At 36.8% G+C, this 494,394-nt stretch overlaps 5 protein-coding genes, 1 non-coding gene and 3 pseudogenes across 17 annotated transcripts; 5 read left to right on the forward strand and 4 right to left on the reverse strand.

The window, feature by feature from the left end:
- Positions 1 to 383: 383 nt before the first annotated feature.
- On the forward strand, positions 384 to 65,459 carry PCOLCE2 (procollagen C-endopeptidase enhancer 2). The gene is made up of 9 exons (XM_032346794.1): positions 384 to 838; positions 1,851 to 1,959; positions 36,525 to 36,780; positions 41,039 to 41,163; positions 44,903 to 45,039; positions 54,927 to 55,081; positions 59,092 to 59,175; positions 61,206 to 61,373; positions 64,071 to 65,459. The coding sequence occupies exons 1-9, from the start codon at positions 756 to 758 to the stop codon at positions 64,199 to 64,201; spliced, it is 1,248 nt and encodes a 415-aa protein (XP_032202685.1). The 5' UTR covers positions 384 to 755; the 3' UTR covers positions 64,202 to 65,459.
- Positions 9,623 to 9,747, reverse strand: LOC116581110 (annotated as a pseudogene).
- Positions 65,460 to 75,218: 9,759 nt separating the features above from the next.
- TRPC1 (transient receptor potential cation channel subfamily C member 1) lies at positions 75,219 to 146,088 on the reverse strand. 4 transcript variants are annotated; one of them, XM_032346797.1, is made up of 13 exons: positions 145,426 to 146,088; positions 136,016 to 136,170; positions 129,397 to 129,498; positions 124,563 to 124,765; positions 111,272 to 111,403; positions 107,564 to 107,759; positions 102,570 to 102,906; positions 91,901 to 92,040; positions 90,108 to 90,251; positions 79,035 to 79,210; positions 77,418 to 77,619; positions 76,893 to 77,087; positions 75,219 to 75,453 (listed from the first exon to the last, which is right to left on the reverse strand). In XM_032346797.1, the coding sequence occupies exons 1-13, from the start codon at positions 145,598 to 145,600 to the stop codon at positions 75,226 to 75,228; spliced, it is 2,385 nt and encodes a 794-aa protein (XP_032202688.1). In that variant the 5' UTR covers positions 145,601 to 146,088; the 3' UTR covers positions 75,219 to 75,225. The 4 variants fall into 4 exon arrangements, with proteins under 4 accessions (XP_032202688.1, XP_032202697.1, XP_032202706.1 ...); XM_032346806.1 differs by lacking the exon at positions 129,397 to 129,498; XM_032346815.1 differs by lacking the exon at positions 136,016 to 136,170 and having other exon boundaries at positions 145,426 to 145,529.
- A 2,523-nt stretch (positions 146,089 to 148,611) lies between these two features.
- On the reverse strand, positions 148,612 to 264,955 carry PLS1 (plastin 1). Of its 5 annotated transcripts, none has more exons than XM_032346856.1 (18): positions 264,862 to 264,955; positions 207,210 to 207,365; positions 202,709 to 202,812; positions 198,091 to 198,254; positions 196,390 to 196,519; positions 191,932 to 192,064; positions 190,542 to 190,623; positions 187,883 to 188,048; positions 187,659 to 187,801; positions 184,677 to 184,772; positions 182,431 to 182,623; positions 181,916 to 181,936; positions 177,450 to 177,528; positions 172,682 to 172,796; positions 166,480 to 166,613; positions 165,941 to 166,064; positions 150,662 to 150,786; positions 148,612 to 150,395 (listed from the first exon to the last, which is right to left on the reverse strand). In XM_032346856.1, the coding sequence occupies exons 3-18, from the start codon at positions 202,776 to 202,778 to the stop codon at positions 150,260 to 150,262; spliced, it is 1,911 nt and encodes a 636-aa protein (XP_032202747.1). In that variant the 5' UTR covers positions 202,779 to 202,812; positions 207,210 to 207,365; positions 264,862 to 264,955; the 3' UTR covers positions 148,612 to 150,259. The 5 variants fall into 5 exon arrangements, with proteins under 5 accessions (XP_032202747.1, XP_032202727.1, XP_032202757.1 ...); XM_032346836.1 differs by having other exon boundaries at positions 264,820 to 264,955; XM_032346866.1 differs by lacking the exon at positions 207,210 to 207,365.
- Positions 204,518 to 204,614, forward strand: LOC116581617 (annotated as a pseudogene).
- Positions 226,356 to 226,462, forward strand: LOC116581290. Its single transcript, XR_004281990.1, has one exon. It is a non-coding gene; the product is annotated as a U6 spliceosomal RNA (small nuclear RNA).
- Positions 264,956 to 286,471: 21,516 nt separating the features above from the next.
- On the forward strand, positions 286,472 to 383,020 carry ATR (ATR serine/threonine kinase). 3 transcript variants are annotated; one of them, XM_032346879.1, is made up of 47 exons: positions 286,475 to 286,698; positions 295,486 to 295,577; positions 296,672 to 296,821; positions 298,328 to 299,205; positions 300,180 to 300,358; positions 300,809 to 301,000; positions 302,424 to 302,614; positions 303,297 to 303,446; positions 304,045 to 304,237; positions 304,435 to 304,697; positions 305,819 to 306,009; positions 306,095 to 306,195; positions 306,349 to 306,520; positions 307,387 to 307,557; positions 309,174 to 309,368; positions 311,855 to 312,040; positions 314,381 to 314,473; positions 316,425 to 316,555; positions 318,443 to 318,586; positions 321,462 to 321,555; positions 322,946 to 323,071; positions 333,322 to 333,528; positions 334,500 to 334,613; positions 337,225 to 337,340; positions 339,389 to 339,509; positions 340,530 to 340,667; positions 342,943 to 343,153; positions 345,843 to 346,021; positions 348,770 to 348,934; positions 349,990 to 350,081; positions 353,596 to 353,687; positions 354,121 to 354,298; positions 355,779 to 355,958; positions 356,402 to 356,561; positions 359,037 to 359,216; positions 362,890 to 363,032; positions 363,923 to 364,020; positions 365,179 to 365,411; positions 366,382 to 366,516; positions 368,003 to 368,203; positions 370,186 to 370,329; positions 374,196 to 374,346; positions 377,569 to 377,725; positions 377,840 to 377,993; positions 379,143 to 379,294; positions 381,465 to 381,570; positions 382,656 to 383,020. In XM_032346879.1, exons 1-47 carry the CDS (start codon positions 286,640 to 286,642, stop codon positions 382,827 to 382,829), a joined length of 7,932 nt encoding a protein of 2,643 aa, XP_032202770.1. In that variant the 5' UTR covers positions 286,475 to 286,639; the 3' UTR covers positions 382,830 to 383,020. The 3 variants fall into 3 exon arrangements, 2 of the variants coding, with proteins under 2 accessions (XP_032202770.1, XP_032202778.1); XM_032346887.1 differs by lacking the exon at positions 295,486 to 295,577; XR_004286735.1 differs by lacking the exons at positions 377,569 to 377,725; positions 377,840 to 377,993; positions 379,143 to 379,294; positions 381,465 to 381,570; positions 382,656 to 383,020 and having other exon boundaries at positions 286,472 to 286,698; positions 368,139 to 368,203; positions 374,196 to 374,302.
- On the reverse strand, positions 313,245 to 313,611 carry LOC116593081 (annotated as a pseudogene).
- Positions 383,021 to 384,351: 1,331 nt separating the features above from the next.
- Positions 384,352 to 488,440, forward strand: XRN1 (5'-3' exoribonuclease 1). 3 transcript variants are annotated; one of them, XM_032346914.1, is made up of 43 exons: positions 384,352 to 384,557; positions 393,960 to 394,192; positions 398,138 to 398,235; positions 399,653 to 399,762; positions 399,856 to 399,966; positions 401,238 to 401,320; positions 403,515 to 403,602; positions 403,685 to 403,853; positions 404,550 to 404,617; positions 404,930 to 405,067; positions 407,043 to 407,109; positions 407,320 to 407,425; positions 411,644 to 411,733; positions 412,681 to 412,837; positions 413,429 to 413,548; positions 417,580 to 417,749; positions 418,734 to 418,854; positions 418,950 to 419,048; positions 422,673 to 422,776; positions 425,206 to 425,337; positions 435,338 to 435,500; positions 437,782 to 437,895; positions 439,953 to 440,051; positions 442,282 to 442,397; positions 442,916 to 443,062; positions 447,689 to 447,778; positions 448,138 to 448,273; positions 451,715 to 451,771; positions 451,902 to 452,034; positions 454,120 to 454,189; positions 455,394 to 455,601; positions 456,776 to 456,871; positions 462,616 to 462,724; positions 469,129 to 469,190; positions 470,368 to 470,478; positions 470,636 to 470,758; positions 471,203 to 471,362; positions 473,694 to 473,875; positions 475,474 to 475,587; positions 475,682 to 475,784; positions 482,276 to 482,314; positions 482,674 to 482,834; positions 483,474 to 488,440. In XM_032346914.1, exons 1-43 carry the CDS (start codon positions 384,483 to 384,485, stop codon positions 483,774 to 483,776), a joined length of 5,235 nt encoding a protein of 1,744 aa, XP_032202805.1. In that variant the 5' UTR covers positions 384,352 to 384,482; the 3' UTR covers positions 483,777 to 488,440. The 3 variants fall into 3 exon arrangements, with proteins under 3 accessions (XP_032202805.1, XP_032202815.1, XP_032202823.1); XM_032346924.1 differs by lacking the exon at positions 482,276 to 482,314 and having other exon boundaries at positions 384,353 to 384,557; XM_032346932.1 differs by lacking the exons at positions 384,352 to 384,557; positions 393,960 to 394,192; positions 399,653 to 399,762; positions 399,856 to 399,966 and having other exon boundaries at positions 398,146 to 398,235.
- Positions 488,441 to 494,394: the final 5,954 nt, after the last annotated feature.

The following is a 494,394-nucleotide window of genomic DNA, read 5'->3' on the forward strand; positions in this document are numbered from 1 at the left end:
AGTAAAAAGATAAGAGCAGGAGTTAAAATTTGATAGAACGCCCTTCTGGTTCCCCCTTTTCTTGCCTTAGATCTGTGTGTTTGAAGGCGACAGAAGTAAAGAGGGAACCCCAGTTTTCCAGCAACCAGCAAGCGCGAACACTTTTTTTTTTTTTTTAAGCAATTAAGTTAAACCACTCTCCAAAGCAAGCCATGACCCCCTCTTTGTGAATCGTCTGTGGATCCCGAAGTCGGGTCCCGCTTGGGTACCACTCGACAGGGTTTCCCCCTCCTTTCCTCCCCACAGGCCCTGCGGGCGGGATGTGACAGGCGCTGCGGGTCCCGGGGGGCCAGCGAGGAGACGCCCGCCTGCCCTAGGAGAGGAGGCGGCTCCGGCCTCAGAGCCGCCCCCTCCCGCCGCCGGAGAACAAACGGGATATTCAGCAGTGGCCTGTGGCTGCCAGAGCAACTCCTCTGGGGAAATTCAGCGTCGAGGCAGCGTGCACCGTGATTGCCTTTAAAAGCGCCCCACCCGCCCGCCGCGCACACCCGGATACCTGGGCTGCCCCGCGGCTGCGTGCGCACGTGTGTGTGCTCGTGTGTGTGCTCGTGTGTGTGTGAGACAGAGAGAGGGCGGGGAAGCGAGCCGGGAGTGTGCGGCGCGCGAGCCTGTTTCTCCCCGTGTGTGCCAGAGTGTGAGCCTTGGGGGGTGCGACCCGGTGTGCGGACCGGCGTGCGCGCCGGGGTGGGAGCAAGCCGAGCGCGTCTACACCGGCCATGAGGGGCGCGGGCGCCTGGGCCGCGCTCTGCCTGCTGCTGGCCGTGGCCGCGCAGCTCTCCCGGCAGCAGCCCCCGGAGAGGTAACGCGACCCCCTCCCGGGCTCCCTTTCTCCCCGCCTCTGTCCCGCTGTCCTGCAGCCTCGCCCCGCGGTTTTACCGCAGCCGCGTAGGGGCGCTCGGGGATCCGGCGCGCGACCCTGCGCTCACCCGGGCTCCGGCGTCCGCTGCCCCCGCCCGGACGGCCCCCCGCTCGGCCGCGCGCCCCCGGCTCGGCCAGCCCGACCTCCCCGCCGCTGGCCACACCACCACGTGGCGGGGGCTGAAAGGGACCGGCACCGCCTCTCCCCGAGTGCGTATGCGGGCGGAGGGAGGCACGAGGGCCCGAGGCTGCGGTTTTTGCTTTTTCACTTCTGCTTTACTCCCCCGGGAGGCTCGGCCCAGAGACGGAAAGCCTCGGGGAAAACCCGAGTCGCGCGGCGCGCGGGGAGCCGCTCCCGGAAAATTAACCCTTCGTCAGCCCCCGTCAGGGCTGCCAGACCGCCCAGGACCTGGGCTGGGGGACCCATCCCGTGGCCACCTTTGGCATCTCCTCTTCCACCTCCATCACCAGCAGCCTCCCTTTATAAATGCGAGGCTCTGCCAATGGTTAATGGTTTTCAGAAAAGGGGAGGAGAAGTAGGCATCTCTCCACATTTAGGAAATTAAAACTTTTTTAATCTATTGCTTGTCTGTCTTTAAGACCGTGTACCTCGCCTAGCTCTCACCTTCTTTCACTCACCTCCACTCCCCAGTCAAATTTTCCATTGACTATTTCCCATTAACTTTTACCACTACGTGGAGCATTTGATTGCTTCTGGATAGATGGATAAACAGATGTTGTGTTAGGAGGATGGAGATGGCAACTGGACAGAATGTTTTATTAAACTGTAATTTAAAAATTATTAACTAGCAAGTTTCAGATCCCTTATATGGTGCAGGCATTTATTAATCAATATTAACTTTATCCATATTTAGAAGCTACAACCTTTCTAAAGTTGACATTAGATTGTTAGACCTAGTTTCAAATTAAGTTTCCTTCTTTTATTTTCCCAGACCTGTATTCACATGTGGCGGCATTCTTACTGGAGAGTCTGGATTTATTGGCAGCGAAGGTTTCCCTGGAGTGTACCCTCCAAATAGCAAATGTACTTGGAAAATCACAGTAAGCATTTTTTTTTTTTTCTTTTTAAGGGTATTCTCCTGGAAGTGGGTATTGGAAACAGTGGAAGGCTGCTGCATTTTTCCTCTGGTGTGAGGATTTGGGTAGGGGGCAAATGCCTGAAATAGTAAAATGTTGATTTACCTCAACTATTTGGGAGATTTTTATTAATAGAACTAGTGGTGTCCTGCATTAGTGATTAGAAAGGGCACAAGATAATGGTTGAAGGAATAAATTCTTAAAGCACATGTGTTCCTGAAAACCCTTCCTGATCCAGCTGAGTTTCATGGATTCAAAATTAAGGCTGTTTTCAAAGTCCTGTGGTAATGACTTTTAGAATCCATTTATTACCTGTGCATTACATAAATGTCTCCCAGTGGGGAATAGAAGAGCAAAGGTAATGCTCATCCCTGACTACTTTATACCCACTATGGGTGAAAGGGAAAAGAAAAAGGAAAAGAAAATCTCACTTAATGTCCCTGACTTAAAACCACCACTAAAGGCAGTTTAAGAATAGAGAATAATAATAATTGTGGGGTAGGGTGGGAAAATGTAAACAGCAAAAAAAGGCTAATAAAATGCCCATGCAGTTAGTAATGACATAGATTATGCTGAGTCAAAAAGTCGGATTTCCAGACAGCCATCTTAAAAAAGAAGTCTGAATTTAGAATCAGCCAAAATGAGTCATCTTGCTGGTCAGTGTGATAGTGAGTCTTCTTCATTTTTTCATTGTTGGGAAGTTATTTGGTAATTGAACACATTGGTTCACTGAGAGCTTTAGTCCATCAGATTGTGCTACCCACTGATGATAATTTTTAAAAGTAGCTACCTCTCTATGGGCACTTAATGTGTACTAGACACTGTACCAGGTAGCTAACAAGTATAACCTCACTGAATCTTTGAAATCACTCTGAGAAAGTGACTCTTACATCCCCATTTTATAGATGGGGAAGCTGAGGCCTAGAACAGTTATGTAAATTGACTTGATCAGACATTTGGTAAGTCCAACTTTATGTATGAATGAGACCTGTTTTGCAGTGAGGCATTCTTACCAACAGGCAAATATTTGGGGTCCTCTTCCTTAATAGAAGGTGTGGCTTCTGTCTGCACTGATACTTTCCTATAAAATATTGACTATCTGATGAACTGATGCAGATTTCATTGTGTTATTGCAACACATGGGGCTAGGAGAGAATATGTCATAAAAAACAGCTTTGAAATATTGATATTAGCATAAATGTGAAATAAGGCTTCAAAATAAACATGTAACTTGGTTTTCATATTATAGTTGTGTTTCAGTTGCAATTTAATGGATTTAATTTATAAACGGTCCAAGGAAATTAATAACTGAGGGGCATCGTGTACCTAACAAGTAGAAATTCATGGTTGGCTGTATATTTAGGGTATTATGGGCATTGTTGGTGTGGCATCAAACTTTGATGGGTGAAGGGTATCCAGGGGACTTTCTTTGGTAAAGAAGTGGTAGGCTTCTGGAGAGGACTGACTGACTACCATATTCTTATGTGGGGGGAAGGAAAGTATAGTGGATGTTCTATTTGGATGCAGTGTAAAGGTAAGGCATATGGGCTCAACAGTCAGACTTCTCTGGATTCAAATTGTCATTCTGTCACTCATAAATTGTGTGATCAGGACTCCTCTTTTTTAAACCTCGGAATTGTTGTGAAGATAAAATGGGTTAGTACAGGTAAAGCCCCTTGGCTCAGTGTTGGGGTTATAATAAATTACTTAATAAATGTTAGCCATCACCATTATCATTTTCATTATCCTCATTATTGTTGGTATTGACTTCCCATTCCTTCTGACCCTTGGTTGATTTGGCAGATCACTGTTACGCCCTTACCTTACTGGCTAAGCTGTGCTTGGCATCAGCTCAGAATAGCTCAAATCTTGCCGAACAATCTCCTTTGTCATCTATATGTAGGAAGAATTATTTCTGTGTTGGGTTCTCCTGTAGTCTTACTGAAAAGATTCCGTGTGAGTCAGAACTAGGGCAGCTTCCAATAACAGTGGCCTAGAACAACAATGGCTCTGACAGAACTTTGGTTCTCTCTCACATAAGGGAATCTACAGGTAAGCAATCCAGGATTGGGGTGGCAGCTTCCAGCCAGTAGGCACTCTGTATCTTTGTCTCCCCCTGCTTTGCCATACTCAGATGTGTGCTACAGTTCCAGCCATCATGTTTACATTTCAGCCAACAAAAAGGAGGCAAAGACGAGCATGTGTCTTCCCTTTAAGGACATTGTGTGTAATTACATGCAACTTGCTGCTTACATTTCATTGGCTTGTTCTTAGTTACACCGCCACTTCTCTCTGCGAGAAAGCTGAGAAAGGAGGGCTTCATTTCAGGTGTCCATGTGCTCTGCTAAAATTCAAAAGCCTTCTTTTGAGTAAAAGTTTTCTATCAGCTGTGGAAAGAAGGGAAGACAGGCAGATGACAAGCAGTCTCTGTGGCATATTTATTTGTGGTTTTCTCAGGCTGCCTGAAGTGATGTTCATGAAGTTGAGTAACAAATATCAGCCTTTTTTTGGAAAAGAAAAAAAAATTTTTTTTTTTAAAAGAGAGTATAGGTAATATAGAAGAAAGGACTACACAATTTGCTTTTCTAGTCAAAAGCTTAATAGTTTTCACTCTTAGTTGAGTTTATTCTATTCCAAGGGGCTGGGTCTTCTATGTTTGCATGAGTTGCCACCAAGAACTTCCAGAGAAGCCCAGCATGTTCTCCTGGTTATAATTACTGCCTCTGTTGTGCACAAAGGCCATGGGTGCTCTCAAGGTCTTAGTTTGACAACATTTTTATTTCTTTGTATGTCACAGAGAATAGCACTAACTCATTTGTTAAAATCTTAATTCTTCTTCACAGTCCTCTGGCTTGTCAGAGTAGCAGAAGGGAACTCCCCAGCTCCCGTATATCCTAGGGAACATAAAAAGAGGAGAACTGTGGTAGCTCTAAAGCTGGTGACCCTGAGGTCTCTCACACATTCGACAAATGTGCTTTGAGTACTGGGTGCTATTTGGGTTATGGTAGCAAACAAGGCAGCCAAACTCCTTACTGCCATGCAGCTAGAATTCTAGTTTGGGGAGATAGGCGATGAATGTTTAAATAAACAAAAAAAGAAAATATGAAGTAGCGATAAATATATTATAAAAATAAAATAGATACTACTTCATATCCATTAGGATGGCTATTATAAAGAAATAGAAAATAACAAGTGTTGGCAAGATATAGAGAAATTGGACCCCTTGTGTGTTGGTGGTGGGAATGTAAAATAATGCAGCATGCTGTGGAAAGTATTTCTCAAGAAATTAAACATGAGAAAAGCAGAATCAGACCTGCACATACAGAGAACAAACTGATGTTTGCCAGAGGAGCGGGGGGTGCAAAATGGTTGAAAAGGAGTAGGAGATACAGGCTTTCAGTTATGGAATGTTAAGTCATGGGGATGAAGGGTGCAGCACAGGGAATGTAGTCAATGGTATTGTAATAGTGTTGTGTGGTGACAGATAATAGCCACCTAGCATGATGTATAGAGTTGTCCAGTCACTATGTTGTACACCTGAAACTAATGTAACGTTGTGTGTCAACTATAATCCAACAACAACAACAAAAAAGAAATTAAACACAAAATTACCATATTATCCAGCATTGCCACTTCTGGGTCTATACCCCAAAGAAGTGAAAGCAGGGACTTGAGCAGATATTTATACATCCATGTTCGTGGCAGCATTATCACACTAGCCAAAAGGTGGGAGAAGCCCCAGTATTTATCCACAGATGAAGGAATGAACAAAACGTGGTATAGACATGCAAGGAAACATTATTCAGCCTTAAAAAGTAAGAGAATTCTGGGGCACCTGCATGGCTCAGTCGATTGGGTGTCTGCCTTTGGCTTGGGTCATGATCTCAGGGTCCTGGGATAGAGCCCCGTATCGGGCTCCCTGCTCATTGGGGAGTCTCTTCTCCCTCTGCTCCTCCTTTGCTCATGCTCTCTCTCTCAAATAAATAAATAAAATCTTCAGGAAAAAAAAGAGGGGGGAATTCTGACACATGCTCCAATAGGGACGAACCGTGAAGACATTGTGCTGAGTGAAATAAACCGTCACAAAAGAACAAATAGTGCATGATTCTATTTTTATAAAAATAGAATATTTTCTTTTTATAAAAATACAAAATATTTTTCCACATTCTCTATGTGGCACCTAGAGTAGTCAGGTTCATAGAGACAGAAAGGAGAATGATGGTTGCCAGCCTGGGGGTGGGGAGTTAGTATTTAATGGGAATAGAGTTTCCCTAGGGGAAGATGAAAACGTTCAGAGACAGATGGTGGTGGTGACTGTTGCACAGCAGTGTGTAAAGCTCGTTCTGGCTGCTGTCTAGAGGATGCGTTGTGGGGGGTTGAGAATGGAGCAAGGAGGCCAATTAGGAAGCTACTCTGGCATCCAGGAGAGAGAAGATGGTGGATTGAACAAGGGCGGTAACAAAGGAGATGAAGAAACATGGAATATTCTGCCCAGAGCAGCTCTCTCAGCAGTTCTGAGTGCACTTAGGATCTAGTGGCTCCAGCTGAAAGGCTGGATACACCAGGCTTCGGGCCCTGGCTTGGCAGCTGCGCCAGATGCGGCTGAGCTCTGGTATGACCTCATCCAAGGCCGTCTATTAAAGTCTTTCCCAAAGTGGAGGATCTAGTCCATCTTGCTGCTCCTGCAGACAGTAAACCAAGAATAGAATTTCTATGGGTGATTCAGTATCACTTTTATTAAACATCACAGAGATGCTTCAGGGCACCTGGGTGGCTTAGTCGGGTAAGCACCTGCCTTCGGCTCAGGTCGTGGTCACAGGGTCCTGGGATTGGATCCCACATCGGGCTCCATGCTCAGCCAGAAGTCTGCCTCTTCTTCTGCCCCTCCTCTCTGTACTCCCCCCAAATAAACAAATAAAATCGTTTAATAAAAACCATAGAAATGCCTCAAAATGGGAGTCTCAGAGTGGCCCTAAAATTCTAGTTCCTGTAGTTGGAGAAAAATATACTGCCTCTCACTCCTTACCTGCCTCTTATCCTGTTCTCCCAGGTTAGAGTTGTATTCCAAGCAAGGTGGCTTTCCTCACCAAATGGTTTTCCTTGAACCATATCTTATCAATAGGATATTGAGGAGAGTCTAACATTAGTATCTGTATGCTTTGAGGAAGTTGAATGCTAGTTGTCACAGCCAAACTTCCTAGCCAATTGTAATGGACTTTCTGGTATGGAAATACAGCCTACAAATTGGAAATTTAGATTTGTCCTTATATTACAGTACTTTAAAATTTCCATAGCTATTTCTTGGACAGCTACACTGTCCCATATACTGTCTACATTGGCTACTTAACTTAATTGACTAAATTAATTACAAATTCAGTGTCTCAGTCACTTTAGCCATTTTTCAAGGGCTCTGTAGCCACATGTAGATAGTGGCTATCATATTGGACAGTATATAATATAAATTTTTCCATCAACACAAAAAATGCCTTTGGGCAGTGCTGTTCCAGAGAACTTCTGAGGTTCATTTTACTCATGTAAAGCTATGATGAGGACATGGTGCTCTATGCTGCTTAGTTGTGCTTCTGTTTTGCAAGTGGGGAAGGTGACCCTTGTTCTGTGTGGTGTTGAAATTGTGACTGGAACTCAAACCTCATGACTTAGCTCTATCTTTCTGGGTACAACTCTTGGTGACCTCAACTAGTCTTAGGTTCTACTAATTAATTTTGCTGACTATGAAAAAAAATTTTGCTGAATATGTTCTCAAAAACATATGGTTAGACATTAAAGAGAGAATTTGAGGGTGAAGAAATTGTAAGATATTTTGTAATCTGTGATGAGGTTGAAGGTTTCTTAGTTTCCTGTGAGGGTCGATTTTCAGAACTGGATTTAAGGGACATCTGCATAAAAAACCTACTTGACGTGGATGACGGAGGTGGGAGTTAAGTATGATTTGAGAGCTAAGGCACGTATAATTCTTTGGAAAACAGTGGTTGATCTAAGCAGGTTTGGAAGGACAGCAAGACTGGGTTGAGACAAAGGTCACCTGAATTGACCTCCATGCCATTAATGGTGTCATTAAAAATTCAGTGCAAATGTGGCAAATCACCAATACCTTTTCTGTTCCTTGGTCTTTTCATCAATAACTTGTTCACTTTATAATCCCACAGTAGAATTACAGATTTGTATTGATGGTTCGACACAATTTTTGAATGAAAAAATAGGCATAGTAGCAAAGTAATACCTTGTGAAAGCAACTATTCAGAGTTTGATTTGGGCTACATATGTTATGGCAGGTTAAGTGGAACCAACAGAATCTTTGTTTATAGCAACTATGCAAATTAGAAGAAACTGGAAGCCTAGAACCTTCTGGGAAATCACCTTGAATAGGTATGTAGGAATTGTCATTTTGAATCAAAGTTAAAACTAAATGTCACATCTGAATGTGTTGGGCAGTTGCTATCATTAGGTAACAGAAACAGCAGCTGGTATGTAGGTTAAGGTGAAGATGATTTTGTGCTTGGAGTTGAAGTGGGGCATGATTTACAAAATTTTTAAAAATGAGATACTTCATTTATGTTGTCCTGTTGTTACAGATCATTATTGAATTACAGAGTATTTACTATTTATATCTCTTCTTTACCCCCCCCCCAATTTAAAAGTATTGAAATTAGAGAGCCAATTATTGAAGGCTTCAGTTATTTTCTTCAGTAGAAATCTGGCTTGAGAAAAATCAGCAAACATTTGAGGAATTTAAAATTTTAGAGGCATTAGAGGTTCTTTTAACTCTGAATTAAATAATGTGGGAGAGTCGGAAAGTCACAGACCTTTGCCAAAAATGGGAGAACAATTATAACAATGAATGGACTCACTCCCATTTAAACTGGAAGTGTGTGGCAGTTTTCTTTATCTAGCTAATTCATGCAGAAGATAAAAAAACATAACTTATCGCATGTTGAAGATCTTTGGGCTCCCAGGAAATACATATACTATTATTTTGATAACTTTTTTTTTCTGTTGAGCTGAAATTAAATATACTAGTTATTATATAGATTATAGATATAAAGTTATATAGGATAATATAAAGTAATATATAAAGTAATAATGTGTGGTTTTCAGTATACTTTCAAATATATTGTATCATTTTATTTCATTCCCATCCAATTCTGTGATGTCAGAGGATGCCCATTTTGTAAGTAGTGAAACTGAGGTCTAAAGAACCCCTAATATTGTTATTCCTGCAAAAATATGAAAAGACTAGAGAATTTTTCGACCAGTTGATACAAAGGCACTGTTACAGACTTATTGAGCAAATAAATGGACATTTACCCAATGCTTATTGAACATCTTCTATGAGCTGAACATTGTGGTGGGCTCAGGGGGTAAAAAGATAAGGCATGGTTTCTGTCTTCAAGGAGATTATAATCTGGTTTGGAGTAGTTAGACACGAAAACCAGTAGCAGTTATGTATGTAAATAACTATGATGCTCACTGTAAGTCATTTTAAGTATTGATCATGTGGAATGAGTCTTATTTACATTTTTAATTATTGAAATTATTAGATTCAGTAAATGAAAATAATTATTGCCTCATGCTAAGAGTAAAAGATGTCGACCCATTTTACATCTGTCTTACTCTAAGACTTGAGAAATTGTTACTGTATCCTTTGTTTGACATCCTAGGGCCATTTTCAGTTAGCAATAATCACGCCTCGGATAAACCTCATTGGCTATGATACTGCCACTTCGCAAAGCTTCCTAGGACCGTTTTATAGTGCTTGCCTTGATATTTCCAAATATGAGAATAAATAATTATTTAAGGGCATTCCTGTACCATTGCTTTCGGGGTGATTGTGCCACTAAGGTATGTTAAAGTCATCATTCTGAGTCCATCCTCCAAAAGCCTGATCAAGTTTAAATGGCATTCACATTTAAAGAAATGATAGATTAAAAATGTGGTGGGGATATATATTTTCCCAATAACCTTCATATGGCTTCATGAGAAGAAAGACAGCAGTGGTGGGGCATGGAGTTGTGTGAAAATTGAAACAAATAATGATGTTCCTCTAAGATCGGTGCTAGGTATATAATTTGAGAAAACAAATAGTGGATTTAGACGGGAACTCAACATTTAAGGCACTTAATTATACCTAAGGTATGGCAAGGGGTTCTAAAATTACTGTAACTATTATTTCCCTGGCATAACCACAGCAGGACAGATAGGAGAATGGAATTTTTGGCCTTAAACACATATTTCCTGGCTTTAAACTACATGTACGGTTTAGAATTATATAGAGACTTAAATTCCGATCTTAACTACAGGTTTTTTTTTTTAAACGTACATATACATTTGTTGGACTAGGCTTGGTTATTTCAGCTGCCTTGAATAGTAATTTAACCCCCTGCTTGACTTAATATTATTTACATCTGATCCCTTAGTAAAGATGTGGATAATTAGCAGAATGTCTGTATACCCAAGGCTGAGGACCGTAAGAATGGGACGAGAGCACTAAAGCTAGTTTTTGTTTGCTTTTTTAATTAAGAGAGTATAATTCAGATACTTTGTGATTCTTAGGGCACTTAAACTGTCCCGATTAGGTTTTAGTTGGTAAGGCACTGGAAGAACTAAATAAAATCTGTTTCCTGCTCCCTTAAATCCCCCTGGGAAGCAGGGAGAATATAAATCCTAAAAAAATAAGCAAATAGGTGACATTTTCCCACTGGGGCCTCAGTCCAGTTTTTCTAAACTTGCTTAGTTTTCTACTTGTTTTTTAAGGACCTCTATTGCTTGCTTTTGTTTTGTTTTTCTTTGTTCTTTCTATGAAAGTCAAATATATTTTTATTGATTAAAAACCTAATGTTTTATAAATGCTCTTATTTGTTCTGCCTGTATTTTTTGTGCAGGGGTGAACCAGAAGCCTTGGAAAGGGCCTAATGAGGAGGGAAGAAAATGAGAAACCATGAAAACAGTCTTCATGTTTTTCTGAAGAAAATTCTCTTTCATAACATCTTAATGACGAAAAAGTCATTCTTTCCTGAAACATCACTTTAATAACGGAGCACCAAAATAACACATTTAAAACCTCTCTATTAAAAAGCACTATAAACGGAGAAGGCATTTAACAGAGGTAGAACAACCAGAAAGAATCTTAAGGCATATGTTCTTAAAAGGACGGATGGAATTACATTCCCATTCCTTGCCCACCTCCAGAGTTCAATTTATGATGTGAAATTATGGGCAAGTTAGAATTGTTCCATAAATTTGCAGATTCCTTACAATCTATCATGTATTGACAATACAGAGAGAGAGAGAGAATTCTCATCTGTTGGTTACTCTGTGCTGGAGGCCAGAGAGGCATTTAGGGGGCTCCTAATTCTCAAGGTTTCTCTTTTCTCCCCCACCTCCATTCTTCTGCTTAGGTAGGAAAGCATTCTTGTGACGGTTGCTGTGCCATGTTCCTGGTGCAGTGAAGTTTTATACGTATGGATTATTGTGTCTTAATCCTACGAGAAATGCAATCACTACCTTCACCTTACACAGTTGCACCTTATAATTTAGCAGCTTTAACAACAGTGGCAGTAGCTGTTTGGGGGTACACTTGACTGTCTTACTCTAGGAACTTTGGAGAATAGAAGTGTTTTCTTCAGATATATTATTTGTTAGATCATGACAGTCCATGTAGCAAGTCTTTGGAAAACCAGTATAAACATCTAAAAATAAATGGAACACCCACAGAGGAGTGGGGAGATGGAATTAAACCAGTACAAGCTCTGCCACTAAATATCACCTCTCTTTCATCGCCTCACCCCCAGGACAGTCTGGAGCATCGCATATAATAAAACAGTGTTTCCCAAAATGTGGAGGGAGGAGAGACCATTAGGTCAGAGATGGGCTGTTCCGTGGGTGAGACTGACAAGGACACAGGGAAGCCAGTGGGCATATTATCACTGCTTACTGCTCCTAGAAATGAATTGATAGGAGTCTGATTGCTAGACACAGATTTCTAAAGGCGCTAGGCTACAATTTACCTTTCCTGGAAAAAAAAAATCATACGTTATTAATTTATTAAAACCATTTTTAAAGTACCTACCAGAGACCAGATGCTGAGTTGGGCCCAGAGATGGCAATAAGAAGAAAACCACATCCCTGAATAGGACAGGAGGAGATAAGGAGGCTCTTAACTAGTCAAGGAGTTGTCCCCAGAGTGAATCACCCTGACACAAGGTGACAGGTTTCATGGTTAAAGGTTGTTAAGTGTGGCAATACTCAGTGACTAGAAGAATGGATATTGGAGAGTCATACTGCTGACATGTGGTCAGACCTGCCTTGTAGGGGTAAAGGGAGGATCGAAGGAGATAGTAGATGAAAGGTCCTTGGCTTGGTGCTTGATACAAGCATGCACTCATAAACGGTGGTTATGGTGGCGGTTATTTTTCTAACCTCTCTTCTAGGGCTGTAATAAGGCATAAAAGGGTGATGTCTGTGTAGAACTTGTCTACAAGCCAATGCATTTCAAGCTGGATGGTAATCCCTTTGGGGCATGGCTAGCTCCCATTGGAAATACCCACTCCTACTCACTATGTCCTTTCTTCATTTAAAATGTGATCTTTCATAAGACTTTGTCCACAGAAGTACTTCCAAAACTTTCCTGCTTCTTCTCAAGCCATGTCCCCTTGACCAAACACCTCCCATTCCAGAACCAACCCAAAATGCCCCATAGCTTTTGAAACTAGGATGTTTAGAAACAGGGAAAGGATTGTCACTTAAAAATTGCCAATAATTTTCTATCTTTAGAGATCGGGACTTCAGTTTGCCTTAGAAGCCTCAATCACCAGAATAGTCTCTGCTAGTCACACAAATCAAGTAACGAATTTATTCATTTATTCCTAATAGAGACACCTCATGATAGAGCGGTTAAAAGTGTGTAATTCCCAGAGTCAGACTGCCTGCATTCAAACACCAGCTCCACTATTGTCGTGTAAGTCCTTAAAGATGACCCCCCAATACCACACCTCCTGGTATTTATGCCTTTTTCTAGTACTCCCAAATATTGAATCTGGGCTGGCCCTGTGAAGCAGATAGAGTGGGGCAGAAGGGACATGCATGACTTTGTGGCCAGGGCATAAGAAGTCTTAAAGCTTTTGCCTTAGTCTCTAAACATGCACTCTGGGGGAACTAGTGGCCATGTGAAGACCACCATGCTGTGAGGAAGCCCAAGCCAGCCATGTAGAGGGGCTTCATGATGGGGAGTGGGGGCGAAGAGGGAGAGAGATGGGGAGAGAGAGATGCCTAGGCAGGCCCCGGTTATTCCAGTCTTCCCAGCTGAGGTGCTAGACATGGTGTGAAGATGACATCTTGGACAACCAGCCCAGTTAAGCCTTCAGATGACTTAAGCCGTAGCTGATAACTGATGATAATTATGTAAGATGATTCAAGCCAGAAACCACCCAGCTGAGGGCAGTGAACTCATAGAACTGTAAGAAATAATTGTACAGTGCTCCTGGGTGGCTCAGTTAAGCATCTACCTCTAGTTCAGGTCATGATCCCAGGGTCAAGTCCTATGGGGGGCTCTCTGCTCAGCCCAGAGACTACTTCTCCTTCTAACCCTCTCCCCTTCTCATGATCTCTCTCTCTCTCAAATGAAAAAATAAAATCTTAAAAAAAGAAGGGTACATTGTTTTAAGCCACTGAGTTTTGGGGTATATTTTTTATGCAGCAATAGGTTACCAAAACAGTTATTTACTAGCTGCATGGCCTTGAGTTTGTTAGTTAACCTCTCTGTGCCCCATTTTCCTCATATCTAAAATGTGACTAATGATATTCCCTACCTCATGGGATAACTTTGGGGATTTAGTTATTGAATGTGTGGTATTAAGGTGACTTCATAGGGAAAGAACCCGGGAAATAAATGTCCTGACCAAACTCCCTTTCTTATTTTCATTCCTTTTGAGCTTCCCACACGCAACTGGAGGACAACTGTTGATCCATTCATTCAGGTCAACCACTCAGGAAGGAGAGTAAAGGGGAAATGGAAGGAGAACGGATCTGGAGGGGCAAATAGAAGCTATCTGACACAGGAAGCCTATGTCAGGGTTCTCCAGAGAAACAGGACTGGTAGGAAATATATATGCATATACATGAAGGCATGTGCACATACAAGCATCGACATGTGTCCTTCTAAATAACATATGCACAAATACATAGAAATACACATGTATATATACATACATACTTAAAAAGATTTGTTTCAAGGAATAGGCTTATGTAGTTGTGATGGTTCTCCAGTCTGAAATTTGTAGGGAATCTGTCAGGCAGGAGCTGATGCTGCAGTCTTGAGGCAGAATTTCTTTTTCCTTGGCGATACCTCAGTTTTGCTCTTAAGGCCGTTCAGCCGATTAGATGAGGCCCACCCATATTGTATTATAGTCTCCATAAAGTGAGCTGACTGTAGATGTTAACACATTTATGAAATACCTTCATGGCAGTACCTGGATTAGTGTTCGAATAACCATGTCAACCAAGTGGACATGTGAAACCAGCCATCACAGAGGCACTGCAGGTTTGGAGCAGGGGAGTGACAAGGGTCGCCCTGGATACTGTGTTGAGAGCAGAGATTGGGGTGCAGGAGTGATAGATAATAGGAGGCTAGTTAGGACTCAACTCCTATAATTTAGGTGAGGGAGGACAGTGGCTTGAACCAGCATGGGAGCCATGGAGGTAGTAAGGGCTAGTTATTTTCTGGATATACTTTAAAAGAGAGCCAAGAAGTGTGGGATGGGGGCGGGGGGGCAGGAACCAAGGATGGCTTCACAGTTACTGGCTGGAGTAAACCAGAAGGATGGAAGTGCAATCCATCAGCCATGACGGGGAGGCCAGGATACAGCTGCTTTGGTGGGGGAGGTCACATGTTGTTTTGACAGCGTTAAGCGGAGGTGTACATCAGATCTCACAGCAAAATGCCATTCCGAATACTGCGTCTCCTGCAGAGAGACCAGGTGGCAGCTAACGGTTTACTCCCTATTCTTGAAACAGTGCTTTAGGAAGTAACAAAAGGTAGAAATGTGATCCGCTGGCAGTGGGTGAGCCCCTGTCTTTAAAGTGTGAGGTTCATGAAACTGGTTGCAGACATGGCTATGTTTAGGTGTGGTGGCAGCTAAAGATAAAGGTGCTTTTTGAAATGAAAAATGGTACATAGTAAACAGTGATAATGCCAGTAAAGGCCTTCTCTGGTGTATTAGGGTAATAAATCCTGCTTCTTGATAGCCTACACCTATTATTCAGAGGCAAAATATCACTATTTTATATTGAAAATAAGGTATTGGAATCTTTTGAGATTGAACCGTTTTACAAACGGTTTGGTCGCTTGAGAGTCTGGCATGCTCCCAACACTGGATGTTTTTCTTCACTTTTCAGGAAAATAAATCAGTAACTTAATATGGGGCGTATTTTCAAGCACACCTAAATGCTGGAGCAGAACATGAAAAATACTTTCTAGAGCTAAATGTTATCAAACACAGAATCGGGAATCCATTCACTGCTATTGCCCAGATTGAAACAGTCAGCTTTCTAGGTCTTGATTGTGATCTGTCCATCAGCCTGACATTTTACAGAATGCTGTAGTTTATAATGAGAAATCACCTCATTATTCTGGGTCCTAATCTGATTTGAGTACCCGGAACTATCTGACAAAGCCAGAAGATACTTGCTGCCATTCTTGACATCCTGTTATTCTTCTCAGTTAGGCTTTTCTAACTTGTAGTGATAAGAATAAAAAATCAAACTGATGGCCTTTCAGACTAGTACCAAATGTATTGGCATACTTTACAATCATCTCTCTTGTTTATGTGAAAATACTATTAAGTGTAAATTAATTTTAGACCTTTTTAAAAAAAATTTAATTTAAATTCAATTAGCCAGCATATAGTACATCATTATACTACTTTCCATAAGTTTAATTTTAGACTTTTTTAGGAAAAGACTTTATTTAAGAGAGAGAGAAAGGGAGAGAGAGAGAATGAGAACACAAGTGGGGGAGGGGCAGAGGCAGAGGGAGAAGCAGACTCCCCACTGAGCAGGGAGCCCGATGTGGGGCTCGATCCCAGAACCCTGTGATCATGACCTGAGCCAAAGGCAGGCACCCCTGAGCCACCCAGGAACCCCTTGATTTTAGGCTTTTAGAATCAGACCTAAAATTGGCTAACTGTATATATTCCCAATATCCATTAAATAGTAACATGGAGAGCAAAAGTTGGAGAAACACTCTCTTGAATAATGCTTTCCTTAAGAGCAGAAGCCACAGTTATCTTTTTCCTCTCCTTAGACCCCAGCACAGGACCTGACACATAATTAGGTAGTTGATAAATATTTCATTATATGGGAAAAAATTGGATCGCCTTTCTGGGAAAAACAAGAGAGTGTCATTGTTCTCTTATGGTCCTTGCCCCACTTTCAAGGAACTTAGATTGATTGGTCAAGAGCTTTCAGCCATTGCACTTCTGAGTTTGACCAATGACAGGTTTTCATACCAGTCGCAGTTGAGGTTCTCATCAACATTCTGCTTCAGTTTTCTCACCCGCCTCAAGTATTTTTCTGAGCAGAGACCAAGAACCACAAGTCACAACCCTCCATGACAGTCCAGCTTTAGCTCCTTTGGGAAACTGTCAAATTACCCACTGATATTTTCTACATTTATTTATATATGGAGTGGCTGTTATTTCTAATTAAGATTATAGTTGATATTAACAAGACAGGATAAATTGGATGTGGCATGTAAAAACTTGTAAGATTTTTATGATAGGTCACAGGGTGATGGAAGATGACTGGGTTTCATAGTAATTCGTATCAACTTCAGACTTGTCCCAAATAGCAGGTTTCAAGTTTGCACGGTGATGTGGATGACACTTAGCTGGTAGCTTTGTTGTGATAGATAATACTTATAATTTTAATCAGCATTTACTGAGCATTAAGTAAGTGACAAGCACTATCCTAAATGTAGTAAACTGATAGATACATGTTTATGCCACCTGCACAGCACTCTATTTCTGCTCGTTTTAGTTTGGGTTTTTTTGGGGTATATTTTACATAGAGTGTGCAAATCTTAAATTTGCAATTCAGTGTATTTGACAAAATCAAACATCTGTCTAAATCACACCTGTATCAAAAGAAACATTTTCAGCACTCAGAACCCTCCCTCTTACTCCTTTCCAGCCAATTCCCCATCCCTCCAAGAGGCAAGTAGCATAGATTAGTTTTTCCTATTCTAGAACTTCATAAAAATGGAATGATACGGAATGTACTCTTTTTTTCCTTCATAGTTTATTCAGTATAATGTTTTTGGATTTGTCTATATTGTTGAGTTAGTAGTTATTCCTTTTATTGCTAATTACCATTCTATTGTATAAACACACCACGATTTGTTTATCCATTCTCCTTTTGATGGACATTTGTGCTTTTTTCAAATTCGGGCTACTACGAATAAAGCTTCTGTGTACCGTCTTGTGCAAGGCTAATTATGAATGTATGTTTTCTTTTCTCCTGGATGCATACCTGGGAGTGGAATTGCTGAGTCATGGGATATGTATATGTTTAACTTTATAAGAACCTGCCAGATCAATTTACAAAGTGATGGCCTTATTTTACCCTCCCACCAGCAATGGTAGAAAGTTGTATTTGCTCTATATTCTGGCATTTGGTGTTGGTCATCCTTTCTGATTTTAGCTCTTCTAGCGGGTGTGTAGTTAATGTCTTATTGTGATTATTGTAATTCTAGTTTGCATTTCCCTAGTGGGTACTGAGATTGAATGCTTTCTGTGTGCATATTGGTCTGTCTTTTTGAAGTGTCTGCTCATGTCTTTCACCCATGTTTTTTATTGGGTTATTTGTCTTATATCATTAAACTGTAGGAGTTCTTTATTCCAAATATAAGCTCCTTGTCAGATATATGTGTTGCAAGTATTTTCCTCCCATCTGTGGTTATCTATTCATTTTGTTGACAGTATCCTTCAATGAGCAAAAATTAGGACATTTTTGAAGTCCAGTTGATCTAATGTTACTCTGTAGTTAGTGTTTTCTTGCTGTCCAGGATTATAAAGTATTCTATGTTTTCTTCTAGAAGTCTCATAGGTTTAACATTTAAATTCACGTCTGTGATCCTTCTCAAATGAATTTGTTTAATGGTTTGAGGTGGGAGTCAAGGTTCATATTTTTTCTGTGTGGATTTCCAGGTTTTGCAACATCCTTTGTTGAATTTTGCCAAAAATTGACCGTGTAAGTGTGGCTGTATTTCTGGACTGTCTACTCCACACCATTGATCTATTTGCCTTTCTTGACTGGTTTGCCATTGCTCGCAGAAGTCTTTTGAACATCGTATTATGGTGATAACAAACAACAAATTAAGTGAACCACACTTTTAGAAGAGAAAAATGAGCTTTAGATTAAACAATCTTAACATATCTACATTTTTATTCTTCCCAGTCACACAGATTATTCTAAGCTGTCCACACTTCAGTTTGATTTTACTGATATCATTGTTGACCCTTGAACAATGCCGGTTTGAATTGCATGGGTCCATTTATAGGTGGATTTTTTTTTTATAAATATAGTACTGTACTGGAAATGTATTTTCTCTTCCTTACGATTTTCTTAGCACTTTCTTTTCTCTAGCTTTATTGTAAGAGTATGGTGAATAATCCATAGGCAAAATATGTTGTCGATCAACTGATTCTGTTTTTGGTAAGGCTTCCATTCAGTAGTAGGGCCATTAGTAGTTAAGTTTCAGGGAGATAGAAGTTGTATGCAGATTTTCAGTTGGCATCCCCAACATATAGAGTTCAACTCTATATCATGAGTTAGCATGCTGATTACAGTGTTTGTATTTGTAGTTATTTCTAAAACTTTCCTATGTCTTTGAATTGTTGCTCTTTCATACTGTCCTCTGCAAAGCAGTGAGAGGCTTCCCATCCTTAGCAGGGAGTTATTTCTTTTTATACTTTGTAGAACGGTTGCTTGTGGAGAAATTAAAAAGTGAGAAGCCCATGTTCCTAACCAGTGGTTTCTCGGAGAGTTGTCAGCTCGCAGTTATTCTGTGTAGAGTAACTTCATCAAACAGGCTTGTTAGGGAGGCCTCACCTCTTCCTTTGGCCTTAAAATGGGTGTATGAAGCCAGATTTTACAGTGTGACTTAGATGCTTATCTTTATTTTGAGACAAGTTTTGATGCTTTTCAAAGCATTTTAGGATTGACGATTTAAAAAACAGCAAAAGATTTGAAGAGACATTTTATCAAAGAAGATATATGAGTGGCCAATAAGCAAAGGAAGAGATAGTCATTAGGGAAATGCATCCCAAAGCACAATGAGATATCGCTTCACCTCCGCTGGCTGGCTGGATGGTTTTAGGGATGACCATAAAACAACAACAACAACAGATGATAGTAAGAGTGGTTGAGGATGTGGAGAAATTGTAACTCTTGTACGCTAATGGTAGGAGTGTAAACTATTGTAGCCACTTAGGAAAACAGACTCTTTTAAAGTTAAACATTTACCGTAGGACCCAGCAATTGTATTCTTAGGTGCAAGAAGAATGAAAACATGCACCACATAAAAGTTTGCACAATGGTGTTCATAAAAGCATCATTAATAATAACCAAAACGTGGATACTTCTCAAATACCCATCAACTGATAAATGGATAAATAGTAGTGGTATATCCATACAAGGAAATATTAATTACCCATAAAAAGGAATGAAGCATTAGTTAGCACTACAGTATGTATGAACTTGGAAACCCTATGCTAAATGAAAGAAGCCAGATGCAAAAGAGCCCAAGTGATATGATACCATTTATAGAAATGTCCAGAAAAAGAAAGTAGATTAGTGGTTGTCTGAGGCTGGGGGTGGGAATGAAGACTGACTGTGAACAGACATGAGGGATCTTTTTGCAGGAATGGAATTGTTTGAAAGTTGGATTGTGATGATGCTTGGCCAAACTCTAAAAATTTACTAAAAATCATTGAAATGTATGCTTCAACTAGTGTGTTGTATGGTCTGTAAATGTTACCATGATGAAGGATTTTTGTTTTTGTTTTTGTTTTTTCCCAAGCAGGATTAGAGGGAGGGCCAGAGGGAGAGAGAGAATCTCCAGCAGACTCCACGCTGAGCACAGAGCCCTATGCAGGACTTGGTCCCATAACCCTGAGATCATGACCTGAGCTGTAATTAAGAGTTACATAATACTTAACCAACTGAGCCACTCAGGCATCTTGAAAGGTGTTTTTTGTTTGTTTGTTTAAGTGTTTTAGGTTTGAAAAATTCTGTTCTGAATGGGGTCTGGGATACTAAGGAAACACCAAGACTCACCTGAGACATGTGACCAAGTGGGGGATGATGATGGCAGAATGGCTGTGTCTGGGGCATTATAGGACTCTCAGTTTTAAGAATCAGCCCCTTGAATTGAAAAACCACCAAATAATGCCCCCTCTTCAACATCAGCCATCAATTCAGGCTGCTGAGGAGAGGGGGCTTGGTGAAACTGGGGTTTTCTTATTTTATGAGCAATTCCAAAATCTGCAACTGAAGGAACAAGGACAGATAGGACCTGTAAGGACCACGGAGGAAGTGCCAGGCATGTTTGAACATAATTACCTCTACCTCGCCAAAACTTTTCAAGCCATCTGTGCCAGTTACATGCATTCTAGACAAGTGAGTTCATTCGGAGCCTCTCCGATTTACTCTTTCGTATCCACTAATGTCTTCTTTTTTATGATTTGTCCTAAATGTGTTGTTGTCACAGAACATTTAATTTAAATGTCACACCATTGGAGCAAAATGACTCACTGTCTTTTCTCTTGCTGACTAAACTCTCCTCTGGGAATCTAAAGGTTTTTCTTAAATAGCATGTTAGTTTATATCCACTTTTCTTTTGTTTTTCATCTCATTGACATTTTAAAAAAAAATTCTTCTCTTGGGGTGGTCTGAGTGGAAGAGAGTTTGTAAACAAAGTTCTTTAGGTTTTTGGTAGGTTTGGGACTGGATGGTTGGAAATAATGAAGGTGCCTCCTTTATTTGTGCTCCTAACCACCACTGGCAGCCATGCCCTATGGGTTGTGGCTTCTGGCATCTCTGAGTCCTTCCCTTCACACACCCTCTTTCTCTCTTACCCTCTCCTTGTGGCTACACGTTTGTGAGACGTCTGGCTACGGGAAGAGTCTTCTGTGGCCTCAGACTGTTTTCTCTTGTAAAAGTTTTTCCATGTCCTCTTTGCTGACAGAACTACACCTTTTAAAATCCTCCTTCCTCAAGCCATCATTCTAACTGACTTTTAATACAGAATTGTATACCTCTAATATCTTAAACTTGACCTATTCAAGACCAAAATTATTACACCCTTTGTCCTTCCACAGTATCTTTCTCTAAAACAAAACAACATGAAACCTCTCTCTCCTCACTGCCTTTCTAGTGTGGGCGGTGCCTATGGGACTTGAAACCTTGAGGTCCGTGTCGAAGAGGCTTCTCTTACCGGCTGCCCCTTGTTCCAACTCCACCGCTTAAAGGAAGCCAGCATCCCCTTGCTAATGCCTAGTGTGACATTAAAACAACCATGATGTCCCATTTTTTTACCGACCTGATTAATCACTATTGGCAGCACCCGTGTAGTTGAGGGTGTGAAAAGTGATAATGTGAATTAATTTAGCTTTTCTTGGGAGTATGCTATTATAATCTAAAATGCCTATATTCCTTGACTTAGCAAATCCCATTTCTAGTAATTTATTCTATAGAAATATTCCCTTTAACAGAGGGTGGTTTATATAATTATGTTCATAGCAGCATTGTTTATATTAATGAAAAATTAGAAACATACTAAATGTAGAAAAAAGATGTGATTGTTTCTATAAAATATGGTATAGGTATACATTAGAGTAGCATAAAGTCATTAAAAATGGTAATATACCTGTCTTGCAGTTCTTTCCAATTTTTGTATATGTGCTGCCAAAGTGAGCACCCTGTCTTGCAGTTCTTTTGAATCCTCTGGCATCTGGCATCATTGGTGTTATTTACAGGTGCTTAATAGAATCTGGCTTTTATTTTTAAATATGCTCTTACATATAATTTTATAATGTTATACCGTATAAACTGTTATAAATAACCTCAGAATATAGTGTTATCTCTTTTTTTTTATTAATTTATTTGACACAGAGCAGGAGAGCGAGCGAGAAAAAGCACAGGCAGAGGGAGAGGCAGACTCCCCGCTGAGCAGGGAGGCGGACACAGGGTTCTATCCCAGGACCCTGGGATCATAACCCTGAGCCAAAGACAGTCACCTAACTGACTGAGCCACCCAGGTGCTTCGTGTTAATGTTCTTATTACTTCTTAATAAAAATCACATTAGTGACTTCTGGTTAAGCATGGTGAATTAAACATGTGTGTTTATTTCTACCCTTTCTCAAAATCCCACAAAAATTTCAGTGAGGAAATAAGTTTAAACTCACAAAGACAAAGGGAACTGGAATGGAATTAACAGTAGATGAGAGATATCAACAAAATTTCAGAAGAAAGCAAATGGTCAGTGGTAACTGAGTTAGCAAAAGAGAGAATGAAAAGCAGTGTTGTCTGCTAGAGGGGAGGGGCATGCCCCAGAATCCCTGAAAGGCTCAGGAATTAGAGGCACTAGATTTCCTGGGAGGCAGCAGAGCAGGTGGATTGGAGTTACAATTAAAAACCTTTTAAGAACAATTAGCCTTCCAGGTTCCCTCCTCCACTAAGAGCAGCAAGGGGCCTGTCTCCCTTCCCATCGTGGTAAGGCTTGTTTTCTGGGAACCAGAGGGGCTCCGGACTTGAGAACTTCAACTCCAGCGGATGGGGCTGGGCCGAGGTGTGGCACTGAAAATAGGTAATGAAATTAAGTCTACATCCTGAACCCTGAGGCCCTCCCAACCTCCTCTCTTCCTGCTCCTGCCAAGAAAACTGCAGCAAAGGTTTAACCGTCGGGCAAAGCATTGAAGGATTTTAAAGAAAACATCCCTAGAGTTAGGACCTCCAAATAATGACTATTGAGAGGCCCTGTGAAAACACCGGCCTGTCCCCAGTCACATGATGGTGGCACATCCTCCCATAGAGCATCCAGTCAGCCTCCCCTCAGCTTTGAATATGGATAGTCAAGGGTTACTGGACATTTGAGGAAAGCATCTTACATGAAGAGGTGGAGCCCCAAACGGGAAAACAGCAACAACAACAAAACACTCCAAGGAAACAGAGACAATACAGAGGGCTGAAGAAAATTTCAAGATGATTATTATTATCTTTAGATCAGAAGAGGTATAATGCATGTAAAATAAAATAAAATGCTAAAAAACAAACAAACAAATACATTATCAACAATAGCCAAACTCGGGAGAGAGCCCAATTGTCCATTGACTGATGAATGGATAAGGAAGATGTGGTGTGTGTGTGCGTGTGTGTATCATGGACTATTATTCAGCCTTAAAAAAAAAAAAAATGGAATCCTGGGACGCCCAGGTAGCTCAGTCAGGTAAGCCGCTCAGGTCATCTGAGGCTTCAGCTCAGGTCATGATCCCAGGGTCCTGGGATCGAGTCCTGCATCAGGCTCCTTGTCCAGCTGGGAGCCTGCTTCTCTCTCTACCTCTGCATGCAACTCTACTTTGCTCTCTCTCTGACAAATAAATAAATGAAATCTTAAACAAACAAACCAAAAAATGGAATCCTGCCATTTGCAATCATGTGGATGGAGCTAGAGTGTATTATTCTAAGTGAAGTAAGTCAGTCAGAGAAAGAAAAATACCATGATTTCACTCACGTGGAATTTAAGAAACAAAACAAATGAGCCTTTGGAGGGGAGGAAAAGAGAGAGGGGAGAAACAAATCATGAGAGACTCTTTAACTATGGAGAACAGAGTGAGGGTGATGGAGAGAGGTGGGTGGGGAATGGGCTAGATGGGTGATGGGTATTAAAGAGAGCACTTGTTAGGAAGAGCACTGGATGTTGTATGTAAGTGATGAATCATTGAATTCTATTCCTGAAACCAATATTGTACTGTATGTTAAATAACTATTCCTGAAACCAATTCTATTCCTGAAACCAATATTGTACTGTATGTTAAATAACTAGAATTAAATTAAAATTTGAAGGAGAAAAAAAGAAAGAAACAAAATTAAAAAATGTGATCAGAAATTAATAACTTGATAATGGAAATAAAAATATTGATAAAAGTACTGGAAGATGGGGCGCCTGGGTGGCTCAGTGGGTTAAGCCACTGCCTTTGATCTCAGTGGGTTAAGCCGCTGCCTTTGATCGAGTTCTGCATCGGGCTCTCTGCTCAGCAGGGAGCCTGCTTCCCTCTCTCTCTCTGCGTACTTGTGAGCTCTCGCTCTCAAATAAATAAATAAAATCCTTAAAAAAAAAAAAAAGGTACTGGAAGATAAACTTGAAGAAGACACCTCAGAAAGTGGAACATTCAGAAGAGATGAACTATTAGAGAGGAAAGATAAGAAAATTAGAAGGGAGGGGTGCCTGGGTGGCTCAGTTGGTTAAGTGTCTGACTTTTGATTTCAGCTCAGGTCATGATCTCAGGGTCTAGAGATCAGCTCCACATTGGGCTCTGAAGTCTGCTTGTTCCTCTTATTCCCCAATGCCCCTCTCTCTGCTTGTGTGTGTGTACACATGTGCTCTTTCTCTCTCTCAAGATCTCTCTCAAATAAATAAATAAAATCTTAAGAAGATTTGAGGATCTATTCAGGAAGCCTTGATCTGACTAGTGAGAGTTCTTTGAGAGTTCTAGGGAAAGAGAACAGAGACTATGAAGGGGAGGGAATAATCAAAAAAGTAATAATCAGCACAATGAAAGGAAAAAGACAAACACCAAGGCACATTTTTGTTCAGTTTATTTATTTTTTTTTAAAGATTTTATTTATTTATTTGACAGAGAGAAATCACAAGTAGATGGAGAGGCAGGCAGAGAGAGAGAGAGGGAAGCAGGCTCCCTGCTGAGCAGAGAGCCCAACGTGGGACTCGATCCCAGGACCCTGAGATCATGACCTGAGCCGAAGGCAGCGGCTTAACCCACTGAGCCACCCAGGCGCCCCATTTTTGTTCAATTTAGATGAGAAAATCCTACAAGCTTTTAGAGGAGGGGAAAATCACAGAGAGAGAGAGAGGAAAGAACAACAACTCGCTTATTGGAAGCGAGAAGACAGTGGAATGATGCCCTAAAAATTCTGATGAAAATTACTTTAAAGCTACAATTCTATACCCTACCAAACTGGTAGACCAATGTGACTACAGATTAAAGGTGTTTTTAGAAATGTCAGATCTTCTCCCTATTCACCCTTTGTAAGAAAATTGCAAGAGAACGAGCTCCAGCAAAATAAGGGAATAAAACAAGCAAGAAAAAAGACATATGGGGACTTCCTGAGTTGAATAAAGCCAAGTCCCAGCCTCTTCGCTGTGTAGCATACATTGAGAGCAGCTAATCAAGACTGGACAGAGAAATAGCAGGAGGATGGAGAGCTCTAGGTTGGATGTTTCCAGGAAGTAAATGGAACTGACAGGATACCAGTGCCTGGCCATTATTTAGAGGGGTTTTTGTGATAGGTAGATAGAAAACGAAGAAAACTTAAAGAACAAGGAAATGATTAGCCTTAGGAAAAGCAAAAAATTGTATAAGAAGTGTAACAACTCAGTTCAGCAGTGAATAATATTTATGTAGTAATGGAAATCCTGACTTTTGATTTAATCAGAATTTTGATGAAGGATTTGGGCAATAAGAGGAAGCAAAGAGATGTTTAAAATGGATAAATTAAGAAATAGCAGCACAAGCATGTTATTAAGCAAAGAGGTAGATGCCAGATAAAATAGCTGAAAGAGATAAAATTGATTGCTTCTGAGGAGTGGGAATCAGGAACGGGAAGAGGGGTGAGGATTCATTTTTCATTAAAATCTTGTAGTACTATTTTAGATTATAAACTATAGACAAGAATTTCTTGATTTAAAAAAAAGGGTTTAAAAACAATTTTAGTTCCAGCTTGTAGCAACCTAATGCTACTGTGTAAACCTTTGTCTCTTACTCATTCAGGAGAACATTGGCTGCTCACATTTGCATCTATTTTGCTTTAAATGTGTTGATTACCTTACTGTGATTCTTCTCATCAGAGCAAGGAAACTAGGAGCTGATTCTTTGAAAGAATTAAGATTAATAAGCCCCTGGGCAGAACTATCAAAAAGAAAAGAGAAAAGACCCAAATAAAACCATGAATGAAAGAGAAGAGATCACAACCAACACCAAAGAAATACAAAGAATTATAAGGACATGTTATGAGCAATTATATACCAAAAAATTGGGTAATCTGGAAGAAATGGGTGCTCTCCTGGAGACATATTAACTACCAAAACTGAAACAGGAAGAAATAGAAAACCTGAACAGACCCATAACTAGCAAGGAAATTGAAGCAGTAATCAAAAATTTCCCAACAAACAAGAGTCCAAGGCCAGATGGCTTCCTAGGGGAATTTTATCAAATATTTAAAGAAGAATTAATACCAGGGCACCTGGGTGGCTCAGTCAGTTAAACATCTGCCTTCAGCTCAGGTCAGGTTCTCAGGGTGCTGGGATCTAGCCCTGCATCGGGCTCCCTACTCAGTGGGGAGTCTGCTTTTCCCTCTGCCCCTTTCCCCCACTCGTGCACGTTCTCTCTCTCTTTCTCTCAAATAAATAAAATCTTTAAAAAAGAGAGAGAATTAATACCTATTCTTCTGAAGCTGTTTCAGAAAGTCGAAATGGAAGGAAAACTTCAAAACACATTTTATGAGGCCAGCAACACCTTGATCCCAGAACCAGACAAAGACCTCATCAAAAAGGTGAATTACAGATGAATATCCCTGATGAACATGGATGCAAAAATTCTCACCAGGATACTAGCCAATAGGATCCAACAGCACATTAAAAGGATTATTCACCATGTCCAAACGGGATTTTTTCCTAGGCTGCAAGGTTGGTTCAACATCCACAAATCAATCAATGTGATACACTACATTAAAAGAAGGGACAAGAACCATACGATCCTCTCAATAGATGCAGAAAAAGCATTTGACAAAGTACAGCATCCTTTCTTGATCAAAACTTTTCAAGATGTAGGAATAGAGGGAACAAATATCAATATCATAAAAGCCATATACAAAAAGCCCACAACCAATATCATTCTCAATGAAGAAAAACCGAGAGCTTTTCCCCTAAGGTTAAGAATGCAAGAAGGATGTCCACTCTCACCACTGTTGTTCAACATAGTACTAGAAGTCCTAGCCTCAGCAACCAGACAACTAAAAGAGGTAAAAGGCATCTGAAACAGCAAAGAAGTCAATCTCTCACTCTTTGCAGATGACCTGATCCTCTATGTGGAAAACCCAAAAGACCACCCCCAGATTGCTAGGACTCCTACAGGAATTCAGCAACATTGTAGGATAGAAAATCAATGCCCAGGAATCAGTTGCATTTCTGTACAACAACAGTGAGGCAGAAGGAAATGAAGGGGTTGATCCCGTTTCCAACTGCACCCAGACCATAAGATACCTAGGAATAAACCTAACCAAAGAGGCTCTGTACTCAGAAAACTATAGAACTATAGTTATATAAATAGAACACTCATGAAAGAAATTGGGGAAGTCACAAAAATAATAGAAAAACCATATAGAAAACTATAGAACTGTAGTTCTATATATAGAACACTCATGAAAGAAATTGAGGATGTCACAAAAATAATAGAAAAATATTCCATGCTCATGGATTGGAACAACAAATATTGTTAAGCCGTCTATGCTACCTAGAGCAGTCTGTACATTTAGTGCAATCCCCATCAGAATACCATCAACTTTTTCAGAAAACTGGAACAAATAATCCTAAAATTTGTATGGAACCATAAAAGATACCGAATAGCCAAAAGAATATTGGAAAAGAAAACCAAAGCTGGTGGCATCACAATCCCAGACTTCAAACTCTATTTCAAAGCTGTAATCATCAAGGTAGTATGGTACTGGCACAAAAACAGACACATAGATCAATGGACCAGAATAGAGAACCCAGAAATGGTCCCTCAACTCTATGGTCAATTAATCTTTGACAAAGCAGGAAAGAAAATGGAATGGAAAAAAGTCTCTTCAACGAATGGTATTGGGAAAATTGGACAGCCACATACAGAAGAACTAAACTGGACCCTTTCCTTACACCATACACAAAAACAGACTCAAAATGGATGAAAGATACCTCAAAATCCCAGAGGAGAACATGGGCAGCAACTTTTTTTTTTTAAGATTTTATTTTTCGTATTTAACAGAGAGAGACACAGCAGGAGAGGGAACACTAGCAGGGGGAGTGAGAGAGGGAGAATCAGGCTTCCTGCTGAGCAGGGAGCCCACTGCTTGACTCGATCCCCTGGGATCGTGGCCTGAGCCGAAGACAGACGCTTGACGACTGAGCCACACAGGCGCCCTCACAGGCATCAACTTCTTGCTAGATATGTCCAAAGACAAAAATGAACTATTAGGATAAAGATAAATAGCTTTTGCACAGCAAAGGAAACAGTTGATAATATCAAACCAAAAGATAACTGACAGAATGGGAGAAGTTATTTGCAAATTACATCAGATAAAGGGCTAGTATCCAAAATCGATAAAGAACTTATCAAACTCAACACCCAAAGAACAAATAATCCAATAAAAAAATAGAAGATATGAACAGACATTTCTCCAAAGAAGATATCCAAATGACCAACAGACACATGAAAAAGTGTTCAACATCACTTGGCATCAGGAAATACACATCAAAACCACACCTCACACCAGTCAGAATGGCTAAAATTAACAAGTCAGGAAATGACAGATGTTGGTGAGGTTGCAGAGAAAGGGGAACCCTCTTACACTGTTGGTGGGAATGCAAGCTGGTGCATCCACTGCAGAAAAGAGTATGGAGGTTCCTCAAAAAGTTGAAAATAGAGCTACCCTATGACCCAGCAATTGCACTACTGGATATTTACCCCAAAGATACAAATGGAGTGATCTGAAGGGGCACGTGCACCGGAATGTTTATAGTAGCAATGTCCACAATAGTCAAACTATGGAAAGAGCCCAGATGTCCATCAACATGATGAAGTTCCAGAACCTAAGTCAGGTTCGGTGGGGTGAGGTTCGGAGCTGACGACTAAAGAAAGAATTCTTAAGACATCTTTGGTGCAAAATGGTGGTTTATTAAAGCACGGGGACAGGACCCGTGGGCAGGAAGAGCTGCTGCCCCGGGTTTGTGAGGAGTGGCTGGTTATATACACAGGAGTTGGATAGGTGAGGACAAAGGGTTGTTCAGAAAGGCTATTGGGGTAAAGAAGACTGTCAGGATATTGAAGTCCTGGTTACTATCAAGCCAAGGCCACTTTCCCTCTAATGAGGCACTAACATAAAGACAATTGGGAGTCTCCTGGTGGAATGTTACATTCCTGCTATCAAACGTCCTTGTTAGTGAGATTTAGGTTTAGAAGAAATTTAACTTTATTTACTTTTCTTTCTACCTCCGCCTCCTTCAGTTTTTTATGGAGGGGAGGGTGACGTTAGGGCTTGAGGAACTGAGTTATGTATCTTTGGAAATTGGGCTATTGATAAGGCAACTTCTTTGTTGTAAATCTCAAGGACATTTGTAAACCAAGAGAGACTCCTGCCTCGCAGGACTGTGATCTCTGCAAGATAACCATTTGCTCTTCTTTTAGGGCAGTCAGGGGTGCCTGTGAAATGTCACACATATTACCAAGGGGAGTGGGTGGAGAGGGGGTGCAAGGCGCCAGCCCCTGCTCCGTTCTCAGCCAGCCTCCTGCTCCCTCATCAAACAGATGAATGGATAAAGAAGATGTGGTATATATATACAATGGAATTAGTATTCAGCCATCAAAAAATGAAATCTTACCATTTGCAATGATGTGGATGGAACTAGAGGGTATTATGCTGAGCAAAATAAGTCAATCAGAGAAAGAATTATATGATCTCGCTGATATGTGGAATTTAAAAAGTAAAATAGAGGATCATAGGGGAAGGGAGGAAAAAATAAAACAAGATGAAATCAGAGAGGGAGACAAACTGTAAGAGACTCTTAATCTCAGGAAAGAAACTGAGGGTTGCTGGAGAGAAGGTGGGTGGGAGAATAGGGTACCTGGGTGATGGGCATTAAGGAGGGCACGGGAGTAATGAGCACTGGATATTATATAATGCTGATGGATCATTTACCTCTACCTCTGAAACTAATAATACATTATATATATATATATATATATATATATATATTTTTTTTTTTTTTAAAGATTTTGTTTATTTATTTGACAGGCAGAGATGCAGGCAGAGAGACGGGGAAGCCCTCCCAATTGTCCCTCCCAATTGCCTGCAGCGGCCACTGAAATTACAGAGGTACCTCAGTGAAGCCGAGTTTACTCACTTTTGCAGTCCTCCCAATTGACACTTTATAGCAAGGAGTGTGACCTATTTGTCCATATCAAAGTATCTCCCCGACCAACAGCCTCCCCTGCTGTTCACACAGCCCACGACAGTCTGCCCTTTGGATAGATAGCTCTATTACAGTGTTGATTCACATAGAATTTATATGCAGCAAAAAGAACAGAAACGTCTCCTATTGTCCACAGGTGCAGCCAGGCTGGGCTTGAGGTGGGGGTGTCTTCCCTTCTTCCAGACATGAGATTGTAAAGGGTTTTTTTTTGGTGAAATTACCAATATCCCCCCACCCAGAATTTTCAAAACATCACATGTTTCCATTAATGAAAATGTATGTTTTATTTTCTGAACATTTGTAAGATTCCCTCTAAAGATATCTAAATATACAAAGTATTTAAATATACAAAGAATATACATGAGTAAGCTTCTGGTTTATCCCCTCCACACCGCCCCCCCCCCCGAAATAGAGCCAAATATTGGTGCATAGTTTGCACGGAAATTTTTCTGCATTGCATTCGGGGGGTATGTGAGATGACACCAAGGTGCACACCTCTTGAACTTCGTGTAAATAAAAGGCGGCCTTGTATTTTAGAGCATGTAGTTCCAAAGGTCTGTTTGTGGAAGAGGACAGTTTTAGGAGATTAAAACAATGGCTTTAAAAAAAAATCAAACATGCTGCAGAAACCGATCTTTTTGCTCAGATTTGTAAATGGTGTGTTGGGGGAAGAAAAGCTGCAGACACGAAGGAGAATTACCATTTCTACAGAAATCGATTCCATACAAAAGAGGCTGCCCTCCTATTTGCATTTTGCTCCCAGGATCCTGAAAATGCAAACCATCAGCTTAAAATGTACTTCCCCTATTGGTTCTCTGGCAGCAGCTCCCGCACTTGGCACGTTGGCCCGTGACAGTAAGGACATCCCAGGGGCTGTGGGGTGAGCTGAGGTCATTGTTGCAGCATGAACGAGGTTTTGGCCCACACAGGACTCAGCTGTTGACAGGGAAAAGCATGAATATAGAATTGTTTTTCTACAGGCAGATAATGAATCCCCTGGTCTATATAATCTCACAAAACAGCAGCTTTTTCTCCATTGCCACCAAAAAAAGCATCTTAATGGAGTTTCTGCATTAAGTATTAGCATCCCAGCAGATTTGAAATATAAGGTTTCCCAAAAGATCTGCATCTTCTTTTGTTTGTAAAGAATGACCTAGAAAGGAGAGCAGCCTTCTGGAACTCTTGCTGCTTTCGGGGGTAGGAAATACTAGGACACAAGAGGTGGGGCTGCCTAGTAGGTGCCTTGTTCAGGGTTTGTGCAAAGAAGCTGGTGTTCCTTTGAGTACCTGGCAGATTCATTCACTTAACAGGTCTTCATGAGACCCCTCTGATTGGGGGCATACGCTGTCCAGAAGCTGGGATGCAGCAGTGACCAAGGCAGGAGGGAGACTTGCCTCTTAGAGTTCTATCTTTCAGGGAGAAGAGACAGTCAGGGAGTAGGTGGGTTGAGTGACCTCATGCTCAGGGACAAGGGGCAAGTAGCTCACTGGGCAGAGCCCATTGTGGGAGGAGGGGCTGGGGTCTGGGAGTGCCTCCAAGAAGCCGTGACCTTGAAACTGAGACCCTCAACACGAGCGAAAGAAGGGCAGAGGTGGGCAAGTATTCTAGGCAGAAGGAATAGCTTGTGAAGGGCCTATGAGGTTTTTTTTTGTTTTGTTTTTTTAAGATTTATTTATTTATTTTGGGGAGGGGGGGAGGGCCACAGGGAGAGGCACAAGCAGGGGGAGGGGCAGAGGGAGCGGGAGAGAGGTCTTAAGCAGACTCCACACTGAGCGTGGAACCTGGGCTTAGTCTCAGGACTCCGAGATCATGACCTGAGCTGAAATCAAGAGTTGGCCACTTAACCAACTGAGCCATCCAGGTATCCCCTGTGCGGTTTTGTTTTTATTTTTATTTCTCCCTCTTCTCTTCTTCCTCAGCCAGAAAACTCAAGGATGCCCAGGCTGGAGAATATGTAGAGCATTATCCCATCTTCATTAATTTTTAAAACAGACACAAAACACAACCATGTATTTTGCATGAATACAGACATACTTATACAAAAGTATTTTGAATGGCACAGAAGGAAACCCACTGAATTTATGACCGTGGTCCCTTCTGAGAAAGGAGGGGAAATGGGTCCTGGGATGGGGACGATAAACCTCATTTTATCTGAAAACTTGTATTTATTTTATTAAAGGAGACATTAAAAATGTGTTGTCAAAATGTTAACAATAATTAGTTCTGGATGGCTGGTACCTAGGTGTTTGTTATATTACTCTATCATATATATATTATATATATATATATATTTGTTCTTTTAATATCCTTAACAACGGAAAATCAAGAGTACAGACTGTAGATTCTTCAAGTGGAGAGGTCACCTTTGAAAAATATGCTTTACAAAGTCCTTTAGAATGAGCCTCTAGGAGCTCTAAGCAAAGTTCACCTGGGAGGGCTCCAGACAATCTTGATTACTCACATTAAAATGAAGAACAGCTGTTGTATGGTCGTGGAAGGGTTCCCCGAAGTATGCATCTCACTGCAACAGACTGCCCTTGGCCTTCGGTGCAAAATGGCGTTTGTTTCTGGTTACAGTAGACCCACAACTGATACCGACCAATCTCTGCGTCCTTCCTTCAAAAGAGTTTTTGCCAGGGAATGTTGTTGGGATCAGCAGGTGTTCAAAATTTCAGTGACATAATCTTGTTTCTATTGCCGAACAAATGCTACTTTATCCCATTGGAAATGTGTATCCAGCTTGACCACAGAAACGAATCAAGCAGAGCTTTCTTAGCACCAAAGAACCGAAAACTTGCAAGTGAAACAAGACTCTGCCCTCCTCTTTGCTCCTCTTCTTGTAGAAAGTCCCCAGGGCAGTTTTCCTCCTTTCTTAAAAATTTTGGCCTCTGGCTCGCTGCCAGAGTGTCTTCAACACTCTTCCTTGTCACAATTCATAGTAATTTCGGTGCCTACATGGGGGATCCTGTTGGGTCTTGCAGCTCCCATCCTCCATAAGCTTATCCTCCATTGTTCCTTGGCCACCCACTTCCATTGCATGGTCCTGTCTCCACCACAACCTAGGTTGTTACTGCCCTCACCCCACTGATTCAAGGTTTCTATCCTTCCCCAGCTTAGATGCCATGGCCCATCATTATTGTCATTCCCCTGCCTATGTCTTTAACTCTCTTGGCTCTCCCTCCCTCCATAGTCCTTGCTTGGCAAACTTACCCACTCCACCAACCTCCCACGCTCTGCTGCTTAAGTCCAGCCCTCCACCTGCTCTGCATCTTCACCCGGAGACTGTGTGTGGCTGGGGGGAAACCACCACCATGCAAAGAGGCCTCACTCTTGGTTTATTTGCCTCAAACGAGCTCTCAGCACTCCTGACACTCCTGCTACACTTCCTTAATCCATTTACACAGCTCTCCTGTGCTCCCAGACTCCTGAAAGCTCCTCTCACATCCATTTTTGCTGTACCCTATTTCACAGAAGAAAAATTTCATCTGCTCTCACAGCATCACCTGCAACCCCACCTGCCGCTGCCTTCCCTCCTCTCTCTAGGCACAACAGTCCATGCTCCTTTCAAAGACTGAACCCCCCCATCTGTGCCTTAGAGCAAATTTTCCCTTGCCTACCCAATGCCATTTCTCCAGCAACTCTCTCTTTCCTACTTTATCAGTTTTGCCCTTTCTGTGGAATTATTCCCATTGGCATGCAAATGAGTCTTAATAGAGCCCATTTTAACTATCCTGCCTTGACCCCCACCCCCTTTTCCAGCTACCCACCTATTACTCTGTTCATCTTTCCAGCAAAGCTCCTTGAAAACTTTGTCCCTATTCCTCTCACCCATTTCTCTTGATCCTTCTCTTACCAGGCTTTATCCCTGCTGCTCCACCGAAACAGCTTTTTCAGAGCTACCAGCGACCTCTGGTTGATAAACCCAGTGGCCATCTTGTAGTCATCTTCCAGTACATCCTCCTAGTTAGTAGCCACTCCTAACTCAGCAGACTACTTCCTCTTTCAACACACTCTTTTCACCTGGCTTCTGGGCACCACAGACTTCTGATTGCATCCTACTTCTTAACTCAGTTTGATCGTATCTGGAAGACCCGATGGCATCAGAGTCCCCCAGGGGTCAATCCTTCCACCTCTTCCCTTTTTTACTTAATCTGGACATGGAAGAGTCTCAGAGCTTTGAATTACCCTCCATACAGTTTATCTACACATGTACACGGTCACTCTTCATGCAGAGACAACCAATGTTAAATTAATGTAGCTCAGAACGGTTTGGGGTTTTTTTGGGGGGCTGGAAAATTTTCAGTGATTGATAGCTTATATTTACAATTACAAATGTGGTGTCACATTTTTGTAATTTTCTGATCATAGGCTAACTAGAGATTGCATGCAAAAAAATAAATACAACCAAAAAACCCAGAGGAGTTCTCCAAGAACTATCTCAGTGAGAATGTTTAAAAGTTAAATTGCATTTTCTGCTATCAGCTTTATAGATTTTTGGCTTTGGAACTTCTAATACACTATTAAGATAAACTCCTAGCAATTAGAATACAGCCATGACAAAGCCAAAATATCCTTTTGAGACTCCTGCACTATGGTTTTTGCCATGGGGTGTGTATGTCTTTGACACCAAAGGCAAATAGTACTGAAACACTGCTTCTTATCACAGAGGGGAAAAAAAATAAAAACAACTATGGCACTGAACTCACCAACATAGGAAGCCATGTTTATGTTAAAGCATCTATTGACCCTTGAATAGGAGATAATTACTTAAGATGAATAAAACCAACTACCGTTGGCTGTTGTGGGTTTGTCTTTCAAATCACTGACTTTTTGTCATCTGTAAAATGAAATTCTTACATCATACAGTGGAGAGCTCATTGAGTTGAAAAGATAAAATGCATCTGGTTGTGAGACTTTATGATCAAATGCTTGGATGAGTAAATTAAAAGATAGTGTGCACTGAAAAAGAAATGGGGCTTTTGTTAGAATCCTGCTGAATGCTTTTGTAGCCATTTTTTCTGCCTGTTCAGGGAACAAGGAGGGAAGCATCATAAGAATTCTATGGAGAAAATTATAGTGAAGAAAGTTGTATAAGAAAGTGAAAACTCGGGCGCCTGGGTGGCTCAGTGGGTTAAGCCGCTGCCTTCGGCTCAGGTCATGATCTCAGGGTCCTGGGATCGAGTCCCGCATCGGGCTCTCTGCTCAGCAGGGAGCCTGCTTACTTCTCTCTCTCTCTCTGCCTGCCTCTCAGTGTACTTGTAATTTCTCTCTGTCAAATAAATAAATAAAATCTTAAAAAAAAAAAAAAAGAAAAAAAAAAAAGAAAGTGAAAACTCAACTTTTTCATCAGTGCATTGTGTTTCAAGGACACCTGGTATATAAAGTTTCCATGTGGAAAACAAAAACTCAGTGATTCTGAGAAGAGATGATTCGGTAATTACTCAGCATCATCAGTATAAATAGTTGATCTGGATTTTTTAGGACCCAAACTGAAGTATCTGTAAATTAACTGCACAATTGCCAAACAATCCAAACTTGATAGAAGTATTCTACATATTGAGACTATCCTGTTGTATTATTTGTGAAGAATGCTATTTCAAATATTTCTTTGCCAAGAAATACCTCTGGGTGCCATGGTGTTTTACAATTTGCAAATGGGGTTGCTAAGGTCCAGTTAGAACTGGTATTCTTTGTAAGCAGTGACTAACAAATTTTAAGACTAACCCAACATTTTGCAACTTTGTTGAGATAAACTTTCTAGGAATAAGATTGTGTTCCCTCATGAATTGTAGCATTTGTCAAAAGACAATAAATACTTATATTTTATTAGGAATTCATTATGGTAGAAAACCTTTTCTGGGTTAGTTCAGATTTGTGGGAAGAAAAGCATCATCTTGGGTATATTATATTTTAATCTGCTCACTTCAGGCTAGATGGGAAGACTTCAGATACTGTTTTTATGACATGGTTTTCCAATTGGTAATTTCTCTCCAGGTTCCTGAAGGAAAAGTGGTAGTTCTTAATTTCCGATTCATAGATCTGGAGAGCGACAACCTGTGCCGCTATGACTTTGTAGACGTGTACAATGGTCACACCAATGGCCAGCGTATCGGGCGCTTCTGTGGCACGTTCCGGCCTGGAGCCCTTGTGTCCAGCGGTAACAAGATGATGGTGCAGATGATTTCCGATGCCAACACGGCTGGGAATGGCTTCATGGCCATGTTCTCTGCTGCTGAACCAAATGAAAGAGGTAGTGTTTCCACATAATAGCAATCATGGCGGTAATAATGGCTTATGGGTTAGTGGGTGCCTCCTGTCCCTGGCTGAGCCTCGTCCCAGGGTCTTTGTATGTATTTACTCCTTTAGCCTAAAGTTGAAGAGCATTTCTTCTCAGGCAGAGCTAATAAATGCTGTTGAACCACCAAGAGACCATTTAAAAAAGTCTCTTTTAAAATTTTATTTATTTATTATAATTGTATATTATTTATTATATTTATATTTAATATATAGTATTATAATATTTATTATTTTATTTTGTTTATTTTTATTATTTTTTCAAAAAAGTCTCTTTTTTTAAAGCCCATGTGATTCTTATCAAAATTCAAATATAGAAATTCCTGGAGTAAAAATATGAAGCTTACATACATATATACACATACAGATATCAAAACATATCCCTTCACTCCATTATAGTCCCATCTTGGAAAGAGACGTGGTCGGTGATTGCCATCCCTTTCTAGGTACAATTCTGCAGTAGCTTTTTTTTTTTTTTTTTTAAAGATTTTTATTTATTTGACAGAGAGAGAGAAATCACAAGTAGGCAGAGAGGCAGGCAGAGAGAGAGGGGAGGAAGCAGGCTCCCCGCGGAGCAGAGAGCCCGATGCGGGGCTTGATCCCAGGACCCTGGGATCATGACCTTGAGCCGAAGGCAGAGGCCTTAACCCACTGAGCCACCCAGGCGCCCTCTGCAGTAGCTTTTTAAAAATCTAAGTGGGATCATACATTCATATTATTTCACAACTTTTTTTTTTTTTTCACTTAAGAACTACATATTGGGTGTTTTCATGTCAGTACATATGAGCACCCATGGGTAGAAACGTCTACCCTGAAGAGATAAGATTGGGCAAGATCTGTTAAATATGCAGCCTTTTCCTGGAGGGCATTTCCTAGTCTGCTCTTGCTTTAGGTTGTTGCACTGCATTTCAGTTGGAGATGTCAGAGAACAGGCTTTGGGGCTGCCAAGAGCAGCCAGAACGTTTGGGAGGAAATGCTGGCTGGGAGCTACAGAGGAACTGAGGCACAGAATGTACATGTAAAATCCACCGAGATCTCTCTTTGGGTGACAGCCAAATTCTGTGTTTGACTGACTGGGTCAGTCCAGCTGACCCGTCACAAAAGCATCAGGTGAAAGTGAACAGAGATTACAGCTGCTGCGCACGGCCAGGGAAACCCACCGTGAGCTTGAGTCTAGGCAAGTGAAATGCCTGCTGGAACCCAAATCCTTTTTCACACAAACACAACAGAATCTAGAGTCTCTGTAAGGTATCATTCATAATACCCGGTATCTATGTGGTAAAACCAGAAAAGTGTGTTTATATTCAAGAGGAAAAGCAGTCAGTAAAAACCAGTCCCAGGATAACTCAGATGTGGCAGTTAGCAGATACGCACTTAAAGGAACTATTGTAACTATGCGTAAGGACTTCAAGGGAAACAGATGTGTAGTAAGTAAACAGACTGAGAATTTCAGAAGAGAAACAGAACTATGAAACTATAAACTATATTTAAAAAAAAAAAAGAATAAAAGAGCAATTCTAGAACTGAAAGAGAATCTGAAATTTAAAAATTTACCTGGTGGGCTTTCAAGCAGATTGGAGATGGCAGAAGAGTCAGTGGCTCTACATAGAAATGATCCAATCTGAAGAACCAGGAGGAAAAAGATTAAAGAAAAAGAGCCCAAGAGAGTGAGGCAATGTCAAGTAGGACAGAAAAATGTCTGAAGAAATAATGGCTTGAAGCCACCTACATTCACTGAAGAACGTTAATTTTATAGAGCAAAGAAGATCAACAAGCCCCAAACAGGATAAATTTTTAAAAAGCCACACTGAGGAACATCAAAATTGCAGAACTTTAAATATAAAGAGAAAGTTTTAAAATTAGTGAGATGGAAATCGAATCACATATAAGGGAAAGATGGGGTGAAGGATGGCTTTCTTTTCATTAGAAACAGTAGAGGCCAGAAGACAGTAGAGTAGTGTTCTTAAAGTAGCTGGAGTAAAACTATCAGCCCAGAATTCTGTACCTGGTCTTTAAAAATGAAAGTGGATTAAGGACATATCTTGCACCCCAAGAAATATTGAAGGAAGTTCCTCAAGTTGAAGGGAAATGGTCCCACAGGGTAACACGAAGGTAATAGGATTGGCAGCCACTGGAAATGGTAAATATAAAAGACTACTGGGGCGCCTGGGTGGCTCAGTCATTAAGCATCTGCCTTCAGCTCAGGTCATGATCTCAGAGTCCTGGGATCGAGCCCCGCATCCAGCCCCATATCGAGCTCTCTGCTCAGCAGGGAGCCTGCTTCCCCATCACTGCTTGCCTCTCTGCCTACTTGTGATCTCTCTCTCTGTCAAATAAATAAATAAATAATTTTTTAAACCACCCTGAGGAACCGTTACAAACCTACCAGATTGGCAAAAATAACTGACATCATCCAAGTATGACCGAAGGGCTCGTACCTGGAGACGTACCAAATGCAGCCTCGAGGGGAAATCATTCGTAGTTTCTTCTGAAATTAAACATCGACAGCTATTCTTGGCCTAGGAATTGCTTTCCTGGGTACTGGTGCAAGAGAAATGAAAATGCATGTCCACAAAGAGATTTGTACAGAACAGGTCACAGCAGCTTCACTCACAATAGCCTGAACTGGAAACACCCAAAGGAATGTCCAGCAGAAGAAGAGGGAGACAAATTGTGTTTCCACACCTGCAATCACCCGGGAGAGTAAAACAGCAAACTATGAATACAAACGGCAATATGAATCCACCTCAGATGCCGTGCAGGGGAAGCCAGATGCAGAAGAGTCCACAGTACATGAGTCCATGTTTGGGAAAGCGCTAGAATAAAACTAATCTAAGGTAAAATTTTTCAGAAAAGTGGTGTGAAGAGTTGGCCGACTGGGAAGGGATACAGGAATTTGGTGGGAAATGGATTCTGTATGATCACAGGAGTGTGGTTAACACAAGGAGATTAATTTTTCAAATTACTATAGCTAATATTTGTGCCTTTCACCGTACATGAATTTACCTCCCTGAAATCTCTAATAATAAAGCAGATGGTGGGGATTGGATAATGATATTAATAAAAAGAACAGTAGTATAATAATTAATTGTTGAAATTGGGTGACGGATACATAGAAGCTCATTATATTATTCTAATTACTTTGTATCTGCTTGAAATTTTCCATGATAAACAGCTTTAGAAATTATCCAGCCTCAATTTTTATAGGGCATTTTCTTAGAGATGCCTTTTAAGAATGATTCTCTTCTGCGTCAAAGATATTATATAAAGTATATTAAGTTCTCTTAGTTTCAGTTCAGTTTTTGTTAGTTTAATTCAAATAAAATTTAATTTAGAACTTTGTATTAAAATACTGTTTTGGGGCACCTGGGTGGCTCAGTCATTAAGACTCTGCCTTTGGCTCAGGTCATGATCTCAGGGTCCTAGAATCGAGCCCCACATCAGGCTTCCTGCTCTGCGGGAAGCCTGCTATCCCTCTCCTACTCCCCCTGCTTCTGTTCCTGCTCTCACTATCTCCCTCTCTGTCAAATAAATAAAAATTTTAAAAATATATATATTGTTCTGAAATTATTCCTGTTGACCTATCAGTATATATGCATGGACATGTCTGAAATGATGTTTCTCAAATATTAATTGTGGTTAGTTTTAGGTGGTTGGATTTGGGGTAATTTTCTTTTTCTTCTTGATGCTCTTTTGTATTGCTGAAAATCTATAAACTTTTTACAAACAAAATCTGTTCTTAAAATTATTAAAGATGCATAGCATATAGAGTTTTCTGGTAATGAGAGTATTCTCTGCCAACATATTCAAATTTTGTCTGTGGGCATGCATTTTAATCCTATTAATAAACACCTCTGTCATGAAGGTTCTTTAAAATCTGTATGATTTGTTGAGCCAGCATGATTTCTGAATGTTTCATGCCCAAATATCTGTCTTCACTTACCCAAAAAAACAGAAAGAAAAGAAGCTATAGGCCTGACTCCTGTGTTCTCTTGTGCTCATGTGATAGGTCAGGTAACAGAGATCATTCAGTGTGTGGCTGGTGGGGGTGGGGGTGGGGGGTGTAGGAGGCTGTGTAACCATGTTTTAGGAAAAAATTGAAGAGCTTCTGCCAGTGGCTTTATTCACTGTATTATTACCAATATTCCAAATCCCAGTCTTCTTACAGTTGCATTGCCATAACCTGGATTTTTTTTCATACTTTAAAAATTCAGGGGATCGGTATTGTGGAGGACGCCTTGAAAGACCTTCCGGCTCTTTTAAAACCCCCAACTGGCCAGACCGAGATTACCCTGCAGGAGTCACTTGTGTGTGGCACATTGTAGCCCCAAAGAATCAGGTAAGATTCCCTAAAAACATGAAGAAAGCGTGTGTGTGTGAATTGCCTAGATGATGCAAGGGGCCCATCTCTCAAGAGCTTAGCATGCAGGGTGAGGAAGGCTCTGCTGGTCGCAGGTGTCTTTTCATACAAAGACCCAGATTAAAATTGCTTTTGCACTATTTGACTTAAAAAAGTTGTGCATTTAATTTCCTAGTATATAAATATGATTTTCAAATTTCAGTATAATTGTAAGCAAATCCCTGTGAGATTTCTGAACCCTGGGGAAGGTGTTATAAACAGCAGTGACTGAGTATGGGAGGATTGGAATCCCCAAGTACATGCAGGTTTCAGGTCACCGTTTGTTCACGTGGCAGATGAACTGTGACACCTTCACCTGGACAAAGCTGGGGCAGGCACACTACATCTTCCCCTCAGAGAACGAGTCTGAAGGCTAATCTGCCTTGTGGTATTTTTTTTTTGGTTGTTGTTTAATGTAAAATTTATTCAGGTTCCCCACAAATAACTTCATTCATTGCTGTAAAACAACCAACAGAGAAGGTCTGGTTTTCCAGTGCTTATTAGTTTGTGGTTATATGAAATTTTACCATTTCTGGGAACCACTTTCAGATATGAATTTCAGGACAAAACTTAGCATGGGAATAGACCAAGTCTTCTTTGTGGACTTGGGGAAATAACTTTTAAAAAATTATTGTTATAAACGCTACAGACTTTACTCAAACACTAGAGGGTGAGTGTTAGGATACTGTCTAAAAAAAACTTTTCTAGGCACCTGAGTGGTTCAGTTGGTTCAGCAACCCACTCTTGATTCTGGTTCAGGTCATGATCTCAGGTTCCTGTGATGGAGGCCTCAGACTTCCTGCTCAGCAGGGAATCTGCTTCTCTCCTTCTGCCCCTCCACTAGTGTGTGCACACATGCTCTTTCTCTCTCTCTAAAACAAATAAAGAAATCTTTAAAAAATTTTCTAAGCTTACCTTTTGTATGACTTACACAAATACTATTTGTCATATATTGATTTTTTAATGGAAAATTATTCAGGCAAATATACCATGCAGGTTAGTGATTTGAACACTCTCCCTCTCTCTCTCTCTCTCTCTCTCTCACACACACACAAACACACACACACACACACTTTGATCATAATCTCCAAACCCAGTTTTATTTTCAAGAATAAAAATATGGTCATTTACTTAATGATGAAAGATTCTACAAATTTATTGAACTTTTTAATAGTTTAACACTTAAAAATCACATTTCTTGATATTTAAGCCATTATGTATTTTTTTTTTTTTAAGGTTTTATTTATTTGACAGAGAGAAACAGCTAGAGAGGAAACACAAGCAGAGGGACTGGGAAAGGGAAAAGCAGGCTTTTGCTGAGCAGGAGCCCAACATGGGGTAGGAGCCCAACATGGGGCTTGATCACAGGACCTTGAGATCATGACCTGAGCCAAAGGCAGAGGCTTAATCCACTGAGCCACCCAGGCGCCCCTCCATTATGTAATTCTTGAGATTGTGCTGGTCATTTTTCTCTCTGTGACATTTGGAAATGTATTAATTAGCCTAAATAATTTCAGCCTAGTTATCCTTGCAGATTACAATTCAGCGTCTTTTTTCCATTGTTCATCTCTTTGATTATTTAAACTTAAATTTGGCTTCCATTTTACTAATGTGATTTTTGGCTTCAGCCAAGTTTTTTTTTTTTTTAAGATTTTATTTATTTGTTTGACAGAGATCACAAGTAGGCAGAGAGGCAAGCAGAGAGAGAGAGGAGGAAGCAGGCTCCCTGCCAAGCAGAGAGCCCGATGCAGGTCGATCCCAGGACCCTAGAATAATGACCTGAGCTGAAGGCAGAGGCTTTAACCCACTGAGCCACCCAGGCGCCCCCAGCCAAGTAGTTTTTAATGACTATTGCAATGCCTGAAATCATGGAAGCACTGTCAAAGTAGAATATAATGGGAAGATTAAGTCCTAAGTAATTTCTGTGCAAACCTATGAGCATAAGTTAAAGACTTATTTTCATTTTTTTAATCATAGCTTTTCCCTTTATTCTCCTTTTTATTTACTCATTTTTAATCCTTTCTCCAAAAGTGATTATGTGACTAATTTCTAAGTAGAGAAAATTCAGCCAATTTTTAATAATCTGGAAAACATTTTATTAGTAACCGGTTAGAAATTATTGGACCCAAAGAGGAAATATTTTAATATAATTTAAAACAGTGCTAAATATGAATAAGCTGTTATTCAGCCATAACTGGTGCTGACTTTTTAAAGGTGGGTAAATATGTAGATATGCGACGGTACGGTCAAAGCCAGAATTTACCACTGGTCCCTCTGGTGCTGTTGCTGTTACCATCTTCACCCAATTATTGCGTGTGAGTCTCCTTTAGCTAATAACTACAGCCTGTCCTAAGAGAAATTAATGCCCGTTATCTTTCTTTTTTTTTTTTTTTAAGATTTTATTTATTTATTTGACAGACAGAGATCACAAGTAGACAGAGAGGCAGGCGGAGAGATTGGAGGAAGCAGGCTCCCTGCTGAACAGAGAGCCCGATGCGGGGCTCGATACCAGGACCCTGGGATCATGACCCGAGCCGAAGGCAGAGGATTTAACCCACTGAGCCACCCAGGCGCCCCTAATGCCCGTTATCTTCTGTAAGCAGCAGGGAGGTTGCCTGCCCACCTGCATAGAACCAGCTATCTGGGTACCATGGGTATTGATGACCCATTGAGATTTCCTTTGATTCACAAATTGGAGGTGCCCTGGAAAAATCTGCTTATGAGGGAAACGTTGCCTATTAAAACTTCCTATTGACTTGAATAACTTAAGGATACTATTATTGGTACTAGTACAAAAAAACTAATACTTAAGAAATCTAGGGCGCCTGGGTGGCTCAGTGGGTTAAGCCGCTGCCTTCGGCTCAGGTCATGATCCTCAGGGTCCTGGGATCGAGTCCCGCATCGGGCTCTCTGCTCAGCGGGGAGCCTGCTTCCTCCTCCCTCTCTCTCTCTGCCTGCCTCTCCATCTGCTTGTGATTTCTCTCTGTCAAATAAATAAATAAAATCTTTAAAAAAAAAAAAAAAGAAATTTAACACTGACTTTGTTTATCAGTGCTTTCAAGCAGCCTCTTCAGAAATCAACCACATCACCAAGTAGGCTGTGCTCAACTCAGTAGGCACACTTTTCAAACAAACTTCAGGAAGACTCACAGTCAATCTCTACTTCCTGAATCTCTGGTCCTAAAGAATTTATCTTCTTACATGTAATAGGAATATCATTCTCCTTCCCTTGAAAGAGGAGCAACTCTATCCAGCATCTCACCTACCCAAATACGTAACACATACACCACACCTCAACACACTCTAACATAGGGGACATGTCAGAGGAGAAGAATGAAGTAGGTATATACCTCTGCTTCCCACTCCAACACGTATCCAGTTATGTTCTTAACGTAGGTTTTTAGGGTTACATGGTGTTCCCATACATTTGTAACTGTAGGTGAACAGATCTCTCAAATTTAAGATCTTAACCAAGGTTGATCTTTTGGAATGATTAAAATAAAAAATACCACAGTTTTGTTAGAGAAGAAATATGAAAACAATAAGAAACAAATAATTCAAACAGAATGAACACATTCTTTACCAAGGAAAATCTTCAGATCTGGGGAGAGGAAGATTCTCATTTGAGATTATTCCTCAGTGCTATCTTGATATTTCTAATGTTGTGCTTTCTCTAAAGCTTATAGAATTGAAATTTGAGAAGTTTGATGTTGAGCGTGACAACTATTGCCGGTATGATTTTGTGGCTGTGTTCAATGGTGGAGAAATCAATGACGCTAAAAGAATTGGAAAATATTGTGGCGATAGCCCACCTGCGTAAGTAGTGCCTGTATTATTTCATTAATGTTTTAGTGGCTCTAGACTTCTTTTTTAGTCAATTAACCAATTATATTGATATTTATATTTTATTTATATATAAATATATTTTTATTTATAGATTTATAATTAATTTATAAATTTATTTATGTTTATATAAATATATATAAATTATTTTATATTTATAAAATTTATCTATAAATTTTATTTAAAATTTTTAATTATTTATAAATATACAAATATATTTATTATATTTTATTTATATATAAATTTATGTATTATATATCTATATTTTATTTTCTGGAGGATTCTATGCTGTTGTTGTTTTGTTCACAAATTCTGGGGTTCCATGGCTATAGAGTCCCATACAGCACCAGCACTAAGAGTTAGTCAGCCCAGAAAGCAAAGCAACATTGATGAGTATAGTGAGGCCTCAACAGCCAGATTAACAGAAGCAGGGTTGGTGATGCCCCAGAGTCAGCTGCTAGCCAGATACCTGGAGACGTCACTGCTCTACAAAGGTGACTTCAGGCATCAGAGTGGAATGGGGGAAGTTCTGAGAAAAAAAGCAGGTGGCTGAAATTGAAATTACTACAGCTCAGGGTGTCTAGCTTACTGAGTGGGTAGAGCTTGCAACACTTGACCTCAGGGTCATAAGTTTGAGCCTGTAGAGATTACTAAAAAAAAGGGGGGGGGGATCATGGGTGGCTCAGTCAGTTAAGCATCTGCCTTCAGCTCAGGTCATGATCCCGGGGTCCTGGAATCGAGTCCTGTGTCAGCTCCCCAGGGAGTCTGCTTCTCCCTCTGCTTGCGGCTTCCCCTGCTTGTGCTTTCTCTCATCCTCTCTCCATCTCTTTGTGTTAAATAAATAAGTAAATAACATCTTTAAAAAATTACTACAGCTTGCTGTCAAAGTCACCATTCTGCCAATTGAAATACCCTTTCTACTTTGTTGCTTAAACACAATTAGATTATATGTGTCACTGGATTTTACATGCATGTCTGTGATTCCCCTCGATGCATGTGAGTTATTTATTATTATTTATTATTTATTATTCTCCTTCCCTTGAAAGAGGAGCAACTCTATCCAGCATCTCACCTACCCAAATACGTAACACATACACCACACCTCAACACACTCTAACATAGGGGACATGTCAGAGGAGAAGAATGAAGTAGGTATATACCTCTGTATATACATAATGTGCTTAAACACAATTAGATTATATGTGTCACTGGTACATGCATGTCTGTGATTCCCCTCGATGCATGTGAGTTACCGCAAAGTAGTTTTCAATTTAAATTCATTTAGCTTAAGATTGATAATACAAACAATTCTTAATACCTGCAAGTTGGTTAAAATTTGAACATTACCATACCCAAATTTGACTCTCCAGCTGAATGTGTTAGAGAAAGGCCCATTTCTAAGCTCTCAGAATAGGTGTTCCTGCTGTATTCTTCTCCTGTTGCTGCTCTAACAGATTAACACAAACCGAGTGGCTTGTAGGAACCCATTTATTCCCTTACAGTTGTGAAGGTCAGAAGTCTGAACTTACTTTCACTGGACTAAAGCCAAGCTGTCAGCAGGCTGTTTGCTTCTGGAAGCTCTGAGGGGAGAATCTATTTCCATGCCTATTTCAGCTTCAAGAAGCTGCTGCTATGTTTTGGCAGCGGTTTCCTCCTCCATCTTCAAAGCACATCACTCCTATCTCTGCTTCTGTCCCGTATGGCCTTCTCCTCTTCTGGAGTCAAACCTCTCTTTTCTGAGAACACCAGTGGTTACATTTAGGGCCCACCTAAGCAATCCAGGACACTCTCCCCTTTTTGAGATCCTTAACTAAATCATACCTGCGAAGTCCCTTTGCACAGAAGATAGCGTATTGACAAGCCCCGAAGATTAGAATGTGGACACACTTGGGGGGGCCACTACTCAGCCTACCACACACTCTTTTATTCAAAGCCAGTCCTACGCCTATATCCTCCTTCTGACCTTCTCCTTTTCTCCCTTGATACTTCCCTCTGTCCAATAGTCCTCTTCTTTTTCTCCATCATCTCCACCTTTAACCTCTGCCTCCTTTTTGTTTTTATTTCTTTCCCATAGCCTGTAAATTTAAGTTCTACTGAATTAAGGGGCAAAAAAAAAAAAAAAGGAGCCCTTTCTTGACTCTATCCTGCTGTTGCTTTTTCTGCCATATCTCTCCTTCTCTTTATATTGAAATATTTTTAAAAATTTTTCTCAAGTTTCATTTTCTAGCAATACAGAAATGAAGATAGCCTTTAAAAATCATACAGGGCAGGCTCTCTGCTCAGCGGAGAGCGTGCTTCCTCCTCTCTCTCTCTGCCTGCCTCTCTGCCTACTTGTGATCTCTGTCAGATAAATTAAAAAAGTAAAAAATAAAAAATAAAAATCATACAGGGATAAGTACTAAACAGTGTTCCTAAGTTAAAAAAAATTTTTTAAGCATTGCTCAGTTGATAAAAAATAAGAGAACTCATAAGAGGTCAAAAATGAAAAGAAACCTATATCCGAAAGGATAAGTACTTGCAGGTGACATGTGCCAGTTCTTGGTGACCTAGAACTTCACTCACAGCAGACCAGGCTTCGAGATAGGAGACGGAGCTCAAGGTCCAGGCAAGAGGTGAGATTGGATCAAAGACCAGAACATAAGTCAGGCACCCATAGAAAGTGACACCATATGGAGAATGTGACTGAACTCATTCTCCTCCCCACCAAGGGTGAAGGTAAGGAGATTGGCTGTTGGGGCTTTGGCATTCGGTAAAGGGAAGAAAAGGTATTCTCTCATGAGAATTCTTAACCAAAAACCAGTCCACATGTGAGTCTGAGGTTAGAATTGACACTACCTGACTGTACAAAAACTGTAGCCCAGAATTTAAGGTTTCCCATTTGGTAGTGCCCAGAGGGACTGAGAGGAGAAAACACAAATCCTGTCTGGGAGAAGGCATCTAACATAGGCTTTAGCAATTCCTATAAGTAAATTTCAAGGAATATAAGTTCCCAATCTAAAGAATCACAAAACATAAAGGAAAAGTTAACATAAACAAGAATCAGCAGAAATAAACAGTATAATCAGATAATAATATAATAATATATAATAATAATAAAATCAGAGGCCATATATAGTAATTATCATACAGAATGTGAAATAAATATGCTTAAAGAAATTCATACAAAATGAAGGTGCAGATTATTGGAAGTCTGACGAAGAAACAAGAGACTTTAAGATATGATCAGAATTAACAAAGAGCCTAATAAAATTTCTAGAACTGAGACATTTGATAATTTACACAGAAAACTGAATACGTGTGTTAAATAGCAGATAAGACACAGCTCCAAAAAGAATTAGGGAACTGAGAAATAGTTGTGAAGTAATTACCTGGAATATAGCATAAAAAGATAATAGATGGGAAATATGAAAGAGAGGTTAATAGCCGTAGAGGCTAGAGTGCGAGGATCTAAAATACATTTAATTGGAGTTCCATAAGAAAAAAATAGGGAATATAGGAGATGTAATGTTTGAAGAAATAATAGCCAAGTTTTCCATTATAAATGAAAGACCCCAATTATCAAGTTCAAGAACTCAAATCCTAAGCAGTATATATATTAATATACCAATTCCTACATATATATAGCAAAACCACAGGACAACAGAGAGATGTTAAAAACAGCAGAGAGAAAAGACAGATTTTCACAGAAGGAAGCCAATTAGCCTAACATCTGACTTCTCCATAGCAATAGTGGAAGTCTGAAGCTCTTAGAACAGTATCCTCAAAATGCAGAGACAAAGTAACTGTCATTTTAGAATTATTTACTCAGGAAAACCTCTCATTTATGAATAAAAGAAGTTAAAAGACCTTTTCATTTAAACAAGAGCTGAGACAGTTTTCTACCAATAGACCGTAACTAAAGAAGCTTCACATTCTGTACTTCAAGCGGAAAAGTAGCGGTCGCTGGATAAAGGACTGAGCTACAGGAGGAAACCCTGAGCAAAGATCCTGGTTCTAAGAGCTGAAGGACTCATGGGCCCTTGTGTCGTTTAGAAACAGGGTGAAGATATTATTAAGCTGTATAAGATGCTAAAGTAAATGAAGATGTTAAGTTTAGGGCAACCATTAGAGTCTTTAACTTCCAAAACAGGGGAGAAAAAACATGAAATGAGAAAGAAGTTCTTTCCAAAGGAGGGCAAGAAAAGAGAAAAGGAGAAACGTTTAAAAAAAAAAAAAAGGCAAGACAAAAAAAAAAAAAAGTGCACCAAATAAGATGGTAGAATTCTATTTTGATCTATGTGTAATCAATATAAATGCAAATGAATCAAATCATTAGTGAGAAGACAAAGCATGTTAGACTGGACAATAAATCCAATATATGCTGTTTATAAGACACATTTCCAACAAAAATAAGAACACAGGACATTTGAGACTAAAAGGATAGAAAAAGATATTGGAACCAAATGTTGGTTGAAAGAAAACGAATATAGTTTTATTGATATTAGGGAAAAGTAGATTTTAGGCAGAAAGCATTACTAAAAATAGTTGCTATGTAATGATAAAAGGTACACTTTATCAGGAAGGTATAATAACTGTAAACTTGTATGTACAGAAACATATATAAAGCAAAAAATAGGTAAACAAAAATTAATAGATCTACAAAGTTACTATTACAGTAGGAGATTCTTAACATATCTCTTTGAATAGTTGAGAGATTAACTGTCAGTTGGAGAAAGATGGAAAAATGGGATATAGAAGATTTGAAAAATAATTAATAGGTTATCTAACGGATAAATAGGGAACAAGTACATTCAGCCACTGGGGAAAATATATTTTTTAAGCAAAAATGGACACAGAGAAAAGAAAAACCCAGAATTGCCAAATAATCATTAAAGAAACTTAATTGGTTGTTAAAAGTCTTCCTAATGGGGGGGCATTCTTGGGGGAAACAGGCCCAGATTGTTTTTCTCCATGCGTGCCAACAAACATTTGAGGAACAAATGATACCAAACACTATACAGATTCTTCCAGAGAAAAACAGAGATTGTTCCACAATTGATTTTTTTTTAAAGATTTTATTTATTTACTTGGCAGATAGAGAGATCATAAGTAGGCAGAGAGGCAGTCAGAGAAAGAGGGGGAAGCAGGCTCCTTCCTGAGCAGAGAGCCCAATGCGGGGCTCGATCCTAGAACCCTGGGATCATGACCTGAGTGGAAGGCAGAAGTTTAACCCACTGAGCCACCCAGACGCCCCTCCACAACTGATTTTATTAAGCTAGTATAAATACACACCAAAACAAGGTAAGGACAGAATCCCCCCCCCCAAAAAAGAATATTAAAGATTGATCTTACTTACGAATGTGATGAAAAACAAATCTTAAAAGAAAAAATATTAGGAAGTCAAATCTAACAATGTATAAAAAAAAGCTCTAACCAGGAATTTGAGGTTGGTTTGAACTTAGAAAATACATTACTAGATTAAAGTGTGACTTGCAGATTTAATTTTGGGGGGGGGGGGGCTGTTGGAAACATTAATTATTCAAGAATACCTTTTCTTAAAAAGCTTGAATAAAAAATTTGGGGGTGCCTGGGTGGCTCAGTCAGTTGGGGAATGCAGTCTTGATCTCAGCTCATGTCTTAATCTCAGGGTTGTGAGTTCAAGTAGGCTCCATGCCCAGCTTGGAGCCTTAAAAGAAAAGGTTGCATTTCTTAAATACTTAAAAAAAAAAAAAGTTGGTATTTTTAGAAAGATTATTTTCATAGCAACTAAAAAGATATTAAAAAATAAATCTAATACTTCTATATAAGGCCTCAATGGAGAAAATTGTAAGACCTTACTCAAAGGAATTTTAAAAGACCTCAATAAATGGAGTTATATACTTTCTCATGAATAGGAAGAATTAGTGTCATTTAAAAATAACAAAATCCGTTTTTCATTAGCCGTGACAGCCTGATTCTAAAATTCGTGAAATTGCAAGGGGGTGGGGGAAGGAGAGGACACTAAGGCAGTTCTGAAGGAGAACCTGGCAGGAGGATTTGCCTTACATGATGAAGTCATTTCGGAAAGCCGTCATAATTGAGACAAGGTGGTTTTAATAGAGATAGACCAACAGACTAATGACGACAACAAAGGGAGGCCAGAAACGTTTCCACACGGTCTGCAGATGAGGCACATCACAGAGACCCACATGTCCACTAGTAAGAAAATGGCCCACTGAAAAATGAGGCAGGGATAAGTTTTACTCTTTTTTTTTAATATTTTATTTATTTGGTAGAGAGAAATCACAACTAGGCAGAGAGTCAGGCAGAGAGAGAGGAGGAAGCAGGCTCCCTGCTGAGCAGAGATTTCCCCAGGCGGGGCTCGATCCCAGGACCCTGGGGTCATGACCTGAGCTGAAGGCAGAGGGTTTAACCCACTGAGCCACCCAGGTGCCCCATAAGTCTTACTCTTATGGGTAAAATGAATCGTATCACACAAAAATCAACTACAGATGCATTGGAAACTTAAATAATTTCTACTCATCAAAATACACCTTCAAGAGAGGGAAAAGAGAAGATACAGAACAGAAACTGGTATCTGTCACATATTTGACAAAGACCCCCGGGTCCAGGATTTCTGACAAGGAGTCAGATTAGTTCTTCCCAAGATTAGTCCATAGAAATGGCATTAGATGGTCAAGGGGTCCTTCAGTCCAGTCGGGACAAGTGGTGAGGAGGTCAGGAGAGGTGTTTTGGAGGAGATTGTGCCTCTTGAAGCTTAGTCTTGAAGGGCTGGTGTTGGTCAGAGGCGGAAGGGAGGACAGAGTCATTCCAAGTTAGAAGGAGTTCTGCAAATAGAGGTACACAGGGGAGGTATGTGCTATTCTGTAACCCAAACCTTACGCTGGGGTCTAGGGGGAGAGAGGAGGCAGGAGTGCTGAACAGGGTTCCACATCCTGCAGACGCAGGAACCTTTTGGGTGCATTTAGGCCAGAAATGATGGGACCATTGCCTTAGAATCTCCATCCTTGACAAGATGAGCAAGAGAGTCCGGTTAGAAGGCTGCGGCAGGGGGTCCCAGTGAAGTTGAGGAGGCAGGAAAGAATGGTAGAGACGGACAGGAGGTGGATTAAGAAATGCTCAGGGTGCAAGATTGGCAGGACATGGTGGTTGACTGGCCGTAGAGATGAAGATGAGGAAGGCTGGATGACAGAGCAGCGACCACTAACACAGCTAGCTCTGTAAGACCAAACAGCCTCCTCCATCCCTTCCCGGGACCTGCCAGCATGGAATGAACCCGCGTGCCGAGTTCCTCTTGCCTTTCTAGTGATGTGTAACATTAATTTGCAGATGCACCACATGGCCCTCAGAACATTTATGGCTCTGTGATTCTGTCACATTCATGCCTAAAGCTCAGTAGCAATGTAACAAAAATATGTCTTTGTTACTAAAATACTCTTCCTTGAGAAAAGTCAACTTCCAATTTAACGCTCCCAAAATTAGTTCATAGAAAAGGCATTCGATGATGACTGTAATTATAACACTTGCCCAGAAGGCTGACCTGATTAGGTCTTGAGGTTTCCTTTGCCGATTACAATAAGGGCTTTTTGTAATTTTATCATTTAAACAAGTTTAACATATTTTATTGTAGTTGGGAATTGTGTTTCGTGCACATTGTTTGTATTTATTTAATGGAATGTGTTTTCAAAAGCAAGACAGAATTTTTTTTTAATTTTTAAATTTTTTTATTAACATATAATGTATTATTAGTCCCAGGGGTACAGGTCTGTGAATCGCCAGGTTTATACACTTCATAGCACTCACCATAGCACATACTTTCCCCAGTGTCCATAACCCAACCACCCTCTCCCGACACCCCTCCCCCCGGTAACCCTCAGTTTGTTTTGTGAGATTAAGAGTCTTATGGTTTGTCTCCCTCCCGATCCCATCTTGTTTCATTTATTCTTTTCCTACCCCCCAAAACCCCCACACTGCATCTCCACTTCCTCATATCAGGGAGATCATATGATAGTTGTCTTTCTCCAGCTGACTTATTTCGCTAAGCACAATACCCTCTAGTTCTACCCACGTTGTCGCAAAAGGCAAGATTTCATTTCTTTTGATGGCTGTATAATATTCCATTGTGTATATATACCACATCTTCTTTATCCATTCATCTGTTGATGGACATCTAGGTTCTTTCCATAGTTTGGCTATTGTGGACATTGCTGCTATAAATATTCGGGTGCATGTGCCCCTTTGGATCACTACGTTTGTATCTTTAGGGTAAATACCCAGTGCAATTGCTGGGTCATAGGGTAGCTCTATTTTCAACTTTTTGAGGAACCTCCATGCTGTTTTCCAGAGTGGTTGCACCAGCTTGCATTCCCACCAACAGTGTAGGAGGGTCCCCCTTTCTCTACATCCTTGCCAGCATCTGTCATTTCCTGTCTTGTTAATTTTAGCCATTCTGACTGGTGTGAGGTGGTATCTCATTGTGGTTTTGATTTGTATTTCCCCGCTGCCGAGTAATGTGGAGCACTTTGTCATGAAGACAGAATATTTCTGATAAAGGCTTGATTCTCAATGATCTCAATCACTTTCATGACAAGGATACTAACTATAGGTCACAAAGCTCACTCTTAGGTTTGTCCCATCCCTTGGCTCAGGAGGTAGTAGACTTTAAGGCAGAAAAGATCCTGCAGTTTTTCTAGCTGGTTTGGTCAAATTCAGATCTACTTCCTTCACCGACACACACACACAGACATTCCTACTCAAAGTAGCTGTCAGGTGTTGGGGGCGGCGCGGGGGGATGCAGTGCCTCCTTATTTGCTGTCCATAATGCCTGAGAAGTAGTTTGACTGAGAAGATGCCTCAAAAAACTTTAGTCAAACCGCCAGTTAACTCTGTTAAATAACCTTTTCAGGTTTTGGTTTTTTTTCCCCCACTTTTCAATTAACTAGTCTTTAAATAGAATTAGCCACATAGCATTTTTAAACCATTGTTTAAATTATAATAGAAAAAGTTCAAATGAAACTCTTTTATGTAATAGTTATCCCCTAAGACTTACAAGTGCTTCTGAGCCTCAGTTATCATCACCAGTAAATCTTTAGTGCCAGCTAATAAGCAAGCCCCCAAAATAGCTTTAAAATTAGAGTTCTTCATGATGTTGTTCATAACTACCAAAGCAATCACTTTCTCCTTCACAGCATTCTGCCACTGAGATTATAAACAGAAATGTTTCCATTTTGGGCATGCACCAGAGGTCTCATTAAATATGAAATGGAAGTCATGGCTTTTTTATCCCCTAGTGACCAGCCCACTAAGATGATCCCTCTGGCTGAGTCTTTGTGGGGTGTAGGAATTTGTTCATCAGATTTCTCCGTCTGACTCTCTTGGGCCAGTATCCCTAGCTTCCTGGCCAGCTTAGGTCCAGACTCTTTGTCAAAAGCAGCAGTGTGGTTCCCAGGTCAGACCAAAAGCTGAGGTGCTCGTGAGGAACCAGGCACAGCTTCCATGTTTACATTGGTCCCGAGGTCTACCTGGTCCTATGTTCAAATCCTGCATCCCCCACATATACTAGCTGTAGGGCCTCGGGCAAATCACTTGAACTCTGAAGTTCAGTTGTCTTTTTGTTAAGAAAGGGATAACAATAGAGTTGCTGTGAAGGTGGAATTCGAGAGTTTGCATAAAGCCTAGTGCTGAGCTGAACAAACACTCAGGAAATGTTAGCTAAGTAGCATTAATACTGAGCAGATTGAGACTTTTGCCTTTTGAAGTATTCCACATTTAAGTTTACACATACCATAATCTATTGTCAGAAATGAATGGAGAGCAGAAGTCTACATTTCAGAGAGGTGCCACTTTAAAAAAATTTTTTTTTAATGCTTTTCTTCTTTTAGGCCAATTGTATCTGAGAGAAATGAACTTCTCATTCAGTTTTTATCAGACTTAAGTTTAACTGCAGATGGGTTTATTGGTCACTACAAATTCAGGCCAAAAAAACTGCCTACAACTACAGCATCACCTGTTACCACCACGTTCCCTGTAACTACAGGTGAGTTTTTCTGTTTTGATGTTTGCACACACACTTCAGGAGTATAAGAAAAATTCTTTTGAAAAAGAAAAAAAAAAGTAAAGATACTTGAAACTAAATTAAATAAGATGAAAACCTATCAAAGGGGGACGCCTGGGTGGCTCAGTTGGTTAAGCAGCTGCCTTCGGCTCAGGTCATGATCCCAGCGTCCTGGAATCGAGTCCCACATCGGGCTCCTTGCTCAGCAGGGAGCCTGCTTCTCCCTCTGCCTCTGCCTGCCATTCTGTCTGCCTGTGCTCGCTCTCTCTCCCTCTTTCTCTGATAAATAAATTAAAAAATCTAAAAAAAAAGAAAATACCAAACGTATCTAAGGGAATAATATGACTCCATTAATGGAAGAAAAGTATAAGGTATAAGTGTGTAGAAGCTAATAATTTTCAAATGTCATCTAAGAAAATTATGACCACTTAAAAAAATTAGGAACCCTGACATAGGCATAGATCATTATAAGCCCAGTTTTTCTTTTTCTGATACTTAAAAAATTATGACTTTAGTACATAGAATTGTAGTATTTTAGATTAAAGTTCTAGGGTCTTGATACCTGTCTATTTTCCCATCTGCCAGTTTTCTGGGTTTTTGTTTTTATTTTGCTTCCCTCTGAAATGTGTTGTGCAAAATACATTTTTTTCTTTCAAAATGGGGTTAATCAAACAGAAATACTCAATGGGTTATAGTAGCTAGTTGGGAAACTCTGGAGCATGATCTAAGAAACGGAGCGGCAAGAGTGGAGCCCCATGCTGAGTCCCTACAGCCTGTCAGCTCCACCCAGTGAGATTTCAGGCATCAGATCTCAAAATCTAAATCTGGAGAAAGAAAAAGGTGGGAATGAAAGATCTAAAGTTAGGATACATGACAGTTTGAAAATGAGCCCAGCTTTATTGCCCACCATTTTCTGCTTGCACCCGAAGTCCGCCTGACTTGAGTACAGGCGCTTCTACAAAGGGCTGTTTCTTCTGACACTCCACAAGTGTGCCACCTTGTGGCCTAGAGATGGACTGCCTTACATTGAAGCCCTATTTCTTATTTCTCCAGCTCATCTCAGGGGACTCTGTTGTCCTTATTCCTTTCAGTGAATTCAATGGCTCCCTAGATTTTTATCTTCAGTCCTAAACTTCTCTGAAATTGCAAACATCAATTTAGGATTATCTCCTAGGGTTTTGTGACTGCTAAACATTTAAATTAAATTAAATTAAAACACACATTTAAATTAAATTAAATTAAAACACACCAAACTCAACTTATTTTGATCACACTATTTTCTGTTTAAATCAGCTTCTCCGCGGCTTCCCCAAGCATGCCCACAGCATTAGCAGCCACACTCTTAGATCATCCTTGAGTTCCTCTCGCCTACTTCCCCACCGCATGCCCCCCTCCGCACACAAAGCAGATCATGTCTCCCACTGGAATTGTCTGCACCTGTGCTATCCAATACCATAGCCACTGTTGGACACTTGAAATGTGGCTAGTGATGCAGAGGAACTGAATTTTAATTTAATTAATGTAAGAAGCCTCATGTGGCTAGTGGCTATCAGAATGGGCAGTACAGGCGTCAAGTTTCTTCATGCCATGTATAAGACCCTTCACACGTTGTGCTTAGCTTCTCTCTCTAGCTCCGTCGTTAGGTCCTACCACCTCTCTCCTTATGCTTCCAAGTATTTTAGAGTGTTAGGATTCTGTCCTAGGTGTGGGGATTTTTTAGAGTATTGGGATTTTTTCCTAATTTGGGGGGAAACTGTCAGTGGATTTAGGCAAAGTTCAGGATTAGATTCTCACTTTTTGAAGGTCAGTCTGGTCATTGTGAGTGAATGGATGGGAGGGTCAAGAGGCCACAGGTTCTTGTGGTTATCCAGGGAAACTGTGCTGAAATACAGAGTCAAGAAATGCTGGCTGTTGTACAAGGCAGGGGCCTTGGGAGATACTGACAGGTCTTTCATTGATGATTCATTGGATTAGGGAGATAAGGGGGGTGTCAAGAATGCTTCCCAAGTCTCTGGCTTGCTCTGTTCCAAGGATAATGAGACCATCACTGAAGCAGAGAACTGGGTTTAAGGCTCTAGTCATTAGTTAAGCTGTGGCTTGTTGGGCCTGAGTGTGTGACACTCAAGTGGACTAGTCAAGTCCAGTTTGATCCATGGTCTCCTCCAGAAGAGATTTCTGCAAGAGATTTACATTTGCAGATCATCAGTATATACATGGTTGGCCCAGGAGGAGGTCATCTAGGGAGAGGTTAGGAGAGAAAGGTGGAGAAAGGGCTGGAATTCAATCTCTGGAAGTTCCAGCTTTTTAAAAAGGAAGCTATAATGGCAAAGGAGACTGAAAAGAGAAGGGCTTGAAGGAGAGGCAGCTTGGATGTCTAAGCTTGAGAGCTTGGTGATGAAGCTCTAGGAGGAAGACATGTGAGCCTGGCACTGAGTGACAGACACAGAGCAGAGGGAAGGTCTGGGAGTGATGGAGCCACAGCACTGAGAGGACCGTGGAGGGGGGTGCAGTGAGATGGTTGCAGGTGCACCTGGAGAAGAAGGCTGGGGACCACATGGCACCTAGGGCGTGCAGGGAGAGAGTAGACAGAGAGGTTACAGGGTCAGGGTGCTCTAACGTTGATTTAAAGCCCAGAGCGCAGAGATCTACTGAAGGGAGGGGAGGAGCAGGGTGGGACATGCGCCCGTTTTGCAGACTGATGTTCCCAAGTGAGAGGAGCGGTTTCCAGAGCCCACAGAAAGGCTGTTCTTTCGTCAGACAGAGAGAACCACTAACGCCACTACTTTTTGACTCAGTTAATTAGGTATATTTAGGTGTCCAACTTCTAGAACAATGTTCCCTCTAAATGTTGTCTGAGCTCTGTCTTAAAAAATCTATACACACACAGATCCTATTATATGTACTTAACATTAAATTGTACATATTTTAATAATGTGATTCACCTGAAGTCCTTTTTTGGAGTTAAGTATAGATACAAATTAAAACTAAATAAATAATAAATTCACAGAAGAGTTCACAAATTCTTGCCCATCAAGTACAATTATGTTACAGTTGATTTGTTTAGTTCTTCCTAGCTATTGCCACGTGTAAGTGAATAACTAGCAAATATTTTGGAAACTTTGTTGATGATAATGGGAATTAACTACTTTGATTTTGTTAACTCACAGTTTTTCAACCTTGGCAGTGTTTACATTTTAGGCCAGATGATGCTTTGCTTTTGGGGCTGTTTCTTGTAGGACTTTCAGCAGCATCCTTGGTATCTACCCACTAGAGGCCAATAGCGACCCTGTTGGGACAGCCAAAACTATTTCTGGACATGGCAAAATGTCACCCGAGGACAAAAATCACCTTTGCTGGAGAACTACTGTGTTGATCTATTTTGTTTTATTTTTAAATTAGTCAACTTCCCCGTTCTTAAGATCTTTATAAGCAATGACGGGCTCAAAATAAATGTTTAATGACTAGTTACATCTCATTACAGGCATAACATGCTTTACACATGAGCAGTATTTCTACAGAGTCATACTACTCACATTTGGACAGTTGGGTATTTTTAAATGCACCAAGAAAGCTCCCTCCATCCTCAAGGAGAACACCACTCGATTCCTTTTGTAAAGTGAAGAATTAACATGTATTTCCTGAGTTCATAGTTGATGTACTGGGTTTTTCTAAGCTGGGCGCATGGAGACTGCATCTATTTTTGGTTAGTGTTTGTTATATATAAAGGAAGAAGAGAATAGGGCTAAATTTGGGTTATCTTTGATCTCAGGTTTAAAATTCAGCAGAGAGCATTGAGTTACCATGAGGAAATTAGAGCAGTAGTTAGTAGCATAAAGAATTTCTTTTGAATGTTTTCTAGTTATTTCATTGCAATGACAGCTTGGTGGTCCAGGGAAATAAATAGGAATTTTAAGTAGATGGATTCAGGTCTAAACACCAATTATACTTGAATTCATTTTCCTGAATCTTATGTCTGTCTGCTTTGGATTTAGGTTTAAAACCCACCGTGGCCCTGTGTCAACAAAAGTGTAGACGGACGGGGACTCTGGAGAGCAATTATTGTTCAAGTAACTTTGGTAAGAAATAAAACCCAGGCTTTTCTCTTTAATCAGAAACTTGAGACTGCATTCTTAATCTCAAAGGAACTGCCATGAATGTGATGGTGAAGTGTCAGTTACACTCTTCATTTACCTAAGAAAATATTTTCCTATACCCTGAGGTATGTTGACTAGTGCTGTTCAAAGTGTTGGATTTCACAACTGAGGATAATACATATACAGAAAATGTGCTTTTAATTTAACTTAATAATTTGACTCTGGAGTATGATACCGCTACCCTGTGTGCTCTCAGTGGCTCGGTGATCCTGAAAAACCCTGCACAATTTTTCTCACATATTTTTCATGTCCGAAGCACTTTTTCACACATCTGTAATTCCACCTAAGTAAATTAGAAACATATCCAAGCTGGCCTTTCTCAGAAGAAATTCAAGTATTTCTTCTGTCATGTCCTTCCAAAGTACTAAATTAAGACTTGGGAACCTGAAATCTCTTTGGGAATGACTTGTAAGTTGGAACCTAAGGAGATACTACCTAATGATTTAGAATTTCTAAGAGCTTTCTCCAGTTTAAAAATATGGCACTTCCTGTAAAAAATCACTGAAAAGCAAGAGATACCAAATTTAATTATGTGGGTTTTTTAAAAAAGGGATGTTGAAGAAAATTCTTGTCAGGAAAAGAAAGTTGCTAAAACCTAAGTATGTTACCCAGAATGAACAGTCTCCCGGAAAAGGCTTTGCTTGCCTTTTCCCATCTGAAGTGCAGACAAACTATGTCGTCTGCAAAGGCGTGAAGGCACTGAAGAACCCAATGGGCCCTAAATCTTACTGGAGTTGCCATGCCGAAATTCAAATAACAGGCATAAATATGAAAACAAATTGCTATCACACCCAGGTTAGTCTTCTGTGAGGTGCTTGAGGCAATCCCCTCCATGTCCTTCGGAGCCCCCTGAGTTCCCTTGGCTATCGACTAACATTTTTCAGTGAACACATCACCAGGAATCAAAGTAGGGCATGATAAAAATTCTGATTTTATGAATTTTGCCTGCTACCTAAGAAGTGACTTCTCACCTTAACTTAACCTCAAGGGTCTTGTCAACCAAGTCCAAAACTTGATTTAGTCCATTGTTACTCTCTTACCTGGTAAAATGACTAAATGCTATCCCCAGCGGGCCACTGGTTCTCCACCTACACTGGTAACAGGAACAGGACTCTTAAAACAGTCTCCCAACCCAAGTCCTGCACCACATGGAATGGTCACCCACAAAATGCCAAAAGCATGCCCTTGAGAAACATAGCATCTTTCCTTGTGGCTCCAAAGTGAGACTCTTTCCTCTTACATCACAATGGAAGAAAGAGAAATTACATAATGAAAAGCAACTGAGTTTTGCTAGGGTTTTTTGGTCGTGGTTTTTTTGTTTTAAAGCAAGAAAATGTTGTTTTACTCAGTTCTATACTTTATTAAATGAGATATACAAGGTAGATAAGAAAGACCCAGAAAAACACAGGTATTTACCAGTAATTAGAGATGGGGACCCATGGGATGAACCAAAGTTGAAGGAGAGAGGACAGCTAAAGAGAAAGGGGGAAAGACACAGAGAGGTAGGCACTCAGCCATACCAACAGGAAGGCTCATGTCTTAATGGCTTGAACCCTTGCCATGCAACCTCAGTATAGTATTGTGTCTAAAGACTCAAGATCTTATTGAGAATTAAGAGGTAGAGGCTCATAAGTCTCTGCCTTACTTGGTAAATGGTCCCCATGTTGGATAAAACATTGTCAAGAGTCCCCATCTCAGCAGTAGCTTGCAGGGCAGGAGACATTTCGGTTTCTGTCACAGGTAACCTGGGTAACATTATGGCTCCATGGCCTCTTTTTTTTCCAACCTGAATTTTGGGGACAAATGCACAGACTCAAATCCGATAGTTCTATTAGGGCCTTCTCTTGAACATTAAAATGTTTCCTATCAGAAACTTAGAAGAATGTACAGTGATTTTCAGTTCTGCCTACAATTACCTTCACAGTCTTATTTCCAAATGTTTTCTTCGGCAGTATTGGCTGGCACCGTGATCACAACTGTCACCCGAGGTGGAAGCCTGCATGCCACTGTCTCGATCATCAACATCTACAAGGAGGGAAATCTGGCAATTCAGCAGGCTGGCAAGAACATGAGTGCCAAGATCACTGTGGTCTGCAAGCAGTGCCCTCTCCTCAGGAGAGGTAAGGAGGAAAACTTTAGTCTTTCTTGGAGGGGAGCTCAGGGACAGAGAAGGGAACGAGAGAAAGTCTGAGCAAGTCACGGATATTTCCATGCCCTGGCTGGGCAAGGGAACTAAAATCAAGCTTCATCTGTTGGCCACTTCTGGTGTAGAAGGAAGGCTTTGGAGTCAGGCAGAATAGGGCTCTGATCCCAGTTCTTGTAACTTGTGGCAGAAGATGAGATAGTGAAAGTGATAAAAGGGTTCAAGAAGCATTTGAAGCTGGATCAACAAGGAACAAACACAGAAGGAGCAGTTCGGGGGAAAGAGAGATTCTTTTTGCACTTAAAGTTCCAATACAGTTTTAGAGGAAAATATCCAGCAAGGGGCAGGAAATTCGGAGCTGACATTCAGAAGACAGAGGTATATATGGGCTAGAATTAAAGATATGGGAATCATTTTCAGACACAGAATCATTCAATCCACACATGGAAATCAGATTAGGAGAAATTATGGAAAAAGGAAAGTTAAAAAAAGGAAAAAGTCCAGAGCCCGAGGTACATGATTTTTTTTTTTAACAAGTTCTTTAACTTAGAAAAGTAGTGAATGGTCTTTGGTTTTTAAAGAGTTTAAGTAAGTAGGGATATAAAATAAAAAGTGAAGCCTTTTTCCTTTCCCCAGAGATACTGTGAAAGTTCCTTCTAGAAAGTTCTACCTACAGAAAGCACCCACATACACACTCAAATGAGATTGTGCTATAATATTCTACTGCAGCTTCCCCCACATGATGTGTACAGATATCTTTCCACAAATAGCACCTATAGATAGATCTCTCTCTGGAATGGTGATAATGCCTGGTATTCTCTTGTGTGATATACCATGATTTCTCTATCCAATCTCGGCTCATTCCTTTCCTCAATCTTGTTACAATAACCAACCACAAAACACACACACACACACACACACACACACACACACCCACCCCTAGAGAGAGCAAAGAACATCCACTTCCCGAAAGCTTTACTGTGCATTCAGATTGTTCAGAAAAGTCTGGAGGCTAGCAGCGGAATGTTGATTCTTCAGAGGGAAAGGCTCCGTAAGAGGTAACACTTCTCCCCAGAACTGCCAGGAGAAGCAAGTAACATATATGGAGATACTTACTGGAGGGTCTCCTCACAATGCTAGCAGCCCAGCCTTGAGGAGGGGCCCCCCATGCACAGTCCTCCACACTTGCACAAGCTCAAGATCACTACAGGACAATGTTAGCCCATGGAGGAAGGATTATAACAGAGAAAAAGGATACACGTTTCTCTTATGACACACAGGAGAAAGGGAGAGTGAAGGAGACTGTAATACACGCTTGCTTTATGACATTTTTCTCAGACAGGGTAGGTCTTCAGAGTTGAACCCGACATACCTCAGCATGAGCCCCAGTCTAGGCCTAACTTAGCCAGACATACTGTGATACAAAAAAGTGTCCATCTGGGACGCCTGGGTGGCTCAGTTGGTTAAGCAGCTGCCTTCGGCTCAGGTCACGATCCCAGCGTCGTGGGATCGAGTCCCACATCGGGCTCCTTGCTCGGCCGATGTGGGACTCATCTGCCTCTGCCTCTGCCTGCCATTCTGTCTGCCTGTGCTTGCTCTCTCTCCCTCTCTCTCTCTGACAAATTAAAAAAAAAAAAAAAAAGTGTCCATCTGATAAAAGTACTTTTTCATAACTATTTGTTGCAAGGAACTGTGAGAATGCAAAGAAATAGATGATGCAACCGTGTCCTCAAGGAACGAACGTAGTATAAATGCTCAAGGTGTTGAGAAGAGTTCAAGTCGACCACAGGAGCAGAAGCCAGTGGCCCATTAGTTGCCAAAGGCCTGGGAATCCAGAAGTGTTGTGAGAGGATGAGAGGCCATCTGAGGATGAGTGTCAGGGAGCACTGCGGCCCCTCAAGGCAGGACAATCTTTCACATAAACACAGGGTGTCGTGCACAGCAGACACTCAGTAAATGCCCCAGACCCAGGGCACCAGAGGGCACGACACGACAGGATCTCACCATTCCACCCATCTTCCGAGTGTTGGCAGAGCTGGAACATGTAACTTAGTTGAATTTAGATTTTTTTTTCTGATGAGAAGCTTAAACCTGATTTTATCCTGAATAGACAGAACGTGTAGTTTTATCATTTACAGATCATTTATCTAGAGGTAGGTTATAGTCTAAATTTTATCAAAACAATACACATAGAGGGGACCTGGGTGACTCAGTCAGTTAAGCATCTGCCTGCGGCTCAGGGCACGATCCCAGGGTCCCGGGATCAAGCTCCCCCCACCCCACCCCCCAGGTTGGGGCTCCCTGCTCAGCAGGGAGTCTTTTTCTCCCTCTCCCTTTCCCTCTCCCCCTCCTCCCTGCACTTGCATGTGCTTCCTCGCTCTAATAAAATCTTTTTTTTGTTGTTTTTAAGATTTTATTTATTTGACATACAGAGAGAGAAATAGCAAGAGAGAGAACACAAGCAGGACAAGTGGGAGAGGAAGAAGCAGGCTTCCCGCTGAGCAGACAGCCTATGCAGGGCTCAATCCCAGGACTCTGGGATCATGACCTGAGCCGAAGGCAGATGCTTAAGGACTGAGCCACCCAGGCACCCCTCTAATAAGATCTTTAAAAAGAATTAAAAAAAAAAAATGCACATGGAGAAAAAAATTAATTTATGTTCTCTTTTTTTTAGGTCTAAATTACATTATTATGGGCCAAGTGGGTGAAGACGGGCGAGGCAAAATCATGCCAAACAGCTTTATCATGATGTTCAAGACCAAGAATCAGAAGCTCCTGGATGCCTTGAAAAACAAGCAATGTTAATAATGAACTGTGTCGATTTAAGCTGCATTCTGTCATTGCCTTGGAAAGATCTATATTTTTCTCTGTAGGAAAAAAAAGTCTTATATTAAATATTGAGCATTCAGAAAGATTTACTCTTCACATGATGTAGGTATGAGACCTCCGGTATCACTGGTGGGAGTTCTGTGCCTGCGCCGAGAGGAGCAGATACATGATTGAAAATTTGCAGACTTGGTGCGGCTATAGGAAACTGAATGTATCAAGCACTGACAGCGTGGAAGCAGTTTATTTATACGTCTCTGTAAAAGGGTATTTTAGAAATGAGTGGTGTGAAGATGTAAAAAAGAGATTTTATAAGTGCAATATTTATAGTGATATTTGTTTTACCTTCAAGCATTTTCTCTGAGGGGTTATATTCTTCTCTTGCATTTTTTAAGTCACTGCTTAATAAAATATTTTTAAATGATTACGTAACAGCCATTACACTTGTTTTTATAGAAAATGGGGCACTGTAAAAAGAATATTCCCTGCTTTTTACATACCAATTTGGCATGGATGTACACTTTGCTGAAAGAGTGTGCATTCCAAGAACTTCGGGGACCAGATGGATCCAGTAATGTAAGTAGACTAGAATTCTCTGTAGAACCAGAGAACATGGTATCCCTCTGGGATCGAATTCAACTCCAGAAATTGAAGCTCAGGTCTAGTTAGTGACTTGTCTAGAGCACACGTCTCCCAAGGGACAGAGCTGGCACTCAAGCTTGGAAGTCCTGATTCAAGCAAAGAAGCCCTCTCAGGCCCAGAGGAAAATCCTCGGATCCTGGCTCGGCAGCATCTGCTCTTTGTTTCTTTTGCAGCCCAAATCACAACTGGTCGTTTTATAGGACTTGAAAGTAGAGGGGAGTCTGATGCCCCAGTCCTGTTCATCCCCTGTTAACTGATGCTTTCTGCAGTTGCCTTTGAAGACTCCCTTTTTACCCAGTGGTGGAAAGAACTGGGAAAGAACTCCCCACATCTGCACACAGCTGTTTAATCTGCAGCTGTACCAGCCACGGCTGTGGCAACCAGCCCTTAGGAGGCTGCCAGCCAGGACCTGTGGAAGAGGGCCCACCATCCCCCTCTGAGGAAGGTGGAAAGCACGTCAGGGAGGAGCAAAGACTTGGATTACAAGGTCTCTCATGGTAGAACCAAAGTTTTAGAAATAAGAAAAATATTCTTTGGGTTAAAAACAATAATTCCCAGCCCTAGAAGTGACCAGACATTCAAAAGGCCAAAAAAACCCAAAAAACAAAAATGAATTTCAAAAGGAAGAATCCCTCTCTTTTGGCAGCTGACTGAGCACATGCAAGCAATGAATGCGGGCTGATTGTGGTGTCAGGAATTATTCCTAACCCCTGCCACTGGGCTGCCCCCATCCGTACCAGAAAATTCTCCAGCTGAGAACATGGATAAACTACAGGAGTCAGTGGCTGGCTTCCCTAGCCAGTGCCACCTTCTAGAAAGGCCCTCACAACCCTCTGGACATCACCGCTGTGCACAGCCAGGATGTTACTGTGGAACCCTGATTGATTCTAACCTTCTGGAGGCAAGTGAGTTCCTTTCAAGAACACATGTTATGAGGCTTTGCAGTGATGACTGAAGATTTCAGTATTTGGGGGGCATTGGGCTGGCTCAACCAGGAGAGCATAGATGTGACTCTTGATCTCCCGAACGTGAGTTTGAGCCCCCATGTGGAGTGGAGATTACTTAAAAAAAAAAAGAAATGTAGAATTTCTTCTCCTTGTCTTCTAATTGGTGCATTACAGGCAGCATGCTTGCAACTCTCAGCCTCCTACACTTCCAGCAGAAAGACTGCCATTGGTTTCTGGGTCACACTGAGGTAAAAATCGGGAAGAGTAACCCAAACTATTTATACCATTGACATCTCTGACACAAGACTTTCAACTGTTGAGGGAATTAGTGGCTAATAATGAACAGCACTGGTTTGTCTTTTAATTCAATTATTCAAAACAGAGATAAACTGAAAAATAACACTGCTCTTTTTGGTCCAACAACCATTTTTCTTAATTTCTTTCTTGTTTAATAAGTCACTTGTTTTGACTGAACTTGAACTTCCTTAGTTATAAATTGAAGGAGTTAGACTAGATGATTTCTGGGAATTATTTCTCTTTTAGGAATTCTTTTTAAAATTTTATTTTTTTAAAGTATAACTGACTAAGGTTTGTATTTGTTTTTAGTTCTTGTACTTGGGGAATCAAATATACACGATAAACAAATGGGTGACCATACTAATATATCCTGTTAGCTTAATTTTCATCTTTTGAATTCAATTTCTGTAATAAAAATATATGAATCTTGCCGAGTTTCCAAATCTTAAATTCTGCAATATAACTTACTTAGTGAAAGGTTAACCTTAGCTGGAGAAATTTACCTTCTTTTTTTCTCTTTCTGTAGGAAAGTGCTGCCAAGCTTCTACTAGATCTTCTGACTGCTTTAGTGAACTAAACTAGTAAGAAAAATCTTCTTTAAAGAAAAGCCTTATAATAAAACAGCTGAAGGGGCGCCTGCATGGCACAGTTGGTTGAGCATCAGACTCTTGATTTTGGCTCAGGTCATGATCCTGGAGTCATGGGATCGAGCCTGGCCTAGGGCTGCATGCTCAGTGCAGAGTCTGCTTGGGATGCTCTCTCCCTCTCCCTGGGCCCCTCCCTACACTTGCTGGAGCTGTCTCTCAAACAAATAAATAGATCTTAAAATTAATTAATTAATTAAAAAACAGCTACTGATTAGTAATCCTCTCTTTTTAAAATTTATTTATTTGACAGACGGAGATCACAGAGAAGCAGGCAGAGAGAAAGGAGGAAGCAGGCTCCCTGCTGAGCAGACAGCCTATGCAGGGTTCAATCCCAGGACCCTGGGATCATGACCTGAGCCGAAGGCAGAGGCTCTAACCCACTGAGCCACCCAGGTGCCCCCTGATTAGTAATTCTAATATGAGTTAAGTAATATCAAGCAGAAACTCCTTTGGCTTGAATTCATAAATATATTTATATAAGTGAAAACGAATTTTCAAAAAAAAAAAAAAGTGAATTCAAGTAGAAAACAAACATTTAAAGAAGGTGGGGGAGGAGGGAGCTTGCCCTAAGTGTTCTAAAGCCCTTATAATTGGAGAGAGAAAGATAAAAATATTAATTTAGAACTTTGATAACTTAAGTTTTTACATTAAAATATCTAGGGTAACTATAAAAGAGTTTGAAACTTTAAAACTAGCAGAGAACATAAATAGATTTGAAAATTTACATGAAGTGAACAAACTGCTAAACTGTACCTACCAACTCAAACTCAAGTAGAAACAGAATACCTAAGCAGTCCTCTAACCATTAAAGAAATTCAAACAGTAATTAAAACTTTCTTCAAATTAAGTTCCAGGTCTGGATAGTTTGACTCAGAAGGACTATGAAATATCTAAGAGACAAATACTGCCAATCTAACACATACAATTCCAGAGTATAAATAAGAAAGTAACATTCAGTGATCCTTTTTAGGAGATCAGCATAATCTTAATGCCAAGACTTCAGCAAACATAGGATCCAGTCTGATTTCACTTACAAACATAGGTACAAAAACATATTATCAGACAAAAATGCAACAAACAAAATAGGTCAGATCAAGTTGGATTTATCCCAGGAACGCATGATTGATTTTACATCAGGAAATGGATGTTCACACTACGCTGCTTTCCTAGATCTGCAATGCCAGCTAGGCAGTCTGGGGCACAACTAAACATTGACACTCATGAGTACCACAGGCCTCTCTCACTACCAGCACCCTCAGAGCTATAGCACAGGGACCAGAGCTCAACAGGATAGGGCCAGACCGGGAGCAGTTCACACAGCCACCCATGAGCTGTTTTCTTTGGCCTTCCTAGATAATGTCTGGGATGCCTGGGGCCTTGATTCACATCCGGTGGGTCCAGACACTCCAACTTGAATTTCCCATCTCCTGGGAAACCAGGGTCTCTTGTATTAACTCCATAGGCAGAGTAGCTTTCAGGCTCCTCCTAGATGACACACCTCATTGTAAGAACTACACACTCAGGAAAACCCAAAGGTGTGGCTGCCCCATCAGGTATTTAGAGCTTACTTGCAGCTCTTCCCAGGCCAATGCAATTTACCAATCTGGGTTCATTGATACCAGAAGCAACTTTGCCCAGCCACACAGTCGACCTATGTAGTATTAGATTACTGGTAAATTAAGCCGGAGTCAAATAAAGGTCGTCAACGCAACAGAACTGGGAAAGTTTGTTAAGCCCTGTTTGCAATACATATAAGGGGAGAAATCATTTGATCTTAATGCAGAGAAGCATTTGATATACTCCAACATTAATTCATGACAAAATAAACCTTAAGGAAACTAAAAATAGGAGAGAGCTTCCTTAAGCTGACAAAAAATCCCTGCAGCAAATGGTGACATATTGAAAGCATTTTAATGTCAGCGATAAGACAAAAATGCCTAAAGTCAACATTTCTATTCAAAATTGCACTGGTGGGTCTAGTTAATGTAGTAAGGAAAGAAAAAGAGATATTGGACAGGAAGAATGACTTTTTTTTTTTTTTTTAACATTTCATTTACTTATTTGTCAGAGAGAAGGAGAGAGAGAGAGCACACAAGCAGGAAGAGAGGCTGGCAGAGGCAGAGAGAGAAGCAGGCTCCCTGTCGAGCAAGGAGCCCATGTGTGACTCGATCCCAGGACTCTGGGATCATGACCCGAGCTGAAGGCAGTGGCTTAACCCACTGAGCCACCCAGGCGTCCCAGAAGAATGACTCTTCTAATGCAAAGAGTATATGCTAATTCAAATAGAAAAGCCAAAAAATCCCTGCAGGTAAGTGGTTAGAATTAATAGTTTTACAAGTTTGTTCCTTAGATGTATATGTAAGCCCTAGCCCAAGGATAAAAATATTGATTTTTTAAAAAATCTTTTATAATTAAGCATCTTGAATTAAATATGTGAGGGCCATGATCCGTACACTAACAGCCCTTTTTTAACATGGGGCCTGAGGATGTGTAAGAATGGGAGTATACTTGGGTATTCAGACAAGTAGCTCTGGGACGTACATAGAAATTTGTTCTGGATAATTTTGAAGTTGTTATTTAAAATCCTAACTTTTAAGTCATGGGGATGAAAGGTACAGCATAGGGAATATAATCAATGGTACAGTAAGAGTGTTGTATGGGTAGATGGTAGCTATACTTGGGGGGAGCACAGCATAATGCATAAACATGTTGAATCACTTCACTGTATTGTACACCAGAAACTAATGTAACATTGTGTGTCTGCTAGTCTTCAATTAAAAATATTTTAAAAACTTGACTTCTGGGGTGCCTGGGTGGCTCAGTGGGTTAAAGCCTCTGCCTTCGACTCAGGTCATGATCTCAGTGTCCTGGGATCGAGCCCCACATCAGGCTCTCTGCTCTGCAGGGAGCCTGCTTCCCCCTCTCTCTCTGCCTGCCTCTCTGACTACTTGTGATCTCTGTCAAATAAATAAATAAAATCTTAAAAAAAAAAAACAACTAGACTTCTATTTGTTTTTATAATTTGCTTCTTCCTCTAAAACACAAAGTCAACAATCAGGTTTAAAAAGGCTAAACTTTGATTATAAATATGAAGTGTTATCTTTTGCTGGAAGGATATTCCCATGGCCTTCTGATACTAAGATTAGGTTACATTTAAACCGTGAGATAGAGCTTTTGAGTACAGAAATCTATTAAGAAAATTTAAAAACTTAAGATTTCATACAGCTAGCTGCTTTATCTTACAAACAGGAAATTAATAACAACAGTGATATAATGTAATTAAGAGCCTCCTGGATGAGGCAAAGACTTGAATTCTCCTTCACAGGGTAGCTGTGGGAGAACTTTAGTTTTCTTTTCTGTAAAATGAGAAAGGCAAATTGGATCCTTTCTGAGATCCCATATAGGTCTTAAATTTTCTAGATCCTTGAATAACCAAATTGATCGGGTTATAAAGTGGCACAGAAATAAAATCAACCAGTGTCTCCATTCTGAGCCCTTGGTTCAATCTACATGGTCTGGCTTGTTATTTTTTTGACTGACTCCTGGTTTTCTGTTTATGTTTACTACTCCACAGCTCCTCTTACCCTCTTATTCTTGCTCATCTCACTTGTCTCTGTTTCTGTCCTTGGTAATAAATTAAGTCTTGAATAAACTATTCATTTGGAAAGGCAGGGACTAAGCATCTTAAGTTCCCATCTCTGACCAAGATGAACCTACCATGAAAAATTAATTCAAAAATGCAAAGCTCTAGGAATCTATCTTAATTGATAAAATAAATCGGGTTTGGGCTCTAAAGTCAGACATGATTCAATCTTGGACAAATTACTTAAAATGCGATTTTCTTACCTATAAAATTAGAAGGTTGAAGTAGGTGATCTAAGTTTTCCTCCAATCCAAACAATGAAATAGGTTCTAAAGCATAAAACTGTTAGATAGGTGTCTGACTGGACGTCAGTCCTAGTAGATAATGCTAAATTTTCATTCAGCAAACTTGTGCCATTCACCATCAACATCAAGAGAAATATTTCTGCCCAGTTTTATAACTCTAAAAAAAAAGCCTCTGCATTAAAATAACTATTAAAAAACTATTAAAATAACTATTAAAAAATGACTCTTTGCTATTTCCAATGAAATATTAAATGGGGGGGGAAATGTTTTTAAATATCTGAAATTTAAAATATTAAAATGACCCTACAAAATTAATTAAGTTTCTGGATGAATTACTGAGGCAGTTAGTATTTTCCTCCTCAAAATTCTTTTCAAATAGCACCTGATAATTTTTAATATCTTTCAATAGGAATAATTTGCCTAAAATTGAAGAATGGGTTATATAACCTTTCTAAAGAAGAGAGAGACCAAGAAACAGACACACATACAGAGGAAACTCTAGACTGCAGAATGAAGGAAATGGAGCTTACCTGTCATTTCTCTGGCTGAAACAGTTCTTTTTTTAAACATACATTTACCTCCTACATAAACCTGCTGTTTTGCTTCTTGTATTACTGTAATCTAATTTACATCAGAAGTCGTGTCTCTTAAATATGGTTATTTTTAAAACATGTAGGTAGCACATAAAATTTTTCCTAATTTTGAATGGCATATCAGAAGTTTCAAAATGGGGACAAGGGGGGCAGGAGAAGAAAACAATGTGAAATTATCAAATGAAGAGAAATGCTGTAATTGGAAATTTTTCTAAGTATATCTTTAAGAGACACATGTTTATAAACAGGACAGTGATGCCAGAAAGCTAATAAACTAGCTTACAAATGAGAAATTCAGGGCAGCCATATCCCAGTTACCATTAATATTTTCTTAGTGTAATTCTGAATTAGACCCAACTGGTTTACTCCTCTGGGCCTGCCTATAACCTCAGTCTATCTGGATTTTATAAATGTATTTTCTGAGGAATACAAGAATTTCAGTGTCAGTATAATTCCAATAAAAATCCCAACTAAGCCTTTTTGTAGAAATTTATAGGCATGTTTCAAAATTTATATGAAGAAGAAAGAAGCTAAAACAGCCAAAATTATTTTGATAAATAGTGCAAAATAATTTACCTTGGTATTTATTACCATACTTCACCCCACTGTCTTGTGTTAATGATTGGATTACTAACATGCATATTCAAGCATTGTTTTCTTTTGGAGTGAAAATGAATTTTAAGAATCTACTCTTATTTTCTTATTTAGTAAGTTGTAGCCTTAGGTATTTTTGTCAGGTTAATGAAGCATCATCTCCATTCATTAAAATTCACCCTTTTTGAGTATATAGTCTGATTAATTGTACAATCCATCTTCTCCTTCCACCAGATCTTAGTAACCAATAACTTGATTTCAGTTTCCACGTTCTATCTTTTCTAGAATGTCATTGTAAATGGAATCACACAGTATGTAGCCTTATGTGATGAGCTTCCTTTAAAAAGGATACTTTTAAAATACTTTAAAAGGATACTTTTAAGACTCACCTATGTTATAGCATAGGTGGGTAGTCTGTTCCTGTGCTAACCTGGGTAGGCTGTTTTATGTTTCCCAAAATTTTCTTCCGTGTATACTACCAGGTAGGGTGAGCCACAAGACCCATTCTCATGTGAAATTTGGAGGGCAGAAGTGAAGCAGCAGCCATCTTATTTTTTATGTAGGCATTTTGTAGTTCCCACATGGTATGACTTACCTGCTGGCTCACCTTTCAGGGCAGGGCAGCAGTTGGGCCTACATGGTTCTACCTTTCCTTGCATTCTCCTTCAGCTTCTTTGCCTCCTGGGTCAAGTATATGTCCAGCAACCTGGCAAAAGGCAACTTTTCTCCCAGGATACTCACATTATCAAAGCTGGAGACAGTGAGAAGTGACATGGGTGTCAGTCAGTCCTCATGGATTCCAGCTGTGTCTTTCTGTCTTCCACTTTCCACCTACTGTCCCTTTCTAACTGCCTATCCTGTGAACTACAGGCTCTTAGGTGCGGAAACAACAGCCTCATGGAGACTGCTTAAAGAACCCAGCTGTGTAACACAAATCGCTATATAAACATTCAGAGATGCCCACGAACATCCAGTAGTTCTGCTTCTCTAACTGAAGTCCGACACAATTTGGCATTACTGAGTAAATAAACACCCACTGTATGGATGTACGGCTTGTTTATCCATTCACCAACTGATGGACATTCGGTAGTTCTCAGTGATCCAGTTTGGGATCATGAATCCATAAAGCTGCTAAAAATGGTCACACACAGGTCTTTATGTGAACATATTACTTCAAAACATGGTATTTATAATAATAGCATGGAGGACATGGGGAGATAGAGAGGAGCAGGGAGTTGGGGGAAATTGGAAGGGGAGGTGAACCATGAGAGACTATGGACTCTGAAAAACAATCTGAGGGTTTTGAAGGGGCAGGGGGTGGGAGGTTGGGGTACCTGGTGGTGGGTATTATAGAGGGCACGGATTGCATGGACCACTGGGTGTGGTGCAAAAATAATGAATACTGTTATGCTGAAAATAAAAAATAAATTATAAAACAACTAAAAAAAACAACAACCCATGGTATTTATAAATATAAGAAATAGCTAAAAGAGTTCAATGTGACTGCCATTGGAGGTGAAAAGGAAAACAAAGGGGTCTGATGTTGATGTTTTACGTTTGAGACCCTTACCATGATTTACAAAAAACAAAAACACTGAATTGTACACTTTAAAAGAGTAAATTTTATGCTAGGTGAATTATAGCTCAATAGAAAAGTATAAAAGTACATGATAATATAATAAACAAACTCTGCCAACATATAATGTAATATCAAGTTTTATTTACCTTTTTTCTTACAATATGCTGTCATTCAAAATATACCTCATAAGTAACTCATGCATACAGTAGGCACTCTATAAATATTTTGATTTAATAATTAGTTATTTTTTAGAATGACTAAAAATCCTGATGTAAAATCCCAATTGGGAAGTGCATAATCCCATTGTAGACAAAATATATAACTTTACAATAAACATTTTTATAAGAATTTTCCCCAAAGAGGGAACACTTACAACTTGGAAATTAAAAAATAAAGAGTAAAAAGCAAAATGAAGCACAATACTAATATATTTAGCCAATGATCCCTGGATCAGTGGTGCTCACAGACCAAGGGTTACCTGCACCCTGTGGCCTTAAGACCATCTGAAATTCAGTTAAGAAGACAAGCATATACCTAATAACCTCTTAACTGGAAATACGGCAAGAAAATAAAAGCAAAAGTCTGTGAAACTTTTTTAAACTACACCCCTTACATGAAGACAGGAAAAAAATTTAAACCCTTATTTTATTTTCCAATTTTAAAAAAATCAAAGTTTTTCATCTTAAGCAGCAAGAATGATCCGTAAATAAGCAAGAAGTCACTTTTATAGAAACTATGTTAAATTCTGTGGAAAATACTTCGGGAGATTAGTTCAAGAACCTTAGTCCAAATATGAAATAAATTCTTGCCTTATAGGATCTTCCAGTGTTTACCAAAACAAAACAGGCTGTGACCACATAAGGTAAAGCATCTTCTAAATTCTTATTTTGGGTTAGCTTTATAATTATGAATAGTCACTCCAACCTGAAAAAAATTATAGCACTATTATGATAAAGAAAAATTAAAAGCCACCAAATGCCTAACCTTAGTGGAGTGCCTGTGCAAAACTATAAACATACTCAAATGCCTTGATTGCTCTAAAATGAAAAGTCTACTAACTATATTTTTCAAAAACTATATATAATCCTATAAAAATTTAAATATGTGGACTATAACAATACACGGAAATGTATATATAAAATACTATTAAGTGAAAAAAACAAAATAAAAAATATAAAGTGATTATAACCATGTAAAAGTAAATATATTATAATAACAAAAACTGAAGTGAATTTAAATTTATAGAGACATAAATAGATTCGAACATCCATTAGGGGCTTTTCCTTGTTATGTAAGATTATAACAAAATAAAAAAAATAGACCATTATTCTAGATAAAACTATACTCCTGAACAATAAATACTGAACTGCATGTGAACTCCTAAAACAGAGATTTTAAAAACCATGACTTACTACATTTCAGTTGTGTCCTATGGATTGAGATCAGCCCACATCTGCTGATCTTCATTTTACAAAACCTCTGGCAATGTGTACAATTATAACTGCCCTTCTTAAACATAAGAAGAAAAAAATTTAAAGCACTGTTCAAGTAAGAAAACCAAGCAGCATGCTAACAAAACATATCTACTTAATCTGTTTTGCTCCTGCAAAAAGCTACTAACAGAGGATTTTAAAAAACTAATTCTATATACATATTTTACATAATATATTTTGCTATAAATATTTTAAAGAATGGCTTTTACATAATTCTTCATTTTAATTTCAATAGATATCTTATTGATTTAATCGCAAATTATGCAAATGCAGTCTTTCAGATTTATTACTGAAAATTATTCTCTCTGTGGTTTAGAAAATGGTTAATTTCTTGGATAAAACATAGCATATTTAGAAGTCCGAAAGCCAAGTAAATCCCTTATTTCATTTCGGAATTTTGACAGATCCTGGCGTAGTTCATTTAGATTTTCCACGGTTGCCTGATCTGTACTTTGCATCTTCTGCCTCATGGACGTCAGGTAACGATGCACCAAGCAGCACATCACTTTTTGGTAGTTCTCATCCCTCTTTTGTTTCAGATTTCTCCATTCCTTCAAAACAAACAATTGCATGGTATGAACAATGGACATAAACCATATTTAAGCAAGGTGAGGTTTTTTTTTTTAAGCTTTTATTTATTTATTTGTCAGAGAGTGAGCGAGCACATGGAGGGGGAGTGGCAGGCAGAGGGAGAAGCAGACACCCTGCCAAGCAGAGAGCCCAATGCAGGACTCAGTCCCAGAACCCTGGGATTACATGACCTGAGCCAAAGACAGATGTTTAACTGACTGAGCCACCCAGGCGTCCCTAAATGAGGTTTTTGTTTGTTTGTTTTTATGAGGTGGGTCTTTAAAAAATATTCACAAACACATGCTTTATTAGACTGTATTTTTGGCTTTAAGTGTTACAAAGTAATATCCAACACTTATTTAAAACAAATATAGCCTGAACATTTGTTTTATTCATTCATCTGGATGCTTTACTTGATTTAACAATAGTCTTAGGAATCTTCAGTTTATAGGAAGTATTAACAAACCACAACCCACAGGCTGAACATAGCCCACTTACTATTTTTTTATGGTCTGTATAAGCTAAGAATGGGTTTTACAGATGAATATTTGTAATTAATTTGATGATAGGGAACACTAATTTTGAACCCCAATTAAACAAAATGTTATTTATTCCCCAAAGTGGAATTCCATTCTTTATATCTGTATTACAAAAAGTTATTACTCAATTAATATTAAATTGTCAATTTCACCAATAAAAATTTTATGGATGTTTGTGTTCTTTCTTGTTATATTACTTGTTATATTCATATAACATTTTTAATTTTGTCTCAGTCTGCAAAGCCCAAAATATTTATTATCTGGCCCTTTACAGGAAAGGTTTGCCAATCTCTGGTTTATAGCAACATGTATTGAATTATTTATGTAATGAGTGACTTTCAAGAAGAACTGGAAAAATATGAGATGGCTCTAGTAGTCAATCTTTATCTATGCTGACAGAATAGGTATTCTAAATATTTTCCATATTTTATTTTATTTTATTTTTATTTATTTATTTTTTAAAGATTTTATTTATTTATCAGAGAGAGAGAAGGGGAGAGAGCGAGCACAGGCAGACAGAATGGCAGGCAGAGGGAGAAGCAGGCTCCCTGCTGAGCAAGGAGCCCGATGTGGGACTCGATCCCAGGACGCTGGGATCATGACCTGAGCCAAAGGCAGCTGCTTAACCAACTGAGCCACCCAGGCGTCCCTATTTTCCATATTTTAAAACTGTGAGATAAGACTTCATGAAAAAAAAAAAGTATAGCTCTCTCTCTCACATATTGAATCCTTACTTTACGTAAGATAATATGCCATGCATATGCCATGCATTAGGGATATATGAGTGAAAAAAGTAGACAGTCCTAGACATATTTACATTTTAGTAAACATCTGATATTAGGAGCTGTTAAAACTTCCAAGTTGCAATTTTAATTTCTTACCTTTAAACTGTTTTGACGTTTAACCTTGCCTTTTGATGTATGAGAGCAAATCCACTTACTGAGGCTACTAATCATATAGCAAATAGTCTTTGGTGAAGGAATGATGTTGAAAGGTGGGGGTAATGTACATTTGTCATCAAAGTAGCTAAGCCATAACTTTGCTCGAGCAAACTTCCATTCTTTGTCCTCATGATTCTGTAAGAGAAAAATGAAAAAGTAATACAGAACATGAACACACACACACACACGGGGGAGGGGAGGTCAGAAGGAGCAAGGGAGAGAGGCAGAGAGAGAATGGGGGGGCAGAGAGAGAAAGAGAGATCATTTTAAACATTTGCATACCTTGTATGTAAAAATTTGGTTCAAGATTTGCAGTTAATATACATTACTTACATTTTAAAAATCTATATTTAATTTAAAAATAGTACTAATTCTTAATTCTTATCATCTTTGGTTGCTTTATCTATTACATACATTTGGTATGACCTGAAAGAATATGAAGTTTCTAGAAGAATGGACACTTACTGCTATCAGCTGGAAGCTCTTATGAAGCATTGCCACCAGCAGCTTGGTGAGCACAATCACAACCACAACATTGTACGTCCCAACAATAACTGCTCCAACAAAGGACTGCAATTCCTCTCCATAACTAAATCTTGTGACAAAGATTGCCACGTGTGCTAAAGAGAAAATATACCAGAACAAAGCAAAGCAAGTGCCAATGAACCTGTAAAGACAATTACATTTCTGTTTAAAAGGAAATTAAAGAAATTAGTTAGCAAAAATGAAGAATTCGTTTATACCAACATTCCACAGAACACTGATAATCTAAGAATACTTTATAAAATGAATGAGGTTGAACCCAACTGTACAGATATGCCTTACCTTAAACAAAGAAACAGACTCAAAAGGAGAATAAATTATTTTTGTTTGACCTCTTACTGCTTTTTTGTCTATTCTCAACAAAGCAGCCACTAAGATATTGGTAATGCCTAATTCAGTGTTGCCACTCCTCTGCTCAAAAACTTCAAATGGCTCTCGCTCTCATTAGCCCAAAGTCCTTACAAGTATCAAAAAAAGTCCTACATCTCCTACAACTTTCCCTCAGCTTCCCTACATCCATCCACACTGGCCTCTGGCTTTTCCCTGAACTTGCCAGCCACACTCCCATCTCAGGGCATTTGCCTTTGCCACTCCATCTACTCATGCTCTTCCTCCAGCCATCTCCTTCAGGTCTTGGTTCTTCGTATCTCTACTTGAATGTCACCTCTTGTGGAGCCACTCCCCAGTCTCCCATCTAAAATTGCACCCTCTCACACATATATCCTCCCTGACCAAAGCTTTGTCTCTTTTTATTGCATAATATATACTATACTTTTTTTTCTCTTTTTATTGCCTATATCATCTAACTATAATATAATATAAGCTCCATGAGGTAGTTTTGTTTTAGGACTTCATTCACTCAGCACTTCGAACAGTGTCTGTTACACAGAAGGTGTTAAACAAATAGTTATTAGTCATTTAATCTTATTCCTTATATAAGATGACATGTGAATATCTAAAGAATAGTTGGTACGTAACAGAAACACAACAAATGAGTAATTCCACACCCTTCTCCGTTATGTTATTTTAAAATGAGGGGAGGTATTTTCTCTGCCTCACAGTTGATTGTCCAATTTCTTTTGATACAGCAAATCAGAGGAAAAAAATTGTTGATGAAGTTCTAATGATTCTCAATTCTAGAGACCTCCTATTAAGTGCTGAAAATACAAGATTGTTTTGGCTGTAACAATGATGGACAGTTGCTACTGACATTCACTATAAGAAGGACAGAGATGTTGAATGTCTTGCAATATACAGGACTGACAGAAAACTGTCCTGCCCCAAATGCTAACAGTGTGTAAAATGCCACGAGTTCCTCTTTTAAAAGATTACAGTGGGGAACAGTGTAATATCTTAGGCCTACTAATTACTTAAGATTCTATTTAGATAAATATAACCATCAAATGATTCATGAAAAATAAGTATTTATTAGAAAAGAATGTCTTAAAGAAAATGTGAAGTTCTAATTCTTTAGGTATTAATTCATTCATAATACAATAGAGAGAAATACATTTACAAAAAATTTTAAAAGACACTCACGAATGGAAGGTATCATTGCTTTGCTGTTCACAGAAGATGCCTACACAGTCCTTCTGTTCTTTTGGGGTATAGCCTTTATCATACAGTTGTGTCAGTCCAATTGTGAAAGAAAACAAAACAAGAAGGAACATCCCAAGAAATTTTCCAAAATCTTGTAACATCTGTCCCATTGAAATCTGTAGAATATATTATATAGCTGTTGGTTAAAATTATCAGGAAAACAAAATATTAAATATAAAAGACCAGGCAATAAAAGTAAAACAAACATATGACCCACAGTCTCCTCCTTTTATGCCATCTGGTTAAGATAATGTCGTATCTTTTTTTAAATTTTTATTTTTATCTATTTATTTTTTAAAAAAGATTTTATTTATTTATTTGTCAGAGAGAGAAAGAAAGCACGAGAGCGAGCACAGGCAGACAGAGTGGCAGGCAGAGACAGAGAGAAGCAGGCTCAAGGAGCCCAATGTGGGACTCGATCCCAGGACGCTGGGATCATGACCTGAGCCGAAGGCAGCCACTTAACAACTGAGCCACCCAGGCGTCCCAATGTCGTACTTTTAAAACGTTGTAAGTCTTGTTGCCTAACAAAAAGCCATTCTAAGCATGCTATCACTCTGAGTACTGGATGGCACATTTCTTGAGTCTGGACCAGGTGTGCAGAGGACATTGCTGTGATGAAGTTAGGGGCTGAGACATGAGATTTAAGAAAAACTTAATTTGCAAGGAATAAAAGGAAAATTCTTTGCTCAAGCCTAAAGAAGCTATTTATAGCTTCTTAAAATTTACAAATATAAAATCATATGATAAAGTATTTTATTTGGTTTTTGTGACCAATTCCAAACCAATTCCCAAAAGATGGCATTTTCTCTCCAGGACTGCCCTAATCTCTTTTGCCAAGGTGGTCAATTTTCTTTCATTTTAGGTCAATTACAAGAAAAAACTATGTGCAAGCCAGAGAGTAGGTCTAGTACATCGATACATATTATAATGTACACATGTGAAGTGCATCTAGAAGCTTCATTCAAGCCTAATTTCATTGTCCTTCAATACTCCTTAAAAATCTGGGAAATAGGTACTTTTCATAAATTGTTATTTAAATTAGCATACAAATTTGAAGAATAATTTGACATTACCTTTTTGACCCAGTAATTCTATCCCTTGGAATTTAGCCAATAGATAGAAAATATACAAAGATGTGTGTATATACAAGGATTTTCACTGCAACACTGTTATAGGTAGCAAAAAAAATGAGAACATGCTAAATATTATTAAAAAGAATGAAGTATGGCTCAATGTGCTGGCACAGAAAAATGTCTATAAAATATTAAGTCAAAAAAGCAGGTTATAGGGGCACCTGAGTGGCTCAGTGGGTTGAAGCCTCTGCCTTCGGCTCGGGTCATGATCCCGGGGTCCTGGGATCGAGCCCCGCATCGGGCTCTCTGCTCAGTGCAGAGCCTGTTTCTCCCTCTCTCTCTCTCTCTGCCTGCCTCTCTTTCTACTTGTGTTCTCTGTCTGTCAAATAGATAAATAGAATCTTTAAAAAAAAAAAAAAGCAGGTTATAGAACAGTATTATAACAGATCTTGTTTCTAATTTTTTAAAGGATAAATCAGGTATATATTTTCATATAGACAGGATTTAATATGCACAGGAAAGTTCTGTAAGTTTACACCAGAAACTGTTAACAGTCCTTATCTATGGAAGGTAGGAGTAGGGATTAGAAGGCAGACCTTTTTCCTTTGAATTTTCTTTACTATATGCATTTATTACTCATGATACAAAAAATAATGTTTAAAAGTAATTCCTCTTCAAGACTTACTGGTCAATTTTATAGAGTTAATTAAATCCAGCTTCAAATAAAATGTCTCATTGCCTCAAACCTACCAAAATAATACATACCACTTACTAATGATACAAAATGGTAATGACAAGCAAGAGGCCAAACCCCTCTAACCCACTAAAAGTGAACCAGCTAGTTAAGCAGAAGAGGTGTGCTAAAATTCTTTAGGCACACCACAAGCTGCTGACCCGGACTCTGCAACACTGGAAAGGTCCAGTACGCCTGAGGTGTACATGTGCCGAGGCCATATGGTCCTTTCAGAAGTCTTGTGCTTCCCTCACCCCCCCTTGCAAAATTCTGAGAGAAGAAACAGAGAGCTTTTAGATTCAGCAAGTTTGAAATGTGTGAAAAAGAGAAGAAATACACTTCCTCTTAGTCAACGATAGCTTTATACTGAATCCCCTTGGAAAAGAAATAATTTATTCAGACTGGGAGTGCTTAGATAAAGCCGTGCCATCCACTACAGAACTTGGTAAGTTAGGACAGTAAGAATGCAGAAACTGCTTTAGATAACTACGAAAAGACTGCCTTTGAAGAAAACTTGGGCACTGTAGGTAAAATTATGAGTAAATAGGGTTTCTTAAGAGTGACTGTGTATGAAGTTATAATTTTAATTTAAAAAATTGAGTCCAAAAGAGAAGCCTGAATTTAACATTACTAAGTTGTGTTTTTTCGGAAGATTTACTTACTTTAGAAAGAGAGCGAGCGAGGGGAGGGACAAAGGGAGAGGAAGACAGAATCCTTAAGCAGACTCCCTGCTGAGCAAGGAGCCATACACAGGGCTCAATTCCATGACCATTATTAGATCATGACCTGAGCTGAAATCGAGAATCAGACACGTAACCAACTGAGACACCCAGGCGCCCCAAACATTACTAAGCTTTAAAGGGTAAGTATAATTCAATTTCAGTATCAAGATGAACAATATTTAATGAAAAAAAAAATCCACAAACTTCAAGGACCGTTCTTTAAAAGCATATTAGTTCTGACATAAGTTGGAAGAATCAGTACTAGTTACTGTGGACATCCCTGACGTTAGCACTAACTGAGTGAGCACACTAGCCCAACATGCCCGTGAAAGGCAAAATTCAAAAACACTAAATCTATTTTAGTCTGAGGCAGATTATGAGGCTTATTTATCTGTAAAAATAATAATTATGCTGTTGAAAATATTTACTTAGCAGTTTTACTCAAGAAATAGGAAAATTAAGAAATGAAAAGAAAAAGGTAATTAAAATATCAGTACTGAAGTTTACATAGAGTTAACACTGCTACACACTGAGAAAAATATATACATCCTTCCTTGTGATCAGAAAAATGGAAATGAAAGAGGACTACTAAGATAGTATAAATTAGCACCAAATGCAATTGAATGTGGTGAAACAGTGTGCTTTTTATACTGCTTGTGAGATCAAAAATTAACACATCGTTTTGCAAAGTAACAGAAATACTGAGGCACTATAAGGATCAGATCTTTTGATATGTTAATGTTCCTGGAGAGTTATCCTTAGGAAATGATTTAAAAGAGGCAAAGTCCTCTATACAGAACAGCATGAAGGACAGCAAAAACAAACCAAATGCCCAATAGGGCAAAGGCTGGTATCATTAGGGTTCATAGCAAGCGTTAAACTATAAAACTTGCTAACAAAGCAATAATAATGACAATCTCTAGTCATTCTCCTTCCAAATCTTTCTCCAGAAAAAGCCATAGTTACCTGTCTAAAAGTTCTTTAAAAAAAAAAAAAAATTATTTATTTAAGAGACAGAGCGCGAGAGCAGAGGGACAGGAGGAGTGGGAAGGAGGAGCAGAGGGACAGGGATTTCCAAGCTGATTCCTTGCTGAGTACCAGCCAGGCGTGAGAGGCTCCATCTCACCATCCTGAGATCACCACCTGAGCTGAAATCAAGAGTCAGATGCTTAACCGACTGAGCCACCCAGGCATCCTCCCTATCTAAAAGTTCTATCGAATCAAGCATTCATGCTCCAAACCTCCTTTGCATGTATGAAACTGTTCAAATTCCTGGCACAGAGGCCCTCAGAATCCAGCCCAGTCTGTTTTTTCAGCTTCATCTCCCCAACGGCTATCCACTGTCCAAGCACAAAAGACATCCTGTCTTATCTGAGCACACCATGCTTTCAGGACTCCACATTTTCACACATGTAACTCTCTGGTCTTCACCAGGCGAGCTTCTCATCCTTGTAAGGCCCAGATCAAATATCACCTTCTCTAAGCTTTCCTGACTCTCTCCAGGCACCGCCTCAGTTATGCTCCGAAGTACTTTGTTCGTAATCTCTAAAATACTATTTTTCACTTTATACCAACATGTAGGTTTGTCTCTTCCAGCAGTCTTTATGAGCAGGAACAATGTCAGTAAGCTCCAGAGCCCAGCATATTAGTTAAAATGTTGAACACATAAATACATTTCATACAACTCTACCATTTTCCAAGAGGTATCCTATATTCTTATTTACCTTGCAGGATGAGAAAGGCTATCTCTATTTTTTCCAAGTAACAAACTGCAGCTCGGGGAGATTTAGTGAATTGCTCATGGTAGCAGAACTAATAGATGACAGAGATAAAATTCAATTCTACCTCTTCTTCTAACTTCTTGCAAGAGCTTTTCTGAAACATCATTTTGTGGTTTGTTTGGGCTTTTTTCAAAGATTTTATTTATTTATTTGATAGAGAGAGAGAGATCAGGAGTATGCAGAGAGGCAGGCAGAGAGAGGAGGAAGCAGGCTCCCCACTGAGCAGGGAACCCGACGTGGGGCTCGATCCCAGGATCCTGGGATCATGACCTGAGCCAAAGGCATAACCCACTGAGCCACCCAGGCACTCCCACTTTGTGGTTCTTATCTTAGCTCTCGCATTAAAAATTTGGGGCTATGTACAATTAAGAAGGATCTTGTTCTCATGTAACAGTTCCCCCACACAGCAGGGCTTATTGAATTAATGCATGAATAAATATCCTCCAAAAATGTAATTGTTAATTAACATTTTACACCAAGTCTTTTTTTCTAACACTGTGAGCTGGGCCTTAATTTCCTGACTTATAAAATAGATGGTCATATGCTACAACAGACTTACTTACCTACATGCTATTAAAAATTTGCCAGACTTTACCCCAATCTATTTAATCAGTATTTCTGAGGGCAGAACTCAGAAATGAAGGTTTCACATGCTCCCCCAGTGATTCGGAGCCTCACCAGTTTGGGAGCTCCTAGACTACATGACCTCTAAGTTTCCAGCTAACTATAACAGCTATGCTTTTTCTTTTCTTTTCTTTTCTTTTTAAGATTTTATTTATTTATTTGACAGAGAGAGGGACAGCGAGAAAAGGAACACAAGCAGGGCAGTGGGAGAGGGAGAAGGCGGCTTCCTGCTGAGCAGGGAGCCTGATGCAGGGCTCCATCCCAGCACTCTGGTATCACGACCTGAGCCAAAGGCAGATGCTTAACAACTGAGGCACCCAGGTACCCCAACATTTATGCTTCTTCAAAGAAAAATGTCCTGGGACGCCTGGGTGGCTCAGTTGGTTAAGCAGCTGCCTTCGGCTCAGGTCATGATCCCAGGGTCCTGGGATCGAGTCCCACATCGGGCTCCTTGCTCGGCAGGGAGCCTGCTTCTCCCTCTGCCTCTGCCTGCCTCTCTGTCTGCCTGTGCTCGCTCGCGCTCTCTCCCTCTGTCTCTGAAAAATAAATAAAAAATCTTTAAAAAAAAAAAAAAAGAAAAAAAAGAAAAATGTCCATCCCCAGTATACCCTAAAATGCAAGGCACCTGAAATCGCTCTTTACTTTACTCATTGCAAAGGATAGCAATATGCCATTTATGTCTTACAGACTAGTAAGTCAAATCTAATAATTATCCAGAAAAAGCCAAATAATTCCCTAGGAATAAAGCATGCATTCATGTGTCAGACACTACATTTACTTCCCAAGTTTCCCTGTATTGTGTTTCAGGTCTGCCACAGTTAATTCCACTAACTAAAAAGCGAATGGAAGAATGGATCTAATCATTTATGTAAAACTAATCATGTGTCAGGGACTCTGCTATGAGACGCATCTTATATATCCATTTACTGATCCATTTAATCCTCACGACAATGACAGGCAACCTGAGACTCACACAGATGAAGTAACAGTAAGTTACAGAATAAGATTTTTGAACCCAGTTGGTTGGTCCTGTCTTGTCCTTTCTGTCTTATGACCCAACTACAAGTGCTAAAGGTTGTTTAATTCATTTGAAACATGTGGATGAACCAGAAGAATTTTTGAAATCTGTAAATTATTAAAGTCTACCCGAAGAAGTATTATGCAATAAAAGTTAAGGAGGGAATCGTTACTCTGCAGCACTGGAAAGAGAGGGGTGACTTAGCAGAGTGGTGAAGATCATTAGCTCTGGAGCCATAATCACCTGGGCTGGAAACCCAATTTAACTACTTGCCAGCTGTGTGACCTTGTGCAAGTTACTTAATGTCCCTATGCCTCAGTTTCTTCCTCTGCAAAATGGAAATAAAAGAGTCTGCCTCTTAGAACAATTGTGAGGATTTAATGAGGTAATAAATGTACATAAAGATCTTGGAATAGTATCCACAGTAAGGGCTCAAATGTTAACTGCTATTATTATAATTCCCGCCTTTATTTTTAGATTCTATCTTCATGTCTTTTTTTGTTAAGATGTAGAACATTACTGATCTATGCCCAACTATGACTCATATCTGCTGAAGCATATTAGCTGGGATCCTTCATAAAAGCAGAAGAGCTAACTTTAAAGAGCTGGTTGGTCTCTGGATTCAGACTCAGGTTTAGCTCTTGACTCTACCTCAGTCTAGTTCTGTGAATCACTGAACCTCTCTAAGCCTTAGATCCCCCATTTGTAAAATGGAAATAAAAAACAGCAAGGGTTGTGATGAGGATTAAATAAGTGGAAAACAGCACAGTGCCCGGTCCACATGAAATGTCCAACAAATGTGGTCGCTGAACAGATTATGCATAAGCAGCTCCAGGGACAGCTAGGATATTGTCCTATTTCTCCATCAGCTTTTTTCTTTTCACGCACCAATCAGCACTTGTTTCTACCCAAGCCCAGTCAATCAGTTTTTCAATTCAATTTGACAAACAGTTAGTAACTAGTATGACCATGTAGTGAGTAATGTGCCCGCAAAAAAAAATAAAGATATATTTTCCATCCTCAAGGACTACTTAACTTAGAAGTAACATCATCTAGAAATTAAGACAAGCTAAATTCTAACTGCCTTACAATTAAGACAAGCTTTAGGAAGTGCTCATTAGAGGTTCAAAGTATCAAGTTCATTGGATGGAGTTATTCATTAGCAGGGGAGCAGGAGTGCAGGAATGGATTTTCCAGTGGCAAGAGCCCAAAGGTGGCACATGTTCCCTTCTCCCTGGGATGCCCTAATCCCGCCTCCTTCCCACTCATCTTTCAAGACTTAATTCTAGTGTCATCTCTTCTGGGAAGTGCCTTAAACTGAAGTGACTGCCCTTTCTCTGAGCTGTCTATGACAACAATTACCACTGTAAATGTCATGCTTGCCTGTCACCCTCCATGTACTGTGAGCTTCTTAAGGAGCTATTAGAGCTTATTCATTTTAGTATTCTCAGTGTCCAGTACCTATCAGCACTCAATAAATGTTTGTTGAATAAATAAATAGAATTTCAACAAGCAGAAGAATTTCTAAACAGGGTAATAACATAAACAATGACATGGAAGTCGAAGAGCATGGGCCATGTGTGAGATCAGTGACTGGTCTTGGCCCAGATGGAGAAGAATTTCAGTAAGAGACAGAGATGAGTATATGAGAGGTGGCTACTAAGCAAGCAGGGCCAGACGTAGACAGTTACATTGCAAAGTCTACCTACAACGTAAGCTACTAATTTAAAGAACACAATCATAAAATTGTCAAGTACTAGAATAGAGGATACAATCATTGCTGAATATAGAACCATTTTATATACTCTACTATATGATATTCCTGTGACCTTCATTTGCCTAAGATAGTCCCAGTTTCCACTTGTTTTCCCAAGTTAGTATTCCCACAAGTGTCTCTATTTGGATGATAAAATATGGTTATTCTAACCAAGGGAGAGTTCTGTACCCCTAACACAGGTTGTATATCCAGTCAAAATAAAAGTCAACTTCTAAATCTGCAAGAATCTGGAAGGAAAAAATGTTAGTATATGGAAATAAATTTAACAACCAACTGCAATAATCACAGAAAAGCATTATTTGACATAGCAAGTTATATACATAAAGGAAAAAAAGTTACACTTTTGCTAAAGTAATTAACTTACTGTCAATTTTCTTTTTGCATTTCTTTTAGTTTTACATTCATAACTGACTAATTCCATTTTAATTGAGTTCCTTATGATGAACATAATGGAAAAATGTATTACAAATATTTTCAGTTTTAGAATATTTTGGCAGAATTATGCAATACAAATCTGTCATGTTAGTAAGACTACATTGGAAAACAAATGCCTTTATTTGAAAACTTCTTTAAGTAAAAGCCTGAAAGGGGCGCCTGGGTGGCTCAGTGGGTTAAAGCCTCTGCCTTCGGCTTGGGTCATGATCCCAGAGTTCTGGGATCGAGCCCCCCATCGGGCTCTCTGCTCAGCGGGGAGCCTGCTTCCTGCTCTCTCTCTCTCTCTCTGCCTGCCTCTCCGCCTACTTGTGATTTCTGTCAAATAAATAAATAAAATCTTAAAAAAAAAAAAGCCTGAAAATCTGAATCTATAGATTCCTATTCAATATTGATGCCTTGCCCTCTTATTAACTAACCAGACCTTGATTTCTTAGAGGGCAATATGCTCAATTAAAAGTACTGATCTCCTCAGACTTCCTTGTAGCTACGAAGGTTATGGTTACTGACACCAAATTCTGGCCAATGAGATATAAATGGAAACATCTGGTAGGGCTCCAGGGAAAATGATTGCTCTTGATAAAAAGAGAGACAGCTGGCCCATGCTTTCTGCCGTTTGGCCTCTGCTTTTCCCCCTTCTTCCTGCAGGGTACAGACTTGATATAATGACTTGGAACAGGGAGCCTGTGACCATGAGAACCAGTAACACTAAAAAGACTGCAGACAACCTTCTGTCTGGGAAGATCTGCTTTGTAATACCATCCTAGTTCTATTTGTATTTCCAAATCCTTCAGTTCTGAGACTAGCGTATCCCAGCAATGGTTGCCGGGGAAAGGGCAAAGGGAATGCAATTGTAAATGCAAAAATGTACCAAGAAACTTTGTGGGGTGATGCGTATGTTCTCTATCTTGATTATAGTAGTGATTAAACAAATTTACAGATTTGCAAAACTCATCAAATTATACAGTTAAGATGCATGTATTTTACTGTATACAAAGTATACTTTAATAAAGATAGGCTTTTTAAAAAAATCACTTGCTGAACTAAATCATAATATTTAAGCATGTATTATGGTTAACCTAGAGAGTTTTCAAAAAATAGGAACACTAAATATTTGTTGGCCTCACCTATATTATCTGTAGTTCTAGAACTATAAGGATAATATAAATTATCATGCTGGAGGAGAAAAACACACATAAGAGCTGAAATGTCAAATAGCCACTTATGCAGTATTTGTATGCACACCATAGTTCTTTCAGGAAGAGACTAAGTCAGAAGACCCAACTCAATAGTTCTAAGAAAAACAAAGATAATTCACTAAGAAATAATAGCATACTTTTCCTTTTTAACTCTGTAGAACTCTATTAAAAAATTTCTAGTATATAAACTGGTGGTATCATTAATTTTTAGCTTAAAAAATGCATATAAAACATACTGTTGAATCTCGACTAAAACATTCATAGAGGATATTAGTGGCAAAATTAAATCAAAATAACAGTCTAAACCAGGATTTCACATACTATTGCTTTGGATAAAAACAGAGACTTGAGCATATCTAATGAAAATTGAGTATGACATTAAATGAACTTATGTAATTATCATTTGAACAAGGTTAAACAAGTATCTTTACTTCTTTCTCATGAGCTTTAATGTGATCATATGCACTGTGAATTCCCAAAAGAGTTATATGGAATGCAGTGTTTCTGCCTTACTTCAGTCAGAGCACCTCACAGGACTTGGTTAAGGAAATCACGCCTCAGGAAACACACTGCAGGATGATAGCACAAGCCAAATAAGATCAAGTTTTTCCTACATATTTTATTTTCATATCCCTATTTGGAGAAGGTAATCATGCCCTCTACTTAAAACATCTCCTTTAAAAATGCTTTTAAAAATCTACATTCTCGGGAGCCTGGGTGGCTCAGTCAAGTAAGCATCCACCTCTGGCTCAGGTCCCCCTGCTCGGCAGGGCCTGCTTCTCTCTTCCCTCCTCGTTTGTGGTCTCTGTCGCTCTCTCTGTCTCAATCTCTCAAATAAATTTAAAAAAAAAAAAATCTTAAACAAATCTACTTTCTTAGTAAATTTTTACCTATTGAGAAAAAATTAGTATTATATGTAGAGCTAGTCATGTAGCAGAGTTGATTCCCACCTTCTAGAAACAATCACTACTACAATATGTGGAATAAAGTCAACCAATCATGGGTCCTTTCTTTAATGTAAAAGGACTTAGAATTTAGTCCTGGACTCTCACTATAATATCATACTACTCTGAGCAAATCACATACCATCTCAAAAGCCCAATTTCTTGAGCTATAAATTACTATAAAGTATGAAGTTGGACTACATGAACTCTATGAAACTTGCTAGTTCTGAATATGCTGTTTACCAATTTATTATACTTAATATTTACTAATCAAAGTGAAAGAGTATTTTAAAAATACAGCTTGTTTATTTTCAAAATCACCATTAAGAATAAATTCTTTCTGCACAACACCTCCCTCATATTTATCACTTAAAATTTTAAATATGAGATTCATTTTGGTTAAAAGCAGATTTTCATGTTTCTCTATCGTCTGAAGTACAACTATATTTTAAATGAATCTACGTCTATGGGCTGCAGGAAGAGAGTCAATGGACCAGAGCTTAATAAAAATTTGAATAACTGAAAGCAAAGGATTATCATTCAGCTAAAAGCAAAGCAGATGAACACTCAGTGTCCTCTCAATTGTTAATTATTATAAAAAACAAAGTTTAACTTGAACATCATGAGAGAACAGTGTTGCAGTGGACCAACAAGATATAATAATAATGACATCTAAGAAATTTCTTTAAGAAAAATGAATTATTTACCTGTAATGGACCCAATATGGAGCTTGTTGTATACATAAAAAAGAGACGAAGATAACTTAGAACGTTTGCAAATGCAAAAAGCCCTTCTGCCACCAGAGTAGGATGGAATGCGTCCCAATCCTTCCGATCAGCAAAATCATGAAACTAAAGTTAGGAAGAAAAAGCCAAAGGTAAATAGCTCCCTCAACTTATGAAAATAAAAGTAAATATTCTGACTATTGAAAGAAAACTAATAATTATATACCTTTTAGGGGCTCTCCTTTTATGTTTTATAAAGTCCTCTTCTTCTAATACAAATAACATTATTTTAAATAAAAGGTTTTTACATATGTGAGGCAATATCACTTACTCTATATAAAGAGGTTTTCTTAGGAATTCTTAGGTTTTAAAAATTAAATAATTTTTTAAAAAGTCAAACTTTTTATGAATGAAATGTTTACTGGTTTTCCTTAAATTTTACAACATAAACTTTAAGTATTAAGTAAAATTTAAGTATGTTTTCTCTCAGTTAATTAGCTATCATATTAAATCAACCTAGCCCTTTAACTCTAGTTTCTAGAATGAACCCTACAAGTTCTTCTCCCTTCTAAATACCAAGAAAGAGAGTGTATTATTATACCCAGACATAGAGTGGCCACACGTTCCAGTTGCCTGGTTAGTCCCAGATTATATTCCAGTTTTCCTGGCATAATGATTAATACCCCCTTTCACTCTCAAAGTGTCCTCACTTCTAGAACTAAAGAGAGCAGTGTAAGATACCAATGACCCTCAACCATTTATCTATGTTATGACCAATTTTTATTTTCTTAGTAATTTCACAACTCAAGTCACTGAAAATGCCTAACAAACATGTTCCATACTACTGATCATTTAAAGGAATAGAGGTTTTTTTTTTTTAAATAAAGTAAAATGATATAACCGGTTTTTTTTCTATAGTCTATAAAGTAGTTAAAAAAACAGAAAATCTATCTCTCAGTTCTTTGACTGTGATGCCTTAGAAGAATTCTAAACTCAAGGCTTAAACAAAGATAGTTAACATAAAATCTATTACCTTTTCTGGGCTTGGAAGAGCTTATATCTTCATAAAATTATAAGATGTGTATAAAACTAAATTTTTGTCAAATGCTAAGTTTTAAAAATAGAAGCATCAAAAAATATCACATTTATATCACCTTGTAAGCTATAGAGGATACTAATCATGATTATGAATGAAGTAAAACACTACAAAATAAATTCTTAAAGAAAAACTTTTTTCTAGCAGGTATAAAGATAACTAACACTTATTAATTTCAGTAACTTTGTGTTCTCATTTTAAGTATATATACACATTAATGAGGTATATGAACCTAGCTCAGATATAAGGAATTGGCATTTGGTAGAAAGAAAATGCCTAGACAGACCTGGATTTAAATCCAGTCTTGGTTTCTTACTGTGTGGTCTTGGATAAGTTACTTAATATCTCTGAGCTTCGTTTTCCTTATTTGCAAAATGGGGATAAGGACATCTGTCTCATAGAGTCCCTGTGAGGATAAAATGAGATAAAGTATATCAAGTGTCAACCTTGGTGCCTGGCATATAATAGGTAACCAACATTAAAAGGTAATTAACATCCTTCAAACTATTGGAAGGGAGGAAACAATGCAGACTATTCCCTTATACTGGGATAGGTTTAAAATGAAAACACATCAGATATAGATTTGGGGCAATGTAACTCTGAGTTATACAGCTACATATCTCAGGTTTTTCCTAAACAAACTTCACTTGTGTCTGCAATTAGCATAGCTAATAGTCACCTTGTTGTGAGCAACCACTTTGAGGGCAAAAGTTGCCAAATAAAGTGAATTCATGACAAAACTGAGTTGATTACGTGATTCTTCCAAAAAGTCTTCTAACCCTTCATACCAGAGTCTTTTAATGTCTGACCAAATCATCCCTAAAAAAAGGAAGGAAAAAAAATTAAATAATGCTCTTACTTTAATAATAAACTGAAAAATACTTTAAAACTCAGGATATTAAATAAATAACACTCATACCAGCGATAGCTTCATTTAGAAGAAAAAATAACTTTTTAGTAAAAAATTCTCAAAATTTGAAAGAAAATAACTGTTAAGTTTTATATGATAATATCTTTCTCAGAGAGGAATTTTAATAAATGTGAAAAAAGCATAAGAAAACAAATAAATTGATGCTAAACACACACACACACACACACACACACACACACACACACCCCACAAAGGCTCAGTTCCTGATTCTTCTCTTTACTCTATTATGCTCACTCCTACAGAGACTTTGGCGGTCTAATCTAATGGCTTTAAATATGATCTATGGGCAGATTTCCAAATTTATCTCTTAAAAACTCAATCTGTATTTATAGAATTAATAACTCTAAACCCCTCTCCTAAATTCAATTTGTATGTATTTGACTGTTCTACATCCCCAACAGGATATCCTAACATATTCAAACTGAACTTTTTAATTTCTGCCCCAAATTCACTGTACTTAGAACTCTTCCCATCTCAGTTAATAGAAACTTCATCATTCTAGTGGCTTAATCCAAACTTCCTTGAATCATCCTTGACTCTTATTTCCTTTAATCCACATATTCAGTGCAATAACAAATCCTGTTAGCTCTGCTTTCAAAATATATTTAGAACCTAATCCTTGTCACTACCTCTTCAACTTCAAGCCACCATACCATCTAGCCTGGATTACTGAAATAGCCTACCTGGTCTCCCCGCTTTTATCCTGGTCTCCTTAAAATGTATTTGCAACACAGCAACCACAGCAATCCTTGTAAAAATGCAAGTGAGATTGAAGAGGTAGCTGCCTATGGTTTCCTCTAGGAATTTGATGGATTCCTTTCTCACACTTAGGTCATTCAACCATTTTAACTATTGGGACTTCATCAAGATCAAAAGCTTTGGCACAGCCAAGGTAACAGTCAACAAAACCAAAAGACAACTGACAGAGGGAGAAGGTATTTGCAAATGACATATCAAATAAAGGGCTAGTATCCAAAATCTGTAAAGAACCTGGCAAACTCAACAGCCAAAGAACAAATAATACAATCAAGAAATGGGCAGAAGACATGAACAAACATTTCTGCAAAGAAGACATCCAAATGGCCAATACACACATGAAAAAATGTTCAACATCTCTCGGCATCGGGAAAATATAAATCAAAACCACAATGAAACACTACCTCACACCAGTCAGAATGGCTAAAATTAAAAAGTCAAGAAATGACAGATGTTGGCGAGGATGTGGAGAAAGAGGAACTCTCCTATACTGTTGGTGGGAATGCAAGCTGGTGCAGTCACTCTGGAAAACAGTATGGAGGTTCCTCAGAAAGTTGAAATAGAGCTACTTTATGACCCAGCAATTACACTACTTGGTATTTACCCAAAGATACAAATGTAGTGATCTGAAGGGGCACCTGTACCCCAATGTTTACAGCAGCAATAGCCATAATAGTCAAACTATGGGAAGAGCCCAGATGTCCATCAACAGATGAATTAGTAAAAAGATTTGGTAGATACATACAATGGAATATTACTCATCCCTCAAAAAAACTGAACTCTTGCCATTTGCAATGACATGGATGGAACTAGAGGGTATTATGCTAAGTGAAATAAGTCAAACAGAGAACAATTATCACATGAGCTCACTGATATGTGGAGTTTAAGAAACAAGACAGAGGATTATAGGGGAAGAGAGGAAAAAAGGAAGCAAGATGAAAGCAGAGAGGGAGACAAACCATAAGAGACTCTTAATCAGGGGCGCCTGGGTGGCTCAGTGGGTTAAGCCGCTGCCTTCGGCTCAGGTCATGATCTCAGGGTCCTGGGATCGAGTCCCGCATCGGGCTCTCTGCTCAGCAGAGGCCTGCTTCCCTCTCTCTCTCTCTCTATCTGCCTCTCCATCTACTTGTGATTCCTCTCTGTCAAATAAATAAATAAAACCTTTAAAAAAAAAAAAGAGACTCTTAATCATAGGAAACAAACTGAGGGTTGCTGTAGAGGAGTGGGGTGGGGGGGATAGAGTAACTGGATGACGGATATTGGGGAGGGCATGTATTGCAATGAGCACTGGGTATTATATAAGACTGATGAATCACAAACCTCTACGTCTAAAAACAATAATACATTATATGTTAATTTAAAAAATGGTAGAGAAACTGAAATATCTTTAACACAGGATTCGGTTTTGTGGTCCTTCCACTCCATTCTAAGTGTAAACCCAGATCTCTTTTCTCTTGCTATTGGGTATATGTTTTATACTGATCCAATAAACCATGTGATTTAAGCATTAAAAAAAAAAGCAAGTGTTAACTTCCCTTCTCAAAACTCTGAAGTAACTCCCAGAGGAGAAAGGATTAACTACAGGTCTGAGCTCTTTCTCCATGGGAACACAACCTCATATTACTGTCTTTTAAAGAGGTTTCCTTAGAAACATACTATGTTAAGAAAAATATGAAAGGTCAGCTGTATTCAATACTGTTATAAAAACGACTGGGGAACTACATCTGGACTGGGAGGACTCCAAGTGGATTCACAGACCCTGAAAGTATACACAGCCAAAACTATAAAAAAAATGATGAAACTGATGAATCAGTGAAATCTACTTCTGAAACTAATAATATATGTTAATTAACTGGATTTAAATAAATTTTTAAAAATAATTCATAACGGAAGTATATAATAAATAGTATCATATATATATAACTGAATCAAATTCCAGTTTCTCTATTCTATTGGACTACTGATTTGTCCATTCCCTAACGTATTTTTTATTACATTAGTGTTATGATTAATATGAGTATTCCAATTTTGTTATTAAAAAAAAATAACTGTCTATATGATTTCCTGGAGTACTCCAAATATAGTAGCTTCTAATACCTAGTAAGTTTCCAGGATGGTGAATCTTTACAATGTCAACTCATCAGCGAACAGGGTGTCTTTCTTTATTGACTTCAACTCTGTGACATTTAAAAAATTCTATCTATAAAGATTTTTTTTGAGTCTTCTTAATAGATTAAAAAAAAAAAAAGATATGTTGAGAAATATAGGCCTTGGCTTCTCTGCGTGATGTCTCTCTTAAGAGTGTGCTTGCAGTGGGAGCTACACTCTTGGGCTTCATGAGCCGTAGCTGCCGCTAGAATCCGGGCTTTTCTAGCTGGGAGTAGCCCACACCCAGCCATCGGGCCTCATCCCATACAAATGAATGTGTCCACAATAGCACTGGGAAATAGCCCCAGACTTTTATAAGAACTGCCAATAAACATATATTTGAAGCTGTAATGCTGACATGCTGTACTTCCCTGTCTTGTCCCTTGTACAAAGCTAGTAAGTAAACCAGGGCCAGGTTCTCACCTGTTGTGTACCATGAGTATGAATGTCAGCAAGAACCCAAGATCACTGCTGCTGATTGTCCCTTCTATCTCATGTCTCTCAGAGTCTAAAGTAATTTCTTGACCTACAAGGACATGTATCACTTCTCCCCTCTCACATTCTCTCCTATCAGTTTTTCCTTCCACTGCTTGTCACACTGGCCTCCTTGCTTCCTTGCTGTCCTCTGAACACACAAGAGTCCTGCATTGGGGCCTAACATCAGCTCTTCCCTCTGACTGGAAGCTCCTCACTCAGATATCCATTTGATTAACTCCTTTACTGAGTGTCTTTGCTTATCATCTACTCTGATCATCTTATTTCAAATTGCAAACCCCATGTCCTCCATTCCCAACTCCTTAACTCTGCTTCTACCTTTCTTTTCCCTTAGTACTTAACCCTTTGAACATTGGGTATAGTGTAATTATTATGTCTATTATTAGCTGACTTTACTCATCCCATTAGAGGAAACTCTTCAAGAGTAAGAATTTTTGTTTTTATTAACCAATGTCTTAAAAGTCCTGGACGATTCCTAATACATAGTGGGTGTTCAAAAAATTTGCTAAATGAATAAATGTACACAAATAAAACCCAAACACACAAACAAAAATCCCTTCCCCTTTTTTGGCCATAAATTCCTCCATAGTTAATATATTCCTAGGACTATCAGAGAATAGTATTATAACCTACGATAGTTTTATGATAAATTCATTCATAAGATCTTTTTTTTTTTTTAAGATTTTATTTATTTATTTGACAGACAGAGACCACAAGTAGGCAGAGAGGCAGGCAGAGAGAGAGGAGGAAGCAGTCTCCCCATGAGCAAAGAGCCTGATGCGGGGCTCGATCCCAGGACCCTGGGATCATGGCCGAAGCAGAAGGCAGAGGCTCAACCCACTGAGCCACCCAGGCGCCCCCATAAGATCTTTTTAAAGAGAATACGTAGTAATAAAAGAATAGAGTGCTGCAATATAACATATGGGTGGAGATCACATTGAGCCAGTCAGAAGCATCCTCTGGCTTACCAGTAGGCAGAATAATTCCCCTAGGAAGCACATGAAGCATTCTTAAAAAACTGTTTAAAACATCTTAATTATACAGTACCTATATTTTATGTAGAGAACCATTTTTAAATACTTGCAGATCTGACACAGAAAATACTTTTAAAATTTCCATTTAGATGAGCTTCTATTTAAAGTGAATACATAAAAACTATCCAAAAATGTTAAACCAAATATTTTTTTAACTCAAATGCTATCCATGGAAACATTAAACCAAAAAAGATGCTTCCAGAAATAACTGTTTTATTTCTGTAAAATGCAGTATTATACCTAAAAGGAACTCTTGACCACAATTACAAAAGGAATTGGAAAAGATTTTTGATTTAAAAAAAAAAGGTAGACAAGTGAAAGAACAATGACTACTGTCAGGTGGTTTTCCATCTTCTGTGCAACACCCCACAACAAAATGAAAATAATACACTTGACATATTCGATATTTCTGAATTGAATTAAGAGAACAAAATAATTTTAAACTATTATAATTAATGCCTCTGAATACTAGTCAATGTACTGTATTTTAGGGTCTTTTTGTTGTTATTTTTTTTTAGAATTAGTAACCAACACTTATAAGCTATAATCCCATCATTTGGGGATTCCTCAAGGCCTGCTTCTACCTCCTCTATTCTCATTTTATACTTTCTCAAGTGTCTCATCCATGCCCATAATTTCATATACAAGCAATATGTAAATTATTCACACATTGCTAACTCAAGCCTGGACTTCCTCTTGAGCTCCAGACCATGATGTCTAATTGTCTTTTAGATATCTTGAAGTCTCTTTTATTTCGATGTATCCAAAAACCATACTCCAGGTCTACCCTCTCACAGATCCCCAAACCAAATACTTTTCCAAAATACCTATACTGCTTAATAAACTCACTCTTCCTCACCTCCTATATACTGTGTATTTCCATATCCTATTGACTTTACTTTGTAAGTTATCTCTCAGATTTGTTCCCTTCTTTCTTTTTCTTTCATAACAACTCTAACTCCAAGGTACCATCAGCTTTCATCTGTAATAGCCTCCTTCTGGTCTCCCTCTATCCACTCTTGCCACAGCCCTATCCTCCTAACCATTCTCTATTGTAGCCAGAATGATCTTTTCAAAAGGCAAATCTGAAATACAAAAACAAAAACAAAAGGCAAATCTGATCATGTCACTTAAATACTTAAAAATTTCAATGGTTTTCCATCTTCTTAGCATAAAGTCCAAATTACTTAACATGGCCCACAAGCCTGTCCATGGTCTGAAGCACCATCCATTTCTACAGCTTCATCTTGGATTTTGCGTCTCTTGTTCTCTCTGCTCCAGTATTTACTCAGTACCTTCTTTGTACCACACTCCTTCTTGCCATGGTGCCTCTCAATGTAACTTTTATATCAGCCTAGAATACTCCTCTCCTAATTGTCTTAGCTGACTCTTTTATTTTTTAGATCTAGCTCATTTATCAGTTCATCAAGAAAGCCTTTCCAATTTTCCTGACCTGGTAAGATGTCCTTATAATATGCTTGCTCTCCTCGCTCCATGACCTTTACTTAGCAGCACTTAACTCTTTTGTGCTTTTCCATTTATCTGTGCAATTCTCAAGTTTTTGCCTTAATTAGGCCATAAGTTCCACGAGTGTTGCACCACATCTCATTCCTGCCTGTGCTTGGACAAAGTAGATATACTAAATTTCAAAAAATGTATTTTTAGGGACAGCTGGGTGGCTCAGTCAGTTAAGCATCTGCCTTCAGCTCAAGTCATGATCCCAGGGTCCTGGGATCGAGCGCTGCAACTGGCCTCCCTGCTCAGTAGGGAGCTTGCTTTTCCCTCTCCCTCTGCCTGCTGCTCCCCCTGCTTGTGCTCCATCTCTCTCTGTCAAATAAATAAATAAAATCTTTATTTTTATATTTTTATACTAGCTATTCTATTATATCCTAACAGTAAAAAATTAAGTAAAAGGATACCACTAATATTCCGTGTATTCACTGACACATTGTTTTCATTTTACCTATGTGTTTTTTATAATTTAACCCTACTTTTTCTGGAGAACCAAGGAAAAGAACAAGAAACAAATGTACAGAAGTCAGCCATCAATAAGCCAAAAGTCACTGTGTTCAGGGCATGAAATAATACATTGAATGAGGACGTGCCTTTAGATAAATGGGCTAATGATTCCTACATGTTTCCTTAGAGCAAGTTCAGATCTACATATTTAAGGACGCCCAGAGGGATCTAATTACATTAACAGGCTTAGAAGACATCCTTGGCAAGGTTTATTCAGATCTATTGGTTTCAAAGCAGAAGCTGTGCTGAGAAAAGTAAAACACTTCCAGGAATTTTACTAGCTTAATGCACATTATGCTCTTCTACTGAAGCAGAATATGTTAGAAAATTAATCATATTGTGTGTGCATGAGTGTTCAATAATGTCTTTGAAAATAGGGCCATCATGATTAAAAAGAAGTAACAGTAGTTTTACCATTATTATGAAATTCCGTTATAACAGTAATATTTACACTATCCCAAGAGTGTATAACTCTTTGAGTTCAGTAGGTTTCTACTTACTGCTAAGAAATATAAATGTTAATTTGATCCTTATACAGACTCAGGAAACCTGAATCTTAATTACATAACAAATAAAAGATTCTTTCTCATGACTATTTAAACAATAGGTTACAGATAAATGATATAAAATTTCCTTTATTACTAGACATATATTACAATCTTTTAGAAGTAGTTTAAATAAATAGAGGGAAAAAGTACTTCTTAGAGATTCCATTCAAAATTTTTTAAACCTATTCAAAAAACAATACAAACAAGTTTCAGATTAGAAAGCTTTATAACAAAGCAATTTGGAATTACACATGATAAGGTATAAATTAATTCCTAAATTAAAATATTAAATTTTAGATAAAAATAGCAGAAATACAGAAGAAGAAAATATTAACAAGAAATTACTTGGGGGGTGGGAGATTGGGTGAGCCTGGTGGTGGGTATTATGAAGGGCACGTATTGCATGGAACACTGGGTGTGGTACATAAACAATGAATTCTGGTACACTGAAAAGAAATTAAAAAAAAAAAAAAAAAGAAGAAGAAATTACTTAATTCCCTTTAACCGAGAATTCAGATGTGTGGTATTTTTACTTTATCTACCTAATTTTAAATGTTAATACACAATGGTTTGAATACTTTTAAAAGTAAAACTCTGATCAAATTGCTTAAAATGAACTAACTTCCAAATAAAAATTAAAATTCCAAAACATGCACATTATTTTTATAGCTGAAGGAAAACTAAAAGTGAAAATGATACAGTAATTTTCTCAAATTATTTAATAATTAAATCAATAAAGAACATATTAATCGATCACTGTTTTATACCATAAAAATACTAAATTTTAGTATCTTTTACTCTATAGAAAATAGCAAAAAGATGGGTGAGAAATGCTGAGTTTAAAAACAAGGCTGAAAAAGGAAACAATAAACAAAACTAAAACGCAACCTATAGAATGGGAGAAGATAATCACAAATGACATATCACACAGACAAAAGGCTAGTATCCAAAATCTATAAAGAACTTAACAAACTCAACAGCCTTCCCCCAAAAATCTAGTCAAGATACAGGCAGAAGATATGAACAGACATTTCTCGAAAGAAGATATACAAATGGCCAACAGACACATGAAAAAATGGTCAACATCACTTACCATCAGGAAAATACAAATCAAAATCACAGTGAGGTACTACCTCACACCAATCAGAATGGCTAAAATTAACAGCATGGAGATTCCTTAAAAAGTTAAAAATAGAACTACCCTACAACTCAGCAATCGCACTACTAGGTATTTATCTAAAGGATACAAACATAGTGGTTCTAAAGGGCACATGTACCCCAATGTTTATATAGCAGCAATGTCCACAATAGCCAAAATATGGAAAGAGCCCAGATATCCATCAACAGATTAACAGATAAAGAAGATGTGATATATATTATATATATAATACATATATATATATCTATTTATATATATTACATGATATATAAAGATAATATATGGATATATAGATAATTATATAGATAATATCCATAGATATTATCTATAGATATATAATATATAGTTATATAGATATTATCTATAAAATATAGATAAGTATAGATAAAATATATAGATATTATATATATTATATAGCTATATAGATAATTATATAGATTATCTATATAGCTATATAACACCTATATATAGCTATATATATAATACCTATATAGCTATATAATACCTATATATAGATAATATCCATATATAGATATGTAAATATTTATATATAGAAATATATGATATAGATAGATAATAGTTATCTCGATAATCTATTAGATTATATATATAATCTATATATAATGAAATATTACTCAGCCATCAAAAAGAATGAAACATTGCCATTTGCAATGACATGAATGGAACTAGAGGGTATTATGCTAAATGAAATAAGTTAGCTAGAGAAAGACAAATACCATATGATTTCAGTCATATGTAGAATTTTTTTTTAAAGATTTATTTACTTATTTGAGAGACAGTGCAAGCAAGTGTGGAGAGGGGTGGAGGGAGATGGAAAGAAAACCTTAGCAGACTTCTTGATGAGCTCAGAGCCCCATGCAGGGCTCGATCTCACAACTCTGAGTTCATGACCCTGAGTTCACAACCTGAGTTGAAACCAAGAGTTAGTCACTTAACTGACTGTGCCACCCAGGGTCCCCTTACTCATGTGGAATTTAAGAAACAAAACAGATGAACACAGAGGAAGGGAAGGAAAAATAAAATAAGATAAAAACAGAGAAGGAGGCACACCATGAGACTCTTGCTATAGGAAACAAATTGAGGGCTGCTGGAGGGGAGGTGGGTGGAGGGTAATGGAGTAACTGGGTGATGGGCATAAGAAGGTCACTTAACGTAATGAGCACTGGGTGTTAAATGCAACTGATTTATCACTAAATTCTACCCCTGAAACTAATAATACACTATGTGTTAACTAAATTGAATTTAAAAACAAAAACAAAACAAGGCTGAAGATACAGAAGGAAATAAAGGAGATGTCATTAAAAGACCATAAATAGACAATGTGATTATATCTCAACTCCCTTCCATTCCCCACAAAAAAAGGGCAAGAGTTATAACAACTGCAGGAGGTCATTTAAAATATTTATCATATAGCATAACACTCACAAAAACGATTTTCAGAAAATAAAGTTTCTTATATTTAAAAACCTGGCCATTTCTAAAATGATCTGGTTATTATTACAAAGAACTGATTCATATTCAGTGAGTCACCAGGGAATCCTTTAAATCTAAATTCCAATAATGTTTCTATAACAAAGATAAAGATATAACCTTGTAAGTTCAAAGGTTCTTTTTTAAAACTATTCATTTTAAAGAGATACAGAGACAGAGATGGAGAGAGAGCACAAGCAGGGGGAGAGGCAGAGGGAGAGGGAGAAGCAGACTCCCCAGTGAGCCTGACATGGGGCCCCATCCCAGGACCTGGAGATCATGACTTGACACTTAACATGACACTTAACTATCTGAGCGACCCAGGCACCCCAGTTCATAGATTCTTAAAAGGGAAAGTAATGTTTTAATAAAAAAAATTTAAATAAAAAAAATAGTTAACTCTTCAAATGCAACAAAGTATAATATATCAAAGTACCTAAGAAGATTCATACTCTTATACCCAAAAAAAGCATTCATCAGCACAATTTTTCTGTTTTAATGATAAATAATTTTAGAGACTGAGAATAAAGAATTTTTCACTTCCAAATAATTAAGTAATATTAAATAAGAGATCTGCTCCCTTATCAAGTTCAGGATCATTTACCATTACAAAAATGTTAGTTAAGTCTTTAATGAAAGTGTTCAAATTCTTGCTGTGCAAACAGTTTAAAATTATAAAGTGAACACACATGTTTGTAATGCCAGCAAGTAAGGGAGAACTAAGGGCTATATAAAAGGGGAATCTTTTGAATAAACTTGACACTTACCAATAATCCACAGTATAAGTAGATAGTCTATTCTTTCAAGGGCTGGCCCCATTGTGTTTTTCTTATCCTCATTGTAGACAAGAGAGTAGAGGTTTAGTAACAGCAGGAACGTGAAATATGATGCTCCATGAATAATAAATTTCATAAAAGGAGTGTGAATGATTCTGCCGAACTGAGATTTGGGAGCTATCAAATAACAAAGTGACAAAACTGGCCAAAAGATGCCAACTGTCAAAACTGTCATTATCTTCTTACAGGTGGGCTTACGTCGGTAACCTGACATCTGTCCAAACCAAACAGTGTTCAGGAACTGCTGGCAGTTAGACTGTGAGACAAACTGAAAAGAACACACACATATATACACAAAAATAAATAACTATTAATAACTATTCATTATATTAATAATTAACAATAAATTGCCTATAGATACAATTTGATAATACCATTATTTAACTTATAATCAAAGTATTAATAGTTTAAAATCAATTCTACACAATTCACATAATTTTTTGTTTTTTGTTTTTCTTATATGTAATAAAAGAGTGTAGAGTTTGAGAGCATAGACTCTGGAGCCAGATTACCTGGATTCAAATCCAGGCTCTGCCACTTAATAATTGACCTTGAGCAAGTCTTTAAACATCTTTCAGCCTCAAATTTCCCATCTATAAAATGGGGATAATAGTCTCAACCCATAAACTTGTTACAAGGATTAAATATAAAGCTCTTAGAATAGTGCCTGATTCATGTAGTATTTAAGTATTAATATTAATAGCCTACTTAGCCATTTTGCAAAATTTAATTTATAGAGACTCTCATAATGTTTGTGAAATTTCAAAGTTAACAACCACAAACCAAAAGAAAACACTTCTTTCTAGAAGAACTACTGATTCCAGTTAGAAGAAACCAAGACACTAAGATAGCAAAGCAATCCAAGCCTAAACATCAGATACATTTATGCTCCATGAAAACACTGAGAATTTCTTTAAATGTATTATACTCTCAAGCTGCTTAAAACTGAATTCTGTGTAAGAAAAAAAAATATATTGCCAAATAAGAGGGAAATTCTAGTTCAAGTATAGGAATCAATTTACCAAAGTTTACAAAGCTTCTTAGTTTACTAATTTCAGAAGCAGTATTTTCCCAATATAATGCTCAAGTTGTGAAGTATAACTTACGGATTCTGGTAACTGTGGGTACAATTATGTGATCAGGTTTGAAATGAACAAAGTGATCATAATGTCATTAATATATTAAAAACTAATTGGTCAATCTTCTGTTTTAAAATTATTTATCCTGGGTGCCCAGGTGGCTCAATCTGGTGAGCATGTGACTATTGATTTTGGCTTAGGTCATGATCTTAGGGTTCTGAGACTGAGCCCCATGTCAGGCTCCCTACTCAGCATGGAGTCTGCTTCCCTTCTCCCTCTGCCCCTCCCCACTGCTCATGCTCTTTCTCTCCATCTCTCAAATAAATAAAATCTTAAAAAAAAAAAAAAGGAATTTCCTATATACTATACTTGTTTTTGGCAGTTAAGTCTTACTTCATTCTTCTGCTCAGATTCTAGTGCTCTTAAGGGATCTTAATTTGTCTCTCAAGATGAAATACTGCAGAGAGAAATAGCTTTTCCTCCCATCAACTACCCAGTTTAGTAGCATCCCAAACTACTAAAGGAGAAACTAGTGGTTTCTCCCTTTCCCCCAATATCAAAGGACTGACTGCTGTCCTTGCCATCCCTCTTTATAATAATGATTTAATTAATAGCCACGTTAAATATGTAATTTGAAGGACAAGATTTCAACTAGAAATGTTTTAGGTCTGTGTTGGTTTTAAAACAATGATACAAATTCTTTGCTACTCCTCTCATCAAGAGGTGGGTTATCATGTTTCATACCCTTCAATTCAACAAAGCTGTGATTGGTTTAGTCAGTAAATTCTGGAAGAAGTGATACCATGTGACTTCTGAGAGTCGGTTTTAAAAGGTTATGCAGGTTCCACCTTGTTTAACTAACACCTGATTTTGATGCCATTATCTGTCATATAAAGCATCCTACTACCCAAAGCAACTATGCTGTGAGGAAGCCCAGGCTACATGTAGGCACTCTGGGCAGCCCTCGGAAGCTTCTTAGATCATCTCCTCACAGTCAACCCACCATGATGACCATGCCCTTCCATGATTCCAGTACTAATTGCTCAGGAGGCCAACCCTCAATGCATCCACTCAGCCCACGGGAGAGCTCCCTGCTGGTCTTTAGCTGCTGGCTCAGACACCAGACATTTGAGTGAAGAAGCCTCCACATGACTGTACCCCCAGTAATCTGAGCTACCTCCAGCTGAGACCCTAGACACAGTGAAGCAAGGACAAATTATCCATGCTTGCTGTGCCCTTTCCTAATTCCTGGCCTACACAATCCAAGAGCAGAATAAAATGATTATGAAATTATTATAAATGATTATGAAATACTGTTTTATGCCACTGATTGTCAGGAATTGTTATCCAGGGCAGATTACCTAAACAAAGTCTACCAACTATTTGGGAAGACATTATCCTCCCCTTTGATCATATCTAGAAATCTAGCTTAAAAAACTATATTTTCATGCATCCTTAAAATTACAGAGTATTTTCCTTTCAAATAAAAATATTACTACTAATTCTTCTTTCCTTTTCTTGCATCTTCCTTAGAATGGAACATTTGGTTACATCTGTTAGTCCTCAGGGTGATATATATATATATATCTCAATCATTAGGAAACTGGCTCTTAGTTTTTCCTTCCCTAACCAGGACAATCTCAGTCTTTCCACCTTTCTTTGGGGTTTCTTTTTCCAATCACTTAAGTTGATTTTGTAACTTGCTATCTCTTTATTCCATCATTTAATAGTATTTCATGTCTATTTTAAGTCGTAGAGCACGGAAGTAAATAAATTAACCTAAGATGTAGTCAAAATGTGTATTAGAGGACAATTTTATCAGGTGTTCTATATTGTTTCTATTTATACACATTAGTGCTATACTTCCTTTTTAAGCACACAGGTATGTTGTTGATTTATAATCTAATTACACTGATCCAAATTCTTGTGTTTAATTTTTTTCTATAAATGTTTTCCTTTTTTTTTTAAATATTTTATTATTTATTTGACAGAGAGACACAGCAAGAGAGGGAACACAAGCAGGGGGAGTCGGAGAGGGCAAAGCAGGCCTCCTGACAAGCAGGGAGCCCAGTGTGGGGCTTGATCCCAGGACCCTGGGACCATGACCTGAGCCAAAGGCAGACACTTAATGACTGAGCCACCCAGGTGCCCCATAGATATTTTATCTTAATCAAGAACCTTAGAGTATTAGAAAAAGTATAAGATTTGAAACCAGAAATCTGGGTAAGTGATATACTATGTAGGTAATATTAAAATAAACATCTTAAAATTCTTGTACCAATTTCCTCACAAACCACTGTGAGGCTCAAATTTTCAACCAAAATAATAAAAAATTCTGCTCCTAGCACCAGAAGTCCTGTATCTTGCCTTCTACCATTATGTGTCTCAGGTCACATTTTTATATTAATACAAATCTGATAACCAAGTTTTACTCCAACATCTATATTAATAATAAAAATAATGGGCCTTAGGGGCATCTAGGTGGCTCAGCTGGCTTAATGTCCAATGAGTTCAGTTCAGGTCATGATCTCAGGGTAGGGAGAATGAGCCCTGCGATAGTTGTGGTGTCTCTTTGTCCCTCTCCTTTTGCTCCTTCCCCTGCTTGTGCTCGTGCTCTCTCGTGTTCTCTCTCACTAAAATAAATAAATCAAACCTTTTTAAAAAAAAATAATGGGTCTTAGAAAAAAATACCTTAAAAGTATCATTTACCAATACCTCATACTATCAGCTAGGTATCGTTACCTACACACAAACACCTGTGTTTAGTAAATTATCTCAAAAAATGAAATTTAAAATGCATACCTTCCTTCTTCAAGTTCCTGAATCATGTATCGTGTGTGTGTGTGTGTGTTATGTGTGTGTGCGCGCGCGCGTGTGTGTGTATGTGCGGGGATTAAAAATAGGTATTTCCCTTAATAGGAAAAGATGATGCCAGTAGAATCAAATTGAATTTAGTTATCACATCATGGGCCTCTCCACCTTTGGGCTTCAATGAATTAAGAAATAAGAACCAGGAAACAGCATCTGATACTTTATGTTTAAACAGAAAGGTACTATAGAAAGCGCCATTTGTAACCAAATCAACAAAACCAACCTACGACAGACAAAATACAAGATAGAACCATCATTATGAAAGTACTTACCACACAAGATCTTATTTAAATAGCTACTATTTGGCAAAAATACTAAATTAACATTATTATTATTATAATTAAAATTAATTGTTAAAAACAATTTGTATCAACAATACTTCAATATTTCTTAAAAAAGGAAAGTAGTAAACTGTCTCTGAACCAAAATAATAATAATAATAGCAACTGCCATTTATTGAGTATTTGCTTAACGCCACCCTTGGGGTGCCTGGATGGTTCAGTCAGGTAAGCATCTGCCTTTGGCTCAGGTCATGACTCCAGGGTCCTGAAATCGAGCCCCACATTGGGCTCCCTGGCTCAACAGGGAGTCTGCTTCTCCCTCTCCCTCTAACCCTCAACCCGTTCATGCTCTCGCTCTTAAATAAATAAATAACGTTTTTATAAAAGTGATGGTAGAGTACATATCTTTAATTCTCAATTAATTGCCCTGAACCACTATACTACTATGGAGGAAATAATTCTTTTTTTTAAAAGATTTATTTATCTATTTTAGAAAGAGGGAGAGTAGTAGCAGGAAAGGTAGAGGGAAAGGGAGAAAAAACCCCAAGTAGACTTCACACTGAGCAAGGAGGCTGGCTTTATCTCATGAACCTGATATCACGACCTGAGCCGAAACTAAGAGTCAGACACTTAACCAACTGTGCCACCTAGGCACCCTGGAAGTAATGTATATATATCACAGAAAGCCTCATACCTCCTTTTGGTTATATTTGATAGCAAGTTTTAGACGACTTAAATTCATTCTTTCTTCTAGTAGTCCCCGTTTGTCAAGAGGCTCATCACTAGATGTATGGTTTAGGATAACTTCCAATTCTCGTGAATTCCGCGCTTGTGCAAGCAAATCTTTAGCAAACATTTTACATTGTCGGGCTAGTTCCTCATAATCACTCCTGCAAAATGCAATAGTTTATTATTAGAAATGTCACTTCCAGCTTCTAATTAAGTTCTTTTCAATAGAAAATTACTTACTCAGTAACATTTTAATTCTGACAGGGCTCTTCAAAATCTGAAGTCACTTGTGCTGATGGTCAAAAGAAGCTACTGGTGCATAAATTCTCTACAGCTTGGGGGGAAACTGTAACACAATTCTATTCCCTGTGTTCACACGGATAATTTTAGAGAGTACAGTATTTCCTTATACATACTGATATTCCTAGAAATTCTGTTTATAGTTTCCAACCAGCTATTAACTCATTTGCCATTATTCTCTGTCTGATGTAAAACTTCTGTCTGACGTAAAACTTCTTTCACGTTACTCATCTAAACAATAGATAATAATACTGCTATCCAATAAATATTAATATGTACCTTTAATGAGAGTTGTTTTCAATAATTGTCTACAACATGATATATGCTACTTTTGATATTAAAATAGTATTCTCATTCACTTTTAAAGTGTTTGTTTGAATAAAATTCAAGTTGGAAAGAAAAGACGCTGAAATATTCCTAGTAAAGAATTTTCTTTCATAATCACTATTCCCTGAAACTTAGGATTTAACTGCTAATTAAAGACGGGCCTAAATCGGGGTGCCAGGGTCGCTCAGTTGGTAGGGTAACTGCCTATGGCTGACGTCATAATCCCAGGGTCCTAGGATAGAGCCCCGCGTTGGGCTCCCTACTCCTCAGAGAGGCTGCTTCTCCCTTTCCCTCTGCCTGCTGCTCCCCCTGCTTGTGCGCTCACTCTCTCTCCCTATCAAATAAATAAATAAAATCTTTGGGGGAAAAAAAAGACAGGGCTATATCAACAAACTTGTGAGCAACTGAGAAGTTTTAGCAGATAATTCTCTTTAAGAACATCAGTTATATTAAAATTATGTCTGAGTGTAATAACTCGAAAATAAGTTAGGTATAAATATGAGTCAATTGGGGTCAGAAAATAATTTTTATTCCATTTTTTTCTCTCTTTTTTAAAAGATTTTATTTATTTATTTGACAGAGAGAGAGAGAGATCACAATTAGGCAGAGAGGCAGGCAGAGAGAGGGGGGGAAGCAGGCTCCCCACTGAGCAGAGAGCTCGATGCGGGCTTCGATTCCAGGACTCTGAGACCATGACCTGAGCTGAAGGCAGAGGCTTAACCCACTGAGCCACCCAGGCGCCCTTCAGTTTTTTGCTCCTTACTGGGAAAGGGAAAAACAGAAAAATTTCCCAATGGTTAATCATCTACATAATGGGATTTTCCATGAACAGAAAATTATCACTCAAAGAATTAAAAACTTTTCCTTAGAGGCTAACATTTTTCTATCTATTCTTTGGATTTACTACATAACCAAAACTACTTAAAAATAAGCAATTATATTTCTTTAACAAATGAAGTATTACTGCTTCTTAGTCTAGGAATCCAATTACAGATGAGAATATTCATCAAAAGTATGTATTATTACAAAGAGGTCTCATCTTTAGGTAAACACTGACAGACCACTGAATTCAGTAAGATTAATATATTTTATTAATCTAATTTTCTTAATCTTTAACAAATTATTATAAGACTAATAAGTGGCTGTGTATAGTTTAGGTGGAAATATAGTAGACTAGAAGCCAGGAGTCCTATGTTCTAGTTACAATTCTTGCTAACTCTGTTCCTAATTAGATGATGCTTATCAGTAAAATATCTAACCTATATATGTCACTTTCCCTGTCTACAAAAACAAGGAGATTGGGGGCACCTGGGTGGCTTAGTTGGTTAAGCGTCTGCCTTCGGCTCAGGTCACGATCTCAGGGTCCTGGGATCGAACCCCACATCGGGCTCCCTGCTCAGCAAGGAGCCTGCTTCTCCCTCTCCTCATCACTTGTGTGCTCTCTCTCATTATCTCTGTCTCTCTCTCAAATAAATAAATAATTTTTTAAAAATTGAATTAAAGTAAATGGATTTTATGATCTATGTTCAAAATCTAACTTTATTATCCGATGATTACAGAATAATCATAGCAGTTGCTTCAAATCCTTTTTGGAAGGAGCTGAATGAATTCTACTTTATATGGTAACTGAGAACTCCAATTATAAGGTTATAATAAGAAGTTCTTTAGAATTAAAAGGAATAACTTTATAACAGCCTCATATGCTAATAAAGTTAAAAGTACCAACAAGTTACATTTTAACCATGTCTTATGTTTTTCTTGAAGTATATACTTTGTGTCCTATCGAGTTTAAATAAAACAAAATTTAACTTATCCAAATTGAAATACAGGAGTTCCATACTTAAAAACTTATGAACAGGTTATTTAAAAAGTTTCTAGAACTCAGCTATCAAAAACACACTATAAACTGTTATTAAGGCATAAGAAAATTGCAAGCTTCTTGTCACCCTTCCAGGAAGAAGTCTGAATCTTTCCATCTTGTCAAGTCACTAGAGGAGTGCAATGCAAAGAGGGGGCACCTCCCAGAGCAGCTAGACAGAAAAGGAAAGGTAGAGATAGGTGTAACCTGCACCCCAGAAACCTTCCAGCAGGAACTATCAAGAAATGATCAATCTCTCTTTCAGGGGGCACAAGGGATACTTTAAAATAAGGGAAAGTCTCAAAGATTTTCCTCAAGTCTAAGAAATATAATTTCCTAAGGACTTTCATTTTTTAAATGTTTAAATTAGTAGTTTAATAGGCTACTTTTCCCAAAGCCTTTTTTTGTTCCCCCACCTTAACTCTCTAAGGGGAATTGATACCAATGGTTCTTTATGTCAAAATTACATTTAACTCTTCACTTCAGAAGAAAACTCAGAATGGGATTCATCCCTCTTAATCAGCAGTATTTCATTTTTATGTAATAGCTTCTTTTTCCAAAGCCTTTTTCTATTATCCCAACTTAACTCTCTAAGAGAAATTGATAAACAATGATTCTTTGTGTCAAAATTACATTCAACTCTTCATTTCAGAAAAAAACTCAGAATGGGATTCATCCCTCTTAATCAGTAGTATTTTATTTTTATATCTACATATTATGTGTCTCCTAATAGAAAAATCTCACCAACAGTGAAAACAGACTATGTCTGTGTGTATGGAACGTTCCTGAAACACAGAAAGCATTCTACATGCTTCTGAAAGTTATGAAGGACCAAGCTCTCAGGATGACTATAGAATCTGAGAATAAGGGGAGGCAGAATAGAGAACAGTTATAAATTTGCTCTTGCTTAAGGCTGCCACTCCCCTTACTCTTCACTGTCTTAGAACTCCTTTGGCAACATTCAACAAATGGCAAAGGGCAGGTGGAGAAAGAGTGACCTAAGTAATATCAAGGTCTAAGCCACTGAGCCTGAAGGAAAACCCCAGGTAAGTGGCGGCAAGGTCTGGTCATCTTGGATCAAAAGTAAATAAATATAAACATGAATTTGGTTTATGGAAAAAAAAAAAAACTCAGGCTGAAGAGATTCTTGAAAAAAGGATATAATTTACAATTTCCACTCATTCTCACCTGAATTCCACCTCCACGAGACTTAATTCTTTTAAATCAGCACTAAGTTCAAATGCTCTCAGAATTGGATCCTCCTCCGTTAACATTATTAGAGCTGGACTGGCCAAACAGCGATATATATCAAGACGAAACCTGTGATAAATTTTGATTCCATAATGTAAAATAAATGGATTATACACATATAATTAGTATTTTCAACCTATAATTTTCATAAATTTAAAATTAAAGTACTATAAAATTAAAAGAAAATAAAACAACTATAATATAGTTATTACAGGATATACTACATAAAGACTTAAAAAATAAGTCTTTGTATTTTTCAATCCAATTTAATTAAAAAATTTCTATTCTTGAACCAATATTATTTTAAATGGAATAGGCTAATAGCTAATACATTTTGAATATGATGTGAATGGTTATTAAATTTTTCCTTCCTCAGTGATAAGACTACATTAATATACTAGATATATATAACACATGACTCATTCAACCAGGTTATTATTTTTTTCAACCAGGTTGTTTTTTTTTGTTTTTTTGTTTTTTTTTAAAGATTTTATTTATTTATTTGACAGACGGAGATCACAGAGAAGGAGGCAGAGAGAGAGGAGGAAGCAGGCTCCCCGCCGAGCAGAGAGCCCGATGCGGGGCTCGATCCCAGGACCCCGGGATCATGACCCGAGCCGAAGGCAGAGGCCTCAACCCACCGAGCCACTCAGGTTGTTTTTTAAAGATGTTTCAAATCTTAAGAATGAAATCATTCATTTATGTATAATCTCTAGATAATGGAAAAGCATACCACTTTACCTTCTGTAAACTAGTTATGGTTCATATTCAATACCTAAATAAGAAGCACACCAGAAAATTTTTGCAATAAATCTTTCATTTATAAACATATAATTTTTAATTTATAAATTTAGTAGATATTATATAATGTATATTTCCTTCCAAACATAAATTTAATACACGCTTGTTATTAAAAAAAAAAGCAAGCAGTTTTAGGGGTGCCTGGGTGGCTCAGTCAGTTAAGTGTCTGCCTTTAGCTCAAGTCATGATCCTGGGTCCTGAGACTGACCCCTGTATCAGGCTCCCTGCTCAGCAGGAAGCCTGCTTCTCCCTCTACCTCCCCCTCTGCCTACTGTTTCCCCTGCTTGTGCTCTCACGTGTGCACTCTCTTCTCTCTGTTAAATTAAGTAAGCAAATAAATAAATAAATAAAGCCATTTAGAAATATGATGGTCCCCAATTCTCCTCCTTCCACCAACTCTACTCTTCTAAGAATAGTCAAATTACAGAGAATTATGAATATCCTTATTATTTTCAATTCACACACAAATATAATCAGACATATTATATAAAGGAACAACTTTTTCTATGTTACTACATATAGAGTCATGCCTTTTTTTTTTCCCCAAACTGGATGGTTTCCCATTTGACGGCAGCTCATCAGATCTCCAAAAATGGAAATTTCAGTTGCTTCTAATTTTTTACTTCTATAAATAACACAGCAATGAATATTCTTCAGTTCATATGTTCTTTGCACACTTAGAATTGCTGCATAAAATGGCATATGTATCTTAAATTCTAATACATGCTTCTAAAACACTAACAATAAGGAGAGCTCATTTCCCCCTACATCATTATTTTTCAACTTTCATGAATGAAAAATGGAATTTTATGTGAATTTCTTAAAAAGCTTAAGCATCCTTTCCTGTTTACTATCCATTTATACTACTTCTGTAAATTCCTGTTCATTTTCATTAGCTTATTTTTCTGATAATTGTTTATTTTTAAAAATCAATTTGTAAGATCTACATATCAAAGAAATTAGCCCTCTGTCTGGTCAAAGTATTTTAAATACATTTTCGCAGTTTATTGTTTGTCTGCATTCCCCAACTAACCCAGAGACTCATCAGGAGACAGTAGAACTCTTTTATAGGCTCAAAGTTGTATTAACATAAACTCTACCCAAATCAGTGGCTCACCTATATAGATCCTGAAGTGACCCTTAGGAATCAAGGCTAAAAAATAAAATAATCAGGGGTGCCTAGGTGGCTCAGTCAGTTAAGCATCCAACTCTTGGTTTCAGATCAGGTCATGATCTCATGAGTTGTGGGATGGAGCCCCGGCACCAGCTCTGCACTCAGCGAGGAGTCTGCTTGAAGATTCTCCCCTCTGTCTCTCCCCTTCCACTCACATGCATGCTCTCTCTTTAAAATAAATAGATCTTTTTAAAAAACAAGAATCAAAAACTAAAATAGGCACAGAGATCTATGATTATATATCACAGGGAGACAGACTTTTCAGGCCAGAAAAATAATAATATTTTTTAAAATCTTAGAAAGTACAACAGTATTCGGAGTTTCTACAATATATACTAGGCTGTCCATATTTCAAGCAAAGAAATATTAGATGTGCAAGAAAGAGTCAAGCTGTGCCTCACTAAGGAACAACAACAGAGGGGGAAAATAGACTTCATTAAAGTCGTCCAGCAAAAGGCCCAGAACAGAATACTCCTTCACAACCCTCAGAATAAAACAACACTGCCCTACCTTGATTTTGGATTCCTAGGCTCCAGAATTGTAAGACAATAAGTTTCTGTTGTTTAAGTCACCCAGTGTGGTATCCTATTATGATAGCCTTAGCAAAATAATGCAGGGCTCAAAAGTAGATCTGAAATGGCAGGAGAAAGAACTACCAAACTTGAAGATATATTGATAGAGATTATGCAAGCCAAAGACTAAAGAGAAGAAAAAGAATGAGGAAAAATGAACAGAAATTCACAGAGATATGTAAAACTATTAAATACAAGAACATACTCACAATGGGTACATACCAGGAGAGAAGAGAAGAAAAAATATTTGCAAAAATAATGGCTAACAACTTACTATATTTACTGAAAAACAATAACCTGCACATCCAAGAAACTCAACAAATTCCAAGGAGGACAAATGCAAAGAGACTCACAAACAGAAACATCATGGTAAATACGCTGAAAGTCAAAGGCAGGGAAAAAATCTTGAAAGCAACAAGAGGAAAGTGATGAGGTGTTTACAAGGAAACCCCAGTAAGACTAACAGCAGACTTCTCAGTCAAAACAATAGAAGGATAAAATATTCAAAGCACTCAAAGGAAAAAAAAAAAAAACCCATCAGATAAAAATCCTATAACCAGCAAATCTATTATGCAAAAGTAAAGGCAAAATAAGAACTTTGCCTGAAAAAGACTGATTGAATAACGTTCCTAGCAGACCTGCCTTAAAGGAAATACTAAAGAAAGTTCTTTAGGCTGAAAGCAAGTGATCCAAGATGATAATTCAAATCCACATGAACAAAAAGAACAAGTAAAAGTCGTTATGTAATTATAAAAGACACTATAAATAAATGTCTATTTCTCTTGCCTCTTAACTGATTTAAAAAGCAATTATATAAGGGCATCTAGGTAGCTCAGTCAGTTAAGCATCAGACTCTTTTTTTTTTCCATTTTATTTTATTTTATTTTATTTCTTTTCAGTGTTCCAGAATTCATTGTTTATGTACCACACCCAGGGCTCCATGCAATGGCGGCTTGGGTCATGATCTCAGGATCATGAAATCCAGTCCCATATCAGGTTCCATGCTCAGTGTGGAATCTGCTTGAGATTCTCTCTCCCCCTCTCCCTTAAATAAATAAATAATCTGTATCATTTGGCCTATAATAACACAGAGAAATGTAATGCATGTATAATGTAATCCCCAGTAACAGCACAAAGTACGTGGACAGGACTACAGCTGTAATAGACTAAAGAAATGATGACAGTAAAGTATACAACAATATGTCTGTTGACAATAAAGTAAACAACAATATGTTGTTGGGTTTATAGATGAAATAGGTATAATAACAATACCATTAAAAGGATGGAAAAGATAAGTAATTTATTAATGATATTAAAATGCCAATTAGAAAATATACACTCAATGCAAAAAAAAGCACTAATGAAGAAACAGAGGAGAAAGATGTAAGACACAAAGGAAACAAATGAGGAGACATGTGGAAAACAAAAGGCAAAATGACATATTTACAACTATATTAAGAACATTAAATGTAAATGGTTTAAACAATCCAATTAAAAGGCAGATGTTGGGGGCGCCTGGGTGGCTCAGTGGGTTAAAGCCTCTGCCTTCGGCTCAGGTCATGATCCCAGGGTCCTGGGATCGAGCCCCGCATCTGGCTCTCTGCTCAGCAGGGAGCCTGCTTCCCTTCCTCTCTCTCTGCCTGCCTCTCTGCTACTTGTGATCTGTCTGCCAAATAAATAAAATCTTTAAAAAATAAAAAAATTTAAAAAATAAAAGGCAGATGTTGTCAGACAAAATTTTTAAAAAGCATAATCTAACTCTATGTTGTCTATAGGAGATACACTTTAGATTCAAAGATACAAATAGACTGAAAGTAAAAGTCTGGAAAAAGATATACCATGCGAACCGCAACCACAGGAAAGCTGGAAAAGCTATACTAGTATCAGACTTTAAAACAAACCAAAAAAATATTACTAGCAATAAAGAGGGACATTTTATAATGATAAAATGTCAATCAAAGAAGATATAACATTTATAAACATATTTGTAACTAACAACAGAGCACCAAAATCATGAAGAGAAAATTAATAGAAATGGAAAAATAGACAACTGAACAATAACAAACACTTTTAACACCCCATTTTCAATAGTGAATAGAACTAGATAAAAGATCAACAAGGAAAGAAAAGAATTAAGCAACCAACTAGACATTGACAGAACATTCCATCTGACAAGGATAAATTATATATTCTGATACATTCTGAGATTGAGAATTCCTCTCCCGGAAATTGATAGACTAAATAGATTGAAAACCAGAGGGATAAGGAAGATTCAAATACTATGAAAGAATATATGATTGAACGAAGTTTATTGAATGCTCACTCCAAGAGTACACTGAATATTCAAGAGTATTATTTCAAGAGTACATATAATATTGTCGATGTCAAATTATATGGTAGGCCATAGAACTAGTCTTAACATTTCTTTAAAGAATGAAATGATAAAAAGTACCTTCTCCAAATTAAGCAATGATTTCTTAGCTATAATACCAAAAAGAGGTCAACTGGATGCCACCAAGCTTCTTTAAAACTTCTGTGTTTCAAAGTACACCATTGAAAAAGTGAAAAGATAACTGATAGAATGTGAAAAAAAAATTACAAATCATGTATCTGATGAGGGAGTTGTATCCAGGATATAAAACAAACAAACAACTCTTATAATTCAACAAATAAAAAAGCAGATAACCAATTAAAAAACTGGGAAATGGATTTGAATAGACCTCTCCAAAAAGATAAGCAAATAATCAATAAGAACTTTAAAGATACAATTTATATGAAATACTCAGAAGAGGCAAACCCATAAGAACAGAAAGTAAATTCAGTGGTTTCCAGTGGTTTCAAGAGTAACTGGTAATGAATGAGTACAGTGTTTCTTCTGGATGGGATGAAAGGTTCTGGAATTAGGTAATGATGGTCAATGTATAACTTCATGAATATTATAAAAGGGTGAATTTCAAAATATATGAATTATATCTCAAATTATAGCTCAATAAAGTTATTTTAAAGATTTTACTTATTTATTTGAGAAGGAGAGAGAGAGAGAGCAAGAATGCAAGAGTGGGGTAGGGAGAAGCAGACTCCCTACTGAGCAGGGAACCCAATCCAGGGCTCCATATCAGGATGCTGGGATCATGACCTGAGCTGAGGGTAGCTACTTAACCGACTGGGCCACATAGCTTCTCCTTAATTAAGCTATTTTTAAAATACAGTATCCTCTAATAATTAATTAATTTAGAAATTAAATAGAAGTCATCAGAAGAAAGAAATCTGGGAAATCCCAAAATATGTGAAAGTACAACAGCACAGTTTGAAATAACCCATGAATTAAAAGAATAAAAAGAAAAGCCACAGGCTGGGAGAAAATATTTGCAAAAAACGTATCTGAGAAAGGACCCTGCATATAAATTATATAAAAAACTCTTAAAACACAACAATAAGAAAACAATCCAATTAAAAAATAGGCAAGAGATCTGAACAGACATCTCACAAAAGAAGATATACAGATGGCAAATAAGCATATAGAAATGTACATCATACATCACTAGGGAATGGCAATTAAAGAAACAATGAGATACCATATCAATACACACACATTAGAAAGGCTAAAATTCAACCCTGACAGTATCAAATACTGATCAGGATGTGGAACGACATGAACTTCATTCACTGTTGGTAGGAATGCTGAAGTGCAGGCACTTTTGCAAGACAGTTTGGAAGTTTCTTATATTCTTACCTTATGACCCAGCAATCACACTTCTTGATATTTATCTAATTAAGTTGAAAACTTATGTCTACACAAAAACCTGTACATGAATGTTTATAACAGCTTTATTTATAACTTCCAATACTTAGAAGCAATCAGCTGTCTTTCAATAGGTGAACAGATAAACTGTAGTACCTTCATACAATGGAATATTATTCAGTGTTAAAAAGAAATGTAATATCAATCCATGAAAACACATGAAGGAAACCTAAATGCATATTCCTAAGTGAAAGAAGCCAATACAAAAAGGCTATAAACTATATTATTCCAATCATATGACATTATAGAGAAAAGTTAAAACCAGAGACAGTTTAAAAAAAAATGTAGTGTTTGCCAGGGGTTTGGGGGTAAGGGAGGGCTAAATAAGTGTAATGTAGGGGATCTTTAGGGCAGTAAACCTATTTCCTATGATACTATAAATAGAAAATTCCAAATAGAAACTCCAGAACCACGAATCTTAAGGCAAGGATATTCACCCTTACTAACTTACATTCAATATCACACTGGAGGTTCTAGCCAGTGCAATAAGGCAAGAAAAATGAAGGACTAAGGATTGGAAAAGGACTAAAACTTCCTCTACTTCAGAACATATAATCTTATATATAAAAAAATCTTTAGGAAACTAAAAAGCAAACAAACAAAAAGCCCTATTAGAATAAATGAGTTTAGGAAAAACAAGATACAAAACCAGTATACAAAAAAATCTATTTTATTTCTGTATACTAGCAACAAACCATCTGCAAATGAAATTAAGAAAGCAATTCATGTGCAACATTATCAAAACAAATAAAATACTTAGGAATAAATTGTAAAAAAAAAAAAAGCACAAGATCAATACACTGAAGACTAGAAAACATTGCTGAAAGTAATTAGGAAGGTCTAATAAAATAGAAAGATACACTATATTCATAGGTTGAAAGATTAATATTATTAAAATGGCAATTCTCCCCAAATTGGTTTAATGGAACCCCTCTTAAAAACCCAAGCAATGGGGCGCCAGGGTGGCTCAGTGGATTAAGCCGCTGCCTTCGGCTCAGGTCATGATCTCAGTGTCCTGGGATCGAGCCCCGCATCTGGCTCTCTGCTCAGCAGGGAGCCTGCTTCCCTCTCTGTCTCTGCCTGCCTCTCTGCCTACTTGTGATCTCTCTCTCTGTCAGGTAAAATAAATAAAATCTTTAAAAAAAAAAAAAAACCCAAGCAAGTATTTTTGTAAAAATTGATAACTCATTCTCAACTTTATTTGAAATGCAAAGCGCACAGCCTAGCAAAAATAAAAAAAAATTTTAAAAAAAAGATGAAAGATGAAAGACTTACATTACCTCATTTTATTTTGTTTCAAGTTTTTATTTAAATTCCAGTTAGCTAACGTATGGTATATTATTAGTTTCAGAAGTAGAATTTAGAGATTCATTGCTTACATATAACACCCAATGCTCTGAGCTCCTGGGAGGTTCAGTTGGTTGGGTGTCTGCCTTCCACTTGAATCATGATCCTGGGGTCCTGGCATCGAGTCCCATATTGGGCTCCCTGTTCCATAGGAAGTCTGCTTTTCCTTCTGCCCTTCCCCCCTGCTTGTACTCAATCTCTCTCTCGCGCGCGCACAAAAATAAATAAAAATCTTAAAAAAACAAACAAACACCCAGTGCTCATCACAAGGACCTTCCTTAATACCTATCACCCATTTAACCCATCCCCCTGTCCACCTCCCCTTTAGCAACCCTCAGTTTGTTCTCTACAGTTAAGAGTCTGAGTAGACACTTCATCAAAGAAGATAGATTAATGGCATATAAACACCCGATAAGATGCTTGATATTATAAGACATAAGGGATATGCAAATTAAAACCACAATGAGATACTACTATACTTCTGCTAAAATGGCTAAGATAAAAAAAATAACAATATAAAGTTGGTGACCATGTGGAGGAACTGAAAGCATCACATATCACAGTGAGAATGTAAAATGCTACAATCACTTTGGAAAACAGGTTAGCAGTTACTTAAAAAATTAGACATACACTTAACATACAACCCAGAAATTCCACTCCTAGGTATCTACCTAACAGAAATTAAAAAAAAAAAAAATGTCCATAAAAAGACTTATAGGTGAATGTTCACTGCCAAAAACTAGAAACAACTCAAATGTCCATCAACTAGTGAATGTATAAACAAAAGATTCATCCTTACAATGATATACTACTCAACAATAAAAAGGAATAAACTGGGGCACCTGGGTGGCTCAGTGGGTTAAAGCCTCTGCCTTCAGTTCAAGTCATGATCCCAGGGTCCTGGGATCGAGTCCTGCATCGGGCTCCCTGCCTCCCCCTCTCTCTCTGCCTGCCTCTCAGCCTGCTTGTGATCTCTGTCTGTCAAATAAATAAATAAAATCTTAAAAAAAAAAAAAAGCAACATCACATTTAAAAAAAAACAAGGAATAAACTACTGATAAATGCAATATGAAAGAACCTCAAAGTACTATGCTAAGCAAGAGAAGCTAGAGACATAAGTTAATATATTTTATGATTCTATTTATATGAAATTTCTAGAAAAGAAAAAACTATGGATTATAGACAGAAAAAGGTATGTGGTTGCTTGGAGCTAGGAATGGGAGCAGTGATTGACTACAAATGGGTATACAGAACTTCTTTCAGTGATGGAAGTGACAGAATATTGGATACTGGTGACAGTATACACCTGTATACATTTACTACACCTGTGTACATTTACTGCAAATCATCAATCTCCATTTAAAAAAAAAGGGGGGGTGTGCCTGGGTGGCTCAGTCAGTTAAGAGGTCAACTCTGGCTTTCGGCTCAGATCATCATCCCAGGGGCCTGGAATCAAGCCACAAGTCAGGCTCCACGATCAGTGGGGAGTCTGCTTGAAGATTCTCTCTTCCTCTGTCTCTGCCTCTCCACCCGCCCAACCCCACTCACGTGGCACATGCTCTCTCTCTCTCTCCAAAATAAATAAATAAATCTTAAAAAATTTTTCTTTGAGGCCTTTAGAGTTATATGATTATATTCTACATAACTTTCTGGGATTTTGGTTTCATCCACACCAAGAAGAATATGGGAATATGAAATTCTACATTGTCCAAAATACTTTTAAGACAGTAATTTCATATGGCTCAACCTAAATATTTGGACAACCATAAAAACTGGAGTAGATGAAATAAGATTAATAACATATAGGCAAAATTAATGAAGTAGGAGAGGAAACTTGAATGGACTCTGTATAGACAGAAATCAGGAGATGGAATTTCTAACTTCAACATTGATTGATGGCTATTGATGGAGACTAGTTTCCAATCTAACACCACAGTTAAGAGTCACATTTCTAGCCAATTAGATTTCTAGTCATTAAGGAGCAGAATACAGAACCTCAAACTAATCATACTGGTTAGCTCCAGAGATAGGAGGAGAACTGAGATTGGTCAAAATTAAACTTAGAATTTTTACACAGATTTGAGGATTTATTCACATATTACTTGTGTAGTTAAAATAAATAGCTTTCAGGGGCACCTGGGTGGCTCAGTTGGTTAAAGTCTCTGCCTTCAGCTCAGGTCACGATCCCAGAGTCCTGGGATCGAGCCCCGCATCAGGCTCTCTGCTCAGCAGGGAGCCTGCTTCCCTCCCTCTCTCTGCCTGCTTGTGATCTCTGTCTGTCAAATAAATAAATAAATAAATAGCTTTCAAACTAGTATTACTAGAGCCTCATAGTACACTGATTTTCTCAATGTCAAATCCTACTTTTCTAGCCAAGTTGCACAAGTTCAATTGCTTTTAAAGGTGAAGCGGGTTATATGAGTAAAGTCGAGTATACTTTGGGCTTACAGGCATTCAAACTCAAAACTATAAAAATCACTATGCAGTTTAAACAAGGCACTTCTCAACTCTTTAAAAACTTTGCCTTTCTTTGATAGACAATAAAGATTTCAAATATTCCTTTAAAGTTATTCGAAATTTCACAACACATCAAATAACTGAGACTAAAACCTAATCATAGCAATTATATTACTGAAAATGTTTTTCTAAACTACAATGGTCCATAACCCTTCCCTACCCATTTAAAATTATGGCCTCTGGGGCATCTGAGTGACTGGGTTGGTTAAGCGGCTGCCTTTAACCCCAGAGTCAGCAGGGAGTCTGCTTCTCCAACTGCCCCTCACCCCACTTGTGTTCTCTCTCAAATATAAAAATTTTAACAATAATAAAAAAAAGTAAGATAAAATAATCACCCCTAAGGGATGCCTGGGTGGTTCAGTCAGTTAAAGGTCTGCCTTTGGCTCAAGTCATGATCCCAGATCCTAGGATCAAGCCTGCAGTCTTGAAAATGTTGTCCTAGATGCAAATTGCAGCAGAGATGTGAAACAAATGCTCCTGAAGCTTGTAGAACTCTGGTCAAGTAACTGGGGTAGAGTTCATGCAACCTCAACATACAGAGAAGCAACACCTGAAAATGATCCTAACTATTTTATGAATGAACCAACATTTTATACCTCTGATGGTGTTCCTTTCACCGTGGCTGATCCAGATTACCAAGAGAAATACCAAGAGTTACTTGAGAGAGAAGACTTTTTTCCAGATTATGAAGAAAATGGGACAGATTTATCAGGGGCTGGTGATCCATACTTGGATGATATTGATGATGAGATGGACCCAGAGATAGAAGAAGCTTATGAAAAGCTTCTTGTTTGGAATCAGAGCATAAGCAAAAGCAGTAAAGATAAATTTCAACACATCAGTTTTATAAAGCAGTTTAGGTTATGGTGATTTAGCAGAACACAGGAAAATGTGTCACACTTATACGAAATTAAGGATGTTGAGTTATGTTACTAATGTATGCAACTTTAATTTTGTTTAACACTATCTGCCAAAATAAACTTTATTCCCTATAACTTAAAATGTGTATATATATATATAATAGTTTATTATGTACAGTTAATTCCACTGTTTTGGCTGCAATAAAATCGATTTTGAAATTAAAACAAAAACAAAAACAAAAAAAACCCTCCCTGCTCAGTGGGGAGTCTGCTTCTCCGCCTTCCTCTACACCTCCCTTCCCACCCACTGGCTTGTGCTCTCGGTCTCTCAAATACATGAAATCTTTAAAAATAAATATATAAATAATAAAATAAAATTACTGCCTCTCGATCTTATCATCACCTGAAACTTAAGCATCTCTAAAATTTAAAAACCAGTAACTTTATACAGACTGCCTCACTTCTTTATTGCCAGGATATTGGCTCTTCAACTTCACCAAAACCTTCACCCATATCTCTTTTTACTCATGTTGTTACCCTCTTTTCTTCAGGAAGTCTACTTAGCAATTCCAAGAAATGACTTGTAGCCAGGATATTTGTCCTGTTTTCCCAAATAGCAACAATAAACTCTCAAACTTTTCTGTAAATACACCATATCATTTGGAGTTCCCTAAATAAACCACAACCACATACTGTACTTTCTGCATAAAACAACCTTTTTATTTTTTTAATATTTATTTATTTATATATTTACTTATTTATTTATTTGAGCAGGGGTGTGGTAGGGAGGTAGCAAAAGAGAAAATTTCCCCACTGAGCACAGAGCCAACATGAGGCTCGATCTCATGACCCTGAAAGCATGACCTGAGCCAAAATCAAGAGTCACAGACTTAACCAACTGAGCCACCCAGGGGTCCCCCTTTTTATTTTTATTCATACCTAAAGACCAAGCTCATGCCACCAGCTCCTCTAAAAGCTTTCAGAACAAAGCTTTTTCCCCACCTGAAACAGAACCAGGCTTAGTGTTCTCTCTAGGCCCAATTCCTACAACCTCAGCTGCTTCAACTACACACATATTTAATAAGCATACAATTTAGAAATACTTATATTTAATATTGATAAATGATTTTAAAACTAGAAGAAGCCTTAAAGATCATTTCTGCTTGTCATTTTACAGACTAGTCATTTTAAAACTAAAAAGTTAAATGATATAGCCTTAACTATCAACAAGATCTTAAACCCCCTCCCCCAAAAACTTTCCAGTTCAACCTCTGCAAATAAACATTAAATTGATTCCCAGAAGACTTTCTCAATTTATGGATCTGTGACTATCTGTCAATCCACCAAAGATCTGTCCTTAAGGTAAGGAAGGAGTAAGGGTGAATAGCTTGCAGCTTTAAGGCTAATTTCACATACTGTAAAAACAGTTTGTCAAGGAGCTGCTTAGGACTTCCAGACCACATTTCCCATAGCAAAGGTTATATTTGATGTAATTTCAACTATATTTGATTACTACACAGGTAATATATATATGAAGACTTAAGCTGAAAATGAGATTCTTAAGTCTAACCCAGAACTTTATACAACATGCCCATGTGTGTGCTCTTGCTCAGCCTGTCCGAGTTGGAATACTTTCTTGTTCATTTTCTCCTCAGTTGTTCTTACTTTTTTGACTGGGGAGAAAGGGAAGAGAAAAAGATTTAAATATTGTGTGAAAGGGGAAGTAAGAGGTATAACAAGTTAAGTATTTAGTCAGATAGAACATACTTTTTATTTCCTTGTGAATAAGATAAGGAGGGGTATCTCCACCCCTTCCACTATATGGAAATTCTCTTAGATTAATAAACTCTGCTTTTAAAAAGTAAATAGTGTCTCCAAGCCCCACCAGCAGAAGTATAAGGTAAACCTTATTCAAATTTGAAGGCTTTTCCTAACTACATATCATTTAGTAAACACTTATTATTTTTTTTTTTTAGTAAACACTTCTAAAAAATGTAAAACTCATATTAACCAAAGGAATTAGAAGTTTAGCTTTCATAAGCCATTCCAGTACCATATTTCTTAAAAGCCGCAAAGAAAGAAAAACAACAAATATTTCACTGACATATACCTTAGTAAATTGCACATCTATTTATCAAAACCTTAACTTTCTAACCTGGAATGTCGGAGGCTATCCTTTTTGTTTTTTGCAGAACACAACGTGCATTCACAGCCAACTGCATGGGGCTTGGGTAGAGACACATCCTGTTTTAACAGCATTGTAAGAATTTCATAGTTGTTACGATGAGCAGCCAAAATGACAGGTGCAACATCCATAGTTGTTGAATACTCAGGATTCTGAATTCGTTCCATTAGTTTCTGAAAAATATTTATATAAATGTATAAAATTATTATTTGTGACTTCAAAATAATATATTTATCTGAAAATGAAATGAAAAAATCAGAAGGCACAAAGAATATAAGAATTATTTTAAAAAATATGATAAACATTTTACCAGGACTCAATTTTTTTTGAAATCTTATAACTCAATATTAATTAATAAATGCAATATAATCATGACAGACAAAAATCTTCAATAGGACACATTCATACAACTAGAGTCCTGCTTTCCTAACAAAGAAGAAGTGAGGATACCTAGAGAAATACTTTAGGGAAAAGTGTTTCATTTTCCCAAGATTATGGAAACATGCATGACAAGGATAAAGAACAAGAATCTTGGAAAAAGAATATAAAGGGAAAAACAGAAATGTTAAAAATAGGCAGAGAATAACTGCATGAGAAAAACTTAAAAATTCCAACTTTATGGAAACCTTGTCACATTAATAACAATGAAGCTACCTGAAAGAAGTAAGTAAATAGGAAGCACTCTTCATTTTGTGTAATTCTCTACATATTCCCAATCACTACCTATACTATTTCCTATTACAAATGCACAAAAACACTAACAATAATAACTACTATTCATGAGTCCTGGGACTGTTAGGCACTTTACGTTTGTCATCTCATTTAATCCCCAAAATGCCTGCAAAATTGAACATTATAATCCCCATGAAGAAACTGAGGCTCAGAGAAGTTAACGTGCCCAAGCTACACAACAGAGTGGCAAAATGCAGATCAGAACTCACGTCCATATTACACCAGAGCCTGAGCTGCTTTCCCTACATGGGCTCATGGGCCTGCTGATGGCATGACATGAGGAAGGAAACAAGTAAACAAAGAACCAGGGTTAAATAAAAAGATTGACTAATTTATGACTATTGCATATCTTCCCAATACTTCTCACTTTTTCACATGGCTTTTCCTGAGAACTGTTTGATTCCATTGCATAAGCTTATCAAGTTCATAGGGGTTTTTTGGTAATTTTTATTAATGTTTTAAAAGTAGTAAACACATATTTTAAAATATCTGAAAAATAGAGAAAAGCAGAAAGAAGTATAAAAATTCCCATATTCCTACTATGCAAAATACATTTTACAGTGTCTCCTTCCAGTTCTTTCTCTATTATACTTCCTTTTAAGGACATCTTTGGCATAAGTGATTTGGAATCAATGATTAAAAACAATGGTCCTTACTATTTTGAAATTCAAGGATGCTTCTAATAATTTCATAAAACGATAGCCCAGAATTTCTGGGAAATAAAATTCATGTGTAGACCTAGCATGTAATTTAAAAAAATTCACAGACCTATGTTCAAGATATTTTGTTTTGCTTATTTAAATAACACTACCGGGCGCCTGGGTGGCTCAGTGGGTTAAGCCGCTGCCTTCGGCTCAGGTCATGATCTCAGGGTCCTGGGATCGAGGCCCGCATCGGGCTCTCTGCTCAGCAGGGAGCCTGCTTCCCTCTCTCTCTCTGCCTGCCTCTCTGTCTACTTGTGATCTCTCTCTGTCAAATAAATAAATAAAAATCTTTAAAAATAAATAAATAAATAAATAAATAAATAAATAACACTACCACAAACATCTTTATGAACACAGCTTTTTTGAAATTTAGGATAAACTCATTAAACACAGAACCCCTGAAGTGCAATAATAGGTCTAAAGGCCATGAACAGTTTTGAAGCTTTTGATATAAATCACTGAAGTTCTTTTCATAGTTTATATTACCAATAATATAGGAATGTACCCATTTCACACTCAAGGTTCACTCACCAGCACTAGGCATGGTCATTCCCAATTTATGAGTGAAAAAATACTTTACTTTCCTTTGATTACTGGCTAAGTTCTAGTATTTTCCAACATCCTTAGCTTTTCCCCTTCTTTTACGAATAGTTTCTTTATATACTTCCCATTTATTTCCTGGAAACTTCAAATTAAAGAATTTATTTAAAAATAACAATGAAATCTAAAAATTTAGCCCTTTCTCCCCTTATTACTGGTTATAAAGAAAATTGTATCTAAATAATGTTCACATTTTTCCTAAAAAATACACTTGACTACGTGAAAAACATTAGAAGATTAAAATTCATTATTTCGTTGTTCATAAAATAATCTACATACTATCAAAAAACCTACCTGTATTTAAAAATTAAAATTTATCAAAAAATAACTTTGATAAGCTAAGAATACAGAATTCACTGAAATCATAAAAAAGTATATAAAAATATTTTACATTATCTGTCAATAAGTATTAGGATCTTAAAATATGATCTTGCTGTCACTGAAAGTACTCAAGCAAAGGCTTTTCGTTAGAGATGAAGTACAAAGTGTTCTTTCACTGAGTAGGTGAAGACTGCCAGAGCCTTAGGACTCAAGAGTCGACTGGTGGTGCTAATGGTGATGAAATAATGTCAGCCAGTTGCTCCAATACCCTGGCATACTACACCCCCCTCTCCCTGCCAAGAAAGTAAATGGGTAAAAAGGCTACAAGGTGGAATAAGTATACCAAAATGTAACAATGACTGCAAGAGATGACAGAAAATCGAATAGGATTTTAGGTATTTCTGATCATTTGGACAAGGGCTATATTCTTAGCCTTTTTTCCTGTTCCTTTTGGTTTCTTATTACCACTTAACCTAGTTGGTACTACCATCTAGAGCAAGTCATGCTTACACATACTTTCTAATACCTAAATGAAAGTAAAAGATTTTAGCTAATGTATGATAAAGTATGCAATTTAGCAGAGCTTCTCATTGTTCTCAGACAATGGCAGATAATCCACAACTAATTTATAATTCTTTCTTAAAATGGTGTTTTTCTTCAGAGGATAGCCAGTTTACACTACCAGCAATTATTTAAACCACTTGTTTTACTACATCCTCACCAATAATGAATGTTATAATTTTTAAATTTTGAAATATAACAAATATCTCATTTTAGAGTAGAATTTATCTGTTCATTAGTGACTGTCTTAAAAACTTAAAGCAATAAGGAAAATTAAAAGGAGTAAGGAAAAAATATCCTTAATTTAGCAATGAGATGACTGCTGTTAGGTAACATTTTGCTATATTTGCATATAGTTCCCTGTCTGTGCATCTTTTTAACACTGGTTCATATTATATGTCCAGTTTACGATTCCCATTTTTTCCCACCTTCCTAAGTCATATTTATTCAGGTTCCTAAATATTCTTTTAAAAATATCATTTTAATATATATGTGACTTTCACTATTTCCAATCTTTTATTTGGGGATGTTTAAATTGGGTCACATGGTTTTTTCATTGCTATAAGTAAGATCATAATTAACATTTTTCTCCCCATTTCTGAGAGTTCCTAGAAGGGGAAGCACTAGGTTAAAGAACCTGAACAGCTTTCTTATTTATGACACACTCTGCCAAACTGCTTTCCAAAATACCCTCCCCACCAATTTGTGTTAGACTCTACTACTCCTTTGCCATCAATGATAATTATTTTCAAAAATCTTTACTAATTTGCATTCAAACAATGACCAAACAATGGAGAGCCCAAATAGCCACTGACTGATGAATGGATAAAGAAGAGCTATATATAATGCAATATTACCCAGCCATTGAAAAGAATGAAAACTTGCCATTTGGAATGATATGGATGGAGCTAGAGCATATTATATTAAGTGAAATGAGTCAGTCAGACAAAGACAAATACCATATGATTTCACTCATATATGGAATTTAAAAACAGATGAATGTACGGGAAGGGAGGAAAAAAGGTAGGAGGGAAATAAACCATAAGAGACTCTTAATGACAGAAAAAAAACTGAGGGTTGATGGAAGGATGAGGGTGGGTGGTGGGCTAGATGGGTGATAGGTATTAAGGAAGGCACTTGTGATACACACTGTGTTATATGTAAGTGATGAGTCACTGAATTCTACTCCTGAAACCAACATATATATGTTAACTAAAATTTAAATAAATAAGTAAATCTTTGCTAATTTGATGAGCAAAATTTGGTATTTCATATCTCACTAGTAGTAAGTTTTAACATCTTATATTTTCTTTTCTGACACTTTTTTTGGTGTCCTTTTCTGATCCTGGTGTTTTCCATCAATTTTTCAATTATTAAGATTATGAATTTGTGCTATATTTTGAAAATATCTTTGCCAGTTATCCATCTGCTTTCTAAATTCTGCTTGATGTCTGAATTCCAGAAATTTAACTTCTATACAGCCAAAGGCTGTGCCATTGCTTTTTATGATTAGAAAGTCTTTCTACTCATAATCACTTAAATATTCACCTACCAGTTTTATGGTTTCACTGTTTATATTCAATTCTTAAATCCATTTGGAAACTAATCTGTATTTTCAACCTAATCTATAGAATGTCCAAAACTAAAAATATTGGTCCACAATGACAAAATTATGAAAATATCACTAATTTTAAAAAGGTTTCCTGAAAGCAAAATTAATTATTCCTGCAAGTATCTACTTACTTGAAGGCAATATTTTACAGAATAAAAAAAAAAATCTATTTCTTTAAAACAAAATAAATTTAGGGGAAGAAAAAAATGGCAATGGGGCAGGAGATCTATTTTGGTTCAAAAATCCAAATTAATAAATATTTAAGAGTACTAACTACTATAGTTGGTCTTGATGATCGTTTTGGTCGATGATTAAGTAGTATATCAACAGCTCCCACTACTTCAGAGTCGATTGCCACCAAAAGTGCATCTGCGGACTTTAAAAAAAAAAAAGGTTAAAAATGAAAATGGAGGATAAAAAGGTAAACTATTTATTTTTACTAATTCTTAAATAAAACTTTCTTTAAATTTAAACTGTAGTATATACAGTAATACTAAATTTTTAAAAATTTAGACTGTCCAAATAGTACATTTGCTTGCCTTAGCAGTACTTTTGTGTACCATAAAACATACAAATTTCTGTCCTGGTTTCACAAAAAAAAAAAAATCAATGGTTGCTAAAAGTGCTTATTAATGGAACAGTGCTAATCCATGAAGTATTCAAAGCTGAAATTTCTTTTCAAGACCTCTACTTGTGAACTTTGAACCAAAAAGAAAATCTTAACATTCCAGATCTTTAAAGAAATTGCCAAGAACTATTACTACTTATAAAGGATTATGTTAATTCTAATAAAAAAGACCATCAGGCAACCATGAGGATAGGGGAGCCCTCTGGTCTCAACTTTAAAATATACATGGCTAACTGAAATGTTACAAATTTGACATTAATATTAGCAATCTTATAAGTAAAAGCTGTAAAAAACTAGACTACCAATGTCCTTGGATCAAGAGGGAGAAGTGACTTTACAGTTTTACTCCCCAAATATCATTCATTTTGAAATTCTAACTTTGATGGAGGAAAAAGTAAACAGAAGCTGAGCATTTGGGACTTTCCAACCCTGCAACAAAGTCAACATTAGTTGACTTTGTTTTATGATACTTGACAATTGTGACACCAGGTTTTTGGGTTTCTTTTGGTTTTGTTCTACTCTATTTTGTTTTAAGGAAAACCATAAAGGCAGAAGGGAAACATGGGGACAAATAACGATTTAATCTAAGAAAGTGCCCTGATTACTTTCAATCTGTACATTTAAAAAACTGTTAAAATCTTTAAAAACCATTTACATCAACTTTCTCCTCTTGAAAATGAAACTATATCAGATCTTTAGTATTCTTGGAACCGAAAAGAATAATGCTTCTATATACTTTATCTAGATGTCAAAAATAGGACTAAAAACAACAGGCTTTACCTGGATACCTAAAAATAGGAAACAGCATCCCAAAGAAAGAATTGGGGGGCCAAATTCAACTATTAGGAACCGTCTATGTATTCCCACAGGAAAAACTCCCCACCCCAATGCGAAACTTAATTTTTTTATTCCTTAAAACTTTTAAAGTTCACTGGGCTGTAGCCTATTTAAATTTAGCATCATTATTCTGCTTTGCAAATATTTCTCTTCAATTTTTACCATACTTGGTCAGATGAAGCAAACAAAAAATTTATGTGTTCATTACTACTAAACATCTCATTTATGATAAATTTTAACTTACAAAGCTAACTATAGTAATGCTATGACTCTCCAAGTCAAAATACCAGTCAACTCCAACCATTCAACACAGCCATGGATCTAACTGCAAATTTCAAAAAAACAAAAACAAAAACAAACCCCAAACTATACTGAGTTGTCATAAACTAACTTCATGGGCATTATTTCCCAGAAGGAATTGTCTCAACCACTATAAGAGCGGTCTATAAAGACAGGATATTTTTTCCGCTAAATATTCTTCACATCTTTATTGAATAAGGAAACAGATTACAACTAACAAAGTAGGAAGAAATGAAGAAAAAATTACTAAAAGCCAACTACTGAAAGATAAAGTATCAGTATAGCACAACAACTATCAATACAGAGCAGTCAGAAGCAATTTAACGTAAGGACAAACATGTTAATAGCTTCAGATTACACAAAGCAAAGTAAAACAATTATATTCTCAATGATTCCCACTTACAATGGTAAAGTTAAAATATATTCAGACACACTATTTAGCAAAGAATAAGGAAAGACTCATGTTAAATCTTCCAATGCTTAAAAGGATAAGCTTCAGGTTTAAAATATTTGTGTAAAAAAGTCATGTAAATAAGGAGTTCCCATTAACTTATTCTGCACAAATTGGATGTTATTTGATAAATCAAAGGAAGTTCTGAATGCAAAAAAAGTTCTAAATTATTTAAAAAATATCTATAGGACAAAATGTCATTAGTTTTGCTTCCCAATTTCTCACAAATATATGAACATCCCTTATTTAAATTTATTCAATATGTATACTTACTACGTATTAATGAGGTTGCTTACTATATTCCTTCCCACCTCAGAAAATGTCTTTTCATTGTCATTGTCATTCAAATCCCATACTCTTTTCTCTAGGCTCAGAGTAAGAAGCTTCTGATTTCCTTTCCGAAGTTAAGTTTTCTCCCTTGGTATTCTATTTAATGCTTTTCTGTCTTCTACAGGAACTTGGTCCTTCATTTACAGAAATACCAGTCCCAACCTCCATCTCCCAAAATATACAGATACTTCCTCACTCTTTGCTACCTTGTCCTGATCCTGTCTTTCTCTTACCATTCAAGTTTTCTTCCTCTCACTTTGTCAAACTTCTCAAATCATGTATATCACTTTCTCTAAATCTATTGATGCCAGTTTCAAAATCCAGTGGCCCTTCCTACCCTTTCAATTTCTTTGATTTCTAAGCAACACATTAAAACTGTTCCTTTGTAATAAAAAAATTAAAAAATTTGAAAAAACTGCTCCTTTGGTTTTCACGACGCTACACTATCCTAGCTCCTTTAATGGAACACTTTCCTTCTATTGTCTTTATTAATGTAGATGCTCCCTGAGAAAGAATCAGCACCAGCCATTCTCTCTCTGTAATTTCATCCACTTTCATGACGCAGGTGATCATCCCATGTTGTGGACATGTATCTCTCCCTACAGATTTAATTTCCATCTGTAACTATTTATTGGAGATGCCTGATATGCCCAAAATAAACAAGGCTAAAACCCAAATTCGTATTTCTCTGCCTCGATCTTGACTTCTTAACTTCCTCTTTTTCTTTCATCCTTCTCCCAGCCACCTATGTTAAACATTTCCAAATCATCTTGGTCTCCTTTTCAATTCGTCCCTCCAAATTTAAATATTAAGTTCTATCAATTCTTCCTTCACAGCATCTTTCACATCTGCCATTTCTTCTCCTATTCCTACAGCTACTATTCTAGTTCATTACGGTAAAAACTGCTCACCCAAGCTATTGCCTTCTCCCCTTTCCATTTTTCAATCTATACTGAACACAGCCACTAGAATACTTCTCCCAAAATACCACTGGACACAACACATCCTTTCTCAAAAATCATTTAATGATCCCATTATCTATAAACCCAAATTACTTAGCGTGGCATTCTGACCCTTTTCATTCATTTTGTTTTAGTTCTTTTCCCAGATATCTCCCACTACTATCCAACCCAAATATTTTGTTCAACAGGCTAAGTCAATTCACTTTCTCAAAAATATACATTGTACCTGCCTTTGTTAACATCCTTCCCAACATCCCCTGTTCTGGAGCTATCTACAGATTTTTGAGAGTAGTTTTGGGTAGTATATAAAAGCATGGACTCTGGAGCCAGAACCTGCATTCTAATTCCAGGTCTGCCGTTTGTGGAGTGTCTTTGGGCAAGTTACCTAAACTTTGTGTACCTTGGTTTCCTCCTCTATACTTGGAAATAATAATAGTACCTATCTCATGGACTGCTGTGAGGATTAAGGAAGTGAATATATTTAAAGTCCCTGGCATACAGTATCACTATAAAAATACTGGCAATTAAATACTGGCACTCTTTCGTGAAACCTTGATAGCTCAATCCACAGGGACCTTCTCTTTCCTCTATTTCCAAAACATCTATTGCAAAGCTCAAAAGCGTAAGTATAAAACATGGTTTCTCAACAGTGACAATACTGACATTTGGGGCCAGGTAATTCTTCACTGTAGATGTTGTCTTGTGCACTGTAGGGTGTTCAGCAGCATCCCTAGCTTCTACTCACTAGATGCCAGTAGTAATCCATCCCCCAACTGTGAAACCAAAAATGTCTCCAGACATTATCAAATGTCCCCTGGCGAGCAAAATTATCCAGTTGAGAGCCACTAGGATAACTTAAGATAAAATAACACAAAAGTACTTTGTAACCTCAAAGTAATATACAAGGGTCAAGTATTACTATCACTCAGTACTTATCAAATACACATCTGCATTATTTAACTGATTTCAAACTCGAACGTACACAGTTGACCCTTAAACAATGCAGAGGTTGGGATGCCCACCCCCCACATAATTGAAAATTTGCACATAGTTTTTAACCCCCCCAAAACTCAACTACTAATAGCCTCTTGCTGACCAGAGCCTTACCTATAACATAGTCAATTAACACATATTTTGTATGTCACATGTATTATATATTGTATTCTAAAAAATAACCTGGAGAAAAGAATATTAAGAAAATCATTAAACAAAATATTTAGTCCTATACTATAAAAAATCCACATATAAGTGGACCCATGCAGTTCAAAACTGTATTGTTCAAGGATCAACTATACTTTCATTATCCAATTAGTTTTAATGTCCTAGTATGTCCTAGTATGAAACTCATGTTTTACTTATTCATTTCCACAATCGCACCCAATGGTAGGTCTTGGACATCTGTTAATTGACAGGCAAGACAGAGGTAACCTGAGACAGAACACACAATGAACTGGAAAGCGCATGGGATTTGCAGTCAGAAGATCAGGTTCGTATCTTAGCTCTGCCCTCACTTATTTTAGAACTTTGGGCAATTCATTAAAGTCTATGAGCCTCAGTTTTCTGATCTATAAAATGTAACACCTATATAGGTTGGCTATGATGTTCAAATATGATCAGGAACCATGTGAAAGAACCATGTACACTGCAGAATTATTATATACAGAGGAACATATATGTAAAAAGACAAAAATGATGATTATACCATAATACTTCATTTATCCAGAATCATCAGGGTCTTTCTTTATAACCTTGTTTTCTAGGTAACTGAAGCTTATGCCTTTAAGTGTTTAACTTTGAAATATAAACTATTTTGATGGACGTTTTCTCAGAAATACCATACATATTCTTCTAACTTCTAAAACAATAGGTACTGAATATAATTTAACTTTTCCTTACTTATTCTGGCCATTGTTGTAAATATTAATTACCATTCTAACATACAACTCCCTCAGAGATTATCAGATATGTAAGGCTGTTGACCTCTTTATTAAAGAGAGTTAGAGGTACTATGCCCCATTTTGTTTCACTCTAGCCCTCATGCCCCTTTTGTTGCCCATCTGCTAAAAGTTGAAGGAGGGCTCTAGTACTCCTATGACTGAAGTTCATAAATGGAAAACTTCATGGCAGCTACTGTGCAGAGAGGTTTTTACTTTCTGATTCTCAGTGGTGTTCTGGGTAACTAATATTTCTGGGAAGCAATTTCTTTTTCTACTCTAAATATGTAAACATACTATACTGTATATTGTACTGCATATATATGTACGCACAATAAAAATGCACATAGAACCTACTTATATTTTAAAACCTTCTGTGAGTGCTTCCTGATGTCACTCAAAAAAAAAAAAAAACCCTCACTAATTTGAAGCTACAACAGAGCAATCATGCTATTTGAAAGAAAAAAAAAAAAGTGCCAGAATTCATGTGCTCCCATCATAAGCAAAGAAAAAGAAAATAATATTAAATAATTAAATATTATTAAATTTCCTTCAGAATCTCATCTTTCAAAACTTATATGAAGGAAAAAAAAAAAGATTTATGAAGGGATGCCTGGATGGCTCAGTGGGTTAAGCGTCTGCCTTCCTCTCAGGTCAAGATCCCAGGGTCCTGAGATTAAATCCCGCAATGGGCTCCTTGCTCGCCGGGGAGCCTGCTTCCCTCTCTGCTTGTCTTTCCCTGTCTTGTGTTCTCTCTCTCTCTGACAAATAAATAAATAAAATATTTAATATATATATATATGTATTTTTTTAAAAAGACTTATATGAATGCCTGCTTTTCTACCTGAACTTATATAAAGAGAAACAGAAAGGTTTATATATTCTAGTTTTTTAAAAAAGATTTGTTCTTCTTTAGTTATAAACACTAACTTCAGACCAAAAAGGAAAACTTAATAAAATTTAACAGGAGAAAATAAAAGTAAAGTTGAAAATTGCACATTGTGAGTCAGGAGCATTTTGTTCTTATGTTTGTAAATTACATGAACCACAGAACAACCTGTTCCCCTGACACTGTCAGAACACTTGTACTATTTTTAGATATGTAACATAAATAGTGATAACATAAGTAATAAAAACAAAATCACCTTTAATAAATCATGATAATTTACCTCTGTGAGATGTTATAAAACATATAAAGGGGGGAACATAAAAATTTGGAGGGAAATGATAAGTCAAATGCACTTTTTTAAAAAAGTCTTTTTGTTTGTTTGTTTTAAAAACTTTTAGTGGCTCAAGACAAAGGGTAAAAGAAAGATAAGAATTAAAAAAAAAAGCAAAGGAAGGAAAGAAGGAAGAAAGGAGGGGGATGAAAGGAAACTAGAAAGAAAGAAGAAAACATGGCATATCTAACAGTATTTAGAAGCTACTGGTAGAATTATCTAGCCTTGTACCTGACAACCGTAGTCCAAAAGAAGCTGCAGTATATCCAAGTTTTCGTTTTCAATAGTTATGGTAACAGCATTTCTCCCAAGCACATCTACGCAATTTATGTTCAAGTCACCTGAACTGTTTTCCTCCAAAATCTTTTTAACCATATAATAGTCACCTAAATAACAATATACAAACATAATTTAATATCCAAGGCATATTAGATAAGAATGACTATAAAAACTTAACCTATTGATTTAAAACTTAGAAACCTAAACTCATTTTTTTATACGGAAATGTGCAAAGAAAATGTGATCATTTCCTTGCTGAAAACCTTGTCCTGACAAATTAGTATGTACATCAGCTACAAACACAAAAAGTAGAACAAATTTTAAATGTGCAGCTTAAAATAGAAGTTGTTAGTTTAAAATTCATAACTGATTGATTATAAGGACAGAAACTTTTAGAAGATATTTAAAGCAATAAAACAACATCCAAAAGTACAGACTGTAAACTAGAAAAATAACAAGCATAAAGGATTTAAGTTTTACATCTCAAATACACAAACACATTTACTGGTACATAATAATGGTTAAAAATAGATGTAACAACAAGCAGAGGATATTAAGAAGTGGTTTTACAGGGGAAAATCTAGTTGGAAAAGCAGTGTGTATACATGCTAGTGGTCACACATAGTAAAAGAGAAGGATGCCAGAAATTCCTTTCCTCTCCTTCCCACTCTCACCACACACACACACACACACACACACACACACACACACACACAACACATCTTATCTCATTAATGACCTGTTTACATCACCAGGAAATATTCAGCTCATAAAACTCGAAGGTAGGATTAGGATTAATGCTGGTAAAGACTAAAATGAGAATATTTCAAAATGAAGTTTCACCTGTCAGGAACATGCAGATTACCTTCTGCCTAAATACAGTTTGCCTACATCAAAACAAGTGACCCATAGGGGAAAATGAGAACAAGTACAGAGGTCATTATTTTCACCTAGTGCCCATTATATTCACCTGTTGACTGGCTAGTACAGTAATTTGGCACGAAGAATCAAAGAGAAGTGCTGATTAAATAAAGCAAGATGAGTTTTGTTTATTTGATTTAACTTTTGAAACATAAGATGAATAAACCATTTTAAATGACTTGCAAATATAGTTGTTCCTTCAAAGTCTATGACTAATAAACAGGAAAAGATCAGAGCAGAAACCACAAGGAAAAAGAAATGAATAATTTCATGATACAGAAGGAAAAAAAATCCTAAAACTGAACGAAATGTGTGAATAGGCAAAGTAACAGATTTTTGTTAAAACTTCTAACTTGCTACTATTTGTAGTCAATGACTTTTGGAAGAAGTTGAATAGTAGTTTTTTTGATGACATATTTCCTTAGTTCCCTAAAGAAGAAAACTAGTCACAAAAGAAGTATTTTCCTCACAGCACTAGTAATTTTCAGACACTTGTTCCATGACAAAAACTTACTTCACAAAGTGAAGCTTTTAGTCACAAGCTGAATGAATAGTGAACATACAGAAAGACCAGTGAAAATTAAGCACTCTTACTGGAAAATAATGTTTGAAACCTTATTTCAGGTGAATTTATTTCAGTATCTTGGTGGTAAAGAGAATGCTACCCATAAAAACTCTACATTTTCTTTGGTTTCATGATGTGTCTAGGTGAGGACTAATTTTTTATTTACTTAAGGTCTCAGTAGGTTTTCTGAATCTAAGGACTTTTGCCCTTCATAAATTCTGCAATATTTTCAGCCATTATTTCTTCAAATACTGCTTCATCCCCATATTACTCTTTTCTTCTTTTGGAACTTCTATTAAACATTACGTTGGATCATCTCATTCAACTTCTATGTCCCTAAAGATTTCTTACTGTTCCTCTTTCTCTCTCTCCTATATTCTTGATAATTTCAACTTTCCCACTTAGTCCTTATTCAATTATTTTGTATTAACCCATTCATCTTTTGACTATTTTTTTTTACTTTTTATTGGATTCCTTTCCAAATCTTTTATGTTTTCATTTCCTTAAGATTTTAGTCATTTTAAACAGACTTATTTTATTATTTCTATATGATAATTACCTGAAGGCCTTAGGGATTTAATCCTATTTGTTGTGTCTACTGACCCATTCTCGAGAATGAGTGACTGTCCTCGGAATTTTTAAATTGGGCGTTGCAAACTCATCTTCATGCAGCTTAACTGTGAGAATCCTGGCAGCCTAGTTTTAAAGCTTGTAACATCAACAATGTTTTGTTTGCTTCTTCTGGATAACTCAGAGGTTTTAATATCCCATCAGTCCTTTTTATATTTCTCAGTTTAGGTTTTTACACACCAAGGAGGTAGTATTAAACTGCAAGCCATGGGGCTCATGGGTGGCTCAGTCGGTTGAGCGGCTTTGTCTTCAGCTCAGGTAATGAACCTGGAGTCCCAGGATCAAGCCCCTTGTCAGGCTGCCTGATGGGCAGGGAGTCTGCTTTTCCTCTCCCTTTGCTCTTTCTCTCTCTCTCTCTCAAATAAAAAAATAACTCCAAGCCAACAAGAGACAGGATTACAGCTACAAATTCCTAAGCTTCTCTCTAGTCTCCCAGCACTGGTGGGTGGGTTCTTTTCTTCATCTACCCCTTTCCTACAGGTACAGTGCTTAAAGGATGCTGATTTTATGCATGGATGTTGCGCTAATTTCCCACTTTGTACAAACTCAAGGCCTTGTAACCTATTTCCATATGGGCATTGAAATTCAAATCCCTGTAATGCCTGGACCAATACCTAACTCTTGCCCCATCCATGCAGCAGCCAATGTTAGCTCACATACTCCTCTATTGCTCGGTCTTTTCCTCATTTTTGCATCATGAGTGTTTCCTTAATTTCTTGAAAGCTCAGCTGTTCATTTAAATGGATGTTTGTTATCTTTTAGCTGGCATTTCTAGGTGATTTGAAGCAGAAGGGTTTTCAAATTATCTAGTCAGCCAATTGTCAGAAACAGAAAAGTATAAAGAATTGTATAAATACAATTCTTGCAAAATTTTATAAATTTCAGGTACAGCATAGGAAAGAAACTGCTACATGTTTTAAAACTTCAGATTGCTATTTAAAAAGTAACTGTATTGCAAATGTCAATATACTCTAGCTTGAGGTTTCAAAGACTATTTCTATTACAGTCAGGGGGCTATCCAAGAAAAAAACTTAAAAAAATCATACCAAGTAAGTAATTTTCATCCCTAAAAATAATAAAAAGTTCCACCCTGCTACAGCTGACACACGCATGAAAATGAAAAATTACATGCTATACTCACAGAACCTATAAGAAACTAGAGTGGTTTCCAAGTATTCCATCTAAGTTTACATTTGCAAGCCATTTAAAACAATGTTATATTATTTATTATTAAGCCCAGAACAGTCTTAGTATTTAGGAACAGTCTTAATATGTAGGATGAGTGTATATGTAGAAAGAGGTTAGTAAATTTAAAATACATAGCAAGAAGCTAATTACAGAGCAAGGGTTACAATTTAAATGCCTTTTTATGTCAAATATATGAATGCTTTTCATTTTACATTGAACTTGCTTTTAAGGGTTACATTAAATCTTTTGTCTTTTAAAATGTAATATATACAAGGAAATGCAACATAATCTGTACCTTTTGGCTAAATGGTTCTTTTTCAGTGATGGAAAAATAAATGTTTTTAATCAATTCCACTAGTACACCAATTTAATAGCAAGCCTTCCCAGCCCCCTCTCCAAAATAGTTCCACTACTCATCTACTTGTATCCATGTATATGGCTACCCACAGTCAAAGCCACTATCCTCTCTTTCCTGGACTCTGCAATAGACTCTTTACTGAAATAGCTGCCAATACTCTAAAACAAAGCTCAACATCTTTTTTTTCTATAAAAGGCCATACAGGAACTATTTCAGGCATTACAGGTCATACAATCTCAGTTGCAAATATTCAAGTCTGCCTTCACAGCACAAAAGTGGCAAAGATTACATATACAGAAATGAATTCCAATATATTCCAATAAAACTTTATTTGTGAACACTACAGTTTAAATTACATATAACTTTAATGTTATAAAATATTATTCTTCTCTTGATTTATTCCTAACCATTTGAAATGTAAAATGTAAACTATTTTTAGCTCACAGTCCTTAGGAAAACAAGTGGTAAGGACTTGGCCTGTGGGCCACAATTTGCCCACCTTGCTCTAGCCCCTGCTCTAGTCCCACCCTTTTAATCTACTGTCCACCCAGCAGCCAGTGTGATCTTTTTTAAATTAAAATCATTCAATTCCCCAAAATCGTGAGGATTGTTAAGATTTTCCATCACACCTAAAATAAGTGCCAAAATTTTCATTGTGGCTTTCTAAGTCCTATGGCACGTGAGCTTTGCTACCATTCTCTATTAACTGTGTGCAACTCTCCTATTTACTATGATCTTTGTAGACCAATGTTTTCCAAAATGCACGCTGCAACCCATCAGGAGTCACAAATCAATGTAATGAGTCCTAACCAATGATTTTTAAAAATGAAATGGTATATAAAACACCAGGGTAATCTCATGGATATTTAGCAACCTATTCACCCTGGCCAACTGTGATAAACCCTTAAGAAATACAGTGGAGAAATGTTACAGTATCAATTAAGAATAGGCGATACCATCTCCTCTTTATTGGCATCTCACTTTATTTTCTGGCATATGATATGATGGTAAATTTTAGTATCCCTAAAATGGGAGCATTAAAGTTGATCAGTTTAATTTTATAGTATTCAAATTTTTAGCTAGTTGTTAAGTATAGGAGAATTTATCTGTCAAAAAATCTGTAAAGCTTTTCAAACCAAGTTTCTATAACAAACCTTTAGAGTGTGTCAACTGCAACATTCTATTTAAACTATTACTGAAGACATTTAAAAAAAGGATTTTATTATTAAAAAGAAAAATAAAAAAATTAACATGATCAAATTCAGTTGCTGGATCTGTAAATACAAATAGTGACAATACTGATTAAAATGTTAACTCTATAGAAAACTTCAAATTAGTCTGAATCAAATTTTAAAAAGAAAAAAATACAAGACTTTTACAGTGAAGGTGACTTAAAGATGTAGTTTTACCCAAATATGCAAAACCCAGTATTTCTCAAAATCCCAATGTTTTATAATCATATTGTTATAAGTGAAACCTTAAAAATTAAAGATACTTGAAACAGGGTATGTTTGAATATTTTTCAAGAGAGACAATTATTACTCTATGTTCTTACCCATTTATGACTGTTAATGAAGATTATTAATGATAATGAATATCATGTGGCAAAGGGAGCAAAGATTCACTCTGCTGTAGGGAATAATATTTACAGCACAGATGATGATGCTTATTTTATAGTAAGATAGTTGACAAATTAAAAATTATTAACAGTATACTCTTATAAATCTATTAGAAAAACAATTAGGAGCAGTGTTTATTTTGTAATTAGAGTCTGGTATGTGACTCTATCGTGTATGGTATATGATCTGGTATATGATCCAATTCAGTGATGTTGTAAGTTGTATAAAATTTTAGTTTACATCAAAGAGCCAGAAAAGTCCCACTAAATATATTAAGTAAGGTGTTATTAAAATGGCAGCTTAAAAAAATGGCAGCTTAGTATTACTTCTCCCAGAAATGCTCCCCATTTTAAAAGCATGCTTACGGGCACCTGAGTGGCTCCGTAGATTAAAGCCTCTGCCTTCAGCTCAGGTCATGATCCCAGGGTCCTAGGATTGAGCCCTACATACGGCTCTCTGCTCAGTAGGGAGCCTGCTTCCCGCCCCCTCCCCTCCTCTGCCAGCCTTCTGGCTACTTGTGATCTCTGTCAAATAAATAAAATCTTAAAAACAAAAAATAAAAATAAAAACATGCTTAGTCCAAAGGTATGAAGTGTTCGTGTGGGAATTCAGACATCAACGCACCCTCCCACACAATGCAGCAAATCATACTACAAAGGTAATGCAAGACCTCAGATTAGATTGAGCCCAAGGACAGCTCTTTCCATCTTTCCTGTGCCCCCAAGCTGAAATTTCTAAGGCATCCTAACTCATTAATTGCAAACAGAATTTCTGGAAAACGCCCTTAAAGGGGAGTTGGACGGTCCTAAATCCAGACCTAAGACCCTAATCCAGACTTAAGTCCTTTCATCATTTCCTTTTTCTGCACAAGAACTGGTAATTAGCAAATTAAAGGGTTAATATAGGTTTAGCTCAGGAATGTTTACTAAAAGCTGCCGGCTACTCAAGTTACATTAAAAGAGGTTAATTAACATGAACGATACCTAGTTAGGTGTTCCCTAAACCAATGTCCTAACCCTTTCTCCAGCCAGCAGGCCTGAGTAAACCACAGGCTCCCACAAATAGAAGTGGCTCATTATCACATTAACTCTCAATGAAAGAGGAAAGGGGTGGTGATAAGAATCCTACTTAATATTTCATAAAATAGCTAGTGCTTGTTTCAATTATCTTTTACCTCCGAGTTGCAGTGTTCTGTTTCTATAAAGAATATGAATGTGTTTTCTGAGAATTTTACTGGGAGTGGGGGCGGGCAACATACTAACTTATTGTCACTGGTACAGATGCTTTCACTTTTCTTCTAAATTTTATACAAAGAACCAATGATACATGACTCTGACCTACTTTCAAGATAAATAATAGCCACTACTAAGTAGCCACTACCTGGAGATCAGCACTTGCGTAGATATATTGAGCTCACTTTTCATAAAAGCCAGCTATACAAAAAATCTTTTTTTCTTTACTCCTTAATTTGTACACACCCATCCACTAACATACACATAACCATTTCATCTCCATAATTTTTGCTTTAGGAATTCTTCCTAAGTGGAATATATTATAAACATTTTGTAAACGTAGAGTAAGAATGCTAAATGAAAAGGATAAGAAACATAAATATTCTACTGTAGATTTGTTCCAGTGCTATTAAAGCTTTGTACTTTTATTGGATAAATATAATCAACGTTTATAAAACATTCATAGAGATCAAGCTTAATCTCTAGTAAATCCAAATTTGGATGTGTCTTTTCTTAAATTATTTTCACTCATTCAATTACAACTAGATCAATACAACATAACATCTAATGACAGTGCAAGCTCAAGTAGATCTGAGTTCTACCACTTTCTAGCTAATGTAACATTGGGCAAAGTGGTTGTAATATTTGCTAAGCCTCATTTTCCTCATTTGTAAAATAGGTATGACAGATCTGCCTCATGGGGTTGTCAGGATAAAATGAAATCATCTATGAAAAGCATATACACTCTACCCTAATGGCCTAAAGGCTGTTTTAGCAAATGTTTGCCATTCGGTATGAAGAAAGCTCCAATGTAATAGTGGAAGCTACAGTTACTTCAAGAAGCTTCTCGCTTTTAGACTAAAAGTGAAATACTAAAAAAGGCTTAACAATATTAGTGAACATAAACATGTAAGCAAACAAAAATATTGCTATAACTCAAATTTACTTTTTCAATGTAAATGTATACCATAAATAATGTAATTTAAGCCACTTTCCCAAATCTAAGCCAAGAATTCATTTCAACATACCTGAAAGAGGAAATGCCTATTTAATCTCACTCATTTGAAAAAATGTTTAATTTATAGACGGGGAAAAAAATGCCTATTTACCTTCCACCCCACTCCCAAAAGCTAAATCTCTCCAAGGATCTAAATGTTATAAAACAGGAAACTGCGAAGAATAGAAAGCTATTTCAACTGACACTACTGGATAGGCTACAAAACTACCATAGACGAAAATTTCATTTGAGGTCTATCATGCAATAGCCCTTAATATACATACCATACAAGTAATTTCTCCAACCACATTCCATTATGATATTCCTCTGTCCTCAGTTGACAGCAATATTAAATTCCCTTTCTTGACATACTTTCTGTTTGCTTTAAAATAACCACAGCTCAGTAAGCTGGGGTAGATGCAGCAGCCACTCACTCATTCTAGTACAACTCAGTCTTGTCCCTTCCCCTCTCAGAGAACTTTTGAGGGAAAAGAACTCAGATAACCCACGGACAGTGACTTTTGTGAGGTTATAAACATATACTCTATGTTTCTTAACATTTCCAAGACTATTCAAAGTTGTGTCCATGGTGGACTTTAACAAAGGCTTTCATAATATAATTTAATACTATTACAGAACATAAAAGGGTCTGACAAGAGACATAGGTGGACTCTGTTGATATGTTAATATGCTTTCAAAAAGCTGTGTAAATAAAATCCTATTTCAAAAACAGTAAGAGAGATTAGAAAGGCTGTGATTTATTAAAAACACACACATACAAACAAAAAAATCCTCTGTAGTTAATCTCTTCACAGTGTAAGCCTCCCTTTGGGTTTATGTTTGGAAGTTTGCAGAATTCTGAACAGAGTATTCCTAAGTGAGCATGGCCATTGCAAGGCAACTTAATAAATTTAGAAAAAGAAAAATTACATTTTCTTACATGTGGGAAATAAACGCCCTCTTAGGGCAATCAATTTCCCATTCCTTTTATTATACACACCAATATAAAGCATGCTTAAGTGAAAAGATTTTATTATGGCCATAAAAGTAATTGATTTCTAGTTTTTTGGTGTGTGTGTTTTTTTTTTTAAAGAAAAACACACTAAATACATCCCACAGTTTTATCCTGTAATTTTTTTGCATGACCATATTTCCCCGAAGGTTCAGGGGCAATAAGCCTTCTCCAATGAAAACACGAACAAAGTTCCGTAACTTAAAAAAAAAAAAAAAAAAAAAGTTTGGCACTAAGGCATAATTTCTCCAGGCCTATCTTTATCTCCACCCAGGATACTGACACACCTAATCCCATTCAACAGTCATTGAACACCAAGGCAATGGATGGCTGAAGCTAATAATACGAGTACGGGTTTAAAAAAAAGAAAAAAAGAAAAAAAAAAACCAGGAGAGAGCCCATAAACACGAGGAACCTTAAGCAAGGTCATGAAATTTTCTAACTAGAAGGTCCCGAACTAGACAAACCCTCTGGAATTCCAGAAAGAAAGAACAGAAGCTCCTAGAGGGAGACCAGGTCTTTCAGGGGGTTTCAAGCAGAGGCGGGGTCCGGTCGGCAAGTCGCTACCAAAGCACCGGACCCCACAAAGGGAAGCCAGGGCCAGAACCGCCGCCCCAGGTGCGGTGCTCGGTGGGCTGCCCCCCGGCTGCTCCCGCCCGCCAGCTCCACACTCACAGGGCAGAGGCGGTGCCGGGAGGCCCGAGAGAGACAGCGAGCGAGGCGGGTACAGACGCTCCGCGCGCGAGGAAAGAGTGCCCCAAGGTGAGGCTGAGGAAAGGGTGAAGGAAGGGTGTGGAGGGCAGGGGCGCCCAGAAGTGGAGAAAGGGGCCTAGCTCTCACCCTTGTCGCACGCCAGCAAGAAAAGCTTCTCATTCAGGGTGTTCTCCTCCTTCACCTCCCGCACATCCTTCAGCGCCATCACCTCGTTCGGCGACGAAGAGGAGGATGGGGAAGAAGGTAGGGAGGAGGAGGAGGCGCCCGAGAGATCCGTGCTCGGGTACAGGGCCGCCATCATCTCGGCCCATGAAGGGGGTAGGCCGGGAGACGGGGGCGGGGCCCCCACCAGCCCCGACCCCGACCCCAGCCCCGCCCCAGGGCTGGAAAAGGGATGAGTCGTTCCCACGGCCGCCTCAGCGCGCGGCCCGTTGGCCCCGAAGGGCGTCGCCTCCCCTCGGAGCCAGCACTCGCCCTCCACTGACAGCCCCAGACTGGTGGCGGCGCATGCGCGGCCCCGGGGCCAGCGCCCCCTCCCCAGCCGCCGGCGCCCTGGTCGAGCTGGTCCGCGCCCCTCCGGGGACGACAGAGTGGCGCGCGCCAGGGCGGCAGCCGAGCGCGGGGCCGTGCCAGGAGCCGCGGGGGCCGCACTGGGGGCGGCCCGGCCCGGGAGGAGGATGAGAGATCTGTGAGAAAGGAGCTCCGAGAGCGATTCTGCGCACGTCGGACTCCCGGGCTGTGGGAACCGCCGGCCCAGCTGCGCCGGGATATGTTCGCAACTCTCCTCACGTCATCTTCCGCTCTGCTATAGCGACGACAAAGGGGCGGGCTCGCTGGTGGGCGGGGCCGTTGTGGGGGCGGGGTATACGCGCGCCACGCCCCCAGTCCTTGCCAACCCGCTGCAGCCTCGAAAGGCTTGGAGTTACTGCTGAGGGCTAAGTGAACAGCCCAGTGCGTCCTCTGTAAATCTGAGTTGTTGAAGTAATTTCCCTGCAGTTTTCTGATGCATATAAATATGCAGCGGTATGGTTATTGAACCTTTGACGACTTAATGTGGAATTATCTAATTATTTCTTGTTTATGTCCTCTGCCTAAAGTTGAAGGGAGAGGACCCTGGTTACGCCGCTAGACTCGTGCTTGCGCGCGTGTGTTTGGGCTTGCTATACTCATTTCTAGACTATTTTTTCAACAGCTTGTTTGTGATATCAGATTGGCATAACGTTCTCGATGTCATACATTCTCATGTAATTCCAGTGTACCGACATGTAACCATTGGATAAGCACGTTTTTAGCATTATACTACCTCCATTCCAGTGGTTTCTTCACTTTTATAAATTTGATTTTAAGAGATGTGTGTTAGGCAAAAGCTAACTGAAGCACAGTAAGTACTACTTTCTTGATTTTTTTTTTAAAGCAGATTCTTGCACCTTTCAAAGCTAAGGGTAAAACTGCAACTCCTATCTTGAATAATTCTTACTGCTTTTCAGAACTATACAAAAATCAAAATTGTGCCCCCAGTACTTAGGTTTTTAAAGGCAATACATAAATTTATGTCAGAATATCTTACAGATTAGGGAAATACTTACTATTCAGGTTGATATATTCCATCTCTGTTCTTACCATCACTAACTCCCAAATACATCTTTCTCACCATTCAAAGCCCTCTTTAGATCTTCTCTAATAGGAGGCCATAGGAAGATGGCAAGATTGCCCACCTTTCCAAACATTGTCATATATTTACTTCACAATAGTCAATTATCTATTGAATCATTTCAGCTTTTTTTTTTAATCTGTAATATATCATAAGTCTTCCCCATTCTATACTGTTTCCAAGTTTGCATATTTGTAAACTTGGGAATATTTGGTGGAATGTCAAAATTGTTCATTGTTAATTTGTAGCCAGTGAAAATAGAGGTGCATTTATGGATTTGTATGTGTGCTTACTTACACTCTTTACAGTCCAAGAAATTTTTTATTCAGTAGGACAACTCTAATGCTGACCCATCCAAAAGTTCCAGAGTACTGAAGGGTAAAAATTCAGATAGCTCCAAATATAAAAACCACTTTAATCTGAAGTCTTTTCAAGCTTCTGAGTTCATGATTTCTCATCCCTAAGGAGTCCCACAGGGGCTGGATTAATTCCTTATATTCAGGGGAATTCCAACCTACTTCATTTAGTAAATAATTCTGGGAGGCAAAATTATTAGCGGACCTCCTTCCCTATTTCAGAATAAGCCAGTATTGCAACTGCATCCTGTTCTTTAGTTTTTTTGAAACGTCTCAGATGCAGCATATTCTCTCCTGCCTTGTCTGGTGCATGTTTTATCCAGCATAAATTGGGGTATTTTAGCATCCCCTCTATAATGGGTTTATTGTGCATCTGTGACAGTAAGATGATAGAATCATGAGGAACAATGGCAGTGCAAGATTCAGAAGCAGCACATTACTCAAAACAACTCACTAACCTGTGCAAAAGAGCCATCAACCTCAATCAGAGAAGAGAAAAATCCAGATTCTGATCTAGTCTTAAAAATAGAACAGATCTCCCCAAGAAATAATAGGAATGTCTGGCTGGCTCAGTCAACAGAGCATGTAACTCTCGTCCCACAATGGGTATAGAGCCTACTTAAAAAAAAAAAAAAAAAAAAAGTGTAGAAGAGATCCTATCTACATCTCCAAACTCTATGTCTCTCTCTCACTACTCTTGGGCCACATTTGCCTGTTTCTTTTACTGAAATGTATGTGAGATCATTCCTGCTTCAGAGACTTTGTTCCCTCTGCTGAATGTTTATCACCTATCTCCTCATCATTCATATTTCAGTCTAAATATCTCATCCTTAGAGAGACCATTCCTGACCACCCAAACTAAAATCTTCACCCCAATTCCCAAGTCAGTTCTATTACATTACCATGTTATTTCCCCTGCTGCATTTTATCACTGTCTAAAATTCCTATTTGTTCATTATCTCTCTCTACTAGGATATAACATTCATGAAGTCAGAGAACTCTATATTTTTCTCAACTGAATCCCCATATTTCTAGTATCATACCTGAATCACAACAAATTTATGTTAATCAGCAGATTCCCTCAAATTATTTCAGCACAAACTAAATCGTAGTAATAATGCAGTTGGACTTTAGTAAAATTCTTCATATTAAAGAACCATAGAACCACCTTCACTCCCCCCCCCAAATCTAATTTTTTTGTTTTACTAATTGGAACAAAATTATTTTTTCTGGAAATAAACTTATGACAGATTAATTTTCAAGTCTGTATATCCTTTAAATGAAATGAACACTGACACATTTGTACATACATAGAGTTTTTATTAAATATATTTTTGTGAGAAAAAGAACACCCTCAAGTGCCAAATTTCATGTAAATTGGATAACTTAGTAAGTATAATGGTGAAAAAAAATCAAAAGGGGAAACATTACTTAATCACTTAGAGCAAAAACATCTTAATTTTCATATAAGAAAACAATCATCAAAATATAAAAGGAAAGGAAATCACTTTTGTAGAAGAATATACTTCAAAGTTCCACCCATTGATGATTTCATTTAAAAAATTCAAAACACATGAGTAGTCTCACTCTTACCAACTTGTTTTAACCAATGATAGAAGGGGAGTTTAAACTACTCATTCACATGGAGATAACGTGACAGCATTTTTGTTGCATAGCGGTATTGCTCACTCTCACTCACAGTGGAAGATGGAGGAAACAGATTTCTGAATTCATTTTTTAGCAGCAGAATCTGTCTACTGATAGAAATTCACACAAAAATAGGTCTGAAGGTTAGCTACTCTCAAGTTACACAGGCATTAACCAAACACTGCCAATTTGTAGGAGGCTGTCGAAAAAACATATGAAAATATTCTATGTTGAGTATTAGCTTTGTGTTATTTTCTGCTAAAGATATTCAGTGGGCATATTCTAAATTAGAGCTTCAGTATAGATCAGAATTAACATGTGTAATATGAAACTAACAGTATAGTGTCAACGTGTCTTGAGATGCTGTAGTCAATAATTTGTTATAATTATGTGGAAGAAGTCAGTTGAAAAATAACTATAGGCACATCCAAAATGAATATTTTCTAAAATAAATCTTCATGTACCAAATATCTACAAACTGAAAAGTCGTTACACGTGTAGTGCGACCACAATAAACACTTAATGGTTGCCTGACTGACCAGTTATACATACCATTTAAGAAAACCTGGGTAATTCAGATGCAAAAAAATATATATATATACACACACACACATTTCTCTAATAACAGTCTACCAACATATATGCTGCATGTCATAGTTAAAGCTGTATTACAAACTAGCATACATAAAATATAAGTACAGTTAAAATTAAGTTTTAAGTAAAAAGCTCCTGCTACTTATATAAGAGAATGTATTTTGGTGTTTATTCAAGACTTTTAGTTCTCATATATGAAATGGTTTAATGTTAGTGAACAATACTTATCACTTAAAAACTTGAGACAATATAGAAATTTACAGAAAAGTAAAGTTCACATAGTTGGAGGAAAAAATAAAAGAACCTGGATAATGACTTTGAATACATTCATAATCAAAATTAACACATATACACACACACAAATCAAAGCACAGCAGGACATGCAAAAAAATGTTTACACTGATCTTTTTTGAACCATGAAAAAGATGAATTAGTCTTGTTTTAATAAGACTTTCAGAAAATGAAAATAATTTAATTATGAAATATCAGCTTAATAATGAGCATGTTATTATCGGTATTGACTGGTAAATTAACTGCATATCCAAAAATGTTGACAGATTCTAACTAGTATGAACAAGATATTGCATTCATTAATGAATTATACAACTAGTTAAGCATACAAATAATCAAAAACCCACTACATTTCAGAATTCTGTAAACTGTGAGACATTCAGTGTGTTTAATGTGGCAGAAAATAATATTAAATATTTTATTATTTTATTCTGTTCAGTCCTTTTCCCATTAAGCATGCAAACACAGTCATAACCATCTTTGGTTTCACTTCTACAAGGTCATCAGGTAAGGCATATATCCGGGCACCGATCTTTCGAGCAACTGAAATGGCATATCTTGAAAAGACAAGAAAAATATTTTATCAGTTATCTGCTGTGTTTTCACTTAATATATGTTAAGAATGAAATATTTTGATTAGATTAGCTTTACAAGAAAGTTAAGTTTGAAAGTCTTTAAATCATAGTCCCCATATAAATTGTATTTTTCCCCTCCCCCCTGTATAAGTTGTATCTTAAAATGTTAAAAACATGGTAACATTACCTGTAAGGTCTTACAAAATTAAAGAGCCACTGTGTTCTAATATAAACCACAAAAAGCTTACTTAGCATTGTTCAACTTGTCTTCCTCAGTTAAATTTTCTCTCTTGATCATTTCTTGACGAACTGCATTTGGTGCAATGGCATCTATTAAGTCTAGGACAGGTAAACTGGTGCTAATAGATTTGTCCTAGAAAATAAAGAATGGAGGAACATTATTAATAAATACGTACTTTTAATTTTCATAAATGGCAAATTGGGTCATCACCATATACCTGAAAGCAGCTTATAAGCTTTCTTGGTACTGAACATTCAGCTTTTCTGCAACCAGCACACAACACAAACCATTTAAAATAAGCTTTTCCTTCAATCTTTACAGAGCTTACAGTGCAGAGTTGTCACCATACCCAAACAGGGCTTGCAGATGTGACAATTCCTAAAGTATGCTAACTGCAATAAGCATTCTGTAAAACATAACTTTTGAAAGGGATTAGGAGATGAACTTTTAATTAATAGTTTTCTAAATTCTAGTAATATATTTCTTAGACCATGGACTCCTAAGCCTTCACTGAAAATGTTTTAGGATGATAAATGAAGATATTACTGGAAAGGAACTAACATTTAAGGCATTAAATTAAAGAATAATGCCTTAAATATTAATTTAAGGCATTATTCTTGTTGCGTTATATGTCCACCTTGTTTAAGTCTCCTAACAACCTCATAATAAAGAAATTATAATCTCTCTTTCAAAGAGGAAGAACATGAAGTTCATAGAGCTCAAGTGACTTGTTCACACAACCAGTAAGTACAAAACCAGTAAATGAACCCATAACTGACTATAATGCCCAAGATTCTCTCCACTTTTGAAGTCACCTCCAAGCTGATCTAAAAATGAACAACCAAATTCTAGTGGATAGAGCACTGCAGTTAAAGCCAGAAATCCTGGTCTGAACTGTTTTACCACTTACCAATACTTGGGAAAAAAAATCATTTGTTCTGTCTCTCAGCTTAGATAGTGGCCACTACTGCTTGCGTACCCAGGATCTAATCTTTCCTTAATACTTTCTTCATCCTAACAGAATTCACATCTTCGCTCTGTATCCACATCTCCCTCACATAGGCATGTGCTACAGGAAAAGCTGACCCCATCGACAGCTCCAGGGGTGATCCTGAATTAGTCTAGGCCATGAATTTCTAGGGATAAGTGATGAACTTATTCTTTTTTCTGTATAAAGCCTACAGTGCATAAACATACAGTAATATCCATGGTATTAAAATTTCAGAGGGAGGAGCTTTTAAGAAGAAAACCTCTAAAAAGACTCCTTCAATGAACAAAAACACTAGTCTGAACCAAACAGAGTAATCCCATCTGATTACAACAGTGATTTAATTTGGGCCCAATTTAATTTAATATGAGGTTCTTGTCATATTTCTGGGAGAGCTATGGAAAACCAGCAACCATTCTCCTGTATCTGAATGAGAGGATGAAACCTTTGTCCCACCCAGCAGCTATCCTAAAAGGAAAACCAGCTATAGGGTGAAGTTGACACTGTAAACGGCAAAGCAGAGATGGATTAAAAAAAAACCAAAAACCTCAGTCCTGAATGACATTCTTCAATTACTCGTTCAACCAACCCTGAAATCTAACCTACTTCTGATTTCTGCCATTTTGTACCTTTCATTTTAGTTTAAACGACTTTAAATTGGGTTTCTGTTACGTGAAGCCAAAAGCAAGCACCCTTTCCTAAGCACTACCATGAGAATGTCACAGGATTCTTGGGAATATCAGTATAAGGGAAAGCATCTACTACAGTTTCTAGCCAAATTAATAAAATTTTGAAAAAAACAGTTTGAAGCCATGTGAAGAACATTAATAGTTAACCTTTTTGGGCCATGATCTGTAAGCCACTACATTTATTAACTGTCCAAAAATGTATATTCTTTACTTTTAGAAATGTTCATTTTATGAAACAGATTTTTGAGGAGAAGTAGAAATAGAGGAGTAAAAATAACTAGGGTCCATAAGTCTTCCTGATGATGTTAATCTGGATCTAGTTTTGGGGGGGCATTTTCCTTATTTCTGAAAAATTCTGGTATTTGTTTTCTCAATGTATAGTCTGTAGATCACATACATGAAAATCATCTGACATGTTTGTTAAAAGCATAAATTTATCCCTATAAATTAATAAGTCAGGATATCTGTGGACAGGGCTAAAAACATACATCTTTTTTTATTTTTTTATTTCTTTATAAATATATAATGTATTTTTATCCCCACGGGTACAGGTCTATCAATCACCAGGTTTACACACTTCACAGCACTCACCATACCACATACCCCTGCAATGTCCATAACCCCACCACCCTCTCTCGACACACCTCCCCCCAGAAACCCTCAGTTTGTTTTATGAGATTAAGAGTCACTTATGGTTTGTCTCCCTCCCGATCCCATCTTGTTTCATTTATTCTTTTCCTACCCCCCCAACCCCCCCACATTGCATCTCCACTTCCTCATATCAGGGAGATTATATGATAGTTGTCTTTCTCTGATTGACTTATTTCGCTAAGCATAATACCCTCTAGTTCCATCCACGTCATCACAAATGGTAAGATTTCATTTCTTTTGATGGCTGCATAGTATTCCATTATATATATATATATATATATATATATATATATATATATATATATATATATATATATATATATCACCTCTTCTTTATCCATTCATCTGTTGATGGACATCTAGGTTCTTTCCATAGTTTGGCTATTGTGGACATTGCTGTTATAAACATTCGGGTGCACGTGCCCCTCCGGATCACTACGTTTGTTTCTTTAGGGTAAATACCCAGTAGAGCAATTGCTGGGTCAGAGGGTAGCTCAATTTTCAACTTTTTGAGGGACCTCTGTGCTGTTTTCCAGAGTGGTTGCACCAGCTTGCATTCCCACCAACAGTGTAGGAGGGTTCCCCATTCTCCACATCTTCGCCAGCATCTGTCATTTCCTGACTTGTTAATTTTAGCCATTCTAACTGGTGTGAGGTGGTATCTCATTGTGGTTTTGATTTGTATTTCTCTGATGCCGAGTGATGTGGAGCACTTTTTGATGTGTCTATTGGCCATCTGGATGTCTTCTTTGCAGAAATGTCTGTTCATGTCCTCTGCCCATTTCTTGATTGGGTTATTTGTTCTTTGGGTGTTGAGTTTGCTAAGCTCTTTATAGATTTTGGATACTAGCCCTTTATCTGATATGTCATTTGCAAATATCTTCTCCCATTCTGTCAGTTATCTTTTGGTTTGGTTAACTGCTTCCTTTGCTGTGCAAAAGCTTTTGATCTTGATGAAATCCCAATAGTTCATTTTTGCCCTTGCTTTCCTTACCTTTGGCGATGTTCCCAGGAAGAAGTTGCTGCGGCTGAGGTTAAAGAGGTTGTTGCCTGTGTTTTCCTCAAGGATTTTGATGGATTCCTTTCTCACATTGAAGTCCTTCATCCATTTGGAGTCTATTTTCGTGTGTGGTGTAAGGAAATGGTCCAATTTTCCCAATACCATTTGTTGAAGAGACTTTCTTTTTTCCATTGGACTTTCTTTCCTGCTTTGTCAAAGATTAGTTGACCATAGAGTTGAGGGTCTATTTCTGGGCTTTCTATTCTGTTCCATTGATCTATATGTCTGTTTTTGTGTCAGTACTATACTGTCTTGATGATGACAGCTTTGTAATAGAGCTTAAAGTCCGGAATTGTGATGCCACTAACTTTGGCTTTCTTTTTCAATATTCCTTTCGCTATTCGAGGTCTTTTCTGGTTCCATATAAATTGTAGGATTATTTGTTCCATTTCTTTGAAAAAAAAAATAAATGGGATTTTGATAGGGATTGCATTAAATGTGTAGATTGCTTTAGGTAGCATGGACATTTCCACAATATTTATTCTTCCAATCCAGGAGCATAGAACATTTTTTCATTTCCTTGTGTCTTCCTCAATTTCTTTCATGAGTACTTTATAGCTTTCTGAGTGTAGATTCTTTGCCTCTTTGGTTAGGTTTATTCCTAGGTATCTTATGGTTTTGGGTGCAACTGTAAATGGGATTGAGTCCTCAATTTCTCTTTCTTCTGTCTTGTTGGTGTAGAGAAATGCAACTGATTTCTGTGCATTGGTTTTATATCCTGACACTTTACTGAATTCCTGTACAAGTTCTAGCAGTTTTGGAGTGGAGCCTTTTGGATTTTCCACATATAGTATCATATCATCTACAAAGAGTGATAGTTTGACTACTTCTTTGCTGATTTGGAAGCATTTAATTTCTTTTTGTTGTCTGATTCCTGAGGCTAGGACTTCTAGTACTATGTTGAATAGCAGTGGTGATAATGGACATCCCTGCTGTGTTCCTGACCTTAGCGGAAAAGCTTTCAGTTTTTCTCCATTGAGAGTGATATTTTCAGTGGGTTTTTCATAGATGGCTTTAATAATATTGAGGTATGTGCCCTCTGTCCCTAAACATTGAAGAGTTTTTATCAGGAAGGGATGCTGTACTTTGTCAAATGCTTTTTCAGCATCTATTCAGAGTATCATATGCTTCTTGTTCTTTTTTTTATTAATGTATTGTATCACATTGATTGATTTGCAGATGTTGAACCAACCTTGCAGCCCTGAAATAAATCCCACTTGGTTGTGGTGAATAATCTTGTTAATGTACTATTGGATTCTATTGGCTAGTATTTTGGTGAGAATATTCGCATCTGTGTTCATCAAGGATATTGGTCTATAATTATCTTATTTGATGGGATCCTTGTCTGGTTTTGGGATCGAGGTGATGCTGGCCTCATAAAGTGAGTTTGGAAGTTTTCCTTCCATTTCTATTTTTTGGAAGTTTCAGGAGAATAGGTATTAAGTCTTCTTTAAATGTTTGGTAGAATTCCCCTGGGAAGCCGTCTGGCCCTGAGCTTTTGTTTGTTTGGAGATTTTTGATGACTGTTTCAATCTCCTCCCTGGTTATAGGTCTCTTCAGGTTTTCTATTTCTTCCTGGTTCAGTTGTGGTAGTTTATATGTCTCTAGGAATGCATCCATTTCTTCCAGACTGTCAAATTTGTTGGCACAGAGTTGTTCATAATATGTTCTTATAATTGTATTTCTTTGGTGTTGGTTGTAATCTCTCCTCTTCCATTCATGATTTTATTTATTTGGGTTCTTTCTCTTTTCTTTTTGATAAGTCTGGCCAGGGATTTATCAATTTTATTAATTCTTCCAAAGAACCAGCTCCTAGTTTCATTGATTTGTTCTATTGTTTTTTTGGTTTCTACTGCATTGATTTCTGCTCTGATCTTTATTATTTCTCTTCTCCTGCTGGGTTTAGGCTTTCTTTGTTGTTCTTTCTCTAGCTCCTTTAGGTATAGGGTTGTGTATTTGAGACCTTTCTTGTTTCTTGAGAAAGGCTTGTACCGCTATATATTTTCCTCTCAGGACTGACTGTCTTTGCTGTGTCCCACAGATTTTGAACCGTTGTGTTCTCATTATCATTTGTTTCCATGAATTTTTTCAATTCTTCTTTAATTTCTTGGTTGACCCATTCATTCTTTAGAAGGATGCTGTTTAGTCTCCAGGTATTTGGGTTCTTTCCAAATTTCCTCTTGTGATTGAGTTCTAGCTTCAGAGCACTGTGGTCTGAAAATATGCAGGGAATGATCCCAATCTTTTGATACTGGTTGAGACCTGATTTGTGACCCAGGATGTGATGTCTTCTGGAGAATTTTCCAATGCACTAGAGAAGAATGTGTATTCTGTTGCTTTGGGATGAAATGTTCTGAATATATCTGTGATGTCCATCTGGTCCAGTGTGTCATTTAAGGTCTTTATTTCCTTGTTGATCTTTTGCTTGGATGATCTGTCCATTTCAGTGAGGGGAGTGTTAAAGTCCCCTATTATTGTATTATTATTGATGTGTTTCTTTGATTTTGTTATTAATTGGTTTATATAGTTGGCTGCTCCCATGTTAGAGGCATAGATCTTTAAAATTGTTAGATCTTCTTGTTGGACAGACCCTTTGAGTATGATATAGTGTCCTTCTTCATCTCTTATTATAGTCTGTGGCTTAAAATCTAACTGATCTAAGGATTGCCACCCCAGCCTTCTTCTGATGTCCATTAGCATGGTAAATTGTTTTCCACCTCCTCACTTTAAATCTGGAGGTGTCTTCAGGTCTAAAATGATTTTCTTGTAGGCAGCATATTGATGGGTTTTGCTTTTTTTTTATCCATTTTGATACTCGTGTCTTTTGATTGGAGCATTTAGCCCATTAACATTCAGGGTAACTATTGAGAGATATGAGTTTAGTGCCATTGTATTGCCTGTAAGGTGACTATTACTGTATATTATCTGCTCCTTTCTGATCTACTACTTTAAGGGTCTCTTTTCGCTTAGAGGACCCCTTTCAATATTTCCTATAGAGCTGGTTTGGTGTTTGCAAGTTCTTTCAGTTTTTTTTTGTCCTGGAAGCTTTTTATCTCTCTTTCTATTTACAATGACAGCCTAGCTGGATACAGTATTCTTGGCTGCATGTTATTCTCGTTTAGTGCTCTGAATATATCATGACAGTTCTTTCTGGCCTGCCAGGTCTCTGTGGATAAGTCCACTGCCAATCTAATATTTTTACCATTGTATGTTACAGACTTTTCAGGATTTTCTTTTTGTCGCTAAGACTTGTAACTTTTACTATTAGGTTACTATTCTTACTGATTTTGAGGGGGGTTCTCTGCACCTCCTGGATTTTGATGCTTGTTCCCTTTGACATGATAGGGAAATTCTCTACAATAATTCTCTCCAATATACCTTCTGCTCCCCTATTTCTTCTTCTTCTGGAATCCCAATTATTCTAATGTTGTTTCGTCTTATGGTGTCACTTATCTCTAGAATTCTCCCCTCGTGGTCTAGTATTTGTCTGTCTCTCTTTTGCTCAGCTTCTTTATTCTCTGTCATTTGGTCTTCTAGATCACTAATTCTTTTTTCTGCCTCATTTATTCTAGCAGTAAGAACCTCCATTTTTTAATGCACCTCATTAATAGCTTTTTTTATTTCAACTTGGTTAGATTTTAGTTCTTTTATTTCTCCAGGAAGGGCTTTTATCTCTCCAGAGAGGGTTTCACTAATATCATCCATACCTTTTTTGAGCCCAGCTAGAACCTTGAGAATCGTCATTCTGAACTCTAGATCTGACATATTACCAATGTCCGTATTGATTAGGTCCCTAGCCTTCAGTATTGCCTCTTGTTCTTTTTTTTGTGGTGAGTTTTTCCGCCTTGTCATTTTGTCCAGATAAGAAATATGAAGGAGCAAATAAAATACTGAAAGGGTGGCAAAGACCCCAGGAAAATGCGCTTTAACCAAATCAGAAGAGTCCCCAAATCATGCAGGGGCAGGGGAGAAAGGGTATAAAAAGAAGTTCAGGAAAAAAAATTTTTAAAAAATGTATTAAAAAATAAAAAATATATATATTAGATTGGTGACTAGAACAGGGTCGCCCACTTAATTTTGGGAGTATTTTGGTCTCTTAGAAGAAACTACCTCCCAAAATCTTAAAGAATGAAAAACATATATAAGAGTAAACACAATGAAGAGATGGAATATGCCTATAAAGATGAAAAAAAATTTTTTTTTAATTTCCTAAAAAGGAGTTGATAAAGTAAGTTGGTTGGGAGAATCAAGAAAAAGTGGTCAGATTTTGCTTGGGCTGGAGAGTAGAACAACCCCAGAGCTAGATTTAGGGTATATGTTGATCTATTAGAAGTTGTACCCCAAAATTTTTAGAAGAAAAAACCCTATGTGTATACAAAAAATAAAGTTAGATACAATGAAGGATAAAATATGACTATATAATAATAATATAATGAAGGTTCAAAAAAGATTATTATAATCTTTTATAATAATGAAGGTTCAAAAAAGATTCTTACTTTTTTTTAATGAAAGGTATTGTTAGGATAAACTAGTTTAAAAACGTTAAAAGATGAGAGGATAAAAGTTAAAAAAAATTAGAAGAAAAAAAATTAAATTAAAAAATTTTTAAATTAACTGCAAGAACAAAGCATCATGGGGAGAAAGCCATGAATTCCATGCTTTGCTTTCTCCTCCTCTGGAATTCCACTGTTCTCCTTGGTAAGTGAACTTTCCAGCCAGAAATCCACTGGCTGGATTTCTTGTTGATCTTCTGGGGGAGGGGCCTGTGGTAGAGATTCTCAAGTGTCTTTGCCCCAGGCGGAATTGTACCGCCCTTACCAGGGGCCGGGCTAAGTAATCCACTCAGGTTTGCTTTCAGGAGCTTTTGTTCCCTGAAGGCTTTCTGGAGAGTTCCGGAGGACGGGAATGAAAAAGGTGGCCTCCCAGTCTCCAGCCCGAAAGAGCCGAGAGCTTGGGGCCCCACTCCTCAGTGTGCCCTCAGAGAAAAGCGCTCAATCACTCCCGTCTCCCTGGCCTCTGGCCACGCTCCGAGCTCACCCAGCTGGTGCCTGGGTCAAGGTAACCCCGAGCTGAGAGCTCACTCCTCGGCTCTGTCTCTGTAGCCAACTTCCCTGCTCTAATACCTGCGAGCTCTGCGACACTCAGACACCCCTGATCCTTCTGTGACCATGTGGGACCTGGGGCCATGCTGACCCCGTGTGGGCTTCACCCCGGTTTAGCCTCTGGAGCTATGTCCTTCAGTGGAGCAGACTTCTAAAAGTTCCAATTTTTTGGTCTGTTGCTTGGCCGCTTGCCGGAAGCTGGCCCCTCCCCCCACGGTCTATCTTCCCATTGCTTTGGATTCACTTCTCCACCATCCTACCTTTCAGAAAGTGATCGATTTTCTGTTTCTAGAATTGTTGCTCTTCTTGTCTTTGGTCTTCTGTTGGATTTGTAGGTGTTCGCAATGAATTGATAAGCTATCTAGCTGATCTCCTGCTACCTGGAGTCTTAGCCTGCTACTTCTCTGCCATCTTGACCAGTACCAGAAGTCTACATCTTTAATAAGCTTCCTAAATGCCTCTAATGTACACTGTTATTCTTTCTAAAAAAACAAAAAAACAAAAAAAACACAGCATTCTTGGGGCACCTGGGCGGCTCAGTGGGTTAGGCCTCTGCCTTCGGCTCAGGTCATGATCTCAGGGTCCTGGGATTGAGCCCCGCATCGGGCTCTCTGCTCAGTGGGGAGCCTGCTTCCCCCTCTCTCTCTACCTGCTGCTCTGCCTACTTGTGATCTCTGTCAAATAAAAAAATAAAATCTTAAAAAAAAAGAACACGATTCATGCCATTCTATTAGAAATTTAAAATTTCTATGTACTTTTCAATTTTCTATGATGATTCAAAAACATACAAGTGGCTTAATTGTGCTACAATCTGATTACTTATTTACATATTTGTGGGGTTCTTTTTAAGATTTAGGAAAATTATTTTGTTCATTTGTTTTTTCATCTTTATTGAATTATAATTGACAAATTAAACTGTAAGACATTTACAGTGTACATCTTGAATATGTGATATATGTTGTGAAAGAATTACTCTCATCTAATTAACACATCCATCACCTACATATATATATACACACATATATGTGTGTGTGTGTGTGTGTGTGTGTGTGTGTGTATATATATATATATAAAAGCATTTAAGTTCTATTCTAGCAAATTTTAATTATATAATGTTAACTGAAATCACCATGTTCTATATAAGGTCCGCAGTTCTTATAGCCAAAAATTTATGCCCTTTTGTGATATTTTAAATATTTCTTCACCTAGATGTAGGAAAGAATGATGTTTTCACCTATTCCCTTATGACTTACCTTGGGAAAAACTTTTACTGAGTTGAATGAAAGATTTAAGTTTCAAGGGCTATACTGGATCCCTTATCTTACTATTTCCAAGAAAACAGGCCTATCTTCCAACTCCTGATTTGTATATTATCAGTAAGACATTCTTCTTTTGACAAGGGAGTAGGATTTACAATAAAACCATCAGTTTAGTATGTAAGTACATTTTCATCATCTTTCCTTTCACTTTCCTTAAGTTTATTATAAAGAAATTACTTAAAGTAAAACAATGTTGAGACTCTCAAAGACAATTAGCCTAGAGTTTGGCTTTTTGATTTTCAAGAAAATGAATTATACCATCCCTTTCTCTTAATTTGAGACACATTACTATTAGAACATTCCATGCCATTGTTTTTGTGTCATTATTGAAAGCAGAAGTGGAGGGACACCTGAGTGACTCAGTCAATTAAGTGGCTGCCTTCAGCTCAGGTCATGATCCCAGAGTCCTGGGATTGAGTCCTGCATTGGGCTCCCTGCTCAGTGGGGATCGTGCTTCTCCCTATCCCTCTGCTTGTGGTCTCTCTCTCTCTCTCTCTATCAAATAAGTAAATAAATCTTTAAAAAAAAAAAAAAAAAAGAAGCGGAAACACAGTGATGTGGCAGCCAGAGTTCTCTAAAACATTCAAAAGGAACCTCTCCAATTTGATGTTCTTTATATACTGCCATTCCAGTAGTGCAGTAAGCCCCTTGTACTGAGCCCTTTAGACACACCAGGCATTTTGAGCTTTTTACATTTGTTAACTTATTTATTTTGATAACAAACTCAGATGATAGATACTATTAATATCTCCATTTTTAATATGGGGAAACGGAGGCATAGAGAAATTAATAACTTGCCCAAGGTCACACAGATACTACGTGATGAGCCAGTAGTAAATTCAGTTTTATTCATCAAGAGATGTAGTCCAGTTGTTAGTATAAAACTGCTAAGGTTTCTATAAAACACACCCTTCTCATGTGCTTCCTACTCTCCTTAGCCAGGTTTTATAGTATGCTGACACCCCACACAGTGGTTCCTATTTTCTTATTTGCTTCCTTTCCTGAACAGTGAGCACTCTGAGGACATAATGTAACTGCAGTGATGCAAAGCATCTGATATAGGGTAGGCTTTGAATATTTATGAGATGAATGAGCAGTATGTCCCTCAGCTAATAAAGTGTGTAAACTGAAGTCAAATCCAGGGTCATACAATTACAGCTTGGCTTTCAACCTGCAGTTAGATCTTGATGTGAAATCCAGCTATTCGGCTCAATTCTTAGTTGTGTGACAGTGGACAAGTTGTTTAACTTTTCTAATGCTCTTCCTTTTGCTTATAGACTTATTGAGAGAATTTAAAGGAACATAAAGTGCTTAACATGGTAGCATACAGGACTCAATGATTATTGTTATGGCTGATATACCACTTCTTTATTTCTTTCCTTTTATTTTAATTTCAGTGTTGTTAACACAAAGTTTCAGGTGTTCAATATAGGGATTCAACAATTCCATATATTATTCAGTGCTCATACACTTCCTTTTCTTGATGAGGGAAAACTACTTTGCAACTAAAAAGGATAAATTTGTCTTTTCTAAAATTTCTCAGTATAGCACTGCCTTGATTATGATAAATAGACTCTTACTAGTACCATTTATTATAGCCTTCAAATGTAATTTTGTATTTATTCCACCTGTGCCTTCTACAGGTAGAATAAAAGCCTCCTCACCCCAACTATTTTTTAGCATTTGCTGCCACATTTCTAAATTTAGTCTCTTTACAGATTTTATTACTGAGCATCTACTAAATAAATGCCAAGCACTTCTGCATTTCGTTTCTGCTACCTCTGTTCTAAGTAAAACTCCCAAGTCTGCTTTTCTTTCTGAGCTCTCTCCCTTAAAGAATTTGTATACTCTTACTATCAACTATCTCTTCTATTCAACTGATCAAGTCTGTATTCCCAGTTTAATATTTCCTTTCATCCAGCTCACTTCCTGAACATTACCCAACAAGCTTAAAACTTAAGTCCTCACCTTTTCCAGAAAGCAAATGCACCTCCTGACATTCCCATTTGTTAGTGTTATCTGTTTTCCAATTACCCAGGCCTATAAAGTTTTAATTCCTCTCTCTCCTGTGCTTCCCTAAATCAAGAAGTCAAATCCTACCTGTTCTTTTGCAATAGAAAATAGCTACCCATTCTTTTTTTAATTAACATATAATGTATTGTTTGTTTCAGGGTGATTCATCAGTCTTACACAATTCACAGCGCTCACCACAGCACATACCCTCCCCAGTGTCTATCCCCCAGCCGCCCCCTCCCTCTCACCCTGCTCCCCTCCCAGAACCCTCAGTTTGTTTCCTGAGATTAAGAGTCTCTTATGGTTTGTCTCCCTCTCTGGTTTCATCTTGTTTCATTTTTCCCTCCCTTCCCCTATGATCCTCTGTCTTGTTTCTCAAAATCCCCAAATGAGTTGAGACCATATGATAATTGTCTCTGATTGTCTTATTTCATTTAGCATAATAGCCTCTAGTTCCATACACATTGTTGCAAATGGCAAGATTTCAGTTTTTTTGATGGCTGCATAATATTTATGTGTGTGTGTGTGTGTGTGTGTGTGTATGTGTGTGTGTATCCATCCATCCCACATCTTCTTTATCCATTCATCTGTTGATGAACATCTAAGCTCTTTCCATAGTCTGGCTATTGTGGACATTGCTACTATAAACATTTGGGTGCACGTGCCCCTTCGGATCATTACATTTGTATCTTTGGGGTAAATACCCAGTAGTGCAATTGCTGGGTTATAGGGTAGCTCAATTTTCAATTTTTTGAGGAACCTCCATACTGTTTTCCAGAGTGGCTGCACCAGCTTGCATTCCCACCAACAGTGTAGGAGGCTTCCCCCTTCTCTGCATCCTCGCCAACACCTGTCATTTCCTGACTTATCAGTTTGAGCCATTCTAACCAGTGTGACATGGCATCTCACTGTGGTTTTGATTTGTATTTCCCTGATGCTGTGTAATGTTCAGCACTTTTTCATGTGTCTGTTGGCCATTTGGATGTCTTCTTTGCAGAAATGCCTGTTCATGTCTTCTGCCCGTTTCTTGATTGGGTTATTTGTTCTTTGGATGTTGAGTTTGATAAGTTCTTTATATATTTTGGATACTAGCCCTTTATCTGATATGTCATTTGCAAATATCTTCTCCCATTATGTCAGTTGTCTTTTGGGTTTTTTGACTGTTTCCTTTGCTGTGCAAAAGCTTTTGATCTTGTTGAAGTCTCAATAGTTCGTTTTTGCCCTTGATTCCCTTGCCTTTGGCGATGTTTCTAGGAAGAAGTTGCTGTGGCTGAGGTTCAAGAGGTTGCTGCCTGTGTTCTCCTCAAGGATTTTGATGGATTCCTGTCTTACATTGAAGTCTTTCATCCATTTGGAGTCTATTTTTGTGTGTGGTGTAAGGAATAGCTATCCATTCTTAACATTCCCAGTACCCACCCCCAACTCTCCTCATATCCTTATCATTTCACACCTTGAGTTTTGCCTCAACTTCCTAGGCACTGTCCTTGAATTTACACCTTTTTCCTCCAATCCATCCTGCTCAACACATTCACACAAGTACTCCTAGGAATGCTGAGGTTACTCAGCCGGTTAAGCATCTGACTCTTGATTTTGGTTCAAGCAGTGATGGCAGTGAGAAGTCTGGTTCTCTCCCTCTTTCCCGCCCCCACCCCACATGTCCATATTCATGGATACTGTGCACTTTCTTTCTCTCTCTCAAATAAATCAATCTTGAAGAAAAAAAGAAGTGTATTCCTAAAATAGTAGCTTTTTTTTTTACATTACTTCTGATATCAATAAACTTTTACTTGTTTTTAAATATTTTATTTATTTATTTGACAGAGAAAGAGATGACAAGTAGGCAGAGCAGCAGGTGGGGGGGGTGGGGAGCAGGATCCCCACTGAGCAGAGAGCCCAATGCGGGGCTCCATCCCATTACCCTGAGATCATGACTTTAGCTGAAGGCAGAGGCTTAACCCACTGAGCCACCCAGGTGCCCCAATAAATTTTTATTAAGGCAAGATTCCTCCACAGTCTTGACCCAGACTATATCTAGCACTACACCCTTACAAACTATCCTCTCTAGCCAAACTACTACTTGTAAGCTTCTCAGACTTGCCTTTATTCAAGATGCACCCTCTCCTAGCTTGTTATGAAAATTCCAGTTATGAAAACTCTGTTCTTTCAAATAAATGATGGACACTTTGAGGGCCAAATTATTTCTTATACTCTATACCTTTACCTATAAATGTTACTTAATAGTAAGAGCCCCAAAAATATTTGTTTCTAAATATCTTCTCATTGTATTTAAGTATATACATGCTTATTATTTTTTATCAAATAATGTAAAATGCATAAAATATCATTACAAGTTTTAGTGAGTAACTATCACTTAGGGGATTTCATATGTTCCCTTTTCTATGTTTTTGTGTTTTATGTCTAAAACAAATCATGGACTGAAAACTTGTTTCATTTTTTTTATAAGCAACAATAAAAACTCAAAGTCATTAGTTCCTTCCAAGATGGCAAAAAGAGAAACATACTTGAACTAGAACTCAAGCAACATCTCTGCTATATATTCCATCTGTCCTGTTAAAACTTCTTTGAGGCTCAGTATTTATTAAAGATTGAATTTATCAATTTCTGGCATTTCTCCTGCTCTAAAATGTTGTTAAATATATAGAACAAAGGCAAAAGAAAAAACTAAAGAGGGTTAGATAACTCATAAGAGAGCTTAGGGTTTCATTTGTTTGCACTCTTACTCACTAAAAACAAAACCACCAAATTGCTGATTTCTCACATATCATAATAAAATCACAAACACAAGGCTCACTGAATTAATGTGTACAAGCAGACATGCTTATTTGTAGTTAACATCACGTTGCATGCAAAAGCGAAACACAATGGAAATGCATGAAAATTAGTGGGTATGTATGCACAGATTACATTTTTTAGTGCTTTATGAATCATCCACGAATGCTTGGAAGTGAGTGTTAAGTGCTATTATGAAGCCAGATGACAAGATTTTTTTTTTCCTACCAGTTTTCTCAATTCCCACTTGAATCGCTTTGGCTGGCTCTGTTATGCCTTGGAAATGATGTCAATACAATTCTGAGTCTGCTGCTAGGGAGTACAAAACATTATAGGTCCTATATAAACAATGTTGTTGTTTTTTAATCTTTCTTTTTCATTTGACAATTGTTTTTTTGGCTCTATTCTATTTCTTTTTTAAGATTAGATGACCAGAGTCTGATAATATTAACCTGCATTGACTCTCAATAGGACAACCAATCAAAAATATAAGAATTCAAACTATATTTTTGCTTTACAGATGCCAAATAACTAGTAAGCCTAAGTTCATAACTTGTGTTTCTGATATATAATGCTAATGTAACTCTGGACCTAAACCAGTGTAATTTCCAATAAAAATTCCTTCCTAACCTTAATTTCTTACAAAAACAAAATTTTAAGTAGCTTTTGATTACCTTGAAGCTGGATATAGAAGTATTTTTTTTTGCACTTTTAAGAGTCTGATTGACCCATTTAATAATAATTTCATCATTTACTTTTTCACCCTCTCCAAGATCTGATAATACATTCAATGTGTACCTGTAATAGAAAAGATGTATATTTGAGAGTGAAAGGGATGAAATTTGCTCTCACATCATTTATATCAATATTTAGATAAATATTTAAATATTTTGGCTCTAATAAATATTTCTAATATTAGGTATTTGCACTTAGTCACAGTCACAGTCCAAAGTTGCAAAGCTCAGTAATCAAAAACAAAAACTATATATGGTGTTTTACAAAAACAACTCCTTACAAATACAAAGGTATTAATAAAAGTGATTGATTCTAGAGATTGACCCACTTTTCAACAAAATATATTATCAATGGTAAATCATTTACAAACATTTTACATTGTAAATTTTTCCATTTATTATTCTCAAAAACTGCTAAACATTTAGTTCATATGACTTACTGAAGGAAATAGTATTGCTGTAAACGTATCAGCCTTTACCTTCTCATCAGCTGCCATACCAATGCCAGAGTAAGTGTTGACTTCCCTTCATTTAGGTCCTGCCCAGCAATGCCAACCAAGGAGAATTTAGCTGTATTCTTCCCAAGTTCCACTGCATAGTTACAGTTTTCAATCTATAAATAATAAGTAAACATTCTGATATAAAAACATGTTTTTAAAAATATATCTCTTGATTACACCAGCTCTGTTCAGTCAGTTGAAAAATAACTGAGGATACCTTCTATTTATATGACAGAATATCATTTCATAATAACACTGAAATTAAGGAAATAATTATTATTCCCATTTTATAATTATTCCCTTTTTTTTTTTTTTTTAAAGATTTTATTCATTCATTTGACAGACAGAGACTACAAGTAGGCAGAGAGAGAGGAGGAAGCAGGCTCTCTGAGGAGCAGAGAGCCGGATGCGGGGCTTGATCCCAGGACCCTGAGATCATGACCTGAGCCGAAGGCAGAGGCCTTAACCCACTGAGCCACCCAGGCGCCCCTAATTATTCCCTTTTTATAGCTGAAGATATCAAAGCACTGAACAGTTAACCTAGACAGAGAAACAACTGGCTAAAAAGTTTTAAGATCTTACTCTTAAAGTTGACTGTCCAATTGGGCGCCTGGGTGGCTCAGTGGGTTGAGCCTCTGCCTTTGGCTCAGGTCATGATCTCAGGGTCCTGGGATCGAGTCCCGCATCGGGCTCTCTGCTCAGCGGGGAGCCTGCTTCCTCCTCTCTCTCTCTCTGCCTGCCTCTCTGCCTACTTGTGATCTCTGTCTGTCAAATAAATAAATAAAATCTTTAAAAAAAAAAAAAATAAATAAAGTTGACTGTCCAAGATTACATAGTTTATTTGCGACAAAGCTGTGACTAAAAACCTAGGTTTCCTACATTCCATTAATAGAGTTAAAAGAAAAGATGAATACCCAACTTTTGTAGCAACATGGACGGGACTGGAAGAGATTATGCTGAGTGAAATAAGTCAAGCAGAGAGAGTCAATTATCATATGGTTTCACTTATTTGTGGAGCATAACAAATAGCATGGAGGACAAGGGGAGTTAGAGAGGAGAAGGGAGTTGGGGGAAATTGGAAGGGGAGGTGAATCATGAGAGACTATGGACTTTGAAAAACAATCTGAGGGGTTTGAAGTGGCGGGGGCGTGGGAGGTTGGGGTACCAGGTGGTGGGTATTATAGAGGGCACGGATTGCATGGAGCACTGGGTGTGGTGAAAAAATAATGAATACTGTTATGCTGAAAATAAATAAAAAATAAATTTTAAAAAAGGCAAAAAAAAATACAGTTTTGTTTAAATTTAAAATTAAGGAATAAAGAAATTGTTTCATTAAGAATCTAAAACTTCATCTCCCATTTCTCCATCCAGATACTACTCATCTTCCAAAATTTAGCTGTTAACCCTCATTCTTCAACAAAGTCTTATTAACCCTAACTATACCAGCTGATAAAAATCTATCCCTTATTGAACTTCCAACAATGTTTATATTGTAATGCTTATGTACCACATTCTACTTAGCAATCCATGTACTTTCTTTTGTCAACCACAGGACAGGCTCCTTTAAAAAAAAAAAAAAAAAGATTTTATTTATATATTTGTCAGAGAGAGACAGAGAGAACAACCACAAGTAGGGAGAGTGGCAGGCAGAGAGAGAAACAGGCCCCTCACTGAGCAAGGAGCCAGATGTGGGATTCAGTCCCAGGACCCTGGGATCATGACCGGAGCCACAGACAGACACTTAACCAACTGAGTCACGCAGCATCCCTAGACAGCCTCCATTTAAAGGGCAAAACCTATAACATGTACATCTATATCATACTCTTCTCCACCCCCTGACCAGAACCCATCACAGTGCCCTGCCTACAGTAAGAATCTTACAAATGACCACCGAGTAAATTATTTACTTACCTACTTCTTTCTGGGGTTATAAGTTCAGTTAAGTCTTTTCTCTAGCAAATTTTTTGTCTATTCAGTCTATATAGATATTTATTATCTCCAGTTTTTTATCTCGGGGTTATATGTGTATGTGTGTGTGTGTGTGTTGTGTGTAAATTCTTAGGTATTAGAATCCTTTTCTCCAGTGAAATTGTAGGCTCTCATAATCTTATAACACCACCAGTAGTAAAAAGTGCTTACTAAATATTTTTTGGAATAAACATTTAATTAAGAAAAACAGTATAAACAGTGTAACTGTTTTCTTCTGATTTTCTTTCCCAAGTTAGTTATGATTTCATTACAAAACAATTCAATATGAGATACATAGATACATTTTTTTTTTCCTAAGAAGGTATTTCTAGGAAAGGTGAGAAAGGGAGCAGACAATAACAGAATTTGCAAAAATAAATGGGTATTGTTCCTTGAAAAAGAAAATCCAAATTTCCAAAGATAAGTTTGTTACAAATAAAAATTCACGAAAGATCCTTTGGTCCTGCTATAGCATCTGCCTGGTTCTCTCAATAAGTTTAATAAGATCTTTGGTAGGTATACATTTTTTCAAAATATAAGGAAACAATATTTTAAAATTCTTTTTCCTAGTAATTATATTAAGTTATGGATTTATTTGGCCTATTAAAAATATATGCCATAGAAATGCACAGAATTGAAAAACAACCAAATAGATACCCAGTTTATAGAAAATAGCATCAAAGTTCAGATTATGTAACAATGTGAACAGAAGAGAGAAAATCCAGGATATTTTCCACTGACACCTGTTTCAATGGCAGAATTTTCTACCAAATGTAATAATAATCATTTTCATGCAAAATGTGTTTCCATGAAGGGCTGTCTATTTTATAGTTAGTTAGACCAAAATTCCTAAGAGGAATGATGGTGAGAAGGGTGCTCAGGGTTACTAGAAGTCTAAGATGTGGGAATGACTAGCAACAAAAGGGTCCCTAGAAATTGATGCTCATATAAGGAAAAAGAGGTGTTCTGTTTTTTTATTAACATATAATGTATTATTTGTGTGAGGGGTACAGGTCTGTGAATCATCAGGCTTACACATTTCACAGCACTCACCATAGCACATACCCTTCCTTCCCAATGTCCATAACCCAGGCACCCTATCCTTATCCCCCCACCTCCCAGGTGTTCTATTTTTTTGGCAACAGTTGATTCCAAATTTGGCAAAACTTCTAAGATCTAGAGAGGTACCAAACTAGAGAAAGAATAAGAAACTCAGTTCTAGAGATAAGTCATGCTTATGGTACTACTTAACACTCTAAAAATGGATCTGCTCACTGAGGATGTAAATATAGAAAGTTAAGAGCAGTGGGCCAAGAACTGAGCCTTGCAAATTCTAGAGTTGTCAGGCTCAAAAATGAGGACTAGGTAAGAATAAAGATAAGAATAAACACAAAGGAAGTAAGAAAAAATTGGAGAATGCAGTTTCATAGAGTTAATGGGAAAAATGATTATCAAGTACTTCAAATGCTTTGGGAAAAGTGAAGTTTAAATCATTTGGAAAATGAGAAAAATTACATGAAAGGATACAGGTTTCCAAGTGAAAAGAAATACTGGAGAAATAATGAAGAAAGACTATTTAAGTGGTGCAGCTTTATGAACTTTACAAATGAAGCAAAGTGATGAGTGCCCAAAGTCCATAAAATAATCCTCCATGATACTTTGTCATGAAAGTACTGCTTCATTTTTTAAACACCTTGAATTTATTACAGCCTTATGTTTCATTCTATAAGCAGCTGGTATTTGTTGAAAGGAAGCATTTTACATATGATTCACTTGTGACATCTCATAATTAATATTCCAGATAAAATAAGTAGTTTAATTTTTGTTTACCTGTTAAATTTTGCATCTGCTTACTCCTAAAGGAACTAGAAAAAGAACATAGCCCATAGTCAGTAGAAGGAAGGAAGGAAAATAATAAAGATCAAAGCAGAAATAAGTGAATAAGAGGCTTAAAAAATAATAGAAAAGATTAAAAGAAACCAAGATTCGGTCTTTGAAAAGGAAACAAAATTGATAAACCTTTATCCAGACTCATCAAGAAACAGTCCTCGAGAGTCCTTGAGACAGGAAGCAAATAAAAGGAGTCCTTGAGAGAGGACTCAAGTAAAATCAGAAATGAAAGAGAAGTAATGAGTGTACATCACAGAAAGACAAAGGATTGTAAGAGACTACTACATAAATTATATGCCAACAAATTAGACAACCTAGAAAAAATGGATAAATTCCTAGAAACATACAATCTTCTAAAACTGAATTGGGAAAAAATCTGAACAGACCAGTAAGTAGTAATTAAATTAAATCAGTAATCAAAAATCCCCCAACACTTGAAGTAATGAACACTAGGTGTTGTATGCAACCAGTGAATCACTAAATTGTACCTCTGAAACTAATAATACAGTATATGTTAAATTGCATTTAAATTTTTAAAATTTTTTAAATATCCCAACAAACAAAAGTCCAGGACCAGATGGACTCACGGGTGAATTCTACCAAACATTTAAAGAAAAAAGGAGGGAAAGTAGGAAGGGAGGGAGGGAGGAAGAGTTAGTACATTTTCTTCCCAAACTATTCCAAAAAATAGAAAAAGACAAGAACAAGTATTGGTAAGGGTGTGGAGAAAAAGGAATGCTGTGCACTGTTGGTGGGAATGTAAGTTGGTGTAGCCACTGTGGAAAACATTATGGAAGTTCTTCAAAATATTAAAAATAAAAAACTACACAATCCAGTAATTCCAGTACTGGTATTTACCCAAAGAAGATGGAAACACCAATTCAAAAAGATCCCTGCACTCCTATGTTTATTGCAACATTATTTACAATAGCCAAGACACAGAAGCAACCCAGTGTCCATTGATAGACGAATGGATAAAGAAGATGTGTGATGTGATACACACACACACACACACACACACACACACACACAATGGAGTATTACTCAGCCATAAAAAAGAATGAGATCTTGCCATCTGTGACAATATGGATACCCTAGAGGGTATTATGTTAAGAGAAATAAGTCAGCCAGAGAAGGAAATACCATTTCTTTTAGTTTAAGTAATACCATTTTTAGTTAAGTAATACCATTACTTTTAGTTTAAAATGCAAGCTCTTTAATCTGACAGTCAGGGTTCTCAACATCTGGCTCCAATTGAAATTTTAGGGTTCATACTTACTTCTTCCTATTGGAATCCTCTGTTACAGCCAACATATTCCCCCCAATTTTAGTCTTTTAGTTTAAGTAATACCATTTTAGTTAAGTAATACCATTACTTTTAGTTTAAAATGCAAGCTCTTTAATCTGACAGTCAGGGTTCTCAACATCTGGCTCCAATTGAAATTTTAGGGTTCATACTTACTTCTTCCTATTGGAATCCTCTGTTACAGCCAACATATTCCCCCCAATTCCCAGAAATGCATTTTATATGTCCCCATCACTATCCCTTTTCCTGATCCTCAGCCTCACCTCTAGCCTCCTTTCTGAAACCCTTATTCCAATACCACCTCCTGCATGAACCTCTCAAAATAAATGAAAACTGTGGCCTCTTCTTCCTTAGAACTCATAATACTTGCTTCTATATATGTTGCACTATATTACAGTTGTTTGTACACACATCTAATTTGTTTAGGCTTCTTGAAGACCAACTCCATGCTTTGTACTATTTTATATTCTGCATTGCACTGTACAGATAGTAGGTAATCAGTAAATGTCTGTTGAAAGATATTAACAAATAACCAGTAAAGATTTGGCAAGTTCTGGGGATTATAATTCAGGAAAGAGATATGATGCACCTCCAAGAAAATTAAGTACAACTTGTTAAAGACAAAAGCAGTTACATAAAGCGAACTGTCTTCATCTTTCCAAACATTTATTAAAGCATGTTTATAAAAGGGCTCTTAAGGGGCACCTGGGTGGGTGGCTCAGTGGGTTAAGCTGCTGCCTTCAGTTCAGATCATGATCTCAGGGTCCTGGGATCAAGTCCCGCATCGGGCTCTCTGCTCAGCAGGGAGTCTGCTTCTCCCTCTCTCTCTGCCTACTTGTGATTTTCTCTCTGTCAAATAAATAAATAAAATCTTTAAAAGGGCTCTTAAGCTTAACACATTTTGGTTTAAATCAGAATCATGGGAACAGCCACATGTTACTAAGCTTTATGAAACTCCAAATCCTTGGTTTCATATTAGAACAATAACAACATATCCTTGGTGATTATCTCATTCACCTTCTTCATGTTCCCTCCAAGAGCAGGATAAGGAGGTTTGTTGACCTGGCTCCAGTCGACAGGCACACGGATCATTTCATAAAGCTGAAAGACCACTAAAGCATCTGCAAGGTCACTAAAACAAGAAGAAAAGATGATAAAGGAGGAGGAAATTTTATTAAGCACAATGAAGGTAGGCTTAGGTCTTCAAAAACACAACACGGTCATTTAATGCTTAAAAAATGACAAAGACAAGGGTGCCTAGGTGGCTCAGTTAGTTAAATGGCCAACTTGTAATTTAGGCTCAGGTCATAATTTCATGGGTCATGAGATCAAGCCCCATGTCTGGCTCCATGCTCAGCAGGGAATCTGCTTGAGCTTCTCTCCCTCTGCCCCTCCCCCACTCGCTCACGTGCGCGTGCTCTCTTGCTCTCTAAAATTAATCTTAAAAAAACAAAATGGATCATTTGACTCAGAACTTCTTTTTTTGTTCTTTTCTCAATTTTTAATTTTAAAGTCTAGCTAGGTAACATACAGTGTAATGTTGGTCTCAGGAGCAGAATTCAATGGTCGACCCAGAATTCTAATCTAGGAATCTCTCCAAAAATTTTAATATATGTTTACAAAATTAATAAGTACAAAGACATTCATTGCCACATTATTCATTAATTTGGAAGCAAATTAAATGCCTGGCAGTAGGGAGCTGCTGAATAAACTATCTATACCATGGACTCCTGGTCCATAGTAAGAAATAAAGTCTATCTCTATGTACTAACATGAAAAGTTTTATAAGATTACATTTTAAAAAGCAAGTGGCAGAACACAGCATACAGTTTACTATATATAAAACTCATTTTCAAAATTGAGAGTATTTAAGTACCTATATGTGCTATGGACTGTTAATAGCAATACCTCTGGGCAGGAAAAAAAGGATTATGGGAGATGTAAGCGAAGTATTATCATGTTTTAATTCATTCTACATAGTCACATATTTCCTGAAACTTGTTCAGTGAGAATACATTCATGTATTACTTATGTATTGTGATTTTTAAAACTTTTTAAAATATACAAAATCACAATAGCTACAAAGTAGGCAGCTGTTCATGTTAAATAATGAGGATTAAGAGGAAGGAATTTATGAGCAAGTTGGCGTTACTGAAGTAAGAATAGTTCTACTTTGGATTCAGAAAAACACATTCTTCTGAGATGCTCAAAGTATATCCATTGAGTCTGTTTTCAATTCTGTATGCTAAGGACATAAAGCAACAGCAATTGGTTTTTTTTAAATTGTTGACTCTATGATGTATTTTGTCGTTTTTCTCTCTCAACAACTTGTTCACCAAGTTTTTTTGCTAAGATTCATATGAAAGTTACTTTGCAACCCTGGATGTACACCCTATGGCAATGAAGGGGACTGGACCCTGTGCTGAGTGATGGAAAGATAACATCTATTATGAAGGCAATTAAGAACTGACTTGGTTATTTATAAAAGCACATGGAGAGTTTCATATAAAAAAGTTACTAAAGGATTTGTATCTGCTCTGAATTTTTCTTTTTTACTTTAAGTGAATTCACTTTTACTTCTATTTGGTGAGCTATTACTCATGTTTTGCAAATAGGAAAACTGAAGCCCAGAGAGTTGAAATGATTTCCAGAGAATTCAAGATGTATTCCTGAACCAACCAGTCATAGAAAAATTCTAGGACTAACAGTTCTTCAAATATATTAAATAACTTGTACGGGGAGAGAATTTTCATTTAAAATCAATCTAAATTATGCTAATGCTTTGGTTTGCTTTAGATCTGGTGTACTGCAGAAGAGTGGTTAAAATAACTTAGGGTTTAGGAATATGATCCAGACACAAATTCATGGACACATGGTTCTGGTGCCAACTAGACCTCTGGCCACTATTTTTCTGTATATGACAGTTCTCTTGAGGGTTATGTTAACTTTTGAGAATTTTCTGAATTCTCTTTTCCAAAATAGAATTACATGTGCCTAGAAGTCCTATGCTAGTACTTCAGGACTTTGAGTAAAAAATGTTGTCAATTCTCTCCTCCACTGTCAACCAAGGAGGACTCTGGAGATCATGACATTTATGAGAAAGTTACCATGGGTCTCACTCAACAGATCTTAGTCCCCTAGTATGAAATTTACTTTTTAATTTAAAAAGAAATTTACTTTGAAAATTACGTGCTTGTGAAAAAAAAAAAAAAAGGCAAGTATATTAAGTCACTAAGATTAAAAATAAGTCTTCTCACTATTCTCCATCCGACTAACCAGGGTGCATACAGTTTGGTATTCATCCCTTCCAGGTTCTTAAAAACTCCATATACAAATGTGTGTATACTCAAATTTTCTGCAAGAAAGAAGTTTAATCCCAACATTTTTTTTATGCTATAAATGCTTATATTAAGAAGAGTTCAAATAAACAACTTACCATTACACTACAAGGAACTAGAAAAAGAAACTCTTCCAAAATTTAGTAGAGGAAAGAAATAATAAAGAAAGATCAGAAATAAATAAAATAGAGACCAGAATAAATAATAACATAACACTGAGTATAATGACCAGTTTTTCCAAAACAAATAAATAAACAATATTAGCAATGCTTAGTATACACTCAATTTTAAAATAAAAATGGAATCATACAAGACCTATTCTTCTTCTTTTTAAAAAAGATTTCTTTATTTTAGAGAGGGGGTGCAGGGATGGGGGTGACAGAGGGAGAGAGAATCTTAAGCAGACTCCCCACTCAGTGTGGAGCCCCATACAGAGCTCGATCTCACAACCCCAAAATCACAACCCCTGAGATCACAACCTGAGCTGAAAGCAAGAGTCAGGCGCTTCACTGACTGTCCTACCCAGCTGTCCCTGACATATTGTTCTTTTCTCTCAAATATATATTATAGACATTCTTTTACATTATTCTATAAAGATCTTATCCCTCTCCTCATCATTTATCTGTACCCCCAGTATCTGATTCCTTTACTGCCTTCCTACTATAATAAAAATTCTAGTCTAAATGATATTTATCTCTGCCATCTAGCCAGAATTTACACACTTTTAAAGGATTCATCAAATATTAGTCCATCACATCAAAGCCAGTTACCATAAGGTAGTACTGGTTCTAGATTTTTTTGGAAATATTTTATTTATTTATTTGAGAGAGAGAGCATGAGAGGGGAGAAGGTCAGAGGGAGAAGCAGACTCCCCATGGAACTGGGAGCCCAGTTCGGGACTTGATCCTGGGACTCCGGATCATGACCTGAGCCAAAGGCAGTCGTTTAACCAACTGAGCCAACCAGGAGCCCTGGTTTTAGATTTTTTTTTAATTTTTAATTTTTTTAATCTTTAAAAAATATTTTATTGGGGGCACCTGGGTGGCTCAGTGGGTTAAGCCGCTGCCTTCGGCTCAGGTCATGATCTCAGGGTTCTGGAATTGAGTCCCACATCGGGCTCTCTGCTCAGCAGGGAGCCTGCTTCCTCCTCTCTCTCTCTCTGCCTACTTGTGATCTCTCTCTGTCAAATAAATAAATAAAATCTTTAAAAAATATATTTTATTTATGTAAGAGAGAATGAGCACAAGTCAGAGGGAAACGGAGAGGGAGAAGCAGACTCCCCACTGAACAGGGAGCCCGAAGCAGGGCTCGATCCCATGACCTTGAGATCATGACCTGAGCCAAAGGCAGATGCTTAACGGCTAAGCCACCCCAGTGCTCTAGTTTTAGATTTTTAACAAGACTTTGAATATACACCAAGAAGCAGAAATTACTATATCATAAATCTTCAATTAGCCAATGAATTGGTCTTTTGTGGCATTAGACTTAAGTTCAATATTTAAATAATAATTCAGTTATTGTTCATTAAGGAGTTTCCTTAGTGTATAAATTATTAATATACAATTTTGCAAAAGTTGAGTTCTTATCCAGTTTTAAAGGCAGGCTGGTAGCTCCTATAATAAAGAGAGAAGGAAGGTCTCTTCTTATACAAACCTAGAAAGACACATTGTTAGCAGTACCAGATAGCACAGAAAATGTTCAGTAAAATATTTTTTAGTCCTACCAATGTTGAAAATGTGTTGTCATTTTAAACAAGAAAGAGTAAGATAAATCACAATTACTCAGGGAAAGCAAGTTATTTCTGCAAATTAGAAGCAAATATCTGCAACAAATTACAGGAAAAGTGAGGTAGATTTTGGCACAAATAGAAAGTGTGAATTATAATTTAAAATACTGATCATGGGGCGCCTGGATGGCTCAGTGGGTTAAAGCCTCTGCCTTCGCCTCAGGTCATGATCCTAGGGTCCTGGGATCGAGCCCCGCATCGGGCTCTCTGCTTAGCAGGGAGCCTGCTTCCTCCTCTCTCTCTCTGCCTGCCTCTCTGCCTACTTGTGATCTCTCTCAAATAAATAAATAAAATTTTTAAAAAAATAAAATAAAATACTGATCACAATGATAAGAACAATTTATAAAATATTACTACTCTATTCTACTAATTTTTACTTTTCTGATCAATAATTATAAAAGAGTAAGAGGGATTATCTTTACCAAATTGGTTGTTTACATCATCAGAAACTATAACTACCATCATATTCTGATCCTTTTAAGAAATACCATCCTTTTTTAAAAAAATCCATTGTATTGTCAATTTCTAGGATCCTGAAATCCTAAATGTTGGCTAAAATTCCTGTGATTTTTAGAAAATGTACTAATGTAAATGTACCTAAGGTGTGAAACTAGAAAAGTTGGACTCTGGCCATAAAACTAAAACGCAATAAAATATTTACCTGTACAAATGATTAATGTATGGGTTGACCCCCAAGGAATTCATCCAGTTCCGAAATGTTCTCTCTTCCTTGCTCTCTCCTAGAGTAGACACAAGTTTGTACTGATGATTCAGGGAAAAATGCAGTAAGAAATATATTTTAAACCATCCTGGCAGGTGTAAACCAGCCAAACGTACTTTTCAGTGGTTTCTGTGATACTGCCATCTTTTGGGGGGAAAGTAAGTCTTATCGCCAAAGTCCCTTCCCTGCCCTATCTATATAGGCCTCCATTTGCTCTAAAGTTCTCTATCTAGAGTCCTTTCTTTGATGTCTGTGAACTACTGAGTCATGGGTTTCTCTGTCCAGAAAGTGACAGAGAAACTTACATGGTCTTATCTGTAGTTATGATTACATGCAAAATGGACTGGCTAAAAATTAAAACTCTTTTAGCATTCGGGGTAATATCAGCACAGTAACACAAAAGAAAAGCTGTGCTTTTCCCAATGCAGTGTTTCTAAATTTGTACAGGTTTTTATTTTACACAAGGAAGTTTCCTGACATACAAACTAACATTTTAATTATACCAAACAGCAATGAAGGGGAGACGGGATTATAGGTAATACAAGAATAGGCAATGAAGGGATATAACTATTTTACAGGTTTCATGAGTTATTTTAGATTGATGTAGCCCCCACACAGGGTGCTAAGAGAAAGACATCTATCTAATCCTAGAAAGTCCATAGACCTCAGAGATCACCTCAGTTAGAGAAACTCCTTGCAGGCACTCTTATTTAACCTGTGATTACCTAACCTCCCTGAGCATTCCCTTTGCTGCAGTGCTCACACCATCTGCAAGAAAAACATGGGCTATCATGTACCACAAAGTAGCAGAGAGTGAATATACTCTCCTTGCCATGTCTGCCCTCTGTTCATCCCCTAGACTGCAAATAATCCCAAGTGACTATCTGTAGTATTATCTGTTTTCAGCAAAGGAAGGGAGCAATGGAATGTCCTAACTTACACCTCATCACCAGACTTGTGAAAAACACTTTGTGAACAAACATTTACACCTATCATCACTTCTAAACTATAGGCAAGTTCAGGTCACTCTCTAGACTTTGACTCATGTGGGATTCCCAGAACAAGGATACATCTAAATCTATAACCATCTGAGCTCCAGAGACCCATTCCTATGGAGCTTCCCCTGCAATCATCTTCAGAATAAGGGCCACAGGTAAAATAACCCTGCACACTCAGAAGAGAAACCAAACCTTGTAAAATATAAAGGATTCTGGTTTTTGTGATGCTGTTCAGGAAATAACCTGTCCACTATAATTTCGTTTGATTTTCTATGCTACTACCTAATGGTGTTCCCAGAATCTACTTTAATTATTGATCTATTAAACAGTGTAGCCATATAATTTAAATTCCATTCCCTTGGGCCCGCATAAGGATTGGGAGGGAGACAAACCATAAGTGACTCTTAATCTCACAAAACAAACTGAGGGTTGCTGGGGGGAGGGGGTTTGGGAGAAGGGGGTGGGATTATGGACATTGGGGAGGGTATGTGCTTTGGTGAGTGCTGTGAAGTGTGTAAACCTGGTGATTCACAGACCTGTACCTCTGGGGATAAAAATATATGTTTATAAAAAATAAAAAATTAATTAAAAAAAAAAAAAAGGTAACTGACCAGTCTGCTATATCTGCCACTATCACTTTATGATAAATAACCTATTTGAAAACCATTTAAAAAAGAACCAAGTTAAACCAAGTATTACTAGAAATCATGCTTGCTCTTTGTAGGAGTTATTAAACAAGTACAAATTATATATAACTTTCCTCAAAGCAATATAAATATAAGCATACTATCATCAACAGTTTGATGCATGTGACTTGGATTTACCTTTGAGCTGCTTCTTTATTACAGTCTGTAATGGGTTTTTCTCTAGTAATTATGGAAATGTTACATTATTTCCTTCTGGGAAAATCCAAGTTATGTTTTAAAATTAAAAACACTAATAATGTAACAATAGTCTCATTTTTAATTGAAATAACATCCCAATTCTGCTGAACCTGATGGTACAGCAAATAAGATTTAAAAAGACACTAGTATTTTGACTGAGTTCTGAAACTGTTACGAGCTTCAGGGTGTCATATTTCTTCCCATTGTTCTCTTATATTGTTACTATTTTCATTTCTGATGCCTGGAAAGTAAAATAGATTATGTAAGTGAGCATTTATTTATCTAACAGCATTTCAAGTTGTCTTGGTAAATAAATGCTCAAAGCCAAAAGCACTACGCATTTGTGCAAGAGCCATGGTAAAGCATTACAAAAACATATGTATTCCAGATTGTGAATGTTGTTCATATTGCAGACAACTAAAGCAATCTTAGAAGTAAAATGTTCACTGCTGACATAAAAGATAGAAAGACTATAAAACATTTCAATTTTAGGGCCAAACTGATATCTGCAATTGATAAAAGTTCCAGAAAAAAAATAACAAATATACTACAATGAGACTACTAAGAGGAAAGAAAAAGAACTAACATATATTTAACACTCACTAAATGTGCTAAGTGATGTTTTCCTCTTTCTAACCTATTACTGAGGACATACTATATGCTAAACTCTTTCCTTCATGAAAGGTCATTTTAACTTGCTCTTTAGTTCTTCAAAATTAGTACTACTAATCTTGTTTTGTGGATGAGAAAAACAAAGCTCATGGAAGTCATTCAGATACTAAATGGTGGACCCATAATTTGAACAAAGTGTAATAACATGACCTATGAATTTTCTATCACCACAAATGAATTCTGAGATGGCCTCTCTATACAAAGTCTACATATTTGGCTCAGTTTAATATGAAGGTTTTTTATTTAGTTGGGCTTTTAATTTTCTCTAATTCCAGACAGATAAAATTCTTTGCAATGAGAATATGAATATGGGTTGTGATAAGGTCAAGCTTCAACTATCATAAGGATCCATAAAAACAAATTTAGAGAGGAAAAATTCCAATTGACAGTTGAGTCAAATACATTTTTGGCAGACGTATCAAGGATATACATATGTTCTAAATAAAGATGATTGATAAATATTTCCCATAGTATCTTCTTATATAAATAGAGGAAATACTAATGGAAATGTTTAGCAATCCTATTCACACTGAAAAATTCCAAAAGCATGCTGAACACTAGCAAAAGAATTCAAACATGACAAATAAGAGAGCGAGCAAGTTGGAAAAGATATCTAGCAAGAACTCGGTGACTATAAAAAGCAGATCATTTTTAATATGCCACTCTAAACAATGCCTTCTCTTGTAAGATACAGAGGGATTTTGAAGTTTTCCAGACTGATAAAAACCTAGCACTCTTCCATTTTATTTATTTTTTTTTAAGTTCTAATCCCACACCCTCAATTTCTCTGCCAAAAAATCTACTCCTTTATCTATTTCCCCACTCAATTACATACCTTTGTGGAGAATATAGTTTTTTTTTTTATATTGAGAACATAATCTTTATCTTCCCTCTCAATTACATATCTATGTAGAGAATATAGTCCTTATTTTACTAGACCTCGGGAAGAGTGAATTGAATTAATCATATTCCTCAAAGAACGTGTTTGTTAAATCTGAAACTTCTTTCATTAATCAAGAAGATGCAATTATAAAGTGTTAAGGATATTGGAACTCTGGTTGTGGCAGTCAAAAGAGAAGATCGTGAAACTTATTTCTCATTCTAACCCCCTCCCAGGGAAGGAAGGGAGTAAGGCAGGTTCTGTGAGAGAAAGGACACTGCAACATCAAATTCTCCCAACCAAGAATCCTTACTTGAAGACTGCCTTCTCCAAACCAGGGCAACTGGTGAGACTATTTTAGGATGGGCCCCTCCCTCTGACTGCTGCCACTGTTTTCACCTTTAGTTCTGATACCAATGTGGGTTTGGGTATGCATGTGAGAGTATGATAACAAAAAAGAAGACAGGCTAGGAAACAAAGATAGGGAGAAAGAACTAGATAACAAGAATGTTTTTGTCATTATGACAATTCATATATCGTAAGCTTCAGTGACATTCAAGAAATGTAACATAGCTAAGTAATACAAAATAGAACCTAAACAGATCCTTTACTAGTGATAAAAGATAAGTGCGTTTGTTTAAAGGAGAGGAATATAGGCTTTACATCATGAAATCTAATTGTCAAAACTGATTTTTGGTGTGTTTACATATACAATATCCCATCATTATAGAAGGCAAATTCAGTGGAGAGTTTACATAATCAAGCCTTGATGTGCTGTTCTAATTCAGTTTCATTTGTGTTCTTCCTTGTTGTCGTTCTTTAGGCATATTAAGACAGAAAAAACACAGCATGAACAATGCAAAAAATAAATCAGATAGAATCAACCCAGATAGAAAGAATAAATGGTACTAATAAAAAGAGGGTTCAGAATGAACATATTTATAGAGTATAGAAAAGTACTAAATACAGTACCTACATTAGGAGGGGTCAAATCTGCATTTCACAAAGCAAAACAGGAAAGTATTATAAATTATGAGACAGATAACAATAGCCCACACACAACAAGACAAGTAATGAATACTTAAAATTTTTTCATGTACCTTAAAAACATTAAAAAGAGAATAATACTGGAGTCAAACTGTAGCTTTTAAAGGAGGAAAAAAAGCTACAAAATAATTATTTTTCCAATAGATAATTCATTGTCCATATTGGTGGTGGAGTTATGTTATGTGGTCATTTAAGAGACTACTTTAAATGTATGATAGTTTTTACTAAACACTGATGGAGAGATGACAGACAAGTAAGATTTACCCCAGCATTCTCTTTCAACAAAACCAAGAATGACTTTTCTTAATATGAACTTTTTAATGAATGCACATGCCTACACACTGCATCTCCCACCACAATCCCCTACCTCTGACAGCAAAGTAGGTCACTACCACAAGAAGATACAAACAGTGAAGCAATTAAAGGCAGAAAGAACATACCTTCCAATAAATTCATATCGATGTCATTATCAGGCTTGTGTAGGCATGGGTATGTGTTAAACAGATTAGCTACAAAAGCTAAATTAAGTTTAGGATTGCCTGAAACCACATCTGCAGGAGTAACAAACTGTCTGCAGCCCAGTTTATCTGCTTCTTGAAGCATGAATCCAGCACGCTTTAGGTCATTTTTCTCCTAAACAACAAAATAGAACAAAAATGGTCAAGGTGGGTGCCTGGGTGGCTCAGTGGGTTAAGCCTGTGCCTTCAGCTCAGGTCACGATCTCAGGGTTCTGGGATTGAGCCCCTGCATCAGGCTCTCTGCTCAGCAGGGAGCCTGCTTCCTCCTCTCTCTCTGCCTGCCTCTCTGCCTACTTGTGATCTCTGTCAAATGGATAAATAAAATCTTTAAAAAAAAATAAATTAAAAAAAATGGTCAACATTAAATTGCCAACATTGATTGGCATAATTTTTTATTGACATACGTATTTAAAAGCAAGCAATTTTCTGGAAATATATTAAATGATAGATTAAAACAACCTCTCAAATTTTGTATCAGTCAGCTCCTACTGGTCAATTATAGATAATTTGGTCAAGATCATATATCAGAACACCTTCTGGCTGAGAAATTTAGTTATCTCACCCATTTTACTCTGAATAATATTTCCAGTAGACTCTTTTCTCAATGAAAAACAAGTTGGGATACAAATAGGAAATTATTAAAATTAAAAGAACAGGACTTTTCACAAGTGCAAAATCCTGGAAACAAACTAAATAACTAAATGCTTGTCAACAGGAAAGGAGACAAATAAACTGTCTCATATTTACACAGTGACACTGAACAATGTGAGTGACCCTTAGCCATATATGTTCAAAACAATACTAGGAATTTAACTACTTTTTTTTTTTTTACAAAAAATAAATTAAAAGTAAAATAAAAAATTTAATTTTGTAAGGGATATATTTGGTTGAAAGAAAACTACATAAAAAGAGAAGCAAAAGGACAATGAACATAAGACTGAAGATGGTGATTATCACATTAAGGTGAGGCAAAAAGATGGAATAGAGAAGAAGTAGAGAGCTAAACACAAATTAATATCAAGGTCTTAGCTTTCTTTTGGATTGATGGTTCATACAGACTTGTTAAAATTTTTAAACAACTACAAACAAAAATAAATAAAAAGAGGCAGGCACATCCATGGACCCATGATAAGATTATATTATGACTAAGAATTATATATAACTTGTCTCATTTTGTGTATTAGTTACAAAAAAGTAAAAATGTAAATGAAATCAGAGAAAGCAACGCGTTCGATCCTATTAAACAATATAAAGTTCCTAACGTAGACATGAACATAATATATGGACCTTATAATATGTGGACCTTATTCAGATCTTAATTCAAATAAACGAGAAAGAAAATTTGATATTTAAGAAGCAATTGGAAATGTCAATGTTGACTAAATTTTTTTTAACATTTTTATTTATTTATTTGATAGACAGAGATCACAAGTAGGCAGAGAGGCTGGCAAAGAGAGAGGGAAGCAGGCTCCCCACTGAGCAGAAAGCCTCATAAGGGGCTCGATCCAGGACCCTGGGATCATGACCTGGCGACCCAAAGTATTATAGTTTTAAAGTTTCTTTATCTTCTAGAAATACATATTGAAATACTTATCAATGAAGTGATATGATGTCTAGGATTTGCTTCAAAATAACACAGGACAGGGGTGCCTGGGTGGCTCAGTGGGTTAAAGCCTCTGCCTTCAGCTCAGGTCATGATCTCAGGGTCCTGGGATGGAGCCCCACATCACATCAGGCTCTCTGCTCAGCAGGGAGCCTGATTCCCTTCCTTTCTCTCTGCCTGTCTCTCTGCCTACTTGTGATCTCTGTCTGTCAAATAAATAAATAAAATCTTCAAAAAAAAAAAAAAACACAGGAGAGGAAGGATAGGTGATAAATGATTAAAGACTGATTATGAGTTGATAGTTGTTGAACCTGGAGGATGAGCACAGGGTAGTTCATTATACTGAGTGTGTGAATTGCTTTATTATGTTTAAAAATTTCCTTAAGTTTAAGTTCTAGAGATGGATATTGGTGATGGTTGTACACACTGCAATTGTACTTAATGCCAAAGAACCGTGTACTTAAACATCGTTAAAATGGTAAAAAAAAATTAAAAAAAATTTTTATTTAAAAAAAAACTTATTTTTTAAAAAATAAAAAAATCTTTAATTAAAAACTGTACTTACATTAAATCCTGAAAGGTCAATGGCAATGGCAGGTTTATCACCCTGTTCACCTTTAGGTGCAATCTGATTAAGCAGATGAAAATAGGCTCTTGAATCCTTCAAGGAAAGACATGAAATAGAATTTTTTAAATGAATAAAATCATCATTTGATTTAGGAAAATAGTATCAAACTGAAGAAATTGTCCTTGTCTTAAAGAATGGAATAACTTAGTAACTTCTTACCAACAGGCTCCTGAATGCACTATGCTGGTATCACACCTCACAGCTTCTAGCAACACCATTCCCTATACCTGGAATACCTTTCCTCACCTTTTCATTTATCAATACTCCCAAGCATCCATTAAGATTAGGGTCAAGATATCAAATAAAGGGCTAGTATCCAAAATATATAAAGAACTTATCAAACTCAACACCCAAAGAACAAATAATCCAATCAAGAAATGGGCAGGGGACATGAACAGGCATTTCTGCAAAGAAGACATCCAGATGGCCAACAGACACATGAAAAAATGCTCAAAATCACTCGGCATCAGGGAAATACAAATCAAAACCACGATGAGATACCACCTCACGCCAGTCAGAATGGCTAAAATTAACACGCCAGGAAACGATAGATACTGGTGAGGATGCAGAGAAAGGGGAACCCTCCTACACTATTGGTGGGAAGGCAAGCTGGTGCAGCCACTCTGGAGAACAGCATGGAGGTTCCTGAAAAAGTTGAAAATAGAACTACCCTATGACCCAGTAATTGCACTACCGGGTATTTACCCTAAAGAAACAAATGTAGTGATCCAAAGGGGCACATGCACCCGAATGTTTATAGCAGCAATGTCCACAATAGCCAAACTATGGAAAGAGCCTAGATGTCCATCAACAGGCAAATGGATAAAGAAGATGTGGTGTATATATATATACAATGGAATACTATGCAGCTATCAAAAGAAATGAAATCTTGCCATTTGTGATGACGTGGATGGAACTAGAGGGTATTATGCTGAATGAAATAAGTCAATCAGAGAAATACAATTATCATATGATCTCCCTGATATGAGGAATTTGAGAGGCAGAGTGAGGGTTTTGGGGGTAGTGAAGGAAAAAATGAAACAAGATGGGATAGGGAGGGAGACAAACCATAAGAGACTTTTAATCTCACAAAACAAACTGAGTGTTGCCAGGGGGAGGGGGTTATGTAGAGGGTGGTTGGATTATGGACATTGGGGAGGGTATGTGAAATGGTGAGTTCTGTGAAGTGTGTAAGCCTGACAATTCATAGACCTGTACCCCTGGGGCAAATAATTCGTTATATGTTAATAAAAATAATTAATTAAAAAAAAGATGAGGGTGAAGTATTAACTTCTGGAAGCCTTCCCCCATTTAACTCAGACTGGCCCTGTGACCTGTTCTGAACAACAGAATGCCGGGCAAGTGAGGTACTGGGGCTCCCAAGCCCAAGACCTAGGAGCTTCTGCTTCCTCCCTCTTGAAGTGAGTCTCCATGGAGGAAGTCCAGCTATCTGAAATGATCACGCTATGAGGAAGCACTAGCTAGCCACATGGAAAGGCCTCCTGGAGACTCTGTGAGGCACAAGACATGGGAGTGGTGCCCTTGTGCACCCACCCTCCAGACCAGCCCAACTGACAGCTGAATGTAAGTGACTTAGTGATCCCAAACAAACGCATCTGAAACAGAACTACTTAACCAAGCCACATTAACCAACAGAATCATAGAAACGATATTGTCATTTTAAGCTATTAAGTTCTGAGTGGCTTGTTATATAGCAATAGATAAATGAATTATCTGTCTCCTAGATGTTTATCTCCCTGTATAACCGGTGAGCTTCTTAAGAGCTAAATCTTCACATCCCCTATACCTGGCATACATCCCCATAGGAGGGGTTTAATAAGTATCTGATAAACTGAATTTTAAAGTAAGAGAGCCCCCCAAAATATATATTTAAATGAGCATATAATAACTGAAAGCAGAGAAATATAACGTCACTTCAAAGAGATTGTCATCTAAGCCCATTATGACAAGAACATAGTCTGACTGAAGGGGTTAATATATCTAGAGAGAAAATACAAATAAATGCCAAAGCTGATTAGTCTGGGTGGGGAAAAAAGCATAGAGAAGAGGGAGACACAGGGACCAAGTATGCCAGTGCATGTCTAGGGAGTGACCATGGAAGAACTGTTAGGCACACTGAATGTCACAGGCTCCTTGACAAGCTCTTCTGATAAGGGAGGGAAGTATTTCAAGCCATTTTGGTTGAGAATCATACCTGAAGAATTCCTTTGTCTACTGATTCCCTGTGCCCTCAGACATCTGGTCTCCTGTTAGCTTGTTATTGGCAAAGTGGGAGTAAGAGTGTTGAACTGGTCAGGCCCACAACGACCTCTAGTCCAGTGAACAGACAAATTCTCAGTCCAAATTAATAGACTGACCTCCTCATTATAATTTAATCTCTTTGTGGCATATAAAATGGGAAGGAATGCTTTAATCTGCTAGGGCTAGTATCTCCGCACAGCCAAGCTATATTTCTTCTTAAATACCAGTAAACCAGTTTTTCTTTATTGCAAAAGAAGATTTTGTCCTTTTTATATTTTTTAAGATTTTATTTGAATTGCAGTTAGCTAATACACACTGTAATGCTAGTTTCTGGTGTACAATACAGTGTGATTCAGCACTTCCAAACAACAGCTGGTGCTCAACAATGCTTAATCCCCATCACCTATTTCATCCATCCCCCCATCCACCTCCCTTCTGGTAACCAGCCATTTAAACCAGTTCTTTTTTAAATAAAAAGATTTTGCAATTATATTCGGAAGATCCACCTCAGACAGAGAAATGCAAAATTTCATTTTTTTACACTTTGGCCTTATGCATTAAACTTCAGTTTGAAATTAATTTTGAACATGTTTTGATTTTTTTTTTACATTCTACATCTTTCTTTTATATCACAGTTATGAACATTAAAATATAAACCTTAATGTCTTGGCTGAAGTTTTTGATGTTGCGCCATCCTGCATTGGTCAGATGGTAGTTCACCCATCGCAGCAGTAATTCCTCTGGAGAAAGCTTCATCAGCTCTTCTAGATCCTCACCTTCATTTAGCAATGCAATCAGAGCTGAAAGGAAAACAATAAAATATAAATTCTTCCCAGAGTAAGTATATGTTAATGAAAAGCAAATATTTTTGATGAGCTTACCTTCATTCCTAGAAATCTCAATATCAGCCAAAAGACCAACTTTGATGATCTGCCAGAGAAGTCCCAAGACCAAGTGAGGTTTTCCTTCTTTGAGATCCTGGGCCCCAATGTTGACCACTCTACAACCAATGGCTGAGGCAGAATTCAGGGCTAGGTTTAAGTTTTCCTGAATTGCCACAAAGAAAATTACCTGTGAGAAAGTACTTTCCAAAGTCTTACTGACAAGTTGCAAAGGTAAATAAGAAACAAAAGATTGTGAAAATTCAGATTTTGAAACATAAGTAGTATTTATACAAGCAAAATACTACTACAAAAGAAAAAAAAAAAAAACCCATAGCTTTAACCAGGACTTTACTACTTGATCTCATTCCCTTGCTTTCATAGTTACTGTACGTCATTTTCATCCCTTCGTTTTTCTCTTCTTTCGCACATCATGATACTACATAAACCCATCATCATGAGGTAAAAAAAAAACAAAAAACAAAAAACGATATTATCACAACTTTACAACCTTTTATAAATGAATGAGGCTTCTTTTGGATAAAGTTTCATGGGAAACTGGTAGTATTCTAGCCAATCTATTCCCAGAGCTCTAAAATTACTAAAAAAACAAGATAGATTTAATATCCACAGTAACACTTTGCTCCTTCCCAGAGATCTTTTTTCATTCTACATTAGTATACTCTTTCAAGCCTCCTAACGATCTACACTATTACCACCTACTCATATTGGAAGAATGTCATCTCTAAAAAGAAATTGTAAAAGTTTTAGCTCCCTCAGACCCATCCTGTAGTTATTGCAAAACAGCTACAGAATATTTTTTCCTTATTTTCTTTAATGCACTGCATTCACACATTAAAAAGTAAAACCATTAAAAGTAAAAGTAAAACATTAAAAGTTAATGTACAACATTAAAATATTAAAAGTAAAACCAGACAATAGGTTTGTACAGCACTGATAAATGCTGTATTTCAGAGTCAGTGCCATAAAAAGTTATGTGACACATATATCCTAAAATAAGACGTATGAATATTTTCAACATTCTAGACATTAAGCAAAGCATCCTGACACAAGATGTGAAAGAAAATAAACCTATGGCAATTGCAATCAGAAATGTGCTTCTTCAAGAATGGTAGTTTCTGCTAGGAATATGCAATAGCGGGAGACAAGAAAGCCATGTTAGTCAACATCCAATTCATACTTCTCAAAGATACAGGAAATGGGAGTATCCCCTTGGATACTCCAGGACTCACCATGTACCACCGCACTAAGGTTGTAGCTTCCTTATAAAAGAGGCTTAAAAACTTTAGCAAAATTAAGGATTATATTTGTCAAGAGAAAGGAGGGATCACTGGGAATCATATCCTGGTTCTGCCACCGAGTAACCTCTCAGTGCCTCAGTTTTCTCATCTGTAAAACTGTAGTATCCACTGTATTTTAAAGGTGCCAGGAAAATTCAGAGAGATAATTCATGCAGTTGTTTAGAACAGTGACTGCCACAGTAAGTACTTAGTATCTGTTGATACCTGGCCCTGCTCTAGAGATTTTGAGGGGTGAATATTTTATAATGTGGTGACTACAGACTCCTACACTTTAACAAGACCTGAACGGAGAAGCTGACTACAGAACAATATAGCGAAAAAGAATAGTTCAAATTCTATGAAATAGTAAAATATGGGGAAAAACTATACAGTGCTTTTATTTTCACCAAGAACAACAGCATCAAGAAAATACTCACTAATAAAAGCAACTCAATGATTACAATAATATAACCTGAATACTAGTATCTTAAGTAAAGTTCATCCAAAGCACTCTGAACAATGTTTGTTTGCTTGTCTGTTTTAACTGGCTTCCACGCTGGGGCTTGAATCCATTAACACCAAGATTAAGACCTGAGCTAAGATCAAGTCAGATGCTTACCCAACAGAGCCACCCAGGCACCCTCATTCAAAGCACTTTGAATCTTTATTTCATTCAGTACAAAATACAGATGAATTTTTATTTAATAAAACCTAGTTTTTATAGGCAACTGAAATTATGTTAAATCTGACATTCTACATGAGTGGACCCTGAAGGCATTATGCTAAGTGAAATAAGTCAGACAGACAAATATAAATATTATATGACCTCACTCATATGTGAAATGTAAAACAAAACAAAGCAAAAATTACCAAACTCATAGAAAAAGAGATCAGACTTGGGGTTACCAGAGGCAAAGAGTGGGAGAAGGAAAAACTGGAGGAAGGTGGTCAAAAGATACAAACTTGCAGTTTTAAGATAATTAAGTACTAGAGATGTCATGTACAACAAGATGACTAGCTAACACCACTGTATGGTATGTAGCAAAGGTGTTAAGAGAGTAGGTCCTATGAGTTCTCATCTCAAGGAGAAAATTTTTGTCCTTTTTCTCTCTTTTCTTTTTATTTTACCTAAATAAGAATGTGCATGTTAGCTGAACCTATTGTAATAATCACTTCACAATATATGCAAATCAAACCATCACACTGTATGCCTTAACCTCACAAAGTGAAATAAGTCAATTATTTCTCAGTACAATTGTGGAGTAAAAGAAGTTTTACCCGGGCCTGAGAACCCACTAATAAAGGCCTTACACTTTACAACACAGTAACATGATTATTAGCAAAGGGCAAATACTTACAGAAATAGTGAAAGGGGTGAGCTTTTTCTTATTAATGGCTCTTTCGTCAATTGTATCTGGTTCAGATAAGTTGATCATTTTGCTACAGAGAAAATGGCAATAATTAAGCTTAAGACTCCCAGTTTAAGATAAATAATTTAAGCTAAATTATTTAAGACTTTTTAGTTTGTTTTTGCAAGTAGACAAAACAGTTATAACAATCCACCTCTTTAAAATATACTGTGATTCATGTCAGGGACTTACTTTTTAAAATCTTAGAAATATTCCGTAACCTAAAACAAATTCCGGTTTAGGTTACGGAATATTTCTCATTCCAATAGTAATCTTAGTGTTTCCTCATAATATTTTTAAACTGTCTTGCATTTTCTTTATGTGAGTCCTGTCTCTATTTAATGATCATCAAAATTCAGCAGTCTGAAATGTAAAACAAACTCTCAAGAATCCACGTTCCATAAAGTAGCAGCAATAGTGTCAAAATTACTGTTGTTGCAGAAAGAGTCAGACACATGGGCTTTCTAAGATTTCAATACCACAAACATTTTAAGAGAAATTAATGTAAAATTTATCTCCAAATTTTAGAACATATTTTATATTTTAAAATAAAGATAGGAAAATACCAATTCAATTTGTAATAGGAACTTACTCTGAAGATCAGAAAAAGAGATTAGAACTGTAGATGGAAGTCAAGGTATATTTTACATGTTACTTAAAAACTAATATCCTGTACTTGTGAGTAGGTTGGAGCTTTTTTTTTTCTTTTTAAGTAAAAACACAGAAAAAAAGACTGAAAGAAACATGCCAGAACATTAATAATAGCCAATTATGGGTAATAAGAACATCTGTGATACTTATTCTTATTTGTAATTTTTCTAAATTTTTATAAAAAAAAAAAAAAGACACCTCCTTTGTACAAAGAAGTATACTGGGACTATAGTACACACCACAGAGAAAGACATGCCCCTAAAGAGTTTACAGGCTAATGAGCAGAAACATACTGCAAGGAGCCAAGGGTATGACAAGACTGATTTTAAGCATTAATTTCATTTAAGCAAAATGAGATGTATCTTTCTCTTACATTTCCTCATGTTCCTGTCCCAGTCAATAATTCCTTATTGAAAGTGAAAAAAGAAACCCTGTGAACATTTTTAAATACATCAGAGGAATAACTCAAAACTGGCTTGAAATCAATAAGGAAATAGAAAAGGCATGAGAAAACTAAGAGACTGCATTTGGAGAAAAATTTTGGAAAGCACCTTGTACTTAATTTTCCGTGTAATATAAATTCTTCAATACCTATATAGCTACTCGTTCCCTGAGTTGTAGTTTTTACTGAATGCTCATCAATGGAAAGAGAAAGAACGTATTTCCCTTAACCTAATGTTCAACTCACCAAAGAAGGATACCATCTGCAAGTGATCTGAAAAGGCTGCCATCACTGGGATTCATGGGTAGGAGATGTTTACAGTCAGGGTCATCCGCCAGGGCTTTGTTGATCCAGTTAACAAAAGCTACTTTTTCTTCCTCTGAAAAGAGAAAATCTTCATCAGCAAACCAAATTTCACAAAATTAACCACACTACAGAGACATACTTTTTAACTTCTGTTCAAAGATAATAAATGGTTATTATTAAAGCTCTGCTAAAATACTACCAGGTTTAAGAGGGCATAAGGATTTAAGGAGAAAGGGGAATTTGTTCCATTTTTTCATCTGATGTTTTAGGAGACAGTACGGTACACAGCTTAAACGAGCACAGTAAGTATTTGATTTGATTCTAAAATCCTTACTAAAATATATTGCTTCTGAAAGCTAATCAATCAGAAGCCAACCATGAGTGGTCAGATCAGGCACACATACCAGGATTTAAAAATACAAGCATCAGGAGTGCCTGGGTGGCTCAGTGGGTTAAAGACTCTGGCTTCGGCTCAGGTCATGATCCCAGGGTGCTGGGATGGAGCCCCACATCGGGTTCTCTGTTCAGCGGGAAGCCCGCTTCTCTTCCCTTCTCTCTCTGCCTGCCTCTCTGCCTACTTGTGATCTCTGTCTGTTAAATAAATTTTTTTAAAAATCTTTAAAAAAAATTAAAAAAAAATACAAGCATCAGATTTCCACAGCAATAAATTCCACAAGCCCCACCAAAATGTACGGAGTTGTGATTTGGGGCTTATAACAGAAATACTAATTTCAGTCAAGAGCTATCTGAATGAATGAACCACCTCCATTTCTGTGGAATTTCTACTACAAGAAGACTGATACAAATCTAGATACCAGCTCTACTCTCAGCCACCTGCGTCCTCAACTTCTCAATACATGGTTTCTGGTGTGGGCACATTGATATTTAGGCCGAAAAAGTTATTGAGCTAAGCAGTTGGGAAAATAGAAAGAAACTTGAAAGAAAAATGTTCCCTGGCTTTATTATTACTCTGCAAATATAAAAATCATTTAACAACCCAAATCTTCAAAGAAAATAATTCCCATTTCTATCACAGAGTAGCATATAGTGAGCCAAACTGCCCCAATTCCTAGAATTAAGTAATTTTATAAGGGCATATTTGACAGGCACTCCCAAAATGTAAGCCATCACACAAACACACACACACACATATACAATATCAAAAAGACACATTTACTAATATTTATCTTTTGTACATATCATAATCTGCCTTTTTAACTTCTTGCTTCACCAAACATACCTACTCAGAGACTTAGAATCTAGGAATTTAAAGGTCATTAGAATATTGTACCTTACCATCAAGGACTTCTTAGTGTAATGACAAAAAAAGATATACAAAGAAACCCAAAATAAGGGAAATAAACAAACCATAAGAGATATAGGCAGGGTTTTAGAGAATTTAAAGAACAGAAGAATCACTTCCAGTTGGGGGGTGGTCAAGAAAAGGCTTTATGGAGAAAGTACAATGTGTTTGATTGTTTTTTAAGATTTTATTTACTTATTTGAGAGGGGGGGAGGAGCAGAAAGACAAGCAGACTCCCCACTGAGCAGGGAGCCCCAAGCAAGGCTGAATCCCAAGACCCTGAGATCATAACCTGAGCTAAAGGCAGACACTTAACCAACTGAGCCATCCAGCTGCCCTGAGAAGGTACAATCTGAATGACAGATTTTTTTTTTTTTTTTAAGACAGATTTTTAAGATGCGGAGAAAAAGGAAAGATGTTCCAGGTATAGGAACCAGGAATGAGATAATATTTCACAACGGCTAAGATGGTCATAATAAACAAAAGGGACAATAACAAGCATTGATGAGAATATAAAGAATTTGGACTTTCAAACATTGCTAGTGGGGATGCAAAATCGTGCAACCACTTTAAAAACAGTTTGGCAGTTTTTAAAAATATTAAACACAGAGTTACGAAAAGCCCTAGCAATTCTACTCCTAAGTATATACCTAAGATAAGTTAAAACCTATGTTCACACAAAAATGTATACCAAAGTGCTCATACAACAGTATTAAGAATAGTCAAGACAACCCAAATGTCTATCAGCTGATGAAAGAATAAGCAAAATGTGATGCTATCCATAGAAGAAAATAGTGTATGGCAATAAAAAGAATGCAGTACAATATATATCACAAGAGGTAATGTTATGCCAGTGAGGGAGCCGGTCAAGTGAAAGGCCACTGCTCTATGATTTCATTTACAGGAAATTTCCACAAGAGGCAAATCTATAGAAATAGAAAGTAGATCACTGGTTGCCAGAGGCTGCAGGAAGGGAGAAATTAGGAGGGTCTGCTAATGAGCATGGTGTTTCTCCTTAGCATAATGAAAGTATTCCAAAATTAGATGGTGGTGATGACCATACAACTCTGTGAATATACTAAAAACCACTGAACTGCACATTTTCAAAGGGTGAATTTCATGGCATCTCAATTATATCTCAATAAAGCTGCTCTTTTTAAAAAAGCTATTAAATGAGGGCACCTGGGTGCCTCAGTGGGTTGAGCCTCTGCCTTCTGCTCAGGTCATGATCTTAAGGGTCCTGGGACTGAGCCCTGCATCAGGCTCTCTGCTCCGTGGGGAGCCCGCTTCTCCCTCTTTCTCTGCCTAACTCTCTGCTTACTTGTGATCTCTGCCAAAAAAATAAATTAAATCTTTAAAAAAAAAAAAAAAAAAAGCTGGGACGCCTGGGTCGCTCAGTTGGTTGGACAACTGCCTTCGGCTCAGGTCATGATCCCGGAGTCCCGGGATCGAGTCCCACATCAGACTCCCAGCTCCTCAGGGAGTCTGCTTCTCCCTCTCACCTTCTCCTCGCTCATGCTCTCTCTGTCTCTCTCTCAAATAAATAAATAAAACCTTTAAAAAAAAAATAAAATAAAAATTTAAAAAAAGCTATTAAATGTTCCATACCTCGTTCTAGATAATAGTTACATGGATAACAATTTACACATTTACATATTCATGTATTAAAAAGTCATCAAGCCACACACTCAAAAATAGTACACTTTATGTTCTTACTGTGTGCATCTTATACTCCAACAAATCAGTAAAAAAAGAAGAATCTATGGTGACAGATATCAGAAAAGTGGTCCCCTCTGGGAAGAAATAGTTACCATTCGAGGCATGAAGGAGCAATTGAGGGAGATGAAATATTTTCTCTTGATCTGGTGGCATCTACATAGATGTAGGTACAGGATGTTGCCACATGTAAAAATTCCTTGAGCTGTCCAGTTAAGAATTATAACATTTTGCTAAATGCATATTATATCTCAATAAAAAGATTTAAAAATTGAAGAAGACGTTTCATTAGAATGGGTAGGCAGAAATGGAGTTAAGGAGTGAGCCCCTTTCAAAAAATGAAGGTAGCAGTTATAATTCACTGCCTTTACCACACTTCTGGAAAAGGGTAGAAAAAACTTAAAATGGGTGGGAGAAGTGTGAGTATACTGTTACAGAAAAATCCAGTTGAAAGGAAGAGAATCAAGAGGATAATTAACAGATTCAGATCTCAGAGGAAAAGGGAGAAAAGGTTACAGTTCAATCAATAATTTAAAAAGCACAGTTCAGGGATGTCATGATTCCAGGGTTCTTGAATTGAGTCCCCTCTCGAGCTCCCTGCTCAGTGGGGAGTCTGCTTCTCTCTCTCCCTTTGCCCCTCCCCCTGCTTATTCTCCCTCTCTCTCTCTCTCTCCCTCTCTCAAACAAATAAATAAAACCTTCTAAAATAAAATAAAAATCAAGTTCTACTTATTTTAATATAAGCAAAATGAACTTGACCAAAGCTTCTCAAACATCTTGACCACAAAAAGTAAAAAGTAAGCTTAACATGGTAAGACCTCTCATCTTAAGAGCTGACGTGACTCTGGATTTCCCATTGGGCAACGTTCCAATGATTCTATCAGATCTAGCAAATCAGATTCTGTGCTCTCTAGTCACCTAGTTGCTTGATAAAAGATGATTCAGGAATCTCAGCTCCTGGAAAATGTAAGGGAAATGTCCTAGAAATAAACCTCTCCACAAATTCCTAGGTCGGGTCTAAAAATATACCCAACTCACCAGTCAGGATGAAAAATCCATTCAGAGTTCATCAATGAACATATTCAGTGCCGAAATATAAACAATTTCTATTTTGTTGTTTCTAATCTCCTTGTGTGCTGTGCCTGACACATGGTAGGAAATCATTGATTTCACTGATTCTATGATTTTTCATCCTGACACCTCTGAAATTGAGATGCATTTCAAATTTGATGGCACACTATAGTTTAGTCTGATTTTCCTTCAATGGTACATAAAACAACGGTATGAATTACAAATGAATGGCATCTTAGATTTGATGAAATATCACACTTAGTGAATGAATCAGTGACTGAAAGGTCAAATTTAGATTGGCAGGTTACCTGCGTAAGAATGCTGTGTACCCTCACTGGAAATGGATGAGGTTCCTCCAATAGCAGTAATTCCTTCTCTCTTATTAATTATTTTGCGGAATGTCCTGCTGATGTGTTTGCTTTTTAACTCTTGTATCAGCTGGAATGGAATATAAGTAAAATTGAACCTTGACCAATCATAAAAAACCTTACAATGTGACAGATAATTATTTAGACTTCTTTATTTGGAATGACATCAAAAGAAATCCTAATCAGGTACTCTCACCCTTATTGGTTAGCTCTTGTGTCATTTTACCCAGCGTACAAAATGTACAAACATTTGCACCCCAAACACTAGAAGAAATTTTGTTATAATTAAGCTTAAATTAAATACACTGAAATTATTCTCCTGTGCTTGCCACAACATTTTGTCGTGCCTTTTGAAAACTATAGAATAACTCACTACGTGACAAAGATTTTTAATGCTTTAATGAGGATTATTTTCCTGTCTGAGCATTGCAAATGTATATATGTTTTAAAATCAGTAAGTCAGATATTGTAGGAAATAAGAGAGGCTTGGAGAAATACCCTCTTTCAATCACTCTCATGATTGGCTAGACTGAATTTAATCAGTACTCCAAGTAGCAGCCAGAGTGCATTTTTAAAATTTTGAATCTGATCATGTGGCTTCACACTCTCTTCTTCCTACATCACTGGCTTCCTATTGCTCTTATGATAAAAATGAAAATCCTGCAAGACCCCACATGACCTGACCCCAACTTACTTCCCTAGCTGCATTCCATACACTTACCATCTCGCCCTATTCACACTCAGCATTTTCCAAGTGCTTGAGAAGATCTACCATCCCTAAAGCCACACAGGGCCTCTACAATAGGCTGTCACTTCCACTGGCCTTGCACATCATTCAGGTCCCCCACTCAACCCCTTTGATCTGTTTAATATCTTTCTTCGGATCTCAGCTCAGTCTTCACAGCTCCCAGGACACGTTCCCTGAGTTCTCCAGCCTCACCACCAAGTTCTATTTCCATATGACACATACAGTCATGGTTGTGGTGCTGGAAGAAGTGACAGCCTTTGCTCAGTGGGCAGGTGGCAAAGGCAATGTGGCCAAGTCATCCATCCCTCTTAGCCAGTGAGTCTGAAATACATGATATTCAATATTCAGTTCTACAACCTATTTTTCTTTTGTTGGTTGTGTCATGTTTTATTTTTCATCCTGTTCAGTTCCCTGAGCCTTGAGGTACTTTAATAATGAAACAATGCTATCATAGCTAGCACCAAAATTTACCTGGTGGCATTTGCTGAAACTGAAGGTCTAACTTATCACAAGAAAATAATTAGTTTCTAGGAAGTATAGCTCCCATATCTTAGCTATGTCGGTCACCAAAAAATATTCCATTTCTCAAGACCAAGTACTGAGACATTAAAACATTCTGTACACAGATAGTCAATAAGCACTGAACTCAACTGTAGTTTTATTAGCACATGAGCTATGACTGCCAAAACCTGACTTCCAACAACTTGAGAATAATTTTTCCCTTTCTTTTATGAATTATTTGTGGACACTGTTGTTACCATCACCATCATCATTATAAAGCAGTGCTTTTTTCTGGTCTCCGCAGCCAGATTTAATGAAAGAGAGTGATGACATTATTAAAATTCTGCTCAAAGCAAAAAGATCAGTACCCAGGAGAGGAAGGGATTACTTACTGACACAAACTCTTGAAAATTGATTTTGCCATCTTTGTTGTTGTCAGCAACTGCTAGAATTTTCTCCACAATCTCGCGCACCTTGTATCCAGGCAGAGGAAGGCTCGCTTCCTTAAACAGGTCCTGAAGTTCATAATCACTAACATATCCACTGTTGTCAATATCTGTAAAGATAAATTATGAGCTGTCAACTATCACTTGCACTCTTCATCAGAGGTGCACACCCCGCAGGCCTCGTGGGAGATTCACAGGCAGGTAGAAACTTTCCAGTTTGTTCCACAAGTTGCAGTCACCTTTTCTCTTGTATCTGAACTGTACAAGTAGTCTATGCACTTTATCAAAAATCTCATATTGAGATGGACTTTATCCACACAGATTTAGAACTCCATGAGTATTTTAAGTACATGAGCATAAGTATAAGAGCATGAACGTTGCTCTGGCAGATGAAAAACTCAGGCTTAGCATATGACTAAATTCAAAGAACTAAGCATTGACAAATCTCAGATGCCTAGAAGAAACAGCAGCAATGGTCATGAGGGAACACCCACCCAAATTTTAACTTCTTCACAGAACTTATAAAATGGATCTGTAGGTCTCACATTCTGTATAAAATATGTGCATCATGTTTGTGTATTAAATACAATAAGGTATTTCTGCTATACATTTCACTTGGTGGCAGTTCTGTTTCATTTGTCAATAATTCATTGCTTCTTCATTATGTATTTATGATACCATTATGTAGGCTGAATCATGTTTGATGTCAATTTGACATTAAGTATTCAAGAAATAATTTCACACCTGTATTTTGACTTTTGAAAATAGGTTTCCAGGCATTTTCATGTTATCACTGAGGTGCCCTTCCCCTAGGTTTTCCCTGGAGATTAGATATCACTTCTTGACACAGAACAAAGGCAACACAAAATACTCCCGACCAGAGTTGGCAACAGAGCTCTGGATTGTTTGGTTAGTTGCCTGGATCCACCTTATTATATAGGCTTTCTTGACTCATCTGCTAATAGTTGCTTTGTTTCCTCTATTTCATGTTTTCCTCTCCATAAAAGAGCCATCCTCACTATAACTCACTTAATAATAAAGACAGAAACTTTTCTTTTAAACTCTTGTATACAAGTTTTAGAATTAACAGTTTAGAACAATGGAAAGTTTCTCAACTAGAATCTACCAATAACTAAAATATTGCTATAACCTCAAAAGTCAGTCAGAAACCTTGATATTGCAATAATAATATTATTTTCTCTGAACTTAGAGCAAAATATCATTATTTAATATATCACAAGTTTAGAATTGTTTCCTATAATTCTGAAATAGGCAAATAAACTACCTGGCTTACTTCTTTACCAGTACTATGGCAAAGAGTATTTAAAAATAAATATGATTAAATAAATAAATAAATAAAATAAACAAGATTGAGGGGCATCTGGATGGCTCAGTTGGTTAAGTGTCCAAATCTTGATTTTGGCTCAGGTCATGATCTCTGGGTCATGAGACTGAGTCCTGCATCTGACTCCTTGCTGGGCATGGAACTCGCCTAAGATTTTCTCTCTCCCTCTTCCTGCTCATCTCCCCCACCCTCACAGGCAAGATTGAGGAAAAGTTGTTTACTTACTAACTGCCATGCTATACTAACAAGAATACTTAGGAGCTAGAGCTCTGAAGATGAGTAAGTCTGTGTGCTTAAATCCCAGCTCCATCCCTATGGCCTCTGTGGTTTGGGTATGATGTGACAAAAAAATAATAAATACCATTTAATAAGCACATATTCTGTGCCACGTGATTTGTTAAGAACTTATCTCATAAAATCCTATAACAACCTTGAGGTAGTTAATAATATAATTCTTATTTTATTTTATTTTTTTTTTTTTAAAGATTTTATTTATTTATTTGACAGAGAGAAATCACAAGTACACTGAGAGGCAGGCAGAGAGAGAGAGAAGGAAGCAGGCTCCCTGCCGAGCAGAGAGCCCGATGCGGGACTCGATCCCAGGACCCTGAGATCATGACCTGAGCCGAAGGCAGTGGCTTAACCCACTGAGCCACCCAGGCGCCCCTATAATTCTTATTTTAAAGATGAGGAAATCAAGGCTTAGGTTAAATCATAAAGATTATAGTTTAAAAAGAAACAAGACTTTCTTATAATTCAACAAAAATAAATAACTTGATTAAAAAGTGGGCAGAAGAAATAGACACTGAATAGGAATGAAGAGACATTTTCCCAAAGAAGTTATACAAATGTTCAATACACATATGAAAAGATGCTCAACGTCACAAAACATTAGGGAAATGTAAATTAAAACCACAATGAGATACTGCTTCACACTTTTGATGGCTATTACAAAAAAAAAATTTTTTTTAAACAGAAAATAATAAGTGTTGACAAGGATTTGAAGAAATCGAAACCCTTATGCACTACTGACGGGACTGTAAGATGTGACGCCACGACAGAAAACAGCATGATGGTTCCTCGAAAGATTAAACTTATAATTACCATATTATTCAGCAATACCACTTCTATATACACAAAATAACTGAAAGGAGAAATGTGAACAGATATTTGTATACTCAAGTTCATAGCAACATTATTCACAATAGCAAAAAGGTAGAAACAACTCAGGTGTCCTTCGACAGATGAATAGATCAACCAAATGTGATGTAGACATAAAACAGAATGTTGTACAAGATGAGGAGTTGGTATTTAATGGGTTTGGGAAGATAAAAAAGTTCTAGAGATAGTGGTATGGTTGTATAATAACATGAATATATGTAATGTCACTGAACTGTATACTTAAAAGTTACTAAAACAGTAAGTTTTGTTATGCTATTTTACCAAAATGTATAAAGAAAAAAAAGAAGACAAATATTTTAATCTGTCATCTCACCTTTGAGACCCAAAAAATATCCCATGTAGTAAGGTTGGATGGGCACGATACTGAGTTAATAAGTAGCAATTTATCTTGTCAATAAAAAGCTAGTACATATTGTGCTAGTGTCAGCACTGCCCTCACATAGAGCAAATTATCTGGCTGTAAGATTTGTTCCATCAGTGAATTATTTATTCAAAATATCATTAAATAAATATTGCAGGATTATATGTCCATGAGTCATAAGGAGTAAAGCTAAACAAAGAAAACAGATTACTCATTCATCCATATTTCACTAAGACTTAGGTAGCACCTCTGTTCAAGCTACCAAACTGCACTATAAAATAACAGCAGTAGCAAACTAGGAGATACATTTCTATTACTTCCTCTGTTTGAATGCTCAAAATGAGCAGACCAGTCCAAAAATTGCCTTTTGTCTTGAAAAGATTCTGGGCACTGCATACAATACTCTATAAAATTTATTAATAACCTTCTAGAAATCGTATTATATTCATGCCATGCTCTACTGACAAATACACCATCTTCAAAATAAAGAAAAGATCAGAATTAAGGCATTCACTGTGAGCCTAATTCAGCCACCATGTAGACTGTGTTTGGAAGGTTTGAGTTACTCTGGAGATGACTGTGCAGAGAAAAGTAGAAGAGCCCAGGGATTTGTACAACTCACTTTACTTAACAGCAATGATTTGTAAGTTAAGTTATAAGGTCTTAACAGCTTTACTTTTGGGGGGGGGGGGGGGTTAAGAGCTTTCTTTTTTAAGCTGAAATTGTTCTCTTTTTATTGGTCTCTAAAATTCATTCTGTACTGCATTTCATCTACATGAATTTTAGTAGTTATTCACTAAGTTTGCGAGAAATCTAGGCACGAGACCAACTGTGATCATTATATACCCTCTCTGGTCTACCATCTGACTGTTTCTCATGGATTGCTCTTCTATACCAGAGAAGGAGCCTACTGTGGGAGGGGCAGTGGTGTCACAGTTTCAATGTCCTTTCACTATGCTCACCTTTCATTTGCATGCTTTTGCAGACTACAGCAAAAGACAATATTTATATCCCTGTTTGCCACCAGTTTCCTAGGAACCAAGTGCAGAAGAATTGTAATCCAACAGAGTATGAGGGAATATTTTGGGAAGAAAAATACAAAGCCGTCAGATGATAATGTCATAAAGACAAAACACTGAATGTCTTTAAAAAGTGAAAGAAGAAAAACCAGGATATGCAGCCTTTAAAAACAACCCGAAGTTATTTTTTAAATTATGTGTGAGGAAGAACGAAATTATGACATATGACCTTTAAAAGCAATATTCAGATTTTAAAATATTCTGCATGAAGTAAGAAAGTGTCATTGGTAGTGACAAACACATGAAGACCAGAGTTCAGTTTATAAACAAGGAAGTGTTTCTATATTTTCTCTCTGTAATGAGGATATCATGTTAGGCATATTCAGTTACGCTGTCATTCATTAACCTGGATTACCTTAGGCCAGGAAATTATCAAAGAATTCAAAGTCCAGTTCTCCTAGAAATTTAAGCCAGTCTTAGTTTGTCTTTCAGAAAGAAAGAATGAATCCAGTAAAACCTGGATAGGAAAAAAAGGAGGGGGGAATAAAGCCAGGGGCAAATGAGTGGTAGTAAAACCAACAAAAGGTATTGTTCCATTCCTGGAAGTCTGATATCAAGCAGAATAGCAATGTCATAAGTAGTTTTTCTCAAGCATACCTATTTTATTAAATGCTTCTTGTAGCTCTTCCAGTTCCTCCCGTGAAATGACAGTGGTATTGTTTTCCATCTTTGGAGAAAAGACTACCTTCGAGTCCTTATATCTAGAAAAAGAAATGTTATAAAAAGAACATTAGCCCTTTGGAAAATTTTATCTGGGATACAGAGTACACAGGCAGTACACTGTCTAGAAAAAACACCTGAGAGGCCTGGCTGACAAGGAACAAAAAGGAACAGAACCCCGGGAACACCATTTCCCAGAATAGGTGGGCCAGAAAATAAAAGAGTTAGTACGGGGAAGAAACACCTGTCATTTACACCTTGTGCTTATACAGGGCATAGATGCTTCTCAATAGCCTGTACAATTTTCATTTACATTTTGCCCCACTATTTCAGTAAAATAAACATTTCAGGTTTGAGAGAAGTGTAGCATTTATAATTGTAAAGAAAGTGGTCAGAAAGTAAAATTTTTTTTTTAAAGATTTTATTTATTTATTTGACAGAGAGAGATCACAAGTAGGCAGAGAGGCAGGCAGAGAGAGAGAGAGGAGGAAACAGGCTCCTTGCTGAGCAGAGAGCCCGATGCAGGACTCAATCCCAGGACCCTGAGATCATGACCTGAGCCGAAGGCAGCGGCTTAACCCACTGAGCCACCCAGACGCCCCCAGAAAGTAAAATTTTAAGACATGACTGAAGTCCACATAAAGAAGAAAGTAAGCATGTAATTTCTGAAATATAATTTATTCATTAAAATTTTTCACTGATCATTTAAAGGTCATAAAGATCATAGTGTGTGAAGCCCTTGAAGAGTATTATGGCTCATGTGTCATTTGTGATCTATATACCATCTTGCTTAGGAATTTTTGGTGTTCTTTCAAAATGACAGATTTCTGAATCTTACAGTTATTCTGGGGCCTGGTTTAATTAAATCTTTGGGTTTGAAAAAATATACTACTGCCCACTATCTAATTGTACTCTGTTTTTAAAAAAAAATCTTAAGAGCTCAAGTAACAGAGCTGATGAAGGGGTAAAGGGAATTCATCTTACTCCCCAGATGCAGTTTCTTACATCTTAATAAAATAATAAAATTTTATTGACTTCTCACTTTTAGAATGTTTCACTATAGTTAAAACTATTTATAGGCATACTTATTTTGTGCTGAAAGAAATGAAACACATCATTTAGAAATTTTAAGCATAATTCCCTAGTTCTGCAAAATGCTAATTCTGTCACAGCTGACTTTGAATGTGTGGTTTTGGTCATCCTGCATATCCTTTCCCATATGCAAAATGGTTTCTATCCCTTGCCTCAAGTTTTATAAATAGTGATCCAAGGGGCACCTGGGTAGTGGTTCAGTTGCTTAAGTAACTGCCTTAGGTTCAGATCATGATCCCAGGATCTCACTCTCACTTTTGCTCTCAAATAAGTCAGTAAAATCTTTAAAACAAAACAAAACAAAAAAAACCCACAGTGATCCAACCTTCCCAACTGCACTCCACAGAAAGGCTTGCAAATTAAGAGTCCTTCTGTTTAACTCACATTTGAAAGGATAAATATACCTGGGGTTCTATTCTTTTTGCTCATGATTATTTGAATTTATGTGATTTGTTAATTACATAAACTCTTGTTATTTTCCCACAATTAGACAAAACTAGCACTTAAACTTATTGGGAAACCAATTACCCATACAATATGTTTCTTATTTTTAAAGCTTTATTTTTATAAGTAATAAAGTTGCTTCAAGTCCTTTGGTATTTAAATGAGAGAAATAGAAAAATATAGAGCTATCTTCAAGATACACTCCTAAGTGCTTGTTTCATCAGCACTGAAATTGGAACAATTCAGAGAAAATTAGCATGGCTACTGTGCAAGGAACACAAAAATTCATGAAGTGTCCTGTATTTTTTTTTTTTAAGAAAGTTATACCTTTTTTTTTTTTAAGATTCCATTTATTTACTTGACACAGAGAGAAAGAGAGAACAAGAAGAGGGAGCAGCAGAGACAGAGGGAGAAGCAGAGGGAGCAGCAGAGACAGAGGGAGAAGCAGACTTCCAGCTGAGCAGGGAACCCAATGTGGGACTGGATCCAATGACGCTAGGATCATAACCTTAGCTAAAGGCAGACACTTAACGGACTGGGCCACCCATGTGCCCCAATATATACTTTTCTTTTTAAAGATTTTTTTTGACAGAGAGAAAGATCACAAGTAGGCAGAGAGGCAGGCAGAGAGAGAGGAAGGGAAGCAGGCTCCCTACTGAGCAGAGAGCCTGATTTGGGGCTGGATCCCAGGACCCTGAGATCATGACCTGAGCTGCAGGCAGAGGCTTAACCCACTGAGCCATCCAGGCGCCCCCAATATATACATTTTAAAAGAAATCTGCCTCTGTAAAATTTGTAAAGTTTTGGAGGAAAGAATTCTAGCTAAGTCAACTCATATTTATCAAGCACATAACTTGGCAGTCCTGAAACACTGTAGAGTGAAGTTATGAGAATTTACTTTGCAATTTTAGGAAACTATCACTTAACCAGTGATTCCCCCCAATGGGGCAGGTTATGTTGAATTCTGTAAATAGATATACCTTCCCATAGATTTTGATGTGTACCATGTATTTCTTCAGTAATTCCAACACTGCTTTCCTCCTCCGCTTTTTTTTTTCTTAGCCCATATAATTTTAAAAACTTTCTTTCACCAACTAAAGCCTTTTTTTATCCTCTCTCCTAATCCTCGAGCGTATCCTAACACAACCAAATATATATTTAGAAACTTAAGGGAGTATATTCTAAGGACCGACTCAATTTAGATAAAATTTAATCCAATCTTTTATCCTCCCTCAAATTTCTAGCCTCCCTGAACCTTTAAAAGCTTTAGCAGGATTAGTCTAAGCAGCCATTTCCAATTTATAGGATCTAGAACAGTTTCAGAGAAAAGGCATTAGGAACAACCCTGAGACCAATAAGATTCTGATGCCTTTCAATCAACCGTAAATCTTCCAAATGTGAGGGACCAAAGCTGTTTACACGGGCACCTTTGGGCTTCCCGAGCTATTCTGTTTTCTTTCCTCCCATTGTGGTCCTATCCCTGATCACCTGATATTCTAGAGTTCTTGAGGTAGCTGCTGACCCAGCTGAGGCAGCTGGCCCCCTACTCTATCTTCCAAAATTCCCTTCTTCCCTTACTTCCCCTTTCTCTAGTAATACAAAATATAAAGGCAAATATTTACTGAGGGCTCTCAATGGGCCCGCAATTCTGCTACCATCCTCACACACAAGCTTACTATGCTGATGGAACCAGCATCCTCTCTTAAATGTAAATTAGAGGGTTGCAGAGATTACTTACCTAAGGCAGGCAGACAAAAGAAGAGATTCAAAATCAAATCTGTTTCTAGTGCCTCCAAGCTCTTAAATTCTACATGTAAATTAACATCCCTATTCTCTCACGGCAAGCATCACGGGTAGTTTTAAAAAAGAGATTGATAATTTAAGTCACGCTTAAGTATGAGTAATTGCTAAATCCTTACACTGCTCATCAAATTTGTATTTTAAGGGCATACTTACTTTTTTTTTTTTTTAAGATTTATCTATTTATTTGAGAAGGAGAGAGTGTGCATGTGCGTGCAGAGGGAGAGGGGTAGAGAAAGAGTCTTAAACAGACTCCATGCTGAGCACAGAGCCTGACAGGGGCCTTGATCTCACAATCATGAGATTACAACCTGAGCCAAAACCAAGAATCCCTCCCTTAACCAACTGCACCACCCAGGTGCCCCCTAGAGCAAATTTTTATTTTAAAGCAAATGCCTGTTTTCTTTAGAATAATGGATGAATACATTATTATTTAATCAATAGAGTATACACCATTAAATAAATCAACCACATCTGTTTCTTAAGAACACAGTCATTGCAAAAAGCAAAGTACTAGAGGATACAAAGAGTGTATGTCACAATTATTATAAATTATAAAAACCCAAAATACTGAATTTGTTATGTATGTTGCCAAATATAGGTGGTAAATCTTAAAAATATATGGGAATGACACACTAACTCAGAATATTGGTTGTCCTATGGAGATGGAGGCAAGGGACACAGCTGGAGGCTGAAGGTCAATTTATTACATTTTTTAAAAGAAATTTAAAGCAATTACGACAAAATTTTTAACATATGTTCAAACTGAGCATTAAGTATATGAATATTGGTTAAATTGTTCCTGTACTTTTCAGTATTTTTGTTTTAAATATTTCATAATATAATTGTTTAACTTTTAAACTCAGTAAAAAATGGTATGTAAATAAAATAATAAAGATAGCACAAGAATATATTTGAACAGGAAAAAATTTCCCAAAGCCCCTCAGGACATGGGGAAAAAAATTTTTTTAAGTACTTCATTACCAAACAATCAAATAGTTAATATTATTGTGGCAGAATAATTCATTCAAATATCAAATTGTGTTTATTTTCCACCTCCCCTGCCTTCCCAGTCCCACTCCTCAACTAAGGCAATAACTACCTCTTGTCTTAGGATGCTGGCAGCACAGAAAGCAAAACCAGCCTGGGATCTGTGGTTCCTTGAGTCCGTGGGTCGAAGTACAAACTTCCTTAGGATTTACTTAGGCTGGGTGTGCTTCGAGTGGGGCAGCGGGAGGAGGACATCTCTGAGAAGCCACTAGATGAGGAAGAGAGAGAGAGAGAGAGAAAGAAATTACCCTGGTGGGGAAGGACAAAAATCTGTGGATGCCATCAAGGAAGACTGTGGCCACAGGGGTGGCCAAGATAGGGACAGACAAGGTGCAGCAGAATCTCTGCGGAAGAGATGCACAGAATAAGCAATGGGCGTTTCCCAGGTGGACACTGAAGACTAATGACCAAGGACAGAAAAGCTTCCTCCAAGCCTTTGCTCTGTTGAAGACCTCAGACAACAGAGCCTAAGGGGCAGATTCCAGGGACCTGAGAAAAACCTGACTGCACAGGCAGGATGAGGCATCACAGTCAAAATAAATTTGCTTTAAAGAACATAGATAAGGGGCACCTGGGTGGCTCAGTGGGTTAAAACCTCTTGCCTTCAGCTCCGGTCATAATCCCAGGGTCCTGGGATCAAGCCCCACATCGGGCTCTCTGCTCAGCGGGGAGCCTGCTTCCCTTCCTCTCTCTCTCTCTCTCTCTCTCTCTGCCTGCCTCTCTGCTTACCTGTGCTGTCAAACAAATACATAAAAACTTAAAAAAAAAAAAAAAAGAACTACCTTGGATCAAAGGTCAGAGCACTGCAGTATCTCTGGGAGTATGTAACTCTATGGTATCCTGTATCCTCCTCCCCTTCTTCAACTGTTCTCTTATCTTCCACAACCCTCCTCTTTTCCTATTATGTGCTACTCTCAGCTCCCCATTACAAGTTTAAAGATCACAAGGAAACTGGAATAAATCACTATGGGGAAAAACAAATAGCTAAGATATAGGAATTAATTAAAGGGTTTTCTTTTTAGTTTAAAGGAATCCTAGAGAATACTTTCATTTTTCTGTATTTTCAGCAATCTCTTTCTTCAACCACATTTCCTAACAGGGGGAGCATCATTCATTTTCCAAAAAGCAAACACATTCATATTCCATATCAACCTGTTACTTTATCAAATTTTATCTAGTTAACTGGAATGCCTTTAATATATATGAACCAGGAGACAACTGACTTTGTTAAATATCAGACTCCTACTCTACATGCCAGACTGACCCCTCTTCGGACAAAGCAAGCTATTAAACACAGGTACGATAAAACTCAGATTTCTCCTGAGCATCCTTCTGCAAAGTAAAGTCAGAAGGTAGTATGATCCCCACCAGAATACCAATGTAAAAGCATGTGGTGAGTCAACAAGTACTCTGAATTCAGAAATGGGTTCAGACAAAAAAAAAAAAAAAAAAAAAAGATTATATAGAAGGATTTCAAAAGAATAACTTTTTCAAGGAAAGACACTTATTGAAATGGAAGATGTGAGCACCACAACTGACCCTCACTACTCAGTGTATGGGATTTGGTCACCCAAGCACAGAGGTTCAAATGTTACTTGATTTGTGCAACTGAATGAATGGATGTGAAGGGTTAGAGTTAGCTCACTGAATGCTTAATCAGCATGTAGGAAAAAAACCTGGTCTTTTCTCACAAGGCCTTACTCCAGACTTCTCTGCATTGATCCTGACTAACCCAAACAGTGCCAACTCTGTTCGGAAACCCCAGCACACAAAGCTGTGGTAAGTGCAAAAGTGATGAGGGATGGCCTAGGCAGAGGAGGACCATGGGTAAAGTTTGCCTCGCACTCTGCTCAGCTCCACCCAGATGGGTGACTAGTGAATCCACCATGCCTTTCAAGGGAACCTGGAAACATTCTGTGTTTCTCTAGAAACACTCCCATCAAATTAGCTCATTCTAAGAGCCAAAAGAAAACATTTTGTCTCCCTCTCTCACTGTTTCGCTTTCAAATAAATAAATAAAATATTTTTTAAAAAAGAAGGAGGGGTACCTGGCTAGTACAGTCAGTTGAGCATCTGTCTTCAGCTCAGATTGTGATCCCAGGGTCGTGGGATGGAGCCCCGCATCAGGGTCCCTGCTTAGCAGGGAGCCTGCTTCTCCACTCCCTTTGCCTGTGTTCCCTCTCTGACTGTCTCTCTCTATCAAATAAATAAATAAAATCTTTTTAAAAAGAAAGAAAACATTTTGTCTCTTAACGTGTCAAAACCCAACCAGAGTTAGCACCACTCACCACATCCCTGATGCCAGTGAGGGATATTTCCAAGTGATGGCTCCTCTGAGAGAAGAGGAGCCAGCAGGTCAGGAGACCATTAATCACAGATTCCTAGCTAAGGTAACTGGATCTGCCCATTATCCCAGGATCTTTTCCTTCTCACTTATTATTTATATCCCATCTACTCTCCCACTCTCCCACCCCCCACTTTAGGACCACTCTGGCTCTCTCAGAAAATTCAACAACCAACACACCATCAACACACACAACATCTCTCTATGTTATATACCAAATTGCTATCCTATAGTTTTATAACATTTCAATACTTCAAGTATCATTTCCTGAACATGTTCTGTTTTCTTTTCCAATAATTATTTCCCTTCTTCTGATAACAGCACCAATTTTAGTTTTGGGGTTCCACTCATTCCATATAATCCATTCATAGCATTTGAGTGAACCTCTAATTCCAAGCCAATCAGCACATCATACTCTCTAGCCAAAGGGATTTGGTTTAGCAACAGGCATATAAGCCAGCTGGAGCCAGTGAGACATAAAGCTTTTGTGGAACTTTCTGAAATGAGAGTCCACAAACTCCCCTGGATCAGCTTTTCATGAAGAAGTAGAGACCAGAGCAGCTGCGCACATCTTGCCTCCAGGAGGGGAGGACCTAGGGACTAAGAATGAAGCCAAAACCAACACAGCAGAAAGCAGAGCCAGTGAATGAAAAGAAAACGTGACCCGGCAGGGCTGAATGCAAAATCCCGCCGTGCTAAAAACCCTGATGATTTTAGTTACTTGAAACACATTTTTTTAAGCCAGTTAAACTGGATTTCTGTTGCTTGCAACAGAGTCCAAACTGATATATAGACATAGTTTACAAAAAGAAAATAAAAGGGGGGGTCAATTCCTCAAATGATAGAAAATATTTGAACTTTCTGATTTGGCAAAGAAATTTAATCATATTTTCTAAGTTTACATCTAAATAAGTATTTTTTTGTCATCATTTTTTTTTTTAGGTTTTTGCGGGGGCAGAGAGGGAGAGAAAATCTTAAGCAGGTTCCATACCCAGCACGGAACTCAACGCAGGGCTCAATCTCACGATTCTGAGATCATGACCTGAGCTGAAATCTAGAGTTGGATGCTTAACTGACTGAACCACCCAGGCCCCATTTTTAATTTTGGGGTTTTTTTTTAAAAGATTTTATTTATTTATTTGACAGAGAGAGAGAGAGATCCCAAATAGGCAGAGAGGCAGGAGGAGAGAGAGGGGGAAGCAGGCTCCCCGCTGAGCAGAGAGCCCGATGCGGGGGCTTGATCCCAGGATCCTGAGATCATGACCTGAGCCGAAGGCAGAGGCTTAACCCACTGAGCCACCCAGGCGCCCCTAGGTTTGCTTTTTTTTTTTTTCTGAGTATGGTCGACACACAATGTTACATTAGTTTCCGATGTACTATATCATGACTCAACATCTCTATATGTTATGCCTTGCTCACCATAAGTGTAGCTACCATCTGTCACCATACAGTGCTTAACAATATCATTGATTTTTGTCCTAATTTGTATTTTACCACCACCACCACCACCACACCTAATCCCAGAAATTCAGTGCATCAGTGAAGTATAGAAGTCCATTTATGGTTGCTCCCACAGCGCTGAAGACTATATTCCTAGCCTAAAGGCCTTTGGACTTACGGCTTCTTTGTTCCTTTTTTCCCTTCTCTATATCCAGAAAGATCCTTCCCATTTCTCCTAACTCGTTTCTTGTTAAAGATGACAAACTGAGTAGTAATATATTATGAGGAATGGCAGGTCTTTCTGTTATGAAGGACGGCAGGCAATCTAGCTGCAATAACAAATACTCAAAGGCAACAAATCATTACAATCAGGAAATTACTAATGCATTGCACATAGGAAAAAAAAGAAAGAAAGAAATGTACCTAATACATGACAGTAAAAATAACAGACACCCAAGATGTTTGTAGCTTCACCCAGTAGCTCACAAAACAGGGCTCCCCAAGTATCAAAGTTCCTATAAGTTAGTTCAATTTTCAAAGGGGTGCTTGACCTACCACGGGACCTACTGCTGCATGGAACAATACTGTGCTTCCAAGTACAAAGGGAATAAGAAAGATGTATGGCAGACAGGAATTCAGGAATGAATGAGGCTTAAAAACAAACAAACAAACAAACAAAAACTCCCTATTGGGGCGCCTGGGTGGCTCAGTGGGTTAAGCCGCTGCCTTCGGCTCAGGTCATGATCTCAGGATCCTGGGATCAAGCCCCCGCATCGGGCTCTCTGCTCAGCAGGGAGCCTGCTTCCTTCTCTCTCTCTCTCTCTGCCTGCCTCTCAGTGTACTTGTAATTTCTCTCTGTCAAATAAATAAATAAAATCTTTAAAAAAAAAAAAAACTCCCTATCTAGTCTTTTTAAAAAATATTTATTTAGTTATTTTTAAGTAATCTTTACATGCAGTATGGGCTCAAACACATGATATCAAGAGTCTCGTCCTTTTCCAACTGCACCAGCCAGGCACCCCTGATCTAGTCTTTAATAGCATTTTTATACATGATTAGATATCCAATGTAGTTATGGCTTCTCAAAGAAATTGACCTGAAATAGACTTTAAGTAGGAATATTAGAAACAACAGATTTATCAAATCTATTTGCTGCTATTATTGTTTTGGCTTTCCAATTCACACTATTTCCAAGAGATGTCACCATATTGCTATCCAAAATTATACAAGCTGCTTAATTATTTTCTATTTTTAAATTCAAGAGGAAGAAAACATTCTAAAAGATAATGTACCCCATAATTAAATTTTCTTTTGTTGTTGTTGTCATTGTTGTTATTCCTTTAAACTAGACTTTAATCTCCTTCATCAGATTTTAGCCTCAATATACTTTAGCTGTAAACCTATCTGTCTAGACTCTAATCCTTCCCTGTTAACAATTCTTCTTCCCCATTTTACCCTTTGAAAGACGTTCTCTTTCTTCCAAGGCCTCTTCCTGATTGTCCCTTAACTCTCCTTCATGTCATTTCCTGTCCTGAGAAACTCTATTCTCCTACATCTAATTCTTCACATGCCCTCCAAGCGGAGCGCGAATTCCACCATGAATTTCCCCATTGGCCACATTTTGTCTCAGCACATGTTTACTGAGAACATCTAAGGCACTAGGTGTTGTTCCAAGTGTTGGAGGCAATCTAATGATGACTAACACACAGCATCAGCTCTCAAAGAATTTATAATCTAGTAAGGGAATCAATAAACCACAGAAGACAGTAATGGCAAACACATGAGACACCTTTACCCATTATAAATGCCACTTATTAATCCCAGTTCTTTCCAAAAAGGCCTTGAGTTGCCTCTGGATCCGTTTTCCAACATGGCCTGATATAGCCCCTACTAAAGAGTCAGCCCTCCAAATGAACTAGGATGTCACCTTCAGAATTATTATGCAAGCTAGAATGAAATCAATAGGAAAGGAAGAATCTTCCAACTGCTCCCAGTCTTCCAAGAAGACTTTCAGAGGAGGTACTGTTTGAGCTGGACCTTGAAAAATGAATAGTCAGAGAAAGATGCAAATCCCAGTTAAGGGAGAAAATTCTTAGTGGTCTCCCCAGAGAACACTCACTCTGACAGAATGGAGTTGTCTAAGTGTCAATATTGAATAACAGTACCTTATCTAATTTTTAAGTTTTTTGAGAGCAATGGAATATCTTCTATTTCTTCTGTAATTAAAAATATTACAGTGAGGGTGCCTGGGTGGCTCAGGTCATGATCCTGGAGTCCCAGGATTGAGTCCCACATCGGGCTCCCTGTTCAACGGGGAGTATTTCTCCCTCTGCTCCTCCATCTCATACTCTCTCTATCACTCTCTCTCTCTCATTCTCATTCAAATAAACAGAATCTTTAAAAAAAAAATTACAGTGATAAGATGATGCAATACAACATAAATACTCAAAAATCACTTTTAACCTCTTGGTGACAATAATGGTGAGTAATCTTATTCAAAACATGTCACTCCTCTGAAAGCCTTTTTAAAAAATAACTGTTTAATATCATTAGTAACTGTTTCTAAGTCCTTCCACAAAAGAGCATTACAGTTCTTCAGTTTATTGCAAATATAGCTTTCTTTTTTATAAATATCTTTCTTTTTTAAAAATCAGCCCTAATGTTGAACTTATAATACAAATTCTCAGCTATTAGCACTACACCATAAAACACAATCAAAAGTATCATCTTTAAATAAAATGAGTTTATCTTTTTGCCTACTGGGAATTTCAACTTCTGACATGAAAAGTAACCCCTGCCATCTCCAAAGGTGCCTACATGCTACACCTCCTATTGGGAGCAGGCCTGTGTTGGCCAGCCTACAGACTCTTCCTTTTTCCATTCAACTAGGTCAACAGTTCACTCCTAATGCACCTCAGAAAACAAGTGATCTTCTCACTGTAAGCCATACTCACTAAAAAGGAATTTTCTATTATTTCCAAAACTCATAGCTTCATCTGTATCTTCTTACCTACTGACAATGGACACATTTAATCTGCCTACTTGGTATTTGTGCCAGTTAAGGTATTTTCACTGTAAACCGCAAAAACTGATTCTGGCAAAATGTGCCAAAATGGAATACCCTGGAACATGCTGGTTCAAAAAGTCAGGGAGGGCTAAACAAGCAGGCTCTGGAAGGCCAGGAGCCAGGCAGTTCTAAGGAGCTCCACAGTGGAAACTTTCAGAGCTTTTAGAGCTGTCTCCAGGTACCTCAACCACCACCAGTTGCAGATGACAGTCTAATCCCCAGGACATCAGTCTGATTGGCAGAGCTCAGGCCACATGCCCAACCCTGTAGTCAGGGGATACCAAGAAGACCTAGAGCTATAAAGAATCTCTTTGGCCTGGGTTCATTTGCTTTCTGCACAATCTCTGTATTTCCAAGAGGCAAAAACCAAGGTTTAAATCTGACTCCCAAGCAAATGCAAGCATGCTATTCTAATAGTTTTCTCCTGAACTGAACTCATCCCACCCAATTAAGAACATCTGGGTGTTGGGGCACCTGGGTGGCTCAGTGGGTTAAAGCCTCTGCCTTCAGCTGGGGTCATGATCCCGGGGTCCTGGAATCGAGCCCCGCATCGGGCTCTCTGCTCGGCGGGGAGTCTCTTCATCCTCTCTCTTTGCCTACCTCTCTGCCTACTTGTGATCTGTCTGTCTGTCAAATAAATAAATAAAATCTTAAAAAAAAAAAAAAAAAAGAACACCTGGGTGTCATATAAACAGGACTCATTAAATCTCCGCCAAACTCTCTATCCAAAGAAATCACAAAACACAACACTCAACAGCAGTCCAAAAAGGCAAGGGAGACTTCCCTTATCTCTCTGACAGTAATAAACATTCTTGGGTACTCACCATAGGCCAAGCACTGTTCTAAGTAGTACATAGACTGTCTCAATCTACACAGAAACTCCCTGAGGTTGGTAATATTACAACTCCTATTTCACAGTAAAGTAATTGAGGTCCACGGCTTTGCAATAAGTGGCAGAGCTGGGATCCATGCCAAGAAGTTTTCCAAGTCCAGACCCTAATTATACTTCATAGTGGTGGTCTCCATACATTCCCCTCTACCCCTACATCTCATGTTATACACCCAGTGACGACTTCCTATTAGAACCTGCCTAGAACCTGGCTTTCCGGCATATAGTTAGCGTGAAGTGTGGACAGTTTTAAAGAGGGTCTGAGACAGGTTAGTTAATAAAGAGAGTCAGAGTTGGTTTTTGCAGGTTGTAAAATAAAGTGTCTCAGAGTTTCAACTTCTGAAAACACCGTTTTAATTATCTATGTGCAATATGTTTTACTAGAAATCCAGAGAATGCATGGAAGGATTTAAATGAGCTTTGTGAGAATTATATGAATTCTTTTACATTACCTTTTTTTCTGTCTCTACAAAAGTACCTTACTCTTACTTTCTATGTATTATATAGTCACTGGAAATTATACATGAGGGAGACTCCCAGACTGTAACTGCCTATATTGCCAAATATTTCATTCAGAATAAATGCCTCAACACAAATGTCAAAGAGCTATCAGAGAACAGGAAACTGAGTCACTTCCAAGGGCTCTGGAATAATCCGGGCATTACTTCCTAGTTTATAATCCTTTCCCCACATCTCCACCCAAGAATTTCCATGTAAATGATTCACAACAACACAGACATTCTTGTCCAGCTTGTGTCCAAGTAAGCTGATGAGTCCTATCCAGGGTGTTTCCAGGTTGGGGTTTGAACTTTAACCTCCAAAGCACACATTGGTTTAAATTTGAAATGTTTCACTTTGTACATAAATTAAAACTTTTCAGGAGTTGAAACCCTGAGGCACTTTGTTTTACAACCTATAGAAACCAACTCTGACCCTCTTTATTAACTGACAAAGGAAGAAGGAATTACCATACATGTGTCTGTTTAGAAATCCTAAATTTCTATCAATTATGGATAAAAATTATTAGTGCCAAAAAATGATATTTTCCAACAAATGCAAAGGATGCCATATTACAAAGAATCAACATTGTCACCACAGATTTCTTAAAGAATATAATAATTCACAAAACTATGGTTTTATCATTCTTTCAATAGCCAGCATGCTACCATGGAAGGATTCTGCTAGCTGAACATAACAGGTCAGAGCCATTCCTACCCACAGGAGATGGACACCTCCACAGTGCAAGTGGATATCTGCCCAAGCACTGTGAGGTTATCTGAACTTTTTGCTGTGGAGAATGGGAGGCAGAGCCCACTACCAGCTCTGGAAATTTTCTCATATCAGAATCTTGGCCTTAGAAAAATTAAACAGCACTCTATTTTTTTTTTTTAAAGATTTTATTTATTTATTTGACAGAGAGAGAAATCACAAGTAGGCGGAGAGTCAGGCAGAGAGAGAGAGAGAAGCAGGCTCCCGCTGAGCAAAGAGCCCGATGCGGGGCTCGATCCCAGGACACTGAGATCATGACCTGATCCGAAGGCAGCGGCTTAATCCACTGAGCCACCCAGGCGCCCCAACAGCACTCTATATTTATTGAGTATTTTATACTCTCCAAGCATCCATTTTACCTCTTTAACCTCTTATTAGACACAGGTCTCCCAACAAAGAAACGGAGACTGAAGTTTAATGATTTATCACATTTATAAAATCCAGTCCACACTTCTCCACAGATGACAGAACGGGCATCTAGACAGGAATAAAATGCTGTACTCAGAGTTCTAGAACAAACCTTTGACAATGCTGGGTAAGAGTATTTACATCAAGAAAGGACTCAGAGTAAACACCACTGAAGACAAATAACAGCCAAAACTAGAACACACTGGCATTAATGTTTCTATGTCACAGGTTATATAGCTTTAGAAATAAAGAAATTAACAAGAGTACAATGACTGCGAGAGGTTAATTGCCAATAGTTTAATGAGTCAAAAGCCATCAATGATACAGAAAATCTGTATAATAAATTGTAAAGCTATAAAATTTTCTGTAACTCTCAAATTATAATCCTTATTTTCCTGAATTAAATCAAAACTACCTCAAAGACCTACTCAATACGATCACTTGAGAAGACCAACACTAGTTGTTAAATAAATCCCTCTCCATTCTCTGAGCTATACCAGGACTCCAGAGCTTACAGGAGAACAGGGGAAATGGGGAAGACACTTTCTGACACCACCACCTTCTGGGCCCACGTCAACCATTCAAAATCGCTAGCATCCACACCCCCAATTATAAGCCTAGAAACAGTGACCCTTCCTTCCAAAGGTTAGTCCCAGTCATCTGAGACATCTCCTGTGTATGCAGTCTCCCAAACTGTAAGCCTCAAAATCATCTTGACTCCATTATCCTCTCCCTGCAAAAAAAAACGTAACTTACCACCAAATCCTACCTCCAAATTCTGGAATACCCCTTCTTCCTCATCTTTACTTCTCACTACCTTAGTCCAGCACTCTGGTGTCTTGTGAGGGCTACTTTAGCAGGTTCTGCTCTCCCTGACTCTCCCCATCCAGTACTTGGCTCTTACTCTGTGCCCATCCGCTTCAACATATATACCCTCAAACAGAGCCAACCTAACAGAGCATTTAATGAGAATTATTTTACTTAAGATTTTGTGGAAACGTGGAGAATAAAGTTCATGTTGCCCACAGCTGGACAAAATTCTGCACGTTTTCCTTTAATTAACCCACCCAATCTTTCTCCCAAACTCCTCTCTGGGATAGCGCCTCCTTGCCTGTCACAACTCCTGGACCACCCCCTTTAGGTTTCAGCCTCCCACTTTCCAGGGTATTTCTTTCCTTAACCTCCACTCCAACCACTTTTCTTATGTTGAGCAATTCAACTCTTGGCTCAACTTCCGTAGTTTGCATCACCCTGTCACCAAACACACCTTCCACTGAAGGATCCAGTAGGCAGTAGGGGAATAGCAAGTAACAAAAAGGACAAGTGAGTAGCCACTCTAGCCCCTATGACTAAGAAAATTTTCTAAACTGAAAAATCGGTGACCTACTGAAAACATCCTTTTAAAATGGTCACTAGGGGCGCTTGCGTAGCGCAGTCGGTTAAACCTCTGCCTCTTGGTTTTGGCTCCGTCCTGAGTTTAGGGTCTTGAGAGATGGAGCCTACATCGGGCTCCGTGCTCAGCACAGAATCTCCTTGAGAGTCTATCTCCCTCTCCCCCTGCCCTTCCCGCTCATGCTCTCTCTCTAAAGTTGGTAAATAAATCCTAAAAAAAAAAAAAAAAAAGGTACAAATAAAACAGCCACTAAACTAAATGGAAATTAAAATAATAATGAAATACCATTTTTTTTTTGCCCAGAAAATTAGCATCCATCCTTTTAAAGAATAAGAACCAGTTGGAGCAATAGTTCCAGGAAATATACAAACCCACTGTACTGGATGCAAATTGAAACAAATTTTTTGCAGGATAATTTAGTAATAACAGGACCAAAGTCTCAAAAATGTTAATGAAGGAATCCCACTTGCAGTAATTATTCTACAGAAACAAGCTGAAATCAGCAGAGAAATATTGGTATAAATATGTTCATTTCATCATTACTTATAATAATGGAAAACCTAAAACAACCTAAATTTCTAAAATAGAGGATTTGCTTAATAAAATATAGTATACTCTTATAATAAAAGTCAGGCAGTCATTAAAAGTAATGTTCTTTAAGAATATGAGGAAAAACTTACAATATATTATCAGGTTAAAATAAAGAGGATTATCAATACATGTAATATATTCCCAACCTGTTTAAAGTATATATCTGTGTAAGGAGTGGATAGCCAAAATGATAGAGGCAACAAGTAAGCTCCTCCACCTGTTTCAAACATATAGAAATGCTGGATAAGGGGAACCCGGTTGGCTCAGTTGGTCAAGTATCTGACTCGAGTTCAGCTCAGGTCACAATGTCAAGGTTATGAAACTGAGGCCTGCACTGGGCTCTGCACTGGGCATGGAGCCTACTTAAGATTTCTTCTCTCCCTCTCCCTCTGCTTCTCCCCAACTCTCTCCCTCTTAAAAAAAAAAAAAAATTGGGTGGATAAAATAAATATCTTTAAATTTTTTCAATACATATCTAAGCCCAAGCAAGCAAAAGAAATCTCCTGGTACCAGATATGAAGTGGGATATCAAGCAAGAGCAGCTCCACATTCACATCTCAAGGGACAGGAGTTAAAACCTATGAACACAGCAGAAACCTGGAAGTGGAACATAAAACTGGAAAACAGGAGGGCCATCCTCTCTGTAAAGAGGGATGCTCAACATAGAATCTATATAGAAAAAGTTACACAGGAGAAATCAGAACCCCAAGTCTGCCCTGCATGTGGGTGTGAGGTCTGAATTTCACATCACCTTACTGCAGGAACCTATGAAGCCATATGGATCTTGCAGGCAGAAGCCAAACCGCCCATAGGCCCAACTCTACCACCTAGAGCATTAACTGAACTCCACTAAGGAAAAGAAGATATTCGATCAAGCCCCCATCAGGCTCTCTGCTCAGCAGGGAGCCTGCTTCCTCCTCTCTCTCTGCCTGCCTCTCTGCCTATTTGTGATCTCTGTCTGTCAAATAAATAAATAAAATCTTTAAAAAAAGAAAAGAAAAGATTCTGGAGATAGGCTCACAAACATTACAAAATCATTTAAGAACCCATCATGATAGAAGACAATAAAAGACTTCTAAACTGGAAATCATGACAGAAACTTTAAAATAAGTAGGGCTGAAATAGAAATAAGGGATTCACTTAAAAGTAAAAAACAAGACACAATTTTTTAATACACTTAATAGTATTTTTTAAATGAACAGGAGATACTATACATAAAACTGATTACAGGAGCTGTTTAGGGGGTGAGGACAGTGAGATTATATATATCTAATTTTTTCCTATATAGTTACCTATTTTCCACAATGATCATATATATCTTTTATAACAGACAAGAAATGAAGGAAGGAAAAAAAGTGAAGATTCAAATTTAACCATTCCTACATGACAGCTAAAAACAATTTTGAAGGGGTGCCTGTGTGGCTCAGTCGGTTCAGCATCCAACTCTTGATTTCGGCTCAGGTCCTGATCCCATGGCTCCTAGGATCGAGTCCTGTGTCAGCCTCCAAGCTCAGCAGGAGTCTGCCTGGATATTCTCTCCCTCTGTCCCTGGCCCCACTTATGCTTGCTCTCTCTCAAATAAATAAATCTTTAAATAATAATTTTAATAATAATTTTGAAAACTGGAGGGGATACACTTTGATGTACTATTAGAACAAATCCATGCTGGTATCTAATGGAATGCCCCTATATCATGAGATACCACCCCAGCCCACACCACATGTTCTAGTCATACTGAGCACCTAGCAACCCTGGATCCCTAGCTCTTCTTTAATACCAACCCTCTGCACATGCCCTCTTCCTGGAATTTCTTTAGCCTTTCCTTGCCCTGTAAATTCCTGGTAATCATTCCAGATCCAGGTAAAAACCATTCCCCTCTGGAGTCTTCCTCAACTCCCTCAGACCAAAGAGCTATGTCCCTCAGCAATGACAACAAAAGTCAGTCAACACTCTGGTGAACGCCAGTGTGCACACTGTGTCTTTTGTCCATCCTACCTTCATCAAGGACTATGCATTTGGGGATGTAAGAAACCCATTTTCTCAGATTATCTCTGAATACGGAGTGTCCAATACATTGCTTACCCATAGGAGGTACTCAACAAAAATTTGTTATTTGAATGCAAGTGCAGAAAATCATTAAAATCCTCTAAGTATAAGCTTAGAGGAATCATCTGCTCAGTATAGTTTTTCTCCCTTAGCCTCAGAGAAGTGAATTAGAGTCATCTACCTACTGTTGGCTAACATCTTCTTGTAAAATTGCCATCACAAATACTACTTGCCAGGTCTTTGATTTTTCTCCCTTGTATTATATACTGTCCCTGATGTGCCATGCATGTAATTATACTCATTTATCTTCCCCATTCTATAAAATTCTCCCAGCTGATTTTAATTTTTTTAAGTTTTATTTTTTTATTATTTATTTTTAAGTAATCTCTATGCCCAATTTGGGGCTCAAACTCATGACCCCAAGATCAAGGGTCCCATGCTCTACCAACAGAGCCAGCCAGGCACCCCTCCCAGCTGGCTATAATCAAAACCTTAAGTCATTTGCATGTAAGAGACATGGTTGCCCTAGGCTTCCTTGGACACCAGAAATACATGTAGAAAGAACAACATAAATTGTCTCTCAATTCAATCAAATGAAGTAAATAGTTAATGATGACTTAGGGTTCAACACTATGTTGAGATATACAAGATAATAGATTTATTTTCTGTACTCAAAAAATTTAAATTCATTAATTCATTCAGCCAACAGATACAGAGGACCACCTATGCTTTTAGCCCAATGGAAAGCACTTGAGAAGAGCATCAAGACATTTAATATTTGGTCTGGGCATTCCAAGAGCTTACAAACTAGTTGTGGTGGTGGGCGGTGGGGGTGAATTTGTGAGAAACACAAATAGAAAGTTAAATAGCAATGTCAGTATTATATGTGTAATCAATAAAGTTCAGAAAAAAATGTTAAAAGATGATAAAATGATGTTAAGATCATTTTTAAGATGTTATAAGAGGTGTTACAGGGTAGATGGTGTGGTCTGGACACAAAGAATTAACAGAGGAGAGAGAGGCTTCTGTATACCCAAGTGATCCAGAAAGTGTTCCATGGAGGAGTGGAAACTGGGGAGAGACATGTGATCTCATGTATAACAGGGTAAAACTGCTCAATAATAACACTGTTTTACAATCCCCCTGCCACATACCCTCCACCATTCCACTGCTAAGCCAGGTGGATTTGAAGGGGATTTGGGAGTTTGTTGTTTTTTTTTTTTTAAGATTTTATTTTTAAGTAACCTCTACACCCAAGGTAGAGCTTGTACTCATATCCTGAGATCAAGGATTGCATCCTCTACCAACTGATACAGCAAGGAACCTTTGGAATTGAGGTTACTAATGAAGGGACACCACATGGGCTACAGACCAACAGGGAATTCACTCTTCCGCAGATATCAGCAGGGAGGGACATCCACAGCTGGGACAACACAGGAACCTAAGTCTCACAAGAAGGCAGTATCAGAGAAATAACAGTCTTAAACTAAACTCCCTACCCTCAAACCCATGCCATGATAAGATGAAATTTCTGAAAACTTAAATACCACCCAGGGAAGAAGACAACTGAGTTCAGCCTTAAATGACTGTTTTACCCTGTATGACTAGAACAGTCTTCCACTATATGGCTACTAATAATAGAAACTATGCTGATGTAGGAAAAATAAAGGTATTTTATACTCACTTCAGTTTTGAGGCCGAGAGTTGATCCTTGCATAAAAATCAAACCTATTTTACAAAGCAGGAAAGAATATCTCATGGGGAAAAAAGTCTCTTCAACAAAGGGTGTTGGGAAAACTGGACAGCAACATGGCAAAGGAGGACACGGACCACTTTTTTACACCATAATATAAACTCAAAATGGATTAAAGACCTAAACAGGAGGCCCAAAAACATAAAAATCCTAGAAGAGAGCACAGGCAACAGTAACTTCTTTGACATTGACCAGAGCAATATTTTTCTAGACAGGTCCCTTAAGGTAAAGGAAATAAAAGCAAAAATAAACTATTGGGACTACATCAAAATAAAAAGCTTCTGCACAAAGAAGGAAACAGTCAACAAAACTAAGAAGAAACCTACCAAATGAGAGAAGATATTTGCAAATAACATATCTAATATAAAGTTAGTATCCAAAATATATAAAGAACTTATAGAACTTACTACCCAAAAAACAAATAATGCAATTAAAAGTGGTTAGAAGACATGAATAGACATTTCTCCAAAGAAGATCATTAAATGGCCAACAGACATGTGAGAAGATGCTCAACATCACTCATCATCAAGGAAATGCAAATCAAAACTACATTACACCTGTCAGAATGGCTAAAGTCAAAACCACAACACACACACAAAAAGCAAGCTTTGGCAAAAATGTGGAGAAAAAAGAACACTTGCACACTATTTGTAGGAATGTCAACTGTGAAAAACAGTATGGAGGTTCCTCAAAAAGTTAAAATAGAAGTACCCTGCAATCCAGTAATCACACTACTAGGTATTTACTCCCAAAATACAAAAACACTAATTCAAAGGGATACATGCATCTCTGTATTTATTGCAGGTTTATTTACAATAGCCTAGATATGGAAGTAACCCAAGTACCCACTGATAGATGAATAAGGGAATGTGGTGTGTGTGTATACATGTCTGTGTATAATGGAATATTATTTACCCCTAAAAAAGAATGAGCTATTGTCATTTGCAACAAGATGGATGGAGCTAGAGAGTATAATGATAAGCAAAAGAAGTCAGAGAAAGAGAAATACAGTATAATTTCACCCATATGTGGAATTTAAGAAACAAAACATATGAGAAAAAAGAGAGATGAACTAAAAAGCAGACATTTAACTATACAGAATAAAGTGATGGCTGCCTGAGGGAAGGTTGGTTGGGGAGTAGGTGAAATAGGTGACAGATTAAGATGTCCATTTGTGATGAACAATTCACGAATTGTTGAATCACTATATTGATCACCTGAAACGAATACAATACTTAATGTTACCTGGAATTAAAATAAAAGCTTCTTTAAATTTTATAAATTTTTAAAAATCTAAAATAAGGTAGCATATCATTACATTCCAAAATGAGCCTCAAAGACACAGATAGTAGGGCTGCATTTTAACATGGGAATACTAACTCCACACCGAGGCAGTCTTTTTTTTTTTTTTTTAAGATTTTATTTATTTATTTATTTATTTATTTATTTATGTATTTATTTGACAGACAGAGATCCCAAGTACGCAGAGAGGCAGACAGAGACAGGGCAGAAAGCAGGCTCCCTGCTAAGCAGAGAGCCCAATTCGGGGCTCAATCCCAGGACCCTGGGATCATGACCTGAGCCGAAGGCAGAGGCTTTAACCCACTGAGCCACTCAAGCGTCCCCTGAGGCAGCCTTTTTAAAGCAGGTATCGTTCTGCCAGCCCTGAAATATCATTATTGACCCTATGTTCTGAAGACCATACTCACAGACCAGTTAAGTGGGCCATGGGTTGTTAAAGATGCCAATCCTTCAAGCCAGCATTTCTGCCTTAACAGGGCAGCGGTCCCAGACTTCCTTCTCAGCACCCTGTGCCCTCTTGCCTTCTACTCAGCTATGAAACCTGACAAAATCCAAGATGCAATGCTAGGTTTCCATCTCACCAGCTATGCAATCTTGGGTAGCTGAACTCTCTGGATCTCACTTGTAATACTGTAAGTGATAATACCTACACCTCATAAGCTTGTCAGGATCAAATGGAAGAGCATACGTGAAAGGACACACATTATTGCCTCTTCCAGGAAACTATATGTTTTAAACTACCTTTGTTATTATAGAATAAAGAGCTGTATTCTGTTTTTTTTTAATTTCAGAATCTCGGGGGCGCTTGAGTGGCTAAGTCATTAGGCGTCTGCCTTCAGCGCAAGTCATGATCCCAGGGTCCTGGGATTGAGCCCCAAATCAGGCTCCCCGCTAGGAGGGATGCCTGCTTCTCCCTCTCTCACTCCCCCTGCTTGTGTTCCCTCTCTCTAGCTATGTTTCTCTCTGTCAAATAAATAAATAAAATCTTTTTTAAAAATTTCAGAATCTCAGGCAAAGTGAGTCAACAGGGAGGAACATTGTGGGAGAGAGGTCTCCTGGCCCCAACACTCACACCCGTACACTAATTGTACTTGATCACACCTAATGAAGCTGGCCAGCCTCTTCAGGAGCTGTGACAGCAGGAGAGTGAGAAGAGGAAAAAGAATGGAGGTAGATAAAGTTTGCATTTAAAGCAGTTCCTTATTTTATATAGAGATGTCAGGAAGGATATTCACCTATGATAAAAAGTAATGGCACAGGGGCACCTGGGTGGCTCAGTGGGTTAAGCCGCTGCCTTCGGCTCAGGTCATGATCCCAGGGTCCTGGGATTGAGCCCCGCATCAGGCTCTCTGCTCAGCAGGGAGCCTGCTTCCTCCCCTCTCTCTGCCTGCCTCTCTGCCTGCTTGTCATCTCTCTGTCAAATAAATATATAAATAATCTTAAAAAAAAAAAAGTAATGGCACAGTGATGGGATTTTTGGATAACCTTTAACTTTCTGCTTTGTTCTTTTCTTTAATTCATATACTGAAAACACACACATACTTTAAAACTACAGTTAATTTTGGGGGCTAATGCCTTCATAAGCTTTTCATACAGCACTATTCATAATAGACAAGACAACCAAAGTGTCCAACAACTGATGAGAGAAGAAACAAAATGGGATGTTATCCATAGAATGGAACATCATTCAGCAATAAGAAGGAATGCAGTACAACATAAGTCACAACACGGAGGATCCTTGAAAATACTATGCCAGTAAAGGAGCATAACTTAAACATAAAACTACTTACCCACTTTTAAATATCACATTTTACATCTTCTCCCATGATCTCACAACTTTTTATGAACATCTTTTTAAAACTAAATATTTATTTTTAACAGCTTTATTAACAGCTTTATTTATATTTATTTCTATTTAACAGCTTTATTAAGATATAATTAACAGGGGAACCTGTTAACTGCTGTGGCTCAGTGGTTAAGCATCTGCCTTCGGCTCAGGTCATGATCCCAGAGTCCTGGGATCTATCTAGCTCTACAACAGGCTCCTTGCTTAGCAGGGGTACCTGCTTCTCCCTCTCCCTCTGCTGCTCCCCCTGCTTCTGCCCTCTCTCTGTCTGACAAATAAATAAAATCTTTTTTTTTTTAAAAGCTATAGTTAACAAACACTAAAGTATACCTATTTAAAGTACAAAATTTGAAGTTTTGACATACTACACACATCACTATAGTCAAGACAGTGAATATAACACTCCCACAAGTTTCCTCACACTCTCTGTAATACCTCACTCCCATCTCTCCCTGTTGCTGGGCAACCAATAATGTGGATGATGTCACTACAGTTTAGTTTGTATTTTCCAGAGCTTTTAAGATTTTATTTATTTGAGAGAGAGAGCAGGGCCAGGGAAAAGAGAGAAGCAGGCTCCCTGCGGAGCAAGGAGCTGGATGCAGGGCTCCGTCCCAAGTTTATCTTTCCAATCCTGTTACTTTTAACCTACCTATGCCTTTATATTTAAAGTGCAGTTTCTTCAAGGCAATATTTAGCTGGGTCTTGTGTTTTCACCCAATATGAACTATTTCTGCTTTTTAACTAGGGTGTTTAGACCATTAACTATCTATCTATTTATTTATTTATTTATTTATTACCATTAACCTTTTAATGTGATCATTAAAATTTTATTTTAAAATTTTTAATTTTAGTGCTCGCTTCGGCAGCACATATACTAAAATTGGAACGATACAGAGAAGATTAGCATGGCCCCTGCGCAAGGATGACACGCAAATTCGTAAAATTTTTAATTTTAAAATAAATTTTAAATTTTATTTTATTATTTATTTGATAGACAGAGATCACAAGCAGGCAGAGAGAGAGGAGGAAGCAGGCTCCTCACTGAGCAGAGAGCCTGATGCAGGGCTCGATCCTGGGACCCCGAGATCATGACCTGAGCTGAAGGCAGAGGCTTTCACCCACTGAGCCACCCAGGCACCCCCCCTATAACTTTTCCTATAGTGGGGATCTGCTGAGGATGAATTTTTCCACTTTACATGTCCGAAATGTCTTTATTTCATCTTTTTGTTTTTTTTTTTTTTAAGATTTTATTTATTTATTTTATAGAGAGAGATCACAAGTAGGCAGAGAGACAGGCAGAGAGAGAGGAAGAGAAGCAGGCTCCCTGCTGAGCAGAGAGCCCGATGTGGGACTCGATCCCAGAACCCTGAGATCATGACCTGAGCCAAAGGCAGCGGCTCAAGACACTGAGCCACCCAGGCGCCTCTCATCTTTATTTTTGAAAGATATTTTTGTTAGGTGTAGAATTCTAGGCTGACAGTTTTCCTTTCAGTGTTTTGATGATGTTTCTCCACATTATTATGCACATTTTCAACAAGAAATATATATTTTTATCCATCTTCCTCTGTATGTAATTATATAAGTGGTCTTTCTCTCTGGTTTAAGATTTTATCCCTAAAGATAAGATCCTTTATCCTGGCTTTAAGCAATTTAATTACAATGTGCTTTGATGCAGTTTTCTTCATGTATGTTTTGCTTTATACATACATGAATTGACCTTTTTGGGTCTAGAGGCTCATACTTTTCAGCAAATTTAGAAAAAAAAATTTTAAGATTTTTATTTATTCATTTGAGAGAGAGGGAGAGCACAAGCAGGGGGAGCAGCAGACAGAGAGGGAGAAGCAGGCTCCGTGCTGAGCAAGGAGCCTGACTCAGGGCTAGATCCCAGGACTCTGAGATCATGACCCAAGCTGAAGGCAGTTGCCCAACCTACTGAGCCACCCACATGCCCCAAATTTGGAAAATTTTTAACCATGATTCTTAAAATATTTTTTTCTGTTCCCCCTCCTTAGGGACTCTATCTATATACATGGATCTTAGGTCACTTAAGTCCCACAGATCACTGATGATACTTTTAATTTTTTTGTAATTTCTTTATTCTGTTTCATTTTGGATAGTTTCTATTGTTATGTCTTCAAAATCACTATTCTTTTCTTCTACAATGTCTGATATGTTCTTAAGACCATCCAGTGTATTGGCATGTTACAGTGTATTTGGCATGTTACAGTTTTCCTCTATCTTTATCTCTAGAAGTTCAGTACAAGTCTTTTAAAGTATTTTCAATGTCTCCACTTAACTCTTCGAAGCATTTGGAATACAGTTGTAATGACTGTTTTGGTGCCATTATCTGGTAATTCTAATATCTGTGTCAGTTCTGGGTCATTTTTTGGTTGACAGACTTTCCCCTATCATTATGGGTCACATTTTCTTGCTTTGCTCATATATTTCATGCTCAGTATAAAAATCTAAAACAACTGCTGTACTTGGGAGGTATCCTTCTGGACTATTTTAATTTACAAATTATATATATATATATTTACATATATACTATATATATAGGTATATAAGTGTATATATGTGTGTGTGTGTGTGTGTGTGTGTGTGTGTATATATGATTTTTTTAAATGGGATTATGCCATAGATTTTAAACACTATTTAAATAGCTACTATATTGGGAAAGGCAAATGAAAACAATAACCCAACATCTTAAACAGTCTCCTCTCCAGAGTGGTGTATATCTGAAAGAGGTGAAGATATGCATACTCTCTAACACACAACTCCACTTCTAGAAATTTATCCCAGAGAAACTCTTATACAAATATACCAAAATAAAGGTAAAAGCACACCACTGTTAATAGTATTTAAAAATTTGGGGCATCTGGATAATTCAGCCAGTTAAGTGTCTGCCTTCACCTCAGGTCATGATCCCAGAGTCCTGAGATCGAGCCCTACATCAGGCTCCCTGCTCAGTGGGGAGCTTGCTTCTCCCTCTCTCCCATGAATGCTCTCTCTTGTTATCTCTCTCTCTCTGACAAATAAATAAATAAAATCTTTTAAAAAATAATATCAAAAAATTGGAAACCACTTGAATTCCTGCATCAGGTAACTGGATAATTACAGAATATTCACTTAGTGAAATACTACATAACAGTTAAAATGAAGTGGATACTGGTTTTAACATGAAAAATTTATGTTAAGTTAGGAAAAGTATACAGCAGCTATCATTTGTAAAAAAAATTTTAAAGCATTTAAAACAGTATATTATTAATGGAAAACACTAATGGAAAAATATAGATGGTTGGGGAAAATAATTAAAATGCCAACTTCAGGACTGTCAGTGAGGTACAGGATTAAAATGGGCAAGAGCCTTCAGTCATCTGTCTAATGTTTTACTCCTTAGAGAAAACAAAGAGCTGACGCATAAAATAAATAGAAAATTGCTGACATTTCTTAAATCCGGGTAGAGAAAATGTGTGTATATTGTATTATTCTCAGTATTCTTTTGGATGTTTCACTATTTTATAACTAAAAATATGAAAGAAAACTTACACAGAATAATATTATACTACAACTGTATACAGCAGTACTTTCCATCATGCATTTTATTTAATCATCCTCTTCATCTGGTTTTAAGAATATACAGCAGAAAATCTAATCGGTTTTTAAAGAAAATTAGGTAGCAACTTTCCTAAGTTAAAATTTCAGTTTATAAATACAGAGCAAAAGCTGAAGTGTGTGAGGCTTTGATCTATGACTTAAATAAAGAGCACCTAGAATGAAAGGCAAAATGATGAACAGGGTCTAAAACAGACCAGCCCAGACACAGTTACACACAAATCTAGAATAGCATAATTTTTAAAGTTCATAATATCGACCATATGAAGAGAATCTACTATGTGTCAGGTCCTTTATATAAATTATCTCTAATTTTTTTTTTTTTAAATATTCTCTACACCCAAAGTCACAGCCCTGAGATCAAGTCACATGCTCCACTGACTGAGGCAGCCAGGTACCCCAAATTATTTCTAATCCTTAAAACAACCCCCAAAAGTAGAAGTTTATATCTATTTTTACTGATAGTCACTCAAGCTCAATAAAGTTAAGTAACTTACCCAACACCACTCAGCTAATAAGCACTAGAGTCATATAATCCAAACAGCAGTGTCAAGGTCCATGTTTCCACTACTTCATATAAGGCTGGGCCCAGGAAAGTATTGGGATCTGTGACAAGGGAATTTAACCAATCTTCTTACAGAGCCAAACCGACACCCAACATGTGCAATCTTTGGAAATATTACTTTAGTTAATTTCAGTACCTTAAAATAACATTGTTTTACTTGTATGTTTTCATGTGAGTCTGTTTACTCAGTTAATATAAGTGTCTCAGTGCAAACACACTAGACATTTCCATCTTAGCTAATAATAATGACCTAAATTTTTTTAAAAGATTTTATTTATTTATTTGACAGAGAGAGATCACAAGTAGGCAGAGAGGCAGGCAGAGAGAGAGGAGGAAGCAGGTTCCCCGCTGAGCAAAGAGCCCAATGCAGGGCTCCATGCCAGGACCCTGAGATCATGACCCAAGCCGAAGGCAAAGGCTTTAACCCACTGAGCCACCCAGGTGCCCCATGACCTAAATTTTGTGAAAGAAAACATAGATTTGAAACTGATTCTTCATGGTGGGCCAAAACCAAAGACTAAGGAAGACTATCATGACATTGAAGAAGTAGGTGCCATTATCGGGGAAAAAAGTGTCTCACATTTAAGTGCTAATTTAATTTCTTTTTTAGATTTTTTGCTGAGGGAGAGAGTGTATGTGGAGTGTGGGAGCAGAGAGAGAGGGAGAGAGAGAATCTCAAGCAGACTTCCCGCTTAATAGGGAGCCTGACCCGGGGATCCATCTTACGACTTTGAGATCATGACCTGAGCGGAAACCTAGATTCATATACTTAACTGACTGCACCACCCACATACCCCTGCTTTCTAATTTATAAAGCACTTTCACACATGTTATCACTTTTGACCCCCATTAATCCATTAATTAGAACCAAAGATAATAATTTACTATGTAATAATATGATCTGTTTCCCTATATTATTTTACTCCCATTTTATAAATAAGGAAACAGACTCCAAGAAATCAACCTACATAGCCTAGGTCATCTGCTGCTGGGTATCAAAGCTGGTACTGCTTTCAGTGTGCTTGAGTCCCAGTTCAATAATCCACACTGACTCTTGAATGTCTAAGAGCAATGAAGACATGAAATAGGATGTCAGGGAAACCAAGGAATCAACTTTCCACATGATATTCAAGGAAGAGATCTGAGCCTCTTTTATATAGACATTGAAATCAGAAGACTCAATGTAGAGGTTTATAGGACAATTCTATATATGGTTCTTTTTACTTTTTTAATCCTAACTTAACTCCCAATTCTCCCTTTTTTCTAATAAGTAAAATATTTACATATTAAATTCAATAAGAATTATCACTCATAAGTAAAATAATGTCATGAGTACATAATTAGTAGGAAATATAGCATGGCATTTTCAAGTTTATGGTTATATTAAGCATTGCTAAAAATATGATTTGCATAATAGTAAGGTCACAAAATGCTACAGAGAACTGAAAACATGCAAAAGTAATGAAAATACGGTCAGAAAGGAAACATAAATTTATATTAATAGTTTACATTAGATGGTCTTTTGATTTTTAGCCTTTTGAGCAAAAGCTATGGCCACTGCACCCAGAAAAATGCACACAGCTCTGAATTTTGCACATGACTTCAGAGAGTCTGTAGATGTACCGCCTACCCTTAAGCCCATTCACAGACCTTTGAGAGGTCTACAGGCTCCAGGTTAAGAACTCCAAACCCAGATGCTCTCAAAAAGTTCTCTCGGGAAGAAAACATTTTAAGAATAATTTCTTAGAGAATATGTGCTCAACAACTTACTTCAACATTTTCAGTGAAAAAGAAGTGATTCGGCAAGGCTTGCTGGTCTAAAACTGAGCAATCAATTACTGTGCCTCATGAAAGGCAAACATGCACACATACAACCATAACTCACGTCTACTGATAAACATGTACAGACAGAGCTATGTGGGAAGAATAAGGAGGAAGCAAAACAGAGGCCTAACAGAGATTTTCCTGAGAGGATAATGTTTAAGCTGAGTGGGCCTTGAAGAGTAAGGAGACTTTGAAAGTTGTGTTTGGGTATCACATATATTTCTAAAATCTTGACTTAAAAAGCATATCCTAATATGTCATTCATATTTCTGAAAATTATTGCTTATAGAAACAACTTCCAAGCAGTCAGAGTTATTTATGAGAATGAGTTAATAGGTATCTACAAAAAAATAAACAGACAAATAAATAAATGGGATAAAAATCCCAGATTAAAAAAAAAAACCTTAGAAGTCATCCAGTCCTGGGGCACCTGAGTGGCTCAGTCAGTGAGGCACTGACTCAGTTGGGTAAGTGCCTACCTTTGGCTCAGGTCATGATCTCAGGGTTCTAGTATCAGGCACCGCATCAGGCTCCCTGCTCAGCAAAGAGTCACTTGCCCCTCTCCTTCTGTCCCTCCCCCTGCTCATGCTCACTCTCTAATAAATAAATAAAATCTTTTAAAAAAAGAAAAAAGTCATCCAGTCCAAACCCCTCTATAGGTAAGACTGAGGCCATACTCTTAGCTCCTCAAAAGATACCAAGAATAAAGGTTTCCCCAGAGGGCAAGAAGTGAACATTAGGAAGCAGTATCAAGGAACTAAATTCGATTTACAAATATTTAACATACTTATTTTCTCTAGCATCCTAACTTGGTCCTTATGATGGAGGATCCCATGTCACAATAGTTTAAGAGACCCCCAAGAGAAGAGTGAACATTTCACAAAGCAGGAGCTAGACAGTGGGCCATCGCTCCTTTGACCACTTCCAGTGTTTCTGACATCCTGAAATTTATGTATGCCTCAGTGAATGGACTGACAAATGACATAACTTAGCTGATAGCAAGACTATCGCCACTAAATGGGCAAGTACCTTTAAATGATGTTCACAGAGAAACTGGGTACTGAAAACACACTAATAATACAAACCTACAAAAAATGGAGGAGCAGATACCTTCACTCCTAATGAGTCTTCACCAGCTACATTAGAAAATAAAAGAGAGGTGAATGTGACCACAAGTTGGACAAATGATCCAAAATCATCGACTACATAAAATAGTTTCACACTGTCTGTGACAACAAACAGTACCCTGAGTGTATATTGTACCATATCAGTTATTACAAATACATTCCTTGGAACTGGTGTATACACAAAATGTCTTTATTGATGGGAGCAGAACAATGAAAAACCCTGGAGGCCACTGTTCCAAGGACAAAGAGCTCAGTGTCCAGCCTCTACTGGAATAGGTAAAGGGAGAATTCTTCCCACCATATGCTACTTCTGGTTAATGACAGCATCTTTTCTATCCTGTGAGACTGAGAACTAGGTTGGAAACATTTGGAAGGAAAGAAACAGAAGGAATCCTAAAAGCCTCAGTTCTAATACAAGAGTATAGTCAGAAAAGGCCAGTAAATGTTTATAATTCTTAAAGCAATTCAGGCCCAGACATAGCGAGCATTAGAGATTAAAATCAGAAAACAGAAAAAAACAGGCAGCCAAGCACTCAGTGGACTATATTCAGGAGTTCAGGATGCATGCCTGCAGGACATACCTAACTGCAAATGCCACTCCATTCTCCATAGGCTCCTATTCCTAGGATCCTTAGCAATAGGGCCTTTTATAGCACTGAAGCTAAGTCAGCGTGAACTTGGACTTTTTTAATGGCTAGATAAGGCCACACCATTAGTAACATTTGTAGCTATGCAAAGTAACATAATAAGGGTAATCAAATATCATGCTTTGGGTGGTAAGCTGATCTAAACTAAGGATCATAAAGGAATGTTATCCCCCTCCTCTGCAAGAACACAATTGAGCATTTGGCTGCTTCACTATGAAAGGACTAGCACAGGGGCACTGCCTTTGTTGGGCTTCAGGCAAATACAGGAAAGGGAATTCTGGCTCCTTGGAAAGCCATAAAGGGTGTCTTAAGAACTAGGTGAAATTTGTCCATGTTACTCACTTTCCAGAGTTCACTGGTCATGATGTGTTTCTTTCTCTCAGAAGAGCCACAGAGTACTCTACTCCATGATCCATACAAATAACCCGAAATGGTCGACTGCTTCACAAAGCTGAGCAGGTAAGTCTTAACTTACTAGGGAGGTCTGAGAGCTCAGGTCACTGCACAAAGGAAAAATACTTAACTTTTCAGAAGCTGGCCCCTTTTAAGAAAACCCCAGAGTCTTTAATTCTTTGGCAGTAAGAGCTGTGCAAACTGCCAGCAGTATCAGTATCCAACTTTCCTCGACATGCATCATTCAAGACCTTCTCAGCTTTACATGGGCTGGGAACTGCTCATTTTCTGTTTTACTAAGAAAAGAGCTCAAAGGAGGCTACCACAGCTTCCAGGACTTTGTAGGTGAAAGATCTATGGCTCTCCAGTCAATTTCAGAAACCTTTAAGAATGTTCACAGTGAAAGGCAACATGTTTATCTTTACACTATATAAGGAAATTTCCTGAAAGCCCTCGGCTTCTTCCCAAATTCACTGAAACATTAGGGAGAAGGGGAGTTTTTAAACAAGAGCACTACCTCCAAGGACTTTCTGGTACTTAAAAATGTAGACGAGCAAAAATAATGATAAAGAATTAATTTTAACTAAGGTATTTTCTTCAGACTCAAGATGGTTGGGTATTTTCTTTTCTTTTCTTTTTTTTTTTTTAAGATTTTACTTATTTATTTGACAGTGAGAGAGAGATCACAAATAGAGAGGCAGGCAGAGAGAGGGGGAAGTAGGCTCCCCACTGAGCAGAGAGCCTGATTCAGGACTGGATCCCAGGACCCCGAGATCATGACCCGAGTTGAAGGCAGAGGCTTTAACCCACTGAGCCACCCAGGCGCCCGGTTGGGTATTTTCTTAACATGTCCCGATACTGGCAACATCTTCTATTACCATTTGTGTTAGTTATCTGTGAAATTCCTTTAGAAGAAAAAAAAGTCTTGCTTATCCATGATAAAACCATAGATTGGAAGAGCTGTTTCATTAGAGTAAAAGAATCAAGCTTCAAAGCAATTATACATATACATTCTGAAGGGTACAGACTGTGTCTTGGCCCATTAGCATGTTTCTAAGAATTTATATACATTTCTAAAGGAAAATTAGTCAAATCAAAAATTATGAATTGAATTTTTTAATCCAAATCTGAGTAAACAAAAACAGCCCTTACTTATCTAACAAGTATTACTTAAGGTAGAAATAGTTTTCAAAACTGAAAAATTGGGGGACCCGGGTGGCTCAGTTAGATAAGCATCTGCCTTGGGCTCATGTCATGATCCCAGGGTCTTGGGATCAAACCCCACATTGGGCTCCTTCTTCAGCAGGGACTTTGCGTCCCCCTCTTTCTCTGCACCCTTCTTGTGTTCTCCCCCCCTCACTAACAAATAAATAAAATCTTTAAAAATTCAAGAAAAAAAATAATTAAAAGAGAACGAAGAACAGTATGACTCTCACACCATGATTACTATTTGCTTTGATTATGCAAAGCCACCTAGAATCCCAAAGCAAGAATGCACTAAAACAAAACAAAGCATGAGGGGGGTTAATCTCATTTTAACAAACATAAAAAAGGCAGTTCCAGAATCTGAGGCCTGATTATTGCTATTAACATAGGGAAAAGACTGCATACCTGCTTCTGTTGGTCTTGTCACCTGAGATTTGGAGGTCCAAGGAAACAACTCAGAAGATTTAAAATAGCAAGTAAGCAAGGCCAACTGAAGTATTCTGCCTACTACTAAGATTTTAATCTCAAAAGAACTTGGTCTCAGGTAGAAAGGCCAATTTGCAACATGGGCGTGGTTTGGAACTATAAAAAAATCAGGAGACAAAAATGTAGATGATATCACCATTTGTTTGTTTATGACTGTGGCTTAAATTATACCTGGATTTATTTTCTTTCTTTCTTTCTTTCTTCCTTAGATTTTATTTATTTATTTGTCAGAGAGAGAACACAAGCATAGGGAAAGAGAAGCAGAGAGGGAAGCAGGTTTCCCGTTGATCAAGGAGCCCGATGTGGGACTCCCTGGGATCATGACCTGACACTCACCCAACTGAACCACCCAGGTGTCTCTATACCTGGATTTCACTTTAGTCTTTAGATTCCACTCAGGCAAGTCTTCTTCCTCGGAATACAACTGTCCTATGAGATCTTATGTTATTTTTATACATATTCGTTTGCCACTTCAAATTTTGAAATGGCAACTTTATTTTCACCTTGTGGACAATCATTAAACAATTAAGTATACATTGAGATTCCTGGAAATAACTAGGAAATTGTGTTAAACTTAAAAACAAAATAAAACAAACCCTACATCCTACTGAATATTTATTTTAGAGTCACTGAACTAATTTTAAGGAAATGTACAAAATCACCTTTGAATAGTAACTGGAAACATTATATAGAGTTATATACTGTTAAAGCTAGAAGTGCCTCAAAGGTTATTGTCCAATTCTACTTTTTAAGTGTGGTAGGAAAAGGTTCGCTTATAAAATCCATAATCTGTTTTCACTGAATGACTAATTCTCTGAAGAGGAAGTGTGAAACACATTTTATGATGCCTCCACCAAAGTAGAGAACAACTGTTATAAAACTGCTTCACAAAATGAAAAAAAAAATGAAAGCTTGGTATGGTACCAGCCAGTTAAAAAAAAAAAAAAAAAAAAAAGAGTACATATTGTATAATTCCCTCTATATCAAATTCCAGAAAATGAAAACTAATCTATGGAGACAGAAATCCGATGAATGGTTGCCTAGAAGAGGGGCAGAAGGAGCAAAAGACTGAAAGGGGATGTGAAGAAACTCTGGGGAGAAATGAAAATATTCTGCATCTTGATTGTGGCGATGATTTTGTAGGGCATACATCTGATCAAAACATACCAAACTATCTGCTCTACTATTCCACCACAATGATTGTTAAAATACACGGACATATATTTAAAAGGCACCTGTACTGAAGGCGGCCAAAGGATGGCAAAACTAGGATTAGGCCAAAATATCAGAAAATTTCTGCAATAATATAAAGAAATATGTACTATCCCAGTGGTCCAGAGCCAACCTGGGCTCCCTTGGGAATACTAAAGTCCTCTCCACTAGGCATCCAATTCAGGCTGAAAGTACATTTGGGGCGTGGCGTTGTCTTTAGGGATTTCTACATAGAAAGTTGCATGAAATGACCACTAACGATTCTTGCATCAAGATTTACATTATTTCAGTACATTATTTCATTTATGGATGTTTGTGACCCTGCTGCTGACGGTGGACTCCTGCTAACTTCTTGACTAAAACTGGGATTTGCAGTGTCTAATTTCCCCCCGGGACTTCACAGGAAAAGTCTGTTATCTGCCCAATGCATCCTTTGTGTGTGAGGGGAGAGAATATGTACGAAATATTTTATGATACCAATAAAATTGGTTTTCAACTTTTTCTACAGGTTTTTTTTTTTTGTTTTTTTTTTTTTAAGATTTTATTTATTTATTTGACAGACAGAGAATACAAGTAGACAAAGGCAGGCAGAGAGAGAGGAAGGGAAGCAGGCCCCCTGCTGAGCAGAGAGCCCAATGCGGGACTCGATCCTAGGACCCTGAGATCATGACCCGAGCCGAAGGCAGCGGCTCACCCACTGAGCCACCCAGGCGCCCCTTTCTACAGGTTTTTAATGAGACTTCAGGTTGGCTAAGTAATTTCCAGGTCTATTTGCTTTCTGAATTTTAAAGTTTGGTGTCTTTTCCTTTTCATTTTCTGCCTTGTTGCTGGCTTTTAATCATCAGAAATTCCTTTCCCACTTCTTAAAAAAATTAATTTCAAGTTAGTTAACATACAGTGCAGCACTGGTTTCAGGAGCAGAATCCAGTGACTCATCACCCACATACACCACCCTGTGTTCATCCCAACAAATGCCCTCCTTTCTACCCATCACCCATTTAGTCCATCCCCCACCTACCTTCCCTCCAGCAACCCTGTTTGTTCTCTACAGTTAAGAGTCCTATGGTTTGCCTCCCTTTCTGTTTTTATCTTATTTTATCTTTCCTTCCCTTCCCCTATGTTCATCTGTTTTATTTCTTAAATTCCACATATGAGTGAAATCATGATATTTATCTTTCTCTGACTTTTTTTTACTTGGGATAATATCTTCTAGTTCCATCCACACTGTTGCAAATGGCAAGATTTCATTCTTTTTGATCACCAAATAATATTCCAGTGTGTGTGTGTGTGTGTGTGTGTGTGTGTGTGTGTGTGTGTGTGTATGTACCCCACATCTTTCTCCATTCATTGCTCAATGGACATTTGGACTCTCTCCATAATGTGGCTAATGCTGATGGTGCTGCTATAAACATCAGGGTCCATGTGCCCCTTCAAATCAGCATTTTTTATCCTTTGGATAAATATCTAGTAGTGCAGTTGCTGGGTCATAGGGTAGTTCTATTTTTAACCTTTTAAGGAACTTCCATACTGTTTTCCAGAGTGGCTGCACCAGTTTGTATTCCCACCAACAGTGCACAAGGGTTCCCTTTTCTCTACATCCTTGCCAACATCTGCTGTTTCCTTAATTTTAGCCATTCTGACATTCTGATGGTATGTTGGTTTTGATCTCCATTTCCCTGATGATCAATAATGCTGAGCATCTTTTCATGTGTCTGTTGGCCATCTGGATGTCTTCTTTGGAAAAGTGTCTATTCATGTCTTCTGCCCATTTCTTAACTAGATTATTTGTTTTTTGAGTGTTGAGTTTGATAAGTTCTTTATAGATTTTGGATACTAGCCCTTTATCCAATATGTCATTTGCAAATATGTTCTCCCATTCTGTCAGTTTTGGTTTTGTTGATTGTTTCCTTTGCTGTGCAGAAGCTTTTTACCTTGATGAATTCCTAATAGTTCATTTTTGCTTTTGTTTCCCTTCAGATGTGTCTAGCAAGAAGTTGCCGCAGCAGAGGCCAAAGACACTGCTGCCTGTGTTCTCCTCTAGGATTTGAGGGATTCCTGTCTTACATTTAGGTCTTTCTTTCATCCACTTTGAATTTATTTTTGTGGATTGCATGAGAAAGAGGTCCCGTTTCATTCTTTTGCATGCAGCTGTTCAATTTTCCCAACACCATTTGTTGAAGAGACTTTTTTCCTCCTTTTCTGCTTTGTCAAAGATTAGTTGACCATAGAGTTGAGGGTCCATTTCTGGACTCTCTGTTCTGTTCCATTGATATATGTGTCTGTTTTTATGCCAGTACCATACTGTCTTTATGATGACAGCTTTGTAATAGAGCTTGAAATCTGGAATTCTGATGCCTCCCACTTTGCTTTGCTTTTTCAATATTACTTTCTCTATTTGAGGTCTTTTCTGGTTCCATTCAAATTTAAAATTTGTTTGTTCTAGTTCTGTGAAAAATGCTGGCATTATTTTGATAGGGATTGCCCAATGCATCCTTTTTAAAGAATGGATACTGTGTGGTTATTTTCTGATTTTTGAAAAGTAATATGTAAAGTGGAAAATATTTAGAAAATAAGAAAATTTAAATTGCTCTTGAGCACACCATTCAAAAACAATGAGGGGACCAGTATGTTATGAATTTCTAGTCTCTCTTCTACACACATGTACATGAATATATTTGTTTCACAAAGATCTTTCAATATATAGTTTCAATTAATATTAGCAAGAAATATCCCCTATCATTAAGCAATTTTTTTAAAACATGCATTCAATGCTTCATTAACAGTCCACATTATGACTATACCATGATTTCTTTAAGCATTCGTGTTGGTAACTAAGGTGGTTTCCAATGTTTTAGGTTTTAGAAACAATGCTCCTGTACCCTTGAACACAGAAAATGAATGGACAATGAACAGCCCTGAATTCAACTTCTCTAATATTTTATCCACTCCATATTATTACAAGCAATTTCACTTTCCACTCTTCTGGGAAGTGCTGTGGTAGACAGTTAAATGTGCAGTATGGTGGCTGCCATTTTTGCTGACAAGAGCTTTTCTTGAGTACCTACTATGAACCTCAATCACAATTCATGAGAAAATATGCTAATTTGATCTCAATAAAAACTATGCACAAAGTGATGCAGTGCCAAGGCACCATTCAGGGTCAAGTGCATGGTGCAATTTTAACAAATAGTGAATATTGGAGTAAAGTATTGTTTGAACCAGGCAACTGGGTAGCCCAGTCGGTTAAGTCTCTGCCTTTGGCTCAGGTCACAATCCCAGGGTCCTGAAACTCAGTCCTGCATTGGACTCCCTGCTCAGCAGAGAGTCTGATTCTTTTTCTCCCTCCACCCCTCCCCCTGCTCATGCTCTCTCTTGCTCTCTCTTAAATAAATAAAGTATTTTAAAAAGTATTGTTTGAACCAATATAAGAATTTAAGAACCAATATAAAAATATAAGAATTTTTTCTTGTATCTTAAAAATAGATCATTTCTCAAACTTTGCAAATTTCAGGGCAGCAATTACCCTTGAGAGTAGTGACAACTGGAAGGAAGCAGGAAGGTATGGGGGGTGCTGGTAATAATTCTGGTTTCTTGATATAGGTGCCACCTTCATGGGAATATCATTTTGTTAAAATTCATCAAGTTACACACTCAATTTGTACAGTTGTCTGAATGTGTACTGTATGTCAATTAAAGATTCAGAAACGGACAAAAACCAAAAGGTCTACTCCCTTTTTCCCACCATACTCTGCTAGGTAATCTGACAGAATATGAATTTATATATTTAGTAAAAGATGAACTGGATGGGGTGCCTTGGTGGCTCAGTGAGTTAAGCCTCTGCCTTCGGCTCAGGTCATGGTCTCAGGGTCCTGGGATTGAGCCCCACATCGGGCTCTCTGCTTAGCAGGGTAACTGCTTTTGTCCCGCTCTCTTTCTGCCTGCTTCTCTGCCTACTTGTGATCTCTGTCTGTCAAATAAATAAATAAAAACTTAAAAAAAAAAGGATGAACTGGAAATCTTCTAACAATCCCAGTTCTATTCCTTAAATTAGACATTCTCAGCAATATCCTTTTGTTAACAACATAAAATAATAAATACACATATCCTTCAGAATTTTGGTGTATCGATAATATAACCACAATCATTTAAATTTAGTATTTCAAATCAATTCAATAAGTAGTTCTGAGTCCCTACCACATCAAGGGTACCTTTAATGCTGTGCAGATTTATGGAGGAAGACATCAGAGAGAATTTGAAATGTCCTATGAAACACTGGCAGATAACAGAGATTCTTTTATCCTTTTAAGTCACCTACTGGGAAAAATGAGTTGATGCCATAACTTTCAGCGCCTTGGAAAATGTCTCCTTGAACTGGTGAGTGTCGAAACTTGTCACTCATGTGTACTATTATAGATAAACTGGAAAGAAAGACAGAAGGGCAGACCAGGCAGGTGAGAGAGCATGAACAAAGGAGTGGAAGCTTGAGAGCATATGGGCATGGAATGAGAAACTAAAAGCAAATATCCTGTTTGAATGAGTGGCCCTACTTCATGTCATACTTTTCTTCTGAATCTAAATTACCAGAAAAGCAGGCAAAATGCGAATTACTTCCTCCTGTGACACACAGAGATAAGTGTCACCGTAGCTCTACTTGACTATACAGAATTCCTGAGATATCCTTTCCAAAACTACTTATTTTGGACTCTGGCCCTGAGATTATTTCAATTCAGAAAAATATCCAGTTAAATCACATTTTCTCACACACATCAACATTAATGCCTGCAACCCCACTGGCAGTGATAACCACTGCTATCTTTTCTGTCAACAAAGGCAGACAATGTTTGAGTCAGTGGCAGGCAGAATAATTCCCCCCCAATATGCCCATGCCCTAACCCCCAGAACCTGGGAATATGTCACCCTTACACGGCTAAAAGGGACTTTGCAGATGTGACTAAGGGCATGGGCCATGGGATGGGGCAAAATATCCTGGATATTCTAGAGAGACCCAATCTAATCCCATGAATTCCTTAAGAGCAGAGAACCTTCCCCTGCAGAGTAAGAAAGATGGAGGAGGAGGAAAGATTCAACGTGTGAAAAGGTCTGGACCCTCTGATGCTGGCTTTGAAGATGGAGTAAAGGGCCATGAACCAATGTCATCATAGGCGACATCTAGATACTTGGAATGGCCTTCAGTTTATATCCAGTAAGAAAATGAAGATATCCAGACTACCATCTCAAGAAAGTGGATTCTGCCAACAACCCGAATGAGCCATGGACAAGATTCACCCCCCAGGACCTTCAGAGAGGAACAACCCTGTCAACACCTTTAGTCCAATGATAAGACCCATGTCAGACTTCTGACCTACAGAAAGTAAGGTAATCAGTGTGTTGTACAAGTCACAAAATTTTGTTAGGGAAGCAACAGAAAATTAATACAGGCTCACACAGTTTTATTCAGAACAGGATGTTCTGGGTCCCTGGGTGGCTCAGTGGGTTAAGCCACTGCCTTCGGCTCAGGTCATAATCTCAGGGTCCTGGGATCGAGTCCCGCATCGGGCTCTCTGCTCAGCAGGGAGCCTGCTTCCTCCTCTCTCTCTCTGCCTGCCTCTCTGCCTACTTGTGATCTCTCTCTGTCAAATAAATAAATAAAATCTTTAAAAAAAAAAAAAAAAAAGAACAGGATGTTCTTACCACCTTGGCCATGAATGGCCCACAAGAGAGAACAGCTATCATTTAAAAGAGAAGCAGAGGGAAAAGAATAGTGTGTCTGTAAGGAAGGGTTTGGCTTTGACTTTCCTTAAATAAATTTTTTCTTCCATTGGATATACACATATATTGGAAGTTAGTCAAATATTTAGGTTAGCAGCTGAAAAAGAAAAACACCACAAAAATGAAAAGATTCAAGATCCTGCCAAGAATGATGAATAGGATGCCTTACTCTTAACCCCACCTAATAGACTGGGACCCAGAGATTACTGCAATAGATAGTAAATGCTGCCCAGCAATTAGGTAAAGTGGTTCTCATTAGCAGTCATAAATTCAACCTGTGGAGCTTATGCTAAATGCAGATTCCTGGGTCTCAGCCCCAAAGGTTATCACTCAGAAGTTTTAAGGGAGAAACCAGAAACATGGAAAAGATCAAAATTCAGAATTTCTAATTTTGTCCTCTAACGAATGATTCATACTGCGGAAGTATTCCCACCAACCATTCTCTCACCAATCACCAAGGACCTCTCCTCTTCTGACCTAGACCCAGCGCAGTTCAGGAGGTACCCCAGGAGCTAGCCCGTCTAGCAAACTAGGTGGTTAAGAGACGTACATCTTGGTATAAACAGACTTAGACTTGATTCTGCTCTTGCTCTTACTGACAGAATGTTCTGGGCAAGTCACTTAAGGTCCCTGAACCTGTATTTCATTTGTATAAAGGGAATGACATGTCTTACCTACCCATATAACTGTTACCCAAATTTAACACAATTCTTGAAACATAGTAACTACTCAGTTGCTGTGTCTATTAATAACACCATTAATTCCATTTTTAGATGAAGTCTAAACAAAATACTTATAAGCAGAGGTAGTTTGAATTCTTTAGCATTTTTCTTTCTTGTATCTGTAACTGGAAAGATTAAGTATTTAACGGAAGAAGCTTCCACAGTAAACTGCATGGAATTGAGTAAGTTTATAAGAGGCTGTATTGTAGGGGGAAATAAATAAAAGAAACCATAATATCTGTATCTCTTTGAGGCTATATATGCCCAACAAGGTATAATTTGATTTCAAACCTCTAAAAAGGTTGGTACAAGCAAAAAAAAAAAAAAAAAAAAAAAAAAAAAAAAAAAAAAAACTTTCCCACATATAAACAGCTAGGAAATTTATCTCTTTATTCATCTTAGAATATAAAATGCCAGTTATGTAGATTGTTTGAAACCAGCCCTATCACTGAGTATTTTAATGGCTAGTGAGACCTCTGCTCTGGTTTGAAGACTCTGAAAATAAATCTGAACAACCTGCTCAAGGTCACAAAGCAAGATAAATAGTTTCAATGTCCAGGTGAATATGAAGAACATACATAATCATGTCACTGAGCAATATACACAATTCAGTAACATGAAACAGAATAGACACAAACAAGAAGAAAAGAGCCCAGCGTCACTGAGTCCATGCTAATGAGAAATGATACTGTCACAGTCAAATGGCCTGCATTTGGGGTCACAACTAGAGAAATTAATCAGAGACTAAAAACTTAATATAAATACATGAAGACTAAATTATGAAGAATAATACTGGAAGGAATACAATACCTATTCCATTATTTTTCTATGATATTTTAGTGTTCTCCCTCTCCCTGCTTGTATTCATTCTTTTGCCTCTCCTTTATTCTTTAGAAAAAAGGTAGGCACTGTTAACAGATGAGAAAAGAGGCAGTTAAAGATTCTTGCTTGCACCTGGTCCTTCTCAGACTACAGTCCTCTAAAGAGAGCAAGATTATCAGCTAGGGGAAACCCATTCTCCTATCTTGTGTTTCCATGAGAGCCTACTGTGAAGGCAGCACTCTTGGCCTCTTCTCTACATTCTTTTCTTATCCTTCCCAAGGGAGGGGCACTGATTTATCTTATTGGTGCGAAGGTAAGTGTCTTGAGTTCATTGACACTTATTCCTCTACTGCAATGATTCTCAAACTTTAACTGCAACAGAATCATAAGACTTTCAAGCCCCACACCCCAGAGTCTCTCCTTCAGTTCATCTGGGTTAGAGACCACCAATCTACATTTCCAACAAGTTTTGAGGTAATGCTAATGCTGCTTGTGTAAGGACCGCTCTGAGAACACACGGCTGTACTGAAGGGGGCTAAAGTGTTCGATGTCATTATCCTCACATGGCTTACCCTTTTCCTCTTTAGCAGTCGCTTGTCCTCAGGACACAAACTCTCCCTTTCAACCCAAAGGCAACTGTGTCCAGCCAGTCTGCCTGGAATGGGATGAACAGAATTTAAAACTTGGGGAGAAAATGCATGAGGAAGACCATTTGGTCATAGACTGTAATCATGGTCCAGTTTCATTGGCAATAAAGTTGGTATTTTAAACTGAGAGGCCTCTATTTCTCAATCAGTTCAGAGAACAAAGAGAAATAAATTATCAGCCCTAGATCCAAGAGCATCCAGCATATGACCATGGGAATGAGAAGGAATTTCAAAGGCTGTAACTTCATTTTGGAAGCAGAGTGACTTGCCTTATCTAAGTCCTAATGCTGAAGCCAAATGACATCAAGTGTGCATACTGAATAATGTTCTTGCTCTTGAAGACTATGCAGGTATCACCAAAGGGCTGTAAATGGAGAGAAGATATAGAACCTTCATGAAATTTAGCCTAGATTATTTCTTTGGGTAGATCACCAACAACAGTCCAGACCAGGTTGGCTGGCTCAACAGCTCCCTCCCCACCCAGCTAAGCAAAGCCCGCTAGGACACTTCTTGACCACCCCTTCTGCCCATTTTCCATCCTTGGGTCTGGCAGCTCTGCTTCCATGCTATGTCCTACCCATCCTACAAATACTTCTTAGTCTTAGCTCTCAAATGACACCCTGGTTTCAAACCCCAGTGTGTAACCAATTTTGCTCCATCTCTGCTCAGCCTCACTGAGCTCCTGGAGTCCATAACAGGATTCAACATCCTCAGGCACTCTTTCTTTGGGATAGCAAATGGCTTTCCTTAAGAAGAGCAGAAAATTAAAATGCAATCTCACAGCAAACAGAAAAATAGAGAAGAACAGTGAAACTCATGCCAGGTCTTGCAGGTCATAACCTCCCCACTCCTGGGGCACCCATCTCAGGGCTTTTGTAACTTCTTCTTCACCACCCTAACAGGCCTGCCTGGCTACCAACAGACAAAATAGCACCCAGGGGCCACATCCTGCCTGGACACATGTCTTCTGTGGCTCGTTAAGTATCTTTTAAATTTTGGAGTGAACATATGAAAATAGAGGATTAACATAAAATTCAGATTTCTATTTTCTCTTTTAAAAACAGGAGGTCAGGGCCCCTGGGTGGCTCAGTTGGTTAAGTGACTGCCTTCAGCTCAGGTCCATGATTCCAGGGTCCTGGGATGGAGCCCCACATTGGGCTCTCTGCTCCGTGGGGAGCTTGCTTCTCCCTCTCCCTCTGCTGCTCTGCCTGCTTGTGCTCTCTCGCTTTGTCAAATAAATAAATAAATATTTTTGAAAAATAAAATTAGGAGGTCTAGGAGCACTTGGGTGGCTCAGTCAGTTAAGCACCTGCCTTCAGCTCAGGACTGAGCCCTATGTCAGGCTCCCTGCTGTGGGGAGAGCTTGCTCCTCCCTCTCTCTCTGCTGCTCCCCCTCCTTGTGCTTTCTCTTGCTCTCTCTCCCGATCTCTGTCAAATAAATTTTTTTTAGGATTGAGAATATCTTCCATTTAGCATAATTTGTTTTCAGATAAGTAAATGGAAGGAATTAACAATTTCAAATGCATTAAATATAGAATGCAACTTTAAGAAAATACTAGAACATTTTATGAAAAAAATTACATGTCATACATTTTGAACACAATATTTTATCAGAAAAATACCAGCAACACAATATTAGAGACAAAGGCAGTTGAAAAAAATCAATTAATCACCTATTATCTATCTATAATGAAAATAATTTGTCAACCCATATTATATACAACATTCAGATAACCAACATAAATACAATTTAGATTTTATTTAGGACTTTAAAAAAATAACATAAAATAAAATCAGGAGGTCTAGCAATACTGACCCTTTTTTCCTACACAGTAGCACTGGGTTAAGCCACAGACAGCTGTGCCCTTTCCATAGGTATAAACAGTTTGCCACAATCCTATGATCCCTGGTTACTCTCATTTACCACAGAGCATATGTAAATGAACAGTAGTAAAGCATGAACTCTACTACCTGCTATTGTTAATTTCCTGAGCTACTCCTGAACTCAAATTATTTGTGCTGTGCTGCTGAGACAGAAACACATGTATTTTGTTTCCTCTTCAGCTGGTACTTGTTTCCATTCTCAGTCCTAAAGCCATAATTGTAGGAATCATAAGTAAAAGGACAAGTGCTTATCCCAAAGTGGCCCAGACTCATGGAGGGTGAGGAGAAAGACAGTAAAGGCACTCGAAATAAAAAGGCAATCCCCTTTCCAATGTCTCTAGTTCCCTAAAAGATCAGGACTCAAGAAAGAAAAGGTAGCCTTATCCTTGCTGTTATAGGAAGAAATTCCATAATCAGAAGCGACCAAATATAGAAATTTATGGAACATGTAATTTTAGATTATATATAAGGCAAATCAAAGTTTGTTGTTTTTGGAAAGACCATCACCTGGCAGGCCTTTTCATATAGAAATAAGCTACACCAAAAAAGAGAAAAGGAGGGGCACCTGGGTGGCTCAGTGGGTTAAAGCCTCTGCCTTTAGCTCAGGTCATGATCCCAGGTCCTGGGATCGATCCCCTGCATTGGGCTGTCAGCCTGCCTCCCTGCTCTCTCCTTGCCTCTCTGCCTACATGTGATCTCTGTCTATAAATAAATAAAATTCTTAAAAAAAAAAAAAGAGAGAGAGAGAGAGAGAGAGAAAAGAAAGAAAGAAGCTACACCAATGAGAAAGGAGAATATTTACCTACTTAGGAAATGATCATAGTGCAATAAAAGTGTACAAAGATCTCTTCTTGTCTTGAATCATCTGTTATTTGCATGTAAAATAAACTGGTTGAAACTCCTGCTAAGCCACCAACAAATGACTGCTGTGTCACAGACACTTGCCCCAGAGTGGCACAAGTTTAGGTACTTTTAAATTCCTGGTCTTTGCCCATAAGATTAGATTAGTGAGTTGGTGTCAAGGGGAATATTTGATTTTTTTTTTAAATATTTTATTTATTTATTTGACAGAGATCACGAGTAAGCAGAGGGGCAGGCAGAGAGAGAGGAGAAAGCAGGCTTCCTGCAGAGCAGAGAGACCGATGTGGGGCTGGATCCCAAGACCCTGGGATCATGACCTGAGCTGAAGGCAGAGGCTTTAACCCACTGAGCCACCCAGTTGCTCCATGAATATTTGATTTTTTAAATCCTTCCTTCTCTTTCTCACTTCTCTCCTTCCAAGGACAGCACTTAAGTGGGAAAATAAAATGTGTTACAATTTCTCTCCTTAAGACTTCCCAGAACAAGAGGTGCCTGGGTGGCAGGGGGCCTGCTTCCCTCTCTCTCCGCCTGCCTCTCTGCCTACTTGTGATCTCTCTCTGTCAAATAAATAAATAAAATCTTAAAAAAAAAAAAAAAGATTTCCCAAAACAAGACTGGATTCTATAGTCCTTTTCCTCCTGATTCAACATAAAACAGATCCCAAAGTGAATCAGAAATTTTCAATAGCCCAAGAATCTTACACAGGTTGTGCTGGCTTTGGAATCTAATAACCTTTCCACTGATTCAGAGGAAGGAACAATGCAGGGAGGGCTAAGGCTAATTTGTGGAATGGCCGGCCCACTGTGATGACTAATGAGATTCCTTGGGGATAGAATTACAGAGTACTTCCACATAATGTTTCACAGGCAGGACAGTTTTTGAAAACTTTATATACAAATATAAAGATCTATATTGTGATTTTGAGCTGGACATGATAAAACACTCTATTGTAAATCTGGCCTTATCTAGATTCTCAGTGATGATTCAGTTAGTTGGGAAAAGAGGAAGATCTCAGCACACTGTTTATGTCAAATTGGAGTCTGAGCTGATTATCTTTGCTCACAGACAGAAACAAGCTAAAATTACATCAGTGAAAACTATTAGAATACTTGCTTCCTAAATGTTTCCTTTTTCAATTACATACTTGCTCCTTAGGAAAAATCATTTTTAAATTTTAGTCACCACTTCTATTTTCTTACACTGTAACAATTTTAAGGAAAAAGCAGTTTAACTACTTTAGGGGCACCTGGGTGGCTCTGTTGGTTGAGCATCCAACTCTTGGTTTGTGCTCAGGTCACGATCTCAGGGTCATGGGATTGGGCTCCACGCTCAGAGCAGAGCCTGCTTAAGAATCTCTCCCTCTCTGTCACTCCCTGCTGTGTTCTCTTTCTCTCTCTAAAATAAGTAAATAAATCTTTACAAAATAAAGGAATATCTCAATAAATCTAAGCTTTGATCATCATCATCATCATCACCTGAGGAGTTATAATGCAAAAAGGTAACTTTTTCTTAGAAGATTCCCTTTATTCCCTTAGAAGAAGAAGATTCAATGAACAGCCACGTACTTCCCCTTCCTTCCAGCAGCATCACATGATTAGTTCTAATCAATGGGCTGTGAGTCACACTAAGCCAAAGCAATTCAGAGCTAGTATGTGATCCTTTAGCTCCTCTTCACCTGCTAAGACAATTTGGAAGTCCCAGGTTAAAACAGCAAAATCACAAAAACCAAGAAATTGGTAGAGATTTCAGGGCTATTTGTTACTGCATGATAGCCTATCCTAACTCATACAGAAAGTATGACCAGAAAGAAACTTTGTGTTAGTCTGTGATCAACCCACTTGGGCCATTTATAAGGATTAGCTGTATCAAGCAGGGAAGTTTTCCAAACCTTCCTCCAGACCTTCTGTGTTACTTTATTATTTCATTTCACATGCATTCACAGGTTATTACCACTCTTTTTCAAAGGTAAGTACTTAAGACCAAATCCTCCATGCTGCTCACTTATTAACAAATTCAAGATCTTACTGAGACATACCATGAGCAATGCACACAAAGCAATGTAACCACTGACAGACCTTAGCTGAATATGTTGTTCTCCTACATGGCTGCTTTCCTGTTTTAGGACCCTCAGGCTTCATTTCAGGAGACACATGCGGCAGTGGAGTTAGTAGGCCAGACAAGATGTCATAGTGACGTGGGCAAAGCTGGCTCTCCTTCGTTAGCAGTCCACAAGTATGCTGTTAATTCGACAGGCTGATTTCAGTGGGGCCTTGAACAGAGACAGATGCTATCTCCTCCAGCTGGCAGTAAAAATATCCAGTATGATAAGGACTCAAGCCTATGCCCTTCAAAACATTACTGATTTAAAACCTTTGGGAACTCTGGAGCCTGGCCTGGACAACAGTAAGGTATAAATTTCCACAGCCCCGGATGCAAATCTCAGCTCAACTACTGACAGCTGCCTGAGTCAAGCCACAAGACACAGCACAGCATCCCCAATACCCAGTTCCCTGCCCCCTTCACAAGGCATCTGTCAGGCTTACAGGAATTGATGGTGGTCACAATACTGACTACATGTTGAAACTTGGTGCCTCAGAACCATAGGATTCTCTTTTTTTTTTTTTAATTTCATTTATTTATTTGTCAGAGAGAGAAAGAGAGAGCAAGCAGAAGCAGGGGGAGCAGCAGGTAGACGGAGAAACAGGCTCCCCCCCTCCCTGAGCAGGGAGCCTAATGTCAGACTCGATCCCCGGACTCCTGGGATCATGACTTGAGCTGAAGGCAGAGAGTTAACTGCGCCACCCAGGCATCCTAGAACCATGGAATTCTTAAAGTCAATCTACATTTCTATTAACTTTATGTTTTATTACAAGCAAAACATCATTCTTGGGTACATTTAAAGCAGTGAAAAATGTGTCTGGGGTTTTACCCTTAGACTAGATGCTCCTTAATGACAGTCACAATAATAAATTCTCCTACTTTATCTGATCGTCTTCCATTGTGATCAAGTCCTTGCTAGAAAAAATATATCTTGAGTTACAGGTCTGTTCATTCTCCAGAAGAAACTGGATTTTTTTTTTTTAATCCCTAGGAATTTCCTATTAACCGTATTTTTGCTGACTTCCAGTTCTGATCGTGTATTTCTATACTCCAAGTAAACTGCACTCATGTAATATTTTTAATACTAAAAACCAATGTCAATGCAGCCTAATCACAAAAAAAGAAAAATCAGACAAATTCCAACAGAGGGGCATCCTACAGTGTACCTGACTTCTACTCACAACTCTGAAGGTTATCAAAAAACAAGGAAAGGCAGGAAAACTATCAGAGCCAGGAGAAGGCTGAGAAATGTCAGCTAAATGTAATGTGTGACATCTTGGTGGGATCCTGCAGCAAAAACAGGACTTCCCGTAAAAACTAAGGAAATATGAATAAACTACAGCTAATCATAGTGTAACAATATTGGCTTATGAATTATAGCAAATGTACCACACTAAGGTAAGATGTTAATAGGTAAACTATTAGTGTGTGTCAGTGTAGGGGCACATGGGAACTCTTCATAGTAATTTCTCTGCAAATCTAAAACTATACTAAAAAATAGAGCTTATTGGGACGCCTGGGTGGCTCAGTTGGTTAAGCAGCTGCCTTCGGCTCAGGTCATGATCCCAGCGTCCTGGGATCGAGTCCCACATCGGGCTCCTTGCTCCGCAGGGAGCCTGCTTCTCCCTCTGACTCTGCCTTCCACTCTGTCTGCCTGTGCTCGCTCTCACTCGCTCTCTGTCTGACAAATTAAAAAAAAAAAAAAAAAAAAAAAAAAAATCTCTAAAAAAAAAAAAATAGAGCTTATTAATAAAAAAATGTTAACCACAATGAGATGTCACTTTCACACAAAAACGGCCAATATAACCAAAAAGATAAATGGCAACCCCTGGTGAGGATGTGGAGGAACTAGAACCTTCATACATTGCTAGTGGGAATGCAAAAATGCTGCAGTCACCAAATAATAAAATAAAGTAGCAGTCATATTGGAAAATAGTCTGGCCATTTCTCAAAATGTTAAACAAGTTACCATGTGACCCAGAAATTCCACCTCTAGGTATATGCCTGAGAAATGAAAACACATGCCCCCCAAAAAACTTGTTCACAGCAGCAGCAAAATTCATAATAGCCAAAAAGTGGTAACGACTCAAATACCCATCAACTGAGCAACAAATAAGATGTGGCAGGATCCACACAGTGGACTATTATTCAGCCATAAAGGATGAAATTTTAATACTCGAACATGGGTGAACCTCAAAAACATTATGCTAAGTGAAATAAACCAGACACAAAAAGCCACGTATTGTATGATTCCATTTATACGAAATTTCAAGAACATGTAACACAAAGTAGAATTGTCATTGCCTATGCAGGGGGTGGGTAGGAAATGAGGAATGTTAATGGATACAGGATGATAAAAATATTCTAAAATGGACTTACAGGGACGCCTGGGTGGCTCAGTGGGTTAAAGCCACTGCCTTCAGCTCAGGTCATGATCCCAGGGTCCTGGGATCAAGCCACGAATAGGGCTCTCTGCTCAGCAGGGAGTCTGCTTCCTCCTCTCTCTCTCTCTAACTCTGCCTGCCTATCTGCCTACTAGTGATCTCTGCCTAATAAATAAATAAAATCTTTAAAAATATAAATAAAAAATGGACTCACACATATGAGTGATTTGAATGGTACGTGAATTATACCTCAATAAAGCTGTTATTAAAAAAAAAAAAAAACAACTCATCATGTGCACCAAGATTGCTGACAGAACACTTTTTAACCCTATTCAAGACAAAGATTTTGACAATGTCTTGTTAATATGAAACCATGAAACCATTAATTTCCCTGATATGTCTTGCTCCTTGATTTTGTAATATCCTTATTATAATGCCTAAGAGCATAACATAATGGAAAGAACATGCACACACATGAGTGACTTTTTTAGATTAAGTAAGCAACATATATAAGGCTTCCTAAAGTGTGCCTGAGATATGAAATAGGATGCAAAGAATATTCCCATGATATATAATAAATTAACTTACAAAAATGAGCATCACAGTGTACTGTTTTAGTATACTTCCTCAAAATGTAGTCATTTCCTCTGAATTACTAGAAAATAACAATGCTTTCAGTTCTCCCGTTATTTATTGTCCTAATCCTATGAGAAATTTAATACTAACCCTGCAGAAAACTTCAATTAGCGCTTAGTCTCCCATAGCACAATACATATCACGTAGGTAAAATATAACTCAGTAAAAATTTAGCAAGGTGAATTTTTTTTATTCTACACATTCCAGATGTATATTAAGAAATACAATAATTTAAAAAATGAAACTACTTCATTCAAGTTGAAAAAGATGAATTTTTGCCCATATTAATCCAGCCTAATTTCATGAAGCAAGAACTGAATCAGAGTTCAACAACAGATTTGAACTGCATGGGTCGTTATATGCAGATTTTTTTCAATACAATACTGTCAATGTATTTTCTCTTCTTTATAATTTTCTTAATAACATTTTCTTTTCTCTAGCTTATTTTCCGGTAAGAGTACAGTGTTATAATACACATAACCGCCACAATATGTGTTCATTGACTATTCATGTTATCAGTAAGGCTTTTATGTCATTGGTAAGGTTTTTGGTCAACACTAGGCTATCAGTAGTAAAGTTTTTGGGGATTCAGAAGTTATATGTGGATTTTTCACTGCAGGGGTGAATGGGGGGAGGAGGTGAGCAACCCTAACCTCTACAATGTTCAATACAGCACTACTGTACTGCTAACGTTAGACGAATTGTGAAACCTAAGGTAGAATAAAATTACTTTTGGTTCTTGCTTTATTTAACTGCAGGGAAAAAGGTATCTAAGCCTCTAACCGATCAGTGTATTAATATTCATTTCTCTGAGCATCTCTATCAGCCACTTTCCTACTCCTAATCAGATTCTTCCTAAGACAATATAAAACACTTCGAGAGGAATATAACCTCAATTTTTTAATTTAAATTCAATTAAGTAACATATAATGTATTATTTGTTTCAGAAGTACAGGTCTGTGATTCATCTATCTTATATAATATCCAATGCTTATTACAACACATAACCTCAATTTATATGTGTCAGTTTACTTCAGAGGTGCAGTTTTACACACAACATTATCCACATGTAAAACATTATTAAATATTATTTAAGTCATTTCTAGAATTAGTTTAGAATGCATGTGAATCTACAAAGATCCTTGGACTTTGAACTCAAGCTGTGCTGTTGTGCCTCATGGATAAACCTGGGTTAGCTCTTAAGATTTACAGCCAGTAAAACAGAAGGGGACTTAGCAGTCTAAAAAAAAACCAGGGGGCGCATGGCCTGCTCAGTCAGTAGAGCATGTGACTCTAGATTCTGGTGTCGTGAGTTTGAGCCCCGCACTGGGTGCATAACTTGTAAGTAAGTAAGTAAGTAAAATAAGGCACCATGGCTCTTAAGTCTCTATAAGTTAAGTAGAAGGTAGAAAATATTAGGTATACGACAGTTGGGGGTGGGTATAGATGCATCCATTCGTTAACTCCTTTTTATATATTCATTCAACAACTTATCAATTTCCAACTATGCAACAGACAATGGGGATACAAAGTTAGAAAGATACAATCTTGCCCTCAAGAAGCTCTCACCAGGGGATAATGTCAAGGAGGAGGTATGGAGCACGGGAGAAGCAGCAGCAGCTCATACCCTAAACGGCCATCCACATCTTAGCCCCAAGAATTTCAAATAAATCTTAGTGTTATTAAATTTTTTTAAGTGACCTGTTAAAAAAGTTTTTATTTATTTATTCCTTTACTCTCTATACCACAACATGGGGCTCAAACTCAAGATTCGGAGATCAAGTGTCCCATGCTTTTTAGACTGAGCCAGCCAGGCACCCTGTTGGAAGATTTTAATCTAAAATGTGTATGGTACCTTTTAATTTAACTATTTTATTTTACTTAATCCACAACAAAATACAAACCACCACTAGGTTCAGATAGGCTGCATGCCTTTCCCACCTCTTGAACCTCTTAGCTGTGGATTGTGGGCAAAGGAGAGTCAGTCAGCTCTGTCCCACTCACTCAGTACATTGCCTCTTTTATCAGTCAGCTAGCAAATGGTAGCACCAGGGTGGCAATTTCCACTCACAAGTCCACTGTTTTTTGCTTTTCCCCCCCATTAGTCCTCAGCACAGGATACTTTGTAGGGCATATACACAGAAGATTCTTAAAATCCTTAATGAGACAGAAATGTCTTTCTCATTTGTAGCCATCTGCCAAAGAGCTAAACAAAAGGGACCACTTGGCCTTAGTGCCCTTTAATCCTCAGCACTAAACCAGTAGACATTGCCCCATTTATAGCTGAAGCAATTCTGAGGAGACACCACATTGTCATTCACCTTTACCTTTGGAATCTTTCAGCACTTGGGAGTCAGCCTGAAAGATCTGCTTAAGACACCATATTTAAATCCTTAGCCTTAACTTTTCAATTCCCTTGTCTTCCCAGAACAATCCAGAACAAGCAGTATAATTGCTCAACCCAGTAATGTATTTTTGTCTCATTTTTATCATTTGTCTCTGAGAAACTGAAATTAGTTGTTCTTTACATTTTACATATTTCTGAAAGACACAGAAGCCGTTAATGATAGATTGATTTTTACAAATCCAAAAGTTGACTGAAATACACATACTAAAATCAGAGCCAGGGAAAAGCATTTTTACGTGTTTATCCAAGAGTCTGAACTATAGATAAATGCACTGTAAGAAATAGGGTTCCTCCTTTTCTGTTTGTGTTTTGATTCAACATGGACTACAGAATAAAGCCCAAATCCCACAACCTCATACTCAAAATGCTCCACAGCCTTCCCTAAATGCCTTTCCAGTCTCATCTCCCTGCACTTCCCCCAAATGAACTAGAATATTCACCCTTAGCTGCACTTGCACTGCCCTGCCACACCTCCATTCTGCGGTTCAGTTGCCCCCGTGTCTGGAACACGTCCTCCTCTTCCTCTCCCTAGTGACTGGTGAGCACCTGCCATCCTTCAATGCTTCCCTCCTTCAAATTCCCCTCCCTCCATTATTTGCTTTATATAGACAAATGCTCCCTTATTTCAGATGGCTTACAAAATGCATAAAACATCAGAAGACAGTATTAATCATCAATCCCTTAACTCTGTCCTTGCTTGCCCTAATTGCTACAATGGAAAGTGAGCCTTCCTCCACCTCAGGCCCATCTCTCTTGGTTTCTATCATTCCTACAACATGTGGCACCAACTGCCCTGTGCTGGAGCTAGGAACTCATTCCTCTTAACCCTCCTATAAAACTTCAAGAGGGCAGAGAAGGAACTTTCCGCCATTGTGTACATCCTACCTTTCAGCTCAGAGCTTACAAACTATTCCAAAAATATTTGTTGAACACAGTTTAACATTACATCCAGATTACCAAAAATAAAAATCCAAGCATATACTCTGTGAATATACTAGTCATTCATACTTGGTTTGGGGTCAACACCTAACTTCCTCTAACTGATGCTGGCTGTTCAGCTTTCCATGGGTGGAATGGCCATACTGGCTAAACAGCAGTTATTTATTTAAAAGTATGTAATAAAAGCAAAGGACTGATTTCTTGGGAGAACAAGGTGGGTGGGGTATGGAACTGATAAGGAACTTCCAGGGAACAGCAACCACTTAAAGAAGACTAATTAAAAAACAAAACAATGGGGTGCCTGGCTGGCTTAGTTGGTAGAGCATGTAAATCTTGATCATGAGGTCATTAGTTCAAGCCCTACGTTGGGTGTAGAGATTACTTAGAAAATAAGCTTAAACAACAACAACAAAACCTGAAACATCAGTTTTGTGAAGATAGTACAGTTTCAAAAGAAAACCATTTCTTTCTAGCTCATCTATCACACATTCCCTTCATTCTAGTCCATGGTTTCTCAACGTGTGGTTACCAGATCAGCAGCCTTGGCCTCACCTGGAACTTGCCAAAATGAAACTCTCCAGCCCATACCAGACTTAAAGAAGGAGAAACTCTGGAGTTGGGACCTAGCAATCTGTTTTTCACTAAGCTCTCGAGGTGATTCTTAGGCATGCTCATGTTTCAGAACACATTCAAGTACCTGCAGCTTCCTGAATAGGCCAGCTCTTTCTAGTCTCCATGTTTTCTCCCCTACTGAACCTTCTCTAAGGAATGCTTTTTCCTCCATCTATTCTCTGTAGATTGAACTTGTGTTTTCAAGGCTGGGCTCAAAAATCTTGACACCTTCCTCAACCCACTGATCAGAATTAACCGCTCTCGACCTGGGCTCCCCCAAAGCTTCATTCTGCCCTTTCTCCCAGTGATCACTCTTGTCCCAGGCTGTCCATGTGTCTGCCTGCTCCATCTGACTGAGAACGCATGAATGTAGGGACATGTCTCACTCACAGCCTAGCCTCCAATTCACCTCCTTTTATTCAGCTGCAGCCCTTGGATTTTTTCAGAGGAAAGAAAATTATTCTTCTGCAGCAAGACTCTAACTGACAATGAAAAGACTGTTGAGAGGCATCCAAACCCTCTCGCCCTAATGGAGATTAATAAATATCTTATCAAGAGGGATCTGGGGGCACCTGGGTGGCTCAGTGGGTTAAAGCCTCTGCCTTCAGCTCAGGTCATGATCCCAGGGTCCTGGGATCGAGCCCCACATGGGGCTCTCCGCTCAGCAGGAAGCCTGCCTCCCCCTCTTTCTCTGACTGCCTCTCTACCTACTTGTGAGCTCTGTTAAATAAATAAATAAAATCTTTAAATTTTTTTTTTTTAAAAGAGGGATCTGAAGTTTAGGGGGCAGTCGTTGAAGGCACCTCTGGTAACAGAGAAATCCCTTAAAGAGCTCCATAGTCAAGACTTAGCTACAAACTTACTTAGGATCTTCTAAAAACCAAATATAAATTTGAAATTATTCCCTCTGATCAAAGAATATGGATTGAAATGAGCACAGATTTGGAGCTAGACTGAAGATCCAAGAGGACAGGATCCTGCATCTGTCTTGGCTATGACAATGGTCCCAATGCTGAGCCCTGACAGTTTGTCAAATGCTGTGAAGATACAGATGTGTGTTCCATCCCTGTCTTTCCAACTAGGTAACCTCAAGCAGGCAAGTCATTCTCAAAGTCTTGGCTACTTATCAGTGAAAGGCAGCAAGGTCAGAAAATTATTATAACTATCAATAAATACCTTACTCCTTACCTTACAGTTTCCAAATTGCTTTCACATTCTCTGTCTTATGTGATCATTAAACATGCAGCTGCAGAAAAGGACTCCTTTCTCATGGGGTCAGACTTTGACCTCCCATCCATGCCCCTGATCATAGGCCAATGGATTTCAGATATCTACATTTTAAATTACCCAGCTCATGTTGATTGATCACTACTCAGTCAGAGATTATCAAGTTACCTTTTTCCATTGATCTTGAGTTTAACTTGGGCTGTATGAGGATAAGAAAAGGGATAAAGCAGGGCGTTAAGCCTCTGCCTTCAGCTCAGGTCATAATCTCAGGGTCCTGGGATTGAGCCCCGCATCGGGCTCAATCTCAGGGTCCTGGGATTGAGCCCCGCATCGGGCTTTCTGCTCTGTAGGGAGATTGCTTCTTCCTCTCTCTCTCTCTCTGCCTGCCTCTCTGCTTACTTGTGATCTCTCTCTCTCTCTCTGCCAAATAAATAAATAAAATCTTTAAAAAAAAAATAAAAAGAAAAGGGATAAAGCAAATAGCTATTATTGTTGTTTTTCCAAAATTAATTCACTTGCATGACAACTTTGCTAAAAAGCATCATTGAATTTATGTGAGCTGTGTTTCACAGCTGGTACCATGAACATAGTGCCAGCTGTTAACACTGACCTGATAACACTTAAACTCTGCCAGAACTAGGCCACTCTTAAAAACACCATCTGAACCAAAAGAGTGTCCCAGTGAACCTAAAGCTGAGGAGAGAGGAAGGAAAAAGCAGACTTCATCAGGACAAAATGCTGAGAAAGCCTTTGGATTAAAGAATTCAGGAGTCTGAGAAATTTGGGTTTATTACCAAAGGTTATAAATACTAACTTGATATTGAGCTAAAAGTTCAATTATGTACTAACTTGGTACTGTATTCCCACCAAATTATTGATAAATAGCAATTAAAACCTAAGCAGAGACCCACTTATCAAACCTCAAAATTCTACTTTGCATTGATTTTTATCTATAAACAGTAAGTACACTTCGAGTATATATCATCAAGGACAAAAAAAGGACAGCAAATATAGCTACCAAGAATGGCATTTAAGATGACAAAGTGAAATGAAACAAAAACTTTCCTTGTGCCTTTGATCATTCACTGTAAGTGAGTTGGTTCTGAACCTGCTTTTCTTTTATTTCAACAATTTAATCTAGGTTCTGAGCACCAGCTATGGAAACAATGTGTGAATTCAGCCAGCACTTTCTATCTAATGCATTCAAACTGTTTGATCAACATCAGTTTTAGGTCACAGATTGTCATGCATCACTTTGGATTTTACAATTGTGATCTGTGGGATAGGTTTACTCTTTAATTCGTAGAGTGCAGAGGGCCCTACATGAGCATTCATTGTAGGGAAGAAGGTTTAGGCAAGACGACCTTGGCCCAAGGCTTAATTACCATGACTGATCCTCTTCCACACATTTACCAATGTTTCGATTCCAAATTCAATTCAAATTCTATTTTGACAGCATGATTACAATCTCGTTTCTTGGTTCTCCAACAAATTGAAGGAGATTTCATCATTTCTTAAGTTTAAAAAAATGCTTTATTTCCTAGATCTTTAAACAATTTGAGTCTTTCAATAATAAAATAAATAGGGTAAATGCCAACCATTCCCCTAAAAACCTTTTGCTTTTTATCACGAAGAAGGTCCCCCATAAACCTTTCACCTTACAAAGACATCCAGCTACCTTACTATTGGAAAAGACAGTTTCTCATATCTCCTCTGTGGATGGCTTGGATTTTTTGAAGGAGGCATGTCTATGTGAAGTGAGTTATCACCGAAATATTCCCGTAGCTTTATAGTTCTGAATTTCTTAAAAGTTTCTTATAAAGTCTAAGTCCCCTCACACTGGACTTTGTGAGCAAATAACCTGAAACTTTCCTAAAAAAATAAAATACTCTCTGATAAGGAGCACCTGAGTGGCTCAGTCAGTTAAGCGTCTGACTCTCGGTTTCAGCTCAGGTCATGATCTCAGAGTCCGGAGATGGAGACCCACATTGGACTCGATGCTCACAGTCTGCTTGCCCCTCTCCCTCCCCCTACAACTTGTGTATAGGTGCTCACACTCTTTCTAAAAGGTAAAATCTTTAAAAAAAAAAAAAACTTTCTGATAAAACAAGTGTTTGAAACAAGAAACTCTATAGTCATCACTCTAACACACACCCTTTCTGTGCCCACAATGTTACTAAAAGGCAACTTGCTTTTACAGAAGACATGTTACATACTTCTCACCAAAAACAGCCAGTAAGTACTTTGAGACACAGGAACACGGAAAAGAAGACGATCAAAGCTGACACAGCCTCACGTCTCATGATCTTTTAGGTCAGCAAAATTTCTAGCAAACTTGTACAGCCATTTTATGACCTATAAACCTGCCTACAGTACAAAGGCCTCTTTCTCTTGGTCCCTGATTTTCATCATCATCAGAAGAAAACGTGGATTTGGATCTTTGTTCAGGGAAAGAGCTGGGTGGTAATGATGAGTTCTTGGATGTTGAGAAGAATTGAAATGGGCGGAGGCCAGAAGCCGGTGGCCTTTCCTTTCCTATCCAGTGCACATGCCCTGGGAAAGCACAGAACCAGGAAAAGGTGAAGCAGAAGCAAGCAATGGAAACAGGACTTAGCACAGGGAGGAGAAGAACGCTCTCAGTGGGATTCCATTTCCAGACACGCATGAGGGAGTAATAAGGTTCATCAAGGAGGTTGAGAGGAGGCACTTTCTCAAGGGCAACTCACTGGTCAAATCTGGGGACTGCCAGTCCTGACTCTAAATTATTTGTCTCTGACCTGGGGCCTTCCCTGAGGTCTCTACACGCACCTTCAACTGCAACAAGTCCACACTCATCTCAGAACTTACTGATCTTGAGGATCCCAGAAGAATGAGTTCAGGTCTGGATTCTCCCTGGGGGTTTTGACCAGGGTTCAAAGACCTGAGATCAGGATAAGGGTCAAGACCCACAGTTATTCAAAGAGCTTCCAGCAGTAAATCCTGCCACCCCAGGGGGAAAAAATCATTACAAACATGATCACCTGAGAGTCCTTAAACTCATACACAAAGTGAATTTCACACACCCCCAACTCAGAGGCATCTCCTGGATCTCTACACCAATTCACCTTCATTACCACTGCTCTACCCCCTGAAAGAGGACAGGAGCAGAACAGAAATAGCTTTATGGTGCATCCAGAGAAAGAGTTGCTGATCACCTTATAATGCCTTGAGGGTAAAAGGGGAAATAAAGACTAGGTGGAATAATTTTTAAAATAAAAACAAAAACTGGTAAGATTCACCACTGCTGTTTTGTTTTCAGATTAAAGTCTGGCTGAGAATATTGAGTTTCACCACAGCTAAAATCTGTCATCATTCTCAGCATCTATTAGAGTTACCACAGATAAAGCTTTGCATTTTGTTAAGATATTTAATTAAGTTATTTGAGCTCTCCATGCCTGAAGACAGGCAGGCCTGGGATCAAAACTTACCTCAACATTTGTCAATTGTATGACCTGAGAAATGTAACTTTATCTAAGTCTCAGTTTTTCCATCTGTAAAGCAGGAGTAAAGACTTAATGACATATCACTTATAAAGTGTTTAGAACAGTGTCTAGTGCATGGAAAATATTCTATAATCCTAGTTACTAATATTACCATTATTATTTTGAGAAAGATCCAGAATACAGTCATTTTATAATAGTGCTAGGGTATATTATTCTAGAATGCAATCTTTGGGGCATTTTTTTAAAGTGTATGAGACATTATCTTCAACATACTACCTGACTTTGCATTTGGTTGTCCAACCAATTTTGACTATACCACGATTTAAAAAAAAAAAAAAAAAAAGTAATCCCTCTATACCTGGCCAACCCTTCCCCTCCCTCTGGCAAACCATCTCTCAAGCTCTGTCTCTCCTCTCGACCACTCTCTCTCCCTGACTCCTTTACAAGAATAAGCATCACTTACCAGTTGAAGCTGGTGGTCAACTACACTGTGAATGTTAGTGTAAAAATGCACTATCAACAGCTCCGTCAATGCTGTGCACAGCCCAATGAAAAGGTTGTGTTTTGATTTGCAAAATGGTATCTGCAACATCTGTTCCAGGTAAACAAATATCTCAAACCACCTCTTGACCTTATTTTGGGTTCAGAAGCATTGTCTTCTGTCTTATTTTTCCAAGTGGAGAATCTGATCACAATTCTCTCTCAACCTTACCCCCACAGCCATTGCTCTTCACCTCCCAGTAGTGTAAAATATATCTCCCAAATACACTCGCAGTCCAAGGACTTTGGGCCCCTATGTTTGTGTCTTCTGTTCCAGAGAAGGTAAGCTACCACGTCCTTTCCAGACTCCTCCTCAACTCCATCGTGCAGATGCCCAGGACTGCAGCCTCACCCCCCTCACTCTATACTCAACCTGGAAATGACCAGTCATCCCTTGGGTCTCAACGCTTCCTATAACACAGACATCCTCCCATTGGCCACCAAGTTCTCCCATTTAGATTGGCCTCTGAGGGTTTTCGATCCACAGTACATCTCTAACTGGAGTGCCCTGTTGCCGATTCAAATTAATCTTGAGGCAAATAACCTCAAAAAGTTAGAGATAATGAAATGAGCTAGTAGTGAAGAGATGGTGTAGCCAGAGCCTCTGTTCACACTAACTAGCTTAGTTAAGCATAACTCACTTTCTCTTCTTATAATGAAGGGATGGTCTGGATAAGGCACTACCTGATAGCTCTAAGATCCTAAATGTCCACCTTCCCCATGCCAAAAAAAACACTTATTTATTCATACAACAACTACTGAGCATCTAATACTGCAGAACTACATGCCTAGCATTGTGAGGGATTAAAGATCATCCCCACAAAAGCTTGTCATCTAGAATATATCAACTGTAAGAAACGTTAAAAGATAAAGTCACAATCAGAAGTACTTATAAGGTAAAAACATTATAAGCCCATTATCAACACACCAAGCCTGAAACTGATTTTCAATATGTCTTTTCTTCTCTGCATCTAGTCTTTTACCAAAAGCTTTTTACTTTTCCTTTACATCATTTCTTAAATCTGTGCTTTCCACTAAGCTCTTAAGGGTCACATGCTTAAATGCAGGCTTGGGCAACTCTCCGCTCTGTTACGATTTTACCCCTTCACCAGCACTCCCCAAACGGATCCATGAGCTCTCATCAAAATATGAGAATCACCCCCATTAGGCTGTTTGACTTGGCCACTGTCCTGCTATTCCACTAAGGTGGCCTCCCCCGTATTACACGATATCCACCTTAAATCCCTATACAAGGGGTGCTTGGGTGGCTCAGTTGGTTAAGCGTCCGACTCTTGGTTTTAGCTCGGGTCATGATCTCGGGGTCATGAGATCCAACCCTGCATCATGCTCTGCACTCAGTGTGGAGTCGGCTTCAGATCGTCTCCCTCACCCCACTCTCTATCTCAAAATAAGTAAAAAAAAAATCTTTTTAAAAAATCCCTTTACAAAATGAGCCATACTTCACCTCCCACAAACAGTGGCTGAGAACATACTTAGTGCTTGGTGCTGGATGGGATGTCTAAGTCATAGGTTTTAAGTTCTAAGAGCTTACAAACTGATCAGGAAGTTGACACGTGCTAAAATATAATAATCAGGAATACTAAAGATGATGCAGACACCAGCAGCACAGACAACAGTAATACATGCTATAGGGTTTGGAAGAGGGAGAGCTACTTTCTGGCTGCAGTAATTAAGGAAGTCTTCAAGAAGAGATCACACCTGAGTTACACCTCGCAGTGTGAGCAGAACTTCAGGAAAGGAGGCAAAAAGGCATTCTGAGGCAAAAAGGCATTCTAAGCCAAAGGCCAATGTGACTGAGGCTAGAAAGGAGGGAGGTTTCAAAATCAGCAAATTTGTAGGTGGGGCTTGAATGAGAGGGCACTTTTTGAAAGGTTTTTATAGGGTTCAATCAAGCTTAGTAATAGGAATGACTAATTTTCAGATTAAACCAGAGTAAAAGAAGGTAGAAGAAAAAAGTAATGTTTAAAAATCTACCCAAACTGTGAAGAGAGTATTATCAGGGGGATGGTAAAAAGAGCCCTAAAATCAGAAAACCTGGGCCCTAGGCCCAGCTTTGCCAAGGAGGGGCTCCAGCAGCCACAGCAAGTCATTTAACCTCATTGGTCTCGGTTTTCTCATTTGTAAACTGAAGCAGCTGAACTGGCTGACCTCGAAGGTCTCTAACAGTCCGAAACTAAACCAACTGTATATTATTTCTGCCATTAAAACATTCATCATGGGAAGGGGAGAAGCTGGAGGGAAATGCAGATTTGTGTTCCTTTTTCATATAGGTTTCTCTTCCTGAACTAAAAATTTCTTTTTTCCTAAACTCATTAATTCGCTATATATGTCTCCCACATCATAAATTTAACTTTACCTAAATAAAGTTCAGTGTGTGCCCCCTGATCTAAAATTTTATGACTCACAAGTTATCCAAGAAATTTGTGCAACGCAGCTGTAGCCTCCCACAAGTGTATCCAATACCGCAGCCCCAGGGTAAAATATCTGGGTATGAGCCGTAAAATGTGATAGGGTAAATAAAGGACAGAAAAATGAGAACTCTTGTTGCTCATCTAAAATATCGCTTTCTTTTAATAGCACCAAATTAAACCTGAAATAACCGTAATGTAGAAAAGTAAGGGGCAGGGGTGGGGAATCTTACATTTTAAAAAGTTTCTACTTTAAAATGCTGCTGAAACGCGTAAAGTGTTTGGCACTGAAATTCGCTGAAAGTTGACATTTTTTACGCCGCATCCAGAGGCCTCCTGCTCCAGGAAGGCAGCAAAACCAGAAACCACGAAAGCGATTTCACTTCAGCCCTATTGATCCTATGCACCAAAAGACCAAAAGCAAATAAAATCACTCAACAGAATTCGAGTGGAACAGGCTGGATCAGAAAGCCTCGGCAGCAGCCACCCAAAGTTTAAAAGCGACAGGGGGATATAGAAAAGTTAACAAAATGCCTAACTTCAAGCAGGGAATCATAATTCAGTTCACAGGCTTACTGTGTAAGCAGCATAAATGCATGATTTAACACCTGCCCGCACTCCATGCTGCTGGGACTAGGCAGGTGCGCACCCAGAGGTCTGAGGACGCCGCACTGCACAGCCGGGCGCGGGGAGCCGCCTCTCGAAAGAGGGAAATCGGAAAGACTCCCCTCGAGCCGCTGTGCGCCAGCGAAGAAGTAAATCTTTGTTTTCTACCTACCGTTCCAGCCTTCCTCTCAAACCCCACCGCCGCGACGCGTACCTGCCGCAGCCGTCGAGCCCGCAGCTCCGGTTCGGGTTCCCGAGCACTCCCAGCTCCACTCTGCGGATACCTCTCCGCGGCCGCCGAGCTGCTGCGCTCGCGCCACTACGCATGCCCGGCCGGCATCCAGGCCAGCAAACCCTAAATCCATTTGCCAGGTTTTAGCTGCGGCTCCTAGGGGAGAGGACCCAAGCCCTGGAGCCTGAGTTCCGCCCTAGAGTGGAAGACAAGTTACAGATGCTGGGAGGGGTGGATGGACGCTGCGGCAACGTTATCCCTATTACCCTCAGTTACTCAGTACGTACTCCACCAAACCTAAAGCTAACCATCTACATAATTGGAATGAGCTTAGCTGAGTGGTCCTAAAACTTGAGCGTGGATCAGAATGAGCGGGAGGGCTTGTTAAAACACAGATCCCGCAACAATTGTTTCAGATTCAGTTTGCCGACAGTGAGGCCCGAGGATTTACATTTCTAACACTTTCTTAGGGGAAACATGCTACTAGTTCTGGGACCACACATTGCCAACCCCTGGTCTAGAAAAAAGATATTTGATATTAAAACAGGAACGTTCTTTCAACCCCCCACACTCCCCTTCTAGGATTTCACATAACATTTCCTCTTCATTTAATGGCCACACCTGTTTTAAAAATACATACATACATACATACATACAGCTCACGCTCAAACAAAGGTGGGACATTTCCTCTAGCATGTGAGTCAGGTAAATGGAATGCATCCTAAAGAGTTTGGGCATACTTTTTCTGTAGCATAATCTATAGCTGTGGTCCCTTCAACTCTCCAGGCAACAGGAGAGTTCCTGTTTTGCTGCCTCATTAACTCAAAACCCTGTGTACCCCCTTAGTGTCTAGGGCAATACCGGGTATCAGGGGGACCAGAGAGATGAAGAAGAAGGATGTTGAAATTATTTTAGGAACCCAAAGGAAATGATAAGCAACTAAATATAGAAGTAAGTAAGTCAATAAGGATTTCTACCTGCTTTCTAACTAGAGAAATCAGTGAATTTAGTATCCTTATCTAAACCCAGATAAGGACTACATAAATTCTCACAAAGTATTTCTTTAAAAATCAAATACACCTCTGCTGTATAACCTAGCCATTCCATCCATAGGTATTACCCCAGAGAAATTAAAACATACATTTACACAAAGACTAACACCAATGTTCATAGAAGCTTTTTTTTTTTTCCACAATAAGCCCCAAACCAAAAGAAACCCAAATGTTCGTCAACAGATGACTGAATAAACAAAATGTGGTACATCTATGGAGTGGAATAATACTCAGTAACAAAAGGAAAGAATTATTCATACAGGCTTCAACATAGATAAATCTAAAATCATTATTATGCTGAGTGGAAGAGCCCAGAGACAAATGTATGATTCCATTTATAAAAGAAGTCCAAACTAACCTATAGTGACAAAAAGCAAATGAAAAATCACCTGGAGTCAGGGGTGGAGGGAGGGATGAACTGCAAAGGAGCAGTAAAAATCTTTTGGAAATGATGGGAATCTTATCTTGATTGTAGTAGAGATTTCACAGGGACATACAGCTATCACAATTAAACTACATACTTTAAACTTATGGAATTCATTTTACATAAATTATTTCCTAATAAAAATAAGAAAAAAATTAATCAAATATTCCAATGAGCTCTTTACTTACTGGGAATATTGATCAAGATAAATTCATGAGGAAGCATAGACCCTAGATATGGTGTAATCTGATTTGAAAGGAAAACAAAAAATAAAAAAAGAAAGAAAGAAAAAGGAAAAAAAGAAAAAGATAAAAAGAAAGAAATCATCCTCTGTAGAAAAGCAAAAAAACAATCAACATAAAATGTCTGAAACAACTCATCTCTAAAAATAAACAACCCCAAGATGTCATTTGTAAAGCTATTGCTGATTAAAGTATTTCCCAAAAGTAACTCCAATTAGAAAAGAGAAAATAAAGCACATCATTATAAATGCACAGCCAAGGGTACCTGGCTGGTGCAGCTGGTTAAACATCAGACACTTGGTTTCAGTTCAGGGTGTCATCTCAGGGCCATGAGATCAAACGTCACATTGGCCTCTCCTCCTGCCCCCTCCAGCTCATGCTCTCTCTCTGAAATAAAAATAAAATCAAGAAGACCTTAAAAAAAAGAAGAAGAAATACACAACCAGGGCATAATAATTATAAAGAAAACCATTACCTGATGAACTGATTTTATTTCTAACAATAAGAAATAAAGTTTCCAAACTATGTTTCCAGGAGCCTGGGGTGTCATGGAGATGATAAATAAGCAGGACTCTGGGTCAAGGACCCCAGTGCCAAGAGCACACTACTTCCACATTGGATTATTCTCTGAGATTTTATTATTAAAGAGTTCCACTGATAATTAAAAGATCAATAGTTTGAAAGCAACAGAAGTAATGGCATCACGTAGGAAGAATTCACAAAGAGAAGATGCTATATTTGGTGGGCACAAGTATTCTGATCAGCAAAAACGTACATCTTAGTTATAATACCTTATGTTCCAGTTTTTCCATAATACTCCTGATTTTTAATATTTATTTATCACATGAATTTATGTCTAATCATGTGCTTCAACTAATAAAATCACCAACATAAATTGAAATAGGGATAATTTTCTGGGTCTTCTACAGTTTATATAAAATATTAGTAATATATTAATATTAATAACAACATAGCTAAGAATTATTCTGCTCCTAGTTTGTACCAGCATTTATTTAAGTATTTTACATTGTTTTCTCATTGACTATCCATGACAACCTTAATAAGCAATCCTCATTTTATAGGTGAGAAAACTGAGCACAAAATACTAATTATTTTTCTCAAAATAACACAACTAAATGAAAATCAAATAAAAACTAAATTGAAAAGTGCATTTTGGGCGCCTGAGTGGCTCAGTGGGTTAGGCCGCTGCCTTCGGCTCAGGTCATGATCTCAGGGTCCTGGGATCGAGTCCCGCATTGGGCTCTCTGCTCAGCAGGGAGCCTGCTTCCTTCTCTCTCTCTCTGCCTGCCTCTCAGTGTACTTGTAATTTCTCTCTGTCAAATAAATAAATAAAATCTTTAAAAAAAATTAAAAAAAGAAAAAAAGAAAAGTGCATTTTATTTAAAGACAATCTTTGCTAATTTCACATTTTCCAAGGAGCTTCTGGATTATTAATTTATTTTCCAGGGTTAATGATATTGAGAAGGAGATCATAAAGAGCAGAATTTCAATAAAACAATTAATAACAAAATCAAAGAAACACTTTGATAATAATACTATAATAGTAGGGGACTGGAACACCCCACTCACTGCAATGGACAGATCATCAAAGCAGAAGATCAGCAAGGAAATAAGGGCTTTGAATGACACACTGGACCAGATGGACACCACAGATTTATTCAGAACATTCCATCCCAAAGCAACAGCATACACATTCTTCTCCACCACACATGGAACATTCTCCAGAATAGATCACAACCTGGGTCACATTTCAGGTCCCAAAAGTTTGGGATCATCCCCTGCATATTGTCAAACCATAATGCTTTGAAACTGGAACTCAATCACAAGAGCAAAGTTGGAAAGAACTCAAATGCATGGAGGCTAAATACTATCCTACTAAACAATAAATGGGTCAACCAGGAAATTAAAGAATTTTCTTAAAAATTCATGTAAAGAAATGAAAATGAAAACACAACTATTCAAAACCTTTGGGATGCAGCAAAGGTAGTCCTATGAGAGAAGTATATAGCAATACAAGCCTTTCTCAAGAAATAAGAAAACTCTCAAATACACAACTTAACCCTACACCTAAAGGACATGAAGAAAGAACAGCAAATAAAGCTTAAGCCCCACATGAGAAGAGAAATAATAAAGATTAGAGCAGAAATCAGTGAAATAGAAACCAAAAGAATAGTAGAACAGATCAACAAAACTAGGAGCTGGTTCTTTGAAAGAATTAATAAGATTGATAAACTCCTGGCCAGACTTATCAAAAAGGAAAGAGAAAGGACCCAAATAAATTAAAGAGGAATTAAAGAGGAGAAATTAAAGAGGAGAATTAAATTAAAGAGGAGAAATCACAACCAACACTGAAGAAATTAAACACTGAAGAATTAAAGAGGAGAAATCACAACCAACACTAAAGAAATACAATTATAAGAACATATTATGAGCAACTACATGCCCCAAAATTAGACAATCTGGAAGAAATTGATGCATTCCTAGAGACATAAACTATCAACACTGAAACAGGAGGAAATGGAAAACCCGAACAGATCCATAACCAGCAAGGAAATTGAAGAAGTAATCAAAAATCTCCCAACAAAAAGAGCACAGGGCCAGATGGCTTCCCAAGGGAATTTTACCAAACATTTTAAGAAGGATTAATACCTATTCTTCTGAGGCTGTTTTGAAAAATTGAAGTGGAAGGAAAACTCTTTTTATAAGGCCAGCAGTATCTTGATCCCAAAACCAGACAAAGACCCTACCAAAAAGGAGAATTACAGACCAATATTCCTGATGAACATGGATGCAAAAATTCTCACCAAACTAATAGCTAGTACAACCCAACAGTACTGGTACTGGTGACCACTTGGTCACCATGACCAAGTGGGATTTATTCCTAGGCTGCAAGGTTGGTTCAACATCCACAAATCAATCAATATGATCCACTACATAATAAAAGAAAGGACAAGAACCATATGATCCTCTCAATAGATGCAGAAAACCATTTGACAAAGTACAGTGTCCTTTCTTAATTAAAAACCTTCACAGTGTAGGGATAGAGGGTACATACCTCAATATCATAAAAGTCATCTGTGAAAAACCCACAGCAAATATCATTCTCAATGGGGAAACACTGGCAGCTTTTCCCCTAAGGTCAGGAACACGGCAGCAACGTCCTCTATCACCACTGCTATTTAGCATAGTACTAGAAGTCTTAGCCTCAGCAATCAGTCAACAAAAATCTTGAAGAAATAAAGAACATACAAGAAATAAAAGACATCTGAATCAGCAAAGAAGTCAAACTCTCACTCTTTGCAGATGACATGATACTCTGTGGAAAACACAAGAGACTCCACCCCAAAACTGCTAGACCTCATACAGGAATTCAATAAAATAAATGGAATTTATTTATAAATTCAATAAATAAATAAACTCCATTCATTTAAAAAAAAATAAAGTTAATGCCCAGAAATCAGTTGGATTTCTATATACCAACAATGAGATAGAAGAAAGAGAAATTAAGGAGTCGATCCCATTTACAATTGCACCTAAAATCACAAGATATCTAGGAATAAATCTAACCAAAGAGGCAAAGGATCTGTACACAGAAAACTATAGAACACTCATGAAAGAAATGGAGGAAAGACACAAAGAAATGGAAAAATGTTCCAAGCTCATGGACTGTAAGAACAAATATGTTAAAATGTCTATGCTACCTAGAGCAATCTATACATTCAATGCAATCCTTATCAAAATACTATCAACAACAAATAATCCTAAAATTTGTATGGAACCAGGAAAAAACCCGAATATCCAAAGGAATGTTGAAAAAGAAAACCAAAGCTGGTGGCGTCACAACTCCAGACTTCAAGCTCTATTACAAAGCTGTCATCATCAAGACAGTATGGTACTGGCACAAAAACAGACACACAGATCAATGGAACAGAACAGAGAGCCCAGAAATAGACCCTCAACTCTATGGTCAACTAATCTTTGACAAAGCAAGAAAGAATGTCCAATGGAAAAAAGACAGTCTCTTCAACAAATGGTGTTGGGAAAATTGGACAGCCACATGCAGAAAAATAAAATTGGACCATTTCCTTACACCACACACAAAAATAGACTCCAAATGGATGAAAGACTTCAGTGTAAGACAGGAATCCATCAAAATCCTTGAGGAGAACAGAGGCAGCAACCTCTTGAATCTCAGCCACAGCAATGTCCTCCTAGAAACATCCCTGAAGGCAAGGGAAGCAAGGGCAAAAACGAACTATTGAGACTTCAACAAGATTAAAAGCTTTTGCACAGCAAAGGAAACAGTCAACAAAACCAAAAGACAACTGACAGAATGGGAGAAGATATTTGTAAACAACATATCAGATAAAGGGCTAGTGTCAAAATCTATAAAGAACATATCAAACTCAACACCCAAAGAACAAATAATTCAATCAAGAAATGGGCAGAGGGCATGAACAGACATTTCTGCAAAGAAGACATCCAGATGGCCAAGAGACACATGAAAAAGTGCTCCACATCACTTGGTATCAGGGAAATACAAATCACAACCACACTGAGATACCGCTTTATACTTGTCAGAATGGCTCAAATTGCCAAGTCAGGAAATGACAGATCTTGGTGAGGATGCAGAGAAAGGGGAACGCTCCTACACTGTTGGTGAGAATGTAAGCTGGTGCAGCCACTCTGAGGAAGAGTATGGAAGTTCCTCAAAAAGTTGAAAATAGCGTTATCCTATGACCCAGCAATCACACTACTGGATATTTACCCTAAAGAAACAAATGTAGTGATCCGAAGGGGCACATGCACCAGAATGTTTATAGCAGCAGTGTCCACAATAACCAAACTATGGGAAGAAACTAGATGTCCATCACAGACGAATGGATAAAGAAAATGTGATATATATACAATGGAATACTATGCAGCCATCAAAAGAAATGAAATCTTGCCATTTGCAATGACGTGGATGGAACTAGAGGGTATTATGCCGAGCTAAATAAGTCAATCAGAGAAAGACAATTATCATATGATCTCCCTGATATGAGGAATTTGAGAGGCAATGTGTGGGGTTTGGGGGGTAGGGAAGGAAAAAATTAAATAAGATAGGATTGGGAGATAAGATAGATAAGAGACTCTTAATCTCACAAAACAAACTTAGGGTAGCAGGGGAAGGGGGTATGGAGAAGGTGGTTGGGTTATGGACATTGGGGAAGGTATGTGCTATGGTGAGTGCTGTGAAGTGTGTAAACCTGGAGATTCACAGATCTATACCCCTGGGGCTAATAATACATTATATGTTAATAGGGGCACCTGGGTGGCTCAGTGGGTTAAAGCCTCTGCCTTCAGCTCAGGTCCTGGTCTCAGGGTCCTGGGATCGAGCCCCTCATCGGGCTGTCTGCTCAGGAGGAAGCCTGCTTCCTCCTCTCTTTCTCTCTGCCTGCCTCTCTGCCTATTTGTGATCTGTCTGTCATATAAATAAATAAAATCTTTAAAAAATACATTACATGTTAATAAAAAATAAATAAAATGGTGCTCTGTCTACCATGTAGAACAATTCCAAATAACATCAGCATCACTTCAAAGCATTTTTTAAATTATTAAAAATAAAAATAAATTTTGAATTATTAAATAAGTAATTTAAAAATTACTTAAAATGAAAATTTAGGGAGTGACATCACAAGTTGTTCCTGACATTGCTCTCCCCTCACAAGAAGAACAACCAACACTTATTCAAGAACAAGAAACCACTGAGAGAATCCTAGAACACAGGGGTTAGGTTGAAGCACCCCATGCACCCAGAGACCAAGACAGACTACATTAGAAAAGAGATGCAGCTGCATGTTGAATGCATTGCCCCTCCCTCAGGAAAGTTCAATAAGACAGGCCTCTCCTGAGCTTTCAGTTCCTCTAGTGGGAAGAAAGAACCCAGGAGGGATAATCAGCCTTCCCCCATATTGTGGATCACTTTTGAGGAGGCCCTACTCCAATCTTACACCACAGGAATTACATGGGAGTCTGGGGGGCCCAGCTAATGGGAATCTGACTGTGATGGAAGAGGAAGGGCTTGCAACAACCAGCATATGGATCTTGGCAGACAGAGTTCATACCTGCTTTGTGCCAAGTAGTAATCCTTACCAGTGGTTTTGTTCATCTGCAGAACCAGGTCAGAGACACACACTGACCAGGGAACTCAGTGAAGAACAGATGTGCCTGATTTGGATCCTCAGATGAGGAGTTTTGCTGGCCCTAGAGCCCACTTTGCCTATGCCAAAGAAAGGAAATGAGCCACAGCCTCACCCACTTTGGAGAGTGACTTCCAGTCCCATCTGACCAGAAGTGCTGGTGAAAACAGCTGAAAGCTGTGTGGCCCAGTGGCACTCAACAGAGAAAAAGCAGACAGAGCTGACAGTTTGCAGAGCAAAGCCAGTGGTTCTATTAAACCAGAAAATTTGGGGGACAGGTTGGCTTGAGCTTGGACAAAAAAGAGCTTTACCAATTTCAGAGCTTCTTCAGCTGCACCTGGCAGGAAATCTAATTCATAGTCCTGCTCATTGCTGATTATAGCTTTCCATCTCTCTGATCAAGTAGCTTAACCAGAGTACAGAGGAAGGTGCATAGCCCATTTAACAGCCCTACATACAGTGGCATTTGAATAAAGAACACAGCCTGTGACATACCCCTCTGCAGAGCAAAACCAATGGCCTCCTCACTTGAAATAGTCAGGTCTGATTAGGGCCCGCAAACAATGAAGTGCACAGGCCCTGGGCTCTGGCCTGCTACCCTGCCAGGGCAGGGAAGCTAATTCATAGCCCCACTTACTAGTGAATATACCCAACCATCTAGTAAGACTGACTAGAGAATTCAGGCACCAGCAGAGCCCATCCTTTAATCTTCCTTGAGTAGGGAGCCAAGCCTGCAATCCTACCCAGCTGCTGTCAGTTGGTGACATGCTCCCCCATCCTCATCATCAGAGCTCAAACATTTGCCTCCTCCCAAATTAAACCATAATAGCAGGCCCACCTGCCCAAAGACATTACAAGCAGACACACCCAGAAATCCAAATTGAGCTGGTAAAGAACTATCTCTGCCAAAGCACACCTGTGGAGTCTGGAAGGGAAGCCCCATTTCTCACATTTACAGATACCAATATACAGAATCAAAGATCACAACAAAATCAGGTATGTACAATACCACCAAAGGAAATCAATGAAGGTCCAACAACTGACTCTAAAAAAATGGACATTTATGAACTATGAGACAAAGAATTCAGAATAATTTTCCTAAGGATGTTTCATGAACTACAAGAAAACACAGACAACTAAACAAAGCACAAACAAAACAGGAAATTTGACAAAAAAAAAGGAACAATTAAACAAACAAACAAATAAAAACACAGAAATCCTGGAATTGGAAAATATAATAAATTAATTGAAAAGATTAATGGTTTCAAAAATAGACTTGAACATCCAGAAGAAAGAATCAGTGACCTGGAGGATAGGACATTGGAAATCCCTCCATCAGAGGAGTGAAAAGGAAAGAAAAAAAAAAGAGAGAAGAAAGAAAGAAAAAGAGTAGGGGCACCTGGGTGGCTCAGTGGGTTAAGCCTCTGCCTTCGGCTCAGGTCATAATCCCAGGGTTCTGGGATTGAGCCCCACATCAGGCTCTCTGCTCAGCAGGGAGCCTGCTTCCCCACTCTCTTTCTGCCTGCCTCTCTGCCTACTTGTGACCTCTGTCTGCCAAATAAATAAACAAAATCTTAAAAAAAAAAAAAAGAAGAAGAAGAAGAAGAAAAGAAAAAGAGTAAAGAAAGCCTATGGCAATTATTAGGATACAATGAAAATAAACAATATTCACATTATGGGATTTCTGGAAGAAGAAGAGAAAGAGAAAGGGACAAAAAGCATATTTAAAGCAATAATGGCAGAAAACCTCCTGAACCTGAGGAGAGAAATGGACATCTAGATCCATGATGCCCAAATAACTCCAAATATGTTGAACCTAAATAGGGTAACAATGAGATACATGATAATTAAACTGTCAAAAGTCAAAGACAAAAAGAATTTTATTTTATTTTTTTTAAAGATTTTATTTATTTATTTGACAGAGAGAGATCACAAGTAGGCAGAGAGGCAGGCAGAGAGAGAGAGAGAGGAGGAAGCAGACTCCCTGCTGAGCAGAGAGCCTGATGTGGGGCTCGATCCCAGGACCCTGGGATTATGACCTGAGCCGAAGGCAGCGGCTTAACCCACTGAACCACCCAGGCACCCAAAGAAAGAATTTTAAAAGCAGCAAGAGAAAAGGGTAGTTACATATAAGGAACCCGCCATAAAATCATGGTGGGTTTCTTAGTAGAAACTTTTTAGGCCAGGAAGAGAATGGGATGACATATTCAAAATGTTGAAAAAAATAACGATTAACTAAGAATTATCTAACAATGCTGTCCTTTGGAAATGAAGTAGGGACGCTCCAAACAAATAAAAGCTGAAAAAATTCACCACCAGACCTGCCTTCCAAGAAATGCTAAAGGAAGTTCTTTGAGTAGAAGTAAAAGGAGGCTAATTAATATCATAAAAACACAAAAAAGTAGCATAAATCTCACTGGTAATTGTAATATAGAAGTGTTGTTAGATTCTACAATATGGTAATGGTGGTACATAACTCACAACTCTAAAAGTTAAAAAAATGGGCTTAGAAAAAATAACCATGAATACAATAATCTATTCTTAATTACACAATATTAAAAAATGTAAATTGTAATAGCAATAACTTAAAATGTGAGGAGGACAAGAAATAAAAGTGTGACGTATATAAATTCTATTAAAATTAAGCTGTTACCAATTTTAAAAGAGGTGTTATAAGTTTAATGTATTTTATGTAAACCTCGCAATACCCCAAGAGAAAATCTTGTAGTATACACAGAAGAAAACAATGAAAAAGTCAGAGCATACTGATACCAAAAGACTTCAAAACACAGAAAAAGAAAGCATGAAAAGAAACAAGGACCAATGGGTCTACAAAACAACCAGAAAACAACTAAATGGCAATAGTAAGTCCTTACCTATTAATAATTAATTTAAGCAAATAGATTAAATTCCCCACTCTCGAAAGACATAGAATGGCTGAATGGATTTAAAAAGAAAGATTTGACAAATGATGCCTATAAGAGACTCACTTTAGCCTTAAAGACACACATAGACTAAGAGTGAAGGTACAGAAAAAAAGCCATTTCATGACAACCAAAAAAAAAGTAGGGGTAGCTATGCTTATATCTAGAAACAATCCACTTTACACTACAAATGGTAAAAAGAAAAAAGAAGGTCATTATATAATAATAGAGGTTAGAATCTCAAGAAGATATAACAATTATAAATATTTATATGCCCAATATCAGAGCACCTAAATATATCAAACAAAAACTAACAGAGTTAAAGAGACAAATAAATAGTAATACAATGATATTTGAGGACTTTAATATCCCACTCTCTACAATGGACAGATCATCCAGACAGAGGATCAATAAGGAATCTGTATCTTTGAACAACTCTATTGACCAAACAGACCTAACGAACACACATACAAAACATTCTATCGAGGGTGCCTGGGTGGCTGAGTCAGTTAAGCCTCTGCCTTCAGCTCAAGTCATGATCCCAAGATCCTGGGAAGGAGTCTTGCATCAGGCTTCCTGCTCAGCGGGGAGCCTACTTCTCTTTTCCCCACTACCCCAGCTCGTGCTCTCTCTCACTTTCTCTCTCTCTGTCAAATAAATAAATAAAATCTTTAAAACAAAACATCCTATCCAACAATACCAGAATACATATTTTTCCTAAGCACACATGGAACATTTTCTAGGAATGACCATATGTTAGGCCACAAAATAAATCTTTGCAAATTCAAAAAGACTGAAGTCAAACCAAATATCTTCTCTGACCACAATGACGTAAAAACAGAAATCAATAAGAAGAAAACTGGAAAATTCACAAACACGTGGAAATTAAACAATACTCTCTTGAACAACCAATGGATGAAAGAAGAAATTAAAGAGAAAATAAAACAGTTCCTTGAGACTAACAGAAATGGAAACACAGCATACCAGAACTGCTGGGATGCAGTAAGAACAGTTAACACTATACATTATATTCAGAAGCAAGAAAGATCCCAAATAAACATACTAACTCTATGCTTTAGCAAACTATAAAAAGAACAAACTGAGCCCAAAATTGTTAGGATAAAGGAAATAATAAAGATAAGAGGAGAAATAAATAAAATTAGGAACAGAAAAACAAAGAAAAGATAAACCCTTAACTAGATTAACCAAGGGAAAAAAGAAGGACCCAAATCAACTAAATTATAAATGAAAAATAACATTATAATTGATACCACAGAAATTCAAAGAATCATAAGAGGCCACTAAACACCAACAGGCTGGACAACCTAGAAGAAATGGAAATATTCTTATAAACACACAACTCACCAAGACTGAATCAGAAAAAAAAAAAAAAGGGAAAATCTGAATAGGCCAATTACTAATTAGGAGATTAAACCAGTAATTAAAAAAAAAAATCTCCCAACAAAGAAAAGCCCAGGACCAGATGGCTTCAATCTTGAATTTCACCAAACATCTAAAGGAAAATTGACATCAATACTTCTCACATTATTCCAAAAAATTGAAGAGGAGGAAACACTGTCATATTCAGTTTATGAAGCTGAAATTATCCTGGTACCAAAACCAAGAAAAACGCTACTAGAAAAGAAAACTACAAGCTAAAACCCTGATAAATATAGATGCAAAACTTCTCAATAAAATACTGCTAAACCAAATTCAGCACCACATTAAATAAATCATTCACAATGATCATGTGGGATTTATGCTTGGGATGCAAGGATGGTTCAATATACACATATCAATCAATGAACTACATCATATTAATAAAGACTGAAAGAAAAGAATCATATGATCACATTAATTCATGCAGAAAAAGCATTGACAAAATTCAATATCCATTCATGATAACAACTCTTAACAAAGTAGGTATAGAAGGAACATATCTCAATGTAGTAAAGCTTAATATATGACAAGACCACAGCTAACATACTCAGTGGTGAGAGGATGAAAGCTTTTCCTCTCAGAGTGGGAACAAGAGTAGGAACAAGTGCCTACTCTCACCACTCCTATTCAACATAGTACTGGAAGTCCTAGGTAAAGCAATTGAGGCAAGGAAAAAAAAACAGGTAACAGAATTGGAAAGGAAGAAGTCAAATTGTCTCTATTTGCAGATGATATGATATTATATGTAGAAAATCCGATTCAACCAAAAAACTAATCAGTGATTTCAGTAAAGTTGCTGGATAGCAAATTAACATACAAAAATCAGTAACATTTCTATACACTAAAAATAAAATTTCTGAGAAAGAAATAAAGAAATAGATCCCATTTACAATAGCATCAAAACCAGTAAAATATTTAGGAATAAATTTAACTAATGAGGAAATGATCTCTATACTGAAAATTACAACATTGATTAAAGAGACTGAGAAGACATAAAGAAATGGAAAAGTATTCTGTGTTCATGGATTGGAAGAATTAATATTGTTAAATGTCAGTACTACCAAAAGCCATCTGTATATTCAATGCAATCCCTATTAAGATCTAGTGGCATTTTTTACAGAAGTATACAAACAAAGACTCCTAAAACTTATATGGAACCACCAAAGACCCTGAATAACCAAAAAAAAAAAAAAAATCATGAGAAATGAGAAAGAGCAAATCAGGCAGTATCACTTCCTGATTAAAAGCTAATATTCGGGGGCGCCTGGGTGGCTCAGTGGGTTAAGCCGCTGCCTTCGGCTCAGGTCATGATCTCAGGGTCCTGGGATCGAGTCCCGCATCGGGCTCTCTGCTCAGCAGGGAGCCTGCTTCCCTCTCTCTCTCTCTCTGCCTGCCTCTCCATCTACTTGTGATTTCTCTCTGTCAAATAAATAAATAAAATCTTAAAAAAAAAAAAAAACTAATATTCGGGGACACCTGGGTGGCTCAGTTGGTTGGACGACTGCCTTCAGCTCAGGTCATGATCCCGAAGTCCCGGAATTGAGCCCCGCATGGGGCTCCCAGCTCCACGGGAAGTCTGCTTCTCCCTCTGACCTTCTCCTTGCTCATGCTCTCTCTCACTGTCTCTCTCTCAAATAAATAAATAAAATCTTAAAAAAAAAAAAAGCTAATATTCTAAAGGGAGCCAAGAATACTCAATGGAGAAAAGACAGTCTCTTCAATAACTGATGCTGGGATATTGGATATTCACATGTAAAAGAATGAAACTGGACCCATATCTTATACCACTTATAAAAATTAACTTGAGGAACACCTGATTGGCTCAGTCAGCTAAACATGTGCCTTCGGCTCAGGTCACGATCCCAGGGATAGAGCCTTGCATCAGGCTCCCTCCTGGGCAGGGAGCCTACTTTTCCCTCTCCCTCTCCCTGCCGCTCTGCCTACCTGTGCTCTCTCTCTCTCTCTGTGTCAAATAAATAAATAATTTAAAAAAAAATTTACTTGAAATGTAATAAAGACTTAAATGTAAAACCTGAAACCATAAAACTCCTAGAAGAAAGGATCATAGTAATGATTTTTGGATATGCCATCTAAAGCATAAGCAAAAAATAAAAAATAAACAAGTGGGACTAAATCAAACTAAAAAGCTTTTACACAGCCAAAAAAAAAAAAAACCATCAATAAAGTGAAAAGACAGCAAATTGGGGAACGTACTTGCAAGTCATATATCTGATAAGAGGTTGATATCTGCAATACAGAAAGAGTTCATACAACTCAATAACAAGAAAACAGGGGCACCTGGGTGGCTCAGTGGGTTGAGCCGCTGCCTTCGGCTCGGGTCATGATCTCAGGGTCCTGGGATCGAGTCCCACATTGGGCTCTCTGCTCAGCGGGGAGCCTGCTTCCCTCTCTCTCTCTCTCTCTCTCTCTCTCTGCCTACTTGTGATCTTTCTCTGTCAAATAAATAAATAAAATCTTTAAAAAAAAATAACAAGAAAACAAACAACCCAAATAAAAATTGGGTAAAGGACTTGAATAAACATTTCTCCAAAGAAGATATATGAAAGGCCAAATGGTACCTGAAAAAATGCTCAACATCACTAATCATTAGGGAAATGCAAATTAAAAACACAGTGAGACACTACTTCACTCCTGTTAGAATGGCTACTTTCACACATATGACAGATAACAAATACTGGCATGGATATGGAGAAAAGGGAAGCTCTGTGCACTGTTTGTGAGGTTGTAAATTCCATAGTATCTATATAGATACTATGTATAGTATCTACAGTATAGTATCCATAGTATAGTATATATAGTATATACTATATATACACTATATAGTATATATATATATATAATACATATAGTATATGTATAGTATCCATAGTATAGATACTATGGAAAAGACTATAGAGGATCCTTAAAAAGTTAAAAATAGAGCTACATATGATCCAGCAATTCCACTTCTAGGAATACATTCTAAGGTAATAAAAACACTAACTTGAAAAGATATCTGCAGTCCTATGTTCATAGCAGCATTATTTACAATAGACAAGATATGGAAACAGGTAACATAAGTATCCACTGGTGGATGAATGAATAAAGAAATTGTGATATATATGTGAATCCTACCATTTCTGACAATATGGATAGATCTTGAAGGTATTACGTTAAAGTGAAATAACCAGGACAGAGAAAGATAAATATCATATGATCTCACTTATATGTGGAATTTAAAACAAACAAAAAATCCCACCAAATTTATAGAAAAAGAGGTGAGATATGTGGTCATCAGAGGTATGAGGTAGTAGAAGGGAAGTGGAGCAATGTGGCCAAGAAGTACAAACTACTAATTACAAAATAAATAAGTACTAGGGATATAATGTACAACATGATGGCTACAGCTAATACTGCTGTATGGTGTATAAGAAAGTTAAGAGAGTAAATCCTAAGAGTTCTCATTACAAGGAGAAATTTTTTTCTTTTATTCTTCTTTCTTTTCTTTTTATTGTCTCTATATAAGATGGATGTTAGCGGAACCTGTTATGGTAATCATTTTATAATATATGTAAATGAAACCATCATGCTCTATGCCTTAACCTTACACAGGAACATTTCATTTATTTCTCAATGAAACTAGGAGAAACAAAAGTTATTAAAAATTATTTAAAATGCAAATTTTCGAGCACCATGTACCAAGGAGGTATATATTGAAGTCCATTCCAGTGTAAAAAGGAAATTGAAATTATTTATATTTTTATCTCATTTCCTTAAGACTTCTATTTTAGGGATACCTGGATGTCTCAGTTGGTTAGGCATCTACTTTTGGCTCAGGTCATGATCTCAGAACCCTGGGATTAAGTCCCACATCAGGCTCCTTCTCAGCAGGGAGACTGCTTCACCCTCTGCCTGTTGCTCCCCCTGCTTGTGTGCGCTTTCTCTCTCTGACAAATAAATAGACAATCTTTCTTTAAAAAAAAAAATTACTATTTTAGTGTATATTTAATGATGTGACTTATGCAATAAAATCCTGACAAAATACATAAGTGGAGTTAAAAACATAAAATCTGTGCATTATCATGGAACTTGCCCAGCTGGGCTACCAGAATTTCAGCATCTGAGAATGGAGAAGCCAGTTTCCTCTTATTTGGGTTGTGGTGCCACCTCGTGGTCATTTTGTCCCCTAGTTTAATCATCAATGAGGACAATTCTATACACCAGCAGGCTGAATCCTACAAGGCATAGGCTGGTGCCCCCTTATCAACTTGAATGAGACATTGGGCTTAGGAAATACCAAGGTCTCAAGGACACTAGGACCCACCTACCTCAGCCTCTCTGCTTCCTGCCTCACTCTCTCCCCCCACATTCCACTCCCCCTAATGATAAAAAGGCAGTGAGAAGAATACAGACCCCAATCAACAGTTGTATTTTGTCCAAATTTACATTATTAGGAATTTTATGTATACTACAACATAGTGCTAAATATATGTGGTTAATAAATATGTACACATTAGGATGCATATATTTTAAAAATTTCAATGATGCTGTTGAACAATTTTAAAAAGTTGGGAGGGTCCAGTGTAGAGAATAGACAGATTGGAAGGAAAAGCCTAAAGGAAGAGGTAAACTGGAATGCTATAGGAATAAATGTGATGGTCTGAAACTAGCATAGTGGTAATAGGATTTGGAGGGAAGTAGATTGGTTTGATCACTTCAAGGCAGAATTGAATCCTTATCTTTAAGAGATAGAAACTGAAATATTTATAGATAAATTGACTTGATGTTGGAGATTTTCTTTAAAATAATCCAATTAGGGTAGGCCTCGGTGGCTCAGTTGGTTAAGCCACTGCCTTCGGCTTAGGTCACGATCCAGGTTCCTGGGACTGAGTCCCAAATGGAGCTCCTTCAGCTCCGCAGGGAGCTTGCTTCTCCTTTTCCCTCTTCCTACTTCTCCCCCTGCTTGTGCTTTCTCCCTCTGTCAAATAAATAAAAATCTTCTAAAAAAAAAATAATCCAACTGGGGCGCCTGGGTGGTTCAGTGGGTTAAGCCTCTGACTTAGGTTCAGGTCATGATCTCAGGGCCCTGGGATCGAGCCCCACATCGGGCTCTCTTCTCAGCGAGGAGCCTGCTTCCCCCTCTCTCTCTGCCTGCCTCTTTGTCTACTTGTGATCTTTCTCTCTGTCAAATAAATAAATAAAATCTTAAAAAATAATAATCCAACTAAGAAGAGGGGTAATGGGAAGGGCGGTTATAGATGAAACAGACTGGCCATATACACAATTGCTGAAGCTGGGCAAAAGGCACAAGGTGGTTCCTTATTCTAGGCCCTCTGTTTTTATATATACCTGAAACTTTTCATAATAAAAAGTCAAACAAAAATAAAGTACCTGTGAAAAATTCAAGATAAAAAATTCAGTAATAAGTTAGACTTGTGAAACATATAGCTCAGAGAGAGATTTGGGTAGAAGCAAAGAATTTGGGAGTAATAAGCAGGTGGAAAGTTCACTGAAGTCTCGAGTCAATGCAGGGCTCTGGAATTAAAAAAGAGAGAGAGAAAGTAAGGAAAATTAAAATCCTAAGGAATAACAGCAGTTAAGAAAATGGCAAAGGAAGTGTTGCTACCAAAAGAGTAACATAGGCCAAAGGAAGAAAATATCCTAAGATAGAGGCATTAATCTACAAATTTAAGTGCTGCTGAGTGGTCACGAAAGAAAAGGGCCTATCAACATCTTTTTAATTTACCCATACATATGAAAGTTATTGATGACTTTGGTGAGTAGCACTTAAAAGGAGGCAGGTGGGACACCTGGGTGGCTCAGTCACTTAAGCTGCTGCCTTTGACTCAGGTCATGATCCCAGAATCCTAGGATCGAGTCCCACATCAGGCTCCTTGCTTGGCAGGGAGCCTGCTTCTTTCTCTGCCTCTGCCTGCTTGTGCTCTCTCTCTCTCTCTCTGATAGATAAATAAATGAATAAATAAATAAAATCTTTAAAAATTTTTAAAAAATAAATAAAAGGGGGCAGGTAGGGCAGAGAGAATAGCTTATGTAGGTTTAAAACTTGAGTGGGAGGTGAGGAAGTACAATCAGCCTATATGAAAAACTGAAAAAGTTTGATGGGGGAGAGAAGTATATGGGTACCTCGAGGGATGATGTCTGCTTGGAATGACAATTGCTCACTTATTCATTTGCTGCTTAAGTTTGATTTCTTGAAATAATCTGCTATCCTCCTTTTGTTCTGCACCCTCCTGCCAGATGAGTGTAGCTCTGTCACTTCATACAAAATCTTCCAGTGCCTCCTTAGTTTTTACTGAGGTTTGTACAAGTAACTCAGTTGGACTACTCTAAATGTTCCCTAACATTAGCTGAAGGGGGCCACCAGTCTCTCCCTCCATATGCTTTTGCTCTTACTGCTGCCTCTAATTAGAAAATATTCCCCTTCTCCAATCTTTGATCCTGCTCTTCCTTCACATCCCATCACAGATGTGGTGCTGTTCTCCCTGAGCCCCTTCCTGCTCCACCTCCTCTCCACAGAGTATACTTGATCTCTTCCTATTCTATTTTTCCAGGGCATGTTTTTTATATCTCTCATTGCATTCATTGGATTGTGCTTTGCTTTTCATTTTCTGAATTCTGACAATGTCCTTCTACATCTACAGTTTGCAGCTACTTGAGACACTTTATCGTCCTCATCTTTGTGTCATAGATGTACCTAACAAAATATCTTGCACAAAAATAACTTTTTGAATTAAATTGGATTCCCAAAGCTCTATTGTTTCCAATGTTTCTAAGTATACTGCCTTTTAGAATTCTAATGCTATTCAGCTATTGCCTTCCATATAGCATTGTAATTTTTATAATCTTTCTTCATATAATCTAAAAATAATACTTAACATTTGTTACTTTTTAGTGCATAAACACTTTCATATATGTAATCTAATCCAAGCTTTTAAAAAGTATATTTAGGGGTGGCGTAGTCAATTGGGTGTGGGACTCTTGGATTTCGCTCAGATCATGATCTCAGGGTCGTCAGATCAAGCCCAGCATGGACTCCACTCGGAGTCTGCTTGGGCTTCTCTCTCCCCCTCTCTAAAATAAATAAAATAAATCTTTAAAAAGTCTATTCTTTTAAACATTTTGGGATATCATATCCATACAGATACAGTCATGTAACATTCACCCAGATGTAACAAATATTACATTTGTCATGATTAATTCAGATCCTATTAGAAGAAAACCCTCACAGATATGTTGAAACCTCATAATTTCATTCCCTTCTCTCTTTCCCTGGGGTGGGGGGAGGGGTACTACTCTCTTGGAGTTGATATATATCCTTCCCAACCACGTTTTTATTATGTATGTATGTCTACATAACTCACAGCCTTATTTTGTGGCTTTAAAATGATATGTGATACAATAGTATTACATATCCCTTTGCAATTTGCTCTTTTTACTCATCATTTTCAAGATTTATCTTTATTGGCATGTATTGTATACTTATTTTAACTAAGAAATGGGTCCACTATATGACTCTATTACCTGTTATTTAACTTTTATCATAATCTCATGAGGTAGATATTAATTCCATTTGATAGATGAAAAACCAAAGTGCAGAGAGGTTAAATAATTTTACTGAGGTCATATAATTTCTAGCAAATGGAATTGAGAACTTGTGCAGGGTCTCCAACTCCTAATCCCATGTTCTTTTCGCTATAGCATTCAACTATGTAACAAATATTCAGTGAACACTGTGTGCTAGGCACTGTTTTAGGTCCTGGGTATCTAAGAAGTGAATAAATCAGGTAAGATACTGCTCCCAGAAGCTTAAAGTCTAACTGGAGTACACAGTCAATAATAGAACGTGATAATTTGGTTCCAAGTGCTATGAAGAAAAATAAAGCAGAATGGAGTGAGTGTAACTCTCTAGTGAGTGTAAGTGCGATATTCTTTATGAGGCTCTCTGGTGACATTTCAGCAAACATATGAAAGAGAGGAGTGCTCAAGATCATGGCAGAAGGAAAAGCAAATGCAAAATCCCTAAGGCAGGAGCATATTTGGCTGCCATTTCATCACTCTGATTTATTTTTATTTTTATTTTTATTTTTTTTTAAAGATTTTATTTATTTATTTGACAGAGAGAGATCACAGTAGGAGAGAGGAATGGAAGAGATCACAGAGAGAGAGGAAGGGAAGCAGGCCCCCCGCCGAGCAGAGAGCCCGATGTGGGACTCGATCCCAGGACCCTGAGATCATGACCTGAGCCGAAGGCAGCGGCTCAACCCACTGAGCCACCCAGGCGCCCTATTTTTATTTTTTATTTAAAGACTTTTATTTATCCACTTGAGAGAGACAGATAGCACTAGATGGGCTGAGGGAGAAGCAGACTCCTCGCAGACCAGGGAGCCCCATGCAGGAGAGGTCCTGGGATGGAGACCAGAGCAGAAGGTAGACGCTTAACCCATGGAGACACCTAGGCGCCTCTTGATATTTTTTAGATACCCTATCAGTTATTTTTCTCATGTACTCTGGAACAAATGCAAGCACACTGCATGGCTTTGCCTGAGTAAATACCTATTTTTGACATGTTAACAGTCTCTTATGATGGCCATTGTTCAAATAAACAAATTGCATTGGCTTAGAAAATGTCTACAGCCCGAATCCATTTATTTACTTTAAAAATTAAGCCTACTTGTGATCTCTGTCAAATAAATAAATAAAGTCTTTAAAAAAAAAATCTATTTATAAAAAAAAAAAAAAATTAAATCGTGGGTGGCAGATGCCCATAATGGTGACATAAACACAGTACTGATGTTGATTTGATGAGACACATATAAGAAGTTCAAACCCCTTTTTAAATATTAAAAGCTGGTTGGGAATATCTTCGAGAAAGCCTGACTTGAAGTGGGAAAGAACCCGCTGAAACAGGGAAGACAGGGAGTCTCGTATCTCTCAGAAAGGATGCCGGGAAAGTGACAGAAATCTGAGGGCTTTCCGACAAGGGGAGACCTAGTATCTCGTCAGTCATGCCCTTTACTCGCCGAAATGTCTCTGTTCTCACTTTGGTGATGAGAGGGAGGCAGGGCTGTGCCCGTTAGGCCTGTTTCTTCTCCAGAACCTAGGCTCTCGCCTTTCTGGGCCTCCCAGGGTAGGAGTAGCAAAGAGCGCGGGCTAAAAACCAAAACTCCCTGCGAATCACAGCGCCCCGAGTTCTGCCCTAAGCCGGAACTGCGGTCGGAAATCAGACCGGCGCGCGCTCCGTCTGTTGGCCCCACCCCTTTTCTGCCTCCGGGCCGCCCCCGGGTCCTACGAGGAAAAAGAGCAAAGACTAACAGAGCAGGACGAGCCACGGCTTCCGGGAGGAGTTTTGGGCCTGGCGAGGCACCGTCGGGCGCCGCGCTTTCACGCCAGAGGTAGCTGTGGAGACGCCGGGAGTCCGCGTAGGCGCGGTTAATGAGTGCCGCGCTTCCTCAGCATGGGCGACCACGGCTTGGAGCTGGCGTCTATGATCCCCGCTCTGCGGGAGTTGGGCAGGTAGGGCCAGGTCCGGCCGCTCCCGGTCCCGCGTCCTCTTCCGCCCGACCAGGCTGGCGTCTCACGTGCTCTTCCCCACAACCCCCCAGCCGCGCGCTTGCCGGCTCGCAAACCCTCAAGCCTAGCTCTTGGGGCTGTGTTTCGCGACTGGTTTCCGTACTTTTCTCTCGGAGAGGTGGTTAAAAATATGGGAGGTGTCGCCCCAGGCCTTTGGGAAGCCGGTCCAGGGAGAGGTGTTCGCCGACCCTGCTTGACCTCAGCGGCGCCCGGGAGCTTGTCCCTAACCCGGGGCTTGTGCCCCGCAGCTGGAGAGAGCCGTCCCTTCCGATCACTTTCTACACTCATTTACTTCCGGAAGCCTCTTTCCTTAGATGAGGGACTTGACCCGTGAACTTCCCCGATTTATATTCTTTGTGATCTCTCAGGAAGGACTTGGGGTTTTAGCTTTACGTTTTGACCCAAACTGTCTCTTTAGAAGAAAAATCACTGGTTCTCATTTTGAGCGAGGAAGGCCAATTGTTAAAAAGGGCAGTTGGTTTCTTCAAAATGAAACCATAGGCCGTTCTGAAGACAGGACCCATTTCCCGTTGGTCATCCGTTACCCAATCCGTTATTTTAGTCAGAAGTCCCAGGGATCTGCCACAACGCCCTTAAGATACAAGTGTGCACAGAATGTTGCCAGAATTTTTAAGATAATTTAGTATAGTTTCATTTGCAAAGGCCTGTTTTCTATAAACCGAAGAGTAAGATCAGGTAAACCAGTACCTACCTGAAGAGAGGGGAGGGATGTGGATGGCTGCCATCCACCTTCAGCACACGGGCAATTGCCCTCAACCAGGCCTAAAGAAGGCAGCGTGTTTGTTTTGCCTTTTTTGTTTGTTTGTTTTAAGTTGTAATCCACTGGGAACGAGAAAAACGTGGGCTTGTACCACAACTGCAGTTGAACTATCAGTTGAATAATTGCTTCCCAATTTTTAAAGCTGCTTGAAAACTAAGCACACAAAGCCAGAACTGACATATAAAGTCCATGGGATATTTAATTCCCTTCTTTTTGCGGAGCAGTTGTGTTCATCTCCACTTGTTGGCCATACAAGGATATTTAGTCTTCCTCAGTCACATAAATAAGAGGAAAAATGAAGGAAGCACACTTGTCGTAACCGAATCATTCTGTTTGTGTGTGTGTGTTTGTTTTGTTTTGTTTTTTTACTTTGCATGGCTGTTGCAAACGTACCTTGTGTTAACATTTTATAAAGGAACATGGATACAAGTGCTCATTTTAGGAAATTGATGTACGGATTTCATCTTTCAGGCTCAATGTGAAGCTCGATATTTTTTTCCCATCCTGTTTTAGTGTAGAATTAACTAATATTTTTCTTACTTCTTTTTTCTTCCTTTATGAGACTTGCTAGTACAAGTAATAGTATCTTGGATTTATTTATAGTCTCTTACATCACCAGGGCTTAATGTTACCTTTCATTTCATTTAATTGTGGCTATTCTAAGGGAAAGAATAGAAAAAGTGACGCATGGAGAATTGTATAATAATAGTTTTAACTATCATGAGTTTCTCATTGCAACTGCTTCATTCAAGCCTATTCCATCTCACAGTATCTTCATGATGTAGAATGGAGTGTATTTTATCACTATTCAGTAAGAAACTGTGTTATAGAAATTGAAGAACCAAAGTCAAAAGAGATAGCAGTTATCAGAGCTGTGTTTCAGATTCAAGGAAGGCATCAAGGCCTTTTCATCCCCTACTGTTTTTTTTTCATTAATTGACTGGCGACTTGATTTCTGGAAAAAAAAAAAAATGAGATGTTAACTGTCTTAATGTGTGGACTCTTATGTCTCTGATAAATTTTGCTTCTGGTTTTTGCTGTTAGCACTCTTCTCTCTGCATAGTCTTTGAGGGTGATCCCATCCATTCCTGCCTTCAGCTACCATCTATTTGATGATTGCAGATATGTTTCTCCAGACCACATCCATTTCCTATAGAATATTTATCAATCATATACTGGCAGTTTTAGCTGGGTGTCCCATATGCCGTTAAGACTCAACATAGCTTGGTACCTGGGTTGCTCAGTTGGTTAAGTGTCTGACTCTTGATTTCGGTTCAGGTCAGGATCTCAGGGTCGTGAGATTGTGTTGGGCTCCCAAGTCAGTGGGGAGTGTGCATGAGATTCTTTCTCCCTCTCCTCTCCCCTCTTCCCCCAAAACTCGAGCACTGTCTCTCTCCCTTCAAAAAAAAAAAGGCTCAGCAGAGCCAATACAACTTTTCCACATATCCCACCCTCCCCAACTTTTTTTCCCTCCCATTCACTGAGGTATGGGTATCTCAGTAAATGATACCATAGTCATTCATTTTTCCAAACCAGAAGTGTAGGAATCATTCTTGACTCCCCATGTGCTTTTGCTACATCCTTTGTTCCTCTCTTCACCTTTACTCTCTTCCTAAATAACTTCATCTAAGTCCCATGGCTTTAAATATCATATGTATGCTGGCAACTCCCAAATTTATATCTACCCAGAGATATTATTAGTTTGCTTACCGTTGAACATCTATACCTGAAATGAAAATTAACCTCCAAAGCAGAACTCTTGATTTACTGTCTTTTAACTTGTTCCTTCCCCAGGTTATTGTAAATGTATCAACCAAAAGCCTAGGGGTTGTTCTTGATTCATTTCCTTATCCCTTAATAATCTATCAGCAAATCCTGACAATCCTGCCTTTAAAATGTACTTCTCACCATCTCCACTGCTATTCTTATAATTTCTTATCTAGGCTATACATATATATATATATATATATGTATACATATATATATATATATATATTTTAGCTTTTATTTATTTAACAGAGATCACAAGTAGGTGGAGAGGCAGGCAGAGTGAGAGAGGAGGAAGCAAGTTCCCTGCTGAGCAGAGAGCCTGATGTGGGGCTCGATCCCAGGACCCTGGGACCATGACCTGAGCCGAAGGCAGAGGCTTTAACCCACTGAACCACCCAGGCACCCCTCTTATCTAGGCTATTATTGTAACCTCTCAGTTAACCTCTCTGTTTCCATTTTACCCACTTACAATGGATTTCTCATTCAGCAACCAAAGTGATATTTTCTGGGTTGGGGGGAGCAAAGTGATTTTAATAGCTTAAATTATGTTGTAGATTATTTGCATTACTCCTCTGTTTAAAACTTCTGTTAGTTTTCCAGCACACTTAGGATAAAATCCAAACTTCTCCCAAGGCCTCTAAGGTCCTGTATAATCTCGCCTCTGCCTTTCTCTAACCTCAAAGCCACATATTAGGATATGTGGACTCTGCTCCAGTGACATTGGCCTTATTTTTCATATGCGCCAAGGTCATTCCTGCCTTCAATCTTTTGCACCTTGTTCTTCTCTGAATAGACTGGTTCCATGCAGATGTCATTTCAGAGAGGCCTTCCCTGATCTTCCTGTTTAAAATTACTTTGTAGGGGTGCCTGGGTGGCTCAGTCAGTTAAGTGGCTGCCTTCAGCTCATGTCGTGATCCCAGGGTCCTAGGATTGAGCCCCACATTGGGCTCCCTGCTCAGCAGAGTCTGCTTCTCTCTCTCCCTCTGCCTGCCGCTCTGCCTACTTGTGCGCGCTCTCTCTCTCTGTCAAATAAATAAAGTCTTTATTTTAAAAAAAGCATAAAAAAAATTAAACTACTTTGTAATCACAAGGTATTTTCAGGTAATGAAAGTTGCTTTTAAAATATTAAATGAGACTGGGTATTTACCCTAAAGATACGAATGTAGGGATCGAAGAGGCATGTATAACCCAATGTTTATAGCAGCAATGCCCACAATAGCCAGACCATGGAAAGAGCCTAGATGTCCATCAGCAAATGAATTGGTAAAGATGATGTGGTATATATATATAATGGAATATTATGCAGCCATCAAAAATGAAATCTTGCCATTTGCGATGACATGGATGGAACTAGAGGGTATTATTATGCTAAGTGAAATAAGTCAGTCAGAAAAAGACAATTACACATGATCTCTCTGATATGAGGAATTTGAGAGGTAGAGTGGGGGTTCATGGAAAGAAGGGAGGGAAAAATGAAGTAAGATAGGATGGGGAGGGAGACCAACCCGTAAGAGACTCTTCATCTCAGAAAACAGGATTGCTGGGCGGTGATGGGGGGATGGGAAGGATAGGGTGGCGGGTGATGGACATGGGAGAGTATGTGCTGTGGTGAGTGCTGTGAATTATATAACACTGATGATTCACATCATCACATGTAACACAATATATTACATGTTAATTCAAAAATAAATAAATAAATTTTAAGAAATAAATAAAATATTAATGGGGAATGGGAAGGAGATGAAAGTCTGGGAAGCATTAACATTAGCCACTAGAGGAGATTTGAATGGTGAGAAGAAGCCAGTCATGTGAAAATGGGAGAAGTGTCTGAGATTGAATGGGAAGTTTAAGGGTCTCTAGGTGGGAATGAGCCTATGTTTTTTAAAGAATGGGAAGAAGGATGAAACCATAGGAAACACAGAAGGGACTGGTGTGAATCAAAGGTGGAGGAGTAGCCATGGGCCAGGTCCTTTTTAGTACCTTCTAGGCTAGAACAAGGAGTTATTCTGGCCCATTATTCTCATTATTACTTATTATTTAGGTGCAGTGGGAAACCATTGGAATGTTTTAGACAGGGAAATAACAAGTGAATTCAAATTTTAAAACTGTTTACCTTTCACTCTCTTGCTTTTAGAACTTTTCAATGTCTCATTGTCTTCAGTACAAAATCCAGACTCTTTAGTTGGTTCTTTGAGCTTTGACCTTACAGTTTTTCTTCAGCTTCATTTCCAATTACTGCCTCCCTCTTCTTTAGCCATATAGAACTCCTTATAGTTTCTAGAGCAGCCTGTGCCTTTGCGCATGCTGTTTCCTCTGCTTGGAATACTTCCTTCTTTACCTTATTTTACTTACCTAGCCCCTTTGGCAAAGCTTTGTATCACTTCCAGGGAGCCTGGACTGATAGGCTCTGCCCAGGGCTGAGTATCCTTCTTGTGCTATGTCTTGGCTCTATTGACACTTAACCATGCTGTGTTAAAGTTACCTGTTTACTTTTTTAAGTTTTAATCTACAAATTTTTTTAGGTTTGATGCATGATATCTTGGTTAACCTGGTATTTGATGTTTGCCCCAGAAGAGATAATCAAGTATTTGTTAATGTATCCAGCCTTCAGGAGATATTTAAATTTCCTCCTAAGAATACCCTCTTAAGTCAGTTCCAATGTAGAGGTTGTATAAAAAGAAATGTTCACTCTCCCATGAGTGAGTATTCTAATAGTACATCTAATGAATGATAATCAACTCACCTTTTAAAAAAACTGATTAAAAATGGGGCACCTGGGCGCCTGGGTGGCTCAGTGGGTTAAGCCGCTGCCTTCGGCTCAGGTCATGATCTCAGGGTCCTGGGATCGAGTCCCGCATCGGGCTCTCTGCTCAGCAGGGAGCCTGCTTCCCTCTCTCTCTCTGCCTGCCTCTCCACCTACTTGTGATTTCTCTCTGTCAAATAAATAAATAAAATCTTTAAAAAAAAAAAAAAATGGGGCACCTGACTGGCTCAGTTGATACATGTGTGACTTGATTTTGGGATTTTGAGTTCAAGCTCCATGTTGGATGGGGAGCCTACTTAAAAAAAAATTTTTTTTTTTATAAAAATGACACAAGTTGATAGTGTATCAAAGATTTTGATAAAAATGACATAAATTGTCTTTATAAAAAATTAAATTTTGTAGAAAACTTACTACCACCCACAGTCCTGATTCCTCTCTCAATACTCCCCATTTTACATTTCTAGATGATACTTGCTAAATTACACTTGGTTTGTAAAGACAAACTCTCTTGACTTTGTCTAAAACAATTGGTATTGTAATTTTAGACTTGTAACATTTTTTGTTATATTTAAATCTGTAATGTCATATAATATGGTAGCCACTAGCTAAATGTAGCCACCTGTTGTTTGTCTAACTTAAGATGTTCTGTAAATGGGGGCGCCTGTGTGGCTCAGTGGATTAAAGCCACTGCTTTCAGCTCAGGTCATGATCTCAGGGTCCTGGGATAGAGCCCCGCATCGGGCTCTTGGCTCAGCAGGGAGCCTGCTTCCTCCTCTCTCTCTGCCTGCCTCTCTGCCTACTTGTGATCTATCTGTCAAATAAATAAATAGATAAATAAAATCTTAAAAAAAAAAGATGTTCTGTAAATGTAAGATACATACTGGATTTCAAAGAGTCAGTATTAAAAAATATATATAGATAGAACTGTCTCTAATAATTTTAATATCAGTTACATGTTCAAATTATATTTTAGATAATATTGTTACGAAAATTGCTTTCTTTCTATTAATGTGGCTACTTAGAAAAATTTGAATTGCACATGTGACTTGCATTATTTCTATTGCCTAAGGTTGGCTTAAATAATAAGATAAATAGCACCAAGTTTGTTTCACTTTCATGTAAAAACTACTTGGCCTTTGTAACTACTTGGCCTTTGATTCTATATACCTAGGGTTTGTATTACTTGTCAGTATTTGTTGATTTCAGTAAGTTAGTTTCAGCTTGAGAGGATAAAAAAGTTCTGGAGATGGTGGTGATGGTGTAGAATAATGTGAATATACTAAATACCATGGAACAGTATAGTTAAAGTGTTAAAATAAATTTTATGTTAAGTATATGTGACCGTAATAAAAAATATATTCAAAGGACATTTTAACAAACAAATTTAATTTGATCCTGTCTGGAGCTCTCTTCTAACCTTGGTTTCTAGAACATACCTCTTATGGTTTTCTTTTTGTTTTTCTGGCTCTTTTCCTTTCTCCTTCATTGCCCCTTTAACTTCAATGTCGGGTTTTCTCTTTGGCTTCCTTATTACTTCTTATATTGCACTAATTTTCAAGGCTTCCACTACCACAAACTATAGTAGTGTTAGATAATGTAATTTCCATGAACGTCAGCCTCCTTACTTGTAAATTAGGGTTTAATATTGCTATCATACCGCTTGTGAAATATGCAGTAATGTAGACAGTGTGTTTAGCCTTGTTTGATAGGTATTGTTATATAATGATAATCTATATCTCTAGGCTAGATATTTCTTGAGGACTAGAGCTTTCAAAAAAAATTTTTTTCCCATAAACTCTACGCCCACTGTGGGGCTTGAATTTACCACCTGGAGATCATAGAGCCACTCACAGGCTTTGTGGACTGAGCCAGCCAGGCATCCCTTGAGGGACTAGAATTTTAATTCCAACAGTCTTTTGTGCATCCCACTTAGTTCTTCCCTTGAGACCTTAAATTCAGTATTTCTAAAACTGGTTTTGTTTTTCTCCCCAGACCTGTACTTCCTTCTGTGTTAACTGTTTCAGTGACTGGCCTCACAATTCACTCTGGATTAGAGGCCTAGGTTGATTTACCAGTCTCCTCCACTAACTTGTCTTTCACCTCCCCCAGTGGTAGTTTCTGGTATTTAGTGTGGCATGTTATAGGTGCTCAATAAATGGTTGTTTTTATAAATGACTGTATAAGTCTTCATCCAGTGTGGAAGAATACAGACTTACTACTATATTCTTACGTTCAGTTCTGTGCTGGTTTGTACCAAATCATGGAGCTTAAGTTCGATTCATTCAGGATTCTAAGATACAGTTGCTCTGCTTAATTATTATCTACTCTTAATGTTTATTTTTTCTTGATTAGTTCTAATACTTGATGTAATTATATGCAATTTCCCTAATATTTTATTGAATTTTAATTGTGGAAAATTTCAAACATCAAAAAGAAGGAAAATGATATATCAGTTGCCCATTCAACCCAATAATTATTTATTCATGGCCCTCTTCCTCTCAACTCAGATTACTTTGAAGCAAACTTGAAACATCATTTCATCTATAAATACCAATATTTATCTGTACAGGATAAAGACTTTTTTTTAAACATACCATAATACCATTGTGATACCTAAGAATGATTTCTTAATAACATCAAATGTCTAGCCTCTGTTTAAATTTTTCCATTTGTCATATACAGTTTGCTAATAGTTTTATTTTTGTTTTTTTGTGTGTTTTTTTTTTTAGCTTGTTTTTTTTTTTTTTTTTTTAAATTAGGATCCATTGTAGGATCATAGATTGTAATTGATTGATTTGGCTCTTAAGTCTTTGTTAAAGGTTTCTCCTCTTTTTTTCCTTTAGAATTCATTTGTTGAAGAAACTATGTTGAGTAGATTTTCCAGGTCTAGATCAATATGAATAAAATGCAAGCTATATGGATAATTAAAAATTTTATAGTAGCCACATGACAAAAAATAAAATAGGTGAAAGTAATTTTTAATGTATTTTATGTAACTCAGCATCTCTATTATTTATGCATGTAATTAATATAAAATTACTAATGAGATATATATTTTCTGTACCAAATATTTAAAATTGTGTATATTTTATACTGAAAGCACATCTCAATTTGGTCTAACCACATTTCACATGCTCTATAGCTACATAAATAATGGCTACTATATTGGGCAGGGCAGGTCTAGATTTTGCATATTGGGTGCCTCTGGTATCATTTAGCATGTTTTTTTTCCCTTATAAATCAGTAACATGTTTAGATTTTTCTTTAATTTTTAAACAGAAGGGTATAATGAATGTCAACATTAAAACTAAATACATTTGATAAATTCAAATTTAGAGAAATTTTTACAAATGAAATTGTAAGTCTCTTTTAGGCTTAAAAACTTTTTATCTTACTTAAATCTTATCTATTTTAGTGCCAGTCCAGAGGAATATAATACAGTTGTACAGAAGCCGAGACAAATTTTATGTCAGTTCATTGACCGAATACTTACAGATGTAAATGTTGGTAAGAAACAGTTATTTCTTATATAAATTTTATGAATTAAACTGTTTTCCTTTTCATATATACAACATTATGCTAGCATTTTTCTCATGTAGTTTTAAATATAGAGTTAGTATTCATGATAGTTACTATTTTCAAGAAACTTATTTATATTAACTTATTACATATGTGATTTAGGCGTTTAAAGTAATTCTGTTTACCTGCTTGTTGTCTAGATTTTCTGCTGCTTGCTATGGCATTCTTCTTTGATTTATTAATAGATGATAGCTAAAAAATAGCCATGTCTAATGATGTGGACCCTGTTTTAGCTAGGTCTTACACTAGTGGTTGAGAAACAAATGCCATTTAAAAACTCTAATTAAGACTTGGTGACTCTGTGGGAGGTAGTAAGATCTTGTGAGTTGTTGGAGCAACTCCTATTTGTGGGAGTCTAAGAGACAAATATTACTGACTTGGCAAGATAGGTGTTGCATTTGTCATATCTGTTAAAATTACATGGAAGGGGTAATGTAGAGTAGCATTTGGCCTGTAGTGTATAAACTTACTTCCAAATTCAGCACATATTATGACTTAAAATAGTTAGCCTTTCTTTTTCCAATCTATGAAATTAAGAGTTGCTGAAAAATAACAAAGGACTACTGAATATTTGGAAGATGTGTTTTCATATAGTACTGTCCTTGTTTTTAGACCACTTGCCCTTCCCCTCCCTAAGCAGTTCCTGGACAATTCTCATCATCCAGGAAACACTTGTTTCCTCTATTGTGGATCGGTGCAGTTAACATACCATATTATAATTATTAGTTTGTCTGATTCTCTCACCTAATCAGGTGAAGTTTTTTCCCCCACTCAGATTATAGTACATTGCCAGGCATCTTGTAGGCCTTTAATCTGTATTTGGTGAATTAGTGTATAATAGATGAATGTACATGACTATTAAACATTTAAAATTAGAAAGATAGGATTGTAGAGTTTAGTCCCATCAATTTATCATGAATATTGTGCTGGACACAGTTCTGGTCACCAAAGTCTAGTTTTTTAACAAAAGGACTGCCATCTAATTTTCATGACTCTTTAAAATGAATCTTTTATTATTTTAGTTGCTCTAGAACTCGTAAAGAAAACTGACTCTCAGCCAACCTCTGTGATGTTGCTTGATTTCATCCAGCATATAATGAAGTCCTCCCCACTTATGTTTGTAAATGTGAATGGAAGCCAAGGCCAAAATGAGGCCAAAGGCAGTTGTATTGGTAAGTCCTGCTATTTGTGCATGCATTTCCAATTGGTTTTATGAAATCTACCCTCTTTTGCTCTTCTGAAATATAACATACATTTTATGCATATTTCGGTCATATTTGCTCTGAATTTAAGAGAGCAAAATGGTAATGTTTAGTTTTGTTTTATGCATCTTTACTTTCTTTTCTTATGAAGTAGGTACCCAGGATTGAATAGAACTAATCAAATTTGTTTATTTGCCATTGAATACTTGAGCAGTTTTCTTTTTTCTGTTTTTGATAATCTCTTTTCGATCAGGCATTAGTAATTTGTGGCCCACAGGCTGGCTGCCTGTTCTTTGTAAAAAAAAGTTTTATCAGAAAACCCATGCTTTTACTCATTGTATTTCCTTATTGTCTATAACTACTAGAAAGGCAATGTTGAGTAGTTGACATGGAGGCCATAAGTATTTCACACCCAAAATATTTCCTATCTAGCCCTTTAAATTAAATTTAATTTTTTTAAAGATTTTTTAATTTATTCATTTGAGAGAGAGTATTAGCAGATGCAGAGTCTTAGGGAGAGGAGGAAGCAGACTCCTCACTGAGCAGGCAGCTCCCAAGTGGGGCTTGATCCCAGGGCCGTGGGATCATGACCTGAGCCAAAGGCAGACACTTAACTGAGTGAGCCACCTAGGGCACCCCTTCACCACACTTTTTTAAACAATAGGTCACAACCTGTTAGTAGGTTATGAAGATAAAATATAATTGACCAGAAAATATCATAATATATTGCATGTAATAAATACTTTTTCATGAAACCTTTGTTTCATATATTTAAATAAAAGAATTATGCATATGTAGGCTGGGTCATGATATAAAATGTATCTCTTAGTTTGAGAAACTATGTTACAAGATTCATGAGGACTATGACATTTGTTTTTGTGCACTTGGGACAGAGTTGCAATGTTTGTCCAGGGAATGATAATAGTAACCATTTGTTGAACTTCAAGCACTTTGCTGAGGATTTCATGTGTATCATCATACTTGTTCCTCATGGTAACCTTCATTATTCCCTTCTTAGAGATGAAGTTACCAAGGTTCAGAGAAATGAGAAGTTCACACAGCTCCTAACTGGAAAGCTAGGACTTTTGACTCCAAAATTGGTACTAAATTACCATATTTCCATTGTGTAGGGAATGTTTTAGACTGTCTTGTTAGTGTTATACTTTAAAAATGAATGGGGATGCCTGGGTTCAGCTCAGTATGTTAAGAGTCTGCATTCAGCTGAGGTTATGATCCCATGCCTCTAGGATGGAGTCCCGCATTGTGCTCCTTGCTCAACTAGGGGCCTGCTTTTACCTCTGCCTCTGCTCCTATCCCTGTTTAGGTGTGTGTGTGCGCGCATACTCTTTCTCTCGTCCTCACTGTCAAAATAAATAAAAGCTTTTTAAAAAAATTAAAAGTGAATGATCAGGGATTTAGCAAGTTAACTAGCATTTCTGATGTACTTATTTAATATCTTTTTTGTTTATTTTGAAGAATTCAGTAATTGGATCATAACAAGACTTCTGAGGATTGCAGCAACTCCATCCTGTCATATGTTACACAAGAAAATCTGTGAAGTTATCTGCTCATTATTATTTCTTTTTAAAAGCAAGAACCCTGTAATTTTTGGAGTTCTGACAAAGGAATTACTACATCTTTTTGAAGATGTCATTTACCTCCATAGAAAAAATGCAATGGGACATGTTGTGGAATGGCCAGTGGTAGTTTGCCGATTTTTAAGTCAATTAGATGAACATGTGGGATATTTACAACCAGCTCCTTTGCAGTTCATGAATATGCAAAATTTAGAATTTATTGAAGTCACTTTATTAACAGTTCTTATTCGTATTGTTGCAGTTGTGTTTTTTAGAAGGCAAGAACTCTTTCTTTGGCAGATAGGTTGTGTTCTGCTAGAGTATGGTAGTCCAAAGATTAAATCCTTAGCAATTACTCTTTTAACTGAACTCTTCGAGCTTGGAGGATTACCAGCACAACCAGCCAGCACTTTCTTCAGCTCTTTTTTGGGATTATTAAAACATCTTGTAGAAATGGATGCTGACCATTTGAAACTCTATGAAGAACCGTTATCAAAGCTGATAAAAACACTGTTCCCCTTTGAAGCAGAAGCTTATAGAAATATTGAACCTGTCTATTTAAATATGCTGTTGGAAAAACTCTGTGTCATGTTTGAAGATGGTGTGCTTATGCGGCTTAAGTCTGATTTGCTAAAAGCAGCTTTATGCCATTTACTGCAGTATTTTCTTAAATATGTGCCAGCTGGGTATGAATCTGCTTTAGAAGTCAGGAAGGTTTATGTGAGAAACATTTGTAGAGTTCTTGTGGATGTGCTTGGATTTCAGGTAGATGCAGAGGTAAGTCATTTTTAAGGTTTCTTGATAAGTGTGTATTTTGTTTATAGTGTAAGTGTATATGTATATTTCAGATGTAATAATGAGAAAATAGAATATCTTTAATAACATTTATTCAGAATGGAATGATTTTTTTCACAATCATCTTTGGTTCCTTTTTATGGACTTTTACTTTGAGAAAGATTTCACTAAGTTGGTAATGAACTGCCAGTGGAGTAGAATGTTTTAAAGTAGAATTTGTGAAGTATAAGCATGTTCCATGCATTATTAATTAAAAGGGGACCAGTTAGCAGCTTAATTGCAAAAACTTTAAGCACTAACCTAGATTTTATCTTTGGCAGGTTATATTCAGTCACGTTTAGAAAACCTGTGGGTACATAGTACTAGTCATGCCAAATTATGCCTTTTTTTCCTATTCAGACTGTGAGAGACAGGCAGTACATTAAAAAAATATACGGTAACTTGGGTAAATATTTTACCTCTAAGTTGCTGGATTTGTAGTATGGAAGAGGTTAGTAATTCCCTTATGGAGTTTTTCTTTGTAGCATTTTTTAAAATAAAGATTTTGTTCATTTATTTGAGAGAGAGAGCAAGTACAAGCAGGGGGAGGGGCAAAGGGAGCCCAAATTGGGGCTTGATCCCAGGACTCTAGGATCATGACCTGAGCCCAAAGCAGATGCTTAACCAGTGGAGCCACCCAGGAGCCCCACTTTGTAGAATTTTTGTAGAAAAACAGATCAGAGAGAGAATTTGTCTGGAGACTTTTAGGTCTATAGAACCATCATTCTAGATACAGGATCATATATATGTCTATTCATAGATTGTGAAATTATATAGATTAATTTAGGTCTTTGTTTTACTTGATGAGACTCTGAAAATAGTTTGCCCTCATAGAGAACTTAAAACCTAATGAATTTTTGCAGTCTTTGAATAACGTATTCCTAAGGCAGTTTTTGAAATTATTTTTACTTTCTCAGTATTTGTTGGGCCCACTTTATGCAGCCTTAAAAATGGAAAGTATGGAAATCATTGAGGAGGTTCAAAGCCAAATTCAACAGGAAAACCTCAGCAGTAATAGTGATGGAATATCAGCCAAAAGGCTTCGACTCAGCTCATCTCTCAACTCTTCCAAAAGACCACCAAAACAGACTGAAGAGTATGACCTTCATTCAGTTTGTATTTAGTCATTTAATGAAACCTTTATTCACTTTTAGAAATCACCTTTAGTTAAGTGCTTTGACTTAAATACAGAGCAATTGTTCTTTTAAAGGCAGTCAAAGGAATGCTTAAAATATTTTAATACTTGTAGTCCATTCTAATGTGAAAGAGAAAATGACTACATATGGTTACTTAGAAGATTTTTTAAGTTTCTACTTGCCTCTCTGACTTAACTTCTTAATATCTAAAAAAACTCTGAGATAATATATTCATCAGCAATTTAAGATATGTTAACAAGTAAACTTAAGTATGTTAACAAATAATGTGATCAAAGAATTCCCATATTTCAGTTAGCTCTGAAAGTTGTTTTAATTGAACCAATTTTATATTTAAACCAAATTTATATTAAATATGAATATCTTTATATTGTGCTTATAATTAATTACAGAGTTAAACATGTAGATATGAACAAAAAGAGCATACTGTGGAGTGCCCTGAAACAGAAAGCAGAGTCCCTTCAGATTTTCCTTGAATGTGGTGGACTAAAGAATCCTGTTATTGCAACTTTAGAAGGAATCACTGTTGTCCTACAGCTGACTGCTCTGTGTACGGTTCATTGTTCTCATCAAAACATGGACTGGTAAAAACAACTTGTATTTTTTGGGTGGGTTGTCTGTAATAAATTTGGATTTATTGCTTTAGGAGACCTCATTATTTGCTCAATTTGTGTGACCTTAGAGCACAGACATTTCAGTGAAATGGAAATTTGTTTTTTATTGAGCACCTGCTAAATGCTAGTATTGTATTAAGTACTATACATATATTATTTAATCTTCATAACAGTTCTGTAAGTTAAATGCTATTATGCCTACTTCACAAATTGGAGATTGAGGCTTAGAGAAATTGAGGCTTATTGTTTTGTAAATTGGTCCTTTATGTATAAGGTAATAGGAAACTGAAGAAAGAGGCAGATCACTCCAGATTGGTAAGTGGGAGGTTTTATAAGGGAACTTGCTTATAAGGCCTATCTCAGGCAGCTGTGGAAGACAAAAATCATCTCTCAGCTCATTTTCCGGAATCTTAAAAGTTTATATGGAGGACTTAATGGGGTTAAGTCATGTTTTCAGTCCACATGGTCTCAACAGCACCTTACTCTGAAGGCTCTGTCCTTGTAACACCTCCCACTATGGGACCAGTAGGTAGAGTGTACATTCCAAAGACAGGGGAAGGGGTGAGGAGCCTCTGATGGCCTGGGTCCAGCTTGAGGGTCAACTGGTGGTCATCCTTTTGATTGCTTTCTCTAATAAGACTATTTTTGTCTGAAGCCAAAACTAACTTTCCTGGGCATACATGATTAGAAAGTAGCAGAGCACATTTTTATATAACTCAAAAGCCAATGTTGTTTTAGTCATACATTTATTCAAAAGAACATTTCCCTTTGATAATAAGAATAGGGATATAGAACTTGTTAGAAGTATGTTTTCAGTTTGGTATTCTTAATATAGTTTAATTCTATCAGAAGAAAACAAGTGTCAATCTTCTCTGAAGATTTAGTCTTATTTTTACTGTCAAGTTACAGATCAAAACTATTTGTTTTTTACATGATCGTTTATTCTGTTATTTTCTGACTTAGCTAGCCAATAAAAAGTTATGAAGGAGATTTTAAAGAAACTGTATTAATTCAGACTACATTAAATTTAGAATTTGAGACAGCTTGAAGAAATAGCTGATTAGGCTATAAGCTACTCTTCTATTACTAAGAAAGGGTTTACTGAGGCTGTTAATAATTATACAGGGATATCTTCTGTCATTTTTAAGCCTAGTGATACCAAATTTGAATGTTCTATATTAATTTTAATTACTGAATCCTAAGAGTGATTTAGACTGACATAGTTTAAACTTAAAATAATAATAGCATATTAATTGATTTTCATATTTACTTTGAATTGGTTTAAACTTGTGTTAGTTTTATACTCACAGTTTCTTTTGGCTTACTTCAGTATTAGGTTGGACTATAACAAAATTCATTGTAATTCTGTGTCTTAAAAATGTTTTAATTGTAGTCATAATTTCAAGGACTGTCAACAGAAATGTCAGAAGAAACCTTCAGTAGAGATAACTTGGATGTCTTTGGATTTTTACACAACACTGCTTAAGAGCTGTAGGAGTTTGTTAGAATCTGTTCAGAAGCCTGACCTGGAGGCAGTTATTGATAAAGTGGTGAAAATATATGATGCTCTGATTTATATTCACGGTGAGTATAAATAAACAGTAAAACAAAATAGCCTTTAAAGATCATCATTACAGGAGTCCCCTGGGTGGCTCAGTTGGTTAAGCCACTGCCTTCAGCTCAGGTTGTGATCCCAGAGTCCGGGGATTCCCAGCTCTGCAGGGAGTCTGCTTCTCCCTCTGACCTTCTCCCCTCTCATGCTCTCTCTCTCTCTCTCTCTCAAATAAATAAATAAAGATCATCATTATAGAAGTAGGCTCTCTTTTGCCTAAGGCCTACATGCACAAATGTTCGGAATAACCAACAGTTTTTTCTTCATTTTACTTCTCGTTCTATTTCAGTTCTATTTCAGTAATTCAGTAATTAATTCAGTAATTTCTAAGTTCCAAATTTTTCTGTGTAATATTGTGATTTATTATTCTTTTTCAGCACATAGAAATAATTTATAACTATTATGTTTTTTTAGAATTTCTGAAGAATGTTATGATCCTTCTAAAAAATACATGGATGCATATTTTTATAAAGTCACATTTAATTTCTTTGGGTTCACAGACCTCAGAACATCATATCTGTATTAAGAACCTTTGTTTACTGAATGCTGTAATTCCGCCTGATGATTAGAACATTTATTTTTATTACAAGAAAAAAAGATATAGGTAAATATGATTAAGGATGAAGATAAATCACCTGTTGTGTTTTTCTGTAGTGAAAACTTCTTTTGAAGATCATATTCTGGAAGATTTATGTGGAATGCTCTCACTTCCATGGATTCATCCCCATTCTGATGGCTCTTTAAAGTTGACCACATTTGCCACTAATCTTTTAGCATTAAGCCAGAGGATTTCAGATAGCTACTGTAAGTCGTCACAAAATTCTTTGTGTGTGGTTTCACTCATCTCTATGTGGGACTTCTAACAAGTTGCTGTTTTTTTCAGTAATTAAAAGAGGCAGTATGTTTTTAAGGATTCAAAAAGAAGTTAGACTTTTAAAAAGTAACAAATTGAGTAGATTATAGGATTTGCACATCCAGCTCTATTCTGCAACATTGTTCTCCAAAGATGCCATTCCAGTTTACATTCCTCTTAGCAGAATATGAGAGTTCCTATTGTCTAGCATCCTCACTTTGTCAGACTTTAAAATGTTTAAGTGTTGAGGTAACTAAAAGAAATTATTTTTTACTGTCTGATAGGTGTGATTTTTAGTTGTATTTCTCTGGTTATCCAGTAAGATTGAACATAGACCTTTTTCAGTGTACATTTTTGAAAAAAGCTTTTAATGAAATATTATATGTATTTTAAATGTTACTTTACAACAAAGAATGAATATATACATGAAATGAATATGTGTATATACATATATACATATATAAATATACATATATATATAAATATATATACATATATAAATAATGTTAACACTTAGAAATCTTGTTTAATAGACTTAATTTTTTTCAGCACCACAGGCACAGTCACGGTGTGTGTTTCTTCTAACTTTATTTCCAAGAAGAGTATTCCTTGAATGGAGAACAGCAGTTTATACCTGGGCCTTACAGAGCTCCTATGAAGTAATCCGGGCTAGTTGTATTAATGGATTTTTTATCTTACTGCAGCAGCAGAATTCATGTAACAGAGTTCCCAAGATTCTTATGTATGTATTAATATTTGTGGAAAATATCATACTATATATAAATATATGTATATTGGTTGGTATATAGAGCAAATGTTGATTTTAGTTTTAGAATTTAAATTTTCTTCTAGGCTTTGTCTTAACCATTATTTTTATCCCAAATTAAGACCACAAAATAAAGCAAGGTTTAGTTAGTACCTTTTCTTTTTTCTCTCCAGAGATAAAGTCAAAGATGATTCTGACATTGTCCAGAAAGAATTTGCCTCTATTCTTGGTCAACTTGTCTGTACGCTTCATGGCATGTATTATTTGACAAGTTCTTTAGCAGAACCTTTCTCTGAACATGGACATATTGACCTTTTCTGTAAAAGCCTAAAAGTCATTTCTCAACACGAATGTTCATCTTCTCAACTAAAAGTTTCTATTTGCAAGCCTTTCCTTTTCCTACTTAAAAAAAAAACGCCTAGTCCAGTGAAACTTGGTGAGTGATTTGTTATGATTTATGTATACTTTAAAACCTTTTTTTTTTTTAAGATTTTATTTATTTATTTGAGAGGGAGCACATGCACTGAGTTGGCAGGGGAGGGGCAGAGGGAGAAGGAGAAGCAGATTCCCTGCTGAGCAAGGAGCCCAACATAGGGCTCAGTCCCCGGTGCCTATGCTCATTACCTGAGCCGAAGGCAGATATTTAACCAACTGAGCCACCCAGGCACCCTACTTTAAAACCTTTTTAACCTCTCAAAATCAGTGATAGAATTATATACTCTGTATCCTCTTTAGTGATACCAGGGACCTTCTTAATGTGTCCCTGCCACTATCTTGGACCTTCAGAACTTCAAATAATTAGATATTTTGCTTAACTGAGGACTGTATATAGGCTATATCTTCTTAGCCACTTTTCCAATGGTAATGATACTTGAGTATGTTGAGAACATGAAATTTATATAAATACTTGTAAGATCCATTTTTTTGGATAGTAAATTGCAACTTGTTCTTAAGTTTTCAAAATAATATGTAATAGGTAGTTCCTGGGACTCTGTAAATCTTGTAATGTACGATTAACAGTAAGGCTAAGATCACCCTTAATTCACAGTCCTCTGAATTAGTGAAATGGGCTGCCTCCCCCCCTTCCTTTTTTTTCCCCTAGAGGGTGGGGAGGGGCAGGGGAGAGAAAGTTTCAGTTAGGCTCCACACCCAGGAAGGAACCAGATGCAGGGCTCAATCTCACAATCCTGAGATCATGACCTGAGCAAAAATCAAGTTGGATGCTTAACTGACTGAGCCACCCAGATACCCCAAATTAGTGAAATGTGCTTTTGAGTCTATTTTGGTAAAATAAAATCTACAAAATCCAAGTGACTAGTCATTTTATAACTTAAATCTAGACTTTATTTTAGATTGAAATTACAACTTTTATTAAGTGTAAAGTAAATTTAAATTTTTAAGTATTCATTTTAATTTTCCACAATTCTGTGTGCTCTAATTTAAATAATGACATTAAAAGGCGAGTTAGAAATCTTTGTATATTGTTTATTGGTTCTTTTACTGTAAAACTTGGATATTCGATGTGTTTATTATGTGTTATATGCTCTCATCCTTTAGCTTTCATAGATAATCTATATCATCTTTGTAAGCACCTTGATTTTAGAGAAGATGAAGCAGATGTGAAAACAGTTCTTGGAGCTTTATTAAATTTAATGGAAGATCCAGACAAGGATGTTAGAGTGGCTTTTAGTGGAAATATCAAGCATATATTGGAATCCTTGGACTCTGAAGATGGATTTATAAAAGAGGTTGATAGTTTTTATTTTTCAACATTTGTATCTTCATTAACCTGGCTCTAAAAAATTCTTTAATTAGTTAATTTTATTATTCTAGCTTTTTGTCTTAAGAATGAAGGAAGCATATACACATGCTCAGATCTCAAGAAATAATGAGTTGAAGGATACCTTGATTCTTACAACAGGGGATATTGGAAGGTATGTTTGGAAGCATTTTTATACTTCCTTTTTTGTTTACTTTGTGTTAGAAATGGTGGTGTGACAGATATGATATAGAAAGATTATCAACATGTATTTAAATGGATTTCCATTTATATTTGAGACATTGATGATAACTTTTTTTAATTTTAGGGCAGCAAAAGGAGATTTGGTACCTTTTGCACTTTTGCATTTATTGCATTGTTTATTATCGAAGTCAGCGTCTGTCTCTGGAGCAGCATATACAGAAATCAGAGCTCTGGTTGCAGCTAAGAGTGTTAAACTCCAAAACTTTTTCAGCCAGTATAAGAAACCCATCTGTCAGGTGAGAGTCAGGATTGGCCTTGACTATAGGAAATAGCAGTACTTTGTAAGAGTTTAAGAAAAAAAAACTATATATATTTTTTATTTGTTTTGCTTTAAAGGAGATGTGTGTATGTGTGTGCGCGCGCGCGCACTGAAGTGCGCGTGTGTCCATTTTTTTTTCTTTTAAGATTTTATTATTTGAGAGAGAAAGAACACATAAACATGAGTGGAGGAGGGACAAATGGGAAAGCAGACTCCCCTCTGAGCATGCTATCCAATGTGGTGCTCTATCCCAGAACCCTGAGAATCATGACCTGAGCTGAAGGCAGACACTTAACCAACTGAGCCACCCAGGCACCCCTAAAGGATATATTTTTTTAAATGATTTATTTAGTTTATTTAATAAGAGAACCTAAATCTTACCAGTTTTATATTTTATGATCTTGAACTGAATATGTATATTGTAAATGGGACGGGGAAATCATCTTATGATAATATATTGAATTATTATGCTCTGTTGTTAATCTATTAAGAAATGCTTTTTTACCCTTTCTTTTTGATAAACTTTGTTATGGCTTGATATTATGGGTAAGGCACTTTGTTTAAAAAAGGGTTAATTCAGTTCATGGTTGAAGAGTTAAATATGTTAAAATACTGGATTTGCCCGGTTAGTGGTGTAAATTTAAATTTAAATTTCTTAACTAAACCTGATTTCTCCATTTGTAAAAGGGAGATTATGACATAATCTACCTTATTAAGGTTGTTAAAAATCAAATGAGCTAATTAAGGTAATGTTTTTAGGGCATTGATATGTCCTTTATGTTAGCTTCGAGAGTATTTGTTAAATTTCCTTGCTTGTATGAAAATTAAATTGTTTTGATCTAGTTTTTAGTAGAATCCCTTCATTCCAGTCAGATGACAGCACTTCCTAGTACTCCATGCCAGAATGCTGAGATGCGAAAACAAGATGTGGCTCACCAGAGAGAAATGGCTTTAAATACCTTGTCTGAAATTGCCAATGTTTTTGACTTTCCTGATCTTAATCGTTTCCTCACTGTAAGTTGTAAGGCGTAGTTGACTTAATTGAGGTTTTTCAATTTTGTGTTTATTACATTCTAGTCTTATTTTAAAGAAAATCTGTCAAGTACCCTGAGGAACATATAGATTGTTGATTTTCAAATGTACATGTTTTCTTTTGACTTGGATATATTATAAAATTTAAGTTCATGTTAATTTGAATTATTACTTTATATGGTTAGTTATCCTGAAAGGTTAATACTAATTGATAAATGCTAACTAATTCAGTTGACTGAGCCCTTAATGTCTTTAGTGTTATGATTGGTTCCATTGGTAATGCACAATCTCATATCATTTTTATCCTTAAGGAGTTAGAGTAATAAAGTACAAAACTATTGGTACATATGATCTTCTGTGAATTCAGATTACAGAGTTTGTAGTATGGAGTGGTTTGAGAAGCCTTTGAAATGTCATAGGGTTAGGCTTCCAAGATGGATGGAGTAGATTATCTTCTTACCTTTTCCCAAGGCAGTTATCATTATCCTTAATAAATTATAATAGTGATTCACACTGTCAGAACTGAGTATTTTTCCCTACAATATTATTATATTTTAACAAGCTTAAATTGCTTGTAAATTGGTCAAATCCTGAAAGAAAATATGGTAGTATACAGTAAGGATTATAAAGATATTCTTACCTTTTCATTCACTAGTTTCACGCTGGGAACCAAAAAGTGCAGGTGTTTATTGCAACATTTTCTAGGTACCAAAACTAAACAAAACCCTGAAAAGAAACTAAATGTCTAATATTTAGGTTATAGATAATTATGGAACAAACCATTAATATAATAATTTTTAATATTTTGTAAACTATCTTGTAATGTTAAATTGGTCTTAAAGTAGCTTCATTTCAATATTAAATTTGAAGGGTATTAAACAAGGAAGGTGTAAGCATCTCTGAGGGCAGGGCCTGAGGCTTGTTTACTATTAAATCTCCAGTGCCTAAGATTGTGACTGACATGTAGTAGGTACTTTTTAGATACATGTTGGATGAATAAATGGAAGGCCAGCCCTTGTATGTTTGGAATTTTGTATATATTTAATGAATAAGATCTTATAGGAAATAGACCAAAATCAAAACAGATTTTTTGCCATGTTGGGATGGTGAGTGTGTTAAAATGTTTCTATTAATATTGAAGCATCAACTTTTTAATTTTTTCTCAACTTTTTAATTAAAAAAAAAAAACAAACTAAAGTATTTTATTTATGGTTTCTCTAGCTTGTTGTCTAAATCCAGGTTAGCCCATATAATAAATCAAACTTGGAACTTCTGCCTAAGAGCATGAGTATATTTTAACATATACTCATGAAAAATTATCTTCTTTACTTATGTATTAGTTTCTACATTACCTACAGTGTGAACTCTGCTGTCAGGGACCTTGGCCATTTTTTTGCTTCTATACCTGTAGTTCCTGAATCATAGTAGATGCTCAGTAAGTATCTGTTGAATGGATAAGTGGTTAATCTGAATTTAAGTATGTCACATATAGACTCCAAATTTGTTTGGCATTTTAAAATATTTTTCACATAACTTATGTGAATATGTTATTACCTGGACAAATGTACTTTTTAGTAATTGTAGTATTTCTTTTTCAGAGGACATTACAAGTTCTGCTACCTGATCTTGCCGCCAAAGCAAGCCCTGCAGCTTCTGCTCTCATTCGAACCTTAGGAAAACAATTAAATGTCAATCGTAGAGAGATTTTAATAAATAACTTCAAATATATTTTTTCTCATTTGGTCTGTTCCTGTTCCAAGGATGAATTAGAACGTGCCCTTCATTACCTGAAGGTAATTGAATGTTTGTGTATATTTTACTCTTTGGTTTAAATTAGCATTATAGGAAAGCTGTTCTAACATTCTCGTAGGAAGGAGAGTGGGTAATTTATAGCTTATTCTAGAGTAATATGAGTACAAATAATATCATGTAAATAAGTTCTATTTTGAGCCTAGAGGAGTATATTAAATAAAGTTATTCTCTTGTTATTTTCTTTGATCATTTCACCCTAATGGCATAAGATAATCATCTATTCATGGATCAGGTTCTCAACTCATTTCATTGCAGAATTTTTTTTTTTAGGTTATTTTTTAGTAGTCTCTACACCCATTGTGGGGCTTAACTCACACCCCCAAGATCAAAATTCACATGTTTCTCCGAGTGAGCCAGCCAAGCGCCCCTCATTTTAAAATCTTTTGTTTGGCGGAGCACCTGGGTGGCTCAGTGGATTGGATTAAGCATCTGCCTTTGGCTCAGGTCATGGTCCCAGGCTCCTGGGATCAAGCCCCACATCAGGCTCCCTGCTCAGTGGGGAGCCTGCTTCTCCCCTTCCTCCCTGCTTGTGCTCGTGCTCACTAACTCTTATCTCTTTCTCTCAAATAAATAAATAAAATTTTAAAAAATTACTTTTTAAAAAAATGAATTTTTTAAATGATTTTATTTATTTGACAGGCAGAGATCACAAGTAGGCAGAGAGGCAGGCAGAGAGCGAGGAGGAAGCAGGCTCCCTGCTGAGCAGAGTGCCTGATGCGGGGCTCGATCCCAGGACCCTGAGACCACGACCTAAGCCGAAGGCAGAGGCCTTAACCTACTGAGCCACCCAGGTGCCCCCAAAAATGAATTTTTTGATTGGAGGTATAAGTTGACTGGTATGCAAGTAATTATATTTATAGGAACAGGCAATCTCAACTATAGCATAATGTTAGTGTTCTGTTTTGTTTAGTTAGTGCTCGAATTACTTATTTTTAAGGTTTGGTTTTTTTTTTTTTTTTTTGACAGACAGAGATCACAAGTGGGCAGAGAGGCAGGCAGAGAGGAGAAAGCAGGCTCTCCACTGAGCAGAGAGCCCGATTTGGGGCTTGATCCTAAGTCCCTGGGATCATGACCTGAGCCAAAAGCAGAGGCCTTAACCCACAGAGCCACCCAGGCGCCCCTAGTGCTCAAGTTACTATTTGGCCCAGTACGTTGCTTGTTTTTTTAAATTTAAAATTATAGCTTATATTTCTTTTTTGGTGTCATACAGAAGTAATATCTCTTTTCTTTAATTAATTTTTTTAGAGGAAGAGCCCACATGGTCAGGGGAACAGAGGGAGAGAATATCTTTTCTTTTAAGATTTTATTTGTTCATTTGAGAGAGAGAGAGAGTGTGTTTGTGTGTGTGTGTGTGTGTAAGCATGAGTGGAAGGGAGGGGCAGAGGGACAAGCAGACTCCCTGCTGCTGAGCTTGGGAGGCCAGTGGGCTGTGCTGGCTTAATTCCAGGACCCTGAGATCATGACCTGGGACGAAATCAAGAGTTGGATACCTTGGGCCAGCCAGGCACCCCAGTAACAGTATCTTTGAAAAATACGAGACTATGCAGGAACAGGAGAAACTGTCAGATACACGTCTGTGACTACTGTTTTCTCTGATGTTAATTTATTTCATGTGTTTCACGATATGGTAGCAATAGATTTCTTTCCATATGAGAATTATTGAATATGCTTACTTGTTTTGAGAAAAAAATCTATGTTATGAGGTAGAATGATAATGATATTTTCCTATGTATCAGAACCTTACTAAACAATTTATATGGATCATTTCACTTAATCCTCATTTTTGCAATGAGATGAAGATGCTATTATTTTTCCTTTTTATAGTTGAGAAAACTAAGGTAGAGAGAGGTCAAATTAGGTAACTTATCCAGGTCACAGCTAAAGTAATAAGTGAGAAAGCTGGAATTTAAACAGTTTGACTAGAAAGATTGCCACTATACTGTATTTCCTCTCAGGGATTATGTATCTGTGAATAATGAGTTGAGGATACTTTAAGAAAACTGGGACTTTTAAAAATTTTATTAGAAAATAAAGTCTAATCACTTTTCTTCATTACATGTGGGAGACCTACCTGGAGAAATCGAGATTAGACCCTTTTCCAATACCTTTTAAAATACCATTAGTAAATCTTTTTTTTGTTTGTTTGTTTAATGGATGAGTCATTTTTCTTTCTTTTCTTTTTTAAAAGATTTTATTTATTTATTTGACAAATAAGCAGAGAGGCAGGCAGAGAGAGGGGGAAGCAGGCTCCCTGCTGAGTAGAGAGCCTGGTACGGGGCTCGATCCCAGGACCCTGAGACCCAAGACCTGAGCCAAAGGCAGAGGCTTAACCCACTGAGCCACCCAGGCACCCCCCTTTAGTAAATCTTATCAGATGAGATAAACCTTCTGATTTACTAATAGTATGTTAAAATCAAGGTACTTACTTCCAAAAGCCTTTTTTTTTCCCCATGTGTCTTTGGACTAGAATGAAACAGAAATTGAACTGGGAAGTCTATTGAGACAAGATTTCCAAGGATTGCATAATGAATTATTGCTCCGTATTGGAGAACACTATCAGCAGGTTTTCAATGGTTTGTCAATACTTGCCTCATTTGCATCTAGTGATGATCCATATCAGGGCCCCAGAGAGATCACATCACCCGAATTAATGGTAAGGAATATTATTTGGGATTTTGTTTGTCTTTTGCCTTTTTATAGCCTAATTTTGAGATTGAAGAAATACGTATTGTATGTATCTTTTAAATGCTAGAGATTTATTTAAATTTTCAAATTGTGATTTTTATTTTGAAAAGGATGATTTAAATTGCATGTTCATAGCAAAATATTAAAACATACCTTAGTGTTAAAAAATAAGTTTTTTGAAATGATTATAGATTTTATTTTTTTCACTGGGTGAAAAAGTTCAAATTAAGTTTTCTTCACTACTTCTTAACTAGAGATTAGAATACATTTGTGACTCCCCCTACCTTTTCCCCTACTACCTGTTTAGCACAACATACTAACCTTGTCAGTTCTAACTATATTTAAAACCCATTGTTACATTTAAGGGAAGTCAGAAGATATGTTCTCCCTTTTTATCTTTTCCTATCTTAAATTTGTATGTGCTTCTTCATGTATGTCACTTCTTCATGTGAAAAAATATATATATATAAATCTTCAGGCTTACTTTTTTTTTTTGGATTGCTCTCCTTCCTTCAAGAGACTCAAAGGGCAATCAGCAAAATATCTTGAGTTTCTACCTTGTTTTCTTTCTTGTTTCCCATGCATTCTTTAGTTCATCTAAACTAGATGTTAATCTAATTCTATTCTCACTATTCCACTGAAATTCCTACCCAGTTCAAAAACAGTCTTCCTGATGTCAAATCCAATGGTTACTTCTCTTTTCCTATCTTATTTAAACTTTCAGTGCTATTCAGTACAACTGACCATCCCTTCCCTTGTGGCTTCTGTCATACCACACTTTGATTTTTTTTTTTTTTAAACCTTGTACTTAGTCTTTATTGGCTCTTTCCTTCTACTTCATCTTCTTTATCCTTTATTTTATTTTTTTTAATATTTTACTTAAGAGAAAGAGTGAGCAAGAAAGAAAGTGCGAGCAGGGGAGAGAGAGAGGGAGAAGCACAGTCCCCACAGAGCAAGGAGCCCAATGTGGGGCTTGATCCCAGGACTGCTGGATCATGACCCAAGCCAAAGGTAGACGCTTAACCTACTGAGCCACCCAGGCACCCTAGTATCCTTCTTGTCCCTATGTAAATATTTTGAATATTCTTTGCAGAGTACTCACATTCCTAGTTTGTAGTAGTATTAACAACTTAAGCGTAACACTTTACTGTATTCTTTTTTTCCCAAAGTTCCAAAAAGGCTTTGTTACATACATGGGAGAGGGGTTCAGTCCTTCTTGGCTGCTGCTTTCCTCATGGCTTCCAGGACATTGCTCAGCTCCTTTCTCTTCCTCTTGGCCTGAATATGTAGCCCCATCCTTTTCTTGATGAACTTGAAGGTGTGCTTGTCCTTGGAGACATTGAGCAGCTCCATTGAATGCTGCTGTGTGGGGTGAAGCCACATACCTCTCATATCCTGTCCCGCATAAACTTGATGTGCTTGATAAGGTGCCTGCAGCATCTTTTTGCCTAGGTTTGTTTATGTTCTTAGTCACCTTGTGGCCCTTGTTGAGGCCCATGGCCACAAAGTAGTGCAGAGCCATGAGTGCCGCTTCTCAATGGCTCCTGTACTGTACTATATTTCAGTCTTTAATGCATTTAATCTCTACAACATCTCTGTGCAATAGGTCTTTTCATTTTACAGACTCAGAGGAGTTAAGTTACTTACCCAGCACACAAACTGAGTAGGTCAAAATTGGGATTCAAACCCAGGTTTGGCTGACTTAAAGCCCATACCCTTTCCTCTAGGACCCTCTTATAAGAAGGAATTAATCCTTTTCACTTCAGGAGACCCAAAGTGCCATGGTCAGTGATACCTAGCCTTTAACCGTTGATGCCCATGGCCTTATACCCCTCTACCACTGTTACCTCAGGGGCTTTTGACCCCTGTGTCTGACAGTTGGCTCTGTAGGTTATTTTTGCCTTACTTAAGCTCTTTTTTCCCCCATCTTGATTCTGAATGTTCTAGATAAGGACAGTCAGCTTTGTCTTTTTCTGTTCTTCTCTTTAAGATTAAATATCCTCTTCATTCTGAGTCCTTCTGTTAGTCAAATCCTGAGGATCTCACCCCCAGCACACTTCATAATTCAAAAGCTCATGGTTTTCTCATTGTAGAGTACTGTCATGGTGATTATAAATCAGTTTCACTAATTTTTAAAATACTAGATAAGAAAATTCATACTTTTAGAGAAAGCCCACCAAGTGCTTATTACTCCTAATATCCTAATATAGGTAATATAGAAATGATGTTAGTTAAATTTTTGATTTATGGAATTTGATCTGTGTAAAACTTACGTAATAACTGTTTTATGTGTTTTTATTTTCATTAGGCTGATTATTTGCAACCTAAGTTGTTGGGCATTTTGGCCTTTTTTAACATGCAGTTACTGAGCTCCAGTGTTGGCATTGAAGATAAGAAAATGGTAGGTAGTGATATTAAGGTACAAAGTGCTAGAATTCATATAGAATTTATAGGAGACATGACTTCTGCTTGTAGCTACAAACATTCAAAGATAAGAAATAAATATAGTTAGCAGACTCTTTATCTAGAAGCCTGGCTTTTCATAATTTGGTATTCTGCTTGGTTCTTTCAGGACTAGTCTTTTTTTTTTTTAAAGATTTTATTTATTTTTTGGCAGAGAGAGACACATCAAGAGAGGGAACACAAGCAGGGGGAGTGGGAGAGGGAGAAGCAGGCTTCCCACTGAGCAGGGAGCCTGATACGCGGCTTGATTCCAGGGTGCTGGGATCTGAGTTGGAGGCAGACACTTAATGACTGAGCCACCCAGGCGCCTCTCAGGACTAGTATTTATTGGAGTTTTCCACTATAGTAATCCCTGTGCTGGTTTGCATGTAGTTGAGGATGCAAATAAGCCTCTTCCCTAGAGTAGCTTGGTAATTTTATTTTTGTCATTAATTGTGCATTTATTCAAAATAAAATATTTATTTAAAAAAAGATAAATAATCAAACATATGATATACTGTATCCCTGTATCCCTTTATAAGCTTTTGGGGAGTATAAAAAGAGGAATTATATCACTTACATTTTTTTTCTTTGTTTATAAAGCCAGTTTTAACCCAAACTGGCTTAGAAGAATTTATTGGCTTTGTGACTAAAAATGTAAGAATAATATAGCTTTGGGCATAACTTGACTTCGGACACAATGTTCTCAGAATTCATCTCTTAGCTCAAACACCCCTGGATTGGCTCAATCATAAGTGCCAGGTAATGACCCCAATAGCTTCAGGCTCATGTCATCACACCATCTAGCTCAGTGGGTAAAAAGGAGACTAGCATCTCTGATGGCTCAGCAAAAGTTGCATAATTGAATTCATTGGTGCAAATTGGTATGCTGTGAATCATGGCCTGTGGTGTTTTTGAAAACCGAAATGTTAGGTCATATATAGTCAAGTAACTTCAGTATTTGTCAGTTTGTGTTTGGCACAGTGAATTTTTATTATGACTGCTATAACAGTTGGTCACCACTGGATGTTTTTGTCCATAGATGAGGATAGAATTTTAGAAATTGATTAAATTTCCCTTTTTATTGCTTTCCATCTCTACAGTCAGTAAAATTACAGAAAAAAATCTGAGTAAAAGCTTTTATTCAGTCTGTACTCTTCTTCTCTTAATAACCTTAAGGAGCCAAGATAGACATGACACAATATTGAACTACTTCTACAGCCAATACTTACTCTGTTGGTGTCTGCTGATAAATTTAATCCTCCAGACAACTTCTGTTTCATCTTCATGGAATCTTTCTTAGAGTGAGAGAATGACCTCCAATCTAAGAAAACTAGTTTGTATTTTAAACCATAAAAAGCTTGTATGTTTTGGCACATAGTTAAGGTTGACTAGAGAGTTTCTTTACCCTTTCCTTAGAACCTGGAGCTGTGATAGAAGTCTGATTCTGTGTTCCACAATAAAATGTGTATGTAATTTTCCGGGTATGTCATCAGTTTTGTTTTCCTAAATTTGTTTGTTTTACTAAACTTAGAGCATCTTGAAATGAGTACCATTAGAAAAAAAAAAATACATGCAGCTACATAGTAGTTTGGGATGAATATGAAGAAAATTAAATAATAAGTATTATATTCTTAATAAATTTGGAAATTACTCTTCTAGAGGACTGCCAGGACAAAAATAACAAATTACCCTCACAAGAAAAAAAACACACCAGAACTCAGCTTACATTTTTTAAATTCGTAATTCTTACATAAGAATTTGGACAAAATGAACTGGCCAACATTTAGACATTGTATTGCTAGAGAATAGTACTACTCTGAGATGTGAGTGGGATCTTGTCCTTAGGGCTCATCTGCTCCTGCCTACTTGTTTATAGGCTTTATTTTAAAGCCCTACTTACTTTATAGGCTTTGAACAGTTTGATGTCTTTGATGAAGTTGATGGGACCAAAACATGTCAGTTCTGTGAGGGTGAAGATGATGACCACGCTAAGAACTGGCCTGAGATTCAAGGATGATTTTCCTGAATTGTGTTGCAGGTAAATGACTGCCTAAGTTCATTAGAACTTTTGCATTTCCCAGTAGCACTAACTTGAATTCCTATCTCTTTGAGGGATTCAGACTGTAAATAATTAAGATGGAAAGGATATTTGTATTGAAAGGGAATATGTTTACTTCTTGAAAGACATACTAGTATGAAATCTTTTAAGATACTGGAAAATAAAATAGTATAATGAACCCCTACATACCTATTTTCCAACCTCAACAGCTAATCAGCATTGCTAATCTTACTTAATCTGATCACCATCACTTATTTTATTGTTAGTTGGAATGTTTTAGAGAAAACCCCAGTATCATTGCACTTATAAATACCTCAGATTTACCTAGTGGATAAGGCATTTTTAAAAATACAAATATCATGAATTATTATACTTAGAATTAATGGGAATTTCTTAATACTGTCTAAACCTCAGTCCTTATTTGGATTTCCCCAATTGTCTCAAAGATCTTTTTCCCAAAGATGTTGGTTTGTTTGGATCAGAATTCAAATGACATGCACAAGTCACAAATTTGGTGGTTTGGCCCGTTAAATACAATCTCTTACAAACGGATTCACTCCTTAAAACCTTTCCCCACACTTCTTTCAGGCCACTGAGATTTTGGTTTGTAGGATTTCTAATTTTAGTTAATATAATTTTAGTATTACTTCTAACAGATTAGTAAATGCATTTTAAGCTCCTTGAAAGTCCTTTTTTTGTTTTATGTATTTATTTACTTATGTATTTTTGTTTTTTTCAGAGGTGTTTTTTGTCCTTAGACTGTACTTATTAGAGATGGAGTGTCAGAATAATACATTTTAAAGTCATGTGAAGTAATTCTTTTCTATGTACATGTGCCACCAACTTGATACTCAGTTATGTTCAGTTGTTTCAGTTCGTTTAAAATTTTTTTTTTAAAATAAAGAGATTCATTTATTATTTGAGAGAGAGAGAGAGAACAAGCAGGGAAGTGGGGAGGGCAGGAAGGTGGCACGCCGACTTCCCACTGAGTGTAGAGCCAGGCTTGATCCCAGAGCCTGAATTGAATTCAGACACTTAACTGACTGAGCCATCTAGGTGCCCCTAGTTTGTTTAAAATATTTAGAGGTTGCTTTTTCCCTCTTTAATTTTAAATTCATGTAAAACATAAACATTGTTTGAAATTCAAATTTGTGAATCTAGTTTTCTTTCTAACTATATCTATTTTTCTTAATTTTCATATAATTCTCTCTGTTTTAAAAGTATAAACATGCAGGATGCCTGGGTGGCTCAGTTGGTTAAGCATCTTCCTTCAGCTCAGGTCATGATCTCAGGATCCTGAGATTGAGTGCCATGTTTGGCTCCCTTCTCAGTGGGGAGTTTGCTTCTCCCTTTGCCCTTCTATCCAGTACTGCTCTCTCTCACTCTCTCTGTCTCTCTCTCAAATAAATAAATAAAATCTTTTAAATTCATGTAAAACATAAACATTGTTTGAAATTCAAATTTGTGAATCTGGTTTTCTTTCTAACTATATCTATTTTTCTTAATTTTCGTGTAATTCTCTCTGTTTTAAAAGTATAAACATGCAGGATGTAAATATATATATATGTATATATATAAACAAATGCACACACATACGTACATGCTTATTTGTATTAATTTTGCTTCGAAAGGTAACATATTATAACCTGTTTTTTACCGTGCTTTTTTTGACTTAATACATGAGTGATCACTCTATTTACAGATAGAATACTGACCTTTATTCTGTTTTTACAGCTGCCTTGTATATATTTTTACAATATATACAAATCTCATTATTTGTATATATTGTTGTTTGCCCAGCTAATAACTCATTGATGGGCTTTACAGAACAATGTGACTTTTAACTTACTTGTTTTTTTCATATAGAGCTTGGGATTGCTTTGTTCGTTGCCTGGATCATGCTTATCTTGGTTCCCTTCTCAGTCACGTGATAGTAGCTTTGTTACCTCTCATACACATCCAGCCTGAAGAAACTGCAGCTATATTTCACTACCTCATAATTGAAAACAGGTATTTATTGTAACTGAAATTGATAGTAAAGTACCAACATTTTATTACTGTATACTTATGTCTCATAGTATTGGAATTACTGCTGGTAAGGTGGAATTGTTCACGTTCTTTTTAATTTAGAGTACATCATGCTTAAGCCAATACAGATTAGCCAATATAGATTAAACTAATGTTATTTCAGTTGTGACATTGACCCATAATAATTATATTTAAAACATTTAGATCAGCAACTCAGAATTATTTTTCATCAGTTTTGAAAAAAGTAAGGCTAAATTTACCTTTCCTTTTTTTTTTTTTTTTTTCCTATTTATTTGATAGAGCACGAGCAGGGTGAGGGGCAGAGGAAGAACCAGACTCCCCACTGAGCAGGGAGCCGGAAGCAGGGCTCTATCCCGGTACTCGGGATCTTGACCAGAACCAAAGCAGACGTCCAACCAGTTGAGTCACCCAGGCCCCCCTTTACCTTTCCTTTCACACTTAAAAGGCAGGTAGTTGAATAACATGAGAAAGGTTAGGAGGTATGTTCACCTACTTTCTATAGCTTACCTTAATTGAAACTCTCATTACTTCATTGCATTAGCCTTTTAGCCAGCCTCCCTTCCTTTAGGCTTTTATCACATTTCTTATTGTTCATATTTAAAAGCATCTCTTGGGGCACCTGGGTGGCTCAGTGGGTTGAAGCCTCTGCCTTCAGCTCAGGTCATGATCCCAGGATCCTGGGATCGAGCCCCTCGTGGGGCTCTCTGCTCTGCAGAGAGTCTGTTTCCTTCTCTCTCTCTGCCTGTCTTTCTGCCTACTTATGATCTCTGTCAAAAAAATAAACAAAATCTGGGGCACCTGGGTGGCTCAGTGGGTTAAGCCGCTGCCTTCGGCTCAGGTCATGATCTCAGGGTCCTGGGATCGAGGCCCGCATCGGGCTCTCTCCTCAGCAGGGAGCCTGCTTCCCTCTCTCTCTCTCTGCCTGCCTCTCTGTCTACTTGTGATTTCTGTCTGTCAAATAAATAAATAAAATCTTTAAAAAAAATAAAATAAAATAAACAAAATCTTTAAAAAAAAATACAAGCATATCTTTTATCAGTATTACTATAGCATATGGAGGCCGTCTATGATTCTCCTAATTACTAACTAATGAATTTCAAATTGCTTATCTTGACTCTTAAGTCTTTCCAAAATTTGGTCACTTTTAACTTCTTTAAATCTTTCCTCAAGATTTTCCAAAACAGACTGTGCTCTAGCTTACTTGGATTGCTTTTGGAAGAACATACGTTACTCCCTTCCATTTTTGTATTTTACCCTGGTTGCTTTTAGCCTGGAATGTGTTTCTATACATTTTGAAATTGTTTCTGTGTTTACACTTACTGTTATATATATACCTTTGCTTCTGAGAATTTAGGGTTTAAGTACTACTTATTTACCTGTTTATACACGTATTACTGCTATTCCCATTAATCATTTTCAATAACTGTCTAAGGAGGGAGAAAGTACAGAAAAAAAGGTTAATGTAAGGGTTTTTTTTATTGTTTTTTTTTTTTCAGTTAAAATACTTTTATTTTGGATAATTTGAGTATAATAGAACAACATAACCACTGATCTAGATGACTTTTTTAGATACTTTCTTGGCATTATGTAAATAGTGTTATCTGTGCTTTTTATTTACAGCAATTAATTTTCTACCTTTTCATATTAAAAAATTCTCTTTCATTTAGTGCAAGTTAGAAGATCTTAAACTCCCTGAATAAATTCTTTCAACTTCCTTTATTATTACATCACCGGTGTCTAGCACATGATGGCACATGAGAGTTGCTTTACTCATACTTGTTACATAGATGAATGAAGACTAGAATTTAGAAATACTTTTTGGGGATTTAGGTATTATTAGAGTAGCCTCCATAAGAATTATTTATATCTATTTCTCTAAAATTTTTAAGGAGAATTTGTGTTTTAAGATTGGGTTTGGCTATGTATCACTACACTGTGAAACACTCCAAAATCTAGTGTCTTAAAATTATAGCATTTTTATTTACTTATAATTTTGCAGTCTGGACTGGGTTCAGCTGGTAGATTCTTTGGTCACTAGTATGGCTGCAGTCAGCCAGCAGGTAGACTTGGCTGGGTTTCTGTCTCTTTCCATGTAGTCTTGGAGCCTCACTGTTTTCATGTAGCCTGTCCATGTTGGTGGCCAGACGTCTTATGTGGTGATTTAGGACTCTGAAGAGCACAAATCAGAAGCTGCCGGACGTTTTTGACACTTAGGCCTGAATTGGCACAGCATTTTCCTCTCCCACATTCTGTGTGCTAAAGCAAGTCACATACCTCGCCCAAAATGAAGAGGAAGTGACTATATATGCATATCTATACAAAGAAATACAGTTTTATTCAGGGCCACCAATGTAAATACTACAATAGGGTGATTTTCTTAGATGTGATTATTTGCCATTGTTAGGAAAGATCATTAATCCACTAGCACTTTTTTAAATAATTTATTTGGGAGAGAGAGCGTGGGGGGAGGGGCAGAATGATGGGGGAGAGAGAATCCCAAGCTGACTTCACACTGAACACAGCCCCATTAGGCTCCCTCTCATGACTCTGAGATCATGACCTGAAATCAGGAGTCAGACACTTAGCCAACTGAGCCACCCAGGCATCTCTAGCATTTTTTTTAAATATTAGCTTTAAAATCTCTGCCCGCAGTGTGGGGCTCAAACTCACCACCTAGAGATAAAGAGTCACATGCCCTACCAACTTAGCCCACCAGGTGTCCCCACTAGCACTTTTAAGTGTGAACTAAATTGGCCTTCGTTTCAGCTTCTGCTTTATTTTTTTTTAGTACTCGTGTTCTTTGCAAATAATTCTTTTTCTTCCACTTAACTATCAGGGATGCTGTACAAGATTTTCTTCATGAAATATATTTTTTACCTGATCATCCAGAATTAAAAAAGATAAAAGCAGTTCTACAGGAATACAGAAAGGTATTTAATTTTTTGTTTATGTCTTAGGAGATCACTGATACAAAACTGTTCCCAAATTCCAATACTTTGAACATAGATTCTTTAGAATTAGATCTAAGGATAATATAGTCCTGTTCCAGTGGCTAATTTTGGCAATTAGATAGCCCTATCACAAACTATGATTTTTTTAGAAGGAAGTTTAGCCCTTAGATAAACATTTTATTACATTATGTAGAACAGAGAGCAAAAAATACAATACTTGTGACCTTACCTCCTAGGTCAATATGTCCCTACTTGTAGTCCCCCAAAGAAAAAGCTACCATAGCTTCATGCCCAGAAAAGCTGCTGGAGAATTCTAGTTATGTTGTGCTACAAACAATGGTATGAAATTGTAAAATCTTACTGACTCCTGAGCTTTAGAAGGGGAATAACCTGTAGTTCCATCATCTTGAAGTTCAGTGAATTCTCCAAAATTATGAAGGTGTTAATAGTGAATCCATAGAATTCTAGGACAGAAAGTGGAATACCTGATCTTGGGTCAGAATAGCAGAAATATTTACTGCAGACCCCAAGATTGGTCCTGAGGTCTTTATTTTCTCTTTTATTGGATAACTCATTATAGTCATAAGTAATCAAATAAGGAATGAATTACTCATTTGTATAATCTAGATTTGGTTCAAGGCTATTATATAGTTCTTTGTAAGTTAAGGGAAACTTGTTATTTCTAACTAAGAAGGATTTTTTTCAGATAAGTAGATTCTTTATTTGATCGGAATAAAATTTTTCTTCAGGTCCAAAGATTTTAGAATGAGGGGCACTTGGGTGGCTCAGTAGTTAAGTGTCTGCCTTCGACTCAGGTAATGATCCTAGGGTCCTGGCATAGAGCCCTGCATTGGGCTTCCTGCTCAACGGGGAGTCTGCTTCTCTCCCTCCCACTCCTCTTACTTGTGTTCCCTCTCTTGCTATGTGTCTCTCTGTCAAAAAAATAAACAAAATCTTAAAAAAAAATTTAGAATGAAATCCCTTCTGCAAGAATTACTAAAAATAACATATGTTATATGAAGGAAGAAATGGAAATTATTTTTTGAAGATTTTATGTATGTATTTTTGCGAGAGAGAGCACAAGTTTAGCATGAGTAGGGAGGAGGGGCAGAAGAGGAAGCCGACTTCTGGTTGAGCAGGGAACCAGATATGGGACTCGATCCCAGGATCCTGGGGTCATGACCTAAGCCAAAGGCAGACACTTAAGCCACTGAGCCACCCAGGTGCCCAGAAATTATTTTTTTACGCTGCTTTTAATTGAGGTATAGTTTACTGCTTTAATGGTAACTCTGTAGGGAATCCAGACTTTCTGAAATGGTTTCTGAAATCATTAACCAACATGGTGTGTATCTCTTTGTTCTGTATATAGGAGACCTCAGAGAGTACAGATCTTCAGACAACTCTTCAACTGTCCATGAAAGCAGTTCAACATGAAAATGTAGATGTTCGTATTCATGCTCTTACAAGTCTGAAGGAAACTTTGTATAAAAATCAGGTACACTAAGTTCCTATGATATAATTAAAAGTACAGGAAAGTAAGATGTTAAAGAAATTTGAATGCTTTAAGTTTAGTTTAAAGAAAAGTGCCAGGTTGTCACTTTTTGCCATATTTTCTTGAGATTCAGTAGATTTAGTGAAAGAAGTAATTTTTGTTTTACCGAGATTATCAGACCTGACTAGAATCACTAATCCATGAAATACTCTTTGAGGCTGAATACCAGGGATGTGCAGAGTTTTTTGTTATTATTTTGAAGGGTCATTATTTGACCATTTTGTTTTTGGTTATTGCATATTCCTAAATAAGGTTGTATGTGTACAATGGCAGCAGTCCATGTGTCTTCTTGTATAATTTCCTATAGAAACCTATCATATAATATCTCAGTAATTTTGCCATTTTACATTTTGACTGAATTAACTTTTGGTTTTAATGAAACTAAATTTTTAAGTTTACTTTTCATGATGGCAGTGAACTTTTTCTTTTCTTTGGCAACATACTGTAGATTAGTTCTAACTTTGATGACAGTGAGAACTGGTATTTAAAATAACTTGATCACTATAAAGCTGTAAAACAGAAAAAAATTACCGGAGATATTTGTTTTTGCATGCCAAGAACTTATATGATAGGATGTGAAAGCCTAAAGTCCCCTCATGAGTTAGGGGCTTTGCAAAACCAGGTTATGTTTGTTTTCACAATAGAAGAAAGCACTTATTTAGGACAAAAGATATATATGATGGTTATCATGCATATCACATGATGAATCAGTGAACTTGTAGAACCAGTGTGGGTAGCAGCCAATGTGGAGATGGTCCTACCACAAGTGGGGAGCCTTGAATCTCCTTAAGTGTAAGTTTTATGCTCTCCTAAGTCTAAGTCTACATTATCAATCTTACAGCCTCATTTCATGCCCTGCACTACTTCACTGAAACTATGTGCTTACTCCTTGCCCCAAACAAATCTCTACCTGGATTTTAGGTAACTTAGAGGGCTTCTAGCTTTCTATATTAATATAGGGATTTATGAATAGCATAGGATCTCTCCTCTTGGCCTCGAGATGTCCTAGGTTAGGTTATTTCTAAGCAGATGACATGATTATGACCCAATTTAATCTGAGAACTTAAAGAGATTGCTTATATTCTTAGGGAAAAGCCACAGCTGCCCAACTTTTGCTACCTGTGTCCCAAAAGAAAAATCACACATCTGGTAATAACCCTGACAAGCCTTCCTTCAACGTAGAGCACCAGTGCTAACAGATTAGCTAGGCAGAGTAGAAAATGTACTTGTAGGAGTCTTGAAGGTCAGATAGAGTCAGAATAAGATGTAATGGCCACAGATATTTTAGGATATTTTAAAGTAAGTTTTAATTTACTTTAGAATCAATTTATAGATGGATAAATTTAAAAGTTAGTAAGAAGAAAACTAAAGATAATGGCTCGGAAGGAGGCAGGGAAAATAAGAAAAGACATCCAGAGACACATGTGTTCCCAGCTATTTCCGCACAGGTAATGGCCTAAAACACCTACACAAAAAGAGAGAAGGAAATGTTTTTGTTTTTGCGAAGTATGACGAGAAGGTAACATCAGTGTTGAAAGCAATTCAGTTAAGTTCTAGAATAGCACTGTCCAAAACAATATTCTTTGAATATGGAAATGTTCTTTATCTGCACTGTCCAGTCGTAACTGCTAGCCACGTGTGGCTCTCATGAGCACTTAAGATGTGTGATTAAAGGGATGCCTGGGTGGCTCAGTTGGTTAACCAGCTGCCTTTGTCTCAGGTCATGATCCCAGCGTCCTGGGATCGAGTCCCACATCGGGCTCCTTGCTCAGCAGGGAGCCTGCTTCTCCCTCTGCCTCTGCCTGCCTGTGCTCGCTCTCTCCCCCTCTCTCTCTCTGATAAATAAATAAAATCTTTAAAAAAAAAAAAAAGATGTGTGATTAAAGAACTAGGTATTTAATTTTATTTCATTTTGTTCAAATTTAAATAGCTTCACGTAGATAGTGGCTATGATATTGGATATTGCAGCTCAAGAAGATGACTGAACCTATAGCGATATGAGAGCAAGAAACTGATTTAAGAAAACAGGGTTAGAAGTCAAAGTCTTTGTAGTGAATGCTGTGAGATCTGTGAAAGAACAAATGCAAAAGATACTCTTTTAAAAGTTCAGATCTTAACCAGAGGGAAAGGAAAAGATACTTTAGGAGTACATTGAAAGAAGGTGTTTGAAATAATTAGATCTGGGTGGCTCAGTTGGTTGTGCTGCTGCCTTCGGCTTGGGTCATGATCTTTGGGTCAGGGATCGAGTCCCGCGTTCGGCTTCTTGCTCGGTGAGGAGCCTGCTTCTCTCTCTGCCTCTGCCTACCACTCTGCCTACTTGTGCTTGCTCTCTGACCAAAATAAATAAAATCTTAAAAAAATAATTAGATCTGAAGTTTTGGTGTAATTGGCTAAATAAATAATTGGTTATAATGTAGTAACAAAGTAAACTGTAAAAGGTGATGAGACATTTAATAAGATAAGGGCTACTGTAGCCTTAGATACATGACTCTTTTCATGGACTGACCCTGCAGAAGCCCTCTTCTAATGGGTAGCCCCCAGAGGATCATTGACATTAAAGAAATAAGTTTATACTCCTTACTTTTAAGGAGGGATATACAGTTTTGAAGGCTATAAATGACACCTAAGGTCAGTGGATATAGCAGGAAATTTTTATTTCTGTGTCAGAAAAATCAGTCTATAGATCAAACTGAGCAACCATATAATCTCTTTCTGAAAATTGATACTACTCAGGTTGAAGTGAATCTCTGTGGTAAAATCCCAGTAGGACAGGTATTGAGGACAAAGTAAACTTTGCTGCCAATGCAGTATTCTAATAAAAAGACATATTTGCTAATGATTACAAATCTGAGAATGAGCCCATTGAAAATAAAGCTGCTATTATTATAGCAAGTATTACTCCAAGTTATACTAGGATAATGTTGGATGCCTAAATCTCAATCTCTGCATACCCTCCAAAATGTAAAGAGCAACAAGGAGAGCAGATAAATCCACACATAACATACCTTCAGCATAACTGTGAGGCTGAGAATACTATTAACTTCAGATTACCTGTAAGCAGCAGAGCTATCTGGAGCTCATATCACAAATTTATTTTAAGAGCATTTAGATTCTGAAAAGACTATATGAAAAAGAGGAGAGTGGAGTGGAGGAGCCAAGGATAATGAGGCAAAGAAAAATTCACCAACAAAGATTGTCCAACTCAAAAAGTAGGTCAGGATGTGGTATATCAGAGCTCTGGCTACAAGGGAGGTACTTTAAAGTGTGTAGATCCTAAGGTTGTCATCTCTGAAAATCATTATGTCTGGGGAGAACTGAAAGAATAGGAGGATAGGGACATTCTTTGGGTACTTAATTGTAAACAGAAAGAAGAAAGTAAGAGAGTTTTAAGATTCCTGTAGAAATAAAAAGAAATCTACAAGATCAAAGATGTGCCAGATTCTCCCTCTACTTTCCTTCCCCAGAAGCTACTCATGAAAAAAACTTTCACTAGGCTGACAGAAGAAAGTACTCATGAAATAGGAATCTTGCAAGCCACTGTAAAACCCTTACTCTTAGATGGGATTGGGAGGGAGACAAACCATAAGAGACTCTTAATCTCACAAAACAAACTGAGTGCTGCTGGCCGGGGTGAGAGGGACGGGTGGCTGGGTGATGGACATTGGGGAGGGTATGTGCTATGGTGGGTACTGTGAAATGTTTAAGCCTGGTGATTCACAGAGCTGTACCCATGGGGCAAATAATACATTGTATGTTAATAAAAATAATTTTTTTAAAAACCCTTACTGTTACTGCATACAGCTAATATAGAGGGTCTAAAGTATAAATAAAAATATGTATATTCTATACATACAAGGTTTTTTAAGACAAAAATTGAAAATCAAATCTTTTGGTTGATGTCAAGTCCTCCCCCAACCCTAACCATAAAGCAGAAGAAAACCAGACTTAACACTACAGCCGGAATTAAATATTTCAAGCAGTCATTTACAAATATGAAAAGAAAATTAAATGCAAAATTTAAAAAGCAAGGGAAATGGACAAAAACCAGAAAGATGGGACATAAGAGATGATTGAATTCAGAAAAGAAACTTAAGAAATGAAGATTAAATTATAAGGACCACAAGAGAGGATATATGTGGCTAAAAATTTAGTAAGGAGCCCTGAGGAAAGGCAGAAAAATTACCAAGAGAATTAAAATAAAGTTTAAAAAAGGAGTGAATAGGATCAAAGAAGTGGTTGAAATGGAAGGTTGGCAGATTTCACATACACTAGAGTTTCTGAAGAAGAAAAATAAAACAAAAGAATGGAATTAGTATTTTTTTGTTAGAGTGGCATTAATATTTAAAACTGTAAAAAAAAATTTCTGAAAGGAAAAGGTCTAAATCTGCATGTTGAAAGGACCCAACTGTGTACCTGAGAAAACTGACCCCAGACTAGTCAAGTCTGATAAATACCTTAGACTTTAATAATAAGAAAATTTCAGGACCTACATAAAGAAGTACATATTTAAAAATCCTTAGAGGAGTAAGAAAAGTAGGTTAGTATCAGACTTCTCAACACAGTAGGCTGAGAGGGTAGCAGCATTTTTTAAAATGTCAAGCATAAAGTATGGGCATAAGTTATGAGTAAAGAATGTGTCAAGCTATCCTTAGACTAACACAGGTAGGGAGAAACACAATTGTAAACATGTAAGAGTTGAAGGTATACTGTTTGTATAAGCAAATCTTCCTATGAGACACATTAGAGAACAGCTTTAGGTAATCAAGAGAAGACTGGGGAGACTTTGGCAAAAGGACCTGATGGTTACTGTTCATATATAATTATAGATCTAAGACTAGACCAACAGTGGGAACAAAGATGGAAGAATAATATATGAATGTTATATATTCTAATAAAGTAGAAATAATGTAATTTTTTAATGGGAGAAGAGAAACAATGAGACATAAATAAAATAAGCTCAGTAATTGTTGCATCAGCAAAAACTGGGAGTCAAAATACATTTCAAACTGGTAGCAGTTATAGAAGGTAAGTAAGAAAAAAGGACTGGAAACATTAAAAAAGGTGTTAGTATAGAGGATACCTTTAGAACAAAAGTATCAATTTCTCCCATACTAAAATAAATTAATTTTTAAAGCAAAAGAGAAAAAATACAGTAATTATAATACATACAGTGTTGTAAAAATAAAAATGACAGGATTGAGGCTAAGGATATCAGTCATGTTAATAAATGTGAAAGACCTTAAAAGAAAAAAAATTAGTAATTTGACTTACAATGCAAGAACAAATTCTTTGCTATATACAGGACATACATCTAAAAAGGATAATTTAGAAATGCTAAAAATAAAGAGGTGAGCAAATTTATAACCAATAAGTTGAAATAATAAGAAAACAGCAATTCTCATTCTGCTACTAGATAATAAAGATTTGAAACCAAAAAGCACTTAATATGACATAAAAAGGTCACTTTGTAATGGTAAAAGCCAGCCTTAATTCATGAAGAACATGCAAAATTCACAAAGAAGATACAACATATATATAGATAGATACAGATATAGATACAGATTCTACTGAATGAGCAACTCCATGGAGACAGAAGGTAGATAGTGGTTTCCTGTGGCTGGGAGGATGGGAGAAATAGGGATTGACCACTGTTAAGTACAGTTACCTTTTTGGGTGATAAAAATATTCTGGAATGGGGTGCCTGGGTGGCTCAGTGGGTTGAGCGGCTAACTCTTGATTTCAGCTCAGGTCATGATCTCAAAGTCCTGGGAGTGAGCCTCTCAGTTCAGTGGGGAGTCAGCTTCAGGATTCTCTCTCCTGCTGACCCTCCTCTTTTCCTCCCCCACCCCACCTGCATGCTCTCTCTGTCCTTTCTCTCTCTCTAAAATCAATAAATCAATCTCCAAAAAATGTTCTGGAATTAGAAGTAATGGTTGTGCTTGTATTACGCCTTGTAGATATACTAAATACTGATTTGTATACTTTAATAGAGGGAATTTATAGTATGTGAATTAAATTTCAACAAACCTATTTAAGAGAAGTCAGCACAGGAAGAAAGTAATAAAAAATAAAAGTGGAGGGCTCCTGGGTGGCTCAGATGGTTAAGCATCTGCCTTCACTCAAGTCATGATCCCAGGGTCCTGGGATCAAGTCTTATATCAGGCTCCCTGCTCAGTGGGGAGCCTCGTTCTACCTCTGCTTCTCTCTCTCCGTGTCAATCATGAATAAATAAATAAAATCTTAAAAAAATTAAAATATAAATTTAATGATATAGAGAACAAAAAACTAATAAAAATTTTAGTTCTTTGGAAAGCACTAGCAAAATAGATAAATATCTAACCTAATGAAGAACAAAAAGCACAAATTTGTAAATAGGAAATGGCAAGACAGAAATAACCATTGAAACAAAGGAAATACTTTTTATTTTTATTTTTTAAGATTTTATTTATTTATTTGTCAGATCACAAGTAGGCAGAGAGGCGGCGGGCGGAGGGGCAGGGGAAGCAGGCTCTCTGCTGAGCGGAGGGCCTGATGCAGGGCTCTATCCCAGAACCCTGAGATATGACTTGAGTTGAAGGCAGAGGCCCAACCCACTGAACCACCCAGGCGCCCCAGGAAATATTTTTTAAAATGGCAAACCACTTTGTACCCTTCTGTGCAAATATATTTGCAAACTTGGATATTTTCCCTGGAAAATATAGTTTATCAATATTGACTACAGTAGAAAGACTAGTTTCTATAGAAGAATTAGAGAATATTATAAAAGAATTACCTCTAGAGGAAAGCACCAGGCCCAGTGGTTGCACAGGGGGATTTTTACCAAATCTTCAAAAAACCAGTTAGTCCAAATGCTGTTTTAAATTATTTTGGAACATAGTAAATGAAGGAAAACATCCAGTTTTTTTCTGAGGAATATTATGTAACAGTGTTCACTAAACTCCATGAAGATAGCACAATACAGTAAAATTAAATTTCATTATCCACTTAAAAATACTGATACAAAAAATTCAAAGTGAAATATTATCAAACAATTCAGTTTCACATAAGAAAATAATAATACCCCATGACCAACTATAATTTATTCCAGGATTGCAAGGATGGTTCTTATTTTGTAGTTCGTTAATATAATTCACTATATTCATATGTCTAAGGAGAAAAGTCATACCGTTATTTCCATAGATGCTGAAAAAGCCTTTGATAAACTGTAACATCCATTTCAGATAAAAACACCCAAGAAAATAAGAATTGGTGGATACTATCTTAATACATACATGTGTATGTATATATTTGTATTCGTGCACACATACGTACACATACTTAATGAGAAAATAAGATGTATTCCCACTAAAGCAAGCTTACTCATTATCTCCACCGTAATTTAATATTGAGCTGAAAGTATCACCCAATGACTTTAGATAAGAATAAGAAGTCAGGGGGCGCCTGGGTGGCTCAGTGGGTTAGTCTCTGCCTTCGGCTCAGGTCATGATCCCAGGGTCCTGGGATCGAGCCCCACGTCAGGCTCTCTGCTCAGTGGGGAGCCTGCTTCCTTCTCTCTCTCTCTGCCTGCCTCTCTGCCTACTTATAATCTCTGCCTGTCAAATAAATAAATAAAATCTTAAAAAAAAAAAAGTCAGAGTCATAAAGAATTGGGAAAAATGTATATGTATATGGACATTTATGTATATGGACATTTAGGATATGATAAAAATTATATTTCCAATAATTAGAGCAAACAAATTTTGTAAAAGAATTCTTTTAAAGATAATTTATTAATTTATTTTTAAAAGAGAGGGAGAGAATGAGCAGGGGAGGGGACGAGGGAAAAGCAGACTCCCCGCTGAGTAGGGAGCCTGATGTGGGGCTTGATCCCAGGACCCTGAACCCAGCTGAGCCACTCCATGCCCCTGTAAAAGAATTTTTATTGGCAGAGAGGCTAATATACTTGGAAAACTAGGGAATTATCAATAAAACTAACTCAGATAACTAATTTACTAAGATAGAAAGATATAAAGTCAACATATAAAAAATAATTTTCATCTAACAAGCAATAACCAGGTAGAAGATCTGTTGGAAAATCCAACTTATAATAGTACAGAAAAAGATAATAAAGGAACAAGCATAATGAGAAATGTATAAACCAATAAAGAAAAACCTTGAAACATTCCTGAAGGACACAAAAATGTAGTAGATTTAAACAAATGGAAAGCATCCCATATTTATCTGGTAGGTTCTTAGGTATTACAAATGTTTCCGTTTTCTCTAGATAATTTTATAAATTTAATGCTATCCCAAAGGATGCCAAGAAATGGCTTCTTTTTTTTAACTACAAAAGTTCATACTGGGGCGCCTGGGTGGCTCAGCGGGTTGGGCCGCTGCCTTCGGCTCAGGTCATGATCTCAGGGTCCTGGGATCGAGCCCCGCATCGGGCTCTCTGCTCAGCGGGGAGCCTGCTTCCTCCTCTCTCTCTGCCTGCCTCTCTGCCTACTTGTGATCTCTCTCTGTCAAATAAATAAATAAAATCTTTAAAAAAAAAAAAAAGTTCATACTAATATTCATATGGAAAAATAAACATAATAATTGCTAAGACAACTCTTGGGGGGGGAAGCAACTAACTATGAGGGTTTAGTATCCCTACTAGACAGTAATATACTCTAGAGCCTTTATAATTTTAACAGTGTGATTCTGGTGCATGAATAAATAGATCAGTGAGAAAGAAAGTTCAAGTATAGACCTTTATGTATATGGACATTTAGAATATGATAAAAATTATATTTCCAATAATTAGAGCAAACAAATTTGTTTTGACAATTGGTTAAGCATTTGGAAAATGATAAAATTGGGTCCATATGTTAGAAAGCCTTTTTAATAGAGGAATTGAACACATACTCATTTTTGGAGTTCAGTATTTTTGCTGAAAAATGTAACTTAATTGATCTAACCTAGAAGTTGACACATTATCAAGTACATAAGAGATAAGTATATGAAACATTTAGTGTTTCATAACAAGTATTGCCTTGAACTGAATTTATTTCTGCCAACTGAAGTGATCTTATATTTTCTAGTGTTAGCATGTTAGTAAATGTTGATAATTTCTTGTATTAGTTTTGGTATTTATTCGTTACTAGCTAATTTTTAAGTATTTATATCTGAATTAATCTGTAATGTTATTTAAGTTATCGACTATTAAAGACTCTTACTGAGATAAAATGTCTTTTTATTTTTCTGTTGAAATGATTACTCTTGAATCATAGTTTTAACATGGAGTTTGAGATGCTCATGTATGCTTTACTTTTGGTAGAAAGAAAATAGTATAATTGAAGAAGTTTTAAAGTGTCACACAAATACAATATCTAAATTTCCACTGCCTTGAAAATAGTCTTTTCTTACTTAACAGGTTTCCATTACAGCATCCTCAGGAAATTGATAAAAAAGATTCCTTGAAGCAACATTTTGTTTCTCATCACCATGGAACCCTTTTCTTGTTATTTTTTTCTCCTCTGCTGGTTTTACATACACTTCAGTCTGCTTGTTTTAAATAATAGCTGTTCCTTGTTGACTTATTTACTTAAGTATCTATCCTCTATCCTTGAAATGTTACCCTGAGATCTTTTTTATTTTATTTTATTTTTTTTAAGATTTTATTTATTTATTTGAGAGAGAGACAGTGAGAGAGAACATGAGAGGCAAGAAGGTCAGAGGGAGAAGCAGACCCCATGGAGCTGGGAGCCCGATGTGGGACTCGATCCTGGGACTCCAGGACCGTGACCTGAACCGAAGGCAGTTGCTCAACCAACTGAGCCACCCAGGCGCCCTCTTTTTTATTTTCTTGATTGCTCTCTTACCTTGTAAATATATTTGTTATTGTACATAACGTATATGATATTTTAATTACTTATTTACGTGTCTGTTTTCCACTTGGACTGGGAACTTGTTGGAAGTCTGTGTTTTACTTATTTTTGTATACTAATGTAATAATACTCAGTAACTGTTTAGTGGATTAAGGATTAAAACTTCCTATAATAATGATTATAATCCTACAGAATGTATTGTGAACTATATTATGTGAACTCTGCAGATATAGGAATTTAATTTTGTTAATGTTTATGTCATATATTCTTAATATTTTAAGCTTTCTAGTTAGGAAAATATACTAGTTTATAGAAATTACGTAAAAATTTTCTTTCTGCTTTCAGGAAAAACTGATAAAATATGCAACAGATAGTGAAACAGTGGAACCTGTTATCTCACAGTTGGTGACAGTGCTTTTGAAAGGTTGCCAAGATGCAAACTCTCAAGCTCGGTTGCTCTGTGGAGAATGTTTAGGGGAATTGGGGGCAATAGATCCAGGTCGACTAGATTTCTCAACAACTGAAAGCCAAGGAAAAGATTTTACATTTGTGGTAAGTAATGGTAATTTGGAATGACAAGAAGAGTCCTCTGTCCCATTTGAATTTCTGTATTTCGTTTACAAAGAATTCTTCAGGTTATCCTCAGTGGCAACATGATCTAAACTAGACAATTTAGGTAACTTCAGAGTTTATTCCTTAATACTATGTGCCAGGATCTAGTGCCAAAAACAATAAAGCTAGAGTCCAGACTAGTGTGCTGTGTTCTTTTTAAAAGCTTCCCAACCTAATGATGACAAATAGTTAAAACCGAATTATTTAAATACTACTATTTCAACACTATTGCTAAGTATTTTCATTGGAAACTAATTTCTCAGGGTGTCATAATAGTGAATGTATAGAAAAGTTTCCATGGTCAAATATGTTTTAAGATATCCTGTAAAACAAAATCAAACAGAACATCTACTATATCGTTTAATGTATGCACTATGCACATCCAAGAGGAGGGTATGGTAAAATTACTTCTTGGAGTGTCTCAAATGACCAGGCCTCTATAGCATGCAATTTAGGAAATGCTATATGTGCAGTTTTCTTTTTAAAGGTTAAAAAAAAGAAAAATGAGGGGCAATTGGCTGGTTTAGTTGGAAGATCATGTGACTGACTCTCGATCTCAGGGTCATGAGTTTGAACCCCACATTGAGTGTAGAGATTACTTAAAAATAAAATCTTTAGCAACAGCAACAACAGAACAAAACAAAAAAGTGAAACTTGTTGGAGCTATGCAAGAGTCGATTGTTTCTAATACTCTTTATAAGTAGCCTAAATAGAGCCTTAAATTTGGTTTCTTAGGTACAGATTATGTCTTAGCCTTGATATCAAACCTAGTTTAAACCTTAGTGTCCTTTCTTTTTTTGAGTTAAATTCACCTAGGTAACTAAGTAAATTAGGTAAATTAACCAAGTAAGACACAGTACAGTTTAAAAAAATTTATACACTTTATCCATGATTTTTTCTTTTTTTTTGAGACTGGAGTAGAAGATTCAAGCTTCGCCTTTGGATTATTGATGGAACTAACAAGAGCTTACCTCGCATATGCAGATAATAGCCGGGCTCAAGATTCAGCTGCTTACGCCATTCAGGTAAGAGTATGTATGGTCGTACTGGCTTTGTGTTACTGAATTCTAGTAAGAAAGTTGTAAATTTGTATGTTGAAAACTTATTTTTGTAAGCTATCATTATCAGAGTTCATAATGATCATAATATAAGTTCATGACAAAATTTCAGAGTATAGAAATGTACTCTCTTGACAGATCATTATAAATACTTCAGAAAATTTTCAGAGTATTTAACAAATATATTTGTCTTTTCCACCACACAAGGAGATCATACTACTTATGATGTTCTGTAATTTGATTTTCTTTTGTATTCCATAGTCTGTATTGGGTAATTTTCCATTTCAGTACATAGGTCTCTAATTCATTCTTTTCAATAACTCAATATTCAATATGGATGTACCATAATTTGTTTAAGAAATTTATTTAACACACTTAAGATGTATTCAGTTTTCTCGCTTTTCTAAGAAATACGTCAGAGAACATACATATATTTCTGAGTACTTGAGTGAATATAGCAATAATATAAATGTCTAGAAGTTAAAATATGTCACAGAGCAAGTACAGAATTTACATTTGATAAATTTTATCAAAAAAAGTTTCACCAGTTTATACTTCTTTGACAAACCGGCCTTTTTCAGAATTTTTAATCTATCAATGTGACAGATGAAAAATAGTACCATTTTACTTGAATAGCATTTAATTATGAGAGAGGTATATCATTCTTTATATATTTATTGCTTTTTTTGGCAAATTTTCTCTAGATGATCTTTGCCTGTTCTCTTGGTACAGATTTAATTTTTATTACTATTTATTATACTTATTTGTATATAGTAGAAATTAACCCTTTGTAAATCATACATGTGGTAAATATTTTTCCAGTTTGGCTTTTTTGCCCTTTTTCATAATTTTTTTTCAAAAATTTATGTGTTTAAAAAAATTTTGTTTTGTTTTGTTTTGTTAGATATTCAGGTCTGGAATTCATGGTGAGTGGTTTGAGTTTCAGATATAAATTTGGAGGTATTCATTATAGAGATAGTATTTAAAATTATGATCCTGGATAAAATGATCAGGAGAAGGAGTACAGGTAAAAAGATTTTAGTAATTGAGCTCTGGGCATTGAGAGATCAGTGAGAAAAGGAGGGAACAGGTAAGAAAACTGAAGGAGCTGCCAGTAAGGTAGGAAAATGTGGTGTTCCAGAAGACAAGAAAGTGTCTTTAAGAGAGAGTGGAAGAATGAAATAGTAACTGGGGAGAAAAGAGGAGTGAAGATAGGAGAAATAATAGTATGCTTACATGTAAATCATATAATTCAGCGAAAAGGAGAATAGATGATGTAGGAAGGAATTGATATAATACTACTTTTAATAGAAAGATGTGGAACATAGTGTGCAAGTGGGGGGTAGCCTTAATTAAAAACAAAAGCAATTCATCTGTAGTAAGAGTAGAGAAAGCATATGGGCACTGATACTGATAATGCCAGTCTGGGTAGATATGTAGGTGGAAGTAATGGAAGTTTCTTTGAATCGCATCTGTTTTTTCAATGAAATATGAAGCAAGGTCTACAATTGTTAAGTATATTGCTCTTTTTAAGAGTATAAATGGTCCCCTCCAAAAAGAGAGAGAATTGCTGATCTACGTAAGAGGGTTTGTTATTAGCTAGAGTGACTTTGCCCCATGAAAAAAATGTGGCTTCAAACAAAATTTTATTATTATTTTAAAGTAAAATGAAAATGGATTCTGGATATTTTTGTATTTGAACTTTTCAGATACTTCCTTACTTTTATTAAAAAATACTAAATATAAGTATGAAGTATGTGTTTTTACTAGACAGTGCTTATATTTATAAATATTAGAAATACATCTATTGCCTATGGTCATGGTCATGTTCAGTGGAATTGGAAAGAAAGAGTAATTTGGTGATAAAAGATATAATACCCTAACATGTTTGTCTCTTTTTGAATATTAATACTAGAGACAAAGATCTTTTTTCATTTATCAGTATTTTATTTTACTATTTTCAGGAAAGTAAAATAAAACCATTTAATTTGGTGGCCTGAATAGTTAATTGGTCTTTAACATTTGCATACTCTTTTCACAGTTTCTTTTTAAGTAAACCTACTCTTAACATGGGGCTTGAACTCTGAGATCAAGAGTTTCATGTTCTTCCTGCTGAGCTAGCCAGGCACCCCTTCTTTTCACAATTTTAAGCTCAGTATTTTATACACAGAATTTGAGATATCTTGAATTTTTTAAAACTATTTTGGATTTGTAGTTGTTTTCATTAAAATTCAGAAAAGATCAAATTCAAAGAATTATACTGCTGCAAATACGGACAATTTCACATTTTCCTCCAAATAGCTCTTAATCTTATATTATAGTACATATTAGGTGTATAGAACATAAACTACCTTCATGTTCAAATAGTGCATAGTCACAGCTTTGTGACCTTAAGTAAGTCACCTAAATGGTTTTAAGCATTATTAAAATAGATATCCTAAGCAAGTTCACAACTCCAAAATTTTAAATTCTATGTATTTAAAAATTATTTTTGTAACCATTATGTATAGAATATTGGTGAGTATAAAGATTTATCTTCTTCACTATAGATTTACAAATGTAAAATATGTATTTGTAGGAGTTACTTTCTATTTATGACTGTAGAGAGATGCAGACTGATGGCCCCGGTTACCAGTTGTGGAGGAGATTTCCTGAGCATGTTCGGGAAATCCTGGAACCTCATCTAAATACTAGGTCTGTAAACTCAATAAAACCATTTTTATAAAATTATTTTTAACTTTATAAAATTAATGTCATTTTTAAAAAAATTTATTTATTCATTTTAGAGAGAGCAAGAGAGCATGCATGTGTGGGAGTTGGGGGGAGAGGCAGAGAGAGAGGGAGAGAGAATCTTCAACCAGACTCCTCACTCAGCACAGAGCCCAGTATGGGGCCCGATCCCATGACGCATGAGACTGACCTGAGCTGAAACCGAGAGTCACACACAACCAACTGAGCCACCTAGGCGCCCCATAAAATCAATGTTATTTTTGAGATAATTTTTTAGCATTGAAAGTATTTTCAGTAGTCTAGTATGTATTTTCCACTGTGACTATGCCTATAATGTCAAAGTGAAAAGTACAGTCTGCTCATTGGTTAAATTCTGTAATTTTAAGTATTTAGATGAGTTTATTGAAACTATAAAAGGATTGATTTTTTTAAATTCGGTCAGTAATACTTTGAAAGAATCCATTTTAAATTGAATATGAGTTTAATAAGCTTTTGATAGGTATAATTAATAAAGAAATTTAAGAGTTTAAAGCTAGTTCCAAAGCCACTAGTAACCCCAACTACAGAGTAGAAATTTCAACTCTCCAATTTCTTTTCATGAAGGTATTTTCTCCCTCTTCTTTAGAAAAAAAAAATACATATATACATAAATAATACATAAATACATAATACATATATACATAAAAAATACATAAATACACACACACACACACACACACACACACATACAGACCTCTTTTTCAATTTTAATAATTTTGTTAGGACTGATTGAAATCTGAACACCTGGGTGGTTTAGTGGGTTAAGCATCTGCCTTTGTCTCAGGTCATGATCCCAGGACTGAGTCCCACATTGGGCTGCTTGCTCAGCAGGGAGACTGCTGCTCACTCTGCCTGCCACTCCCCCTGCTTGTGCCTTCTCTTTCTCTCTCTGACAAATAAAATCTTAAAAGGGAAAGACTGATTGAAATCTATAAAATTATAAATTATTTTTAACTAGAAACTATGAAGTACACTAGGTCATATACTTATTAGATATGTGACCTTGGGAAAATCACTTCTTTGAGCCCTGGTGTAGTCCTAGCCTTGTAGTAAATTCTTTATAAAAGACCTTAAGTTTGGATACTTACTTGGTAGATATTTCTTTATTTAAATTTAGAATGTTTTATGTGTAGAAACAGATGGGTACAGCTGATAAAAACAGTGGGGCAATGGAGTAGGTAGAAAATATTAATGAGAGTTCTTACTAAATGAAATGAAAGGCCTTATGAAATGAAGGACCATGAAGACCACGTTGGTTAAGAAAAGTAATGAAAGAAAAGTATTTACAGATCAAGAGAATTTAACAGAGTCAAGGAACACAACATCCCAGTGATAGAGAGTCAATGTGCTTGTATAACTGGGTGAAAGAACTAGAAATTTTGGAAGCTATGGCTGTAGAGTAAGATATCTAAGTAGTTCATTTTGGAAGTGAAGAAATATTTTTGTATTGGCAAGGAAGTCCTGATAAAGAAGTAGAAGAGAAAATCACTGAGAAGTTTTGAGTTTGATTAGTTGGTCCCGCCAGCCATTAAATTCACTTGGAATGGTAAGACTTAGGGAGGAAAGGAAACACAGAGATGTACTAAAGTTATCAGTGAGTTTGATAATCAGCGAGTTTAATAGATGCCCATCATAAGGAGTAGAGAATGATACGCCTGAGAGGCTTGAACCTCAGAGGAACAAGTCTTTCTTACACAGAATGGAGTTGGAAGGATCAGAAAGGAGCACTGAGGAAGAGGAGGAGGCAGACTCAAATCCTCTAAAGTACTTGGGGTATACAAGAGTGACTTTCCACCCCATTATTAACAAGGAAATCAGAAGAGTAGTGTCTTTAACCATAGTTTAGTAAAGCAAGGCAGTAGTGGGGTAATCAGTGAAGGAGTTGATGTAGTTCTTTGTATGTTTTATACTAAAATTCTCAACAGAATTGTATTTGTATGTGTATTTTAATCAACAAATTTTCGAAATTACAGATATAAGAGTTCTCAGAAGTCAACAGATTGGTCTGGAGTAAAGAAGCCAATTTACTTGAGTAAATTAGGTAATAACTTTGCAGAATGGTCAGCATCTTGGGCAGGTTATCTTATAACAAAGGTAAGAGAACTCTGTTGAGAATTAGTTAAATGAAACCAGAACACCTATCTGAATGTATAGCATAAATAGCAGGTATTGAAATATGTGTGCTGGTAGTGGTAGAAATTTCTATAGAAACTGTTTACTAATAGTAGCATTTTCTGTATTGTTACTAGTTTCTGGGTAAGAGGGTAATTATTTTATCAGGCAAATAATTATGGTCTTTGCAAAATTTCTATTACATTATGTCTGTTCATTTTGCATCCTGAAATGATACTGTTTAAAAAATGACCAATCAAGTCACACAGGCACTCTAAGTTTCTTGTATTTTTTGAACATACTGAAAATATATTATGTGAAATGTAGAATACCATTAAATTAATTACTTCCAGATACGGAATCTTTGATTTAGTTTAGTTTTTTGTTGTTGTTGTATTTTAAGTGAAGTGTTTATATTTGAGAAGGAAAAATCTTTAAATTTAAAAAGAGAACAGTAATGTTGGCAAATCTGACATTAAATCGTAACGATAAAATTTGACTTTAATCCCAAGTAATTTAGTTTTCTATTTCTTTCATTTTTTTTTCCTATAGTTAATTACTGTTCATAACTTATTAAAAATGTGTGTCATATACTTAATGTACTGGCCCAGAGTACACATTTTGGTTACTTTACTCATCTGTGTGCTCAGGGAGTTAGTACACTGAATTTAATGTTAGCTAAGTAAAAGATACTGTAATTAGGGAGGTTAATCTGTAACAAAACATTATGCATCCAAAAATTAACTAAATGGGAGAGGCCATTTATGTTGAGGTGATTGACATTGCCTTTAGGGGTCACAGCAGTTCAGGCATTTTGAGATATTTAGAGTGACCAGAGAGGTGGTGATCTGACATCCTCTTGCATGAGTGTGTGTGCCCCTCTTCATATAAGAATACCCTCTCCGCAATGATAAATTATCTCGTGTGTGTGTGTTTTGTTTTTTTTTTTTTTACACTAATCAATAGAGTAAAAGTACTATCCTAAACAATTTTGATTTACAGGTTCGGCATGATCTTGCTAGTAAAATCTTCACCTGTTGTAGCATTATGATGAAACATGATTTCAAGGTGACCATCTATCTTCTTCCACATATTCTAGTGTATGTCTTGTTGGGTTGTAATCAGGAAGATCAGCAAGAGGTGAGAGATACCATTTTATTTGATTTCTGTTTGTCCAAACATTTGTCCACTAGTAATTAGTATTAGAAAAGCTAAATGTGGGGCGCCTGGGTGGCTCAATGGGTTAAAACCTTTGCCTTCGGCTCAGGTCATGATCTCAGTGTCCTGGGATCGAGCCCCACATGGGGCTTTCTGCTCAACATGGAGCCTGTTTCCCCCACTGTCTCTGCCTCCCTCTCTGCCTGCTAGTGATCTCTATCTGTCAAATAAGTGAATAAAATATTTAAAAAAAAAAAAAAAGAAAAAGAAAAGCTAAATGTTAGGAAATACTGATCAGTATATGGCTGGCTGTGTATATAATGTCTCATTCTTAAAAATCTTTTTAACCTTTTATTTATTGAATAATTAGTTTAGAAAATTAGAAAAAGTATATTATATATGCCCAAATATATATAGAACTTTCTGAAATAAAGAATACATAAGAACTTACTGATAGTGGTTTTTCCTGGTGAATAGTATATGGATTAGGATAGGGGAGGGAGGGGCACCTGAGTGGCTCAGTGGGTTAAGCCTCTGTCTTTGGCTCAGGTCATGATCCTAGGGTCCTAGAATCGAGCTCAGGGGGGAGCCTATGTCCCCCCCACCCCCTGCCGCCTGCCTCATTACCTACTTGTGATCTCTCTCTCTCTCTCTCTCTCAAATAAATAAATAAAATCTTTTTTAAAAAAAAGGATAGGGGAGGGAGAATAATTTACTTTTTGTTTTACTATACTTTGTAAAGTTTCTTTTTTTAATCACATACATATAACATTTCTTTTTAAAAAATAGGTTTTTTTCCCAGATTTATTTACTTATTTGAGGGAGAGAGAGGAAATAGGATTAGGGGGAAAGGCAGGGGGAAAGGGTGTCCAACACAGGGCTGAATGCAGAGCCCAATGTAGGGCTTGATCCCATGACCCTCCAATTATGACCTGAACCAAAAGGATCAAGAGTTGGATGCTTAACCAATGGAGCCACCCAGGTGCTCCCCAAAATGATTATTTTTAATAGCATAAGTAGCATATTACTATGTTCTTAATGTAAATATTTGAATTATACAAATGAAAGTGTACCCTTTGACTACCATTCCTGATCTCATATCTCCAGAGATCATCATTGATACTAATTTGAAATGTATATTTTCAGGGGCACTTGGCTGGCTCAGTTGGATAAGCATCTGCCTTCAGCTCAGGTCGCAATCCCAGGATCCTGGAATGGTGCCCCGCCCACATCAGGCTCCCTGCTTGGCAGGGAGTCTGCTTCTCCCTTTCCTGCTAATCCCCCTGCTTGCACACTCTCTCTGTGTCAAATAAATAAATAAGATCTTTTTTTTTTTTTAAGATTTTATTCATTCATTTGACAGAGATCACAAGCAGCAGAGAGGCAGGCAGAGAGAGAGGAGGAAGCAGGCTCCCTGCCGAGCAGAGAGCCCGATGCGGGGCTTGATCCCAGGACCCTGGGATCATGACCTGAGCCGAAGGCAGAGGCTTTAACCCACTGAGCCACCCAGGCGCCCCAATAAATAAGATCTTTAAAAAATTTTTTTTTGATGTGTAGATATTTTCTTTTTTTTTTCTTTTCAAATTAGTGTTTTTTTTTTTTTTTAAGATTGATTGATTGATTGATCAGAGAGAGAGAGCACACAAGCAGGCAGAGTGGCAGACAGAGGCAGAGAGAGAAGCAGGCTCCCGCTGAGCAGGGAGCCCAATGTGGGACTCCATCCCAGGACCCTGGGATCATGACTCAAGCCGAAGGCAACAGTTTAATCCACTGAGCCACCTAGGCATCCCGTTGTGTAGATATTTTCAAACCTTTTTATTTTTTAATGCAGTTCGTTCTATTTAAGTTTTTCGATGATATCATTGTAGGTATTTTGCAACTTGCCATTTTTTTAATATATATTTATTGAGCCAACTTTTTTTTTATTAATGCTGTATAGTATAATCCTTGCATTTTGTAGTTGTACTGTAGTTTAACTATTGCCATAATAATAATTTCCAATTTTTTTGTCCTTACAATGCCATTGTATGCATTATGGTGATTCTTACTTGTGAAAGCATTTGTGTGTGTGTGTTTAAGGTGTATTCCAAAAAAGAGAACCATTGGTTTATATGGTATTGTACATTTAAAATTTTATTAGAGACTAAATTCATATCTTCTGCTTATAGTTGCCTAAGAGTGCTTGGTCTCACATGTAAGATAATAGCAAAATGATACTACATGATGCATTATTAACCATAAAATGAATTCTTTTTAGGTTTATGCAGAAATTATGGCAGTTCTAAAGCATGATGATCAACATACCATAAGTACCCAAGACAGTGCATCTGATCTGTGTCAGCTCAGTACACAAACTGTGTTCTCCATGCTTGACCATCTCACACAGTGGGCAAGGCACAAATTTCAGGCACTGAATGCAGAGAAATTTCCTCAAAGCAAATCAAACAGAGATAAATTAGACTCAGTAGGTGAGTCATAACTTGTGTTTATTTTCTTCTCTTAGTTATTAACCAGTTAGCTACCTCCTTATCAATTCTGTAATTTAAGCATTAGCTTTTTAAAAGATCTATGTTTGTTTTCCTGCATATTTCCTCCTACCCCCTGAGGTAGCCCTTTCACCAAGAAAAACCAGAATTTATAGTCAGAAAACTTCTCTTTAAATTCTACTCTCAAAAAAAAAAACAAATTCTACTCTCACTACCTTAGGCAAGACAGATGCCTAATTTTTCTTTGTATAACACAGGATTACTATTATTTTCCTTAGAGGACTGAGGATTAAATGAAATGGTGAATATATAAATTGTAAAATGTGAAATAAATGACATGTTAATATTGTTAATAATTGACCCCTCACTGCTAAACTGTTTACTCCATGTCTCCTCAGTATACTGTGTATATTTATTGTGTCCCCTCAGTGTACTGTGTATACACGTGTCTAAACATACAAGCGTATACATACATATATATGTGGTATTCTTTATCCTTTTTTGCTTATGAGATACTCTGTGATCTTTTTCACAGGTAAGTTTTAAATTTCAGAAGAGCTGTTAATTTCATTTCATGGCCTATTCTTTTCTTCTACTTTCTATTCATTTCATTTTTTTGTTTTTCCTGTCTCTGGTAGTGTTTGATATCCAGAGGTCTCTCCAAATATGCTTAATACACATTACAGCATTACACCCTGCTATACCAAATATATGCAGTTTTTTTTCCTGTGATATTACAACTCCCACTAAGGTGACTAAAAGTGGAATCTTATTAGAGTTAAAATTGCCCCCAGGATAGAAGCATTTAATGAGCAGAATCATTATCATTCTGCTTCTGTATATCTCAGCTATTTGAAAGGAAATCACACGTTTTGCCACCTAGACTTTGAGAGTAATTGAAAAATTGACTGTTTAACAATCCTTAGAGACCTTCACTTACGGAGTTCTCAGTTTTTGTCTCCCTCTTGTCCATATATGTGAGGAAAACACATACAGTCCTATTGTTAAGCACAATCGCTGATTTTTATAAAAGTTTTTGGACTTGCAAACAAATATCTGGGGGATTGTTTTCCTGAGGACTGTGGCTGCTTATTAATATGTTTTCCATTGATTTAACAATTGGATGTTTATTCCTGTTTCTGCATGTGTAAATGGTTCTATAAAACCAAATACAGGGGCACCTGGGTGGCTCAGTGGGTTAAGCCACTGCCTTCAGCTCAGGTCATGATCTCAGTGTCCTGGGATCGAGCCCTACATCAGGTTCTCTGCTCAGGGAGGAGCCTTCTTCGTCCTCTCCATCTGCTTGCCTCTCTGCCTACTTACAATCTCTCTCTCTATGTCAAATAAATAAATACAAATATCTAATAAATAAATAAATAAATAAAACCAAATACAACCTCTGTTGCCATTCCTACTAACATTAACATTACAAGGGGAATACACTAGCTTTTAAGAATAACATTTGTAATGGTTCAAAAATAAAATATTTTTAACATTTCTCATAATTTGATCTACAAATTTTGATTGAATCAAGGACTTATTTTAAATATAATCGCTTTTAAATTTACCATCTTGATTTTTTAAATTTTGAAGAAACTTATTTTTGTTCCCTGTTCTGTACATACTGTTATGAATTGCTACTAAAATTTATAAGTTTTAAATAAGAATTCATAAATTGGAGTGTCCTCATTTTGAAGCTTCCAATTTAAGTCTTTTCTTAGATTCTTGAAAAAAGTACTCTAAGGTATTCGTGATTTTACTTCAATGGCACTTCTACTTTGAATTTTCATTAAAACAGTTGTATTGTTTATGTGGCAACAGAGGAAAAAAGTAGATTGTTAACAATTCTAAACTTTAAAAAGAAGCTATTTTGTAATTCTGCTTTTTCCCTACTGTTACACTTTATCAGTGTTTTTACAATTATCATTAATAAATCATCTTTGTATCTGTTATGTCATCTTTGTGTCTTTTCAACACTTAATACAGATTTACTCTTTTTTTAGTTTTTTAAAAATTTTTATTTAAATTTTAGTTACTTAACACAGAGTGTAATATTAGTTTCAGGTGTACAATATAGTGATTCAGCACTTCCATATATCACCCGGTGCTCATCACAGGTGCACTCCTTAGCTCCCATCATCTATTTCATCCATCCCTCAAGCCACCTCTCCTCTGGTAACCATCAGTTTGTGCTCTAAAGAGTCTGTTTCTTGGTCTGCTTCTCTCTTTTTTCCCCCCTTTGTTCATTCGTTTCTTAAATTCCACATATGAGTGAAATGATATGGTATAATACAGATTTACTTTAATCCTCACAACAACATTGTAAGGAAGGCAGGACAATATTCGTATTGCCCTTTTATATATGAGGAAACAAGCTCAAGTAAGTTAAATATTCCCAGTAAGGTGAGTGATAATGGTGGAGTTGGAGCAAGAATGCTCTGAATAATTCTCTGGTAGTTACATTCTAAGTATGAAACTCTAATAATATATTTGGATGAATTTATTTAGTGAACTAAATTGAATTTCAATAAATTAGAATTTAAATGTATTTAAGTAATTATTGTATTTACTGTATTTAAATATAATTAGAATTAAATGTATGTGTAAATCGACAGTCTTAAAATTTCATTTTATAAGTCTTTAATCACTCAATTGTCTTTTTATAATCTAGTATCTACTGCGGATTATGAAGACTATCAGAGTGTAACTCGTTTTCTAGACCTCATACCTCAGGATACCCTGGCAGTAGCTTCCTTTCGCTCCAAAGCATATACACGAGCTGTAATGCACTTTGAATCATTTATTACAGAAAAGAAACAAAATATTCAAGAGCATCTTGGATTTTTACAGGTTTGAAATTAATATAGTAAATTTAATGATACTTAACATTTCCAGTCTTTTTTGTTTATGTTCATTTTATTGAGTGTTTTAGGTGCTGTGCTAGCTACTAGATATTTATGAGCACTTTAGAAGCTTATAGATTAGTAGCGAGAGATAAACATCAATTTGGTGTTGGGTGATATAGCTGTTGTCCTCAGGAAGGGCACTTAGGTTATCCTCTGTGTGGGATAGGGTAGGAGATGGGAGTGAGCAAGAGGTCAGTATGGGCTTCTTAGAGACAATGTCTAAGCTGGGTCTCAAAGAATGGATGGTAGATAGGTGAAAGAAGGAGGTAAGATATTTCAGAGGCATCTGTTTGGAGTTGGGAAAAAATGTGGTTTGGGCTAAAGAGTAAAGTGTCAGTTTGGTAATGGCAGAGGACAGATAAAGATTTGGGCAGAGGAAGTACACAACATAGAGGACCTTTTAAATTGTCCAAAATTCTTAGAGGATTTTAACCAGGGAAGTGCTGTGGTCAAAATGGTATTTTAGCTAAATGACTATGACTGTCATGGAGGGAAAGTTTGAAATAGCAATGATGCAAGAGAAGCAGGCCACTGTTATTCTTAGGAGATATGTGACCCTGAATTTGGGGTGGGTAGGAAGGGGGATGTGCTGGTTGTAACAGGAATTGGGCATGACGGTGCTGGTGAAATAATGGTTTAGGTGATAGTATTTTGATTGTGTAGGGAAGGAAAAAAAGGGGAAGGTGGGGCTAATACAGGGGATTAAATAAGAGGTCAAAATAAGTAGACTTTTTTTTTAAATCAAAAACACAAAGTAGTGAGAAACCGAAAAATTAGTAGCTTAAAAAAGACTATAAGTCTTTTTTTTTTTTTTAAGTTTCCATTATTCATTTAAGTAATCTCTACACTCAACGTGGGGCTCAAACTCATAATCCTGAGATCAAGAGTTTTATGCTCCTCCTACTGTGCCAGCCAAGCACCCCAGTAGCTTGTCGTCTTGGGATGAATATTAGCCTTCTCCTGTCTTTATTTTTCTTCTTGCCTAGCTTTGAGCCTATTGTTCTTTATTAAAATCATTTCCTTACAAGGATGTTCACTCTTATCTTTCTTAATCTGTGTGATACTTACTTTGTAAAATATTGTCCTTGGATAAACTCACCCATCTGTCTTGCCAGTGTCTTGCATTTAAGCAGTTGAACATTGCTGGAGAAACGTCACAGTGGATTTTTAACTGCTTTTACTTTAAGTTTGTAATCTGTGACCTCAGCAGGACTCTTTAATACTGCCTTCAGTCCATCTATGTTTCTTAGTAAGCCTACCTTCTTGCTCTTCAGGTTGAGCATTTTTTCTCCTTTCTCAGCTTCTACCTTACTCACTCTGAACTAGTAGTCTTGTTTTATCATCATTGAGAAAATGGAAGCTAGATGTCCACCAAATTTGAAAATACACTGACTTTTGCACCATATCCTTTTTTCTTTTCTTATGTTATTCCTAATGAAGGATCCTTCCCTGTCAAAATTCAGTCTTTGTGTTTATGTTCTTGATTTCAGTCCTCCAATGTTTTTGCTTTCTCTAGTATCAGTAATTTATCTTCCTCAACTGCAGTATATAGACATGCTCTTGTATCTTCCATCTTAATTTTAATAATTCCCTTGGTCATACATTCTCCTTCAGATACTGCCCATCTCTCTGTCTCCCTTTATAGCCAGTTTTAAAAGAACTGTTTCTGTTCTCTGTATTCACTTTACTTCCCATTCATTGACCATTCCAACAAGACTTTTTTCTCTATTCTACTGATACTGCTCTTGCTAAGAAAATCAATTGCCTCCATGTTACCAAATCCAGTAAATGTTCCCCATTTCTCATTTTCTTAATCTCACAGAATCATTTGACCATTCCTTTATCATTAAGACATTTGCTTCTGGGACACCTGCGTGGCTCAATGGGTTAAAGCCTTTGCCTTAGGCTTGGGTCATGATCTCAGGGTCCTGGGATCGAGCCCCACATTGGGCTCTCTGCTCAGCAGGGAGCCTGCTTCCCCCTCTCTCTCTGCCTGCCTCTCTGCCTACTTGTGGTCTCTTTCTGTCAAATAAATAAATACAATATTTTAAAAAAGATGTTTGCTTTTATTTCATGGCTTCTGGGACGTCACACTGTCCAGCTTCCTGTAAACTAGCCTGGTTTCTCTTCTCAGTTTCGTTTGTTCGTTCTTCCTCTATTAATATGGAAGCACTCCAGTTTCCTTCCCTTCCCCTGTTTTCTCCTCCCTCACCCTGTTCATTCACTAAATCATGCCCTTTTCTGAGTCTTTAAAAAACATCTTTGTACTGATTGCTGCCAAATTTTTATCTTGAACCTGAGTATCTCTGTCAAACTCAGATTTGAGGCATCTCTATATCAATATATTAAAATACTTACTTAAAAATTTTGTAACACTTATAAACTTTATTCAACAGAATTTATCATAAGTTGGATTAAAGAGAGTTCAGGACCTTGCTGTTCTTTATAACTCATCAGTAACAATTACTAATGTAGATTTGCATTTACATAGAACAAAGGTGTTAAAATAATAGGATGCCTGGAAATTGGTTTTTTGTAAGTTTATTGTGAAGTTTGCCTTGAAACAAATACTGTTGCTTTGAGAAAAATTCTCATATGCTCTTTTCTCATAAACTGGTCATCTTAATAGTTTTATTTCTAGTTGTGTTTTTTTCTTCCTCTTATTTAATTGTTTTGTTATGGTTGAACAAAGAAATTGTACGCTGCTATGCATGAACCAGATGGAGTAGCTGGAGTAAGCGCAATTCGAAAGGCAGAACCATCTCTGAAAGAACAGATCCTTGAACATGAAAGCATTGGCCTACTGAGGGATGCTACTGCTTGTTATGACAGGGCTATTCAGCTAGAACCAGACCAGGTAAGATAATAAACGAAAGGCAACATAATGAAAAGGCCCTGAACTAGGAACTCTGGAAATCTTTGTTTCAGTACTGTCTCTATTAGTGTCACAATGTGATTAACTCTAGATTATAGTTAATCATCTCTGAGCTTGAGTTTCCTGATTCATAAAATCAAAGATGTGAGATGATCCCAGTAATCCCTTCAATGCCGAGTTTCTGTGACCTCAGAAAATCCCCCAAATGAATGAGGTTTGTTGAGGATTATATTTGTATTAAGCTGTGTGTCCAGGTACTCAAATGTATACAATTTTAGTATGCAATAAAAAGTATAACACGTGTGTCAATTTTTTAATAATAATTGTGATTCTCTACAGCCTAGGAAACATTTTCACATTTTATATGCCCCCTACTATCATCTGTGAATTTCTGAAATGATCCCTTAGAATCAATAAGCTATAATTATAATGAGGGCATGTTAATATATCTCATGTTTACGAGGATAGGAAGAGAGTTTAGAATTATTGATTTATAATCTTGGCTTAGATTCTCTGTAATCGTGGATTATTGCTTTTTGTTGTATTTGACATGTTCATTTTCTCAGAAGCTCAATGTACAAGGTCTTTATTTGTCACAATCTTGTTTTCAATTTTAAAGAATACTGCGTTGTCCTATGTAATTTTTAGTTACTGACGCCCTAAATCTGTATTAATGTTATTGTGAACTTGGAGTTTCAATTTTTGTGTGAGAAATAGTATTGCCTATAATCTTTAAATAAAATATTAAAGAGTACTTCTTACTTTTATATTTGATTTGAACCAAAAATTAGAGTGAATCTGGAAAAAAATAATTCAGTCTGAGAATTTTTTAGGTTGTGTATGTATTTTTTTAATATTCACATGTGTTAGGTTATTGTTGGGCACTTTGCCATTAGGCCAAGCAAGTCAGTGGCTGAACTAAGGATATGCTCAGTCAAGCAAATAATACATTTTAATGAATATCAGTTAAACTGTCCTTGTTTCCCAAGGTGTATTTGAAATGATCATTGCTATTTTAAATATTTTTAAATTTCTAGATCATTCATTATCATGGGGTAGTGAAGTCCATGTTAGGTCTTGGTCAGCTGTCTACTGTAATCACTCAGGTGAATGGAGTACATGCTAACAGGTAAAATTTTTTAAAGAACGATTTTCTTTTGTTATTATATCTGAATGGGAAAATTTTAATTAGTGAATTGAGTTGATATAATTATTGAAGAAATGAAATCTTTTTTATGTTTTCATGGTGTTGGAGATACAAAAAAAATATTTTTTTCTACTTTGCCATAAGTTGATTTAGCACTTAACAGCTCATCTTCTGTCCCAAGAGTCAACCTTGAATTATATTTGCTTTAAGATTGAAACCTTCCAGGGGCGCCTGGGTGGCTCAGTGGTTTAAGCCGCTGCCTTCGGCTCAGGTCATGATCTCAGGGTCCTGGGATCGGGTCCCGCATCGGGCTCTCTGCTCGGCAGAGAGCCTGCTTCCCTCTCTCTCTCTCTGCCTGCCTCTCCATCTACTTGTGATTTCTCTCTGTCAAATAAATAAATAAAAAAAATCTTTAAAAAAAAAAAAAAAAAAAAAAAAAAAGATTGAAACCTTCCAAAGCTCACCTGGTGTTGGTGAGGCTCATAAGAATGTATCCAAAAAGTATCTAAGCTCTGTCTACATTATCAACTCTAGTTATTTTCTATGTTGGGGAGGGGAAAACCTTGTTACTGATTTGTAGAACATCACTCCAGATTGTGTGGGTTGATTTTTCCCTAAAGGATTGATAAAAATGAAAGCTGCCTTCCTTTGCTAAAGAAAATGGGTTTGTTACAGCAAACCGAATGATGGAAAAAAGTAGTACGTATGTGTAATAAAGATTAAGGCTACACAGGTCTTTTGGTCTGAGGAGTAACTGTGAAGGTTGGTTCTGCTCTTGAAGCTGCCTTGCTTTGAGAGCTAGAAGACGTACTTCTTGTTAAATTTACCAGATGCCGACTGACTATTATGGGCAGTGAGATCTGATCAAAAGGATGGTATCTTGGTTAACAAAACAGTTAAAAAAAACTGGCCACGGTTATTAGTTAGGACTCTCAAAACAGTTCTTCTGAGTATAGTTTTTTGTTTTTGTTTTTTAGAGATTTTTATTTATTTGTCAGAGAGAAAGAGAGAACATGCACAAGTAAGGGGAGCAGTAGGCAGAGGGAGAACCAGGCTCCCCACCGAGCAAGGAGCCCGATGTGGGACTTGGTCCCAGGACCCTGGGATCATGACCTGAGCCAAAGGCAGCTGCTTAATCAACTGAGCCACCCAGGTGTCCCCTAAGTATAGTTTCTGTAATTCCAACCTGTTTGTAAAAACCACAGTTATATAATGTTTGAGAGCAGAGAAGCTCAGTTTTAATCAGATGGTTTCACAGTAATGGGATTTATGAAATGAGGGAAGAAGCTTTGCAGAGGCAGAGAAAGAGTGATTATATGTTTTAGATGTTTCTCTAGGTTAGTTGAGAGACCTTATAATTACTTTGGGAAGATTTGTTTGTCATGGCTCAAGCCTAGGTGTCAGGTTTCCTAATAATGCATGCTGGACAGTTAGACTCCTCTTGTCTTCTTTTTGGAGCCTCTCGATCTTTGAGCTGTGAAAAGTCAAGTGTCAATATTCGGTCGAGATTTTTCTGTCCTGTTGGATCAAATGGTTGTTGAGGGCATGTATTTTCTTTGGGGAGAATATTTGCATTTAAGCAAATATTTCTCTAAAATTATTAACTGTATTACTATTTTTTTTAAGCTTTATTTATTTGACAGACGGAGATCACAAGTAGGCAGAGAGGCAGGCAGAGAGGGGGGCGGGAAGCAGACAGCCTGATGTGGGTCTTAATCCCAGGACTCAGAGATCATGACCTGAGCCGAAGGCAGAGAAGAGGCTTAACCCACTGAGCCACCAAGGCACCCCGACTGTATTACTGTTTTTCATTTATGTATTCTTATGGATAAGTTCTCACAGCCTGATCTTCACTGCCTTTTAGTACTTCTTGGTATAATGCTTCTTATGACACATCCCCTCTAGATAGCAAATCCTGCTAATTCTACTCAGATTTTTTTCTTAAAATTTTGATATTTTGGCACCTGATGATGAGTTTATAAAGTTATTCACAACTGGACTTTCAAAAACTACATTTCTAGTATATTCTATCCTTGTTATATTGTTTTTGGTGTAATTTGTATTTAGAAGGAAGGTAGTCAGTATTTATGCTGCTATAAATAAGTTTTGTTTTGTTTTTTTCCAGTAAAAGCTTGACTCATTTATTAAATTTTTAAAATTGTGTTTAACTACAGAAAGAGCAAGGAAGACCTTTAAGGACATTGATCCTTGCCTCTCTGATTCTTCTACCGTGTTTATAATATGAGAATATGTGTATCTTTCAGTGTTATTAAATAATTAAATGGAAAAATGTGCTTAGCCCGATGTGTAGCATATAGCAGATAACTCAAATGGTGTAATTGATAAAAAGGAAATATGGGGAAAGACTACTTTCTTCTGTGCAGTCATGATATAAAATATCACTACCCCATCTTAATGTCACATAAGTAGAATGCTTAGAAAAAATAATTACTAATAGTATACCAGTTTTACAAACCCAAATTTTAAAGTCACTAAAAATAGTTTAATAATATATATTTTACATAGCAAAATTTTGTATCCTTTGTTATGCCATTGACACATCATTTGTAGATTTTTTTTTTTTTTTAAGATTTTACTTATTTATTTTAGAGAGAGAGCACGCACAGGGAGAAATGGGAGGGGGGCAAGCAGATTCCTCATTGAGCAGGTAGCCTATTAAGCCCTTGGCTCAATCACAGGACCCCAAGATCACAATATGAGCTGAAACCGAGTTGGACGCCCAACCGAGCCACCCAGGTGCCCCCATTTTAACTTTCTTAAGCCCTTATTACTGAGTGTCCTAGATACTCCCAGTTGTCCCTGACCTACCCACGGGCTCCTATATTTTTGCCTTAAATTTAATTCAGCAGTCCCAAGTTCTGAGAATTCCTTACCTCTGAATGTGTATATATGCAGTTGACTCTTTTTCCTTCCTGCCCTTTGTAATTGTAAATTGTAAACTGCACTTTGTAATTATTCAGGCATCGATTTCTCTTCTAATATAGCACAATTTATTTTTTTATAAAGATTTTTTTCTAAGATTTTATTTATTTATTTGACAGAGAGAGACAGAGCAAGAAAGAAAACACAAGCAGGGGGAGGATGAGAGGGAGAAGCAGGTTTCCCGCTGAGCAGGAGCTCAATGTGGGTCTTAATTCCAGGACCCTGGGATCACGACCTGAGCCAAAGGCAGACACTTAATACCTGAGCCACCAAGGTGCTCCTATGTGGCACAATTTAATTTGTTAAGGAATGGCATATTTAAATGGCCCTGTTAGAAGTAATTATTGAAAAAAAATGTCTTGGGGGAATAGAAAGAATAAAAATTGGGGGTTATTTTGGATAGAGATAATTATTTTGTATCTAAGTACAAAATACAATATAATACAGTAAATAGAGCCATAAATAAATACAATAAATAGAGTTCTAAAACAATGAAAAAATCTCTAAATGCCACTTTAAATAAAGTTTATTTGATACTGGTTTCTCTTAATAGGTCTGAATGGACAGATGAATTAAACACATACAGAGTGGAAGCAGCTTGGAAATTGTCACAGTGGGATTTGGTGGAAAACTATTTGGCAGCAGGTAAAATTGCTTCTTATAATATAATATATTATATAATATAAGCAGTTTTGAAGATTTTTTTTATTTATTTGACAGACAGAGATGACAAATAGGCAGAGAGGCAGGCAGAGAGAGAGGAAGGAAAGCAGGCTTCCCACTAAGCGGAGAGACCAATCTGGGGCTCAATTCCAGGACCCTGGGATTATGACCTGAGCCGAAGGCAGAGGCTTTAACCCACTGAGCCATGAAGGCACCCAAGACAAACAATTTTAATATCCTATAAATATTCAGACTTAAGTAGCTAAGTAACATCTATAATTAATCTTTCAGCTTGTCTTATAATTGCCTTGTTCAGTTTTTCAAAGTATAATGAAACCATCTGTTTCAGTATTTCTGCTGACCATTTTACCAAATGAAATAAAGCTTGTTTGGGGGCTTTACGTTTATTTTTCAGATGGGAAATCTACAACATGGAGTGTCAGACTGGGACAGCTATTATTATCAGCCAAAAAAAGAGATATCACAGCTTTTTATGACACGCTGAAACTAGTGAGAGCAGAACAAATTGTACCTCTTTCAGCTGCAAGCTTTGAAAGAGGCTCTTACCAACGAGGATATGAATATATTGTGAGGTATATGCGGGGTTTCCATCTTTATATTCCTGGTTTATAACTTGTCTTCTGACACAGACTTGGAACATTTTGTAAATAAGTGATAGTATATTTGGTATCCTGTGTATCTACACACAATGACTCTTTTATTCCTTTATCTCAAATCACCTTATATTTGTTTTGTTTTGTTTAGTTTTTAAGTAATCTCTATGCCCACCATGGGACTCGAACTCACAACCCTGAGATCAAGAGTCACATGCTGTACCAACTGAGCCACCCAGGTGCCCCTCACCCTTTAGTTTTTAAAAAATATTCTAATACATATTCCTTTCATTGGAAAGGGAATTATGAGAGACTTCTAAAAAATAAGAAAAATATTTTATATTCATCCTTTTGTAATGTCATATTGTACTTGCTCTGTAACTAACCTAAGCAGTGTAGACCTCTGTGCCCTGGCACTTTGGTGCTCAGTACTTGTTAGTTTCTTCTTCTTATTTAGAAATGCATTTGACATTTTCCTCGCAAAAAATATAGGCATTATCTAGTAGAAAGGAAAATTAACTTTTAGAGGTAAGGAAGAAAATGAAAAACATTTCAGGTATGTTAGTTCACCTGAGGAAAATAATAGATGTTATAATTTAAAAAATACTTCAGAACATTTTTTTCCCCTTAATTTAGAAGAATTTACTGTAGTTTGTATTGGCCCCTTTGGTAGTAGCTTAATGAAACTGTAGATTGGACCACTGAGATTCTTTTCTGTAGCTGCTCAACTGTGTCCTTGAACACTGAGTCATAGACACTGAGTATTATAAATGGAAAAAAGGTAGTATGTGTCATGAGTGTTTCCATCATTCTTAGAAAAAAATTGATCATTTCACATTTTTTTGCCAGCATCTACTATGTCTGGTCCTCTTATAGATGCACCAGCAGTATATGCACATATTTCTTTTTATTATAATGGACCTATATATATTTTTTATTGTTATATAGGTAATAAAATTTGATTTCATACACTTGAATTTAGTTTTATATACTCTTCTCCAATTTAATTAATAGGGATTTGGGGACCATAGCAAACCACTAAACATTTGAATCAACATAAGTTGTGTTTTATATCCAATTTAAAAAGATAAAAATGTTACTGTTTATATACCAAGAATATATAATGGCTAAAGTTCTTCCAAAGAAAACCTCACATTTCAGATTCCCTTTTTTTTTTTTAAGATTTTATTTATTTGTTTGACGGATAGAGATGACAAGGCAGGCAGAGAGAGCGGGGTGGAAAGGAGGCTCCCTGTTGAGCAGAGAGCCTGATGCGCGCAGCTCAGTCCCAGGACCCTGGGGATCATGACTTGAGCCGAAGGCAGAGGCATAACCTACTGAGCCACCCAGATGCCCCCACATTTCAGATTCTTCATGGCTAATTTGAGTGTTTACTTTGTATATGAGATTAATAGGCTGAATATGATAACATTTTAACATAGGCTCTATCTGTCTCCAGGTTGCACATGTTGTGTGAGTTGGAGCATAGCATCAGACAACTTTTTCACCAGTTGCCGGGTGACAGTTCTCAAGAAGATTCTCTAAACTGGGTAGCTCGACTAGAAATGACCCAGAATTCCTACAGAGCCAAAGAGCCCATCCTGGCTCTCCGGAGAGCTTTATTAAGTCTCAACAAAAGGTTTTTCATATTTCTTTTTTTTTTTTGCATGTCAGTAATCATGAATTTCTATTATATTTATATTTGCATATTACTTGGGAGTATTTATCTTTCTTAATTTTTTCTCCAGTATATATTTTTCTGTTATAATTTGTCAAAGCAATACTGTGTAAGTTGAAATGAACCTAGAGCTTGAAAATTACTTTCATATGCAGTGTATCATTTTTATTGTTAAAATATCTGGGAGAGATACAGATACAAGTCAGTATTAGAGTTTTCATAGACTTATTACTGAAAAAATTAAACACGCTAAGAAAATCAAAATCAGTTTTTTAACAAATTAATCTTCTTTGATTTCTTTGAAATAGTAATTGAGAAGGTTCCATGTTAGGAAGAGATATTTTTAGTTAAATTGTTGAATATACTTAATGCTCTTTCCCCCTGTTTTTGTCACATTCATATAGACCAGATTACAATGAAATGGTTGGAGAATGCTGGCTACAGAGTGCCAGAGTAGCTAGAAAAGCCGGTCACCACCAGACAGCCTACAATGCTCTCCTTAATGCTGGAGAATCACGACTTGCCGAACTGTATGTCGAAAGGGCAAAGTGGCTATGGTCCAAGGTAATGGCCAAGAGAACGTCATCATATATATGTATTCTATTGTAGATTATCGCTAATCCACATTAAGAGTCATTTTCTGTCGTCTTTTATCATTCTACCATAATTCTACCATAAGAAGAAACTATTCCTTCTTTCCTGAAGTTCCTAAATGTCTTTCCATTTCAAGTTGAAAGTGCAGTTCCTTCAGTTTTCATCTGTTTTCCTTTTTTTTTCCCCTTGAGGGAAGCAGCCAATTTTTACTTTGCTTTTACCTCCCATATATATACGTGGAGCACATAGTAGGCACTCAAAAAATATTTCTTAAATGAAAATAACATTGTTCACTACCAACATCCTTGGTAGATAATTAGTCCACTTTTATTGTCAAGATTAATTTCTGATCTAGCCTATCAGAAAAGACTTAGTATAAGAAAAAAAGTTCCTAGCCATCCCTAGATCGAAGCAATAGTAATGAAAAGTAGGCTTTTTGAGTATCTGAACTACTTGCAAAGATTATGCGCCAGATTTAAATTGTTATTACTTACATATCTCCTTATGCTTGCCACCAGTCTAGAATTAGTCGTAAGCGTTGCATGTTCTGAAGTTGACATTTAGCAGCTACAGCTGGTTCCATCTGTGATTACGGAGGCAAAAATAATGATTCAGCCTATACTTGTCAGAAGCTGGTCGTTTTCTGAGCTAGTACTAGTCTATGTATTGTATTACCTTAAATTCAATGTGTTCAAAATGCAGTTGATGATTTACCATTCAATAACTGCTTCTCCTATATTCTTTGTTTTTCTAAATAGAATTCTTTGTATCCTCTCAACTAAGACACAAATCTAGGCATCATTTTGAACTTCTTCCTCTCCCTCATTTCCACCTGCAGGTGGAGACTAAATTTTCCTTCAAAATATCTTTTGATTTTTTTTCTTTAAGTAAACTCTACCTCCAACCTGAATCTCAAACTCACAACCCTGAGATCAAGAGTTGCAGGCTTGGGGTGCCTGGGTGACTCAGCTGGTTAATCTTCTGACTCTTGATTTTAGCTCAGATCATGATCTCATGATCTCAGGGTTGTGAGATAGAACCTCACACACACTCTCTTTAAAGAAAAAAAAAGAGTTCCATGCCCTACCAACTGAGCCACCTAGGCACCCCATTTTTTGATATTTTGATACAAACTTCAAGTTATAAAATAAGTAAGTCATAGTATAGTGTACAGCATAGTAACTGTAGTTAATAATAACTTATTGCATATTTGAAAGTTAAAAAGAAAACATCTTTTGAGTCTTCTCTTACTTATCTGTGCTTTCATTCATGCTCTTAGCATTTATAGCCTCTAATAATATTAATAGCCTTTTTATTTCAGTCTCCCTGTTTCTCTGTGCACATGACTCTAGTTTGTGATCTTTTTAAAATGCACATTGAATCATGTAGCTCCTCTTATTAAAATTTTCTGAAGTATTCTTCATACCTTTATGATGAAGTCTGAACTCTAGAAAGTATACAAGGCTTTTTCTGATTGAGTTCCAGTCCACCTCTTCAGCTTCATGTATCACTCACTACCTCAAATCCTTTAGGCTTTAGCTAAAATTCACCTTTTCCAAGTAGACTTATTATTCCTTTTTTTTTTTTCCTCAACCCTGAGATCAAGACCTGAGCTAAGATTGAGAGTCAGATGCTTAACGGACTGAGCTACCGAGGTGCTCCAAATTATTACTTCTTTTTTTTTTAAAGATTTTATTTATTCATTTTACAGACAGAGATCACAAGTAGGCAGAGAAGCAGGCAGAGAGAGAGAGGGAAGCAGGATCCCTGCTGAGCAGAGAGCCCGATGTGGGGCTCAATCCCAGGACCTTGAGATCATGACCTGAGCCGAAGGCAGAGGTTTTAACCCACTGAGCCATCTAGGCGCCCCAAATTGTTACTTCTTTTACCAAGAATGTCCTTCCCTGAATTCACTCACTTCCAGGAAGATTGCTACTCATTCTTTAAAACCTAATTCAAATTTTTCTCATTTGGTAACTTTTCCTGAATGCTGTTCTCCTTCATTTTTCTTTATCTTCACATAGATTTAGGGGATTCCCTTCTCTGTCCTTAGTAATACCTATATATTTTCCTCTTTTAATAGTTTTTAACGTTGTATTGCTGTTTTACATTATCTGTTTCCTCACTTGATTATGAACTTTATGAAGCCAGAAATTTTGATTTATTCATGTTTGTTTAGCCCCAGTCATCTATATATATCTTCAGTTCCTTGTACTTCTATTGACCATAAAAATGAGTGAATAGATGAATGAATATGAGTTCTCTATGAAATGAAGCAATGCTTCCTTTTTAAGATTTTACTTTCGTAGGAGGGAAATGAGAGATGAACATGAAATTTAAAAATTTATACATAAAACATACTTAATGAACTTCAAGTACTAATGACTTTGTTTTTCAGAAAACAGAAATATCTTAAAAGGCTTGTTGTTGCCATTTTCCTTTTAGGGTGATGTTCATCAGGCACTAATTGTTCTTCAGAAGGGTGTTGAATTGTGTTTTCCTGAAAATAAAACACCAACTGAGAGTAAGAACATGTTAATCCATGGCCGAGCTATGCTACTAGTGGGCCGATTTATGGAAGAAACAGCTAACTTTGAAAGCAATGCAGTTATGAAAAAATACAAGGCAAGTACATGTATAATGCAGTTTCATTAAGAACTCAGTCTTTTTTTTTTAATTTTGAAAATGTATAAAATGATTTTATTTTATTTATTTTTAAAGATTTTATTTATTTATTTGACAGAGAGAGCACACAAGCGGGGGGGGGGGGGGCAGCAGGCAACGGGAGAGGGAGAAGCAGGCTCTTGGCCAAGCAGGGAGCCATATGTGGGGCTCCATCCCAGGAATCTGGGATCATGACCTGAACCAAAGGCAGACACTTATCCAGGTGCCTCAGAAAAATGTATAAAATGATTTTAAAGTCCATATGGAAGAACACATGTATAAAAATAGCCAGGAAACTTTTTTACTTTTTAATATGTGGAGAACATAATAAGAATTAACACAAAGGAAATACACTCAAGAAACCACCACCCAGGTCAAAAAGTAGAACATTATTAACACTCTAGGATCCACCCTTTCACCCTCCTCAAAGTTAACCACACTGTATTCTGAAATTTTTTAAAGAAACACAATGCATACCTTCCTTACTAGGTATTAAACTTTACATGAATGGTGTTATAAGGGAGATACTTCCTAATAACCCATGAGTCAAAGAAGAAGTTGCAGTGGAAATTGAGAAGTTATCTGTAATGATAAAATAATTATAATAAACTGAATGATAATAAAATCTGACATAACAAAATCTGTAGGATGGGGGTTGCATCTGACTGGCTCAGTTGGAAAAGCATGTGATTCTTGATGTTGGGATTATGAGTTCAAGCCCCACATTGGGTGTAGAGATTTCTAAAAACAATTAAAACTTTTAAAAAAAAGTCCTGTAGAATTTGGGTAAAGCCATTCTTTAAAAGAATATAAAATTTTTATTTATGTGTTAGAGGAAAATAAAGCCCCAAAATTAATGAGCTAAGTATTCATCTTAAGGAGTTAGGAAAGGAACTAAAAAAGAGCAGAAGTGAAAACAAAGAATGTAGAAGCTCAGAAATAAAGTAAGAGCAGATGACTTTTAGAATTTGTGAGGCAAAGTGAGAAAAAGGAGTTCAACAGAGAGAGTTCCAGATCTGTGCAGGAATCCCACTGCATCTTTGGCCTAATTCTGAGCTATGCAGGCAGAACTCAACTCTCTGTGAGGCCTGGCTGGAAACAATTATCAGGGAAAGAACAGTGACCTGGGGGTTGAGAATCGGGAGTGCTATAAAAAGAATAATTTCCAGTGTCTGGGTGGCTCAGTCATTAAGTGTTGCTTTCAGCTCAGGTCATGATCCCAGAGTCCTGACATTGAGCTCTGTATCGGGCTCCCTCCTCAGTGGGGAGCCTGCTTCTCCCACTCCCCCTTCTTGTGTTCCCTCTCTCACTGTCTCTCTCTCTCTGTCAAATAAATAGATAAAGTCTTTTAAAAAAAAGAAGAACAACAACAACAGCAGCAATTTCCAGAGCTTACATAGGATTGAGAATCATTCAGCATTCTATCAGCTAGGCAAGAGGCATCATTGCATACATGATATATAGAAACTCTCAAAGGGCGACACCTTAGAAGTGGGTTTATTTAGCCCTAGACTAAAGGCTTCTCTACCTCCATCCTAAAAAAGCATCAATACATTAAAAGGATTAAGCTCATTTGCAAATAACATTACTGCCTACCCAATCAAAGTCTGCCACTCTTTAAAGGAAAATAACAAAATCTAAAACTCAACAACATAAAATGATCTATGTCTGGCATCCAGTAAAAAAAATCACTCGATATGTAAAAGAGAGAATTTATGAACCATACACAAAGAAATGTCAGTCAATAGCAATAGGCCCAGATATGTTAGAGATGATGAAATGGGCAGAAAATGACTTTAAAACACCTGTCATAAATATGTTTTAGATAAGGACTTTAAAATTACTGCCATAGGGGTGCCCGGGTGGCTCAGTTGATTGAGCATTTGCCTTCAGCTCAGGTCATGATTCCAGGGTCCTGGGATCAACCCTGCATCTGGCTCCTGCTCACCAGGAATCCCGCTTCTCCCTCTCCCTCTGCCGGCCACTGCCCTTGCTTGTGCTCTCTCCCTCACCCTCTCCATTAAATAAGTAAATAAAATCTTTTTATAAATAAATAAATAAAATCACTACCATAAATTTGCTTAAGCCTAGAGGAAAACATGACAGTGATGAGAGAGATGGAAGATATCCAAACAAAAGATCTAGATGTGATAATTGATCAAACTGTAAGATTTGTGTATTTTTCTGTATGTAAATTTTATTTTCCAAAATAAATATTAAAGACTTAAACCAGAAAAGAAGGAAGGAGGAGACAGGTAAGAGGAAAGGAGGGTAAAATGATGGTAAACCAGCCCGAGAAATACTTTTTAAAAGAAATTTTAATATGTTGCCTTATTCCCTTTGCTTCTATGACTAGATGGGGGAGGGATGCTGTGCCTGGTTGGGCATATGAATTCAGCATCTGTTCCATATATCTAGTCATGTCATTCTCTCCTCCCTCTGCAGACAGGGTGCTGTCTGTATATTTGCAGGATTAGGTTCAGGGAAAACTCAAGATCTCATTTATGTTCCTAGTTCAAACTATGTTCTCATACTTGCTTGAATTAAGAGTAGAACTTCATTTAAAAAAAAAATTTTTTTTTAAGATTTTATTTGTTTGACAGAGAGAGACATGCAAGAGAGGATAACAGAAGCAGGGGGAGTGGGAGAGGGAGAAACAGTGTTTCCGCCAAGCAGGGAGCCCGATGTAGGGCTCAATCCCAGGACGCTGGGATCATGACCTGAGTGGAAGGCAGATGCTCAATGACTGAGCCACCCAAACACCCCTCAAAAATTTTTTTGATAGTCTGCCATTCTGTATGTTTTGTTTCCATCACATTTCAAATAGTATTGTTTTTAAAATAAATACACAAATACTTAAAAGGCAGGGAAAGGGAAAGGAAATAAACAGGGGACAGAGTAGAAATGGCCAGAAAGGTAGGAGAAAACTTGGAAGACTGTGGCCTCACTAAAGCCAAGAGAAGAAAGTATTTCAAAGAGTAAGTGGTGTGGACAAGAGAAACAGATGCTGAAGAGAGTTCAAATGAGATCAGAACTGGGAAGGATCTTTTAGATGTAAGGTGTTGCTTTTGGGGAATGCCAAAGACCGAAACCATGAAATAGTTTGAAGAGTGAATGAGAGATGAATTCTTAGAAACCTGATTTTAAAGGAGTTGGGAGGAAGGGCAATAACCCATGAAAGATCTTGGGAAAAAATACAGTTTAATTTTTTTAACCATATTTTTATGCTCCTAAAGCCCTATCCTCAGAGCTTTGATATTTTCCTTTCACAGAGATCTTTTTGATAATAAAAACATACATATAAATACTTTCATAGAATACTTTAGTCAATCTGGAAATTATTTTGATGACATATAATGTAGCAATATAAATGGAGTTTTCTTTCCTTAAATAGCTAATTATCCCAACACTGTTTCATGTTGGCCAGTGGACAACTCACTAGAACCAACCAGCCATCCCGAGAAAACCTTTCTAAGATAATTCTTTATCTAAATGAAAGAATCACTCTGCCTTTGACTTTGTTCTGCTTACATGTGGCTCTTATACTTTTTGATCCCTAATCATCTATTCATACTTTATTTCCCAGTATAGTATAGGGTTTTCTTAGGTGAGTATCTGGTGTTGTCTTTTATAGGATGTGACCTTATTTCTGCCAGAGTGGGAGGATGGGCATTTTTACCTTGCCAAGTACTATGACAAATTGATGCCCATGGTCACAGACAACAAAATGGAAAAGCAGGGTGATCTCATTCGGTATATAGTTCTTCATTTTGGCAGGTAAGTGTGAGAACTGATATGTGCTGATGAAATATGTAAAACAGACTCTTGATCTTGAACTGTTTTCACAGATTTTAGCATATTCAGGATGTTTTCTGCTTTACCACTGATTCAGTCTTTAACCTTAGATTAGATATTAAGTTTTTCTTTATATCAATCTTTATTCCTTTTAAAAAATAATTTATTAATGGAAAAAGTAAGGTGCATTTATATTTTTTAATTCAGTAGTACCAATATTATACAATGAAAATTAATTGCCCTTCCCATTCCAGACCCTAATCTCCTGAGTCCCCCCTATAAAATTCCAGAAGACCCTAAATGTAATATATTTATTGGTTATAATTACCAGTGGAATGTCTCCTTTCTGCCCATTCTGCTAAGAAATACTATATATGAAAATACTTTTGACATTAGACTTATAGAAAGAGCTTATCTCTTAGACTAGGTAACAGGTAAAATACAACTTGATTTTATATATTAGTGTATTATAATTACATAGCATATTATCTCATGCCTGTTTATATTTTCACATATTATTTCCTAAGAAGTAATAATGACATTCCACTCATTCTTTTTAAGATTTTGTTTATTTGAGAGAGCAAGTGAGCATATGAGCATGGGAGGGAGGGGCAGGAGGAGAAGCAAGCTGAGCAAGGAGTCTAATGCGGGCCAATCCCAGGACCCCGAGATCATGACCTGAGCTAAAGGCAGACACTTAACCAACTGAGCCACCCAGGTGCCCCATGTCAAGGATACTTTTGGATAATTATTTGATCTTGCAAACAATTTCTGTTTATATCTGTCAAGTGATAGTTTAAGTCTTTACATTTTTACTCTTATAATGTAAAAAAGAGCACTATGTTAATAGCATCTTTTCTATATAATTGCAGATCTCTTCAATATGGAAACCAATTCATATATCAGTCAATGCCACGAATGTTATCACTATGGCTTGATTTTGGTGCTAAAGCATATGAATGGGAAAAAGGTATAATTTTTTATGTAAAAGTTTTAAGGGATAAGAAAAAAAATTTTTTTTTTAAAGATTTTATTTATTTATTTGACAGACAGAGATCACAAGTAGGCAGAGAGGCAGGCTGAAAGAGAGAGAGGAAGAAGCAGGCAAAGAGCCCGATGTGGGACTCGATCCCAGGACCCTGGGATCATGACCTGAGCCGAAGGCAGCGGCCCAACCCACTGAGCCACCCAGGCGCCCCAGGGATAAGAAAAATTTTAACTTTGGTATAAAGTCACATTGGCTTGACAGTCTAACTTAAAAAAGCTAGGAATGAGTTTGATAATTTAAATTGAATATAAATGTGAGCAAGAATATTAACAAAGAGGAGAAACACTGAACACATAGACATAAGTTGTTGCAGTTCAAGGCTGCAAATGAGAATCTACTTAATCCTTCCTGAACCTGGGCGCCTGGGTGGCTCAGTGGGTTAAGCCGCTGCCTTCGGCTCAGGTCATGATCTCAGGGTCCTGGGATCGAGTCCCGCATCGGGCTCTCTGCTCAGCAGGGAGCCTGCTTCCTCCTCTCTCTCTCTCTGCCTGCCTCTCTGCCTACTCGTGATCTCTGTCTGTCAAATAAATAAATAAAATCTTTAAAAAAAAAAAAAAATCCTTCCTGAACCTAATACATATTGAGAGATACTAATTTAAGCCAAATAATTTACCCTAAAAGTTATAGTGGAGTGAGACTTGTTCTGTGTTTCTAGTGAAAATTAATAGCCCTTGAGTTTTTTAATGGCCTGAAATATGTTTTCCTATTTAGACAAAGACAACTATGTTCACAGATTGGCAAGTGATCTAGTTTTAGGTGTGGGAATAACATATATTGTAAGCCTTTTTTTTTTTTTTTAAGATTTTATTTATTTATTTGGCAGCCAAGAGATCACAAGTAGGCAGAGAGGCAGGCAGAGAGAGAGAGAGGGAGAAGCAGGCTCCCTGCCGAGCAGAGAGCCCTATGCGGGGCTCAATCCCAGGACTGTGGGATCATGACCTGAGCCGAAGGCAGAGGCCTTAACCCGCTGAGCCACCCAGGCACTCCTTGTAAAGCCTTTTTTAAAACAAAATTTTTCTTCTGTAAAATGAACTGATACACTGTTTTTTTCTTGTTTTTTTAACTTTGATTTTTTTCCAGCTGGCCGTTCTGATCGTGTACAAATGAGAAATGATTTAGCTAAAATAAACAAGGTTATCACAGAGCACACAAATCACTTAGCACCGTATCAGTTTTTGACTGCTTTTTCACAGTTGATCTCCCGAATTTGTCATTCTCATGATGAAGTTTTTGTTGTCTTGATGGAAATTATAGCTAAAGTATTTCTAGCCTATCCTCAACAAGCAATGTGGATGATGACAGCTGTGTCAAAGGTAATCTAGTAATCACAGTAGTGTCTTTTTCCATTTTATATGGCATTGATTATTTAATGCTAATATGAAGATGCAAGTTCCAATGTTTCTTAGATTAGTAGCAAAACATAAGTTTTAAATATTTGAAAACAAGAGAAATTAAAGCATTATATATCATGTTAAAATTCAGAAATATTCACCATATCAAATGAAAGGACTAAAATGTTAAGGTCAAAGAATTCAGTATGTTTTTTCTCTGTGAAGTCAAATATAAACTGTTAGTGCTTGGTATAAAATGTTAGCCTATTTTTTCAAAGTGTTTTATCCAAGCTATGAATTTAAGCTATTAATAATAGAAAAACTTTATTGCATTATTAGTGGGTATTTATAAGATGGTAAATATATTTAATTATAAATATTTTAGAGAATTTGGAAAATGCACAGGTATAAAAAGGAAAATTAAAATTCACTAATACTATTAATATTCTTCTGTATTTTTGTATGTGTATTTTCTGTGCATATTTTAATGCTAAGTTTGGATTATAGAGATAGATAATTTGCTATATTTCACCTAACATTTTTACCATAGCATGTTCCTATGCATGAAATATTCTCTGAAGACACAATTTTAATAATTATATAAAGTTCTATGGTAGTTAGCTTATAATTATTTTCTATAATTTATTTAACTGCTGTATTTCCATTGTTTTGCTCTTATAATAAATATATCTAGATACATATATATTTATATTTATTTCTCATTATTCCACCAAGATAGAATGTAAGAAGAGAACTCATGAAGTCATAGGATAACAGCATTTTTGTGGTTGTTGATAGCATTGCCAAATTGATTCCCAGGAAATTTGATCAGTATAAATTTGATCAGTATAAATTCTCATCATGAATACTTTTTAAATTGTATCTATCAAAATTCTGTTCAGTTTTGTTTTTTAAATCTCTCATAAAACTATATTTAATTCTTTTATAACAGTCTTCTTATCCCATGCGTGTGAACAGATGCAAGGAAATCCTAAATAAAGCTATTCATATGAAAAAATCCTTAGAAAAATTTATTGGAGATGCAACTCGCCTAACAGACAAACTTCTGGAATTGTGCAATAAACCGGTATGATCATAAATCTTCCCACTTACAGACCAGTGTTGGATCATTATAAAAAACTTCTCTTATGATTTTAGCTGGTTTTCTTTCATTCGATTTAATTAAGTTTTAAATTCTAACATAAGTAGGTACACACATACATAAAAATTCATTAAACTGTATACTTAAAAATATGCGATTTATCTTAATAAAATGGTCTTTAAAATTTCTAAAGCTCTTCTTAGTGTAGATTCTGAGGGTAAATTATCCATATTAATTAGAAATAATTTAAGTAGAGGGGTATGAAATAAGTCGTAAAAATATAAATATGTAAAATACTCAGTCATTTCTGTTATTGTTTTGTGTCATATCTTTAAATTTTCAGAATTTATTACATTAACCTACATATATGAGAGGAAAGATGATTGGAGTTTTGGTTTTCATTTCATTCTGCCAGTACATACTTATTTCATTGCCTCTTGGCAGCATTAATGCTAAGTGAAACGAAGATAAAGAAGACATGCTCTCCTGCTTAGAGGTGCTGATAGTATTGTAGGGAGCTAAGGAGATGGTTATTATCTAGTTTAATGACTACTTTTTTCAGTATACTTGACTATGAACAACACGCTTATAGGGGTAACACTCTTTTACTCAAGGAAATAGAAGGGAAGAAACACTAAACATATGTATAGAAAAGGTAAAAGTAAGGAATAAGGATAGTTAGGAGGAAGGGGAAAGAGAGTCTTTATAGTTAAATAGCTAGATTTCACTTTACAAATATTTAGTCTATTAGCTGTTTATAGGTGAGAAAATAAAGACTAATCTCTTTTTTACCTTCCCTTCATCAATAAAAACCTTGAAAGAGTAAACTGCTTTTGTTATCTATTTTAGTCCTATTTGAGTAACAAATGTTACGATAATGGCCAAAATTTATTAAACACTGGCACTTTTTTAAGTGCTTTACATGTGCAAGTTTTTCAGTTCTTTATCTGAAATTTTTGTGGCCAGCTAGGCTGCATTTAGGAATTCAGAATTTTTCAGATTTTTCAAGGTAATATAATAGTGTATGTACTCAATATTCAGTGTCCCTACTGAGAGTATTCTGATAGAGTATCCCATAATCAGTTACATAACTGTTTCTGCAGTGAAATGTATTAATCTTTACTCTAAGTAAGAAGCTCAGGTTATCATTTTGCTGCCTAAGGAGATTTGGTACAAAAAAAGGCTTGATTTCCACAGCTCTTTGGATTTTGGAATGTCTGATAAATAGATTGTAGGCCTTTATTATCTCTATTAGTCATTAAAAGTCCACTGGTATAGGTACTATTATTGATAAGGCAAAAGAGTGCAGAGGGTAAATGAGATATATAACAAACTCTTAGAAAACTGCTGACTGCTTAACCATCGTAACTAAAATATTGTAAAAGTAAAAAATTTGTTTTGGTTGAGAATAAGTGTTCTGTAATTCAAGGTAAACCCATGAAAATTAAAATGTACTGTTTTCTTTCCCCAGGTGGATGGAAGTAGTTCCACATTAAGCATGAGCACTCATTTTAAAATGCTTAAAAAGCTGGTAGAAGAACCAACATTTAGTGAAATCCTCATTCCTTTACAATCAGTCATGATACCTACTCTTCCATCAATTCCAGGTGCCCATGCTAACCATGAGCCATTTCCTGGGCATTGGGCCTATATCGCAAGCTTTGATGATATGGTAAACTTCAATATTATGTAACTGTAACTGTGATTTTTAAATTTAGTTAAGTTAAAAACTTCAAATTGGGTTTTTTTTAAAGTGTTATTCTCGGAGACTAAGTGCATTTTTTTTTCTTTTTAGATATCTTATTTATTTATTTGAGAGAGAGAGTTTGAAAGGGTCAGAGGGAGAACCAGGCTCCCCACTGAGCAGGGAGTCTGATGCAGGACTCCATCCTGGGACTCCGTGATCATGACGTGAGCTGAAGGCAGTCGTTTAACCAACTGAGTCACCCAGGTGCCCCCTAAGTGCATTTTATTTGCAAAGAAAAAAACTACTAGAAATACAGAAAAGTAAAACTCTCTTATACTGATGGGATAAAATTGAATGTTAAAAATCCCATGTACTCAATATCTGTGATCTATAAAGATATCCATATGGAGAAGATTGATACTTTTCCAATGTGTATTATGAAGAATGAGAGCCATGCATCTTAAATAGCATAATAGAGAGATGGTTCTTTCACCATTTTTAGCTTTCTATGTCTTCCAGTGATCACCTTTTCTCTCCTAAGCTTCTCTGGTACATATTGCTAACATTATGTGTCTGTTTCTAATCAGTTACTACCTTTGTACTGTCAACTTTTCAACTATCTTTTCAACTTATCTTCTCCAGTGTATTATAAGATACACAGCATTCATGCTTATTCTCCTTTTAATCTTGTACTAGGACAAGATTGTACTTTAAAAAAAAAAAAAAACCATGTTAAACTGAGTATTTTGAATTTTTTTAGATGCTTATATTGTTTTAGTATGATTTCTATTTTTCACAATTTGATTTTTCCATGCTTTCTTTCATCCTGAAAATGGAGAACAAAATACTTTGTTTATACTTCAGGAGGAAGTAAAATTCAGCTAAGAAGAGCTTGATTTTTTTAAAGTATAACATGTGACTATGAATATGTGACTATTTTAAAGAAGTGGTACTAGAGCATTTCTAAGTAAATACTTTTGAAAACTGTTTGTTCCAGTAATTCTGTGTATCAAAATATTTGTTTAATTGCTTCAGAGCCAGTTACTAAACCACATAATGAAATAATTCTTACTTACAGTCATGCTTTATTTTTAACTTAATAGTATTCAGTTTATTAACTCACCTCATTAGGTGGACTTGATTTTGGAAGAGTTTCTTTTTTCTTTTCCTTTTTTTTTTTTTTTAAGATTTTATTTATTAATTTGACACACATAGGTCACAAGTAGGCAGAGAGGAGGAAGCAGGCTCCCTGCAGAGCAGAGAGCCAGATGTGGGGCTTGATCCTAGGACCCTGAGATCATGACCTGAGCTAAAGGCAGAGGCTTAACCCACTGAGCCACCCAGGCACCACTGAAAGAGTTTCTTTTTTCAAAAATCGAGTTAAATTAAATTGTTAACATTTCTTACCATTAAAGACTTTTAAAAACAGTGTCTCCAGCTCTCAAGACAGGTTCCAAAAATCTTTTAGGGGCACCTGGGTGGTTCAGTCAGTTGAGGGGCTTCCTTTGGCTCATGTCATGATCCTGTGGTCCTGGGATCCAGACCTTTATCAGGCTCCTGCTCAGTGGGGAGTCAGCTCCTCCCCTTCCCTTTGTCCCTCCTTGCTGCTCGCTCATGCTCCCATATGCTCGCTCTCTCTCAAATAAATCTTTAAAAAAAAAAAAATCTTTTAAATATTGTGGCTGTCCTGAAGATGCTGCCTAAATTTGGATGTGTAAGTACTTATATTGCTAATTAAGTATTCCTTTTACTTTATAACCATTCCTAATGATTGACAGTGGGTCTCTATTCATGGGTATTCTTTTTATAGACCATCCGTGATTATGATAAAAGAAATTATTAAAATAATACACTTACTACACAGTATAGGTTATTATATTCTTTTTGTTAGGTAACACAATATTTACATATAAAAATTTAAACAAAGAATCTTGACCTTAACTTATATATAACTTATTATCTTTTAGGTGGAAATTCTTGCTTCTCTTCAGAAACCAAAGAAGATCTCTTTGAAAGGATCAGATGGAAAATTCTACATCATGATGTGTAAGCCAAAAGATGACCTGAGAAAGGATTGTAGACTAATGGAATTCAATTCCTTGATTAATAAGGTTTGGAGATAGTTTGCTTTAATTTTAGAATTACTCTACTATCATGTGATAAGAGCTTTTCATAATACAGATAGACCATTGTTAAAAAGAGAATGAAATGTACTCTTTTTTGTTTTAATTGTTTTATTGGGATAAGACTTATATTTTAACCAGTTGAGTTCACTTCAGTGACATTAAGTACATACACATTTTTGTACAACTATCACCATCATCCCTCTGCAGAACATTTTTCATCTTCCCAAACTGAAACTCCTTAGTCAGTAAACAATAACTTCTCATTCCCTTCCTCCTCAGCCTCTGGTAACCACTGTTCTACTTTCTCTGTCATGAATTTGACTATTCTAGATACCTTGTAGAAGTCGAATCATATATTTTTTATGCCTTTTTACTGGCTTATTTCACTTAGCATTGCCTTCAGCGTTCATGAATGTTATATTATGTGTCAGAATTTTTTCCTGAGTAAGGCTGAATAATATACAACTGTATGTAGATACTGCATTTTGTTTATTCATTCATCTATCAGTGGACACTTGGGTTGCTTCCACTTTTTGCTATTGTGAATAATAAATAGCTCTTTGAATCCCTTCTTCAGTTTTGAGTATTTATCCAGAAATGGAATTGCTGGTTTCATGTAATTTTTACTTTAAAAAATAACATTGCTCTGAGGTTGCTGGGGGTTTGGTGGGGGAGTAGGGACAGGGTGGTTGGATTATGGATATTGAGGAGGGTATGGGCTATGGTGAGTGCTGGGAAATGTGTAAGCCTGATGATTCACAGACCTGTACCCCTGGGGCAAATAATACATTATATGTTAATAAAAATAATTTTAAAAATAAAAACAGTGTTAGCAATTCTCAAACAAAACCCACATTACTTTTATTATATTGAGAAAAACATGTAGTGCATGTTAGGGAAAATATTTTCTATTTAATGTTTAAATTATCTGTAATAGACTCTATCAGATGTGTTTGTTTTAGTGTTAGACAAAAGATATTAGGTTCTATTTTGGGATTTTTTTGTTTTGTTTTTAAATGATTTACTTATTTCAGAGAGAGTATACAGGGGCGGGGAGGGGCAGAGGGAGAGGGAGAGAGAGAATCTCAGGCAGATGCCCTGCTGAACACAATCCTGATTCAGGGCTTGATCTCACAACCCTGAGCTTATGACCTGAGCCGAAATCAAGAGTTGGATGCTTAACCAACTGAGCCACACAGCTGTCCCATGTTCTCTTTTTATCAACACACCCCTTGGAAGTGATCATTAGTATTTTTTTTGGTTCATTTGGTAAGTGCTTGATTTCTGTCTCAGAGATGATGTGAGAAATTTTACTAATTTTATGGATGACCTTAGGTATTTTGATTATTCTGTGGCCAGGTATTTGTAAATGCATAGCAGCTATTTTTTCTATTGGTGAAAATTAAACCATACAATAGAAAGATGAAATTTAATTATTTTTTAAGTAAACTTCTTGTCCCTCCTCTATCCTCTCCCCATATTTCACCGGCATCTCTTTTATTAGCAGGAAAATTTATGGACTTTCAACATAGAAAAGATGCAGCAATAGATAACTTAATTTTTAGAAAAGAATAACTATGGTTTGTACTTAGTGTAACCAAAAATAATTTTAAAAATATTAATATGACATTAAAAACCCATTTCAAAGGCACTAGGAAGCGTTATTTTTTATTTAAAATGCTTAGTAAATTGGTAACCTAATTCACTGACCATTAGTTTGTTCATCCGAATCTCCCTTTAGTGTTTTTCTGGTTAGGGGTATCAACTGGCCTGGCTTTACTTTATAAATTTATCTTAATCAGCTTTGTCACTGATTATTGCATTACTGTTCCATCACATTGCTATGGTAAAATACAGTAGCCTGATTGTGAAAAACTACAGTCTATATTGGACTAGGGGACCACAAACTGATCTCTACATGTCATTCTTTTTTTTCTTTTTTTGTATATTTTTTTTATTAACATATAATGTATTATTTGACTCAGGAGTACAGGTCTGTAAATCGTCAGGCTTACATACTTCACAGAACCCACCATTTCACATACCCTCCCCAATGTCCATAACCCAACCACCCTCTCCATAACCCCCTCCCTCTAGCAACCCTCAGTTTGTTTTGTGAGATTAACCCTCAGTATGGTTTGTCTCCCTCCTTATCCTATCTTGTTTCATTTTTTCCTTCCCTACCCTCCAAACCTCCCACGTTTCCTCTCAAATTCCTCATATCAGGGAGATCATATGATAATTGTCTTTCTCTAATTGACTTATTTCTCTCAGCATAATACCCTCTAGTTCCATCCATATCATTGCAAATGGCAGGATTTCATTTCTTTTGATGGCTGCATAGTATTCCATTGTATATGTATACCACATCTTCTTTATCCATTCATCTGTTGATGGACATCGAGGTTCTTTCCATAGTTTGGCTATTGTGGACATTGCTACTATAAACATTTGGGTGCACATGCTCCTTTGGATCACTACATTTGTATCTTTAGGGTAAATACCCAGTAGTGCAATTGCTGGGTTGTAGGGTAGCTCTGTTTTCAACTTTTTGAGGAACCCCCATACTGTTTTCCAGAGTGGCTACACCAGCTTGCATTCCCACCAACCATTTAGGAGTGTTCCCCTTTCTCCACATCCTCACCAACACCTGTCATTTCCTGACTTATCAGTTTGAGCCATTCTGACCAGTGTGACGTGGTGTCTCACTGTGGTTTTGATTTGTATTTCCCTGATGCCAAGTGATGTTGGGCACTTTTCATGTGTCTGTTGGCCATTTGGATGTCTTCTTTGCAGAAATGCCTGTTCATATCTTCTGCCCATTTCTTGTTTGGATTATTTGTTCTTTGGGTGTTGAGTTTGATAAGTTCTTAACAGATTATGGCTACTAGCCCTTTGTCTGATAATGCTGTTTGCAATATCTCTTTACATGTCATTCTAATACTGTACTGTTTGGCTGACATTTATATAATCAGTTTATTCCTGGGGCGCCTGGGTGGCTCAGTGGGTTAAGCCGCTGCCTTCGGCTCAGGTCATGATCTCAGGGTCCTGGGATCGAGTCCCACATCGGGCTCTCTGCTCAGCAGGGAGCCTGCTTCCTCCTCTCTCTCTCCTGCCTCTCTGCCTACTTGTGATCTCTCTCTGTCAAATAAATAAATAAAATCTTTAAAAAAAAAAAAAAAAAAAAGATAATCAGTTTATTCCTGAAGTTTAAAATATGTTTTTGGTTAGTGACTGTGCTTTTTATTTGGACAGATTGCAATTATATTTGTGTGCTTAGTTTGTTTATTTCATACAGTTTCAGAATTATACAAAATACTGTTCATCTTTACCTAGAATAATTCAGGATTAATCCGATGAGATGTAAAAAGGTTTCTTCTACTAGGAGACAGTTTTTCAAATGAAGCCATAATATTAAATTGCAAGAATAAAATGACATTTTGAGGTTATTACAAAACTCATACTTTTTGTTTAAATAATCAAAATTAAGCAGCAGTCTTTGTGCCCAAGGACTTAATATTTCAGTAATATCTATAAAGCAATAAAAAAATAAAAGAACATTTTGTTCTTGTTAAATATACAAGTATAATATTTTGAACACAGTATTGTTGTCACATTAACAGTGAATAATCAAAAAGAGTGACTTGCCTGACACATCTTTAATGATTTGGAAAAGACTATAGATACTATCCCAGTAGCTTCCTTTCCTATCATTCTGAAGAATTATTCATCTATACCACATAGTAAACTTTAACTGAGTTTCTTTTGCTATGAAATGAATAATCTTTAGATATATTTGACATGACATTTGGAAATTCTGAATTTTTAAGTTTATGTGTTTTTTTTAATAGTGCTTAAGAAAAGATGCAGAATCTCGTAGAAGAGAACTTCATATTCGAACGTATGCAGTTATTCCCCTGAATGATGAATGTGGGATTATTGAATGGGTTAACAACACTGCTGGCTTGAGACCTATTCTGACCAAACTATATAAGGAAAAGGGTACTAAAATTAATTCTTAAAATATAAATATATGGGGGTGCCTGGGTGGCTCAGTTGGTTGGACAACTGCCTTCGGCTTGGGTCGTGGTCCCAGGGTCCTGGGATCGGGCCCCATGTCGGGCTCCTTGCTTGGCGGGGTGCCTGCTTCTCCCTCTCCTTCTGCCTGCTGCTATGCCTGCTTGTGTTCTCTCTCACTCTCTGTCAAATAAATAAATAAAATTTTAAAAAATACATATATATATATGACTATAAAATCTGACAATATGCATAATTATTAAGATGATGTTATACCTTTTCTTGTATAAGCCATAGTAGAATTTCTAGGTCAAATGAGGCTCAATATACAGTAGTTCTTATGTGTTTTTCTTCCTAGTGTTTTATTCCCTTTCTTATCCTCATTATATCATTATCCCAAAAGAATTTGATGTAGCTTATAAGAATGTATGAATTTGATATAGTTTTTAAGAATGTACACTAAAATTTGTTTCTTCACAAAGGTATTGGTTAGTGATTCGGAAACTACTTTATGTGTATACTCAACTTTAGCAAATAAATAAATATGTTATGGATAATGAGAACTAGCTTTTTCACTATGAGAGAAAGAAAAGGAAAGGGAAGGCTAGAATAGAGCCACAGGTATTAGATTGGAATTAGAGTCTCCACCTGGACAAATCTGGGATAATTTGGGCAACAAAATAAATAATGATATAGTATTAGATTAACTCATGGAATAAAATAAATAAACATGCTGGGGCACCTGGGTGGCTCGGTGGGTTAAAGCCTCTGCCTTTGGCTCAGGTCATGATCTCTGGGTCCTGGGATCAAGCCCCGCATCGGGCTCTCTGGTTAGCGGGAAGCCTGCTTCCCTTCCTCTCTCTCTGCCTGCTGGTGATCTCTGTCTGTCAAATAAATAAATAAATAAATATTTAAAATAAATAGACATGAATCCATACTCATATAAATAATTAAGTAGGGAAGTAGGAATAGTTCTTCCTTACAATAGAATTACAGTGAATAAATGTAGAGAAAATGATGGAAATGGAAAATAACCAATTAGCAAGTACCACAGTAATAATTGTTGCAGGCAATGAATATCAATGGATCCTAAAATGAATGAGCAAAAGTGTGATGAGAAACAGGTTATTTGTTGGGTCTCAGAGTATCTCCCCACAGCATACTTATTATAAAGGGGAAAAAATAGTAACTTTAGAGTGGAGAAACAAAAATATAACTCTTTAAAAATGTCAAGGTAATGAAAGACAATGACAGAAATTTCCCAGATTTGAGGACATTAAGGAGACATGACAGCTGAATGTAATATGGGGTCCTGAGTTGGTTCTGGTCCAGAAAAAAAGACAGTAGTGGGACAGTTGGTGAAATTTGAATAAGATCTGAAGGTTAGTCAATAACATTGTAACTATCAATTTCCTAATTTAGGTAATTGTGCTATTATTAAAAAAGACATGAACATTAAAAATAGCTAGGTGAAGAATATATGGGTATTCTTTGTATCACTATGCAATTTTGTTGTAAGTCTAGAACTATTTCGAAATAAAATTTTTATTGCATATGATGCAGGCTGTTATAAGTAAATAGATGAAGTTATCAGAATAAGGTAGAAAATAAGTGTATCCATTTCCCTAGGGCTGCTGTAACAAAGTCCTACAAACAAAAGAAATGTATTTTCTCACAATTTGGTAGGCTATGAATCCAAAATCTTGGTGTCAGTAAGGCCAGATCTCTCATAGCTCTAGGTGAGAATCTCTTTCAAGACTTTCTGTCAGCTTCTGCTATCTCCAGCAATCTTTGATGTGCCTTAGTTTTATAGATGGATCATTTCACTCTCTCTCCTGTCATCATATAGTGTTCTAAGTCTGTATGTCTCTGTTTTCTCTTCCTATATAACATTTTATATAGTAGTCATATTATAATAAGGGCCCACCCTAATGACTTCATCTTAACCTGATTACATGGGCAACAACTCTGTCTTTCAAGGTCACATTCACAGGTCCTAGGGGTTAGGTCTTAAACACATTTTTTTGAGGGTACAGTTTAACCCATAACAATAAGTGATACAGATAAATTAAACTGTATTATTGTGCTAAGTATGTTATATACTTTATTTTTTATTATTAAGTCTGAGTATCTCTATTTTATATACAGTGCCAGAGGTTAAGTAACTTACCCAAGTTCACAAAGTTGATAAGTTGCAGAGCTGAAACTCAAAGATTGGACTCTTATTGCAAGGAACTTGCTATTGATATTTTATTAGAAAGATAAAATATTATGTGTGATTTAATTATTGCTTTTTGTTGTTAAAAATAGTAAAATTTTTTTTTATATCATAAACACATGGGAACTGTAACATTTGAATCTAAAAACCTCAAATCTCAGGGCAGCGGGGTGCCTCAGTTGGTTAAGTGGCTATCTTCAACTTAGGTCCTGGGATCGAGCCCCACATCGGGCTCCCTGCTCAGTGAGAGCCTGTTTCTCCCTCTCCCTCTGCCTGCCGCTCTGTCTACTTTTGCTCTCTCTATCTCTCTATCAAATAAATAAATATTTTTTAAAAAATAAAAACAAAAAACAAAAAACGCTCAAATCTCAAAGTTGTCTATAAAACTTTTGGCCATGATTCAGGTATAAAAAGCACCAAACCAAGGTGGGCCTAAAAGGCATTTAATAGACTGGAGTCATTATACAGGCTAACCAGTGTATCAGAAGAAAAAGTTCTGTTTCTCCAGATGATTTTCATTGTACAAGATTAGCTCAAGAACAAGGTGTACAATGAAGCTTATAGGCTAACATTCATACAGAGTAAATTATTTCAGAGCACCATTGTAGGTTTTTAAATAATGATTCTGTATGGATCTATACTACATGCTGAGGAACAGAGAAATCACTATAACTTTAGTGAGGGCTGCAGCAATTTTTATAATTCCAAGGGTACTCTTTACATTGGATTTATTCTGAGTGATATTTTCTGGAATTAGTTGATTCTACAACATTAGTTTTGTTGACATTTTCATCAACAAGTAGCTTCACTTCAGATAAGTATAGGGAAACATAATGTGTTATTTTATTATAATAAGTTTACCTATGCATAATTGCAATTTTTCTGTTCTTGCTTTTTTGTTTAACAATTTGAATAAAAATAGGTTTTTTTATAAAGTTGCCTCTTTTCTTCTGTGGCTTGTGATTAATGGAAAACACTCTACCTTGCAGGAGTTTATATGACAGGAAAAGAACTCCGCCAGTGTATGCTACCAAAAGCTGCAGCTTTGTCTGAAAAACTCAAAGTGTTCCGAGAATTTCTCCTACCGAGGCATCCTCCAGTTTTTCATGAGTGGTTTCTGAGGACATTCCCTGATCCTACATCATGGTAAGTTACCAAGAAGATAATACATTGTTATGGTTAATGTTTAAAAAAATATTTTAGATTTATGTTGCCTCATCTGGCATAAAGATACTTGGAAAGCCTTGCGATTTTCTTTAGGTACAGTAGCAGATCAGCATACTGCCGTTCCACTGCAGTTATGTCAATGGTTGGTTATATCCTGGGGCTTGGAGACCGTCATGGTGAAAACATTCTCTTTGATTCTCTGACTGGTGAATGTGTACATGTAGATTTCAACTGTCTCTTCAATAAGGTAGGTGATGTGACTTACTCTAGTAATTGTATCTTTTCTCCCAATTTCCTTTGTTCAACAACTGTTTTTCTTAAACATACCCATTGGTGGCAGTTATAGTCACAGTTGAGTCACACTAAGAGTTTGTTGACTGGTTTTGATTGGTGAATCCCTGAGTCCTCAGTAAAGTAACTTAAGATGAAGAGAACTCAGAATAGTGATAGAGTAAAATCAGCACTGAACTTGAAATCCAAAGGTTCAAGTTCTGACTCAGTTCTTAGTTATGTGAACATAGGCAGATCAGGTCATTTTACTGAGACTTGGTTTTAGAGAGACATAAGAGTTTAATGTGAGCGTTTCCAAACCTGGCAGCGTTATCAGAATCATCCAAGAATTTAAGCAAAATATGCAGATACCTTGCAGACATACCAGGAGATTCTGTAGATCCAGAGTGGGGCCTGGGAATAAATTAAGGTGGTTGGACTCTCCCTAAAGCCCCTTCTAATTTTCCAATGTTAATGATTCTAGAAGGCAGACTGGTAGGTTAACCCCCAATTTTCTTCATCCCCATTTTCTAAGGATTGCCTTCTGCTGTCACAGGAAACCAAGAAAATCAGAGTTAAACCACTAGTATATGTTAAAACGTACAAGAAAGGAATTTAGGGAAACTCAGTAAGTTTGGGGATAAAAAGTCCTTATGGGAGGCAGGTTGAGAATGGCAGAAAGTAAATGAACTGGACTTCATTATATTGTATGTTATATATTCTGTCTGAGGGATATGAACATCTAACATTTGGCTGTTTTTCTTCCTTTCCTGCTTTAAAGTGAATGTTTTTAAAAAGAAAAATATAAGAATATTTGGTTTTATTTTATATTATTCAAGAAGAACAATAAGGAAGTTAATATGATACTAAATGTTGAAAGAAATAAAAATTTCTCTATAGTATTATTCATTATACTGATTCAGTGACAGGTGATCATCCATCCTCTAGATCAAAGATAGAGTTACATGGCTTCTTTGTGACAGAGGCCTTTAATGTAGTTAAAAATATAAATATTTTGACAGTACTTTGCACTTCGCTTAGCATCTAGACATGAAGTTCTAACTTTTTTGCATAAAGATTTAAAATTTTAACGTTGTTACTTTTTAATAAAATGCATTGTTTTAAGGGAGAAACCTTTGAAGTTCCAGAAATTGTTCCATTTCGATTGACTCATAATATGGTTAATGGAATGGGTCCTATGGGAACAGAAGGTCTTTTTCGAAGGGCTTGTGAAGTTACAATGAGGCTGATGCGAGATCAGAGAGAGCCTTTAATGAGGTAATTACGTGTGTTTTATAAACAATTTAACAGTAATCTTGAATGTAATTATTGGTTCCTAAATATTGTTTTTTTATACTAGAAGCCACTTTGCATTGGTTGAAGTAGATTTTTTTAAATAATAGCTTTTTTAAAAACATTTTATTTATTTGACAGAGAGACAGTGAGAGAGGGAACACAAGTAGCGGGGGTGGGAGAGGGAGAAGCAGGCTTCCCAGGGAGCAGGGAGCCCGATGCAGGTGGGGCTCATTCCAAGGACCCTGGGATCATGGTCTGAGCCAGAGGCAGATGCTTAACAACTGAGCCACCCCGGCGCCCTAAATAATAGCTTTATTAAGGTATAACTTATAGTTCATTGCAGCATTGTTTACAATAGCCAAGATATGGAATAAGTCCAGGTGTCCATCATTGATGAATAGATAAAGAAGATGTGGTATATGTATACAATAGAAAATTATTTAGCCATAAAAATGAAATTTTTCCATTTGCAATGGCATGGTTGGAGCTAGAGCGAATAATGCTGAGTGAAGTAAGTCAATCAGAGAAAGAAGAATACCATGACTTCACTCATATGTAGAATTTAATAAACAAATCAGACAGGGAAAAAAATAAGAGAGAGAGAGACAAAGCAAGGAACAGACTCTTATTATAGAGAGCAGTCTGATGGTTACACCAAAGGGGAGAGTGGGGGATGGGTGAAATAGGCAATGGGAATTAAGGAGTATACTTGTCATGATGTGCACAGGGTGATGTATGGAACTGTTGAGTCACTATACTGCTGTACACCTGAAACTAATATAACACTATGTTAAGTAACTGGAATTAAAATAAAAGCAAATGAAAAATAAATAAAACCTGAGCTCATAGATACAGAAAACGGACTGGTGGTGGCCAGCGGTTGGGGGTGGGGGCTGGGCAAAATGGATGGAGGTACAAACTTTCAACTATGAAATAAGTCATGGGAATGTTATGTTTATGTTCTTGGAGCAACTGGTATTAACTACCTTATTGTTAATAATATTTAAAATAATATATGTTTTTGTTAAGAAATAAGCTGTCTTTTTTTTTTTTTTTTTAAGATTTATTTATTTGAGAGAGCACAAGTAGAGGGGGCAGAGGGAGAGGGAGAAGCAGACTCCTCACAGAGCAAAGGAATGTTATGTACAGCATCTTGTGAAACTCTAAGAGCCCCTTCCAATCTGGGGAAGTCAGGAAATAATTTCTGGAGGAAGTAGCTGAAACCTTAATGATAAATGGAATTGACCACACAAAGGGGAAGCGAGTGTTATGAGTGAAGAAATATCAAGACAAGTGAAAGCATGGACTGCCTAAAAAATGTAATTCTGTTTTCTAGAGCATACACTTCACGTAGATGGCGCTGTGATGATCACACAGGTGGGCAGGGCTAGATTATGAAAAGACCACATGGGGCCGGTTTACATGTTTACACCTAGTCCTGAAAACAACCAGAAGCAGTGGGGGTTGGGGTAAGAAGAAAATTTAAAAATAAAAAAAAAAAAAAAACGAAGTCATCAGATTTACCCTGCAGAAAAATTACAGTTGCAGTCTGGGCTAGAGTCCAGAAAACTTGTTAGTGGACCATTTGAGTAACTTGGAAAGAAATGATGGTGCACTGGATGAGATAGTGACAGTAGTAATGAAGGTAAATAGATTCTAAAGGCATTTAGGAGGTAGAATTGAATGTTATAAGGAAGGAGAGCCAAGGGTGATTCCTAGACTTTTTTTTAGGACAAATGAGTGAATAATGTTGTTCTTTACTGATTTGGGGAATACTGGTGAAATAGTTCAGGAAAGGATAATGAGTTTTGTTTTGGAAATACTGAATTTGAGGTGCCTACAAGAAATCTGAGTGGGTTTTTCCATAGGTAGTTTATAGAAGTGTACTGTATGCATTTAGAAATGCACACAGAACTCACCTTGCTCTACTCTCCAAGAGCGCCTCAGATCCCCCTCTGTCTTCCCCTTTCCTCACTTTCCTTTCAACCCCTCAGTCCAAAACAGTAAGTTCACATCTTAATGATGCAGTACTAATGTATATTATAAGAATATTACCATTAGCTTCTCATCCTTATTTTTCACCTAAATGTTGACTAGTAGTGACATTTCTTTTTACAAAGATAACATTATATTATATTTATTTACATTTTAGTGTCTTAAAAACTTTTATACATGATCCTCTTGTGGAATGGAGTAAACCAGTGAAAGGACATTCCAAAGCATCACTGAATGAAACTGGGGAGGTTGTCAATGAAAAGGTTAGTAGAAGGTATAGCTTGATATGAGGTGACACAGTATGTCTCTATCAATGCGAATTGACTCAAAATACTGTCAGTGACTGACAGATGAATACTCTGAAAATCTAGTTCTTTATTTTATTATTATTACTATTTTTTTTAAGAGAGGGAGGGGAAGGGGCAGAGGAAGAGGGAGACAGAGAATCTTAAGCAAGCTCCATGCCCAGCACTGAGCCTGACATGCGACTCAGATTTCACAACCTTGAGATCATGGCCTGAGCCAAAATCGGTAGTTGGATGCTTAACCAATGGAGCCACCCAGGTACCCCTGAAATGTAGTTCTTTAGTATGAAGGTGTCAATAAGTTTTCTTTATTGTCATTACTAATGTTAACATTATTATAATTTGTGTAATAAAGTTCAAGACACATTTATTTAACTTCAGATGGTTTAGAATTATGAGATACAATGGGAAAAGCTTGCGCATAGATTGCCTGAACTTACAAAGCAGCAGGTCTCAACTTTAATATATGGCAATTTACTCCTTCCTAAAGTTGCTTGAAGTCTCAAAGTTTGCAGATAATCATTTTTATTAAATGAGAATAGATTGAGGATTGTTTTTCTAATAACATTCTTATTTTTGCATTTTGATAAGCTTTCTTATTGAGAGAAATGTGTGCCATTCCAAGTAGCTTAGAACTCCATTTGCACTTAGTAACATAATCTAAATATTAGGCATTTAAAGTATTGTTGCTATTACTAGAATATTCATTCAAACATTTTAGTCCTAACATTTTGGGGTAAATTTTTTAAATTATTATTTTTCTAGAATTGTAGTGTGGAAGAGATTCCCAGGTTAGTCCAGAAAAATGTCCATGCAGTTGATGCTAAATCAACATTGCAAGCCTCAAAATCAGTTATCTCAAGTTGCATTTGTTTCATTTCTTCTCTCTTTTACCTGTTTTTGCTCCTAAAAAGGGGGTAATGATTCACAAAATGACATGAACATTTGTCAGACACCCAAAAAGTAGTAATTTCAAATTATCAACATTCAGGTGTTATTAGGTTCTTAGCACTTATGATTGATTGTCAATTTCTTCTTATTAGGCCAAGACCCATGTTCTTGACATCGAGCAGCGACTGCAAGGTGTAATCAAGACCCGAAACAGAGTGACAGGGCTGCCATTATCTATTGAAGGACATGTGCATTACCTTATACAAGAAGCTACTGATGAAAACTTACTGTGCCAAATGTACCTTGGTTGGACCCCATATATGTGAAATGAAACTACTTCAAAGAATATGCAAATAATCTAAAATTAGTGCATTTGGTATTACCTGTGATTGTTTATTCAGTTTCAAAGTACAGCACAAGTTTATGTTCTTGGAGCAACTGGTATTAACTACCTTATTGTTAATAATATTTAAAATAATATATGATGTTAAGAAATAAACTGCCTTTTTTTTTTTTTTAGATTTATTTATTTATTTGAGAGAGCACAAGTAGAGGGGGCAGAGGGAAAGGGAGAAGCAGACTCCCCACAGAGCAGGGAGCTTAACTTGGGACTCCATCTGGAGATTCCAGGATCATGAGCTGAAGGCTGATGCTTTACCAACTGAGGCAGCCAGGCACCCCTAAACTACTTTCCTAAAATAATTGTTCATTATAACTGGAGAAATGGAACATCTTATGTGTTTCTGTACTAGAAAGATGTATTTACAAGAAATAAGCCAGCCTGATTTCATTTTATAATTTTTATGAGTTTTCTTTTAAGTACTACTAGCAAAAGGATTCATTTGAACAACAGAAAATTACATTGAATAAATGCTGTAGGCACAGCACTATGCTAGATTCCTGCACAGAGCTACGTTCCCTGCCCTCTAGGAACTGACAGTCTAGTCTAATAAAACAGATATAAACATAATGCACACATAAAGCTCACTTAATAAAACTTTTGCATGGTTGAAAATAATAGAAAAAAATATAAAAAAATATAAACCAAGGGGCATGAATATGAAAACTAAATAATTTTAAAGATCCTGTCATACGGACAGTTTACCAGAAAACAGAATCTAGTAGTCTTAGAAGACACTTAAAATTTAACAAGATTTTGAAATTAAAGATTTTAATGTCCCATTTTTTGTAAATTTTCTTGCTGATGTAAAATAATTCACAATATTTACAAAATAATGCGGTTATTCAAATAAATGGAAAAATTCTTTATAACAGAATTTCACTTAAGTTCTCTTGATATTGTGCTTTTCTTACGGGCTTAGAGTGTGATGGGAGAAAAACATGAACACAAGGGACAAGAATGTGAAAGTATACCATAGTTCCGAGGGGCGCCTAATGTTGACTTCAGGAGGAATCAGGGTGAGGTGGAAGGAAGTTATTCATTTTCTCCAACAAATAATTTGCGGGGAAAAGTTTTTAAAAGAAGTTTTGATAGAGGGTTATATCCCTCTGAAAAAAAAAACTTCCCCTTCCCCAACGAAATAACTAAACCAAGGAAATCACCAGATCTTTCCAAATCTGTGTTGAAAAAGACTGACATTAGTAATGCCAGGGCACAGAAGCAGTCAGGACAAATACCCTGTTCCAAAACTGTTTCAGCAGGCCCGTGGGGTTTTCACACCATTCCCACGTCTACTCGGTCAACCGACATTGCCAGAACTAAATATAACACACTCGCACGCCGCCGCCCTCTTAAACACAACCACCAGGGAGCTCGGCTGTGAGCGAGAACCGGGATTAGAGCCCCGCCCCGGGGAAGCGGCCTCGAATCGGCCGCTCTAGGCCCGGCGACTGCTCTCTATGGTCGGGCTGGCGGTGTGTTGTCATCCGGGGAGCGACGGCCGGAGGCAGCAGCTTAGGCCCCGGCGGGGCGTTTGGTTTCGGTTTGGCCCTGACTGGAATTAGCGTTGACGGTCGAAATGGGAGTCCCCAAGTTTTACCGATGGATCTCGGAACGGTATCCCTGCCTCAGTGAAGTGGTGAAAGAGCATCAGGTGGGTGAGCTAGGAGGCAGCGGATTAGGAGGCCGAGAACCCGGGCCCCGCGGCCCTCCCTCATCCTGGGACAGGGCTCCCCAGCCTCCTCTTTCTGCTCGTCGTCTGCCCCATGATCGATGAAGGGAAGGGAGGAGAAGGTTTGAAGATACCCTCAGAATGGGGGCGAAGACTTGGGTTTCATGTCCGTGGGCAGAGTCGCGGGCATCGCGGCAGTTCTGACAGCTCTGCTGCGGCGTAGGGCCTTCCGCGATTCGGAAATTAAGTCCAGGGCAGGAGCATTTTAGTGAGTTCTTTCCTTTCCTGCCCGGGGAGCTGCATATTCCCTTATAGAGGCAGCAGAGCCGGAGCAGGTATTCGAAGTTCCCCTCGCCATCCCCCCCAGAAAGCAACAGACCCGCGAACGAACAATATAATCAGTGCCTCCGCGGTTGAGTCACCTTGTTTACTTTCCCTTACCGGGACCTGCATCCCACCCCACCCCCAACGCCTAGACTTCTTGACGTAGCTGATGGTTCATATTTATGATACCTTTCGTTACTCTTTTTCGATTATCTCAAAGGTCGTACGAATACCGTGTTCAGGAGAAACAATAATACACTTGGACGGGCAGGGGCAGTTATTTGGAGACTTCAGTGTGCGAGTGTGCGTGTGTGACAGAGGGACAGAAAGAGAAAGAGAAAGATTGTTACAGCATAATACTAGTAATCATAATATCTGGCTTGTAATCCGGTATGTAATAATATCCCAGTGCAAGGGTTTTGTGTGGATTCCAAAAATGTTTATGTATAGGAATTGTGGAGAGAAATAGTAAGCAGCTATCTATTAGGTAAACTAGACTTCGGGTGATACGTTAGTGTTTGTCACATTTAATGATTTTGGTAGATCTCGTGTCCATTTTATATCTTACAGGAAAATCAGTTTTGATGTTTGTGTAACTAATGAATCAGTTTTGATGGATAACATTTTATTAGTAGTGAGGGGAGATAATCCAGCCAACACCATCATGCTGTTTATTAAATTAGGGTTTAATCTTTTTATATATATATTTTATTTATTTTACCAGTAGGCAGAGAGGCAGGCAGAGAGAGAGGAGGGGGGAAGCAGGCTACCCACTGAGCAGAGAGCCCGATGCGGGACTCTATCCCAGGACCCTGAGATCATGACCTGAGCTGAAGGCAGAGGCTTTAACCCACTGAGCCACCCAGGCGCCCAATCTTTTTTTAAAAAAGTATAATAAGCATGAAGATAGGGTGAAACTTCCAGAAGGGTTACTTTGTTGTTGAATTCCTGTCAGATTTGGTAAATGAAGAAAAGCTTACAAAAAATTCCAAAACAGTAGTTTATTTTTCCTTTATTTGAAACATGGGTTGAGTCAGATTTAGGAAGATAGTTCTTTCCAGAGAAAAGGGTGAAAAAGGATGTCTGGTACATTTCAGAAACAGAGACAACCAACTTTGGCTTTTCCTGGGTCATTCATTCAAGAAAAGTCTGAGTGCCTGCCATGTATCAGTCACTATTATCTCCAAAGTGAAAAAAATGTGATTGTTACTTGGATTGACTTGATAACATATAATTTGTCCATTAATATTTTTGTTCTGTACTCTTTGGTGCAGAATTTGGTTTGGTAAAGCTGTCTTGGCTTCTCACCATCCTGAGGAATTTTTTTATTGAAGAACAAAAATAATCTCTTTAAGGCAGTCATATGATAGGTTTAAAAGGATAGGTTTAAAACTTGGCTTATCAAAACGGTGTCTTTCAAAAATGTTTGATTCTTGTAGCGAACAACGACCACCACAACAAAGAGAGCAAATATAATAAAGGGTTAGCAGCTATTCTCTTAAGCAGTATTTAAAAGACGGTAAACCTAAGTCACCATGATTCAAAAGCTAGTCCTGGGAGGAAGAGATTGGGAGGAGGAGTAAGTTGTGGGAAGATGGTGGTGGTAAAGACAACAACATCATTTTTGGTCTCTTTGAATCCTCGTATAAAAACAGAACAACTAGGGATCCTGTGTAGCTCAGTCAGTTAAGTGTCTGCCTTTGGCTTAGGTCAGGGTCCTGGAATCAAGTCCCACATCAGGCTCCTTGCTCAGTGAGGAGCTTGCTTCTCCTTCTGCCTGCTGCTCCCCCTGCTTGTGCTCTCTCTCTCTCTGACAAATAAATAAAATATTTGAAAAAGAAAAAAAAAAGGAACAACTAGATAGCAATGTTTGAAATCCATAGAACATTTATGATAAAACCATGTAATATATCCCTGTGAACACCCAAATACAAGTAGGTAGGGACAAACTACCAATAGCCTCTAGACCCAGTTGGTGTTGGCATCCCTGCAAGAGGAAAAAGGAAGCAATGTGGCAATATCTGATGGACCTGAGAACAGGAGAACTGCAGAATATTCACTAAAAGACTATGTAGGCCAGTTATGTAGCAGTATTTATAACTAAGGGGTTTTAAAGGGCAGGAGTAGCTGGCCTCCTATGAACTCTCATAACTGACTTGCCAAGGCATCTTTCTGAAGCAGATATAGTAAAGGATGAAACAGATATGCTCCCTATACAAGAGCAGACACTTTAAAATGGAAATATTAGCTTGTGTCTCCTTCTGTGCAATTTGTAGCAAAATGCATAGAAGATTGGCTTTAAAAGTGCAAGCACTGGAATAACATGTACACTTAAAAATGTTAAGATGGGAAAGTTTTAATTAACATTTTACCATAGTTTTTTAAAATGCAGGCACAAGAGTATAAATTATGAACAGGAACAATATCGTTCCTTAAGGGGCCAAAATTGTTGAGAGGGTGGAGGTTTGCATATTAAAGTGCCACAGTATGTAAACAGATATACAGTAGAGTTGTGGTATTGAAATTCCGTTGGAGGGTGATGATTAGGAAAAAAAACAAGTCTAAAGACCTACCTGGAAGAATGACAATAGTGAAAGAAAGATTAAGAAATACTGCTCTAGAGTAGTTCTACTTGGTTTCAAATTTAGCCCCAACACTTAAACTTTACTAGCTATGGGTGAGTAACTCAATCTTTTAGTGACTCACTTTTGTCAGCTACAAAATGGAGATAATAATATTAGGATTGCCATACTTAAGTAAGTGAATGCACATACAGTTGACTCTTGAAAATGTGGGTATTAGGAGCACTGACCCCCAGCTAACCCTAGCACAGTCAAAAACCCAAGTATAACTTTGACTTGCCCAAAACTTAACTACTAATAGCCTAGTGTTGACTGAAGCCTTACTGAAAACATAAACAGTCAGTTAACACATATTTTATATGTTACTGTGTATTATGCATTGTATTCTTACAATAAAGTAAGCTAGAGAAAAGAATGTGTTAAGAAAATCATAGGAAAATAGAAAATACATTTATAGCACTGTACTATATTTATTGAAAAAAAATCCCCATATAAATGGACCCATGCAGTTCAAACTTGGGTTGTTCAAGGGTCAACTATTAAGCATTTAAATCTGTCTAGTACATGGCAAGTACTTACCTATATTTGTTATTATACCTATAGTTAATATATTACCTATAGTTGTTATTATTATTATTTTTTTTATTTTTTTATTTTTTAGAGAGAGAGAGAGAGAGAGAGAGAGAGCACACTCACCAGCAAGGAGGGGAAGAGAGACTGGGAGAGAATGCTAATAAGCAGGCTTCATGCCCAGGGTGGAGTGGGGCTCGAGCTCACAATCATGAGATCAGGACCCGAGCCAAAATCAAGACTGGGATGCTTAACAGAGTGAGGCACACAGGTGCCCCATATTTTAGCTGTTATAGTAGCACTGTATTAGATTTTTTTTTTTAAGATTTTATTTATTTATTTATTTATTTATTTATTGGACAGAGATCACAAGTAGGCAGAGAGGCAGGCAGAGGAGGCAGGGGGAAGCAGGCTCCTTGCTGAGCAGAGAGCCCAATGAGGGGCTCAATCCCAGGACCCTGAGATCATGACCTGAGCCGAAGGCAGAGGCTTAACCCACCGAGCCATCCAGGAGCCCACCAGCACTGTACTAGATTTTAATCACAGGAGAACTTCATATACTGTAAGAGTTTATAATCTTAATTGTATGACCTTTGTTTTGTAAAGTTGAGTTTTCATCAGATATATATGTTCCTCATTACAACTTCATCCCTACTTTTGTAGTACATAATAGGTCTTCAGTAAATATTTATTAAGCAAATGAATTTATTAATCATAGCATACTAATACAACATATAAAGAATACATACTATATAAAAACATTGCATATTAAAATATACATTGTATATGTACTGTGTTTTAAAACATGCATATTAAAGGGGTGCCTGAGTGGCTCAGTCAGTTATGCTTCCGATTCTTGATTTTGGCTCAGGTCATGATCTTAAGGTTGTGAGATTGCCCTATGCTGGGCATGAAGCCTGCTAGAATTCTCTCTCCCTCTGCCCCTTCCCCGCTCTCTAAAAAGATAAATAAAAATAAAACGTGCATATTTAAAAATGAATTGAAGCAACAAAATCTTGGGATTGTTTAAGATAAGTAGGATTAAAGAACTGGGGCAAAAGAATTGCCAGCAGCTCTTTTTAATAGTCAGATACATATTGTCTTAATGAAAAAGACATTTTGCAGCAGCACTAAGTAGGATACAAAGTTACACTGGCTAAAAGAAACTGTTTTGAGAAAATTAAATACTGAAATGTTAATACTTAACAACAATTTAAAGCAGTATGAATGCATATTCAAAGTAAATGTTATAGCCTACATGTGCTATCACATTTAATAAAGGAAGAGCTTCACTGTTTATTATTAAATATTTCTACTCACTACTTTGTGTCAGGTAGTATACCAAGAGTTCTGAACATGACCAAATACTTAAGTGTAATGTCTGTCCTTTTCTGCTAAACTGTGAATTCCTCAAATCAGAGATCTTGCTTTGAGGAACTCACAGTTTAGTAGGAAAGGACAAATATCACACTTAAGTGTTCAACAAAAATGAGTAGGAGATATTTATATATATATATATATATATATATATATATATATATATATATATATATGCGCCTGGCATTCTTATATACATTGGGAACACAAAAAACAAGTAAGAGTGTGACGTAGAGAAGGGAGCATCATTTCTCCTTGGGTAAGTATAGGAAAGCTTCCAAAGATACTGAGCTGGATCTTGAAAGTGGAGTCAAAATCTGCAAGATCAGTGGAAGAAAGAGCATAAAGGAAAGAGAAGCATTTCAGGAAGTAGTAGCATCTGTTAAGTCATAGAGGTTTGGAACAGCTCAGTACATCTATGGCTTTCTAGGTAATGTATTGTATATTTAGCTTGTAGACTGTATATGCAAACAGGAAAAAACATGGAATTGGTGGGAGAGAGAACAGCCAAGTCATATAGAACCTTTTATGGTATTAAAGGTTTTTAGTATCATATGGGTTTAAGTATGGAAGCAACATGATTAGATTATGTATTAGAAAAATGGCTAGCTACACTGTGGTGGGAGAGAAAAAAAGCAAGCAGTCTAGTTGGAAAACTGAGGGCTTGAACTAGGACAGGAAGTCTGAGGATGGAGAAGATTATGAGATTGCCTAACACAATGGGAATGCTTAAGAGGGTAGGATTCTAGAGACATTTTGGAAGTTAAATTAAAAAAAAAAAACCATAAATGAAACCTAAGTGACTAATTAGATACAGGAGTTGAGGAGAGGTGAAAGTATAAAATAATGTCAGAACTTCTATTTTACAGATGTAATAACTCAGTATTGTGTTTGGGGTTTTTTTTTTTTCCCTGTTTTTATTTAAATTCCAACCAGTTAACAAACAGTATAATACTTGCTTCAGGTGTAGAATTATTGATTTGTCACTTATATACAACAACCAGTGCTCATCGTAACATGTACCCTCCTTAGTCCCCTTCCCCTATTTAACCCGCCCCCCACCACACCCCCCCACCCACCTTCCCTCCCACAGTCCTCAGTTCTCTATAGTTAAGAGTCTGTTTCTTGGTTTCTCTCTCTCTCTCTTTCATTTTTCCTCCCCAGTATTATGTTTGTGAAGGAGCAAGATTTTATTGCATGTTCTCATTTTCTTCACTGAATTAGTCAATGGTTACTCATCCTGTATTTTTCTTACTAATCTGAAATGTAAGAGAATTTTTAAAATTTCTTTTTTAAGGATAATTATTTTTTTCAGATTATGAAGTATGTACTTATTATGTAAAAATTAATATAGTACTGAGAGCTGTAAAAGCTCTATCTTCCAAAGGAAAATAAACTGAAATTCCAACATCAATGGTTAACCACCAGTAACGTCTTGTTCCTGTATATTCCTAATGTTTATATGCAGATGTACATATAGATAAATATTTACTGTAAATGGGATAATAACATGCCCCTGTTTTATAGCCTACTTTTGTCATTTGACTGTCTGTATTTTACACATTATCTAATGTAAAATATGAATGTTAATCATAATTTGTAATTACTGTGTAGTATTCTGTTGTGTGGATGTACCATCAGCAGTTTCCTATTGGGCATTTTGATTTCATTTTATATCTCTTGTAAATAGTACTGCCATTAATATTCTTGTGCTTACATCTTTGTGCACATTTCTGATTATTTCTCAGAATAAATTTCCAGTAGTAGAAATCTTGGGGGGTGCCTGAGTGGCTCAGTTGGTTAAGCATCTGCCTTCAGCTCGGGTCACGATCTCAGGTCCTAGGATCCAGCCCTGCATCAGGCTCCCTGCTCAGTCGGGAGTCTGCTTCTCCCTCTCCCTCTGCCTTCCATTCCCCCTGCTGGCTCTCTCGCTCTCTCACTGTCTCTCAAATAGATAGAATCTTTAAAGAAAGAAAAGAAAAGAAAAGAAAATACTTCAGGTTTTGATATATACTTTCATATTAATTACACCAATTTATATTCCCATCCAGACTACTGCGTGTAAATGCCATTTCTCTCTTTTCTATCTCTGTGATTTTCTTCTTCTGCAAAATAGAGAATCCAAATATTTTTCTTTTAAATTTATCATAATTCAGTGAGACAATGAATATGTTTGGCTCAATGTTTGGCACCTAATGAGTGCTTAATAAATGCCAGCTATCACTTTTGATAACATAGGAAATATCTATTTTCCCAAAACCTTGCCAGTAACTGGGTAATATCATTTTTTCTAATCTTTGCTAACATGTTGGGGAAAATGACATATTATTTTAATTTGAAATTTGGGGATGTTGAACGTCTTTTCATATGTTTATCAGACTTCTGTGTCTCTTTTTTGAATTGCTGAGCATTTTCCATGCTTTTAAAATTTGCTCTTTTTTATTTGAGGATTTTTTTGTATGTTTGGAATACTGACTTTATCCTAATTTGCAAGCATTTGCCTGCATTTTGTCATTTTTAGTTTAACCTTGTTTTTGTTACTTTTTTTAACCCTATAGATGTAAAAAATATAGATGGCCAAGTCCATCATTTGTTTGGTTTATGAGTTTTGGCTTTCCTCATCCTAAAATCACCAAAATATTTGTATATAATTTTTTACTTATATTTCTCACATTAATATTTTTAATCTTTCTGGGATTTATTGTGTTATAAGATGAGATACAGTTTTATTTCCAGATAGTTAGCTAGGTGCCCCATCCCTTTCACTGGTTTGAAATGCCTCTTAGGTACTAAATTTCTATATACACTTGAACTACTAATTTTCTTTTTTGAGAATTTTGTTAATTTATTTGATAGGGGCAGGGGGGAGGGTACGCACAAATGGACAGAAGGAGAGGGAGAAGTAGGCTCCACACTGAGCAGAGAGCACAGGACCCTGGGATCATGACCTGAGCCAAAGGCAGACACTTAACCCACTGAGCCATCCAGTCATCCCACACTTTTACTATTTGTAAACTGTTTTGTTCAGTCAAACCTTTATAATTTTTAATATCATATAAAGTAGATTCCTTCATTTACTTTTCTTTTAAAATACTCTTTCTTGCATGTTTATTCTCCTAGGTAAACTTTGGAATCGTTTTGTAAAGTTCTCACTTAGAGATTTTGATTGAGGTTTTCAGATTTTTTGAATCAAACAGTAAATCTTGAATATACTTTTAAAACCTCATTATCACAATTTTCATGTCATTTGAGCCTATTACTTAGTGAGGACATTTAACATTTTTTTATGTGGTGCCTCATACCATCCCATAAAATGAGTGTTTTGTCAGTATGTTTTTATGGTGTTCATTGATTCAGAGACCAAAACTTTTCACTCCCCAACTCAGAGGCCTGCCATTTTCTCAGTAAGAGGAAAATGTATTATTTCTGTACCTATGGTAAAATTTGAATTGTTTCAGAGATGGCTTTCATTAAGTTTATATAAGAAAAGTTCATTATGGGGGCGCCTGGGTGGCTCAGTGGGTTAAAGCCTCTGCCTTCGGCTCAGGTCATGATCCCAGCATCCTGGGATCGAGCCCCGCATCGGGCTCTCTGCTCAGCAGGGAGCCTGCTTCCCCCTCTCTCTCTGCCTGCCTCTCTGCCTACTTGTGATCTCTGTCTTCAAATAAATAAATAAAATCTTTAAAAAAAAAAAAAGTTCATTATGCTTCTATGTCTGAAAATTTAAAATAACCTTTCTTCAGTTAGTATGTAAGACAGACTACTCAAAATGTTTAATTACATTAGATATTATAACTATTAAGTTGTGCCCACTTCATTTCCTTGTTAGTGTAGATTTGTTTTTGCAGTGTTCCCCTTACTTGATTACAAACATTTAAATAAAGGAAAGATCAAGAGAGCCCAAGCCATAAAGTCTTTTAATAAAAGTAGACACCTGTTATTTATTAAACTAGATACCTGTTAGCCAAAGTTTAGGAAATTTTTAATCCACATGTCAAAAACAAGAAATCTGTTTTCAAAATTTCCTTAATTTCTTGGCATAATCTAAGCTTTCTTAATTAATACGACCAAATCGGTAACTCTCAGTGAAACCAAATATACAAGGGTTTAAGTCATTTGTAAAATCTTTTAATGACCATGTACAAAGAGCCTTTTAAATGGGCATTATGTTACCCATTTATAGGGGAAATTGACTTTAAGAAGTAGATGTCGGACTAATAGTTTGAGTACCAAATGAATCAAGTACTTCATTTGGTATTTTCCCATTGGGCATTTTAAATAAGTAGATAATTTCCTGGTAGTAAATTTGATCAAGCTGTTGGTGCATTATATAGTTATATACTATGTCTCCATCTTACCAATTTCTCTTATGCAATTTTTCTTTACTTTCTTTATACAACTGTGATTATTTTTTCAGTTTTTATATAATAATGTCCCTATATTCTGCTTTTTATCAGCTGCTTTTCCCAGATGTTTAAATATCCATCATTGATTATAGTAACAATCTTGGTCACTTTTCTTTATTTCTTAGATTCCTGAATTTGACAACTTGTACCTGGATATGAATGGAATCATACATCAATGTTCCCATCCTAATGATGATGATGTTCACTTCAGAATTTCTGATGATAAAATCTTTACTGATATTTTTCACTACTTGGAGGTGTTGTTTCGCATTATTAAACCTAGGAAAGTGTTCTTTATGGCTGTTGATGGTGTGGCTCCTCGAGCAAAAATGAACCAGCAGCGGGGGAGGCGTTTTAGGTAAAACATTTGTGGTTTATTTTAGAATACTACTTAGATTAATAAAATTTTTTATTTTAAAGATAATTGACTTAATGACCTCATCTTCTGTTCATGTTTCTTTTCTGCTTAAATTCTTCCAGAAAAAGAAATAACTGGTTATGTCACATTTTATCAATTGAGTAAACAAATTAGTAATTCATTGAAGTGAGGAGTCCTTCTCAAAGCATATATTGGGCTGTGTAGTTACTTTTGCTCTCTGTCATAAATTTTTCAGACTTCTCCATGGTAATTTAGAAATAGCAGTAGAGTTGACCCTTGAACAATGCACTGGTAAGGGATGCCAGGCCCCACACAGTCAAAAATTTGCGTATAACTCAACTCCCCCAAATCTTACTAGCCTATTGTTGACTGGAAGCCTTAGCAATAACTTAAACCATAAAAAATTCTTTATATGTTGTATGTATTATATACCATATTCTTATAGTAAGCTTAGAGGAAAGAAGATGTTATTAAGAAAATCATAAGGAAAAGAAAATAGATTTACAGTACTATATTGTATTTATTGAAAAAAAAAAAAAGGATCCATGTACAAGTAGACTCACTCAGTTCAAACCTGTGTTGTTCAAGGGTCAACTGTAGTAGAGAAAGCTCCTCTCTTAGTCTGTCCTGAGCTAGAGAACTACAGGGTGAAATGAGAGATTGTTCTAATAGAAACATTGACAGTTTAATTCAACAAACTTTGTTCAATGCTCAGACCCTGGGCCAGATACTGACTCTGAGTGAACATGGGTCCAAATTGGACAGAAAAGCAAGTGAGACTAGAAGGTGATTGATGGAATATGAGAAGAGAGCTGAGTTAGGACACTTGAGATAGTATCATCCCCAGTGTGTTGCACTGGGTATAACAGGATGAGAAAGAGGCACATAAAGTTTTAAAGTAAAAATCCTGGTCATGTGGAATAGTTTTAAAAAACAATGATATCATGCTGTGTCTTTATTTATGAGTAGGGTAAGTAAAGTTAAGAGGGTTGTTAGAATTGTTGGGAAGACTCTGAGTCCAGTATGTTTGATGGGTTGTTAGCGTAATGAATTGTTTCATCACAAGAGCAGGTAAAGGAGTAGATAGAGCACCTATGAATCAAATACAGAAATCATCAAGGAAAGTGGGAAGGTACCTTAGGGAAGGCTAGCAGTGAAAATGAGAAAAGAATAGTAAAAAGTAGTGATTTAAACACCAAAAGAGAAAAGATATTGAAGATACTTGAACGACTATAAAATGACCATCAAGAAAAGAACCATCTCTTATTAAAATTCAGAACCTCCGGTGCCACCCAATTAATTAATTTGAATCTCAAAAATTGTAACCTGGAAACGATTTTTACTAGATTCCCCTGGTATTTGTTAAACTAGTTTGGGGGAGCTACTGGGCTAGAAGTGTTAAGAAAGGATTATTTAAGCCCATTATTATCAGTCACTGTTCATTTGCAGAAATAGAAGCCTACCTATTTTAAGTATATATATTACAAAGAATTAGGAAAAAATCATTGTAAGAGCCAAAAGGATGGGAATTTAGGTGAGCCTTCAAGAATGACTTCAGCACAGCACCACAGAATTGACCCACCAGTGACACTATTACTACAACATTCAAGCAAGTGAATTTAGAGGCCCCCACCAGAACAGGTTGTTCAAGAATTTATTGCTTTAGTTGTGATCCAGGGATTAAGAAGATATTTCCTGAACTCTTGGCTCCAAATATGTATCACTTTAGTTACAGTTCAGCAATCAAGAAGCCACCACTCTATCTGTTAGCACAAGAGCCCCAGTGTACCTGGTAAATCCACCCTATACTTTGCTTCTCAGCATCTACAAAACTGCTGAATATTGAGATCCCTTCTACTATAATGAAACACACACCCCACAAATCCTCTTCCTCAACGTCCTTCAGTGTGGTGAAGTCATACAGACTTCAATAAATAGACTTCTACCTTCTGAACCTTTTGTGGAGGTATCTGATAAAATCTAAGTTATATCTACTCACCTAGCTGCAAGGAAGCCTGAGATCTTAATTTTTTAGGTTTCTAACCTCTCCAGTTATCAGAAGACAAACTAAGAGAATGGACAAGCATTTACTAAATATTATGCTGGCATTGAGTGTTCTATGTTTCCCTAAAATCCCCTAGTCAGCTTTTTCTCATTCTCCACAGATACTATTTTCTCCATTCATAATCTTTAATTATAATCTTTATGCATTTCTTCAAATCTGCTGCCATCTGGCTTTCACCCCTCTACTAAAACTTCCTTACAAGATTACAAATAGCCTCCTTATGACTAAATCTAAAGAATTATTCTCTCTATATATTACTTCATTTACCTGTAGTATTTAACAGTGTGACAATTCTTTCATTCTTAAACTTCCTTTTCGTGATCTTTATGTAACCACACTCTCTCTGCACCTTCTTGGTCTCCTTGTTGTCTTGTTCCTTTGCCTTTTTTTTTTAATGTATTGATTTTACTTAAGTTTCTATTATTGGTCCTGAGTGATCTTATCTAGTTGTTTTAACTACTGTGTCTATACTGATGACTCCTCAATTTATCTTCCTGATGGATATCTCTCTCCAGAACCCCTAAATATCCAAATGTCTCATAAATATCTCCTTTTGGATACCGCAGATACATTTCAGGTTTAACGTGTTCAGAACTGAAGACCACTTCAAAGCTGCCTTCCTTCTCTTTCCTAGTTCAATGAATGTTAACACCGTGCAAATAGCTGCTCAACCTGAAAGTCCAAGAGTAATTTGGACTTCTTCCTCATTCTGCACACCCAATCCTACTTACCAGTCTCTTTAATTTGACATACATATTTACTTTTCATCTTTACTGCTAGTGTTCTAAACCTTCCACCTACATTGATTTAATAGTCTTTCATTGTCCCTGCCCCAAATATCTCTGTGTTGCAGCCACATTAAACATTATGGCTGTTAAGTTCTCTGTCTCCCCACTAGAGTGTAAGCTCTGCGAAAATGGGAATCATTTCTGTTATATTCCCCAAACTTGTCACATAATAACATTGAATTTGTTCAATCAAAGGAAGGAAGCTGAGAAAAGAAGAAGAAAATGGTTTCTGTTGGAGAAACTACAAATAAGTTCATATCTTCAGGGTTTTTGTTATATTGAGTTTGGTAAGAGAGAGGTTACATATGAAAAAGTGTTTGTTTATCATAGAAATATAATTCCACAGGGCACAGTAGGTAGAGCTAGTAGCAAAGCTGCAGAAAATGTACATAAAGCAGAGCTTATTAACTTAAATGCCAGTGGCATCCAGTATGCCACAAATGGGTACTAGGAGAAGCAGAACGGGAATTGGGATGCCTGTTTTCAGACTTAGGTCTGTCTAACTCTAAAACACATGGTCTTTCTAGTAAATCCTATTGCCTAAAAAATGAGGTATTTTGGCAAATGATGTCATTAATGTTATCGGGCTTATATTTTTATGAGGAACCCCAAAGATATCCATTGCAATTTTATAGTTATTTTTTATATAATATTCTTAGATCATTTTAATAATGTACTTCTTGTTTGATGTTACTGTTAAATGTAGAATGCAGCATATATATAATGAATGTTCAATGCTCAACTTTTGAGCTTGTTTGTAGAATCAACTTGCTATATACTTAAGATAAGAAGAGAATTATTTTATAAATATTCCTAATATTCTGTGTGAGTTTTATACTGTTGTAATGTCTACTTCTATAGCCCTTTTTCTGAAAAACTCAATAAAAATGAACAATTCTGAGGCCCATCTTTATCAATTTTAATCATTTTAAAACTTATATTCTGTGTTGAACCTCAAATTGATGAATTAGTATTTTAGTTACAAAAGCATCTAAGTAACAGTTTACTTTATATAAAGAACTATACTTTTTCCCAGAAACCTTGAGATTTTTTTTTTCCTTAACATTTAAGGTCAGCAAAGGAGGCAGAAGACAAAATTAAAAAGGCATTAGAAAAAGGAGAAACTCTTCCTACAGAGGCCAGATTTGATTCCAACTGTATTACACCAGGTAAATTCACTGAGAGAAGAATTCTGAGAGATTGATTTTTTTTTAATTTTATTTATTTATTTATTCATCTGAGAGAGAGAGAGCATGAGCAGAGGAGGGGGGCACAGAGGGAGAGGGAGAAGCAGGCTCCCTGCTCAGCAGGGAGCCACACATGAGTCTCAATCCCAGGACCCTGGGATTATGACCTGAGCATAAAACAGACAGTTAACCAACTGAGCCACCCAGGCACTTCAAATTCTGAGAGATTTAAATGTAAATGTAAATGTAAGGGTTCTGTGTGTGTGTGTGTGTGTGTGTGTGTGTTTTCAGATGTATTATAGCCTTTACTTAATTTGTCCTTAAAATTCCAATTGCTATTTTCCCAGTTGTGTCTCCTCAGGAGATGTTTTGGTCACCTTGATTATAAGTGCTCCTATGAAGACCCACTCTAGTGATTCACAGATGTCGATAAGAGCAGTTGTGGACAGGACTCTCCCAGATGCATAGAACTCCAAACCTGGAAGGATCTTAAAAGATCCCTGTATTCCCACCATTTATTTGTATGAAAACTGATTCAGTGAGGTTGTGGCTCACCCACCTTCATGTAGCTAGCTATTGTATTCAGGATAAGAAACCCATTCTCCTAGTCTAGAACACTTACTTTTGTACTTCTTAAAGTATAGTTAAAAATTCTAGGATTTTAATGAATTTATCAGTATAATAAGTTTAATTTAACTTTGCAACAACATACACTGTACTTATTAGAACTTTGTCTAACATCATTGCACTCCTTTACTTTGGAAAAAATCTTAAAATCTTATTTACTCATGAATTCTTTACTAACTGTGGTAATTTATCTTTCATTTAAGTGCCTTTATCATAATTGCTTGATTTAGTAACCAGTTTTATCCTAATTATGGTGTAAGACTGCATTGCCATTGACTCGTGACCATCTAAACTTTTTCTGAAACATAATCAACATAGACTCAGTTTCTAGAATAATAATAATTTTCCAGGTAAATAATAGTAATAATAATAGTTGTTATTATTAGCAATCTAAACCTGCGTGCCTTTAAAAAAAAAAAAAGTTCAGAATCCTGCAGAGGAAATAGAAGATTGAGTTTCATTAGGGAGTTGAAACTGGTATGAAAATGTGTGAAACATAGTTTGAGGCAGTAGTAAAATTTCTTGACTTATTTATGTGACATTAACTTTATTTTAGGGTGAGCAGAGAAATGAGAAACTGTTGTAATATTTGCAAGAGAAAGGTACAAAATTACTTACTTTTCAAGATAAGCATGAGGAGTGTTGACTTCTTTAGAGATCTTACACCTAGCTATTTCCTGCATACTCAGATCCAAGTTCATGTTGTCCCTGGGAACTCACTCTTTTTATGTCTCTTTCAGATTATAAACTTTTTAAAACTTTTTATTTATAGGGACTGAATTCATGGCCAGGTTACATGAACATCTGAAGTATTTTGTAAATATGAAAATTTCTACAGATAAGTCGTGGCAAGGAGTTACCATCTACTTCTCAGGCCATGAGGTTATTATCTTTTTTTATTTAAAGGGATTTTTTAAAAATTTAATATTTTAAAGCATAGCATTATTACCACATTTTTTTTAAACATATATTTAGACCCCCGGAGAAGGAGAGCATAAAATCATGGAATTTATCAGATCCGAGAAAGCAAAGCCAGATCATGATCCCAACACCAGACATTGTCTTTATGGTTTAGATGCTGACTTGGTAGGTATAATGTTTATTGTTATTATAACCTTATGCCGTTATAATTAAATCTCTAAGAGACTTATGTAAGAAGCTTTCTCGCTGTGGAAACAAATATTTTAGACATAATAAGGATTACTACTTCTGCCATTAGCAAGGTTCTAAAACAATTAGAAAATGAATTCTTTTAAACTATAGTTTATGATCAACAGATCTCTGTAGTCTTCATACTTGACTGATCCTAGTGCTATGAATAGTCTGTTGAGATCAGGTAGAGAGCGCTTTTTACCCTCATGCTTGATACATAACTTTCAATAATACCTGATCGGATAACTCCGAGACCCAGATAAATTTACTGTGCTTTTTTTGTTTTAACTTTTTATTATGGAAATTTTCAAACATAAAGAATACAATATAATGAAACTTCCTATGTCCTTTATCCATCTTAAATAATTTTTAGCTTTAAATAATTTACCTTAAATATTAATTTTCATTTTCTTATTCCTAACCATCTGTCTCCTTTCTCTTACTCCCCTTGACTCTTGAAGTATATCCCAGACATTGTATCACTTGGTCTGTAAATATTTTGTAATGTTTCTCTAAAGGAGAAGGATTGTTTAAAAAAAAATAACCATAATGCCATTATCCTACATAAAATAAAAATTAACAATCAGTGTTTATATACAAATAACCATTTGGTATTCTCATTTCCCTGATAGCTTCGTAAATTTTTGATGTTGTTTTGTTTGAATCAGGACTGAAATAAAATAAACAATATATTTCGCAGTGGTTGATACGTCTCACTAGACTATTTGACTTCTTTGGGCATTAGAATACTATATGAGAAAATTAAATGAAAATGCCCTTTTCCAGTTTTTTTAAATTTTCACGTATTAGAGGCATTCTGGACTCTAGAAGTATACTCCATTCATCTGTCATGGAAGAGCTACAGTCTCTAATTTCTTATCCACTTCCTCTGGCAAATGGAAAGGTGTGAAAACCAAGAGAAGGTTTTGGGGATTTGGTGTGGTGGGGGGTGTGTGTGTGGACAGAATGGCAGTTACAAAGGTCATGTGAGTCTAAGGTAAACATTTTTTCTTAGAAAAACACACTTTATTCCATAACTAATAAGTGGATCAGATTTTGAAAATTGTATATTTAATGTGCTAATAAATTGTTTTTTTCTAAATAAGCATGTTTTTCTATATTGAAATGTTTTTTAGTTGTTTGTTTCTGTGAACCTGATACTATAAAAATTAGAGAATAGAAACATTTTAATCATTTTTCAACAGATTATGCTTGGATTAACAAGTCATGAGGCACATTTCTCTCTTTTAAGAGAAGAGGTTCGGTTTGGTGGCAAAAAGACACAAAGGTAAATTATATTGCAAATAAGGAAAAGAAAGTACAGCTATTAAATTAAGGACAGTAATCGTCTAACAGAAAAATGATCTGTAAAGATTTTCTCCCATTCCACAGTTGACTTTTTACTCTGCTTTTAGTGTCATTTGATGTACAAAATTTTTTAAATTATGCCAATGTCCAGTTTATTTTTCTCTTTTATTTCTTGTACTTATAATGCCAAGAGATTGCCAGATCTAATGTTGTAAAGCTTTTCCCCATTTTAAGAGTTTTGTAGTTTTAGCCCTTACACTTAGGTCTTTGATCCATGTTAATTCTGTATATGATGTAAGGTAAGGGTCAACTTCATTCTTTTGCATGTGAATATCAGTTTTCCCAAAACCACTTTTTGAAAAAACTATCTTTTCCCCCATTACATCGTCTTGGCACCTTGGTCAAAAATTGCCTGACCATTTATGCACAGGTTTATTTCCGGGCTCTGTATTCTATTGACTTGATCTTTATGTTTGTCTTTATGCCAGTACCACTAGTAGTAAAGTATTTTGATTACTGAAACTTTGTAATAAGTTTTGAAATCAGAAAGGGTAAGACCTCTAACTTTGTTCTCCTTTTTCAGGATTATTTTGGCTATTTGGAGTCTTGTGAGATTAACAATTTTTAGGATTTGTTTTGTTTTGTTTTTGTGGAAAACATCATTGGGATTTTGATTGGGATGACATTGACTATATAGATTTTTTTGGCTACTATTTACAGCTTCGTAATAAGTCTTCTAATCCATTAATGCAGAATCTTTTCCCATTCTTTAATTTTTTTCTGCAGCATTTTGTAGTTTTAGTATATAAGTCTTTTGCCAGCTTTTTTTTTTGTTGTTTTCCCTTTTATTTTAAAAAAATTAATGCAGTCACCATGCTATACATTAATTACATCTCCAGGACTTACTTATCTTACAACTGAAAACTTCCATCTTAGGACCACCTTCCCCTATTCCTCACTCCCTAAGTTCAGTTTTTTGCCTCTGTTTTTTTTTTTTTTCTTTTGTGTTCTTGGTCAAGTTTATTCCTAAGTGTTTTATTCTTTTGGATGATATTCTAAATGGAATTGTTTCTTAATTTCTTTTTTGGGTTATTCGTTGCTGGAATGTAGAAACACAACTGATTTTTATGTGTTGATCTTACTTCCTACAGTTACACTGAATTCATTTTTTGGTCCTAGTAGCTTTTGTGGATTCTGTGGGATTTTCTGTGTATGGAATCGTGGCGTCTGTAAATAGAGATAGTTTTCTTCTTTTTCAATTTGTGTATCTCTTATTTCTTTGCTTGCCTAATTGCCCTGCTTGGACTTCAAGCACAATGCTTGAAGCTATAGTGAAAATGGGCTATAGCTATAGTGAAAATGGGCATCCTTGTCTTGTTCCTGTTCTTAGGAGGAAGGCCTTCAGTCTTCTACCATCAACATATTAGATGTGAATTTTTCATAAATTCCCTTTTTTATATTAAGGAGATTCCCTTCTATCCCTACTTGGCTGAGTACTTTTATCATAGAAGGGTATTGATTTTGATAAATGTTTTCTTTCCTAGTTGATTGTATGGTATTTTTTCCTTTGTTTATTAGTGTGATCTATTACATTGATTTATTTTCTTATGTTGAGCTGTCCTTGTATTTCTGGGCTAATCCACTTGCTCTGGTATCTGATCTATTTAAAGTACAACTGTCAGTTTATATTCTTACTTCTGGTTAAAGTTGGAGTATGGGCCAATAGCTAAGGCATATAGACCCCTAAACCAAGCCAGGGACAGATAAGAGGAAAGAAATGATGGTGCCTCACCATTGAAGCCTTAGACTGTACTTCAGTAGGCAGAAAAGTATATATACTCACTTATCTGTATGCTTCATGCTGGTGGCCAACCTTAAATGGGCCAGATCCCATGGTTTCTCATATCTGTTATATCTTATTTAGGCTTTCCTAATTCTGAGCATCTTTCCACAGAAAGCATAATGCAGACAAATTATTTTGAACTTTATGTCACATCTATTATAATTATACTCTTATGTTTATACTACCTTAGAGATTTCATATAAATTACTTGCCTGGATTACAAGAATTAATTATCTTCTAATGATAAGTTTTATTTTAAACATTGCTGCATTTTAAAATTTGAGCCTTAAAGATATAATTAATTCTTTGTTGATCATCTGACTAATTACAGGGTATGCGCACCAGAAGAAACCACATTTCACCTCCTACACTTGTCTTTAATGAGAGAGTATATTGACTATGAGTTTTCAGTACTGAAAGTAAGTATTAATACAGTTGTGAACCAAAGATGTGTTAGAAGGAATTTCCATACGATTTGATTTTTTCTCCATTTTGCTGTAGGACAAGATCTCTTTTAAATATGATATTGAAAGGATAATAGATGATTGGATTTTGATGGGATTTCTTGTTGGGAATGATTTTATCCCTCATCTACCTCATTTACATATTAATCATGATGCACTGCCTCTTCTTTATGGAACATATATTACCATCCTGCCAGAACTTGGTGGTAAGAAAAGTTTAATATTCATTGGAGGCTACTTTTATTAAGCACTCAGCTAATCCTAAAAATTTCATTCAGTTTATTAGATTATTGCATGCACAATTATATTAGGGAAAAAATTGGGGGTTTCCTTTGGTCTAAGGCACCAAGCTCTGGGGTTATAATTTTCAGTGGCTCACAAGCAAAGAAAATGACGAGTTAGGAAGCCTCATGTATTGATATCTGACTCATCTCTGCCTTTGGTTATTTAAGAAAGCCATCAGAAGTTGTTGATTTCACTTATTAAATCACAGCAGTTCATTTTTCTGAATGGATAGGTATTGGAGTATTTAATAGGGAAAGCTTTTTCAATTAAAATGAGGAATCGATAAACAATAGTGAATGCTGAATAAAACAGCAGAATAGCAGGGTATTAGTTCTTCTCAAGTTAACATATTAAATGAATAATCTGGATAGATTTTAGAACATATTTAATTAACTATTAGCAGATGTCGGAAATGTGGGAGGATCATTATGTGAACCTGAAATTTCTTTTATTTTGCTTTAGTTGTTATATAGTTCATAGAAACTAGAGTCAGTTATATAGTTTTTTCTTGATTGGTCGAGTGCCAGTACTCAACATTTTATAAAAAGAGTTTTGTAGAATTGTTTAGAAAAAATAGTGTCAGCTTTTAGTACAAATTTAGATTTTGTTCCTTTTAGGTTATATTAATGAAAGTGGGCATCTCAACTTACCTCGATTTGAGAAATACCTTGTGAAACTATCAGATGTAAGTAAATAGATATTTTTATTTTCTTGTCCCAGGTAGAGATAAGTGGTCAGAAGCCAGTTACATAGTGTCGGAAGAAAAAGTTTTGGTACTTCTACTCCACTTGATCATTCTTTTATAATTTCACCTAATTTTATTTTTATCTGCTTTTTATTTTTCATTTTCATACTAGTAGATGAGGTCCCCATGTGCACAAAAAAGTAACATTCTTTGATTTCCTATGCCCCAGAAGTAGAACTGGTAAAAGTTTGGGTTGTATTTTTCCAGGCATACTCAAATTATTTTTAAATGAATTTAAATGTTTCTGTACAGTTTGATCGGGAACACTTCAGTGAAGTTTTTGTGGACCTAAAGTGGTTTGAAAGCAAAGTTGGTAACAAGTACCTCAATGAAGCAGCAGGTGTTGCAGCAGAAGAAGCCAAGAACTACAAGGAAAAGAAAAAACCAAAGGTGTTCATTTTTTTAGGTGTCCTTTCAATTTTTTAGCTATAAAAGTAAAACTGATATTCCTTGTTCCTCATTTTCTTTCTTATGGTTTTGAGGGCTGCCTTATTTCATTTTCATTTCTTATTTTCTCCTATTGAACATTAAAAAAATTTTTTTTGGTTTCTTCTCTTTTAGACCCTGTCATTTAAATCTGATGTTTAAAAACCAAATTCTTATTTTTTACTTTTGAAGAAGAACATTGTGTTTTCTTTGTTCATTCATCCTATTAATAAGTGTAGAACAACTTCTAAATAAAAGAGCCCAGAAAATTAGTTATCTTTTTTAAAAATGCGGGTATTTATAGCATCTAATAGTGAGACATCAACTAGATCAGTGATTTTTCTCTAGAAATAATTTATATATATAAAATCATATACAAGGTACCTGGGTGGCTCAGTCATTAAGCGTCTGCCTTCGGCTCAGATCATGATCCTTGGGTCCTGGAATCCGGCCCCTAATGGCTCCCTGCTCAGCGGGAAGCCTCCCACTCCCTTTGCTTGTGTTCCCTCTCTCACTGTGTCTCTCTCTGTCAAGTAAATAAAATCTAAAAAACAAAACAAAAGGGGGTTTCTGGGTGGCTTAGTGGGTTAAAGCCTCTGCCTTGGGCTCAGGTCATGATTCCAGGGTCCTGGGATCAGGTCCCGCATCAGGTTCTCTGCTCAGAGGGGAGCCTGCTTCCCCACCTCTCTCTCTCTCTGCCTGCTTCTGCCTACTTGTGATCTCTGTCTGTCAAATAAATAAATAAATAAATAAATAAATAAATATTAAAAAAAAAAGCAATAGGCTAGTTTAAGAGTAAATAAATAATAGCACAATAGCTAATGCTAGTGCTCAATAATTATTATTTTATTATTGTTAGAACACATAAATAATAGAATCAGAATATGTTAATACCCTATAAAACATCACTAATAAGCTCTAAAGAATGTCTTATATGTGTTAGCTCAGAAAATAAACCTCTTCTGAAATTTTCCTCAGCCTATTCATAATTCTTGAGTTCTGATAAAATTGAGGAGTTTCCTGCACTCTCCTTGCCATACTGGTTCTATTTCGGTTCAAGGCTAGTAACTCTTGCTCCAGAAGGGCATTTATCCTAATTTTCTCTACTGTAGTCCTTCTACTTGTTTAGATCTTTCTTAGTGAAACTTAGGAGCAGTCCATTTGCATTCTACTGTGTTTTTGCTCTTAAGGAAATAGTCTCAGAAACTTTTTGGGAATCTGTACTTTACTCACAAAACTTACACATCAGTAATCCCTGGCTCCACCCATCTCAGCCCAGTCCTTAAGCCTCACAAGTCTTCCTGCATATGTAGTTACTATTAAAGACATTGGCAGAATGGGAGGAACTAGAGGAAGAGCCCAAGCACAGGAAGTTAGCTGAGACTCTAGTTTGGATGAACAAAGGGAAATGGGAATAATGGAGTCACTGGCAGTAGATAGGCAATCAGAAGATAGAAGAGAGAAGAGTTGAGATCACAAGGGCAGAAAAACAGCTAGGCAGGAATATGAAGAATGTGATGAGATGGGAAAACTATAGAAAAGCGAATGAGTTGCATGAGAAATATTTAGAAGTGGAGATAGAAAACAGAGTTATAAGAATGATGAAATCCAGAGATACAGAAAACATGTAATATTTGTAATCATTGGATTCAATTATAAACAAATAGATTATATTAACTCAATAGGTGAGAATTACCCATTACATATTTTTGATAGGCCTGAATATTAAGTTCTACATGATAAAGATTTAGAAAACAAGTGATACAAAACCAAAAACACTTACATAGTATTTGCAGATTATTTTTTGAATGAACTTTTACAGTGTTGTCACTTAAGGATCAGTCAGTTCTTTCTAGTATTTTTTAAATCTCTGTAATCAACTGTCTTACTTTGAAATATATCTTGCCATTAATTTTATATTGATTTGTAATTTTTGTAGGGCCAGGAAAACGCCATTTGTTGGGCTGCTTTAGACAAAAGTGGAGAAGAAGTGGTAACTTCTAAGGGTGAGTACAAACTCTGTATTCTTTTTTTTTTTTTTTTTTTGACAGGATAGTTACTATCTTTCCTTAGTAAGTACTAATTCAATAATATTGGATAGAATAGATTTCTATGTTAGTTTATAAGCATTTGCTTTGATAAATATTTACCAGACCATAAATAGAAAAACAGAATATTTATAATTTTCAGCCACTATTTTTCTGGCTTTTTTCCAGATAATTTAGAAGATGAGACTGAAGATGATGACCTATTTGAAACTGAGTTTAGACAATATAAAAGAACATATTACATGACGAAGATGGGAGTTGATGTAGTGTCTGAGTATGTTTTTACCAATGTTTTTACCTTAAAATAGAAAAAATTAGATTTTGTGGTTCTTCAAAAAACAGCATAATTTTGATAGTTAAGGTAGTGGGCGAGGAGAATTTTTTGGTTATAGAAATTATTGTAGTGTCAATCTTTCAACTGCTGTGATTTTGGAATAGGTGATAACTGACATGTGTTATATTCCTGTAGTAAAAAGTTGCCAAGTAGGGACACCTGGGTGGCTCAGTCAGTTGGATATCTGCCTTTAGCTCAGATCATGATCCCAAGGTCCTGGTACCGAGTCTCAAGTCAGACTCCTTGCTCAACAGGGAGCCTGCTTCTTCCTCTGCCTGGCATTCCCAGTCGCTCGCTCTCTCTTTCTCTCTGACAAGTAAATAAATAAAATCTTTAGGGGCGCCTGGGTAGCTCAGTGGGTTAAAGCCTCTGTTTTCAGCTCAGGTCATGATCCCAGGGTCCTGGGATCAAGCCCTGTATCAGGCTTTGTGCTCACCTGGGAGCCTGCTCCCACCCCACACCTGACTCTCTGCCTACTTGTGATCTCTGTCTGTCAAATAAATAAAATCTTAAAAAAAAATTTTTAAATATAATAAAATAAAATCTAAAAAAAAGAAGTTGGCAAGTAGAAAACAATTTGTTTTTTTCCCCTTCCATTTTCTGGACTCTCGTCAAACTCATCTCAGAAGCTACCTGGCTTAGTCCCAAGTTAATAATCTAGCTCAAAACGTTCCTTAAGAAGTTGACCTCTAGAATGGTAGATTTCATACTTTTTTTTTTTTTAAGATTTATTTATTTATTTATTTGACAGACAGAGATCACAAGTAGGCAGAGAAAGAGGAGGAAGCAGGCTCCCCACAGAGCTGAGAGCCCGACGCGGGGCTTGATCCCAGGACCCCGAGATCATGACCCGAGCCAAAGGCAGAGGCTTAACCCACTGAGCCACCCAGGTGCCCCAGACTTCATACTTTTAAACTGCAACCCACAGTATGAACTATGTATGTTTGTATTTTATTTAATTAAAATCTTGAGCGGTTACCAAGTACCAAGTGTTATTCTAAACATTTAAAAAATATTGACTTACTTAATTCTCACAACAATTCTTCAAGATAAATAAGTTATTATTATTTTACAATAGAAGAAATTAAGGAATGGAAAGGCTTTTTTTAAGGCAGGTTCATTTTTTTTTTTTTTTAAGATTTTATTTTTAAGTAGTCTCTACACCCAGTATGGGGCCCGAATTTACAATCCCATGATCAAGAGTTGCATGCTGGGCGCTTGAGTCATTAAGTGGCTGCCTTTGGCTCAAGTTGTGAACCCAGAGTCCTGGGATCGAGACCCATGTTAGGCTTCCTGCTCCGTTGGAAGCCTACTTCTCCCTCTCCCACTTCCCCTGCTTGTGTTCCCTCTTTCACTGTCAAATAAGTAAATAAAATCTCTTAAAAGGATTTTATTTATTTATTTATACTCTACCAACTGAGTCAGCCAGGCACTCCAGCGATTTGAGAAACTTAAGTGACTTGCCCAAGGTGGCATAGTCAGTGACAGAGCCAGAATTTGAACATAGGCCATCTGGCTCCTGAGTTAATCCTCTCTCTCTCTCTCTCTTTTTTAAGTTTATTTTTTTAAGTAATCTCTACACCCAGCATGGGGCCCAAACTCACGACCTCAAGATCAAGGGTCACATGCGCTACTGACTGAGTCAGCTTAGGCGCCCCCAGTTAATATTCTCTAACCACTAGATGAGACTGCTTCTCCATAAGAGAGATAAGAGTTTCATGAAATGCTGTGTACCCTTTTACTTGCTTAGATATTATACTTAGATATTTTCTATACTATAATTTTTACTTTTCTTTTAATATAATAAAGCACTAAATATTAGATCTTTTCTGTAATCTGTCCAGAGATAGACTTTCAGACGTTGCTTTCTGTACACTCAGACTGTCTTCCATTCTAGTCTAGACGTAGTATTTCTTATCCCTTTTCATACTGACCTCCAGGAACTAGAGGTATAGGAATTCTAGTACAGTTCACCAGCTCATTTGAAGCTTTGTCAAGTACCACTAGCATGTAAGACTTGAGAAATAAAATATTTAAAAATAGTTATGCTTTTAATCTTTTATTATTCTTTAATCCTTATATTTCCTTGATTACAGTTATGTAGCACTGTAATACGTGCTGTAGGCACTAAATCCTTAATTTGATAGCTAACAAATCTTATTTTATTTATTTTTTTTAAGTATTTTTTTTAAAGATTTTTTATTTATTTATTTGACAGAGAGAGATCACAAGTAGGCAGAGAGGCAGGCAGAGAGAGAGGAAGGGAAGCAGGCTCCCTGCTGAGCAGAGAGCCCGATGCGGGACTCGATCCCAGGACCCTGAGATCATGACCTGAGCCGAAGGCAGCGGCTTAACCCACTGAGCCACTCAGGCGCCCACAAATTTTATTTTATTTCCCTTCCTTTTTTATATTAAAATGTAGACTTAGGAAAATAATGATACCATTTGCTTGCCTAACAAATAAACAAATCTTTTAAAATTCTTATATTCAGTGTTGGTCCAGAAGCGATGATGGTAGTATTCTTTCCCATTTACTGGTGAAAATATAAATTATTTGGGGAAGTACATATCCAGAAGTCTTTAAAATATTTATCCCTTTGGGGCTCCTGGGTGGCTCAGTTGTTAAGTGCCTGCCCTGGGCTCAGATCATGATCCCAGGGTCCCGGGATCGAGCCCCACATCCGGCTCCCCACTCCATGGGAGCCTACTTCTCTTTCTTCCATTCCCCCTACTTCTGTTCCCTCTCTAGCTGTGTCTTTCTCTGTCAAATAAATAAATCTTTATGAAAAAAATATATATTTATCCCTTTGACACAAGAATTCTAATTATTAATCTGTCTTAAAAATATAAACTTAAACACAGAAGATCCTTATACACAAGGATGTTTATTACAGTTTTTTATAATAGTACAAAATTAGAAATGATCTACCTGTCCTCATAATCATGTCTGCTTCCTCTGTATCATACCATCTTGCCATTACACTGTCTTCAGAATCTGTAGAACTGCTAAACTGTTATTTATAAAAAGTTTGTAACAATTTAGGAAGATACTTATAGTATATTATTAAGCACAAATTTCAAAAGCAGAACACAAAATCATGTATACAGTATTCTCTCATTAATATTGAACAAAAATCCAACCAACCTAGGCATAGAAAAAAGACTAAAAAGAAACATACCAAATATAATACTGATTGCTCTAAGGTGATTAAAAATGCTTTTCTTGGGTGTCTGGGTGGCTCAGTGGCTGAGCGACTACCCTCAGCTCAGGTCATGATCCCTGAGTCGCAGGATCGAGTCCCACATCGGTCTCCCAGTAACATGGGGAGTCTGCTTCTCCCTCTGACCTTCTCCCCTCTCGTGCTCTCTCTCACTGTCGCTATCTCAAATAAACAAATAAAATCTTTTAAAAAATGCTTTTCTTCATTATCTAGATTTTTAATAATGAAAACATATCTTTTAATGAAAATTTAATATGTTTCATTTTCAAAAGTATACCTCCTAGAAATATTGAGATCTGGAATTTCTAACTGGCATCTCTACCTAAATTTTGGTAATAGCCACTAGCAGGTTTACAGCTACCTTTTGGCTTTCATCCAAGTGTCATGGGCGTGTGGGTGTGTGTATATGTATTTTACCTTAAATGATGGTCTTTGAGAAAGAAAGGATTACAGGGAATATTATTCCATAAATACAGCATTTTTCAAAGTGTGTTCTAGCTGCTATAACCAGATTCTGTGATCTTCCTGATTTCCTCCTGTGATTTTTCTTAGGCGTCCTCCCAGCTAAAGTTTCCCATTCCAGTCTCCCATCACACCCTAACTATTTAGGACAGTAGTGCCACTTTATAGAAAGCTTCATGGGCCAAATCCTCAAACTTTAAACTGCAGGCATAGTACCTTGACTGAAAAAATATGCACAGTAGGTTTAAGTATTGTGATAGACAGTTTAGGAAAACTATAAGGCAAACCTTTAACCTGACAGGATGGAATTTGTTTTAAATACTATTTTGGACTTTTTCTGATTACAATTTTTAGCTTATTCATTGATTATATAAAACATGTGAGGCAGAGTGTATCAGCAGATATCATGCTTTAAAGACAAATGGCCTGTCTTCAAAAATTAACATTATAATGAAAATATTCTTTGAATTTTCAGTGACTTTCTGGCTGATCAAGCTGCATGTTATGTTCAGGCAATACAGTGGATTTTGCACTATTACTATCATGGAGTTCAGTCCTGGAGCTGGTGAGGAATACAAACAAAAATAAAGTTTTAATTTTTTTTTTTTTTTTTTAAATAATGGTTGGTTCTCCTATAATCTCATTTGGAGATCTCTTTTCTCTTTATTTCTACTTATGGTGGCATTTTTAAAAAGACACATACAACCAAGTTTAAATGAAATATAGGTAATCTTTTCTTATATGAAAGTACTTTTTAAAGACCTCTGTGTACAAAGATACTTCCAGCCCTAGCAGATGACCAATGATGAAACCTCTTTCAATCTAAGGATTTAAAATTCTCTCTCATGATGAATCAACTGTGACAGAGTCTTAATAATTTTTAGGTCTGAGTGATAATTATATAGGGCTGTTCATTATATTCTTTGCTACATTATTGTGTGTTTGAAGACATTTTTCTGTCAAGAGTGATTATTAAAGAATAGGTTATTTGAATGTTAGATTGGGAAGGGTAAAGAAGAAGAAAATAATTATTTACTTTTCATAGAAATAGTAATAATTTTCCATTTCTGTCATGTTTCCTATTCCAGAAAGTTCTGTCTACATTTCTAAACCATCTGAATAGAAAAATAACAAAACAAAATATGATGCAGGAAAAAGTAGAGACTTTTAAATGATGAGATTGTTCTGTTTTGTTTTGTTTTGGTTTGCCAACACCTTTACTAGGCTTTGTTTTAAAGCACCATACATCAAAACACACCAGTACAAATTATGTTTATTAATACATGAAAGATTTTTAAAAGATTTTTAAAAAATTAAGGAAATACAACATTTGTTGCCATCACATGATCTAAATAAGCTAATACTGATTTCTTAAATCAAGTAATAGTACTTTGGGTGATCTTTTTTTTTCTTCAGAGTTATTGCTCTGTTGTTAAAAAGGAAAAGTGTATATTTAATATTGACCTGTTGCATAAAGTTGCCAATTGTTTAAAACCTGGTTTTGTTTTACAGGTATTATCCCTACCATTATGCACCTTTCCTGTCTGATATCCGTAACATCAGTACACTCAAAATCCATTTTGAACTAGGAAAACCTTTTAAGCCATTCGAACAGCTTCTTGCTGTACTTCCAGCAGCTAGCAAAAATTTACTTCCTACATGCTACCAGGTGGGTTTTAAAATTAAATGTTTGTATGTCCTTTTTGATACTTAGGAGTTCCTCATATAAGAGATGATGACTCTAGCCAAAGGTAGCCACTTAACAACTGAGCCGCCAAAACACCCCAGATTCTTGGATTTTAGAAATTTTTTCTTTTTAAATTATCTTAAATACAGTTCTTACATTACTTACCAAAATCAATTGATGAGGACTCAAAAGTTCATAAGTAAATTAAGTTTAAAAATGGAGGACTGTTGGAAGCCTGTGAAATTAAGTCTGAGAACAGAATTTAAGTGGGCCTTATAGAGTGATAAGACAATGAAAGATAGAAGTGGTAAAGTTGAAAGTAAAGTAAAGTAAAGTGAAGTAGTGACCTACATAAATAGGTCACTACAATGGGAAAGTAAGAGTAGCTTAGAAGTCTCATAGTTGAAAATCACAATATAGCAAGTATATTGCAGCATTTCTAAGATGTAAAAATTTAGCTTTGCTTATGCTTAGGAATTTTAAACTGTAACAAGTAAATATTGTAAATATATTAACAAAAAGTTATATTAATATTTGTTCTTAAATTTCTATTACTCTTTTATATTTCCATAGCACTTGATGACCAGTGAAGACTCACCAATTATAGAATATTATCCACCTGATTTTAAAACTGACCTAAATGGGAAACAACAGGAATGGGAAGCTGTGGTACTAATACCTTTTATTGATGAGGTCAGTGCATGAAGTAGTTATGTATATGCATGTATTCTTTCTTTCTTTCAAGTTTTTATTTAAATTCCAGTTAGTGTGATATTAGTTATAGGGGTAGAATTTGGTGATTCATCAATTACTGATACCTGATGCTCATCACAACACTTGTCCTCCTTAATCCCCATCACCTGCTTAACCTGACACCCTGCCCACCTCCTCTCCAGTAAACATCAGTTTTTCTGTAATTAAGAGTTGTTTTCTCGGTTTGACTTTTTCCCCCATGTTCATTTGTTTCTTAAAGTCTGCATATGAGTGAAACCATATGGTATTTGTCTTTCTCTGACTTATTTCACTTAGCATAGTACTCTAGCTCCAGCTATGTCATTGTAATGACAAGAGTTCATTCTTTTTATCTGAGTAATATTCCATATTATATATATACACCACATCTTTATCCATTCAGCAGTCGATGGACATTGGGCTCTTTCCAAGGTTCAGCTGTTGTTGATAATGCTGCTATAAACATCAGGGTGCATTTATCCCTTTAAATTAGTATTATTATATCCTCTAGATAAATACGTAAAGGTATTTACTACCAGATCATAGTGTAGTTCTGTTTTTCATTTTTTGAGGAACCTCCATACAGTTTTCCACAGTAGCTGCATCAGTTTACATTCCCACCAACAGTGTAAGAGTGTTCCCCTTTCTTCACATCCTTGCCAACACATCTTATTTCCTTTGTTATTAATTTTAACCCTTCTGACTGGTGGGAGTTGATATCTTATTACAGTTTTGATTTGTATTTCACTGATGATGAGCGATGTTGAACATCTTTCCATTTATATGCATATATTTTTAATCAGATTATTTCACATAAATTAATGAGCAATGGGTTTTAATCACCATTTATGTTTTATTAATGAGATTTCACTACTCCCTTCTTCATTATGTGCATTAAAACTTCTAGGTATGCCAATTATAAGAAAGTTGAAGTGGCTTTACTAACATTAGAAAAATAGGACTAAGGAGTATTACCAGAGATCAAGAAGAAATTTCATATAGATTAAAAAGTCAAGTCAGTTTGGGGCACCTGGCTAACTCAATCAGTAGAGCATGTGACTCTTGATCTTGGGGTTGTGAGTTCAAACCCCATGTTGGACATAGAGATTACTTAAAAAAAAAAAAAAGTCAGTTCATCAAGAAGATATAAAAATCCTGAATGTACGTGTACATTATAACAGAGTTTCAAATACATAAAGCTATCAGAATTGAAAGGAAAGAAAAATTCAAAGGAAATTTGAAAATATTGTGATCTAAATGATAATAAAAACACAACATAATCTGTGTGATGAAGCTAAAGTAGTGTTTTAAGGGGCATTTAAGTTTCTAGATGCTTATACTGAACAAAAAAAAAGTCTCACAATAAATTACCTAAGCTTCCTACCATAAGAAGCTAAAAATGCAAGAGAAATTAAACCCAAACAAAACAGAATGAAGGAAATAATAAAGATAGGAACAGAAATCCATAGAAAATGAACGAACAATAGAGGAAAAGTCAATGGAACCAAAAGCTCTGAAAATAAATTATCAAAAGAAGTGTCCTCTCAGGAGGAAAAAAAAACTGACGTGTTTATGGAGTGGAGAAAACAAGTGTTTATTCACACCTTATTAGTTTTTTTTTTAATATAAATATTTTTATTTATTTATTTGACAGAGAGAGATCACAAGTAGGCAGAGAGGCAGGCAGGGGGTTGGGGATCAGGCTCTCTGCTCAGCAGGGCTGATGCAGGGCTCAATCCCAGGACCCTGAGATCATGACCCGAGCCGAAGGCAGAGGCTTTAACCCACTGAGCCACCCAGGCACCCCTCTTTTTGAAAACTTTTTATATTTTGAATGTGAAGAAGGATTAGACTCAAATTTTGAATGTGACATTGGAGAAGAAAATAGGATGTAACTAAATACCATTGTCAATGAACAGTAATTATAGAAATTCAATTTACTATGTATTTCCTGAAAAACAGTTACTGATTTTTTGTATTGATATTTACAATATCAGTAGTATCTTAGAATCAAGAAATTATGGTATAATACTATCTGTTTTGTTCTATAATCTTTTCTAGATTTTGCTACTTCTTTCCTCTTTATACCACTTTTTCTGTAAATGTTCTGAAAATGGCATAGATCATTATTGAACTAAAAGTCTAGGAGGCCAGTCTGGAAACTAGTTCATCAGTTTCTAATAGAGTTAAACATACATTTACTGTTCAACCCAGCAGTCACACTACTGGATATTTATCCCAGAGAAACGAAAATTATGTCCACACAGGAAAACCTATACACGAAAGTTTAGAGCAATTTATTTGTAATAATCCCAAACTGGAAAAAATGCAAATGCCGTTAAATGAGTGAGTAGATAAATTGTAGTATATCCATATGGTGGAATATTACTCAGCAATATAAAGAACTATTGATATAAGCAACTTGGATGAAAACAATTTCGTTAAGTGAAAAAAATCAGTCTCAGAAGGTTATATATTACATTGTTTCATTTATATAATATTCTTAAAATGATAAAATTACTATGATATAAAACATGGAGTGACTGCTAGGGTGTAAGGTTGGGAATAGGGTATGATTATAAAGGAATAATAAAGAATTTCTTTATGATGTTGTACCAGTTCTGCATTCCAGTTTTAGTGGTGGTTAATATGAATCTATACACTTTGATAAAAATTTCATAGCACTGTATACACACAAAATCACATACAAAAACCAGTGAAATCTGAATAAGTATAGTTAATAATATTGTACTTATGTCAGTGTCCTGGTTTTGATAATTTACTGATGCTATGTGTAGGATATTATTAGGGAAAGCTGGGTGAGAGGTACATGAGAATACTCTGTACTAATTTTGTAAATTCTTATGACTCTTCATGTTCTTTGCCACTGTATGTAATGCTATAATAAACTACTTGTGTATTCATGTGTTCTTTTTGTTTGTTTATGCAGTCTTAGGTATTGGAAATTTTGTTTTTTTAAGATAGATTCCCAAAAACAGGATTTCTTGGCTAATGGGAATGTATATTTTTACATTTAGTGAATATTCTTTTTCAAAAAGACTAGTCTAATTCACCCAATATTTAGTGCCTACTTCTCTGCCTCTCCAGACCTGAATATTAACCTGAATATTACTGCTTTATTTAATTTTGGCCATTCTGTTGATGGATGCCATTAAAATATATGTAATTAAATTAATTAAATATATGAGATAATTTGGAGAGGTAAACATTTTCTATACCATGGCAGAATTTGTAAAGTAAGAGATTAATCCTTTATGAATTATGATAACTATAATAATTGTGGTAAATTCACATTTAAAATTTTATTCTCGGGTACCTAGGTGGCTAGGTCATTAAGTGTCTGCCTTTGGTTCAGGTCATGATCCCAGGGTCCTGGGATTGAGCCCTGTGTCAGGCTCCATGCACAGTGACAAGAAAGCTGCTTCTCCCTCTCCCACTCTCCCTGCTTGTGTTCCTGCTCTCACTCTCTCTCTCTATCAAATAAATAAATAAAATATTTTTAAAAAAATAAAATTTGATTCTCTGCTGTTTTTTTTTAAAGATTTTATTTATTTGAGAGAGAGTGAGCAAGAGAGAAAGCACAAGCTAGGGTGCGGGGCAGAGGGAGAAGCAGCCGCTGATACAGGAGCCCAACCTCAAACCCAGGACAATAGGATGATGACATGAGCTGAAGGCAGGTACCTAACCAACTGAGTCACCCAAGCGCCTCAATTCTCTGCTATTCTTATTCACGGTTAGTTCCTATTGTTGGAATAATAAGTTCAGAATAAATTGTAGTGGCAAACAATATTCTAGGGGCCTTTGAAACAGTTTTTCATATGATAAAATGGAAAAGAATTCCATTAGTTAAGGTTTTTATTTTTCGAGAACACAAATAATGATTCTGCATACTGAGGGAAAAGATCTATTCTGTATGTTGAGATTACAGAAATTTTATACTTTTAACTCTTCTCTTCAATCTTTCAATGCAGAAGCGATTGTTGGAAGCCATGGAAACATGTAACCACTCCCTCAAAAAGGAAGAAAGGAAAAGAAACCAACATAGTGAGTGCCTAATGTGCTGGTATGATAGAGACACAGAGTTCACCTACCCCTCACCATGGCCAGAAAAGTTCCCTGCCATAGAACATTGTTGCACAAGGTAATGTTATTTGGTAATTTTTCAACTATAGCAAAGAGCTCCCTTTAGGGGCATTGAGGGAGAAGCTTTTGAATATTTACTTGGAGAATTAAAAATTAATTTTTGATAGTTACAGTCAGTTGATAATGAGTTATATCCAACTTGCCAAAGACCATAGCATCTCACGGTTATTTCTGTAGTTCTCTGCTTTGGTCAGATTCTCTCTCTCTCTCTCTCTCCTGTTAAAGTTGGGTTTTTTGTTTGTTTGTTTTTTAGTTTTTCCTCCCTAGTGTATATCTGTACCCTCCTCACTTTAAGAGGATGTATGAATTTTTGTTTCCATTGTCAGTGTTTCCATTGTCAGTCAGTAATGCTAGGAGCATTATTTGATGTGCTGTGACTTTGCCTCTTACATTCCTAACCACCCAACCAGAAAGAAGAAAAAAAGAATTAAAGGGGTCCTATAATCTCTTGCTTCAAACCCATTTCTACTTTTCCTTCCTCATTAAAATGTCCTTGTTTTTTTTTCTTTTTTCTCATTTTCCCTGCAAATAATTTACCCAGATGGAACCTAAAATGAACATCTCCCAGTTATGCTTTTTCTTTTTGTTAATGCAAAGAGAAAGATGGAATAGACATTATAAAATGTTGCTTTTATCTGGTTATAGAACATGGAGGATATGGAGATTTGTAACGTGCTTTATATGTTCCTATACTTCTAAATTAAATACATATATATGTATATACATATAGAGGGAGTTTTATTTCAAGTTAATGGTGAAAACGTCCATTCAGTAACCTACATGTATAGCTGCATCTAGTCTATTATAATAACAGAATATGGGTTGTCCTGCTCCATATTGTCTCTGTCTTAAAAGACAAATTGTCATTCCCTTGCTTAAAAGCAAGGATGACTCTTGCAAAGTAAGTATTCAAGGGAATACTGAAAAACTGATTGCTTGTAGTGTGTGAATTTTGAATTAAATGCCTTGATTTATTTTCTAGGTATAAAATAATATCATTAGATGCTTGGCGTGTAGACATAAGCAAGAACAAAATAACCAGGGTTGACCAGAAGGCGTTGTATTTCTGTGGATTTCCTACCCTGAAACACATCAAACACAAAGTCAGTTGTTGTTTAGTTCAAAATTTTTTCACCTTATTGAATATAATGTGATTATGGAGAAAGATTGAAATTAAATTCTCTGAATTCTTTTAAAGTTTTTTTTGAAGAAGAGTGGGGTTCAAGTATTCCAGCAAAGCAGTCGTGGAGAAAACATGATGTTAGAAATCTTAGTGAATGCAGAATCAGATGAACTTGTAAGTATTTTCCTTGTTACGTATTTATTAGATGCTTATTATGCATTAAACTGTTCTAGTTGGAATGTGTTTACCAAAGAGGTATAACATGTAATGATTCCAAAAGTTCATGGTAAATAAGGATAAAATAAAGAAACATTTACATAAAATTTAAAGGAAATATATAATTATGATGTAATGAGCAAGAAATATTCCATGAATTTTGGAAAGAAGATAAACTGTGTGAGCTGAAGATTAAGTACAAGCTTATAAATGAGACTAGGCTTGAGCTGGGTGTGAAGAAAAAGATTATCACAGAGAGGAGAAAAGTAGGGGAAGGGTATTCTAGTTGAAAGGAATAACATGAGCTGGAAATAAATGTGTGATACATTATCTTATTCTTTTTAACCTTTTTGTATGTCTGAAATTTTTCTTAATACATTTTCTTTTTTTAGAATGTGATGTATTTGAGGAGAAGGAATAGATAAACCTGACTGAAGCAGAGGACTTGTGTTAGGAAGTAGTAGAAAATAAGGTTGAAAAAACAGATTGAGGCCAGATTATGGAGGACCTTGAATACCAGGCTAAGCAGTTTGGACTTTGTTTTCCCGTAACTGTTATCTTGAAATCATATTTTCATAAGGATTAATTCGGTGGCAGTATAATAGACTAAATTGCACAAAAAAGAAATGGAAGAAAATGAAAAAAGCCTGCAAGTTAAGAGGTGTGGTTTGGAAATGTTAGGTAATAAGGACAAAAACTGAAAGTAGTAATAGATCTAGATGAATAAGACTGTTAAAATTGACAAGTTTCATCATTTGTTCAAACATAGAGGATGAAAAGAGGAAGAAAATACTAAATATGACTGAGATGTCAAGCCTAGTTAACTAGTAAATAGTTGTCGTTTATTGGAATAAGGAAGTTAAAGTGGGAAAGTCTCTGGCTTGAGGGGATTAATGATAGGTAACGATGGAATTTTAAGGTGATGCCAGGGTGTCTAACTGGTGCTGCCCTGCCAGACTTTCTCAACAAGAGTTCCACAAGAGCTTTAAGCCCTAACGCCCTAAGTCATCCATTTGAATGTAGTAGATTAATTTTCTGTGCATTTAGAGTGGGACTATTGTGTACCATCCTTTGGAGAATTGAAAAGAATAGTCAAATTATTTTTTGTGTTCTGTGGTTCAGATGAAGAATCTCAGTGGAGAAAGTCTGCTTATACACAATACCTGGAGCTAGAGCTTGGAAGGAGGTAGGGCTATATGAGTCATTAACAAGGAGTGATGGCTGAGGCCTTAGGGCTCATTTTCCTGAAGAAAATGGACTCTGAGAGTTCAAATCTCAACATGAAGAAATACCCATAGTTAAAAGGGTGGAAAAGGAACTAGTGAAATTGACTATAGTGTTCAGAGGTGAGAAAATGATTTCCAAGTTAAGTAATACCGCAGAAGCATGGAGTAGATACTACATGTAGTGCAAGAATAAAAACTGAAACAAGGTCTGTGAATTTGTCTTTCAGGGATCATTATTGGCCTTTGAGGATTTCATTCCAGTAAATTGCTTTCCTAACTCCTCTAATAACTAGTCGGGGTGGGGGGTGGGGGCGGATCTAGGTAGGTGGATAGTAGAGGTAACAGGGATTGGGCCCTTAGGAAGATTATCATTGAAAAGAAGTCTAGAAACATAATGTAGGTAGAGGCAGTTTAACACGCTAAATCCCTACAAAAGGAGAGAGGTAGAGCTATAGAGGAAGGAGGTCTTAAAGACACTAGAGGTAAGGGATATTAATGATAACAAGACCCCATGTGAGGTATTAAGGGATTTCATTTTAGGCTTAGTCTGAAGATTAAATTGAGAAATGACAAATTTTCCTTCAAAAAACTAAAGGAGAATGAGAGAAGAAATACATGTATAGAAGGGAAAAGGATAATTATGGGTTCCTAGTTCTAATGTTGAAACTTGTTTTATTTATCAGAATAGTTATTCTTTTGCTTTATATGTTAGACATAAAATTAGACATTTAATTAGACATTAAGAAGTGTCTAATTAAAAGTTGCTGCAAAAAGTCTAAAAATAATCATCTGTAATTTTTAAAGAAATATTTGCTAGGGGCACCTGGGTGGCTCAGTGGGTTAAGCTTCTGCCTTTGGCTCTGGTCATGATCTCAGGGTCCTGGGATTGAGCCCCGCATTGGTCTCTCAGCTCGGCAGGGAGCCTGCTTCCCCCCTCTCTTTCTACGTGCCTCTCTGCCTACTCGTGATCTCTCTCTCTCAAATAAATAAATAAAATCTTCAAAAAAAATTTGCTAATAATGATTAAGCATAATAAACAGAAAAGAACTGAATGAAAATTTGTATTTAAATTTCAGTTGCGACTACAAAGTTGTTGTAAACAAACTAGAATTTTTACCTAAGATATTATTTCATATAAAATATTTATACAGCATTTTACAGTTTACGAAAGATTTTGTGCATATTATTTTATCACCAAATAAACATTGTGAGGTAGATGTTACTTCTTTTTCTCATATAAGAAAACTCTGCCTCAGTGGGGGGTTTAAATGATTTGCCTACGATTCTATAGCTGGAAAGACATAGAACTCAAATTTGGACCCATGATTCCTAATTTTAAGTCTAGGGTTCTTATTTCATTATACCAACTACAAACTGAAATGAAGTCAGATTTCTTAGATTCTTTTATCTGATTATTTGATATGAAACAATGATTAGCCCTTTTGTAGACATTTCTGCTATTCTTACCACCTTTCTCAGTTTCCATGAGAAAAATAACCATGAGAATAATAGGATCATAGAATTTTATAATTGGGTAGAATTTTGTAAGCATCTATTCGAAATCATTAATTCTACAAATTAAGAAACTTAAATGGAGTTAGCAGCAGAACTAAGAACCTAGGTTTCTTGCTAAACATTATTTCTAGTAATGTTGGCTATTGTTAGGGACAGTAATACATTATACGTCGGTGCTCTTCAGTTTAATTTCACTGGAACTTATTTATTCACCAAGTAGTTTCATTCAGGATTAAAGTCAGTGGGCCATCCTTTACTAATAAGTGCCATTGCTGTTGAGAAAATGAGAAGGAGGCAAGCTTCCTGGTGTCATAATGTTTATACTGTAGAACAGTACCTTAAGTTGGTCATAGTGCCTCTCTAATAAGAAGGGATTGGGAGAGGGGAAGGTAAACTTGGTCAACTTTAATAGAGTTATACTAAAATAAAGGGTTAAAGAAAGGCAGATGGGTAAAAACAAGTGAAATGTATTTTTTTAAATAAAGGAAAGGGGAAAAAAATTAAGACTCCAACCAGAAATCCTGGGAAACATACTAAAAAGAAAAAGAGTAGTTAGCAATAAAGATACAACTTAAAGAAGACAAATTAGGAAAACTAACTGAATTCAAGTGGGTGGAATAATTAGTTGGAGAGTAAAGTTGAAAAGAGGAGGAACTGTAGGAAATAAATGGTTTGAGTGAGCAAATGGTATTTTATATCTGTCTTAATTATTAAGGTAAGGTTTATATTGATTTTAAAGACCTTTGTAAACACAAGCCAGGTTTTAATTATTTAATTTTGCCTTTGTACACTTAACTCTTAGACCTGAAATATGAGTGAACTTTTCTGCTTTTACTTTAAGTGTGTAGAAAATATAGCTTCATCCGTGCTTGGAAAGTCTGTCTTTGTTAACTGGCCTCATCTTGAAGAAGCTAGAGTTGTTGGTATATCAGATGGAGAAACTAAGTAAGTAAGATTTGATGTATATTTTTAAAATTTATATTTGTTTTGTTAACTTGATGGCTTTTAATGATATTTTTTAAAACTGAAAGAATTACCAAAAAAACCTGATAGAATTACTGTAAAAATATTTACACTCTATAGTGAAAATGAAAGTCTTTTAATCACATCATTCAAAGTTCAACCATAGTACCTCACTGAGATATTTTAGATGCATTTATCTTTTCCCTTTTGCTTTCTTTTCCTTTTAATTATGTGAAAGTTCTGTATCCTAATTTTTTGCTAGCAGTTATTATTTAGCAAATATATTTCTCTTTCTGACAAGAATGAATGGCATATATAACCTGACCTTCCATGCCCCTCCCAGGTTTCATTTAAATAATGTATCAATTTTTAAATTTTCATTTAAATAATACATCAATTTAAGAAATAGTTTCTTATTTTATTTCAGTTCATGATCATTTTGTCAATGATTATTTAGACAATTTATTCTTTGTCATCTTATATCTTTATTTCATGTAAATTTAGTCTGATCTTTTTTTTTCATGTGTCTAGAACCTTTAAAGGTAATTTTTTCAGAGAAAATGTTGCATTTTCTAAAATGTAATGAGCCATTACATATCCAAAAGATCATTTTTGTTTTCCTCACACTTAGGTTTAGAATTTTAGAGGCCCAGTCCTTTTTCCTTAGTTTTCTGTGAGCATACTTTAGTTGTGTTCTGTCATAAAATTTTGTTGACAAGAGATCAGTCCCATTATGATTTTTTTTTCTTCTATGGGTAACTGCTTTTGTTGAGGAGCTCTTGAGAAATCTTTTTTTTTTTTTTTCCTTGAGAAATCTTGAGGGTTCTTTTCTTTTTTAAACATCAGAATACAGTTCCCTTCCCTTTTTAATGAAGTTCTGTTTATCAGTTTTTTCATTTACAGATCATGCTTTTGGTATAAAAACTTTGCCTAGCCTGAGGTCCCATACCTTTTCTCTATATTTTCTTCAAAAAGTTTTATAATTTTACCTCATCCTTTTACATTTAAATCCGTGACCCATTGTGAATTAATTTTTGTATTAGGTATGAGGTTTAGGTCAAGGTTCATATATTTGCCTATGAATGAGTATTCAGTTGTTCCAGCCCCATTTGTTGAAAAGGCTGTTCTTCCTCCATTAGATTGCCTTTACACCTTTGTAAAAAATCAGTTGAGCATAACTGTGTGGGTCTATTTCTGAGTTTTCCATTTTGTTGCATTTATCTGTATATCTGTTTTTATGCCAGTACCACACTGTCTTCTTACTGTAGCTATATATGTCTCAATCTTAGGTATAAATCTAACAAATTACATACAGGATCTGTATGCTAAAAAAAAGGAAACCACTGGGGAAAGAAATCAAAAATTGAAATAAATGGTGAGATAAATGGAGATCCATTTGGATCAAAAGACTCAACATAGTAAAGATACCAAGTCTCCCCAAATTAATTTGTAGGCTTAAAGCACTCCTATCAAAATCTCTCCCAGATTTTATGGAGGCAGAACAACGTATTCTAAAATTTATATGGAAAGGATTTATATGGAAATAAAATTTATATGGAAATAATTAAAACAATTTTGAAAAATAAAAATAAGGCAGAAGGAATTGCTCCATCTAAGTATTTAAATTATTTTGGAGCAACTATAGATGATACTATGTTTTAAATGTTGGTTTCCCCAGCTAGTATCTAGAAATACAGTTGATTTCTGTATGTTGATTTTATATCCTGGGATCTGGCAAACTAAGTTTACTTCCCTGCCTCTTTTCTTGAAGAGTCCAGGCCAGTTATTTTGTATAATTCTGGATTTACCTGATTGTCTGTGCTTAGTGTCACTTAACTTGGTCCTCCATCCCACATATTTCCTGTCAACTGGAAGTTAGGTATAATGGTTTATGAGAATCAAGTTAAAATTTTTAGCAAATATACTTTATTGAATTTGAGAGTATTTTTTTAATTCTTTAAAAATCTATATTTTATTATATATTTAGTTTTTTGAGAGAAAATAAAATTTTTATATTTGAAATTTTTTACAAATCTTTGTTCTAAAATTTTATATTACAGTTTAAAAAAAGAGTGTTGGGGGACACCTGGGTGGCTCAGTGGGTTAAGCCTCTGCCTTCAGCTCAGATCATGATCTCAGGGTCCTGGGATCGAGCCCCACACCAGGCTCTCTGCTCAGCGGAGGGCCTGCTTCCCTTCCTCTCTCTCTGCCTGCCTCTCTGTTCACTTGTGATCTCTCTCTATCCATCAAATAAATAAAAAATCTTTAAAAAAAGAAAAAAAAGGATGTCTGGTGTTTTGCTGTTATATCATGTAGAAACCTTTTCACTTTGAGGACTTATGCTGCTAGAACACCTTATTAAACCATAAATTTGGAGGTAATATAATTTTAATTTTATTTTAATTTTTAAGATTTTACTTGGAAGAACCTCCAGGAACACAGAAGCTTTATTTGGGAAGAACTGCCCCACCATCTAAAGTGGTCCATCTTGGAGACAAAGAGCAATCTAACTGGACAAAAGAAGTACAAGGAATTTCAGAATAGTGAGTGTCAAAATGTATTTAATGTCATAGAACTAGAATGTGATCTAATGTACTTGTTCTCTCGTTATTTCCTACTTAACATAATAATCACTATGAATACTGACTACATCTTCATTTTATGTTCTAAAGAAAACAACAATCCTAGTTTAAAATAATACCTGGTTAGCAGCAGTGATAGCTTTGCCCAGTTTGTCACTAAAATTCTTCATGATGTACAAAGAAAGAAAAGATACAATCACATAATACTAGGAATAACATTTAATAATAGTTATTAGGTTGCCACTGAATTTCTTGGTCACATGTAATGAAAATAGGAAGGAAAATTTTCCTTTGTTCCTCATCCTTACTCTCTGATCACTTTCCTACCTTCTCTGCATCTAAGTCCGTTACGCCCCTGAATTCAAAAATGCAGGGTCTGTAACCAGCCAAATAACTAAGAAACTGGCCCTCCTCCATGGTCCCACCATGACTTCTCTTTCTTCATCCAAATACTAGAATTCTCCAAACCAAAACAGAATAATATATATTGGCAATGGCACATGAAATTGTGTTGTAAATATATATCCATCTCCCTTCCTGTTAAAACTGTAATAACATCCATTGGTAAATGGGAATTTAAGGAGATGCCTCTTACACAATTTTAGAGTTGATACCAGGCTATACTATCCTTATTCAAAAATGAGTAAACAGGGAAAATATAAAGAGACCATAAAAAACCTTCCAGCATGGGGTGCCTGGGAGGCACAGTCAGTTAGGCATCCAACTCTTGGTTTCAGCTCAGGTCGTGATCTCAGGGTTTTGAGTTCAAGCTTGCATCAGGCTCTGTGCCCACCCAGCATGGAGGCTACTGGAGATTCTCTCCCTCCCTCTCAAATAAATAAATAAATCTTTAAAAAAAACAACAAAAACCGATCTAGCATAAAACAAGGAGATAAACAGCTCTTTGGAGGTAGAGCTATTTTTTGTCTTCTGAGAGTATAAATTAGATACTCCTGTCGTAGTCCATACTATACTGAATTTTATTTTATAGTTCATAAATAAAAATCACAATAATAAATTTATTTGTGTGATTATTTTAATGACCATTTCCTTAGATAGTAAGCTCCATAAAGGTAGGGAACATATCTACTTTTGTTAACACTCTGTTCTCATTCTTTGGCTAATGCTAAAGCAGCCTATAAATATTTGTTTGTTTAAATGAACAGAGATTGTTTTGTTCGACTCCTTTGATTGACAAGAAACTCCATTCAGAATACTACAAGAGTTTAGACATTTATTCATGTGTTCAACAATTATTGATACTTGCTGGGTTTAGTGGTTGGCACTGTAGATACCATAAAGAATAAAATTACATAGTCCCTATGCTCATGAAACTTAACGGCTGGTAGATGAAAACTGGGCATTAATGTCTTGTGTGAATTTTTTTTAAAGATTTATTTATTTGAAAGAGAGAGAGAGAGCAGATGCATGAGTGGGGGATGGGGCAGAGGAAGAGAATATCCAAGCAGACTCCAGCTAAGCCTGGAGCCCAATGCAGGGCTCAGTCTCAGGAGCTGTGAGATCAGGACCTGAGCCAAATCCAAGAAGCCACTTAACTGAGCCACCAAGGTGCCCCATCTTGTGTGAATTTTTGATCAAACTATAATTATGATAATTACTTTGAAGAAGTAGTGCTCTGAGACCATGTAATAGAGGAGTTTGACTTAGCTAAGGAGGCATTTGCCTTAGTTAGAGAAAACTTACCAAAAGAAAATGTTGATTAAACTGGTTATCTGAATATGGGGTAGGAGTTAGGCAAAGAGTGAAAAGGGAGCATGTTTCAGGATGAGAAAAATGTACATATAAAGTTCCTATGGCAAGTGGAAAAGTAGCATATATAACATTAATGATAATGGCCAATGTGGCTGGAGTGTTAGAACCAAAAAGGAACCCTAATGAGGAAGATGAGGCAACAAAGGGGAAAGAAACAAGGCAATCTGAGAGGTAGGAGAACAGCCAGGAAAGTGTTACATCATGCAAATTTAAAAAAAAGAAAAAAAGAGTGTTTGAAGAATAAGGGAATAAGTCATGTCAAATATTATGGAGAAGATTAATAAACAAGAGCTATTTTGTTTGAGCAGTGGGGCTGCAAGCTGGACTAGTATGGGTGGAAGAATGATTGAGAGTAACAGAAATGGAGACATAATAGGAGTAAACAACTTCAGAAACTTCAGTTGTGAAGTAAGCCAGAAGCTCTTGACTCCTTGTTCTGTCGGTTCTTCCCATATGGATGGACTTGATCTTCTTGATGGCCGCGAAGAGCAGAGATAATAATCAATGCAGCAGACTGCTGAAGTTGATGGCAATGTGTGTTGATTCATACAAAAGAATGATTTTTAGTGCCTGCCAGTTTAGGATCTCTGGTTAACCAAATAGGGTAGACGAGGCTATGTGGATTCATAAGCACTTAGGTGTATTTATTCTGATTACCATTTTCTTAGACTGCTTTTTTTTTTTTTTTTAACCACCATATTCCTCTCTCATATCACCTTACATTTTGTCCCCTCTTCCCACACCTCCCCAGCACTTCTATAATATGTCTTGTAAGGTGAAATTCATACGGCCAGTGATACTCTGCCCCTGAGGTTGGGTTTATCTTACTTACTTGTGATTTTGCACATTATATCAACATGAGGATCTCATGGCTCTAATGATTAAGAGTAATACTTGCACAGACCATCCTTAACTCTAAGACTTCTACAGCAAGAATGTAGATCCTATTAATTATTTCACTTATCTCCATATATCTTATTAACCAAGACTTGTTCTCCTAAGTTCAGTACATCCTTTTTTGTGTGAACATAACACATGAAATATTTCGAGGAGTACCAAGTTATGTGACTTTATTTTTAGAAACTCTCTGAGTACATATGACAGTGTTGGTACCTTTTTGTATTCCTGTGTAGCAGATTTCCTTTCTAATGAAAACTACCATTAAGACATAGCTAAAGGGGGGGCACCTGGGTGGCTCAGTGGATTAAGCCGCTGCCTTCGGCTCAGATCATGATCTCAGTGTCCTGGGATCAAGCCCCGCATCAGCCCTCTGCTCAGCGGGGAGCCTGCTTCCCCCTCTGTCTCTGCCTGCCTCTCTGCCTACTTGTGATCTCTCTCTCTGTCAAATAAAATAAATAAAATCTTTAAAAAAAAAAAAAAACATAGCTAAAGGGGCACCTGGGTGGCTCAGTGGGTTAAAGCCCCTGCCTTCGGCTCAGGTCATGAACCCAGGTTCCTGGGATCGATCGAGCCCCGCCCGCATCGGGCTCTGCTTGGCAGCGAGCCTGCTTCCTTCCCCTCTCTCTTCCTCCTTCTCTGGCTACTTGTGATCTCGGTCTGTCAAATAAATAAATAAAATCTAAAAAAAAAAAAAAAAAAAAATAGCTAAAGAGGGGCACCTAGGTGACTCAGTGGCTTAAGCCTCTGCCTTTGGCTCAGGTTGTGGTCTCGGGGTCCTGGGATCGAGCCCCGTGTCGGGCTCTCTATTTGGCAGGAAGCCTGCTTCCACCCCACTCCCAACCCCTGCTTGCCTCTCTGCCTGTCTCTTTCTCTCTCTCTGTCAAATAAATAAATAAAATCTTAAAAAAAAAAAAAAAAAGACATAGCTGAAGAAGGATTTAGAATTGAATGGACTTGGTGTTTGGTTTATTCAGCGAGATAGGATCATGTGTAAAAATGAGAAGAGAGGTGCAATTATCAAAAGAAAGAAAACAATGTATTTGAAGATGGAACAAGATAGATTCTTAAAGAGGAAAAAGGTAGCTCCTCTGTTTTAACAAGATGGTATACAAATACAGGTTGGTATGTGTGTTTGGCATGGAGCAGATGAGAAGCTCTCATCGGTTGCCTTTGTTTTCTTTGTAAAGTGAATGTTGAATTCACCTATTTAGAATGGAGGCAGGAAAAGAGAGATTGGTCTTAAATTTGAGTAAAACAGAGAAGGTTTGAAAATAGTGCTTGGGGGAGCACTTGGCTGGCTCATTCAGAAGAACTTGTATACTCTTGATCTTGAGGTCATGAATTCGAGCCCCATATTGAGTGTAGAGATTACTTACATATATAAATAAACTTATAAAAAAAAAAGTCCTTGGAGAAAATAGAAGAGTATCAGTTGATCAGAAGAATGTGGTTGAATTATAGGCAATATTGAGGGCCCTTTTTGAAGTTGAATGACATTAATTTAAAATGTAATGATCTGCCCTATCTTTTGGTAGTAGAGCTCTGTTGATCAGTTACAGGCCTAGAAAAAGCAGAGATTTAACAAGCACTGGATTTTGCTAGATGGATATAATGAAAAGACAGAAAGGCAAGGAAGTTAAGGATATTGGCAGGAATGTTACTGAAAAAGTAGACAATGGAATCTAAGTGGGATAGTAGGAGAAGTAAAGAAAGTAGGTTAAGTTAATAGTTTTAGAGAAAGTAGAAGGATCAGTGGATTGGAGATCCCAAGTTAAGCTAATCATAAAGTGGTTGAGGGTCGCCTTTGTGGCTCAGTGGGTTAAAGCCTCGCCCTTTGGCTCAGATAATGATTTCAGCGTCCTGCGATTGAGCCCCACACCAGGCTCTCTGCTCAGCAGGAAGCCTGCTTCCTCCCAGCCTCTCTGCCTGCCTCTCTGCCTACTTGTGATCTCTGTGTGTCAAAAAAATAAATAAATAAAATCATAAAGTGGGTTGCACAAGCAAGTTTGCTGGAAAAATTTTTAGACAATAAGATGTTGGGATTAATAATTTTGGAGGTAAATCTATTACGGGTGATGTCATGACCCAGGTCATAGCTATAGGACTAGATGGCTGAAGTGGAATGGAAGAGGTTATTGGTGGTAAGGAGATAGTGAAACTAAATTCCTGTGGTGTTAGGTAGGTTATATATGTAAACTCTGAGAACATTCTGGATGATAGTGGGCATAAGGATAGAATGGAAAAGAGCATAGTAGTTTACTATGAGGGATTTGAATGTCACGGTAGGTTGTAAGGAGAACACCCTATCCTAGCCCATATATAGTATGAAAACAAATGGCTACTCCTTGAGAGAGCTACACAGAGAACTGATGATACTTCAGTTAAGCAGGTTACTATTGAGTATATAATAGAATGAAAAGGATTGGGAATTGGAGAAAGAAGACTGAAAGAAAGACATAAGAAAGTACTTTTGGGGTTGCTATGAAGAAGATGATGCATTTAGAAGATAATTTGGAGAAAAGTTCCAAAACTTTGTACCTCAAACAAGCAAGAGATGAGTCAACCCAAAAAAATGTGGTTACCAAATCATTGGTGACAAATGCCAGTTTATTAATAAATTATTAAAATACAGAATTATTTTTTAAGTACTAACTCACATTTTACATAAGATAAAGTTAAAGTATAGTTTTGTTTATACTTTAGAAAAGAAGAGATATGTTAAGTATTTTTAAAAATTTAATGCCCCGGGGGCGCCTGGGTGGCTCAGTGGGTTAAAGCCTCTGCCTTCAGCTCAGGTCATGATCTCAGGGTCCTGGGATCGAGCCCCGCATCGGGCTCTCTGCTCAGCAGGGAGCCTGCTTCCCTTCCTCTCTCTGCCTGCCTCTCTGCCTACTTGTAATCTCTCTCTGTCAATAAATAAATAAAAATCTTTATAAAAAAAATTAATGTCCCACATCAGTTATTTTAACCCTTGGAATCTGCATTAGAGAGACAAGCCCTAAAACATCTGGCTTTGAAAACCAGTGGGGCTTGTGACCAGGAGAAACAGAGCTGTAGGAAATGGAGATTGTGCTCTTAAAGAGTTCCCACATGGACTCAGTTATCCTAGGACCCAGGTAGGTTAAAAGCTGAAGTTTGTAAATTGCCTAGACCGTATGGGAAGGACATTGATTTGCTAACCTTAGGTAACTGTTGGAGAACAGGGGCCTATTGGAATTCTTTTCAGGGACTGGAGCATTGATAGGTGCCATTTTTGCATTCTTCTTCTATCTTGCTAGTGCCAAAGTTGGCAGGTGCCATTTTTGTATAGTAAAACAACACTATACAGCCTATATAGTAAAATAACACTAATATTGTTTGCCCAAGTGTACTTCAATTAAAAAAGAAAGAAAGAATACAGACTAGAGGCGCCTGGCTAGTCAATAGAATACATGACTCTAATCTCAAGGTCATGAGTTCAAGCCCCACATTGGGGGTAAAGTTTACTTAAAAATAAATAAATAAACACAGCTGTTTAAAAAGAGAGAGAGAGAGAGAATATTGACCACAACACTGACCCCAAAGCAATAAAAGTAAAAGCTAAAGTAAATAGAGAGGGATGCCTGGGTGGCTCCGTCCATTAAGCCTCTGACTCCGTTTTGGCTCAGGTTGTGATCTCAGGGTCCTGGGATCTAGCCCCAGGTCAGGCTGTACACTCAGCCAGGAGGCTGCTTGAGGATTTCCATCTCCCTTTGCCCTTATCCCCTATACATGTGAGCATTTGCACATACTCTCACTCTCTCAAATAAGTAAATTTTTCTTTTAAAAAGTAAATGGAGAAAAGTCTTCCTACCACTTGAAAATTTAAAGCTATTATTCTAAATTACTATTTTAGGTTTTTTTTCTAATAGAAAGTTTCTATTGAAGTATACAGAGAAAAGAATATACACAATGCATAAATATTTTACTTGATAAATTTTCACATGTATAACTAGAATGTAAGTCAAGAAACAGAACCAACAGAGGGGCACCTGGGTGGCTCAGTCCTTAAGCATCTGCCTTCGGCTCAGACCTTGATCCCAGAGTCCTGGGATCGAGCCCCACATGGGGCTCCCCGGGAGCCTGCTTCTCCGTCTCCCTTTCCCCCTGCTTGTGTTCCCTCTCTTGCTGTGACTCCCTCTGTCAAATAAATAAATAAAATCCTTAAAAAAAAAAATAGAACCAACAGAGAAGTTGTCATAATCCTACAAAGCCCCTTATACCCTCTTCCAGCCATTACCATCTATTTCTCCTCTCCTCCAAATGTAACTATTTTGATTTGTAACTCTAGAGATTAGTTTTTCCTATTTCGAACTTTGTAAGAATTGATTCATACAGAATGTATTCTTTTTGAACCTGACCTCTCTTGTTCCGTACTGTGATTCTAATATTCATATGTTGTTACATATAGTTTAGTTTGTTCATTTTCACTAATGATTATATTACATTGTATGAATATAGTACAATTTATCCATACTTTTGTGGATAGATAGTTGAGTTGTTTGGTGCTTTTAGTGAATAGGTATATATGCATTACTGTTAGGTACATAATTAAGAGTGGAATTACTGCTTCGTAGGATAATGCTTAAGCTCAGCTTGAGTAGATACTACCAAAAAGAGTTACAAAGTGATTGTATGCATTTACATTCTTCTAGCAATTTATAAGAATTTATTTTCTCTCTACCTTCAGTACTTATTATTGTCTCTTCCATTTTAGCCATTGCTATATAGTGATATTTCATTTGGCTTAATTTGCATTTCCCTAATGACAGTAAAAGTTGAGCATCCTTTCATATTTGTTGGTCATTTGAATATGCTCCTTTGTGCAATGCCTGTTCATATATTTTGCCCTTTTTCTGAGTTGATTACCTATCTTATATTAATTTTTTTTTAAGATTTATTTACTTATTTATTTTAGATAGAGCAAGAGCATGAGCACAAGCACAAACATGGGGGAGGGTTGGAGGGAGATGGAGAAACAGATTGCTTGTGCTGAGCAGGAGGCTGACTCAGAGCTCAGTCCCAGGACTTGGGGATTGTGACCTGAGCTGAAGGCAGATGCTTAACCCACTGAGCCACCCACGTGCCCCACAGTCTCTTATTTATGATTTTCGTGTGATGCTATTCTCAATTTCAAAGAAAAGTCTTAAATGATTCATTATTAAATATAATGATTGCCATAGAGTGTTTTTTTTTTTAAGATTTTATTTATTTATTTGACAGAGATCACAATTAGGCAGAGAAGCAGGCAGAGAGAGAGGAGGAAGCAGGCTTCCTCTGAACAGAGAGCCCGATGCGGGGCTCGATCCCAGGTCTCCAGGATCATGACCCGAGCCGAAGGCAGAGGCCCTAACCCACTGAGCCACCCAGGCGCCCCTAGAGTTTTTTATTTAATTGATATTCTTTATTAGATAAAGGAAATATCCTTCTATTCCTAGTTGGTTGAGAGTTTTTATCATTAATTAGTACTGATTTTGTCAGGTTTTTTTCCTGCATCTGTCAAAACGACCATATGATTTTTCTTTTAATCTGCTGAATTACGTTGATTGAATTTCAAATATAAATCTATCCCTGAATTCCTGGAGTAAATCCTATTAGACTATGACGTATTTTCCTTTTTATATGTAATTGGATTAGATTTGTTACATTTTGTTTAGAATTTTTGCTTTTATTTTTATGAGAAAGATTAGCAAATAATTTTCCTTTCTTGGGATATCCTTGTCATATTGGTAGCAAGATTACTGGCTAAATAACTTTTGAGTAAAATTAGTAGGTTTTCCCACTGGATTTTTAGAAAATGGTAGCAGAAGGTGCCTGGGTGGCTCAGTTAAGTGTCTGCCTTTGGCCTAGGTCATGATCCCAGGGTCCTGGGATTGAGTCCCACATCAGGCTCTTAGCTCAGTAAGGAGACTGTTTCTCCCTCTGCTTGCCACTCCACCTGCTTGTGCTCTCTCTCTTTCTTTAACAAATAAATCTTTTTTTTTTTTTTTTTTTAAGATTTTACTTATTCATCTGACAGACAGAGATCACAAGTAGGCAGAGAGGCAGGCAGAGAGAGAGACGGGAAGCAGGCTCCCGAGCAGAGAGCCCGATGTGGGGCTCGATCCCAGGACCCTGAGATCATGACCTGAGCCGAAGGCAGAGGTTTAACCCACTGAGCAACCTAGGCACCCCTTAACAAATAAATCTTAAAAAAAAAAAAGAAAGAAAGAAAGAAAGAAAAAGCAGAATGCTCCTTTCAAAAATTTGTTGGAAGACTTCTGTTTCTTTTTTTAAGACGCCGTGACTTATTTCAGACCAAGGCTACCATTGAGAACAATAATATATATATATAAGCTGCTATGGAAAAAAATATATATGTGTGTGTTATATATAATTATGTCATTCATCTATATACTATATATATATAGTATATATTATATAATATATTTATATAAAACACAAATACAAAAATTTTAATTATGATATAATGAGCTGAGCAGATGGTCTGAATAGTAATATAGGCATACTAAAAATTCAGTCAGTGAGGGGTTACTGGGTGGCTCAGTTGAAAAAAAAAGAAAATTCAATCAGCTAGAAGATGAAGCTGAGGGATTCATTCCGTCAGCACACAGTACAAAAGCATGAAGAGATGAAAAGAGTATAGTCAGAATTTCTAGTATTTCTCAAATAGGAGTTCTAGGAAGAGAAAATGGAAAAGAGATAGGGAAATATCCCTTGGATGAAGAATAATTTTATCTTTAGATCAGAGGTCAGCAAATTTTTTCTGTAAATGCCAGATAGTAGATATCCTGGGCTTCGTAGACTTTACAGTAGTAGACTTTGTAGACTTTGAGTAGTTTGTCACAACTACTCAACTATGCTATTGTAACACAAAAGCCATCATAGACAGTAAATAAATTGATGACTATGTTTAAGTAAAATTTTATTTACAAGAAATGGGGTCAGTCTAGACTTGTCTCATGACCGTAGTTTGCTGACCTATATTTGAGATTGAAAAGGCCCACTGGGGGCACCTGGGTGGCTCAGTGGATTAAAGCCTCTGCTTTTGGCTCAGGTCATGATGCCAGGGTCCTGGAATAGAGCCCCACATCAGGCTCTCTGCTCAGCAGAGAGCCTGCTACCTCCTGCCTCTCTGTCTGCTAGCATATTTATTTAAATTTTATTTAAACATTTGATTATGAGTTGGTAGTTTGATTATCATCCTAGAATATATACATACTCAACATACTCATACATATCTACGTTTCTTTTTTATTCTTTCTTTTAGCTACCTAAGAAGAAAAGGAATAATAATAAATGAAACATCCGCAGTTGTATATGCTCAGTTACTCACAGGTCGTAAATATCAAATAAATCAAAATGGTGAAGTCCGTCTAGAGAAACAATGGTCGAAACAAGTTCTTCCTTTTGTTTATCAAACTATTGTAAAGGTAAGTCTCCATCAAATCTCAATTGTATCTAAATCTGCACTACTCCTGCTATATAAAGAAAAAACTGTATCATATTTAATATTTATTTATAAATAGAAAACTAATGCAGCAATGCATTATGGAGACTATGATTTAATATCATTTGAAAAAACTGTATGTATAATTGACATATTACATTGGTTTCAAAGTGTACAAAATGATTCAGTATTTGTATATACTGCCAAATGATCACCAATATAAGTCTTGTTACCATGTGTCACCATACAAAGTTACAGAATTTTTTTCTTATGATGAGAACTTTTAAGATTTACTGTTTTACAGCTTTCAAATACGTAGTACATTATTACTGACTAAAGTCACCATGCTATACGTTACATCCCCATGATTTATTTATTGTGTAACTAATACCCCTTCAGTATTAGTATAACTAGTACCCCTTAAGCCCCTTCATGCATTTTATCCATCTCCCCAAACCCCTCTGTCTGGCAGCCACCAGTCATTTCTCTGTATCTGCTAGTTGTGTTGTGTTTTATTTGTTTTGTTTTTTAAATTGCATATTAACTGAAGTCATGTATTTGTTTTTCTCTCTCATACTTCACTTAGCATAATACCCTCGTGTCCATCTATGTTGTTGCAAATGGCAAGATCTTCGTTATTTTTTATGACTGAGTAATAACCGTGTGTGTGTGTGTGTGTCTATGTGTCTGTGTAGAGGGAGAGAGAGAGAGACCCCATATATACATGGGGGTAGGGTGTGCCTGCCAGCTTTAGCAGAGCACACTTGCCAATGCTAGCAAAGTAAAGGAAGAACACAAAAAAGAACACAAAGTAAAGGAAGAACAAAAAAAAAAAAAAAAAAGAGAACACAAAGGAAGAACACCTGCCAGCGCTTCTGTGTCCAGAGAAAGTCCCAACAGTCCCCTGTCCCCCTGACAGAAACTTTACGATTAGCAAATTAATGTTTTCCCCATATGGTCTAGGTACTTTCAAACCACTGCTTTTACCCTGGATCTCAGGGCTAGTAAGTCTGCACACAAGCCCTTTACAAGCAGAATCTCCATTACCTGCAGCCTTTTGGGTCTCCTAGACATAAGCCCCATTTGTTTTCAAAGCCAGATACTTTGGCAGCCTGTCTCGCCAGTGCAGTTTCCAAGGGTTGGGGTGCCTGATACAGAACACAAACCCCTTGCTCCTCAAGAAGGAGATCTCTCCTGATTGTGGGTCTCCACATCAGGGGCAGGGTTTTTGGCAATAGTATGTCTGCCTCTCCTACCCAAATCAATCTGTACCTTTTAATCTTTTGTTGTGGAGTTGCTGTTCAACTATTTTTCAGGTCTCTTTAAGAGGGAACTAATTGTTCCATATGTAGGTGAAGATTTGGTGTGTCCATGGGAGGAGAGGCATTCAGGATCTTCCTGTGCTGCCATCTTGAACTGTCTTGAACCACCACAAAAACTGTAGTCTTTGAAAGGGTTGTTATATGCTCACTCTGTGCATAATTAGGAAACTTGTCTTTTTTATTTATTTATTTTTTAAACTTAATATCTAATGAAAAGCCTACCATTAGCTTAACAGCCTACAGTTTTAGATTTTTATTCTCCAAAAAATGTTTGCCTGAAATAAATTAGTAAATAAATAAATAAAAGTATTTGCTTTTGTATTGGTAATTTTGGGTGTGATAACAAGACAAAAAAATTTTTTTTAAGATTTATTTATTTATTTATTAGACAGAGAGAGAGGGAACACAAATGGGAAGACTGAGAGAGGGGGAAGCAGGCTTCCTGCCAAGCAGGGAGCCGGATGTGGGACTCCATCACAGGACACTGGGATCATGACCTGAGCTGAAGGCAGAGGCTTAACAACTGAGCCACCCAGGCGCCTGAGACAAAATTTTTTTAAAGCATGTACTGATACTGTAATTTTGAGAAACAGTATAGTGTAGTGATTAAGACTGCCTGAGTTGACTTTTTAGCTGTATGATCTTGGCGGGTGATATTTCACGCCCTTTTGGTGCCTTAGTTTCCCCATGTGTGAAGTGAGGCTAATAATGATCTGTGCTATACAGGGTTGTCTTGAGAATGAAATTAACTAATGTACAAAATACCTAGAAGAATGGCATATAAAGTCAATACATTTTAGCTGCCAGTATTGTTATGTAGAAAATCTTTACATTTTGCATTTGCAGACAGCATGGTAATAACCCCATAGGAAGAAAAATTTGATGTCCAATCCATAGGACTTTTGACTGTGATAATTTACTTTTATATTTCATTCTGTGTAGGATATCCGAGCTTTTGACTCCCGTTTCTCCAATATCAAAACGTTGGATGACTTGTTTCCTCCCAGAAGTACGGTCTTTATGCTGGGAACCCCCTATTATGGCTGCACTGGAGAAGTTAGTTCCTGTTATTGTTACTAATTAAATTTCTTTCTAGTTCTAAGTGATAGTTATTTAACTTCTCTTCATTTAGGTATAAAATAAAATGTAATACTAAAGGGGAAAAATTCATTTGTCTAACTTATAAACACAGTATTTGACTATATATCTTTAATCTTGAGCAGGTTGGGGTTAAGAGGCAGCGGAGAAAGAATTCAAATCTTAATCTCTTATTTAGCAGGTTTATTCATTATGGTAGTGGATGAAGCAGTTATGAAATTATTTTAGTTGTATTATTGAGTTGGTGAAGTTATAAATGTGTTGATGTTTGAGGAACTCCAGTTCTCACATGAAAAAGATACATGTAAATATGAAATGGAAGAATGCAAAGAAGAATCTGTGGGGACAGATTAGAATTAAAGGAATTAATGTGAACTTATGATTTTAAAAATACATACATGTGTTTATACATATGTATATGGGCACATGTATATGGATATATATGTATATTTGTATGTGTGTGAATGCATATATGCCTATACATACATGTACTTTCTAGCTGTATTTGCTCAAAAGGTTAAGAAACAAAGATAATCTAGTAACAATGAATACATTTAATCTCCAGGTTTGACCTCTAATAATACACCCCACTGAAAGCTTTTCAGAGAAATGGCCCATTACTAGGCTGGGGCAGGGTAGGTAGAAGATAAGCTTTTTACTTTACATTTTCTAGAACCACCGGTTAGGCCAGAAAATAAAGCAGTGCTCAAAAGAATGATGGGACCATATCACATAAACACAGAAACCAGGTCAAAGGAGCTCCTACCAGACTGCTCAAATCTGGGACAGTTTGAGTACCAAAATAATAAAGTACACTAGTGGATTATAAACCATTGGGCTGGGGGGGATAGGAATTAATGATTCCACAGTGATAATAAATAAGCAAATAGAGAACAGAAGGGCCCTTGTTTATAGTATCATGTCAAAGGTAAATGGAGTGTGCTAGAGTTGGAAAACCATTTTATAAGCATTACAATAAAGATTGAATCAAGTAACAATCTCCATTGGAAACTAAATCTAGGGGGAATTTTTTTATCTGAGTAGGATATTTTCATGGCCTTAGAAAGTGTCTTCCCACAGACCATTAATTAGTTATGAGAGAAAAAAAACCTAATTGGACAGTGAAGAAATTGAGCAATGTCATGCACCTCCATATGTGATACCAAGGTATTAAGAAGGACACATCACCCATGCACTATTCTAGCTGAGAATATATGAGCTTAACTTAATCATAAGGAAACATCAGACAAATCCAAAATGAGGCACTTTTGTTTTTAAAGGCAGGATGAAGAGAGAAGAATGACCTTATTCTTCAAAAATGCCAATGTTATAAAAGACAAAGACTTTGGATATAGTCTAGATTTAAGTTGGCTAGGGGGTTTGATAACTAAATGTAATGTCTGATCCTAGCCTGAATTCTGTAGTAGAGGGAGAAGAGGGTTTCTTTATTATAATATAGGAAAAATTTGGGGCCAACCGTGACAAAATTGGAATATGGACAGTTGATTGAACTATTTTATCAATGTAAATGAGTGTATTTAGTAACTGTACTGTGGTTATATAATAAAACATCCTTCTTCTTAGGCTGTATTCACCAAAATATTAAAGGGTAAGGGATATGATATATGTAATATACCCTCAAAAAGTTAAAAAAAAATAATTATGTATATGCATAGAGTACAAATGTTAAAGCAGATTGAGTAAAATGTTAATATCTAGGTAAATGTTTTATAAGTGATCTTTAACCTGTTTTTATGTTTGCAGCTTTTTGATAATTTAAAGTTATTTGCAAATAAAAAGTTAATTTAAAGGAAAAAAACTGGCTATTAAAGCAATGTGTATTGGCTCAAATTTATAATATAATCACATTCATTTATGAATTCTAAGAGAATCTCCAGTATCCAATTTTACTGTCTTGTTGTATTTCAGAAATAAACATTGTTCAAATAAGTAGAAAAGTAAATAAAATGTGGTGAAAGAGACTAAAACATTGTGATTTTCTTTTTCCCTCCAAGGTTCAGGATTCAGGGGATGTGATTACAGAAGGTAGGATTCGTGTGGTTTTCAGCATTCCATGTGAACCCAATCTTGATGCTTTAATACAAAACCAGCATGTGAGTACCATAGTCCATATTGCCTAATTTAGAACTGATAAACTTTGAAAAGTGTTAGGAGCATATTTTTACCACCTCCTTTGAATACATTATAAATATTTTATTTAGTACTGATTAAATTATCTCACAGTTATGTCTAGTACTTAAAAATGAGTGTGGGGAATCTGTTTTCAAACTTCATGCAAATGTTCAGGGGGAAAAAATCATTGAAATCTCATTATTAATCTGTAACAGTTTTTATGGGTTATCATGTTCAAGCTTAAGAAGGGGCACGTGTCTTAGCCTATCCTCTGGGAATAGGCTTAGATTTTTTTTAATAAACTTTTCATAATTAAAGCCTACATTTTTAGTTTCAAGTAGTGGCCTTTTTGCAATGGAAGCTAAAGATGAACAATCACTAGAAAAAAAATGGGAAACTGCATTTAAATTCACAGCGTCCTTTTTTAGGGCCTTTTTCCTCTAAAGATGTTCACTGGCCTCCTTTTATTTTTCCCTATTACAATAGGAGGAGGATTCTGATATCTGTTGTATATTCTTATTGATTGATTAGATAATTACTTCAGCTGAAATTAATTCACAATCAGCCAGCTATTGATACTTACACTTTTATTTCTCTAATAGTAAAGTCTAAAGCTTTAAATGAACTAAGGGCATTGAACATCAGCATATACTTAAAGAAACATTATGGAAGGCAGAAAAGTCTCCAGATTCTTACCATCAGGTGTCTTTTGGAGAAAGGATTCAGAAAGCACAGTCAGGAAACCAGGAGAGTGTCCTGCTTGATAAAGATGCTGGAGCTCTCTGTTCTGGGAGTCAGTGGAGGGAAAAAATTATTTATGTTCCTTTATCCCTAGCTTTTTCTAGATCTGAAAGAGGCTGCCCACCTCTAAAGTACAGTGTGCTAGGCATGCCTTCTTCTCTATGCTTTTTCTCTTTACATACCTTATTAACTTTTACTCATCTTCTTTCTCTACCCCAGTGTTCTCTGCTTTTTACTTTACATTTTCTAGAATATTTGTGATGATCTTCATCAATTTTAATTATATCATAATCAAATATTTCTCAAAAACAATACCATTGGTATTTTGGATAGGACAATTCCTATATAAAATAGGACTGTCCAGTATATGATAGCGTAGTTGGCATCTTTGTCCCCTGGAGACTAAGAGGTAGTGGCCCATGCCAGTAACGGAATGATGTGGCCCTATACATTTCCAGATGCTTATTAGAAAAATAAGTAATACTACCTATGATAAGAGAACTACTACCTTAAGTCTTCCTATCTATTCTGGAAAGTGTATTTGAATTGTCTGTATTATTTATAATCCTAATAATGTTCTTGATGGAAAAACTATATTGCATTTTTTACCGAGGATATTAACATATTTTAATAATGAATTTATATATTCCATGCACCAAAAAAAGTTTATCCATTTGGGGGTTATTATAGACATAAAATATGCATATAATTGATAAGTGTTTATTATATTTATACACATTCATATGAATATAGTATATAAAATCCATATAAAATAAGTATTGTTATTATTATGTATTTTATGTCAAGATTATATGGTAGCTTACCTTTTTTGGTACTGGATTTGTAATTTGCTTCCTGATTAATTTAAAAATTATATGATCTGATACCTTTTTTAATCTTAGTTTCTTCCCTTACGTACATAAATTTAGGTTATATTTCTTTGACTGTATTAACTATAAGCCTATATATACTTCTTACTTTCATATCATAGTAAATATAATGAAGAACATTTTTAATTGTGCTCAGTAGCAACTGTTTTGATGACATACTCATATTTTAGTTCAATGTTAATAATCATCAAAGCCTCATTATGTCCCTAGTGCTTTACTAGTCCCTACTTGGAATATGAAAATTAATGTTTAAAAAATAGCTCTTGTCTGCAGAGTTTGCCATTTAGACTTACAGTAGACTTTATTTCTTGAGACAGTTTCACAAATTGTATATTTCCTCCCCCTTTCATTCATCCTTGGGAATTCTGTCCTTTAAGGAGAGAGAGGAGCAGAAAAATTCTGCCTACAGATCCTTTCAAAAAAATAAAAAGGGAAATGGATCACTTACTTTTGAGAATCCTTATATTGCCACATTCCAATGGTTAGTGATGTCTTGATTATCTCCAGATTTTAAAGGTAAAGAAATAACATTTGATGCTTTGTGTTTCCATAATTGACCTTTTTGTTTTTATATTTGAAGAAATATTCTATAAAGTACAACCCAGGATATGTGTTGGCCAGTCGCCTTGGAGTGAGTGGATACCTTGTTTCAAGGTTTACAGGAAGTATATTTATTGGAAGAGGATCTAGGAGAAAGTAAGTTTATGTTAGAGAAATTTACTTAAAATGGCAGAAAAAATTAAATGATAAAGATAAACTGGTTAATAATTTAGTATTTATTTTCTTTTATTAATTGCTCTGAATTTTCTTTTAAAATTATGCATAAATTCCTCTGATGGTGAACTTTCATCTAAATGGCACATGTTTTAGGTGTTTGGAAAGACAGTTCTTATTTTTAGCAGCTAACAAATTGAACCTTGAAAAAAGGTATCAGAAGGTGTGTGTGAATCTCAATAATATATTTCCCTGCGTTTTCTTATCTCATTCTCTTCTCTAGTTATATAATCTATTTATATGATTTGTTAACTTGGGTTTTAAAGCCTTTCCTCTAGTCTTTCAATAACTGCTACTTTGGAAATAACCATGAAAACTATAGAAGAACAATCAAAACTAAGTTTTTCTAAGAATTGAAAGCAAAACTTTGTATTCTTTGAACAAAATTTTAAAACGTGTGTGTGTGTGTGTGTGTGTGTGTGTGTGTGATTTAAATTCAGCCCTCATGGAGACCATAAAGCAAATGTGGGTTTGAATCTCAAATTCAACAAAAAAAATGAGGAGGTACCTGGCTATACTAAGAAAGTTGGAAGTGAGTGGATGTATTCATCTGCAGCAGAACAACTTCTTGCAGAGTACTTAGAGAGGTAAGTGCCTAATAAGATCCTACTAAGCATCCAAAAATGTGGGAATGTAGTAACTCTTTTACTTTGCTGATACCAATTTTAGACAAAAAAAAAAATGTTTCCTTTGGTAAAATGTGATGTATTACATATAAACGTAATTGTGTATCATGGAGCATCATAGCTGTTCGCAAAAAGAAAATAGAAAAATACTGTATATTTTTTTTAATTTTTTTATTTACTTGACAGAAAGAGATCACAAGTAGGCAGAGAGGCAGGCAGAGAGAGGGGGGGAAGCAGGCTCCCTGCTGAGCAGAGAGCCCAATGGGGGGCTCGATCCCAGGACACTGGGATCATGACCTGAGCCAAAGGCAGAAGCTTAACCCACTGAGCCACCCAGGTGCCCCTACTGTATATTATGTAAAATGAAAAAGGATGATGAGAACTGGCCCACTTTTATTTTTTTTTAATTTTTAAATTTTTAAAAGTTTTTGTTTTGTTTTGAGTAATCTCTATACCTAACATGGGGCTCAAACCTACAACCCTGAGATCCAGAGTTGCGCTCTCCACCAACTAAGACACTCAGGTGCCCTTTAGCCTCCTTTTACTGAAAATTTTCCTTAACTCGCTATCATAAATTATTCAGTATTTTGCATGTCTATGTTAGTAGTAAGAGAATTGGTACAGATAAACAAAGCAACTCTTCACACTGTGTATTTTCTGAGTCTTAAAACTCCAACCAGATAATAGATTACTGTCCTAAAATTATTGAATCTTATGCTGAAATGGTCTAAAAAATCAATAAATCTCAGCTCCTCATTTAAAAATGAGAAAACTGTACTGAGATTAACTGAGTTACTCAGTTACAAAGATTTATAGGAAAACATTTACTTCTCATTCACAATCTAGTGTTCATTCCTTTGTTCTACTGGTTTCTAACCCTGAATTTGAGGATCCTCTTAGTTTACTAGGGCTGCCGTAACAAAGTAGCACAAGCTGGATAGCTTAAAACAACAGAAATTCATTGTCTAACAATTCTGGAGACCAGAAGTCCAAAACAAAGGTGTTTGGTAGGACCATGCTTCCTCTGAAAATGGTAGGAAAGGAACCATTCCATGCCTCTTGCTAGCTTCTTGTAGCCTCACACATTTGTGCTGAACTCCAGGCCTCCATCTTCACATGTGTTGTCCCTGTACGTCTTTACATCATCTTTTCCTCTGTTAATGCCTGTTTTGGTGTCCCAAATTTCCTCTTTTCATAAAGACACAGCCATGTTAGATTAGGGCCTACCCTAAAGGCCTCATTTTTATTTTATAATCTCAATAAAAACCTTATTTTCAAATAAAGTCACATTCTGAAGGTAGTAGGAGTGGGACTTCAATCTTTCTTTTTGGGGAAGGAACATGATTCAATCCTGTGTTACCATCTGAAAATTTATTTCTTCACTTCCATATATCTTTTTTTTTTTTCACTTCCATATTTCTTTAAAATGTTGTATTTACCCTACTTTTTAATGATTTTTCAACTTGAAATATGCATTGATTTTGTACCATGAAAAATGAAGCTTTAGCTCTCTTCTACTACCTTCCCTTTCTATCTCCTCACCTTCCTGCACGTGTGTGTGTGTGTGTGTGTGTATTACCCCTTTCATTATAGTTGTATTAAATCTGTATTTAAGGTTTATTTGATTGAGATAATGTAAATGGTCTCAGGTGGACCTTGTAGATTAATATGGTTGCATGTCCTTTCTGGTACACATTTTTGTTTTCCCCGTCTTTTTTGATCATTTCCTTATTGTCTATATTCACATAACTAATTCAACCCTAAACTCTTTATCATAGCTGGAAGACTTTGTATAGTCATACAGATCAGGAGATCTCTCAGTTCTGTTTTTTTGTATAGACTTCCTCCTTGAAATCTTCTATCTTCTTGCTTTGATGTAAACTAATTATTTTCTAGAGCTATCACACAGCTGTCATTCTAAGGTTTCTCTCTACTTTTATCCTAGGAATTCCCTTCACCATTCTGCCTTACAGGATTCCTTTATTTCCTGACTTTCATACCTTTTTCTGTCTTATGTCTCCAGTTTGATGGAGCACTTACTCCAAGAGTTTCCTAAGAGAGCTTGTGTGTCTGGAAATGTCTTTATTCTTCCCTGACTAGACTTGATTGATAGCTGGCCTGGGTATAAAATCCTAGATTACAGAAGTTTTTCCTTAGAATTTGAAAAGTACTACTCTGTTCTCTTTTTGTTTCCTTTGCTGGTAAGAAGTCCTATGCCATTGTGATTCTGAATCTTTGTGTGTGATCTGTTTCCATTTTCTGAAATCTTCTCAGAATCTTCCCTTTACCAGTGCTGTTTTAATAATGTGATGATGTGTGCCTTGGTATGAGTATTCTTTCCTTTGGCTGTTGAGTCATTTCACACTTAAAACTGATGCCCTTCCATTATGAGAAAATTCCTTGTATTATTTCTTTGATAATTTCCTCCTCTCTTTTTTTCTGTTCTTTCTGAGACTTCTGTTAGATGATAGACCTCTGGATTAATCCTCTTAATTTTCTTATCTCTTCTTATCCATTTTCTATATTGTTATACTTCTGTTCTACTCTGTGGGAGATTTCTTCAACTTTATCTCATATCATTTTTATTTTTATTTGATTTAATCATTTTTAATTTCTCAAAGTGTGTCCTTATCCTCTGACATTCCTTTTCTATAGTGTCTTTTTCTCTTAAGATGGTAGTTCTCGTTTTTCTTCTATTCTCTGTATTTTCTATTTTCTCCAAATTGCTCTTTTTTTTTTTTTCTGTTGGATTTGACTGCACCTTTCATATTAAAGTTTTTTGTTTTTGTTTTTGTTTTTACTTCTCTGGTGCTTCTTTGGTGTCTAATCATATTTAGGAATAAGGTGCTAAAAAGCAGATTGGAAATTTAGTGTGCTTTGGTGGGGCTTGTCAGGTGGGACTTTGCTATTTTCACAAAGGGCCTCCAAATATCACTACTTATGTGTGTATATTTTCTCACAGGCTGGCTCCTCCAGATTTTTCCTTGGAGAACAGATATGAGGAACAAAACTGACTTCCAGTGTTTTGGTTATTAACTGGGAAAAAGGGATCTTATTATGGAATGGATAATATGAAATCCCTCCAAACCTCCTTTTAAATGACTTATTTCTATGGCAGCTAGAATAGTGTTGTCAGACAGCCCTCAGCTATGAGCTTTCTTCAGGGATTGCCTTACAGAAGAGAACTGCCTCACCTAAAGTTATGTCCCTTTCCCACAACAGCCACAGATCCAACACCTGATCTACAAGGAGGTGTGTGAGACCTAGCCAACCTGATTTCCCTAGTTCAGGATAATTCTGAAGGACCATCCTATTTTGAGATCTCTGTAGAACTGACCAAGGAGTTCATTAACAGTAGATGACAGCCCAGCTTTTCCCTCTTTTGCTTCCTTCCCTTTTTCCTTCCCTTCTACATGTGTTGATTCCACAAGAGCCCTCTGATAAACTTCCTTCTTGCTTATTTTCATCTCAAGAGTGTGCTTCCTAAAGAAGTTACACTTCCTAGCCTGCTTTCTAGCAACACGTTATATAGTAGTTAGACTTTCATCAATTCCTTATCATCTCTTTATGTCCTACCCACACATCTCCCTGTGCCTTGTATTCCTAAAGCTAGAGCATCCTCTATTCAACCTCTCCAAAAGATAAACTACAGACAGGTCTTGTGCTGGGGTGAAGGTAAGTAAGCACATGATCAACCAACTGCTATTATACAAAATTTTCAGCTAAAAGTCTAGTAAACTTCACCCTGCCCATACTACAGCATTAAAATGTACCTGGAGCCCTAATTCCAGAGCTTTTGCAGACATGCACAGTTTAAATCAGCTTGCTTGTTGTTGACTTCCCACCCTGGTTGCTTAGGGTGTAGCTTTTTCCTGTCTTTTAAACCAGTTAATACTTACCCATACAGTCTCCAGTTTCTAAAATTTTGTTAACAATTCATATATGCTCTCAGACTTAACGTTTCTCTTTTCATGCCTTTCTTGGTCTATGCCCTATTTTATACTTTACTCTTTTTTTAGTAGGTTGGGAAGTGAGCAAATATTAAGCACATATGTTCAATCTGCTATGTGTATTTAAAAGTCCTGCACTATTTAGGAAGCAGTGGTGTTTTTAGGCATATCAGAAGAAACTTTTAGGTTAGTTTAGTTATTAAATCTTGATTTAAAGTTTACTTGATTGAGATAATGTAAATGGTGGACCTTGTAGATTATTATGGTTGCATTGCCTTTCTTGTACACAGCTTTGTTGTGAAAATTAGAAAATGAATGTGTAGATACTATTTTTGTCATTTATCACCTATCATTATGATCTGAGAGTAGTTAGAGTCAGTAATTGAAATTTATAAGTAATTGAAGTTTATTACAGTTTATGAATTGAATCATTTCTCCCATAGCTACTGAGAGTTTTTTGAGGGCCTGTGAATACTTTCAAATCATTAGGCTCTATCCCTTATTAATACTCTGTGTGTAGTAATCAGTCCTCAATACATTTTGTATGTTCCCTTGGAATCCAAAATTATTTGATAGGAAGTTTATGTGAAGTTAGCCATATATATTTTCTAAGCAGTATTTTTGTTTGTTTGTCTAGGGCTCCAGAACTATTTAGTTACATAGCCAAAAACAGCCAGGAGGATGTATTCTATGAAGATGACATTTGGCCTGGAGAAAATGAGAATGGGTAAGCAAAATTTGTGGTATTTATTGGCTCATAGTTCAGCTTAGTAGTTCTAGTGAAGGGTACAGTAGCTAGTTTATCAAGAATTTGTACTACTTTTGTGGGGAGGGTTTTATATATTTGCTTTAAGATCGTCATATAATCTGTTTCACTTATATCAGTAAAGTACTTTTAAACTAATTTTGTGGGGTTTTTTAATTACTGAGAGATTTATAATTAGTCCCAATTAAGTTTAGTGATTAATTATTAATTATGTAATTGATATCTTTTATAATTCACAACCCTCGGAAATTTATTACACCTTTTGTATAAACCCTCAGAAAGTTTTAATTATTGTGAAAAAATTATTGTTTTTAATGTAGTGCTGAGAAAGTTCAAGAAATTATTACTTGGCTAAAGGGACATCCTGTCAGTACTTTATCTCGTTCTTCTTGTGATTTACAAATTCTGGATGCAGCTATTGTTGAGAAAATTGAGGAAGAAGTTGAAAAGTGCAAGGTACTAATTTTCAATAACCAAGATGACTGATGAGATTTGAAGTTAAATGGATTGTATATAATTTGACAGATTATTTTTGTTTCAACCAAACATGAACTCAATGATTCTAATTTATGACAGGTAATCCTATAGTTTAAAAAATGTTCCAGCCACTTCCAGTGGCCATTAATAAGTTCATATGAATTTTTAAAAATTCACTTTAATATATAAAAGCTATCACATTTAAATTTTATGTTCTAATGGTGTTTCTAATTTTAGGAATCAATATTCGGTAATTCTAGCCAAAATACAAAGTTTGTGATTAAGAAATAAAGTTCATCCCCTATTCCTTCCTATTCTAAGTTCTTTAAAGACATAGTTCTTTTTATAGAACATAAACATTGTGTTTAATTCACTTTTACAGAATCACTTCTAAACATATTCCTTATTTTTGAAATCCTGTTTAATCTTTCCTATTTTTTTATGTCTTGAGGGGTTTTTTTCCTTAAGATTTATGTATGACAGAGAGAGATAGCAAGAGAGGCAACACAAGCACAGGGGACCTGGAGAGGGAGAAGCAGGCTCCCTGCTGAGCAGAGAGATGACCGTGGGGCTGGATCACAGGATACTGGGATTATGACTTGAGCTGAAGGCAGAGGCTTAACAACTGAGCCACCCATGGCGCCCTTATATCTTGATTTTAAAAACCCATAATCTTCTGTGTAGGCTTAACTATTTTACTTATTTTGATCTCTGTCTTGATGTAATGGAAAATGGATTGATTATATTTCTTTTTTTTAACTTTTATTTTCCATACATTTGCCTTTTTATTAAAATGATGTTGCTTTGTTAACACAGCAGTCTCACAGCAAACTACATTAAGAAATGGGCTCTGAAGCCATTTTCCCCCATTTCTCTTTCAACACTTTTAATGTTAGGCCAGATACTTTAGATATTTATTTTCCATGCCTCTATTGTCTCATTAATAAAATAAGAGTCAAATAGTACTACTTCACAGGGTCATCAAAAGGATTAACTAAGTTAAATCATGTAAACTCCTTCTAATAATGTCTGTTTTTAATGCCTAACGATGCTTGGCTTTTATTCTTTTAATTCTCTTATCACATATTCAAGAGCTATGAAGACAGTCTGAAAAATTACTACTGGATGATTCTTGTTCTCTTTAGGAAAAAACTCCTAGAGCCAAGAGTTTGATTTTTTGTGATCTATCACTATCACTATCTTTTGATAGATACTCAGATAATGATAGAAACCTGCATTTCTTTTTGTCTTTCAATCTAGACTAAAATCCATTTGTACAGCATTGTTTTTGAAATGAGTCTCTCACTTAATAAAGGTTTATTACTCTAAGCCCCCAAATTTTATTTGAGATTCTCCATTTCTAACAAGCTCCCAGATCATATTTTGAATAGCCAGACCCCAGAACTTTTCATTTCATATATGTGGGTTAGGGCTTATTGTGAAAATTCCTAAGTTTATTAATTTGCTTAGTGAATCAGGCTTGATTGCCATGTCCTCTAATCAGTGCTATAATGTAGTAATGCCTAGAGATACGTTAAAGCATATAGGTTGTTGTCTTCATATACAGTACTCCAGGCACAAGTTTGGGGACTGCTTTTTTAAATTACTTAAAATACTTCTTTTTTCTCCTTCTTGCTGTTTTCAGGGGGCACCAGTTGTACCCTATTAGTCCTAGTCTGCTGTGGGCTGAAAGCATAGACTTTCTGTCAGTACTGCCTTCACTATTCACTTTATTCAAAATTATGATCTCTCTCCACAGTGCTGATCCCCCCTTACCTGCTTTATTTTTCTCTGCTTTTTACCATCAAACATTTCTTGCTTGTATGTATGTCTCCCTAAGTAGAGCAAAGGAATAGGCCACTGTTTTATCCTTAGCACCTAGATCACTACATGGCACATAAATGGAACTCAGTAAGGATTTGTTGAAAGAATAAATGAAATACCTTTATAATAAAAGATAATAGGGTCTGTTTAAAGACTTGAGCATTTTACAGTATATAAATACAAGAACTCTATGGTATATGGTCTCTATAGCTTGGAGTTGTTTTATGCTCTTTTGTACTTATTTCCATAAGGTGTGTTCTAAAGATGAGTGGCTGCAAATTAAGTAAACTGTTGCCATTTTTCTTAGTTGGTAAGACTTCACTTAAAAAATATTTAATGTGAATGGTAGTTATGGATTGCAATGGATATAAACTGTCCTCATGGTTTTATTGGTAGAACAGGTAACGTTATTTCTGTTTTACAGTAGAAGGAGGCTGATGCTTAAGTTGAGTGTGAGTTCACAAAATTAACAAGGAATAAAGATGGGACAGAACTCTTCTTCCAACATTTGTTAGATGATCAAAAAATTCAAATATCAAAGCCAATTTCATAGTAGGTTCCAAAAGCAAGGGCTTTGTTAAATCAATGCCACCTTAATTTTTATAAGTAGCCATAGAACCCTAGTATTGTCATAAATCAGTACTTTATACTTTTTTTTCTTTTAATGTAGATCTTCATTGACCAGCATATACAATTCTTTTTAGAGTAAAAAGGCATTTGAATAGGATAGCATTTACATAAAGTTTTAAACAGGTAACTCTAATCTTTTGTTAGCAGTAAGGTTACTTTGGGGATATTAATAACTGGGAAGGAATACAAGAGTTCTTATGTTGTGCTTAGTAATGTTCTCTTTCTTGAACTTAGCATCGTTATACATAGATAAGCTTATACTATAAAAATCCATCAGGTTTTATGCATACTATTTTATTTTTCTATGTCATAAATGTCCAAAAAAATTTCCCTTTAAAAATTGTAAGGGGCACCTGGGTGGCTCAGTTGCTTAAGCATCTGCCTTGGGCTCAGGTCATGATCTCGGTGTCTTGAGATTGAGCCCTGGGTCAGGCTTCCCACTCAGCAGTGAGTCTTCCTCCTCTCCCTCTGCTTCTCCCCAATGCTTGTGCACACTCTCTCTCTCTCAAATAAATAAATAAAATTTTTTTAGAAAAATTTTTAAGTAAGAATTTATTATCCCTCCCTGCTGCATCTGAAGAACTTCAAATATTCTTTAAATACTCATTTCATTTGGCTTTTAAAAATGAATAGGAGCACCTGGGTGGCTCAGTGGGTTAAGCCTCTGCCTTCGGCTCAGGTCATGCTCTCAGGGTCCTGGGAGCAAGACCCGCGCCAGGCTCTCTGCTCAGTGGGAAGCCTGCTTCCCTCTCTCTTTCTCTGCCTGCCTCTGCCTGCTTGTGATCACTCTCTGTCTGTCAAATAAGTAAATAATATCTTTTTAAAAAGTAAATAAATAATAAAAATAAAAATGAATAATAATCATGTCCAACTGAATAACAATAATCTTATTTTTAGTGTAAATCTAAATGACAATAATTTTATAATTTAATATTTTTAAATATCTAAAATTTTTTCTTTCTTCAGCAAAGAAAGAATAATAAGAAGGTACGAGTGACAGTGAAGCCCCATTTGCTGTACAGAGTAAGTTTCCTATCAAAGAATTCAAAGCTTGTATTTCAAAAGTGTAGAAGGAACAAAATATTTCTGTTATAGTAATAGAAAAATTATTTCAAATTAGAATTAATAATAATTAAAGCTTTCTTCTCTTCAGCCTTTAGAACAGCAACATGGAGTCATTCCTGATCGAGATGCAGAATTTCGTCTCTTTGACCGTGTGGTAAATGTGAGAGAGTACTTTTCAGTTCCAGTTGGCCTTCGGGGCACCATCATAGGAATTAAAGGGGGTAATATCTCAATACTTGGTGTGTCTTCAACTGCATCTGTAATTGTAAAGTAAAACACAAATTTCTGTGTCTTATATCTAAGCAGGAAGCAACAATGTACATATAGTTAACACTATTGCACTCTACACTTAAAAATAATTAAGATGGTAAATTTTATGTCATGTATTTTTTATTTAAAAAAAAAGAAAAGAAAAAGTTAGAGAATGGAGGGAAAAAGGAAGAACAATTGAGGATCTAAATTTGCCTCAAAGGGATGCCTATTGTGAGCAGCTTTGCAGTGTAGATTCCAAAAAAATCAGCCTAGCATGAAGCAGCAAATCCAGTGCCAAGGGGTCAAGCTGCTGGCAGCACTATCTTTTGATGTCTCAAGCACTCAACTTTGGTCTAATTGTCTGGACTAGGAATGGTAAGGGCCAGATGGGTATAATGAAACAACCCTCCTGCTGCTGTCTGCTCAACCCCCTGCATCAGCTGTTCAAATACAGAGCATATTATTAGATTGTGTTCTAGTTAAGTTGTCTTGATAAGGCCTTAGGACTTTGGTAACATTGGAGTTTCCTTTCTTCTGGCAGTTCCTGTCAGTAATAGTGACTACTTGGAATTTTGTTTTGAGAAGGTTTTTAAAGCTATATATATGCCAAGTGGGATAGAGCTTTGTAACTGATTAACCATGTCTGCCATGGATAAAAAAGGGAAATATTTCCCCTCAGCCCTCATCTGAGACCTCATCTCCATAGTCAATTCACTAAAGGGAGTGAACAGTCTTCTTACCTTTTATAATCTTAATAATCTTTTAAGGAAGTACCCCTCCCACAGATAGGGAATAAGAACCTAAAAGGTGAGCTTTAAGCCTTCAAAGGAGAAACTCCAGCCTCTCATTAAGCCTCTTCTTACTTTCTGGAGCTTAGATTTCAGACAAAAGTGTCAGGTTGAAAGATAGAGCTGAATATTGGGGAATGGATGAACTCTACATGCCTGGTTTCAGCTGGGCAGGACTGGGGATGGGGAACAGACATCCCTCCACTCCTATCCCAGGCTAGGATGTTATCAAATATTGTATTAGGGTTCTCTGGAGAAATGGAACCAATAAAATAGAAAAAGGGTAGGGGAAAGGTGGAGAGAAATTGAGGTGGGGGGAGGGGAAGGGGTAAAAGAGGGAGGGGAGTAAGAAGAGGGGAGAGGGAAGGAGGTAAGGTCGGTGAATTCTGAAGTAATGTAATAGATCTATTATTAATTTAGGCTTAGAATTCAAATATAGCTAATTATTTCATTTTATCTTGGTGTTTCGGGTAAATTTACTCTTGCCAGATATATCTCATCAGCCTCTCTGCCAAGTATGTTCTTCTCTGTTCCTATCTAAGTTTATTGCACTTTCTCATGTCTCATATCTCAGTTATGGCATCTGTAATCTACCAAGTCATCTCAGCCAGAACCTTGGAGTCATCTTTGGCATCTCTATCCTTTTTATCTACACAGGTCACAGATTCCTGCCAATTCTATCTAATAATATTTCTGTTCTCTCCATTCTATTCCCTTTATTAAATAAACTGCCATGCTTTCAGATCATCACTGTCTTTTATCTTACTGCAAGACCTTCTGAACTGCAGACTCCAAAGTTATTTTTTAAAGATTTTATTTATTTATTTATTTATTTGACAGATGGAGATCACAAGTAGGCAGAGAAGCAGGCAGAGAGAGAGGAGGAAGCACGGTCCCTGCTGAGCAGAGAGCCCGATGCAGGGTCCATCCCAGGACTCTGGGATCATGACCTGAGCCGAAGGCAGAGGCTTTAACCCACTGAGCCACCCAGGCGCCCACAAAGTTACCTCTTTTATTAAATCTTTCATTATGAATAATTTCAAACATAGATAAAAGCACAGAGAAAAATAAAAATAACCCCCTCACAACATCTAATTTAAAGTATTATTTTACTTCAATACCATTTAGGTAATCTGCAAGTTTATCTACTTTTGATTTACTGTATTCCCCTACACCATTTTCCTGTAGGTGTAATGCTTTTTACAAGCCAGACACTTAAATGCTGATTTTTCATCATATGATTTTTAAATTCCTCTTATTTAACAGCTAATAGAGAAGCTGATGTACTATTTGAAGTATTATTTGATGAAGAATTTCCTGGAGGCTTAACAATAAGGTTTGTATTTCCTGATGATAATTACACTTTGTAAGTATGTCCACGTGGCCAGTGACTTTACATTATTTGTTTATTTGTCCACAATTTGAATTCCTGTCATATGCAAGACATCATACATGCTACTAGGGATATAACAGTGAATAAGATAGACATGCTTTCTAGACTCACAAAGCTTTCATTTTAGTGGGGGAGATAATTGTGTAACTGATTATAATATTAATTATTTAATTAAAATGTGAGAAGTGCTGGGAAGGAGAAGCTCCAGTTTCTATAAGAGTATGACTTCTAGAAAGTCTTCTTTGACAAGTGATATTTAGGATGGGACTTGAAGATTGAGTAATAGTTAACTGGAGGAAGAGGGAAGAAGAATGGCAAGTGGTCAAGAAGAGGAAATAGAAATAGCATGTGCAACAAAGGATTTATTCATTAAAAAAAAAAAGAAAAGAATGCAAGTGTCAGCAACTTCAGCAACTATGTAAGATGAGAGTAAGAGAAAAGAGCAAGGACCACACTGTGTAGGAGCTCCTAAGCCAACTTTGAGGACATGCTAATGATTTTGGTATCTTGGTCTTTATTCTTAAAGCAATGTGAAGTCATCAAAATCAGAGGTGTGGCATGATTGCAGATTTAAATTTTAGTGGAATTGTGGGTGCACAGCCACACTGGGGTGGTTTGAGGGAGTAGGAAATTGAGCTGACCCTTGAGAAGTTTGACCATGAAGGAGAGAAAAAGTAACTGGAGGTTAGCAGGTTTAAAGCCAGAAGATTGGATTTTTTTGTTTTTAACTTATATGAGTGAGATTTACTTATTTGGGGGGCAGTACTGATTGAAAAGTTGAAAAGTTACAGGAAAAAGGATTATGATAGAATGAAAGATGCATGGAATGGGCTCTGTCACTTAACCTTTCTGCTACTTTGGGTAGGTAGTTAAAAGCATTTTGACCTTCAGTTTCCTCATTTATAATGAAGATACATACTTTACTAGATTATGATGAGGATTAAATAAAGTCCTTTCCGGTTTCAGAAATATATCATCTTATAAATGGAGATCTTTCTATCATTTCAGATTCCTCTACTGAATTTAAAAGTAATATTTACTAATTGAGATTATGGACTGATTGTCCACCTAAAAATAATTTGATTCTTCTGCTCCCTTTAGTATTATTTAGTATTATTTCCCTCTGAAATAACTGTTTACTTTTTAGGTGCTCGCCTGGTAGAGGTTACCGACTGCCAACAAGTGCCTTGGTAAATCTTACTCATGGGAGTCGCTCTGAAACTGGAAATCAGAAGTTGACAGCCATTGTGAAACCACAACCAGCTGTGAATCACTATAGCTCAAATACATCAATTTCATCTGGGCATTTGGGAGGCCTGAACCATTCTCCCCAATCACTTTTTGTTCCTGCTCAAGTAAGACTCTTAGTCTTTCATTTATTTCTGCCCCTTTATAAATCTCAGGCAGACTTTATAAGTAAAACCTAATCTGACTTAGTTTTTAAAAAATTTTTGGTTCAAGTCAATTTCAGATTTGTTTTTAAGTTAATAGGCTAGTAAAGAATGCTACTAGGGTGCCTCTGTGGCTCAATTGAGAAACATCTGCTTCTCCCTCTCTCTCTGCCTCTCCCCCAACTCATGCTCTCCTTCAAATAAATAAATGGAATCTTAAAAAAAAAAAAAAGGGCTACTGATAACATCCTATGTCTGTTATAAAATTACAGTTAAAAAAAATACATTTTTAAAAATGAACCTGAGAAGGCCTGTTTTCATATGTTTACTTTTCAAACTACATTTGTATAACTCAGATGTTGTATTCTGTCTGCTATGAAATGACATGAATTTGAGAGGTTAAAAGGGAGAGAATTACATTAATCAAAAGCCATTTTCAAGTTCCTACCCATGCAACTCATAGGTGATTTCCTCTATTTTACCTTTCTGGAGACGAAAATTGAATTGTTTTGTGTGAGACATTGTATAACTCCATGTCCCCAAATCTTACCCACATTTTAATCCAAGTAATACATGTTCATTATAGACTAATTAGAAAGTACAGATAAGGAGATAATAGCAAAGGAAACAGAACCAAAAATCAAATTTCATAGGTAACCACTATTAAATTTTGGTACATATTTGTTCAGAGTTTTAATCTGCACAAAATCAATTCCTCATAAGTAATAGCTGGTTTTTTAATCTGTTATTTTTGTGTAAAATGAAGATTTTAAAAATTAAATTGTTAAATGTTAGCTTGAATGAGATATCAGTACATTGGAAGACTAAAAAAAAAAATCTACTGGCAGGGATATTAATTTAATATAATCTTCCATAGCATTTTTCATGTTTTAAATACTTTTCAGTAAAACCATTCAAAACCAATTACAAATGATAAAGACCATTTTTACACCAATAGAATATTTTTATGATGACTTTACTGAGCTCCAGAAAAAAAAAAAACAAAACTGAGATTCAGATAATGGAAGTTAATATTTTTCTACTGCTAAATAACTTTAATGAATTTTTTAATTTTAATATCAATCCTTATTTTTTTCTCATATTTCAGTTCCTTAAGAAACTTTTTGTGCTTTGCCAGGTACCTACTAAAGATGATGATGAGTTTTGCAACATTTGGCAGTCCTTACAGGGATCTGGAAAGGTTCAACATTTTCAGCCAACTCTACAAGAGAAGGTTAGTATACCTTGTTTGATAGACATTTAATTCTAAAAGACAAAATTTACATTTCTCTTGTGAGCATGCAATGATTTTTTTTCCCCAAAATCTCATAAAATAGAAATAACAGTTTTAATCATGAATTTTCATAATTCTCTTCAGCCATATATAAAAGTTTTTGGACTCAGGAGAAGGAATATAGATAATTTTTCTTTTAAATTATTTTATATTTTGTTTTAGTTGTTTGCAGAATCTCAATAACTATATTTTAAATTCAACAAAGGCCTTAATGCACTTATTATTAACTAACTAATTTCCACTTGAATGTGGAGCTTTATGTTAGCACTTGGTTGTCTTAACTGTGAATGAGCAAATTCATATTCCTTAGTATAAATTAAGAAGGGAAAAGAAATTCTGCTAAAAAAGTAGACTCAGACCAAAAAAAGGGAAAAGGTAAGAAATAAATTCCTACAATATTTTTGCTAGTTACTGACCTATCTTCACTGTGTAGGTAAAGAAAGAATATTCTCTCAAGTTTATAAATCAATAACCTGCACAATGGAGGCTTCATTTATTCTAATGTCTTCCAGTGATGGTGACATTTTCAGAGTAGAGCAAGAAGGTAGCAAAGAATATTATGGTAAAATAAACCTAAAAGTGAGAGTGACAAAATACACAGGGCTCTTCTGCCAATAGGCTAAGTTTTGCTTAGATCATCCATAAATCCTTACTACCTAAATGCAGTCTATATCCGAGTTTCAAACCCTCTTTTCCTCTCTAATTTATTTGGTACCACTAACCATTCATTTTTTAGGAATGCTTTGTTATCATTCATTCATTTTATTAATTCATTCAACTTGTATTTATTGAGTGCCTATCATGTGCATTGTTCTATGTAATGAGAATATAGCTGTAAACAAAACAAAAATTCTGACCCTCAAACAACTAGTATTCTAGGGAGGAGAGGACAATAAATAAGTAAATTACATGGTATATTAGATGGTAATTAAAAAGTTTGAGAAGAATTTCAGAGAAGGAGCATAGAGAATGTTGGCAGGAGGGGGAGGCAAGGTTTTGCAGTTTTAAATAGAACGATCAGGTAACATTTGAGTAAAGATTTGAATGAAATGAGCAATAGAGTATCTAAGTAGATATCTGAGGGGAGGGTGTTCTAGAGATATTCAAAGACCCTGTTGGGAAGACAATTCCAGTGTACTCAAGGAAGAGAAAATTATAGTTTTGAATCAATAGGCTGAGTTACAGGAACTGTAATTAGATACCATGCAGGACCTTATGGGTCATTATAAGGATATTGTGTTGTTGTTTTTTTTTTTAAAGATTTTATTTATTTATTTGACAGACAGAGATCACAAGCAGGCAGAGAGAGAGGAGGAAGCAGACTCCCTGCTGAGCAGAGAGCCCGATGTGGGGCTTGATCCCAGGACTCTGAGATCATGACCTGAGCCGAAGGCAGCGGCTTAACCCACTGAGCCACCCAGGCGCCCCAAGGATATTGTTTTTTACTTAGTGAGATGAACAATGAGTGAAGCGTTCTGAGCAACAGAATGACATGATCTGATTTATATTCTAATAGGATCATTCTATCTGCTATCTTAAGAATAGAACATAGAGGAGCCAGGATGGAAACATTATTTAGGAGATTACCGGAATCATCAAGATAGAGTTCATATTGACTTGAACCAGAATAATAGGAGCATGAAGAAGTGATCAAATTCTAGGCATATTTGGAAGCTATTGCCATCTAATGATGAATTAGGTATAGGGTTAAGAGAGAAAAATATGAATTAAAGAGTGTGACTCTTAAGGTCTTAGTAACTAAAAGAATAGAATGACTGTTACCTGAGATAAAGAAGGTTGCAAGTCAAGGAGGATTATGGAGGGGGATCTGGAATTCAATTCTGGTCATAGTAAGTTTGAGGTGTATATTAAACATCTAAGCGGAGATACAGAATTAGAAATTTGAGTACAGGCGTGCCTGGGTGGCTCAGTCACTTAAGTGTCTGCCTTCTGCTCAGGTCATGATCCCGGAGGAGATTGAGTCCCACATCAGGCTCCCTGCTCAGCGAGGAGACTTCTCCCTCTCCCTCTGCTGTTCCCCCTGGTCATGCTCTCTCACTTACTTACTCTCTCCAATAAATAAATAAAGTCTTTAAGAAAAAAAAAAAAGAAGAAGAAATTTAAGTAGAGATGTAGTGTTGGACATTGATTCTGATGGTTATGGAGGATGTCCAATCTGGAGGGAGAAATTTGGGCATGTGTATGTGTATCTATTTATCTATTTATCTATATCCAAGGAAATGGATATAGATAGACACATTTAACAACTTAGCCTTAGAGAATTCCATCCTTAAAGAGCCAGAGAAAACCAATAAAGTGTGGTGTTGTAGATGCCAAGTGAAGAATGGATGTTAAGAAGAGTAATCAACTGTGTCAAATGCTGGCAATGGATCAGTTGAAATGAATACTTGAGAATTGACCATAGAGTTTTATACCTGAGGTCACTGGGAATCTTGACAAGAGCACTTTCAGTAGAGTGGTAAGAGTGAAATACCAAGGGGCACCTCGGTGGCTCAGTGCGTTAAAGCCTCTGCCTTCGGCTCAGGTTATGATCTCAGGGTCCTGGGATCGAGTCCCGCATCGGGCTCTCTGCTCAGCAGGGAGCCTATTTCCCTTCCTCTCTCTCTCTGCCTGCCTCTCTGCCTACTTGTGATCTCTCTCTGTCAAATAAATAAATAAAATCTTTAAAAAAAAAAAAAAAGAGTGAAATACCAAGAAGAGTGTGTTCAAGAGAGAAGGGGAGAAGAAAAATTGGAGGTAGCAGAATAGGCAATTCCTTCAAGGAGTTATACTCTAAAAGGAAGCATTACCCTGACTCACTCTTACCTTTTGCTTCTTATTCAGCTTCTTTCCTCTTCTTTTTTTTCTTTTTAAAGATTTTATTTATTTATTAGACAGACAGATCACAAGTAGGCAGAGAGGCAGGCAGAGAGAGGAAGGGAAGCAGACTCCCCGCTGAGCAGAGAGCCCAATGTGGGGCTCGATCCCAGGACCCTGGGATCATGACCTGAGCTGAAAACAGAGGCTTTAACCCACTGAGCCACCCAGGCACCCCTTCAGCTTCTTTCTTAACCTCTGTTTTTCCAACTATTCTCTGGGCACTGTTCCCAAAAACTGAGAAACTTTTTTTTTTCTCCACCTTTTGTTTTATTGTTTGGTGATGTTGGCTCTTACCTTGCTGCTAATTTAACCACTCAAGCTATGTGATCCATATTTCTCAATCAGGATCAATCTAAGCCAGTATCTCCAACTTTCTAGAAGACAGGTATAGATGGACACCCCACCATCACCTCAGCCAAAGATGTTTTAGAATTGACCTCATCTAAAGCTTCTTATCCTTATTTCTAACACTACCATTTCCCCAGGCATATAATCTGAAAAGAACGGAGTAAAACCTTTCGCCTTTCTCCCCTCTTTTTTTTTTTCAAAGATTTTTTTTTATTATTATTATTATTCATTTGACAGAGAGAGATCACAAGTAGGCAGAGAGACAGGCAGAGAGAGAGAGAGAGGAGGAAGCAGGCTCCCTGCTGAGCAGAGAGCCCGATGCGGGACTCGATCCCAGAACCCTGGGATCATGACCTGAGCCGAAGGCAGCAGCTTAACCCACTGAGCCACCCAGGCACCCCTTTTTTTTTTTTGTGGTGAAATTCCAAATCTTTTTATTTCTTGCCAGTTCCCACAATTGGGCCTTAGTCTGTCATCTTAAGCCTAGATAAACCTCCTATCTGTGCTTCCCACTTCTTTTCTCTTTCCTTTTTAGTCCTTCTTACATAGTACTGTTTGATGTATCTTTCCTGTTGATCTTTCTTGGTGATCCTTTCACCTGTGTAGGCCTGATGGCATAACTGGGCAAAATACCTAATTAATAAAGACTTCTCGGTTTGACCTTAATTTGTTCCCTGAGGCACTGTGGTGTAATAAATCTGGTACTGGACTCAGAAAGTCAAATTTGGTGACTCAATTTGAACAACTCTAATTTCCGTGGGCCTCTGTGGCCTCATGTGCAAAATTAAAGCATTAGACTTAGATGACCTCTTTTTCAGCCCTAAAAGAATGTTATTTTTTTTTTAAGATTTTATTTATTTATTGGAGATGGAGAGGGAGCATGAGAGTAGAGTGAGGGACAGAGAGAGAAGTAGTCTGCCCCTGAGCAGGAAGCCCGTTGTGGGACTTGATCCCAGCCCTCTGGGATCATGACCTGAGCCAAAGGCAGTTGCTTAACCGAGGTGCCCCAAAGAATGTTATTCAAATATAGAATGTATAGGGCTCTCTGTTCAGTACTCGTGGAATTCAGCCTCAAGTGAAACTAATATCTAGCCCTTCTATATCGAACTCTACCTAATTCTTATGTAAAGTGTATTCAACTCTTTGGTAAAATGGTCTGTTCTAGTAAGATTGGTCTGTTTATTTTCCCTTCCCAACAAGTAGGTAATTCCCATTTCAGGTTATGTGTTCTTACTGTTCCTTCTACTTTTCCTCTCTCACAACCAAAATTCCCCTAGATCTCCAGCAAGTTCTCCTAGTCATTTTATTGCCTATTGCTTTGAGATGGAACTGAACACTTGATATTATATTTCCTCAGAATCTTCTGCATGCTACTCCTGTTATTGGGTGCTATTTCATTATTTGTATCAGCTAAACATTGTCATGTTGTATTTCCTCCTATATATTCCAAGAATTATGGGCTACCACATATATCACTTAAATCCGTGAAGCATTAATAAGCAACCTGGTGTTCATCTGATAAGCATATTCCAGACAACTCAACATGATTTTTTAAAAAGTATTCAAGCCAGGCACCTGGGTGGCTCAGTGGGTTAAATCCTCTGCTTTCAGCTCAGGCCATGATCCCAGGGTCCTGGGATTGAGCCCTGCATCAGGCTCTCTGCTCAGCAGGGAGCGGGCTTCCTTCTCTCTCTCTCTGCCTGCCTCTCTGCCTACTTGTGATGTCTGTCAAATAAATAAATAAATAAATCCTTAAAAAAAAATAAAAAGTATTCAAGCTTCTGGAAAAGGCAACACTATGGAGACAGTAAAAAGATCAGTGGTTGCCCAGTGTTTGGGGGAAGGATCAGTAGACAGAACACAGAAGCTTTTTAGGGCACTGAAAATAATCTGTGTGGTACTATAATGGTGGATATATGTCATTATACATTTGCCTGAACTCATAGAACGTACGGCACCAAGAGTGAACCCAATGTAAGCTATAGTCTTTGAGTAATAATGATGTGTCAGTGTTAGTTCATTGGTTGTAATAATATACCACTCTGGTGGAGGATGTTGATAATGGAGAATGCTGTACATGTGTGGAGACAGAAAGGATATGAAATATCTCTGTACCTTTGTCTCAATTTTGTCGTAGACCAAAAACTCTTTTAAAAAGTCTTGTTTTTAAAAACTTTAAGTCTTTATATTGGCAAAATATGACAATGGGAGTAATAAATAACTTGATGTAGATATCAGATAGAACAACCCAATAAACTATACCCAAAACTAGAATATATTCTAATTAAACTTCTAGCATACTTTTTCTCTGCTATGGTACTGTGAACATGGGCTTTAGTGTTAGAGCTCAAGTGTCAGCTCTCCTATTATTTAGTTCTACAATCAAATATTTTATCACTTCGAGGAAAGGTAGTTTTGTTTGTTTTTAATTCATTTATAAGAATTTTAACTTTCAGGTTACAGTTCTACCTCAAGAAATAAGTCAAGTAACTCAACATCCTAAGTCGGGCTTTACTGACAACAGTGTTAAATGTCAGCAAAGAAAACATGAGGCTCACAGGAAATGTAAGTTGAAAGTTAAAAATATACTTATGATGCTAACTAGTTTCTTTTTTATTATTACAGTTTACTGAGTTATAATTCACATGCCATAAAATTCATTTTTTGAAGTATTTAATCAGTGATTTTTGTGTTGTTTTCACAAAGTTGTACAACCTATGCAGTTCTCTAAATTAGAACATTTTCTTTACCCCGTATCTATCAGCGGTCATTCCTCCAGCCCCTGGCAACCATTAATTTACTTTCTGCCTCTATGTATTGACCTGTCTGGACGTTTCATGTAATCCTAAAATTTGTGACTTTTTGTGACTGGCTTCTTTCATTTGGCGTGATGAAGACAAGGTTCATCCATGTTGTAGTATGTATTAATACTTCATTCTTTTTTTTTTTTTTTTTTGCAGTCCTTTTTCTAGCTGAAATAAATAAATAAATAAATAAATAAATAAATAAATAAATAAATAAATCGTCTGTTCTATGAATTCTGCATTTTGTTTATCAATTCATCCATTGATGGAGATTTGGGTTTTTCCACTTTGGGGCTATAATGAATAATGCTGCTGTGAATATTCATGTAGGAGTTTTTGATTGAACACATGTTTGCAGTTCTCTTAGGTATACATCCAGTTCGGTAGAATTAGTCATATGTTAACTCTGTGTTTAACTTTTTAAGGAACTACCAAACTTTTCCAACTGGTGTTTCCCACCAGCAATATATGAGAGTCCAGTTTCTTTACGTCTTCCATAATACTTGTTAATGCCCATCTTTTTTATTGCAGCAGCTCTGGTAGGTGTAAAGTGAAGTCTCTCTGTGGTTTTCATTTGTGATTCATTAATGACTAATAACACTGGGCATCTTTTCATGTGCTAATCAGCAATTTGTATATCTTCTTTGGAGAAATGTCTATTCAGGTCCTCTGCTCATTTTAAAAATTGAGTTATTTTTCTTTTCATCCTTGAGTGTGTGAGTCCTTTACATCTTCTGTATGCTACATACATATTCAAATATTTGATTTGCAAATATGTGCTGTCATTCTGTGGGTTGTCTTTTTAACTTTATAGTGTCCTTAAAACAAAAATCTTTAATTTTGTTCAATTCTAATTTATCTTTTCTACTTTTTCTTTGATTACTTGTGCTTTATGTATCATATCTAAGAAACCATTGCATAATCTAAGGTCACAAAGATTTATACCTATCTTTTCTTTTAAGAGATTTGTAGTTTTAGCTCTCATATTTAGGTCTTTTTTTCCCATTTCTGAGTGTTTATATATGGTACAGGGGAGGGGTCCATATTCATTCTTGTAATGTGGATATCCAGTTGTCTCAGCACCCCTTGCTGAAAGACTGTTCTTTGCCCATTGAATTCTCTTGGCAACCTTGTTATACATCAATTGACCATGACCATAGATGTATGGGTTTCTTTCTTTTTTTTTTTTTTGTATGAGTTTATTTCTGACCTGTCAGTTCTATTCCACAGATCTATATGCCATCTTTATGCAAAGAACACACTATCTTAATTATCACAGGTTTGTTTTAAGTTTTGAAATTGGAAACTTTGAGTCCTCCGACTTTATTTTTCTTTTTCAGCATTGTTTTGTCTGTTCCAATCTCTTGCATTTTTGTATGAATTGTAAGATCACCTTGCCTGTTTCTGTGAAAATGCCAGCTGGAATTTTTATTGAGATTGTGTTGAATCTATAGATTATTTTGGGGAGTATTGTCCTCTTAACAATATTAAGTTTTCCTTGAAAACTTTTTCTTTTTCAGCATTGTTTTGTCCCGATCTCTTGCATTTTTGTATGAATTGTAGGATCAACTTGCCTGTTTCTGTGAAAATGCCAGCTGGAATTTTTATTGAGATTGTGTTGAATCTATAGATTATTTTGGGGGAGTATTGTCCTCTTAACAATATTAAGTTTTCCTTGAAAACTTAATCCATGAACATAAAGTATCTCCATTTATTTAAGTCTTTAATTTCCTTCAGTGATGTCTTATAGTTTTCAGTGTACAAGTCTTACATCTTTTGAAAAATTTATTCCTAGTATTTTATTGAAAATGCTATTTATTGTCAGTGGAACTGTTTCTTGGTTTGGTTTTTTTTTTTTTTCAAAATTTTAATTTTTTAGAGAAAGAGCTAGAGGAGGGGCAGAGGGGAAGAGAGAGGAGAGAATCTCCAGCAGACTCTGCACTGAGCATGGAGCCCAATGTAGGACTCAATCCCACAACTCTGAAATCATGACCTGATCCAAAAGCAAGAGTCATACAGTTAACCTGCTAAGCCACCCAGACACCCGTATTGTCAGTGGAACTGTTTTCTTAATTGGTGATTGGGGGTGGATTGTTCAGTGCTGTTTATAGAGATAAAGCTGACTTTTGTGTATTGATTTTATATCCTGCTACCTCGCTGAACTTGTTTATTAGCCCTAATTTTTTGTGGCTTTGGCAAATGGAGATAGTGTTACTTCTTTTTATGTGATTTCTTGTATTTCTTTTTCTTGCCTAATTGCTGTAGCTAAAACCACCAATGCAGTGGTGAATAGAAGTAGTAGGAGTGAACACCCTTAATTGTCTTGATCTTAGGGGTAAGCTTTTAATCTGTCAGCATTAAGTGTAATATTAGCTATGGGTTTTGGTAAACGCCCTTTATTAGATGAGGAAGTTCCTTTCTGTTCTTAGGTTGTTGATTTTGCTCCCTCTTGAAGGAATATTAGATTTTTGTCATTTGCTATTTCTGTGCTTAATTAATATGGTAGATTCCATTGATTGTCTTTTGTATGTTGAACCAACTTCGCCTTCTTGGAATAAATCCTACTATGTCTAAGAGTTTAATCTTTTTTATATGCTACAGGATTTAATTTGCTAGTATTTTGTTGAGAATTTTATTTTAGCATTTATATACATAGAGGATATTTGTCATTTCCTTTTCTTGTGATATCTTTGATTGTGAAATCATGGTAATACTGACCTTGGAGAATGTGGGGAATAATACTTTGGAAGAGCTCAGGCTCATTCTGGTCTCTGGTAGCTGCCAGGTTATTGGTTTCACCAAAAACTGCTGGCTGCTATTTATTTTTTATTTTTAAATTTTTTTTTAGATTTAATTTATTTTACTTGACAGAGATTACAAGTAGGCAGAGAGGGAGGCAGAGAGAGAGAGAGGAGGAAGCAGGCTTCCCGCTGAGCAGAGAGCCCAACTCAGGGCTCGATCCCAGGACCCTGGGATCATGACCTGAGCTGAAGGCAGAGGCTTTAACCCACTGAGCCACCCAGGAGCCCTGGCTGCTATTTTTTAAGGCTACTTAGAGTTGTAGAATAGGAATTGAGACTAGGGCAAGTTCAGCCATAAAGCTCACTATTGGGAGAGTCAGTCTTTTTTCTGGAGTAAATATCCCTCAGATTGCTATGGGCCTTTGATTAATTTCCGTAACACTAAAAATTTGGATTCAAGTAATTTATGCCCATTTTCTTTTTTTTTTTTCCCCCATTTTTTAAAAAATTTCTTTTCATGGGGCACCTGGGTGGCTCAGTCATTAAGTGTCTGCCTTGGCTCAGGTCGTGATCCCAGGGTCCTGGGATCAAGCCCCACATCAGGCTCTCTGCTCAGCGGGGAGCATACTTCCTCCTGTCTCTCTGCCTGCCTCTCTGCCTACTTGTGATCTATGTCAAATAAATAAATAAAATCTTTAAAAAATAATAATAAAATAAAATTTCTTTTCAGCGTAACAGTATTCATTGTTTTTTGCACCACACCCAGTGCTCCATGCAATACGTGCCCTCCCTAAAACCCACCACCTTGTTCCCCCAACCTTATGCCAATTTTTTTGTTGCTTTTGTGGAGCACAGAATTTTTAAAGGTCCTTACTCTGACTTTTTGGCTGATGTCCCCTCCCTACTTTTTGAAATAAATTTTATTCAGCATAATCCAGTTACTTTTTTGTGTGTAAATACTTGCCTATTAAATTACTCTAACCTATGTTATAATTTTTTATTTAAAATATGTATATTTTGTTAATATTCTCTTACATAATATATAGATTTTTACTTATTTCAGTCCTTCAGTAGTGCTTACTATGTTTCAGGCACAGTGGGGAATGCAGATACAGAGATGAGTATCTTCATCTTGCAGTTAGTTTTTCTCTTCTCTTGATCACAATATTCCCAAATTGCTGCCAATTACTCTTTAAGTTCAAAGTATGACTCATTTGTTATTCATTAATTTATTTATTCAGCTGCTGTCTATTGAGCTATATGTACAAAGTACTATTTTAGGTGGTAGGGATATATGAGTGAACCAGACAGACAAGTCTTCCAGACTAATGGGCTTTACATTTTTAGGTGGAAACTGATAATAGGCAAAACAATAGTCCCCCCCAAAAAACCCTATTCAATAAATTCCATAATGTGTAGTAATGATAAGTGCTATGATGAAAAATAAAGCAGATTAAAAGTATAGGTAGGGGTGGTATTTTATAGAGTAGTCACAGAATGAATGCCTCTCAGAGGATAAAACATTTGAGCAGAGACCCAAATAAAGGGATAAGCTATGCAAAACATTTGCTGAAGAGCATTCCAGCAGAGGAAATATCTCATGCAGTGTCCTGAGTCTAATTTATTATATTTTATACATGCATGTATTTTATGTATATATAATATAGTATAAGAATAGTCTCTTTTTTTAAGATTTATTTATTTGAGAGAGAGAGAGAGAGTGAGCATGAGTGGGGGAAGGGGCAGAGGGAGAGAGGTAGACTCCCCACTAAGCAGAGACCTGGACCACCACTCAGGGCTTAATCCCACGATCCCATGACCACAAGATCATGGCCTGAGCCAAAACAAGGAGTCAGATGCTCAAGCAACTAAGCCTGGGCACCCAGGTGTGCCAAGAATGGTCTTTTAAAATATTTTTCTAAAAAGCTGTTTCCAAAAAAAAAATGTGGTTTTATAACTTTGGCTCAGTTTGATAACTGCTAAACTATTTTTTGCATGAATATCTGTTATTTTTTGTTTTTTTACATTTTAAGTTACCTATACATTAATGTCCCTATAAGTCTGATAAATATAGCTTAAAGATTTTATATTTAATTGAAATATGTTGCTATTTTTCTTCAAATTATTATTTACATGAATGTATGTAAACTACATTATTTGGAATTCCAATTTAGTTTCGGTGTGTGTGTCTCAACAAACGCTTAAAGTCAATTTATGTAAATTTGCTTTTTTATTTCCTCCTTTTTGTAAGATTGCTTCCTTCCTTTCTCCCTTACTTCCCTTACCTCTCTTTCCTCTCCTCCCTTCCCCTTTTTATGTCCCCTCTTCTGTTCACTATCTTCCTATCTTTGTTCATTTCTTCCCTTCTCTCTTCATCCCATCCCCACCCTCCTTCCCATACCTTCTCCCTGCTTCTTTTCTCACCCTCTCTTTCCTCCTTTGTTCCTTCCTCCTTTTTTTCCTTTCTTCCTTCCTCTTCCTTTTTTTTTTTTTTTTTAAAGATTTTATTTATTTATTTGACAGACAGAGATCGCAAGTAGGCTGAGAGGCAGGCAGAGAGAGAGAGAGAGGGAAGCAGGCTTCTTGCGGAGCAGAGAGCCCGATGCGGGGCTCGATCCCAGGACCCTGAGATCATGACCCGAGCCGAAGGCAGCAGCCCAAACCACTGAGCCACCCAGGCGCCCCTCTTTTTTTTTTTTTAAGATTTTATTTATTTATTTGACAGAGAGAACACAAGTAGAGGGAACAGTGCACGGAGAAGAGGCTCCCTGCCGAGGAGGGAGCCCAGTGCAGGGTTCAATCCCAGGATGTTTAACTGACTGAGCCACCCAGGCACCCCTTTTCCTTCCTCTTCTAATTTGTCCTTTTCATTTTTCCTACCATTTTCCCTATTTCCCCTTAATGGGAATACTAAAATAGCTTCCTAGTTTTTCTCTTACTCTCCTATCTATTCAATTAGCTACTGCCATATTTTAATCTCCCTAAAGCACAGTTCTAATGAGATCACTGCTTCTCAAAACCTTTCTGTGATTGGTTGCCCGTTTTTCATCACATTAGCTCTGTGATGCTCCTTGACCTCCAGCAAAACTAGTCCAAGAGTTCTGTAAATAAATTCCTTGTTTTTGCTTCCATTACTTTTCTCCTGTTATTTCCTTTGCCTGGAATGCTTAGCCTTCTACTCTGCCCTTTGCAAATTTACATTCTTGGAGACTCAATTACATGTCACCTTTCCTTTTCCCTTATATTTGTGAGTATCTCTTCTGCTCTTCTACAAGTTTTTCAAGATGAGGGCCTTTGTCCTCTTAGAATTCTGTGAATTTTCAGCACAGCAACACAGTGCTTTGCTGTGGCAAATATTTGGTAAATTTAACTGGTTTGTAGCAATATTTTTCACTTTCCAAAATTCCTATTTTCTTGTTCCTAGTTAAAGAAGAGTGTAAAAGTCCTAAAACTGAGAATCGGTTACAAAAAATGTCAAATAAACAGGTAAGCTTTCTTAAATCAAATTTCTAGTAGCCACCTTTTTGTTACCATTGGCAGCTCTGTAGCATCTGAATTTTGCAGCCCTAATCCATTAAGGTGTATGACAAGAAGATTGCTGAAGTATAGCAACTGCCTGTCACTTGGATGGGAGGTTACACAACTAGAGTCAGGATTTGGGACTAGAGATATTTACATACACACACTTATACACGTGCGCAAATATATACATACATATATATTTAAAAGTTGTGTGGCCTTGGGCAATTCACTGTACCGCTCACAACCTTAACTATCTTCATCTTTAAAATGGAGTAAAAATAGATCACTCCTTGTATGTAGTCTATATATACATACGTACCTACATACATATGAACATACCTACATACATGAATATATGTATAAAATGTGTAGAAATATGTGCATGTATTCAGTGAATCATTTGAATCAACATAGCAAAGTTAATAGTTAATTCTGTGGAGTAGCGTGGTGGGAGGAAGCTGAGATCATTGATGTTTTATTTTATATAGTCTCTGCTGATTGATAAGGAGAATATACACATTTTACAATCAAATATTAAAAGTATTTACTCTAAAAACATTCAGGTTTTACTAATGATATATGTATGTTCTATATGTGTATCATTTTAATAAAAAGTTTTTAAAAATCAGATCTCTTATAAGCTAGTAATTTATCAAATTTATAAAAGACATCTTAGCAGTATATTTGGCACATAACAGGTTCTCAGTAAATGGAACCCATTAATATTTAGATACCAGTAAATGGTTGACTTTTAAAGCCTTCTTTTTCTGAAACTCTTAGCTATAATTTCCTTTCTTCTAGAGAAGGGATTTATAAACGTTTTTATGGATTCTTTCTCAGAATAATGTTTTTAATGCTAAAATAAAATACATAAGATTTGAAATAAAATTAATTATATTGAGATACAATTAGAATCTCCTTATTGCCTGCATTCATAATTGAAGAAAAACTTCTAAATTCACATAGAAGTTAATGAAGATAAATGTCTAAGTTTTTTTTCTCATCCAAGTTTATAGGTCCCCTTATGATAGAAAAGAAAATGGCTCATAAAAAATTGGCAGCAATTTATTTAGAACACTATTAAGTGACAGTTATTTTATTATTAGATTTGCACAAAAAGCTCATTCTTACTCTTTTATAGATGTTTGGAGGGCCTGCCAAATGTAATATTAAGCTATTGAAGAGAAATGAAAGTGCAGAAGTCTCAGAAAACCAAAAGGTTGTGACTGGTTACCCAAATGCTATTGATAAGGTAAAAAAGCATTCATTCAATTTCTCTTCCTGAACTTTGGCACCTGGGAAGATGATTGAGTGGAAATTATGTGATCATTTTTGTACCTAAAATTCTTAACTTTTTCCATGCCCTCTACTTTCATCTTTCTTCATGCACAAAATATTTCTTCTTTTAGCCAAACCCTAGAATTGAGAACTTTTTAGCATCCTTGAATATCTCCAAAAAAAAAGAAGTACAATCATCTCCTCATGAAGAGCCTCCAAGTGAAGAACTTTTGTCACCACAGTCATTTGCAATGGTTCGTATTTTGTAGGAGCTTTCATACTGTAGTGACTTCACTGTTGTGGCCTGTGCATACCTACCCCATGTAACTCTTGGTCTCCTGTGTACTGGAGTGTTACATCATATTGACATTTTGTGAGGAAAACCAGGCTGCCCTGGGCAATTATCTATCTGTTTGATTGTTTGTTTTCCTCTTTAAACCATATAACTCCCTTGCTTTTCAAACATTGCTACCAGGCAGTTTGGTCAGGTTAAGCAGAAGGATTAAGTATTGTTTCTGTGGCAGAAAATGTGGTTATTTTTTTTTTCAACTCTAGATTGTTGATTTTGCTTAACTCCCTATCTGAATGTAGTTACCATCTTAATTTTTAACAATGGAACTCATTAAAAGAAGGGTTAATAAACTCTGTAATTCTAATGTTAACTTTTGTCCACCTACCCCCAATCATTTTCAAAACAGAAGGGAACTCGGATGCTTAAAGAAATACTAAAAATTGATGGCTCTGATGCTGCGGACCATAAAAATGAAACGAAGCAGTTTGGTAATGAAGTCAATGTTTCCTCTAATAGAAGAGATGAATATGGACCTTCCTCCCAGGCTAAACAAAATAAGAAATTAAGTATGTAAACTAAACTAAGTACTATTACTAATAATCAATATCATTTCAAAACTTCAGTTTATTTGGGGTATTTTTGTCATGTGCTTTTTGAAGATAAAACTACTTATGTTTTTAAAAGAGTATGATTAAGAGTAACAAATAAGAGTATAATTTTTATGCTTGTGTTATTAAATAATAATATAACTATGTAACCATTAGATCTGTAGTCCCTGTCTTATGATTACTTAAATTGTGCTATTATAGATATTCATTCTGTAGTACCCAAACATAGAAAAGTTTTTAGATTCTAGATTTTTTTCTCAGTAATTTAAAAACAATTATGTAACTTAAGTATGTTATTTCACTTTACTAAGATTTTAAGATTTTTTTTCTATTTACAAAATGAGAATAACATTGCAAATGACTTGTGATAATTATATGATACATATAAAGCAGTTAGCACTGTGTCTGGCTTATTATAGGTACCAATAATTGATATTAGTACTATGTTACAATAGGTTGACTGACATAAAAATAGAAAAAGTGATAAAATCAATTAAAAATAATTAATAGATGGGGCACCTGCGTGGCTCAGTGGGTTAAAGCCTCTGCCTTCAACTCAGGTCATGATCCAGGGTCCTGGGATCGAGCCCCTCATTGGGCTCTCTGCTCAGTGGGGAGCCTGCTTCCCTTCCTCTCTCTGCCTGCCTCTCTGCCTACTTGTGATCTGTCTGTCTAATAAATAAATAAAATCTTTTAAAAAAGAAATTAATAGAGGGGGTGCCTCGATGACTCATTTAGTTAAGCGTCCAACTCTTGATTTGGATCAGGTCATTATCTCTGGATTGTGGGATCAAGCCCTGCATCAAGCTCCGTGCTGGGCATGGAGCCTGCTTGGGATTCTCTTTCTCCCTTACCCTCTGCCCCAACCCCTCTTTCTCTCTCCCTCTCTTAAAAAAAAAAAAAAAAAAAAGACTGAATGTAGACACTGGAAAGTCGGTACTTATCTTAAAACTGTGAAGCCTATAGTATACCATCTGGTACATAGCCAGATTTTAATACACATCCATCATTGCTCCTACTGTCTGTGTCCCCTATACTTTAGTATTACACCTCTGTAAATTATCTACAGAAGCCTCCTAGGAAGAATGACTAATATAAAAGTAAGTGGGGACAGAAGTTTCTAGAAGTAAAAAAAATATTGAAATAGATCTGAGTTCATTAAGAATCAAAATCTGGAACAAAATCAGAGCCCAGCTTCATTTATCTTCTATTTTAGTGAATATTAGAATAAATGATTAATTTAAAATTCCAGTAACTATTAGGAAACTATCATGGTGACACACACGCTCTTAAAGTAGAACAAAGTAAAATTTTAAAACAAAACTGGAAAAAGGTGGTTCAGCTGTCAAAAACAATTAGCTTTATTTCAGAATAGTGAAGAATATCTTATTTCTTAGAGTCAAAAGCTCAGAATCCAGCCCAAAATACAGAGTTAATAAGTTCTGTGACTTTGGGCAAGCCACTTAACCTTTTTTTAATCTGTAATAATAAGAGGTTTAGTCTCATTCTTCACTGGGATATGCTCTTGTTCTATTAGCCAGTTTGTTGATCATAAAGAATGTGAACTTTCAGAATGTTTTAATCATCTTCTATAAAAGCACTTTTTAAAAGGGTTACTTTTAGAAAAAACTTCTAAGCAGCATCATTTGGGAGCAACCAAACCGTTTATCCATGTGTTGCAGAACGTAAGATGGAATTTTGACAAGTAAGACTGAAGCCAAAGCCTCAAAACTTAAATTTTTTTTTAAGATTTTATTTATTTATTTGACAGACAGAGATCACAAGTAGGCAGAGAGGCAGGCAAAGAGAGAGGGGGAAGCAGACTCCCAACTGAACAGAGAGCCTGATGTAGGGCTCCATCCCAGGACCCTGAGATCATGACCTGATCCGAAGGCAGAGGATTCACCCACTGAGCCACCTAGGCGCCCCTCAAAACTTAAGATTTAATTGTAAATCAGCTCAAGAAAACTGCTTGTTCAAACATAACTTTGCTCAAACATAGCTATATAGTCATTGATCTCTCAAGATTTCAGGTTTTTATAGTCAGCTACTTAACCATATTTTAAAATCTTTATCTTAGTCATGTTTCATTAATCAGTTATAATCATCTAAAAATCTCTATTGAATTCTTGGTAATTTTAGGCAATACTAAATAATTTACTTCATGCGAGCTTCCTTTTTTCATCTTTTAACAATTTTCTACTTGCTATCTATAAAACCCTATAATAATTGCAGAGCTCAATATATAGTTTAATATCTGTATATATATCCTTTTCTGTTTTTTGGTAGCATCTTACATGAATAAGCCTTACAGTACTAGTGAATACCATAATGTTCAGTCTATGGACCATGTGTGTTGGCCTGCTCCCAGCCATATCCCTCCTGTGTCCACACCAGTAACTGAACTTTCTCGAATTTGTTCCCTTATTGGAATGCCACAACCAGATTTCTCCTTTCTTAGAACACCACAGGTACAGTATACTACTGTTGCATTTATATAACTTATTTAACACTGAACTTAAATAAATGACTGAAAATCTTTGGCAAAAATAATATAATGGAGCTGATTTTTTCTTTTACTTTATGAGCAGCATAGATTTATACTTCCCACTATGGCTCACTCACATTTATGCCAGAGCCCACAGAGATGCTGACAAAGAGGAAACCTGGGCAGCACATAGCCCAGACAGATTGATAGAGCAAGGGATCTTTGTCTACAGCAGAAGCTTTCAAACTTTTGGCTTCATAAACTCCCACTGTTTTGGTTTTTTTTTTGAGGTCCTGCCAAAGTTTTTGTTTACTTGTGTTATGTTCTTATTAACTCTATTAGAAACTAAAATTGAAAAAAATTAAAAATATTTATTAAAAATAACTTTTCAAAAACTTAGTGGGAAGAATAGCACTGCTCTACATTTTTGCAAGTCTTTTCCATCTCTAGCTTAATGGAAGAAGCTGGATTCTCATATCCACTTCTTAATATCAATCTCTTGTGTTATGTTTTGGTTGAAATACCTGAAGAAAATCTGGCCCCAGACAGACTGATAGAGAAAGGGAAAGAATTTTAATAACCTTTTCAGATAATGGATTTTTTTTTTGATACTACATTTAAATGTGGTATTTACTTAGAAGTTAGTTGCGGTGTAGAATTTAAAGCTATTCCAGTGGATTTTCTGTCCTTTGTATACTTGTGAGAAAGTAAGAGTAGAAATGGCAAATAGCACCTTAATATTATTATGAAAATAGTTTTGACCTCAAGGACCTCCTGTAAGGTTTTCAGGGACTCCCAGGCTGCCCAGACTGTACCTTGAGAACCACTTACTATAGGAAAGTTTGTTTTATCTTCTTTTTATCCAAGTTCTTAATACATTCTCACCTAAGACAAAGCAATCTTAAATTAATATTATTACATAAAAATAAGTAGAATTTTTTTTAAATTTTTTTTTGTAAAAGAAAAAATGTATAATAGAGAGTTATATACCTTAAATGTGAACATGAAATTGGTCATTACCACTAAGTCTTTTAGATTTTGGCAGTTAATTCATATTAATGAAATATCTGCTATTCCGAGGAGGGTGTAAAGCAGGAGTCAGCAAAATTTTTTTTTCAAGGGCCAAATAGTAAATATTTTAGGCTTCATGGTCTCTGTCACAGCTAATCAGCTGGGCTGTTATAGTATGAAAACAGACATAGGCAATACATGAAAGGACTTGGCTGTATTGCAAAAAAACCCAAAAACTGAAACAAACCTTATTTACAAAAACAAGCAAAAGACCTAGTTTCCTAACCCTTGGTATAAAGAAAAAATTTTATTGGCTTTCATTTGCATTAGGATTCTTGACCCTTCAGCTAGCTTAATGAGCATTTTATTTTATAAACATTGCAAGATTAGGAAATGATTCTAAAGTTTTAGTAGGGCAACCCAAAACTAAATTGATTGCCCTTTTGAATTTTTTAATTCTTTTTTACAGAATGTCACATAAAATTATTCTGCTTGTTTAGACTAAGCGTGGGGGGGGGACCAATATCCTAGACAGTTAACTTTATAGACATTTCATATTCTCTTGTTTAGACAATGACAGTTTGCCAGGTAAAATTATCTAATGGCTTACTGGTACATGGGCCACAGTGCCATTCTGAAAATGAAGCCAAGGAAAAAGCCGCACTTTTTGCTTTACAACAATTGGTAAGAATTGATTATGACTTCTCTACTAAACTTTTAATTAATCTCTATAGATGTTTTTGTTGCATTGTCTTTTAACTTTTAAATACTTCCATAGGGCTCCTTAGGAGTGAATTTCCCTTTGCCTCCACCAATATTTCCAAATTATCCTCCTGCTGTACCACCTGGAACCATTCCTCCAGTTTTTCCTCAACCTACTGGTAAGATATTTGGCTCCTCTAAATATTTGTTATTGGGGCACCTGGGTGGCTCAGTCAGTTAAGTGTCTGCCTTTGCCTCAGGTCATGATCCCAGAGTTCTGGGATCAAGTCCTCATCAGGCTCCTTGCTCAGTGGGGAGTCTGCTTCTCACTCTCCTTCTGCCCCCCGCCTCATGCTCTCTCTCTCACTCACTCTATCTCAAATAAATAAAATCTTCAAAAAATAATAAAATAAAGGGGCACCCAGCTGGCTCAGTCATTAAGCATCTGCCTTCAGCTCAGGTCATGATCCTGGGGTCCTCGGATCGAGCCCCGCATCTGGCTCCCTGCTCACTGGGAAGCCTGCGTCTCCTCCTCCCATTCTTCCAGCTCTATGTGTGTGTGTGTGTGTGTGTGTGTGTGTGTGTGTGTCTCTCTCACTATCAAATAAATACATAAATAAATAAGCAATCTTTTCATTAATTAAATGAAATAAATACTTGTTAATGAGTTACTGTTGTTTTTTTTTTTTTAAGATTTTATTTACTTATTTGACAGACAGAGATCACAAGCAGGCAGCGAGGCAGGCAGAGAGGGGGAAGCAGGCTCCCCACTGAGCAGAGAGCCTGATGAGGGTCTTGAACCCAGGACCCTAAGATTATGACCTGAGCCGAAGGCAGAGGCTTAACCCACTGAGCCACCCAGGCACCCCTGAGTTACTGTTTTTAAAAAGTTATTTTAAGAAGCATCATTTTGAGGAAACCAAAAAATTTATTTAAATGTCTAGGGAATGTAAGAAGGAATTAGGAGAAGTCAGTCTGAAACCAGAGCCTGTAGATTCATGTAGAAATACTATTCCCTTTTACAGCTTCTAGTTTGGATATAGTAGGACTGTTCTTTGTTCTGGGCAGCCCCGTATTCCCCAGTAGCTGCCAACAGATGAATTCAGGTTTAAGTCAGACTTCAAAGCACAGGTAGGGGAAGAGGAGAGAAAACAGAAGTGGAAGGAGTAAAAATCAGGTAAGACTTGGAAGCTGCAGATATGAAAGAAACTTTCCCTTGATGATGAAGGAAGTGAAGAATGAAGGAGTTTTTAAGCTTACTGTGTATCTCTTAATATTCTCTATCTTCCTCCTTCAAATGTAGAACCTCAGTTATCAAGCAGGTATCTCCCTGCTTTCTGTAGCCATGTGGGGTCTTCATATGTTCGGAGGGAATGAAAGGTCACTGTGGAATCAGGATTTTTGTCCAGACTCTTTTATTAACTGATTTTGAGAAAATCATGTAACTTCTTTGGAACTCCCATTTTCTTATTTATGCTAGACTATGTCCAGGATTTCTATGAGACTACCATTTTGTAGTTTTATCATTCTAAATCTTCAGCTCATTAAACATGTCTTTTATTGCCTCGTTTTTCTAATAGCAGTTGACTTCTTCATATCCTGATTATCATTTTTAAACCAATCATTTGTTTATTTCGAGTTTACAAAATTTCTGAGCCTACTGTGTGCCAGGAGCTCTACATACCTACTCTTCTCTGCAAACATTAGAAAATTTAATAATACTGATTAAACAAGTTTTCCCTTCTCTTTGCCCAAACTACATGAAACTGAATAGTAAGTGTGATTTTAAAAGTATAAACCTACAAGGACAGAGATGAAAGAGGAAGTACCAGCAGATTAGAAATTTGAAAAGAGTTTGTGGTGAGAAAATCAACTGAAGGAGTAATAACTAATTTAGCAGAGCATGAGTCAGTTACAAACTAAAATATCTGTAGAAGATAATACAAATTAGTTGATGAGTAGCTCATCCCTGACAGATCCCAAGAGATTCAGAACTTAGAAGTGTCAGAAGCTATCAGCGCTTCCAGTGAGGCATGGGCTGAAAAGAGGAGGATTGTTTCGAAGTCTGAATGTGGAGGAATGGGACTGTTCCTCCTTACCCCACACAGGCAGTTGCCTCTTCAGGCAGAACACTGGAGGTATGTGCTCCAGAAGGTTTCCTAGATATGGGGACAACAGGCACAGAGTAGAGATATAAGACTGAAAACTGATATTAAGGTAAATTTCCTTTTTGCCATCCTGTTCTCAGTTTGTAGCCAGCCATAGCTCATATAGGAAGTAGGAAGTAGGAAGATGGTTCTTTTCAGAAATTCATTGAACTGTGAAGAAAAGACCTAATGACTTTTGGAAGAAAGACCAAAAGGCTGGCTCACCACCAAATAACAAAGTGGATCTTTCTAGGGCTATTCTAGAGAGAAGCTCTCAAGTCATGTAGCCCCTTAATACAAACACTGCTTCTAATCACAGTTTTAGTGCTCTTTAATATGAATAGATACAAGACTGTGAGAGATCTGGAACATTTGGGGAAAATCTCTAACATTAAAAGAGAGAGAGAATGTAGGAAGTAAAACTTCAAAGATAGCTCATGGTTAATATTCTTAAAGAGATAAAACAGTATTGCAACTAAAATATAAGAACAAGAATGTAAGAGGGAAAAAAAGAACAATTGGAGAATAAGAACTAAATTGTTAAGTTAAAATTTTAAATTCCAAGAGATAAAGCCTTACCAAAGCCAAAGAACTCTCAGGAAGAACAAGATAAAAAGTGGAAAATCAGAAAGAATGGAGATTTAGAGGAAGAGTACACAGATCCAGGACCTGTCTAATTGGAGTTCCAGAACAAAGAACCAGAGACAAAGGTAGGAAAGGAAGAAAGTATCAAAGAAATAAGATAAAAATGTTTCCTGGACTAAAGGACATGCAGCTCTAAGTTGAAAGGGCCACCAAATGCTTCGCACAATGAATGAAAAAAGAGATTGCCTTGAAATTGAGAATACCAAATGATAAAGAGGTTGTCTGAAGAGAACTGGGAAGCACTGAGCATTGAATACATCAAAATTCTGAGGCAGAATTAGTTTTATCTTAGATTTATTTGTAGAGTCAAACTATAAGATTAGTACAAGGTGAAATAAAAACATTTTTAGACATGCTAATCTCCTTCTTCTGTACCCTTAAGGAGCTAGAGGATTGATTATATGTTCCAGCAAAACAAAGTAGTTGTAAGAGAGACAGAAAGAAAAGGAGAAAGAAAAAAGGAAGACACAAAGAAGGAAAGAAAATATGAAAGAAAAACCATAAGACTACACCACAAGAGGTCTAGTATACTAACACAATGAATGGAAGTCCCAGTGTGCCAGCTGCTCAGCAGCTGTAGGAAGTAACTCTTCCCAACTGGAAGAGCAGAGGAAGGTCTTAGAAGGTAAGATAGTTATCTGATAAATGGGCAGCATCTGGAAGAACATCTAGGATAGGTACATAGAAGAGTTAGAAGAGTAAGAAGTTTTAAGAAGATAATTACTTTTCAAAGAGTAGGGACGCCTGGGTGGCTCACTTGGTTAAGCGTGTGTCTTCGGCTGAAGTCATGATCCTGGGGTCTGGGATTGAGTCCTGCATTGGACTCCCTGCTTAGTGGGGAGCCTACTTCTCCTTCTGCCTGCCGCTCCATCTGCTTGTGCTTGCTCTCTCTCTTTCTCTGTCTCCCTCTGACAAATTAAAAAAACTTTAAAAATACTTAAATTTTTTAAAAAACAGTAAAACAGTTTTACAAGAAAAGAACATAATCAGAGTACCTACTTGGCTTTGCAATGACAATATTTACAGAACCAGATACTGTAAACCCCACTTATATATTTAAACAAATAAATTTTTTTAAATCATAAATAATAAATAATGATATGTTTTTATTGGAAAAACAGAGCAAGTAGTAAGGAGTGATATAAAATAATTTTGATTTTGATCTACCTGAATTCTGATCTATTTTACTAGGAAGTCAGTAGACCTAAAAATGCCTAACATTGAAAAATCAGTAGTAGTAGAAGCAAATTATTGAACAGTGGTAGAAATAAACAGCTTAAACAGTTAAACCTGGGATCATCTACTCTATTATGTTGAAAATATTTTTATTACAATGTGTATATACTACTTTGACTTTTTAAGAAAATGTAATTTGTTTAAGGACGTAAGTTCCTGAGTAGCAAAACTAGCATTCATACCCAAGTCTTTCTAACTCCAAAGTCCATGGTTTTGTTACTGTACTGCACTGGTATTTGTTCAACTGTATAGACAATGCTTTAGTCATAAAATTTTTGTGACTGAATAAATCTGATGTTTTCATATAGCTCAAGGAAGTAAGTTCATTGTGACTTCCAAAATCTAATTTGGCAGCTTTTTCTCTTTCAAAAGTGAACCCAGTAACTATATATAAATCTTTAGTATAATTAATATGTGTAGGTTATAAGATGTATTATCTAAAAAGAATGATTGTTTTTCCACTTATTGATATTTTACAGCTTGATATTTTTACCTTTTTTGTGTTATTACACTTATATTCATGAGTATATCATGTTTATGATACTGTATTCCTATCTCCCAAGAATTTTAAGGTTATAATTGGAATTCTTTTGGTCTCATAATAGGTGTCCTCCCATGGTCCAGTTCAATTGGACCATATTATACATGATATAAGTAAAAGCCAAGAGATTTCAATGTTAATCAGGAGAAAAAACTGAATCATCAGATTAACATTTTAAAGTTATTTTGTAGATTTCTATTTTCTGGTATTAAAAGTCCCAGTGGAAAAAAAGTGGAGGAAAGTGTATTTTATATTTAGAACAGTGATTTTTTGAGGGGGAAATTGTGGAACTGATCCTTGCAGAAGATAATTAGCATCTTTTAAACAGATCTTGTTAACATTATGACTTGCACCAAAGTTGCTTATAGTTAGTAGTACTGAGACCTGATTTTCTGAATATTTTTAGCATTTTTCATATTAAAAGTTGTCTTCATCCTAGATGTTGTACATGTGTAATTCAAAACACTAAAATATATGATTCTTTTCCTGATGCCAAAATTTCTTAAGTGGCTGAATTATTAAGCTATACTGTCTTACAGGTTTGGCTGCCTTTTTATCTCTCTGAAAAGAAGTTTTGAACACAGTGCATATCTTATTCAGTGGTGATGTGCTAATGTCCCACTTGTAATTTTTTTAAAGAGTTTTATTTATTTATTTATTTTTAAAATTTTTTATTTTTTATAAACATATATTTTTATCCCCAGGGGTACAGGTCTGTGAATCACCAGGTTTACACACTTCGCAGCACTCACCAAAGCACATACCCTCCCCAATGTCCATAACCCCACCCCCTTCTCCCAAACCCCCTCCCCCCAGCAACCCTCAGTTTGTTTTGTGAGATTAAGAGTCACTTATGGTTTGTCTAAGAGTTTATTTATTTATTTTAAAGAGAGGGAGAGAGAGCACATGTGCCAACTGGGGAAGAGGCAGAGGGACAAGGAGAGGGAATCTCACTCAAGCAGACTCCACACTAAGCGCAGAGCCCAGCTTTGGGCTTGATCTCACAACCCTGAGATCATGACCTGAGCTGAAATCAAGAGTCAGATGCCCAACTGACTGAGCCACTCAGGCACCCCAGGAATCTGTATTGTTAACAAGTTCCACAGGTGGATTCTTACACAGTCGCTACCAGTGCAGCATTTAGAAACTACTACATTAAACGATGACAAGTTTGGGGCACATGGGCAGCTCACTCGGTTAAGAGTCCAACTCTTGGTTCTGGCCCAGGACAGGATCTCAGGGTCGTGAGGTAGATCCCCACATCAGGCTCCCTGCTAGGCATGGAGCCTGTTTAAGATTCTGTTTTCTTCTCCCTCTGCCCCTCCCTCCCCTTTAAAAACAAAGAGACACACAAAAACTACAGATTCCTTGGATTCCTCAAAAAATTAAGAATAAGGAATCATATGATCCAACAATCTATTTCTGGTTATTTAACCAAAGAAAACAAAAACACTAATTCAGAAAGATGTATGCATGCTTATGGAAGAAACCTGAATGTCCATCAAAGTAAAACTGAGAAAAGCAAATACCGTATGATTTCATTTGTATGTGGAATCCCAAAACAGAAACAGACTCATAAATGTAGATTAAACTGGTGGTTACCAGAGGAGAAGGGAGTGGGGGATGGGCAAACAGGTAAAGGGACTGAGGTACAAACTTCTAGTTATAAAATAAGTCACAAAGACAAAAGGAACAGCAGAGGGAATATATTCAATAATATTTTAATAACTTTTTATGGTGACAGGTAGTAACCACACTTATGGTGAGCACTTTGTTGTACTCACTGTACTCACTATTGTACACTGACACTCATATTATATTGTGTATCAACTGTACTTCAAAAAATACAGATTCCTGGTTCCCTCCAAGTCTGATAGGCCTGGGGTCTTCCCCAGGAATCTGTATTTCACAAGCTCCCCAGGTGATTCCGATACACAAATCAGTTTTGGAAACCACGGTTCAGTGTACATTTAGTAAGAAACAAAATGTAATTTTTAAAAATCCTTTAATTAAGAATACTAGAATAGGGAAAAGAAAGATTCTGCATGTGAAATGAAAGTGATCAGATTTCAAGACTTGAGCTTTTTTGGTTTTTTTGTAGGCTGGGATCACTATGGAAGCAACTTAGCATTGGGGGCAGGTGAGATCCTTAAGATTTCTCTTTGTGCCCTGACTTTTCTTCCCTAAGGGACAGTTTCATGATCCTTTTATTAAATAGTATTACAGATATTCCTAAAGCTCATATAACTATATGGTACTCTTGGCCTTTGTAAGTCAGACAGCATAATGACAAGCTAACTTGTGTAAATACTTCACAGTCCTAAGGGGGGGCTCCTGAGGTGGAATGTTGTAAGGATTACAAGTTCAGTGTATGCCCTTTGTCAAGATGAAAAACAAAAAACAAAAACAAAATAAAGGGGCAGCGGAAAGAGATCTCAGATTTCAGGACTCTGATGATACCATTTTACTAAAAAAGAAATTGTCCATGATTTTTAACAGCTAATATAATGCCTTCATCATCTCACCTCTTTGGCTCCATGCCATGGGGACCACCAGTGCCAGTTCCTGGGAAACCATTTCATCATCCTTCATATTCTGGGACCATGCCAGTGGCTGGGGGAATGCCAGGTGGTGTGCACAATCAGTTCATACCTCTACAGGTGAGATCTGAAAAGAGAATAACTATATTTTTAAGAGAGTAATTTGCTAATGCTCAAGGACTGTTGAGAAAAATTTGTTTACTTAATTATTACTGATTAAAGGCCAACCAGAAGCCCAGTACTGGTCCGGGTGCTAAGAATATATATTAATGACCCATGCTCAGGGTGCCTGGCTGGCTCTGTCAGTAGAGTATACAGTTCTTGCTCTCAGGGTCATGAGTTCAAGCCCCACGTTGAGTGTAGAGATTACTTAAAAATATATATATATATATATATATTTTTTTTTTTTTTTAAAGAATATATATTATGACCATCAGTGACCAGTGTGACCTGGTCCCTGCTCTCTTGAGTTTGTGTTCTAATAAATAACAATAATTACAGCAAGTAATATCCTTTTCTAGCACAAAGTGATTTTAAAATCAGGAATATAAATTGTTTTTAACTTATAGAGAATTTAAAAATTTTCTTTATGATTAAGCTATGGAGAATTTTAAAATTTCTTTTATTTTCTTAAGTCTGGTTTGTAGACTGTAAGTGGAAATCACAGGTCAGCATGATTGACAACTGTTAGCAACATGGTTTATGACACTAGTTTTTTCTGCGTACATTGATAATTAACAACACTTTTATTCCTTAAAGGTTACTAAAAAAAGGGTTGCAAATAAAAAGAACTTGGAGAGTAAGGAGGCCCAGAGTTCTCACGCTACCCCACTTCAGACTAGCCAGCCAGGGTCTTCCAGTGTCACCAAAGTGATTCCACAGGAGAGTTCATCCGCTTCCTTAAAGTCCTCTCAGATTACTCAGCCTGCGTCTTCTTTTCAAGTTGAAGCTGCCTCCCAAGGCCATAGTATGTCTCATCACAAGTCAACACCAAGCTCTTCTTCAAGAAGAAAATCAAGAAAACTGGCCGTCAATTTTGGCGTTTCTAAACCTTCTGAATAAATTTGGTATCTGGAATTAATTTCTTTCCTTTCCACCCACCTTTTTAGAAATCCATATCTGTGTCTCATAAAAAATTAGAATGTGCTATTTTAAAGTACATTTTGATTAAAAAATTTCCTTTCAGTTAAAATTTTTTAATTTGTCAGGCACTTTTCATGCTATATCAAATTGTGCATCTTAAACATGTGCAGTTTGTTTTACATCAATTATACCTCAGTAAAGCTATAAAAAAGAAAAACTAAATTAAACCTTGTGTTAAAATAGTATCAGTGGACTAAGCATTAAAATGTACCACTCTAACTCTTGGCCTCTCATCAACAGAAGTATCCTGAACCATGAATTAGACATCATAGTGCAATAATAAAAAATTTTTTACACTATTGAGGGATAATTAAATGGAGCTTGAAAATTGGGCCTCAATCTACTGAATGTGGATTTTATTTCTCTTTTTAATGATGTGACAGGTTTGTCAGGAGAATGGCTCTTATTTATAAGTATTTTAACTTAGCATTTTGTTGTCTCTGAGGGTCCTTTAGACCTGCTGTGAAATGATCACACTTGTTGTGGTGCTGCCAGTTTTGCTTTATTCTAAATTTTGTACCAAAGCAACTTTAGAATACTGATCAGAGTATTTCATTTAACTGCTTAGAACTATAAATAGCAATCTAGATTTGAGCAAGTAATTACAATTTTTTAGATTACTCAAGAACCAGCATTAGAAATTTCTAATAAAATTAAGTTTCAAAATCTACAGGGTACAACAACTCCAAATTAATCTTCTAATAGAATAAAATAAGATATATTAATCATGTTGTTAGTTGAAATAAATTGTGTTATTCTTTTGTATAGCTTTTTACTTGCTTAAACATATATGAGAGCCTCTTTGTTGGTCCATGTGTAGTGTTTCTTGAGATTGATGAAATTTTTTTAAAAATTCTGAGGTGTGCTATAATACAGGCACAATCAGTTTGTGATGTACTTTATTTACATGACAAACGCCTGTCTCATTCTGTTTCCATATTTTTAGCTTTATGCTGAACTGTTCAGTGACTCTGGCATTTTGTCCTTGCATGTCATGTGTGAAGTGTGTATTGTTCAAGCTGTGGCTGTTGAAATCATTTTAGAATTTATGAAAATTTCTCAGTGGTACCAGGGCCTGAGTTTTTTTTATATATGTATATAAATATGTACACACACACACACATATATATATATATATTTATCCTTTAGTTTTTGTGATATGCTTATATTTTTAAGGAAGTAAGTTATCATAATTTTTTAAAAAGTAGGAACCATAATGCTTATATGGAGCTACTTATTATTATATCCAGTTTCATTTAACTCATTAAAAACCCTGCCATGAGTCCTAAAGTAGTCTATTTGGTTTTTTTTAAGTGCTGGTATTGAACTAAATGGATTCCTTTCTCTAACTGCTGATTTCAGAGTTTCTCTAAATGTTAATAGGATATTTGTATATTAGTAGTGCCTTTAGTGTAAGAGATAAGTGTTCATTATCTGTCATTTATTATAGTCATGTGAGTTTCTGTGATTTTATTTTCTGTTAATTTTCTAGATTCAGATGTTCATTGGTTCCCAGCATGCCCTTGTTGGGAATGTTTATCTGTAGGGGGATCTTGAATAATGAAGCTCAAATAATTCTGTGTTTGTCCTTAGTGTCCCACAAACTCTCTTTGTTTTAAAAGGAAATCTGTATTATGAGAATACAATACAAAAAAGTTAAAGTGTGATAATAATGTTCTGTTAACCTCTTAACTACTTTAAAGTATGTAATATTTTTAATCTTATGTACCTGTACAAACTCCAGCATTCAAGAATTGCCTCGCTCATCACTGCTGTGTGGCCCCTCTAAAAACAGCATACAACCCACATCTCTTTTAGAGTTCAAAGGAAGGAGCATGTGCCATCTTCTGAAAACTCCGAGATAAATTTCAAAAAGCATATTGCCTCCAGACCCATAGGATCTTTCCCCAGTGTTTGAGCAAAGTGAGCTGATAATTCTACATGAGTAGGCAGCAAAAGTGTTTTCTTTGTATTCCTTCCTCCCTTTTTAAAAAAACACGTAGTATTCTAAAGGTCAGGATTGAAGAGAGATTAAAATATAGGAAAGAGCTTGATAATGACGAGATTAGTGGTCAGGCCTTCATCTTTTCCTATTCCAAATGTGGGCATGAGATCAATAGAAGATCAGCAGGACTTGTGCCTCCCTGTGCAGGACATAAGGAACAGAGACTGTTTTTATCTCATGATAATCTTGAGGAGATTGGATTCGCTGATAGTATGGGAAACTTACAATTTTTCCGTCTTGGATTGGGCAAACTCAGATCAGCTCAAAGTTTAGAAATATGCCCATTTGATTGTTGAATCTGCTGTAAACTTTCTGTGAAAGCTGTGGTCTCAATAAGGCACAGAAGAGCAGAGTCCCCAGATTGCTTCATGCTTCCATGTAACCAAGTTAGTTCCACGTAACTAAATATTCTTATTCAGTTAATTTCTTTTTTTTTTGAATGCATTAAGTAAATTTTGAAATTGATTCTACTAGTTTCATTGTTCCTTGTTACAATCACCTGCGTTGCCTGATCATCACCTAGTTTTATAATTGGACAAAATCTATTAATTGATTTAAACATCACGTAGACTAAGGTCTTAAACATCTGAGAGTCAGTTGCGTGAGACATTAATTTTGCCTGTCAGTGTACCTTGGTTTCAGTTTAAGATATTGCTTGCTTTTCGGAGGGATAAGGAGTTCTTTTAAAACTGAAAAGATAAGGTTTGTTTTAGTTTTTGTTTCTATTAGGAGAGATGAAGAACTCTTGATGCAGGATTTTTGTTGTTTTTCCTTTCCTATGATCAGGTATTTGCTTTGGTTTTATTGGTTATTTGGTTATTTTCCAACTAATCTAGAATCTTCATTTAAGGGGAGAAGCAGTGAGGGAGGACTTGGAAGAAAGAAACCAATTAAATAAGATACTTCCAATCACTGAATTTTCAGACTATATTCTATCTTTCTAGATCAAGGAAGCAGGTAAGTTGCAGGGGCTTTTTTAGTCACTTTCCGTCTGTTCTATTTGTATTACTGAATCATACTTTTTTGTAGTGGTTGTCTAATTTTTACCTTAGGGTGAATAACACTGTCCAGATCTCCACTGAAGTTAGGCCTAATGTGTTTTGTCTCGTTTTTCAGAGTATCTTTTTTAAAGCAACAGTGTACAATTTCCCAACTTTTCAAGCTTGTTATGTTTCTTAGGGTCATCTTGCTTCCAAATTGTGTTTTTACTATAGAGGAGAATTAATTTATTGGAGAGATATAACTGTGACAAGTTTTGTCTACTTTAAAAAAAAAATCACTTAAGTTCCTTTATCATTTTTCTAGAGATAGTGATAGCACTCAAACTGGTAGTGTTCTTTATGCATATTTTGTAAGCTTCGTCAATGGAACAGTCTTTTTCACAGGAGCATCCTTTTCTAGTCAGGATAAAGCTTAAAATTCCGGAAATGAAGATTTTCAAACTGACCTGGTTCGTATTTCCATCAGACCTCTACATCTTCCGCTAGGGAGCAGTAAGAGATTGTGTTAAAACAGACAACAGTGGTGAGTCAGCAGGCATGTTGAAGTGTCCCTATTACCATACCATACTGAGTTAACAGCTCTGGTATTGCTGATCTTTTTTTCCCCCCCCAGAGAGAGGGGGGGAAAAAAACACATGTAAAATAGTTTTAGTAATTAAAAATATCAGCAATCTATAGCTGCTTTTGTGTTTGTATGTATGTCAGTGAACCAGCAATTATGCCTTGCTCAATCAATGCATTCAGCCATCTCAAGTGCAATTTGTGATGGAGACTGTGGTTTCCAATAGATAGTTTTACATAGTAAAACCTGCAAAAATTAATTTTTTCCCAGAAGTACACCCATTGCTTTTGATTTCAACAATTGATATACTTTTAAATTGCCTAGGCCAAATAATTAAGTTCATACAGATGTTTTAGTAATTTGAAGCCAAATTCTCATACTGTTTCTCATGAATAATAGGACTGAGAATTTGGTTCACAGTTTGCTTTAAGTTATTTTACTCCTTTTCCTTTACAGCTAAGGGTCTCTTTCCTTTGTTTAGGGGTTTGGTTTTTTTGTTGTTTTGCTGCCTCGGGTGTCTTACATTTTCTTTTGCTTGCACCCAGTTGCTTCTATGAGGGTTTTCCTCTATTTTAATATATGGGTAATAAATAGTGTGTTGTATCAATCAAAATGTTCAACATTCTATTCATTTAAACAATATAATTCATACATATATACCTTAATTCATTTCTTTTCTCACATGGCTATTTTATAAGTAACTGGAATTTTTCATTAGATCTTATACAGAGCAGTATTTTATTAAAAATTGAAAAGGGAAGACTTTTATGTGCTCATTTTGTAGTTTTTGTTTTATAAATATCTTTACATTATCTGCAATTAAAGTGTTTTAAACTTGCATTGGAATGGACTCCGAATGTATTTTTGTGTTAAGTTGTACATTTGTAGATCTCTAGCATGAAGTTAGCCTCAAAATGTTGTGCAGAAGGATTTTAAAATATGAGTCACTGAAAGAGTTTAAAAATCTATACATGTTAAATGCTATATGGATTTTAATTAAACACTTGAGAATGATTTCATAAGCTGTTTGTTCTTGTATATTTACATTACTATCAAAAGTAGGAACATTATAGTATTCACTTAAACCCTCTATCCTTTTACATCTGTGTTTTGAATCTATGTCATTTAGAGTAAACTGAGACAGATTGGTTGGTGGAAAAAGTCTGTGAAGATTGTAGATTCCGATGGCCAGTGTTCAGAACCTTACTCTTCTTACCACTGGTTGTAAATAAATGGTTATCATATTAGCATTGCCAAGTGATGTAAAGCCAAAGCCTCAGTTTCTTCATCTTCTGAAAGATGAAACACTCTTTGTTGTTACTATGTATAAAGCACTAGGTACATACTAGGTGTATTACAAATGTTAGTAAATAAGGATTTGTCTTGTGTATATGAAAATCTTTTAACTGGGTCCCAAACACAGAGTCCTCTGGATGATGCCAAGTACCTCTATGTTTTTCCCACTGCATCACTCTCCATTGTCCAGTTCGTAGAGTCCTTGTGCTTCACTTGGGCATCTGGGAGACTCGACTCTGTTTTTCTTTTTCCCCATCACAATCTTCACTATCTTTTCTACCATGCAAGGGAAGTTTCTTACAGAGGCTCATAGAAAGAGACTTTAATTTCTACAGATACGACTGGGCAATCTACAAATAACATCTTGCTAATTTCAGCTGTGCCTCACAATGTAACTCTTGACACAGTATTTTACCCAAATCTCCCAATGATATCAGTGGAAAGGAGTTGGAAAGAAGGGTTAAGGAGGGAAGAAAATTTCTTCCTACTCTATCTGCTTCCAGTTCTGCCCCATAAACCTCAGACTGCCTCTCATCTTATACTTCCCTCAAGATCCCAAGGAGCAATCACATCCTGATAGAGTATTTGGCCCCCTGATCCAGCAGGAGGCCTGTGGTGTAGGCTTACCAGTAGAGACTTAGCAAGCTATTTTTCCACTTCCTTCCCCCAGTTTGTCTGATCCTCACACTGAGATCCATTGTAATAACCCCTCTTCACCCCAACTCTACAGCATTCTTGGGGCTTCCTTCCAATCTTGGTACCAATCTTCTGATATGAGCATCAGAACTAAACAAACCAGGGCACCTGGGTGGCTCAGTCAGTTAAATGTCTGCTTTCAGCTCAGTTCATGAACCCAGAGTCCTGGGATGCAGCCCCCTTGTCCAGCTCCCTGCTCAGTGGGGAGTCTGCTTCTCCCTCTGCCCCTCCCATGTTCTTACTGTCTCTCAAATAAATAAATAAAATCTTAAAAAAAAAAAAAAAGATTTAAAACAAAACAAACCAAAACCCACTCAAGCTAGTTTAAGGAAAGGAACTTTGTTTCAGGAAATTGGGGCATTCTTACAGAATCCAATCCAGGAAGTACAATCAGGCCTCCCAGGAACCAGACCTTAGTCAGGGGCTTACTGTCCAGTTCACTCAGTCTCCTCTGCAAGGGGGCTATAAGGCCTGTAACTCTGTAGATCAGGACACTCATCTGTAGTAGGGGTGAGAGGGAAGCAGAGAGAAGGGCAGGTTATTTTGAGAAACTGCCCCTACTGGGGCTGTGAGTTGATAAGGAAATGCCAACCCCTCGAAGACAGGCTCTTAAGCAACAACCATATCCTGAGCCAGCAATCCTTACTGTGTTTACATAAAAGAAGGCCTGCAAAACAGTTTACCGTTATAGTAACCAAAGCTAACTGTAGGACATGCTTGCAAACCGCTCTCATAAAGGGTTATCCCTGCTCAACTTAAACTTGGAAAATGGTTGCCTTTAGAATTTTCCAATATTTTATGGAGTCACTGATTCATACAGTTGTGGGAGTCTTAGCCATGTTTCACTGAGTTCCTAGATAGAGGATAAACAAAAAGTCTACTCATCATGAAATGCTTACTAAGTACCTAATATCCCAAGCCAATGTTACAAATGGTTTACACAGATAACTCCTTTAATCCTCATAACACTATCATGTAAATAGGTTTTACGTCTGCAATAGTCCTGACTCCAAATCCTACACTCTGAAGCACTTTGCTATACCAGAAGGTTCAGGTTTCATATTTACATCAACACTGTGTCATTATATTATGAATAGACTCTCATTCATTTTATTTGCTTTTTATTGGTATTTTTTAAGGGTTTAACACAAACGAAGTATTAACAAATGTGAGTAAGACCTCATCTTGACTTATTGACATAAAGTCAATAGAAGAGGGACAAATAAACCACCAGGCACAATACCAGTCTAACAAGTACACAAGAAGGGAACCTCATAAGCTGGAAAGGTATCAGTTTCTTTTCTGAAGGAGCTACATCCCAAAGGACTTATGTGAGGGGAGGAGACTGATCAGGACTGAATTATGTGTGGTGCTAATTAAGAGAGGTCAGAAGTAAAAAGGCAAAGTTAGACACTAGATCATAAAGAACATTGCAGACCATGTTAAAGTGTTTGAATTTCATCCTAGAGGCTGTCTAAGTCCATGCTCTTTCACCTGGATATAACAAAATCCCACTTAAACTAGCTCAGGAAGAAAATAAAATGAGGGTGGGAGTAGAAGATTTATCATACAGATGCAGGAAAATTGCCTAGAATCCGAGAGGAAGAACACAGCTGGGCTTCAAAAGGGCCTGGTCCAAGAACAAGAAAGCTATCAGGAACATAGGTATCTACCTTTTCTAGCCTCACCTCGGCCTATCTAACACTCATGGCTTCTATGTTCCAGCTGTACACTGCTTCAGTTCCAGCAACCAACCTAGGACTAGCATGTCTCCGTGCTAGTCTAGGAGTAAGGCAAGTAAGGTCAACTGATATAAACATGGCTGCTGTGGCCCATTCTATGGAGGAGTGTTCTTTATAGAGCAAGATGGGTCAGGATGGGACTACATCCCCAGAAGCCCTTCTATTAGGACTATTAATATGATTTTAAGAAGGGTGGCATCATATAGACTTAATTAGAGGAAATCATAGAAAGCTGTTTCAGTAATCCAAGTACAAATGAAGCAGCTGCACCAATTCTTAGACACTCTTCTGTTGTTCAGTAGGTTGAATATCAAAGTGAAAGAAGAAATGTGGAATCAGGATCAACCTTCTCAGGTTGACCCATTAATATTTAACCAGAGATCCTCTCTGGTATATTGCAGTTCATGGTGTATTTGGTCACAATGCCTTCCTGAGAAGAACTACTTTCTCCCATATTCTCCATATATGACCTGCTGAGTCTCTTTTTTGTCTAAGAAATATGAGTTCTTTCCAAGACATCATTCTCAGCCTGATAATACTTCCTAGAATGTCAAATATTGATTGACGTCTACAACCATAATCATGGATTATCAGGAATATAAACTCCTATTTCTTACCAAGAATGTATCACCAAGTCAGAGCTACTCTCAACCACAAGGTCATGGGTGGCAATGAGGTACTCTGCCTATTGTGTTAGAACGCCACGTTCTATAAAAGACAACAGAGCACATATTGATGGACAAATCCCTCATGCCCAAGGCTGGGCATTACTCCACTCTGTCGGTTTCTGGGCTTTACAGTTTGTATTATTCACAGGTGCAAGTCGCTTATTAAGACATTAATTGTGTCTCCATGAATATAGCTCTGAAGTTCTGTACTTCTGTGCAAAGTTTTGCCAAAGCCAACTGTCCCAAATCCCTGCTTTTTTAGAGGGAGGCAGCAAAAGAGTGCCCTCAAGAATCCAGACTGACTTCAAGGAAGCCATCATGATGGTAGAGAGCTTTCCCAAGTGGATCAGTGTCTTTCCCTATCCATTCCAAACCTGTGGAGTAACAGGCCTGAGCCAGCTGTTTGCAGGACCAGGATGGCAGTAATCCTTGTATGAAACAGTAAGTCTATCTTTATTCTCTTTGACATGGAGGAATTTGTGCTCAACATCCTTATTGTGACTAAACCTCCAGTTGAGCAGGCTGAGAAGATGGTACAGATCCCTAGGTATGTCACCATTCTTTATATCCCTCTATGTCTGACATTTTTTTATGGAATGTGGCCGAAAATGAATGAATAAAACAATATTTTTAAAAAAGACCATTCTCAAGCACCTGGGTGGCTTAGTCGATTAAGCACCCAGGTTTGATTTCGACTCAGGCCATGGTTGTGAGATGGAGCTCTGCACTTGGTATGGAGACTTGCTTGGGATTCTCTTTCTCACTTTCCACCCGACCCACAACCCCTCCCTTTCTTAAAAAGAGCATTCTCTCAAAACTGGTTTTGACAACCTTCAGCAAAACTTAAGCATACGGCATTCTAGTTGCAATTTTGTCTGTGGGGATTCTTCAGTCATGTTCATTCTAGGAATATGTTCCCACTTCAGTGATTCATGTTACTGGGCCTGTAACATGTAAGAGCAGACAAACCATTGTGGCATCCCCAGGTACATGTGAGGCAGAAGTGTTCTGCAAAGAAAGCAAGACGTGATATAGCCGGAGAGGACAGCTTTCTGGCAGAAGGCAAGAAATAATTAGAGGACATGCCAGTGGGAACCCGGTGTAGATTTAGTGGGGCTAGCAGTGCAGAAGGGAGAATCTGTAGCACTACTTGAAGGACATATTTCGAAATAATATGTGTCACATGTATTAGGTGAGTGCCTACTATGAGCCAGGAAATTCAGGTTTTAGGGAAGAACTCCAAAAGAGGGGAAAGAGAAACAAAGGCTCAGCCGGCATACAGACTGTTCCCTTCATACAGAAATGACTGCATATTTATAACACAATGCTCCAACCTCATTCAGGACCCTAAAGATCAATTTTCTTTCTCTCTTCTTTAATCAGAACCTTAAAAAGTAAGCTGGCATGATTTCCAACAAAGAAGGACTTTTGACAAGGAATTCTGCTCTTTTCCTTCACTGCAAAATAACAGGTTTTCTCTTCTGGGGAATGAACATACTGGCCCCTGCTTAAGAACAGTAGATGTTAGCCACAGCTCATTGTCTTTGTCTATTCCTCTCTGGAAAGAAGAAAGCATTACAGAGCGATAGCAGAGAGTCCTCATGAGAGGGCTTGGCAGAGAAGAGGATGCAAAGCCCGATTAGCAGCATCAGAAAAATGCGGGTGTCCACAGCAGGAAGCCCAGGAGCTTAAACCCCAGGATCTGTCCACATTGCAGCATCAGCTAGGAGACAAACTATTAATGCACTTTTTGTGACCTTTGATTTTTCTTTTTAAGGCTGAAGTCCATCATTGCTAAATAATTATCTTTTAGGAATTCAGCACACACAAATCACTTTCCCCACTTGGACAGCCTAATCAAACAGCAGCAGAGTCTTCACCAGGATCTCTGGGGGTTGCTAACGAGTTCTTTTCCAGTTACATTTCTTTAGGGCCACTAAGTGAAGGAGGTAGTCTTTTATTGTTGCTGTTATAACATCATCGTGTGGTGTTTCCACACTTTTTAGTAGCAAAGAATATAGATCACAATTGCATGAGTCATCATTGATTCCTCCCCATCACACAAAACTGGTTCTCAAGTCCTGGTGCATTGTCATCTTCTGTATTTGCCCTCTTCCTTTTATCCTCATGATTATTGCCTTAATACAAGTTCACTTCCTCCCATATTTGGCCTATTGCAATAGTCCCCTATTTTCCCTGCTTCCAGCCTTGAACCAGTCCAGTTCCTTTAAAAAAAAAAAAAAAAAAAGTAAATACTGTTCACAGATCAAGTGCTTTTTAGCATTCTGTTATTTACCTCACCAAGTGTTGTGACACAGACATTTTATTTTATTGTGATAACAACACAAGATCTACCTCCTCTATAAATTTTTAAGTATATAACACCTTGTTGTTACTATGGGTACAATATTGTGCAGCAGATTTTTAGAACTTATTTAACTGAAATGTGTTGCAGCCCACCCAGCCACTGTGAAGCCAGCTCCCAGGGAGCAGCAAGAGGGGCCCCACCCAGCTCCTTCCCTGGGACGCACACTCAGCCTCTCAGCCCCCAGCTGCCAGAGCTTTGA

This window comes from Mustela erminea, chromosome 1, assembly GCF_009829155.1.
Source record: "Mustela erminea isolate mMusErm1 chromosome 1, mMusErm1.Pri, whole genome shotgun sequence".
NCBI classification, from domain to species: Eukaryota; Metazoa; Chordata; class Mammalia; order Carnivora; family Mustelidae; genus Mustela; species Mustela erminea.

What these genes read in the sequence shown, in the direction of transcription:
- PCOLCE2 (XM_032346794.1), top strand. Translation starts at nt 756, where the DNA reads ATGAGGGGCGCGGGCGCCTGGGCCGCGCTCTGCCTGCTGCTGGCCGTG. An exon ending in CGGCAGCAGCCCCCGGAGAG is followed by an intron (nt 839 to 1,850) that starts GTAACGCGACCC and finishes TTATTTTCCCAG; the next exon opens with ACCTGTATTCACATGTGGCG. An exon ending in TTATTGTTCAAGTAACTTTG is followed by an intron (nt 59,176 to 61,205) that starts GTAAGAAATAAA and finishes TTTCTTCGGCAG; the next exon opens with TATTGGCTGGCACCGTGATC.
- TRPC1 (XM_032346797.1), bottom strand. Translation starts at nt 145,600, where the DNA reads ATGATGGCGGCCCTGTACCCGAGCACGGATCTCTCGGGCGCCTCCTCC. An exon ending in CTCGTGGAGGTGGAATTCAG is followed by an intron (nt 107,760 to 111,271) that starts GTGAGAATGAGT and finishes TGCATTTTGCAG; the next exon opens with GAGTGATTATGAGGAACTAG. An exon ending in AAGTGGTTGCTCACAACAAG is followed by an intron (nt 90,252 to 91,900) that starts GTGACTATTAGC and finishes TCCTAACTTTAG; the next exon opens with TTTCATGATTTTGCTGATCG.
- PLS1 (XM_032346866.1), bottom strand. Translation starts at nt 202,778, where the DNA reads ATGGAAAACAATACCACTGTCATTTCACGGGAGGAACTGGAAGAGCTA. An exon ending in TACACAGCATTCTTACGCAG is followed by an intron (nt 192,065 to 196,389) that starts GTAACCTGCCAA and finishes TTCTCTTTTCAG; the next exon opens with AGGAAGAAAAAGTAGCTTTT. An exon ending in TTGACCTTTCAGGATTTAAT is followed by an intron (nt 182,624 to 184,676) that starts GTAAGTACAGTT and finishes TTTGTTGTTTAG; the next exon opens with GAGAAAAATGACCTAAAGCG.
- ATR (XM_032346879.1), top strand. Translation starts at nt 286,640, where the DNA reads ATGGGCGACCACGGCTTGGAGCTGGCGTCTATGATCCCCGCTCTGCGG. An exon ending in GGCCAAAGGCAGTTGTATTG is followed by an intron (nt 296,822 to 298,327) that starts GTAAGTCCTGCT and finishes TTTATTTTGAAG; the next exon opens with AATTCAGTAATTGGATCATA. An exon ending in ATAAGAAACCCATCTGTCAG is followed by an intron (nt 306,521 to 307,386) that starts GTGAGAGTCAGG and finishes GTTTTGATCTAG; the next exon opens with TTTTTAGTAGAATCCCTTCA.
- XRN1 (XM_032346914.1), top strand. Translation starts at nt 384,483, where the DNA reads ATGGGAGTCCCCAAGTTTTACCGATGGATCTCGGAACGGTATCCCTGC. An exon ending in ACCTTGTGAAACTATCAGAT is followed by an intron (nt 404,618 to 404,929) that starts GTAAGTAAATAG and finishes GTTTCTGTACAG; the next exon opens with TTTGATCGGGAACACTTCAG. An exon ending in CTTGCAGAGTACTTAGAGAG is followed by an intron (nt 443,063 to 447,688) that starts GTAAGTGCCTAA and finishes TTGTTTGTCTAG; the next exon opens with GGCTCCAGAACTATTTAGTT.